This window comes from Lissotriton helveticus, chromosome 5_1, assembly GCF_964261635.1.
Source record: "Lissotriton helveticus chromosome 5_1, aLisHel1.1, whole genome shotgun sequence".
Taxonomy (NCBI): domain Eukaryota; kingdom Metazoa; phylum Chordata; class Amphibia; order Caudata; family Salamandridae; genus Lissotriton; species Lissotriton helveticus.
Window position 1 is genome coordinate 1,673,321,409 of NC_136065.1, and position 576,716 is coordinate 1,673,898,124.

A 576,716-nucleotide genomic window follows, 5' to 3' on the forward strand; every position below is an offset into this window, starting at 1 on the left:
AACATGAGAATAAAGTTAGCCAGAACATGAATTCTCATGGCCAAGCATTAATAAAAAAAGCTTTTTAATTTCAGCATCTCAACGTCTATAATAAGTGTGTTGTCTAGATCTATCCGAAATCTTTACCATTCGGTTGTGACGGGAATACACTGAGCTTCTTGGTTTTATGACTTTCCCTTTTCCGTAGATGAGGTCTTCGGGTTGGGTATTTTCTCTCCTTTCAGCTCAGACTTTACTTTCTTGAGATAGAGTGCCTGCATGGAATCTATTCAACCCACTCTGGGCAAACTTAATCCCTCCAGTTCGAGGTCTTTGTCCTTTGCTCCCGCCACAGGATGGAGGATGAATGGTCAAGATTAAGTGACATCCATCTTCTTTTTTTTTTTTTTTTATTTCAAAAGTTTTTATTGAATTGAATAAGTTTCACATATACATTGTATTCAGTTTTTTTTTTTCCTGGGCAGCTTTACATGTATACTTGGCCCAGTGGTACGAAAGAGAGAGAGAGAAAGAAAGAAGAAAAGAAAGGAGACGAGAAGAAAAGAAAAAAAAGGGGGGGGTGGCTTTATTGCATCAGATACTCGTCTAGGGCTACTCACATGTCCTCTTTGGCTGTGTGGTTCGCCGCCTTGTGTTTGGCGGTAATGTTGTCTGCCCCTCGAAGGAAAGTTACCCAGTTAAACCAGCGTTTGAAGGTGGCTTTGCTGGAATTCTTCCAGTACCCCAGAATGGTTTTTACAGCAGCCGCCAGGAGCATGTCGACTAAATCTCGTATTTCTTTGGATTGGAGTTGTGGCTCTAGGAATCTGGTGACTATCCCTGCTAGCCCTCGTTGTATCTGGCATCCCGTGATTGTGTCTAGTAGGTTGTATACTTTACTCCAGAACGCTTTGACTTTGGGGCAATCGTATATCATGTGGGCTAGGTCCCCCCTTGCTTTTTGGCAGTTCCAGCACACGCTGCTGTCGCTCGCCCCAACTCTTTCTAGTTTCGCCGGTGTCCAGTGTAATCTGTGTAGTATCCAGTATTTTGTTTGTGCTAACTGTGGTGTGATCTTGTTTTTGGACGCTGATGTCCATAGTCTGGCCTCTGGATGGTCTCTTCCCAGAAGGCTATTGTTTTGTCATTAAGAGTGGTGGTGCGTGGTGTGATTAGTTTGTAGATCTGCGCTGTTTGGTGACCTGTCGTGTTTAGGTTCTGTGCATACTGTATGATGGTTGGTTTGTGTTTGGAGAGGTTTGCTTTGGTGATGGCTGCTTTGATTCTTAGGAACTCGTAGAATTCCTTGTCTGGTAGGCTGGTTGTCTTTTGGAGTGTATTGTAGGTGAGTGGGTTGTTCCCTGCCTCTAGTTGAGCCGGCATTGTGATACCCCTGCTGAGCCATTCTTTGCTGTCTAGCGTTGTGCCTTTGTATGTGATTTTGGTGTTGTACCATAATGATTCCCATTTGGTGCCTCTGATTCTTACTTCTAGTTCTTTATCTAATCTCAGTAGTGCTATTTTTGTGTTCCGTAGTATTGAGTTTTTGGCCTCTGGGTGTCTATTTGCCGTGAGGGCCATGATCGGGTCTGCTCCTCCTAGGATGCCCCTTTCCAGCTCCAGCCATACTGGCATGTATTCTGGTGTTGGTGCTACCCAGTGTAGCCCCTGCTTGGCTAGGCATGCAGTTTGGAAGGCCTTATAGTTTGTGAGGTTCAGTCCCCCTTGCTCTTTTTTTAGCCTGAACTTTGCTAGACTTATTCTAGGTTTTTTCCTCCCCATAGGAACATGTTAATGGCTTTGTCAATTTGTTTATGGAAGTCTATCGTTAGTGATAGTGGCAGCATGGACAGCAAGTAATTTAGCATTGGGGTGATCATCATCTTGATCGTCTCTACTCTGCCCCACCAGCTGACGAATTTGGGTCCCCATGTGTCTAGCTTCATCTTGATCTTTTTCAGCATTGCTTCCTCATTGTGCTCTAGTGTTGATCTGAGGTCCTTCCCAAAGAGGAGTCCCAGATATTTTAGGGGTTTTGTTTGCCACGCCTGCTGCCAGCGCATTTAGCTGCCGCGCTTTTTATCGTGTTGTAATTTTAGTGTATCTGTACTAGTGTATTGTACTGGTGTATTGTAGTAGCGTATTTCACTTGGTTCAGCGCTCACCCTCTTGGCCAGAATCTCTCCTTCCACTCTTTGTCATCCTTGTCGGCGTCCGTAGGCCGGGGAATTTTGCGAGGCATACCGGCACCATAATTGATCACTTCCTCGCATTCGGCGGGGATTAGTCGGACTTAGTCGGGTCCGACATCTTGGGTTGGGTAGTGAGGCGAGGCACTCCGCGGCCATCTTGCGTAAGGCAAGAGGCTAGTAGGCGGTCCTCCGCACTCTGGGGTGCTACAAAAGAATCTTCGAGGCAAGGTTAGTCAGAACCTGCTGCCAGCGCATTTAGCTGCCGCGCTTTTTATCGTGTTGTAATTTTAGTGTATCTGTACTAGTGTATTGTACTGGTGTATTGTAGTAGCGTATTTGCATTAGCATTTTAGATCCTGTGGCGCTCTGACGCTCACCTGGTTCAGCGCTCACCCTCTTGGCCAGAATCTCCCCTTCCACTCTTTGTCATCCTTGTCGGCGTCCGTAGGCCGGGGAATTTTGCGAGGCATACCGGCACCATAATTGATCACTTCCTCGCATTCGGCGGGGATTAGTCAGACTTAGTCGGGTCCGACATCTTGGGTTGGGTAGTGAGGCGAGGCACTCCGCGGCCATCTTGCGTAAGGCAAGAGGCTAGTAGGCGGTCCTCCGCTCAGCGTAATAGTATATTAGGATGGACAGACCAACGCGCAGCGCTCGCGCGCAGCGGGCGCATCGTAGGCGCGCTGGAGGTAAGCCCGTTTGCGCCCGTTCGCGCAACGGACGCGCTTAGGGCCGCTACCTCTGGCCCCTCTGGCCCACTCCGTACAGTTTATTCTCGGGCTGAGCTACTTGAGCTCAGACCATGTCAGAACCCGGTAAGGCAACTAACCAATATCTATGCCTCACCCATCAGGCATATTTCCTGTGGATTGCTCAACGTCAGATCCATCTGTAAGCACTACACGGAAATTGCCTTCCTCATTGACTCTGAAAAACTCGATGTCCTTTTCCTCACAGAAACTTGGACTCGGGAAGATTGTGAGGTGGAGTTGGGCCTAGCCTGCCCTTCAGGCTACAAAATCAGTCATACCCCGCGCGTACTCAATCGAGGAAGGGGAATCGGGTTCATTTACAAAGACTCGCTGACCCTTTCCCAGCTGAAGATCCGAGATGTGCCGGGATTTGAACTGATGGGTTTCTCGATCAAAGAGGAGGAGCTTTCATTCTGCTCGGGCGTCCTGTGTTATCGTCCTCCAGGACCGGCTGCTTCTTTACCGCTCCTTATTGACCTGCTCTATGAGCTTTCTAGCTCCCACTCCAAGCTCCTGATTCTTGGAGATTTTAACATGTGGGCAGGTGGCCCATTGGATAATGCATTCTTCTCCCTTAGTCAAGCCTGCATGGACATTAATTTGGAACAGTTGGTGAACGCCACCACACATCGGAAGGGTCATATTCTGGACTTAATATTTGCGGACCCACAATGGGCATCAATAGAGGATATTAAGTGCCAGTTTTGGACTGACCACTTTCTGATTACGTTTTCTCTTGCTTCAGAGGATCATACCTCACGGGAGGCTGGATTACCCCTAGCCAAGCTAGAGAGACCTTGGTCCCGAGTTCTTAAAACCTCTCCACTGCCGAATATCTTGGGTAAGGACTTTAAGCTTGGCAACACAGCCGAAGAGAGCTACACTCTCTTCTGCCAATCTATCACGAGCTCGCTGGATCAGCTGGCACCCCTCCGGAAGTCACGAGGGAGGGTGAATCGAGCTAGCCCTTGGTATACGAGCGAACTACGACAGCTTAAACTGGACTGCAAACGCGCAGAAAGGGCGTGGAGGAAACAGTATCTAGACTCGGAGAAAACTGTGTTCCGGACCGCTTTACAAAGATACAAGGCTCAGATCAAGTTGGCTAAAGCGTCCTATCTTGAATCCTCCTTGAATCAGGCCCCAAACAAGGCACAGGCCCTTTTTAAGATCGTTAGGGACCTTGCACACCCCACGTGTGTGGCTAACTCCGTCCCTATTTCGCAAACTCTTTGTGACTCACTTGCTGATGCCTTCGAGGAGAAAATTTGCAAAATCTTGAAGGGTTTGCAGGACCCAGTTAATCCCACCACTGGTTCGGGAGCTCCGGAGGCGACGGACAGTCGACCCCTGCAGGGGGTTTTTCACCCCTGTTTGGAAGCTCCGGCCTTGCCTCTCAGTCGACCCCGACCAGAGGACCAGATCCTCAGTCTGGGAGCTCCGGCGATTGAGGCCAGTCGACCCCAGCTGAGCAGCTTCCCCCTTGCTGATGCCCTCGAGGAGAAAATTCAAAAAACTTGAGAGGGTGTGCAGGACCCAGTTAATTCCACCATTGGTTCGGGAGCTCCGGAGGTGACGGCCAGTCGACCCCTGCAGTGGGTTTTTCATTCCTGTTTGGAAGCTCCGGCCTTGCCTTCCAGTCGACCCCGACCAGAGGACCAGGCCCTCAGTCTGGGAGCTCCGGCGATTGAGGCCAGTCGACCCCAGCTAAGTAGCTTTCCCCTTCCTTCCTTGGAGGAGTTTGGCAGCCTGGCCCTTACGATCTCATCTGGTTCGCCTCTTGACCCTCTTCCTCCAAAACTTTGGAGGGTGTTTCAGGAGGAACTTTTTCAGCCTTTACATTCCATCTGCTGCCAGTCATTTGAAACAGGGATCGTACCGGGCTGCTGGAAAAAGGCAGTGGTTTCCCCGCTCCTAAAAAAACCTACGCTCGACCCCGTTTGCCTCTCCAACTACCGACCAATCTCCCTGCTTCCTTTTCCAGTCAAAATCATGGAAAAACTGGTCACCCGCACTCTGTCCGGCTTCTTAGAAGGGAACACCTGGTTGGATGAGACGCAATTCGGCTTTCGCCCAGCTCATGGGACGGAATCCGCGTTAGTGACCGTGTTAGACAACCTGCGGGCGCGAGTCGACAGCGGCCGGGCAGCCTTTTTGTGCTGCTCGACATGTCGGCCGCGTTCGACACGGTCAGCCATCCCACCTTGATAATGAGGCTGGAAGAGTGCGGGGTCAGGGGTAAGGCCAGGGACTGGCTAATATCCTATTTGGACAACCGCCAGCAACGGATCTCGCTCCCTCCCTTCAGCTCAGAGGAGCGGAGAGTAGGACAAGGAGTACCTCAGGGCTCAGCCATCAGCCCGATACTCTTTAATATTTACCTCCGCCCTCTAGTCCAGCTCATTAAATCATTTGGGATCTCCGCATTTAATTATGCGGATGATACCCAGCTGGTCTTCTCACTGGAGGGACAGGGTGCAGTTCCATTAGAGACCTTCCATCGGTGCATGCAGGCTACAGCAGGATGGCTCCGACTGAACTCGTTGCAGTTCAATGGAACTAAGACAGAGGTCCTGTATTGTTCCAACGATCGAGTCCCCCTTGATCTTCCAGACGATTTCTGGCCCCCGTCTTTCCCAGAGACGGTGTCAGCTGCACAATCGGCGCGTAACCTGGGTGTCATCTTTGGGCCTAATCTGCAGCTGGACCTGCACGTGAATAAGACTACTTCAACGTGCATGATGCTGATTCGGATGCTGCCAAAGGTTCTGCCCCTCCTCCCTGAGCAAGCCAGACCCGAAGTAGTGCGGAGCACCATCTTAAGTCGACTCGACTATTGTAACGCACTACTTCTGGAGGCACCGGTAACACTTCTGGGCAAGCTCCAAAGAGTGCAAAATATGGCTGCAAAACTTGCCCTTTCCCGCCCCTACCTTAGCTCTTCTACGGCAGCATTACAAGAACTTCATTGGCTGCCGATCCACTTACGCGTTTGCTACAAAGCAGCGTGCATTGTGTTCAGGGCCATTCATGGCCTAGGCCCGGTCCCTCTGCAGAGAATGTTCGCCTGGTACGTCCCTTCTCGAGCTCTACGCTCCTCCTCATCCAGGCTACTGGTAGTACCGCGTTTCCAGAGAGTGCGAATGGGCGGCCGATCGTTTAGAACAGCGGCGGCTAAACTCTGGAACTCCCTGCCACTATCCTTGAGGAGTCTTGAGGATCTCGTTGCCTTCAGAAAGGCGTTAAAAACCTATCTTTTCCCCAGAACAGGCTAAGCGCTAAATCTGCTGGTTCATTGTTCAAAGCGCCAGGATGCCCTTGGTGGTGACAGGTTTTGCGCTATATAAGAATACCACAATACAATACAATACGCCAGGCCTGACGTGCCTAGTACTGCTCTGGTGGTATGGCAGTTCATTGGTTTGCATTCTGATTTATCCCTATTGAGTTTATACCCTGAGACATGTGCATATTCCTCTATTGTTTGTACCAGTGCTTCTATTGACTCCCGTGGGTTGCTTGTGGTGATCAGGATATCGTCCGCATAGGCCGCGAGTTTGAAGGCTTGACCTTCTACTTGCACACCTGTGATCTGCGTGTTTGTTCTGATCATGTGGAGAAGGGGCTCTATTGCCAGCAGGAATAACCCTGGTGACAGGGGGCAGCCTTGTCTCGTCCCCCTACTTAGGGTGAGTGTTTCTGATGTTGCTGAGTTAACCACCACTCGAGCTCGGGGTTTTTTGTATAGGGCCATTATCATTCCTCTGTATCTTTCTCCAAATCCGAATTTGCGCATACATTCGTTTAGGAAAGGCCACGAGACCCTGTCAAAGGCTTTTTCTGCGTCTAGTGCGATCATTACAGCCTTCTCTGTGCTGTTCGCCGTGCGACTTATTAGGTGGCAGAGCAGTCTCGTGTTATCCTGTGAGAGCCTGTTTTTAAGGTATCCCACTTGTGTTTTGTGTATGAGGGCGGGTAGGTATGTATTTATTCTTGCTGCCATTACTTTAGCGTAGATTTTGCAGTCAACGTTTATTAAGGAGATTGGCCTGTAATTTTGTGGGAATTGGGGGTCCTTTCCTTCTTTGGGGATGACAATAATGTTTGCCTCTGCCATTGAGTCTGTCATGCTTCCTTTCTCTGCACATGTCTGGAAGACTCTAACTAGTATGTCTTTAAGCAGCGGTTGGAACTTTTTGTAAAAAGTCACTGTGAATCCGTCCGGCCCTGGGGCTTTGTTGGGTTTTAGTGCGTCTATGGCCATCCCTACCTCTGCTTTTGTTATGTTTTGGTCTAGCGCCTCACTTTGCTCGCTGCTTAGCTTGGGTAGGTCAAGTTTCTCGAGAAGGCTCGCCCCTCCGTCCGCCTTTAGTGCTGTGTCTGCGGTGTATAGGTCTTTGTAAAACCTCCTGAAGGTTTCGAGGATTTGTTTGTTCCCTGTGTGCGTTATGTTGTCTGTGTCGGTGATTGCTGCAACTGAGTGCTGTCTCTGTTTGGCTTTTAGGTACCCTGCGAGTGCCCTACCTGCTTTGTTGGCTGAGCATAAGTTTATGGATTTGTATTTGTTTATCCATGTTGTGGCTCTTTCGCTTAATAATCTGTTGAGTTCGTACTTTTTCTTCGTTAGTGCTGTAAGTGTATTCCTGTCTTGTATGTTTGTGATGTGGTTGTTTTCTAGTTCCTTTATCTGTTCTTCCAGTTCTCCAATATTTTTGTTCCTCTTTTTGTTCATTCTTGCCTTAATGCTTATGAGTTTCGCCCTTATTGTGGCCTTGAGTGCGTCCCACAGTGTCCCCTCCTCTGTATCTTTTGTGTCATTAAATAGGAGATATTCTTTGATTGCCTCTTCTATCTCGACGGCGTTGGCGGGGTCCTCTAGTATGTCATTATTGAGACGCCATCCCCTGCTCGGTAGGTCATTGTGTTTCCCGCTTATGGAGAGGGAGATGTGGGCATGGTCCGAGACTGATATTGGCCCTATCTCCGTTTTGTCCGTCAAGTGTGTGTGTGTGCTTGACATGAGGATATAGTCTATTCTACTGTACGAGTTGTGTGGTGCTGAGTAGAATGTGTATTCCCTGGCACTGGGGTGTTGTAGTCTCCATGGGTCTGCTAGTGCGAGCTTGGTGCATAGGTTTTTGAGTGTGTTCTGTTCTTGTGTGGCGTGGCTGGGCCTGTGCGGGTGCCTATCTATGGCATTATCCATCGCCTGGTTCATGTCCCCTGCCGTTATCAGTAATTCTCCCAGTGGGATCTTGCTGAGTCGCTTTCTACCTCCTCCCAGAACTTATTGTTTGTGGCATTCGGCCTGTAGATGTTTGCTATGTGCATTGTTTCTTCTCCTCTTTTGATGCTAGTGACTAGTCTCCTGCCTTCCGTATCTGCTACACTGCCCAGAATCTTGAATTTCCCTTTATTGCTTATAATGGTGATCACCCCTCCTTCTTTGTTGACTGCTGGTGAGCACGCCATCTCGCTTATCCAGTTTGCCTTAAGTTTGTTTGCATCCTCTGTGGTCACTCTAGTTTCTTGGAGTACGTATACATCAGCTTTGAGCCTGTTCAGGTAGTCTAATGTTTTACGTCGCTTGACGGGATGGTTGAGGCCTTTGACGTTAAGTGACACAATCTTGATGTCAGTTGTTATCTGCGCTAGGCCTTGAGTGTTGTGAGTGGTCATGGTGTCCCTGTTGGGTAGCTGTTCTCTGGGTTGTGACCTATGTTTGATTTCTGCAGTCGGTGTGGACCTGCCTCTCGCCAGTCTTTGGGCCCCCCCCGGGGTCTGGATTGGGATAGGGAAGTGTGTGTAAGTAGGAGAAAAAGAAGTAAGAAAGAAAAAAAGAGTTGATAGCCCCACCAAGCTATGATTGTCTGCGCTACACGGCCTCCCTCCTGCCCTCTCCCCTCCCTCCTCCCCTCTCCCCTCCCTCCTCCCCCCCCCCCTGTCAAAGTACTGTAAACGTGCGACAGCCACGGTTCTCCGCCCTCCGCCCCCCCGGGTACATTAGATCTTCCCCCCGCACCCTTCCGTGCTATGCGTTGATAAAAGGATATCTTGCCGATCCCTGATTCCAGGGCCGGCTCAATGTTCAGAGGGTTCTTGTGTTCTTGGCTGGATCTCTTGCATCCTCCGTATCGTATTCCCTGAGGTATCTATCTTTTATCATAATTCTTTAGTTCTTGTGTCCATTTATCATGAGGTAGGTGTGTCCTTCCAGTTGAGGTAGAAATGTTCATTTGAGGTAAGTGTCTGATCGTTCCCGTCTCTTGACAGTGTCTTTCAACCGCGACCTGCTGTTCCTTTTTCCCCTGTCTCCGAGCCGTCTGATGAGGCTCTTCTCTTTGCCGTTCCCGGGCTTTTTTGTTCCATCTCTTCTTGGTCTGGCTCCTGAAGGTATCTGCGTAGCTCTGCTGGATCTTCGAACAGTTGAGTGCCTTTCCTGTCTGTTATCTTCATTCTTGCCGGTCCAACAAAGCTGCATGTTATCCTGGCCCTCTTCATCGCTTCTCTTAGTGCCAGGAACGCCTTCCTTGTTTCTACTGTGCTTTTAGAGAAGTCTTGGGTGATGATTATCTTCTTGCCCTTCCAGTTGAGGGGTTGACCCTTACGTGCAAAGGCAAAGATGGCGTCTGTGTGGTTAGCTCTCAGTGGTTTGCAGATGATAGTTCTCGGGCCTTTCATGTGCAGCTGTCTTGTGGCAGGCACTCTGTACGCTTTGTCAATTTCGAATTTTCTTTCGAAGTTTGGCCCAGTCAGCTTGGGTATCAAAGTTTCGAGTAATGCTGCGCATGAGCCTGCTGCTTCCTCCTCTTCTTCCGGTACACCTAGGATTCTGATGTTCCCTTTCCTGTTTTTGTCTTCTTGTTCCGCTAGCGTTCTTTGCAAGTCGCTGGAAATCTTGGATATGTAGCGAACATCTTTTTCCATGGTTCCTGATTTGTCTTCTATTTCGCTGATTCTTCTTTCCGTTTCGCCTACTCTGCTCACTATTTTACTCTGGTCTGCACGTATGGCTGTGAGCTCTAGTTGGACGTTGTCCATGGAGATCTTTGTGGCTTTTGCCAGGTCGTTGGCTTCGGTTATTTTCTTTAGGAGCAGGTCCATCGCTGTCTCCGTGTTCTGTAGTGTCTTCAATTTGATTGGCGAGTCTAGATCTTTTCTAATCTTTTTGATGTCGCTGGTCGTCATCCCGCCCAAACCTCTTCTTTCTTGATGCGCGGACAGCCTTCCCTTCTTTTGCTGGTCTGCTTGTTGCGCGCCTTATGATGGGCTGGATTTAGCGTAGGTCGTGACTTTCTCTGTCTTTGCTGTGCTCACAAACGTGAACCTGTTGGGCCACCTTATTGTCCTTGTTCTAGTTCTCCCTGACGCCAGGGCTACTGTCACGTTGTTGCTGCCACCCCTTCTGCTTCACTCCGGCCTCCACTTGCGTTTCTGCCCCACCCCGTTTCCCGTTGTTCTTTCTCGTGGTGCTGGTAAACTCTGGTGTGGGTTGTTAGGCCTGGCTTCCCTTCCCAGGGCTTCCCTGGTGCTTGCCTCGTTCTTCCCGTTCTGCACCTTCCGCCCGCCCCTCTTGCAGCTTGCGGCCCTAGACCCTTTTCAGCCTTAACTCTCGCTGTGCCTGACTGAAGCCGGGTCCTCTTTCCTTTTTTTGTTTGTTCCCCCTGCTACTGGTGGGGCCTCTGTCTGTCTCGGGTGGTTGGATTCTTTGCTTGTCAGCCGGCGGCTGCCTCTTCTATGATGGCTGCCCGTGATGGCTTCCCGTTCTCCCACGCCAAGATGGCCGCCGTTGTTCTCCTATCGCTTGTGCCGCCCCTAGCGTCGTGCCTTCCTGTGTGGCTATTCCGTTCTCGGGTGCCGGCTTCCAATGAGTGCTGGCCTTTCGTCGCACCGCGCCCCAGTTGATGCTTTTGTGATTGTGTGGCTTGCCCCCTCCTAAGATGGCCGCCGTTCGTTTGTTGTCGTCGTTTCCGCTGTGTTGCCTCGCTTAGTTATTGCTTAGCGCGGCGGCTTGTGATGTCGGTGCTGGTCAGTGTTTGCAGGGGGGCCGGTGCTTGTTTTTCCTGGCTCCGCTTGGCTTGGTTCCTAACACTTCGTTTTAGTGCGTGCGATAGGTGCCTGGTTAAGCTTGGCTTCTGCCCCACCTAAGATGGCCGCCGTTGTTTTGGTAAGCCGTTTACGCTAAGGGCCGCGGTTTTGTAATTGCGAGCGGCTTACTTGCTGAAGTTGTTCCCTGGACGGTGCTCGTGGGAGATCTGTCGCCTCGCTCCACCTTGCCTGGTTGCCCGGCTCTCTTGGCTACTCCCTCTCCGTTCCGGTGCGCGCAAAGGGTGTTTGTTGCGCTCTGGTGCGGCTACACCACTCCTTCTCCTCAATGTTTGGCGGCTTGTATTTCATCCCTCCTGGCAGCCCTCTGCTGTTTTGCTTTAGCAGTAAAGACGCCCAAGATGGCCGCCCTTTATGGCTTGTTTCTTTGCCTTCTCAGCCTTTATTCTTTCCGTTTCGTCCTGGTCTGACCCTCACACGAGTTGTGTTCTTTCCTGCGGGGTACAGCACCTCGCGTTCCAGCGTTGACTCCGACTCAAGCCTGGTGCTGTTCTCCGGTGTCGCTGTAGTTGCTTGTAATGTCGCTGAGTTTTATGGCCCCGCCATCTTGGACTGCTTCTTCGTTTCTCCTGTCTTGGGGGAGTCTTGGCTTATTCTGCTTCCCCCCTCGGTGTACCGCTCGCACTGGCTGCCTCCTTTGCTGCTCCGTGTGTTCCTACACACCTCCTGCCGCTTTGTGCGGGAGTCCGATGCGTTTCGCCGTTCTCTCGCTGCTTTTTACCCCCGGGGTCGCGGAGCTCTCGAACTTAGGCAACCGCCTGCGTTGCCATCCAAGCCACGCCCCAAGTGACATCCTTCTTGATCAGGAAAAAGAAGGATGATGAAAGCGAAGGGTAATGGCTAAAATTCCTGTTTTGCAGATTTAAAAGATTCTTTAGTGATAGTTTGCACTCTAAAGTCTGAATAGTATCCAGAAATACACACCCTGAACAACCTGGTGGTGTATTTCACTATCGAAATGGAGCTGCCTTCCGTTAGGATAAAAACAACTGGAACCTCTCACTTGCCACCCAAGATTTAAAGAAACTGTTTTGATGCCAGGGAGGGAAAGGTCTATTCCTTTAAGTCTAGTGACCAAATTTAGAGGCTTGTACAGAGATTATAGACCTTTGAAGTCATACTGGTTTGTTTTGTTCTGTAACCATTCATTTGTAGGCTCTTGGCCCTGCACACTGACTTCCTAGTTGTGCTTCAGAAGATGAAGAGCATTGAGAACGCTTTTTTCCCAGTCTTGTTGCTTGTCTCCTCTGTGCAGGCTAGGCGCCGAAGGCAATTTTACAATTGTCTATGAACTTCCATTAGCTGCTGTGCATGGAGTGTTTGATGGTTCTCGAATTTAAATAAAAACAGAAAGTGGGATGTCTGATTGTCTTCTTGCCTGTGTTTGTGTGGCTGGAACAATATCTGCTCTTAATCTAAAAAACAAAAGGGCCAATGACCTTGCAGACTGCACACAAATGACCATTGCATCAGGCACCCAGGATCAGTCTGTGTAGATCAAGTAACTCCTGTGATAAGATCAGGAGAACGCTAGGCGTCCTGTATCTGCGCTGCTGTCCTGTGCTTGCGATACATGATGAAACCTGTGATCAGGAGGAAGGTGGAAGCCAATCCCAAGCTTATTAGGATAAGGGTGAGGTGACTCTGGTTGCCTGGTGTGAGTGTAGGGGGCAAGAGAGTAGCATCAACAAGTCTGGAAAAGAGAGAAATGAAAGGTTAGTAAATCACATCCTGACACATAATTAAATCTTGCAACAAGTGGCAGAATTTCAGTGGGGCAAATGGGTTACTTATCTGTATCTATGATCTTTAAGCATTTCTGTCTTGACGAGATTGCTATACATAATATGTAACAAATGTTGTATTCAATGTTTTATTAACATTGTAAATCTATAGAGGACATTCCTGGCAGCTACCTCTTTGGTAAAGTCTCACACTTCATGGTTCTAACCTAAACCTTAGTGTACTCATCCTTGCCCCTCCAAACAACCGCATGCCCGGGATAAACTTGTGTGGGGGTCATACACTTTGTAAACCTTCTCACCCACCAAAATATTTCTATTTGCAGGGCCTCAAAGGTATCACCATCCAAAAACACTAGACTTCATCCACGTTGAAGATTCAGAAGGTTGAGATGCATCACAGGTTGACAGTACACAACCTTCAAGGTATAATCTTTCTAAATCAGTACTCTTCAGTGCAACAAAAACATACATCCTGTTAACACCTGAAGCAAGTGACCCGATTCGAGATACCCGGGTCACTCGCGACCACCTCTCAGCCTTCCATACAAATGAAGAGTCGGTCAGACTGTAGAGAATACAAACCAAAGTGATTTATTAGTCATACACTCGAGCGGAGTCCAGTCGGACCATCCTCCTTGGATTACTGCAGAGCAGACTGACTTCAGACAACATGGTAAGTTGTAAAGTAAATTTCCAGCACCCCATAAGACACGCCCAGACTGGATTTTTCTAGTTGGGAGCTAATGAACAAAGGAGGTACAGAAAGATTAGTCCTGGTACCGGGCACACTTTATCTTGTATTCAAGGTTACTCTGCCTGCCCTCACCGCTCTGAGCATTGGGAGCAAGCCTATCCAATCAGACACATATGCGCTAATAAAACATTCTATTCATCAGTACAGCAATCTCAGCCTTGGAGAAATACCTGAAGACTCATTGGCAGCTGTTTTTTGGTGAGGCAGACACAAAGTGAGACAGAAGTGAGTTTTGATCACGGCTCAAAATGGTGCCTAAGTACAAAATGGTGCCATGAATGCAAACTTAAATCATACAGTGCATGGAAAATTCGGGAGAAGCAATTTTCTAATCCAACACACCCATTCTCACCCCACCCCCTTATTTATCCTCTCTCTCGCCAATTGACTCGATATAGTGACATGGGTTGTTGCGACTTCTGGCAAGAACTGCTCTTCACAGTACCAGTCAAAAATAGCTGTCCTTTCAAACTGCGTCAAGCTTTCTGGTTGCTTGCTTTCAGATATGTAGATCTATATATGATGAATATCAGTCTGTGTCCATACCTGTTCCTCGGCCAACGCCAGCCATGCTATTCCTTTTTCCTCCGACTTCTCCGCAAGAATTTTCTACTCTGCTCAAGAGCTTATGGCACTTCAGCTGCCCAATATGTGCATTTGGAAGTTGCCAGTATATACTGGCAGGCCCCACTTCTTGCCTTCAGGTGCCAGCACAAGTTTGAGATAAACTGAAGCAAGAGTGGCAAATTTGTATTAGTTTTAATTGCAATGTATGACACATTGACCTAAACTATAGCAGTGAAACCGCCCACTTAAATCAGATCTCAACAGATCTTTTGAGTGTTCAATCACTACCAAAGCATGCAGTGGGCATTTTTGATCTTATAACAGACTCTAGAGGCTGGACTTACTGTTACTCTTAGAAACTTAACTTGATGATTCAGCAAACCCAGACACTGCCCCCTGTTGGGTATCCAAAAGTTCATCAAGACTGACTTGACACAAAAAAGGGGGGCGGGGAGTGGCTGTGGTTATTTTTCACAACAACTTTAATGCTCCACCTTTCAGTTAAGCAATCTGTCTAATGCCAAAGGCCTTGGATTCTGCATCACACTGTACCCCAACTAGTCCTTTTCAAGGTGCCATGATTTATCGGCCACCAGGATATGCTAGGAACTTTGTGTTCAATTTTCTCTGGTCTGTGTGCTGGGAGACATTTGCTGCACTCAGCCTTGACAAACACAAGGAGATGATGGACCGAGCGCTGAAACTCTTCAAACACTTAACCCAGGCACAGATCTGAGTTGAATCCATCATCATTCTTTAGCTCACTTTGCCACCCCAGTTCAGACCCACCCATATGCAAATCAGTCTTAATCCTATTCCTCATGGGAACAGTCCAGCCCGAACTGCCACGCCAGTCCTTCCCTGGACTGTTAACAAGCATCCTCGGACCAGTTTTGGGGTTATGCCCCTCATCAGCCAGGCTAGCTTGAATCCAGTGGCAAAGTGAGCAAGGGACCCATGTCTGGGCATACCCTGCTAACTTGGGGCAAACACAAGGAGAGGATGGATGGAGCTCTGAACCGTTTACGACACAGCCTCGAAACAGCAAGCTCCTCTTCAAAATGTCCAAACACCGAGTCAGCGGCCATGTGCCCCTTGGTTCTTTCAGACCTTGGCGTCAGAAAAAAGGAAATGAAAATCCCTTGAAAGAAATTAGCATAGAGGCTTTGTTGCAAATGACAACGAGACGTACAAAGCGGTGCCTAAATTCTACTGCAAACTTATTAAAGAAGCCCAAGCGAATTTCTTTGCTCAGAAAATCAATGTTGCTAAAAACGAGCTATATCTCAAGTTATTCACTAGCATTTTAGCCACTAGATTAAGCCCTCACATGTCATCTGTCATTGACCCAGACCAGGTGGGATTAATTCCCTAGAGAAAAACTAGCGATAACACGAATAAACGTATACTACATATAATAGAGAAGGCTTCGCGATCGATGGGAGATCTGCTCTCAGCGATCGACCCTGAAAAGTCCTTCAACAGAGTTCATTGACCTTTTCTAGGGCAAGTCCTAGCCCAGTTTGGAATTGGAGAAAGATTTAGGACATGGGTGTTGAACTGCTATCACCACCCCACAGCGACTGCTAGAGGAAATTACCATGTATCCACTCCCTTCACTAGTAGCAGGGGCACACGACAGGGGTACCCATTGTCGCCCCTGCTATTCGCTCTCTTTATGGAGCCCTTGGCCCAAAGAGTTTGTGACCACCCCAATATCACAGGGGCTACTTTTGGGGGGTGGAACAGCATACTATTAGTTTATATGCAGACGATGTGCCGGTGACCTTGGATAAGCCCGCCACGGCGATCCCGGATTTTCTGACTGAACTGGAAACTTTTGGCCTGTCCTCAGGGTTTAGAGTTAACATGGGTAAGTCTCAGGCTCTTAATCTGTTGCTGTACTCCGCCCTGGTGGCACAGCTTGTGGCTCAATACCCTATTCAGTGGGCGAAGGTGGCGCTCCCTTCCCTGGGAATCCGACTGGCCTCTTCCACACAGATGACCGTCACAATTAACTACCACACTCTACACAGACAAACCAAAACTGATTTATCCCGCTGGAAACACCACCAGATTTCATGTCTTGGGAGAATAGTGTTGTAAATGTATTACTTGTTTCTCTCAACTCTATGATCTTCATTTTCTATTCTCAGTTCCTGTATTCTAGAACTTAGGTGGCTCTGACTCATATGGAATCCTATTGGAGTCAGTTTGTGCCTGGCCAGCAAGCGTTTGGTAGACTGCTGTTTGTGCTCCATTAAATTACAGCTTTAATTATAAATAAGTTGTCCCTTCTTACCTACAACAATTTGGCAACGATACCTGCTGGTCAGAAGGTGTAAGGAGGTCAAGCTGTATCCAGGGAGTGGAAGAGGATGTTTTAAGGAGATTCCGTTTTTACAAGCAGCAGCTGTCATCGCAAAGAAACCCACTACGTGCAAGAGAGCATCGGAAGTCAAAGAAGGTGAAGAAATGATGTTTCTTCAATACGGAGGGAATTGCCTGGCATTTGTTTAACAGTGTCGTGCTTACAACGAACTGTGAGTAGCCCGCGTCTTTTGAATTCAGCCTCGCACTCTGTGCACGTTCATCTCTGCGCTCTGTTTTCTTGCGCGAGAGGCAAGCATTCGACGTGGTGTATCCAGGGAAGCTGCGCGTCACAGTCACCCGTAGTGCTGTGTCTCAAGCCTCGCTTTCAAATAAAACAAGCCTCTGTTTGGATCAAGGCCATTTTGAATGATTAGAAAGTCCGTTTTTGACTGCATTTCCTCAAAGCTTTGTACCTTCATATCGTAATTAAATCCATAACTAAGCAAATCCTGAGACTCCGATTTTGAAATAAATTAAAAGGTATGTCAAATTAAAAATATAAAGGAACGTTAACTCTACTGTTTAAAGCCAAAGAAGAAAGTTACTGAAGGAGGTTCTGTTTAGAGTCATTTATTATTTATTACTTTTTTTTAAAACTGATATATTCACAATTTTGGTTTGTGTGCACACATTATGGCTCAACAGGTGAATGTTCCCGTAAATGTCATTCTTCCACCTCCTTTTTTAACTGATGTTGGAAATCCACAAATTCCATGGGAGGATTGGTTTATCATATTTGACAATTACCTGGAAGCATTAGATGGGCAGGAATTTTCTGCAAAGCGAAAAAAAGCCATTCTGCTCAGCTCACTGGGCAAAGAAGGTCAGAGAGTTTTTCGGTTTTTGCCTATAGCTCTACAAGCGAATGGGCAGGCTATGCCCGATGAATACAAAGAAGCCATTGCTAGGCTTGAGGTAAGATTTTCAAAGGAAGAGAATCTTGTGATGAACCGTTACAAGTTTTATACGCAACATCAAAGAGAGGCTGAATCTGTAGATGACTATGTAGCACGTCTAAGAGAATTATCTATCAAATGTAAATTTGGAGCCATGAACGATGAGCTCATAAGGGATCAACTTATGGTTCAGTGTGCTAACAAAAAAATACAAGAGAGGCTATGGGCAGCCAAGAACCCGTCATTGAAGGCAGCTATCGATTTGGCGAAAGTCATTGAGGAATCAGAGAACTGTATGAGGGTTATTGACTCCCATGAGAAAAACACATCACAACAAGATGTCTCTGAAGTTTCTGTTAAAAAGAGTAATCCGGAGTGTGAGCATTGTGAGGAAGAATCCATTGCTGTTGTTAATAATAAATCTAAATATTTCCAGAGAAAGAACATTCCCAGCAATAAACAATGCTCAAGGTGAGGTAGTTATAGTCACTCCTCTGAAGCAAGATTGTGCTTTGCTGCGAACAAAGAGTGCCTCAAGTGTGGCCGTGTTGGACATTTCTCTAAAATGTGCAGAGCTAAGATCAAACAAAGAGTGGCCGTTGTGGAAGACTATATACGTGAAAATGGTAGTGAAAGAGACAAGCTTCTTGTTGTCAATGATGTTGTCACTGTCAGTGAAGAAAGACGTCAGAACAGACCCAAGGCGCTTTTCCTTATTGATAAACACGAAGTGTACTTGATGGTAGACACCGGATCTCGTTATACAATCATACCATAGGATTTGTTTACAAGCATATGGAAGAACAAAGATCTTGTTCAAAGTGACATTAATCCTACTGGTTTCCAAGGAGAAAAAATTGACATTATTGGTTATTTTGACTCTGATATTGTTTTTGAGAAAAGGTCTATTTTTGGTCGAGTGTATGTTTCGGTTGATGGCCCACCCATTTTGGGATGGGTACATCAATACGATCTGTATATCATTATTAATTCCAGAGCAAAAAAACAAGTTATGGTCATTGAGGATGAGAGTGTTGACAGTATTCTGGAAGAGTTTAAAGCTGTTTTCAATAATGAATTGGGTGAACTTAAGGGGTATTCCCATTTCATTAAACTGAAGAAAAACAGTATTCCAGTTCAACACAAATTAAGGAGGGTACCTCTGTCTATAAGGGATGATGTAAAAATTCTGATTGATGAAATGTTGCAGAGTGGTATGATTGAGCCAGTGGAAGCCTCTGCTTGGGTTTCTCCTGTGGTGATTTGTAAAAAATCGGATGGCAAACTGAGGTTCTGTGTGGACCTCAGGTCATTAAACAAGTGTGTGGTTGCAGACACTTTCCCCTTGCCCAACATAGGAGAAATGGTATCTACTCTTCAGGGGGCTAAGTTTTTTTCTAAGGTTGACCTGAGGAGTGCATATCACCAGGTAAGACTACATGAGTCTTCCAAGGAGCTCACTGCTTTTGTGACTACGGAGGGTATTTTCCAATTCACACGGCTTCCTTTCGGTTTAATATCAGCAGCCAGTGTGTTTCAAAGGATGGTGAGTGAGATCTTCAGGGGAATACATAATGTTATCTTCTTTCAAGATGACATTCTGCTTTTTGGTGACTCTGTAGCTGGTCACAATCGTGTACTCAAGGATGTTTTGCACAGCGTTAAGGACACTGGTCTCACATTACGAAAGGAAAAGTGTTCTTTTCTTGTGCAGAATATAGATTACTTGGGTCATGAAATATCAGCCGACGGTGTCAAACCTAAAAGAGATCTTTTGGAAGCCATACGGTTGGCTCCTAGTCCCGCAGACAAAGACCAGTTGCGCTCTTTCATGGGTTTAATTGAATACTACTCGTGATTTGTAGAGAAATTTTCAGAAAAGACCATACCCATGAGGGAGTTACTGAAAAAAGGGTGTAAATTCAATTGGTGTGTTGAGCATGAGAATTGTTTTATCAACCTAAAAAAGGATATTTGTAATGCAAACATTCTAGCACCTTTTGATACCAAGAAAATGTCGACACTGTTGGTTGATGCTAGTGCCACTGGCATCGGTGCTGTGCTCCTTCAGAAGCACAAGGAGGGTGATCGTCCCATTGCATTTGCCTCACATACTTTGTCAGCTTCTGAAAGAAACTATTCGGTCATCGAAAAAGAGGCCTTAGCAGCGGCATGGGGCACACAATATTTCTGTACTTATCTTTGGGGTGCTAAGTTCAATTTAAAGACTGATCACAAACCACTTGTCCGTATTTTCTCGCCTGGTGGTGCCACCGGTGGTTCTCCTAGGCTTGCTAGATTAGCGGCGAAATTACAGGGGTATCAATTTGACATATCACATTTACAAGGATGGAGAAATTTCCAGGCAGACTGTTTGTCAAGACTGTCTGTTGACACTCAGGATATTAATAATACAAATTTTTGTTTAGAGAATTGTGATAGCAACATTGCTTGGATTGATGATATTCTTCATTTGGGTGAAGGGTCTTTTTCAAAGGATGATTGGATTGATGCCATGTCAAAGGACAGTGTCTTAAGAGAGGTTGTCGAGTTATTAATAGTTGGTCCCAGACGTGAGAGTTGTGTTAGCGTTAGTGTGAGGCCATTTTTAAAGGTCATTGATGAACTTTCTTTATATAAAGACAATGTTTTGATGTGTGGAGAGAAATGTATTCCGCCCTCTACCCTGTGATCTAGGTTAATAGCCTTGGCACATGAGGGTCATTTGGGACAGACGTTAACACAACAAAGATTAAGAGTCAACTTCTGGTGGCCTGGTCTGGACTCTCAAGTTTCTTCTTGGGTTGAGGCATGTACATATTGTAAGGAGAGCGAGAAAAGGTTGAAAGTTGCTGTTGGATCTAATATGGGAAAATTACTTCATCCTGAGTTACCTTGGCATACATTATGTTTTGATTTCATTGGCCCCATGGAGGAGTTACCATTGTCTCAACGGTTTGCTATAGTCTCTATTGATGTTTTTAGCAAATGGCTTTCAGTTGAATTTTTAAGAGACATTACAACAGACACAACTATTAGACATTTGAAGTCATTGTTCCAACAAGAAGGCTCTCCTAGCGTTGTTGTCACTGACAATGGGACACAATTGGTTTCTCATTCCAGGTGTCATTTTTTTTTAATAACTTTGGCATTAAACACCATAGAACCTCTCTCTATAACCCGCAGGGAAATGGTTTGTGTGAGCGCTTGAACAGACTTGTGAAAGGCACTATTCAAATGGCCATCACTCAAGGTGTTCCTGTTAATGATTTAGTACAAGAAATGGTTTATGCTTATCGCACTTCCACTCATGGTTCATAGAACAAATCTCCTTTTGAAATCATGCGTGGCAGGGTTCCTAGTACTAAATTAACACCTTCTTGGCTGAAAAGTTTGATATTTGATGATGTGCATTATGAGGGTATTACCAGTCCACAGCCTTATTCTTCAAAAATTGAAGAGGGTGACTTAGTGAAAGTGAGACCTGGAAGATTCACTAAAGGTTTGTCAAAATTTAGAGGTCCTTTTACTGTAAAAAATGTTTTTCCTCATGATCTTACTCTAACCAATGGTGAGAACTGGAATTTGAGGAGAGTAGCTTTGTACCACAAAAAAATAAATAGTGAGACTGTCTTTTGAAAATAATGTTATCAATGGTGAGAATAGTGGTTATATGTTTGCTTCATCTGAAGATTCTACTGTTTCTCATTCATTTCCAGTCCAAAGGCAGTGTGATGGTGGTGGTGATGCTTACCTACAACAAATAGCTTCTCTTAAAATGGCTAATTTACATAAGATTCTCTATCTTTTTCAAATGATTCAACTGACACACCCGAGAGGGGTGATCCCGAAATTACAAACAGAATTTCACCAGTTTATTTTTAGAGAAGAGACCGCGTATGTTGAAAGAGCTTAGCTATCTTCTGCCCCATGCTGGAGGCCTGGGTATCACAAACCTCCAATTATATTACTAAGCAATGGAATAGGGAGGAATACAAAAAAAAATTGGTAATTTCAGGACAGAGCTGTGGCTGGCACTTCCCTATGGAAATTCCGTTTTTGAAGAAAACGCAACGACCCCCAAAAGCTCTATTGATCCCCTGTCACGAAGGCGAACATAGACGTCTGTGATCAAACCAGTATCAGGCACTGCCTCACGTCCTTTCCCTCTCCTCTAACGATGTTGTTCCACAATACAGACTTCTCCCCAGTGCTGGACTCGGGTACATTTGCTAAGTGGCGTCAGACCAGCTATTGCTCAGCGGGCCATATAATTGACGAGGAGGGAGTAATCTTCATTACATGACTACGCTCAGATTTTGCCATTCCAGAAACCGAAATCTTACCTTACGTACAGCTTTGTCATTGGCTCTTGCACCCAGACAATAGAACCAATACTCAGAGACCTCTCACTCCCTATGAGTGATGGCTGGTCACCAAGACTTCCGAAAAACTGCATATTTATGAATTATATGCCCTCTTGAATCAGCCCACTATGCACATGTTACGGCTAGCCAAAACTGATGGGAAACCGTGCTCGATAGGCAGCTGACCGCCAAGGATTAGGTAGAGATATTTTACAGATCCAGACAAACTGCTTGTAATATAGCTCCTAATGAAACATTCACTCATGTGGTTACATATTGGTACTTTTCGCTAGTTCACTGGGGGTGAATACACACGCCTACACGTCTGGAATGGCTCCACCGTCTGTGGTATATTCTACACTATCCCGTACCAATCAGGGCGCATCTGTTGGGGAATTATGGCGTCCTTACTTGCCTTTCCTCTTACAAGACTTCCGGGAATTGACATGTCTGAGCTTGTCCCTACTACCCCATCACGGAATGACTCTCAGTGATCTGAATTGTGCTGAGTGAGAGTGATATGAATTGTGCTGAGCAAGTTTGCGGAGCGGGGTAGGAGGGAATTCGGGGTGGGACTGGTTTTGTTTGTTATAATCCAGTGCCAAGGATTGCGTAACTCTGTATTGTGCTGTGTAGTATGATGCACCTGTATATCATTACTTGGCGTACTTGAATGAAAACATTTGAACTATAAATATAAGCTGTGCAACATCTTTCAGATTGCTAAATCTTTCTCCTACTCAGTTCATGTAGTTCTGCCTTCTTGGAAACTTTGTATGCAGTTTTTGGATTTGTTTGAATACAAAATTGTGAAAATCGGGAGGAATTTATGGACCTTCAACAGTTGACTTGTAAGCAGGATTTGTGCTTTACCGCCGGACGGATTTAATCATATGCTCTCAGAATTCAGATGCCTTACCGTAGAGTCTAAGCAAGCTATCCTTGGGTGCAAGTCAGGAGCTCCTTCTGACCCTTGCCTGCCCAGGATTTTAGCTGATGCCATAGATCTGATAAATCCTGTGCTGAACACCATATTTAAGACACCCCTTAACTCCGCTGTGGTCGTCTGTGCATGGAAGCATGATAAGGTTGTGCCATTGATTACAAAAAATAAATACAAATCTTATGTGGATTCTGCTATTCTGAAATATTTCTTTTCTTCTTGCTACCACGAAAATGCTGGGGAAATTGATCATCCAGTTACTGGAATACCTGGAACAGGATAGTTCTCCCCAAACAACTTAATCAGATTTTTGCCTCAGACCCATCCCTGAAACTGCTCTGCTTAAAGTAAATAAATCAATTAGAATCATAGTAGACAGGAGTCCGAATGCTGCCTTGAATCTGTTGAACTTGTTGACGGTGCTCAACACGGTAACTTATCCCATACTGATCCAATGGCTGGCGCATATGGGTGTTGACAGATTAGACCTTGGATGGTTACAACCCTTTCTTGAGGAGAGAGAGTAGTCAGAGGTGGTTTCCTTCAGGCTGTAAGCACCTTAATGTAGGGTTCTCACAGGGCTCCTCACTTAGCCTCACATTATTTAATGTGCATAAGACCCCTAGGGTAGTACCTATTCAATCCTTCGGTGTCAGTTGTTTGATACGCCGTTTATATGCATCTGGGTCGGTCAACTGGGAAAGATAAATTATTTCCTCACAAGCAACGTTCAAAGCCGGTCTTAGGAGTGTCTTTGGCTGGATGAAGCAAAATAGCTATACTCATGCGGTTTGGCCCAACGATTGGTGGCCGGCTGACTGTAACCCAACGCTTCCACCCCAGTGCCTTCTGTTGTAAGGAATCCGAGTGTCAAATTTGTTTATGATTTGTCTTCTGATCCTCACAGTTGCTGGCTTATTTTTTGCACTACTTTGTTTGCTCAGGAAACTTCTAGATCTTTTTTCGGTAACTTCACGAAAATTCATAGTGCATGCCCTAAGTACACCAAGGTTGGACTATGTGAATAGACTCTACCTAAGCCTGTCTATTGCTTAAGTGACTGCAAATCATCCAGAATGTGACAGCTTGACTCATTCTGAAGATTCCTCCCCGTGTGTCTGTTTACATCTCGGCTAAAACAATTGCACTGGCTGCTGGAACCAAAGCGTTTCTTGCTGAAATCTCACTGAAAATCACATGGTGCTGCCTATGAGACAGGCCCTATCTAACTTAAAAAGGCTTCAGGTATATAGCCCCTCTAGAAAGCTGAGGTCACCTGAGATGCTCTTGCTTTAGATCCCGGAGTAAAACCATCAAGGGGGTTGCTCTTTTACACTCTAGAGCGTGGAACAGCCTTCCTTTTTCTCTCCATCATACTGCTAATGTTATGCACTTTAGAGGAGCAGCATAACATATGGTTGTTCACATCCAATTAACGCTGGCAGCTTCGGTTGTGGTTCCTCTCCGCATTAGCGCCGGGAGGCCCTTCTGGGCAGTCACGTGCGCCATATAAGTACCATCATTCATTCGTTATGTTGCCCTTGTTTGTTCACACCCATCAAGTCTAACAAACATCGAGAGCTAAGTCTCCTAGAAAAGGTCAGCCATGTTAAACATAGTTGGTCCAAGATAAAAATGTTGTTCATTTTTGTGTGCTAGAAACAATAGATTTTCTGGCCCTTTGGGGGCTGGTGGGGGGAGGGTTAATGGTAATATTTCTAAATATCAGAATCCATTAGAGCTGCAAGCTTTCCGACTTCAGCTGTGTGCCTGTTACATATTTGTTTTAATTTGAATAACATCTTCCAAGAAGTCTTATACGTAGGACATACATGCACATTAAATAATTGAAAGATTTCCTTCTATACCGTGTCCACTTCAATCACAATCCAGAGTCACGTGCCAATGTTGTTGAGCCTTTCTTTGGAATGATACCATCTGAAAAGTCATGTGTTTACCCTAATTTTTTTGTCTGAGTATTTCTAACCTGACTTGTTTATTATGGCTGTTATTTGACAACCATTGGCCTACTTAGCTTTTTCTCAAATCTTCAAGTGGGTCCTACTCTTTTGAATATTCATACTTATATGCGTTTTATAAAGCACTGCCTAACACACTTCCTCTGCATCTAAGTCCTGTAAATAAACTATACTGCCGTTACCCAAGTTCATGGCCCTCGATTAATAGTTCTCCCAAGGAAGGAAGGAATAGTTCGTCTTGCTAGGAATACAGCTTTTACCTTTTAAACCACAGTGGCGGGCAATTACGTCACTAGCCATCCTACAGCAAGTAAAATCATGTGGCATGATCTAAAATGGCTTAGAGTTGTTACGTAAAACCATGATTAATTTTGATGGGAACTTTCACATTTGAATATAGTTTTAAGAATTAAAACGCACGATTATGCAAAGAAACAATACAAACATCAAAGCTACCATCAAGAAAGCAAAGAAGCTATATTACCTGACATTCATTTGGAAAGCTACCTGCCTGTCTACAGAATTCGCTGCGTAACTGAGATGCATGTAGGAAGCAAGCGGCCTGTCTACAGAACTATTCAAATCACTAAATTCTGGAAATTAGAATGCACTTCCCCTGGCATCATTCATTCACCTGCTCTCTGTGACGTACTGCCAACTCGCTTTATCTCCATTGTTAGAGCCCTCTACAGACCCACATCTATCTAATAACGTCTATCACAGCCTCCACTATTCCAGATTTCTAGCCCCAGTTCTACCTTTAGGTTTCTATCTTTCAGCCTGCCCCCCTTTGTTCTCCTCGTAGACATTTTCAGTGACCAAGTAATATGGGATATTTTCCTTGACGCTTCTATAGCACTGTTAATCAAAGCAGTCATCAACCATTTCCTCACCACTGTAAACTTTCATAGTGACATTACTCCCCTCTTCAAACTAATAATTAGGAAACTAGCTACCAATCCTGCAGACTTCTCAAATCTTCTGTCGATCTACAATGGACCTGTATAAGGGAAAACTCGCTGAAAGATGAGTTTCTTTTAAGGAAATCACAACTTTTCGGACTACTAAACAATGGCATGGAATTAATCTTAATCACCACTTGGGAGAAGAATCACTGCCATCCTATCACTTACTGGACCTCTTCTCTGCCTTTGACACAGTGCATCACCCAACCTTACAACAGTGACTGAGCGATCCCAGAATCAAGCTAATGCTTAGGACTGGATCTCATCTTCTCTTTAAAAAATCTCATATCTTCCTTTCCGTCTTTCGTGTCTCTGGGATGTATCCATTCTCAATACTCGAATCACTTCTTTAAAACACTTACTTCTACACCCTCCAGGACCTCAACAAATCAGTCCACACTCATGACGCCAAAATCATCCTGAAACTTGAAAATTCTTCAGAAACGTGGAAACCGAAATTCCTTTTTGGGCATTCGATGGTGCTGAAGTGGCCTTCACACAAGACAAACTACACCCCTACCAACCAAGAAGGAATCCTTAATGTAGACTGTTCATGCTTCTGTCCTTCTACTGGTTCAGAAAGACCCGCACACCAGAGTCCTTTGTAATGTCAAACGTGGCTGTAGCTACTTTACACTCTACTACATCAATGATATACCTCACACAACCACCATCAAGAATGCGAAAATGCAATGAAAACAGAGTAACAAGCAATGCTTTGTAGTGATGATACCGGAAAGTTAAGTATTTGTCAGCGTTTTTATAGAGAACCATTTCACAACAGTTATGCAATAATTTCAGGTTTCTATGTGCCCCTGGATTAATATCTACATCATCACATCTATTTAGGGTGTGGGTTGTTTCAGGGTAGGCTCTGCCAGTGCCCTCTCAATTATTTTCTTTAGATAGCCTGATGGGGGAAAACGAATTGAAAAGGGAAGATCTCCTCACCTTACACGAACCAGTGCGAAGTTGGTGCCATTGAAAAGAAAAGTGTCTGGCATGTTATAGATGGCTTCCTGCAGTCTTTGTGAGAGTGTCTCTACCTTGGAGTCTAAACAGGTCACAGATTGCCACAACTCCACAGAGAATGCTAAACTAGGATCCAACTTCTGCCCCTCAAAGTGGCACCTACGGGGGAAACATAATTAATGAGACTTAGAAGGGCCCGAGAACCATCCTGATTTAAAAGTATAATTAAGTCCCTATCTTCATCCTGTCTTAGGCTTTTCCCCTCTTACACACAATGCTCCACCCATTGGGCTTAAGCCTGGAGGGTCCTCATTCACTTGGAATTAGGCATGTAGTCTGTTTCCATGTTGATTTCGACCTGGGTATATGTCGACTACGATGACCACAACTCCCAACATTACAGCCAACTCCCTGCCCACCATAATAACTCATAATAATATGAGTGATTAAATTAACATCTATGTGTATGTCCTGGGACCTCGCTCTGCCCTTTGCTCCCCAAACACATACCCAAAACTCCAGAAATTAGGTTTAGTTCTTGTGTGTCCTCTTGACGCTCTATCTTTGGAACACCAGTAGGCATCACTGTGAAAGAGAAACTAGTTTTGTCAACACTCACCTGGTGATTCCAGAAACGTTTGCCAGAACCTGGACTGCCAGGTTTGCCAACAAAGATAGTGTTTTCTCTGAAATCTGCATGTGGCCTTCTCTTTGGTCTAGGTAACCCTGCAGGAATAGGACTTTTGTTCTTTTCATGGCAGCCTCGGTTGGATAGTTTGAAGAATCAGCTTCATCTTTAAAGATGTTGGTCGCCGCCTGGCCAGGCTGGAAATCTTCGGTACGGGTGACATTCTGACAAAACAGACCATTTGGGCAGAGGATCAACCCTCTGTATCCTGGCACCTGCAGAGAACACCAGGATGATGACATTAATATATATGCTGGAGATTTAACAAATGCTACAGCGCTAGAGTTGTAACCAACCAACCTACAACATACAATGGTTTAAAATCTTGTTGAGTGGGAGGCCTTTTGCACATCTTTAGGGAGCGAGTGTTCATGTAATGTGTATCAATATATTCTGTGTGTGTGTTTGACGAGAGATTGGTATTTGCACATAATCTGAGTAATTTCTCTAAGTGCAGGTGTGTGTGTGGTAGAAGCGATTTGAGGTTCATGGACTTTTGAAAACTGTAGAAAAATGATGCAAGATGTCTTTTCTGTCTTACATCCCATGCAGAATGCATGCCTGTGTGCCTTTATCTTTCTCTGTGCCTTCACCACTCACAGCAAAACAGTCTGGTTCTCTCAGTGCATGCACCACATTTGCTACTTCACATTAAGAGCCAATTGCGGGAACCCCACAACTTCTTGCCCCATATTGTTCACTGCATTCTCACAGGAAGACAAGCCGTGGTTGATATAAGTGGTGATGGAAGGTGTTAACAGGAAGGGAGAAGAATGGGTCATGGTCAGCCTGGAGACCGAAGCTGTGGAATTTCAGCCGGAGATTCTGGGTTCTTCATACTTGCAACAAAAACACACTATTTGAGGAAAACCCTGTCAAGGGTGAACGATACTGACAGAGAAATTTAAATTGACTAAGGTTAGTGCTGATAGTCAGCCAGGAGGCAGCTTAGCTAGAGTATTGGTCCTGTTGGAAAGTGGTTACAGTGAAAAGGCTTTAAGGTATTGTAGAGTCATGTTGTGTTCCACAAGAGTAGGAGAGGGATATTTCATATTGAGCAGCTTCAAGCTGTAGTATTGTCATCCATCAGGTGGTTGCAGTCATTTTGTTGTGAAATTAGTTTTAGCACACCCATGTAGGAATGGCGAGGTTCCAACTGGCATAGTTTTTAGGTCTCCCCTGAGCCAGCGCATGTGCTACTCTGCAAGACATTTAGTAAGTGGGTTTTCAAAGTGCTACCACAGGCTTTTGCTGGCCTCAAGCTTGCGGTTACGCACGCGTGCACAGCCTCCATCTGTCTTTCCTCCAGCACGGGTCATTAAGTGCATCGCGATCACTTTCACGGTCGTGTAGCCAATGCTTGTTTTTCTTTGAACTATGGGTGTTGAAGTATTTGTCCCACTGCACCCTTTTGTCAATTTATTTTGCTATATTTACATGGCTGCTAATGTATAAAAGCAGAGAAGGGAATTCATAACTTTGCCTCGTGTCCCTAGCAGAACTGAAGATTTTTGTTCACGAAGAATTCAAGTCTTATGTAAACATGGTCGCTACTAGATCAAAACCAACTGCAGCCATTGCTTTTTTCATTTGATTGCTCTTATAAACACTTTCCAAGATAGGCGTTAATGTCTCAACCTAGTATCCTAGGGCGGGCCATGTGCCTGAGATAAGGACACTTCTGTAGTAGGGGATCTCTGTGTATAGTCATAATCTAGTGAATAGTCCCGCCCATGTGCGTGGACCCCGGAGCAATCAAAAATAATCTCTTACAGTGTCAAAAAATGCAGAAAATGCATAGACACTTAAGAGAGAATTTAAAGACAGATAATGCAGCCAAAAAGGCTACACTGTCCAGTACTTCAACTAGAAATTCCACCATAAAATCCACAAAACAGCAAAGCCTGTACAGATTTCCCTTGCTTAACAGCAAAATCCCTCAGGAATGATAGAGAGAAGAACCTGGACAGACAAGCCCCATAGGCTGCCATTATGTGGCTTAATTAGGATACTGTGCCTTTAAGGAACCTTCTCTCAGTATCCCAGAATGCATAGCAGGTCCAACTTAGCCTCAGTTCTTTTTTCCGGCTCCTGCAAGCAGGACCCTGGAGCATTGAGCTCTCCCTTTTCAAGGGTTTTTGGTAGTGTTTTACACTAATTTCGATTTTTGGTACTTTTAAAGTACTTTGGTGACTTTCTTTCTGTGTTTCTGCACTCTTTTTTGTCCATAATGCCTGCATTATTCGACAAATGCCCTGAGTGCTCAAGGAAGAAGGCCAGGTCAGACTCCCATGAGGTCTGCATTCTCTGCCTTCCCTCTTCCCACATTCCTGAGGAGTGTGTGATCTGCAGAAGCTTCTCTGGAAGGACCCTGAAGGAGAGGAAGAAGATCAGGCTTCAGGGACTTGAGGAGAGAAAGTTGAAGGCACGAGGTGGGTCAGGAGGGGCTCCTTCTACCCATGCTGAGGCCTCTGTGGGGCTCCCCAGGGGCAGGAAGACCAGCCCTCGCCCAAGATCTCCGTCTGGGTCAGTTGCGCTGACCACGACGTCGAGGGGACGGTCAACGGCCAGTTCCAGGTCTCCCCAGGGCTCTGGGTCGAGAAAACGTCGCCCGTCGACGTCGAGGAACGTGTTCCGGCCGCCGTCGAAGCCGGTGTCGATATCCTCGTCGTCGCTGTCGGCGTCGAGTGGTCGACATCGGAGGGCCCGGCGTCGGCGCTCGCCGTCGAGGCGACACCGCCGTTCGCCGTCGAGGACATCGTCGTCGAGGGGATCCTCGTCGTCGAGGTCGCCGTCGAGACGGAAGGCGTCTCCGGCGCCGAAGAGGTCGACGTCGAAGCATTCCAAAAGACCGACGTCGAGACGGTCAAGGAGATCGACGTCGAGAAGGTCAGAGAGGTCGACGTCGAGAAGGTCCAAAGGGTCGACGTCGAAGCGATCCAAGAAGTCGACGTCGAGGCCGGCGAAGAGGTCGAGGTCGCCGTCGAGGCACCATCGCCCGTCGTCGAGGTTTCGTGGCTCGTCGATCTGGTCGGGGTCGACGTCGAGACGGAGACACGGTTCGACGTCGAGAAGTGTGATTCGGTCGACGCCGAAGGACCGTTCGACGTCGAGGGGACATCGGTCGTCGTCTGGGCACCGGTCTTCAGCGTCTGGAGGTCCTAAGGATAGGCCCAGGACTGTGGGGGGCTCCCCACGCTCCGGAAGAGATGGTGGCTCGCCGGGAACGGCGCATTCCGGTGAAGCCTTCTACACCTCCTTCGCGGCCTGCTGTGCCGAAGGGTCCGCCTCCGAAGGCCCCGACCCCACCTCCGAAGCCGGCTCCGCAGACCCCACGTCCGGTTGCTCCTCCACCCCCGGTCCCGCCGAGGGCGGTGTCGATGCCTAAGTTCCCGACGCCTCCGAAGAAGACTCCTAAGAAGCCTAGGACTCCTGACCCTGGGAGGCCGAAGGAGCGTCCGAGGCCCAAGAGGTCGAGGTCTCGCTCGGGGAGACGGGACAGATCAAGGAGTGGGCATGGATCTTCCTCACGATCCAGGCGTCACCACAAGAGACGTCGGTCCAGGTCACGTTCTCCCTCTGGGACCCGTTCCTACTCGCCCACGCTGTCCGATTCGCCGGAGACTAGGGTGTCTCCGATAGACGATATAAGCACATTTCAGGAGGTTCTCCTGCGTGGAGCGGCGAAGTTGGGCATCGAGGTTGAAGCACCTACGGCTTCTACCTCGGTGATATTTGAGACATTACACAAAAGGCACTTGTCTCGCCCCCTGTTACCTCTGGTGCCGGGGCTCCTTGAGCCCGCCGAACAGCTATTCCTGACGCCGGCAACGGTGAAATCTGTACCTTCCAGGATCCTAAAAAAGTACAGGGCTCCGGACTCAGACCCAGCCTTCTTGAGGAAGGACCCGGTACCGGATTCGGTCATCGTGACTGCTGCACGGAAGCTTCATGCCACCTCCCCTGCGTCCACGGTGCCTCCGGACAAGGAGAGCCGCTGGATCGATTCTGCTGGTCGTAAGGCGTGTGGGACATCCGCCTCGTCAATGAAGGCAGCCAGTGACTCGGCTTTGCTGGGACGTTACGACCGGTCCCTGTGGGACTCGATGGAGCAGTTCGCAGACCTTGTCCCTCGAGACCGCAAGGAGGACTTTGTGGAGATCGTCCAGGAGGGGATGCTGGTCTCTAATCAGGCCATCGGCGCCGCAGCGGACATATCATTGCTGTCCGCGCACGGATATTGCCACGGGATTCACCAGAGACGCCACGCTTGGCTCAGGTTGACGTCATTGAAACCGGAAGCACAGCAACGCGTGGCGAATCTCCCGTTTTCCGGAGATACCCTCTTCGGGAAACACGCGGATGATGAGATGGCCAGGATGAAGGCCGAGGCGGAGACCCTGACGGCAGTGGGCTTGGAGAAGCCCAAGGAAAAGAAACCCTTCCGACAGTACCAACGTCGGTTTGGGTCGCAGGGTCGTGGAAGGGGGCAGTCTGCTGGACAACATCAACAGCAGCAGCAGCAGCAGCAGTACAGGCGGCCCTTCCAGAAGCGACAGGGTGGTAGAGGTCGTCAACAGTCCTCTACCGCGACCAAGGGCCCGGCCGGGTCCCGTCCCTGAGCTGTTACTTCCCCCTCGTCCGTTACCCGCTCCGGTGGGGGGAAGCGTTCAATTTTTTCTGGCAGAGTGGAGAAAAATTACTCAGGACAAGTGGGTGCGGAATATTGTTTGCAATGGATACAGTCTACGTTTCACCAGCCCTCCTCCATCGATTCCTCCCGTCAGCTCGCAGTATCAACTGCGCGAGCTTCGGACGGAGGCGGACGTTCTGCTACGGAAAAGGGCGATCGAAGACGTACCTCTGTCTCAAAGAGGAAGAGGTCTGTACTCTCGGTTCTTTCTTGTCCGCAAGAAGGACAGAAACGAGTTCAGGCCCATTCTGGATTTGCGGCAGGCAAACAAGTGGATTCGCAGAGAAAAGTTTCGCATGCTGTCGTTGCATCAGATCTACCCTCAGCTGCAACGAGGAGACTGGATGTGTGCCATAGATCTACAGGACGCATACTTCCACGTACCCATTGCATGCAAACACAGGAAATTTCTGCGCTTTCAAGTCGGCACCAATCACTATCAATACACGGTGCTACCCTTCGGACTGAAGTCTGCACCCAGGACATTCTCAAAATGTATGGCAGTGGTAGCGGCACACCTGAGGAAGAACAAGGTGTTTGTCTACCCGTACCTGGACGATTGGTTGATCAAAGCCTCCTCCTTCTCGGAAGCTCAAGCACACTTCCAGAAGACGTGCGTTCTCTTGAACAAGCTGGGGTTGCACATCAACATGTCCAAGTCGGTCCCGATTCCGGTACAGTGCATCCAGTACTTGGGGGCCTCCATCAATACGCTGTCAGCAAGCGTGTCTCCTTCGGAAGAGCGACGTTTATCACTCGTTCGGAAGGCTCAGGCTCTCATGAAAACTCAGTCTACGACTGTGAGGACGGTGTCTTCTCTACTGGGATCGATGGCCTCTTGCATCTTTCTCACTCCTCACGCACGGCTACAGATGAGACCTCTGCAGGAGTGCTTGGAGGATCAGTGGGACCAGAGGAGAGGTTCTTGGGACGACAGGATACGACTGTCTCTACATGCTCTTCAGTCTCTAAAATGGTGGTGCTCGAAGGAGAATGTCCTCAGAGGCGTTCCCTTCCACAAGGACATTCCCACACAGACCATCGTGACGGATGCGTCTCTCCAAGGTTGGGGGGCGCATTCCGGAGACCTGCAAATTCAAGGGACGTGGTCCCCGACGGAGTCCACGTACCACATCAATTTCCTGGAACTGAGAGCTGTTCACTTGGCACTGAAGGCCTTTCATCCGTCCTTTCAGACCAACTCTCTGCTTGTTCAGACGGACAACACGACAACGATGTATTACCTCAACAAGCAGGGGGGCTCGAGATCGCGCACTCTATCGCAGGAGGCGCAGGCGATCTGGCACTGGCTTCTGGCTCGAGGACTGTCGATAACGGCCACCCATCTGCCAGGTGTGCAGAATGTTCAGGCAGACGAACTGAGCAGAATCGTGCAGGAAAACCACGAATGGGTCATAAACGACGAAGTACTAGGAGAAGTCTTCGCAAGGTGGGGAACTCCAGACGTAGATCTGTTTGCCACCGCCGAAAACAGCAAATGCCGAGGCTTCGCCTCCAGGTACTACCAGCCAGGGACGCTGGGGAACGCGTTATGGATCAACTGGTCGAACAGCTTTCTGTACGCTTTTCCACCAATTCCCCTGATTCCGGCGGTTCTCATCAAGCTGTCTCAATCCAGGGCGAGAATGGTTCTGATTGCCCCGGAATGGCCCAGGCAGTGGTGGTTCACGGACCTGCTTCACCGATCTCTCCTTCCTCACATGAAGCTGCCGTGCAGGCCGGACCTTCTCACGAAGTTCGGGGGGCGGATGGTCCACCCCAACCTCTCGTCTTTGAGTTTGGCGGCATGGCTCCTGAAATAGTGCAATATGGCCATCTGAATCTCCCAGAGGATTGTATGGGCATACTGAAGGAGGCTAAGCGACCTTCCACTAGGACTTCCTATGCTTACAAGTGGAAGAGGTTTTGCATCTGGTGCAAGTCTAAGAACTATGACCCTACGTCATGCAAGGAAGATGTCATCCTTCCATATCTGCTTCATCTGGCGCAGTCGGGCCTTAATGTCCATTCCATTAAGGTTCATCTGGCTGCTTTGACTGCCTACAGGAAAGGCCCTTCACAGACTTCCTTTTTCCAGATCCCTGTGATCAAAGATTTTTTGGAAGGCTTGAAGAAAGTGTTCCCTCCTGTCAGGCTTCCTTCGCCTTCATGGGACTTGAATGTGGTGCTGTCCAGATTGATGAAGGAGCCTTTTGAACCCATTCATAAGGCTTCGTTGCAGCACCTGTCCTGGAAGGCGGCGTTCCTCGTGGCCATTACTTCGGCCCGCAGGGTGAGTGAGATTCAGGCATTGTGTTGCCAAGAACCTTATACTGTATTTCATAATGCTAAAGTTGTTATGCGTACTCACCCTAAGTTTCTTCCCAAGGTTGTTTCTGATTTTCATATCAATCAGACTATCACTTTGCCTACGTTCTTTCAGAATCCTTCGTCTCCGGCGGAAAGGTCTTTGCATTCCCTGGATGTGCGGAGGGTGCTGAAGTTTTATCTTGACAAGACTAAAGATATTCGTAGGTCAGACCAATTGTTCATCAATTATGGCTCAGTCAGGACGGGTCTTGCTACCTCTAAACAGTCCATCTCTAGGTGGATTGTGTCCTGCATTCAGTTGTGTTACTGCAAAGCTAATAAGACCTTAGGGGGCAAACCTAAGGCTCATTCCACCAGGGGCAAGGCTGCTACGACAGCTATGCTCCGTAATGTTCCCATTGCAGAGATCTGCAAGGCGGCCACTTGGAAGTCGGTCCATACCTTTGCTAAGCATTACTGCCTGGACACTGATGCCAGGGCAGACGCTCAGGTTGGGCAGGCTTCGCTGCGGAATCTGTTCGCACAGTAGTGGCGTTATTTTATTCTCCACCGCCGCTTGGTGTGGGGATGGGCTTGCCATTCTATTCACTAGATTATGACTATACACAGAGATCCCCTACTACAGAAGGAGTAGTTTCTGTCCTGTAACTCCAGTTCTGTAGTAGGGGTATCTCTGTTATAGTCATAAGCGCCCTCGCGCCTCCCCGGTGGAGTGTTGTTCATGATCATAATGCTACAGGTCTGGCGTTTTCTGCGCCTTCAAAAAGAACTGAGGCTAAGTTGGACCTGCTATGCATTCTGGGATACTGAGAGAAGGTTCTGGAAGGTTCCTTAAAGGCACAGTATCCTAATTAAGCCACATAATGGCAGCCTATGGGGCTTGTCTGTCCAGGTTCTTCTCTCTATCATTCCTGAGGGATTTTGCTGTTAAGCAAGGGAAATCTGTACAGGCTTTGCTGTTTTGTGGATTTTATGGTGGAATTTCTAGTTGAAGTACTGGACAGTGTAGCCTTTTTGGCTGCATTATCTGTCTTTAAATTCTCTCTTAAGTGTCTATGCATTTTCTGCATTTTTTGACACTGTAAGAGATTATTTTTGATTGCTCCGGGGTCCACGCACATGGGCGGGACTATTCCACAGTCTCACAAAGTCGGTCCCCTTGCAGGCAGTAATGGCGCACGTTGCACTGGTGGTGCGTTGCTCTCAGCAGGACCAAGCTGAAAAACAAGAACACGAGCCTCTGAAGCAGAGAAATTGAGCCGCACACACTCACGATTTGCAGTCAGGCAGGTTTATTTAAAAGCGCTCGCGTTTTGATTGTCTTTTATCCCTGATGCATTTCGGTCTCAACAGACCTTTTTCAAAGGGGGAAGCCAGGTACGCTCACGAGACATGACGGGATATGAGGAACCACTTATGCTGTCTTTTAAAGAAGATATTTGCCCCCTGGTGGGCGCCTCGATGGATTTGCCATTTCATGCATTGTGATCTCTGTAGTCCCGAGTCCCGTGATGTGTGTTACTCGAGGAGTAATCTTGCTTTTAAAATGCCAGTGTGACTCTCGTGATCCCCTGCAAACTTCTTTCCACGTTTGCTGGGGCCCAAACCAAGGTCCGGTCCTTGGTGGCGCCTCTGCCCTTTTTGTTCTCATAGATGTATAATCCCCATCTGCAAATGAGGAGTGTACAATTTGCAAACAGACTAGACAGAAAAGAAAGCACAGTGGCAACTGGGAAACGATCTAATTAACTCGGTGGCTTCATACAACTACTTAGGGGTCTGGTTCACAGAACGGGCCAAGGCGAATATACATATAAACCAGCAGAGCTCTAAAGCCAACAAGATCACCCACGCATTAAGACAACTAAGCCAGAACCTGACTAGCCCTTCCGCCAGCCCTATCCTGATAGCTCTTAGAGCAAAACTCCTTCCAGCAATCAGCTATGGCCACCTAGCCTTCCCCGGGAAACTGGATACTCTTCTTAATCTAGCCCAGGCCAAGGCATATAAAATGGTGCTACAAATACCAAAGTCGGCAAGAAAACTAGGCTAAGACTGGAGCTCGGCCTTGCAAGACCAGACCTGATATGTCAGGGGGAGATTATAAAGCTATATTTAAGAATATTAAGGGATCCGGCTAACTCTTTAAAAATTCATTTGAGATCTATCTTCGAGTGGCCAGGCTCGGAATGGCATATAAGGCTGGGAAAGGCAATACGAGTCTTGAAGATCGAGGAAGAATACATGCCCCGGCAGGACATCCCCCTGAGCGCATGGAAGAAAGCCATTAATAGACAAGTGCGCGAAATTTCCTTCGACCTTGACTACAAATCTCTTCGCCGAAGCCCGCACTTGGACTCACTAAATGATTCATACAGGGCAGGAACAGAACAACCCTACTTAAGGGAGTCCCTCACAACTCAGACCCGAAGTAAAATTTTATATATGAGGCTGACCATGCTGGGGATAGCTGATTTCAATCCCGTTTGGGCTCGAAAAGGGGAATCCATAACTTGCAGATTGTGCACCTACAAGAAGGAATCCTGGCTGCACCTTCTCTGTTGCTGCCCAAACCTCAACAATGATCGCCAGCGACTGCTGCGCCCAATTTGCCTCAGCAAGAATATAAAGTCTTGTAGCGAAGCATCAGCCTTTTGTCTGTCCATTACCAGCACAATGATCTTGGCAAGACTGGCGAAATTCATCCACCAAATCAGGCTGGCCTTAAAAGCTGTGGGCCACAGTGGACGGGATCCATTCACGTAGTACCATTGACTGTGTCCCATTTGCATGCCCCCTTCCAAGCAAGCAATGCACCTAGTAAGATACTCAATGTACCATTGAGAGTAGCTTATGTGCTCACCTGCAACAGACTAATTCTAAGGCACATAAGTTGAGTAATGGACAATCATGCTGGACTCAGTCATTTGAACAAAATATTTCATGCATGCAAATGATACAACCAATCACAGTCCTGATTTTAGCATTAGCTTTTAACTTTAGCTTTTTAAGTATCTATTCTTTTATATATACAAGAAATTGTTTTATTGTTGATTTTACTGTAATGATTTTAATTAATTATACAGTCAATAAAAATTGTCAAATTGACTAGTTTGCGAATGGGAATTCAAATTGCTATGCAACCTGTGTATGAACAGGTATTGTAATTGCATTTATATAGCGCTTACTACTCCTGACGAGGCATCAAAGCGCATTTTCGGCGAGTAGCACGCTACTCCGGAACCCGTGAGGATTAGTGGTGAAATAGTATAGTGAAATAGGAAAGTAATTTGAGTGGTGGATATTAATCAGTTATTTGGATTGAGAAGGATAGCGGAGGGATAGAAGAGGGAAAAGGTTTGCATTTATATAGTGCTTGTTATCCCTGATGTGGTGTTGAAGCGCTTCTTTTTTTTGGCGAGTAGCACGCTACTCCAGAACCCATTATAGGATTAGGGTTGAATTAGTATAGTGAAATATGAAAGTAATTTGAGTGGTGGATGTTAGTCAGTTATTTGGATTGAGAAGGGTAGCAGAGGGATAGAATAGGGACAAGGATAGAATATATATATATATATATATATATATATATATATATATATATATATATATATATATATATATATATATATTCTGCGTACTCGTATCACAGCTCCCCAGTCACCGGAAAAAGACGAGGCGAATCCCACAAGTTTGGTGCTATTCAATATTTATTTTCTGCCCAGCACCGCCGCCATTATGCGTTTCGGTCCTCGTGGGACCTTGATCACATGACACGCTACTAGGTGCAGACCACCTCTTTAAAGTGACAGCGCATACATTTTTACCATGAACATGGAAGACGTGCTGAGTAAACAATGTATCAGTGCCATCGCAAAGAAACAAGTTAATAATTTACAGAACATGTGTAAAACTTCCCTATAACTTTGTGCTGATTGCATTTTTTACAATCTGCCAACAGGATAGACTTTTATCTTAGAGTCAAATCCATATATAGTCACTCAACATTTTAATTGCATGTATTAGACTTGGGGATAAAAACAATTGTACATCATCATAAAACAATTTTATGAAGATAAAATCTATTTACAATCGTTGTATGTAAAAACGTAAGCGAAAAAAAGTAATATGCTAAAAGGATAAAATTAGTTAAAAACATTTCCCTTTGCATCGCAATGGATATAGCAGCATGTACGTTTTTCTTATTGCACTTAGTTCAAACAAATATAAACAGTGGCACGTGTTGTGAAACACAACAATGAAGCCCAAGTGGGCAATTAATCAATATGCATGAAATGCATTTCTCAATTTTGTGTCACGGTCTCCGCCTCTTCTCAATGGGGGAATACAATCCACTGCAAAGTAACGCAATTCACTAGATTTTTTAGCATGTTTCTCATAAAAGTGACGGGCAACGGAATCACCGTTGTTAATTGCGCGTATGTGTTGGAGTATCCTCTTGTGGACCTGCAGCCTAGTGCTGTCCACATAGCGCAGGCCACAAGGACACTCCAGCACATACACCGCAAACTCCGTCTTACAGGTCAATTTTTTGTCTATTTTTGTTGGCCTGTTACTGAATGGTGTGGAGAATTCTGTTTTATTCACTCCATGATTACATGCTTTACACTTGATGAATCCTTTACTGCCCATGATCCATGAGGTGGCTTGGATCACCTCAGGACTGCACGTTTCCAACGAATCACTCATAGAGCTAGCTTTCCTGAAAGCTAGATTAGGAGATCTGGTTAGTTTTTCTCCTAACACTGGGTCATTCCTAATGAGAGCCCAATTTTTATTCACTATCCTCCTAATAGTCTGATGTTGATTACTATGGGTTAAGAATAAGTCTCATGGGCTGTTCTGACAAAGGAATGTTGTCCTTAGATGTCCTACTAACCAATGCCTGTGCTCTACCTTGCATGTTGGCTCTAGCCATGGCTTTATCAACCACGCTAGGGATATATCCCCTAGAGATGAATCTAGTACAACAATCTAATTGGGCTTTGATACAGTCATCATCTAAGCTACAAATTCTTCTGATGCGCAGCATCTCCCCAAAGGGAATGCTGCGAATCAGGCGAGCTGGATGGTGACTCTCTGCATGTAGCAGTGAGTTACCAGCTGTACTTTTTCTGTGTACCCTGATGTGCAATTGATTGTCTTTGATGAGAATCTCAACGTCAAGGAAACAGATTAGATGATTACTGATCTGGCTAGTGAATTTTAAATTCAAGTTGTTGATATTGATTTGCTCAATAAATTCGAGGGCCTCTCCCTCCGACCATTTCCATATGATGAGCAAATCATCTATGTATCTTTACCAACGTATTATTTGATTACTCATAATTTCCTCAGAAGCGGACAGCAGGACCTGTTCCTCCCACAGCCCAATATGCAAACAAGCATAGCTGGGGAAGAAACAGGCCGCCATCGCCACACCCCTGATTTGTTGGTATACCTGTTTCTGAAACAAGAAAAAAAAAATTCCAGACACATAGAAATGATAATTCAGAAAAGGGGGTGGTGATGAACAGAGTGTCTGAATTAAGCAGACCACTCTTACCCAGTCCAAAGATCAGGGCTTGATCCATCACCGTTATTTAGCTCACTGCCCCATCCCAGCTGAGAACCTGGCTATATGCAAATTAGTCTGTCCCTGGCCCAGTGCATCATGGGAACAGGGCAGACCAAACTACCAAGCCAATTCTTCACCAGAAAGGAGACAAGCTTCCGGGGACCGGTTTCTGCCATTTCAGGCGTCGTCGTCGGCCCGGCTTGCACTGCACCATCAGGATTCAAGCAAGCCGGGCCGAAGACGGCTGTAATGCCAGAAACCGGTCCCCGGAAGCTTGTTTCCTTTCCAGTGAAAGAATTGGGTTGGTAGTTTGGTCTGCCCTGTTCCCATGATGCACTGGGCCAGGGACAGACTAATTTGCATATAGCCAGGTTCTGAACTGGGATGGTGCAGTGAGCTAAAAAACGGTGATGGATCAAGCCCTGATCTGTTGACTGGGTAGGAGTGTTCTGCATTAATTCGGAATACTCTGTCCATCACCACCCCCTTTACTGTATCGTTTTGGCCACCATAAGCGTGGTAGGGTATACTCGGATGCGAGTCCCTTGCTCACTGCACCATCAGGATTCAAGCAAGCCGGGCCGAAGACGGCTGTAATGCCAGAAACCGGTCCCCGGAAGCTTGTTTCCTTTCCAGTGAAAGAATTGGCTTGGTAGTTTGGTCTGCCCTGTTCCCATGATGCACTGGGCCAGGGACAGACTAATTTGCATATAGCCAGGTTCTGAACTGGGATGGTGCAGTGAGCTAAAAAACGGTGATGGATCAAGCCCTGATCTGTTGACTGGGTAGGAGTGTTCTGCATTAATTCGGAATACTCTGTCCATCACCACCCCCTTTACTGTAACATAGAAATGATAGCCATTAATATTTTGTTATGTTCAGGGAAGCAAATGGATCGTTTCTTAAAAAAATGCTCTACCGCCTTGAGTCTATCTCTATGGTGGGTATTGGTATATAGCGAAGAGACATTCAATGATATGACCAAAAAATCTTCTTGCCAGATAACACATTCCAGCTTTCGCAACAAGTCCCCTGTATCTAAGATGAAAGAAGGTAAAGACCTCACATGTTCCTGTAGAAAAAGTCCACGTATTTACTAGCGTTTTCCATGATACTGATGCAAGCCGATATTATTGGCCTCCCCTGAGGATTTTCAACATCCTTGTGGATTTTTGGTATGAAATATACCACTGGCATTACAGAGTGATCGTTCTTGAGATATTGAAATTCATCTAGTGACAAAAGACCCGTACTCTTCCATGCTAACAAGCTAGAGTAAAAAGGGTCCCAAGATGTTTTAACTGACACCATGACACTCCGCTTGTAGCATTCTTTGTCATTAAGCTGGCTTTGGGCTTCCGTCATGTACATATTGCGCGGCCACAGGACTATGTTCCCGCCCTTGTTTGATTGGCGTACAATGACGTTGTTTAGCTGCAATCTTTTCATCAGCTTAAAGTAAGAGTCATCCTGGGCTGTTTAGCGTTTTTTAGCTTCACTTTGTTTTTTATAGAGAATTTTGATATATATATATATATATATATATTTACCCCAAAGGGGGTGTTGAAGCGTTTTTTCGGAGAGTAGCACGCTACTCCGGAACCCTTAAAGGATTAGTGGTGAATTAGTATAGTGAAATATGAAATTTGAGAAGCGGACTTGTTACTCTGTTATGTTATGTTATGTTAATTGATTTTTTTGAGCGCACAGCTGCCCCAGCAAAGGGGCGTCCCGGCGCTGTATCTGAAAAGGTAACATAACTAACAGAATAGACAAGGTAAAAAATGTTAATAAGGCAGGGAAAAAAGATACGTTTTAATAACCTTCCTGAAAGCAAAAAGATCTTCTAAGGATCGAATATGCACAGGGAGCGCGTTCCAAAGCTTGGAGGCCAACACAGTAAAAGAACGGCCACCCAGTCTGCATCTCTAAAAGCACGGAACAAGTGCTAAATTTTGACCTGCAGAGCGGAGGCTACGTGAAGGCGTGTACAGGGTCAGGAGATGCTGAAGGATGGGAGGGGTGTCGGTTTTAAGAATTTTAAACGCGAAACACAGAGTCTTAAACTCTATGCGTCTGATTACAGGCAGCCAGTGTAGTTTAGAAATTGTGCTGCGGGCAGAACAGAACCGTGGCAGGCCTACCAGAGCCCTGGCAGCCGCGTTCTGCACCCGTTGGAGTCGCAGGACCTCCGCCTGATTAGCACCTAAAAGCAGTGAACTCGCATAATCAAGCCTTGATGCAATGCTAGCTTGAATCACCAACTGGCGAGTGGAGGCATCGAAAAATTTGAGGATAGGCCTCAAACCACAAAGGATGCCGAAGCATGTAGATGCCACCTTCTTAGTATGACACGAGAAGGTAAGTTTGGAGTCCAGCCACACGCCAAGGTTTTCAAGTTCGGAGACCGGTTTAGGGGGGGTCCCAGCTCGTTAGGCCACCTGCTCGCACCCCAGAGATCAGGATGTTTCCCTAATACCATCACCTCGGTTTTGAGGGCGTTGGGCTGTAAACAATTGGTGGTAAGCCAGCCAGCAACAGCCCTCAAACCATCCGCAAAGTTTGATGCCAATTGGTCAGAGTCCCCATTGAGAACCACTGCCAGCTGGGTATCATCGGCGTATTTCGATTGAAAAGGATATGGCCACACACATTAACATAAGATACCAGCTTTCATCTCACCCCCCACACTCCACTCCCTCTACTCACTTCTCCACCACCTCATTACCTCACACTTCACTACCTCCCCTACCACCGGCCACCCCCAGCCAGGCATCTCCACCACTCATTACATGATAACAAGACACTATATCAACTAGCAATATGAGCTACGAATCCACACAGGTTTACTCTGTCAACCCATATCACAAACCCAGTTTTGCATCATGCCATGACTCTATGCTACAAACCAGACTGCTGTTGATTGCACCACACTACCACTTGATAAAACAGTCTATAAGTAGTGATAACCAACAGGAGGTAGAAACAACCGCAAAGTGTTTTTTTACATGAACCACATACAGAGGTAACGTTATTGGCTAGGGTGAGCTTGAAGGTACATAAAGCTGAACGCCTCATTGGCCACCTCATTGTCCTCAATGAATCCGACTCAATGCAAAGTGCACTGAGTGAGTTTGAGAATTCAATATTATGACCCAATACCCCAGCCTCAAATATTGTACAGCTATGGTAGCGGCTGACACCTGGTGCTGGAAGGTGCCCAATCGCAGGCCGTCACGAAATTACCTCCGGAATGAATATTAATTAGGATGGTCATAATTTGCATACCCTGCCACCCCCGGATAGGTTGCCAATGCAACGATGGAGGCCTGCAAGATACAACAGACCCCGTACCTGCATTTGCTTCCCAAAGCATAAAGTAAAATGCTACTTACCACAGTATGCATCTGTTCTTGGCATGTAGAGCTGTAGATTCACATGCTGTGCATAGCTCGCCATCTAGTGTTGGGTCCGGATGCACTTTGTTTTTGTTCGAAAAGTCTTTCCAGTCACGAGGTAGGTGACTCCTCCTTTCGGCGATAGTGCGCATGGGCATCGGCTCCATCATTAGATTGTTTTGCCACAGAGGGTGATGCTGGAGTTAGTTAGAGTAGTAAAGAGAGATGTCCATGTAGTTTGTATCGAAGTAAGATAGCGCTGCAACAGGTACAGGTACCCGGGGAGGTGGGTGGGCGCATGTGAATCTATAGCTCTACAAACCAAGAAAAGACGCATACTGTGGTAAGGAGCATTTTCCGTTCGAGGCATGTCAGCTGTAGATCACATGCTGTGCATAGACTATATAGCAGTAACTCCCAAAGCAGTGGCTAACCTGTAGCTGTTGCAGCTATATGAAATAGTGTCTGTAACACTACTTAGCCCACACTAGCTTGCTGCCTAGCTAACACATCAACACAATAGTGTTTTGTAAATGTGTGTGGGGTAGACCATGTTGCAGCTTTGCAGATGTCCTCTATGGGTATATTTCCTTAAAAATGACAGAGGCCCCTAGTTTGCGAGTGGAGTGTACTCTAGGGGAAATTGTCAATGTGCGTTTAGCTTTAATGTAACATGTTTGACTGCACTTGACTATCCACCGTGCACTACCTGATCTTGATATAGGATTGCCTTTATGTGGTGGAGCAAAAGCAACAAAGAGTTGCTTGCTGTTACGGAAAGGTTTTGTCCTTTCAATGTAGTACAGTAATACTCTTTTCACATCTAGGGTATGAAGAGCTCGTTCTGCCATGGAATCTGTTTGACGGAAGAATACAGGCAGCACAACAGATTGGTTGATATTAAAGGCAGAAATGACTTTAGGTAGGAATTTGGGGTTAGTCCTAAGAACCACTCTGTTTTGGTGTATTTGTAAAAATGGTTCTTGTATGGTTAGTGCCTGAAGCTCACCCACTCTTCTCAGAGATGTGATGGCAATGAGGAAAGCTACCTTCCAAGTAAGAACTTGTAGTTCACATCTGTGCAATGGCTCAAACAGTGACCACGAGTCTGGTAAAGACGATGTTGAGTTCCACACTGGAGCAGGTGGAAGTCTTGGGGGAACGGTTCTTTTAAGTCCTTCTATAAATGCTTTAATAGGAGGCACTCTAAAAAGAGACAGATGTTGTCTGTTCTGCTAATATGCAGCTATTGCAGCAAGATGTAAGTGTATGGATGTGTACGCTAAACTGGAACACTGTAGATGTAACAGATAGCAAAGGATGTTTTGCATTGTAGCGTCCAGCAGATTGATTTGATTGTTATTATAGTATATCACAAACCGCTTCCATTTTGCTGCATACCGTGCTCTTGAGTAGGGTGTCTAGCCTCTTAGATGATATTCATGCAGTCTGGGGGAAGATTGAGATAGTCAAACTCTAAGATTTCAGGTGCCAGATCGCAAGGTTGAGATGACTGGGATCTGGATGCCTTATCCCTCCACGGTTCTGAGTGAGGAGATTGGGAGTAAAGGTGTATTTTTGGTGAGGTACTACTGATAACTCCAACAGGATTGTGAACCAGGGTTGACGGGCCATGCGGAAGCAACTAGGATTAGTGTCAGGGACTGCTGTCTGAGCTTGCGAACCACTAATGGAATGAGTGGGAGAGGTGAAAAACGTAAGCAAAATATCCCTGCCCCTGCCCTTGGACAATGGGTGTGGATACCTGGATGCGAAGTTTGTGCATTTTGCATGTGGATGTGTGCCGAACAGATCTATCTCTGGGGAGCCCCCCATTTGAAAGAACTGGAGCAGGACTTGAGGGTGGAGTTCCTATTCTTGGATCTGTTGTCGTTGACGACTGAGCAGATCTGCAATCTGGTTGTTTACTCCTGGAAGGTGTTCAGCAAGGAGATATATTTTGTGAGCTATGGCCCATTTCCAGATGTTCTGAGCTAATTGTGACAGCCGGAGAGAGTGTCCCCCCACTTGTTTTTGTATATAGTATATTGCTGTCATGTTGTCTGTGTGAATTAGGACAACTTTGCCTACTAGAAGAAGTTGAAACGCTTTGAACGCTAAAAAAATTGCTAGCAGCTCGAGATGGTTTATGTGGAGTTGCTTTTGCTGCAGAGACCACGTTCCCTGAATCGTATGCTTTTGGAGATGAGCTCTCCAACCAGTGACCGATGCATCTGCTGTTAGCACTATCTGTGGAACTGGGTCAGTGAAGAGCCGTCCTTTTGAAAGGTTTTGTGTATACCACCACTACAGAGAGTGATGGGTGCGGCCGTCCACCAACACTATATCTGATAACCGACCCTAAGCCTGGTTCCACTGACATGCTAAGCACTCCTGGAGGGGTCACATTTGGAGTCTTGCGTAAGGAACTATTAAAATGTAAGACACTATCATTCCCAACAATTGCATGAACACTCGAGCTGGTAATGAGTGTTGGGGCTGAAACTGAGCGATTAGAGTCTGCATGTTGCGGATTCTTATTGGATTGGGACACACTAGAGCTTTCTGAGTGTCTATTATGGCTTCTAGATACACTTGTATGTTGGACGGCCTTGGTGAGATTTACCGTGAACCCAAGGTTGTGGAGCAGTTGCATTGTTTTTCGAGCATGGCGTGGGCAGCTTTGCTGCGAGCTGGCTAGGTAAGGGAAGACGTGGATGTGCTGTCTTCTTAGATGAGCTGCGACTACTGCCAGGCATTTTGTGAAAACCCTATGTGCGGTAGTTACTCCGAATGGGAGGACCTTGAATTGATAATATTGGGCGTCTACCACAAACCTGAGGTATTTGCGATGAGCAGGGTGAATGGGAATCTGGAAATAGGTGTCCTTTAAGTCCAGAGTGGACAGAAAGCCTCCTTGCTGAAGAAGTGGGAGCACTTGTTGGAGTGTGACTATGTGAAAGTGGACCGACTGAATATATAGATTTAGTTCCCTGAGGTCTAGTATAGGCCTAAGAAAGCCGTCCTTTTTGGGAATTAAGACGTACAGGGAGTATACCCGGGTCCCCTGGTATTGTAATGGGACTGGCTCTATAGTGTGTTTTTCCAAAAGAGAGAGAACCTCTTGCCTTAGAAGTGCAAGATGCTCTTGTGACATTGCATGTGATCTTGGAAGAATATTTGGGGGAGTGTCTGTAAGCTCCAGGCAGTAACCATATTGGATAATTTGTAGTACCTGCTTGTCTGAGGTGATTGAATTCCAGACAGGTAGGAACTGAGAGAGACGTCCCCCTATAGGAGTGGAATGATCGGGGGTAACGGAAGGAAGTCACTGTTTGTTTGCGGGGGAAGTACGTCCCTTACCGTTGTTTCCTCTAAAACCTCCTCAGAAATAACCTCTTGATGAGGGGGATTGATTGTTGCCCTTGTAAGAGGAAAAGGGATTTTCGGTGGATACATTTTTGGAACCACCCCTGTAAAAGGAGCGGCGTAAGGAACCCCTATTGGTAGGTAACTACAAGGAACCCATGAACTTTGCGACCTTCGTATTTTTCTTCATTTTCTCCAGTGAGGTATCAACTGCTGGGCCAAAGAGATGTTCCTTATCTTTGGTTGAGAATAGAAGTTTGCACCTCCGGCTTGAATCCTGAGATTATCAACCAAGCAATCCATGCGTAGGAGGACACTAGTATTTACAGCGCGGGCTGCGGTGTCTGCTGCATCCAGGGCACACCTGATATAGATATTGCTTATACGTTTACCTTCTTAGAGAAGGTCATTAGCCTTAGTCTTGTGTTCACAGGCAGAAATTGCAGGAGTTTTTCCAGCTCATTGTAATGAGCCCTATCGTAGCAAGCCAGCAAAGCTGAGCATTGGCATCGCGCCAATGATTGGCTGCTTGTGAAGCCACTCTTTTGCCAGAGGCATCAATGATCTTAGACTCCTTATTGGGAGGAGGAGCCTCACCTGTGGTCTGTGAGTTAGCTCTCTTGCGAGCTTTGGATACCACAAGAGAGTCTAAGGGCAACTGACCTTTGATATAAGCAGGTCAGTAGGGGCAGGCTTATATTTTTTGTCCTCCCTAGGTGTAATAATTCTTGCTCTCACAGGATCTTTAAATATCTCATCTGTGTGTTTTAACATGCCTTTAAGCATTGACAGTGTTTGAGTGGTTCTTTGAGAGTAACTGTAGGAAGGTAGATCCCTGACTATGGTTGCCCCCAACTTTTTGCCTGGTGTTTTGCTGGTTTTCTGACTTAGTTGACCTGAGGCCCTGCTATTCAGGACCTCAGGCCCACTGCTCTCTCTGTAAAATGGATTCCATGTACCTTAGGTACATATCTAAATTGGATACTGAGCCACCTTATCAGTCCCTGTACAGTGTACCTTAGGTACCCAGGGCATAGGTATACCCAGGGCCTACCAGGGGCTGCAGCATGTATTTTGCCACCCCTGTCTGGCCATCCAAAACTGACACAACTGGCTGCACGACAGCTGGGGCAAGGTGGTGTACTCACCCTTTGCTTTAGATATAGTATACCTATATCTAACCCTAAAAATGGACACACAGATCTCCTATCAGTCACTCCTATAGCAGGCCTTAACAATCCTGAAGGCAGAGTGCTTGGAATCGTGTGAGATGGTGCTCTAGCATGAGCTGAGCCTGTCTGCGGCTTTCGGGATCCATCCCTTAGCCGTTTCCATGATATCGCATACCATATACTCTTAAGTGCATTATAATCCTCGCGGTTATGTGCCAACTCTGGTATCGCTTTATCAAAACATGTCGAGTAAGGTGTCATACGAATTGGAATACTAACCCCTCGCCAATTCTGGCGACGGGGTTAGCATTCCACCCTTCTAGAGGGACACGACATGCCTGTAACCTATAACCCGGTTAAAAGTCAGACAGAGCCTTAGCATCCACAAAATGGATGCTGCCACCGAGACACAAGTCTGCCCTCCTGCTGCTGGGAGTCCTCCCAGAGCAGGAGATAAGGACAAAGGGTTTCCTGCCAGGGGCGGTGCCAGCACCGTCCCAGACAGGGTTTTGTGTATTGTAGGTAGGCAGGGCTTTAGAGGAAGGTGACTGCAAGTAGCACCCCGGTGCTCACTGTGCATAGGCCGGCTTGAACCAGTTCCAGGGTCACTCCAGACCCTGTGCTGGGGAAAAGCCGCCAAGGAAGTGGGTGTAACCACCCCCCTCCTAGTCCCACCCATAGGGCAGGACTTAGTCGCGTGCCAGCCCCTTTTTACAGGATAAAGGTAGAGACTGGCCCCCTTCCAAATCAGATCATCTTTGGAATCAAGATACCACTTTCCACGAAAGGACTTCACGATTTCTTCCTCAAGATTCTCCCTTGTGGCTAAGGAGTAGTCACCCTGCATCCGCAGGCACCATCTAAGAACACTGCGGTCTGCTGCACGTCCTTCCTCCGGAATCCGACTGCCCAGCTCGACGAGACCCGGCTTCCCTGGCACCTCTGACCTCTACCCACCTCTACAGCACAGCTGAGAACCGTGGGTGCGACGAGACCTCGAGGGACCGGCCATCGCCAAGACTGCACGACTTCTGCACAGCAAGCCCACCGAGTAATTTCCTGGTGAGTGCTTTGGGGTCCGAGAAGCCCCCACCCTGAGCAGCTCCAGCACCGAAGAGCAGCCCCCCAGCATCTCCACGATCGGCGTGGGGCCCTTCTGCCTTCTGCTGCTCACCGCGTTGTTTGGCTACTAGCCCGTTGGCTTGTGGCCTTCCTGACGACGCCCGACGACATTTCTGCTGCTGGTCTGGTTGCTCCAGACTGGCCCTTGCTCCCTCCCAGAAGAGGAGCACCCTGGACCCTCCTGGTCCACTCAAGACGCCATTTTGAGTCCACCGCGTGGGCTTGAATTAGCCAAGGCTTGTTGCCCAATCCTGGGTAACTTCGACGCCAACGACTTCATCCTTCGTGGGACAGCTCGCACCTCCATCCTGGTCGCCGACAACGCCTCCTGGTCCGAGAGACTGCAGAGCCCAGCAGCGCCCACTCACCTGACTGCGGTGACTTCGCCCGGTGCCATCCTGGTGCCCACTTAATCACTGGCTAGTGATTCAAGAACTTGGTCCCCTCTGCTTTCAGGTTTTCTTCTTCCTTGATCCAGGCTTGGATCCATCGAACTTTCCTTCACCGGTCGCCTGCCAGCAACTTCTTCCTTCCAGGCTCCCGGTCCGGCAACGAGATTCCCGACGTCTTTTCAGACCTATGCAGCTGCAGCCCCTGGGCTAGGTAACTTCGGCACTTCGGTGTCCCAGCATAGCCTCACTATCCTAGGGTCAGGATCCACTGTCGTTTTCTTCCTACCAGGTCGGGTTCGCCCGTGAACACTAACTTTGTGAATTCTAGCTTCCATAGACTTTGTCCCGCATCCCGCGTGAGAGTGCACACTCTGCACCCGAGTCCCCTAGGCCTCCTAGTAGTAATCTAACGATTCCCTAGTCCAGTCCTAGCGATTCCAAAGCCTATTAGAACTGTTACTTACCTGCTAGTAATTCGCATTCCACTTTTAGTGTATATGGTTTTTCGTGCCCCTCGGGCATTAGTGTAACGTGCTAACTTAAAAGTATTTTCGTAAGAGTTTTGTTGTGTGCCTAGCACCCTGTCCTCATAAAGAGTACAGGGTTGTTGTGATTCTAATAAATACACTGTTTATTTTCATAACACTTGTGTGGTGTCCTTTCACTGGGTGTTCAAGGGGTAATGTGATGGTAAAACAGCTGGCTTAACACGCCCTCTAGAGTCTTAGCCTTAGACTGCTCGTATCCATGCTACTAGGATAGCTGGTCTATAAGGTTGACTTACAACCAATCATCAATCAGGGTTGTTTGGACTGATATATAGTGATCACTAGAATAGTGAACACTGCACATCAGGCCAACTTCTCACATTGGTGGGCAGCGGTTGGGATTTGAGCTTGCTGTTGTTTTACCACACATGCCCTAAGAATATCTTGTGAAAGATCACATAAGTACTAAAGGTACATATAACTTAGCTTAGAATACTCTGAGTTCTACTGAACCAGCTGTTGTAGCTCCTAGGGCCTAGCACACCCTAAACTACAACTCTAGCAAGGGATCAGTAGGCAAACATATAGTGTAGGTAAGTGCACCACTTACACCTCACTAGAAAAGCATGTCGACTCAGGGGGACTCTACTGAGACTCCCCTGGTCAGTGTTGACCCTCCACAGGTCACTTCAAGATATGCAGCTCTCAATTTTCAGGAGATGAGGCAACTCTGTGTCTCCAGGAAACTGAAGCAGGGGTCTAACCCCACCATTCCCTTTCTGATAGGTCTCTTAGAGACATATGATGCCAGAAAGCTCTCTCAGTTACATGAGAGCATGCCAGCCTTAGAGGGAACCTCTGGGGATCCAGACCTCCCCAACACTGATTCAGCAGTTGAGGAGGAGGATCAGGAGGTACTCTCTGGGGATGAGGTAGACAAGGGTCTTGAGGTAGTCAGAAGGCTAACTAGGACCAACTTAGACTTACTTGGGCTAGGATCTGGGGGCCCCCCAGTACTAACCCGAAGTGGGCCTAACCTTGGAGTTAGGAGAGATAGATCTCTTTCTAGGGACTCCAATAGATCTCTGCACTCTAATGCCTCTTCTCAGGGGAGAAGGAATCCTCCACAGAGGAGATTTACTTCCCCTCAGAGAAGGGAGCATGAGGCTAGGATGAGACAAGCTGAACTGAGGATTGAAAGGGAAGAAATTGCCCTGGCCAAAGAGAAGCTTGCCCTGGCAAGAGAGCAGCAGATGAGTGGGCTAATTCCCACTGGTGGCAGCAATCTCCCAAGAGATAGAGAGAAGGGTTTAGATACTAAACACCTGACTAAAATAGTGCCCCCCTTTAAGCAAGGGGATGACATCCAGAAATGGATGGCTGCTCTGGAGAGGGCCTGCACTGTGCAGTGCATTCCCCAGAGTCAGTGGGCAGCTATACTGTGGCTCTCCTTTGATGGTAAAGGTAGAGATAAGCTCCTCACTACAAGAGTAGAGGATGCTAACAATTACCAGGTCCTGAAAAATGCACTGGTTGATGGGTTTGGCTTAACCACTGAGCAGTACAGGTTGCTGTTCAGAGACACCCAGAAAACTCAGACTCAGGACTGGTCAGACTTTGTTGATTGTGCCACTAAGGCTTTGGAAGGCTGGCTACTGGGTAGTAAGGTTACTGATTTCAAGGGATTGTATAATCTAATTATGAGAGAGCAAGTCTTAAATAATTGTCAGAACCCGTTATTACACCAGCACCTGGTAGACTCTGATCTGACCTCTCCACAAGAATTGGGTAAGAGGGCAGACAAATGGGTCAGGACCAGGATTAGGCCCAAGAACCAAGGTGGTGACCAGAAAAAGGAATCAACCAAGCCTCAAGAGAAGGGTGGGAATAAATCTACAGATCAAACCACATCAGGGCCCCAAAAATCCTCTGAGGGGGGTGGGTCCCAGAATCCTTCCAATAACCAGAAGAAACCTTATTGTTACCCCTGTAAACAGGTGGGTCATTTAAAAACTGACAGCAGTTGCCCAAAGAATAACAATAAGGAAAACATACCCCCAGGTAACATTCCCAAACCTCCTGTTACTACTAGTAGTAATCCCCCAGGTGGTGGGAGTGCCCCCAAGAATTTGGGTGCATTTACTCTGGGAGTTCCTGGGGACTCTGGCCTAACCAGGTCCCCAAACTTAGATACTCTTGTCTGTGAGACTGGCATGGGGTTTGCCAACTTCACAACTTGTCCCAACACTTTGGGCAAGTACAGACAGGAGCCCCTCATCAATGGTATAAAAGTTGAGGCCTATAGAGATACAGGGGCTAGCATCACTATGGTGACTGAGAGTCTAGTCCCCTCAAGGCAACTTTTACCTGGTGCCACATACCAGGTGACCAATATTGATGGAGTACAGAGAGATCATCCCATGGCAGTGGTTAATCTCAGCTGGGGAGGTGTCACTGGCCACAAGAGAGTGGCAGTATCACCAAACTTGCCTGTAGATTGCCTACTGGGGAATGATTTAGAGCTCTCAGCCTGGGCTGAAGTAGAGCAAGAAACCCATTCAAAAATGGTAAACATCCATGGTAAGGTTAGTGGGGCAGTGGTAGCCACAGCCCCAGTCCAAGATATCCTCCCTGAACAGGTCAGGAGGGTTGTGCCAGTCACAACCCAATCTCAGACAACTTCCTTCCCAGAACAGGTTGTCAAGGCTGTGATGGTCACAGCCCACACCCAAACTGAGCCCCCTCCTGAAAAGGTTGGGAGAGTTGTGATGGCCACAGCTCAAACTCAGACAGATGACAGTGTTGTGAAGCCTGAAACTATGGATCACTCCACTCAGACAGAGAGTATTGAGGAGGAAGAGAAATCTCCCTTCCACCAGACTTTAGGAAAGGATCAGCCTCCTCAGGGAACTGATCTGACCCCTTGTGAAGAAACTGCCACAGAGGTAGTCAGGCCTAGCCTGGCAGAACCCCTGATGTCAGTGGACCCTTCCAAGGTGGGACCCAGTCTGGAGCAGGTAACCTGCCCCTCTCTACCCTGCCTCAGTCAGCCCAGGGCTGTAGAGGTCAGGGAGGCCAGTGTTGGACCCCAAAGGGCCCCCTGTCCAAAAGAATTCCCCAATCAGCAGATTAAGGGCACTGAAGCTAGTAGACCTAGCCAAGTGAAAATAAGACACACTCCTGAGGGATCCCCCTTAAAATTAGTTAGGGACCTCCCACAGAGGGACACTGTTGGGCACAGCCAAACTTGGGACCTGAGGGCCCCAGACCTGACCTGTCCCTCCAGTAAGCCAAACAGAGGGACCCAACCTCCAGCTGTAGGTAGCCAGAGGTTGACCCTGAGAGCCCAAAACAACTCAGTCTTGGAAAGAAAGGCCTCTATGGTGGATGATGATTGGAGGAAGCTGAGCCCAAAGTTAGTGGAGCCTCACTTCAGTACTCCATTTCAGCACCAGCCTTTTTCTTTGACAAAACACACCACAGGTAGAGATTCCCTATGGTGGAGACCCTCAGACACCCTTAGGGTGAGGGATTGCTTAGTGGACCATGACATAGGGGTTAACCATGCCAGTGCTGGTACTTCCTTAAATGGCCACTTAGGCAATATAGGCTTACCTGGACAAGGATAGCCTTATCTCCTTTCGTTTGGGGGGGGGGTTATGTAGGAAGGTAGATCCCTGACTATGGTTGCCCCCAACTTTTTGCCTGGTGTTTTGCTGGTTTTCTGACTTAGTTGACCTGAGGCCCTGCTATTCAGGACCTCAGGCCCACTGCTCTCTCTGTAAAATGGATTCCATGTACCTTAGGTACATATCTAAATTGGATACTGAGCCACCTTATCAGTCCCTGTACAGTGTACCTTAGGTACCCAGGGCATAGGTATACCCAGGGCCTACCAGGGGCTGCAGCATGTATTTTGCCACCCCTGTCTGGCCATCCAAAACTGACACAACTGGCTGCACGACAGCTGGGGCAAGGTGGTGTACTCACCCTTTGCTTTAGATATAGTATACCTATATCTAACCCTAAAAATGGACACACAGATCTCCTATCAGTCACTCCTATAGCAGGCCTTAACAATCCTGAAGGCAGAGTGCTTGGAATCGTGTGAGATGGTGCTCTAGCATGAGCTGAGCCTGTCTGCGGCTTTCGGGATCCATCCCTTAGCCGTTTCCATGATATCGCATACCATATACTCTTAAGTGCATTATAATCCTCGCGGTTATGTGCCAACTCTGGTATCGCTTTATCAAAACATGTCGAGTAAGGTGTCATACGAATTGGAATACTAACCCCTCGCCAATTCTGGCGACGGGGTTAGCATTCCACCCTTCTAGAGGGACACGACATGCCTGTAACCTATAACCCGGTTAAAAGTCAGACAGAGCCTTAGCATCCACAAAATGGATGCTGCCACCGAGACACAAGTCTGCCCTCCTGCTGCTGGGAGTCCTCCCAGAGCAGGAGATAAGGACAAAGGGTTTCCTGACAGGGGCGGTGCCAGCACCGTCCCAGACAGGGTTTTGTGTATTGTAGGTAGGCAGGGCTTTAGAGGAAGGTGACTGCAAGTAGCACCCCGGTGCTCACTGTGCATAGGCCGGCTTGAACCAGTTCCAGGGTCACTCCAGACCCTGTGCTGGGGAAAAGCCGCCAAGGAAGTGGGTGTAACCACCCCCCTCCTAGTCCCACCCATAGGGCAGGACTTAGTCGCGTGCCAGCCCCTTTTTACAGGATAAAGGTAGAGACTGGCCCCCTTCCAAATCAGATCATCTTTGGAATCAAGATACCACTTTCCACGAAAGGACTTCACGATTTCTTCCTCAAGATTCTCCCTTGTGGCTAAGGAGTAGTCACCCTGCATCCGCAGGCACCATCTAAGAACACTGCGGTCTGCTGCACGTCCTTCCTCCGGAATCCGACTGCCCAGCTCGACGAGACCCGGCTTCCCTGGCACCTCTGACCTCTACCCACCTCTACAGCACAGCTGAGAACCGTGGGTGCGACGAGACCTCGAGGGACCGGCCATCGCCAAGACTGCACGACTTCTGCACAGCAAGCCCACCGAGTAATTTCCTGGTGAGTGCTTTGGGGTCCGAGAAGCCCCCACCCTGAGCAGCTCCAGCACCGAAGAGCAGCCCCCCAGCATCTCCACGATCGGCGTGGGGCCCTTCTGCCTTCTGCTGCTCACCGCGTTGTTTGGCTACTAGCCCGTTGGCTTGTGGCCTTCCTGACGACGCCCGACGACATTTCTGCTGCTGGTCTGGTTGCTCCAGACTGGCCCTTGCTCCCTCCCAGAAGAGGAGCACCCTGGACCCTCCTGGTCCACTCAAGACGCCATTTTGAGTCCACCGCGTGGGCTTGAATTAGCCAAGGCTTGTTGCCCAATCCTGGGTAACTTCGACGCCAACGACTTCATCCTTCGTGGGACAGCTCGCACCTCCATCCTGGTCGCCGACAACGCCTCCTGGTCCGAGAGACTGCAGAGCCCAGCAGCGCCCACTCACCTGACTGCGGTGACTTCGCCCGGTGCCATCCTGGTGCCCACTTAATCACTGGCTAGTGATTCAAGAACTTGGTCCCCTCTGCTTTCAGGTTTTCTTCTTCCTTGATCCAGGCTTGGATCCATCGAACTTTCCTTCACCGGTCGCCTGCCAGCAACTTCTTCCTTCCAGGCTCCCGGTCCGGCAACGAGATTCCCGACGTCTTTTCAGACCTATGCAGCTGCAGCCCCTGGGCTAGGTAACTTCGGCACTTCGGTGTCCCAGCATAGCCTCACTATCCTAGGGTCAGGATCCACTGTCGTTTTCTTCCTACCAGGTCGGGTTCGCCCGTGAACACTAACTTTGTGAATTCTAGCTTCCATAGACTTTGTCCCGCATCCCGCGTGAGAGTTCACACTCTGCACCCGAGTCCCCTAGGCCTCCTAGTAGTAATCTAACGATTCCCTAGTCCAGTCCTAGCGATTCCAAAGCCTATTAGAACTGTTACTTACCTGCTAGTAATTCGCATTCCACTTTTAGTGTATATGGTTTTTCGTGCCCCTCGGGCATTAGTGTAACGTGCTAACTTAAAAGTATTTTCGTAAGAGTTTTGTTGTGTGCCTAGCACCCTGTCCTCATAAAGAGTACAGGGTTGTTGTGATTCTAATAAATACACTGTTTATTTTCATAACACTTGTGTGGTGTCCTTTCACTGGGTGTTCAAGGGGTAATGTGATGGTAAAACAGCTGGCTTAACACGCCCTCTAGAGTCTTAGCCTTAGACTGCTCGTATCCATGCTACTAGGATAGCTGGTCTATAAGGTTGACTTACAACCAATCATCAATCAGGGTTGTTTGGACTGATATATAGTGATCACTAGAATAGTGAACACTGCACATCAGGCCAACTTCTCACAGTAACTAAGGGTCTCAAAGAGGAAATCTTCTTCTAACGTCTCTTTATGGAGTTCCTCCCCATAATACTGAGCAGCCCTGTTAAGAAGCTCAATATATCCAATGTTATCATCAGGTGGGGAGGGTCTGGAGGGATACAGATCAGGGTTATTATCTGTATTTGGGTCAGTGTAATAATCCTCCCAAGGGTCAATGTCCTGTGGCCTCCCCTGATCCTCATTCCTAACCCCGTCATCCTGTGGGTTAGGTGATAGTGGTGGTGGTAGCGAATTTGAGGGTGTGATAAGTAAGTTAGGATCAGTGGGAGAAGGAGGTGGAATGTAAGGGGGAGAATGGTTAGTACCCACACTTTTCCTTTTGAGAGGAATGTGGTAATCCTCTGGCTGGTCTATTTTACGTTTCTTTGGAAGGGTGGCATGGATATGTCCTGTATCAGGGTTTATAATCCGTTTATTCTGCTTTGCATCCAAAGCGAAGCATCGAGCCGAGGCTCTTTAGAGGGAGTGTCTTTCTCCTTACTAGCTGGTTTCTGCATCAAAGGTTTCGGCTCCGAGCCTTTCAGTGCGGAAGGTGGATTCTTTGGTAACGGTGGAATTGTTACCAGGAGATGTCTGGAATTCGGTTTTGGTGCCGAAGGTGTCGGTCCGGCCCTGATATGGGGCCGGCTCGAGCCCGAGACGGAAGGCTTGTCTTGGCTTCAGACACGGAGATATGTTCTTCCTCTTCCTCGGCTCCTTGAACGTGATGTTCTGTGTCGGAATCTTCACTGAAGATGTCTGGTGCGGAGCCGCTGTGGTGTTGCATCTTGTGACGTCGAGCCAGACGGTCACTAAGCATCTTCTTTGATTGAAACTATTGGCAGTCGTTGCAATCTTTCTCATAGTGTTCCGGGGACAGGAAGAGGTTGCACACTTCGTGCAAGTTTGTGCGTGGAAACTCAGCGCGAAACCCGGGGCAGAACTTGAATGGAGTCAGTTCCATCGACTGCTAGCACTGTCGGCACAGGTAGGCCCAATTGCCAAATTTTCTTAAATCTGTATGGTGATACTCCTCCTTTGTTTGCTACATACCTATCTAGGGGAACAGGAGTAATCCCCATTCACCTCCGGTGAAGAATTCCCTTACTCTCTCTTTTTGGTTGGTACACAGGCCCAATTGCCCACCACGAGTTTTCCGATCGAAGTTAGTCGAGTTGAGATGATGCGGAAAGAATGGGGAACCGCGATCGATAACAATACCGTTGAGGGTAGTTGATTGCGTGTCGAAGGGGTCCGAGAAACGGTGCCGAAGTGCAGCAATACACATCCAAACCCGATGGCGGAAAAAACAATCTTACGATGGAGCGTGACTGGAAAGACTTCTTCGAACAAAAACAAAGTGCAAACATCCAGACCCAACACTACATGGCGAGCTATGCACTGCATGTGATCCAAAGCTCACATGCCACAAACACTTTCTTTTCTTCTTCAGTAGCCCATGTCCAATGAAGCACAGATGCTACTTTTTTAGGTCTAGCATTAGCACGCATGCGCTGTCTGCAAGACCTGCTGTAATCACTCATACCGAGTGGAATGCTGCTTACCATACGCTGACTGCAGCGTCCCTAATCTTTCCCAGCGCCTAATTGGGTAACATACCCGATAGATCACTTCCGTTTCTACCCGAGGAGCACCTCTTAACTACAGATTTATTCTCATTGATAAGTGGCTGTACGCGTTAATACAGGTGCTATTTCTTTTACACCAACGTGTAAACATATACACGTTACTCACATTTCAGAAAACAGGTTGTGAAAAACATTGTGCAGGAGATTTTCAGGAAAACGTAACCATATTAGAATTCTAACGTGTTGTGCATGCTTAGAATGTGATGCAAAGGACAGCAGGCCCACAAAGAAAATGTTGACAACTTCAGAAAAGAAGGGACGCAGTCACCTGAATATCACAACAAGTGATCACTAGAGGAGGCTGAGTTGCCATCAGGAGCCACATAGAACAGTTCCCTCGGGGCACAGGACACGGCAGTGCTATACTACTTCTATGCTCTCCCAGGCTGCCAACAACAAAAAGTGAGTCAGTGGGCCTAACAGTCAGCCCTCTCATCATTCTCGTGTACACTGGTCTCTTTCGTTCACCTTACTTCATGGTGGGCGGCGGGCGCTATTCAGGGATTTACAGAGTGGGAGGCAGCAACCGGGCAGAAACCAGCTGGCTGTCTACCAGCCCGAAAGCTACCTAGATCTGTCTGCTCTCCGGGCAGGGACTTCTGGGTGCAAGGATACAGCTACTGGCACATAGGCCCCAGACACCGACTAGGATGAGGCGGTGAAGTCCTCTCTGCCCCCTTAAACTTCAAAACCACACGGGACACCCAACTGCTACGGGTGGCGGCTGTCAGTGCAGAGCCCCCATCATCGTCAGTGCGTGTGCCACAAGCCAGGCGCGCAACAACCATTGGGCTGAAAGGGCTTCAGCCCCCCCCCGTCAGGTTCCGTGGGCCGGGCTGAGGCTGCCAGGCAGTAGTCAAGGTTCATCCAGGATATTACTCGATCCGTCCTGAAGCCCTGGCGGTTACAGCTATCCTCTTGTTTATCCTATTTACCCATTTCTTTCTTTTAGTACACCCCCCTGCATGAATGACCCTTTCATTCCTTAATGGCTGTATCTGCATGACAACAGCGGCGAGACTGGCAAAGTTAAAAGTGTTCAAAGGTGTGGAGTAAAGTCAACCTTCCCCTCCCCGTCCGGGAATGAACAGCGTATCCTGCAAACAAAAAGGAATACAGCCACATCACGACAGACTTTTGCAAAGAATGTAGCGGAGTGATGATTGTAAAGTGGGCATATCATTCATGATAAACATAGGGTTGCCACATTTTCAGATGCAAATGGGGAGGAGGCTGGTAAGTGAATAGCAACTAAATCTGCTGTTAGCCTTTTTTTTTTTTAAATACAATTATTCACTCACAACTCTTAACTTTTTTGCTCAGGCAATTTATTTTAATTTATAATGTCACCAAACTAAAATGACAATGGGGTTGAAAATGAACACAGTAAAGAGTGTCACATAAAGTATAGTAGTCTTGAGGAGTTCGCAATGCGCACTCAGATATAATAGACAAAAATAAAAAGTCATCTGGAGCACAGTGAATGTGAAGCTGCAATTATTAGATATAATACACGGGGAATCGAAGTCATAAAGTCAGGTCATCAAAAATGTTTAGAGACAATTATTGAACAGCGAAGAGTAAGACTCTGTTAGCTTTAATAATAATTTAGGAATTGTGTATGTTGCTTGGTAATAATTTTGATGTGATTTATGCAGGGCCACTGAAATTCTGCAGCAGGGGTGAGCCAAATCATGCAGCAAGGTTGAGTACATTATGTTGCATAATGCTGCACATTTTGTGATAGCATTACTATATGAATTTGTAAATTTGACACTTTTTAACACTGTCTAGACATTGGTTGCATCTCATTAATACTAGTTTAAAACTCAAATATAGAAATAAGCAACAGAAAGGTGACCAGTCACCATTTTCAAAAGTCCTTCCACTGCGTGGCAACCTGTTACTGCATTTTTAGTAACTTTTGAACATTTAAGCTAAAAACATTTTTTTTTCTGTTAACATCTGGAGATTGTGAGGCAGTTTATGTGGCAAATGCAGCAAATATTCAACTATGCGAGAAGAAAAACACAGCCATACAGTTGCATACCTCCAGTGTCTATGGATATATACCTGTATTAACTGCCTGGACCTCGTATTTCAAACAAGACTAACTATGAGCTTTTGCTGAGTTCCAAGGTTTTTTTTAACCAGCTGTTACTTAAAAATATCCGCTATTTAGGTAACAGACTGGCCAGGTGCAATCCGATGGGAAATTACAGCATGGAGGGAAAAATGGATGAAAGTGGGGCAGAACCAGTGAGCGAAAGTAACAGGCTATAGGAAAGAGGGAGGGAGCAGGGGGAAAGGCGAGTGTATGAGGGAACTAATCAGTCAGAAAAAGTAATGCTCCGCAAGAAAGAGGAAGGGTAGACATGCAAGGAAGAAGGTAAGAGACAGGGGAGAGCTGACAGTTGAAGATTAGGGCATGGAGGTAAGGGCTGAACTGCAACTGTGGACACTGCTGACATATTTAACCTATATTGCTCACTATAAAGCATACTCATACAGCTCTGGTATCAAAGATTGACACAAAGCGGCATAATCGGGCAGTGTGCTAGGTGAGATGACCCCAGCACTGCCAAAAAGTGGGCAGGCAGGACAATTTTCTTCAGGTTCTGCTCCTTGAAGAGGCCATGCAATGCGCTATCAGTGAGACTGTCGGCATGATGTGCAGCATTTTTCACAGGGTGAAGGGTTAACTGTAATCAGTCATGCTGTGAAACAGACCATGCCCATGCTGTGACAAAAGTCTGGCTTCCAGTTGACAGTTTGTGGTAGGCAAGCATGCCTAGGCAGGTGTTTAGAGCCTCCTATATAAGGCCTTTATTGTTATATATTGAGCAACATCGTGGTGCATTAAACAATATACAAGAGAGGTTTCTGCACAGTTTGCATCCTGAACAATTATTTCAAGGTGCCTTAAAATATAATGATCCTGAAAAAGGAGTCGCAGTGAAGGAAAGCAATTGACCAGGGTCACACAGTTGGAGCATTATAGACAAACAGGTTCTTTGGGTCAGGGCACCACAAAAGCTCCAGGCTGGCCTGAATGGACTATCCACAATTGATGATACACAAGTACTGATTTTCCAGATTACACTCTAATGGTGCAAAAACAGGGGAGAGCATATCTGGAAGTTAAGAAACAACTTACAAGTACATGTTTTCATTCCCCAGCGAACCTGAAAGTCTTGTACAATGAGAAATCACACATCTATACTGATACATCAGCAGTATGGAAATTGGCTGAAGCTCTGACAAACTCGGGAAGCCCTATTTATTCGTCATCCCAGAACAGATTGAAATCCAGACCACAACGTAGGAGATAAACACAAAAGGTTGACTGACCATCCGCTACTCTACACAAGCTGAGAGGGCTGCCGCATCAGTGGAGGCACTCCATGAATCGCTGGACTTGATTATCACCTGTGGCTCAGGAGACAGCACATTGGTGATTAGTGGCACCACAGGTGACCCGGAAACTTTCCTGAATATGGGACTCGTGGCTGATGCTCAGTACGTATGCGCAATAATAAGGCCCACTTGCTGCTCTTAGTTAACCTGGGCTGGGGTATATTGCCTGTTAGCATTCAATCATTGAAACCTTAGGTGGCAGCGCTCTGAAATGCAACTTTTTGGGTGGCTGTGAGCAATGCCAATGTGGACTATTGTAGGGAAAGTGGAGGTACATTAGGGAGAGTGCTGACTGAATAATAAGTGTTAAAGCTAATGTTTCGGGTAGTGTGTATCAGCATAGTAATTGGGGCTCAAGTGCTGCTAGAGAGGGAAGTATGATCTTGCTTTTTCACAGTTGCCTCCTGGATTAAGTCAAATCAAAACTCAATTATGACAACACAGAGGGCTTCATCTTTAGGGAACCTCCAATGAATAGATATGGTCTTCAATTTGGTGGTGGTGGAGTTGGACCCATCGTCCACTCGAGGTTGACTCAGCAAAGAATCCTGCATTAGTGTTCTCATTCTTTCAGCAGATCAGTCACATTTTCTCCTTGCATTAACAGCATCCTCATGTTAGGCAAAACCATCTCTTCTCGCGATCACAGGACTGCTATAAATTAAACTATTTTCTCACAACTAGATAATGGAAGTCTATCTTGGGCTTCCTGCTTTCAAATCATTCAAAACCCTCTTGCATGCCTCATCTGAGGACTGCCCCCTTGCTTCACAATCTCTTCTCACTCACTGCTGTACTGTCTATTGCCTTTGAATGTGAAACAATGTGACTTCAAAGTGTTGTTCCTAGATCTTGGCACTCTCCATAAAACAGATTCTCTGCTTCTTCACCATTGTATCACTCTTTATATTCTTTCCAAAATCCTATGCTTTGCAGTAGCCAACTGCCTACATTCCTTACATTAGGCAAGTACCTAATGAATGCTGATGCTGCTCATTTCTGGCATCAAAACACTGAAACTCTCTGGCTCCCGAGCTCCAAGGACTCCAGTCCTTCACAAAAAAAAGTGCCTTTTCCATATTAGTGCAGTCTCCACCTCTCCTTCATTTACTGCTCAGCACCAGGCTGCTTGGTTAGGGTAAAAGTGCACTTTACATATTATTTTTAATCATTCATTTCATTCAGTAGAACAATAACTATAGAAGTGTGCTTAAACTGCACTATTTGCCACCATTTTTCGAACCACTCTGGGAGGTGGGACGATGGAGGTACCCAAATATCTTCTAAAAGTATTTTGAACGGCTAATGGGTTGAAGCCAATACAATTCACCTCAGGTGTTTTACAGTGCATCATATGTCACTAATTGTTGGTAAAACTGTAATTATAAAAATAAATGTCATGTGAGGGTAGGTAAACTCATTAAATGTTTACTAAAATACAACATTTAATATTTGTTCTACTAGAATTATTTGAAGGAAAGTCCTAAACTTCCTGCAAAACTTGGTAAATACTATTATGAATACATTAATGTTAGAGCCCAACGTGCTTTGAATTGAGCTGTGATGTATCGGCAACAAAATAACCCCTATGCATTATGCCACTACAATGACAGGATGACCCACCAGCAATTTCTAGTCTGACTCTGAATTTGGCTCCGCCTCCAGCATTTGAAGTGTTAGCCCCCCCCGAAATTTGGTTCTAGTTGCGCCCCTGCCACAAGCTGAAGTCAGTTGGTGTTTCCCCCCCCCCCCACCCCCCACCCCCCGAAGGGAGGAGACAGAGGGACTCTTGTTGCGGTACATTTGCGATGTTCTATTTGGGTTGCTGTGTCTTTTACAACGATATTACGATTTTATGCCAATTTGTCCTAGACCTCCTCTTCACTTTTTTTTTATATAACTGGTTAAGTAACCTTCTTTGTGTGTGAAATAATATCGGGCAGCCATATTGTGTTAACATTAATATACAACACTGAAAATGTTTATCTTTTTGAGGCTTCTCTATAGAGGGACCACAGGAGACAGAAGTTTCTTTCTGTAGATTTTAAAATGCTTTGTGCACAAATAGGTCATTGATAATATGTCATTCTAAATATACTGCAATGAATAAGATCAAATGTGCGTTTGTTTCTGTTTACGATTAAAACCACATTGGCACTGCTTTGTATACTGTGGCACAGTGTCCCATATTTACCAGATTCACACGGTGAACGTTGTCTGAGTTTATGATTAACTTTGCTCTTAAAATATCTAGCAGGCATTGGCAGAGGTAAATCTTTTTGGCCTGTTTGTTGTTAAAATGTGCCCTCCAAAATAACAAAGTGTGTTGAAACTTAGGGCTGTGAACTTCATCTGGTTAACATGGCATCCCTCTCTTTCGTTTTCTCTTCTTTCTTTCAACAACACTCAGTGTTCACTTCTGCTTTACCACTGCCCGTCCACCTTTGTCTTTCTTTCTCTTCAGCTCTCCCTCGCTTCGCCACACATGCTGACAACCATTTCTTTAGCAAACAGCTCTTACCCTCTCTTTCCTTGCCTTTCCTTGCTTCGTTCCCCTGTGAAATGGATCCAAAACCTTTGGCTGCAAATGTCGTCTTTTTCAGACATTTTTCTATTCAAAAGTTTAGCCTCAGGCAGAGAGAAAAAATAAATAAAACTACAACAACAAAATAAATCAAGATAAAGCGGTCACAAAGTGGCCATGTTGGTTTTATTCACAACCAGCGTTAAGGTATCTATATTGTTCCTGCTTACATTTCACATGCTTTACTTAATCTTGCAATCCCTATCAGTGTTTGATATTTCTAGGATGGTGTTACCTTTTTTCCAGCCAGCATATTACTCTTGTCTCCCCTCCCTGAACTCCTAGTTCTGTAGTAGGGGATCTCTGTGTATAGTCATAATCTAGTGAATAGTCCCGCCCATGTGCGTGGACCCCGGAGCAATCAAAAATAATCTCTTACAGTGTCAAAAAATGCAGAAAATGCATAGACACTTAAGAGAGAATTTAAAGACAGATAATGCAGCCAAAAGGCTACACTGTCCAGTACTTCAACTAGAAATTCCACCATAAAATCCACAAAACAGCAAAGCCTGTACAGATTTCCCTTGCTTAACAGCAAAATCCCTCAGGAATGATAGAGAGAAGAACCTGGACAGACAAGCCCCATAGGCTGCCATTATGTGGCTTAATTAGGATACTGTGCCTTTAAGGAACCTTCCAGAACCTTCTCTCAGTATCCCAGAATGCATAGCAGGTCCAACTTAGCCTCAGTTCTTTTTTCCGGCTCCTGCAAGCAGGACCCTGGAGCATTGAGCTCTCCCTTTTCAAGGGTTTTTGTTGGTGTTTTACACTAATTTCGAATTTTGGTACTTTTAAAGTACTTTGGTGACTTTCTTTCTGTGTTTCTGCACTCTTTTTTTGTCCATAATGCCTGCATTATTCGATAAATGCCCTGAGTGCTCAAGAAAGAAGGCCAGGTCAGACTCCCATGAGGTCTGTATTCTCTGCCTTCCCTCTTCCCACATTCCTGAGGAGTGTGTGATCTGCAGAAGCTTCTCTGGAAGAACCCTGAAGGAGAGGAAGAAAATCAGGCTTCAGGGACTTGAGGAGAGAAAGTTGAAGGCACGAGGTGGGTCAGGAGGGGCTCCTTCTACCCATGCTGAGGCCTCTGGGGGGCTCCCCAGGGGCAGGAAGACCAGCCCTCGCCCAAGGTCTCCGTCTGGGTCAGTTGCGCTGACCACGACGTCGAGGGGACGGTCAACGGCCAGTTCCAGGTCTCCCCAGGGCTCTGGGTCGAGAAAACGTCGCCCGTCGACGTCGAGGAACGTGTTCCGGCCGCCGTCGAAGCCGGTGTCGATATCCTCGTCGTCGCTGTCGGCGTCGAGTGGTCGACATCGGAGGGCCCGGCGTCGGCGCTCGCCGTCGAGGCGACACCGCCGTTCGCCGTCGGGGACATCGTCGTCGAGGGGATCCTCGTCGTCGAGGTCGCCGTCGAGACGGAAGGCGTCTCCGGCGCCGAAGAGGTCGACGTCGAAGCATCCCAAAAGACCGACGTCGAGACGGTCAAGGAGATCGACGTCGAGAAGGTCAGAGAGGTCGACGTCGAGAAGGTCCAAAGGGTCGACGTCGAAGCGATCCAAGAAGTCGACGTCGAGGCCGGCGAAGAGGTCGAGGTCGCCGTCGAGGCACCATCGCCCGTCGTCGAGGTTTCGTGGCTCGTCGATCTGGTCGGGGTCGACGTCGAGACGGAGACACGGTTCGACGTCGAGAAGTGTGATTCGGTCGACGCCGAAGGACCGTTCGACGTCGAGGGGACATCGGTCGTCGTCTGGACACCGGTCTTCAACGTCTGGAGGTCCTAAGGACAGGCCCAGGACTGTGGGGGGCTCCCCACGCTCTGGAAGAGATGGTGGCTCGCCGGGACCGGCGCATTCCGGGGTGGATACTCCGATGAAGCCGTCTACACCTCCTCCGCGGCCTGCTGTGCCGAAGGGTCCTCCTCCGAAGGCCCCTACCCCACCTCCGAAGCCGGCTCCGCGGGACCCGCGTCCGGTTGCTCCTCCACCCCCGATCCCACCGAGGGCGGTGTCGATGCCGAAGTTTCCGACGCCTCCGAAGAAGACTCCTAAGAAGCCTAGAGCTCCTGACCCTGGGAGGCCGAAGGAGCGTCCGAGGCCCAAGAGGTCGAGGTCTCGCTCGGGGAGACGGGACAGATCAAGGAGTGGCCGTGGATCTTCCTCACGATCCAGGCGTCATCACAAGAGACGTCGGTCCAGGTCACGTTCTCCATCTGGGACCCGTTCCTACTCGCCCACGCTGTCCGATTCGCCGGAGACTAGGGTGTCTCCGATAGACGATATAAGCACATTTCAGGAGGTTCTCCTGCGTGGTGCGGCGAAGTTGGGCATTGAGGTTGAAGCACCTACGGCTTCTACCTCGGTGATATTTGAGACTTTACACAAAAGGCACTTGTCTCGCCCCCTGTTACCTCTGGTGCCGGGGCTCCTTGAGCCCGCCGAACAGCTATTCCTGACGCCGGCAACGGTGAAATCTGTGCCTTCCAGGATCCTAAAAAAGTACAGGGCTCCGGACTCAGACCCAGCCTTCTTGAGGAAGGACCCGGTACCGGATTCAGTCATCGTGACTGCTGCTCGGAAGCTTCATGCCACCTCCCCTGCGTCCACGGTGCCTCCGGACAAGGAGAGCCGGTGGATCGATTCTGCTGGTCGCAAGGCGTGTGGGACATCCGCCTCGTCCATGAAGGCCGCCAGTGACTCGGCTTTGCTGGGACGTTACGACCGGTCCCTGTGGGACTCGATGGAGCAGTTCGCAGACCTCGTCCCTCGAGACCGCAAGGAGGACTTTGTGGAGATCGTCAAGGAGGGGATGCTGGTCTCTAATCAGGCCATCGGCGCCGCAGCGGACATATCATTGCTGTCCGCGCACGGATATTGCCACGGGATTCACCAGAGACGCCATGCTTGGCTCAGGTTGACGTCATTGAAACCGGAAGCACAGCAACGCGTGGCGAATCTCCCGTTTTCCGGAGATACCCTCTTCGGGAAACACGCGGATGATGAGATGGCCAGGATGAAGGCCGAAGCGGAGACCCTGACGGCAGTGGGCTTGGAGAAGCCCAAGGAAAAGAAACCCTTCCGACAGTACCAACGTCGGTTTGGGTCGCAGGGTCGTGGAAGGGGGCAGTCTGCTGGACAACATCAACAGCAGCAGCAGCAGCAGCAGTACAGGCGGCCCTTCCAGAAGCGACAGGGTGGTAGAGGTCGTCAACAGTCCTCTACCGCGACCAAGGGCCCGGCCGGGTCCCGTCCCTGAGCTGTTACTTCCCCCTCGTCCGTTACCCGCTCCGGTGGGGGGAAGCGTTCAATTTTTTCTGGCAGAGTGGAGAAAAATTACTCAGGACAAGTGGGTGCTGAATATTGTTTGCAATGGATACAGTCTACGTTTCACCAGCCCTCCTCCATCGATTCCTCCCGTCAGCTCGCAGTATCAACTGCACGAGCTTCAGGCGGAGGCGGACGTTCTGCTAAGGAAAAGGGCGATCGAAGACGTACCTCTGTCTCAAAGAGGAAGAGGTCTGTACTCTCGGTTCTTTCTTGTCCGCAAGAAGGACAAAAACGAGTTCAGGCCCATTCTGGATTTGCGGCAGGCAAACAAGTGGATTCGCAGAGAAAAGTTTTGCATGCTGTCGTTGCATCAGATCTACCCTCAGCTGCAACGAGGAGACTGGATGTGTGCCATAGATCTACAGGACGCATACTTCCACGTGCCCATTGCATGCAAACACAGAAAATTTCTGCGCTTTCAAGTCGGCACCAATCACTATCAGTACACGGTGCTACCCTTCGGACTGAAGTCTGCACCCAGGACATTCTCAAAATGTATGGCAGTGGTAGCGGCACACCTGAGGAAGAACAAGGTGTTTGTCTACCCGTACCTGGACGATTGGTTGATCAAAGCCTCCTCCTTCTCGGAAGCTCAAGCACACTTCCAGAAGACGTGCGTTCTCTTGAACAAGCTGGGGTTGCACATCAACATGTCCAAGTCGGTCCCGATTCCGGTGCAGTGCATCCAGTACTTGGGGGCCTCCATCAATACGCTGTCAGCAAGCGTGTCTCCTTCGGAAGAGCGACGTTTATCACTCGTTCGGAAGGCTCAGGCTCTCATGAAAACTCCGTCTACGACTGTGAGAACGGTGTCTTCTCTACTGGGATCGATGGCCTCTTGCATCTTTCTCACTCCTCACGCACGGCTACAGATGAGACCTCTGCAGGAGTGCTTGGAGGATCAGTGGGACCAGAGGAGAGGTTCTTGGGACGACAGGATACGACTGTCTCTACATGCTCTTCAGTCTCTGAAGTGGTGGTGCTCGAAGGAGAATCTCCTCAGAGGCGTTCCCTTCCACAAGGACATTCCCACGCAGACCATCGTGACGGATGCGTCTCTCCAAGGTTGGGGGGCGCATTCCGGAGACCTGCAAATTCAAGGGACGTGGTCCCCGACGGAGTCCACGTACCACATCAATTTCCTGGAACTGAGAGCTGTTCACTTGGCACTGAAGGCCTTTCATCCGTCCTTTCAGACCAACTCTCTGCTTGTTCAGACGGACAACACGACGACGATGTATTACCTCAACAAGCAGGGGGGCTCGAGATCGCGCACTCTGTCGCAGGAGGCGCAGGCGATCTGGCACTGGCTTCTGGCTCGAGGACTGTCGATTACGGCCACCCATCTGCCAGGTGTGCAGAATGTTCAGGCAGACGAACTGAGCAGAATCGTGCAGGAAAACCACGAATGGGTCATAAACGACGAAGTACTGGGAGAAGTCTTCGCAAGGTGGGGAACTCCAGACGTAGATCTGTTCGCCACCGCCGAAAACAGCAAATGCCGAGGCTTCGCCTCCAGGTACTACCAGCCAGGGACGCTGGGGAACGCGTTATGGATCAACTGGTCGAACAGCTTTCTGTACGCTTTTCCACCAATTCCCCTGATTCCGGCGGTTCTCATCAAGCTGTCTCACTCCAGGGCGAGGATGATTCTGATTGCCCCGGAATGGCCCAGACAGTGGTGGTTCACGGACCTACTTCACCGATCTCTCCTTCCTCACATGAAGCTGCCGTGCAGGCCGGACCTTCTCACGAAGTTCGGGGGGCGGATGGTGCACCCCAACCTCTCGTCTTTGAGTTTGGCGGCATGGCTCCTGAAATAGTACAATATGGCCATCTGAATCTCCCAGAGGATTGTATGGGCATACTGAAGGAGGCTAAGCGACCTTCCACTAGGACTTCCTATGCTTACAAGTGGAAGAGGTTTTGCATCTGGTGCAAGTCTAAGAACTATGACCCTACGTCATGCAAGGAGGATGTCATCCTTCCATATCTGCTTCATCTGGCGCAGTCGGGCCTTAATGTCCATTCCATTAAGGTTCATCTGGCTGCTTTGACTGCCTACAGGAAAGGACCTTCACAGACTTCCTTTTTCCAGATCCCTGTGATCAAAGATTTTTTGGAAGGCTTGAAGAAAGTGTTCCCTCCTGTCAGGCTTCCTTCACCTTCATGGGACTTGAATGTGGTGCTGTCCAGATTGATGAAGGAGCCTTTTGAACCCATTCATAAGGCTTCGTTGCAGCACCTGTCCTGGAAGGCGGCGTTCCTCGTGGCCATTACATCGGCCCGCAGGGTGAGTGAGATTCAGGCATTGTGTTGCCAAGAACCTTATACTGTATTTCATAATGCTAAAGTTGTTATGCGTACTCACCCTAAGTTTCTTCCCAAGGTTGTTTCTGATTTTCATATCAATCAGACTATCACTTTGCCTACGTTCTTTCAGAACCCTTCCTCTCCGGCGGAAAGGTCTTTACATTCCCTGGATGTGCGGAGGGTGCTGAAGTTTTATCTTGATAAGACTAAAGATATTCGTAGGTCAGACCAATTGTTCATCAATTATGGCTCAGTCAGGACGGGTCTTGCTACCTCTAAACAGTCCATCTCTAGGTGGATTGTGTCCTGCATTCAGTTGTGTTACTGCAAAGCTAATAAGACCTTAGGGGGCAAACCTAAGGCTCATTCCACCAGGGGCAAGGCTGCTACGACAGCTATGCTCCGTAATGTTCCCATTGCAGAGATCTGCAAGGCGGCCACTTGGAAGTCGGTCCATACCTTTGCTAAGCATTACTGCCTGGACTCTGATGCCAGGGCAGACGCTCAGGTTGGGCAGGCTTCGCTGCGGAATCTGTTCGCACAGTAGTGGCGTTATTTTACTCTCCACCGCCGCTTGGTGTGGGGATGGGCTTGCCATTCTATTCACTAGATTATGACTATACACAGAGATCCCCTACTACAGAAGGAGTAGTTTCTGTCCTGTAAGTCCAGTTCTGTAGTAGGGGTATCTCTGTTATAGTCATAAGCGCCCTCCCGCCTCCCCGGTGGAGTGTTGTTCATGATCATAATGCTACAGGTCTGGCGTTTTCTACGCCTTCGAAAAGAACTGAGGCTAAGTTGGACCTGCTATGCATTCTGGGATACTGAGAGAAGGTTCTGGAAGGTTCCTTAAAGGCACAGTATCCTAATTAAGCCACATAATGGCAGCCTATGGGGCTTGTCTGTCCAGGTTCTTCTCTCTATCATTCCTGAGGGATTTTGCTGTTAAGCAAGGGAAATCTGTACAGGCTTTGCTGTTTTGTGGATTTTATGGTGGAATTTCTAGTTGAAGTACTGGACAGTGTAGCCTTTTGGCTGCATTATCTGTCTTTAAATTCTCTCTTAAGTGTCTATGCATTTTCTGCATTTTTTGACACTGTAAGAGATTATTTTTGATTGCTCCGGGGTCCACGCACATGGGCGGGACTATTCACTAGATTATGACTATAACAGAGATACCCCTACTACAGAACTGGAGTTACAGGACAGAAACTACTCCTTCCCATTTTCTGGTTCTCCAGCGGCACAAGGTCATACGAATGGCAATAGCGCTATGCAAATATCATCACTCCACTACATACAAAAAACTAAATTAAAAACATTATCGTTTTCAACACCAGAAGCTCTAGCTTTCACAAATGCAAGACCTATTGCATTGCACAAGCTTGTTTTTGTCATGTTTACTGCTTGGGCAGAGACGGTGGGGGCAGAGAGGAAAGCTTTTTTTAATGTTTCATGCTTGGGCAGACCGTGGGTAAGGGGGGAAAAGAATAAATCATGTTGGGGGCTTTGCCTCCCCCGCCCCAAATGTCACAACATGATTTACAAAGTCCACTTTCCAAATCCGTTGCTACTCTAACTCGGAGGTCAGAAACTCCTAAATGGTTTGCAACTACAATTGATGTCACTAATCATTGACACATTTCTTGCAATTCAGAAATAGGAGGAGGATGTCTCTTTCATGATCCCTCCTAATATGCAATATGGAAAGGATCACATCAAAAACCGTTTTAAGAGTAAAAAAAGAATCCAACTCATAAAAGATGTTGTGCATAAAAGAAATTGCAAGTTTGTGTTTTTGCAAACCCTGTCATTTTGCAAATTGCACCGTTTGTGACTGCAAAAGGGTTTTGAACATTTGCCTCTAAATAACTTCAATTTGTGAAACCATAATAATAGGGCTATGTTACTATTGTAATGATGGGCTGTCTTGTTCTCTGCGGTTTTCTTTGGAAATATGCATACCTTTCTAGCACGGCATGTATTTATTTAGCCCGAGAGGGCTTGTGGAGATCATGACTAGGGAGGAACTAGGCATAGCTGCTGATAATATTACAGGCCATTACCTTTAGAAGGAAGTAACTTTTCATTGGTTACTTCTGTCAGTACTGCTCCAAAAAGGGTAAACATTTCGCATTCAGAAACTTAGAATATTGCCAGCCACTTGGAGTTCCTCAGTCCCCAAAGCGGGGAATATTGAACACTTCTGAATCTGAGAATGATCCCATGCTGTAGGCAAGCCCACATAGACCAGCCTCCCAATGTTACTGGAGCCACTCCAACAGTAACCCTTTAACTCTTCTTTGCTTCACAGGACACAGTTGGCCTCCCATCTTCTCACTGGGAGGCACGGGTACTGCAGGGATCCATCATGACTGCCTCCCTTCCTGATGCACGCTTAATACAGCTGGATGAGATCACCCTGGCAGCCTTTGAAGACACTGGGTGGTACCAGGTGAATAGCAGTGCAGTGGAGAAGCTAGTATGGGGCCAAGGTATGTACTCCCTACTCCTAGTGGTCAGGCACAAATTCTTGTTGCCACAGATTGACCTAGAGGGAAATCTCCTGACTCCTTGACAGAATTGCCTATGAATTGCTGCACGGACTTAGACGGAGTCCATAGCATGGCTTCTGCAAAAGATGTTTATGAATGGGATTTCTCCATATGTTAGCCCTCCTCTGTTTTGAAACTTATTTCTTTAGGAATCCCGATAAGGCTTTGATCTGGGCGCAATTTACTTCCCTTTAAAAATACTCCCGCCCCCCCACCTCCCCAAAAAAATTGGATGTGTAAAATGATTGATTTAGAGCAAGACCGCCATTCCCATTCTCTGCCAGAGTGTTCTATTTGAACTGATACTTACATCACAGGGAGCTATTTGACCTAAAAAAATAGATTAATTGTTTTTGAATAAGAAAAGTAGTTGTTGCATGTTAACATACAGAAAATACTTTTTCACCACCCACAGATTCATGCTGCTGCCTGCAGCCCTGACTATGTCCTTCCACAGTCAGCTAAAAAGTCCATAATAAGGTCGTAGCTCGGCCATTTTAGTCACAAAAAGTCTGTTGCTGTTCGTAAGAGACTGGCTTGTGAAAAATATAGGCTATACAGAAATTGGAGAGCCCTACTCTACCATATGGACTGTGTAGGTTTTTTATAAACAAGCAATAAATGCTTATTTTTAGGTCTCGCCTACGCTGCGCGCATGCACTTCCCTGGCGAGATTTTTGTAAGCCTCACCACACGCTCGTGTGTGTGTTTTGTTTTTGGTTACAGGCTATTGGGCTTTGCGTGCGTCTTTCTAAGAAAGACAGCACGCAATTGGGCAAAGGCATGTGCATGTCCCCCCTTTGCTTTGCCCACGGCCTATTGCTTGCAGTTACGCACACAGGCATCATCTGTTTTGAATTATCGTGCCCAGGCGCATGCCCGATTAATTTAAAAGGAGTAGTTTCTGTCCTGTAACTCCAGTTCTGTAGTAGGGGTATCTCTGTTATAGTCATAATCTAGTGAATAGTCCCGCCCATGTGCGTGGACCCCGGAGCAATCAAAAATAATCTCTTACAGTGTCAAAAAATGCAGAAAATGCATAGAAATGAAATGAAATGAAATGAAATGAAATGAAATGAAATGAAAAATTGCATTTGTATAGCGCATAACTGCCCTAGGGCCTCGCAGCGCTTGAAGATAAAATGGTTTAGCGCAGGCTCGGGGCAGATCAGCAGGATTTAGCAAACAAATGCGTTTTCAAGGCCTTTCTGAATGAGAGGAGGTTGCTATTTCCTCGGATGGCAAAGGGGAGGGCATTCCAAAGTCTGGTCGCCGAATGGGAAAAAGAGCGGCCACCCCAACGGGCTTTGTTAATTTTAGAGGAGGTGGCCAGCTGCAAGGTACCAGACCGAAGGGGGCGTGCTGGGACATAAGGCGTGACCAAAGGGTGCAGAATCGCTGGGCCTACACGGTGAAAGGATTTGTGCATAATGCACAAAGCTTTAAACTGCACTCTGGCAGCCATTGGGAGCCAGTGGAGGTCTTTCAGAGCCTTCCTCGCCGACTGCCGACGGGAGAGATTGAACAGTAGACACTTAAGAGAGAATTTAAAGACAGATAATGCAGCCAAAAGGCTACACTGTCCAGTACTTCAACTAGAAATTCCACCATAAAATCCACAAAACAGCAAAGCCTGTACAGATTTCCCTTGCTTAACAGCAAAATCCCTCAGGAATGATAGAGAGAAGAACCTGGACAGACAAGCCCCATAGGCTGCCATTATGTGGCTTAATTAGGATACTGTGCCTTTAAGGAACCTTCCAGAACCTTCTCTCAGTATCCCAGAATGCATAGCAGGTCCAACTTAGCCTCAGTTCTTTTCGAAGGCGTAGAAAACGCCAGACCTGTAGCATTATGATCATGAACAACACTCCACCGGGGAGGCGGGAGGGCGCTTATGACTATAACAGAGATACCCCTACTACAGAACTGGAGTTACAGGACAGAAACTACTCCTTCTGTAGTAGGGGATCTCTGTGTATAGTCATAATCTAGTGAATAGAATGGCAAGCCCATCCCCACACCAAGCGGCGGTGGAGAGTAAAATAACGCCACTACTGTGCGAACAGATTCCGCAGCGAAGCCTGCCCAACCTGAGCGTCTGCCCTGGCATCAGAGTCCAGGCAGTAATGCTTAGCAAAGGTATGGACCGACTTCCAAGTGGCCGCCTTGCAGATCTCTGCAATGGGAACATTACGGAGCATAGCTGTCGTAGCAGCCTTGCCCCTGGTGGAATGAGCCTTAGGTTTGCCCCCTAAGGTCTTATTAGCTTTGCAGTAACACAACTGAATGCAGGACACAATCCACCTAGAGATGGACTGTTTAGAGGTAGCAAGACCCGTCCTGACTGAGCCATAATTGATGAACAATTGGTCTGACCTACGAATATCTTTAGTCTTATCAAGATAAAACTTCAGCACCCTCCGCACATCCAGGGAATGTAAAGACCTTTCCGCCGGAGAGGAAGGGTTCTGAAAGAACGTAGGCAAAGTGATAGTCTGATTGATATGAAAATCAGAAACAACCTTGGGAAGAAACTTAGGGTGAGTACGCATAACAACTTTAGCATTATGAAATACAGTATAAGGTTCTTGGCAACACAATGCCTGAATCTCACTCACCCTGCGGGCCGATGTAATGGCCACGAGGAACGCCGCCTTCCAGGACAGGTGCTGCAACGAAGCCTTATGAATGGGTTCAAAAGGCTCCTTCATCAATCTGGACAGCACCACATTCAAGTCCCATGAAGGCGAAGGAAGCCTGACAGGAGGGAACACTTTCTTCAAGCCTTCCAAAAAATCTTTGATCACAGGGATCTGGAAAAAGGAAGTCTGTGAAGGTCCTTTCCTGTAGGCAGTCAAAGCAGCCAGATGAACCTTAATGGAATGGACATTAAGGCCCGACTGCGCCAGATGAAGCAGATATGGAAGGATGACATCCTCCTTGCATGACGTAGGGTCATAGTTCTTAGACTTGCACCAGATGCAAAACCTCTTCCACTTGTAAGCATAGGAAGTCCTAGTGGAAGGTCGCTTAGCCTCCTTCAGTATGCCCATACAATCCTCTGGGAGATTCAGATGGCCATATTGTACTATTTCAGGAGCCATGCCGCCAAACTCAAAGACGAGAGGTTGGGGTGCACCATCCGCCCCCCGAACTTCGTGAGAAGGTCCGGCCTGCACGGCAGCTTCATGTGAGGAAGGAGAGATCGGTGAAGTAGGTCCGTGAACCACCACTGTCTGGGCCATTCCGGGGCAATCAGAATCATCCTCGCCCTGGAGTGAGACAGCTTGATGAGAACCGCCGGAATCAGGGGAATTGGTGGAAAAGCGTACAGAAAGCTGTTCGACCAGTTGATCCATAACGCGTTCCCCAGCGTCCCTGGCTGGTAGTACCTGGAGGCGAAGCCTCGGCATTTGCTGTTTTCGGCGGTGGCGAACAGATCTACGTCTGGAGTTCCCCACCTTGCGAAGACTTCTCCCAGTACTTCGTCGTTTATGACCCATTCGTGGTTTTCCTGCACGATTCTGCTCAGTTCGTCTGCCTGAACATTCTGCACACCTGGCAGATGGGTGGCCGTAATCGACAGTCCTCGAGCCAGAAGCCAGTGCCAGATCGCCTGCGCCTCCTGCGACAGAGTGCGCGATCTCGAGCCCCCCTGCTTGTTGAGGTAATACATCGTCGTCGTGTTGTCCGTCTGAACAAGCAGAGAGTTGGTCTGAAAGGACGGATGAAAGGCCTTCAGTGCCAAGTGAACAGCTCTCAGTTCCAGGAAATTGATGTGGTACGTGGACTCCGTCGGGGACCACGTCCCTTGAATTTGCAGGTCTCCGGAATGCGCCCCCCAACCTTGGAGAGACGCATCCGTCACGATGGTCTGCGTGGGAATGTCCTTGTGGAAGGGAACGCCTCTGAGGAGATTCTCCTTCGAGCACCACCACTTCAGAGACTGAAGAGCATGTAGAGACAGTCGTATCCTGTCGTCCCAAGAACCTCTCCTCTGGTCCCACTGATCCTCCAAGCACTCCTGCAGAGGTCTCATCTGTAGCCGTGCGTGAGGAGTGAGAAAGATGCAAGAGGCCATCGATCCCAGTAGAGAAGACACCGTTCTCACAGTCGTAGACGGAGTTTTCATGAGAGCCTGAGCCTTCCGAACGAGTGATAAACGTCGCTCTTCCGAAGGAGACATGCTTGCTGACAGCGTATTGATGGAGGCCCCCAAGTACTGGATGCACTGCACCGGAATCGGGACCGACTTGGACATGTTGATGTGCAACCCCAGCTTGTTCAAGAGAACGCACGTCTTCTGGAAGTGTGCTTGAGCTTCCGAGAAGGAGGAGGCTTTGATCAACCAATCGTCCAGGTACGGGTAGACAAACACCTTGTTCTTCCTCAGGTGTGCCGCTACCACTGCCATACATTTTGAGAATGTCCTGGGTGCAGACTTCAGTCCGAAGGGTAGCACCGTGTACTGATAGTGATTGGTGCCGACTTGAAAGCGCAGAAATTTTCTGTGTTTGCATGCAATGGGCACGTGGAAGTATGCGTCCTGTAGATCTATGGCACACATCCAGTCTCCTCGTTGCAGCTGAGGGTAGATCTGATGCAACGACAGCATGCGAAACTTTTCTCTGCGAATCCACTTGTTTGCCTGCCGCAAATCCAGAATGGGCCTGAACTCGTTTTTGTCCTTCTTGCGGACAAGAAAGAACCGAGAGTACAGACCTCTTCCTCTTTGAGACAGAGGTACGTCTTCGATCGCCCTTTTCCTTAGCAGAACGTCCGCCTCCGCCTGAAGCTCGTGCAGTTGATACTGCGAGCTGACGGGAGGAATCGATGGAGGAGGGCTGGTGAAACGTAGACTGTATCCATTGCAAACAATATTCAGCACCCACTTGTCCTGAGTAATTTTTCTCCACTCTGCCAGAAAAAATTGAACGCTTCCCCCCACCGGAGCGGGTAACGGACGAGGGGGAAGTAACAGCTCAGGGACGGGACCCGGCCGGGCCCTTGGTCGCGGTAGAGGACTGTTGACGACCTCTACCACCCTGTCGCTTCTGGAAGGGCCGCCTGTACTGCTGCTGCTGCTGCTGCTGTTGATGTTGTCCAGCAGACTGCCCCCTTCCACGACCCTGCGACCCAAACCGACGTTGGTACTGTCGGAAGGGTTTCTTTTCCTTGGGCTTCTCCAAGCCCACTGCCGTCAGGGTCTCCGCTTCGGCCTTCATCCTGGCCATCTCATCATCCGCGTGTTTCCCGAAGAGGGTATCTCCGGAAAACGGGAGATTCGCCACGCGTTGCTGTGCTTCCGGTTTCAATGACGTCAACCTGAGCCAAGCATGGCGTCTCTGGTGAATCCCGTGGCAATATCCGTGCGCGGACAGCAATGATATGTCCGCTGCGGCGCCGATGGCCTGATTAGAGACCAGCATCCCCTCCTTGACGATCTCCACAAAGTCCTCCTTGCGGTCTCGAGGGACGAGGTCTGCGAACTGCTCCATCGAGTCCCACAGGGACCGGTCGTAACGTCCCAGCAAAGCCGAGTCACTGGCGGCCTTCATGGACGAGGCGGATGTCCCACACGCCTTGCGACCAGCAGAATCGATCCACCGGCTCTCCTTGTCCGGAGGCACCGTGGACGCAGGGGAGGTGGCATGAAGCTTCCGAGCAGCAGTCACGATGACTGAATCCGGTACCGGGTCCTTCCTCAAGAAGGCTGGGTCTGAGTCCGGAGCCCTGTACTTTTTTAGGATCCTGGAAGGCACAGATTTCACCGTTGCCGGCGTCAGGAATAGCTGTTCGGCGGGCTCAAGGAGCCCCGGCACCAGAGGTAACAGGGGGCGAGACAAGTGCCTTTTGTGTAAAGTCTCAAATATCACCGAGGTAGAAGCCGTAGGTGCTTCAACCTCAATGCCCAACTTCGCCGCACCACGCAGGAGAACCTCCTGAAATGTGCTTATATCGTCTATCGGAGACACCCTAGTCTCCGGCGAATCGGACAGCGTGGGCGAGTAGGAACGGGTCCCAGATGGAGAACGTGACCTGGACCGACGTCTCTTGTGATGACGCCTGGATCGTGAGGAAGATCCACGGCCACTCCTTGATCTGTCCCGTCTCCCCGAACGAGACCTCGACCTCTTGGGCCTCGGACGCTCCTTCGGCCTCCCAGGGTCAGGAGCTCTAGGCTTCTTAGGAGTCTTCTTCGGAGGCGTCGGAAACTTCGGCATCGACACCGCCCTCGGTGGGATCGGGGGTGGAGGAGCAACCGGACGCGGGTCCCGCGGAGCCGGCTTCGGAGGTGGGGTAGGGGCCTTCGGAGGAGGACCCTTCGGCACAGCAGGCCGCGGAGGAGGTGTAGACGGCTTCATCGGAGTATCCACCCCGGAATGCGCCGGTCCCGGCGAGCCACCATCTCTTCCAGAGCGTGGGGAGCCCCCCACAGTCCTGGGCCTGTCCTTAGGACCTCCAGACGTTGAAGACCGGTGTCCAGACGACGACCGATGTCCCCTCGACGTCGAACGGTCCTTCGGCGTCGACCGAATCACACTTCTCGACGTCGAACCGTGTCTCCGTCTCGACGTCGACCCCGACCAGATCGACGAGCCACGAAACCTCGACGACGGGCGATGGTGCCTCGATGGCGACCTCGACCTCTTCGCCGGCCTCGACGTCGACTTCTTGGATCGCTTCGACGTCGACCCTTTGGACCTTCTCGACGTCGACCTCTCTGACCTTCTCGACGTCGATCTCCTTGACCGTCTCGACGTCGGTCTTTTGGGATGCTTCGACGTCGACCTCTTCGGCGCTGGAGACGCCTTCCGTCTCGACGGCGACCTCGACGACGAGGATCCCCTCGACGACGATGTCCCCGACGGCGAACGGCGGTGTCGCCTCGACGGCGAGCGCCGACGCCGGGCCCTCCGATGTCGACCACTCGACAGCGACGACGAGGATATCGACACCGGCTTCGACGGCGGCCGGAACACGTTCCTCGACGTCGACGGGCGACGTTTTCTCGACCCAGAGCCCTGGGGAGACCTGGAACTGGCCGTTGACCGTCCCCTCGACGTCGTGGTCAGCGCAACTGACCCAGACGGAGACCTTGGGCGAGGGCTGGTCTTCCTGCCCCTGGGGAGCCCCCCAGAGGCCTCAGCATGGGTAGAAGGAGCCCCTCCTGACCCACCTCGTGCCTTCAACTTTCTCTCCTCAAGTCCCTGAAGCCTGATTTTCTTCCTCTCCTTCAGGGTTCTTCCAGAGAAGCTTCTGCAGATCACACACTCCTCAGGAATGTGGGAAGAGGGAAGGCAGAGAATACAGACCTCATGGGAGTCTGACCTGGCCTTCTTTCTTGAGCACTCAGGGCATTTATCGAATAATGCAGGCATTATGGACAAAAAAAGAGTGCAGAAACACAGAAAGAAAGTCACCAAAGTACTTTAAAAGTACCAAAATTCGAAATTAGTGTAAAACACCAACAAAAACCCTTGAAAAGGGAGAGCTCAATGCTCCAGGGTCCTGCTTGCAGGAGCCGGAAAAAAGAACTGAGGCTAAGTTGGACCTGCTATGCATTCTGGGATACTGAGAGAAGGTTCTGGAAGGTTCCTTAAAGGCACAGTATCCTAATTAAGCCACATAATGGCAGCCTATGGGGCTTGTCTGTCCAGGTTCTTCTCTCTATCATTCCTGAGGGATTTTGCTGTTAAGCAAGGGAAATCTGTACAGGCTTTGCTGTTTTGTGGATTTTATGGTGGAATTTCTAGTTGAAGTACTGGACAGTGTAGCCTTTTGGCTGCATTATCTGTCTTTAAATTCTCTCTTAAGTGTCTATGCATTTTCTGCATTTTTTGACACTGTAAGAGATTATTTTTGATTGCTCCGGGGTCCACGCACATGGGCGGGACTATTCACTAGATTATGACTATACACAGAGATCCCCTACTACAGAACAGATGTTTCACTGTGGCGTGCGCGCACCACTCGCGTGCTTGTCTGCACTTGGTACCGACTTTCTGCAGTTTTACTGTGTAGGGCGCAGAAGACACAGATCTCTGCAAGTGTGAAAGGAACAGCATTGTGTGTAAGGGGTAAATCTCCATTTCAGAAGGGGAATCAACGGTGACTGTTTTCCGCTGAATCAGTGTGTCCTTTTTCACGATGATGCATGCTGCAAGTTGAGCACGGCTCTGATAAATGATCCCAGCATCGCTCAGTGGAAACGGTTTTCAGATTCTCAATCTGCTCTATATGAAGCCCCAACCTTAGACGTTTCCAGGGAGGTTGAAAAGCCATCCCCAGAAATACCATCTATTCTCCTCCTGCGCTATTACGAGGGTGGATATTGGTTGCAGCGAGTTCAGTATGGCACCCCTGCAAGTGTGTGGTTGTTTGTGATTGACATGAAATACTCGTCAATCTGAGAGTTCGCCCCCACTACTGCGCCATTACCGGTCTTAAAATGTATATTACAACTCACTTTTATTCCACGCCATCATCTACCTTACAATGCACATTAAAGCCTCCGCTTCACTATCTTGTGTGTCTTAAAAGGTGCATTACAGCTTACTCATGCCCCTCATCACCCAGTTTTAAATATGCCTGCAAACCCCTGGTCGTAGAGCTAGCCTGACTTAAAAGGTGCACTAAAGGGCACCCACACTTCGCAACATCCTTCTGAAAATGTACATTGCCGCGAACACCTACAGTGCTATCTTCTGTGATTTCAAATATGCATTACAGCTCACCTTTACTTGTATGCCATAAAACGTGTATTACAATTCACCCTTACTTCGCGCAATCATCTGTGTTTTCAAATATGCATTTCAGTTCATCCTTACTCGGTCCCATCCCCAGTCTTAAAACATGCATTACAGCTCACCCTTACATAGTGCTGTCTTCTTTATCTTAAAATGTGCATTACCACCCACCCTTGCTCAGTGCATCATCTGTATCTTAAAATATGCGTTACAACTAATTGCTGCTCCACGCTTTCCGGTCTCACGATGTCCATTACAGCTGATTCTTACTATGCTCAATCCTCTGTACTTAAATGCACAGTACAGCTCACCCGTATCTCAGCCATCCTGTCTTTAAATTGTGCATTTCAACTCCTCCTTACTACTCACTTATTTTCTTAAAATGTGCATTACAGCTCAACCTTATTAAGTGCCATCATGTCTTTCAATATGCATAACAACTGGCACCCTTGCTCTCCTGTCCTTAAATGTACATTACAGCTAACCCTTACTAAGTACCTTCATTTCTTGAACCATGCATTACAGCTCACCCTTACTAAGAGCCATCATGTGTCTTAAACCACGCTTTACAGCTCACACTTACTAAGCGCGATCATCTATCTTAAATCATGCATTACAGCTCACCCTTACTAAGTGCCATTTTGTCTTAAACCATGCTTTACAGCTCACCTTTACTAAGCTTCATCATCTGTCTTAAACCATGCTTTACAACTCACTCTTACTAAGCGCCATCATCTGTCTGTGTGCTCTTGTACAATTAGGCATCTTAAAGTTTTTTTTTTTGGTTTTTTTTTTAAAATCTTTAATTCAAACTTTTCCAGTTATATTACAAAGTGACAGCGCATCCCACACATAAAGTACTCAATATAATAGCCGGTGCTTTCTCGACTGCTCGTGATCAGAATGATACTTCGCTATACATGACATTTACATACATATATCGTAAGCAATTCTTACAGGGTCCCTACATTGGAAACAATCTGCAAATATTATCATAGGATGTACACTGTATCGCTCATCCTTTTTCACCATAGGAGATCTACAGTCATCAGCCCTTGTGCTCATCCCATCCCTTAACAATCAGAGCGAGGATCAGGTACTTCACAGTGCAATTCGTTGGCATCCCCAACCTCACCTTCCCCTCCCACTCCCTCTCCGTCAGCGCATACCTGCTGCAATATGTAGGCCTGAAGTGGACCCCATATGTCTTTGGGCCTCGAGGACATTGGTTGTGTTTCAGCATATATTCCAACCTGTTCCTGACAATGTGTCGTATCACGTATCCATTCCTTGAACTTAGGGGCTCTCCCCCTCCCCCATCTGCACGCTATTTTACGTTTAGCTAATAGTAAAGCAATATCCATGAATTTCCTGCTGCCTGTTGGTATATGTGCCGTGTAGCCTAGGAGCATAATGATAGGGTCCTTCTCAAAGCCAACATTCAACATGTTCATCAGTGCTTCATGTATCTGCTCCCAGTATTGCCATATCAGTGGACATTCCCAGGCCAGGCGGTAAAATCCAGCCCCCGGTTGTTTGCATCTTTCACACTGGTCGGTGTCTGATAGTTTGAATCTATACTTCCTTACTGGTGTGTAATAAACTCTGTGCAAAATTTGTAATGTATGATCTTAAATCGACTGCTGGAAGTAATACGTCCCGTTATTTCGCAACAGTACTCCCATTGGTCGTCAGTTATCTCTTGCCCCAAGTCTGCACTCCAGTGTCGCCTGGCCGAACCCGTCACCTCTGGGGCGTGAGTACGGAGACTACCATATATTCCAGATACAATGTGCGTTCCGTCAGTACTACCCAACAGGACGTTCAGGGGCGGCATACCGTCCGGTTCCAGTGAGTAATCAGGGAGGAGAGTCTTCATGCCCTCTCGTAACCGTATATAATAAAAGAGGTCTAGAGGACTATAAAGTCTCTCCAAAGAATTGTTCCTTCGTCCGAAACTCTCCATTCACAAACAGGTCTCCCCATGTCGTCCGCTGAAGACGTTTGCACATTTTTTGGAAGCCAGTTTCTTGTATCACAGTCACTTTGGGGTGGTACGTCAATGGCATACTCTGCGCGTACAGTAGGGGAATCCGCGACTTGTGCAATATTCTCTGCCAAGCCTCGATAGTGCATGATACAGTGGTCGGAGGTGTCTCAAGGACATTGACAGGTCCGTAAACAATCCCGCTTAGTGGTAAAGGTTGTACAATCCAGTCTTCAGCTGCTAATTGCGGCATATATTGCGTGGGCTTGTCCCAGTGATAGAGATAATGTGCTTGAGCGCTCAGATAATATGCCTCAAAATCAGGGATATCGAAGCCCCCCTTGCTAAACTGCTGTGCCATAACCTCCCATCTGAGCCTCGGTTGCTTCCCTCCCCAGACCAGTCTAGTCAGTTCTGATTTAATAGTTTTGAAAAAGAAAGCCCCAGGGTGGTATGGTATATTTAGGAAAAAATACAGCAACCTAGGCAGCACAACCATTTTAATTAGCGAAGCTCTTCCTGCCATAGATAAGGGCAGCGCATTCCAGCGAGTTATGGTGTCCTTAAGCTTCATCATAGCCGTGCCATATTTCATTCGTAACGTCTCATCCTTGTCTCTCGAAACCCGGATCCCCAGGTATTTAAGATCGGAATGGCACCATTCAATAGGGTAATCTATTGGAAATTCGGACACTGCTGGGGTCAGGGAAAAAATGTGCGATTTGCTCCAATTCACAGTGATGCCCGACAGTCTGCCAAAGACTAAGAATTCCCCCAGTAAGGCGTTTAGTCTGTGATGTGGATCAGTGACAGACAACGTCACGACGTCCGCGTAGAGCGAGATCGAGACCTGTCGTTGGAGTCATTGGAATGCACTGTCTCTATGCAATTGCCGTATTCTGCAGGCCAGAGGTTCAATTGCAACAGCAAAGAGAAGGGGGGATAATGGGCACCCCTGTTGAGTGACCAGTGGTCAGCGGAAACCCTACCTGCCACACACAGACTCCTGGGGCCCAGACGCTGTAGTCTCGCCGCGCCGCGCCGCTTCGCTTCATCTCGCGGCCAGCGGCTGGAGACTACAGCTCCCAGGGAGCCAAGCGACAACTTCCGGTTTCCTCACGTTGCGCGCCCGGAGGCGCTACATCAGCAGGTCGCTCCCTCGGTGGAGCGGGGGGCAATCACCAGTGGTCAGCGGAAACCCTACCTGCCACACACAGATTCCTGGGGCCCAGACGCTGTAGTCTCGCCGCGCCGCTTCGCTTCATCTCGCGGCCAGCGGCTGGAGACTACAGCTCCCAGGGAGCCAAGCGACAACTTCCGGTTTCATCACGTTGCGCGCCCAGAGGCGCTACATCAGCAGGTCGCTCCCTCGGTGGAGCGGGGGGCAATCACCAGTGGTCAGCGGAAACCCTACCTGCCACACACAGACTCCTGGGGCCCAGACGCTGTAGTCTCGCCGCGCCGCTTCGCTTCATCTCGCGGCCAGCGGCTGGAGACTACAGCTCCCAGGGAGCCAAGCGACAACTTCCGGTTTCCTCACGTTGCGCGCCCGGAGGCGCTACATCATCAGGTCGCTCCCTCGTGGAGCGGGGGGCAATCACCAGTGGTCAGCGGAAACCCTACCTGCCACACACAGACTCCTGGGGCCCAGACGCTGTAGTCTCGCTGCGCCGCTTCGCTTCATCTCGCGGCCAGTGGCTGGAGACTACAGCTCCCAGGGAGCCAAGCGACAACTTCCGGTTTCCTCACGTTGCGCGCCCGGAGGCGCTACATCAGCAGGTCGCTCTCTCGGTGGAGCGGGGGGCAATCACCAGTGGTCAGCGGAAACCCTACCTGCCACACACAGACTCCTGGGGCCCAGACGCTGTAGTCTCGCCGCGCCCCTTCGCTTCATCTCGCGGCCAGCGGCTGGAGACTACAGCTCCCAGGGAGCCAAGCGACAACTTCCGGTTTCCTCACGTTGCGCGCCCGGAGGCGCTACATCAGCAGGTCGCTCCCTCGGTGGAGCGGGGGGCAATCACCAGTGGTCAGCGGAAACCCTACCTGCCACACACAGACTCCTGGGGCCCAGACGCTGTAGTCTCGCCGCACCGCTTCGCTTCATCTCGCGGCCAGCGGCTGGAGACTACAGCTCCCAGGGAGCCAAGCGACAACTTCCGGTTTCCTCACGTTGTGCGCCCGGAGGCGCTACATCAGCAGGTCGCTCCCTCGGTGGAGCGGGGGGCAATCACCAGTGGTCAGCGGAAACCCTACCTACCACACACAGACTCCTGGGGCCCAGACGCTGTAGTCTCGCCGCGCCGCTTCGCTTCATCTCGCGGCCAGCGGCTGGAGACTACAGCTCCCAGGGAGCCAAGCGACAACTTCCGGTTTCCTCACGTTGTGCGCCCGGAGGCGCTACATCAGCAGGTCGCTCCCTCGGTGGAGCGGGGGGCAATCACCAGTGGTCAGCGGAAACCCTACCTACCACACACAGACTCCTGGGGCCCAGACGCTGTAGTCTCGCCGCACCGCTTCGCTTCATCTCGCGGCCAGCGGCTGGAGACTACAGCTCCCAGGGAGCCAAGCGACAACTTCCGGTTTCCTCACGTTGTGCGCCCGGAGGCGCTACATCAGCAGGTCGCTCCCTCGGTGGAGCGGGGGGCAATCACCAGTGGTCAGCGGAAACCCTACCTACCACACACAGACTCCTGGGGCCCAGACGCTGTAGTCTCGCCGCGCCGCGCCGCTTCGCTTCATCTCGCGGCCAGCGGCTGCAGACTACAGCTCCCAGGGAGCCAAGCGACAACTTCCGGTTTCCTCACGTTGCGCGCCCGGAGGCGCTACATCAGCAGGTCGCTCCCTCGGTGGAGCGGGGGGCAATCACCAGTGGTCAGCGGAAACCCTACCTGCCACACACAGACTCCTGGGGCCCAGACGCTGTAGTCTCGCCGCGCCGCTTCGCTTCATCTCGCGGCCAGCGGCTGGAGACTACAGCTCACAGGGAGCCAAGCGACAACTTCCGGTTTCCTCACGTTGCGCGCCCGGAGGCGCTACATCAGCAGGTCCCTCCCTCGGTGGAGCGGGGGGCAATCACCAGTGGTCAGCGGAAACCCTACCTGCCACACACAGACTCCTGGGGCCCAGACGCTGTAGTCTTGCCACGCCGCTTCGCTTCATCTCGCGGCCAGCGGCTGGAGACTACAGCTCCCAGGGAGCCAAGCGACAACTTCCGGTTTCCTCACGTTGCGCGCCCGGAGGCGCTACATCAGCAGGTCGCTCCCTCCGCGTCGCAGGACGCGCGCGGGCGGCGCCGGGCTGAGCCCGGGCAGAGGGCGGGCCGTCTGTGGCCATCCGGGGCAGGAAGAGGCAGGGCAGGGCCCGTCACCCTGTCCAGGTCAATGGGGAAACGCAAATTCGTAACAAAGCGGGGAGACGGTAAGAAAGCCAAAGTTCCACGTAATTCTGAGTCAATCATCTCTTTCCTTACTTCTGCGGTGGGGGCTTTGACCAACGAAATTGCAAATGCGGAAAAAGAACTGGGACTTGTACAGACTGGTGTGGCTACTATAGATCTCCCGGCTGATCCGCATCTTCATTCACAGTGTCAGTCAGATATGGCTCGTCCCATCCCACTTGAACCTAACATAATTGTGGCGGCCCCTCCATCCACTCGTATGGCTAACCAGTCACCACCCCAACCTAAGGGTAATGCTGTACTACAGGAGCCACAGCAATCCCCTACGTCAAACAGCTCAAAATCCTGTGATATTACACCTTGTCATCAGCCCACACCCATAGTAGACTTAACAGCCTCACAGGGATTCCACACTAATTTGGCAGACGTGGTTGAAGAACTTTTCGAATCCCGGTTGGAACCACTATTGGTAAACATTGCTAAAGACATAGTGGATACCTTGAAATTATGCGTAGAAAATATCCTGCATAAATGTGAACGTATTAACACCTGCCTCAAAGACCTGGAGCGGCATACTCAGGGGAAGCGGGCCCTGGAAAAACATGACTCAAATGGTAGTCACGAGGTGATCATGGCCTCACCCGGGCAGGCAAATAGACTAGGCCCCATAATATGTACAAATCTGCCCAAAGGGACCAAAACATCTCAAGGGGAGGCACAGAAGACCTCAGTTGCGGGGGGCATGTCTGAGCACAGGGTAGCCAACCCACCAGTAAAGGAGCAAAGGAAAAATGGGTTGCACGCTGGACGGAATCACATAGTGGATCTCCCCCCAGATGCAGCACCCCTAGTTGTTAATCTAACAGGGATCCCACGCCTTAATGTCAATCAGAGGGAATCAGAACAGGATCTACTAAACAGAACCAGAAGATGGTGCACACAATTTAGCAGTGGGAGTTCTGACGTGGGAAAAAATATTATCGCTGCAAGAAGGGTGGACTGGGTCGGGCGAAGGGAGAAACGTATTCCTGGTGACTGTGTGATAGTCAATTTTAATAATCCTAACATGGCCAATACACTACTCTGGGACGGATCAGACATAGATGGCGCAGGTATTAGACCCCTGCCACTGGGTTATTTCTATCCACCTCCATCCCATCCACAGCCTAAATTACGACCCCGGCACACCTCATCACTATCAGGTCATTTGGGAAGGGGCGGGGGAAGTGAGACACTATTCCTATCAAGCACACCAGTCTCGTCTGTGGGCGGGGGCAGGGCTTTCTGCCCCGGCATGCACGGTCTCCGATAACCTAGTTGAAACCCAGGCGGACCCTGTTGTGCTAAGTAATAGGTTCTCAACCCTCGCAGTCCCATCTAACTTGGATCTAGTGGATTGACAACTACCCAATGAATGACCTGACCGTACACGAGAACTCCCTTGTAGCCAACCTATGTCATAAACCAACGGTACTGAGCTGGAATGTAGCAGGGCTAAGGAGGAAAGCCGGGGACGATAGATGGGTACATTTTGTAACACAGTATGACATTATGTGTTTTCAGGAGACGTGGGATACAAATGGCAATTTTTATTTAAATGGGTATCGTAGTTTTTCAGTCCAAAGCAACTGCTGGGAGGGGAGGGAGACCCAAAGGTGGCCTGTATACAATCATTGCTATAAAATTGGCAGGCTCCATGAAGAAACTAGATTCATCAGCGGACAGCATTTTGTGTGTGGAATGGGTTAGGCCAAACCTCCCAATAATTTTAATTGTAAATTTCTATAATGCGCCGGATATGGTTTCTGGTAACACACACCTAAGGTCCTTATCCTCTTTTTTTATGTCATTACAAATCACATCAAACAGCTACATTCGAAATCCTGCTCATGGGAGATTTTAACATACACCCCTGTGGATGGGATTGCTTTTCTAAACAACAAATGGCACCCCCGGGTGCAACCAGTCCCCACTTTGAACATACAGCGCAGGGAATGGAGTTGGAAGAACTACTTGCCGACATAAATCTGTTTGAACTAGCAGGGCCCGAGGGGGAAATTAGGGCACCGACGTTCACAGGCAGAGATGCAAATACTGTAATTGATTACATTTTTATTTCAGCGGGACTTGTCGAGGCGGTATCCGCCTCTGAAGTTAAGGTGTCAGCATTTAGTGACCACAATCCCCTGACCCTGACCCTGAACTCTGGGAGTAACACAGCAACCCAGGTTGAGCGTCTGGGCGGCGGTAGTGATTCCAAAGTTCCAAAGGATCGGGTTAGAAGATTAAACTGGTCCAAGGTGGTCCCGGACACATTTTTCCAGCATCTCAATGCAAATGTACAGGCAGATTTTTTAACATGTTCAGACAGTACGGCAGTTGACACCGATATCATTAAATCTTTTTCTAATATTTGTACGCAAGTATGCCAGGACCTAACTCTAAGGAATAAGAGACCTGAAACCGACCGCCCTAGGTGGTTTGATAGGGAATGCTCAAAGGCTCACAAGGGGCTCATGGAGGCCCTTAAACAGCAACCGAGAAATCGGGAGCAGGTGATCCAGTGTAGAAAGATGTATAGATTAACTATTAGTAACCGAAAAAAGTCTATAAAAAATGAGGCTTGGGACAATCTCACATCAATTAACATCCTTAGAGATAGTTCTAAATTCTGGGCTGTGATCAATCACCCCTATTTTGCTGAGGAGGAGAACTCCATCATGGATTGTGTAATCCCAGAGGAAGATTGGGTTGTCCACTTCAGCAAAATATACAATAGCGAAGAACCACTAGCCCCAGATAGTCTCTATCAGTCCACGGTCCCTCCTGTCCCCCTTCAGTTTAGTGAGCATGAGGTTAGCAGGGCCATCCTGGAGATGACAAAATGTAAGGCCCCGGGCCCAGACGGTGTCCCCGCAGATCTCTATAGGTCACCCTTGATCACGTGGGCAAGAATACTTACTAATGTTTTTAATTCCTCTATAACAGCTGGGTTTCCCAAATCATGGTCCTCTTCTACCATTATTCCCATCTACAAGAAAGGTCCCCGAACAGATCCGGCCTGTTACAGGCCAATATCACTTATTGACTCAGCCGTTAAAATTCTACGCAGAGTCATATTACAGAGATTGGGGGATTTTATTGAGGAGAAGGGGGTCCTTTCAGACCTGCAGTATGGGTTTAGGGCTAGGAGAGGAACCATGGACCAGTGCTTGAATCTACTCATGCTGGTTGGCAAATACACCAAGGCCAAGGAGGGCAACCTATATATGGCGTTTATGGGCCTCTCCTCGGCCTTCGACTTGGTCAATCGAACCAAGTTATGGCCCATGCTTGTTAGCCTGGGCATTGATCCACCACTGGTTAACTTTCTAGCGGTACTTCATTCAGATTTGACAGCCTCCATCAGAATTGATCGGGAGGGCAAGTGTACTCGACCATTTCGCTCTAAAAGGGGTGTTAGACAGGGCTGCATATTGGCCCCCCTCCTTTTTACTCTTTATATTAATTCACTAGGTAAAGAGCTGGAGCACTCAACACCCGATATTCCACGTGTAGGGGATTCCCTGGTGCCCACACTACTTTACGCGGATGACGCGGCGCTCCTAGCCCGAACAGGGATCGGGTTACAGAAACTCCTCGATTCATTTGGTGAGTTCATGGGATCACTTGATCTGGTGATTAATAACAAAAAATCCCAGATCATGGTGGCAGGAAAGCGCCCGAAAACACAAAAGGGGAAGTCGTTTACCTGCACTGGTGAGGGGGTGACTAGGGTACCAGTCTTTACCTATTTGGGTGTTATCTTTGAAGAGGGGGGATCTTGGACGGCCCAACTAAATGCCAAATGTCTCGCAGTCAAGAGATCAACCTCAGCTCTATTGAGCTTTGCAAAGAGATTGGGCTCTCGCCCGATGGATGCCCTCTTGAAAGTGTACAAAACAAAATGTCTGTCCATGGCCAAGTATGGTGCTCCCTTGTGGGGTTTTTCGCCACAAGGCAAAATGCAAATTGCAGAAAATACTTTCCTCAGAACATTGCTTGGAGTCCCACAATCAACACCAGTCTTCTCCATGCACACTGAGTTAGGTATAGGCTATGTTACTGATGTGCTACAGCTGGCCCCTTTAGTCTATTGGGCAAAAACCTGGTTAAACAACGAGATCCCCTTGGACCATTGTATCCTCAAGGATTGTATGGCGCTCGACAAAGCGTCAAAAATTCCCTGGCTAGCATACAGTAAGTATACTGTGAACAAAATGGGCAGGCCAGACCTTTACAATCACCCGACCAACATAGTTAAAGGGGACATAAAATGGATCAAGGAAAACTTTTTGTCCAGGGCGTATCAGGCTAGGGAGGAGGAGGAACTAATCAAGCCAAAAGTTAGAGCAAACTTTTTGCTCTTAACCACTCCCTGTCTAGAACCCTACTTAAAGATTGTAAGTAAACCATTCCATCGCCATCTCCTTATTAGATTCAGGTTCAACATTATCCAATACTCCCTGGGTGACTTCCCAGTGTGGGGGGTACCTGATTCATTAAGCCGCTGTAGTTGTGACAATTTTTCAGAGCAGACTCTCATGCATTTTGTCATGTTCTGCGAGCACTTCAAGGAGGGCAGAAGGCGTTTTTTAATTCCAATTCTAAGAGAAGCAGGCTTCTTACAAGTACGCCCAGCTTTGCTTTATTTACAACTACTAGGAACCACAAAAGTAATTTTCGGGGTTGCTAGCTTCCTGGTAGCTGCCATGCGTATCAAGACCAGGAAGCTATCCCCGATTAATCAGGTGGGGTGATTGAAGACACTATGTTTGCTTTTATTGCTTTTTAACTACTTTTTAGCATGCCCACTTTTAATAACTTTTGAATATACTATATCATCACGAATGTTGTATGTTTTTTAAACCGATGAAATGTGATAGTGTTATTTATTGATTTTGCTTTTATGATTTTAACAATCGAATAAAGCTGTTTTGACTGACTGACTGAGTGCCTCTAGTTATAGATACTGCAGTTGAAAGACGACCATTCACTAGTATTCTGGCAGTAGGTTTATTATATAATAGTTGCACCCACTCGAGAAATATAGGTGGGAAACCCATCTTTTGCAGCACCGTAAAAAGGTAACACCACTCTACGGAATCAAACGCCTTAGAGGCGTCCAAAAACACAGCAGCAAGCGGAAATTCCGGTGCTACCGTCTGCGTGAGAGAAAACAGGGTGCGGAGGTTATGACTAGTAGCTCTTGTCGGGACAAACCCTGATTGATCCGGCATCACTATTTGAGTCATCAGTAATGACAGTCTCGTAGCCAGTACTTTAGCCAAAATCTATGCGTCACAATTAATTTGGGACAAGGGGCGGTAGGAATCACACTCCGTGGGCTCTTTCCCTGGTTTCAAAAGAGAAGTGATCACCACCTCCCGCATGGATTGTGGCAGTTTACCCACCTCCATGGAGTCTTCGAAAACTTTGCGTACCACCGGTGCCGTAATGTCTATATAGCATTTGTAAAATTCCGCCGGTAGACCGTCTAGTCCCTGCGCCTTACCGTTTTTTAAGGACATAATCGCTTCTCTGATTTCGTCTAGTTCCAGTGGAGCACTTAGGAACTGTCTGTGCACATCGCTTAGCCAACATAAGGCCACGTCTCCCAGGAAGCTATCAAAGTCTAATTTGCTTGAAACCCGTGTAGTGTATAATCCTTGGTAATGCCCGGTTAGTACTTCCATGATGCGGACATTGTCCCTACATATCTCCCCATTACTGTCAGTCAGTTCTAGTATAGTATTGTATATTATTGGTGCCTCTCGTATGTCTTATGATTTCAGATAAGGCCTTTCCTGGGCGTTCACCCTCCCCATATTTCCGAGCCACCCAGTATTTACTTCGGAATTTCGATTCCCGGTTTGCTTCCTCCTCATATTCCGACAGTTTGGTTCGAAATTCTGTTTGCGCCCCTGCCGTATCTCCCTTCTGTAGTCTACCTCTAATTTCTGTAGTGTGCGTTGGATATCTCACAGCACTCCAAACCCTTTTGCTATGCACCACCCACGTACCGTAACTTTAAAGGCCTCCCAGATTGTTTCAACACTGTCGACAGTACCCTGATTACGGGGGAAGAAGTCCTTTATGTCTTCGCATAGTTCCTCTCTAAAGACCGTATCGAGCAATACAGTGGGCTGTAATCGCCAAGTTGGCCTAGGGCTATCAAAACCAGGAACCGTCAATGCAACTAACACAGGACAATGATCAGAGTAAGTACGAGCTAAATGTTTCGCAGCCGTCACCCCCGCCACTAGGCCCTGTGTCATAAAACAATAATCCAAACGTGCCCATGTTCCTGTGTAGGATGTGAAGTGTGTGCCCTCCAGCTTCGTGGGATGTTTATGTCTCCAGCTATCTACCAACGAACCTTCCTCCACTATATCCTGCAGGACCACCCTGGCTTTAGGATGATAGTGTGCCATCCCATCCGCCCTATCCAGTGAAGGCGTTAATGCCACATTGAAGTCCCCTCCCCAGATGACGTGAGTGGAACCAATATCTAGGATCTTGCCCCATAGCAGTGTAAATAATTCCGGAGCATCAACATTGGGAGCATAACAATCCACAATGGTAACCGTCCCATCACCCAATCTCCCCCATACAATCACATACCGCCCTGCTGTATCCGTCAGGTGCCCAAGGGATGTAAATGGGACAGCCCGTTTTATCAATATTGCAACACCCCTGGCATAGGAGGAATAGGAGGAAAATAATCTACTACCAGCCCATCTGTTGGCAAAGGAAGGACTAGCCTGCTGGGAAATGTGTGTTTCTTGCAATAATACCACTTGTGCTTTATGCCTATCTAGATAAGACAATACATTTCTACATTTACGAGCATCGTTAAGGCCCCTAACATTCCAGGATATAACCCCTAAGGAGTTATTAGGTGATTCGCCAGTGTGAGAGAGTGTCAATAATAAGCAGGCAGTATCATTCATTCCGTATGTCATCACCTTCTGCCCTCATGGCAGTATCCGTCTTCATGTGCATCTGCGCTGTCTAGAACAAAGCTATCATTACCCTTCTCTACCCTCCACCCAGCCCCAATCCAACCCTCCACCCACTGAAGCAGCCCCAACTTGCCAGACCAGTCTACCCCCCCACTGCCCCTTTCCCCAACCAGAAATTCAACCCTTCCCCAACAAACACAATCCAATTCAGGGGAATACCCGTAGGGGGCCATTCTAGAGGGTTACACCACCACTGCCTGCCCCACCTCAAGCCTCCGGACCTGTACGACATCTAGGCTTTATTTGAGGGTGGGTGGCGGGCCCCGGAATACATTACCATCGGAACATCTGCAGTCCTTCCGAGATACGTATCCACACTTCGGTTGCAATTACAGTCTCTCACCAAACAGTGGTAGTACGAACAGCAATAATTAGGAAGGGAAACCAAATGGTAATCGCCACAGTTCAGGCTTCGTCGTCCGCATCTTGGTCCTGGTCCCGGTGACCTGCATCGCGTCCATTTCCGCCCCGCTGCATCCGTTTCAACGATCGTAGGTAGTCCTCGGCCTGTTGCGGGTTCGTGAAAAAGCGTTGTTTCCCTTGGTGAGTCACACAAAGTCGCGCTGGATATAATAAGGCATAATCGATCTGTGCTGCACGCAGTTTCTTTTTGACCTCGATAAACTTGCGCCGCTCCTCCTGTACCATCGGAGTAAAGTCCGGAAATTTCGAAAAGGACACCCCATTATACACCAGATTTTGTTTGGCGCGTGCTGCTCGCAGTGCCACATCGCGGTCGCGGTAATTCAGTAGGCGCGCGATGATGGGCCTCGGAGGGGCACCTGGTTTCGGTCTCGGCCCAAGGGAGCGGTGCGCATGTTCCACGATAAGGTGTGCAGAGAATTCCTCAGCCCCTACGGCAGCTATAAGCAGTTATTCTATGAAATCTTCCATACGCCCAGTGTCTGTGGATTCCGGAATGCCCGTAACGCGGATGTTGTTGCGTCTACTGCAGGCCTCCAAATCCTCATTCTTCGCAGCAATAATACGTAGCAACTTTTCCATTCTTGTCAATTGCGTCGTATGACTAGCAGTGGTGTCATCATTGTCCGAAATTCGCCTCTCGGTCTCCTTTATTCTCTCCTCGTGCTTGTCTACCTTGTGTACAATAGCGTCCATCCTCGAGGACATGTGATCCACCTTATCGACGATTGTGGTAAAACCTTGGCGCATTTCCTGCAGTATCTGCTGCATGTCCCGGTCGTGAGATGTCGCATTGCCACCCGACGCGTCCTCATTCTCTAATTTGGCGTCCGTCATTGCCTGCTTAACCCCTTTTTTTGGAGCCTCCAAGTTAAGTTTCGGCTGGCGGGTGTCCAGCTTTCCCATAGCTCCACCTGCACCTGGTAATCCGATAGTATGTAGTGCCTCCCGGGGCCAGTAGCGTGTCAATACCTCGTTGTTCGCACCCTGCGTCGTTGGACCGAAGCGATGATGGAGGTGTCCGTCAGGTAGGTTATTCTCCCGGTGTCTACGTTGTCACCAGGCCATACCGCCCTGCCAGGCCTTTCGAGCAATATGTCCAATAGTGTGCGCCGTGGGTGAGCGCAATTACTGGCTAGTTTTCACTTGCGTACAGCTCCACAGTATTGCTGCAATTCTTGTAAATAGCGGGTAATTGCAGGTAACTCGTCCTGCCACTGAGTCAGTCCGCTCAAAACGCCCTATATTGCCGCCCACAGCTGTAGCTCGCGTCTCACTGCGGGGTAGTCAGCACCCAGGGCTGTCTGATTTCCTGAAGGTGCAGCGCGTTTGGCACCGTTTCTGGCAGTCAGCACCGGTAATAACCACCCCCTGCGCTGTCAGCGGTTTGTGTCCCTCGGCGCCTTGAGAAACGCTATATGTGCGTGAGATGATGTTCCTCCCTCTGTGGGTGAGTGTCTGGGGCCAAAGTCCGATCGCTGCTCCAACATGCAGGTCTAGTGCCGGCTTTCCATTGCGTCTAGCCGGCGCTGCTGTCAGCCGTTAGGTCACTTATGTCCGCTGTGCATAAAACAGTTTGCGTGGGGCTCCACTCTCTAGTGGGAAGCAGCGCGTGCGGAGGTAATTGTCGTAGCCCACCTCCTCAAGCTCCTCAGCAGTATTTGCCCAGCACCTCGAGACTCCGGGCGAATGTCCCAGCACTCGTAGCATTCAGAGGCCTGCTCACCTCGTGTCGATCCCCGGTCTGTCCTGCTCCCTGCTTCCGCCTACTCCGACCCCTCCGTCACCAAGGGAGCTCTCGGCAGGGGAATCAGCGCCGTGTTTCTCAGCCACTGTAACTCAGATTGCATCCAAATTTTCACAGAGTGTGTGTCTAGTGGTCATAAGCACGCAGGATTCAGAAGGGCGATTTGCGTTCCGAGTCAGCAGGATAAATACTGGATAATTATTCCGGGTAGCCGGAGCCTCACCACTGGGCGGCCATTCCACTCGTGCGCCCTCTAGCACCCCAGGCATCATAAAGTTAAACAAGCAGTGACATAGCCAATAGGTCTCGCCTTTGGGACCTATTAAGTATTTAATTATGCAGCACAATATCATTGGTGCAACGTCAACTGTTGCATGGCTAAACACTTATAAAGTCCCAAAGGTGAGACCTATTGGCTATGCCAATGCTTGTTATATGTAGAACCCTCACCTACCAGGGATACCCCTTGGAGGCATGCGTCATCATCGGGTTTCTTCCTGTTCCGTTGCGGACCAGGCCGTGCTGCAACCAATGAGTTACATGGGAGCATTGAATAATATCAGATTATTTGTAAAAGAATAGGAGTAGGAGGGTCATTTTGCCTTAAAAATACCTGGTGGATGGCAACTGTTACTTTAATAAATGCACCAGTCGGTATAATTAAAAATGGGAAAGAGAAAGTGGAAAATTCCTGGGTTCACGATCTGGTCAACATGTTTCTGCCACCCTGCCCTGCGGCTTTCGTCAGGACCGAAAATCTCACTACCTCGAAACACTCCTTATATGAATTGTGCATGGGGCATTCCAGTCACGCACCATACATGCCAAAGATGTTTATCATCTATTTGGTGTTTTTATTCCATTGTATATGTAGTAACACTTAATAGTGCTTCATGGGTCCACTGATGCTAGGCGAGCCTGTAGTCACACTAGCCTCAAGGTCCCTGCCTGGCCCATTAACCTGCAATCACTGTCATCCCTGCCTGCATCTGCAAGATAACACAAAATAACCCCCTACTCCTATTACAAATAATGGTATATGATTCAGTGCTCCCGTGTAACTCATTGGTTGCAGCATGCCCCGTTACACAGTGGCACGGAAAGTAACCCAATGATGAAGCATGCCAATAAGGGGCATCCCTGGCGGGTGACGACTCTAAATACATAAATACATTTGTGTTTGCTTGTTTAAAAAAGAAATCTACTCAGTCCATATGGTAGAGCAGGGATCTCTAATTTGTATACAGCTTGAGGAGGATAAGCCCCCTATATTCTCCCTCGTATTTGCAGTATAGTAGTGGAAAACAATTATCAAAGTGACGGGTGTAATGCTTGACTTAATTTCTGCACTTGCAACCTCTCAGCCCACAGATTTGCTAGAGTGTTCGTTAAGGAGAAGGGCTGCAACTGATTTGCGTATGGCTGCTCTCAGTCTAAAGTGTCACAGTGAAAGAAACAATAGAGCGGAATGCAGTCCACACAATCATTTTTGGTTGAGGTCAGTCCATTCATTCAGTTGCTGCAATACATGCACTAAGTGTGCTTAGACATGGGTCACATGCTTACTGTACCAGACTCACACTGACCAGGCACCAAGTTGCTGGAAACTGGTCTGGAGTCACTGGTTTTCCTGCTTGAAGGGGACCTGGCTTGCAGTTTAGGCAGGACTGGTCCAGTTGGGGTAGGACCAAGACTGAGTTACATATGGCTAGTCTTTGTCTTTAGTGGTACAATTAGAGAAAACAATGGACTAGAATGTGACCCGAGCGATCACCAGTAGCTGAGAATAATTAAAGCATTACTTCCACCACTTTGTTTTTTGTTACAGTGAAAACCTATGGCAGGCACACAGTCCCTGGCAGCAGTGCCTGGGGAAAATGGCCAATGCGAACTAAAACAGGCATTCATCAAGTAGGCGATGCTTGCAGGCAATGCCAACGTTTCCAATCATTTATACACGGAAGAGGTGATAGGCAGGTCTGACAACTCTTGTTTTTTGCAAAGTGGCAGTATCAGAATCTGCGTGCCCGTCATCCCCTGGACCGTCAGAGCTCTTATCAAGGGTTGAATATAAGAATAACGAAGTCCTCTTTCCCAAAGTGCCCTTTCACAGGCAAAGGAGGGAGGATTACAATTGGAGGAATTGTTTGTAAGAAGAGAGATACTGTTTGCCCTCGGCCTTCAGGTCCAATCTGTGGGCTCTCCACATTTACAAAGCCATTGGATATTGCATGCACCAGCATAATTTGTCAATAAACTAACCCTATAGGGCTCACAACCAAAAAGAGCTTTATGAGACATCATTAGTTGGGCAATGTACACCCCCGGGGCCCATGAGGTGCAGAAGGCCACACATGGTATTTCCGTCTGAGGCAACTGATACTGGCATCCGGCAAGAGCTACGCTGTCATTCAAGCTGAGATTTGTATGGGGGTGGCAGGCCTTGTTGAGCAGAAATGCTCCCGGAGGTGGTATCACAGGAGGTCCAACATGTTTTGCATGGGGGCAGCCATGGGCCTCATCTACACAATACCAATATGGACTGGCCGAAAGCGGGTTAACTAAAAGAATATCATCACATTGCGAGGAGGATCTGATAGCTGAACACTGACCGTTGTCGCTGGGAGCCGAATTTCATTAAGACTTTCCACCCACACCTTGCCGGACCCGCTTCGCGGGTCCCGCTGCGCCTTCCTGGACTCTGGGGCTGTGAGGACTGAGTGAGGAACATCGCCTCTAGGCACCGGCAGGGCTGCGAGCAGTACAGCAGGGACTCAATATCCCAGGAGTCCCTGCTTGTCACACCTGTGGCTGCTCTCCCTGCCGGCAACACCCCCGCCCCTTCATTACCGCGCTGGTGGAACTGTGCTGAGGGAATCACATTGCGAGGAGGATCTGATAGCTGAACACTGACCGTTGTCGCTGGGAGCCGAATTTCATTAAGACTTTCAACCCACGCCTTGCCGGACCCGCTTTGCGGGTCCCGCTGCGCCTTCCTGGACTCTGGGGCTGTGAGGACTGAGTGAGGAACATCGCCTCTAGGCACCGGCAGGGCTGCGAGCAGTACAGCAATATCCCAGGAGTCCCTGCTTGTCACACCTGTGGCTGCTCTCCCTGCCGGCAACGCCCCCGCCCCTAGGTCTATATAAGAGACAGAGGTGGCTGCTGCGCGGGAGCGCCCGGGGCGAAGCCCGGGCAAAGGGCGGGCCCTCTGTGGCCCTCAGAGGCCCGAGGAGCCTGGCCTGGGCCACAATCCCTACCCGATCACCTTCAGCCCAGTAACATTTGGACACAGAAAACTGTAAGCTTGTACATATCTCACTCCAAGCAACAGGGTTGTTATTTTGTTTATCATTGCTAAGTTCTAATCATATGGGTCTGTCATCACAGTGTTAATATTTTTAACTGTTATTTGTGATTACTAGTGGGATCTGTCATGAATTGTCGGGAGACCAGAAGCATGGCTGTTGCAGGAGCGAAAAAGTTAACTGGTACTCTGGACGACTTTATCGTTCGCACACATGCTTTAATTGATGAGGGGATTGTATTAATGGACAGGAGGGTGTCCCAAGACCTAGCAAAGGCTAAGAGATCTTCTTTAGGTCTCATTGCCCAGGCACGTACGCCCAATATCGAGTCCCGCCCCAATACTCTCGCCATGATACATAATGCTGGGGATTTTGACGTCTCAAGCTCACAACAGGACTTGGAGGCCACCCCTAATCTTAACCTTTTGATAGAGAGTGGCTCAGACAGTAATGAGCTAGATAATCCACCTTTGGTCAGTGCCACAAATCAAAGGGGTTTGAAAGAGGGGGCAATCCCTAAACAAAAGGCCAATAAATCCACCACCCATAAAGGGAAGAAAGCACAAACTGCCCACAACCGGGACAAAACCATCTTAGATCCGGTAACTGTGAATAATAACTTAGCAGTCTGTGCAAATGACATTGGGGGGGTGCATTCGACACAAATTGGCTTGCCACTAAGTCTTCCAGATGACACCATTATAGACAATAGTCTGGAGGAAATTCTGGAACTAAGTGGGGAAGTCAATAATTTAGCCAAATGTAGCCAGGATAGGAGTGGGCTAAGCACGGTAAATAATAATATCTTTAATATGTTAAAAGCCCTACTCGAACCCATAGAGGTTAGGCTACGTTGTTTAGAAACTGTATTGAAAAACATTCATAAGGATATAAGTGCCCCAAGTTTCAACCTGAACACCAAGGTACCACATGTGGCGAATACAGCTAACAAGCCATCTTTGGCTGGTAAAAGCGTCACTGTGGTTAATAATAACGTTCCCAAGAACCCTAGTAATACTTCAAATCTGGGAGGCGCTAAAACAAAGATCCCTGATCTTAAACAAACAGTGAACTCAACTAAACCTAAGATAACTTCCCAAGTTAAATCTAATGATCCCACACCCCCGACTCCAAATCCGGCCCCGGCCCCAAGAGACAAGGCAGCGGCCCGAAGAAACATCCATCTTCCCCCTGATGCCTGCCCTTATGTAGTGATTCTTACTGGAGTCACGGAAATTTCACCATCTGAAGTAGAATCCTACCAGGCTCTGAAAAATAAAGTGTGCCATTGGCTCTCTAAAAATCATCCCCTTCCACCGAATATTCCAAGCAATATTTTAATGGTGGAGAGAACCCCATGGGTGGGCGGGAATAGAAAAAACTTACAAGGGGATTGCATTGTGGTCACTTTTGAGAACACACAGGTGGTAGAATACATATGTAGAGGAACCTCTTGTTACCAAACAAGTATTGTTACTGCTAGGCCTCTTTCTTATTTCTACCTACCTGGGAATCAAGTAGATAAAAGATGGAGTTGGTTAAGGGGCCCATACGAGCAAAAAGCCAGACAGAGGTTTAACCCCCCATGGGAGGCGCAACCTTATGGCTGGGATGAGGGTGGCGATGAGGAATGGAATTTGGTCAGGAGAAGGAGAGGCAGACCGCTCCCATTTGCCACGGGGCCTCAGAATAGTCACCCATATCATCACCACCAGACTGTAAATGGGTATGATAATCATTTTAACTGCCCAACTGCTAATCGTTATGAATGTCTGCCAACCACGGACTGGGTCGATTGACAAACACAGGGCTCACCACTGAGACAGAGGCTTAACATTCCCCCCACCCCTTTGCAAAAGGAAAACAGTATTTTGGATATGCAGGTGTTACATTTAACTCCAACCTTTGACGAGGGCGTCGAAGGTGGGGCCCCATTGTGCATAAAAATGGATGAGGCACCGGGCAGACGGGAGATTACCCTGGCAACGTGGAACATTGCGGGTCTCAAGAATAAAGTGAATGATCCGATTTGGCGGGACTTCATAGGATCTATGGACATAATATCTATACAGGAGACCTGGGACACCCAAAATATACTGACAGTGGATGGTTTTACTACTTTCTCCCTACCGGCTGTCGGATCAATGCGGGGGCGGGCCAGAGGGGGACTGGTTACTTTGATCTCTGCTAAAATCCCGGGTATATATACGCAAATAGCTACTGGCTGTCCTTACTGTCTTGCAGTTTTAATTACTCATAGGGGTTACCATAATGTTTTGGTTATAAATTTTTATAATTCTTTTGATAGAGACAGCCCAGTCAGTAACCTGATGATGTTAAGTTCCTTCTTGGTCAATTTTAAAGAGTCTATAAAGTATGAATGTACCATCTTGTTAATGGGAGATTTTAATGTCCATTGCTGTAAGGATAAATGCCCCCCAAATGTGTTATTTGGCCCCCCGGATGAGGAAAACATCCATTTTGAACACTCAGAGCAGGGTATTTTTTTAGAATCATTGTTGGCCGAAAATGGGTTAATACTCCCAAACGGGTGTGATGAGGATATCCCCACGTTTATAGGCCACGGCAGTGGCTCTGTGATTGATTATATTTTTCTCAGTAGTAGTTGTGGAGCCCAAATCAGTAGCTATTTGGTTGTGCGGTCCCACTTCAGTGACCACAATCCTGTTGTATTAAAAGCTAAGAACATAATTGTTACCAAGGAAAGCTGCCCAAATTTGGTAGACAAACATGACATGCGGTTGACTGACCAAGCACGCAGAATTAAATGGTGTAAGCTAATTCCAGAAGAGTTTTTCTGTAACCTCTGCCTTAGTAGTAGGGAGGATTTAAAGCTATGTATGGATGACCAGGCTGGGGACAGTGAAGTAGTGGAGGCGTATAAAAAGGTTTGCCTCGACATTCTCTCCAACCTGATGCGTCAGGGTAAAGGTAGAACACAAGGGAAGGAAGGCTGTGGTTTGACAAGAACTGTTCAGCGGCCAACCATAAACTTAAGGTAGCACTCAAGTCCAAACCAGTAGATAGATTGCTCGTGGCCACTCTCAGGAAAGAATATAAGACTGCCATCGAAAGAAGGCGGCGTGACATTAGAGAGGATGCCTGGGCCGACCTGACCTCAACTGATGTATTGAAAAATAGCGCCAAGTTTTGGGCTGTGGTTAATCAACCCTATTTTTCAGATCCGAGTAACAATGAATTGGATTGTGGAATCCAAGAAGACAAATGGCACTCGCACTTTAGGTCCGTTTACGAACAAGAGACCTTGGGGGTAGAAGGCATGATTGCATTCCCCCAATTGCCTTATACCTTGATCGTGAACGAGGAAGAGGTGGCCGTGGCCATTGGTATGATGACCAGTAATAAAGCTCCTGGACCAGATGGCGTTCCCTCTGACCTTTTTAAAGTTGACATTTTATTTTGGTCCAAAGTTTTAGTGAATGTTTTTAATAGAGTTTCTAAGACAGGCATCCCAGAGTCATGGACTCAGTCGGTAATTGTTCCTATCTATAAAAAAGGGGGTAGGGGTGACCCTGGCAATTACCGACCTATATCCCTCATTGATTCCGCGGTCAAGGTTTTAGGGAGAGTGGTCCTAGGTAAACTGACCGATTGGTTAGAGGAGACTAATACTCTTTCTCCTCTACAGTACTGTTTCAGAAAGGGGCGCAGTACCATTGACCAAAGCCTAAATTTACAACTGCTTATCGGGAAGTACACTTTAGCTAAGCAAGGATCTTTGTACATTGCCTTTATGGATCTGTCCTCGGCATTTGACCGAGTAAACAGATCCAAGTTGTGGGGCCAGCTCCTTAACATTGGAATAGATCCAAATATTGTGTACTTCCTAGCTGATCTCCAAAGGGACCTTACTGCAACGGTCCGCTACGACAGAAAGGGGAACTGCACGGAAAAAAATAGTATTATTAATGGTGTAAGGCAGGGATGCATTCTTGCTCCCCTGCTCTTTACACTATATATAAATGACTTAGGTAGAGACTTGGGCGCAGTGTGTAAGGACATCCCGAGGACAGGGAAACATCTACTGCCAGCCTTACTGTACGCGGATGACGCTGCTCTCCTAGCCAGAACTGCAGTGGGACTTCAATGCCTGTTGAACTCTTTGTATGTTTTTATGAATAATCTTGACTTAAGTATTAACTTTGGTAAATCCCATGTCATGGTGGTGGGACATAAAGCGAAGGCCAAAAAAAATGTGATGTCATTGCATTGTAATGGGCATAAGTTGTCAAGAGTCCCCAGATTTCCCTATTTGGGGGTTGTTTTTGATGAATGTTCTACGTGGCACCCACAAATATTGGAGAAAAAAACAGCCCTGGCACGCTCTATTTCTGCGGTGCTGGGCTTTTCACGTAAATTAGGGGTGAAGCCCATTGAGGCAGTTTTAAAAGTATATGCTGCCAAATGTACTGCCATCGCTATGTATGGCGCTGACCTGTGGGGCTTCAGGTCAGTTACATCGCTTCAGGTTACGGAAGATAATTTTTTAAAAACGCTCCTTTCCCTCCCAAGATCCACGGCAAGCTTCATTGTCCATCAGGAATGCGGCGTGGACTATTTGGAGGATAGAATTGCCATGGCTCCTATTTTAAAATGGATATCAGTCTGGCTTAATCTAGAGCTTTAAGTGAATCATGAAATCTTAAAAGACTGCCTAATGCTAGATCACTGGGAAAAGATCCCTTGGTTGAAATATGTACAACAAATGTGCGAGAAGTTGGGTCGGCCTGAATTGTTTAACAAACCTTCGAGTCTGGTGAAAGGTGATTTGAAATGGGTCAAAAACACTTTTTTGTTGAACAGAGGAATGGACAGAGAAGGCAGGGAGCTGTTAAAGCCCTCTGTCAGGACCCATCAACTGATTGTTTCCTCTGGCCACGATCCGGAACTTTACCTTAAGGTTGTTAACAACTCCAACCACAGGTATCTTTTAACTAAGTTCCGATTGAACAAGATCCACTTATTAATTTCTGGCCGCCCTGGCTGGACCAGGGGTACAGACCTAGATCTGTGCAAATGTGACGGTTGTTCGATCATGGATACTGTTCACTTTCTGTTTTTCTGTGAGCACTTTAAAGGCATTAGGAAAAAGTTCATTATACCCTTGTTAAAAGGGAAAGGATTTAGGCAAGTTAAGCCAGCTTTGTTGTACCTTCAACTTTTAGCAGATATTTGGGAAATCTATAACGTGGCTAAATTTTTAACCATAGCGGTGAGACTCAGCAAAAAGATCACTTGGTCCTGGATGACTCCTCATAAATGTCGACCATTGTTACTTGAATCAAGTCTTTTTAAATTTACAATTTCTCACAATGAGTTTTTTTATTGATTGTCGTATATACTGTTGTTTTTAAACTCTTTTCACCATGTGCTGTATATCTTAATGGGTACTCCCTCCCTTTTTATGCTGTATTTTATCACTGTTGACTTGTGGACCATTTTTTCATGTTTGTGTACTTTTATGGTTTTTGTAAATTGAACCGAATAAAGTATTTCTTGACTTGACTTGAATATCATCATTGAAATATCATCCTGCCAAAATATTGTGGCCATGTATCGGCTACCAGAATATCATAAAGGTGATTTTATATGGGTAAGCATTGGGATATTGTACGCAACTATCTATCGGTGTACCTGCGGATCTGTGTATCGTCATGGTACGTAGATGAGTTAAGAACAGTAACTTGTTACTTAGCTATATATGTGCTGTTACAATATCCTGGTTGTCGATATTTTGGCCACAATATTTTGATAGGTTTGTCCTCCGTATTCTAACATGCACGCCTAAGATAACATGTTATAATGTACATAACAACGGTACTGCACAGTATTGTGATCTAGAGCTCTAGGCAGTTGCCTAGATTGTAAATGCGGACCTCAGGAGACCAGAAGACAGCCTATAGGAGACCAGAGGACAGCCGATAGGAGACCAGAGGACAGCCGATAGGAGACCAGAGGACAGCCGATAGGAGACCAGAGGACAGCCTATAGGAGACCAGAGGACAGCCTATAGGAGACCAGAGGACAGCCTATAGGAGACGGAAGGACAGCCTATAGGGGGCCAGAGGAGATTTTCTGAAAGGGATAAGGAGTAGTTTCTGTCCTGTAACTCCAGTTCTGTAGTAGGGGTATCTCTGTTATAGTCATAATCTAGTGAATAGTCCCGCCCATGTGCGTGGACCCCGGAGCAATCAAAAATAATCTCTTACAGTGTCAAAAAATGCAGAAAATGCATAGACACTTAAGAGAGAATTTAAAGACAGATAATGCAGCCAAAAAGGCTACACTGTCCAGTACTTCAACTAGAAATTCCACCATAAAATCCACAAAACAGCAAAGCCTGTACAGATTTCCCTTGCTTAACAGCAAAATCCCTCAGGAATGATAGAGAGAAGAACCTGGACAGACAAGCCCCATAGGCTGCCATTATGTGGCTTAATTAGGATACTGTGCCTTTAAGGAACCTTCCAGAACCTTCTCTCAGTATCCCAGAATGCATAGCAGGTCCAACTTAGCCTCAGTTCTTTTTTCCGGCTCCTGCAAGCAGGACCCTGGAGCATTGAGCTCTCCCTTTTCAAGGGTTTTTGGTAGTGTTTTACACTAATTTCGATTTTTGGTACTTTTAAAGTACTTTGGTGACTTTCTTTCTGTGTTTCTGCACTCTTTTTTGTCCATAATGCCTGCATTATTCGACAAATGCCCTGAGTGCTCAAGGAAGAAGGCCAGGTCAGACTCCCATGAGGTCTGCATTCTCTGCCTTCCCTCTTCCCACATTCCTGAGGAGTGTGTGATCTGCAGAAGCTTCTCTGGAAGGACCCTGAAGGAGAGGAAGAAGATCAGGCTTCAGGGACTTGAGGAGAGAAAGTTGAAGGCACGAGGTGGGTCAGGAGGGGCGCCTTCTACCCATGCTGAGGCCTCTGGGGGGCTCCCCAGGGGCAGGAAGACCAGCCCTCGCCCAAGATCTCCGTCTGGGTCAGTTGCGCTGACCACGACGTCGAGGGGACGGTCAACGGCCAGTTCCAGGTCTCCCCAGGGCTCTGGGTCGAGAAAACGTCGCCCGTCGACGTCGAGGAACGTGTTCCGGCCGCCGTCGAAGCCGGTGTCGATATCCTCGTCGTCGCTGTCGGCGTCGAGTGGTCGACATCGGAGGGCCCGGCGTCGGCGCTCGCCGTCGAGGCGACACCGCCGTTCGCCGTCGAGGACATCGTCGTCGAGGGGATCCTCGTCGTCGAGGTCGCCGTCGAGACGGAAGGCGTCTCCGGCGCCGAAGAGGTCGACGTCGAAGCATTCCAAAAGACCGACGTCGAGACGGTCAAGGAGATCGACGTCGAGAAGGTCAGAGAGGTCGACGTCGAGAAGGTCCAAAGGGTCGACGTCGAAGCGATCCAAGAAGTCGACGTCGAGGCCGGCGAAGAGGTCGAGGTCGCCGTCGAGGCACCATCGCCCGTCGTCGAGGTTTCGTGGCTCGTCGATCTGGTCGGGGTCGACGTCGAGACGGAGACACGGTTCGACGTCGAGAAGTGTGATTCGGTCGACGCCGAAGGACCGTTCGACGTCGAGGGGACATCGGTCGTCGTCTGGGCACCGGTCTTCAGCGTCTGGAGGTCCTAAGGATAGGCCCAGGACTGTGGGGGGCTCCCCACGCTCCGGAAGAGATGGTGGCTCGCCGGGAACGGCGCATTCCGGGGTGGATACTCCGATGAAGCCTTCTACACCTCCTTCGCGGCCTGCTGTGCCGAAGGGTCCGCCTCCGAAGGCCCCGACCCCACCTCCGAAGCCGGCTCCGCAGACCCCACGTCCGGTTGCTCCTCCACCCCCGGTCCCGCCGAGGGCGGTGTCGATGCCTAAGTTCCCGACGCCTCCGAAGAAGACTCCTAAGAAGCCTAGGACTCCTGACCCTGGGAGGCCGAAGGAGCGTCCGAGGCCCAAGAGGTCGAGGTCTCGCTCGGGGAGACGGGACAGATCAAGGAGTGGGCATGGATCTTCCTCACGATCCAGGCGTCACCACAAGAGACGTCGGTCCAGGTCACGTTCTCCCTCTGGGACCCGTTCCTACTCGCCCACGCTGTCCGATTCGCCGGAGACTAGGGTGTCTCCGATAGACGATATAAGCACATTTCAGGAGGTTCTCCTGCGTGGAGCGGCGAAGTTGGGCATCGAGGTTGAAGCACCTACGGCTTCTACCTCGGTGATATTTGAGACATTACACAAAAGGCACTTGTCTCGCCCCCTGTTACCTCTGGTGCCGGGGCTCCTTGAGCCCGCCGAACAGCTATTCCTGACGCCGGCAACGGTGAAATCTGTACCTTCCAGGATCCTAAAAAAGTACAGGGCTCCGGACTCAGACCCAGCCTTCTTGAGGAAGGACCCGGTACCGGATTCGGTCATCGTGACTGCTGCACGGAAGCTTCATGCCACCTCCCCTGCGTCCACGGTGCCTCCGGACAAGGAGAGCCGCTGGATCGATTCTGCTGGTCGTAAGGCGTGTGGGACATCCGCCTCGTCAATGAAGGCCGCCAGTGACTCGGCTTTGCTGGGACGTTACGACCGGTCCCTGTGGGACTCGATGGAGCAGTTCGCAGACCTTGTCCCTCGAGACCGCAAGGAGGACTTTGTGGAGATCGTCCAGGAGGGGATGCTGGTCTCTAATCAGGCCATCGGCGCCGCAGCAGACATATCATTGCTGTCCGCGCACGGATATTGCCACGGGATTCACCAGAGACGCCACGCTTGGCTCAGGTTGACGTCATTGAAACCGGAAGCACAGCAACGCGTGGCGAATCTCCCGTTTTCCGGAGATACCCTCTTCGGGAAACACGCGGATGATGAGATGGCCAGGATGAAGGCCGAGGCGGAGACCCTGACGGCAGTGGGCTTGGAGAAGCCCAAGGAAAAGAAACCCTTCCGACAGTACCAACGTCGGTTTGGGTCGCAGGGTCGTGGAAGGGGGCAGTCTGCTGGACAACATCAACAGCAGCAGCAGCAGCAGCAGTACAGGCGGCCCTTCCAGAAGCGACAGGGTGGTAGAGGTCGTCAACAGTCCTCTACCGCGACCAAGGGCCCGGCCGGGTCCCGTCCCTGAGCTGTTACTTCCCCCTCGTCCGTTACCCGCTCCGGTGGGGGGAAGCGTTCAATTTTTTCTGGCAGAGTGGAGAAAAATTACTCAGGACAAGTGGGTGCGGAATATTGTTTGCAATGGATACAGTCTACGTTTCACCAGCCCTCCTCCATCGATTCCTCCCGTCAGCTCGCAGTATCAACTGCGCGAGCTTCGGACGGAGGCGGACGTTCTGCTACGGAAAAGGGCGATCGAAGACGCACCTCTGTCTCAAAGAGGAAGAGGTCTGTACTCTCGGTTCTTTCTTGTCCGCAAGAAGGACAGAAACGAGTTCAGGCCCATTCTGGATTTGCGGCAGGCAAACAAGTGGATTCGCAGAGAAAAGTTTCGCATGCTGTCGTTGCATCAGATCTACCCTCAGCTGCAACGAGGAGACTGGATGTGTGCCATAGATCTACAGGACGCATACTTCCACGTACCCATTGCATGCAAACACAGGAAATTTCTGCGCTTTCAAGTCGGCACCAATCACTATCAATACACGGTGCTACCCTTCGGACTGAAGTCTGCACCCAGGACATTCTCAAAATGTATGGCAGTGGTAGCGGCACACCTGAGGAAGAACAAGGTGTTTGTCTACCCGTACCTGGACGATTGGTTGATCAAAGCCTCCTCCTTCTCGGAAGCTCAAGCACACTTCCAGAAGACGTGCGTTCTCTTGAACAAGCTGGGGTTGCACATCAACATGTCCAAGTCGGTCCCGATTCCGGTACAGTGCATCCAGTACTTGGGGGCCTCCATCAATACGCTGTCAGCAAGCGTGTCTCCTTCGGAAGAGCGACGTTTATCACTCGTTCGGAAGGCTCAGGCTCTCATGAAAACTCCGTCTATGACTGTGAGGACGGTGTCTTCTCTACTGGGATCGATGGCCTCTTGCATCTTTCTCACTCCTCACGCACGGCTACAGATGAGACCTCTGCAGGAGTGCTTGGAGGATCAGTGGGACCAGAGGAGAGGTTCTTGGGACGACAGGATACGACTGTCTCTACATGCTCTTCAGTCTATAAAATGGTGGTGCTCGAAGGAGAATGTCCTCAGAGGCGTTCCCTTCCACAAGGACATTCCCACACAGACCATCGTGACGGATGCGTCTCTCCAAGGTTGGGGGGCGCATTCCGGAGACCTGCAAATTCAAGGGACGTGGTCCCCGACGGAGTCCACGTACCACATCAATTTCCTGGAACTGAGAGCTGTTCACTTGGCACTGAAGGCCTTTCATCCGTCCTTTCAGACCAACTCTCTGCTTGTTCAGACGGACAACACGACAACGATGTATTACCTCAACAAGCAGGGGGGCTCGAGATCGCGCACTCTATCGCAGGAGGCGCAGGCGATCTGGCACTGGCTTCTGGCTCGAGGACTGTCGATAACGGCCACCCATCTGCCAGGTGTGCAGAATGTTCAGGCAGACGAACTGAGCAGAATCGTGCAGGAAAACCACGAATGGGTCATAAACGACGAAGTACTAGGAGAAGTCTTCGCAAGGTGGGGAACTCCAGACGTAGATCTGTTTGCCACCGCCGAAAACAGCAAATGCCGAGGCTTCGCCTCCAGGTACTACCAGCCAGGGACGCTGGGGAACGCGTTATGGATCAACTGGTCGAACAGCTTTCTGTACGCTTTTCCACCAATTCCCCTGATTCCGGCGGTTCTCATCAAGCTGTCTCAATCCAGGGCGAGAATGGTTCTGATTGCCCCGGAATGGCCCAGGCAGTGGTGGTTCACGGACCTGCTTCACCGATCTCTCCTTCCTCACATGAAGCTGCCGTGCAGGCCGGACCTTCTCACGAAGTTCGGGGGGCGGATGGTGCACCCCAACCTCTCGTCTTTGAGTTTGGCGGCATGGCTCCTGAAATAGTGCAATATGGCCATCTGAATCTCCCAGAGGATTGTATGGGCATACTGAAGGAGGCTAAGCGACCTTCCACTAGGACTTCCTATGCTTACAAGTGGAAGAGGTTTTGCATCTGGTGCAAGTCTAAGAACTATGACCCTACGTCATGCAAGGAAGATGTCATCCTTCCATATCTGCTTCATCTGGCGCAGTCGGGCCTTAATGTCCATTCCATTAAGGTTCATCTGGCTGCTTTGACTGCCTACAGGAAAGGCCCTTCACAGACTTCCTTTTTCCAGATCCCTGTGATCAAAGATTTTTTGGAAGGCTTGAAGAAAGTGTTCCCTCCTGTCAGGCTTCCTTCGCCTTCATGGGACTTGAATGTGGTGCTGTCCAGATTGATGAAGGAGCCTTTTGAACCCATTCATAAGGCTTCGTTGCAGCACCTGTCCTGGAAGGCGGCGTTCCTCGTGGCCATTACTTCGGCCCGCAGGGTGAGTGAGATTCAGGCATTGTGTTGCCAAGAACCTTATACTGTATTTCATAATGCTAAAGTTGTTATGCGTACTCACCCTAAGTTTCTTCCCAAGGTTGTTTCTGATTTTCATATCAATCAGACTATCACTTTGCCTACGTTCTTTCAGAATCCTTCGTCTCCGGCGGAAAGGTCTTTGCATTCCCTGGATGTGCGGAGGGTGCTGAAGTTTTATCTTGACAAGACTAAAGATATTCGTAGGTCAGACCAATTGTTCATCAATTATGGCTCAGTCAGGACGGGTCTTGCTACCTCTAAACAGTCCATCTCTAGGTGGATTGTGTACTGCATTCAGTTGTGTTACTGCAAAGCTAATAAGACCTTAGGGGGCAAACCTAAGGCTCATTCCACCAGGGGCAAGGCTGCTACGACAGCTATGCTCCGTAATGTTCCCATTGCAGAGATCTGCAAGGCGGCCACTTGGAAGTCGGTCCATACCTTTGCTAAGCATTACTGCCTGGACACTGATGCCAGGGCAGACGCTCAGGTTGGGCAGGCTTCGCTGCGGAATCTGTTCGCACAGTAGTGGCGTTATTTTATTCTCCACCGCCGCTTGGTGTGGGGATGGGCTTGCCATTCTATTCACTAGATTATGACTATACACAGAGATCCCCTACTACAGAAGGAGTAGTTTCTGTCCTGTAACTCCAGTTCTGTAGTAGGGGTATCTCTGTTATAGTCATAAGCGCCCTCCCGCCTCCCCGGTGGAGTGTTGTTCATGATCATAATGCTACAGAGCTAAAGAGCTTCCACTTACCCCGGGGTTCCTGCTTTTTCTTGTGAGGAAGAAGGTTCTTGCCATAATTTACGCGTCGGTCAGTGACGCCTTACAGAGAACCCCCGCCTCAACTTGGGCTCGGACTGCGCTCACACGAACTTTTGCAGTTTCTCTACGCCAATGTTAATTGGAAGTTTTGAGCCCGCTGTGAAGTCTGGAGGAATGGTGACAGGAGTGCGGTCACGGTACCGCACGCAGGGCGGTGTGCACAGTCATGCAGCCCCTGTTGTATGCATCGCCGGATTTCTACAGCGGAGGCGGAAAGAGGGGACCAGAGGAAGAACTTTGTTTGTGTTCTGCGAAGCAGGAGCAATTCCTTTCACCCTGCAATCCACACCCCCGCAAATCCACCACGGGTGTTGATTTTTTTCCCCCGAGCGATACCTCCAAGAATCCGAACACTGGGGATTCTGGGACCAGTAGTTTCCCAAGACTGAAGGGAAACTCACACAGGTGTGCGAACATTAACCAGGGGGCGGAGCAAGCCTATTAACTGCCAGGCTGAGAGGGGTGGGATTGACTAGCAGAGTGCTGTTGGAACTCGTGGGAAGCTTCGGGCGCTGATGACGGCTAACATCCAAGCCAGAAATGCTGCATTCGCCACAACATGCAAAATAAAGAGCTTCCACTTACCCCGGGGTTCCTGCTTTTTCTTGTGAGGAAGAAGGTTCTTGCCATAATTTACGCGTCGGTCAGTGACGCCTTACAGAGAACCCCCGCCTCAACTTGGGCTCGGACTGCGCTGACACGAACTTTTGCAGTTTCTCTACGCCAATGTTAATTGGAAGTTTTGAGCCCGCTGTGAAGTCTGGAGGAATGGTGACAGGAGTGCGGTCACGGTACCGCACGCAGGGCGGTGTGCACAGTCATGCAGCCCCTGTTGTATGCATCGCCGGATTTCTACAGCGGAGGCGGAAAGAGGGGACCAGAGGAAGAACTTTGTTTGTGTTCTGCGAAGCAGGAGCAATTCCTTTCACCCTGCAATCCACACCCCTGCAAATCCACCACGGGTGTTGATTTTTTTCCCCCGAGCGATACCTCCAAGAATCCGAACACTGGGGATTCTGGGACCAGTAGTTTCCCAAGACTGAAGGGAAACTCACACAGGTGTGCGAACATTAACCAGGGGGCGGAGCAAGCCTATTAACTGCCAGGCTGAGAGGGGTGGGATTGACTAGCAGAGTGCTGTTGGAACTCGTGGGAAGCTTCGGGCGCTGATGACGGCTAACATCCAAGCCAGAAATGCTGCATTCGCCACAACATGCAAAATAAAGAGCTTCCACTTACCCCGGGGTTCCTGCTTTTTCTTGTGAGGAAGAAGGTTCTTGCTATATATATATATATATATATATATATATATATATATATATATATATATATATATATATATATATATATATACATATATTCGCCGCTCGTTCCTCCTTATTCCCGGTCCGCCGCAGCACCAGCCCTGCCTTCCGTGCCCTCGAGCATGGCCACAGCCTTGCACGGGAGCCCGCACCCCCCTCTGCAGCCACAGGCGTAGGTCTAGTCTTAACCCCACTAACCGCACCCATACAGGCAGCGATTCTCACTCCCCGGAATCAGCAGGGGCCGCGCAGGGCCCGTAGCAGGACAGGTCTCCGTCACTTCTTGCTTCATTCCATTGTGGCTCCTAATATGACACACAGCAATTTGTGTGCACCTCTCTTTTTCCAGGCAGCGTCGCTCCGCCTCAGCCAGCGTACTTTTTTAAAAACATCTGTTATTCAGCGCCTTGAGACCCACGGGTGATAAGTGCGCTTTACAAATACATGTGTTATGTTCTGTTACTTTTCAGCGGCGTGGGTCGATGGGTAGAGATCGCTCCCCGATCCCTCTACACTCCCCAACATCCGCATCTACATGTACATCACTGTACTCACTGGTGCCCGTCCCGTATAGATCAGCCATTCAGCAGTGTGCGGTTTGATCTTTCCAAGCAGAAACGGCCGCCAACCTTACCTTGCGGGATTGGGTATTTTCACATCCAGATTTTTATCGACGCGCCAGCTCGCAGCAGCTGTCAAATGCCTTAGGGCTGCTTTAGGCTGCTTAAGGTCACACTCCGACCCAGTAATCAAACACGAAGTAGCACAATTCAGTCAGATATTGGTCGGATTATTAATCAGCCAGGCAGAGCTGCACTACAGTACAGCCATCTTGCCGTGCACCTTCTAGCGACTCAAAAAAATTCGGAGTAGTCTTGAAAGTAATAGTGTATAATACAGAATTGCAAAAAGACTAGGTACTCATCAGGGTTCTAGGTTACCAACGTACGTTCTTATGTAATGGAGAGAAGCACAAGCGGTTCCAAACAACATGGTGACCAGCCACATGTATGTTATACCCTTTAAAGATTAGCGAGCAATTTGGCTAGGTGTTAGTGTGGAAAATGACCAAAATTAGGTGTATATATAAGCGGCGTTCATTCATGTTCACCACAGCCACTGTTGAAAGTAAAGTGAGAATCGTGAAACAGTGGCCACGCCATCTTGTCCCTTTTAGGCCCCATCATGCGCGTAAGTGGCAGCCTTTTTGTGTGTCGTGGCCTCTTTGCCCACTGCCAACAGCCTGCGCGTCTCTCCCCCTCACTCCCCGGCCTCGCAAGCATTCCCCCGCACCCCCACAGCCCCCGGTCTCTCCTGCTTGGGCCATAAGCGCACCTCTAACGCAACCCTGTCTCCGAGCCACATCCCGTGCTGAACCCCCTCACTCTTTCATCTCATTCAAAGAACAGGCCCTTTTGATAACCTCTTCCTCCCTGCCCGATTGTCCGGCCTGATCCCAGGCCATCACCTAGCCCAACAGATGCAGTTTATTGCCCCCTACAGTAGGACCTCGCCTCGTATCAAAGGAGCGGGGATTAATCAATGCTTTTGCACCCCGAAGATCCGACTGATCACACACATCCCCGTTCCCAGTGGAATGTCCAGCTGCGCGATAACCACCACATGCTGAGATCGGGGTGGGAACTCTACTGTAGATATGTGTGGGAACGGGCCTGGCCCGGGGATTCCGAGGATGTCTTTTCTGTCTTTCAAAGAAACATTACTGATGTCATAAATGTAATAAAGCCATAAACTTGTGTATAAGAGGCCAGGCCTCAGAGATGCGGTGAGAGCACCTCGAGAAGATACCCTGTTGTCTGATTTGACGTGTTCTGCTCCGTCGGAATAAACTCCTGTTTCCTGCCTTCTGTCTCCAGCGCCTGCCTCTTTGTTTGGTAATCTCGAATGGTATGAGAGGCGGCTAACGCCGGGCAAATACTGAAGGGTTCTTGGTCGAATTCGGCCCTACCTTTTCACAATTGGCGTCCCAAACGTGGGGCCCATCAGCGACAAGTGGATCTAGTGGGAGAGGTCCCAACGACAGAGTGAACGACTGCAACGATCGGGAAGTGCACCTGCCCGATAGACCCTCGTCTGGCAGCCGATCATCCGAACTTCACTGGTTCTGAGCAGACCTCTCTCGAGTGATCTACGGTCCTGACTGGGAACTATCAGGAGTGCCACAGCAATTACGGAGAATAGAGGACGATCAGGCGCTGGAAGCGGAAGATGAGAAACTGTCCATGCGGTCCGGGTAAGGTCGTGTAACACGACAAATTGCGAATTGATTGTTTGATTGTTTGAAAATACTAGTATTACTCATTTGATTGTTTCTGAGAGATTCTCTATCTGCAAACAAGCACAGAGTCGCCATACTCTGTTTAGTCTTTGCAGATAGTGAAGGGTAGGTAACGCAGGCCTTTGCCCCCATTGTAATCCATCGTGCCTGCTTCCCTCTCCATTTGATTGTTATCCAAGCATTTACTGTTTTGGAATTGGTTCTCTTTGGATCATTCTCTATTTGCAAACAAGCACAGAGTCGCAATACTCCGTTTAGTCTTTGCAGATAGTGAAGGATAGGTAACGCAGGCTTTTGCCCCCATTGTAATCCGTTGTGCCTATTTTTATCCCTCATTTGATTGATTGTTTATCCGAACATTGATCGTTCGGAATTGGTTCTCTTTGGATCATTCTCTATTTGCAAACAAGCACAGGGTCGCAATACTCTGTTTAGTCTTTGCAGATAGTGAAGGATAGGTAACGCAGGCTTTTGCCCCCATTGTAATCCGTCGTGCCTATTTTTATCCCTCATTTGATTGATTGTTTGTCCGAACATTGACTGTTTGGAATTGGTTCTCTCTTTGGGTATTCCCTATTTGCGAATACTGTAGAATAGAAATATTCTGCCTAGTCTCCGCAAAGTAGTGAAGGATAGGTAGTGCAGACTTTTGTCCCCATTGTAACCCGTCATGCCTATCTTCTCCCCATTGTTCAGTAGTTGGTTCAGCCCGGACCGTTTATTAGAGGTAGATCATCCAGCTCCACCGGAGGACACCCCTAATAACAAGCATTTGCAATGCAATAGGTCTCGCATTAGGAAAGTTTGAGCTATTGGTATTGTAAATGGCAAAGTTTTTATTTATGTTTTTTTTTTTTTAAATAGCTAAATTAATAGCTTCGTCATTTACAATGCCAATAGTTATAACTTTCGCAAATGTGATACCTATAGCATTTGTAATGCAATATGTTTTGTATTTACAAACCGCGAGAGGACAAAAAAAAGCTCCGGACCACCGCCTCCTCCCAGGCCTTCAAAAGGGACCTCAAAGTTCTCCTCCTCCAGAGACACCTCCAAAAGTAATTCACGTCCTCTTGCTATTTGTGAGGAAGACTTCCCACTACTGATAATTTCTACTTTCCATGACCATGGAAGTGCCTTCCCAGTGTATGCCTGTGATTGGAGGGTCTGCCTTTTTGCAGTATTTTCCATGTACTGGTGTTCGGTGCCCTTTTGTAACATGCACACACCACTCTGCCCTTGCAACACACGGCTGCTACCTCTCACATGTCTTTGCCTTTGATACTTGCACAAGTGCCACCTTGCCCATGTAACGCTTGTTCCTGAGCCTAAGTGTCTAGCACTTATTGCAGGACTATACCTCTAATTATACTCTGTTTTCTCTTATAACTGCACACTTGTCACTTTCATTTCCTCTTGTGCACTTTTGACTACCTCATGTATTTTGGTTGCTCACAATTTTTACTCAAGTATTTTGTTTGCTCACGATTGTCACTATTACCTTTACTACCCATGTATTCTGGTTGCTCACAATTTTTACTTAAGTATTTTGTTTGCTCACGATTGTCACTATTACGTTTACTACCTCATGTATTTTTGGTTGCTCATAGTTTTTACTACCTCATGTATTTTGTTTGCTCACAATTGTCACTATTACCTTATGTAAGTAACGTATGTTTTTGCAACCTGTTTTTTTGTAATGTTCTCATTATGTTTCATTTCTGTTCCTAATGTGAAGCGCTCTGACGCCTTCGGGTAAAGTCCGCGCTATATAAAAATGCATAAATACATAAATAAATAAATACCGCCTTCGGGTAAAGTCCGCGCTATATAAAAATGCATAAATAAATAAATTCCGCCTTCGGGTAAAGTCCGCGCTATATAAAAATGCATAAATAAATAAATAAATAAATACCGCAAATCAAACATCCTCGTCACTCTGCCGGCCTGCGACCAGGAAGTCAGGCAGGCCGGCGCGACAACCGGAAACATTAAGTAGGAGGGCGGGAGCCTACCCCGCCTCCCACGGAAGAGCCGCGATTGTTTTTGGAGCACCGGAGCAGGCAGGAGCCTACCCTGCGCCCCGGTGCCTAAGGAGGGAAGAAGAGTCCTGCTGCCGGGCCCTGCCGCTGAGGAGAGCCGCCGCACGAAGGAAGCCGGTGAGTGGGTTGCTGGGGGTGGGGGGAGCATGTGTGTGCGCGCGCGGGTGGGGGGGCGGGCTGTGTATGTGTGTGTGCGTGCGTGCGTGTGTGTGTGTATGTGTCTTGGAGTGCGTGTGTGTGACTGTGGGGGAGGGGGTGTGTGTGTGAGCGAGTGTCTGTTTGCGCGCGCATGTGTACGGCGCGGGACGCAACGTGCGCGTTCGCTCACACGAATCCAGCAAAGAAAACTCGTACACCCTCTTGTCCTCCTTCCCCCCAGACTGATCGCTATACGTCTCCAGCTGGACACATGCATCCGCTTGCGGATGCATTGCCAGCGAGACCCAAAAAGGACATATATATAAAAATACGGATTAGCCGTTGTATCGTGCTAGCAAACTATAACATAAAAATCGTTAGGGAAAACAAAAGGAATCGAACAAAATCAGTAGGCCACTGATGGGATCTTTTTGACCCCGCTAAAATAGAAACATTAGGAACAACCCCTCATGAGAAAAATGAAACTAGTGAGAAGAACCGAGCTCGACGCCATGATGGCCGCAAGACAGCTCGGATCCATCGCCCACCCCGCCCAAATAACGACAAACCCTATGCAAATATTATAAATATATACAACACTCCAGCAAAGTAACATGTTAAAACTTTTTATTAAACAACTATATACATGGCAGCCGGCTGCAACAATAAACCCAACGCATCCGCCGTCTGCTTAACGCTGTTCCTGTCCCGCCTTCAATGTTGGGCTACTTTAGGCTGCCCTTTAGTTGGTTTTGGGCTATAGAAAAGCCTACAAATGCCATCAGCCGGCGAGGTAGCGTCGGTGGCGGCCCGTTGTGCGAATAGGCCGGAGGCAACCCAACGCGCCAAGACCCGTCCACGGATCATCCAGAGGTGATGTCCAGCAAGGTGTGTGCGGGGATGCCTTGCTGATGGCTCCCCCCTTTGTTGCCTGGTCCAGCCATCTTGTATATCTACGCCAGGAGATGGCGTGGGGTGCCCGCAGAGAGGCGGCGCGGACGGCCCCCTCTCCCTCGCCCCCCCCCAGGTGGAGGCTCCTCTCCCGCACTAAGACTGCCATTAGCGTTCCACTCAACGAGCCCCCGCGGTTGACTGGCCGGGGGACCCGCTCCGGTGGCTGTGGTGAAGAGCAGCTGCTGGGGGGGGCTCTCAAGATGGCGGCCGACACCCCGGATTTGGTCCTGGTCCATTAGGATGGCTCTGGGCTACCTTGGAACTCGGATGCTTGCCTGCTCGGGCATGAGTCCCACTCTTGAAGACGTCCTCTCACTTTTAAAGATTCTACGAGAGTCGTTGGCCCTCGACTCCCGCGGGCTTCCGGTGGGGGCAACCGCCACTGTTGCTCGACTATCCCCCATGGATATGCCGCTGCCCCGGGCGATCGCCGCCTTATCCACATCTGGTGCAGAAGGAAAGACTGATTCAACGTATCTGTGGAGGGATACGCCTGCTGTCCCGCTCTCCGGAGTGGCCACAACGTTGTCGCGAGATGGTGGTGCTCTCATGCTGACACCGGCCTTTGTCCGAATTACTAAGAGACACTGTAGACTGCCAACTCGATCAGCTCCGGTGGGACCTCGGCATGACCAGGTAGGGAAGATTTCGCCTTCCTCGCCTTTAAGTCGCGGTTTATGCCGCCTGTCCTTTCTGCTGGCATTTATGGAATTTTTTGAACTACCGAAAGGGATTCTGGTCCAGCCGCTAGTTATTGGAGGCATTTGAACTATACTCTGGACCCGCCTGGCCTCGACCAAAATGGCGCCAGTATGGGCGGGACTTGCAACTCCTTATGACGATTCTAGTTACTGAGCCTTGATGTTATGGGGGATGTATGCGGTCTTTGTGCACATGGCAGGTGGGGAAGTGTACTGACTGGGCATGCGGACAACCCTATTGATGTCGGGTTTTTACTATTGAATATTGTATTATTTAAGCTCCGAAGTAAATGTTACTCATGATACTCGCCCATGGTATGCGTATGAACGATTTTATTGTAACTGATCCTGTTTTACTTTCAATTATAAAATCAACCTTCACCGATCCTGCAACCGTTTGTCGCGTTTAGTTTTTTCCAATTAAATGGCTCGCTCGTTACGTACTCCTATACTACAGTGTAATCTCTCCTTACCTCATGCGTTTCCCGTCTGCCCCGTGGCCGGCCTGTATGGTTGGAGGCCCGTATTTGAATGCTGACATTTTTACAATCAAGGTTTCAAAAGAAAAATATATGGAACTAGCATCGTAACAGTCATTTAGATTGATAGGGTTTTTTTTTTTTTTTTAAATACCATGCTGTGCGAACAGGAACGACCCTATACCACCATAAACCTTTTCTTTTCCTCGAATGAAAACATGAATCCGTCACCCCCCACCTTATACTGAATACCCATGGCCTTTGACCCTCTCCTACACGCGGTCTGTACTACCGACCTCGGGCGATCTATGTAATAAACAGACTACCATTGGTTATCTTTGCCGCACTACCACTTCCTCTGGGCTTCAATGCCGAGACATAAGGGACTGCATCCCAGAGAAACAAGTCAAGTACGTGGTAGGTAAAAACATTTTCGTGTTTATGCGCGCTGATGTGCTTTGAACGCTGCACCCCCCCCCCTTTTACTTTTTGCAGGTTACATCGGAATTTCAGCTGAAGTATGGAGAAGACCTAAAACCGCACCGTGCTCCACGCGAGGAAAATAGGCTAGCTCTGTGAGACGGTACATTATATGTAGGAGCTATCTCTGGGAGCATGAAAAATTGTATGGTGTGAATGTGCGCATGGTCCCTGATTTGTACGGTATGAATGCGTATGTGTGGCGCACGTCTGGGTCAACAAAAGAATGCTTTTTGTGTATGATTGAGGCGTTGATCGAACGGCTAATGGGATAGAAAAATTAAGCCCGAACATGGTACCTGCATGTGAAAGACGAAAAAAAAAAATATAGCACTTTCCTTACTTAGGAACGACTCTCTCTGGAGCTAGCGAATGGGAGAGTGGCCTACACCAGAAACTTGAAGGCTTATTTCAGTACAACGAACCCAACCCCAACCGATATCCCAAATGTACACCCAAATTAACGCGCACCAATGAGTCAATTTATGTGCTGACTAAATAAGAAAAGCTAAGAGCACCCCGGGTTGGGGTTCATCCAGAATCCCCCTCAGCCCAGATATTAGGAATATTGTTATTTTTTTAGATTTACCCCTTCTTCTTCCACCCTCATAGAAAAGTCAGAATTGTACCATCGCACGCCCGACTGACACCCCTCCTTTACCTCAGCTTGGATCATCATTTGCTAGATGTTGGAAGACCCCACCGTGAGTATAAGCACGACTGGACTAGTGTCCGACCAATTACAAAGGGAGTAAGTATTTTTGAAGCGAGGTTACCAACAAAAATTGTCTGCTATTAGGAAGGAAGGAGAACAAAGAGCTCGACCCCCAAAATGAATTAAAAAGAATACTGAGAACACGCAACATGCATGACAAAGTCCTTTTGCCCAAAATAGCTCTGTGTTCTGTCTTAGGTTTCCGTACTTGATGTATGTACTGTCGCACCCTGTCTGGTATTTGTGTGTACGTAAATTATGAATTTATGTTTTCCCTCAGCTTGTGTTTTATACGTGAAACCGACCCGTACTGTTCTATATGTGTGTGCACTGAATAACCTATTATTATACACGTTTCTCTCTCTCTCTCTCTTTATGTTGTACGTGTACTAATAACCTATTTGGTGCACACGACGCTCTCTCCCTCTGAGGGCTCCCTTGCTCCCTTTTGAATAAATGACGACCCTGTACCTCACCGGCACAGGTATAATTGGCTTTAGACACGACAGTGTTTGAACAAATTGACAGAAACAAAACAATCGTATTTTGCCATATTACTACCTCTCCTTTCTGTAAAATGATGGAACTTAATTGGCTGAGAAAGAAAGGACAGGTAAGACGACTAATGTCCCCTAATCTGACCCTTAAAAGGGGAACTATATGTCAGTGGCTTTTGTTTTAGTGCTTTAGTAACACCACCCTCATCATTTGGATTACCACCGCCCATTGCACTTAAGTAGAATGTCCGAAACGTCCCCGTTTTTCCAGAATGGTCCCAGTTCTGTAACCAGCCGTCCCACAAAATATCAAAGACTGTAGCTGATGACCTTGTTTTTAAAGATAAATGGTCCAAAAACTGATAAAAGTTAGCCGTTGCTGTCAGAAAAGAAAAAAAATGCTTAACGTATGTCCTTCCCTGGAAAAGGTAGCTGTAAGCCCATGATAATAAGCACTCCACACTTTTTATGAATTAGCAGACCTTGAAGAAAGGTATAGCTCAACAGGATTTGTTTTAGAAAAACACAAGTCTCTACTGGAGGAGCCGGTTTGAATTCGATGAACCATGTAATTGTTGGATATCAGACTTCTTGCCACGCTTTCGAATATGACAGGAATAAAACCCAGACAGGCATGATGTTTGAAAATAGAAAGATACTTGCAGACCTGCACCACAGCCGCCATGATGCATGAGTTAACAGCATACACCGATGTAGGGGTTACTAAGCATCCACCCTATCGTGGCCAATAAACGTTTCCCCAACTACTTGGGGTTGGGAGAGAAATTAAAGTGTGTAAACCTCTTCCCCTGCCAGTTCTTTTGACTTGTTTTTTTGTACTCATTTAAAGATAACGTGCGGTCGTCGGAGGAGAGGGGCCGGATGTGACGCACAGCCTGGCTGCAGATCGGGGAATATCTATGACCTCGACCAAGGTGGAGCCACAGAGCAAAGAGTTGCGGGACAAGGCACCATTCTCAACGTGGAAAGTGAAGGAAAGAAGGGCTGTCCAGAAGCCCCTGCATGTTGATGAGCTCGTGCCGAAGGTCCCAGCCCATTGTGTCCGATTGATGGGCCCACTTGCTTGAAATTTCTGCCCTCCTTTGTCCGTTTCAGACCCGATCCCACTCCACCCTCTTTTCCCTCGGCCTCCCGAAGCACGCCCCCATCACCCCCTTTTTTCATATGGAGTTTTTTTGAACGTGACTTAAAGAAGAGACACAGCACAAAAGATAGAATAGGGTTTGTCCCGAAAGAAGAACGGAATACGGGTACCCCGACTAAAGTACCTATGGTAGATTAGTTAGGTAACAGGACAAACAGGACTGTGGTCCGAGAGCATAGAGTGGCCACACGCTGCAACGCGAAATCTGAAACTGAGCTGGACGCATAGCTCCACCGTCGGTGCTCAACAGTGCCAACGTAAGAAGAAAAACAATGAGAGCCTACAAGTGATGGCTCGCTGTAATAAGACACTGGAAAGACTAACCCTTTTTTGAACATTGCCACCCCTTGACTGTCCCTTGTATCAAGTTGAATTTCTCTCCCAACCGCTTTGTATTGATTACCACCCAATTGAGCTTTCGAAACCTTACATCGGTCACTTCCAACTATACATGGATAACTAAGAAGGCGTTAACTCTGTATCTTGATGATTGTAGAACACCAGTTATGCACATGAACATGCTGTCTAGTTTTGACCCCCATGGAGTCCAGACCTCAAGTGATAATAGCCCTTATCCTGCCAGAACATTTTTGTATGACACCATGTTTGTATTCGAACGAATCTCCTACATCGTCTAATGTAATGTCCCCGCCCCCAAGGTCTAACGTATGACGCAGCTAATGTAATTTTGTATGCACTGTCTCCCCACCCATCACATTGACTACATATGGTTATGTACGATTCTGTCTGCATTGATAGCAGAATTATTTTCATCTGCCTGTAATGCATATGGGCTACCAAAGCGAATTGTATAACTAATGTCAGCTTGTACATCCTCTTCTATGACATGAACAGGAATGAACTAACTTATGATAAAAACTGGGGACTGTGGAAAATGACCAAAATTAGGTATATATAAGCGGCGTTCATTCATGTTCACCACAGCCACTGTTGAAAGTAAAGTGAGAATCGTGAAACAGTGGCCACGCCATCTTGTCCCTTTTAGGCCCCTTCATGCGCGTAAGTGGCAGCCATTTTGTGTGTCGTGGCCTCTTTGCCCACTGCCATCAGCCTGCGCGTCTCTCCCCCTCACTCCCCGGCCTCGCAAGAATTCCCCCGCGCCCCTACAGCCCCCGGTCTCTCCTGCTTGGGCCATAAGCGCACCTCTAACGCAACCCTGTCTCCGAGCCACATCCCGTGCTGAACCCCCTCACTCTTTCATCTCATTCAAAGAACAGGCCCTTTTGATAACCTCTTCCTCCCTGCCCGATTGTCCGGCCTGATCCCAGGCCATCACCTAGCCCAACAGATGCAGTTTATTGCCCCCTACAGTAGGACCTCGCCTCGCATCAAAGGAGCGGGGATTAATCAATGCTTTCGCACCCCGAAGATCCGACTGATCACACACATCCCCGTTCCCAGCGGAATGTCCAGCTGCGCGATAACCACCACATGCTGAGATCGGGGTGGGAACTCTACTGTAGATATGTGTGGGAACGGGCCTGGCCCGGGGATTCCGAGGATGTCTTTTCTGTCCTTCATAGAAACATTACTGATGTCATAAATGTAATAAAGCCATAAACTTGTGTATAAGAGGCCAGGCCTCAGAGATGCGGTGAGAGCACCTCGAGAAGATACCCTGTTGTCTGATTTGACGTGTTCTGCTCCGTCGGAATAAACTCCTGTTTCCTGCCTTCTGTCTCCAGCGCCTGCCTCTTTGTTTGGTAATCTCGAATGGTATGAGAGGCGGCTAACGCCGGGCAAATACTGAAGGGTTCTTGGTCGAATTCGGCCCTACCTTTTCACATTAGGTTACCAGATGGCTGATCTACTCCAGTGCTACTGGCCTTTCCTCAAACTTCCTAATCTTCCTACTTACCCCATATAAATGTATATGCCAAACATGAACATGATTTCTGCAGGTGTGCAGCTGTACGTCAGGGTGTAGGATGGACGGGAGATACATTATCATTAAACTAGTAATATCTGCCGCTATCAGCTAAAGGTGGAGGTACCAACCACACCTCTAACAGATAAGAAAGACTGACCTGGATGGATGATCCTGCGGGGCAGCTAAGCCATGGCGCCCCAGCCACTTTCACTTGATACTCCTCTTGTGCAACGCAACGGTGAAGGTAACAGCTTCCATGGACCATCTCACTTGCAGAACGGGGAGCCTGAGGAAATGCACACAAAATTTAACATTGACGCATGTGTACTTCTGCAAAGAAAGTCTTTGGTTTAGAAAGGATACCTCTGGTGAGAAAGGGACATGGCAGAGTGTACATTCTTCCTCTTGTTGCACAAGGTAGGTAGTATATTTTAGCTTTAGAGTAAAAGTACTAGATCCGGTTGTCAAATGAGTGTTTGGTACATACCTCCAATGGTGGCACTTCTTTGGTGAGCGTGGAGAAAAAGCAGCGGCTGTTGGCATGGTGGATTTCCCCGAAATTGTTTTTGGAGTCCATCTGCACCTGGTTGCCTTCTAACCAGCACTCACTCTGCTTGTACAAGGGGGGCATTGAGTAAGAGATAATTGGAAGAAGAGGTTACTGATGTCCTTCACTGGTGGATGGAGCATATGACTAGGGAATTCAGGCACACTTTTGAGAGAAGTAACGCACAGCATAGGGGTAGAGGGCATGTCTCTTTTCAGGTACACTGATGAACATTATGTAGAAATGGCAAAGGAGAACATGCCTAGGCAAGACAAGGACATCATGGGAAATCATGTAAGTCACATAGAAAGGATCAATTCAAGGTTGAGCACACCCAAGGGTACAGCCTAGAAACGTGACTCATGGATTTCCTTGAGATAGAGGCATTTTCAGGGGGTTTCTGCACATTTCTGGACCACAAGAACAGAAAAGAGAGGGAGCAAAATATGTGAAAGTCATTCGGACATACTGAGGGACATTACAAATAAAAGAAGTGAGAGGAAGGGGTCACAAGCTGTCAAGCACATTTATGCGAAGCATCACTGTGGACAGGAAGAGGTCAAGTCCAGTGCAACAAGCATACTGGGGGTGTTTTAAAAATGGGGAGATGATCTGTTTGGAACACTAAAACACACAGTCTCCTCACATCAGCACTCTCTTCTTTTGGGGCAGGACCGAGGCTGTATGGTACATAGCTAGTTCCTTTTTGAGGTGGCATGGTGGGCAAAATAACCATGTCCTGGATTGTGTCCCAGAGTAATTACCAGTGGTTGAGATTAATTCAAGCATTCCATCCATCACTTATTTTTTTTCCTGTTACATCATCAGCATGCTTTTTGCCCTTCTGGCAGTCGGATCACACTAGCAATCTTAATACATCATCAGCCTGATAATATCAGCACTTTTGCCCCCACTGGTAGTCTCATTACATCAACTCTCTATAAACATATTGCCAATCTTATCACATGGCAGTCTGATCACATCTTACCCCATTAGTGATTGGTTTGTACATCCTACAGCCATCGAGGAAGGGATCTGTGCTACAGCGCCCCTTGTGGAGGTGCATATAATGGCAGCCAGAGCCACTAAAGAGAAAGAGAATAGCAAAGGTAGATAAATGGATGACAAGGAGAGAAACACCAAACTATGCTCCTTTTTTGGTACTAGTGCTCCTCAACAACCTTCGTTCTACTAGGCTCCTCCAAACTCCCTCCTTCCTCCCACTGTCTAGACTCTACTTTTTCAAAATCTCTGCTCCCCCTAAATCTCCCATATATTCCTGACAAACCTTCCCTCTGCTTTTCCAGAACCTACCCTACTTCTCATTGTCTCGCCACCTTCACAGTGTCCCCTCTGCTCCGGAATATTCTCATCTCCCTTAGCAACATCTCACTACCTCCTCTCTGCTCATCTACAATTCCCACCCATCGCCTTTCCACAATATTTCATTTGCTCTTTAATATCCTTGCCTCTTCGGCAACCTCCGCCATATCTTCAACTGTGTTCCCGACTGCTCATCTTCATCTACTACTTTTCCTTACAACCTTCCCATTGCTCTTCCTTAACCTGTGCTTTGCCCAGCCACAGTTTATATTCTCTCTCCCTCTCTCTCTCTCCCTCTCTCCCTCTCTCTCTCTCCCTCTCCCCCTCTCCCTCTCCCCCTCCCCCTCCTCTTCCCTTCTCTTCCCACACTCACCTCCCGGTGCAGAAGTACTTTGACGCATTCTTCCCACAGGTGGCCGTGAGTCCGAAATCAGCTCCCGCCCCTGAAGAGACACCAAGACCTGTTTTTGTAAATGTCTTTTTATTAAGCACATTCCTGTCCTCTGCTTCAGCCCTTTTCTCCTTCAACTGGTCTGCATTTTCACATCCTGCCAGACTCCACCTCCTCTCTACTCTTCACAATGCTACTTCAGCTCCCCGCCCAGTAACCCCTTCTGCTTATCCACATTGTACCCTTCTCTGCACCCCTTTTCCTTCCACATCCCTTCTTCTGCTCAGCCGCAAGCTGCCCTCCTTCAGCCCCCTCTGTTTATCCCTCTCCTGCTCCTCCACCTTGTATTCTCCACCACAGTCCCTCTCCTGCTCCTCCACCTTGTATTCACCACCACAGCCCCTCTCCTGCTCCTCCACACTGTATGCGCTCCTGCATATTCACACTGTCTCATCTGCTCCTCAGCACCCGTCTCCTTCCACCCCAGACCTTTGCAGGTTATAAACAATGATTCCAGCACTTGTCTTGTTTCTACACTGAGTCCCATCGGCTCACCAAGCACTCTTCACCTTTTGTTATGTTATGTTAGGCTGTACTTATAAAGCGCACTGTCACCGTAGGTTTCCTGGCGCTGAAAGAAGATGATAGTGGGTGATGGTAGAAGGCTAGATGGAGTTCGAGAAGAGCCAGGTTTTTAAGCTCTTCCTGAAACTCAGTAGGGTATCGGAGGTCTTGATTCCTAGGGGGATGGAGTTCCACAGTATGGGTGCCAGATAGCTGAATCTGCGGCCACCCAGTTTCTTAAGTTTGACCACCGGGGTGGTTAGGAGATGAAGATGGGCTGAACGAAGATTACGGGCTGGACAATGCGAGGTGATAAGAGATTTCAAAAAGGCCGGGCACTTGCACTGCCGGGCCTTGTAGATTAGGCAGCCGATCTTAAAATCGGCTCTGTGTTCAATAGGCAGCCAGTGTAATTTGGACAAAAGGGGCCTTGCTGACTGCCATTTTGGAACTTTATAAATAAGCCTTCAGCCTGGTTCTGCACCATCTTGAGACGATGAAGCAGGGACTTGGGTAGGCCCCAGTGAAGGGAGTTTTGAAAAGTCAAGACGGGAAATGACAAGGGAGATATGGGGGGCGTACCTAGGTCCATTGGCCAGAACTGTGGGCCCCAGTGAGCCGCACTGATACCAGGCAAGATGAGCTCAGTTTTCTCCGGATTTAATTTGAGCTGGTTAGATACCATCCATTGTTGGATGTGGAGCATCACTGCCTGAAAATCAGATGCGGCGTCAGGGGTGTCCAAGGGGAAGATGATCTGCATATCATCTGCGTAATTAAGGACGGTGCACTTCCAGTTTCTCAATGAGAGGATTAGCGGCCGGAGGTATAAATTAAACAGTAGAGGTGAAAGGGAAGATCCCTGCGGTACTCCACAAGTGGTGGACATCCGTGTTGCTGTGAAGGGGCCTAGATGGACTGTTTGCACTCTGCCCGAGAGGAAGGACTTAATCCATTCCCTGGCAGGGCCCCGGATGCCAGCCTGTCCGACACAGTGGAGAAGGATGTCATGGTCCACCGTGTCGAACGCGGCCGAAAGATCCAGAAGGACCAGTGCCTGTGGGGCCCCCCTGTCAGCATTCTCCCGGAGAGTATCAAGAACTTTCAAGATGACTGCTTCAGTAGAGTGCGCTGGCCTGAAGCCAGCTTGATTAGGTTCCAAGAAGCCAGAGCTCTCTATAAATGCCGACAGGCAGGTGGTCACATGAGCCTCCAGGAGTTTAGAGATGTAGGGCAGGAGGGAAATGGGCCGATAGTTAGCAGGGTTAGCGGGATCGGCCCCCGTTTTTTTCAGAAGGGGGACGAGTATGGCCTCCTTGAACGTACTGGGGACCGAACCAGTGCTCAGGGAGGCGTTCAGGAGAGGAAGAATACTATCAGGTAAAGATGAGAAGACTGCTCTGAAGACTGGGGGAGGACAGCAGTCCTTAGGAGATCCTGATTTAATGCGGGTAGTGAGTTCTGAAAGAGTACTGGCAGTGATGGCTGGGAACTGGGCGAGGGAGCAGGGATTGAGAGAGAGGGAGTCTAGAGGACTGGCAGGGACGGAGGAAGAGATAGCATTCTTAATATCTGCAATTTTCTGTATAAACAAGGTATTGAGCGCGTTTTGTCTCTTAATCTGATCCTCCACGAACGCTCCCTGCATCCTCCTCTCCATCCCCCTCTGCTCCTCCAGCCACATCCACTCTCGTCCTTCATAAAGGCAGATCTGTACCGCCTTATCCAACTGTACGGCACTAGACTCACTATTCTCTGCTTCTGTACATTCTGCCCTCTGCATCCGTCTTTATCCCTTTCAGAAAATCTCCTCTGGCCCCCTATAGGCTGTCCTTCCGTCTCCTATAGGCTGTCCTCTGGTCTCCTATAGGCTGTCCTCTGGTCTCCTATAGGCTGTCCTCTGGTCTCCTATCGGCTGTCCTCTGGTCTCCTATCGGCTGTCCTCTGGTCTCCTATCGGCTGTCCTCTGGTCTCCTATAGGCTGTCTTCTGGTCTCCTGAGGTCCGCATTTACAATCTAGGCAACTGCCTAGAGCTCTAGATCACAATACTGTGCAGTACCGTTGTTATGTACATTATAACATGTTATCTTAGGCGTGCATGTTAGAATACGGAGGACAAACCTATCAAAATATTGTGGCCAAAATATCGACAACCAGGATATTGTAACAGCACATATATAGCTAAGTAACAAGTTACTGTTCTTAACTCATCTACGTACCATGACGATACACAGATCCGCAGGTACACCGATAGATAGTTGCGTACAATATCCCAATGCTTACCCATATAAAATCACCTTTATGATATTCTGGTAGCCGATACATGGCCACAATATTTTGGCAGGATGATATTTCAATGATGATATTCAAGTCAAGTCAAGAAATACTTTATTCGGTTCAATTTACAAAAACCATAAAAGTACACAAACATGAAAAAATGGTCCACAAGTCAACAGTGATAAAATACAGCATAAAAAGGGAGGGAGTACCCATTAAGATATACAGCACATGGTGAAAAGAGTTTAAAAACAACAGTATATACGACAATCAATAAAAAAACTCATTGTGAGAAATTGTAAATTTAAAAAGACTTGATTCAAGTAACAATGGTCGACATTTATGAGGAGTCATCCAGGACCAAGTGATCTTTTTGCTGAGTCTCACCGCTATGGTTAAAAATTTAGCCACGTTATAGATTTCCCAAATATCTGCTAAAAGTTGAAGGTACAACAAAGCTGGCTTAACTTGCCTAAATCCTTTCCCTTTTAACAAGGGTATAATGAACTTTTTCCTAATGCCTTTAAAGTGCTCACAGAAAAACAGAAAGTGAACAGTATCCATGATCGAACAACCGTCACATTTGCACAGATCTAGGTCTGTACCCCTGGTCCAGCCAGGGCGGCCAGAAATTAATAAGTGGATCTTGTTCAATCGGAACTTAGTTAAAAGATACCTGTGGTTGGAGTTGTTAACAACCTTAAGGTAAAGTTCCGGATCGTGGCCAGAGGAAACAATCAGTTGATGGGTCCTGACAGAGGGCTTTAACAGCTCCCTGCCTTCTCTGTCCATTCCTCTGTTCAACAAAAAAGTGTTTTTGACCCATTTCAAATCACCTTTCACCAGACTCGAAGGTTTGTTAAACAATTCAGGCCGACCCAACTTCTCGCACATTTGTTGTACATATTTCAACCAAGGGATCTTTTCCCAGTGATCTAGCATTAGGCAGTCTTTTAAGATTTCATGATTCACTTAAAGCTCTAGATTAAGCCAGACTGATATCCATTTTAAAATAGGAGCCATGGCAATTCTATCCTCCAAATAGTCCACGCCGCATTCCTGATGGACAATGAAGCTTGCCGTGGATCTTGGGAGGGAAAGGAGCGTTTTTAAAAAATTATCTTCCGTAACCTGAAGCGATGTAACTGACCTGAAGCCCCACAGGTCAGCGCCATACATAGCGATGGCAGTACATTTGGCAGCATATACTTTTAAAACTGCCTCAATGGGCTTCACCCCTAATTTACGTGAAAAGCCCAGCACCGCAGAAATAGAGCGTGCCAGGGCTGTTTTTTTCTCCAATATTTGTGGGTGCCACGTAGAACATTCATCAAAAACAACCCCCAAATAGGGAAATCTGGGGACTCTTGACAACTTATGCCCATTACAATGCAATGACATCACATTTTTTTTGGCCTTCGCTTTATGTCCCACCACCATGACATGGGATTTACCAAAGTTAATACTTAAGTCAAGATTATTCATAAAAACATACAAAGAGTTCAACAGGCATTGAAGTCCCACTGCAGTTCTGGCTAGGAGAGCGGCGTCATCCGCGTACAGTAAGGCTGGCAGTAGATGTTTCCCTGTCCTCGGGATGTCCTTACACACTGCGCCCAAGTCTCTACCTAAGTCATTTATATATAGTGTAAAGAGCAGGGGAGCAAGAATGCATCCCTGCCTTACACCATTAATAATACTAATTTTTTCCGTGCAGTTCCCCTTTCTGTCGTAGCGGACCGTTGCAGTAAGGTCCCTTTGGAGATCAGCTAGGAAGTACACAATATTTGGATCTATTCCAATGTTAAGGAGCTGGCCCCACAACTTGGATCTGTTTACTCGGTCAAATGCCGAGGACAGATCCATAAAGGCAATGTACAAAGATCCTTGCTTAGCTAAAGTGTACTTCCCGATAAGCAGTTGTAAATTTAGGCTTTGGTCAATGGTACTGCGCCCCTTTCTGAAACCGTACTGTAGAGGAGAAAGAGTATTAGTCTCCTCTAACCAATCGGTCAGTTTACCTAGGACCACTCTCCCTAAAACCTTGACCGCGGAATCAATGAGGGATATAGGTCGGTAATTGCCAGGGTCACCCCTACCCCCTTTTTTATAGATAGGAACAATTACCGGCTGAGTCCATGACTCTGGGATGCCTGTCTTAGAAACTCTATTAAAAACATTCACTAAAACTTTGGACCAAAATAAAATGTCAACTTTAAAAAGGTCAGAGGGAACGCCATCTGGTCCAGGAGCTTTATTACTGGTCATCATACCAATGGCCACGGCCACCTCTTCCTCGTTCACGATCAAGGTATAAGGCAATTGGGGGAATGCAATCATGCCTTCTACCCCCAAGGTCTCTTGTTCGTAAACGGACCTAAAGTGCGAGTGCCATTTGTCTTCTTGGATTCCACAATCCAATTCATTGTTACTCGGATCTGAAAAATAGGGTTGATTAACCACAGCCCAAAACTTGGCGCTATTTTTCAATACATCAGTTGAGGTCAGGTCGGCCCAGGCATCCTCTCTAATGTCACGCCGCCTTCTTTCGATGGCAGTCTTATATTCTTTCCTGAGAGTGGCCACGAGCAATCTATCTACTGGTTTGGACTTGAGTGCTACCTTAAGTTTATGGTTGGCCGCTGAACAGTTCTTGTCAAACCACAGCCTTCCTTCCCTTGTGTTCTACCTTTACCCTGACGCATCAGGTTGGAGAGAATGTCGAGGCAAACCTTTTTATACGCCTCCACTACTTCACTGTCCCCAGCCTGGTCATCCATACATAGCTTTAAATCCTCCCTACTACTAAGGCAGAGGTTACAGAAAAACTCTTCTGGAATTAGCTTACACCATTTAATTCTGCGTGCTTGGTCAGTCAACCGCATGTCATGTTTGTCTACCAAATTTGGGCAGCTTTCCTTGGTAACAATTATGTTCTCACTGAAGTGGGACCGCACAACCAAATAGCTACTGATTTGGGCTCCACAACTACTACTGAGAAAAATATAATCAATCACAGAGCCACTGCCGTGGCCTATAAACGTGGGGATATCCTCATCACACCCGTTTGGGAGTATTAACCCATTTTCGGCCAACAATGATTCTAAAAAAATACCCTGCTCTGAGTGTTCAAAATGGATGTTTTCCTCATCCGGGGGGCCAAATAACACATTTGGGGGGCATTTATCCTTACAGCAATGGACATTAAAATCTCCCATTAACAAGATGGTACATTCATACTTTATAGACTCTTTAAAATTGACCAAGAAGGAACTTAACATCATCAGGTTACTGACTGGGCTGTCTCTATCAAAAGAATTATAAAAATGTATAACCAAAACATTATGGTAACCCCTATGAGTAATTAAAACTGCAAGACAGTAAGGACAGCCAGTAGCTATTTGCGTATATATACCCGGGATTTTAGCAGAGATCAAAGTAACCAGTCCCCCTCTGGCCCGCCCCCGCATTGATCCGACAGCCGGTAGGGAGAAAGTAGTAAAACCATCCACTGTCAGTATATTTTGGGTGTCCCAGGTCTCCTGTATAGATATTATGTCCATAGATCCTATGAAGTCCCGCCAAATCGGATCATCCACTTTATTCTTGAGACCCGCAATGTTCCACGTTGCCAGGGTAATCTCCCGTCTGCCCGGTGCCTCATCCATTTTTATGCACAATGGGGCCCCACCTTCGACGCCCTCGTCAAAGGTTGGAGTTAAATGTAACACCTGCATATCCAAAATACTGTTTTCCTTTTGCAAAGGGGTGGGGGGAATGTTAAGCCTCTGTCTCAGTGGTGAGCCCTGTGTTTGTCAATCGACCCAGTCCGTGGTTGGCAGACATTCATAACGATTAGCAGTTGGGCAGTTAAAATGATTATCATACCCATTTACAGTCTGGTGGTGATGATATGGGTGACTATTCTGAGGCCCCGTGGCAAATGGGAGCGGTCTGCCTCTCCTTCTCCTGACCAAATTCCATTCCTCATCGCCACCCTCATCCCAGCCATAAGGTTGCGCCTCCCATGGGGGGTTAAACCTCTGTCTGGCTTTTTGCTCGTATGGGCCCCTTAACCAACTCCATCTTTTATCTACTTGATTCCCAGGTAGGTAGAAATAAGAAAGAGGCCTAGCAGTAACAATACTTGTTTGGTAACAAGAGGTTCCTCTACATATGTATTCTACCACCTGTGTGTTCTCAAAAGTGACCACAATGCAATCCCCTTGTAAGTTTTTTCTATTCCCGCCCACCCATGGGGTTCTCTCCACCATTAAAATATTGCTTGGAATATTCGGTGGAAGGGGATGATTTTTAGAGAGCCAATGGCACACTTTATTTTTCAGAGCCTGGTAGGATTCTACTTCAGATGGTGAAATTTCCGTGACTCCAGTAAGAATCACTACATAAGGGCAGGCATCAGGGGGAAGATGGATGTTTCTTCGGGCCGCTGCCTTGTCTCTTGGGGCCGGGGCCGGATTTGGAGTCGGGGGTGTGGGATCATTAGATTTAACTTGGGAAGTTATCTTAGGTTTAGTTGAGTTCACTGTTTGTTTAAGATCAGGGATCTTTGTTTTAGCGCCTCCCAGATTTGAAGTATTACTAGGGTTCTTGGGAACGTTATTATTAACCACAGTGACGCTTTTACCAGCCAAAGATGGCTTGTTAGCTGTATTCGCCACATGTGGTACCTTGGTGTTCAGGTTGAAACTTGGGGCACTTATATCCTTATGAATGTTTTTCAATACAGTTTCTAAACAACGTAGCCTAACCTCTATGGGTTCGAGTAGGGCTTTTAACATATTAAAGATATTATTATTTACCGTGCTTAGCCCACTCCTATCCTGGCTACATTTGGCTAAATTATTGACTTCCCCACTTAGTTCCAGAATTTCCTCCAGACTATTGTCTATAATGGTGTCATCTGGAAGACTTAGTGGCAAGCCAATTTGTGTCGAATGCACCCCCCCAATGTCATTTGCACAGACTGCTAAGTTATTATTCACAGTTACCGGATCTAAGATGGTTTTGTCCCGGTTGTGGGCAGTTTGTGCTTTCTTCCCTTTATGGGTGGTGGATTTATTGGCCTTTTGTTTAGGGATTGCCCCCTCTTTCAAACCCCTTTGATTTGTGGCACTGACCAAAGGTGGATTATCTAGCTCATTACTGTCTGAGCCACTCTCTATCAAAAGGTTAAGATTAGGGGTGGCCTCCAAGTCCTGTTGTGAGCTTGAGACGTCAAAATCCCCAGCATTATGTATCATGGCGAGAGTATTGGGGCGGGACTCGATATTGGGCGTACGTGCCTGGGCAATGAGACCTAAAGAAGATCTCTTAGCCTTTGCTAGGTCTTGGGACACCCTCCTGTCCATTAATACAATCCCCTCATCAATTAAAGCATGTGTGCGAACGATAAAGTCGTCCAGAGTACCAGTTAACTTTTTCGCTCCTGCAACAGCCATGCTTCTGGTCTCCCGACAATTCATGACAGATCCCACTAGTAATCACAAATAACAGTTAAAAATATTAACACTGTGATGACAGACCCATATGATTAGAACTTAGCAATGATAAACAAAATAACAACCCTGTTGCTTGGAGTGAGATATGTACAAGCTTACAGTTTTCTGTGTCCAAATGTTACTGGGCTGAAGGTGATCGGGTAGGGATTGTGGCCCAGGCCAGGCTCCTCGGGCCTCTGAGGGCCACAGAGGGCCCGCCCTTTGCCCGGGCTTCGCCCCGGGCGCTCCCGCGCAGCAGCCACCTCTGTCTCTTATATAGACCTAGGGGCGGGGGCGTTGCCGGCAGGGAGAGCAGCCACAGGTGTGACAAGCAGGGACTCCTGGGATATTGCTGTACTGCTCGCAGCCCTGCCGGTGCCTAGAGGCGATGTTCCTCACTCAGTCCTCACAGCCCCAGAGTCCAGGAAGGCGCAGCGGGACCCGCAAAGCGGGTCCGGCAAGGCGTGGGTTGAAAGTCTTAATGAAATTCGGCTCCCAGCGACAACGGTCAGTGTTCAGCTATCAGATCCTCCTCGCAATGTGATTCCCTCAGCACAGTTCCACCAGCGCGGTAATGAAGGGGCGGGGGTGTTGCCGGCAGGGAGAGCAGCCACAGGTGTGACAAGCAGGGACTCCTGGGATATTGAGTCCCTGCTGTACTGCTCGCAGCCCTGCCGGTGCCTAGAGGCGATGTTCCTCACTCAGTCCTCACAGCCCCAGAGTCCAGGAAGGCGCAGCGGGACCCGCGAAGCGGGTCCGGCAAGTTGTGGGTGGAAAGTCTTAATGAAATTCGGCTCCCAGCGACAACGGTCAGTGTTCAGCTATCAGATCCTCCTCGCAATGTGATGATATTCTTTTAGTTAACCCGCTTTCGGCCAGTCCATATTGGTATTGTGTAGATGAGGCCCATGGCTGCCCCCATGCAAAACATGTTGGACCTCCTGTGATACCACCTCCGGGAGCATTTCTGCTCAACAAGGCCTGCCACCCCCATACAAATCTCAGCTTGAATGACAGCGTAGCTCTTGCCGGATGCCAGTATCAGTTGCCTCAGACGGAAATACCATGTGTGGCCTTCTGCACCTCATGGGCCCCGGGGGTGTACATTGCCCAACTAATGATGTCTCATAAAGCTCTTTTTGGTTGTGAGCCCTATAGGGTTAGTTTATTGACAAAATATGCTGGTGCATGCAATATCCAATGGCTTTGTAAATGTGGAGAGCCCACAGATTGGACCTGAAGGCCGAGGGCAAACAGTATCTCTCTTCTTACAAACAATTCCTCCAATTGTAATCCTCCCTCCTTTGCCTGTGAAAGGGCACTTTGGGAAAGAGGACTTCGTTATTCTTATATTCAACCCTTGATAAGAGCTCTGACGGTCCAGGGGATGACGGGCACGCAGATTCTGATACTGCCACTTTGCAAAAAACAAGAGTTGTCAGACCTGCCTATCACCTCTTCCGTGTATAAATGATTGGAAACGTTGGCATTGCCTGCAAGCATCGCCTACTTGATGAATGCCTGTTTTAGTTCGCATTGGCCATTTTCCCCAGGCACTGCTGCCAGGGACTGTGTGCCTGCCATAGGTTTTCACTGTAACAAAAAACAAAGTGGTGGAAGTAATGCTTTAATTATTCTCAGCTACTGGTGATCGCTCGGGTCACATTCTAGTCCATTGTTTTCTCTAATTGTACCACTAAAGACAAAGACTAGCCATATGTAACTCAGTCTTGGTCCTACCCCAACTGGACCAGTCCTGCCTAAACTGCAAGCCAGGTCCCCTTCAAGCAGGAAAACCAGTGACTCCAGACCAGTTTCCAGCAACTTGGTGCCTGGTCAGTGTGAGTCTGGTACAGTAAGCATGTGACCCATGTCTAAGCACACTTAGTGCATGTATTGCAGCAACTGAATGAATGGACTGACCTCAACCAAAAATGATTGTGTGGACTGCATTCCGCTCTATTGTTTCTTTCACTGTGACACTTTAGACTGAGAGCAGCCATACGCAAATCAGTTGCAGCCCTTCTCCTTAACGAACACTCTAGCAAATCTGTGGGCTGAGAGGTTGCAAGTGCAGAAATTAAGTCAAGCATTACACCCGTCACTTTGATAATTGTTTTCCACTACTATACTGCAAATACGAGGGAGAATATAGGGGGCTTATCCTCCTCAAGCTGTATACAAATTAGAGACCCCTGCTCTACCATATGGACTGAGTAGATTTCTTTTTTAAACAAGCAAACACAAATGTATTTATGTATTTAGAGTCGTCACCCGCCAGGGATGCCCCTTATTGGCATGCTTCATCATTGGGTTACTTTCCGTGCCACTGTGTAACGGGGCATGCTGCAACCAATGAGTTACACGGGAGCACTGAATCATATACCATTATTTGTAATAGGAGTAGGGGGTTATTTTGTGTTATCTTGCAGATGCAGGCAGGGATGACAGTGATTGCAGGTTAATGGGCCAGGCAGGGACCTTGAGGCTAGTGTGACTACAGGCTCGCCTAGCATCAGTGGACCCATGAAGCACTATTAAGTGTTACTACATATACAATGGAATAAAAACACCAAATAGATGATAAACATCTTTGGCATGTATGGTGCGTGACTGGAATGCCCCATGCACAATTCATATAAGGAGTGTTTCGAGGTAGTGAGATTTTCGGTCCTGACGAAAGCCGCAGGGCAGGGTGGCAGAAACATGTTGACCAGATCGTGAACCCAGGAATTTTCCACTTTCTCTTTCCCATTTTTAATTATACCGACTGGTGCATTTATTAAAGTAACAGTTGCCATCCACCAGGTATTTTTAAGGCAAAATGACCCTCCTACTCCTATTCTTTTACAAATAATCTGATATTATTCAATGCTCCCATGTAACTCATTGGTTGCAGCACGGCCTGGTCCGCAACGGAACAGGAAGAAACCCGATGATGACGCATGCCTCCAAGGGGTATCCCTGGTAGGTGAGGGTTCTACATATAACAAGCATTGGCATAGCCAATAGGTCTCACCTTTGGGACTTTATAAGTGTTTAGCCATGCAACAGTTGACGTTGCACCAATGATATTGTGCTGCATAATTAAATACTTAATAGGTCCCAAAGGCGAGACCTATTGGCTATGTCACTGCTTGTTTAACTTTATGATGCCTGGGGTGCTAGAGGGCGCACGAGTGGAATGGCCGCCCAGTGGTGAGGCTCCGGCTACCCGGAATAATTATCCAGTATTTATCCTGCTGACTCGGAACGCAAATCGCCCTTCTGAATCCTGCGTGCTTATGACCACTAGACACACACTCTGTGAAAATTTGGATGCAATCTGAGTTACAGTGGCTGAGAAACACGGCGCTGATTCCCCTGCCGAGAGCTCCCTTGGTGACGGAGGGGTCGGAGTAGGCGGAAGCAGGGAGCAGGACAGACCGGGGATCGACACGAGGTGAGCAGGCCTCTGAATGCTACGAGTGCTGGGACATTCGCCCGGAGTCTCGAGGTGCTGGGCAAATACTGCTGAGGAGCTTGAGGAGGTGGGCTACGACAATTACCTCCGCACGCGCTGCTTCCCACTAGAGAGTGGAGCCCCACGCAAACTGTTTTATGCACAGCGGACATAAGTGACCTAACGGCTGACAGCAGCGCCGGCTAGACGCAATGGAAAGCCGGCACTAGACCTGCATGTTGGAGCAGCGATCGGACTTTGGCCCCAGACACTCACCCACAGAGGGAGGAACATCATCTCACGCACATATAGCGTTTCTCAAGGCGCCGAGGGACACGAACCGCTGACAGCGCAGGGGGTGGTTATTACCGGTGCTGACTGCCAGAAACGGTGCCAAACGCGCTGCACCTTCAGGAAATCAGACAGCCCTGGGTGCTGACTACCCCGCAGTGAGACGCGAGCTACAGCTGTGGGCGGCAATATAGGGCGTTTTGAGCGGACTGACTCAGTGGCAGGACGAGTTACCTGCAATTACCCGCTATTTACAAGAATTGCAGCAATACTGTGGAGCTGTACGCAAGTGAAAACTAGCCAGTAATTGCGCTCACCCACGGCGCACACTATTGGACATATTGCTCGAAAGGCCTGGCAGGGCGGTATGGCCTGGTGACAACGTAGACACCGGGAGAATAACCTACCTGACGGACACCTCCATCATCGCTTCGGTCCAACGACGCAGGGTGCGAACAACGAGGTATTGACACACTACTGGCCCCGGGAGGCACTACATACTATCGGATTACCAGGTGCAGGTGGAGCTATGGGAAAGCTGGACACCCGCCAGCCGAAACTTAACTTGGAGGCTCCAAAAAAAGGGGTTAAGCAGGCAATGACGGACGCCAAATTAGAGAATGAGGACGCGTCGGGTGGCAATGCGACATCTCACGACCGGGACATGCAGCAGATACTGCAGGAAATGCGCCAAGGTTTTACCACAATCGTCGATAAGGTGGATCACATGTCCTCGAGGATGGACGCTATTGTACACAAGGTAGACAAGCACGAGGAGAGAATAAAGGAGACCGAGAGGCGAATTTCGGACAATGATGACACCACTGCTAGTCATACGACGCAATTGACAAGAATGGAAAAGTTGCTACGTATTATTGCTGCGAAGAATGAGGATTTGGAGGCCTGCAGTAGACGCAACAACATCCGCGTTACGGGCATTCCGGAATCCACAGACACTGGGCGTATGGAAGATTTCATAGAATAACTGCTTATAGCTGCCGTAGGGGCTGAGGAATTCTCTGCACACCTTATCGTGGAACATGCACACCGCTCCCTTGGGCCGAGACCGAAACCAGGTGCCCCTCCGAGGCCCATCATCGCGCGCCTACTGAATTACCGCGACCGCGATGTGGCACTGCGAGCAGCACGCGCCAAACAAAATCTGGTGTATAATGGGGTGTCCTTTTCGATATTTCCGGACTTTACTCCGATGGTACAGGAGGAGCGGCGCAAGTTTATCGAGGTCAAAAAGAAACTGCGTGCAGCACAGATCGATTATGCCTTATTATATCCAGCGCGACTTCGTGTGACTCACCAAGGGAAACAACGCTTTTTCACGAACCCGCAACAGGCCGAGGACTACCTACGATCGTTGAAACGGATGCAGCGGGGCGGAAATGGACGCGATGCAGGTCACCGGGACCAGGACCAAGATGCGGACGACGAAGCCTGAACTGTGGCGATTACCATTTGGTTTCCCTTCCTAATTATTGCTGTTCGTACTACCACTGTTTGGTGAGAGACTGTAATTGCAACCGAAGTGTGGATACGTATCTCGGAAGGACTGCAGATGTTCCGATGGTAATGTATTCCGGGGCCCGCCACCCACCCTCAAATAAAGCCTAGATGTCGTACAGGTCCGGAGGCTTGAGGTGGGGCAGGCAGTGGTGGTGTAACCCTCTAGAATGGCCCCCTACGGGTATTCCCCTGAATTGGATTGTGTTTGTTGGGGAAGGGTTGAATTTCTGGTTGGGGAAAGGGGCAGTGGGGGGGTAGACTGGTCTGGCAAGTTGGGGCTGCTTCAGTGGGTGGAGGGTTGGATTGGGGCTGGGTGGAGGGTAGAGAAGGGTAATGATAGCTTTGTTCTAGACAGCGCAGATGCACATGAAGACGGATACTGCCATGAGGGCAGAAGGTGATGACATACGGAATGAATGATACTGCCTGCTTATTATTGACACTCTCTCACACTGGCGAATCACCTAATAACTCCTTAGGGGTTATATCCTGGAATGTTAGGGGCCTTAACGATGCTCGTAAATGTAGAAATGTATTGTCTTATCTAGATAGGCATAAAGCACAAGTGGTATTATTGCAAGAAACACACATTTCCCAGCAGGCTAGTCCTTCCTTTGCCAACAGATGGGCTGGTAGTAGATTATTTTCCTCCTATTCCTCCTATGCCAGGGGTGTTGCAATATTGATAAAACGGGCTGTCCCATTTACATCCCTTGGGCACCTGACGGATACAGCAGGGCGGTATGTGATTGTATGGGGGAGATTGGGTGATGGGACGGTTACCATTGTGGATTGTTATGCTCCCAATGTTGATGCTCCGGAATTATTTACACTGCTATGGGGCAAGATCCTAGATATTGGTTCCACTCACGTCATCTGGGGAGGGGACTTCAATGTGGCATTAACGCCTTCACTGGATAGGGCGGATGGGATGGCACACTATCATCCTAAAGCCAGGGTGGTCCTGCAGGATATAGTGGAGGAAGGTTCGTTGGTAGATAGCTGGAGACATAAACATCCCACGAAGCTGGAGGGCACACACTTCACATCCTACACAGGAACATGGGCACGTTTGGATTATTGTTTTATGACACAGGGCCTAGTGGCGGGGGTGACGGCTGCGAAACATTTAGCTCGTACTTACTCTGATCATTGTCCTGTGTTAGTTGCATTGACGGTTCCTGGTTTTGATAGCCCTAGGCCAACTTGGCGATTACAGCCCACTGTATTGCTCGATACGGTCTTTAGAGAGGAACTATGCGAAGACATAAAGGACTTCTTCCCCCGTAATCAGGGTACTGTCGACAGTGTTGAAACAATCTGGGAGGCCTTTAAAGTTACGGTACGTGGGTGGTGCATAGCAAAAGGGTTTGGAGTGCTGTGAGATATCCAACGCACACTACAGAAATTAGAGGTAGACCTAAAAAAACTAGAGAAAAGACTACAGAAGGGAGATACGGCAGGGGCGCAAACAGAATTTCGAACCAAACTGTCGGAATATGAGGAGGAAGCAAACCGGGAATCGAAATTCCGAAGTAAATACTGGGTGGCTCGGAAATATGGGGAGGGTGAACGCCCAGGAAAGGCCTTATCTGAAATCATAAGACATACGAGAGGCACCAATAATATACAATACTATACTAGAACTGACTGACAGTAATGGGGAGATATGTAGGGACAATGTCCGCATCATGGAAGTACTAACCGGGCATTACCAAGGATTATACACTACACGGGTTTCAAGCAAATTAGACTTTGATAGCTTCCTGGGAGACGTGGCCTTATGTTGGCTAAGCGATGTGCACAGACAGTTCCTAAGTGCTCCACTGGAACTAGACGAAATCAGAGAAGCGATTATGTCCTTAAAAAACGGTAAGGCGCAGGGACTAGACGGTCTACCGGCGGAATTTTACAAATGCTATATAGACATTACGGCACCGGTGGTACGCAAAGTTTTCGAAGACTCCATGGAGGTGGGTAAACTGCCACAATCCATGCGGGAGGTGGTGATCACTTCTCTTTTGAAACCAGGGAAAGAGCCCACGGAGTGTGATTCCTACCGCCCCTTGTCCCAAATTAATTGTGACGCATAGATTTTGGCTAAAGTACTGGCTACGAGACTGTCATTACTGATGACTCAAATAGTGATGCCGGATCAATCAGGGTTTGTCCCGACAAGAGCTACTAGTCATAACCTCCGCACCCTGTTTTCTCTCACGCAGACGGTAGCACCGGAATTTCCTCTTGCTGCTGTGTTTTTGGACGCCTCTAAGGCGTTTGATTCCGTAGAGTGGTGTTACCTTTTTACGGTGCTGCAAAAGATGGGTTTCCCACCTATATTTCTCGAGTGGGTGCAACTATTATATAATAAACCTACTGCCAGAATACTGGTGAATGGTCGTCTTTCAACTGCAGTATCTATAACTAGAGGCACTCAGTCAGTCAGTCAAAACAGCTTTATTCGATTGTTAAAATCATAAAAGCAAAATCAATAAATAACACTATCACATTTCATCGGTTTAAAAAACATACAACATTCGTGATGATATAGTATATTCAAAAGTTATTAAAAGTGGGCATGCTAAAAAGTAGTTAAAAAGCAATAAAAGCAAACATAGTGTCTTCAATCACCCCACCTGATTAATCGGGGATAGCTTCCTGGTCTTGATACGCATGGCAGCTACCAGGAAGCTAGCAACCCCGAAAATTACTTTTGTGGTTCCTAGTAGTTGTAAATAAAGCAAAGCTGGGCGTACTTGTAAGAAGCCTGCTTCTCTTAGAATTGGAATTAAAAAACGCCTTCTGCCCTCCTTGAAGTGCTCGCAGAACATGACAAAATGCATGAGAGTCTGCTCTGAAAAATTGTCACAACTACAGCGGCTTAATGAATCAGGTACCCCCCACACTGGGAAGTCACCCAGGGAGTATTGGATAATGTTGAACCTGAATCTAATAAGGAGATGGCGATGGAATGGTTTACTTACAATCTTAGGGTTCTAGACAGGGAGTGGTTAAGAGCAAAAAGTTTGCTCTAACTTTTGGCTTGATTAGTTCCTCCTCCTCCCTAGCCTGATACGCCCTGGACAAAAAGTTTTCCTTGATCCATTTTATGTCCCCTTTAACTATGTTGGTCGGGTGATTGTAAAGGTCTGGCCTGCCCATTTTGTTCACAGTATACTTAATGTATGCTAGCCAGGGAATTTTTGACGCTTTGTCGAGCGCCATACAATCCTTGAGGATACAATGGTCCAAGGGGATCTCGTTGTTTAACCAGGTTTTTGCCCAATAGACTAAAGGGGCCAGCTGTAGCACATCAGTAACATAGCCTATACCTAACTCAGTGTGCATGGAGAAGACTGGTGTTGATTGTGGGACTCCAAGCAATGTTCTGAGGAAAGTATTTTCTGCAATTTGTATTTTGCCTTGTGGCGAAAAACCCCACAAGGGAGCACCATACTTGGCCATGGACAGACATTTTGTTTTGTACACTTTCAAGAGGGCATCCATCGGGCGAGAGCCCAATCTCTTTGCAAAGCTCAATAGAGCTGAGGTTGATCTCTTGACTGCGAGACATTTGGCATTTAGTTGGGCCGTCCAAGATCCCCCCTCTTCAAAGATAACACCCAAATAGGTAAAGACTGGTACCCTAGTCACCCCCTCACCAGTGCAGGTAAACGACTTCCCCTTTTGTGTTTTCGGGCGCTTTCCTGCCACCATGATCTGGGATTTTTTGTTATTAATCACCAGATCAAGTGATCCCATGAACTCACCAAATGAATCGAGGAGTTTCTGTAACCCGATCCCTGTTCGGGCTAGGAGCGCCGCGTCATCCGCGTAAAGTAGTGTGGGCACCAGGGAATCCCCTACACGTGGAATATCGGGTGTTGAGTGCTCCAGCTCTTTACCTAGTGAATTAATATAAAGAGTAAAAAGGAGGGGGGCCAATATGCAGCCCTGTCTAACACCCCTTTTAGAGCGAAATGGTCGAGTACACTTGCCCTCCCGATCAATTCTGATGGAGGCTGTCAAATCTGAATGAAGTACCGCTAGAAAGTTAACCAGTGGTGGATCAATGCCCAGGCTAACAAGCATGGGCCATAACTTGGTTCGATTGACCAAGTCGAAGGCCGAGGAGAGGCCCATAAACGCCATATATAGGTTGCCCTCCTTGGCCTTGGTGTATTTGCCAACCAGCATGAGTAGATTCAAGCACTGGTCCATGGTTCCTCTCCTAGCCCTAAACCCATACTGCAGGTCTGAAAGGACCCCCTTCTCCTCAATAAAATCCCCCAATCTCTGTAATATGACTCTGCGTAGAATTTTAACGGCTGAGTCAATAAGTGATATTGGCCTGTAACAGGCCGGATCTGTTCGGGGACCTTTCTTGTAGATGGGAATAATGGTAGAAGAGGACCATGATTTGGGAAACCCAGCTGTTATAGAGGAATTAAAAACATTAGTAAGTATTCTTGCCCACGTGATCAAGGGTGACCTATAGAGATCTGCGGGGACACCGTCTGGGCCCGGGGCCTTACATTTTGTCATCTCCAGGATGGCCCTGCTAACCTCATGCTCACTAAACTGAAGGGGGACAGGAGGGACCGTGGACTGATAGAGACTATCTGGGGCTAGTGGTTCTTCGCTATTGTATATTTTGCTGAAGTGGACAACCCAATCTTCCTCTGGGATTACACAATCCATGATGGAGTTCTCCTCCTCAGCAAAATAGGGGTGATTGATCACAGCCCAGAATTTAGAACTATCTCTAAGGATGTTAATTGATGTGAGATTGTCCCAAGCCTCATTTTTTATAGACTTTTTTCGGTTACTAATAGTTAATCTATACATCTTTCTACACTGGATCACCTGCTCCCGATTTCTCGGTTGCTGTTTAAGGGCCTCCATGAGCCCCTTGTGAGCCTTTGAGCATTCCCTATCAAACCACCTAGGGCGGTCGGTTTCAGGTCTCTTATTCCTTAGAGTTAGGTCCTGGCATACTTGCGTACAAATATTAGAAAAAGATTTAATGATATCGGTGTCAACTGCCGTACTGTCTGAACATGTTAAAAAATCTGCCTGTACATTTGCATTGAGATGCTGGAAAAATGTGTCCGGGACCACCTTGGACCAGTTTAATCTTCTAACCCGATCCTTTGGAACTTTGGAATCACTACCGCCGCCCAGACGCTCAACCTGGGTTGCTATGTTACTCCCAGAGTTCAGGGTCAGGGTCAGGGGATTGTGGTCACTAAATGCTGACACCTTAACTTCAGAGGCGGATACCGCCTCGACAAGTCCCGCTGAAATAAAAATGTAATCAATTACAGTATTTGCATCTCTGCCTGTGAACGTCGGTGCCCTAATTTCCCCCTCGGGCCCTGCTAGTTCAAACAGATTTATGTCGGCAAGTAGTTCTTCCAACTCCATTCCCTGCGCTGTATGTTCAAAGTGGGGACTGGTTGCACCCGGGGGTGCCATTTGTTGTTTAGAAAAGCAATCCCATCCACAGGGGTGTATGTTAAAATCTCCCATGAGCAGGATTTCGAATGTAGCTGTTTGATGTGATTTGTAATGACATAAAAAAAGAGGATAAGGACCTTAGGTGTGTGTTACCAGAAACCATATCCGGCGCATTATAGAAATTTACAATTAAAATTATTGGGAGGTTTGGCCTAACCCATTCCACACACAAAATGCTGTCCGCTGATGAATCTAGTTTCTTCATGGAGCCTGCCAATTTTATAGCAATGATTGTATACAGGCCACCTTTGGGTCTCCCTCCCCTCCCAGCAGTTGCTTTGGACTGAAAAACTACGATACCCATTTAAATAAAAATTGCCATTTGTATCCCACGTCTCCTGAAAACACATAATGTCATACTGTGTTACAAAATGTACCCATCTATCGTCCCCGGCTTTCCTCCTTAGCCCTGCTACATTCCAGCTCAGTACCGTTGGTTTATGACATAGGTTGGCTACAAGGGAGTTCTCGTGTACGGTCAGGTCATTCATTGGGTAGTTGTCAATCCACTAGATCCAAGTTAGATGGGACTGCGAGGGTTGAGAACCTATTACTTAGCACAACAGGGTCCGCCTGGGTTTCAACTAGGTTATCGGAGACCGTGCATGCCGGGGCAGAAAGCCCTGCCCCCGCCCACAGACGAGACTGGTGTGCTTGATAGGAATAGTGTCTCACTTCCCCCGCCCCTTCCCAAATGACCTGATAGTGATGAGGTGTGCCGGGGTCGTAATTTAGGCTGTGGATGGGATGGAGGTGGATAGAAATAACCCAGTGGCAGGGGTCTAATACCTGCGCCATCTATGTCTGATCCGTCCCAGAGTAGTGTATTGGCCATGTTAGGATTATTAAAATTGACTATCACACAGTCACCAGGAATACGTTTCTCCCTTCGCCCGACCCAGTCCACCCTTCTTGCAGCGATAATATTTTTTCCCACGTCAGAACTCCCACTGCTAAATTGTGTGCACCATCTTCTGGTTCTGTTTAGTAGATCCTGTTCTGATTCCCTCTGATTGACATTAAGGCGTGGGATCCCTGTTAGATTAACAACTAGGGGTGCTGCATCTGGGGGGAGATCCACTATGTGATTCCGTCCAGCGTGCAACCCATTTTTCCTTTGCTCCTTTACTGGTGGGTTGGCTACCCTGTGCTCAGACATGCCCCCCGCAACTGAGGTCTTCTGTGCCTCCCCTTGAGATGTTTTGGTCCCTTTGGGCAGATTTGTACATATTATGGGGCCTAGTCTATTTGCCTGCCCGGGTGAGGCCATGATCACCTCGTGACTACCATTTGAGTCATGTTTTTCCAGGGCCCGCTTCCCCTGAGTATGCCGCTCCAGGTCTTTGAGGCAGGTGTTAATACGTTCACATTTATGCAGGATATTTTCTACGCATAATTTCAAGGTATCCACTATGTCTTTAGCAATGTTTACCAATAGTGGTTCCAACCGGGATTCGAAAAGTTCTTCAACCACGTCTGCCAAATTAGTGTGGAATCCCTGTGAGGCTGTTAAGTCTACTATGGGTGTGGGCTGATGACAAGGTGTAATATCACAGGATTTTGAGCTGTTTGACGTAGGGGATTGCTGTGGCTCCTGTAGTACAGCATTACCCTTAGGTTGGGGTGGTGACTGGTTAGCCATACGAGTGGATGGAGGGGCCGCCACAATTATGTTAGGTTCAAGTGGGATGGGACGAGCCATATCTGACTGACACTGTGAATGAAGATGCGGATCAGCCGGGAGATCTATAGTAGCCACACCAGTCTGTACAAGTCCCAGTTCTTTTTCCGCATTTGCAATTTCGTTGGTCAAAGCCCCCACCGCAGAAGTAAGGAAAGAGATGATTGACTCAGAATTACGTGGAACTTTGGCTTTCTTACCGTCTCCCCGCTTTGTTACGAATTTGCGTTTCCCCATTGACCTGGACAGGGTGACGGGCCCTGCCCTGCCTCTTCCTGCCCCGGATGGCCACAGACGGCCCGCCCTCTGCCCGGGCTCAGCCCGGCGCCGCCCGCGCGCGTCCTGCGACGCGGAGGGAGCGACCTGCTGATGTAGCGCCTCCGGGCGCGCAACGTGAGGAAACCGGAAGTTGTCGCTTGGCTCCCTGGGAGCTGTAGTCTCCAGCCGCTGGCCGCGAGATGAAGCGAAGCGGCGTGGCAAGACTACAGCGTCTGGGCCCCAGGAGTCTGTGTGTGGCAGGTAGGGTTTCCGCTGACCACTGGTGATTGCCCCCCGCTCCACCGAGGGAGGGACCTGCTGATGTAGCGCCTCCGGGCGCGCAACGTGAGGAAACCGGAAGTTGTCGCTTGGCTCCCTGTGAGCTGTAGTCTCCAGCCGCTGGCCGCAAGATGAAGCGAAGCGGCGCGGCGAGACTACAGCGTCTGGGCCCCAGGAGTCTGTGTGTGGCAGGTAGGGTTTCCGCTGACCACTGGTGATTGCCCCCCGCTCCACCGAGGGAGCAACCTGCTGATGTAGCGCCTCCGGGCGCGCAACGTGAGGAAACCGGAAGTTGTCGCTTGGCTCCCTGGGAGCTGTAGTCTCCAGCCGCTGGCCGCGAGATGAAGCGAAGCGGCGCGGCGAGACTACAGCGTCTGGGCCCCAGGAGTCTGTGTGTGGTAGGTAGGGTTTCCGCTGACCACTGGTGATTGCCCCCCGCTCCACCGAGGGAGCGACCTGCTGATGTAGCGCCTCCGGGCGCACAACGTGAGGAAACCGGAAGTTGTCGCTTGGCTCCCTGGGAGCTGTAGTCTCCAGCCGCTGGCCGCGAGATGAAGCGAAGCGGTGCGGCGAGACTACAGCGTCTGGGCCCCAGGAGTCTGTGTGTGGTAGGTAGGGTTTCCGCTGACCACTGGTGATTGCCCCCCGCTCCACCGAGGGAGCGACCTGCTGATGTAGCGCCTCCGGGCGCACAACGTGAGGAAACCGGAAGTTGTCGCTTGGCTCCCTGGGAGCTGTAGTCTCCAGCCGCTGGCCGCGAGATGAAGCGAAGCGGCGCGGCGAGACTACAGCATCTGGGCCCCAGGAGTCTGTGTGTGGTAGGTAGGGTTTCCGCTGACCACTGGTGATTGCCCCCCGCTCCACCGAGGGAGCGACCTGCTGATGTAGCGCCTCCGGGCGCACAACGTGAGGAAACCGGAAGTTGTCGCTTGGCTCCCTGGGAGCTGTAGTCTCCAGCCGCTGGCCGCGAGATGAAGCGAAGCGGTGCGGCGAGACTACAGCGCCTGGGCCCCAGGAGTCTGTGTGTGGCAGGTAGGGTTTCCGCTGACCACTGGTGATTGCCCCCCGCTCCGCCGAGGGAGCGACCTGCTGATGTAGCGCCTCCGGGCGCGCAACGTGAGGAAACCGGAAGTTGTCGCTTGGCTCCCTGGGAGCTGTAGTCTCCAGCCGCTGGCCGCGAGATGAAGCGAAGGGGCGCGGCGAGACTACAGCGTCTGGGCCCCAGGAGTCTGTGTGTGGCAGGTAGGGTTTCCGCTGACCACTGGTGATTGCCCCCCGCTCCACCGAGAGAGCGACCTGCTGATGTAGCGCCTCCGGGCGCGCAACGTGAGGAAACCGGAAGTTGTCGCTTGGCTCCCTGGGAGCTGTAGTCTCCAGCCACTGGCCGCGAGATGAAGCGAAGCGGCGCAGCGAGACTACAGCGTCTGGGCCCCAGGAGTCTGTGTGTGGCAGGTAGGGTTTCCGCTGACCACTGGTGATTGCCCCCCGCTCCACGAGGGAGCGACCTGATGATGTAGCGCCTCCGGGCGCGCAACGTGAGGAAACCGGAAGTTGTCGCTTGGCTCCCTGGGAGCTGTAGTCTCCAGCCGCTGGCCGCGAGATGAAGCGAAGCGGCGCGGCGAGACTACAGCGTCTGGGCCCCAGGAGTCTGTGTGTGGCAGGTAGGGTTTCCGCTGACCACTGGTGATTGCCCCCCGCTCCACCGAGGGAGCGACCTGCTGATGTAGCGCCTCTGGGCGCGCAACGTGATGAAACCGGAAGTTGTCGCTTGGCTCCCTGGGAGCTGTAGTCTCCAGCCGCTGGCCGCGAGATGAAGCGAAGCGGCGCGGCGAGACTACAGCGTCTGGGCCCCAGGAATCTGTGTGTGGCAGGTAGGGTTTCCGCTGACCACTGGTGATTGCCCCCCGCTCCACCGAGGGAGCGACCTGCTGATGTAGCGCCTCCGGGCGCGCAACGTGAGGAAACCGGAAGTTGTCGCTTGGCTCCCTGGGAGCTGTAGTCTCCAGCCGCTGGCCGCGAGATGAAGCGAAGCGGCGCGGCGCGGCGAGACTACAGCGTCTGGGCCCCAGGAGTCTGTGTGTGGCAGGTAGGGTTTCCGCTGACCACTGGTGATTGCCCCCCGCTCCACCGAGGGAGCGACCTGCTGATGTAGCGCCTCCGGGCGCGCAACGTGAGGAAACCGGAAGTTGTCGCTTGGCTCCCTGGGAGCTGTAGTCTCCAGCCGCTGGCCGCGAGATGAAGCGAAGGGGCGCGGCGAGACTACAGCATCTGGGCCCCAGGAGTCTGTGTGTGGCAGGTAGGGTTTCCGCTGACCACTGGTGATTGCCCCCCGCTCCACCGAGAGAGCGACCTGCTGATGTAGCGCCTCCGGGCGCGCAACGTGAGGAAACCGGAAGTTGTCGCTTGGCTCCCTGGGAGCTGTAGTCTCCAGCCACTGGCCGCGAGATGAAGCGAAGCGGCGCAGCGAGACTACAGCGTCTGGGCCCCAGGAGTCTGTGTGTGGCAGGTAGGGTTTCCGCTGACCACTGGTGATTGCCCCCCGCTCCACGAGGGAGCGACCTGATGATGTAGCGCCTCCGGGCGCGCAACGTGAGGAAACCGGAAGTTGTCGCTTGGCTCCCTGGGAGCTGTAGTCTCCAGCCGCTGGCCGCGAGATGAAGCGAAGCGGCGCGGCGAGACTACAGCGTCTGGGCCCCAGGAGTCTGTGTGTGGCAGGTAGGGTTTCCGCTGACCACTGGTGATTGCCCCCCGCTCCACCGAGGGAGCGACCTGCTGATGTAGCGCCTCTGGGCGCGCAACGTGATGAAACCGGAAGTTGTCGCTTGGCTCCCTGGGAGCTGTAGTCTCCAGCCGCTGGCCGCGAGATGAAGCGAAGCGGCGCGGCGAGACTACAGCGTCTGGGCCCCAGGAATCTGTGTGTGGCAGGTAGGGTTTCCGCTGACCACTGGTGATTGCCCCCCGCTCCACCGAGGGAGCGACCTGCTGATGTAGCGCCTCCGGGCGCGCAACGTGAGGAAACCGGAAGTTGTCGCTTGGCTCCCTGGGAGCTGTAGTCTCCAGCCGCTGGCCGCGAGATGAAGCGAAGCGGCGCGGCGCGGCGAGACTACAGCGTCTGGGCCCCAGGAGTCTGTGTGTGGCAGGTAGGGTTTCCGCTGACCACTGGTCACTCAACAGGGGTGCCCATTATCCCCCCTTCTCTTTGCTGTTGCAATTGAACCTCTGGCCTGCAGAATACGGCAATTGCATAGAGACAGTGCATTCCAATGACTCCAACGACAGGTCTCGATCTCGCTCTACGCGGACGTCGTGACGTTGTCTGTCACTGATCCACATCACAGACTAAACGCCTTACTGGGGGAATTCTTAGTCTTTGGCAGACTGTCGGGCATCACTGTGAATTGGAGCAAATCGCACATTTTTTCCCTGACCCCAGCAGTGTCCGAATTTCCAATAGATTACCCTATTGAATGGTGCCATTCCGATCTTAAATACCTGGGGATCCGGGTTTCGAGAGACAAGGATGAGACGTTACGAATGAAATATGGCACGGCTATGATGAAGCTTAAGGACACCATAACTCGCTGGAATGCGCTGCCCTTATCTATGGCAGGAAGAGCTTCGCTAATTAAAATGGTTGTGCTGCCTAGGTTGCTGTATTTTTTCCTAAATATACCATACCACCCTGGGGCTTTCTTTTTCAAAACTATTAAATCAGAACTGACTAGACTGGTCTGGGGAGGGAAGCAACCGAGGCTCAGATGGGAGGTTATGGCACAGCAGTTTAGCAAGGGGGGCTTCGATATCCCTGATTTTGAGGCATATTATCTGAGCGCTCAAGCACATTATCTCTATCACTGGGACAAGCCCACGCAATATATGCCGCAATTAGCAGCTGAAGACTGGATTGTACAACCTTTACCACTAAGCGGGATTGTTTACGGACCTGTCAATGTCCTTGAGACACCTCCGACCACTGTATCATGCACTATCGAGGCTTGGCAGAGAATATTGCACAAGTCGCGGATTCCCCTACTGTACGCGCAGAGTATGCCATTGACGTACCACCCCAAAGTGACTGTGATACAAGAAACTGGCTTCCAAAAAATGTGCAAACGTCTTCAGCGGACGACATGGGGAGACCTGTTTGTGAATGGAGAGTTTCGGACGAAGGAACAATTCTTTGGAGAGACTTTATAGTCCTCTAGACCTCTTTTATTATATACGGTTACGAGAGGGCATGAAGACTCTCCTCCCTGATTACTCACTGGAACCGGACGGTATGCCGCCCCTGAACGTCCTGTTGGGTAGTACTGACGGAACGCACATTGTATCTGGAATATATGGTAGTCTCCGTACTCACGCCCCAGAGGTGACGGGTTCGGCCAGGCGACACTGGAGTGCAGACTTGGGGCAAGAGATAACTGACGACCAATGGGAGTTCTGTTGCGAAATAACGGGACGTATTACTTCCAGCAGTCGATTTAAGATCATACATTACAAATTTTGCACAGAGTTTATTACACACCAGTAAGGAAGTATAGATTCAAACTATCAGACACCGACCAGTGTGAAAGATGCAAACAACCGGGGGCTGGATTTTACCGCCTGGCCTGGGAATGTCCACTGATATGGCAATACTGGGAGCAGATACATGAAGCACTGATGAACATGTTGAATGTTGGCTTTGAGAAGGACCCTATCATTATGCTCCTAGGCTACACGGCACATATACCAACAGGCAGCAGGAAATTCATGGATATTGCTTTACTATTAGCTAAACGTAAAATAGCGTGCAGATGGGGGAGGGGGAGAGCCCCTAAGTTCAAGGAATGGATACGTGATACGACACATTGTCAGGAACAGGTTGGAATATATGCTGAAACACAACCAATGTCCTCGAGGCCCAAAGACATATGGGGTCCACTTCAGGCCTACATATTGCAGCAGGTATGCGCTGACGGAGAGGGAGTGGGAGGGGAAGGTGAGGTTGGGGATGCCAACGAATTGCACTGTGAAGTACCTGATCCTCGCTCTGATTGTTAAGGGATGGGATGAGCACAAGGGCTGATGACTGTAGATCTCCTATGGTGAAAAAGGATGAGCGATACAGTGTACATCCTATGATAATATTTGCAGATTGTTTCCAATGTAGGGACCCTGTAAGAATTGCTTACGATATATGTATGTAAATGTCATGTATAGCGAAGTATCATTCTGATCACGAGCAGTCGAGAAAGCACCGGCTATTATATTGAGTACTTTATGTGTGGGATGCGATGTCACTTTGTAATATAACTGGAAAAGTTTGAATTAAAGATTTTTAAAAAAAAACCAAAAAAAAAAACTTTAAGATGCCTAATTGTACAAGAGCACACAGACAGATGATGGCGCTTAGTAAGAGTGAGTTGTAAAGCATGGTTTAAGACAGATGATGGAGCTTAGTAAAGGTGAGCTGTAAAGCATGGTTTAAGACAAAATGGCACTTAGTAAGGGTGAGCTGTAATGCATGATTTAAGATAGATGATCGCGCTTAGTAAGTGTGAGCTGTAAAGCGTGGTTTAAGACACATGATGGCTCTTAGTAAGGGTGAGCTGTAATGCATGGTTCAAGAAATGAAGGTACTTAGTAAGGGTTAGCTGTAATGTACATTTAAGGACAGGAGAGCAAGGGTGCCAGTTGTTATGCATATTGAAAGACATGATGGCACTTAATAAGGTTGAGCTGTAATGCACATTTTAAGAAAATAAGTGAGTAGTAAGGAGGAGTTGAAATGCACAATTTAAAGACAGGATGGCTGAGATACGGGTGAGCTGTACTGTGCATTTAAGTACAGAGGATTGAGCATAGTAAGAATCAGCTGTAATGGACATCGTGAGACCGGAAAGCGTGGAGCAGCAATTAGTTGTAACGCATATTTTAAGATACAGATGATGCACTGAGCAAGGGTGGGTGGTAATGCACATTTTAAGATAAAGAAGACAGCACTATGTAAGGGTGAGCTGTAATGCATGTTTTAAGACTGGGGATGGGACCGAGTAAGGATGAACTGAAATGCATATTTGAAAACACAGATGATTGCGCGAAGTAAGGGTGAATTGTAATACACGTTTTATGGCATACAAGTAAAGGTGAGCTGTAATGCATATTTGAAATCACAGAAGATAGCACTGTAGGTGTTCGCGGCAATGTACATTTTCAGAAGGATGTTGCGAAGTGTGGGTGCCCTTTAGTGCACCTTTTAAGTCAGGCTAGCTCTACGACCAGGGGTTTGCAGGCATATTTAAAACTGGGTGATGAGGGGCATGAGTAAGCTGTAATGCACCTTTTAAGACACACAAGATAGTGAAGCGGAGGCTTTAATGTGCATTGTAAGGTAGATGATGGCGTGGAATAAAAGTGAGTTGTAATATACATTTTAAGACCGGTAATGGCGCAGTAGTGGGGGCGAACTCTCAGATTGACGAGTATTTCATGTCAATCACAAACAACCACACACTTGCAGGGGTGCCATACTGAACTCGCTGCAACCAATATCCACCCTCGTAATAGCGCAGGAGGAGAATAGATGGTATTTCTGGGGATGGCTTTTCAACCTCCCTGGAAACGTCTAAGGTTGGGGCTTCATATAGAGCAGATTGAGAATCTGAAAACCGTTTCCACTGAGCGATGCTGGGATCATTTATCAGAGCTGTGCTCAACTTGCAGCATGCATCATCGTGAAAAAGGACACACTGATTCAGCGGAAAACAGTCACCGTTGATTCCCCTTCTGAAATGGAGATTTACCCCTTACACACAATGCTGTTCCTTTCACACTTGCAGAGATCTGTGTCTTCTGCGCCCTACACAGTAAAACTGCAGAAAGTCGGTACCAAGTGCAGACAAGCACGCGAGTGGTGCGCGCACGCCACAGTGAAACATCTGTTTTAAATTAATCGGGCATGCGCCTGGGCACGATAATTCAAAACAGATGATGCCTGTGTGCGTAACTGCAAGCAATAGGCCGTGGGCAAAGCAAAGGGGGGACATGCACATGCCTTTGCCCAATTGCGTGCTGTCTTTCTTAGAAAGACGCACGCAAAGCCCAATAGCCTGTAACCAAAAACAAAACACACACACGAGCGTGTGGTGAGGCTTACAAAAATCTCGCCAGGGAAGTGCATGCGCGCAGCGTAGGCGAGACCTAAAAATAAGCATTTATTGCTTGTTTATAAAAAACCTACACAGTCCATATGGTAGAGTAGGGCTCTCCAATTTCTGTATAGCCTATATTTTTCACAAGCCAGTCTCTTACGAACAGCAACAGACTTTTTGTGACTAAAATGGCTGAGCTACGACCTTATTATGGACTTTTTAGCTGACTGTGGAAGGACATAGTCAGGGCTGCAGGCAGCAGCATGAATCTGTGGGTGGTGAAAAAGTATTTTCTGTATGTTAACATGCAACAACTACTTTTCTTATTCAAAAACAATTAATCTATTTTTTTAGGTCAAATAGCTCCCTGTGATGTAAGTATCAGTTCAAATAGAACACTCTAGCAGAGAATGGGAATGGCGGTCTTGCTCTAAATCAATCATTTTACACATCCAATTTTTTTTGGGAGGTGGGGGGGCGGGAGTATTTTTAAAGGGAAGTAAATTGCGCCCAGATCAAAGCCTTATCGGGATTCCTAAAGAAATAAGTTTCAAAACAGAGGAGGGCTAACATATGGAGAAATCCCATTCATAAACATCTTTTGCAGAAGCCATGCTATGGACTCCGTCTAAGTCCGTGCAGCAATTCATAGGCAATTCTGTCAAGGAGTCAGGAGATTTCCCTCTAGGTCAATCTGTGGCAACAAGAATTTGTGCCTGACCACTAGGAGTAGGGAGTACATACCTTGGCCCCATACTAGCTTCTCCACTGCACTGCTATTCACCTGGTACCACCCAGTGTCTTCAAAGGCTGCCAGGGTGATCTCATCCAGCTGTATTAAGCGTGCATCAGGAAGGGAGGCAGTCATGATGGATCCCTGCAGTACCCGTGCCTCCCAGTGAGAAGATGGGAGGCCAACTGTGTCCTGTGAAGCAAAGAAGAGTTAAAGGGTTACTGTTGGAGTGGCTCCAGTAACATTGGGAGGCTGGTCTATGTGGGCTTGCCTACAGCATGGGATCATTCTCAGATTCAGAAGTGTTCAATATTCCCCGCTTTGGGGACTGAGGAACTCCAAGTGGCTGGCAATATTCTAAGTTTCTGAATGCGAAATGTTTACCCTTTTTGGAGCAGTACTGACAGAAGTAACCAATGAAAAGTTACTTCCTTCTAAAGGTAATGGCCTGTAATATTATCAGCAGCTATGCCTAGTTCCTCCCTAGTCATGATCTCCACAAGCCCTCTCGGGCTAAATAAATACATGCCGTGCTAGAAAGGTATGCATATTTCCAAAGAAAACCGCAGAGAACAAGACAGCCCATCATTACAATAGTAACATAGCCCTATTATTATGGTTTCACAAATTGAAGTTATTTAGAGGCAAATGTTCAAAACCCTTTTGCAGTCACAAACGGTGCAATTTGCAAAATGACAGGGTTTGCAAAAACACAAACTTGCAATTTCTTTTATGCACAACATCTTTTATGAGTTGGATTCTTTTTTTACTCTTAAAACGGTTTTTGATGTGATCCTTTCCATATTGCATATTAGGAGGGATCATGAAAGAGACATCCTCCTCCTATTTCTGAATTGCAAGAAATGTGTCAATGATTAGTGACATCAATTGTAGTTGCAAACCATTTAGGAGTTTCTGACCTCCGAGTTAGAGTAGCAACGGATTTGGAAAGTGGACTTTGTAAATCATGTTGTGACATTTGGGGCGGGGGAGGCAAAGCCCCCAACATGATTTATTCTTTTCCCCCCTTACCCACGGTCTGCCCAAGCATGAAACATTAAAAAAAGCTTTCCTCTCTGCCCCCACCGTCTCTGCCCAAGCAGTAAACATGACAAAAACAAGCTTGTGCAATGCAATAGGTCTTGCATTTGTGAAAGCTAGAGCTTCTGGTGTTGAAAACGATAATGTTTTTAATTTAGTTTTTTGTATGTAGTGGAGTGATGATATTTGCATAGCGCTATTGCCATTCGTATGACCTTGTGCCGCTGGAGAACCAGAAAATGGGAAGGAGTAGTTTCTGTCCTGTAACTCCAGTTCTGTAGTAGGGGTATCTCTGTTATAGTCATAATCTAGTGAATAGTCCCGCCCATGTGCGTGGACCCCGGAGCAATCAAAAATAATCTCTTACAGTGTCAAAAAATGCAGAAAATGCATAGACACTTAAGAGAGAATTTAAAGACAGATAATGCAGCCAAAAGGCTACACTGTCCAGTACTTCAACTAGAAATTCCACCATAAAATCCACAAAACAGCAAAGCCTGTACAGATTTCCCTTGCTTAACAGCAAAATCCCTCAGGAATGATAGAGAGAAGAACCTGGACAGACAAGCCCCATAGGCTGCCATTATGTGGCTTAATTAGGATACTGTGCCTTTAAGGAACCTTCCAGAACCTTCTCTCAGTATCCCAGAATGCATAGCAGGTCCAACTTAGCCTCAGTTCTTTTCGAAGGCGTAGAAAACGCCAGACCTGTAGCATTATGATCATGAACAACACTCCACCGGGGAGGCGGGAGGGCGCTTATGACTATAACAGAGATACCCCTACTACAGAACTGGACTTACAGGACAGAAACTACTCCTTCTGTAGTAGGGGATCTCTGTGTATAGTCATAATCTAGTGAATAGAATGGCAAGCCCATCCCCACACCAAGCGGCGGTGGAGAGTAAAATAACGCCACTACTGTGCGAACAGATTCCGCAGCGAAGCCTGCCCAACCTGAGCGTCTGCCCTGGCATCAGAGTCCAGGCAGTAATGCTTAGCAAAGGTATGGACCGACTTCCAAGTGGCCGCCTTGCAGATCTCTGCAATGGGAACATTACGGAGCATAGCTGTCGTAGCAGCCTTGCCCCTGGTGGAATGAGCCTTAGGTTTGCCCCCTAAGGTCTTATTAGCTTTGCAGTAACACAACTGAATGCAGGACACAATCCACCTAGAGATGGACTGTTTAGAGGTAGCAAGACCCGTCCTGACTGAGCCATAATTGATGAACAATTGGTCTGACCTACGAATATCTTTAGTCTTATCAAGATAAAACTTCAGCACCCTCCGCACATCAGGGAGGGGAGACAAGAGTAATATGCTGGCTGGAAAAAAGGTAACACCATCCTAGAAATATCAAACACTGATAGGGATTGCAAGATTAAGTAAAGCATGTGAAATGTAAGCAGGAACAATATAGATACCTTAACGCTGGTTGTGAATAAAACCAACATGGCCACTTTGTGACCGCTTTATCTTGATTTATTTTGTTGTTGTAGTTTTATTTATTTTTTCTCTCTGCCTGAGGCTAAACTTTTGAATAGAAAAATGTCTGAAAAAGACGACATTTGCAGCCAAAGGTTTTGGATCCATTTCACAGGGGAACGAAGCAAGGAAAGGCAAGGAAAGAGAGGGTAAGAGCTGTTTGCTAAAGAAATGGTTGTCAGCATGTGTGGCGAAGCGAGGGAGAGCTGAAGAGAAAGAAAGACAAAGGTGGACGGGCAGTGGTAAAGCAGAAGTGAACACTGAGTGTTGTTGAAAGAAAGAAGAGAAAACGAAAGAGAGGGATGCCATGTTAACCAGATGAAGTTCACAGCCCTAAGTTTCAACACACTTTGTTATTTTGGAGGGCACATTTTAACAACAAACAGGCCAAAAAGATTTACCTCTGCCAATGCCTGCTAGATATTTTAAGAGCAAAGTTAATCATAAACTCAGACAACGTTCACCGTGTGAATCTGGTAAATATGGGACACTGTGCCACAGTATACAAAGCAGTGCCAATGTGGTTTTAATCGTAAACAGAAACAAACGCACATTTGATCTTATTCATTGCAGTATATTTAGAATGACATATTATCAATGACCTATTTGTGCACAAAGCATTTTAAAATCTACAGAAAGAAACTTCTGTCTCCTGTGGTCCCTCTATAGAGAAGCCTCAAAAAGATAAACATTTTCAGTGTTGTATATTAATGTTAACACAATATGGCTGCCCGATATTATTTCACACACAAAGAAGGTTACTTAACCAGTTATATAAAAAAAAAGTGAAGAGGAGGTCTAGGACAAATTGGCATAAAATCGTAATATCGTTGTAAAAGACACAGCAACCCAAATAGAACATCGCAAATGTACCGCAACAAGAGTCCCTCTGTCTCCTCCCTTCGGGGGGTGGGGGGTGGGGGGAAACACCAACTGACTTCAGCTTGTGGCAGGGGCGCAACTAGAACCAAATTTCGGGGGGGGGCTAACACTTCAAATGCTGGAGGCGGAGCCAAATTCAGAGTCAGACTAGAAATTGCTGGTGGGTCATCCTGTCATTGTAGTGGCATAATGCATAGGGGTTATTTTGTTGCCGATACATCACAGCTCAATTCAAAGCACGTTGGGCTCTAACATTAATGTATTCATAATAGTATTTACCAAGTTTTGCAGGAAGTTTAGGACTTTCCTTCAAATAATTCTAGTAGAACAAATATTAAATGTTGTATTTTAGTAAACATTTAATGAGTTTACCTACCCTCACATGACATTTATTTTTATAATTACAGTTTTACCAACAATTAGTGACATATGATGCACTGTAAAACACCTGAGGTGAATTGTATTGGCTTCAACCCATTAGCCGTTCAAAATACTTTTAGAAGATATTTGGGTACCTCCATCGTCCCACCTCCCAGAGTGGTTCGAAAAATGGTGGCAAATAGTGCAGTTTAAGCACACTTCTATAGTTATTGTTCTACTGAATGAAATGAATGATTAAAAATAATATGTAAAGTGCACTTTTACCCTAACCAAGCAGCCTGGTGCTGAGCAGTAAATGAAGGAGAGGTGGAGACTGCACTAATATGGAAAAGGCACTTTTTTTTGTGAAGGACTGGAGTCCTTGGAGCTCGGGAGCCAGAGAGTTTCAGTGTTTTGATGCCAGAAATGAGCAGCATCAGCATTCATTAGGTACTTGCCTAATGTAAGGAATGTAGGCAGTTGGCTACTGCAAAGCATAGGATTTTGGAAAGAATATAAAGAGTGATACAATGGTGAAGAAGCAGAGAATCTGTTTTATGGAGAGTGCCAAGATCTAGGAACAACACTTTGAAGTCACATTGTTTCACATTCAAAGGCAATAGACAGTACAGCAGTGAGTGAGAAGAGATTGTGAAGCAAGGGGGCAGTCCTCAGATGAGGCATGCAAGAGGGTTTTGAATGATTTGAAAGCAGGAAGCCCAAGATAGACTTCCATTATCTAGTTGTGAGAAAATAGTTTAATTTATAGCAGTCCTGTGATCGCGAGAAGAGATGGTTTTGCCTAACATGAGGATGCTGTTAATGCAAGGAGAAAATGTGACTGATCTGCTGAAAGAATGAGAACACTAATGCAGGATTCTTTGCTGAGTCAACCTCGAGTGGACGATGGGTCCAACTCCACCACCACCAAATTGAAGACCATATCTATTCATTGGAGGTTCCCTAAAGATGAAGCCCTCTGTGTTGTCATAATTGAGTTTTGATTTGACTTAATCCAGGAGGCAACTGTGAAAAAGCAAGATCATACTTCCCTCTCTAGCAGCACTTGAGCCCCAATTACTATGCTGATACACACTACCCGAAACATTAGCTTTAACACTTATTATTCAGTCAGCACTCTCCCTAATGTACCTCCACTTTCCCTACAATAGTCCACATTGGCATTGCTCACAGCCACCCAAAAAGTTGCATTTCAGAGCGCTGCCACCTAAGGTTTCCATGATTGAATGCTAACAGGCAATATACCCCAGCCCAGGTTAACTAAGAGCAGCAAGTGGGCCTTATTATTGCGCATACGTACTGAGCATCAGCCACGAGTCCCATATTCAGGAAAGTTTCCGGGTCACCTGTGGTGCCACTAATCACCAATGTGCTGTCTCCTGAGCCACAGGTGATAATCAAGTCCAGCGATTCATGGAGTGCCTCCACTGATGCGGCAGCCCTCTCAGCTTGTGTAGAGTAGCGGATGGTCAGTCAACCTTTTGTGTTTATCTCCTACGTTGTGGTCTGGATTTCAATCTGTTCTGGGATGACGAATAAATAGGGCTTCCCGAGTTTGTCAGAGCTTCAGCCAATTTCCATACTGCTGATGTATCAGTATAGATGTGTGATTTCTCATTGTACAAGACTTTCAGGTTCGCTGGGGAATGAAAACATGTACTTGTAAGTTGTTTCTTAACTTCCAGATATGCTCTCCCCTGTTTTTGCACCATTAGAGTGTAATCTGGAAAATCAGTACTTGTGTATCATCAATTGTGGATAGTCCATTCAGGCCAGCCTGGAGCTTTTGTGGTGCCCTGACCCAAAGAACCTGTTTGTCTATAATGCTCCAACTGTGTGACCCTGGTCAATTGCTTTCCTTCACTGCGACTCCTTTTTCAGGATCATTATATTTTAAGGCACCTTGAAATAATTGTTCAGGATGCAAACTGTGCAGAAACCTCTCTTGTATATTGTTTAATGCACCACGATGTTGCTCAATATATAACAATAAAGGCCTTATATAGGAGGCTCTAAACACCTGCCTAGGCATGCTTGCCTACCACAAACTGTCAACTGGAAGCCAGACTTTTGTCACAGCATGGGCATGGTCTGTTTCACAGCATGACTGATTACAGTTAACCCTTCACCCTGTGAAAAATGCTGCACATCATGCCGACAGTCTCACTGATAGCGCATTGCATGGCCTCTTCAAGGAGCAGAACCTGAAGAAAATTGTCCTGCCTGCCCACTTTTTGGCAGTGCTGGGGTCATCTCACCTAGCACACTGCCCGATTATGCCGCTTTGTGTCAATCTTTGATACCAGAGCTGTATGAGTATGCTTTATAGTGAGCAATATAGGTTAAATATGTCAGCAGTGTCCACAGTTGCAGTTCAGCCCTTACCTCCATGCCCTAATCTTCAACTGTCAGCTCTCCCCTGTCTCTTACCTTCTTCCTTGCATGTCTACCCTTCCTCTTTCTTGCGGAGCATTACTTTTTCTGACTGATTAGTTCCCTCATACACTCGCCTTTCCCCCTGCTCCCTCCCTCTTTCCTATAGCCTGTTACTTTCGCTCACTGGTTCTGCCCCACTTTCATCCATTTTTCCCTCCATGCTGTAATTTCCCATCGGATTGCACCTGGCCAGTCTGTTACCTAAATAGCGGATATTTTTAAGTAACAGCTGGTTAAAAAAAACCTTGGAACTCAGCAAAAGCTCATAGTTAGTCTTGTTTGAAATACGAGGTCCAGGCAGTTAATACAGGTATATATCCATAGACACTGGAGGTATGCAACTGTATGGCTGTGTTTTTCTTCTCGCATAGTTGAATATTTGCTGCATTTGCCACATAAACTGCCTCACAATCTCCAGATGTTAACAGAAAAAAAAATGTTTTTAGCTTAAATGTTCAAAAGTTACTAAAAATGCAGTAACAGGTTGCCACGCAGTGGAAGGACTTTTGAAAATGGTGACTGGTCACCTTTCTGTTGCTTATTTCTATATTTGAGTTTTAAACTAGTATTAATGAGATGCAACCAATGTCTAGACAGTGTTAAAAAGTGTCAAATTTACAAATTCATATAGTAATGCTATCACAAAATGTGCAGCATTATGCAACATAATGTACTCAACCTTGCTGCATGATTTGGCTCACCCCTGCTGCAGAATTTCAGTGGCCCTGCATAAATCACATCAAAATTATTACCAAGCAACATACACAATTCCTAAATTATTATTAAAGCTAACAGAGTCTTACTCTTCGCTGTTCAATAATTGTCTCTAAACATTTTTGATGACCTGACTTTATGACTTCGATTCCCCGTGTATTATATCTAATAATTGCAGCTTCACATTCACTGTGCTCCAGATGACTTTTTATTTTTGTCTATTATATCTGAGTGCGCATTGCGAACTCCTCAAGACTACTATACTTTATGTGACACTCTTTACTGTGTTCATTTTCAACCCCATTGTCATTTTAGTTTGGTGACATTATAAATTAAAATAAATTGCCTGAGCAAAAAAGTTAAGAGTTGTGAGTGAATAATTGTATTTAAAAAAAAAAAAGGCTAACAGCAGATTTAGTTGCTATTCACTTACCAGCCTCCTCCCCATTTGCATCTGAAAATGTGGCAACCCTATGTTTATCATGAATGATATGCCCACTTTACAATCATCACTCCGCTACATTCTTTGCAAAAGTCTGTCGTGATGTGGCTGTATTCCTTTTTGTTTGCAGGATACGCTGTTCATTCCCGGACGGGGAGGGGAAGGTTGACTTTACTCCACACCTTTGAACACTTTTAACTTTGCCAGTCTCGCCGCTGTTGTCATGCAGATACAGCCATTAAGGAATGAAAGGGTCATTCATGCAGGGGGGTGTACTAAAAGAAAGAAATGGGTAAATAGGATAAACAAGAGGATAGCTGTAACCGCCAGGGCTTCAGGACGGATCGAGTAATATCCTGGATGAACCTTGACTACTGCCTGGCAGCCTCAGCCCGGCCCACGGAACCTGACGGGGGGGGGCTGAAGCCCTTTCAGCCCAATGGTTGTTGCGCGCCTGGCTTGTGGCACACGCACTGACGATGATGGGGGCTCTGCACTGACAGCCGCCACCCGTAGCAGTTGGGTGTCCCGTGTGGTTTTGAAGTTTAAGGGGGCAGAGAGGACTTCACCGCCTCATCCTAGTCGGTGTCTGGGGCCTATGTGCCAGTAGCTGTATCCTTGCACCCAGAAGTCCCTGCCCGGAGAGCAGACAGATCTAGGTAGCTTTCGGGCTGGTAGACAGCCAGCTGGTTTCTGCCCGGTTGCTGCCTCCCACTCTGTAAATCCCTGAATAGCGCCCGCCGCCCACCATGAAGTAAGGTGAACGAAAGAGACCAGTGTACACGAGAATGATGAGAGGGCTGACTGTTAGGCCCACTGACCCACTTTTTGTTGTTGGCAGCCTGGGAGAGCATAGAAGTAGTACAGCACTGCCGTGTCCTGTGCCCCGAGGGAACTGTTCTATGTGGCTCCTGATGGCAACTCAGCCTCCTCTAGTGATCACTTGTTGTGATATTCAGGTGACTGCGTCCCTTCTTTTCTGAAGTTGTCAACATTTTCTTTGTGGGCCTGCTGTCCTTTGCATCACATTCTAAGCATGCACAACACGTTAGAATTCTAATATGGTTACGTTTTCCTGAAAATCTCCTGCACAATGTTTTTCACAACCTGTTTTCTGAAATGTGAGTAACGTGTATATGTTTACACGTTGGTGTAAAAGAAATAGCACCTGTATTAACGCGTACAGCCACTTATCAATGAGAATAAATCTGTAGTTAAGAGGTGCTCCTCGGGTAGAAACGGAAGTGATCTATCGGGTATGTTACCCAATTAGGCGCTGGGAAAGATTAGGGACGCTGCAGTCAGCGTATGGTAAGCAGCATTCCACTCGGTATGAGTGATTACAGCAGGTCTTGCAGACAGCGCATGCGTGCTAATGCTAGACCTAAAAAAGTAGCATCTGTGCTTCATTGGACATGGGCTACTGAAGAAGAAAAGAAAGTGTTTGTGGCATGTGAGCTTTGGATCACATGCAGTGCATAGCTCGCCATGTAGTGTTGGGTCTGGATGTTTGCACTTTGTTTTTGTTCGAAGAAGTCTTTCCAGTCACGCTCCATCGTAAGATTGTTTTTTCCGCCATCGGGTTTGGATGTGTATTGCTGCACTTCGGCACCGTTTCTCGGACCCCTTCGACACGCAATCAACTACCCTCAACGGTATTGTTATCGATCGCGGTTCCCCATTCTTTCCGCATCATCTCAACTCGACTAACTTCGATCGGAAAACTCGTGGTGGGCAATTGGGCCTGTGTACCAACCAAAAAGAGAGAGTAAGGGAATTCTTCACCGGAGGTGAATGGGGATTACTCCTGTTCCCCTAGATAGGTATGTAGCAAACAAAGGAGGAGTATCACCATACAGATTTAAGAAAATTTGGCAATTGGGCCTACCTGTGCCGACAGTGCTAGCAGTCGATGGAACTGACTCCATTCAAGTTCTGCCCCGGGTTTCGCGCTGAGTTTCCACGCACAAACTTGCACGAAGTGTGCAACCTCTTCCTGTCCCCGGAACACTATGAGAAAGATTGCAACGACTGCCAATAGTTTCAATCAAAGAAGATGCTTCGTGACCGTCTGGCTCGACGTCACAAGATGCAACACCACAGCGGCTCCGCACCAGACATCTTCAGTGAAGATTCCGACACAGAACATCACGTTCAAGGAGCCGAGGAAGAGGAAGAACATATCTCCGTGTCTGAAGCCAAGACAAGCCTTCCGTCTCGGGCTCGAGCCGGCCCCATATCAGGGCCGGACCGACACCTTCGGCACCAAAACCGAATTCCAGACATTTCCTGGTAACAATTCCACCGTTACCGAAGAATCCACCTTCCGCACTGAAAGGCTCGGAGCCGAAACCTTTGATGCAGAAACCAGCTAGTAAGGAGAAAGACACTCCCTCTAAAGAGCCTCGGCTCGATGCTTCGCTTTGGATGCAAAGCAGAATAAACGGATTATAAACCCTGATACAGGACATATCCATGCCACCCTTCCAAAGAAACGTAAAATAGACCAGCCAGAGGATTACCACATTCCTCTCAAAAGGAAAAGTGTGGGTACTAACCATTCTCCCCCTTACATTCCACCTCCTTCTCCCACTGATCCTAACTTACTTATCACACCCTCAAATTCGCTACCACCACCACTATCACCTAACCCACAGGATGACGGGGTTAGGAATGAGGATCAGGGGAGGCCACAGGACATTGACCCTTGGGAGGATTATTACACTGACCCAAATACAGATAATAACCCTGATCTGTATCCCTCCAGACCCTCCCCACCTGATGATAACATTGGATATATTGAGCTTCTTAACAGGGCTGCTCAGTATTATGGGGAGGAACTCCATAAAGAGACGTTAGAAGAAGATTTCCTCTTTGAGACCCTTAGTTACTCTCAAAGAACCACTCAAACACTGTCAATGCTTAAAGGCATGTTAAAACACACAGATGAGATATTTAAAGATCCTGTGAGGGCAAGAATTATTACACCTAGGGAGGACAAAAAATATAAGCCTGCCCCTACTGACCTGCTTATATCAAAGGTCAGTTGCCCTTAGACTCTCTTGTGGTATCCAACGCTCGCAAGAGAGCTAACTCACAGACCACAGGTGAGGCTCCTCCTCCCAATAAGGAGTCTAAGATCATTGATGCCTCTGGCAAAAGAGTGGCTTCACAAGCAGCCAATCATTGGCGCGATGCCAATGCTCAGCTTTGCTGGCTTGCTACGATAGGGCTCATTACAATGAGCTGGAAAAACTCATGCAATTTCTGCCTGTGAACACAAGACTAAGGCTAATGACCTTCTCTAAGAAGGTAAACGTATAAGCAATATCTATATCAGGTGTGCCCTGGATGCAGCAGACACCGCAGCCCGCGCTGTAAATACTAGTGTCCTCCTACGCATGGATTGCTTGGTTGATAATCTCAGGATTCAAGCCGGAGGTGCAAACTTCCATTCTCAACCAAAGATAAGGAACATCTCTTTGGCCCAGCAGTTGATACCTCACTGGAGAAAATGAAGAAAAATACGAAGGTCGCAAAGTTCATGGGTTCCTTGTAGTTACCTACCAATAGGGGTTCCTTACGCCGCTCCTTTTACAGGGGTGGTTCCAAAAATGTATCCACCGAAAATCCCTTTTCCTCTTACAAGGGCAACAATCAATCCCCCTCATCAAGAGGTTATTTCTGAGGAGGTTTTAGAGGAAACAACGGTAAGGGACGTACTTCCCCCGCAAACAAACAGTGACTTCCTTCCGTTACCCCCGATCATTCCACTCCTATAGGGGGACGTCTCTCTCAGTTCCTACCTGTCTGGAATTCAATCACCTCAGACAAGCAGGTACTACAAATTATCCAATATGGTTACTGCCTGGAGCTTACAGACACTCCCCCAAATATTCTTCCAAGATCACATGCAATGTCACAAGAGCATCTTGCACTTCTAAGGCAAGAGGTTCTCTCTCTTTTGGAAAAACACACTATAGAGCCAGTCCCATTACAATACCAGGGGACCCGGGTATACTCCCTGTACGTCTTAATTCCCAAAAAGGACGGCTTTCTTAGGCCTATACTAGACCTCAGGGAACTAAATCTATATATTCAGTCGGTCCACTTTCACATAGTCACACTCCAACAAGTGCTCCCACTTCTTCAGCAAGGAGGCTTTCTGTCCACTCTGGACTTAAAGGACACCTATTTCCAGATTCCCATTCACCCTGCTCATCGCAAATACCTCAGGTTTGTGGTAGACGCCCAATATTATCAATTCAAGGTCCTCCCATTCGGAGTAACTACCGCACATAGGGTTTTCACAAAATGCCTGGCAGTAGTCGCAGCTCATCTAAGAAGACAGCACATCCACGTCTTCCCTTACCTAGCCAGCTCGCAGCAAAGCTGCCCACGCCATGCTCGAAAAACAATGCAACTGCTCCACAACCTTGGGTTCACGGTAAATCTCACCAAGGCCGTCCAACATACAAGTGTATCTAGAAGCCATAATAGACACTCAGAAAGCTCTAGTGTGTCCCAATCCAATAAGAATCCGCAACATGCAGACTCTAATCGCTCAGTTTCAGCCCCAACACTCATTACCAGCTCGAGTGTTCATGCAATTGTTGGGAATGATAGTGTCTTACATTTTAATAGTTCCTTACGCAAGACTCCAAATGTGACCCCTCCAGGAGTGCTTAGCATGTCAGTGGAACCAGGCTTAGGGTCGGTTATCAGATATAGTGTTGGTGGACGGCCGCACCCATCACTCTCTGTAGTGGTGGTATACACAAAACCTTTCAAAAGGACGGCTCTTCACTGACCCAGTTCCACAGATAGTGCTAACAGCAGATGCATCGGTCACTGGTTGGAGAGCTCATCTCCAAAAGCATACGATTCAGGGAACGTGGTCTCTGCAGCAAAAGCAACTCCACATAAACCATCTCGAGCTGCTAGCAATTTTTTTAGCGTTCAAAGCGTTTCAACTTCTTCTAGTAGGCAAAGTTGTCCTAATTCACACAGACAACATGACAGCAATATACTATATACAAAAACAAGTGGGGGGACACTCTCTCCGGCTGTCACAATTAGCTCAGAACATCTGGAAATGGGCCATAGCTCACAAAATATATCTCCTTGCTGAACACCTTCCAGGAGTAAACAACCAGATTGCAGATCTGCTCAGTCGTCAACGACAACAGATCCAAGAATAGGAACTCCACCCTCAAGTCCTGCTCCAGTTCTTTCAAATGGGGGGCCCCCCAGAGATAGATCTGTTCGGCACACATCCACATGCAAAATGCACAAACTTCGCATCCAGGTATCCACACCCATTGTCCAAGGGCAGGGATATTTTGCTTACGTTTTTTCACCTCTCCCACTCATTCCATTAGTGGTTCGCAAGCTCAGACAGCAGTCCCTGACACTAATCCTAGTTGCTTCCGCATGGCCCGTCAACCCTGGTTCACAATCCTGTTGGAGTTATCAGTAGTACCTCACCAAAAATACACCTTTACTCCCAATCTCCTCACTCAGAACCGTGGAGGGATAAGGCATCCAGATCCCAGTCATCTCAACCTTGCGATCTGGCACCTGAAATCTTAGAGTTTGACTATCTCAATCTTCCCCCAGACTGCATGAATATCATCTAAGAGGCTAGACACCCTACTCAAGAGCACGGTATGCAGCAAAATGGAAGCGGTTTGTGATATACTATAATAACAATCAAATCAATCTGCTGGACGCTACAATGCAAAACATCCTTTGCTATCTGTTACATCTACAGTGTTCCAGTTTAGCGTACACATCCATACACTTACATCTTGCTGCAATAGCTGCATATTAGCAGAACAGACAACATCTGTCTCTTTTTAGAGTGCCTCCTATTAAAGCATTTATAGAAGGACTTAAAAGAACCGTTCCCCCAAGACTTCCACCTGCTCCAGTGTGGAACTCAACATCGTCTTTACCAGACTCGTGGTCACTGTTTGAGCCATTGCACAGATGTGAACTACAAGTTCTTACTTGGAAGGTAGCTTTCCTCATTGCCATCACATCTCTGAGAAGAGTGGGTGAGCTTCAGGCACTAACCATACAAGAACCATTTTTACAAATACACCAAAACAGAGTGGTTCTTAGGACTAACCCCAAATTCCTACCTAAAGTCATTTCTGCCTTTAATATCAACCAATCTGTTGTGCTGCCTGTATTCTTCCGTCAAACAGATTCCATGGCAGAACGAGCTCTTCATACCCTAGATGTGAAAAGAGTATTACTGTACTACATTGAAAGGACAAAACCTTTCCGTAACAGCAAGCAACTCTTTGTTGCTTTTGCTCCACCACATAAAGGCAATCCTATATCAAGATCAGGTAGTGCACGGTGGATAGTCAAGTGCAGTCAAACATGTTACATTAAAGCTAAACGCACATTGACAATTTCCCCTAGAGTACACTCCACTCGCAAACTAGGGGCCTCTGTCATTTTTAAGGAAATATACCCATAGAGGACATCTGCAAAGCTGCAACATGGTCTACCCCACACACATTTACAAAACACTATTGTGTTGATGTGTTAGCTAGGCAGCAAGCTAGTGTGGGCTAAGTAGTGTTACAGACACTATTTCATATAGCTGCAACAGCTACAGGTTAGCCACTGCTTTGGGAGTTACTGCTATATAGTCTATGCACAGCATGTGATCTACAGCTGACATGCCTCGAACGGAAAATGCTCCTTACCACAGTATGCGTCTTTTCTTGGTTTGTAGAGCTATAGATTCACATGCGCCCACCCACCTCCCCGGGTACCTGTACCTGTTGCAGCGCTATCTTACTTCGATACAAACTACATGGACATCTCTCTTTACTACTCTAACTAACTCCAGCATCACCCTCTGTGGCAAAACAATCTAATGATGGAGCCGATGCCCATGCGCACTATCGCCGAAAGGAGGAGTCACCTACCTCGTGACTGGAAAGACTTTTTGAACAAAAACAAAGTGCATCCGGACCCAACACTAGATGGCGAGCTATGCACAGCATGTGAATCTACAGCTCTACATGCCAAGAACAGATGCATACTGTGGTAAGTAGCATTTTACTTTATGCTTTGGGAAGCAAATGCAGGTACGGGGTCTGTTGTATCTTGCAGGCCTCCATCGTTGCATTGGCAACCTATCCGGGGGTGGCAGGGTATGCAAATTATGACCATCCTAATTAATATTCATTCCGGAGGTAATTTCGTGACGGCCTGCGATTGGGCACCTTCCAGCACCAGGTGTCAGCCGCTACCATAGCTGTACAATATTTGAGGCTGGGGTATTGGGTCATAATATTGAATTCTCAAACTCACTCAGTGCACTTTGCATTGAGTCGGATTCATTGAGGACAATGAGGTGGCCAATGAGGCGTTCAGCTTTATGTACCTTCAAGCTCACCCTAGCCAATAACGTTACCTCTGTATGTGGTTCATGTAAAAAAACACTTTGCGGTTGTTTCTACCTCCTGTTGGTTATCACTACTTATAGACTGTTTTATCAAGTGGTAGTGTGGTGCAATCAACAGCAGTCTGGTTTGTAGCATAGAGTCATGGCATGATGCAAAACTGGGTTTGTGATATGGGTTGACAGAGTAAACCTGTGTGGATTCGTAGCTCATATTGCTAGTTGATATAGTGTCTTGTTATCATGTAATGAGTGGTGGAGATGCCTGGCTGGGGGTGGCCGGTGGTAGGGGAGGTAGTGAAGTGTGAGGTAATGAGGTGGTGGAGAAGTGAGTAGAGGGAGTGGAGTGTGGGGGGTGAGATGAAAGCTGGTATCTTATGTTAATGTGTGTGGCCATATCCTTTTCAATCGAAATACGCCGATGATACCCAGCTGGCAGTGGTTCTCAATGGGGACTCTGACCAATTGGCATCAAACTTTGCGGATGGTTTGAGGGCTGTTGCTGGCTGGCTTACCACCAATTGTTTACAGCCCAACGCCCTCAAAACCGAGGTGATGGTATTAGGGAAACATCCTGATCTCTGGGGTGCGAGCAGGTGGCCTAACGAGCTGGGACCCCCCCTAAACCGGTCTCCGAACTTGAAAACCTTGGCGTGTGGCTGGACTCCAAACTTACCTTCTCGTGTCATACTAAGAAGGTGGCATCTACATGCTTCGGCATCCTTTGTGGTTTGAGGCCTATCCTCAAATTTTTCGATGCCTCCACTCGCCAGTTGGTGATTCAAGCTAGCATTGCATCAAGGCTTGATTATGCGAGTTCACTGCTTTTAGGTGCTAATCAGGCGGAGGTCCTGCGACTCCAACGGGTGCAGAACGCGGCTGCCAGGGCTCTGGTAGGCCTGCCACGGTTCTGTTCTGCCCGCAGCACAATTTCTAAACTACACTGGCTGCCTGTAATCAGACGCATAGAGTTTAAGACTCTGTGTTTCGCGTTTAAAATTCTTAAAACCGACACCCCTCCCATCCTTCAGCATCTCCTGACCCTGTACACGCCTTCACGTAGCCTCCGCTCTGCAGGTCAAAATTTAGCACTTGTTCCGTGCTTTTAGAGATGCAGACTGGGTGGCCGTTCTTTTACTGTGTTGGCCTCCAAGCTTTGGAACGCGCTCCCTGTGCATATTCGATCCTTAGAAGATCTTTTTGCTTTCAGGAAGGTTATTAAAACGTATCTTTTTTCCCTGCCTTATTAACATTTTTTACCTTGTCTATTCTGTTAGTTATGTTACCTTTTCAGATACAGCGCCGGGACGCCCCTTTGCTGGGGCAGCTGTGCGCTCAAAAAAATCAATTAACATAACATAACATAACAGAGTAACAAGTCCGCTTCTCAAATTTCATATTTCACTATACTAATTCACCACTAATCCTTTAAGGGTTCCGGAGTAGCGTGCTACTCTCCGAAAAAACGCTTCAACACCCCCTTTGGGGTAAATATATATATATATATATATATATATATATATATCAAAATTCTCTATAAAAAACAAAGTGAAGCTAAAAAACGCTAAACAGCCCAGGATGACTCTTACTTTAAGCTGATGAAAAGATTGCAGCTAAACAACGTCATTGTACGCCAATCAAACAAGGGCGGAAACATAGTCCTGTGGCCGCGCAATATGTACATGACGGAAGCCCAAAGCCAGCTTAATGACAAAGAATGCTACAAGCGGAGTGTCATGGTGTCAGTTAAAACATCTTGGGACCCTTTTTACTCTAGCTTGTTAGCATGGAAGAGTACGGGTCTTTTGTCACTAGATGAATTTCGATATCTCAAGAACGATCACTCTGTAATGCCAGTGGTATATTTCATACCAAAAATCCACAAGGATGTTGAAAATCCTCAGGGGAGGCCAATAATATCGGCTTGCATCAGTATCATGGAAAACGCTAGTAAATACGTGGACTTTTTTCTACAGGAACATGTGAGGTCTTTACCTTCTTTCATCTTAGATACAGGGGACTTGTTGCGAAAGCTGGAATGTGTTATCTGGCAAGAAGATTTTTTGGTCATATCATTGAATGTCTCTTCGCTATATACCAATACCCACCATAGAGATAGACTCAAGGCGGTAGAGCATTTTTTTAAGAAACGATCCATTTGCTTCCCTGAACATAACAAAATATTAATGGCTATCATTTCTATGTTACAGTAAAGGGGGTGGTGATGGACAGAGTATTCCGAATTAATGCAGAACACTCCTACCCAGTCAACAGATCAGGGCTTGATCCATCACCGTTTTTTAGCTCACTGCACCATCCCAGTTCAGAACCTGGCTATATGCAAATTAGTCTGTCCCTGGCCCAGTGCATCATGGGAACAGGGCAGACCAAACTACCAAGCCAATTCTTTCACTGGAAAGGAAACAAGCTTCCGGGGACCGGTTTCTGGCATTACAGCCGTCTTCGGCCCGGCTTGCTTGAATCCTGATGGTGCAGTGAGCAAGGGACTCGCATCCGAGTATACCCTACCACGCTTATGGTGGCCAAAACGATACAGTAAAGGGGGTGGTGATGGACAGAGTATTCCGAATTAATGCAGAACACTCCTACCCAGTCAACAGATCAGGGCTTGATCCATCACCGTTTTTTAGCTCACTGCACCATCCCAGTTCAGAACCTGGCTATATGCAAATTAGTCTGTCCCTGGCCCAGTGCATCATGGGAACAGGGCAGACCAAACTACCAACCCAATTCTTTCACTGGAAAGGAAACAAGCTTCCGGGGACCGGTTTCTGGCATTACAGCCGTCTTCGGCCCGGCTTGCTTGAATCCTGATGGTGCAGTGCAAGCCGGGCCGACGACGACGCCTGAAATGGCAGAAACCGGTCCCCGGAAGCTTGTCTCCTTTCTGGTGAAGAATTGGCTTGGTAGTTTGGTCTGCCCTGTTCCCATGATGCACTGGGCCAGGGACAGACTAATTTGCATATAGCCAGGTTCTCAGCTGGGATGGGGCAGTGAGCTAAATAACGGTGATGGATCAAGCCCTGATCTTTGGACTGGGTAAGAGTGGTCTGCTTAATTCAGACACTCTGTTCATCACCACCCCCTTTTCTGAATTATCATTTCTATGTGTCTGGAATTTTTTTTTTCTTGTTTCAGAAACAGGTATACCAACAAATCAGGGGTGTGGCGATGGCGGCCTGTTTCTTCCCCAGCTATGCTTGTTTGCATATTGGGCTGTGGGAGGAACAGGTCCTGCTGTCCGCTTCTGAGGAAATTATGAGTAATCAAATAATACGTTGGTAAAGATACATAGATGATTTGCTCATCATATGGAAATGGTCGGAGGGAGAGGCCCTCGAATTTATTGAGCAAATCAATATCAACAACTTGAATTTAAAATTCACTAGCCAGATCAGTAATCATCTAATCTGTTTCCTTGACGTTGAGATTCTCATCAAAGACAATCAATTGCACATCAGGGTACACAGAAAAAGTACAGCTGGTAACTCACTGCTACATGCAGAGAGTCACCATCCAGCTCGCCTGATTCGCAGCATTCCCTTTGGGGAGATGCTGCGCATCAGAAGAATTTGTAGCTTAGATGATGACTGTATCAAAGCCCAATTAGATTGTTGTACTAGATTCATCTCTAGGGGATATATCCCTAGCGTGGTTGATAAAGCCATGGCTAGAGCCAACATGCAAGGTAGAGCACAGGCATTGGTTAGTAGGACATCTAAGGACAACATTCCTTTGTCAGAACAGCCCATGAGACTTATTCTTAACCCATAGTAATCAACATCAGACTATTAGGAGGATAGTGAATAAAAATTGGGCTCTCATTAGGAATGACCCAGTGTTAGGAGAAAAACTAACCAGATCTCCTAATCTAGCTTTCAGGAAAGCTAGCTCTATGAGTGATTCGTTGGAAACGTGCAGTCCTGAGGTGATCCAAGCCACCTCATGGATCATGGGCAGTAAAGGATTCATCAAGTGTAAAGCATGTAATCATGGAGTGAATAAAACAGAATTCTCCACACCATTCAGTAACAGGCCAACAAAAATAGACAAAAAATTGACCTGTAAGACGGAGTTTGCGGTGTATGTGCTGGAGTGTCCTTGTGGCCTGCGCTATGTGGACAGCACTAGGCTGCAGGTCCACAAGAGGATACTCCAACACATACGCGCAATTAACAACGGTGATTCCGTTGCCCGTCACTTTTATGAGAAACATGCTAAAAAATCTAGTGAATTGCGTTACTTTGCAGTGGATTGTATTCCCCCATTGAGAAGAGGCGGAGACCGTGACACAAAATTGAGAAATGCATTTCATGCATATTGATTAAATGCCCACTTGGGCTTCATTGTTGTGTTTCACAACACGTGCCACTGTTTATATTTGTTTGAACTAAGTGCAATAAGAAAAACGTACATGCTGCTATATCCATTGCGATGCAAAGGGAAATGTTTTTAACTAATTTTATCCTTTTAGCATATTACTTTTTTTCGCTTACGTTTTTACATACAACGATTGTAAATAGATTTTATCTTCATAAAATTGTTTTATGATGATGTACAATTGTTTTTATCCCCAAGTCTAATACATGCAATTAAAATGTTGAGTGACTATATATGGATTTGACTCTAAGATAAAAGTCTATCCTGTTGGCAGATTGTAAAAAATGCAATCAGCACAAAGTTATAGGGAAGTTTTACACATGTTCTGTAAATTATTAACTTGTTTCTTTGCGATGGCACTGATACATTGTTTACTCAGCACGTCTTCCATGTTCATGGTAAAAATGTATGCGCTGTCACTTTAAAGAGGTGGTCTGCACCTAGTAGCGTGTCATGTGATCAAGGTCCCACGAGGACCGAAACGCATAATGGCGGCGGTGCTGGGCAGAAAATAAATATTGAATAGCACCAAACTTGTGGGATTCGCCTCGTCTTTTTCCGGTGACTGGGGAGCTGTGATAAGAGTACGCAGAATATATATATATATATATATATATATATATATATATATATATATATATATATATATATATATATATATATATATATATATTCTATCCTTGTCCCTATTCTATCCCTCTGCTACCCTTCTCAATCCAAATAACTGACTAACATCCACCACTCAAATTACTTTCATATTTCACTATACTAATTCAACCCTAATCCTATAATGGGTTCTGGAGTAGCGTGCTACTCGCCAAAAAAAAGAAGCGCTTCAACACCACATCAGGGATAACAAGCACTATATAAATGCAAACCTTTTCCCTCTTCTATCCCTCCGCTATCCTTCTCAATCCAAATAACTGATTAATATCCACCACTCAAATTACTTTCCTATTTCACTATACTATTTCACCACTAATCCTCACGGGTTCCGGAGTAGCGTGCTACTCGCCGAAAATGCGCTTTGATGCCTCGTCAGGAGTAGTAAGCGCTATATAAATGCAATTACAATACCTGTTCATACACAGGTTGCATAGCAATTTGAATTCCCATTCGCAAACTAGTCAATTTGACAATTTTTATTGACTGTATAATTAATTAAAATCATTACAGTAAAATCAACAATAAAACAATTTCTTGTATATATAAAAGAATAGATACTTAAAAAGCTAAAGTTAAAAGCTAATGCTAAAATCAGGACTGTGATTGGTTGTATCATTTGCATGCATGAAATATTTTGTTCAAATGACTGAGTCCAGCATGATTGTCCATTACCCAACTTATGTGCCTTAGAATTAGTCTGTTGCAGGTGAGCACATAAGCTACTCTCAATGGTACATTGAGTATCTTACTAGGTGCATTGCTTGCTTGGAAGGGGGCATGCAAATGGGACACAGTCAATGGTACTACGTGAATGGATCCCGTCCACTGTGGCCCACAGCTTTTAAGGCCAGCCTGATTTGGTGGATGAATTTCGCCAGTCTTGCCAAGATCATTGTGCTGGTAATGGACAGACAAAAGGCTGATGCTTCGCTACAAGACTTTATATTCTTGCTGAGGCAAATTGGGCGCAGCAGTCGCTGGCGATCATTGTTGAGGTTTGGGCAGCAACAGAGAAGGTGCAGCCAGGATTCCTTCTTGTAGGTGCACAATCTGCAAGTTATGGATTCCCCTTTTCGAGCCCAAACGGGATTGAAATCAGCTATCCCCAGCATGGTCAGCCTCATATATAAAATTTTACTTCGGGTCTGAGTTGTGAGGGACTCCCTTAAGTAGGGTTGTTCTGTTCCTGCCCTGTATGAATCATTTAGTGAGTCCAAGTGCGGGCTTCGGCGAAGAGATTTGTAGTCAAGGTCGAAGGAAATTTCGCGCACTTGTCTATTAATGGCTTTCTTCCATGCGCTCAGGGGGATGTCCTGCCGCGGCATGCATTCTTCCTCGATCTTCAAGACTCGTATTGCCTTTCCCAGCCTTATATGCCATTCCGAGCCTGGCCACTCGAAGATAGATCTCAAATGAATTTTTAAAGAGTTAGCCGGAGCCCTTAATATTCTTAAATATAGCTTTATAATCTCCCCCTGACATATCAGGTCTGGTCTTGCAAGGCCGAGCTCCAGTCTTAGCCTAGTTTTCTTGCCGACTTTGGTATTTGTAGCACCATTTTATATGCCTTGGCCTGGGCTAGATTAAGAAGAGTATCCAGTTTCCCGGGGAAGGCTAGGTGGCCATAGCTGATTGCTGGAAGGAGTTTTGCTCTAAGAGCTATCAGGATAGGGCTGGCGGAAGGGCTAGTCAGGTTCTGGCTTAGTTGTCTTAATGCGTGGGTGATCTTGTTGGCTTTAGAGCTCTGCTGGTTTATATGTATATTCGCCTTGGCCCGTTCTGTGAACCAGACACCTAAGTAGTTGTATGAAGCCACCGAGTTAATTAGATCGTTTCCCAGTTGCCACTGTGCTTTCTTTTCTGTCTAGTCTGTTTGCAAATTGTACACTCCTCATTTGCAGATGGGGATTATACATCTATGAGAACAAAAAGGGCAGAGGCGCCACCAAGGACCGGACCTTGGTTTGGGCCCCAGCAAACGTGGAAAGAAGTTTGCAGGGGATCACGAGAGTCACACTGGCATTTTAAAAGCAAGATTACTCCTCGAGTAACACACATCACGGGACTCGGGACTACAGAGATCACAATGCATGAAATGGCAAATCCATCGAGGCGCCCACCAGGGGGCAAATATCTTCTTTAAAAGACAGCATAAGTGGTTCCTCATATCCCGTCATGTCTCGTGAGCGTACCTGGCTTCCCCCTTTGAAAAAGGTCTGTTGAGACCGAAATGCATCAGGGATAAAAGACAATCAAAACGCGAGCGCTTTTAAATAAACCTGCCTGACTGCAAATCGTGAGTGTGTGCGGCTCAATTTCTCTGCTTCAGAGGCTCGTGTTCCTGTTTTTCAGCTTGGTCCTGCTGAGAGCAACGCACCACCAGTGCAACGTGCGCCATTACTGCCTGCAAGGGGACCGACTTTGTGAGACTGTGAGAACAATAAGGGCAGAGGCGCCACCAAGGACCGGACCTTGGTTTGGGCCCCAGCAAACGTGGAAAGAAGTTTGCAGGGGATCACGAGAGTCACACAGGCATTTTAAATGCAAGTTTACTCCTCAAGTAACACACATCACGGGACTACAGAGACCACAATGCATGAAATGGCAAATCCATCGAGGCGCCCACCAGGGGGCAAATATCTTCTTTAAAAGACAGCATAAGTGGTTCCTCATATCCCCTCATGTCTCGTGAGCATACCTGGCTTCCCCCTTTGAAAAAGGTCTGTTAAGACCGAAATGCATCAGGGATAAAAGACAATCAAAACGCCAGCGCTTTTAAATAAACCTGCCTGACTGCAAATCGTGAGTGTGTGCCGCTCAATTTCTCTGCTACAGAGGCTCGTGTTAATAAATATATATATATATATTCTATCCTTGTCCCTATTCTATCCCTCTGCTACCCTTCTCAATCCAAATAACTGACTAACATCCACCACTCAAATTACTTTCATATTTCACTACACTAATTCAACACTAATCCTATAATGGGTTCTGGAGTAGCGTGCTACTCGCCAAAAAAAGAAGCGCTTCAACACCACATCAGGGATAACAAGCACTATATAAATGCAAACCTTTTCCCTCTTCTATCCCTCCGGTATCCTTCTCAATCCAAATAACTGATTAATATCCACCACTCAAATTACTTTCCTATTTCACTATACTATTTCACCACTAATCCTCACGGGTTCCGGAGTAGCGTGCTACTCGCCGAAAACGTGCTTTGATGCCTCGTCAGGAGTAGTAAGCGCTATATAAATGCAATTACAATACCTGTTCATACATAGGTTGCATAGCAATTTGAATTCCCATTCGCAAACTAGTCTGTTTGCAAATTGTACACTCCTGATTTGCAGATGGGGATTATACATCTGGCTATGGACCTGTGTGCCACTGCTGTCTTGGATGCTTCTGCATGGAGATTCTCATGACTGAGTGCAGTGTGTTGAAGGGCCAATCCCTAAGTAAAGAAGCATGAGGTACTGAATTAAAAAACGATCTGCAAGTTTGTTTTAATCGATATAAGATGCTGCACGCAAGCACCTGAACACTTGGGAACAGATACATTATTTTTCCTTCTACTCTGGAGTAGTCTGCAAACCTCACTAGCACGCTTGCCCAATGGAGTATCACCTACGATTCCGTAGAACTAGTGGCAGTACCTGTGGTGGGGCAAAAGCAGTCGTTTGATCCAACCAGAATCAGACTTCAGAATGAGTGGCTACAGGTTGCTGATCTGAAGGTGCCATTGCCCTTACCTGGGAGACTCCTTGCAGCAGCATATTTTGCATTTGTGAGGAATCCTGCATCTAGGTGTTACCTAAAGATAGATTTTACTACCTTCAGAGGCAAATAATACTGAATCCGACTGGTGTTACCCAATGTTTACTTATTTCTTTCTTTTACAGAATCCATTAAAAAGTCAGCTGATGCTATGCCATGCAGCAGATGCCAATGTGGTTAGGCTGGGAACTAAAGACAGCAGTCTAATGTGTTTTGTTTCGAATCAATTTAAGTTTTATAATAATACAACTGAAACTAAGCATTTGCACATATATTCGTGAGACGTGCAGAGGTCATAACATCTTATGTTAATATCAACTAATCTCCATCCATCATAAATAAAAAAGAAAGACAATCGCAATAGTCATAATAAAATGGACATGAAAGCATACCTTATAAACATTTAAATGAAAGGGAAAGAAAACCTATGGGAAGGGCTGAAAGACAACAAGGATAAGAGGGCGACCAATTTACCCTGACTGGTTTGTGCCTTTAGAGTGAGTATGAGAACACATGCAAAGATATTAAGAAGGATCAAATTGGTGTCAAAAATATCTCGCCAGACTTAGGTGCTCATGAAAGGGGTGTAAATTCCCTACTGGAACTACGTGAATAAAGCGGAATAGTATGAATCATCCCTTTTAGGGTAGGGAGAAGCATAGCCTACATTTCAGTTTTAAGGCCAATCAAAAAGATGACACGCTCTGTGGTATAAAATATTGATGTTCAAACTCGGACATTATTTTTTTGTGGGGCAGTCATTTATGGGTACATTTCTTATTGGTATGCAATTTATTAAGTCTTAATTGTTCCATCGCTAGTATTTGCCATAGTCAAATGAGCTTGGTGGGGGGTCCTGTTTCTACTAGAAGAAGGGAGTAAGCTGTCTGACTGCTCCTGACATATGCTGGATAAGAGACCACATGGAGCCTGTCATGCCTTCCGCGTCTGTCGGTTTCAATCCAAGAATCCGAATGCCTGGGTCCACCAAGTTTAATACGTTTCAATATTGCAGCGACTGAGTCGGACCAGCTTGAAGTTAATTTTGTGTGGGGCTACTCAAGAATTTGTATCTTTTTTAATAATAGGTCTGAATTATATATTTTACAGTACAGTTTTGAAATGTATAGGCTAAAAAGAAGTTAGCTTGAAAATTCAACTTTGAAGAAATAATGAGATACTTAAATACTTCAGTTCTAGTACATTACTAAGGGATGTTAGTCCTCCGCCACAGTAAACCACATAAACACCTATAACAAGCTTTGGCATAGCCAATAGGTCTCGCTTTTGGGACCTTATAAGTGTTTAGCTATGCAGTTCATATATACATGGCGTCGCCAATTTCAGACCAAAGAAAGGACAGTATTTTACGCTAATGGATGGCAAATTGTCCATTTATATTGTAAAGCAATGAAAAAATGTGGAAGTTACAGAGGCGCTGAAGACAAACGTAGTCTGACAGCACAGACAGATTCCCTGTTTTTTTCCTACCCCTGTGACTCAGTTGAAAATCTTCCTGTAGTAATGAGGACTGAACAAAATAACTTTTTAGTTGCTGCTAATAGTAGGGACCATCCCCCCCTGCACTAGCTAAACAAGAGGTGCAGTTCATCGATTTGAGAAGGATGAAATGCTCAGTTAACCCCCACAGCATTGCAAACCCCGAGTTTCACGCTGCATGCTGAGCTTAATATGTCCATTAACCTAGCGGTGTGGTATCGGATAAGGAGGCAGTAGTTGGGTCAGATTATCAGTCTTTTTAAGATCTGGCTGACAGTTTTAGGTTGCATAAGTGAAGGAGTTATGCCTGACTTGGGTCTAGTCGCCTCAAAGGCAGTCTCGCCCATTCGCACGTGTGGTGCTTGGTGTTATGGTTGTCGCTACTGCAGTGCTTGTTCGGCCCCACACTTTGCTAACGGCAGGTAGAACAGGGATCAGGGGTCTCTCTGGTTAAGCACCTCATAGCATCCCCTGGGGTCTGAGGCCAGAGAGGTTGCAATAGTTGTTGCAGGGTGCTGAGGATGCTATTACGCAAAAGAGGCAAAGCCAGTGCCTGGCAGACCACTGTGTGCTACTGTTCCCCAGCCAGGGTAACCAGCACCTGGGCATGATGGGAGGGAGCACCTTGTGGTACCCTACAATATGTAAGATGGTTACTGCCGCAGAGTGGGTGTGGGGCAACAATCTGCTGCACCTCGGCCAGCACAGACCCTGGGAACAGCAGGATAAAACAGTTTACTGCCAGCCTACCCTGTACATCTCCCCCTTGGAAGCCGCTGAACGACTGAGCCAAAAGCAGCCCTGGCTGAGAGTCTCACAAGCCCAGTGCGTCTGCCAGAATATAAGGCTTGACTCTCATGATTTAAATGATGCAGAATGTTAAACAGCAAGATTTCGGCTGTAAAGGGCAAAGCTCATTTAGGGATCTGATCTTGTCTGCTGTGCAGTGTTGCTATGTTTCAAAACCCTTCTTTCGAAATGTGGCGTAACTGGTAAGATGGTGACGTTGCAAGAGCCTTCGTACAGGGGAGAGGATAGGAGGGGTGGAAAGAGCAAGAGAGGTGCAATAAGTGGGCGTGTAGTTAAAATGCGCGCGCCCTCAAAATTTAAATAATGAGAAGCCGTAATTGTGAAAATGACATTTAGTTAAAAGCCAGCGGCCTCTAAATTCAAATATTGAAACCTGCGATGTTAACAATGAAAAGGGTGTGTAGGTAAAAGGCACACGGCATCTATAAAATGTAATTACACATGCATAACATGTTAGGAATATGTTAACAAACGTGAAGTGTGGCATCCCGTGCCTACATGTTCACCTCGTGTCCCCAACGGTGGCATGGACTGGTGCCGGGGGGGGTGAAGCTAGAAGGGTGGAGAGGAGATGAAGCAGCAAGGGAGCGTGTGCTGTGCATGAGGGCAGCCTTCCCAAGGAAACAGAAAACAAGTATAAACAAATGGCCCCGGCACGCACCACTGTTTCCAAACACCCGAGCCGGCTAGAAACAAGAGCGCATGTGAAAGTTCATGAGAACAAGCGTGAGGGACAAGCACTCATGCTTGTGCTGCCATGCGCCTTGGGGGGGCAAGCAGCAGCGTCGCGAGAGACATATGTTTTCAATTACTACACATGCCGCTGCTCGCTCCCGCAAGGTGGATGCAGCCACAAGCACGAGAGTGTGCGCTTGAAAATGAGCAGAACAGCGGCTAAAGTCCCTCCTACGCAGTGCATGCTCGCTGCGTAGGCGAGACCTAAAAATACTAGCCATTTGAATGACAGCAGCATATTCCAATTGGAACTTGACTAACTGCTAGCTAAATATTATGAATGCAGTGCTTGTGTTAAATCTAAAACAAACAGAACATACAATACACTAGATACTATAAGCTGGAAAGGATACAGTGGTTGCACAGCAACAATGCAAGGTAACATTCAGGGTCCGAACAGGTTGCCTAATGTTTATCTTAAGGTACTTCGATCAATGGGCAAATTTATAACTATTTCAACAGTCTATATCTGACTCTTGCAAAGTTTTCCTTTTGTTTGCATTTTTGTAATGTGTCACACTATTTGGAAAGGGCGGCATTCAGATGCTGAGTCTTTGTTAGGAGTCTACTTAAAGAGTGATACGTAAAAATAGACTGGGCTCAAGTATGGGTACAAAGCCTTTGCGCTGTTGGAATTCATCCCTTGTGCTGTATTTGTCAATTATGTGCCTGTTACTTAAAGACCCACCACAGTAGAGTAAACCTGATGGGCAGTATAGAGCCGCAGACCATGCAGACGTCAGTGGCTGAGCTTCACAATCAAAGAGTCCAGTGGGAAGCAAGCCCGGTGTAATATGGTTCCTAATCCACTGGGGGCAGGAGTAGGATCACAGAAAATCCAGAGAACAGGTCTTATTTGCATCATTGCATTGTAAAAAGAAGCAAACAGAATAAAGACTGAAAGATCGAACACCAGCAGAAACCGAACATGACAAGCAATGAATTAGAGATTTAAGCCCATCTTTTTTTTGGGGGAAATAAATTTTTATTGCAGATTCGTATAGTGCACAATCTGTCTTTACAACATTCCTGCTTCCGACAGTAGCGATGTATAGGTTTTTAAACAAAACATGACACAGTCAGTGAACCCGTAACCCGGAGGCCGGGCGGCGTTATCCGTAAAAGCAATAAAGGCATAATAATAACGGACATTTGCGACTGTTCAGCAGGAAGTACGTGCATCTGCTTTTCTTTTCCCCCCTCCACCCATTCCCCAACGTATAAACTCGTCATAACCCCAAGAGGCAATAGCAATTGTCAGTATCATCTTTGTAGATCAGTTGCATCACTTTCCCAACAAGGCAGTATCTGGAACATGTATGTCATCAACAGGTAGTAACCCTGTATCCCTAGCCCCCCATCCCGCCCTCGCCCGTCAAGGTATAACTTCATTGTCACAGTCCAAATGTTCATCCATCACAGCTCTCCCTGTGTTGTCCCATCCCTCATCTTGGCCCCACTACGTCCCTGATGTCTACTAGTCAACTCATAATTGTCTTGATCCCTTCAGAGACCCCCGTCCAGGCCATGGTATTGTCTCCATTTACCCCACACTTTGCGAAATTTCCTCGGACAGCCTCTTGCTTTATAAGTGACTCTTTTTGCCGCCATGTAGATGTCTAATCCCTTCCTCCATTCCCCTATCTGTGGCGTGTCAGCCGCTCCCCATTTCCTAGCTACGGCTCTCTTGGCCACCACCAAGGCCAACACTAAAAATATTAGCAGCGGACGGGCCAGATCTATGTCATTGGTCATTCCCAACAGGATCAGCTTCGGTTCCATTGGAATGTCTATCCCTAGTACGTTGCTCAATTCAGTGGTGATCGCGCTCCAATAGGCCTGTATATGTGTGCAGGACCATAACGTGTGTAGGAAAGTCCCGTTCTCATGCCTGCATCGTAAGCAGCTGGGGTCTGACACCCTCCCCATTTTACATAACGTCACTCTGTCGTAATATACCCTGTGCAAGATCTTAAACTGGATTAGGCGTAAGCGTGATTTGATTGCTACCTCTCTAGGATGCATCAGTACCCCCCCCCCAATCTACCTCATCCATCTCACCCACTTCCTGTTCCCACGTGTCTCGGAGGCCCGCCAGTGTGTTCGGTCTATTATTCATAATTGTTTTGTAGGTTAGGGAGACTGCTTTCCCTGGGATCTTTTCTTGCAACAAACGGCCCTCTAGTGGTGCGTATTCGGGGAGTGGCTCCCGCAGTGCCCCTTCTGCCAAATAAGCATGTCTCAATTGTACGTATTTAAAGAATTGAGAGCGCTGTAGCCCAAAGTCGATCTGCAGGGAAGCAAAGGGTCTCAGCGCTCCGTGTTGGATGACGTCCCCTAGCGTTGAGATGCCGATGTCGTCCCATCCCCGGAACCCTTTCAATTTGCGTAGCTCTTTGAGCCAGGCGCATTCCCATAATGGCATCTGCTTTGTAGCTCTGTGCGCCCATCCAGTGACCTTCATGGCTCTATGCCATGCCCCTAGTGTAATCCTCGTGGCCAGCAGGAGTCCAGCCTGTCCCTTCCCCTCATATAGGTAATACAGACTCGAGTGTGTACCCATTTGATATCGTTCTAGAGCATATGTGGGGTGAGTGGCGGGTGCGTGGAGCCAGTCATTAATGGGGGCTAGGTGCTCCGCCCAGTAATAGGTCTCTAGGTCAGGGAGAGAGATCCCCCCATCATATTGATGCCTTTGTAACGTTGTCAGTGCCACTCTGGGGTGTTTCCCTAGCCATAAGAATGACCGGAGGTCCGCATGTATGTCTCGGAACGTCTTGGACGGTATCTGGTAATATTCATTTTGAAAGGCATAGAGGAATTTTGGGAGAGATATCATTTTGAACATCGCTGCCCTACCAAGTATTGTCAAGGGGAGGGACTGCCACCTATCTGCGTCGGCTTTGAAGTCACGCACGATCCGAGCGATATTACAATTGTATGAGGTGTCTCTATCAGTAGTATGAATACCCCCAGGTATTGGAAGCCTTCTTTGGTCGTCTGTAGAGTCTGTGGCAGGTGCGGCCACTCCTCACGCCCTTGGGGATCGTAGAGTATCGATTTGTGCCAGTTAATCTGGTATCCTGACCTCGCGCCATATTTTGCCAGTTCATCAAACACTGCCGGTATCGTAGTGTCCGGCCGTGTGACATACAGGAGGACGTCATCGGCGTAGAGGGATAGTTTTTCATCTCCCGTGTCTGTCTGGCTGATATAGAACCCCGTGATCCTCTCGTTTTGTCAGACCGCGGAGGCCATCACCTCAATAGTCAGGGCGAATAGCAAGGGTGACAGGGGGCATCCCTGCCGGGTTCCCCGCTGTATGGAGAAAGTCCTCGACATCACCCCATTGACCCTCACCCGGGCCCCAGGGCCTGTATACAGCAGACCGACTTTCCTCCTGTATTTGGGCCCAAAACCCAGCCGTTCTAGCACTCCCTCGAGGAAGGGCCAATGGACAGCGTTGAACGCCTTTTCGGCGTCGAGGGGCATGAACCAATGTGGTTCCACTCTATCTTTTATCACATGTAGCCAGTTATGCGTCCTTCTTAAATTATATCTGGTGGCCCTTTCTGGAATAAACCCTGTCTGATCCATGTGTATCAAGCCTGGGATGATCCTTCTCATGCGTGAGGCCAGTATGGTTGCATATATCTTGGCCTCCACATTTAGGAGGGAAATGGGACGGTACGAGGAACAGTCTTCCGGGGGCTTCCCCGGCTTGTGGATCGGGATAATCGTAGCTTGTCTGAGATCCAGGGGAAACTGTCCCTCCTCTTCGGCATCTTGAAACATGCCGAGCAAATGTCGTGGTAGGAGGTCAGCCATGCTCTTAAACAGTTCCACGGGAAAACCATTAGGGCCCGCAGCCTTTCCTGTGCGGAGTTTAGCCAGTGCCTCTCGGACCTCTTCTTCCGTGACGTCGGACTCTAGATCCACACAGTCAGTGTCCTCAAGCGCTGGGAGGGTGATAGGCGCCATATATTGCAGCGCCTCCAATTTAAGCCCAACTTTGATCAAACAGACTAAAACTGGCTTTGATACTTGGTTTTGTGGGCATTTGCGGACTGGGAAGTCGCCCATGTAACAGTGGTGTATGTTTAAACACTGCAGTCCTATGACTCCTCTTTCAATGTCAGTCTTGCACTGAAGGTGTTAGTTTTTAAACTTTTTACCTCAATGAAGCAGTCGTAAAATATATGGGCACAAGAATGTGATTATTACTAACACAGTAAGCGACATCTATTAGGATAACATGTCTAGGAAACTGTCTGCCTACCTACCTCTGCAACCTGAGCCTAGCAAGAGACACCGGTGGCATCTGCTTGGAAGGTCAAGGGTCAGCAAGTGGTCAGGAGACCTACCACACATGCCCCAGGTGAAATACCACACATGCCCTGGCACACTTAGGATGTACCTTCAAGATCGCTCATGAATCAGCAGATATTGAATCAGAGCGGGTCACTTGCAAGAAGGACCCTGTCAGAAAGGATGCTATGTTCTCCCAATAGGAAGCAAAACTGGTACATAATGGATCGTAATTTAACCCTTTCCATGCTGATGACAGAACCGCTCCGTCATCAGCTGCGGTTGGGCTGTGCTGATGACGGAGCGGTTCCGCCATGGCCCGGCCACCGCGCCTGCGCGGCGCGTTCTATTGAGCGGGCAGGGCCAAGACGGAACCGCTCCGTCATGAGCGCAGCCCAACCGCGGCTGATGACGGAGCGGTTCCGTCATTAGCATGCGGCCGCCCCGCCCCCTTAGTGCTGCAGCGGAATAGCCGCCGCAGCGATGCGGTTAAGCACCAGTTACTCACAAACATCACCTGAGCCCTTTTCACCAACTAAAATATTTTCCTAACCCTAGGAGTCAGTCGAGAGGGCAACATCAGCTCTTATTACAACATTTGAGAATTATCAATCATGCTTAAAGCAAGGCACACATGCTCAACCCAACCTTGCCTGGTATGGAAACCAAATGTCAGGTTTTTTGCCTCCCTTTTGGGGTAGATAGTAAAATCCATTAGTACTCCTATTGAGGTAATTAAAATGACTAGGATAAGAAGATTTGCGTCACCCTATGTTTGAAGAAGCCAATACTTGTGCAGTAACGACGACACCCTTTACCGTCCTTGTTTAACTACAGACAGAGCTTTATGGGGTAATTGAGTTTACTGATCGCTCTGCTCCGTCCCACAGAAAAGTCAATGGGTGACAATGCCTTGGTGAAAGTTGGGAGATGGATAAACTGGAGAAGTGAGCTGCCACTGTTCAGATGGGATTCTGCGGACATAGGATTCTGCAATAGTTCTTCTACAAACTAGGCTAATTGACTTTGGCTCTTCTAGAGCAGGAGCCAGATTGTCCTATAAAACGAGTATGTGTGCAAGTGTCAGTATGATGGCTGCACCTGACACACGAAAACTGGCACAAGATGCAGCACAACAGCTCCTACAACTGATCATGGTATAATCATTCTCCAATGTTCTGTGTAACAAATTTCACACCACTATCAGCAGGACAGATCTACGTACTATCATGAGAAGGTTTCTGCATACATTTATCGTGGGAAATACACACTGGAAGACGAGCTTCACAGAGCTCTGTGGTCTGAAATCCGTGCCATGTCAGCGGTCTCACTGGTGACAATTCATTAATTTCAAACCTGGTCAATGATAGGTTTTGGGTCCCTGGTCACCAGACCAGGAACTTTCCTAATGTATTATTTTCAATTTTTGTGAACACCATCTAGGAGAACAGTGTTTATAAATGCACTAACATATCTTCATAGACCATTTCAACTCCTGTACTGGTCATGAAAGGGATCGTGTTGAGGGGCATGAACCTCAATCTAAAAGGGGGAGGTGTCAATTCAAGTGTTTCCCAAGATGGTTCCAGTGAGTTGACCTTCAGCACCTTGTAAATAACATGAAACATTCTCTATGTTATGAGGTTTACTGCATGTTTCCATGCCTCAGGTAAATTTTCGGTTGAATGATCTAACACATATTGGCAGAGCCAATAGGCTTCACCTATGCAGACTGCTGTGCAAAAGCATCAGCTGTTAGCCTCTTTCCTGTAGCACCTGCTTGTCTTTTCTCCCAGATGTACCTGACGCTCTAGGCACGCCATGTGCCGCCATGAAATCTCTTTCTAGATCGCAGCTCATCAGCTTCAAAAATCAAACTTGTTCCATCCCCTAAGACTATGGGGGAGAGGGGAATAAGAATACCATACAAACTTTACAACCTTCCTCCATTATCTCTCTGCAGTTGCACATCTAACAATGCTCCGGTACTAAGCAGATCACACTTCATCCGGCTGTGCCTTTCAAATGTCCACTTGCCTATGCTTCATGAACTTCTCATTTATAATCTAATGGCAGACTATGACCTAAGTGGCTCTCAGAAAGAACAGAACCAGGATAAAAATGCCAGGAGTAAAAGACTTCTTTCAGGAACTAATTGTACATTAACACCTCATGCCAAAATGGTCTCCAGCAGCAAATGTCATACCTAGAACTGACTACATAAATGGCATAAGGTATTTCATGATGGGACACATCTGATACAAACCCCTAGATGTCTATCCTTTACAATCATTGGACACAGCGTTGTAGTATGAATTGGTCTAGCCCTCTTTCAATGGAGCTAAGGATGATTTGGGTATCATTGGTAACATTTTTAATGGAACAGACAAGATAAGAAACAGTGGAGTGGAATGTGCTCAGAGCAATTACCAGTGGTTCAGATTAATTCAAGCACTTTCACCAGTCACTTCTTGTGTGTACTGATAATTGCAGAACTGTCTCCTCCTGCAATCCAGCAGATTAACCTCTGGGACACAAACATGCATGTTGAACTTGCTGTCTAAGGGTTCTCGCATCCATAGGGCAAATACCTCAGCACAAAAGAAAGAAAAAAAAGCCATAGGTGAAAACATAAGAGATACCCACCAGCTATCCCTCCAAGAACTTCTAACAGAACTCCCCCTAGTTATTGCATCATGGAATTCATATAACATCAGCACTCTGATGTGTGGTAAGTAGTCCAGGATAAGCTATGCTTCCACAGGCGAGAGTGTTGTAGCATTCACAGAAAATCCTAAAACGTGCCTGATAGTAGCGATAAAGGAATCATCTTTAGAGACCAATCATTCGTCAAAGCCACTATTCTTACACCAGGTTCTTTCGCAAACTCTTTTTCTAAACATCTTCCACTATCCACCTTCAAGTTCCAAAACCTGTGCCTTGCTTCTGCCCACTCTGTGCATTACACGTCACCTGCAACTCTGGTTTTCTGAGACCTTGTGGCATTACCCAATTCCTTACCATTTTTAATTTCAATAAAAGGGTTTACTCAGCCATTGCATGATATATTTATAAAGTCTGCAATGTTAATTCCACGTAGGACGTATCCAACCAGACCTCTCACAATAAAGGCTACACTTAGCAAATAAACATTTTGCATTCTTGACATCACTAGGATACTCTTGACAAACCAGCACTTCAAAACGTTTAAAGTTAATATCTCAACTGAAGCGTCCCAGCTATCCACTCAAACCTAGACACTTCAAATGAAGGGTAGAATTGTTCTCCATTTTTAAAGACATCCTTAGAAACAACACTTCACCAAAGACACTGCTTTCAAAATATTTACCTTCTGGATACCTACTGCACGTCTTAAGTCCTCTAAATTCTGATTTCTATGACCCACGAGTAGTGCCAGCATTGCCTTTCCTCAGCGATCTGTCACTTCCTTTATAGTCTCAGTAACCTCCAGAAGTGCTGTTTCTGTACTGAGGTTGGAGCGAAAACCAGACTGCGTCTGATGCAGAATGTCATGGGCTTCTAAGAATTTTGATAAGGTGGAATGCACATGCTTTTCTGCGAGTTTGGCAGGGGCAGGAAGCAGGGATATTGGCCTGTAATTTGAGTGTTCTAGAGGGTTCAAATTAGATTTTTTGATAAGAGGAATGACATAAGCCTTTTTCCAGGCCTTTGGGACCTCGCCCGCGGAAAAGGAGGCATTAAGAAGAGGATTGATCAGAGGATTGAGAACATGGGCCATTTTGGAAAGGATTTTAGCGGGGCAAGGGTCAGAGGGAGAGCCGGATTTCAGTTTTTGAAGCAAATCAAGCGAAACCTCCAATGACAGAGGAGGAAAATCTGACAGAGTATGGATGTCCTGTGGAATATTCATAGTCGATGAAAGGGGGCCAAAATCAATGGCAGAGGCGGTGAGCGGAAAGGATGCCTGGATGTTAAGAATTTTATTGTAGAAAAAGCTGGCCAGCTGATTGACCCATAGTTCAGAGGTTTGAAGCAAGAGTTGGAAGTAAATTCCCTAACGATTTTGAATATTTCCTTACTGATGTTACATGCTGAGTTAATTCTTTTAGCGAAGAAAGCTTTTTTCGACAGTGTAATTTCTTTATGATAGGTCTTAGTAAGATTTTTAAACCTTATTTTTGAAAAGGGCATCATAATTTTTTCGCCACAATCGTTCGGCTTTCTTGCAATTTCTCCTAATCTCGTGGAGTTCGGTGGTAAACCAGGGGGCTGAGATGCGTTGAGATGTTAAAGATCTGGCAGACATGGGCGCCAATTGTCATATTGTATTAACATATTGTGGCATAGAGCTAAAGCAATAAAAAGCGAAACATAAAAATGGTGGTCACCCACCTTCATTGTTCTTTGTACCCCAAACACTGTCAATCTACTTTTCACTCAGGGCACTGGCTTAGGAAAATTAGGTTTTCATATGTTACTCCCACTTCTTCCATGACTTTCACATAGTCAAGCGCAAAATCCTCCTACATCTGTGCTGGCAACAGGAATCTTAGGCCTTGATTGTACTTTAAGATGCTTCCATACCCGCCGTCTTACATGATGAACATGTAACCTTCTGCCACAGTTCACTCAGCAACCCGAAGGGATGAGGTTCTGGCATCCTCCTCAACAGGTCAAACATAACAGTCACCGACATAACACCAATCACTCTTTGAGTCTATTTGGAAAACTATCTGACATCCGACATAGCCCCATTCAAAGTCAACACTGTGCCTCTTTTTCATCGTATGATCACAAATGGTCCCCACGTCAAGGAGCACAACACTTTCCTAGACCACTAGCTTCCACAACTCCACTCATCAATCAGAAAACCTTAGTCTCAAAGCTCTTCTCTGACTGCCAGTGTTTAACCGTTATGGTCTCATCTCTGCACAGTATCACCACTAAATTTGGTATTGGATCACACATTCCTCAGTCAAAACCAGTGTCAACCAAGAGCTAACTCCTTTAGAGAAATGGGTCATCACTAAAGCAGATGATAAACATCTAATTTCTGATCTTTTCAAATTACTTTGGACAGCATCCCTGATGTCCTCTCCAGCTCAGAGAAGGTGGAAGATGTAACTGGACTGCACACTTACAGACGACAAGTGTGGGCGACATCCATGACCGGATGTGCATCCCTGCAACCAGCAGTGCAGGTATGGAGGCCTTAACTAAAGTCACTCTATATTGGCACGATACCTTGTCCTGCGTCCAGGCCTGGTCCCCCATGAGATCACCTGACTGCTGGAGAGGGTGTGGGCAGACGGGGACTAACACATCTACTATGGTGCTGCCCTAAGCGCAGCGAACCTGAGAGGACATTCTGACTACCATTATTACAAGCTCTCTTGATATTCTGCGGTTACCAGCATATAATAAATTGACATTTCTTCTCTGCTTGAGCTGAGGTAAAGCGCTTACGCTAGCACTATGTGCTGCTAAACAATTCATTACTGCACCATGGAGGAAGGAGGAAGTGCTTGTATGCAATGCATGGCTCACTCAAATGTGGGAGCTTATGGGAATAGAAAAAAAATCAGCAGGTTTAGAAGGGAGGGAGGCTCACTTTGAGAAATTCTGGAATCCCTATATAGAGTTTTTGTCAGATTAGTTCAGGGAGCTTACCTGCCCAAAATACCTATGGATACTCTGCTTGACTTAATCTCCCAGGGTAAATTATTAAATGATTGTCTCCCGGAGATACCAGGGGGTGGGACAGCCTTGAAATGGACCCAAATGTTGATTAGAGTACTTCGGTTGTTCTCTATTTAACTGCTGTGGAACCGTAGTATGGGGGCTAAGGGGGTGGGTGGGACAGTTGTAGTTTGGGCACGGATTCTCTAACCATCTTACAATTGTGAAGTTTTGCACACCACCAGTCAATGGATGTAGGTGGGTGTATGTGCGCTATAAAAATATCAATAAAAAGGAGTAAAACCACAAAATATCACCTCATATGACCAATTCAACTTTTCCCCTAGTGCAAAGGGGCGTATGGTGGGAAGCCTGTTTATTCAAGACTGTAATAAAGCTGTGTCCAGGTAAGTTTAGTGCTAGGGTGAGGGGGCACTTAAGGGAGAAATGTTTGGTAATGATATCGGTTTTCATAATGGGAAATGGTGTCAAGAGACGCTGCGTAATGGAATGCTGAAACAACATTACAGCAGGGGGGACAGCTGAAAATAAGGGAGAAGGAAAAGGTGGCAATGAAGCGGGTGTTGGAGGGGTATCGCATAGCGCTGCTGGTTAGAGCGCCGGAAATTGAGAAAATTAGCCTAGGATCGGGCATGAGGGAAAAGTGGCATATGAGCGAGTACCGGAAGATTATCACGGCACATTGCGGCATGCTGCGTGTTTGAAGCGCAGATCGTCTGAGGTGAAGGAGGCATGACAGAGCAGGTTCAGTCAGGAGACTGAGTCTTAACTTGGAAAATGAAGCGGTCTCTGCGCTCCCGGAAGCAGGAAGAGTTCTGGGACAGGCGGCTGTTGAATGTAATGATGACTCATAGTCTGACGTCAGACTCAGTAATGAGATATGACGTGCTATTGTTGTACGGAGCAATGGAAGAGTTACTAAACCACGTGTATTATTGATGCGAGGCAGATAGGTCACGATCTGTGGTGGGGGGTGGGAGGAGAAGCAAGAGTTTTGTCATCGCACTAAAAGAGCGGCAGCAGGGGTAGGGGGCCTGCGCGATTCCCTTGCGGGAGCGTGCGACCATTTGGCGCCACCATATGGCGCAGCGCGCTCCCGGGGAAGGAAATCGCCAGACGTGCACGCGTTGCCACTGCAAGCAATGCAACGCGTGCACATTTTTGCCGCCAAAGTTGTGCCAATGGCATTAGGTCTCTCTCCTAAGCAGCGCATGCGCGCTGCCTAGGTGAGACCTAAAAACAGTGTGCTAGTCCATGTGGGGATGCAGTGGGAAGATGATTCCTGAGCCCACCATGCATTAAAAACAGATTACATCTCTGAGCATTCAGGACTTTTCTTGAGTGCCAAGGGGGCCGTCAATCAGCCTAGGATGACAACAAACAATAGCACAGTGTGCAATGTGGATTCTACACATATAATATTTCTTGTGGCTCACAGCAGATGGGACACTACACAGCACAACAGACTGAACAGCAATGTTCTCAAGTTTGCAGTAACTTCATAACATCAGGAGCTTGACATATTAGAAGGTGAAGGCCATTTCTTGCTCTTCCACTTGTTATTTTTGGGAAGATAAATCACTATATGACCACTTACCCGTAACCCAGTTTTACTGTACCACACATCAATAATTGCTTAATAGTTACCATTACCAATAACTCCTAATACCTAGCTGCACCATTACGATTTTATAATTTGCAGAGATGTTGTTTTTGAGTTTTTTGTCCTGGGACTAATGTATCTTTAGGTAACTGACCGGAAAATGACTGTTATTTCTATTTATGGAGCCAAGCTGGAAACACATCAATTTCTATGCAGGGCCACAACATTAGGCGCTGGGGTGATAGTTTCAGGAGTTCACAATCTTTAAAATACAAGTTACTTTACCACTGATAGCTTTAAACTAAGTTTCAAAAGGCTTCTGTGAGATCCTATGAAGATATTACAACATGGAAGCAATAGCTTCAGCGCACATGTATGTGGCTCAGTTGACTAACCTTAACATGTATGTGTGAATCCTGGCCCAATTGCTCCACCAAGTGAAGGTATACTTTCTTATTTTCTAAATATCTGGTGTGCGAGAGTCTCCTGTTCAAAACGCAAGACCTTTAATGGAGACCCTCACCATCCTCTGGGGATAGATGTCTTGGTCATTTATTTCTGTTTTAGATTGGTTAGTTTTTTGCTGGTTTCAGCATTTGAAGCTAGGTCTTATTCATTTCACCCAATGATGAAGGATATCCAGGCCGCAATGCATCAGGAATTCATAATCCAATGAATATTGTTCTGATTAATTTAATCACAAGATGTGCACTCGATTTATAATTTGGAATCATTTTGGCTCCATAATATGAATAGGAGTGGGAATGTATACCAATAATAACAAAAGGAGTATTTTGAAAAAAAAAGACATACTTTGAATTCATTTTTGAAGCATTACAACAGCAGCACGCAGCAGTGCATCAGTGGGACTATTTTAAGGGCCGGATTGTAATGACACCACTGCATCCAATGCCCCACCCTGCTGCAAAAGTGACATGGGGTAACCTTCTTTAGGGCACTGATGCTGGTCCCCAACACATTACCTCAACCTCTCCCCATTCCTGTGTTGCTCTCACTGTAGTTCATGGAGATTCCTTGCATTATCATTCTGGGACTGGATCCATGCCTGTTGATTGTCTACCGGGCACCAACCTGGAGCATACCACCTGGAAGGAGGTGGAGCTCAGGTCGCACTTGAAGATGTTGGGATTGCCAGAATGGGTGTGCTGGACCACTCAGTCCATGGCAGCCAGAGAGGGTCATCAGAAGGACCTGGAGACTGAAACAGTGGCCCAAGTGCCTACCAGGAAGAGAAGGGGCAGGGGGCGTGGGAAACCTGCTCCTGAAATTTCATGATCTGTGAAAAGGCAGAGCTGGAGGGTGATGCCCCGGAACCTAGAGGGAATATGTAGGTGAACTGGGGGACCTGCCTGAGCTGACCCATTGGCAGCAGGAAAAAGGCACCACCAGGGAGGAATTCTGTGCAGCGCAGAAAGAGTGCCCCACTCTTGTGGGTCTTCGGAAGCAGGCAGAGGACCAGGCAGCTGGTAACGCCTCAGGATCTCGCCTGATCTATTGGGAGAATGATCTTCTGTATAGCAAGCCTAAGGTTGCTGATCCTGGGGCAGCGTGTGTGCTAGTGGTACCCCAGTGCTTCAGAGCCTTACTACTGGGTTTGGCACATGATGTGCCTCTGGCAGGTCACTTGGGGCAGGACTAGACCTTTGACAAGGTTGTCACCCACTTTTATTGGCCTCCAGTGAGGAAGCCTTCAGATGTGTTCTGCAGGTCCTGTCACACCTGCCAGGCAAGTGGCAATTCTGGGAAGAGGCACAAGGCTTCTGTCCAACCATTTCCTGTCGCGAGCACCCCTTTTGAGCAGTTAGGCATTGACATTGAGGGACCTCTGGATCTCAAGACGGCCAGGGGCAACAGGTTCATCCTGGTCTTGGTAGACCATGCCACCCATTACCCGGAGGCTATCCCTCTGAGGACGATGACTGCGCCCACCATGGCCAGGGTACTGATGGGGATCTTTAACCATGCGTGCTTCCCCAAGGAGGTGCTATCTGACTGGGGTACCAACTTCATGTCTCTGACATGAAGGCCATGTGGAAGGCATGTGATATTTCCTACAAGTTCACCACCACTCTCACCCCAGAGCAATGGGTTGGTTGAAAGGTTCAGCCATATCCTGATGGGCATGATTATGGGTCTCTCAGAACCCAGGAGGTGTAAGTGAGACGTCCTCTTAACATACCTTCTGTTCGCCTACAGGGTGGTACCACAGAATTGGGTTGGCTTCAGCCCTTTTCAACTTCTGGATGGTCACCCTGTGAGAGGACCTCTCAGTCTGGTAAAAGAGGTCTGGGAGCAAGATCCTAGGAAGACCCCCCCGGGATGTATTCAGTTACATGCTGGCCTTCCGGAACCAGACAGCCGCTTCAGAAAACTCACCCAGGAGAATATGGAAGCTAGTCAGGACATGAACGCTGGTATGAGCAAAATACCACTCTGGTTGAGTTTCAGCCTGGCCAGAAAGTGTGGCACCAGTAGAGGTCAGTGCTCTGCAATACCACTGGTCTGAGCCATTTGAGATGAAGGAGCACAAGAGTGATTCAACCTACCTGGTGGAAATGCAGACTCCTTGGAACCCTGTGAGGGTCCTACATGTGAACTGCCTCAAACCACATTTTGAGAGGTCTGAGTTGACAATGCTCTTGGTCATAGATGATAGGATGGAAGAGGAGAGTGAACCTCTCCCCAACCTCCTAGCCTCCTCCAAAGAGAAGTATGGGTCAGTAGAGTGTCTGATCCTCTGAACAGCAAGAGACTGTTGCCAGTTGCTGGGACAGTTTGGCTCTCTTTCCTCACTCATCCCTAGAGTCACCTAATAGTGCACCCACGATATTGACATTGGGGACATCCTACCTGTTAAGTACAGGTCACCTGAGAGAGTGAGAAACAGCATCAAGGTGGAGGTCTCTAAGATGCTGGAGTTATAGGTGATTGAGCCCTCCAACAGTACTTGGTCCAGCCCAGTGGTACTGATCCCCAAGGCTGCTCCACTTGATGTACACCTAAATTGCGGGTCCGTGTTGACTACCGTGGGCTCAATACCATCAACAAGATGGACATGCACTCCGTTCCCCCTAGCTGATGAGCTAATTGATCAGCTTGGAGCTTCCAAGTTCCTCAGCACATTTGATCTAAAGTTTGGGTACTGGCAGATTGCCTTGACTGAGGGGGCTCAAGAAAGGTCAGCGTTATCAACGCCAGAATGGCATTACCAGTTGCTTGTCATGCTTTTTTGGTTGAAGAACGCCCCTGCCACCTTCCAGAGGTTGGTCAAACAGTTCCTGGCTGGGTTGGGAAACGTCAGTGCCGCCTACCTTGACGACACTGCTGTGTTCAGCTCCAGTTGGGAGGACCATTTGTACCATCTTTAGGTGGTGTTGAAGGCCCTGCAGAGCGCAGGTCTCACTATCAAGGCAGTAAGTGCCAGACAGGGTATGGGTCTGTGGTGTACTTGGGATACCAGTTAGGGAGCGGCAAGGTGCAGCCCCAACAGCCAAAGGTTGATACCATTCTGGTTTGGGCACCCCCACCCCCCAAAGCCCAGGCAGAGGTGAGAACCTTTTTAGGTCTCACCGAATATTGAAGGAGATTTGTCAAGGGGTATGGCACCATTGTTGCCCCCTTGACAGAGCTGACTTACAAAAAGCAGCCCATCAGGTGATCTGGACAGAGGAGTGCCAGACCGCTTTTGATACCCTGAAAGAGCCCATGTGCTTGGCGTCTGTGCTCATGACTTCTCCAAAGAATGTGTGTTGCAGACTGATGCCTGAGAGCTTGGTGTGGGAGCTGTGCTTTCATAGCTAAATGAAGAGGGCCTAGATCAACCTATAGCCTTCATTAGTTGGAGGTTAGTTCTCAGGAAACAGAGGAGGAGCATAATAGAAATGGAAACTTTTGCTGTGGTCTAGGCGCTGAAGAAGCTTAGACCCTACTTGTTTGGGACCCACTTCTGAGTTCAGACAGACTACAGGCCCCTCAGATGAGTAATGCAGATGAGGGGTGAGAATCCTAAACTGTTGAGTTGGTGCCTCTCCCTACAGGGAATAGACTTTACTGGCTATTCAATCAATAGGTCTTGCTGTAGGAAATGGGACCCCCGGCCGGCCAGGGCTTGCGCCACAGCCAGTCAGAGACCGCCACTCCTATTTAAAGTCGACCCCTGCTCGCCCTCTAGGTAACGCGGCGCGGGCAGTCAGGCCTATCTCGGAGGACATGTGTGAAGCATTTGCGCACGCACCCACCAACAGCAACATCCCAGGCCTCCCACAAAAGGAACTCCACACGAAGTATATATGAAAATAGTCTTTGTATTAGACAGGACACATAGGAACATACACTTTACAAGGTGCTCAAGGCACGGCAGGGGTTACCAGGGAAAAGGTACAGGGCAGGGCCAAGGGACCACTGCCAGTGGTACACATCTGATGGAACTGGCATTTAGAACATATAACACTGGGAGCTTCCTCGGACTAGGACTAGAACACATAATTACCAGGAGCTTAGCATTAGAATACGTCACGCCCCGGGGTCTCATAGGACTAGCACTAGAACTCACTCTAACCAGCATGGACATACATGAGGCAAGGTACATAACACAACAGAGGCCCCCATCAGCAGGGCAACACATAATAATTCTCAGCATCACATGGATATTAGGCAGTAGCACCCCCTAGGCCAGATGACCGTCCTGGGGAAGGGGGCGCCTTAGAGTCTCGGTGTCCAAAGTGGCCTGAAAGGGCCCGGGCAGACCTAAACGTGGCAGCGGCCCACGAAGTGCTGGGCCGCTGGGGGACTTGGGTGGAGCCTTGCAGGCTCAGGGGGACAGGAGGGCGATGGTGGAGCCTCTCGGGGCTCAGGGAAACATGGTGGGGCCTCTCAGGGCCCAGGCAGGGCCAGGGACACGTGGTGGGGCCTCTCGGGGCCCAGGCAGGGCCAGGGACACGTGGTGGGGCCTCTCGGGGCCCAGGCAGGGCCGGGGCACGTTGGAGCCTCCTCGGGGCTCAGGGGCAAATGGGCCCGGGGTGGGGCCTCCTCGGGGCCCAGGGAATTTAGATGGAGCCTCTCGGGGCTCCTGGGAAGATAGTGCAGGTGGAGCCTCTCGGGGCTCAGGGGACGAGGGATGGCCAGGCGGGATCCCCCTCGGGGGACCCAGCATCAATAGGGGCCGTGATGGAGCCTCGTGGGCTCAGGAAGGAAGTTGAGGGCAGGTGGGGTCCCCCTCGGGGGACCCGGCATCACTGGGGGCCCCCCGCGGGCCTCTGTGCACACGCGTGCTCGCGCTGGAGGGGAGGGGCGAGCACCGGCAATGTGCTCCGACGCCCCGCCTCCCCTCCTGCAGCACTCACCGGTCGGCGGCCAGACGCGCTGGTCTCTCCTCGCTCTCCGGGGCTCCCGTTCGCTCCTGGGGGCCCCGGGGGGGGAACGGCACTTCTGTTGGGGGGACGCAGGGGCGCGGAGTTGGCTCCCGCTGCCCCCTGCATGGCTCGGCTCTCTCTTCTGTGTGTGCAGCTCCCCGGGCCGCCGGCCAATCAGAGCGCGGCCCGGGGGAAACGTCATCGGGCCAGCCGCCTATCAGAGCGCGGCCCGGGGGCGGGCTTCACGCGGGGTCCCGGGCTGCAGCGGTGAATACAGGGGCAATTGACGAGGGCCCGGCTCCCTCGATAAGGCAGCCAGGGAGGGGATAACGCGAGGTAGGCACTCGCTGGGGTTGTAGAGCCTCGGTAGCACGAGGCAGCCGCCGGGGGGGGGCACCGGTCTTGTTGGGTATAGCGCTCCCAGCGCGAGGGCATGAATGAAGCGCCCCAAGGCGCAAGAGAGTGCTCCCGAGCGCTAGGAGCATAGATGAAGCGCCCCAGGGCGCTAGGACCGCAGGGAAGCGCTCCCACGGACTAGGGCATGGAAAGCAGAAGCCATAGGAAGTTCAGGGAGTCCGTAGTCCAGGAGCAGAGCAGGGCCCAGGGGGGCACGCCCTTCCCTGAGCCCAAGCAGCAGCACGACCCAGGCAGGGTCCCAAGCAGGAAGGAGAAGAGAGAGAGAAAAGGGCCCACCCTCCTTTTATACAGGAGCTCCCTTTGTCTCCAAAAGGGGCAGGCAGGGAGAGAACCAGCTGGAACTGGTTATAAGGAATTTCTTGGTGCTGGCCAGGCCAGGGACACTGGACGCACCCCCGGGGGGTGGGGCCAGCCTGGTGGGGGAAGGCCCAGCCGGCTTCAGCCAATCACGCGCCAGCACACCTACTGCACACACACACCAAGGTCTAGAAGGGGCCCTTCCCTTCTAGCCACACGCATGCCGCATATGTCATCTTGTAGCATTCAACCTCACGAGCGCACACATACCAAACACGGCCCGGCACGCCCCACGCATCGGGAACTGCCAGAGCCACATACATCCCCCATGCATTCCTATGGGAGGCAGGTCTCTCTCACCACACACACACACTCAGGAGGGGAATCACCATCCCCCGGACACATATAATAAGCACAAAACTTCAGGGGTGGACCTGCCAGACGGGCCAAGTCCAACACTTGCCAACCCCTTTTGTGTATATTCAGGCGGCGCCGGGAAACCCTTAGGTAGCTGTGCGCCTTATAAAAGCAATAAATAAACACCGCCCTGGAACATGCCAACACTGCTGGTCTTTTCATTCTGCCAGTAAGAAGAGCTGTGTTGTTCTATCATGACTGGGGGTGAGTGTTTGATTTGCTCCAGCGCTCCTTGCATCCCCCCCTTTGATATCGCTTTGTTCCCCCTAAGTTGGCAGGGTATGCCCAGACGTGGGTCCGCCTGGCTGATGATGGCTGAATAGCCAGAAACTGGTCCCAGGATGCTTGTTTCCGAACCAGGGAAGATATGGCTTGGCAGTTCGGGCTGGACTGTTCCCATGAGGCACAGGGTCAGACTGATTTGCATATGGCCATGTCTGAACTGGGGTGGTGGAGTGAGCTAAAGAATGATGATGGATTAAACCCAGATCAGTTGACTGGGGGTGAGTTTTTGATTTGGTCCAGCGCTCCGTCCATCGCATCGCTCCGTCCATCGCTTTGTTTGCCCTAAGTTGGCAGGGTATGCCCAGACGTGGGTCCCTTGCTCACTCTGCCACTGGATTCAAGCTAGCCTGGCTGATGACGGCTGATTAGCCAGAAACCAGTCCCAGGATGCTTGTTTCCGGTCCAGGGAAGACATGGCTTGGCAGTTTGGGCTGGACTGTTCCCCTGAGGCACAGGGTCAGACTGATTTGCATATGGCCATGTCTGAACTGATGTTGTGGAGTGAGCTAAAGAATGATGATGGATTAAACCCAGATCAGTTGACTAGGGTGAGTGTTTGATTTGCTCCAGCTCTCCGTCCATCATCCCCTTTGGTATCGCTCTATCCTGGGAGTGACAGGACTGGACTTTGATTCCTATATCCTTCTTTCTGAGGTTCTCCAAGGGCTTGAGTTAAGCTTGCCTCCTGTTAAGAAGTCTAAGGGTCATCGAATTCCAACGTCATTCCTAACTGGCGCATCGTGGCAAAACTCGACGCATCGCCGCTGCCGGCACCGGAGCGTGGCCTCTAGTTGACGCAACGATCCCACCTTCCAACGGAGGCTGCAGCTTTCTGTCGCAGCATGTCAGAAGAAATGCTGCTGCCTGAGTTTTGTACACCGCATCACTGAAGTTCGTGACACACTGCACTAACTCCAACGCAGCGCCTGCTTCATCGCTGGGAAATCGACACAGCCAGACTTGACTTTGGATGCATCATCCCTAGGCGCCAATTACTTCACTGCCACTTCGCTGCAGTAAGGAATATAGGCCTCATGCCGAAATCGACGCATTACATCCCCTGCAACAGTAATAAACCATTGCGTCTCCTCTCCTGCCTAACAGTAAGGAACCGACCTCCTCCGTGCCTCGCATCTTCTTTGATTTCTGATGCTTCTAAAGTAGTTTGTCCTGATCAAGCGCAACCCTTGATTTGTAATAACTGAACTTAATTCTTAAAAGTCAAAATTCGTATCTTGACTTGTATAGTTTGGATTTTTGCTGTTTTGGTTCATTTGGATAAATATTGTCTATTTTCCTAGGGTGGGGTGGGGGTGGGGGGAGGTAGGGAGTTGGGGGGATGTATGTGTGTGTGTGTTTTTTTTTTTTTTACACATTTCCTCTGGGAGAAGCCTGACAGCTATGTGCCAAGCTCCTAAAGCGGTCAGCAGGGGTTATCTTATGTTTGTAACTCACTTACCCCAACTAGAGTGAGGGTCCCGAATTGGACTGGGTGAAAACCATTGTCGAATAGAGAAACCCATTGCTAAAACATTTGAAATGCGAAAATTAAGTAGTTGTCAAGCAGTGCATGTTGGGAATTTTAGGTGTATAGTGATGGAATGCAGTGGAATAATTTCAAAAGCAATTACTATGTGGCTTGGATTTCTGAAGAGAGGTACTTCAAATTAAAACATTGAACTTGCCTGTTAAGTGAGGTGTACTGTGATGTGCTATCAGTTTCACCAAAATAGAGACGTGATCTTTCTTGCATGAGTGTATTAACCAAGCCTGGTGGTGGTTCTTTCTGTAGTGCACAGCGAGTGGATACACTGAGCATTGTGACTTTCGCAGGTCGAGGGCTCACTATTGTATGGAAGAAAGTAGCATTCTTACTATTGAAGACACTTTTTTTGTAATCGAAGCAGGTAAACAAAAACATTGTAAAGTGATTCAGAAGCTGTCTGGTGGTATTGGAGGGTTGTATTTTCAGGGAGCCATGCAGGGATTGGCTGTCAGATACTGTAGCTGCGCTGTGAAATGCTGACTTTTGACAGGGATGCCCTGGTATTGGCAGACGGATCTCTCCACAACATTAGACCCAAATACCTCAACAAAAGAGTCTCCTTCCACGTACCCAAAAGAAACCTCCGCTCTGCCGACCTCGCCCTAGCAGAAACCCTGCGCATCCACAGAACCAGAGCAGGTGGAAGAGCCTTCTCCTACGTCGCAGCCAAAGCCTGGAACGAGCTCCCGGTCAACATCAGACGCTCCCCTACTTTGCACATCTTCAGCAAGAGCCTCAAGACCTGGCTTTTCTGGTAAGTCGGCGGTGCACCCCACCTGCCCCCAACTCCTTGAGACTCTCACGGGTGAGTCGCGCGCTTCACAACTCTCGATTGATTGATTGATTGTCAGCATGGAATTAGTGACAGATTAAAACAGGGAGTGGCTTTGACTTTGTAAAAATGGGGAATCCCTTGTTGATGGAGGAGAAAGACATGAATAAGGAAGAGAAGTTTCCTCCTGATGGTACTCCAGCTAGAGAAATGACAGCAAAGAAAGGGTTACACATGCACATGTGTCTTACCCAGTGACATGAATATATGTCCAAGGATGGGGAATTTCGATTTCCATTGATTGGAACATTCTACATCCATCGAAAGAGAATTTGAGAAGAAGAATATACAACTTAAAACCACACAATTTTAAGCCCTGAATCTTTGGGAACAGATGGCATACAAAAAAAGAAAAGAATTTAAATAAAAAATCCGGTGTAAGGCCCATTGATGGAGAAGCGCGCAGGACGAGAAAAGACAGAGAAAGGAGAAAGAGGATTTCATCATTACTGTTGGGGCTTATCCCCTGCTAGAAGGTGAAGAGAAGTAAAAACGAAAGAACAAAAACAAGGAGTCAGGAGGAACACGCCTTGATAGATGAGTTCCTTGACACAAGACCATCTCCATATAATGTGGCAGCTGGTCCACCAGGCTCCACTGCATCAGCTGAGACAGGAACTGTTGCTGAACCCTCAACAGAGGTCTGTACACCCCAAAGTTATGCCGAAACTACTGTTCTATCTTGTGCTCAGACCCCCATGCCAATTGCATTAACCTCTTCCATGCTCGTGATGGCCGTCACGGGTCACGGTGGGCGTGTGCGCAGGACGGCCCCTGGCCGTCCGAATTCCCGCCCACTAATAAAAACGCCCGCACAGCGCGGGAATTCCCAGCGCACGGAAGGGGTTAAACACCTTGCCTCTGTCGGATACCCAGATCATTTCCCCAGCTGAGGAACCTGTTACTACCATCCCAATTCGACCTATCCCGAGTACCCCTCAGGGCTCAGCACTGATAGGCTGGATGAGTGGCATTAGCTCCTCTGCAAGGAGGAAACCCAGTCAGTGGGGGAGCGGGAGGTCAAACCACCAGTACGGACTTATCAGTTAGGTCCTCGGGATGTAGGGCAAATCCCACAACAAATCCATCGTTCTTTTGCTCACCATGCCACCCCAGTTTAGACCCAGCCATATGCAAATTAGTCTTGATCCTGCTCCTCATTGGAACATTCCAGCCCGAACCGCCAAGCCAGTTCCTCCCTGGACCGGAAACAAGCATCCTGGGACCGGTTTCGGAGCATCACACCTTATCAGACAGGCTAGCTTGAATTCAGTGTAGCATAACCCAGGTCAGGGCATACCCTTGTCATGCAACATTCCTTCAAAGCCAGATCTACTGGCATTGCCAGTGCTTGTTTTTGGTGGCATTCACAGTTTCTACTTGGTTCTGAAAAAGACTCAGCAGTTGTGTTTCTCACCTGGTTTTCAAGTGGAGCTCCAGTATGCCCTCCACCGAGATGTGCCCTCATTTTTTCCATCACTGCTGGGGTGAAAATCCGGATCTGGCCGTTTTCATCTGTGTTTGTCACTCTTGCACGAGATGAACAGTTTACACCAACTAAAGGCACATAAAAGAATACAGTAGTGAATGCATACCTCACTGCAGTTGGACAAGGAAGGAGGCAAAGAGAGTAAAGGGAATGGGCAAGTGAACTGGAGGAAGTGAGTAAAAGCAATGTATAACATGTGAAAAAAGACAGCCAGATCAACCAACATGGATACATGTCTTAATATATAGCATTAATATATAAGCAGATACTAAACTTTATGTAAGTGATCCTTTGGGTGGCTAGATCGTTGCTCAATGCTTTACTTTTAAGCCTACTTAACGGTATTGAACGAGAATAAGACGACTCTAAAATTAAGGAAGGTCTTTTCTGCTAATTGTACCCACATTCAAAAGCAAATGCTCTTTAACTCATCATATGAAGTGATTAAGGGCCTAACAATAGCACCTCGCAAATTGCATCGCATTTCCGACTCGCAATTTGCGAGGCACTATTTGCTATGTATAACAGTGTGTTTAACACTGTTTGCAATTCCAAATGGGGTCGCAAATTGTGAGGCTCATGAATATTAATGAGCCTGTCGCAATTTGCGACCCCATTGGGAATGGCTGGCCCTCCCAGGGATGGTGGCCTGCTGGGCTCAGCAGACCTCCATGTCTGAGATTGCCTTTCAATAAAGTTTTTTCTAAATGTAGCCCGTTTTCCTAAAAAGGAAAACGGGATGCATTTAAAAAATAAAAATTATACGTTTTCGTTTCATTTTTTGAGGGCAGATAGTGGTGCCTGGGACCACTACCCGCCCTTTAAAAAATATTTTTAGAGACAGTAACAAAGTGGAAGGGATCCCTTGGATCCCTTTCAATTTGTGACTGCATTACCACCCTAATTTGCGAGTGTTTTGCGACCGCAATTGCAATTGCAAAACATTCATACATAGGGTTGCGGTCGCTATTAGCTTCCTAATAGCGACTCGCAATTCCTAAATAGCAAGTTGCAAATAAATTGCGACTCTCTATTTAGGATTTGTACATAGCCCTTTCACATTTTGCATGCGCAAACGGGTCGCAAACCCGTTTGCGCATGCAAAATGGGGTCGTACATATGCCCCTTATATTGTAAATATGCTTATGAAAAGCACATCACAAAGAAAATAGATAATATAGAAAATCTATTTAAACAAACTTCACTGCTTAAGATAAGACATATTTTACAACACATTCATCACTATTGTTTTAAGACAAAATTTCAAATTCCTTTCTGGAAAGATTAAGACTATTGATAAAAGGTCAGTAGCACTTAATTTTATAGATACAACTGACAAAAAAGACAGCACACACAGTATGCAAAAATGAGTGACATCGAGTAGCTCTCATGACAACCCACTTCTGCCACTCTTGGTGGGACCACCCTGCCCCCAAACACCTTTGCCCTATTCTCTACCGCCACTCACTTTTTTAACTAAAACTTTACTGAATACAATACCGTTAAAAATAGTCCTTTTAAAACAAAGAAACCAATTATTAGTTCCATTACCTGGCAGAGATTTTTGAGGCATTGTAGAATGTTGATAGCTCGCATAAAAAGAAGGGTTCTGTTTTACTAATATTTGATGCAAGGAAGTGCTGCAACCAAGGTATATCAAAGGGAAAGAGAAAAAATGCACCACATCTATCAAGATATGGTGCATTTTTTCTCTTTCTCAACGCTGGTGCAGTTTTGCCTTCTATGCACGAATGCACAAACCCTTGTGTCATGGTGCAAGAGTTTGTGCATTCTCTCAAGAATAGGTTTTGAACTTGAAGGGTCTGTTCTAGACTATCCTTTAATAACTTTTTCCAATTGTATCTGTGCTGTGCAAAGTTTGAAAATAAGGAAAAATAAAAAAAAAGTCTCCTCGTTGTGCCTTACCTGAGGAGGCGTAAGGGTTTGGTGCAAATCCCTGATGATGAATTTTACTAGATATGGATTGGCGTCAAAACCCATGAGTGGTTGCATAGGAATGTCCATGTAAAACCCATAGAATGCCTCCTTGAGGCAAGGCAGTGCAAAGTAGTGCATAGCACAATTTTGAGTTACTTTGTGATACTTTCTAGCTGGATAGCTAATCCCAGACCAACACTCTGTGCCCAGTTTGCATGACAAAAGTGAATCAAACATTGTGTGAAGCATTGGTAAATCTCAGCCTATGTTTCTAAAATTGTCTGAATGTCAGTACACATATTAAACAACATAGCTTTACAGTGTTACGCAATATTCAAAATGAAAAGATGTTTTTACCAGCACAAATGTTACTTATGGTTTTTCCCCTAAAGATGTTTTGACCGATTATGGAGCCAAAAATATTTTCAACTATCCCATACTCTTACTTGCCGGGGCATAGGTACAATCTTTCCACTTCTCAAAGAGGCTGCGGGAGAATCCAAGGGCGTGGAGCAGTTCATGTAGGGTGACCTGAGGGAGAGCCGAAACAAATATATCAGAACAAATCTACACCCAAGAGGGAGCAGGCAAAGACTATCAGGACAAGATCATACTTTGGAAGTAGAAAGACACCATCAGGGCAAGACCACACCTGAGGGAGAGCTGCTAGAGACCATCCGGACAGGAACACATTTTGGGTAGGGCTGATCCAAGTGTGTGGCCAAAGATTTTAACTTGTGTTTTTAACGCTGCCACCAAGGCCGGTTTTCCAGCGACTTGGGGCAAAGCAGTTATAGTGCCCATATATAAAAAGGGTTCGAGAGAAGATCTGGCCTGCTATAGGCCAATCTCACTCTTGGACTCTGCCGCAAAGTTAATCGGAAAAGTTGTACTAGCGTGATTGACAGAATGGCTGGACAAAAAATCCATTATTTCTGATTTGCAGCATGGTTTCAGACAGGGGAAAAGTACGGTGGGCCAATTCCTGAACTTACATTTGGTCATAGGAAAGTACACAGTCGCAAAGCAGGGGGATATCCATTTAGCTTTTATGGATGTATCCACTGCTTTCGACCTTGTAAATAGGCAAAATTTATGGGCCTCTCTTTCCGACATTGGGCTGGAACCCACTAGTATCCTTCCTGGCTGATATCCATCAGAACAACACTGCTGCGGTCCGTTATAATGAAAATGGGAGTTTAACTGAAGCGTGACCTGTTAAATGTGGAGTAAGGCAAGGATGTATCCTTGCCCCTCTGCTGTTTTCACTCTATATAAATAACTTGGGCGATGCATTAATAACATCTTGCGAAGATATCCCAAGGGTAGGTCCAAAAAAGATCCCAGCACTGTTATACGCAGACGATGCAGTGTTGGTGGCTAGAACGGCAAGAGGGTTGCAATTGCTTTTAGATCGTTTTATCAGTTTTATGGACTCTCTTGATCTAATAACTAATTTTAAGAAGTCACACTCAATGACGATAGGTGGGAAGAGGGTGAAAAAGGCAAGATTTTTCTGCAAAGGTTTGGAACTGACTAAAGTACCAACCTTCCCATACTTAGGGATAGTATTTGATGAAAGAAGGTCATGGGTGACGCAGCGTACTTTAAAAAAGAACAACCTAGCTAGGTCCACGGGGGCTGTCTTGGGTTTCGCTAAGCGGATAGGTTCAAAGCCACTCCCAGCCCTTATGAAAATATATAATGCAAAGTGTGTCCCCATGGTGTTATAAGGGAGTGAGGTATGGGGCTACACAGATGCTAGTGAAATACAAGTAGCAGAAAATATTTTTTTACGAAAATTGCTGTCGCTCCCAGCATCTGCTGCTAATTTTAACACACATGAGGACGTGGGTGTTGGCTACATTCAAGATCAGATTGCTCTTGCCCCATTATTAGGCTGGCTAAGAATCTGGGCGCAGCAATCGCCTAACCTAAATCAATCGATAATCCAGGACTGTATGCCCCTAGATAGAGCCCTTGATATTCCATGGCTCAGATATATTAAAACACAAATGGATATCTTGGGCAGTCCCGACCTGTTTACAAACCCGAGGGCACTGAGCAAGGTAGCCATTAAAGCCATAAAATCTCAGTTTCTAAGCAGGTCCATGTTAATGAGGGAAGAAGGGGAGCTGGTCAAACCTTCAGTCAGGAGCTTTGTAACACTGAGTATAGGAAGAGGAATCCAGCCATACTTGACGTATATAAACAAGCCATTCCATTTGTTTGTATTGACAAGATTCAAGTATAATATGCTCCCATGGCTACTATCTTTTCCAAAAGGATTCTCGAAGGAGGGGGTTCTTGGGACCTGCCCCTGTGATAATTTTTCAGTGCAGAACACCTAACATATGATTTTCTTTTGCGATTTTTATGTCTCAATACGCAAGCAATTCATACTGCCATTGTTAAAGGGCTGTAACTTTGAACAGGTTAGGCCAGCCCTGATATACTTGCAATGCCTGAGGTCCCCGTTGGTATGTTTTGGAGTGGCTAACTATATCACGGGGGAAATTAGACAAAGAAACAAGATGTAGTTATTGTGATATGAATTTCCCACCTCTGTATATGTAGTGACTTTATGAATAAGATTTTTTTTTTATTGATATGAAATTTTATTATATTATTAGGGAATTTTAGTAAGTATACTCAATGGGTGACAACTTCTCTTTTTTAATTATTTATTTGAACTTCAAGTATTATTTTCGTGGGGCTAAGTTAATTTAAATGGTCTTTTGCATTAATTGCAAAAAATGTATACTTGTATACTGTTAATTAAATTCATCTTACGTATGTAGTGAATTTTAATGCCATGAATTTTGTGTTGTACTGTGCTTTGATGGTTTTAAAATTTTAACCGAATAAAGCTTGTTTTGACTTGACTTGACTTGACTTGATTGATTGATTGATTGAATGGTAATTAGATGTGTGGGAAAATGTGGGCTGTGGGTTTGTCGATTCAACATTTCAGCATCCCAGTAATCAGCAATTTATTATGTTCTACAGTAGCTTACGGAGGCATGGCCAGAGTGCTAAAAAGTGACAATTTAAGCATAGTACACAGGCTGTAAATAGGGAGCAGGGACTTATATTCAATGGTTGTGAACCTGCAAAGGATACCATACTTGAAGAAGAAAGCTATTCATAAAAATAGTTCTTATGTATGGGACCCCTACACTGAGTCCTAGACCTAGAATAACTTCCTGAAGTCAAATTTCCTTATCCAAGGAAAGAGAATTGGAGAAGAATGTTATGCTGGCTAACTCATTAATATGGCCAGCATGGAGAAAGTTGCTGAAGCTAGCAGTCTGGACTAGGTGATTTTCTCAGAGTATAAATCTATTTAGGTTGGTAAAGTCTTATTCGTTTGACCTGGCAGTAGCAGGCATACCATAACTGCCCTCTCTCGTAGGGTAGAGGACATGTTCGTACAGGGGAGCTCACTTACCTGCACTACATCTTCATGGCGGCTTACGGCCTTCCCGAGATGAGCTTGGCAGAAGATGATGGCACCTGCCACAGGCCGTCCCATATGGTCCAGTTGGCAGTAAGAGGCATAGGCAATGACAGATGGCTGTAAGGAGATGGGGGATAAAAGGAGAAAGATGCTGACCATAGGTATGTCGTTCACTGTACAAACCTACAACACGAGATTTGGTTCAAACATAGCAACAAATTTGGTATGGCTCATTGCAATGAATTTGATAGCACTGTGTATAATTTATCTTATAGCACAGTTTATTCTTTATTCAATTCACTTGTTTTGGTTTGACCAATGGCATGTTATATGCTACCCCCTTTCCACTAGATTTACTCTGCTCCGTAACATGATCTTTGTTTCTCCCTTGGCACTAGATCTGTCTCAGCGTTCCCACTGCATACTCTAGGTTTCCTCCTGAACATTGCATTTGATTTTCCCACTGGTACCTTGTGTTCCCAGCTGGGCTCGACATCTGCCTCTTTAATGGCATGGTATATGTTACTGGAACTCTGCACTAGATGTGCTTTGCTCCCTGACACAATCTATGGTTTCAAAGCGGCAGTAGATTGTCTTTGCCTCACGGCACACTTCTACTTTCCCCCATGGCACAGGGCTTGCTTTTCTCCCTAGAACCATCTGTAGTTTCCTTATTGGCATTGTGTTTGCTTTGCCCGCTGCCCTTACCTCACTGTAACATTTGTTTGTGCTTGCCACCTTTACGTAGAGGATGAAGTCTGCTCCGGTCATACCAACCCCATCCTCCCTCATCACCTCTTTGGGAACATCTCCATACTCCGGCCAGATAGCGTACCCTTCCAGGTGCTCGTCTGGAATCTAGAGATGAGAGAAAGGAAAGGTAAGTGCCCCTCAAATCCAGATACTCAGTTATTCAGGTGCCCACTTATGCCTGTAACCACAGCGTTGACCTACTGTTCTAAGTGATTTAAAACCCCGGAATCTTAGGCCAACAAGCATTGTTGCAATCCAACTTGTACTGCTGTTGTCCCAGCAGTAGGGCAATATATACCACATAAGAGCCTCTTGTTACTAGCAGATCAATTTAAGACGGAGTGATGAAAAATGAAACTTGAGATTATTTAGTGAAGAGCCAAGAGTTGAACGTTTTCAGAAGAAGGATTTGTTCTCCATTGCGCAAAGTGCTGAAGGATCCAAGTAATCACAACCTTATAAGTATCTACCGTGATGCCTTCATACAAGCACTCTGCAGCATTATTCTGCCTTCCTGATGCATATAATTTACTACCCTGTTAAGTTTAAAATAGTGGTAAACCAAGCCCTCAAAATTACTGCCACCCCTCAACTGCCAGAGTGCTAATCCACCAAAGCTGAGGAGGGCCTCCATGTGTTGATGCTGAAAGGCAGTGCTCTCCAAAGACGACAAAAGCCCATGAACTCCTGACAACTCCATGATGCCCAGTCTCCAGGTGGTCATCCCTCTCAAATAAATCTAAGGTAGCAGAACTCTAAAATCACTCACAAGCCAAGCAGTAGAAACCTAACTCCAGAATGAACCATACTTCAATTAAGCTCTGGAAAGAGAGGTTGCTTTGTATATCATGCAACACAACTTCCTACAATATTACCAACCTTGTCTGGGACTGAAACAAAACATGTGAACATTTGGGAAGGGTTATGTGTGGCTGGCCCAGGCTCGGGCATGTGCCTCGATCTTGCGACACATCTCTGCCACCTCTGACAGCATGGATCATGCTACCATCATGAATCCATGGGCATCATGAGATCATGCAGACTGGTTCCCCCCTGTTTATAAATCTACCCAAAGGGATCCTTCTATTTTCACATCATGAGATCCACGCTCAGAAAATTCACTCCCTTCTGTATCAAGTAAGGAAGGTGAAATTGTCATCTTCCACTTCTTCTGTCAGCAGGATCTACAGAAGTGTGCTGCCTGGATGAGCATTTTCTTAATCCTCTGTGGTATTTGTATTCCTTTGCTGGATCCTCCTCGCTTACATTTAAATGACTGCCTAAATTGGGCCCCATATAGCTCTTGACTCCCAACCACTAATGTGGTACTTGTTTGTTACCATTCATGCTGACCTGGAGTATGTTTTACAAATCAATAAGTTTACAAAAGTTGCCTTCTGCCGACTGTCGAGGAAAATCTGCCCACCTTTGTTACATCAAAACATTGCTTTGGTTCTTACAGCAGCAATACCCTCCATTGAATAATGTAGTTAAATCTACATAAGGTTGCCAGAAAAAAAACCTGGAGACCAAAGAGAGAGTCTACTCATCTTTGGCTCAGACCCAATCTCTTCACCCATGAAAGCCTTGGACAGTCAGTTGTGAAATATTGCATTGACTTGAAAAGTGCTGAATTCAAAAAGCCTTGTGTGGCATTATCTCCAGTTATTTACCTTCTATTAGAGCACTGCAAGTACTCCCACGCTACTTGCAGTATGGTTGGTCTTAATTCACCTTCTTTTCTGCTTGAGTGTGCTAAAGGGCCTGCAAACAGTATGCGCGCCATGTTAACCACTACAATTTACTAAATAAGCTATACTCTCAACAGGCTCATCCAATCTTTACCAATTATCAGCTCCCAGATGATGGAACCGGACTCACAACTGAAGTACCCTTCTAAAGCAGATTTAGTTCCACTAAGCTACCCAGAGCTGAAGAGTCTGTTTGTCCAAAGGCTCTGACCTCAAGAAATTACCAATTTCGCAACCAGCCCCTTAGTCTACTGACATCAGATGGAGAGCATCGCCCATCAAGCAGCAAGTCTTTCCTGAAGCTTTGACATTTTCTAGACATCAGTTTTTTCTACACTCTGCTAATAATTTAACATATCATCCTTGTGATTGGATTCCTCTATGCAGGATATACAAGAAGCCAGCCTCCCTCCTGTAATGCAGGCACCTGTTCTGAGGGGAGCGCATAACTGCACCACAGTTGGAAGGGAGACATGAGGGTCATGTGATGCTGTACTGGAGCCCGGATGAGACATAAGGTGCCAGGAGATTCTCCGCTCAACAGAATGTGATACTCTAGTCAACATAATGAGAGCATAAGATCCAGGACATCTCCTACAAATGTACCATCTAGCCTAGCAAAAAAGTAGGAAATATATCAAAGCAAGTGCTGCCCATATGGATAGGGGCATATGTTGAGGTACAAATGGGGACATTGTTAAGCGGAGACTCTGTACATCCTCTCCATACTATTCCACACTGGAACCGGACATCGCAATGCTCACCGTAACCTCCAGGCAGCTTTCTGTAAGGTAAGAGCGATCTGCAAACCCGCACCTGTGGATCAAAGAAGATAAAAATCACATCAGGCACATGTAGTCTCCAGGTGCGATGACCGTGGTTGTAAAGCTGTGAGGAAGCCCACCACTGGGATAAACATGAAGGAGGTCAGGTACCAGTTAGGAGGCCAGTTAAGAGAGGAGAAACAGAGGGTGTGAGGAACTATGCCCCAGCTAGGGCATGAGGAAGCCTTCCCTGGGATGTGACTGTCCGCGGAGTGTAATCAGTGATCCCTTTCCGCTTGATCTTTTAATTACCAGGTCACTGGTTTGGATTTCCTTACATATAATGTTGCATATACTGTCCACTGTCTCTTTTCCCACCCTGAACACCTGAGTGTGGCATCAGTGCCCTCTCCTGGACTCACTGTGTTCATAGAGACGCAGAAATTCGATTGAGGTCTTGAGTAGTGGCAAGTCAGACCAATAATGGCCAATCACCGATTGCTCCGACTCGTTCTAGGTAAAAACAGTGCAACCAAGCATCTTTACCACGGAGCCAGTATAGACTGAAGGGCAAGTTGAGCCAAGGAATGGCAGATTTAGAATTATATTTAAGTGTAGCTGGATGCCCTGTCAGATACCAAAGTGTGCCAAGACTGTTCTTGGCACACAAGGTTAGCAAGACGCTTCTCCCTAGAATCGAATCTATTAATACTGCTAAATCAGAGACAATCCACTTTCAAAAGGCAAAAAGGTTGAGTATTTGTAGGAGTCTTAAATCACTGCCTCGGTATGTCATTACTCTGCGTTTCTGTATTGAGGTATGCTACCCTGGGTTAAGATATGTGTATAATATGGTGTAACCGCTGTCAGTGTCATTGTGTTTCATAATGATACTTGGGCCCAGATTTATTAAGACCATGTATTGGCACAAAACCATGCACAGTTATACAAGCTGACACAATGTCTTGCAAGGATATTTACAGACTATAGCAAAGGTTATTTTGAGCTATGAAGGTGGCATTTTCTCAGTGCAAATAGCACTTTGCATCAAGGGTGCCCCCACAGTTTACACAAAATAATTATAAATCTCCCTTTGTTGATTCTTAGAGGTACAAAAAAAGTTTTTAAGTTTACCTCACCAGACTTCACATAGAGAACTTATTGAAAGACGTATTTGGAATAAGGGCCTAACAGGATGCAGCATCCCAAACATCACCAGACCACCAGCACTTGTAACACAACACACACAGCCTTTATCCACAACCACACCAGCCGCTGCACATCTCTTCAACATTTGTGTGGTTCCCATACCAGCTACTGCTATAATCACTCCAGCAACAGTAACACAATCAGCACAGCCATCATAACATCAACAATCTAGGTACTCATGTACAACTGTCACTGCCTTGAGACCCTCACAGGTGAGTAACACGCTTACAATTCACTGATTGATTGATTGATTGACTTCATTACCTCACGGTCCTATCTTTTGGAGAACTCAGCCTAGAGACGGGCAAGTCTACACAACAATTGCCAGAATTCTCTGCTAAATCCTCTGGTCATTTGTGTTTCTTCACTACTTTAACCACCATAAGCCAGGTAAAAAACAACTGCTGCCACGATCAGGGCCTGTGTTATTGTATCTCGCTGCAGGGAATGCTCTACGACGTCGCCATTAGCAGCCACGTTCCAGGAGTACCGGAAAGTAGTCAGTGGCAGTCCCTTTTCAGAGAGGCAATCAATCAATCAATCAATCAATCAATACATTTATAGAGCGCGCTACTCACCCGGGAGGGTCTCAAGGCGCTAAAGGGAGGGGTGCTGTCATTGCTCGAATAGCCAGGTCTTGAGGTGCTTCCTGAAGGTGAGGTGGTCCTGGGTCAGTCGAAGGTGTGCGGGGAGTGAGTTCCATGTCTTTGCGGCCAGGTAGGAGAACGACCTTCCTCCAGCGGTGGGACGGTGGCAAGGGGGAGGCTGGCTGAGCGGAGCTGGCGGATGGGGGTGTAGAACGAGAGGCGGTCGTTGAGGTATTTGTCGTGGAGCGCTTTGTGTGTGTGGGTGAGGAGCCTGAACGTGATCCTCTTGTTGACGGGGAGCCAGTGCAGGTTTCTTAGGTGGGCGGATATGTGGCGGGGATGTCGAGGATGAGACGGGCAGAGGCGTTTTGTATGCGCTGAAGTCGCTTCTGGAGTTTGACTGTGGTTCCTGCATAGAGGGCGTTTCCGTAGTTTAGTCGGCTGGTGACGAGGGCCTGGGTGACGGTCTTTCTTGTTTCTGTGGGGATCCACCTGAAGATTTTTCGGAGCATGCACAGGGTTTTGAAGCAGGATGAGGATACGGTGTTGACTTGCCTGGTCATCGAGAGGGAGGAGTCCAGGATGAATCCTAGGTTACGTGCGTGGTCCGTGGGAGTGGGCGCGGAGCCCAGCGCTGTGGGCCACCAGGAGTCGTCCCAGGTGGAGAGGGATTGTCCGAGGATGAGGACCTCCGTCTTGTCTGAGTTCAGTTTCAGGCGACTGAGCATCATCCATTCTGCGACGTCTTTCATTCCTTCCTGGAGGTTGGTTTTGGCGGTGGCTAGGTCCTTGGTGAGGGAGAGTATCAGTTGGGTGTCGACGGCGTAGGAGATGTTGTTGATGTTGTGTTTGCGTGCGATGGCGGCGAGGGGGATCATGTAGATATTGAAGAGGGTTGGGCTGAGTGAGGAGCCCTGGGGTATGCCGCAGATGGTCTTGGTGGCCTCGGAGCGGAAGGGAGGGAGGCGGACTCTCTGGGTTCTGTCAGAGAGGAATGATGTAATCCTGTCCAGGGCCTTACCTTGGATCCCAGTGTTGTAGAGGCAGGTTATTAGGGTGCGGTGGCAGACGGTATCAAAGGCTGCAGAGAGGTCTAGGAGAATGAGGGCGGTAGTTTCTCCATCATGGTCCTAATGTCATCGGTGGCTGCGATGAGAGCGGTTTCGGTGCTGTGGTTTTCTCAAAATCTGGACTGGGACGGGTCGAGCGAGTTGTTTGTCTCGAGGAACGCGGTCAGCTGTTTTTTTACGGTCTTCTCAATGACTTTGGCCAGGAAGGGGAGAAGAGAGATGGGGCGGAAGTTCTTGAGGTCTATGGGATCCGCCGTTGGTTTTTTCAGTAGGGCGTTGATCTATGCGTGCTTCCAGCTCTCCCGGAAGGTGGCTGACGTGAAGGAGCTGTTTATGACGTTCGGGAGGTGGGGTGCGATGATGCTGTCGGCTTTCTTGAAGATGTGGTGGGGGCATGGGCAGAGGGGGATCCGGAGTGGATGGTGTTCATGACGTGGGTGGTGTCTTCCGTGCGGATGGGTGTCCATGCGTTGAGGGTGATGGTAGGGGTTGTTGGTTCTGTGATTGGAGGCGGAATTTGAGGTCCGAAGATGTTGTGTATATCAGTGATCTTACGGTGGAAGAATGTGGCGAGGGAGTTGCAGAGGTCTTGTGACGGTGTGATGTCGTTGTTGCTGGCGCTGGGGTTGGAGAGTTCTTTGACGATGCTGAAGAGTTCCTTGCTGTTGAGGGTGTTCTTGTCCAGTCGCTCTTTGAACGATGTCCTTTTGGTGGTGCGGATCAGCTGGTGGTGTTTGCGGGTGGCGTTTTTGAGGGCTGTCATGTTTTCTGAAGTCCGATCGTGGCGCCAGGTTTTTTCGAGGGTCCGGCAGGATTTCTTTGATTCTTTGAGGGTGTCTGTGAACGATGATGTTTTCCTGTTGCCGGGCTTGCCTGGGGGGTTCTTCAGTGGGGCGAGGTCGTCTGCGCAGTTGGTGATCCATTGTGCGAGGTTGTGGGCTGCGTTGTTGGGGTCAGCGGTGTCGGCTGGTGGGTTCTGGCCTAGTGATGAGAGGAGCTGGTCAGTGGTGATTTTGCTCCAGCATCTGCGGGGGATTTGTTGTGTGCGGTGGTGGGATGTATTCTTTTTGAAGGTGAAGCGGATGCATCTGTGGTCAGTCCAGTGTAGTTCTGTGGAGTGGCTGAAGGAGACGTGGTTGCTGGCGGAGAAGATGGGGTCGAGCGTGTGGCCGGCGAGGTGGGTGGGTGTGTCGACCAGTTGCTTGAGTCCGAGGTTGGCCAGGTTGTCGAGCAGGGTGGTGGTGTTGTTGTCGTTGTTTTTCTCCAGGTGGAAGTTCAGGTCCCCAAGGAGGATGTATTCTGGTGAGGCTAGGGCATGCAGGCTGATGAAGTCGGCGATGGTTACGCTGAATTGTGTGCGCAGGCCCGGGGGTCTGTAGATAAGCGTTCCCCTCAGGGTGGTCTTGGGGTCGGTGTGTATTTGGAAGTGTAGGTGTTCGGCGGCGGAGAGTGTGTCTTTGGCGTTGGTCGTGAAGTTGATGGTGTTCTTGTAGATGATAGCGATTCCTCCTCCGGTTTGGTTTGTGCGGTCCTTCCGGGTGATCTTGTAGCCGACCGGGATGGCTATGGCGATGTCTGGGGCACAGTGTTGTTTTAATTTTTGAGTGTGCACGCGAACAGTCCTTCGGTTAAGCAGTCTTCTTGTTGTCTCTCTCTGTCTGCTGCAGTGTCGGGCGGGGAGGCCGAGCAGGGGAGGTGGTCCGCAGGGAGCCCGAACGGGGGAGGTAGTCCGCGGGGAGCCCGAGCGGGGGAGGTGGTCCGCAGGGAGCCCGAGCAGGGGAGGTGGTCCCAGCACACATCTGGAGCACCAGCGGATTTGCCGTTGCCAACCATAGTCTCTTCAGGACTCCGTTCTCCCAGGGACGACTCTATCACTCGAGATCGCGGTAATATAAAAGAACCATGCTGTGGCAGGGTTTAGATCGTGTGACCTGGACAGAGGGACACAAGGGCTCCCAAACGCAGCATCACATTGGGCCCACCGGTTACTCATCTCCTGCAGCAGGTTGCTGACAGGACTGGGGTCTCGGCTTTTCCGGCCTATTCAAAGCGTCCATACTCGGACACTGTTGAAAAAGATAAACTGAAGCCCCAAATTTGCAAGTTGGAATAAGGGGCTGAGCTTGTTGATGTGATGCACATTAGAGATCATTTGGGGTTCTCTGCCCCAGAGTCTACTGTTGACCTGATTTATTCTTTGGTTCCCCTGGGCCTCCTGCAGTCTTACAGTATATAAGTAACCTTTCTAAAGAATGGTAGGACACTGAGAAGACTGGATTCCCCAGATTTCTGGGCCATGTATATCCACTGGAAGGATCTGATATGGAGTTTCCTCGAGCTGTAAAGTATAACTTCCTGCTGGCCTGCTTCTCATCTTCCTGGACTACAGTGACGGCCTTCTCTCTGACCCTGTGGACAAGAAAGTTGAGGGCAAGTTTAAAGGGCCTTATGCTGCCTCAGTTTTGTCTCCCAATCCAAACTGCTAAATGTGTGTGTAAACCACGTAATCTCTTCTGAAGGGTTTCCTGATGCAATATGACGAGGTACGGAAGGGGATGCATTTTCAGACCGCCTGAGTACAATGAAGCATGTAGTAAGCTTTCTGGCAGACCCAACTTTCATTGGTGAAATGGCCTATGCTTGGTGGTTAACTATGCTGGAGCTGTCTCATCACAATTTGGTGAGACTGTGGACGTCCCTCATCTATATGTCGTCGTCCCTGGGTCCTAAACTTTTCAGTCCTCGACTAGCTGAAGTGTTGAAACAGATATCTCTTCTAAAGAAAGTCAAACATTTCTTCCAGAAAGTGGCCTCAGAAGTACTATTCAAGCACTTGTACGCTTGCATCTGGATGGTGGTAACTTTCTCCTCTAAGGCCTCCAAGACACCACATAGGTCCCCCCACCCCCTTAGGGGCATCTTACATGCTGCAGCACATCTCATCCAGGGCCTGAAAAAATATGATCACATTACACCTGCCAACAGTACCATCTTTAAAACAAGCTGCATCATTTACAAAGACATCACAATCAGCATCCCTGCTTTTCTTGCAGACACTCTCTGATGGTTCTTGGCTCACCCACAGCCAGGACACCATCAGACTGCTGACTAAGAAGTGTAAAAAATAAAACAAAACAAGAAAACAGGCCTTTTCCATCTATACATCCAGGATCTAGAATACCATCTCTGTATCTATCTATCACAACCACCCCAAAGCTGCTCCAGTTTAGGCAAGAGTTAAATGTTTAACTCTTTAAACAATACTTCATCACAGTGCATTAAGTTTGCAAAACTACAGCTCCTCTCCTATTACTTGCTGACTTTAAGCTTTTCTTTGGTCATTTACATCACTCTGCTGCCCTTTTGTCTGGGTTTGGGCTAGATGAATACCATATACATACATACAGTGGATAAGAATCAGCTTCAGCCCTTCAGAATCATCCTTCCAGGTTTAGATCTTTCTTTTTTCCTCATACCCAGCATAAGATTTAGTAACAGAAGGATTTGTGGTCTGTTATGTCGGTGGGGCCATGATCAACAAACAACCACTTGCTATTCGTCCACAGCCCCCTGGACGCCACTAAGGCTTTTGATACACTAGAGTATCCTTTTCTTTTTTATCTACTTCCCCGTTTTGGCTTCAGCCTGAACTTCATGCAAAAGATTAAACTTCTCTACACACTTCCGACGGCACGCATCAAGGTTAGCGGGCACGTTACCGACCCTATAGCGATCACTAGGGGAACTAGGCAGGGATGCCACCTGTCCCCCATGCTATTCGCCATTGCTATGTTGCTTCTGGCGGCACACTTACGTCAGCACTTTATATAAAGTGTCCTCTGGGTTTAGTTCAATCCTTCAACTCTCATTCACACAATTATTTTATCTCCTCATTACACCACTGTTACACTCAGATTCACCCAAGTATTGGCATAACTTATCTAAAAGTTTATAAAAATCATTATGAAATTTATTATAACAAAAATTCATAAACACATTCTATGAGTTCCAAACATCATAGTCACTTTTGATCATAAAAACACATTAAAAATCACATATGGGTAAACAAAAAATAATATTAGACATAAGCAAAATGTCCTACGAGAGTTCATACAGACAATACTCTTTGTCATTAGCTGCCACAATTCGATGCTGTTCAACAATTTTATATCCTAAACACCCATTAGTAACCACATTTTTGTGACCATCTAAGGTGATAGTACAGCAATTAACTTTGTGGCATGAATTGGTTGCGTCGACGCGTTTCGAAGGTCCCTGTGGCAATCAGACCTCCAGATATATGACGCCTTCGTTTTCAAGACTGTAACTTTTACTCCCGTCTTTGTGTAATTTTCTGTTGTTATTTGTGTGGCCCCCTCTGTAAGACTTGTGTCCGTGTATCTTTTCTTAAGTTAAATCTGTGGATTTGGTCACAACGTGTGTCACAGGTTTCATGAATCCTGTTCTTCTATCTTGGCACTCGTATCTATTGAGTAACTGACCTCTGACTTTATTAAAAAGGCTTAATGTCAAGATTGCCCCACAAACGCTTTGTAGTTTGAAATATTTCTTTAATGGTGGCTATTGCGCACACTCATCTCTGAGAGGCACCCTTTTTATACTTCCGGGTTCTCTCATCAATCTAGCGTCCTCGCGTTCGCATTTGGCACGCCAGCATCCTCCCATGCCCTGGTTAACTGTATGTACGCAGACGTCACGATATAGATCCGCAAACCACAGGAGAATCTTGCTCCCATGACCAGGTTATCCTTTTCGGGTACTTGTCCATTCTCCATTCTCTTCCCCATCACAGATACCACTAAGCCATTGTCAACATGCTATCCATTCGTCTGGGCGAATGGTCCCACCAGATACCTGGGCATTTGGCTGAGCAGAGATATGGACGAGTTGTGGAGGTCCAACTTTGGCAAAGTAATGGACTGGCTTGAAACCAAGATAGACACGTGGCAAATTCTCCCCCTATCATTAACCGTGCATATAGCCATTGCAAAAATGATTGTGCTCCCAAAATTTCTATACTTATTTTTAAATATTCCCATTCCTCTTTCATCACAATTAAAAAAAAAAAGAAACTGTGCTCTAATATTATTACTTTGATCTGGGCAGGCCGCCAGCCCTGTATCGCTTACAACGTTCTAACGCTGCCCCTAGCCAGTGGCGGAATGGGGGCCCCTTATCACTGACTCTAAGCGATATGTGCCCAAGCTAGCTTTCTCCATTTTTGGTTCCACCCAATGCCTTTTCAGCCACATACGGCGGTCGAGACAGACCTGGCCTCTCCCTTGCCACTACAGACAGCACTATTTCTACCACACAGAATCCCTCTAGGCAAGATTGACACGGTGGAATGTGTACGCTGGGCCTCAGAGGGACTACGCAGATACACTTGGGCCAAAGTACAATTTACACCTTCAATGCAGCTTGCCAGCAACCCCTCATTCCCCCCGTTGCAGACTGCGGACAAAGCTCGCTGAGCAGCAGGTTTGGGCATCCGTACTAGCACCAACATTTATCCCAATAACAACTTCCTCACACTTCCTGATGATGCAGCACCACTCGACAAGTTGCTCTATTATTAGATTAGGGCCAAATGCAAAAGCGATAACCCTGCCTTTCCACTCGCTCCCTAGCCCAATACCGCGCTCGAATATATTCACTCCTCCACTTCCCCGCACAAAATGGTCACAAGGCTATTCGCTCTCACACTGGCGGCTGCCCCCATAGATACCAAGCCTACTCGTGACGCATGGGGCACAGACCTGGATGGTGGTCTTCTTCTCGTGCAGTGGCAATACTGCTGTAACCAAACCAACCGTCTCTCACCCCCAACTATCGCTTAGAGCGCATTCATTTTAAATATCTACACCAACTCTATCGCACTCCTGTAATGCTGCACAAGATGGGACTGACGGACACCGACAGATGTGCGTACTGCTCGGCTTTCAGGGCGGGGTTTGCACACCTGGCCTGGACGTGCCCCAAGGTCTCCGATTTCTGGCTAGAGGTGTGTTCTACAATCAGTGATATCACTCTTGAGCGTATTGCTCTGGAAACCCTACTGTGCCTTCTGGGTCACGTCAAGGACATCTCAGACGCTAATCGCAAACTAACTGCAATGCTGCTTGTGATCGCCAAGTGCAGCGTGGCAATTGACTGCGGCCGCAAACCGGTGCCGCAAGCCAAGCACTGGATAGCCGATGCAGCCCACTGCCAGCTCCTGAGTGAATTTTGAGACCTGGTCCCTGTGGCAAACATACCTCCAGATATATGGGGCCCTCTCATTCCTACCTTCACCAACTGGCCAATCCAGATGAATGCACTGATGGTTCATCCATCCGTGATGCCCAGACTGCCGAAGACGGTCCTGACCAGACTGACCCTTGACACCTGACTGACTACCCACACTCTCCACTGCTGTAACAGCCACATCTCCCTTTTGATATGTTGTGCCGTGGTACATCCTGTTCAATATTTCTCTAGCAGTGTTAACTATATTTGTGATTGTAACAGATGTTATGCTACCTAATGGAATGGTAACCTGTATCATGCCTTAATCTTCAATAAAGGTTTTTAGGAGAAAAAAAACTTCTAAACTTTAGATATTCTTAATTATAAACATGTTGATATTCTTTGTATTTTCTATTCTCAATCATAAATTGAAACTTGATATTTATTCAGAGATGAAAACCAACTATGGCTGATATAGTAACTGTGCCTTACACTCTGTTATAATCTATTGTTTGCTAAAGAAAGCTACAGTCAATATTGGGAAACAATGGCCTGTGATTTGTTTACTTTCAATGTAACAAGATGATGAATGTAACATGGAGGCATTCATTGGTATTGCATATTTCATAACCTATGCTGTTGGTAAATAAATATCATCTGTACCCCGGTAAATAAATAAATACCGTATTTACTCCGCCTGCCAAATTTAGAGATGGTCACTGGCTTTGTGGACATCTCTATACATTGGCAGGAACTGCCATCATGGCAGTTCCTGTTAACAAAGGACAGGTTTGTCAGACTGATCTGTCAAACTTACCCAAAGTTTTTTATTTTTTGAAAAGCAGGAGTTCGGGTTCAAAACAATGACCCCCCTCACAAATTAAGGTTCCGCTAATGGTGTGGAGGTAATGAACAAGTTACTTACCTTCGGTAACGATATATCTGTAAGAAACAGTAGTTAGTATTAGATTCCTTACCTTAGAATATCCCCAGGCGTCAGACTGGATCCGGAAATTTTTGCGTAGCAGTACCCTTGCTCGTCGGTAGGCACCGTCTGCGGCTCCGCGTCCGTCGATGGCGTCGTGGGCGCCGTGATGACGTCGTCGGAGTACTTAGACGCCGCCTCCACGTGCTGACGTCAGTTCTTATACACCGCTTTTCCGCGCCAGAAACGCAGAGCCATGTTAAAAACCAACACTGGTGCCATTGAAACTAGGGCCCTGAAAGGGGATGACCTCAACCCTAGATATCGGTTCGCAGAACTGGGAGGATGGGTGGGGCGGTAAGGAATCTAATACTAACTACTGTTTCTTACAGATATATCGTTACCGAAGGTAAGTAACTTGTTCATCTGAAAGAAACAGGTTAGTATTAGGTTCCTTACCTTAGAATAGATACCCCAGCAATACCAACCCCGGTGGTGGGTCTGCGAACCAATAATCACACCAGAAAGTCCTGGAGGACGGAACGGCCAAAGAAGCCATCCCTCCGGACTTGGCTGTCCAGGCAGTAGTGTCGTGCAAACGTGGGCAGAGATGCCCACATAGCTGCCTGACAGATGTCCTGCAATGGGACTCCCCGGCCCAGGGCAGTAGTAGCCGCCGTGGCCCGAGTGGAATGGGCTCTTAGCCCAACAGGAGGCTCCTTCCTCGCCAGGGAGTAGCATGCCTTGATACACAAGACGACCCACCGAGAGATGGTCCTCTTGTGTACCGCCCGTCCCTTCTTAGCGCCCACGTAACCAACAAAGAGTTGGTCATCCACCCGGAACTGGCGTGTGCGATCCAGATAGAACGAAATCGCTCGTTTTGGGTCCAGACGATGGAGCCGCTCTTCATCTTTAGAGGACAGGGATGTGGAAATAAGCGTCCTGCAAGTCCTACGCTACCATCCAGTCTCCAGGGTCCAGGGCAGCTAAGACCTGAGCCAGTGTCAGCATTTTGAACTTCTCCTTCCGGAGGAAGCCGTAGACATTCCGTAGATCCAAGATAGGGTGTAGGCCCCCTTTGCCCTTCTTGGGTACCATAAAGTAGTGGGAGTAGCAACCACACCCTACTTCTGGCCCAGGAACAAGCTCGATGGCCCCCTTGGCCAAGAGGGCCGTACCTTCCTCCTGTAGAAGTCGCAAATGATCCCCCGATACGCAGTGATTTTGCGGTGGCTTGGCTGGAGGGGTCGCCTCGAAGGGGAGGGAGTAGCCCCTTCGGACGATTTGCAGCACCCACCTGTACGATGTGACAGTGCACCAGTGGAGGAGGTGATGGCGAACCCTGCCCCCCACTGGCGTCACATGGGCCTGAAAGCACGGACTAGGAGGGTTTTGAGGAGGATGCTGCAGGGGAAGGTGTGGACTGTCCTCGCCGTTGTCCCTGACAGCCGCCACGGCGGGCTCCACAGCCGCCACCGCGTTGGGTATTACTCTGCGGCACGTGTGGGAGCACCCCTTCCTTGGCCATGAAAGGAGCGAAAGGCACCCATTTGCTGGCGCGGGCCGAGAGGCTCAAGGACCTGGCCGTAGCCCTGGAGTCCTTAAAGCGCTCAAGCGCATGGTCTGCCTTGTCGCCAAAAAGGCGACGGCCATCAAACGGCATGTCCATGAGTGTATTCTGGACATCAGCCGAGAAGTTGGCGGACCTCAACCAGGCGTGGCGACGAATCGCCACCGTCATTGCCATCGCTCTGCCCAGTGAGTCAGTGGTATCCAGCCCACACAGGATAGAGTACCGTGCCGCATCTCGGCCTTCCACAAGGGCTTGACCGAGTTTAGCCCGTACCTCCAACGGGCATTCTGGCAGCACGTCCGCGACCGTATCCCACAGAGAGTGGGTGTAGCGGCCCAGGAGGCATGTGGTGTTGGAAGACCGCAGTCCCAGACTCAGGGAGGAGAATACCTTTTTGCCGTATTGCTCATACCTCTTGGATTCCCTGTCAGGCGGAGACGACGGGAATGCAGTCTGGGAATTGGAAGCCTGGATAACCAGGCTCTCGGGGGTGGGGTGGGTGGACAGGAAACAAGGGTCGCCCGGGGCCGGGCGGTGGCGTCTGGCCACGTTCCTATCTACAGGCGAACCTGTAGAGGGCCTGGACCAAGTGCCCAAAAGAACGTCGGTCAAGGCCTCATTAAACAGCAGCAGAGGCTCAGCCGAGCTTGACTGCGGTTTAAAGGACCTCAGTGAGGAGGTTAGTCCTCACGGACGTGACGAGGAGCTCCAGGCCCAAGGCCTTGGCCGCCCGCGTCATCACCACGCTGTAGGTTGCCCCCTCCTCCGTAGCCACGGTAGGAGGCAAGACAAAACCAGTGTCTGGCAAGGTGTCCAGACCACTGGCATCCCCAAGTCCACCTGTCCAGTCCTGCTGGGTCTGACACTCCCGTGTCAGAGGGTCCTCAGACCCCTCCCAATTCTCATCACCCATCTCCTGATACTCAGGGTTGTCAAATGATGGGGCCGGTTTATTGAAGTAGAACTCTCCAATCGACGTCGAAAGCGGCGCCCCGCGGCGCCGCTCCGACGCTGGAACCAGATCAAGAGAGGCATCGGGGACGGCGCCGCCCGTAGACGGTGCCGGAGGGGACACCTGAGGGACCGGCGCTGGTGAGGTTGTCAGGTCGACCGTCTACGACCCGGATCCAGAAGCGGATCCAGTGGGGCCCTGCGGCGCCAAGCCCAAAGGCGCCGGCGGCGTCGGGGTCGAAGCACCCAACGGCATCGGGGTCAAAGCCCCCGACCCGGTAGGGGCCCCAGACGGGTCCGCTGGGCCCGAAGGCGCTGCGGAGCCCGCCGGAGGAGTGAGAGACCTCATGGCCATGAGGAACCGCTCGATCTCCTCCGGCGTCTCGTGCGGCCCAGGGACCGGAGGGTGTGGTGCCGGACGCGACGCCCGCGACTCCGGCGGAGCCGCATGGGCGGTGTCACCCGAACCCCCGGCCGCGTTGCGCGAGCGTCGGGGGAAGTCGGAAGAGCGATGACGTCTCTTCGACTTCTTGTGCTTACCTGATGTCTTCGAACCTGAGGAATGATGTCGACTCCCGGAGCTATGATGGCTCCTATCCTGCGACCAGTCCCTCGACCTCCGTCCGGACCGGGACCTCTCGCGACGCGGGGCCGACTGGCGGAGTTTGAGTCGCTTGCGGGACCGCTCCCGCCTAGCTTTCGAAGTCAGGGCCCGGCAGTCGGAACAGGTCTTGTCTTCATGGTCGACGCCGGGACAGTGGAGACACCGACGGTGAGGGTTGGTGACCGACATTAGTCGGTCGCAGTCCTCACAGGGCTTAAAACCTGGCATCCCTATCGGAACCGTTCGAAGTCGAAGACTCGAAAAAAAGATGATCAAAAGGGATCAAAAAAAGTTTAGTCAAAAAATTACTAAGGTACCACTTTTTCAGGGTCTGCGCTGCTGGCGCGGAAAAAAGAAGAACTTACGTCAGCACGCGGAGGCGGCGTCTAAGTACTCCGATGACGTCATCACGGCGCCCACGACGCCAACGACGGACGTGGAGCCGCAGACGACGCCTACCGACGCGCAAGGGTACTGCTACGCAAAAATTTCCGGATCCAGTCTGACGCCTGGGGATATTCCAAGGTAAGGAATCTAATACTAACCTGTTTCTTTCAGATTTATTTTTTACCTGTCCCTCACAGCCAGGATATATTCCACGATATACCTGGGGGTAACTGACAGTAAAAAAAAATAAGAAAAAAAATTTCACTTCCTGGCTGGCTATCTGCCGCCTCTCCTCTCCTCCATCTTGGCTTCTTGAAAAAATAAAATTGCTATCTGACTATACTCTGCAAATAGGGCAGACCATCTGATGGCTTACCTCCAAAGGCACTTACTCGTCAGGCCATCAGAGTAAGTTTTACACCGACGGAGTAAATTTCAGTCCATCAGTGTAAAACCTTGAGTCCACACGGCTCAAAAGTAGGTGGGTGAACCTTGAGTTTGGAAGACAAGGCAATCCCTCATAACAGAGTACCTGTCCGTTGAACCCTAAATTAACCCCATAGACTCACCTAATGGAAATCAGCACTGATCTTGCTCCTCTTGGGGAAAAACTCCATCCTAAACCTTGGTCATCTCACTCATTGACCCTGCCGCCCACTGCTTTTTAGTGGGGACATTTCAGATTCACACCCCCAAATCTTACTTACTAAGCTATGTCCATGTTGGTGATTGCTTCTTCAGTGACACATCAGATCCTAAAACTGGATTGGTAATCATTTAGGAGAGGGCATTTTTTTAGGTCTAGCTTAACAGCGCATGCGCTGCCAATTTGAAACCAAACCTCTTGTGAAGAGTAAAAGCTTAAAACGGGTTAAGAGCCCACCCCTTACTTACCATTGGTTGGCTTTGAGGTCACTCTCATTTCGTTACTTCTCACCGGTCAGTTTTCTGCCTTTTTAATGGAGCATGAACCAAGTACTGATTGATTTTTTGCTTGATGTTCTACTGTGCTGCTTGCGCATGGATTGTGGTACTTTAGCTCAAAGCCTTCCCCACAACGCAGCTGTCGGGTTTTTTAATGACATCTTGGGGACATTTGGAAAGCTTCCCTCGGAATGCATTCCACCTGTTGTTTACTATTGGCTTTGTGGTTTGTAACTCACATTTGCTTGCTTTCTATTTGCTGGATCTATTTATTTTAGGCTGTCCAGCTCAAGTTCAACCCTTCCCTTGCCCAAACCCTATTTATTGTATTCTTCCACCAGTGTTTAATTTCTGTAAACAGGTCTTTAAATCTTGTTCTTATCTTGGTGTTTACTTTTCTTTCTCTGACTTCCAAGTGAGAGGATTTACGTGACAATCATGCTGGCGCAGGGGAAGTGCTTGAGGAAGGCTGTACGATATTATATGTTTTCTAGCACAAAATAAAATCTCAATGTCTGTAAATGAACTGTGCAGAAATTTCAGAATTAGAAAAGCCCAAATTAAGTACATTTTTGGTCATTCTGAAGTATGGTGGAAACAAATATTTTAAAACGATGAAAACAATAGAATACACTAGGTGATAGCATTTCCACACATTATTGTTTCTATGCTGTATACCTTCATCAGTAAAACTGTATGTTTGTGCAAATGTAATGGTGATTTCAATTGAAGAAATGTTGTCTGTAATGAGTGTGCTACTCTTCTCTGCACCACTCCACTCTACACCAGTTCACTCTACGGCTCTCTACTATACACCACTCTACTTTATGCCAATGCAGTCTACCCTCACACTACTCTACTATGCACTACTGTACTTTGCCCTGTACCACTTGACTCTACGCCACTTCATTCTACTCTGTAACATTGCACTCTCCGCCACTGAACTCTACACCACTCTTATCTGTAGCCACTGCACTCTTGCCTGCACCACTCTACACCAATGCACTATACAACACTACACTCTACACAACTCTACTCTGCACCGCTGTACTCTGTGCACTGCACTCTACTCTGAAACAATCTAGTCTACGCCACTGCCCTCTACTGAACTTTGCACCATTCCACTCGCCACAATCTACCCTGCACCACTCCACTCCATGCCACTGCACTCCATGCCAATGCATTCCACACCACTTTTCTCAAAACCAATACACTCCTCTCCACTGGCCTCTACACCAATCCACTATGCACCACTGCACTGTACGCCACTATACTCTAGTTATCAAAGCTTTCTTTCAGGCTTGTTGTACTGTGTGCCTGTCACCAGGGATTGATCTTTAATAGGCTCTGATATAATTCATCCACCCATTCCTTCCACATACTAGATGGTATTGGGTTCAGTAGGGAGACTGAGATGGTCAGGGCCATTTCTGCGACTCTCCAGTACTTCTCTATCCTTCCTGTTCTCTCCTGTTTCACTGCTCTGCCACTGTAGAACATGCTGTGCACTCTTTTACACCCGTACACCTGCTCTTTAATGTTTCCTGCATTTCTGCTGCGCTCTCCTGTACCCCAAGAATACCTCTTCTACGTCTCTGATGAACCTTCCTTCAGTGCCTCACTGGAATATGTCCAGTCCTGCGACACTGAAGACACTTCCCAACTTTGGATCATAGATACCAGAACCATCTCAAAATTAGTGAAATAGAGCCACTTTCCTCTCATACTCGACATAGTTACTTTCGTAGTGACATAATTTAGTTCTGTGGTACTGTTATGTATTATTTTAGGACCCTATTGTAAGTTTACCGATTCATGCCCTTATATTAGGTATAAATCACCATATCCTTATATAGGCATAGAAATCATAACCATATTTAGGCATAGCTCATGCAGTCCAAATACGGCAGGGCTACTTCCACTAGTTCCGAAAATCCACAACGATTTCTTGGAAAACTCAGCTTCAGCAGCTAGGGACTTCCCCTTGCTTGAATATTGATTTGTCCAAGAGCTCATGGAGTTTTCAAAGAACTGAGACTCTTTGATGACATTATTATGTCCAACTGTACGTCAAACTCGGCACCTTCAAGGTATAAATATGCCCACACTCGCCCAAGCAAACACACAGTGGTTTGGAGCAGTTCGACTATCTACCTGCCCGACGCGCCCTGCTACAGCAAGTGCCGAAGGAAGCCGACCCTCCAGCAGACGCACTGAGAGAGACGCTGTCTTTTCTCCTGCCGAGAAATCCAGCTCCAGTGTTTCCAAGCTACCCTTGCGGGTTGTTGGGAAATCGAGTCCCGAGACTGACCTTCTTCATTCTAAACTAAGGTACGGAGCTGATTAGACCCTTAGAGAAATCTTGGGCAGATTCTTGGCAAAAAAGAATACTACATGTATGCTACACTTCACTTACTTCTTCCCTCGTACTAAGCTTAGGTTAGGTACACTGGGGTAGGCGTATTTTAGAAGCACCAGTTGAGTACTTTTAGCCTCTGTTATTTATGAATGTATTTATATATGGTTTAGGAACCATACAATGCTCTTACAGTATTATTTTATTCTACTATTTATACTGTATGCATTATATATTACAACCAGTTTTACGATTGTAGCAGTTCATTTCTTATGCTTGAGAAAGAAGACTGTTCAATAAATCCTTTTATTGAAAACGCCAGTCTTTCTATTTCTCTGCACCTCTAGTGAAACGAAGCATGCACGATTGACTGAGTGAAATATCTATCTATTGTTTCCACGACTCTGAAGATACGTTTTATCTTGGGGAAACAAAGTTGTCATGTTTATGCAGTTGCCAGAGACTAATCCCTTCTTGTGAATTCGAGAAAGTTTCTAGTGACCTTTGAGCCAGCTGGCACACACAATTAAGTCTAGTATAGAGATAGAGATAGATAGAGACCTAGTCGACCTTAGTCCTACGTCTAATCTATAGGATATATTATTCCGATGCGCAGAGCCTATTGGGAATATAGGAACTACACTACAGTACATTAGATGCCTAGTTTTTATATTACGTACAAATCTGAATTTTGTTTATTTCTAAGCAAGCAATTTGCTTGTGATCACGCAATGTGTAGAAGCAGGGGAGCCAAGATTATAGCGTTTCTGTTACTTGGGTTAAAGTCTAGATTCAACAACATTCACTCAAATCCTCAACAGCCCAGACACACAGAATGGCAGAAATAAAACACACTAAAGCAACCAATCTTCACTAACATGGCTTCCTGGCACAGCTGGTTCGTGGTGTCCTATGTCAGGTAGGAGGGGTTCACACACCCTCCACTCTTCTATTTGCATTCAGGTACATGTAGGAATAATTTATCTCAATTACACGAAGAACTTGCAGAACTAAAAAGCAAAAAGTAGTACTGGGGGAGCTGTATACTGAGACCGTTGAAATCACTTCTTCCAGGCTCTGTAAACTCTTCAAATTAGCACAGAAACGTAGAGCATATAAGCTTAAAGGAAAAGTAACAGAGGCTGTAGGTTCAACTGTATCAGAAGCTGAGGCAGTGAATGACATTAGGGCAATAATAACATCTGGAGGCTCATTCATATGGCTAGAAATGGACCAATTCAGCAGATTAAGCCATAACCAAATGTCTGCAAAGACATTTTGGGCATTGTAATTGCCTGTGACAGTCCCACTAAGTTTAGGCATATTGCTATCATTAATATTTACATACAATCCCTCCCAGACAATTTACAGTCTGGCTATGTTGACCAGATTATTGGCATGCTCAATCAATTACATCCCACCTGGCCTGAAATAATTGCAGGTGATTGTAATTCAACAATTACGAATTGGGAACAATTGTCCTCCTTAATCAGTGACGAGGATGAAGCAGGGGTGTGCCCACCCCCTCGCCCCTCATTGATTTTAGGCGGACTAAGGCTGCTAAACAAATTATTGATTGACATCTTAGTGACACAAGGGCCCAGAGCATTGAATGGTCGCACTGCCCTGATATCCTCCAAACCCACTTTTAAAAGATGCCAAACACAAGCAATATAGATTATATTTCGCCTATCCTGATTTAGGTTTAAACCTATATTAACAGATAAAACCTCACAGAAAGGAAAACAGCCCTCACCAGTGTAAACACATAAACACTAAAAAAACACCTACGCAACCCCAAAATAAAGGCTATTCAAAGAAAGGAAAAGGTGAATGAAAAAGTCACTTTTATTTCTTCCTGAAAGGGCCAATACAATGTAACTTTGTTATACAAGGCAGCAACAAGAAAGACTAGGCTAACATTATTCTGCTTGAGTTTTGTTGTTTAGGAAAGTCACTAAAATATTGTTTCTTCTTCCTTTTGCTTTTTTCAGTGTTGTGGTCTTGGGTGTAAAGATGCATGGGTTAGAAGCATGTTTTTAGGTCTTATAGAATTATATTATAAACTGTAGCGAATCGGGAAATATCAAAATCACGTTTGATATTTTGGCTACGTTTGATTATTTCACTGAGAGGTAACATGGCTGTTTCATAAGAATCTTTCCCAATAGGTACCATCACATTTACCCACAGACAGAGAATGGGTGAAACCCTTTGATACATCAGCCCCCTTTTCTAGTGCATTATTGTTCAGAATTGACAGTAGGTGAATGGCCAAACACTCCAGGCTTTAAACATTCAATGCAAGGTATAGTGACAGGTATATGTGAAAAAAGTACTGTCACCAAGTATCTGGGATAGCGGTGAATACATGACACCAGACGTGTGGAAAACATGGAACACAGTGTCACTTGGAATATGCTGAAAAAAAGTTCTTACCAAGTTCAACAAAGATCGGAGTGATATTGTTTGTATTTGCAGTAATTCACCTACGTATATGAAAAAGTTGTGTGATGACCTGTCAAAATTGATACCTGAGCTGAAGTACTTCCCTGTATGAGATCTTTGCCACTTGCGAGATGGTATGCTGAAAACATCTTTACAATCTTCAGAGTTAATGAAGAATGCCATTGACTTTGTAGTCCATTCTAGTGCACTGTTTCATTATGGGCGGGAACTAAAACACAGATATTTTTCTTTTTGTGCTTTGTGTGGGATCAAAGAAAGAGTCATCCTGACTGTGTCATTTAGCTGGTGGTTCTCAGTCCTCGGGCCCTGAATGCTGTATTATACATGTGGTGACCGTTTACAGAATGTTTGCACAGTGTAATGCCAAAAGGCAAGAAATGTGAGGATCTTTGGTTGCATATTGCTGTGAAAAAAAGTACACTCTAGTGTGTTCTTGGATTTTTACAGGAAAACATTACTACTGTGGTGGACATAATAAACAAATTGAGTCTGAAGATTCCCTTATCTACCAAGAGTTCAACTAATTAGTGTAGATGTGGAACATCTCTTTGAGAATAACTTGGGTGACACTTTTAGTGACTTTGGCACAGCAACATGTTCCATGTTAAAATTCCTGCCACTTCGAAGAAATTTTGAGGAGCAATTCAGGAAATGTGATTTTACAGTGCATGAGAATTGGCTTGCAATGATACATGGAAATGTCACTTCACCAACCATGGCATTTCAACTCAATGAAGCCTCATTGAGGTACTCCGTACAAGCTCTAGATCCCTTCCGTAAAGGGGAATTTACTGCTTGATTCAATGAAGTACTGCTTCATTGTTGACCGCTTCAATAACTGAGGACATATGCGCCCAGTTCAAGGCGTATGCTACAGAACCTGTCTCAGAGAATCGTAATCTTCTGGTGCACCAGTATTAACATGGAAAGCTAGGTCAGTGGACAGAGTTAGCAAATTGTGTACTGACTGTTTTGGCGTTACCAGTCTCAAGTGCCAATGTTGAGAGGCCTTTTTACAGATAAACGTTTAGATGGGAAGGAAAGAGCAAGCGTGCATGACCAAAGACTCATTAAAGAAGTATTGTATGGTATACTACAATAAGTTTGATTTGTAAAAATGTATTTGGACTTCATATACCCTGTATGCACTCTGTCTATACACATGCACTATCAGTGCAGAAAGCAAGCAATAATAAAAGCAAAACAATCCATAAACAACAGAAAAACACTATTTCTGTTGTTTTTAATGGCATGAAAATGTGTAACCACTGATACTCACTGAATTTACAAAAAATAGAAACTGAAACAGGAAAGCCTAATTATCTTTTTCTTGATATTACACTTTGACCCTACATAGAGGTGGTGCCAAAAATGGACAGTGACCATGAAGCCACAGATTCAATTTGACCTTTCGTAAACACATACCCGAAACAAAACATCTCCCCAGCTGGAACTGTGGGAGTCATAATTCTCCGAGCTGTACAGGGGGTGGTGTATTGATGAATTACTCCTTGGGGACGAGGCCAGACACGATCTAATAGATTCTCAAATTGATGAAAATGAAGAGAAACCTCTGGGATTCAGGTTGGCTGAAACAGAGCAGGCCCTGTGCCAAATGAAGAGGGAGAAAGCACTAGGACCAGACGGCGTCCCTGGGGACCTGGATTTGTATGAACCTGCAATCTGGTTCCCATACATAAATACTCTTAGTAATGCCATCAAGAGAGGTGAAGATATTCCCCACTCTTGGTGAGGGGCAACCATCATCCCCATCTTCAAGAAGGAAATGCAGGATGACCCCACCAACTACAGGCTTCTCTGCTTGATCAGTAATACTCAAAACAATTCTGTAGACCAGTTCTCTCAAGACGTTTGGTATGGATCTCAAACCACCACATCCTTTCATACTATAATGCTGGAAATATATTGACTTGGGCCAGGACCACTTGTACGTGGCCTTGATCGACATGAGGGCCGCCTTTCAACTTGTCCCTTAGGAAAACATCTGGAATGATGGCATTGCGGGTGACTTACTAAGGATTTTAATAACCCTGCACTCAAAAACGTATGCACAAGTTAAGTGGCATATGGATGGAGACCTTACCCCTAGAATCCAGATTAAGCATGGTGTAAGTCAGGGGTGTGTTCTGGCCTCCACGCTGTTCAGTATATACATTAAAGGTGTGGTGGAGTGACTGGATAATTGCAATCGTGACAACCCTAAACCTGTGGGCATCAGTACTCCAGTACTCATATTTTCTGATGACACGCTGCTGCTCTCTAGAACTTCTATATTCCTCTTGGACCGGTTTGCCTCTTTCTGCATATCCAGAGGACTTGAGATAAATGCTGCAAAATCTTAATTTAGGGCAATCAAGCCCCACCGTTCTCTTAGGGGTATGATGCTGGAGGAGGGCGTCTCCTTAGAGCAAGTTAAAAGCTTTGGCTATCTGGGCATTAGGCTTGCTGAGAGCTATTCTTGTGCGCCACAGATAGAAAAAAGCAGGGTCATATTGCAACACAGGGTGGCAGCTGTTGCAAGGACGTTTAAGGTCACTTCTAGTGGTAAAGTTTTAATAGTACTAGAAGTTTATACAGGGCAAAAGCCCTTGCTATGATTACCTATGGAACCAAGTTATGGGGCAGTGCGGATACCTTTTCTTTGGTCCTAGCTGAAAACAAATTCTTCAGGTCAATGTTTAGCCTGGCCCACAAGCACTCCTAGGATACCCATCTGCTTTGATTTAGCATTGAACACTGGTGATTCAAGGGTACTCTTACAGATTTTAAAATACTGGCTATGACCTTGGTCAATAGCGGAACTGGCTCCCTATTGTGACGCTTTAATTGAACTCATCAAGCTAGAAAAAAAAAGTATGCACCTCTTGGCTCAGTTACAGCAAACATCTCTATGCACTTATTAAAATGTAGGATGTATGGCAGACCGCAATGACAATGGGAAAAGACACAGCTAACAAGGTGGAGAAACGTTTCTGGGACTGTATCCTATCCAGGCTATGGAAAGATCAAGAAGAGGAGATTCTTACAGCAAAATTCCTTCTTCACAAATGTGTCCCAAGCTTTGAGCACTACCTGAATAGATCAGGCCCAGTTATGCAAAAAAATATGTACATTAGATTCAGAATTGGCTAATTACCCCTAAAAACATTTACAGCTAGATGGGCTAAAGACACTATTTAATCTTTTCATTGTCCTTTTTATCTGTTGATACCAGAGTCGAAAGAATATATATATATTTTTTTGCTCAGGTTATTTGACTCCAAAAAAAAGGGTTGGATTGCCTTTATCTGTAAACTAATGGGCATTTTACACGTTTTGGAGAATGCCAGGCTTATGAGATGTGACACAATTGAGCAAGTTGACTTTGCTACCTCCAGGTACTTATACTGGGCTTAGAGAATTTGATTTGTGAAACTCAATAAGAGGCTGGATAGTCCCAAATAGCAATCTACACTACTTTGTATGCTTCCTTCTTTTTACTGGCTCGTCCAGGAAAGGCAGAGCACACCTTGACTAACCCAGTGGCTGTTTGAAGAGAATGCACATCCCCTGCCCCCAACCCTGAAGAGGAACACAGGATGGCTAAGCAAGAAAATACCTTCTTTCTAAAAGTGGTATTTTCAAACACAGAACATAAAAATCATCTTTACTAAAAGATGCATTTCTACATCCTGAGTTCAGGCAAACTAAACTCGATTTCTCTATCTTGTCCCAATGGAAAGATATATTCGTAAAATATTACCAAGTATTCCTCATTCTATTTAATGGGCCAGATAGCGTTTCAACAGTGAAAAATGAATTACACTATATTTCACTATCAGGACATGTCCTACCTTTCACATAAACAACATCCTAGGTGCCTTGGGCCTACCTTAGGGGTGCCTCACATGTAATAAAAGGGAAAGTTAGGGCTTGGCAAGTGGGTGCACTTGCCAAGTGGACATGGCTGTAAAAACTGCATGCAGACATTGCAGTGGCAGGTGTGAGAACCCTTTGCGAGGCTGCTCGTGTGGGTGGCACAATCAGTGCTGCAGGCCCACTAGTAGCATTTGATCTATAGGCCCTGTAACCTCTCAGTGTACTATACTAGGGGCTTACCAGTAAATCAAATATGCCAATCATGGTATCACCAATCCATAATACAATTTACAATAGGAGCACTTGTACTTTAACACTGAACAGCAGTGAGAAAGTGCGCAGAGACACTAAACCAGCAAAAACAAAGTCAAAACCGGTCAGAAAGCAAAAAGACAGGGGTAACATGCCAAAAGATGCCAGATCTAACAATAGGTTTTTGCATAGCAGCGTGGGCTGCTGTGCCAACATGGCTTATGGTAAATAAAAAGAAAGCACTATGATGCGTTCAAAACTTACCACATCATAACGCTTTTTTTCTTCACTTTAGGCCATCTTGCACAACAGCTGGCGCTATTAGGCAACATGTTAAAAAAAAATTGATAAAGCCAATAGATCTCACATAGACAAGATCTACTGGCTTTGTCAATTCTGGTTGATTTTCCTGTGCAGCTGCATGGCGACAGCATGTCCAATAATATCGGTGATTGACAGGGTGATAATCTGAAAGATCAAAAGGGTTGCGGTTGGATTTTGTTTATCACAGAGAGACCAGTCCAATCTCTTCACTGGGCAGAGATGATGCCTTGGATGCGCAAGGCACTGGCAACATTCAACAGAATCCCCAGGGCTTGCAGGGATGATATCATCTTAATAAGAGGTGTATCTGTTTTGAGGATGTTCGATAGGTAATCATGATTGCATGGTAGACTTAATGGGATGATTGGGTCGTTGTTTTGGTGGCACTCAAGTGTTTTGATTAATGTTTTTTATTTCACTGTGTCAGCATGAGATAACAATCACAGACATCACATGTCGTACAATAATAGATTACAGATTGATTTTTCATGACAACCTCGCAACCCACAGACAGTATAGCACTTAATATGTCATTGCGCATCAAGATAACAGTGATATGGCATGTTTGTTATTCGCCTCAAAGAACTAGGACACCTGTTCCCTGCCACCGCTGGGGCACAGACAGACTTCAACTATTGTATAATCATGATCCCCACTGCCTGTGCTTGCCCTTGAATTTCAGATCTCTGGTTTACTATAGCTCCCTCACCTCTATTCCTCCCCATCACTTTCTCGCTGTGCCACCAGATAATCCACCAGTGGTTGCCAGTAGTCTTTTGGTCTTGAGGCCTGGGGCAGCTGCTCCTCATACACCCCCATTGTTTCTTTGCAGTACACCATATCTGTGAGCTAGTCTTTGAATCTAGGTGGTCTTCTACTTCCCCATTTTATTGCAACACGTCTTTTTGCCAACAAGAGCGCCACGGCTAGCAGTTTCCGCCTTCTGATCTGTTTAATTCTGTAAGTGCCCAGCAGGCATAGTAGTGGAGTGTTTGGGATGTGTTCTTTCAACATATGTGTCAATGCGGTCGTTACCTCTTGCCAGTACCCTGTTAGGACAGGACAGTTCCACGCTAGATGTAGGAAGTCGGGCCCCGGAGCCTGACACCTCTGGCATCTATCGTCAACTCTAAGGCCATATTTATGTAGTTTGACCGGAGTGTAGTAAGCCTGGTGCATGAACTTGAAGTGGCTAATGCGTAGGTTACAATTGGATGTGAGTAGCGCAGTTTGTGCGCAGCTGTACTTCCATTCTTCTTCCGATATAGTTGTGCCTGTTTGTTCTACCCACCGTTCTAGGGATCTGTTTGCTACCTCCCTCTGTTCGTGTTGAGATGCTGTATATAACTTGGTGACCAGGCTCGCCCTCAATGGTGCTGTTAATAAAACTTGTAAAGCCTGCAGTGTCGGCGGTTCCTCCGGAAACGTGTCATAAAGGTCTTTTATGGCGGCCCTAAGTCTATGATAAGCAAATATTTTTAATGGTGTCCGATGGGCGCAGAGCTCCGGGCTGTTCAGATTTATTTACTTGTGTTGAGGGAATATCGAGCCCATTGTCTTAAGGCCCATGTCCACCAGTTCCCCGTACATCCTCTGTTCGCAGGTGACCGATAGTTTGGGGTGGTTCGCTAGTGGGAGGGCTGGTGCATACACTGGGAGTTTTTGTGCCCGAGTTGCTAAAGTATGCCACGCTTTAGAAGTGCATTTGACTGGTGGTATCGTATCGTTGGAGTAGTGGTTCACCGTCTCCACTATGTATTGCGTCAGTTTTTTCGGGAGTACACTATCTGCCTCCACCGCTATATGAGGTATATACGCATGCGGCTGTATCCAATAGTGTGCGTGTTGCGCCTGCGCGCAGTAGGAATATAGCTGGAAATCTGGTGCTGCAAAACCTCCCAAGTGGTACAGCTGTGTAAGTGTCTTCCACCCCACCCGCGGGTGCTTCCCCGCCCACGTGAGCCGCTGTAACGTTGAGCGCAGTTTATCGAAAAAAGCATTAGTGAGCCACACAGGGATATTCCAGAATAGGCACAAGAACCTAGGCAGAACCACCATTTTCTGCAACGCAATCCTGTCAGCTAATGACAATGGGAGTTTAATCCACTTTTCAATCGTGCCCTCCAGTTTAGTCATGGCCACCCCATAGTTTTCATTTAGCACCAGTTCTGGGTCACGATGCACCCATATCCCCAGATATTTCACCGGGCCTGATTCCCATTTCACTGGGTAATCTAGCGAGGGTTGTGAAGTCACCATTGTCAACGGTATTAGTACCGATGTATCCCAATTTATACTAAGGCCTGCATGTTGCTCATATTTAACATATTCCCTGATCAACGGATTCAGGTTTGTATCCGGGTATCTAGTGTAGAGCACCATGTCGTCCGCATACAGCGAACTCCCAATAGGTCGTAGGGAGAACTGCAGCGCCGACCCTGGGTGTTGTTGTCTGATTTTACACGCCAGCGGCTCCACAATTAGAGTGAACAGTATCGGGGATAATGGGCAGCCCTGTCTGGTCCCCCGACTAATCCTCAAGCTGTCTGAGGTGGAACCATTAATGCGCACTCTCGCCCTGGGGTGTTGATATAGTAATTCTATCCATTTAAGGAACGGTGGAGGGAATCCCATCCTCGTCATTACAACAAACATGAACTCCCACTCCACTGAATCAAACGCCTTAGCAGCGTCAAGAAGTGCCGCGGCCGCCGGTAGTTCCGGATTCAAGCACTGGTACATTGCAAATATCGTTCGTAAGTTTTGTGTGGTTGATCTAGTGGGTACGAAACCCGCCTGATCCGGCAGCACCAGGAGCCCCTGCAGCAATTGTATCCTTGTAGCCAAGATTTTTGCAAGGATTTTAACATCTGTATTTATAAGGGATAGGGGTTGGTAGGATTCACATTTAGTGAGATCTTTTCTGGGTTTAGGGAGAGCAATCAGCAGCGCCTCGCGCAGAGTCTCCGGCAGGAGCCCCTCCTCATATGATTCTTCGAACATTCGGGCCAGGTGTGGTAGCAGTAGGTCCTTGCATTCTTTGTAAAATTTGCCCGGCAGGCCATCCAGACCCGGAGCCTTGTTGTTTGGGAGCGAATCTATGGCGTCTGTAAATTATTATTTCGTCAGGTGGTGTCCCAAAAACTCTCTATCCGCATCTGATAGCCAGGCTAATTTGATATCATTTAAGTAATCATGTATTTCCTGTCTGGATTTAGCGACCTGCGAGGTGTACAATGTGGAGTAGAACTTCTGGAAACTGTCAAATATAGATGGTGTGTCGTAAACCATATCTCCCTCTCCCCTGTCTACATGTGTTATTTGGGTGGTGTTTTGTGCGGCTTTTATTTTATGTGATAGTACTCTACCGGGTCTACCACCCTCACCGTATGCTCTAGCTTTGTAGTGTTTCGCTAGATATTTGACTTCCGTGTCGGCATATTCATGGTATTCATCAACTTTGCGCCTAATGTCAGCCTGAATTGATCCTAATTGCGTACGCGCATATTCTTCTTCGAACCGACGGATGTCTGTTTCTGTCTTGGCTAATTGTTGCCTTATGTCTTTAAGTATCCCTGCGTGTTTCCCGATGCAGTGTCCTCTTATGGTGACCTTGAAGGCCTCCCATAGCGTCCGCGCGCTGGCCACTGATCCCTCATTCGTACTGAAGAATCGCTCTATAGTCTGCCGTAGCTCTGTTCTGTATACCTGATCTTTCAGTGCCGTCTGCCGGAGCCGCCACTTGAATTCCCTGGGTGTGTGTGTGGGTATGTCCAATGTCAACTGTACCGGGGAGTGGTCTGATAACGTTTTAGGTAGTTGGTCTACTTTCGTTATCCACGTGCTGACCTCACACGTAGTGAGCCAAAAATCCAGCCTCGACCAGGAGTTGTGTGTCAGTGAAGTGCATGTGCCCTCTCTTCTACCCGGGTGTCTCATTCGCCACACATCAACCAGACCCCTTTCATCCATGACATCCAGTAGGGCCCTGGCCGCTTTCCGCCCCTGCCTGTCGGTGCCAGCTGAAATGTCCAGTTTGGGCTCTAAACATGTGTTAAAGTCCCCCCCAAAGTATATTTGTCGGTTGCATGTTTCTCAGTGTGGAACCTACTTTTTCATAGAATACTGGGTCATCCGTGTTCGGGCCATACACGTTGACCACCGTGACATCTGTGCCACCGAAATTTCCACGCAAGATAGCGAACCTGCCCTGGTCGTCCACTGCCGTGTCTATTATAATGTAAGGGAGATTACGTCTGACTAGTATCAACACCCCTCTAGCATAGTTCGAGTATGATGATATTACCCGTGTCTGTGCCCATCTATATCCGATCCTGCTTTCTCTTGTAGGGGATATATGTGTCTCCTGTATACAGGCCACGTCTATTTTGTGTCTGTCTAATATGCCAGTACTTTTCTAATCTTGCGCGGATCCTGCAGACCCTTCACGTTCCACGTAAGGAAGGATAGCGTCCTAGTCGGTCTCAAAGTGCTTGCCATATGATCATGTAGAGTGCTCTTACTTTATCTATGTATTTAGCAGGTGTAGGTGTGATCTGAGGTAGGAGTCTGAGTCTGTGTACTTCTCGAGCCGACCAATGCATTTTACATATACCCCCCGCTCCTCCCCGCTCCCACTTTGTCGTTTACCTTGCAACAAAGACATGTACCCTCCCCTGTCCAAACGTTTACCCCAACTCAAAAACAAGAACATTCGTGTTATTCACTGGGGGGCGTAAGCTGCCTTGACATATCCCCTGTCATAGAACAACACAGGGTGGGGTATAGTAAAACCTAAACAAGCATTACATGAGTGCACTTCAACCTAAGATGAGTAAGTAACACAGTAACAAAGCAGTTCACAACTAAAGCACTCAGAAACCTTAGGAGAACTGGAATATTGATACAGCTACATGGCCGATTCAAAGAATGTCAATGTCCCAACGGGTACTTATCTGGGGTGTTGTGCGCAGTTACTTCGCCCAATGCTATAATCAGGCCTCTGCTCAGCTGTGTATCTTGTCCGTCACTAGCAGGCCCGGTTTGAAACCGTCCCATTTAAGGTAGTGGCTCCTGCCAGGATTCTTTGCCAAAAAAGTCACCGTATAAGTCTCTTCTCATACTTTATGTAGCATCATGTGCGTAGTCCGGGCCTGCCTCCTACTCCATGTCCGATAAGGCATCTCTGTCTTGCGGTCTGTCCCGCGGTGATCTCCTGCGTTCGCCTCTCGGTTTCTTCAGTTGGATGTATTTCAATACGTCCTTGGGCTCGTTAAAGATTTTTGTGGCTCCTTCATCTGTGACCTTTAGTCGCGCAGGATACAGCATAGCGTATGGGATGTGCAACTCACGTAATTTTTGTTTTGCTGTCCCGTATTTCTTTCTCGCTTCCTGCACCGCTTGAGTGAAATCCAGATACAGAGCAAGGTCCATGCCTTCATGTCGGAGCGTCCCGATCTCTCTCGCCTTCCGCAGTGCTGCATCCCTGTCTCTATAATTTAAAATCTTCGCTATTATGGGCCTGTGTCTGCCGCCTACTGGAGGTTTAGGGGCCAAGGATCTATGCGCTCTCTCTATAATAAAGATCTCTGAGAATGTCTCTCTCCCCAGGAGTGTAATCAGCAGGTGTTCAACATATTTTTCCATGGGGCCAGTATGTATAGGCATTTATATAGCGCACTACTTACCCGTAGGGTCCCAAGGCGCTTCGACCGCTGCGAAACCCTTCCTGGCTTCCCTGAGAGATGGTCCCTTAATGGGTATCTCCAGGGTGAGACCAGGCATCCCCGGTGGTCTGGTGGGGCCGTTAGTGAAGATGAGGCAAGCTAATGCCCAGAGTTGCCGAGTGTGAACGCTGATCAGAGTGGGCACCGAGGCGAGAGAATTATCGAGTCCGCTGACCCTGGTCTAGAAACCTGCCGCGCCGGGAATCGAACCCTGGTCCCGGGCCGTCGTCTGCTCTCGGGTCTGCTGCCTCTAACCAGTGAGCCACACTACTTCACTGTATTGGTGGTTTCCGCCACTCCCATCACGCGTATATTAGATCTCCGAGACCTGGCTTCCAAATCTTCTGCTTTCGCCGCCATCGTCTCCAGCCGTTTGGCCATGCTTGCCTGCTTGGTCGTTAGTTGGTTATTCGTGTCCTCCACGTCCGATATCCGTCTTTCCGCCATGTCGATCCTCTCAGTGTGTCTGTCCAGTCTCTCAGACATGCGGTCCACTCTGTGCGTCAGCGCGTCTATCTTACCATCAATGTTGGACAGTGCCGTTTGTATTGATTGAAACATTGATTGGACATTATCGGCCGGGATTCCACCCGATTGTGACCCTGATGCCAATGGTGCATGCTGCTCCGTGTCTGGCTGTTCAGGAGCCTTTTTTGTTGCTTCAAAGTTTATCTTCGGCTGGTTTCTGTCCGGTTTTCCCATCGCTGCTGCGTTGAGATGGTCCTGACTCTCCTGTCCGGTCCTGCAGCCGCGCGCGGGCCACCTGCACAATGCAGCTAGTCCTATTCGTTATTGCGGCGGTCGCGCCCTTTTTTCCGGCGTGACCACTTTTTTTCCTGCTCTCACTTGTGACAGTCCTCACGTTGTTCTGCAGTGAGCGGCCACTTCGCACAGTGTTCCCAGGCGTTTCGCCTCGTTATTTTAAGTCGCCGAACGCAAATCGTGGTACCATACACTGCACCCACTAGAGGTTGCCAATCATTCGGACCTGCCTCTTGTTATAATCCCATGTGCGCCATTTTGTTCGCGAATAGTATTAAGCACCTGTGTGTTGCACCGTGGATCCACTGTGGTTATCTGTCTGTCCCCAGGTGGGCTGCAGGCAGCTGCCACTGATGTCAGTTATTGGTTGTTGTTTGGCCTCAACAGGTCCCCTGCAGCCTTTCCGTGCGTCCAGCGCTCTCCTCTAGCCTGTATCAGCCTCTCAGTGGTCATGTAACTCCTTTCAGCTCAGTTGCAGCATCGCGTTATCGTGGCCGCCTCTCCCACACGACCGGGGAGAGCCCCCCAGCTGCACTGGTACAACAGGCCGCTTCTCGTCAGCGCAGCCGCCGCTAAACGCCACATCCGTGCATCTCCCCCGCGTGCACACCCCCCGGCGCCGGCCAGGCCCGTCAATTCCTTGCGTCTGCGATGCTGGCCGCGCCACAGGCCCCGCCGGGGTGAAGGGTGCACGAGCGTCTTCTGCCTCTCAGCGCACTTGTAGGGAGGAAGCGGCGGGATCTCGGAGCACTCGTGGCCAAGCAGTACCTTTTTTGCGGTGTTACGGCCCAACGTATGTCCCGCGCCGGTCTGTCCTGGAGTCCCGGCCGGCGTGCGTGCTGTGCGGCGCGGCCCGCCCCACCACCACAGGCCGAGGCTTGGGCCAGGGAAGTCGCCGGCAGGCCTCACAGATCCTCGGGCGTATTTCTCCGCTCCGGAGCGTTCGCAAGGGCTCCGCCGCACCACGGACCTCCACACAGGTGAGGGCAGACCAGCGATTGTCAGGAGAGGTTGAAGTGCCCTGTTTCATGCAGGATTGGTCTGAAAAATGGTTTGCCTCTCGAGGAGCTCGCTCAATGCGCGGCCATCTCATGCCTCGGCTAGCTCCGCCCCCTCCAGCACTCAAGTTTTTTCTGATTTTTTATGGCACTGAATTTGTGAGCAAAATGTGGGTTTGGCGTTGGTTTTGAAGGCCTAAATAGTGTTCTGCTTTACTTGCTAGCTGTGATGATGGAGATTGTGTGCTATGTGGTTTTTGCAGGGCTGGTGAATAGTGTGTGTGTGTGGTGCGTCACAGTGTTAAGGTCTTCTAAGTGAGTGTGGTAAATCATACTGTTATGATCTTGTAAGTCCTGGATTTGATTCCAATATCGCTCATGCCATCAGCTGTTATACCAAGAATTAATGAGAGCCTGGATGTTTCAATCAGTTTAGCAAATGATGTTTACTCCAGTTTAGCGTTGAGGTCTGCAGCATAGACCAATGTTGCACCTACTTAAGAAAACAAATTAAAAGGACCACCTTGAACACTCTACCGTAGGTAATTGTAGGCCTAGGGAGATCATCTTCAGAACTCTCATTCCAACAGGACCATTCAAAGCACTAAAACTTTGCTGTCCCCACACTAATTATTGTTGTCCTAGCATTTTGATGCTCAGTTAGCTAAATACTACACTGAAGCGCAGAGATTTCCGAACTGTGTGTCCCGACACAGTACTGTGTCGCCTGCAAATGGTGGGTGTGTCGCGGGATGACACTGGAATTAACGGGGACTTAGCACATAACTGCTGCTAATTAAGAGGCATTCCTTTGAAAGAGTGTCTCGGAGTCCGCCGAAGCAGCGCGGACTCTGAGACACTCTGCTCTATGGGGGCCGGGCGATTCACAAGAAAGCCTCATTAACAAGTAAAAGGTCTTTTAAAGACCTGTGAAGTACTCGGGTGCGGCTGTGTGTGTGCCCGGGAAGCTGTAGTATATATCGTGACCTTTGACTGCTCAACAGACTGTGAAGGTTCACCGTGCTATAGACCCTTTGGGCAATGTGTCACAAGGTAATCTAATAGAGAAACCCTGGCACAGCCACAGTGCTCCTGCCGACCACCCACGAAAAATCAAATAAGCTATTTACGTCAATTCTTTACTGTACAGATAATTAAAAGGATTAAGCTAAAAACACCCATGCAACACTTGTCCTGCCCTCCACAGAGGAATCAATAAGTAACATTAGTCACAAGCAAAGTGGCATGATGATCGATGACATGGTTGTAACCAACACAATGCATGCACGAACGGTTCCTCATAAATTACATTAAATTCATAGCTTTTTTTTTTAAAGAAGCTATATTTGCATTGCATCTTTGTTCGCAGCTCCAAGGATTTCGTTACAGATGTAAAGCTTGCTCCTAACGACCTCCATAAGCTGCAGATCTAAATATTTACTGTTCGAACAGTATGAAATAGCTTGGTAATAGGATCGTACGCCTTGTATAAAAGAGAGTGTGGTGTGGTAAGTACTACATAATTGAAAGTATAAAATAAAAGGCTCAGTATTTAGAACTCCCCCTGCAGATAGTAAAGGATGCTGACATCCAAACCTGCTAGAGTTCACCCTGTGATGGCAAATGTAATCATATCCGAAAGTATTAGATTTTTAAACATACGGGCTCTGATGATTTCAGATAATGCTGCACTTGAGTACTAATGTGGCATGGTCTTCTCGGAAAAGCCCTTTACATCATCCTCAAAGCTGGGGTGAGGTGACAGAGGGTGACAGACAGAGGGAGATAGAGGGAGGAAGACAGAGGGAGGGAGACAGAGAGAGAGAGGGAGACAGAGGGAGGGAGAGAGGGAGACAGAGAGAGAGGACAACCGTGTGAGACAGAGAGAGAGAGGGAGGGAGACAGAGAGGGAGAGAGGAAGGGAGACAGAGGGAGACAGACGGAGGGGGGAGGGAGACAGACGGAGGGGGGAGGGAGACAGACAGAGGGGGAGGGAGACAGACAGAGGGGGAGGGAATGACAGAGGGAGATAGAGGGAGGAAGACAGAGGAAGGGAGACAGAGAGAGAGGGAGACAGAGGGAGAGAGGGAGGGAGACAGAGAGAGAGGACAACTGTGGGAGACAGAGAGAGAGAGAATGAGACAGAGGGAGGGAGACAGAGAGGGAGAGAGGGAGGAAGACAGAGGGAGGGGGAGGGAGGCGGAGGGAGACAGACAGAGGGGGGAGGGAGACAGACAGAGGGAGACGGGCAGAGGGAGACAGACAGAGGGAGAGGGAAACCATGGGAGACAGAGAGAGAGGGATACAGAGGGAGGGAGTCCGGGGTAGACAGAGGGAGGGAGACAGAGGGAGGGAGACAGAGAGAGGGAGACAGAGAGAGGGAGACAGAGAGAGGGAGAGGGAGACAGAGGGAGAGGGAGACAGAGGGAGACAGATGGAGGGAGACAGAGGGAGAGGGAGGAGACAGGAATGGAGAGAGGGAGGGAGACAGAGAGACGGAAACAGAGGGAGACAGAGAGCGGGAGACAGAGAGCGGGAGACAGAGGGAGGTAGACAGAGGGAGGAGGGTGACAGAGGGAGGAGGGTGACAGAGGGAGTGAGACAGACCGAGAGAGACAGAGGGAGGTAGACAGACAAAGAGAGACAGGGAGGGAGACAGAGGGAGAGAGAGGGAGGGAGACAGAGGGAGAGAGAGAGAGAGAGGGGGGAGACAGAGAGAGAGGGAGGGAGACAGAGACAGACAGAGATAGAGACATACAGAGATAGAGACAGACAGAGATAGAGACAGACAGAGATAGAGACAGACAGAGACAGACAAAGACAGAGACAGATAGAGGCAGGGACAGGGGCAGACAGAAAGAGGCAGAGACAGACAGAGACGGAGAGGGAGACAGGGGGAGGGAGGGACACAGGGACAGACATAGACGTACAGGGACAGACAGAGACTAAGACAGACCAAGACAGGGAGGTAGTGAGACAGAGAGGGAGACGGAGAGGGAGACAGAGGGAGAGAGAGAGGGGGGGGGAGAGAGAGAGAGAGGGAGTTAGAGGGAGTGAGACAGAGGGAAGGAGAGGGAGACAGCCAGAGGGAGGGAGACAGAGAGACTGTGAAGTTTTATCACTTCCTGTTTAGTACCTATGATTATTTTGTGACGCATATTAGAGAGCTTCTAAGCTGCCTGGCTACATTCTGCTCCTTCCATATCTTTGAAAGCAGTTTGTGATGTATCCAATCTACTTTTCTAGCCTGTTCGCTCCATGGCTAGTAGTCCAGCAAATCACTCATACTGCTGCATTGTTTTGATTGTAATTCTGTTGTTGACTGGTCTAGGTTTGCTTTCATGGTTCCACTTACTTTACTGCGCCTCCTTCCACTGATTCCCATGTTTCCCTTACCGTTCCACCTTTGGGAAGAGATTAATATGGCTTGGTATGCTAAACCTGACACTGGGTGTTGTGTATCTTCTCGTCATTTTGGAGTCACCATCGTCAGTTATGCTGACGACACTCAGCTGGTGGTAACTTTATCTCACCCCAAGCTAGAGCCTTCCAATCTCCATGACTGCCTCTCCAATATCCATCAATGGATGAGCGACTCCAACCTGAAATTAAATGGGTCAAAAACGGAGATTCTCCTCCTAGGGCAGAAAACACAGAATCTTCCACCAAACATCTGGCCCATCTGTATGGGTGAACCCCCTACCCCTAAGATGGAAGTCAAGAGTTTAGGAGTATGGCTAGAGAAAGATCTCACCTTTAGAACGCAGGCGAGGAAAACGGCGGGAACCTGCTACGGCCTACTTAGATCATGCAGAAAGGTGCTCTCTCTACTCCCTTTCCAGTCCCGACTTTTACTGATCCAAGGTCTTGTGGTGTCCAGGCTGGACTACAGCAACGCCATTTACTTAGGAGCCCCGGAAACCACTCTCCAAATACTACAAAAAACACAGAACGCCGCTGCCCGGCTGCTCACGAATACCCCAGCCAGAACATCTGCCAAACCGGCACTGAAAAAACTACACTGGTTACCGATCAGGGAAAGAGTCATATTCAAGGCCCTGTGCCTGGCTCACAAAGTACTGCACAATGCAGGTCCACCTATCCTAAGCAACTGGATCACACCCTACAAACCTACCAGAGCGCTCCGATCAGACCATGGAAACTTTATTGTGGTCCCCAGGGTGAAAAAGGCCCGCACAGGAGGTCGCCGCTTCTCGGTGCACACAGCTCAACAATGGAACGCCCTACCCTTGAAACTCAGATCAGAACCCAACCTCCTGCGCTTCAGGAAATTACTTAAAACCCTCCTCTTCCCTTAAACCACCCTCTCTCCCGCAATTCCATTCCATTTTTCTGGACTACGAGGTTCAGCGCTGGGATACCCGCCGGGTGACTACGCGCTCTACAAAAACTTAAAATAAATAAATAAATAAAAAAATAAATTTTTTGCACAGACATATGCCATTGTGACACACCTGACAGACAATCCAGAATGGTGTTTGTTAGGATTGGGGGTCTCTAGTTGGCACAAGTAGGTACTTGTGACAAATAGGGACCCTCTCCTCTAGTCAGAATAAGGGGATTACACTCCTAAAATAACCCCTGCTCACCCCCCTGGTACCCTGGCACGAGCAGCAAGGCTTTATCTCAGAGGTGTTGTAAGTTAAGCATTTGTGACCACATACAGTAACCCAGTGACAACACTACAAATGGACACCACACAAGATTTTATATCAAAAATAATTATTCCTTTATATAGAGTTCCCACAAGACCAATAAACAACAAAAAGAATCCACATTACTATTAGAATTCAAGGTTCTGGTTAAAAAGGCTTAAATCTGGGTTCTGTGCGAGTCGGTAGCCCTGTCTGGCTACAGCGTTGTTGAAATAACAGAGTCTAACAAATCCAGCGGACCGCGTTGGTATGGGCCCACTCAAATGTCGACAGACTCAGTCACAGTACCTTTTACTGGAGGTGGCTGGCACGGATATGCGAGCCGGTTCCGGTGTTCGTCAGAAAAGAAAGCGTTGCAGGACGCGTTGTCCCTCGATGCAGTGCAGGCAGCGGCCCGTTGACAGAGTCGGTGGATCCAAGGCGTGCGTTGCAGGGCAAGACGGTGCTTCGATGTGGTGCCTGCAGCTTGCGGTGGGGCGACAGAGCCGGAGTTTGGGAGCTGGCGTCGATCAGTCCGGATAGCGGTGCGAGTCGAGCGGTGCGTCGCAAAGCGTGCGAGGCGGTGCCCAACTCCGGTGCTTTCACAGGGCTCGGAGTCAGCAGCAGTGACCGTGTCGGTCAGACCAGTACGAGTCGGTGTAGCGAGGCGTTGCACGTGGCGGTGTCCACCAGTCGCGGAGCAGGCAACAGCTCAGTGACGGCGTCAGGACAGAGTCGGTGAGCTCAGAGCTTGCGTTGTTCGAGGCAGACGTTGCTTGATGCGGTGCCTAAAGGACACCGGGCCGGTCGTGAGAGTCGGTCACAGCTCCCTGCCTCTGTAGCCACTGAAACAGTGTTTCCAGTAGCAATTCACAAAGGCTGGTGAAGTCCACTGGTCCTGGGACTTCGGTCAGGGGGCAAGCTCTCTTCCAAGCCCTTGGAGATCTTTGCACAAGTTGAAAGTAAAGTCCACAAAGTTCTTTCTCCTCTCTTTGGCAGTCAGGCAACCACTGCAGGCCAGTTCCCCAAGCAGCACTTCAGCTTGGGAATAGGCTCTCCTCAGTTTCTTCAGGTTCCTCTCCTCAGTAGAGGTTTCATCTTGTAAGTCCAGAAGTGATCTAAATTCTTGGGATCAGGGTCCCAATACTTATACCCCAAATCCTTTGTTCTCTGAGGGGAGAGGGTCCTGTGCCAGCCGCGGCCCGTGGAGGGAGTTGCGAATTTCGTTCCGTGTCCTGCATCTCAAAATGCAACGCACGGCGTGCTACGAAATTCGTTTTATTAATTTAATTGTTTACTTACCTGTAATCATCCATATTCCGGTGTTTATCACGCCCCACCCTGCCCCTCCCCCGCCCCGCCTGCCTGCCCCACCGCAACTCCCTCCACGGGCCGCGGCTGTCCTTTGCCCAGTCAAAACCAGTTCTGAAGCTCTCTGTTCACCAGAATTCCCCTTTCCTTTCACAGCACAGGGCAGGCACATCAGGAGGGGGAGCCAGCATTGTGGAAGGCAAGTACAGTTCTGGAGCACTTTGTTGACAGTCTTCCTTCTCTTCTTTCAGTGTGCAGGGCAGAGACATCAGACGCACCACAGGGGGTGGAGCCAGCACTGTTGGGGGTGGGCACGGTCCTATTCAGGTCCCAGGTGCAACTCCTCCCTCCCATCTAGATGCAGATCTCTCTATTCACCACTGGGCTAACTCATTCTGTCTCCTGGAATCCCCCAGCCCTGTCACTCAATCTCCAGACAAGGAATACATACCCTCGCAGAGGCAGGCTCAAATGGTTAGGCAAGCAAATACCTACTTTCTAAAAGTGGTATTTGCAAACACAGAATATTAAAATAAACTTCACTAAAAGATGTATTTTATTATTCTGAGTCCAGGCATACTAAACTCGAATTTCTACCATGTTCACTGAGTCTGCTAGGATTATAAACATGTAATAACCTAGCAGCCCATTCTGGCCTATGGAGAACAGGTATTTATTTATTTATGACATTTGATTAAGCGCGAACAAATGCCCGTAGGCGTCTTGCGCTGCGACTTCTGCAAAAAATTCTCCAACTGATTTGTAAGGTTTACTGATTAAACAGCCAGGTTTTTAGCTGTTTACGAAATGCCCAGAGAGAGTGACTGGTCCTGATTGATTGAGGTAAGGTATTCCACAATTTTGGGGCTGTGACCAAGAACCGGCGATCTCCCCAAGAGACAGTCTTGGTGCGAGGCACCACTAGGTCGTTGAGAGAGGTGGATCGCAGAGATCTTGAGGGGCAGTAGGGAATGAAGTGTTCTTTTAGAAACTGGGGACCCTGCTTATGCAGGGCCTTGTATACGATACACAGGATTTTAACACCTTGACCGCGGCGCCGTAGCCGCGCCCTATGCTGGACATTCCAGAACAGGGCGCGGTCGTGACGGAACCGTTCCGTCATCAGCACAGCTCAGCCGTGACTGATGACGGAACGGTTCCGTCATCAGCATCGAAGGGGTTAAACTGATCCGGCTTCTGACAGGGAGCCAGTGATAGTTTCTGATTGTCTCAGCCGCAGACTTATGTTTAGGAATTCTGGCAAGAAGTCTTGCTGCCGCGTTTTGTATGGTCTGCATTTTGTTGATTACCCTTTCCTGAGCATTGGCAAACAGGCCGTTGCAATAGTCCAGTGAGGACAACACTAGGGAACTTATCAGGGTTTTACCGGCACTGTCGGGAAGGAAGGGAATGATTTTCTTTACTAGACGCAGTTTGTGAAAGGCTGTGGACGCTATCTGGTTGGCGTGGGTGACAAAGTTGAGGTCATCGTCGAAGATAACTCCCAAGTTCCTCACTTTAGGGGCAGGTTTAGGCAGGGTTCCGAAAGACGTGGGCCACCAAGCGGGGGACCAACTTGGTGTTAGTTGTCCAAATATGACACCCTCCGTCTTCTCTGAATTGAGTTTTAGACAATTGGAGGCCATCCAGTCTCCAATTGCCAGCATACCTTCTTTAAAGCTCTCGGCCACCCTTTCGCCATTGTTTTTGATGGCCAGGACTAACTGCGTGTCATCTGCATATGAGGTTAGGCTCATCCCATGACCTCTGATGATTTTGGCTAGGTATGACACGTAGATATTAAAAAGTGTCGGACTCAGGGATGAGCCTTGTGGGACCCCACATGGCAGCGACAAATTGGTCGATTGAAACGGTCCATGGGTGACAGCCTGAGTTCTTCCTGACAAAAAGGAGGCCAATAGGTCTTTGGCTATCTGTTGAATGCCCATATTTTCGACACGATCGACCAAGATCGAATGGTCAACCGTGTTGAAAGCTGCAGATAAATCTAGTAGCACTAGTACAGCAGTTCCTCCTTGATCTCGAATGACTCTGATGTCATCAGCGGCTTTGATCAAGGCAGTTTCAGTGCCATGGAACTTACAGAACCCGAATTGGGTACTATCCAATTGATGATGTTCCTCGATGAATTCAGATAACTGTGAATTCATCGCTTTTTCTACAACTTTTGCCAAGAATGGGAGACTGGCTATCAGTCGATAATTTTTCAACTCCTCCTTATCTAGATGTGTTTTTTTAGGAGTGGTTTTAGGAGAGTTTTTTTGAGTGTGTCCGGATAGATCCCCGAACTAAACATAGAATTACAGATTTGAGTGATGACAGTTATCAAGGAGTCCATAACCGGGGGAAGAATGTTATTAGGGCATGGGTCTAAAGCTGAACCAGATTTGATGGTAGTGATAATGTCAGCTGTTTGGGCCTCTGTAATGTCTCTGAACTGAGTAAGTGGGGAGACAGGTGGTCTGGAGTTTGTAGTGTATGTAGGATTCTTAGAATTAGAGGAGAAAGTTGAATAGATATCATTAACCTTTGTGAAGAATTTTTTTTCCAATGCATCACAAAGTGACTGAGAGGGAGGGGGGTTTAAGTCGGGGGGGTTCCCTACTAGCTGCTTGATGATATCGTAGAGTTGTTTATTAGAATTCTTGGCTTTCTCTATCTGTTCGCTAAAGTACTTCCTCTTAGCCTCAGTAATCATGGCTTTGTATTTAGCGAGCATTTCCTTATAGCGGGTTTTACTTTCTTCATTGTAAGACTTCCGCCAATGCCTCTCCCTATTCCTGCAAAGTTGTTTCTGGTTCCTGAGGTCTTCAGTAAACCAAGGAGCTGAAGGGGTCAATCTGTTTCTGGTCACATATTTAAGAGGTGCCAGTGAGTTTGTGGCACAACCCAGCCAGTCCTGGAATTGCTTGGTGGCTGTATTAGATTCAGTGGATAATATAGGCTGGGTGCTGTCAAGTAAGAGTTTTAGGCTTGAACTGTTTATATCTTTCCAGGCCTGAAAAGGTTGGCGACTAGAGGCGGATACACTGGCAGTAGGAACTTCAGTGGTGGTGATTGTGCCCAGAATTGCATGGTGGTCCGACCATGGGAGCGGGAGGATATCAGTTATATGAAAATCCTCTAGATTGGAAAAAATACCATCTAGGATATGACCTAGGTGGGGGAATGAACCAATTGAGGGAGCCCGAGGGTTTTCATATCTGATAAGAGAGAGGACGTATCCCTGTCGTCTAATTTCTCCAAATGGAAATTGAGATCACCCAGTACCGTTAGTGAATCTTCAATTGCTAGGGTTTCCAAGATGGTACTTAGGTCAGAGAGGAATCCTGATCGAGGTCCTGGTGGCCTGTATAGGAGCATTCCTCTGAAATTGTGGGAGGGGGATAGATTAATGGAGAATTGCATGGCTTCACAAGAGCGTGAGGAAATTGGGAAAGTCCTGACTATGTAAGAGTCACGAGCGATGATAGCTAACCCGCCACCTCTTTTCCCCTGTCTATCCTGTCGGTAAACCTTGAAACCATTTGGGACTGCAATGACTATGTCTGGGTCGGACGTACTGTCCATCCATGTCTCAGTCATGAACAGTATGTCTATATTCCTATCCCTAACCAAGTCCCTATATCCGGTCTATGTTTTCCTAATGAACGGACATTAGTCAGTGCTATCAAGGTTCTCTTTGGAGTTTACTTGTGACTAGGCTTGGTTGGTTTGTTTACCAAAGGAATGATAGCCTTACAGTGGGGACAGGAGTGCGTGATTAGTCCTAGGGCAAGCTCAGGGTCATATTTTGTGCAGTTACTCGCATGAGGTGGGCGCAGGTTATGCAACATAACAGTCGAATAGTGAATACTATGCACTGAGCCTTCTGGACCAGGGGTTACGGGACAATTAAAATATTTACAGCTTTTAAAAACAGTTTTACCAGCAAAATATGCAATGAAGCGGGAGGGATAGAATGGAGAGCCCCCGGCTTCCGCCTCAGGGGAGAATGAGCAAGAATCTGAGTGCAAGCAGTAGATGTCCCTTAAGTATTCTGGGAGGGCGGGAGGCGTCCTACAGCTGGACCGCTACCCTTTCCTCCCAATAAGATGGCGGCTACCCCCTTTGACTCCCGGCGTCAGCGCCTCAATCGGCTGCGCCGGTAAAGAGATCGGGTGCAGAGAGCCTCGGTGCGACGCTAATCTCGCACACAAGGGTCCGAGACGCTTGGTAGGTAAAAACGGACAATTAAAATATTTACAGCTTTTAAAAACAGTTTTACCAGCAAAATATGCAATGAAGCGGGAGGGATAGAATGGAGAGCCCCCGGCTTCCGCCTCAGGGGAGAATGAGCAAGAATCTGAGTGCAAGCAGTAGATGTCACTTAAGTATTCTGGGAGGGCGGGAGGCGTCCTACAGCTGGACCGCTAACCTTTCCTCCCACTAAGATGGCGGCTACCCCCGTTGACTCCCGGCGTCAGCGCCTCAATCGGCTGCGCCGGTAAAGAGATCGGGTGCAGAGAGCCTCGGTGCGACGCTAATCTCGCACACAAGGGTCCGGGACGCTTGGTAGGTAAAAACGGACAATTAAAATGGTAGCCTTGCAATAGTGATAAACGCAAGGACATGCCACACACATCAGGGCTTGTCCTACCTTATACTTACAATGCACCCTGTCCGTGGGCCTACCAAAGGGGTGACTAATATGAAGAAAAGGCAAGGTTTAGGGACTGCACGCAGGCTCTGCAATGGCAGACCTTAGACAAGTTTTACAAGGCCGCTTCTGTGGGTGGCACAACCAGTGCTGCAAGCCCACTAGCAGCATTTTGAATTACACGCCCTGGGCACACTCAGTGCACTGTACTAGGGTCTGACAAGTAAACCAAATAGTCAATCATGCAATCACTAATTAATATATCCATTTACAATAGGGAGAGCATATGCACTTTAGCACTGGTCAGCAGTGGTAAATTGCCCAAAGTCATAAAATAGCCAACAACATGTCAGAAAAAATATCGAAAGAAGGCAAAAAGTTCAGGAATGACACTGCAAAAAGGGCCAAGTCCAACAGTGTTGTATAAATACATTGCATAACATTTGAAAATGCCTTTAAAATAGAATGTTACAAAGCTTTGGGGATTTGTCAAATTAATATAGTTGTTCTTTTGTTTGTTCTGCTATTTAAAATGACGAGGGGGGGGGGCAAGATTTTAATTTACAAGCCCCTTACTTCTGGTGGATAATTCTAAACATATATTTCTTAGCTTGATAATATTCCTCAGGGGCCAGACAGGATCCGGAAACTTTTCATAACAAGGCTCCTGTGCGCCTCTATGTTACGTGGTGCGGCTTATAGTAGTCTTTGTGCCACCCCCAGAAGGGACAGGCACAAACCTAACTGGTTTACACAGTTTTGCCAGTCACTGTCTTTGTTAGAACAGATTCACAATTGCTTTATTAACCTTCCTGCTTTCTCAAATTTGCTTGAAAATGCACCAAGATTTTCTCGGGGGACAACCCTCCCGATCTCCCATTAGGTTGTTTGGCATTACCGTGCTGCAAGATGAACATTGTCTAAAAGGTGTGTCACTAACATGAAAAGTTTGGAAAGCTGTGGTCCAGTCACAAGCAGTGCTGAATAATTACGGCAAACAAACACCACTTAATTCACAGGGTGACTTAGTGTGACTGGAACACAGACGTTGAGTAATTCTTGAATGATCAATATAGCTGATTGGATGGCTGTATCAGGAAGGTCTAGGATGATAGAGGTGAATGGGAAGGGAAGCATTGTTCAGGGGTCAGGTAAGGTTATGCATTGGAAAGGAAGGGAAGTCGCCTTTAATATGGGCCTGCAGCAAGGTGTGTTAATTGGAGTCAGCAGTGGTCAGAAGGTATACAACTCCTTCCTGTACCTTGATGGTCAAGGTGTCTGAAAACCATCTTGACCTCCTTAGGAAGTCATCTCCGCACTCGTAATCACTACAGCCTACACCATCCCAGCCTTTATTGCACTGCCATAGCAGTCTTGATTACACAGCTTACACGACATATAACAACCACAGAACCACTAATAATCAACCTCAACATCCTTTGCCACACAAATATACAAAGCCTCTATCACACCACCATCCCAGACTGACGCATACCCACACCAGCCCTCGATGCACAATTACGTCAACCCATGTGTTGTAACCTCCCCAGTCCTCCTAAGAAAACCACAAGACATTGCAAAAAACCCAGTCCTCAAAATACAACCACTTCTGCCCTTGCCAAACTACCTCACTTGTCCTCCTAACACAACCACCCATACTGCCATCACGCAATTACCTCAAGGAAACTGACATCACATAGAGGAGATGTACATTCATGGCCATGCTGATGCAACATTTCAGGGTCAGGGAGCATAGGCATTCGGGAGGCATGCAAATGATATTGCGAAGGTGGCACTTACTTGTTGAAGTTGGGGGAGGCAGGGTCACTCCAAACTGAACGACAGTACAGATTGAAGTTTCGGCTCAGAAGCAAACGACCTGGTACATGACGGACTGGAAAGAGAGGGAACAAGAGTCACTTGATGTAAGAGGTGGTTGCTCTAACACAAGGTGTAGCCCAGTAGGTGCAGGGAGGACTGTCTCAGCCCCTAATATTTCCTCACCTTACTGATTGGGTCTCAAAGATCCCCGTAACCCTCTCGTAGCTTGTCACAAAAGCAGTCAGGCTTAATTTAGAGGCAATATGTAAAACATTTATGCAGCTCACAAACAGCAATAAAGTGAAAACACAAAACAAGAAAAAATATCCCACACAAATTTAGAATATATAGAGTACATTTTAATAAATTATTTGACAACAAATGAGAAAAATCCAGTCAGTAGAACTGGAGTTATGATTTTTTAATAGTTTAATGTGAAAACTAGCACCTGAAAGAACAAAGAACAAAGCACCAACTGTAGACATTTAGTTGCGTGAGACCAGGACAAAGTCGAAAGTTATTGCCAACTGCAATGAAGCATGCATCATTACAAGGAATGAATTGGGCCTGGGCTGAGCTGCCCTTTGGACTAAGAAGACATTTAGTTGAAACATATCTGAGAAGGTAAACTTCAGCTGCGCAAGGCTGCAGGCGATCTCAAGCAGGAGGCGTCATTGTCTGGCAACTGATCGACAAAGTTGCAATGAAGATTTCTGCATTTCGACTTAGTCTCTTTATTGGAAGTTGAAAATCTCCAGAGGGACTAAGCTGTAGCCGACAAGAGCTCCTCAAGGCCAGATACCCTTTCTGCGTCGAGCCACTGAACATGATTTGCTGCTGCGGAGAAGAACATCGCAGGAGATGTGGCGACTCACCCTGGACGGATCAATGAGCAGGTAGGTTCCAGTCTCCTCTCGGTTCTCAGAGCACCTTTCATCCAAAAGATTTCTAAGTCCCAAGTTTAGAATTTTGGCTACTTGGGCACCTTTAGAGCCTCTTCCAAGATTTCAGGACTGGAGAGGCACCACTTGGAGGACTCACTCAGGATGAGTCCAGTTGCGGGTTCAAGATGGTTGGAGCCTTTGCTGTTCCTGAGTTTCTGATGAGCAGGGCAACCAACTAGCCCTAGAAGCCACTCAGTTAGTCTGGGGTTCAAGCAATAATATTGGGTTCAGTCAGCAGGGCAGGCCTCTGAGTGTTGAAGGCAGAATCAGGTAGTAGAGCAGCCCTTCCAGGTGGAGCACAGCAGTCCTCAGAAGTACACAGCAGAATCCTTCCACAGGTCCAGAAAAGGAACTGAAGAGTGGGTCTGAGGGTCCTATTTTTATACCCGATGCCATTTTTGAATTAGGGAAAGTTTCTAGAGATTCCCTTTGAAGCGTTTGGCATTTCCTGCCTCCCTGCCCTCGCTTCAGCCTGGCTGCAGGCACAATGGACCAGTGTGAAGCTCCTGATTTGAAGGCAGGGCACATCCTATTGATTTGCCAACTATGCCCAGTCATGTGACCCAGGATCCAACTGGGATTGGAAATGCCAACTCTCGAAAAGTGGTCTTTTCAAAATTGTAACTTAAAATCTGATATGCCGGAGATACACAACCTGGTACCCCCTATAAACATTGATACCTAACTGACCTACACGTGTCCCAACATCTCCACAGAATGTCAGATGTAATTAATAAGAAATGTGACTCTCCTTGCCTGTCTCCTACCTCTTCTTTTCCCCTTTGTTTCTGTCTTTTTCTGCAGCCTCTCTCTTTTTTTTCTCTAACTATCGTCATGTGGGGTTAGCTAAACAAACGCAACATAAAGTCTCAGTACACGGATGTACAAGCTGCGATTGGTATAACCTATGCTAACCCTGTAACAGAATTGCAAATGTGTTCTTGTACAAAAATAAATAAAACATGTTGAAATGAAGAATGTTTGAAATTACAATCAACAGATGAATTTCCTACTTGTTCCTAATCAAAAACTAGCCCCATTAATAATAATATAATAAGCTAACCAACTATTGTCCTATGAGAGAGGTGGGTTTCACAGTAGTGAAAATGAATTTGTGAGTTTTTCACTACCACGACATGTAAAACTTAAAAGTACATGTCTAACTTTTTAATTACACTGCACCTTGCCCTATGGGCGTTCTAGGGCCTACCTTAGGGATGACTTGTACATAATAAAAAGGGAGTTTTAGGCTTGGCATGGGGGTTATTTTGCTAAGTCGAATTGGCAGTTTAAGATGGCATACAAGCTGCAATGGTAGACCTGGGACATGTTTTAAAGGTCTACTTAAGTGGGTGGCACAATAAGTGCTGCTGGCCTTCCAATAGCATTTAATTTACAGGGCCTGGGCATATGATAGGCCACTTTACTAGAGACTTATAAGTAAATACATTATGCCAATCAGGTGGAACCAATTTTACCATGTTTTAGGGATTGAGCACAAGCACTTTAGTTTAGTACTGGTTAGCAGTAGTAAAGTTCACAGAGTCCCAAGGCTAGCAAAATAAAATTCAGAAAACTAGGTGAGGTGAAGGCAAAAGGTTTGGGGGTGACCCTGCAGAGAGGGCCATGTCCAACAGCAAGGGATCATAAAGGATCCACACTAGACTCGCACTATAGGGCTCAATGCATAAAGAATGCCCACCCACCACTAACCCCCTTGCACCCGAGACATCCTACATGTCCTCCTTGCAGTAGCTTACTAGATTCAGAGAAACAATAAAATGTTGCTTCCATTCATGCACCTGAGAGATGCATTTGCATTTACAAATGATATGCAAAGACAATGTGAAAATATAACATTCTATATATACAGAAAGCAGAGAACACTAAATTACATTTATACACTGGCCATGTAACAATCAAAGAGAGAGAGACAGAGAGAGAGAGAGAGGAACAGAAAAACAGTGAGAGGGAGAGAAAAAGAGAGCAAGACTCATGTGAAAAACTGTTTCAGTTGTTTGGATTCTCTAAAGCAGAAACGCTTCAGACAAGGCACATGCTTAGCTACTTGACATCATAACCATAACCACTGACTACCATAACCATAACCACTGACCATCATAGCCATAACCACTGACCATCATAGCCATAACCACTGAACATCATAACTTACCTCAGATGGAAAGTGTGAATGCCAGGCAAGGATTATTTGAGTGCACAAAAAGCAGCGTAAATTAAGTCCAGACAGAAAATTCTATTTTCAGAGCCCTGGTACAATATGATTATTTCTTGCTATTAATTCTTTTGTGGTGGCAGTTGTAAAGAACTGCAAACCACCTTGTGGTAGTTGAGTAATGAAACAACAGGGGGGACCTTTGTAAAGTATAGGGAGGACTCCCTACATACTCTGTACCCAGTCAGGAACACTCAGGCCCGGGGCCACTGCCTGTGCACATTGCTAGAGGGGGGCCCTGGAGCTCATGGGCCCTCCCAGCATCACATGGGCTGAAGGGCTATTGTTATGCCACTGCCTTTTAGCAGTGGTGGCTCCTCCACTAAGACAGAGGAGCGTCGCAGTGTAAACAAGGGAAAATAAAATGATAATAACTTGATGTCATCATTTTATTTGTTCCTGCTGCGGCGTCTTGTCGGGACGGGACAGATCTGCTGTGCTCTCAGAGCAGGTGGGGGGGATTGGGAAGCACTCTTGAGTGCGCAATGACTGATTAGCTGGCCGTCTCTGGCTGGCCAAGCAGTCATGCGTACTTTGTATGTTCTTGTAACAACAAAGAAAGTCTATGGGTCACCTCCCCAGTCAGCTCGGAGGGACGCCAAGGAGAACCGACGGACAGGTTGGTTCCCGCACGAGTGCATGCGAGATGCTCTCTGCGCTTTATGAATGTCTGGTAATTTGTGTAGGCACTACTCAGTTCTTTGAACTTGGGCGTAAGACTTAGCCACAGTGCAACGATCTCTGCCATAATTGCACGATAGAGACATCGAGAGACACACGAGTGCGTGAGAGACGATTCGAGCACTTTGCGAGTATCTGGTGATTCGTGTAGGCGTCAATTGGTTTTTGAACCTGGGTGTAAGATCTAGTTACAGTGCAACGATTTCTGCCAAGATTACGCTATAGAGACTTCGAGCAGACACTAACATGAGCGTGTTTATTATGAAGGCGATGACGCTTTGTAAATCCTGACATAAGACCATGTTGTAGCGCGAGGTTTTCTGTCGTAACTCTGTTGTGCAGATACTGAGCAGAGTGACACACGCGCTTGTTGGAAATATAGGCGTGACACTTTATAGAGGAATAGTAATAATTCACTTTCCCTCTTATGCAATCTAACGGCTACTAACGTAGAATGATCAGGATTTTTAAGTATCAACATCGAACAAAGCAGGTTCCGCCTGGTTAACTGTGCCCTTTAGACCTAATGCTTCATTCTAAAGGAACAATATAACAAGGGGCTTATATTATATGCAACTTAGTTGTGAATGTTCCACTATAGGATACATGACTTACCCACTAGAAGAGCGTACTATACCATCTATGAATGCCCTGATTTGTCATCCTTACTGTTTTTATTAGAGCGGTGCTCCACTTACCTGAGCTGCAGCAAGGTGGGGTGATGCATTATCCTTCTACCGAATAGGTAAGCGGACTTCTTCTTTAAAGTAATGGGTCCTTGCCCATACTTTTCTGTGACAATCACATGATAATAAGATGTACAATATGCTGTTGATATTTTTGTTTTGTTTGCCTTCTTTTCTCTCCTTTTTCTATTACGTCCTGTCCCTGGCACAACAACTCTTCTGATCTGAATATTCAGTTCTCTGGAGGATATACATGACCTGGAATATTCAGGTGACATGGTTTAAAATGTAATAGTTTCACGATTTTGCAGTAGCGAACACATGGTCCTGAAGAAAGCAGTGGTAAAACTGTATCCACATCTGCTGAAACATGTCGACCGCTAACCTTTAACAAGCAGATATATGGTTAATCTGCTTAATATTTGCACTGTTTGTAAACTTTGGAAGAACTGAGCGATATCAATACATTCTTTTTTCTACTCTCTTCTCTCCAATTCTAAATACCTCAAGATTCACTTTCACCTATGCACTGCAAAACAGTTACCCTTACATACACTCATCCTGGTACTCCCTATTAGTACATACGACTATCAATGGTCTGGCGGCAGCCACTGTAACATCTTGAGGCTGTCAGAATATTCTCCTAGGTATGAGGAGAACCCATATGATGACCAGGGCGGTACCGAGCGGGAACTGATGGGTACTTTTTATACCCTAGTTACATTATGCTGTGCTTTTAGTTTACACTATGCACATATTTCTCTTCTCACTATTTAGTTTTTTATTAACTAGTTGTGTCTTCAACAGGATGTATAATTGACTCACTAGACCCATAGATATTCTTTGTTGTTACAAGTGCATTTTTGGGGGGTTTTGTCTATGAGTTGGTCTTTAAAAATGCCCTGAGACCCTCTTTCAAACGGTTATTTTTGTACTTTGTATGTTCTCCACCAAGGCTGCATTACAGCCTGGGCAGAAAACATGCCCAGGCTCCCACTCCCTGGCTGAGCACGAAACTACGGCACTCCGACCAATCACAAAGCTGCATTGCAATGTTGTGATTGGCTATGGGGAGCCTGGGAGCCCGGGTGCTTTCTGTTTGCACAGAAGAAGCCAGGAAGGGGGCAGCTGCAGCCGCTGTAGGTAAGAGAGGTGAGGCGGTGGGGCCGGATGTGGGCGGGATTTCAAGAGGTGACCACAAGGGAAAATGAAATAAATAATTAATTTTCCCTCATGGTCGTCTCTCGAAATCCTCGGAGGAGAGGTGGTGGGAGGCAGGCAAGTTAATTTTATTCATTAAACCCTGCCCCACTGCTGCTTTCCGGGAGCAGCCGCCATCGCGCCGCCACTGCCTTGTAGTAACACAAGAGGGATTCCTAAGATTATTTGATTTGAGGAGGAAGTTGATATGCAGAAAGTAATACAAAGTGTGCAATATCATGGAATAGGGAATCACCAAGAAAAACACAACCTGTGCAGTACACGAAGATCAAAGATGTGTTCCAAGAACATTTTATAATTCCATAGAAATAATAAATAAGAATCGCACAAAGGTGGTTATTGGAAAGAGGATACCATAACTTTCAGGCAGAGGTGGCTAGCCAACATATTAACACAGAGAGCTGAACCAGAGCAGAACTAAGGGTCTGGCTAAGATCTTAGTCTCCATGCACGAGCTGAACCCTGGAAATATTTGTTACGTAAATCAAACAGAATCACATAATATATGATAAAGCCTCTTCACAATGCAAACATGTTTTTATTTCTTTAACTTGTGGAAGCATTCACATTAATAGGGCACATTGTAGCACTGCATTAAGAAGTACTTATTGTAAGCGATAGTTTTGTACAACTTGTATTCGAAGTCACATATTTGAAAGTGTTTTCGTAGGTGATAATGAAGAAAGGAGGGCTTTGGTGAAATAAAATATTTGCCTAAGATCATACAATTAAAGAGGGGAAGCTGCGATTTATCCAGGTTTTCTAGTTTCACTTAGTACAAACCATCTATTTGCCTTTCCTTATGTTAAGGCTTTGTTTTTACCGCAGTGCATTTTTCTGTATGGCGCAAACTCGACCTGAAGGAATTGGGGGAGCAGTTGTATTACACAAGGTCAGAGACATAGTTTATTAGCAGGGGAGATGAAGTCATTAACCCAGAAACACAGGTGTTGAGCCGACTCCAAGACCTGAACCTGGTACTCCGGAACCACAGTCGGCAGCTTTGACTGAAATGACATAACCTGCGTAGTGAGAGGCAAGCAGAAGCTATGGGAAAGCTTGGCTCAATATGTGCTCGAGATTCCAACAGGACCTCGAGCTGAACCAGAGCCAGTCTTCATGCTCGAGCCCGGCTCGAGCTTTCAGCCACTCACCCACCTCTACTTGCAGGTACTCGAAAGAAGAAAGCATAGACACAGGAATCAGTTTAGAGTAAAATCATGTTTCAATAACCGTGAGTTCTACCCATCCTAATTTATTATATATTCAAAATGATGCCCTGTTCGGGCACCGGAACCTTCAAACTGCAAAGAATGTGATCCTGCAGGCAAGACTTGCTTCTACACGTGCAACCTAGACGTCTGAGAGTTACCAAATGGTGAATCTCGGTACCAAGTCAAACTAATGTCTTTATGTTCAAAATAGTTGATTACATTTTCAGTTAACAAGTAGACAATACAAAAAATAGTACAATAAAAGTACAAACAAGAAATATATGAGGATTATCCATATCAATAAAGTTTGACAGGTACAAGATAATATAATATAATGTTACAAAAATTAAAAGGGAGGGATAAGAAAGAATTATACATATGCTATCAATAATCATAAAATAGAACTACTAATAAATATTAATTATGCATATACATCAAAAATACATTTAAGAAGATACATATTTATCAAAAGGTTTCCAGAATAAATTAAAAGAATTACAATTATGAATTACACCATTCAAGGATAAACGAGCTCCTCTTCTAGTAAAAATAACCCATGACCCCCAAACATGAACAGATAATAATGACATGTCTTTCCAACATGAAGTAAGAGATTTTAAAGCTGCAGATAATAAGACATTAAAAAGTTTACACTCTAAGCCAGTTAATTTATAAGAAAGAACAACAGATTTACAAAAGATCATGTTAAATGATGAATCATCATAAATATTAAGTATTTTTTTTATAACATCCCAAACATCAGTCCAAAATTTCAAAATAGAAGGACAATCAAAAAGCATATGTCTTAATGAACCAGTATCTAAATGACAATGACAACAGTTTGGAGTCGTGAGGAGTTTAGCTTCAAACAACTTCAATGGAGACCATAAACAATTATATAAAATATATGAATTTCTTTGATGAAGTGAAACAGGTCACCATCCTGAAATACCATTAAGCCAAATAGTTTTCAAGGTTTCATAAGATAAAAAAAGTTCATTATTCCAAAATGTCATAAGCATATTAATATTGCACCTTTAAATTCTTTTATACAATTTTGAAACAATATGAGGCAAGGTACCAAGGGTTTGAATATAAATTGATAAATCTGATTTAGTATTAGAAGGTATAAAATTAGGAAATTAATCTAAAATAGAATTGAATAAAAAGTTCCTATTTGAGTAAATCAGAGGAAGTTAAATTAAATCTTTCTTTTAGAACAACAAAAGAGATAAAAGCGCAGTTATAACAAATATCTTTAAGGTACAAAATACCAGCTTTAATCCATGAATGCTATATCTAACATTTTTAGTAAGTTTTATATTTGAGTTATACCATAAGAACATATCTTCAGTAATAGACATAGGCGATTGAAAAATTAAATCAAAATCACATAGTATAAATTTAGTGGATTTCAAAATAGCAGATTTGTTATATTGATTTATTGGACATAGTTAATAAAGAAGGAAGGGGAAACGGATCTATCAAACTTTTTTCTATAGAAAGCCATGCAGGAAGATTCATCAAATGAGAATGATTAAACCAAAGAGAACTTTGCTTCAATATAACAGCTTTGTGATAACAAAAAAAATCTTGATAACTAATACGAGGTGCTTTAGTGCTTCAAAGAAATGTAGTAAAAAGCCGATGTATATCTTTATAAAACTTCACAGGCAATTGGATAGGGATCATAGCTAAGGAGTAAAAAAAATGTGGAGCTATAGTCTTTTTTATGGATTCCAGTTTACCCCACCATGAAAGATGCAGAGAAGCCCATTTGGATATTTTATCTTTAATGTATCTTAAATTAGACTAGCAATTTAATGATAGTGTAGTTTTTATAGAAGAGGAAAACAAAATGCCTAGGTATTAAGTTTTTCTCTCCAAATTATATCCTTCATGGGCGGCATATCTGGATACAATGATTATTTATAGGAAATAATTCTGTTTTATTACTGTTTAATTTATAACCAGAAAGTAAGGAATAAGATGAGATAATCTCAAATAAAGGAGGAAGTGAGGAAATAGGATTACTAATAAATAACAGTACATCATCTGCATATGCTAAAATTTTTACATTAACCTCTTTAATTGTTATACCAGTAATATCATTAAATTTTCTAATTGAAACAAGCAAAAGGTTCAATCACAAGAAGGAATAGGAGCGGGGAGAGGGGGCATCTTTGTCTGGTGCCTCTGAAAAGAGAAAGTTGGTTAGAAGTTTGACCATTAATAAATAAATGAGCTGTAGGATTAGAATAAAAAGCAGCAATCATACGAATAAATAAGTCAACAAAATTAAATGCAAATAGAGTACGAAATAAAAACTGCCAATGGACTTTATCAAAGGCTTTTTCAGCATCTAAATCTAATACTCCTACTGGTAAAGAACATTTGGACCCTTGTTCTATAACATGCAATAATGTTCTAGTATTATTTGCGGAATATGGATTTCTCATAAATCCCGACTGATCTGAATGAATGATAAAATCTGAAACACAGAGGTTAACCTGGTTGCAAGTATTTTAGCATAGAGCTTACAATCTTGATTTAATAAGGAAATAGGACGGTAATTTGAAACCAGTGCAGGGTCTTTATGAGGTTTGGGTAATAAAACAATTAACGCTTCTGTAAAAGAACCTGTAATAGTCCCTGAAGAGCTAAAAAAGGTAAATAATTTAAATGAATGAGGAATATGTTGTATGTGAAATTCCTTGTAAAATTCTGCTGCAATTCCATCTGGTCCAGGAGATTTTTTTGTTTAAGAGATTTAATAGCTAACCTAATTTCATTTTCAGTAATGGGCAGATCCAATTTATTTTTAGTTAAAGATGAAATTTTGGTTAATCCACATGTAGATAGAAAGGAATCAATTAGGGAAGAACCGTCAAAATTAGGTTTATTATATAAAGTAGTGTAATAATTTAAAAATGTATTAACAATATCATTTTGCGATATGGCAATTCTCCCATTGGGACCATGAATCGAATTTATTTGGAGTTTATCTTTTTTAATACGTAGATAATTAGCTAAAAGCTGTCCAGATCTATTAGCGTTAAAATAAAATTTGGCTATAGATTTGGAGAGTTGGATACCAGCTCTTCTGCTAAGAATGGAATTAAATTCATATCTAAGTTTTTATAATTTGAACCTGTATTGGGGGTCATTAGAGGTAATAAATAGCCTTACAAATTTTGCAAATTTGTTTTTCCAGTTCTTTAATTCTTAGATTAAACATTTTGTTTTCATGTGCCATGAGAGAAATAGAGGCACCTCTAATATAGGCTGTAAACGTGCCCCATCTAGTCACCATGGATGTAGAACCTTCTGGATTAAGATGAAAAGAATCTTGAATAGCATCAAATATTTTTTATTTATTTTGTTCATTAAGAACAATCTCAGTATTCATTCTCCATCTGGATTGTGATTTAAAATTTGAATTAAATTGTAAAACAAAAGAAATTAAAGCATGATCTGATATGTCAATATTACCAATGGTAGGAGTAATTGCAGAGTTAATTAGTTGTCTCGAATTTAGTAAATAATCGAGTCTCGAATGTGAATTATGTGGATGAGAAAAAAAGTAAATATTTTTTTCTGTAGGAAAATGCAATCGCCAAATATTAATTCATTTTATAGTTTTAATAAAAGATTTAAAAGTAAAAATAGCTTTTGGAGGACGAAATTTAGTGAGAGATGTTCTATCCAATAAAGGATCACATATACGGTTAAAGTCTCCTCCTATTATAAGAGGACCGTTACCTAACTTGAGGACTTCTGTAGTTAAATTAGACCAAAACATGGGCTCATCAGCAGATGGACCATAAACATTGATTACAAACATAACTGAATCAAAAAAAATTATTTTAACTATGACAAATCTACCTTCTAAATCTGATGCTTTACTTAAGATTTGAGAATGTAATCATTTTGAAAAAAGAATAGCAACACCATTTGTTCGACCTTTAGCAGGAGAAGAGACAATAGTATCAACCCCCCTTTTTTCATATAATCTAGTATTTTATCTTCAATATGTTTCCTGAATAAAACAAATATCTGCCTTAAAACTTCTTAAATAGTCCAAAATCTTTGTACGCTTTACCAGATGTCTTAAATCCTTGACATTTAAAGAAGTTACTTTAATATTATAAACATTAGCCATAATAGAATAGATAGAAAAAAGAAATATTTAAGAAGAGGAGAAAAGGTTGAAGAAAAATAGAGAAAATAGTACTTCTAAAACAGTATTATAGGCAAAGAAGGGAAAAGAAAAAAGACAAAACAAACATAAAAAAGACAGCCACAAATAAACATTAATACCAGATCTGAAACGCACATGTGCTTTACAAACATGACCGACCCGTTGGAGCCCAACGTGAAAAGGACTGCAGAATTAGTCAGAAATACATATTAAAACAGTATTCAAGTAGCAGAATCATGAGTATCCATAGAATGCTGTGAATGTTGATCCAGTAATACTTTTAAATCTTCTGGACGTTAGAAGGACTTAGAAAAATTATCTTTCCAGATGCGCATTTTTGAAGGATCAAATATGCCATATTTGAATCCAAGACTTCTCAGTTGAGGACGCGTCAGTAAATTATTTACAAATTCTAACAGTTTCTTTGGCAAAGTCTTGGTGAATAAAGATTTTTATTGCCATTAACCATTAAGGATGGAATTTCTGCTGCTTGCCTTATTAAGACCAAATGGTGATGACGTGGGACCTTAAAAATCATTTGTCTCTGCTTAGTATGATGAGGATTGCGATGGGATGGAATCCTATGCGCCTTATTTATTTCAAGATTCTCTGAAAATTGAATGTTTAAAAGACCAGGAATCAAATTCTACGGATACAGTCGGCAATTGGGACCTTCAATATCCTCTGGTAAATTAAAAATACGCAGATTGTATTGCCTGTTGTGATTTTCTATATCCAGAAGATGGGCAGACATAGGAGAAATGTTTGGCACAAGAGGTGCAAAGGCATCGATTTTAACTTTGTTATCCTGTATTTTAATGGAATTATCAGATACTTTCATTGACATACTGGACATATCTTTACGTAAATTTTTTATCTCTGACACAATGGTGTCTGTCTTGGCTCGCTGCGCATGAATTTCATCCAGAATTAATGCCAAAGAAGGCTCACTAGATTCCACCACTTTAGATTTAGTAGGAAGAGGAGAAATTGTTGCTTCCTCTTATTATTGGAGTTTTGCACATTTTTGTTCTCCATTTTCGCACTAAAAAATGCCAGGAGTTAGTACATGTAAAGTATAGAAAGATAAAATCAATGCAGTATAAATGCAGCAAGGAAAAGCTGGTGCAGCAGCTAAGACTGACTGTGCGAGTGGTTAGGCCAAAGCCAGACCGTTTCCTAAATCTAAGCTCCGCCCCCCGAGAGGAAATCTGATCAGTACCTCAAGCAGAGCTCCCAGCAGAAGCAGTAGGACGAAAAACACCACCACTGACGTTTAAAGTTCCAGGAACAAGCACCGCAGCAGTAAGCCAAGCTTCACAAGACTGCTAAGGTATTTTCCAACAGTTTCCATCTATAATTCATTAGTTTGCCGATAAAAAACGAGCTCCTCGTCACGGAGCTCGCCAGGAGGCAGCCATCTTGTTTACGCACGCTTGTGCAAATCCAAACTGGTGTCTTTAAAGTTGTACGAGTTACTCGCAAGGACGCTCTGGGCATGTGTCAGACATGTTAAAGCAATGTAGGTAGATTCGCGTGGCACTGTACTGCCCGCTCACCTCCTGTTCACGTCATTCTTCCTCCAGGGACGGAATGACACTGGGTGGCTGTGGTGAGAGAACAGGAGTACAATTGCTCCGGTACTCGTCACCTTATGACAGAGGTCTTCAAACTTTTTGAAGGTTGAGCCCCCCAGCTGAATTTTTTTAAATGTCAGGCCCCCCCCCCCCCACCACCTGACAGAAATTTCTGGAATCTGGTACACTACATAAACGACCGCCACCCGCATATCCCGGCCCATATCCGGCAAATAATGTTCAAAACAATGAGTGTTTCCTCCTTCTCCATGAATTCCCTCACTACCACTCACCAACAATGTACCTCATCTCTCTATAGCACCTTTCTGGCAAACATATATATTTTTTTATAGTGCTACACATAGTTTCATCATACTCAGGGGCATATGTACAAGCCCCTATAGACACCACACTGTCACTTTTTATGACGTTGTGGCGGCGATAGGGGCATTGCCGTATTTACAAGGCAGAGTTAAGCCACTTAACTTGGCTTAACGCTGCCTTGTAAATAAGGCCTCCTTTCATGCTATGCTTAGCGTGAAAGGGTGGGCAGTGGGTGTTGCGGTGGGCGTTCCACTGCAACAGGCACTGATTTGATGTTGCGCCCTATTTACAAGGGCAGCGTAAAAGTGAGGCAGCGTTAAAATTAAGAACAGGGAAAACCTGGTCTTAAGCTGGCGAAACTAGGAGAAATGCACTATGGCGCAAAGGTGTCTGCGTTGGCGCTACACTGCTAAGTGTAGCACCAGCGCAGGGGAAACGCAAGGCTGCACCATATTGTTGTAAATATGATGCAGCCTTCCGTTTCTGAAGTGGCGGAGAGAGGCTTTAACCCATGACTGCTAACACCTCACTCCGCAACTTCCTTGAACTTAGGCCCCTCAGTTCTTTGATTTGAATGGTACACCTTCTTTGTAGCGGGCACATTAGCCCTCTGTGCTGTGAGGGTGGCAGGAGTGCTCATGTGAGTGCACAGCGAGGTATGCGACAGTGTGAGGGTAGGGTAAGTAGAGCGACTGCAGGGTGAGTGAGGTGACCATATGAATTTGGGTGTGCATGTTAGTGCAGAGTGGGACTAATGAATGCATGGTTAGTGATGGACTTGTTTAAGTGAGATTGCAGATTGAGCAGTGAGGGGGACAGGTGAGTGAAGTGTCACATGAGTGCAGGGTGGGTAGTGTGCTTGTGTGGCTGCAGGTTGAGGTACAGGGAAAACCGTGCAAGTGCATTGTGAGAGCAGAGTGATCACTGAGTGCAGGGTGAATGGTGTGAGTGCATGGGGGTCAGTATGAGGGAATTGTGATCGCTGTGAGTGCAGGGTGAGCATGAAAGTGAAGGGCGAGAATGAGGGGAAAGTTGTCTGAATGCAAGGTGCATTCCCAGACACTTTCAGTAACTCAGTATGCTATTGACGGCAGCGCAGGGTTTCAAATATGTTAAACTATTGCTATTGCAATTATGGCATTAACCAGGGAACGAGGGTAGAGGAAATAAATACTGGGCTGATCTTGCAACAAACTTCCAGTTTTATGATTAGGGTTGACAGCTCATTATTTTGATGTCCCAGGTGGTACAAAAATAAGCAGTCACCTAAAGCTCTATTTTCAGCACTTATATGTGCATACTCTGAACAACAAATATAAATAGAAAGCACTTTAAATTGTGTTTTAGGGCTGCCTGAATTATATGACGGATAATAAAAGGGAATAAAGACAGAAAAGTCACATCATAAATGAATACATACTTCTTTATAACTCTTATTTAGAGTCAAGAGAAGCAATTTGCAGGCTGTTTAAACACCTGACTGGGATTTGTCTTTTGGCAATTTAAAACCCTTTTAGCCCTGTGATCATTGTGCTCCTGCCAGTGTAATTTAAAAAACAACATTGTCGCCTTTCTGGGAAGAGCTGTCCCTCTCTGGACGGGGTTAAATTCCGTGCAGTGGGAGGCAGGAAGCCTTCTCTGCCAAAACTGAAAGCAAGTAACAAACATTCATTTCATCTGCAGTGTGAGTCAAGGAGTCTCCTCTGCTCTAAAATCGTCGCTTTCAGTTTTAGCAAAGGGGGTTCCTTGCCTCCCACTGCAGCTAAAGCATTTCAGCTGTAGGAATAAACCAGGATAGCCCCCCCCCCCCACACAAACCCGGTGTGGCAGCCTGGATGAGACAGCTTCCTGGGTGCGCACACAGCCTTTACCAGAGTATTTCACAGGTCTTTAAAATACCTTTTTCTTGTTAATGAGGCTTTAATGGTTTTCACCCCATCTTAGGACCCCTGCAGCTCCACTCTGCAGTTTGTTTGAAGAATCAGTAGAGGACAAAGGTGAGCTTTTAGGGAGGAGTGCGCGCCCCCACTGAGACGGTGTCGCGCTGCGCCCCACCGATTGAAGAACTCTGCCTTATGAGCATTAACTGTCAGGCAGGCATTCTTTCTGAATATATTACGCTCACGAATCCAAAATGCAAGATGAAAGCAAAACACATATGGACAGATTAAAACGTTGTAAATGAATGCTGCAGCTCAGATGCAGGTTGACAATGCCATCCATATTTCAACAAAAAAAAAAAACAGACCACGAGTTTATTGCCAAATGCCACCCTATCTCCAACAAAACAGGTGTCTTTAACGGTTTCTAAACAAAGCTCCAAAGGAGTAGAGGAGGGCTTTGGTGTGTGAGAGGCCTGGATATCAAAGTGGTGGATTTATTTGAGAACATTTAACGACCTGAGGTCAGTTAATGTCATACATGGGGGTATTTCAAATACTATGGCTCTAGACTCTAGAGCATGAGCTGAGCACGCCTAGTGGGGGGTTGAATTAGAGGAGCCACCTGCTCACGAGGGGCTCAGACAGGGACTCACAGTCAGGAAGGTCTCTGTATCAGGCATTGCTGACCGGTCTACCCGTAATCTAGAGTGCACAAAAAGCAAATGGGACAGGAATACAAACAGGGAAATCCTAGGTACTGAATGGGTTCAGTCAGGTGTTTTAAGTGGGCAGAAAAGGGGGTGGGGGCTCTAAAAGGTGTGCGGTCTAAGAAGCATAAATCAGAAACCTCTGCAAGAGGAGTGTGGTGTGTAGCTGGGGCCTGATACACATGAAATAAAATATTGGGCTTAACAAATTTATATATAGAGTATATTTGGACCAAGAGTAATTAAATGCAACAGGCAACAAGGTATTTATTTATCAGTTGCATTGACAAAAAGGTAGATACAGTTTTTTTCAGATACCAAAGAACAGAAATAGGACAGAAAATAATGGCTCAGTAGGGATTTTGGTTGAATGTCTTTTTCTTTGCCAGGGCCTGACATTGGCAGGCTCCAGCACTATTAGAGTACACACGATTAGTTATCCGCACAGGGTCTCCAGAAATGCGAGCTTCAAGCTGTTACATTAAAATTGGCTTCACAGAACTTACTTAACTCCCCTAAATAGGCAATATGTGTCTTAATGGCTCAAAATGTGCTCTTGATGCAGGACAGATGGAGCAGATACTTTATATATGGTCTGAAGCTGCCTAGGTATTGAAGTATACTAGGTGGGAATCACTGACATTATATCCGAACTAACCAGGAAGTCAGGCCTACAGAAACCAGAAACCTCCATATTAGGCTTGATGACCAGTCATAAGAAAATACTCCAAAGTGTACATTCATATACATAGCCATGGTATTAGCCGAATGCCAAATGTAATCTCTTTTTTCGGCTTTAATATCCCCGATTGCATTTTGTATATTGGTTTATTTGACTGCATAATTCACAATTATAAGCACATGTTGCATTTAACTTTGTTTGAGTTGCACGAAAATGTCGTTGTATGTTAGCTGCGGTATGATTTGATAGATCATTAATTACCCACAATGCGCAGCTGAAGTATTCATCAGTGCTTGTTTAATGTTGACTTGTGTCACTGTTCATATCTGCATTTCAACAGTCAGCAATGTGTTGCGAAGCCAGTAAGTAGGCGAAAGTTGATATTGATTGTTGCTCTGGATAACATTCAATAAGAAGTAACATGTTGATTGTTATTCTTTATAACCCCCTGTATGCTTCTGTCGGCCAACGGCCGTTGCGCGCACTACCTTCGTAGTTCAGCGCACGTCCGTTGGCAGACGTGGCCCCGCCCACTCCGCTAAACCGCCGCACAGCGGTGGGAATGCAGCCGCGGTCAAGCGGATAACATTATCACTGAATAGATGAATCCCAAAAGCTAAATAAACTCGATGAAAACAAGTGATAGAGAGAGAGGAACTACCAGGGGCAGAGAGCCTGAGGTCTGACGCAGAAGCTGCAGACACTTTCTTCTTCGAAGACAAAGACACTAGCTGTTGCCTTTGGAAATTGGAAAGGCAGACAGTCTTTCCAGATTTTGCTAGAATGCCATAAATGCTGGGAGCAGGAGGCAGCAACTCCTGTTTCTGCAAAACATATTTGTTTTTCCATTAAGGTAGTGGGTGAGTGGGCACGTGCGGCAGTGGCGATTCAAGATGGCTGCTCTGTGACTCGTCTCCGTGACACGAAGGTGCGTCTTTTAAGGAAGGGCTGTATTTTCGGCTCAGAGTTTCTTTTAGACCTTGGTCTCTTTCTCACCACCTTTTTTCCTCTGCCTCATTCAGTCTCTTTTGCAGCGCCATTTTGTCTCCCTACAACTCACTGCCTCATCAGCTATTATGCCACTACGCTTCTCAAAATGTATAACTTTACTATTCAGCAACTCTTTGTCCTCCTCCACACACGGTCTGTTGGCACTCCTATATACTTGCTGGTACAGACTGTGTCCTCTTATTTATTCGTGCCTTACGAACATATTTTACCTGCTATTCTTTGTGCCCGCCATGGATGCTTCAAATTCAAGTAAGTCCCATGGGGCAACTGGGTCAGCCGCTGGACGCCGCAAAGATTCAGAGGTTAATACTAATACACTTGCCAAAAAAGACCCGTCCTCTCCATCGAAATCACCTCTGCCTATGGCGTTAGAGGACATCATGGAAGAGCTGCGCCATATCAGACCCTTCATAACGGAAACTACTGCCTTACTTCAGCGGATTGAAGGTAAATGGTCCGGCCTTGGGTTAAGAATCTCAGATGTCGAATAAAAAAATAAGTGATGCACAGGACTTTGTGGCCAGAGTTGATATCCTCACTAAAGAAGTTATTCAACTTAAGAAAGTTACAGAGGATTTAGAAAATTGTAATAGGTGCAAAAACCTACGCATTTATGGTATTCCAGAAGGTTCTGAAGGCTCGGACAAGATTTCCTTTTTGAAAACTCAAGTTCTGCAAATTGTTGGTCTCCCAAAACCCATGGAATTTAATATTCAAAGAGCACACAGATTAGGCCCTTCAAGCGCATCCTCTGCAACCAAACCAAGGGGCATCATTTCTTATTTATTACTGTATTCTGACCCCATGGCAATCCTAAACAGCACAAACAGATGTTGTGGTCCGGTCACAAGTTTTTTTTCAGTCAGGATGTCTCAAAGCCACCTGACAACCGTCGAAAGGAATTGCTAAACCTCAGGCCAACATTGAGATCCATGAACGCCCGTAATGGCCTTATTCATCTTTGTTTCTACAAAGTGACTTATAAGGACAGGACTTTCACCTTTGAGGACCCAGCTGAACTTCGGAAATCCATCCATATACATAAAGGAGAAGCTATGGAACTGAGCAAACCTTAACCGTTTTCTTGTTTGTTCTCTCACCTGTTTTTTAGGTTTTACCTGTGCAGTGTCGCTGCTGACGCTTAAACCCGAGTTTTCCGTTTGTTCGTTATGTATGATTCACTCTGTTGCATTGTTCCCTTAGTCTGGTAAGTTTCCTTCCTTTTTGTTTCTTATGTTTACTACTTTGCCTTTCGATTTTTTCTCTCAATTCTTGTTCGCTTTATTGTTGTAAATTTGTACCTCTTCCATGTCCCCCGGTTGCCCTCTTTGCGTAAACAATTGGTAAGGGCCATTTTTTCCTCCCAAGCTATGAATAACAAGAATGGTGTACTTATTCTATTTCATAAGTCATTGAATGTCATTTTACAGGATGAATATAAAGACACAAATGGTAGATGGCTGTTCTTGAACACAAAGGTAATAACATTCAATTTTCTTTTTCTTTTTGCAATGTCTATGGCCCCAATGGTATTGACTTTTCTTTTTGGAATGATTTCTCTACTTTTCTTTCTTTACATGATGCTGAGAATTTGATTGTAGGTGGTGACTGTAACCAACTTATGGTTCCCTTCTTTGACCGGAAATCTCAATTAAAATATGTCCCTAACAAGATGCACAGGAAACCTCAATATAATAGTGAACAACTCTGACATTGGTAAAATCTGAGGGAACAGGACCCAAAGAAGCAGCCTTGCAGGACCCTCCCAGTGGTATGATGAGGAACTTGGGGAAGAAGGTTATTTATACGATGTGAACTAGGATAATGGGGTGTCGCATAGCCTCAAGTTTGTATCCTGGAATTTAAATGGTCTTGGAGAATTAACAAAACAAGAAATCCTAAAAGAGATAGCTAAAGTAATGAGATCATTTGCTTACAGGAAACCTGGCTATGCGACAATGCCCCAATAATTGATGGCTTTCTCCAACTCCATCGCCCAGCAAAGAAAAAAAGATTTGGGTGCCTGGCAGGTGGGATTATGACCCATCTGTCTACAAAAGTAGTGAAGAATGTGACATCACTTCCCATAAAAAGTAAATGGCTGCTTGCAAGCCGGTTATCTCTGTTGGTTACAGACAAAAAGTATGAAAACTTAACCCTGATAAATGTGTATATGCAATGCAGATGTCCTGAAGAATATGGGACTGAGCTGGGATATTTGTTAAAGAAGATATAGACACCCTATGCGAAAAATATGGCATGGATATAATTTTAATGTTGGGTGAGTTCAATCACAAATTAAACCCAAAGAAGGTAGAAATTCTGGAGGCTTATGGCTTAAGATTAGCGACCTTCCCAGAATGTGTTTCCTCTAACCAAGCTATAAACTTGTAACCTACTTGGGGACATTAAAGTCTATTTTGTCTAAATGATAGGTCAGAACCCGACTGTCTAGCGAAGAAACCATTAAAAATTTGCACACAAAACTGCCCCATAGACTATGTATTTACGTCAGCCTGGAGCTTTACCTTAGTTGAGGAGTTTTCGGTCTATCACAGGGAAGGTAGTGATCAGTGATTGCAGTTTGAGATTGTTAATGTAAACCAGATCCCAATTTTACAACAAGTAGAGTACCCAAGGTGCATGACAACTAGGCTAACAAATTAATATATAGCAAAGCTGGCTATACTACAACAGAAGCTAGATTTGGAAAGTGACAGTTCCTGGAGTGGTATGAAGGAAAAATAGAACAGGTCGTGCAATGCCTTCATGGTAAACTAAAAATTGAGAAAATACACGAAACAAAACATAAAATCCCAGTAAGGCATGTAAAATGGTTCTCTGAGGACTGCTTAAAGATGAAGAAGGCGATAAGGAGATACGCACATAGGCTAAGCATTAATTACGATTTGAATAAAGCTATATACCTTAAAAAATTGAGGAGAGAATACAAAATGTTAATTAGTAGCTCAAAAAGAGTCTAAAAAGAAAAATGCTGGGGATGACTGCCAAAAACTATCGAAACAAAGAATATACACCAGTTTTGGAAGCCACAGATCACCCAGTGGAAGCTATGGATTGTGTGGTTGAAGAGTCTGCTTGGGAGGAATACTTACAGGAATTGTATGGCTCTCGCAGGGTATCAGAAGAAGGAGTGATGCAAAACTGGAGTGGGTTAGTAGAAGATCTAAGACCAGATTTCTCAGTATTGAACATGAAAAATACGATAACCAAATTAAAACTAACCAGGGCAGCTGGACCCGATAATCTCTCAGCTTCCATAATAAAGTCCCAATTGAACTGAAGGGCAGAATTTTTGTCCCACATGTTTTTAGCTATCTTGGACACAGGAAAAATCCCTAAAAATTGAAAGGGAGCTGTAATAAGACCGGTGCATAAGAAAGGTGACATGAAAGCTCTGAAAAATTATAGATTCATTAATCTATTGGATATTGGAGAAAAAATCTTGGCAAAAATAATATTGAGCAGACTTAAGGAATGGGTGGAGCAATATTCAATTGTACCAGTCGGCTTCAAGGAAGGTCATTCTACTGTCGACCACTGCTTTGCTCTATGGGCATTGGCGCGAAAGTCAATAGAGCAAAAAGGGAAGTTATATTGTTGCTTTGTGCTCTTTTGGGCCACATTTGATTCTGTGGACCGTAAATGCCTGTGAGAGTCTTCAGCAAATTATAATATCCTGGAAGGCTTATTGGCTATAGTAAAAGAGCTACATAGAGGAAACTGGGCACAGGTTATTAAGGATAAGGGGGGATTTTTGACACCGAAAATAGCAATAGAAAATGGCATAAGACAGGGATACGTCCTGACCCCCTTACTTTTTGCCATATTTCTAGCAGACTTACCTGCAATACTAGAGGTTAACAGAAGCGCCAGCCCCAGAATGAATGGTAAGAAAGTGTCATGATTACAGTATGCAGACGATCTGGTGATGCTCAACCAGACTGAGCAAGGTCTCCAAAGAAAATCAAATGCTGTTAAAGAGTACTGTTAGGCAAAGTTTTTAGTTGTAAATATGGAAAATACTAACATTTTATGTTTTGGGAAAAGAGATATGAGATTGAGTTTGTTTTTAGCCCCCACAAAATTGGAGATTGTGGGTGAGTATAGATATCTTGTGGTTTGGTTCGATAGTGCATTAAAGTGGCATAAGCACTTAGAAGTGCAGAAAACAAAATCCTTTACTTCGATTTGTGGATTGAAAAAATTCAATTTAGAATAAGGAGATATGTCCCACAGACCGTTATTAAAGGCTTTTAGGGCTATGATAACCGCGCAAGTACTGTATGGAGCCTAAGTTCTCTACCTAAGTGGTAAAAGTAGATGGGTCTTAGAAGAAGGAAAGTGTTTCAAAACCTATTGTCACTACAGAACTCTGCAATGATCCAGGCCATTAGAATTGATTTAGGAATAATGGCATGGAGCATACAGACTCAAGTGGCTTTAGTAAGGTTTTGGAAACGCCAGGACCCTGGAGTAGTGCAGAAGGTCTCGCAGCGGTGCAGAGAGGAGAGTCAGTCTAGTAACCTAAAATGGGCTAAGGAAACCAGAAAGACCTGCTTACTGTATGCAAGAACCTAAAAGTGAGAATCTGTCAACATACACAGCATGCAGAATTTACTAAGAGCACACTCATATCCCAAGGGCAGGAATTGCCCAAAAATGTAGATATGGAGTATCTGAGTATGAAGAAATCAGTACAATGTAGGAGAACTCCATGGTGGAATGAAGGTTGGTATCCTTACCTGGATACACTACCCAACTATTGGCTCAGATGTGAAATTTTAAGGTTAAGAATTGGCATCAACCCCTGGTTGACAAATGAGAAAATAAAAGCAGAAATGATTCAGCCGGATGGAAATTGCAAATGTATGTTGGGAACAAAATGTGACATCTTGCATATTTTGGTAGATTGCATTTCAGTTTTGGCACAGCCGAAATTAATACTACGTCCAATCTTTTTAAAATACGAAACAAGGTCACAAGAACAGGCTAATCTTGAGATTGCTATTGCAGTTGGGAACTATATGAAAGCCATAAAAAGTCTCTTTAGGGAGAATCCACAGAGGTTTTAACGTGTTTAATGATTTTAAGATTGGGTTTTATTAAAATGCGTTTTGCCCTGTTTTAATTGAATTTTTTTAAATTAATTTTTGGGGTGCCAAACTGAACTGGACATATTGATTTGTCATATTATTGTGTTACATGTGTGGGACATCAGTGCCGTTACTATTCCGTTACAGGCTATTAATTTTAGTGGGAATGGAGAAGAATTTGTAGCTGTACTGTTTTAATATTTACATCTGGGTTTTACTGTTGTTTTAATACTATGGTCTAAATAAACATTACTTTTTGAACTTGAACTAACAAGATGCAAAAGACTTTTCATAAGGTTATCAATTCTAGAGGCCTGGTTGACACCTGGAGAACTTCTCACCCTGACGTCTTAGAATTTTCCTTTTTCTCTCCCGTACACAGATCTCACTCTTGTATAGATTATATTTTCCTTACACAGCCGGTCTAGCAATTCATGACTAATGCAGAATTTGGCTCCATTCTCATCTCTAATCACGCTCCCGTCATTTTAGATGTGGACTAATCTTCGTCTCACCCTACATCCCCCCAACATCCCGGCGGTGGTGTTTTAACAACTCCCTCCTTCTAGACTCTCAATTTATTGAACAATTTACGTCTTTTGCTCAAGAATTTTCTCAACATAGTCTCTCTTCTGCTTCTCAATATCTTTTTATTTGGGATGCCTTTAAAGCTACTGCAGGGAGTTTTATAAAAGATTTTGTGTCCTGAAAAAAAGAAGACCTCTTTAGATTCCATATCCACTTTGAAGCAAATTAAAGTTTTAGAACACAAGTATTTCACCACCAATTATCCTGATACATTGTCTGACCTTATCAAAGCAAAAGTGCAATATAATAAACAGTCTTGGGATTCTGCTTGTAACAATCTCCTTAAATGTAATGCCAAGATGTATGGTGGGCGGAATAAGGCAGGTAGATCTTTAGCCAATTATCTTAATATCAAAAAACTAAAATTCAAAATTGTGGCCTTTACAGATAATTCTGGAGTTTGACAAATCTCTGACGCCAAAATCCTGGATTGTTTTACTGAATATTATACTTCCCTTTATACTCCAGAGTCCTCCCCTTCTCTCGATCGAATTGAATACTTTTTTAAAAATATTCCCAAATCCTCTGAGAATCATACTGATCTTTCATCTTTAAATGCCCCCATCTTAGAACACGAAATCATTGATGCCATTACCCTTTTGCCCAAAGAACCTAATGGTTTCACTGTCCGTTTTTTTCTTCACTTGAAACAATTTTTGGTTCCTCGGTTACTCTCCTTAATTAATCAATTTCTCACCACTGGTGCCTCATGTAGTTCTTTCACTTAGGCAATGCTATGTCTAATACCTAAAAAAAGGTAAAGACCCCTCACTTTGAGAAAACTATAGGCCCATTTTCTTGATCAATACCGACTGTAAAATCTTCGCTAAATTACTTGCCCTTCGCAATTATAAAGTTATCCCGGATCTTGTCAATATATATCAGTCAGGCTTTGTCAAAGGACATTCTATCACCGATAATTCGAGAACATTTCTTAATATTATCCATTTGGCTTTGAAACTAGATTCTCCTGTAGCTGCTATTACATTAGACACCGAAAAAGTGTTTGATAGGGTTAACTAGGAATTTATTTTTGGCGCATTGAAGTGGCATGGTTTTAGCCCTCCCATTATTAAATACATCCAGTTGCTATATTCTGCCCCCACTACTTCTATTTGGGTAAATGGTTGCCAATCCAAATATTTCCCACTCCTTAAGGGGACTAGGCAGGGGTGTCCTCTTTACCCTCTTCTATTTATTCTTGCCTTAGAACCCTTCTTAGAAAAACTTAAACGTTCATTACAATATACCGGTTTTCTGTTTAATATTCTTTACATTAAATATTGTTATATATCTCTAATCCGTCAACTTCCCAACCAGCTTTCTTTTCTCTTTTACAAGATTACTCTACAGTTTCCGGCTATAAATTGTATATTAATGAATCCGAAGTTATGCCCCTAAATAAGTACGGTCTTCCACATATATTTCATGACACTGGTTTCGAATGTAATTTCAAAAGTATCAAATGTGTAGGTATTCTTTATGCTAATAATATCAAGGAGACAATTAAAATTAATCTTGCAGATACTCTAAAAAAACTTTCAGATCTTACGGACAGTTGGTCTCTGCTTTTCTAATCCTGGTGGGGCCGAATTGCTACGATCAACATGATGCTCCTCCCAATTATTAACTTTGTTCTTTCTATGCTTCCGGTTTCCCTTCCCAATTCCTTTTTTTTGCATTATTACTTGTTCCTTGACCAAATATCTTTGGAACAATCGTTAGTCCAGGATTTCACTCTCTCGTCTACAACTTTCCAAGGAGTAAGGAGGAGTACATTTTCCTAACCTTAGACGTTATCCCTCTGCATTTACCCTGAAACAAATATGGACCCACTTATCTGATTCAACACACTCACCCATAACTGCATGGAGCTTGTTAGAACAAGCTCATTACACACCTTTTTCCTTCATCTATGCTACTCTACTTACCCAGCCCCCACAGCGTTTCTCTTCACCTATTTTTGCCCATTCTAAAGCTCTTGCAACTTCCTTGCTTAAAACGTATCTTTCTTCTGTAGATTACATCTCAAGCATTCCAATCTGGTACAATGGACATTTAAAGATTAATAACAGAGCTCTATTTTGGAAGAAATGAATTGATAAAGGCAATTTTACACTTGAAAATCAGTTGAAATATGAATCTTTTATGGTTTTTCGGAGATTCATAGTTCTTATGGTATCTCTTCCACCCACGCCCCTCACTACCCTCTGCTTAAGGATTCTTCATTTTTCCCAGAGAAGTTCCACAGCTACACCAGACCTAAATCTTTCTCCTCCTTTGGACTTCTCTACTCAATTTTCTAAAACTTGCTAAACCTGCTCAACCTACCTAAAGGCGTCCAGGGAGCACTGCAGGGGTTGCTATCTGTATCCCTGTAGCGCGGAGGAGGCGCTTTGGCAACCCTTCCTGACCGTGTCGGCTGCCACTGGGATCAGCATACCGGGGCCTGGAGAACTACATCTCCCAGGCTCCTTGGCGGCGGCGCACACCTGTGACATCACCCTCAAGCGCCCGGGGGCGCATAAATCATCTCAGCGGCCCCCGCAGAGCGGGACGCGGGCGTGCAGGCCCGGGCGCTGTCCGGGCAAAGCCCGGGCCAAGGGCGGGCCCATCCGCACCCGTCAGTGGCCGACAGAGTCCAGGCCGGGCCACCCCCCTAAAGTCGTCATCAGGACCTGAAGTAAGCACCTCAATAACTTTATCCCTGGTACCCAGAAGAAACCTTGTTGAGACTCTACTATTAGCATTAGTACGAACATTAACCCCTTCGATGCTGATGACGGAGCGGTTCCGTCATCAGCATCCGTTGGGCTGTGCTGATGACGGAACCGCTCCGTCATCAGTACAGCCCTAGGGAGGAGCGCTGGCGCTCCCCCCCTGGGGCATCGATGTTGGTGCTTGTACCTGGGGTGGCAGCGGAAGACATTCCGCTGCCACCCCCCTGGCCCCCCCACGCTTCCTGGTGACGTCAGCGCGCACAGCGCGCGCCGACGTCATCAGGAAGCGCTGGACGCGCTGGAATCCATTTCATTCCAGCGCGTCCAGCACAGAGGTTGGTGTTCGGTGCTCCGGTGGGGCGGGGGGGCCGTTTTTCGGTGCCTTGAGGCATCGGGGGGGGGGAGGAAACTGTGTTTCCTCTCCCCTGATGTCCCAATGCAGGGCATTCCTGGTGCACGATCGCACACAGTGTCGCGATCGTGCACCAGGAATGCCCCACTAGACACCAGGGATTGTTTGTTTGGCGGACATATTGTGTAGGAAGCGACCCCTTGTGCAAGGGTCGCTTCCTTTTTGGCCCCAATTAATTTTCAGACTTTTCTGCCCCCCCTGGGGCAGATCGGCCGTTTTTTTGGCCGATCTGCACCCAGGGGGGGCAGAAAAGCCCACTAGACACCAGGGATTGTTTATAATTGTAAAGGAAGCGACCCCTTGGGGAAGGGTCGCTTCCTAGTGCCCCATATTTTTTTTTTAGACTTGCAGATAGGCCGTTTTTTCGCCCGCATCTGGACCCGGGGGGGGGGGCAGAAAAGCCCACTAGCCACCAGGGATTGAATTATATTTATAAAGGAAGCGACCCCTTGGGCAAGGGTCGCTTCCTTAGGGGGATAAATTATTTTTCAGACTTTTCTGCCCCCCCCTGGGGCAGATCGGCCGTTTTTTGGGCCGATCTGCACCCGGGGGGGGGGGGCAGAAAAGCCCACTAGACACCAGGGATTTGTTTATAATTATAAAGGAAGCGACCCCTTGGGGAAGGGTCGTTTCCTAGTGGCCCATAATTTTTTTTTGGACTTGTCTGCCCCCCCCTGGGGGCAAATCAGCTGTTTTTTGGGCCGTGTCTGGTCCCAGGGGGGGTAGAAAAGCCCACTAGACACCAGGGATTTTATTATATTTATAAAGGAAGCGACCCCTTGGGCAAGGGTCGCTTCCAGGGGGCATTATAAATATTGTAGACTGTTCAGATCGCCTGTTTTTTTTACCGTTTCTGGACCCAGGGGGGGATAGAAAAGCCCACTAGACTCCAGGTTTTCTTTTTTAGGGCTCGGGCCTACGCCTCCACGAAGTGGGAGGCGGAGCTTCCGAGCTCTTATGCGTTCAAAAAAAAAAAGAATTCAGAAAGGGGTCTGGCTGGCACATTCCTTAGTTTTTTATGGCATCTGCCTAGAGATTCGTCTTCGCTGTGCTGTCTATTTAGTAGCGTTGACGTGATAGGCTATATGTAATTTACGCGTGCCCGATTTGGCATATTTTCGGCGGTTTCGCGCACGGCAGACTTATTAATCTTAATTAGGAGCTGTCAGAGTGCCCGTGTAATGCAATCCAGATGGTGCGAGCGCGTTCACCATTGCATTGCATGTATCATGCGCGCGTTTAACATTTACCTTTCGCGCACGGCAGTCCATTCATTTGGCGGTCTGTTCTGTGTGTTTGTATTTGCACGTAGTGCAGAGGCGTAGTGCAGAGTGGTAGTGCGTAGTGCAGAGGCGTAGTGCAGAGGCGTAGTGCAGAGTGGTAGTGCGTAGTGCAGAGGCGTAGTGCGTAGTGCAGAGTGGTAGTGCAGAGCCGTAGTGCAGAGTGGTAGTGCAGAGGCGTAGTGCAGAGTGGTAGTGCAGAGGCGTAGTGCGTAGTGCAGAGGCGTAGTGCGTAGTGCAGAGGCGTAGTGCGTAGTGCAGAGTGGTAGTGCAGAGTGGTAGTGCGTAGTGCAGAGTGGTAGTGCGTAGTGCAGAGGCGTAGGGCGTAGTGCAGAGTGGTAGTGCAGAGTGGTAGTGCGTAGTGCAGAGGCGTAGTGCAGAGGTATAGTGCGTAGTGCAGAGTGGTAGTGCGTAGTGCAGAGGCGTAGTGCAGAGGCGTAGTGCAGAGTGGTAGTGCGTAGTGCAGAGGCGTAGTGCGTAGTGCAGAGTGGTAGTGCGTAGTGCAGAGGCGTAGTGCAGAGGCGTAGTGCGTAGTGCAGAGGCGTAGTGCAGAGGCGTAGTGCAGAGGCGTAGTGCAGAGGCGTAGTGCAGAGGCGTAGTGCAGAGGCGTAGTGCGTAGTGCAGAGGCGTAGTGCAGAGGCGTAGTGCAGAGTGCAGAGGTATAGTGCAGAGTGCAGAGGCGTAGTGCAGAGTGCAGAGGCGTAGTGCAGAGGCGTAGTGCAGAGGCGTAGTGCAGAGGCATAGTGCATAGTGCAGAGTGGTAGTGCGTAGTGCAGAGGCATAGTGCAGAGTGGTACTGCTTAGTGCAGAGGCATAGTGCAGAGTGCAGAGGCGTAGTGCGTAGTGCAGAGGCGTAGTGCAGAGGCGTAGTGCAGAGTGGTAGTGCGTAGTGCAGAGGTGTAGTGCAGAGTGGTAGTGCATAGTGCAGAGGCGTAGTGCAGAGGCGTAGTGCAGAGGCGTAGTGCGTAGTGCAGAGGCGTAGTGCAGAGTGGTAGTGCGTAGTGCAGAGGCGTAGTGCGTAGTGGTAGTGCGTAGTGCAGAGTGGTAGTGCGTAGTGCAGAGGCGTAGTGCAGAGTGGTAGTGCGTAGTGCAGAGTGGTAGTGCGTAGTGCAGAGTGGTAGTGCATAGTGCAGAGGCGTAGTGCAGAGGCGTAGTGCAGAGTGCAGAGGCATAGTGCAGAGGCGTAGTGCGTAGTGCAGAGGCGTAGTGCGTAGTGCAGAGGCATAGTGCGTAGTGCAGAGGCGTAGTGCGTAGTGCAGAGGCGTAGTGCAGAGTGGTAGTGCGTAGTGCAGAGGCGTAGTGCAGAGTGGTAGTGCATAGTGCAGAGGCATAGTGCAGAGGCGTAGTGCAGAGTGCAGAGGCGTAGTGCAGAGGCGTAGTGCGTAGTGCAGAGGCGTAGTGCGTAGTACAGAGGCGTAGTGCAGAGGCGTAGTGCAGAGTGCAGAGGCGTAGTGCAGAGGCGTAGTGCAGAGTGGTAGTGCGTAGTGCAGAGGCGTAGTGCAGAGGCGTAGTGCAGAGTGGTAGTGCGTAGTGCAGAGGCGTAGTGCAGAGGCGTAGTGCGTAGTGCAGAGTGGTAGTGCGTAGTGCAGAGGCGTAGTGCAGAGTGCAGAGGCGTAGTGCAGAGGCGTAGTGCATAGTGCAGAGGCGTAGTGCAGAGGCATAGTGCGTAGTGCAGAGGCGTAGTGCAGAGGCGTAGTGCAGAGTGGTAGTGTGTAGTGCAGAGGCGTAGTGCAGAGTGGTAGTGCGTAGTGCAGAGGCGTAGGGCAGAGTGGTAGTGCGTAGTGCAGAGGCGTAGTGCAGAGGCGTAGTGCAGAGTGGTAGTGCGTAGTGCAGAGTGGTAGTGCATAGTGCAGAGTGGTAGTGCGTAGTGCAGAGTGGTAGTGCGTAGTGCAGAGGCGTAGTGCAGAGTGGTAGTGCGTAGTGCAGAGTGGTAGTGCGTAGTGCAGAGGCGTAGTGCGTAGTGCAGAGGCGTAGTGCAGAGTGCAGAGGCATAGTGCAGAGGCGTAGTGCAGAGTGCAGAGGCGTAGTGCATAGTGCAGAGGCGTAGTGCAGAGGCGTAGTGCAGAGGCATAGTGCGTAGTGCAGAGTGGTAGTGCGTAGTGCAGAGGCGTAGTGCATAGTGCAGAGGCGTAGTGCAGAGGCATAGTGCAGAGTGCAGAGGCGTAGTGCAGAGGCATAGTGCAGAGTGCAGAGGCGTAGTGCGGAGGCGTAGTGCAGAGTGGTAGTGCGTAGTGCAGAGTGGCAGTGCAGAGTGGTAGTGCGTAGTGCAGAGTGGCAGTGCAGAGTGCAGAGGCGTAGTGCAGAGGCGTAGTGCAGAGGCGTAGTGCGTAGTGCAGAGGTGTAGTGCAGAGGCGTAGTGCAGAGTGCAGAGGCGTTGTGCGTAGTGCAGAGGCGTAGTGCAGAGGCGTAGTGCAGAGTGGTAGTGCGTAGTGCAGAGTGGTAGTGCGTAGTGCAGAGGCGTAGTGCAGAGGCGTAGTGCAGAGGCGTAGTGCAGATTGCAGAGGCGTAGTGCGTAGTGCAGAGGCGTAGTGCAGAGGCGTAGTGCAGAGTGGTAGTGCGTGGTGCAGAGGCGTAGTGCGTAGTGCAGAGGCGTAGTGCGTAGTGCAGAGGCGTAGTGCGTAGTGCAGAGGCGTAGTGCAGAGGCGTAGTGCAGAGGCGTAGTGCAGAGGCGTAGTGCGTAGTGCAGAGGCATAGTGCAGAGGCGTAGTGCAGAGGCCTAGTGCAGAGGTGTAGTGCAGAGTGCAGAGGTGTAGTGCAGAGTGCAGAGGCGTAGTGCAGAGTGCAGAGGCGTAGTGCAGAGTGGTAGTGCGTAGTGCAGAGTGGCAGTGCAGAGTGGTAGTGCGTAGTGCAGAGTGGCAGTGCAGAGTGCAGAGGCGTAGTGCAGAGGCGTAGAGCAGAGTGCAGAGGAATAGTGCAGAGGTGGAGTGCAGAGTGCAGAGGCGTAGTGCAGAGGCATAGTGCAGAGTGCAGAGGCGTAATGCAGAGTGCAGAGGCGTAGTGCAGAGTGCAGAGGCGTAGTGCAGAGTGGTAGTGCGTAGTGCAGAGTGGCAGTGCAGAGTGGTAGTGCGTAGTGCAGAGTGGCAGTGCAGAGTGGTAGTGCGTAGTGCAGAGTGGCAGTGCAGAGTGGTAGTGCATAGTGCAGAGTGGTAGTGCAGAGTGGTAGTGCGTAGTGCAGAGGCGTAGTGCAGAGTGGTAGTGCGTAGTGCAGAGGCGTAGTGCAGAGTGGCAGTGCAGAGGGCAGAGTGGTAGTGCAGAGTGGCAGTGCAGAGGGCAGAGTGGTAGTGCAGAGTGGCAGTGCAGAGTGGTAGTGCAGAGTGCAGAGTGGTAGTGCAGAGTGGTAGTGCAGAGTGCAGAGTGGTAGTGCATAGTGCAGAGTGGCAGTGCAGAGTGGTAGTGCGTAGTGCAGAGTGGCAGTGCAGAGTGGTAGTGCGTAGTGCAGAGTGGCAGTGCAGAGTGGTAGTGCGTAGTGCAGAGTGGTAGTGCAGAGTGGTAGTGCGTAGTGCAGAGTGGTAGTGCGTAGTGGTAGTGCAGAGTGGTAGTGCGTAGTGCAGAGTGCAGATTGGTAGTGCGTAGTGCAGAGTGGCAGTGCAGAGTGGTAGTGCGTAGTGCAGAGTGGTAGTGCGTAGTGCAGAGTGGCAGTGCAGAGTGGTAGTGCGTAGTGCAGAGTGGTAGTGCATCTGCCTAGTGATTCGTCTTCGCTGTGCTGTCTATTTAGTAGCATTGACGTGATAGGCTATATGTAATTTACGCGTGCCCGATTTGGCATATTTTCGGCGGTTTCGCGCACGGCAGACTTATTAATCTTAATTAGGAGCTGTCAGAGTGCCCGTGTAATGCAATCCAGATGGTGCGAGCGCGTTCACCATTGCATTGCATGTATCATGCGCGCGTTTAACATTTACCTTTCGCGCACGGCAGTCCATTCATTTGGCGGTCTGTTCTGTGTGTTTGTATTTGCACGTAGTGCAGAGGCGTAGTGCAGAGTGGTAGTGCGTAGTGCAGAGGCGTAGTGCAGAGGCGTAGTGCAGAGTGGTAGTGCGTAGTGCAGAGGCGTAGTGCGTAGTGCAGAGTGGTAGTGCAGAGGCGTAGTGCGTAGTGCAGAGTGGTAGTGCAGAGGCGTAGTGCAGAGTGGTAGTGCGTAGTGCAGAGGCGTAGTGCGTAGTGCAGAGTGGTAGTGCAGAGGCGTAGTGCGTAGTGCAGAGTGGTAGTGCAGAGGCGTAGTGCAGAGTGGTAGTGCGTAGTGCAGAGGCGTAGGGCGTAGTGCAGAGTGGTAGTGCAGAGTGCAGAGTGGTAGTGCGTAGTGCAGAGTGGTAGTGCGTAGTGCAGAGGCGTAGGGCGTAGTGCAGAGGCGTAGTGCAGAGTGGTAGTGCGTAGTGCAGAGGCGTAGTGCGTAGTGCAGAGTGGTAGTGCGTAGTGCAGAGTGGTAGTGCGTAGTGCAGAGTGGTAGTGCGTAGTGCAGAGGCGTAGGGCGTAGTGCAGAGGCGTAGTGCAGAGTGGTAGTGCGTAGTGCAGAGGCGTAGTGCGTAGTGCAGAGTGGTAGTGCGTAGTGCAGAGGCGTAGTGCAGAGGTATAGTGCGTAGTGCAGAGTGGTAGTGCATAGTGCAGAGGCGTAGTGCAGAGGCATAGTGCAGAGTGGTAGTGCGTAGTGCAGAGGCGTAGTGCAGAGGCGTAGTGCGTAGTGCAGAGTGGTAGTGCGTAGTGCAGAGGCGTAGTGCAGAGGCGTAGTGAATAGTGCAGAGGCGTAGTTCGTAGTGCAGAGGCGTAGTGCGTAGTGCAGAGGCGTAGTGCAGAGGCGTAGTGCAGAGGCGTAGTGCAGAGGCGTAGTGCAGAGTGCAGAGGCGTAGTGCAGAGTGCAGAGGCGTAGTGCAGAGGCGTAGTGCAGAGGCGTAGTGCAGAGGCGTAGTGCAGAGGCGTAGTGCAGAGGCGTAGTGCAGAGGCGTAGTGCGTAGTGCAGAGGCGTAGTGCAGAGTGGTAGTTCGTAGTGCAGAGGCATAGTGCAGAGTGCAGAGGCGTAGTGCGTAGTGCAGAGGCGTAGTGCAGAGGCGTAGTGCAGAGTGGTAGTGCGTAGTGCAGAGGCGTAGTGCAGAGTGGTAGTGCGTAGTGCAGAGGCGTAGTGCAGAGTGGTAGTGCGTAGTGCAGAGGCGTAGTGCAGAGTGGTAGTGCGTAGTGCAGAGGCGTAGTGCGTAGTGGTAGTGCGTAGTGCAGAGTGGTAGTGCGTAGTGCAGAGGCGTAGTGCAGAGTGGTAGTGCGTAGTGCAGAGTGGTAGTGCGTAGTGCAGAGTGGTAGTGCATAGTGCAGAGGCGTAGTGCAGAGGCGTAGTGCAGAGTGCAGAGGCGTAGTGCGTAGTGCAGAGGCATAGTGCAGAGGCGTAGTGCAGAGGCGTAGTGCAGAGGTGTAGTGCAGAGTGCAGAGGCGTAGTGCAGAGGCGTAGTGCAGAGTGGTAGTGCGTAGTGCAGAGTGGCAGAGTGGAAGTGCGTAGTGCAGAGTGGCAGTGCAGAGGCGTAGTGCAGAGGCGTAGAGCAGAGTGCAGAGGCGTAGTGCAGAGGTGGAGTGCAGAGTGCAGAGGCGTAGTGCAGAGGCGTAGTGCAGAGTGCAGAGGCGTAGTGCAGAGTGCAGAGGTGTAGTGCAGAGTGCAGAGGCGTAGTGCAGAGTGGTAGTGCGTAGTGCAGAGTGGCAGTGCAGAGTGGTAGTGCGTAGTGCAGAGTGGCAGTGCAGAGTGGTAGTGCATAGTGCAGAGTGGCAGTGCAGAGTGGTAGTGCATAGTGCAGAGTGGTAGTGCAGAGTGGTAGTGCGTAGTGCAGAGGCGTAGTGCAGAGTGGTAGTGCGTAGTGCAGAGGCGTAGTGCAGAGTGGCAGTGCAGAGGGCAGAGTGGTAGTGCAGAGTGGCAGTGCAGAGGGCAGAGTGGTAGTGCAGAGTGGCAGTGCAGAGTGGTAGTGCAGAGTGGTAGTGCAGAGTGGCAGTGCAGAGTGCAGAGTGGTAGTGCAGAGTGGTAGTGCAGAGTGCAGAGTGGTAGTGCAGAGTGGTAGTGCAGAGTGCAGAGTGGTAGTGCAGAGTGCAGAGTGGTAGTGCAGAGTGGTAGTGCAGAGTGCAGAGTGGTAGTGCGTAGTGCAGAGTGGCAGTGCAGAGTGGTAGTGCGTAGTGCAGAGTGGCAGTGCAGAGTGGTAGTGCGTAGTGCAGAGTGGCAGTGCAGAGTGGTAGTGCGTAGTGCAGAGTGGTAGTGCGTAGTGCAGAGTGGTAGTGTGTAGTGGTAGTGCAGAGTGGTAGTGCGTAGTGCAGAGTGCAGATTGGTAGTGCGTAGTGCAGAGTGGCAGTGCAGAGTGGTAGTGCGTAGTGCAGAGTGGCAGTGCAGAGTGGTAGTGCGTAGTGCAGAGTGGCAGTGCAGAGTGGTAGTGCGTAGTGCAGAGTGGTAGTGCATCTGCCTAGTGATTCGTCTTCGCTGTGCTGTCTATTTAGTAGCGTTGACGTGATAGGCTATATGTAATTTACGCATGCCCGATTTGGCATATTTTCGGCGGTTTCGCGCACGGCAGACTTATTAATCTTAAGTAGGAGCTGTCAGAGTGCCCGTGTAATGCAATCCAGATGGTGCGAGCGCGTTCACCATTGCATTGCATGTATCATGCGCGCGTTTAACATTTACCTTTCGCGCACGGCAGTCCATTCATTTGGCGGTCTGTTCTGTGTGTTTGTATTTGCACGTAGTGCAGAGGCGTAGTGCAGAGTGGTAGTGCGTAGTGCAGAGGCGTAGTGCAGAGGCGTAGTGCAGAGTGGTAGTGCGTAGTGCAGAGGCGTAGTGCAGAGGCGTAGTGCGTAGTGCAGAGTGGTAGTGCAGAGGCGTAGTGCAGAGTGGTAGTGCGTAGTGCAGAGGCGTAGTGCGTAGTGCAGAGTGGTAGTGCAGAGGCGTAGTGCGTAGTGCAGAGTGGTAGTGCAGAGGCGTAGTGCAGAGTGGTAGTGCGTAGTGCAGAGGCGTAGTGCGTAGTGCAGAGGCGTAGTGCGTAGTGCAGAGTGGTAGTGCGTAGTGCAGAGTGGTAGTGCGTAGTGCAGAGGCATAGGGCGTAGTGCAGAGGCGTAGTGCAGAGTGGTAGTGCGTAGTGCAGAGGCGTAGTGCGTAGTGCAGAGTGGTAGTGCGTAGTGCAGAGGCGTAGTGCAGAGGTATAGTGCGTAGTGCAGAGTGGTAGTGCGTAGTGCAGAGGCGTAGTGCAGAGGCGTAGTGCAGAGTGGTAGTGCGTAGTGCAGAGGCGTAGTGCGTAGTGCAGAGGCGTAGTGCAGAGGCGTAGTGAATAGTGCAGAGGCGTAGTGCAGAGGCGTAGTGCAGAGGCGTAGTTCGTAGTGCAGAGGCGTAGTGCGGAGTGCAGAGGCGAAGTGCAGAGGCGTAGTGCAGAGGCGTAGTGCGTAGTGCAGAGGCGTAGTGCAGAGTGCAGAGGCGTAGTGCAGAGTGCAGAGGCGTAGTGCAGAGGCGTAGTGCAGAGGCGTAGTGCAGAGGCGTAGTGCGTAGTGCAGAGTGGTAGTGCGTAGTGCAGAGGCGTAGTGCAGAGTGGTAGTTCGTAGTGCAGAGGCATAGTGCAGAGTGCAGAGGCGTAGTGCGTAGTGCAGAGGCGTAGTGCAGAGGCGTAGTGCAGAGTGGTAGTGCGTAGTGCAGAGGCGTAGTGCAGAGTGGTAGTGCGTAGTGCAGAGGCATAGTGCAGAGTGGTAGTGCGTAGTGCAGAGGCGTAGTGCAGAGTGGTAGTGCATAGTGCAGAGGTATAGTGCATAGTGGTAGTGCGTAGTGCAGAGTGGTAGTGCGTAGTGCAGAGGCGTAGTGCAGAGTGGTAGTGCGTAGTGCAGAGTGGTAGTGCAGAGGCGTAGTGCAGAGTGGTAGTGCGTAGTGCAGAGGCGTAGTGCGTAGTGCAGAGTGGTAGTGCAGAGGCGTAGTGCGTAGTGCAGAGTGGTAGTGCAGAGGCGTAGTGCAGAGTGGTAGTGCGTAGTGCAGAGGCGTAGTGCGTAGTGCAGAGGCGTAGTGCGTAGTGCAGAGTGGTAGTGCGTAGTGCAGAGTGGTAGTGCGTAGTGCAGAGGCATAGGGCGTAGTGCAGAGGCGTAGTGCAGAGTGGTAGTGCGTAGTGCAGAGGCGTAGTGCGTAGTGCAGAGTGGTAGTGCGTAGTGCAGAGGCGTAGTGCAGAGGTATAGTGCGTAGTGCAGAGTGGTAGTGCGTAGTGCAGAGGCGTAGTGCAGAGGCGTAGTGCAGAGTGGTAGTGCGTAGTGCAGAGGCGTAGTGCGTAGTGCAGAGGCGTAGTGCAGAGGCGTAGTGAATAGTGCAGAGGCGTAGTGCAGAGGCGTAGTGCAGAGGCGTAGTTCGTAGTGCAGAGGCGTAGTGCGGAGTGCAGAGGCGAAGTGCAGAGGCGTAGTGCAGAGGCGTAGTGCGTAGTGCAGAGGCGTAGTGCAGAGTGCAGAGGCGTAGTGCAGAGTGCAGAGGCGTAGTGCAGAGGCGTAGTGCAGAGGCGTAGTGCAGAGGCGTAGTGCGTAGTGCAGAGTGGTAGTGCGTAGTGCAGAGGCGTAGTGCAGAGTGGTAGTTCGTAGTGCAGAGGCATAGTGCAGAGTGCAGAGGCGTAGTGCGTAGTGCAGAGGCGTAGTGCAGAGGCGTAGTGCAGAGTGGTAGTGCGTAGTGCAGAGGCGTAGTGCAGAGTGGTAGTGCGTAGTGCAGAGGCATAGTGCAGAGTGGTAGTGCGTAGTGCAGAGGCGTAGTGCAGAGTGGTAGTGCATAGTGCAGAGGTATAGTGCATAGTGGTAGTGCGTAGTGCAGAGTGGTAGTGCGTAGTGCAGAGGCGTAGTGCAGAGTGGTAGTGCGTAGTGCAGAGTGGTAGTGCGTAGTGCAGAGTGGTAGTGCATAGTGCAGAGGCGTAGTGCAGAGGCGTAGTGCAGAGTGCAGAGGCGTAGTGCAGAGGCGCAGTGCGTAGTGCAGAGGCATAGTGCAGAGGTGTAGTGCAGAGTGGTAGTGTGTAGTGCAGAGGCGTAGTGCGTAGTGCAGAGGCGTAGTGCAGAGGCGTAGTGCAGAGTGCAGAGGCGTAGTGCAGAGGCGTAGTGCAGAGTGGTAGTGCGTAGTGCAGAGTGGCAGTGCAGAGTGGTAGTGCGTAGTGCAGAGTGGCAGTGCAGAGTGCAGAGGCGTAGTGCAGAGGCGTAGAGCAGAGTGCAGAGGCGTAGTGCAGAGGCGGAGTGCAGAGTGCAGAGGCGTAGTGCAGAGGCGTAGTGCAGAGTGCAGAGGCAGAGTGCAGAGGCAGAGTGCAGAGGCGTAGTGCAGAGGCGTAGTGCAGAGTGCAGAGGCGTAGTGCAGAGTGGTACTGCGTAGTGCAGAGTGGCAGTGCAGAGTGGTAGTGCGTAGTGCAGAGTGGCAGTGCAGAGTGGTAGTGCGTAGTGCAGAGTGGCAGTGCAGAGTGGTAGTGCGTAGTGCAGAGTGGTAGTGCAGAGTGGTAGTGCGTAGTGCAGAGGCGTAGTGCAGAGTGGTAGTGCGTAGTGCAGAGGCGTAGTGCAGAGTGGCAGTGCAGAGGGCAGAGTGGTAGTGCAGAGTGGCAGTGCAGAGGGCAGAGTGGTAGTGCAGAGTGGCAGTGCAGAGTGGCAGTGCAGAGTGGTAGTGCAGAGTGGCAGTACAGAGTGGCAGTGCAGAGTGGTAGTGCAGAGTGCAGAGTGGTAGTGCAGAGTGGTAGTGCAGAGTGCAGAGTGGTAGTACAGAGTGGTAGTGCAGAGTGCAGAGTGGTAGTGCAGAGTGCAGAGTGGTAGTGCAGAGTGCAGAGTGGTAGTGCAGAGTGCAGAGTGGTAGTGCGTAGTGCAGAGTGGCAGTGCAGAGTGGTAGTGCGTAGTGCAGAGTGGCAGTGCAGAGTGGTAGTGCGTAGTGCAGAGTGGCAGTGCAGAGTGGTAGTGCGTAGTGCAGAGTGGTAGTGCGGAGTGGTAGTGCGTAGTGCAGAGTGGTAGTGCATAGTGGTAGTGCAGAGTGGTAGTGCGTAGTGCAGAGTGGTAGTGCGTAGTGCAGAGTGGCAGTGCAGAGTGGTAGTGCGTAGTGCAGAGTGGCAGTGCAGAGTGGTAGTGCAGAGTGGCAGTGCAGAGTGGTAGTGCGTAGTGCAGAGTGGTAGTGCATCTGCCTAGTGATTCGTCTTCGCTGTGCTGTCTATTTAGTAGCGTTGATGTGATAGGCTATATGTAATTTACGCGTGCCCGATTTGGCATATTTTCGGCGGTTTCGCGCACGGCAGACTTATTAATCTTAATTAGGAGCTGTCAGAGTGCCCGTGTAATGCAATCCAGATGGTGCGAGCGCGTTCACCATTGCATTGCATGTATCATGCGCGCGTTTAACATTTACCTTTCGCGCACGGCAGTCCATTCATTTGGCAGTCTGTTCTGTGTGTTTGTATTTGCACGTAGTGCAGAGGCGTAGTGCAGAGTGGTAGTGCGTAGTGCAGAGGCGTAGTGCAGAGGCGTAGTGCAGAGTGGTAGTGCGTAGTGCAGAGGCGTAGTGCAGAGTGGTAGTGCAGAGGCGTAGTGCGTAGTGCAGAGTGGTAGTGCAGAGGCGTAGTGCAGAGTGGTAGTGCGTAGTGCAGAGGCGTAGTGCGTAGTGCAGAGGCGTAGTGCAGAGTGGTAGTGCGTAGTGCAGAGTGGTAGTGCGTAGTGCAGAGTGGTAGTGCGTAGTGCAGAGGCGTAGGGCGTAGTGCAGAGGCGTAGTGCAGAGTGGTAGTGCATAGTGCAGAGGCGTAGTGCAGAGGCGTAGTGCGTAGTGCAGAGTGGTAGTGCGTAGTACAGTGGCGTAGTGCAGAGGTATAGTGCGTAGTGCAGAGTGGTAGTGCGTAGTGCAGAGGCGTAGTGCAGAGGCGTAGTGCAGAGTGGTAGTGCGTAGTGCAGAGGCGTAGTGCAGAGGCGTAGTGCAGAGGCGTAGTGCGTAGTGCAGAGGCGTAGTGCAGAGGCGTAGTGCGTAGTGCAGAGTGGTAGTGCGTAGTGCAGAGGCGTAGTGCAGAGGCGTAGTGAGTAGTGCAGAGGCGTAGTGCAGAGGCGTAGTGCAGAGGCGTAGTTCGTAGTGCAGAAGCGTAGTGCGTAGTGCAGAGGCGTAGTGCAGAGGCGTAGTGCAGAGGCGTAGTGCAGAGGCGTAGTGCGTAGTGCAGAGGCGTAGTGCAGAGTGCAGAGGCGTAGTGCAGAGTGCAGAGGCATAGTGCAGAGGCGTAGTGCAGAGGCGTAGTGCGTAGTGCAGAGGCATAGTGCAGAGTGCAGAGGCATAGTGCGTAGTGCAGAGGCATAGTGCAGAGGCGTAGTGCAGAGTGGTAGTGCGTAGTGCAGAGGCATAGTGCAGAGTGGTAGTGCGTAGTGCAGAGGCGTAGTGCAGAGGCGTAGTGCGTAGTGCAGAGGCGTAGTGCAGAGTGGTAGTGCGTAGTGCAGAGGCGTAGTGCGTAGTGGTAGTGCATAGTGCAGAGTGGTAGTGCGTAGTGCAGAGGCGTAGTGCAGAGTGGTAATGCATAGTGCAGAGTGGTAGTGCATAGTGCAGAGTGGTAGTGCATAGTGCAGAGGCGTAGTGCATAGTGCAGAGGCGTAGTGCAGAGTGCAGAGGCGTAGTGCAGAGGCGTAGTGCGTAGTGCAGAGGCGTAGTGCAGAGGCGTAGTGCAGAGTGGTAGTGCGTAGTGCAGAGGCGTAGTGCGTAGTGCAGAGTGGTAGTGCGTAGTGCAGAGGCGTAGTGCAGAGGTGTAGTGCAGAGGCGTAGTGCAGAGGCGTAGTGCAGAGGCGTAGTGCAGAGGCGTAGTGCAGAGTGGTAGTGCGTAGTGCAGCGGCGTAGTGCAGAGTGGTAGTGCGTAGTGCAGAGGCGTAGTGCAGAGTGGTAGTGCGTAGTGCAGAGGCGTAGTGCAGAGTGGTAGTGCAGAGGCGTAGTGCAGAGGCGTAGTGCGTAGTGCAGAGTGGTAGTGCGTAGTGCAGAGGCGTAGTGCAGAGTGCAGAGGCGTAGTGCAGAGGCGTAGTGCAGAGGCGTAGTGCAGAGGCATAGTGCAGAGGTGTATTGCAGAGTGCAGAGGCGTAGTGCAGAGGCGTAGTGCAGAGTGGTAGTGCGTAGTGCAGAGTGGCAGTGCAGAGTGGTAGTGCGTACTGCAGAGTGGCAGTGCAGAGTGCAGAGGCGTAGTGCAGAGGCGTAGAGCAGAGTGCAGAGGCGTAGTGCAGAGGTGGAGTGCAGAGTGCAGAGGCGTAGTGCAGAGGCGTAGTGCAGAGTGCAGAGGCGTAGTGCAGAGTGCAGAGGCGTAGTGCAGAGTGCAGAGGCGTAGTGCAGAGTGCAGAGGCGTAGTGCAGAGTGGCAGTGCAGAGTGGTAGTGCGTAGTGCAGAGTGGCAGTGCAGAGTGGTAGTGCGTAGTGCAGAGTGGCAGTGCAGAGTGGTAGTGCGTAGTGCAGAGTGGTAGTGCAGAGTGGTAGTGCGTAGTGCAGAGGCGTAGTGCAGAGTGGTAGTGCGTAGTGCAGAGGCGTAGTGCAGAGTGGCAGTGCAGAGGGCAGAGTGGTAGTGCAGAGTGGCAGTGCAGAGTGGTAGTGCAGAGTGGTAGTGCAGAGTGGCAGTGGAGAGTGGTAGTGCAGAGTGCAGAGTGGTAGTGCAGAGTGGTAGTGCAGAGTGCAGAGTGGTAGTGCAGAGTGGTAGTGCAGAGTGGTAGTGCAGAGTGGTAGTGCAGAGTGCAGAGTGGTAGTGCAGAGTGGAAGTGCGTAGTGCAGAGTGGCAGTGCAGAGTGGTAGTGCGTAGTGCAGAGTGGCAGTGCAGAGTGGTAGTGCGTAGTGCAGAGTGGTAGTGCAGAGTGGTAGTGCGTAGTGCAGAGTGGTAGTGCGAGTGGTAGTGCAGAGTGGTAGTGCAGATTGGTAGTGCGTAGTGCAGAGTGGCAGTGCAGAGTGGTAGTGCGTAGTGCAGAGTGGCAGTGCAGAGTGGTAGTGCGTAGTGCAGAGTGGTAGTGCATCTGCCTAGTGATTCGTCTTCGCTGTGCTGTCTATTTAGTAGCGTTGACGTGATAGGCTATATGTAATTTACGCGTGCCCGATTTGGCATATTTTCGGCGGTTTCGCGCACGGCAGACTTATTAATCTTAATTAGGAGCTGTCAGAGTGCCCGTGTAATGCAATCCAGATAGTGCGAGCGCGTTCACCATTGCATTGCATGTATCATGCGCGCGTTTAACATTTACCTTTCGCGCACGGCAGTCCATTCATTTGGCGGTCTGTTCTGTGTGTTTGTATTTGCACGTAGTGCAGAGGCGTAGTGCAGAGTGGTAGTGCGTAGTGCAGAGGCGTAGTGCAGAGGCGTAGTGCAGAGTGGTAGTGCGTAGTGCAGAGGCGTAGTGCAGAGTGGTAGTGCAGAGGCGTAGTGCGTAGTGCAGAGTGGTAGTGCAGAGGCGTAGTGCAGAGTGGTAGTGCGTAGTGCAGAGGCGTAGTGCGTAGTGCAGAGTGGTAGTGCAGAGGCGTAGTGCGTAGTGCAGAGTGGTAGTGCAGAGGCGTAGTGCAGAGTGGTAGTGCGTAGTGCAGAGGCGTAGTGCGTAGTGCAGAGGCGTAGTGCGTAGTGCAGAGTGGTAGTGCGTAGTGCAGAGTGGTAGTGCGTAGTGCAGAGTGGTAGTGCGTAGTGCAGAGGCGTAGGGCGTAGTGCAGAGGCGTAGTGCAGAGTGGTAGTGCGTAGTGCAGAGGCGTAGTGCGTAGTGCAGAGTGGTAGTGCGTAGTGCAGAGGCATAGTGCAGAGGTATAGTGCGTAGTGCAGAGTGGTAGTGCGTAGTGCAGAGGCGTAGTGCAGAGGCGTAGTGCAGAGTGGTAGTGCGTAGTGCAGAGGCGTAGTGCAGAGGCGTAGTGCGTAGTGCAGAGTGGTAGTGCGTAGTGCAGAGGCGTAGTGCAGAGGCGTAGTGAATAGTGCAGAGGCATAGTGCAGAGGCGTAGTGCAGAGGCGTAGTTCATAGTGCAGAGGCGTAGTGCGTAGTGCAGAGGCGTAGTGCAGAGGCGTAGTGCAGAGGCATAGTGCGTAGTGCAGAGGCGTAGTGCAGAGTGCAGAGGCGTAGTGCAGAGGCGTAGTGCAGAGGCGTAGTGCAGAGGCGTAGTGCGTAGTGCAGAGTGGTAGTGCGTAGTGCAGAGGCGTAGTGCAGAGTGGTAGTTCGTAGTGCAGAGGCATAGTGCAGAGTGCAGAGGCGTAGTGCGTAGTGCAGAGGCTTAGTGCAGAGTGGTAGTGCGTAGTGCAGAGGCGTAGTGCAGAGTGGTAGTGCGTAGTGCAGAGGCGTAGTGCAGAGTGGTAGTGCGTAGTGCAGAGGCGTAGTGCAGAGTGGTAGTGCGTAGTGCAGAGGCGTAGTGCGTAGTGGTAGTGCGTAGTGCAGAGTGGTAGTGCGTAGTGCAGAGGCGTAGTGCAGAGTGGTAGTGCGTAGTGCAGAGTGGTAGTGCGTAGTGCAGAGTGGTAGTGCATAGTGCAGAGGCGTAGTGCAGAGGCGTAGTGCAGAGTGCAGAGGCGTAGTGCGTAGTGCAGAGGCATAGTGCAGAGGCGTAGTGCAGAGGCGTAGTGCAGAGGCGTAGTGCAGAGGTGTAGTGCAGAGTGCAAAGGCGTAGTGCAGAGGCGTAGTGCAGAGTGGTAGTGCGTAGTGCAGAGTGGCAGTGCAGAGTGGTAGTGCGTAGTGCAGAGTGGCAGTGCAGAGTGGTAGTGCGTAGTGCAGAGTGCAGAGGCGTAGTGCAGAGGCGTAGAGCAGAGTGCAGAGGCGTAGTGCAGAGGTGGAGTGCAGAGTGCAGAGGCGTAGTGCAGAGGCGTAGTGCAGAGTGCAGAGGCGTAGTGCAGAGTGCAGAGGCGTAGTGCAGAGTGCAGAGGCGTAGTGCAGAGTGTTAGTGCGTAGTGCAGAGTGGCAGTGCAGAGTGGTAGTGCGTAGTGCAGAGTGGCAGTGCAGAGTGGTAGTGCGTAGTGCAGAGTGGCAGTGCAGAGTGGTAGTGCGTAGTGCAGAGTGGTAGTGCAGAGTGGTAGTGCGTAGTGCAGAGGCGTAGTGCAGAGTGGTAGTGCGTAGTGCAGAGGCGTAGTGCAGAGTGGCAGGGCAGAGTGGTAGTGCAGAGTGGCAGTGCAGAGGGCAGAGTGGTAGTGCAGAGTGGCAGTGCAGAGTGGTAGTGCAGAGTGGTAGTGCAGAGTGGCAGTGCAGAGTGGTAGTGCAGAGTGCAGAGTGGTAGTGCAGAGTGGTAGTGCAGAGTGCAGAGTGGTAGTGCAGAGTGGTAGTGCAGAGTGCAGAGTGGTAGTGCAGAGTGCAGAGTGGTAGTGCAGAGTGGTAGTGCAGAGTGGTAGTGCGTAGTGCAGAGTGGCAGTGCAGAGTGGTAGTGCGTAGTGCAGAGTGGCAGTGCAGAGTGGTAGTGCGTAGTGCAGAGTGGCAGTGCAGAGTGGTAGTGCGTAGTGCAGAGTGGTAGTGCGTAGTGCAGAGTGGTAGTGCGTAGTGCAGAGTGGTAGTGCGTAGTGGTAGTGCAGAGTGGTAGTGCGTAGTGCAGAGTGCAGATTGGTAGTGCGTAGTGCAGAGTGGCAGTGCAGAGTGGTAGTGCGTAGTGCAGAGTGGCAGTGCAGAGTGGTAGTGCGTAGTGCAGAGTGGCAGTGCAGAGTGGTAGTGCGTAGTGCAGAGTGGTAGTGCATCTGCCTAGTGATTCGTCTTCGCTGTGCTGTCTATTTAGTAGCGTTGACGTGATAGGCTATATGTAATTTACGCGTGCCCGATTTGGCATATTTTCGGCGGTTTCGCGCACGGCAGACTTATTAATCTTAATTAGGAGCTGTCAGAGTGCCCGTGTAATGCAATCCAGATGGTGCGAGCGCGTTCACCATTGCATTGCATGTATCATGCGTGCGTTTAACATTTACCTTTCGCGCACGGCAGTCCATTCATTTGGCGGTCTGTTCTGTGTGTTTGTATTTGCACGTAGTGCAGAGGCGTAGTGCAGAGTGGTAGTGCGTAGTGCAGAGGCGTAGTGCAGAGGCGTAGTGCAGAGTGGTAGTGCGTAGTGCAGAGGCGTAGTGCGTAGTGCAGAGGCGTAGTGCAGAGGCGTAGTGCGTAGTGCAGAGTGGTAGTGCAGAGGCGTAGTGCAGAGTGGTAGTGCGTAGTGCAGAGGCGTAGTGCGTAGTGCAGAGTGGTAGTGCAGAGGCGTAGTGCGTAGTGCAGAGTGGTAGTGCAGAGTCGTAGTGCAGAGTGGTAGTGCGTAGTGCAGAGGCGTAGTGCAGAGGCGTAGTGCGTAGTGCAGAGTGGTAGTGCGTAGTGCAGAGTGGTAGTGCGTAGTGCAGAGTGGTAGTGCGTAGTGCAGAGGCGTAGGGCGTAGTGCAGAGGCGTAGTGCAGAGTGGTAGTGCGTAGTGCAGAGGCGTAGTGCGTAGTGCAGAGGCGTAGTGCAGAGGTATAGTGCATAGTGCAGAGTGGTAGTGCGTAGTGTAGAGGCGCAGTGCAGAGGCGTAGTGCAGAGTGGTAGTGCGTAGTGCAGAGGCGTAGTGCAGAGGCGTAGTGCGTAGCGCAGAGTGGTAGTGCGTAGTGCAGAGGCGTAGTGCAGAGGCGTAGTGAATAGTGCAGAGGCGTAGTGCAGAGGCGTAGTGAATAGTGCAGAGGCGTAGTGCAGAGGCGTAGTGCAGAGGCGTAGTTCGTAGTGCAGAGGCGTAGTGCGTAGTGCAGAGGCGTAGTGCAGAGGCGTAGTGCGTAGTGCAGAGGCGTAGTGCAGAGTGCAGAGGCGTAGTGCAGAGGCGTAGTGCAGAGGCGTAGTGCGTAGTGCAGAGTGGTAGTGCGTAGTGCAGAGGTGTAGTGCAGAGTGGTAGTTCGTAGTGCAGAGGCATAGTGCAGAGTGCAGAGGCGTAGTGCAGAGTGGTAGTGTGTAGTGCAGAGGCGTAGTGCAGAGTGGTAGTGCGTAGTGCAGAGGCGTAGTGCAGAGTGGTAGTGCGTAGTGCAGAGGCGTAGTGCAGAGTGGTAGTGCGTAGTGCAGAGGCGTAGTGCGTAGTGGTAGTGCGTAGTACAGAGTGGTAGTGCGTAGTGCAGAGGCGTAGTGCAGAGTGGTAGTGCGTAGTGCAGAGTGGTAGTGCGTAGTGCAGAGTGGTAGTGCATAGTGCAGAGGCGTAGTGCAGAGGCGTAGTGCAGAGTGCAGATGCGTAGTGCAGAGGCGCAGTGCGTAGTGCAGAGGCGTAGTGCAGAGGCGTAGTGCAGAGTGGTAGTGCGTAGTGCAGAGGCGTAGTGCTTAGTGCAGAGTGGTAGTGCGTAGTGCAGAGGCGTAGTGAGTAGTGCAGAGGCGTAGTGCAGAGGCGTAGTGCAGAGGCGTAGTGCAGAGTGCAGAGGCGTAGTGCAGAGTGGTAGTGCGTAGTGCAGAGTGGCAGTGCAGAGTGGTAGTGCGTAGTGCAGAGTGGCAGTGCAGAGTGCAGAGGCGTAGTGCAGAGGCGTAGAGCAGAGTGCAGAGGCGTAGTGCAGAGGCGGAGTGCAGAGTGCAGAGGCGTAGTGCAGAGGCGTAGTGCAGAGTGCAGAGGCGTAGTGCAGAGTGCAGAGGCGTAGTGCAGAGGCGTAGTGCAGAGTGCAGAGGCGTAGTGCAGAGTGGTAGTGCGTAGTGCTGAGTGGCAGTGCAGAGTGGTAGTGCGTAGTGCAGAGTGGCAGTGCAGAGTGGTAGTGCGTAGTGCAGAGTGGCAGTGCAGAGTGGTAGTGCGTAGTGCAGAGTGGTAGTGCAGAGTGGTAGTGCATAGTGCAGAGGCGTAGTGCAGAGTGGTAGTGCGTAGTGCAGAGTGGCAGTGCAGAGGGCAGAGTGGTAGTGCAGAGTGGCAGTGCAGAGGGCAGAGTGGTAGTGCAGAGTGGCAGTGCAGAGTGGTAGTGCAGAGTGGCAGTGCAGAGTGGCAGTGCAGAGTGGTAGTGCAGAGTGCAGAGTGGTAGTGCAGAGTGGTAGTGCAGAGTGCAGAGTGGTAGTACAGAGTGGTAGTGCAGAGTGCAGAGTGGTAGTGCAGAGTGCAGAGTGGTAGTGCAGAGTGGTAGTGCAGAGTGCAGAGTGGTAGTGCGTAGTGCAGAGTGGCAGTGCAGAGTGGTAGTGCGTAGTGCAGAGTGGCAGTGCAGAGTGGTAGTGCGTAGTGCAGAGTGGCAGTGCAGAGTGGTAGTGCGTAGTGCAGAGTGGTAGTGCAGAGTGGTAGTGCGTAGTGCAGAGTGGTAGTGCATAGTGGTAGTGCAGAGTGGTAGTGCGTAGTGCAGAGTGGTAGTGCGTAGTGCAGAGTGGCAGTGCAGAGTGGTAGTGCGTAGTGCAGAGTGGCAGTGCAGAGTGGTAGTGCGTAGTGCAGAGTGGTAGTGCATCTGCCTAGTGATTCGTCTTCGCTGTGCTGTCTATTTAGTAGCGTTGACGTGATAGGCTATATGTAATTTACGCGTGCCCGATTTGGCATATTTTCGGCGGTTTCGCGCACGCAAGACTTATTAATCTTAATTAGGAGCTGTCAGAGTGCCCGTGTAATGCAATCCAGATGGTGCGAGCGCGTTCACCATTGCATTGCATGTATCATGCGCGCGTTTAACATTTACCTTTCGCGCACGGCAGTCCATTCATTTGGCGGTCTGTTCTGTGTGTTTGTATTTGCACGTAGTGCAGAGGCGTAGTGCAGAGTGGTAGTGCGTAGTGCAGAGGCGTAGTGCAGAGGCGTAGTGCAGAGTGGTAGTGCGTAGTGCAGAGGCGTAGTGCGTAGTGCAGAGGCGTAATGCAGAGGCGTAGTGCGTAGTGCAGAGTGGTAGTGCAGAGGCGTAGTGCAGAGTGGTAGTGCGTAGTGCAGAGGCGTAGTGCGTAGTGCAGAGTGGCAGTGCAGAGGCGTAGTGCGTAGTGCAGAGTGGTAGTGCAGAGTCGTAGTGCAGAGTGGTAGTGCGTAGTGCAGAGGCGTAGTGCGTAGTGCAGAGGCGTAGTGCGTAGTGCAGAGTCGTAGTGCGTAGTGCAGAGTGGTAGTGCGTAGTGCAGAGTGGTAGTGCGTAGTGCAGAGGCGTAGGGCGTAGTGCAGAGGCGTAGTGCAGAGTGGTAGTGCGTAGTGCAGAGGCGTAGTGCGTAGTGCAGAGTGGTAGTGCGTAGTGCAGAGGCGTAGTGCAGAGGTATAGTGCATAGTGCAGAGTGGTAGTGCGTAGTGCAGAGGCGTAGTGCAGAGGCGTAGTGCAGAGTGGTAGTGCGTAGTGCAGAGGCGTAGTGCGTAGCGCAGAGTGGTAGTGCGTAGTGCAGAGGCGTAGTGCAGAGGCGTAGTGAATAGTGCAGAGGCGTAGTGCAGAGGCGTAGTGCAGAGGCGTAGTTCGTAGTGCAGAGGCGTAGTGCGTAGTGCAGAGGCGTAGTGCAGAGGCGTAGTGCAGAGGCGTAGTGCATAGTGCAGAGGCGTAGTGCAGAGTGCAGAGGCATAGTGCAGAGTGCAGAGGCGTAGTGCAGAGGCGTAGTGCAGAGGCGTAGTGCAGAGGCGTAGTGCGTAGTGCAGAGTGGTAGTGCGTAGTGCAGAGGTGTAGTGCAGAGTGGTAGTTCGTAGTGCAGAGGCATAGTGCAGAGTGCAGAGGCGTAGTGCGTAGTGCAGAGGCGTAGTGCAGAGTGGTAGTGTGTAGTGCAGAGGCGTAGTGCAGAGTGGTAGTGCGTAGTGCAGAGGCGTAGTGCAGAGTGGTAGTGCGTAGTGCAGAGGCGTAGTGCAGAGTGGTAGTGCGTAGTGCAGAGGCGTAGTGCGTAGTGGTAGTGCGTAGTACAGAGTGGTAGTGCGTAGTGCAGAGGCGTAGTGCAGAGTGGTAGTGCGTAGTGCAGAGTGGTAGTGCGTAGTGCAGAGTGGTAGTGCATAGTACAGAGGCGTAGTGCAGAGGCGTAGTGCAGAGTGCAGATGCGTAGTGCAGAGGCGCAGTGCGTAGTGCAGAGGCGTAGTGCAGAGGCGTAGTGCAGAGTGGTAGTGCGTAGTGCAGAGGCGTAGTGCTTAGTGCAGAGTGGTAGTGCGTAGTGCAGAGGCGTAGTGAGTAGTGCAGAGGCGTAGTGCAGAGGCGTAGTGCAGAGTGCAGAGGCGTAGTGCAGAGGCGTAGTGCAGAGTGCAGAGGCGTAGTGCAGAGGCGTAGTGCAGAGTGGTAGTGCGTAGTGCAGAGTGGCAGTGCAGAGTGGTAGTGCGTAGTGCAGAGTGGCAGTGCAGAGTGCAGAGGCGTAGTGCAGAGGCGTAGAGCAGAGTGCAGAGGCGTAGTGCAGAGGTGGAGTGCAGAGTGCAGAGGCGTAGTGCAGAGGCGTAGTGCAGAGTGCAGAGGCGTAGTGCAGAGTGCAGAGGCATAGTGCAGAGGCGTAGTGCAGAGTGCAGAGGCGTAGTGCAGAGTGGTAGTGCGTAGTGCAGAGTGGCAGTGCAGAGTGGTAGTGCGTAGTGCAGAGTGGCAGTGCAGAGTGGTAGTGCGTAGTGCAGAGTGGCAGTGCAGAGTGGTAGTGCGTAGTGCAGAGTGGTAGTGCAGAGTGGTAGTGCATAGTGCAGAGGCGTAGTGCAGAGTGGTAGTGAGTAGTGCAGAGTGGCAGTGCAGAGGGCAGAGTGGTAGTGCAGAGTGGCAGTGCAGAGGGCAGAGTGGTAGTGCAGAGTGGCAGTGCAGAGTGGCAGTGCAGAGTGGTAGTGCAGAGTGGCAGTGCAGAGTGGCAGTGCAGAGTGGTAGTGCAGAGTGGTAGTGCAGAGTGCAGAGTGGTAGTGCAGAGTGGTAGTGCAGAGTGCAGAGTGGTAGTACAGAGTGAGAGTGCAGAGTGGTAGTGCAGAGTGCAGAGTGGTAGTGCAGAGTGGTAGTGCAGAGTGCAGAGTGGTAGTGCGTAGTGCAGAGTGGCAGTGCAGAGTGGTAGTGCGTAGTGCAGAGTGGCAGTGCAGAGTGGTAGTGCGTAGTGCAGAGTGGCAGTGCAGAGTGGTAGTGCGTAGTGCAGAGTGGTATTGCAGAGTGGTAGTGCGTAGTGCAGAGTGGTAGTGCATAGTGGTAGTGCAGAGTGGTAGTGCGTAGTGCAGAGTGCAGAGTGGTAGTGCGTAGTGCAGAGTGGCAGTGCAGAGTGGTAGTGCGTAGTGCAGAGTGGCAGTGCAGAGTGGTAGTGCAGAGTGGCAGTGCAGAGTGGTAGTGCGTAGTGCAGAGTGGTAGTGCATCTGCCTAGTGATTCGTCTTCGCTGTGCTGTCTATTTAGTAGCGTTGACGTGATAGGCTATATGTAATTTACGCGTGCCCGATTTGGCATATTTTCGGCGGTTTCGCGCACGGCAGACTTATTAATCTTAATTAGGAGCTGTCAGAGTGCCCGTGTAATGCAATCCAGATGGTGCGAGCGCGTTCACCATTGCATTGCATGTATCATGCGCGCGTTTAACATTTACCTTTCGCGCACGGCAGTCCATTCATTTGGCGGTCTGTTCTGTGTGTTTGTATTTGCACGTAGTGCAGAGGCGTAGTGCAGAGTGGTAGTGCGTAGTGCAGAGGCGTAGTGCAGAGGCGTAGTGCAGAGTGGTAGTGCGTAGTGCAGAGGCGTAGTGCAGAGTGGTAGTGCAGAGGCGTAGTGCAGAGTGGTAGTGCAGAGGCGTAGTGCAGAGTGGTAGTGCGTAGTGCAGAGGCGTAGTGCGTAGTGCAGAGGCGTAGTGCGTAGTGCAGAGTGGTAGTGCATAGTGCAGAGGCGTAGTGCAGAGGCGTAGTGCAGAGTGCAGATGCGTAGTGCAGAGGCGCAGTGCGTAGTGCAGAGGCGTAGTGCAGAGGCGTAGTGCAGAGTGGTAGTGCGTAGTGCAGAGGCGTAGTGCTTAGTGCAGAGTGGTAGTGCGTAGTGCAGAGGCGTAGTGAGTAGTGCAGAGGCGTAGTGCAGAGGCGTAGTGCAGAGGCGTAGTGCAGAGTGCAGAGGCGTAGTGCAGAGTGGTAGTGCGTAGTGCAGAGTGGCAGTGCAGAGTGGTAGTGCGTAGTGCAGAGTGGCAGTGCAGAGTGCAGAGGCGTAGTGCAGAGGCGTAGAGCAGAGTGCAGAGGCGTAGTGCAGAGGCGGAGTGCAGAGTGCAGAGGCGTAGTGCAGAGGCGTAGTGCAGAGTGCAGAGGCGTAGTGCAGAGTGCAGAGGCGTAGTGCAGAGGCGTAGTGCAGAGTGCAGAGGCGTAGTGCAGAGTGGTAGTGCGTAGTGCAGAGTGGCAGTGCAGAGTGGTAGTGCGTAGTGCAGAGTGGCAGTGCAGAGTGGTAGTGCGTAGTGCAGAGTGGCAGTGCAGAGTGGTAGTGCGTAGTGCAGAGTGGTAGTGCAGAGTGGTAGTGCATAGTGCAGAGGCGTAGTGCAGAGTGGTAGTGCGTAGTGCAGAGTGGCAGTGCAGAGGGCAGAGTGGTAGTGCAGAGTGGCAGTGCAGAGGGCAGAGTGGTAGTGCAGAGTGGCAGTGCAGAGTGGTAGTGCAGAGTGGCAGTGCAGAGTGGCAGTGCAGAGTGGTAGTGCAGAGTGCAGAGTGGTAGTGCAGAGTGGTAGTGCAGAGTGCAGAGTGGTAGTACAGAGTGGTAGTGCAGAGTGCAGAGTGGTAGTGCAGAGTGCAGAGTGGTAGTGCAGAGTGGTATTGCAGAGTGCAGAGTGGTAGTGCGTAGTGCAGAGTGGCAGTGCAGAGTGGTAGTGCAGAGTGGCAGTGCAGAGTGGTAGTGCGTAGTGCAGAGTGGCAGTGCAGAGTGGTAGTGCGTAGTGCAGAGTGGTAGTGCAGAGTGGTAGTGCGTAGTGCAGAGTGGTAGTGCATAGTGGTAGTGCAGAGTGGTAGTGCGTAGTGCAGAGTGGTAGTGCGTAGTGCAGAGTGGCAGTGCAGAGTGGTAGTGCGTAGTGCAGAGTGGCAGTGCAGAGTGGTAGTGCGTAGTGCAGAGTGGTAGTGCATCTGCCTAGTGATTCGTCTTCGCTGTGCTGTCTATTTAGTAGCGTTGACGTGATAGGCTATATGTAATTTACGCGTGCCCGATTTGGCATATTTTCGGCGGTTTCGCGCACGCAAGACTTATTAATCTTAATTAGGAGCTGTCAGAGTGCCCGTGTAATGCAATCCAGATGGTGCGAGCGCGTTCACCATTGCATTGCATGTATCATGCGCGCGTTTAACATTTACCTTTCGCGCACGGCAGTCCATTCATTTGGCGGTCTGTTCTGTGTGTTTGTATTTGCACGTAGTGCAGAGGCGTAGTGCAGAGTGGTAGTGCGTAGTGCAGAGGCGTAGTGCAGAGTGGTAGTGCGTAGTGCAGAGGCGTAGTGCGTAGTGCAGAGGCGTAATGCAGAGGCGTAGTGCGTAGTGCAGAGTGGTAGTGCAGAGGCGTAGTGCAGAGTGGTAGTGCGTAGTGCAGAGGCGTAGTGCGTAGTGCAGAGTGGTAGTGCAGAGGCGTAGTGCGTAGTGCAGAGTGGTAGTGCAGAGTCGTAGTGCAGAGTGGTAGTGCGTAGTGCAGAGGCGTAGTGCGTAGTGCAGAGGCGTAGTGCGTAGTGCAGAGTCGTAGTGCGTAGTGCAGAGTGGTAGTGCGTAGTGCAGAGTGGTAGTGCGTAGTGCAGAGGCGTAGGGCGTAGTGCAGAGGCGTAGTGCAGAGTGGTAGTGCGTAGTGCAGAGGCGTAGTGCGTAGTGCAGAGTGGTAGTGCGTAGTGCAGAGGCGTAGTGCAGAGGTATAGTGCATAGTGCAGAGTGGTAGTGCGTAGTGCAGAGGCGTAGTGCAGAGGCGTAGTGCAGAGTGGTAGTGCGTAGTGCAGAGGCGTAGTGCGTAGCGCAGAGTGGTAGTGCGTAGTGCAGAGGCGTAGTGCAGAGGCGTAGTGAATAGTGCAGAGGCGTAGTGCAGAGGCGTAGTGCAGAGGCGTAGTTCGTAGTGCAGAGGCGTAGTGCGTAGTGCAGAGGCGTAGTGCAGAGGCGTAGTGCAGAGGCGTAGTGCATAGTGCAGAGGCGTAGTGCAGAGTGCAGAGGCATAGTGCAGAGTGCAGAGGCGTAGTGCAGAGGCGTAGTGCAGAGGCGTAGTGCAGAGGCGTAGTGCGTAGTGCAGAGTGGTAGTGCGTAGTGCAGAGGTGTAGTGCAGAGTGGTAGTTCGTAGTGCAGAGGCATAGTGCAGAGTGCAGAGGCGTAGTGCGTAGTGCAGAGGCGTAGTGCAGAGTGGTAGTGTGTAGTGCAGAGGCGTAGTGCAGAGTGGTAGTGCGTAGTGCAGAGGCGTAGTGCAGAGTGGTAGTGCGTAGTGCAGAGGCGTAGTGCAGAGTGGTAGTGCGTAGTGCAGAGGCGTAGTGCGTAGTGGTAGTGCGTAGTACAGAGTGGTAGTGCGTAGTGCAGAGGCGTAGTGCAGAGTGGTAGTGCGTAGTGCAGAGTGGTAGTGCGTAGTGCAGAGTGGTAGTGCATAGTACAGAGGCGTAGTGCAGAGGCGTAGTGCAGAGTGCAGATGCGTAGTGCAGAGGCGCAGTGCGTAGTGCAGAGGCGTAGTGCAGAGGCGTAGTGCAGAGTGGTAGTGCGTAGTGCAGAGGCGTAGTGCTTAGTGCAGAGTGGTAGTGCGTAGTGCAGAGGCGTAGTGAGTAGTGCAGAGGCGTAGTGCAGAGGCGTAGTGCAGAGTGCAGAGGCGTAGTGCAGAGGCGTAGTGCAGAGTGCAGAGGCGTAGTGCAGAGGCGTAGTGCAGAGTGGTAGTGCGTAGTGCAGAGTGGCAGTGCAGAGTGGTAGTGCGTAGTGCAGAGTGGCAGTGCAGAGTGCAGAGGCGTAGTGCAGAGGCGTAGAGCAGAGTGCAGAGGCGTAGTGCAGAGGTGGAGTGCAGAGTGCAGAGGCGTAGTGCAGAGGCGTAGTGCAGAGTGCAGAGGCGTAGTGCAGAGTGCAGAGGCATAGTGCAGAGGCGTAGTGCAGAGTGCAGAGGCGTAGTGCAGAGTGGTAGTGCGTAGTGCAGAGTGGCAGTGCAGAGTGGTAGTGCGTAGTGCAGAGTGGCAGTGCAGAGTGGTAGTGCGTAGTGCAGAGTGGCAGTGCAGAGTGGTAGTGCGTAGTGCAGAGTGGTAGTGCAGAGTGGTAGTGCATAGTGCAGAGGCGTAGTGCAGAGTGGTAGTGCGTAGTGCAGAGTGGCAGTGCAGAGGGCAGAGTGGTAGTGCAGAGTGGCAGTGCAGAGGGCAGAGTGGTAGTGCAGAGTGGCAGTGCAGAGTGGCAGTGCAGAGTGGTAGTGCAGAGTGGCAGTGCAGAGTGGCAGTGCAGAGTGGTAGTGCAGAGTGGTAGTGCAGAGTGCAGAGTGGTAGTGCAGAGTGGTAGTGCAGAGTGCAGAGTGGTAGTACAGAGTGAGAGTGCAGAGTGGTAGTGCAGAGTGCAGAGTGGTAGTGCAGAGTGGTAGTGCAGAGTGCAGAGTGGTAGTGCGTAGTGCAGAGTGGCAGTGCAGAGTGGTAGTGCGTAGTGCAGAGTGGCAGTGCAGAGTGGTAGTGCGTAGTGCAGAGTGGCAGTGCAGAGTGGTAGTGCGTAGTGCAGAGTGGTATTGCAGAGTGGTAGTGCGTAGTGCAGAGTGGTAGTGCATAGTGGTAGTGCAGAGTGGTAGTGCGTAGTGCAGAGTGCAGAGTGGTAGTGCGTAGTGCAGAGTGGCAGTGCAGAGTGGTAGTGCGTAGTGCAGAGTGGCAGTGCAGAGTGGTAGTGCAGAGTGGCAGTGCAGAGTGGTAGTGCGTAGTGCAGAGTGGTAGTGCATCTGCCTAGTGATTCGTCTTCGCTGTGCTGTCTATTTAGTAGCGTTGACGTGATAGGCTATATGTAATTTACGCGTGCCCGATTTGGCATATTTTCGGCGGTTTCGCGCACGGCAGACTTATTAATCTTAATTAGGAGCTGTCAGAGTGCCCGTGTAATGCAATCCAGATGGTGCGAGCGCGTTCACCATTGCATTGCATGTATCATGCGCGCGTTTAACATTTACCTTTCGCGCACGGCAGTCCATTCATTTGGCGGTCTGTTCTGTGTGTTTGTATTTGCACGTAGTGCAGAGGCGTAGTGCAGAGTGGTAGTGCGTAGTGCAGAGGCGTAGTGCAGAGGCGTAGTGCAGAGTGGTAGTGCGTAGTGCAGAGGCGTAGTGCAGAGTGGTAGTGCAGAGGCGTAGTGCAGAGTGGTAGTGCAGAGGCGTAGTGCAGAGTGGTAGTGCGTAGTGCAGAGGCGTAGTGCGTAGTGCAGAGGCGTAGTGCGTAGTGCAGAGTGGTAGTGCGTAGTGCAGAGTGGTAGTGCGTAGTGCAGAGTGGTAGTGCGTAGTGCAGAGGCGTAGGGCGTAGTGCAGAGGCGTAGTGCAGAGTGGTAGTGCGTAGTGCAGAGGCGTAGTGCAGAGCGTAGTGCAGAGTGGTAGTGCGTAGTACAGAGGCGTAGTGCAGAGGTATAGTGCGTAGTGCAGAGTGGTAGTGCGTAGTGCAGAGGCGTAGTGCAGAGGCGTAGTGCAGAGGCGTAGTGCGTAGTGCAGAGGCGTAGTGCAGAGGCGTAGTGCGTAGTGCAGAGGCGTAGTGCAGAGGCGTAGGGTGTAGTGCAGAGGCGTAGTGCAGAGTGGTAGTGCGTAGTGCAGAGGCGTAGTGCAGAGGTGTAGTGAGTAGTGCAGAGGCGTAGTGCAGAGGTATAGTGCGTAGTGCAGAGTGGTAGTGCGTAGTGCAGAGGCGTAGTGCAGAGGCATAGTGCAGAGTGGTAGTGCGTAGTGCAGAGGCGTAGTGCAGAGGCGTAGTGCGTAGTGCAGAGTGGTAGTGCGTAGTGCAGAGGCGTAGTGCAGAGGCGTAGTGAATAGTGCAGAGGCGTAGTTCATAGTGCAGAGGCGTAGTGCGTAGTGCAGAGGCGTAGTGCAGAGGCGTAGTGCAGAGGCGTAGTGCAGAGGCGTAGTGCAGAGTGCAGAGGCGTAGTGCAGAGTGCAGAGGCGTAGTGCAGAGGCGTAGTGCAGAGGCGTAGTGCAGAGGCGTAGTGCAGAGGCGTAGTGCGTAGTGCAGAGGCGTAGTGCAGAGTGGTAGTTCGTAGTGCAGAGGCATAGTGCAGAGTGCAGAGGCGTAGTGCGTAGTGCAGAGGCGTAGTGCAGAGGCGTAGTGCAGAGTGGTAGTGCGTAGTGCAGAGGCGTAGTGCAGAGTGGTAGTGCGTAGTGCAGAGGCGTAGTGCAGAGTGGTAGTGCGTAGTGCAGAGGCGTAGTGCAGAGTGGTAGTGCGTAGTGCAGAGGCGTAGTGCGTAGTGGTAGTGCGTAGTGCAGAGTGGTAGTGCGTAGTGCAGAGGCGTAGTGCAGAGTGGTAGTGCGTAGTGCAGAGTGGTAGTGCGTAGTGCAGAGTGGTAGTGCATAGTGCAGAGGCGTAGTGCAGAGGCGTAGTGCAGAGTGCAGAGGCGTAGTGCGTAGTGCAGAGGCATAGTGCAGAGGCGTAGTGCAGAGGTGTAGTGCAGAGTGCAGAGGCGTAGTGCAGAGGCATAGTGCAGAGTGGTAGTGCGTAGTGCAGAGTGGCAGTGCAGAGTGGAAGTGCGTAGTGCAGAGTGGCAGTGCAGAGGCGTAGTGCAGAGGCGTAGAGCAGAGTGCAGAGGCGTAGTGCAGAGGTGGAGTGCAGAGTGCAGAGGCGTAGTGCAGAGGCGTAGTGCAGAGTGCAGAGGTGTAGTGCAGAGTGCAGAGGTGTAGTGCAGAGTGCAGAGGCGTAGTGCAGAGTGGTAGTGCGTAGTGCAGAGTGGCAGTGCAGAGTGGTAGTGCGTAGTGCAGAGTGGCAGTGCAGAGTGGTAGTGCGTAGTGCAGAGTGGCAGTGCAGAGTGGTAGTGCGTAGTGCAGAGTGGTAGTGCAGAGTGGTAGTGCGTAGTGCAGAGGCGTAGTGCAGAGTGGTAGTGCGTAGTGCAGAGGCGTAGTGCAGAGTGGCAGTGCAGAGGGCAGAGTGGTAGTGCAGAGTGGCAGTGCAGAGGGCAGAGTGGTAGTGCAGAGTGGCAGTGCAGAGTGGTAGTGCAGAGTGGCAGTGCAGAGTGCAGAGTGGTAGTGCAGAGTGGTAGTGCAGAGTGCAGAGTGGTAGTGCAGAGTGGTAGTGCAGAGTGCAGAGTGGTAGTGCAGAGTGCAGAGTGGTAGTGCAGAGTGGTAGTGCAGAGTGCAGAGTGGTAGTGCGTAGTGCAGAGTGGCAGTGCAGAGTGGTAGTGCGTAGTGCAGAGTGGCAGTGCAGAGTGGTAGTGCGTAGTGCAGAGTGGCAGTGCAGAGTGGTAGTGCGTAGTGCAGAGTGGTAGTGCAGAGTGGTAGTGCGTAGTGCAGAGTGGTAGTGTGTAGTGGTAGTGCAGAGTGGTAGTGCGTAGTGCAGAGTGCAGATTGGTAGTGCGTAGTGCAGAGTGGCAGTGCAGAGTGGTAGTGCGTAGTGCAGAGTGGCAGTGCAGAGTGGTAGTGCGTAGTGCAGAGTGGTAGTGCATCTGCCTAGTGATTCGTCTTCGCTGTGCTGTCTATTTAGTAGCGTTGACGTGATAGGCTATATGTAATTTACGCGTGCCCGATTTGGCATATTTTCGGCGGTTTCGCGCACGGCAGACTTATTAATCTTAAGTAGGAGCTGTCAGAGTGCCCGTGTAATGCAATCCAGATGGTGCGAGCGCGTTCACCATTGCATTGCATGTATCATGCGCGCGTTTAACATTTACCTTTCGCGCACGGCAGTCCATTCATTTGGCGGTCTGTTCTGTGTGTTTGTATTTGCACGTAGTGCAGAGGCGTAGTGCAGAGTGGTAGTGCGTAGTGCAGAGGCGTAGTGCAGAGGCGTAGTGCAGAGTGGTAGTGCGTAGTGCAGAGGCGTAGTGCAGAGGCGTAGTGCGTAGTGCAGAGTGGTAGTGCAGAGGCGTAGTGCAGAGTGGTAGTGCGTAGTGCAGAGGCGTAGTGCGTAGTGCAGAGTGGTAGTGCAGAGGCGTAGTGCGTAGTGCAGAGTGGTAGTGCAGAGGCGTAGTGCAGAGTGGTAGTGCGTAGTGCAGAGGCGTAGTGCGTAGTGCAGAGGCGTAGTGCGTAGTGCAGAGTGGTAGTGCGTAGTGCAGAGTGGTAGTGCGTAGTGCAGAGGCATAGGGCGTAGTGCAGAGGCGTAGTGCAGAGTGGTAGTGCGTAGTGCAGAGGCGTAGTGCGTAGTGCAGAGTGGTAGTGCGTAGTGCAGAGGCGTAGTGCAGAGGTATAGTGCGTAGTGCAGAGTGGTAGTGCGTAGTGCAGAGGCGTAGTGCAGAGGCGTAGTGCAGAGTGGTAGTGCGTAGTGCAGAGGCGTAGTGCGTAGTGCAGAGGCGTAGTGCAGAGGCGTAGTGAATAGTGCAGAGGCGTAGTGCAGAGGCGTAGTGCAGAGGCGTAGTTCGTAGTGCAGAGGCGTAGTGCGGAGTGCAGAGGCGAAGTGCAGAGGCGTAGTGCAGAGGCGTAGTGCGTAGTGCAGAGGCGTAGTGCAGAGTGCAGAGGCGTAGTGCAGAGTGCAGAGGCGTAGTGCAGAGGCGTAGTGCAGAGGCGTAGTGCAGAGGCGTAGTGCGTAGTGCAGAGTGGTAGTGCGTAGTGCAGAGGCGTAGTGCAGAGTGGTAGTTCGTAGTGCAGAGGCATAGTGCAGAGTGCAGAGGCGTAGTGCGTAGTGCAGAGGCGTAGTGCAGAGGCGTAGTGCAGAGGCGTAGTGCGTAGTGCAGAGGCGTAGTGCAGAGTGGTAGTGCGTAGTGCAGAGGCATAGTGCAGAGTGGTAGTGCGTAGTGCAGAGGCGTAGTGCAGAGTGGTAGTGCATAGTGCAGAGGTATAGTGCATAGTGGTAGTGCGTAGTGCAGAGTGGTAGTGCGTAGTGCAGAGGCGTAGTGCAGAGTGGTAGTGCGTAGTGCAGAGTGGTAGTGCGTAGTGCAGAGTGGTAGTGCATAGTGCAGAGGCGTAGTGCAGAGGCGTAGTGCAGAGTGCAGAGGCGTAGTGCAGAGGCGCAGTGCGTAGTGCAGAGGCGTAGTGCAGAGGTGTAGTGCAGAGTGGTAGTGCGTAGTGCAGAGGCGTAGTGCGTAGAGCAGAGTGGTAGTGTGTAGTGCAGAGGCGTAGTGCGTAGTGCAGAGGCGTAGTGCAGAGGCGTAGTGCAGAGGCGTAGTGCAGAGTGCAGAGGCGTAGTGCAGAGGCGTAGTGCAGAGTGGTAGTGCGTAGTGCAGAGTGGCAGTGCAGAGTGGTAGTGCGTAGTGCAGAGTGGCAGTGCAGAGTGCAGAGGCGTAGTGCAGAGGCGTAGAGCAGAGTGCAGAGGCGTAGTGCAGAGGCGGAGTGCAGAGTGCAGAGGCGTAGTGCAGAGGCGTAGTGCAGAGTGCAGAGGCGTAGTGCAGAGGCGTAGTGCAGAGTGCAGAGGCGTAGTGCAGAGTGGTACTGCGTAGTGCAGAGTGGCAGTGCAGAGTGGTAGTGCGTAGTGCAGAGTGGCAGTGCAGAGTGGTAGTGCGTAGTGCAGAGTGGCAGTGCAGAGTGGTAGTGCGTAGTGCAGAGTGGTAGTGCAGAGTGGTAGTGCGTAGTGCAGAGGCGTAGTGCAGAGTGGTAGTGCGTAGTGCAGAGGCGTAGTGCAGAGTGGCAGTGCAGAGGGCAGAGTGGTAGTGCAGAGTGGCAGTGCAGAGGGCAGAGTGGTAGTGCAGAGTGGCAGTGCAGAGTGGCAGTGCAGAGTGGTAGTGCAGAGTGGCAGTGCAGAGTGGCAGTGCAGAGTGGTAGTGCAGAGTGCAGAGTGGTAGTGCAGAGTGGTAGTGCAGAGTGCAGAGTGGTAGTACAGAGTGGTAGTGCAGAGTGCAGAGTGGTAGTGCAGAGTGCAGAGTGGTAGTGCAGAGTGCAGAGTGGTAGTGCAGAGTGGTAGTGCAGAGTGCAGAGTGGTAGTGCAGAGTGCAGAGTGGTAGTGCGTAGTGCAGAGTGGCAGTGCAGAGTGGTAGTGCGTAGTGCAGAGTGGCAGTGCAGAGTGGTAGTGCGTAGTGCAGAGTGGCAGTGCAGAGTGGTAGTGCGTAGTGCAGAGTGGTAGTGCGGAGTGGTAGTGCGTAGTGCAGAGTGGTAGTGCATAGTGGTAGTGCAGAGTGGTAGTGCGTAGTGCAGAGTGGTAGTGCGTAGTGCAGAGTGGCAGTGCAGAGTGGTAGTGCGTAGTGCAGAGTGGTAGTGCAGAGTGGCAGTGCAGAGTGGTAGTGCGTAGTGCAGAGTGGTAGTGCATCTGCCTAGTGATTCGTCTTCGCTGTGCTGTCTATTTAGTAGCGTTGATGTGATAGGCTATATGTAATTTACGCGTGCCCGATTTGGCATATTTTCGGCGGTTTCGCGCACGGCAGACTTATTAATCTTAATTAGGAGCTGTCAGAGTGCCCGTGTAATGCAATCCAGATGGTGCGAGCGCGTTCACCATTGCATTGCATGTATCATGCGCGCGTTTAACATTTACCTTTCGCGCACGGCAGTCCATTCATTTGGCGGTCTGTTCTGTGTGTTTGTATTTGCACGTAGTGCAGAGGCGTAGTGCAGAGTGGTAGTGCGTAGTGCAGAGGCGTAGTGCAGAGGCGTAGTGCAGAGTGGTAGTGCGTAGTGCAGAGGCGTAGTGCGTAGTGCAGATGGTAGTGCAGAGGCGTAGTGCGTAGTGCAGAGTGGTAGTGCAGAGGCGTAGTGCAGAGTGGTAGTGCGTAGTGCAGAGGCGTAGTGCGTAGTGCAGAGGCGTAGTGCGTAGTGCAGAGTGGTAGTGCGTAGTGCAGAGTGGTAGTGCGTAGTGCAGAGTGGTAGTGCGTAGTGCAGAGGCGTAGGGCGTAGTGCAGAGGCGTAGTGCAGAGTGGTAGTGCATAGTGCAGAGGCGTAGTGCAGAGGCGTAGTGCGTAGTGCAGAGTGGTAGTGCGTAGTACAGTGGCGTAGTGCAGAGGTATAGTGCGTAGTGCAGAGTGGTAGTGCGTAGTGCAGAGGCGTAGTGCAGAGGCGTAGTGCAGAGTGGTAGTGCGTAGTGCAGAGGCGTAGTGCAGAGGCTTAGTGCAGAGGCGTAGTGCGTAGTGCAGAGGCGTAGTGCAGAGGCGTAGTGCGTAGTGCAGAGTGGTAGTGCGTAGTGCAGAGGCGTAGTGCAGAGGCGTAGTGAGTAGTGCAGAGGCGTAGTGCAGAGGCGTAGTGCAGAGGCGTAGTTCGTAGTGCAGAAGCGTAGTGCGTAGTGCAGAGGCGTAGTGCAGAGGTGTTGGACTTGGGCCTTCTGGCAGGTTCACCCCTGAACTTTTTGCCTTGAAGTGTAGTGATTTCTGGTCTTTGCGCACCTTGACACTGTGGCGCAGTGTAAAGTGCGTACGCTCCCTGAGTGCGTGGAGTGAGACTGGCCTGCCCTCCCATAGGAATGCATGGGGAATGTCTGTGTCCCTGGTAGTTTCCTGATGCGTGAGGCGTGCATGCTTAAGTTTGGTATGTGCGAACTCGTGAGAGTGAATGCTGCGCAACGGTATGTGCGGCGTGTATGTGTCGTGTGCGGAAGCGCCACTTCTAGGAGTTGGCATATTAGTGTAAAATATGCCTGGCGTGTGATTGGCTGGAGCTGGCTGGGATGCCAGGCTCCAGGAAGTCTGTGTGGGTCTGCCCCGGTGGTGAATGGAGAGATTAGCATGAGTGATGTGTGGGAGGAGTGTACCTGTGTCCTGGATGGGCTGGGTTTTCCCCACACAATGCTGGCTCCGCCCCCCTGTGGTGTGACTGATGACCCTAGCCCTGCCTGTGAATAGAATGGGTGGTTGGGCCATCAACAGTACTCCCAGACCAGCTGCGACTGGTTCTGCCCCCACCCTGCACCTAAAGACAAAGGGAAAAGGTGTATAAAAGAGGGGCTGTGACCCCATGAAAATGTTCTTGTTTGCTGCTTGAATCTTGCCAGGGGCGTGCTGCTGCTTGGGCTCAGGGATGGCTTGCCTCCCTGAGCCCTGCCCAGCCCCTGGACTTCTGATGACCACCTCCTGAAGGACTTTGTGGCTTTTTGTGCCTTCATAGCGCTGGGAGCGCTGTATTTCCTTCCTAGCGCTTGGGAGCGCTGTATCCTGCATATAGCGCTGGAAGCGCTATATTTCTGCCCACAGCGCTTGGGAGCGCTGTTCATTCAAGCCGGTGCCCACCCGGCATTTGCCCGTTCTGTAAGGGGTCCCTGACCACCAGCGAGTGCCTACCTCGCTCGAGTGCTCATTTAATCTCTTGAGGGTGCCCACCCCTCGCTATGCCCCCGAGATTCACCGCCGCGACCCGAGCGCCGCAAAACAGGAAGTCAGGCACGACGGTGCCTGACGCGGGGCGGGACTTCCGGTTTTCCGGAGGAAGTCCCGCCCGCCGCCGCGCTGGGATTGGCCAGCGCCATCAGGGAGACTGAGCCTGGGGCTGAGTCCCGGTCCCGAGATGGGGGACCGGGTGAAGGCGAAGGAGAGAGCGGGCGGGGCTCCCATGAGGTGAGGGAGAGCCCCGCTCCTGCCAGAATATGCCTGATGTCTGCCGAGGCCCCCGTGAGCGAGGGAGAGCCCCGGCAGACTGCTGAAAGAAGATGGTGTCCCCCGCCGCCTCCGGAGAGCAGCCGGTGAGTAGAGCTGCCCGGGGGGGGCGGGGGGAGCGGGAGACCTGGTCGGTGCTTCCTTTCCAGGGCAGCCCCGCTTGATAGAGGGCTGCCCCAACGGTTGTCCACTGCAGAGCCCCAGTGAAGGGGGCCCTATGTTGTCGGTGCCTTCAAGGCACAGTCCTAATGCACTGAGCGGCCCCCGATGGCAGCGGGCCGCTCCCACATTTCGGGGCATCAGTATTTAGGAGCCCGTTAATTCTAGAGCCAGAGGGCTCCAACGATGGGCCAGTGTTTGTGCCTAGTAGGCTCCCAGCTTGCGCAGCATTTGTGGTGGAGGAGCCAGAGTGCTCCAAGGGGCCCAGTTCTTCAAGAGCCTAGAGGGCTCCCACGTCTTGGCGCATCTTTGTCCCAGAGGGCTAGTAAGAGCCCTGTCGCAGTTCTGTTTTCAGCTGCCCAGCAAGTAGTGGGCAGCTGCACCGTTTAGGTCTTTCTCTTTTAGGGACATGTACTTTGGACTTTAGGAGTGAGGCGCACTCCTTCATCCCTGGCCTTCCCCCAGCTGCGCAGCACTTAGTGCCAGCTGCAGCGTTTAGGCCCCCCTGTCCTGTCCCTCAGCTGCCCAGCAAGTAGTGGGCAGCTGCTACGTTTAGGTTCTGGCGCAAGTGGCGCAACCTGGACTTTGTGAGTTCTGCGCTAACTGAGGTAGATGCTGTTATGACCTATGTCCTATTGCTTTTGGGTGTTAGGAAAGGTACAATGTGTAGTATGTTTTGCGCACCCTGTGTTCTGCACCTCTGAATGTGTTGTTGATACATTATGTGCCCTGTTCTTTACACCGCTGAACGTGTGTCGATGCGTCATGTGTTCCTTACACCGCTGAATGTAGGTTCTGCATCATGTGTTTTGTCCCCAGGTCTATGCCCCTACTTGTATTGTGATACTGAGGTGGTTGTCCTTGCTAGTGCAGGTGGTGCTAGTAAGGTCCTGGTTCCCTGCGTGACCTGTTCCTAGGGTGGTTAGGATTGCGTAGGGGGGACTTACCAGTTACCAGTGGGTACTGGTTTTGTGCTTTAGGTCCTATTTTGTGTTACAGTGATCTTCTGTTATAAGTGATCCCAAGGGCTTGATACTAAGCTTGCCCCCTGACCAGAGTCCCAGGACCAGTGGACTCTATGGTGCCTTCCCTGCCAAATTGTTGGGACTTGTCTGATCTCCCTGGGCCCCTGGGGCCTCGCTGAAGTGTGCCTCGCTCGTTCCCCTCGGCAGCTCGTGCCGGCAGCCCGTCCAAGCCTCGAGCAGCGCCGCTCTCCCCTGAGCCGCGCCGCTTCGCTGGGTCGCCCGCATCCTGCCTCCCCCTCCTCTTCTGAGCCGCACACATTGGTCGCCCCAGAGAAACGCTTGTACCGTGCCGGCAGCCCGTCCAAGCCTCGAGCAGCGCCGCTCTCCCCTGAGCCGCGCCGCTTCGCTGGGTCGCCCGCTCAAGCTTACTAAGGAGGTCACTCGCATTATCCCGTGCAACCAGGACGGAAGGTACTGTCTGATAGGCTATGTTCTAAGTTCTAGGCCTACAAGTATTGTATTGTTACTTCTAAAAGTGCTGATTCCTGACAGTGGTCCAGGTGGCCCTGTCTTGTACATAATCCCTTGTAAATTCTGCCCGTGCCTCTGGCACATTGTAAAGTGTGTTTTATCTAATGTGTTTTGGTGTAATACAAAGGCTATTTTTATATAACCTTGTGTGGAGTTTCCTTTGTGGTGGGCCTTTGGGTGTTGTTGCTGGGGTGCGTGCGCAAATACTTAACTTACATCGCCTCCCAGTTTAGCCTTGCTGCTCGCGCCACGTTACCTAGAGGGTGAGTAGGGGTTATCTTGGCGTGTAACTCCCTTGCCCTGACTTGGGAGTGGTGGTCTCTGACTGACTTTGGCGAAAGCCCTGGCCAGCCAGGGATCCCATTTCCAACATTGGCGGCAAGCGGTGGGATAAGGATTTGTGTTTGCGTTGTACCTTAGTAGCAGCTGGCTGCACCACAAAACTCTGCATTTTAGATAAAAACATTTTGGGGATTATTGTATGGAGTTTGCTAAAATGTCATTTCTGTGGAAATGTGTTTCTTGTGCACTTTGAGTTAGGTGTCCCTAGCTCGGGAGGGTAGATCATCCCCCTAAGTGCAGTATGTTTTCTGGATTCACCATGAGGGTGGGATCCAGTGGTGGCAGCATAAGTGTGTTCAGTGCATGTGTCCCCCGTCCCTGCCCTGGAGTTATGGTACCTGTGTCACGTGTGGTCAGGTTGAGAAATCAGGGGTGGTAGAAACTGCCTTACCAGTCTGGGGAGGGGTGTGTGTGGATGAATGGTGTGTGGCACTGGATGTGTTTGTGAGTTCTCTGGATGGGGAGCTTGCTGAATGCTAGTTTTGCTCAGATATTTAAGTCCTGTGTGTTGAACTTTTCCCAAGAACGTCTGCAGATAGTGGAGCCTGCTTTTTGATTTCTGTGGTCTGTTGAGAGACAGAATTTTGGAGTTGGTAATGTTCTGGGAGGAGAGAGGCATAGGGGATGGAGTGATTCCAAAAGGAGTGTCTGAGGTGTCTTCCAGCCCAGCGTGGTGGAAGAGGTTCAGTGTAGCCCAGCTAGGTCTCGGTGTAGGGGCTCACATCCTGTCTCAAGAGGAGAAGGAGTGGGTGGGACTGCATGTCTCCAGGTGCCCGAAACCCAGTGTCAGGGCCTGGAGTGTTTCTGAAGGGAACATCAGGTCGGGGGCCTAGGCTGTACCAATAGGTCATTTGAGGAGGATCTTCCAGAGTGTCTGGAGAACGTGGAACCTCTGTAACCAGGGTTCCAGTAGTTCTGGTGTCTGGCAGTACCGCTCCAGTTGGGAGGGTGCAGAAGTCCAGATGGAGGGGTGCGAGGGGGATAGGTTCCCCAGTGGAAGAACCAGTGGGTCAGGGGCCAACCAGAAGGGTTGTGTCGCCAGTGAGTGACCATGGTGATGCCACTTCTGTCCTGAGTGTCAGGCAGACTTGTACACGACACATTAGTTGTGTCACCCTCAAGGAAGTCCTGGTGCGCCAGGCATCTGACCAAAGGGTACGTCCCTCGGTTGGGGAGCCAGTAGCCGGTGTTTCCGGATCTGGACGTAAGGACAACTGTATGTAGTGTCCTGAAGTTACAAGAGGGAACTCCTGCCTGATGAGAAGGAACCGGGTAAGCTGTATGGGGTATTGACCTGCAGTGGTTGCCTTGCTGCTGAAGGAGGAGAGAAAGTCTTAGATTTTTGTTTTCAACTTGTGGAAGTCCTGGTGCGCCAGGCATCTAACCAAAGGGTAGCGTCCCTAGGTTGGGGAGCCAGGGTCAGGTGTTGCCTGTCCTGGACGGCAGGGCGACTGTAGCCAGTGTCCTGGCCGGTTTGTCTTCTAGGGGTACCCCTGTGAACACAGGTGGGGCTCATCTTAAGTGAAGAGACCCTGTGTTTCCCAGAAGGGGTGGTACAGGCCTAGCAGGGATCTTTAGGGTTCTTGGCTGAGTGTTGTGGTACTACCCTGAGAGCAGGTGGGGCCTACCTTAAGTGGAGGGACCCTGTTCTACAATGGGAGGGTGCAGAACTCTGGAAGGGGGTCAGAGGGAGTCTGACCCCTGTGCATCCGGTGAATGTGAATCCCAGGTGGTAAACCATTTAAGGGAGCTGTGACTCTGTCATGACCAGCCTGGTGTCCTGTAGGCACCGCACTGAGCCGCGTCTGCCTTCGGCCGTGCAGTCCATGCCGCTCGCCGTCCCCGTCTTGACGCGGTCCGCGAGCCGCCGCCTGCGCCGCATCTGGCAACCCGCAAAGTGCAACGCCTTACTACACCGTTCTTGTGCTGGTCTGACTGTGGTCACTGCTGCTGAGGAAGTCAGGTCTTAAACTGGTGGGAGAGTTGTGTTCTGGAGGGTGCTTCAGAAGTAAAGGTAGGGTGGGGCATTCTTGCCCGTGACCTCTGGTCAGCCTGAGGGTGCGGACCCTAGGTTGAAGGATCAGTGGTAGTTTGGAACTACACTGAGAAAGGGAGTGGAGAATGGCTAGTGCAGGCCAGGGGTTACTACCCCCCACTCTGTGGATGGGCATGGACCAGTGGTATCTGGGTGGCCTAGGGCCTGGTCCTAGCCGTGGACAGCTAAGGAGTACCAGTGGGGTAGCCTAGTTGGGCCTGTGTTTTTTTTAAGGATGTGCTTGTCTTATGGATTAACTTGGCGTAGAACCGGAGGGTGTCCCTGCAGTGCGGGCCCGCGTCCGTGTTCTATCGCCCCAAGCAGGGAAGTCCATCACGGTGGTGATTGGTCTCCCCTGCGTTTTGGCTGGAAGGGGGTCGTGTTGGACTTGGGCCTTCTGGCAGGTTCACCCCTGAACTTTTTGCCTTGAAGTGTAGTGATTTCTGGTCTTTGCGCACCTTGACACTGTGGCGCAGTGTAAAGTGCGTACGCTCCCTGAGTGCGTGGAGTGAGACTGGCCTGCCCTCCCATAGGAATGCATGGGGAATGTCTGTGTCCCTGGTAGTTTCCTGATGCGTGAGGCGTGCATGCTTAAGTTTGGTATGTGCGAACTCGTGAGAGTGAATGCTGCGCAACGGTATGTGCGGCGTGTATGTGTCGTGTGCGGAAGCGCCACTTCTAGGAGTTGGCATATTAGTGTAAAATATGCCTGGCGTGTGATTGGCTGGAGCTGGCTGGGATGCCAGGCTCCAGGAAGTCTGTGTGGGTCTGCCCCGGTGGTGAATGGAGAGATTAGCATGAGTGATGTGTGGGAGGAGTGTACCTGTGTCCTGGATGGGCTGGGTTTTCCCCACACAATGCTGGCTCCGCCCCCCTGTGGTGTGACTGATGACCCTAGCCCTGCCTGTGAATAGAATGGGTGGTTGGGCCATCAACAGTACTCCCAGACCAGCTGCGACTGGTTCTGCCCCCACCCTGCACCTAAAGACAAAGGGAAAAGGTGTATAAAAGAGGGGCTGTGACCCCATGAAAATGTTCTTGTTTGCTGCTTGAATCTTGCCAGGGGCGTGCTGCTGCTTGGGCTCAGGGATGGCTTGCCTCCCTGAGCCCTGCCCAGCCCCTGGACTTCTGATGACCACCTCCTGAAGGACTTTGTGGCTTTTTGTGCCTTCATAGCGCTGGGAGCGCTGTATTTCCTTCCTAGCGCTTGGGAGCGCTGTATCCTGCATATAGCGCTGGAAGCGCTATATTTCTGCCCACAGCGCTTGGGAGCGCTGTTCATTCAAGCCGGTGCCCACCCGGCATTTGCCCGTTCTGTAAGGGGTCCCTGACCACCAGCGAGTGCCTACCTCGCTCGAGTGCTCATTTAATCTCTTGAGGGTGCCCACCCCTCGCTATGCCCCCGAGATTCACCGCCGCGACCCGAGCGCCGCAAAACAGGAAGTCAGGCACGACGGTGCCTGACGCGGGGCGGGACTTCCGGTTTTCCGGAGGAAGTCCCGCCCGCCGCCGCGCTGGGATTGGCCAGCGCCATCAGGGAGACTGAGCCTGGGGCTGAGTCCCGGTCCCGAGATGGGGGACCGGGTGAAGGCGAAGGAGAGAGCGGGCGGGGCTCCCATGAGGTGAGGGAGAGCCCCGCTCCTGCCAGAATATGCCTGATGTCTGCCGAGGCCCCCGTGAGCGAGGGAGAGCCCCGGCAGACTGCTGAAAGAAGATGGTGTCCCCCGCCGCCTCCGGAGAGCAGCCGGTGAGTAGAGCTGCCCGGGGGGGGCGGGGGGAGCGGGAGACCTGGTCGGTGCTTCCTTTCCAGGGCAGCCCCGCTTGATAGAGGGCTGCCCCAACGGTTGTCCACTGCAGAGCCCCAGTGAAGGGGGCCCTATGTTGTCGGTGCCTTCAAGGCACAGTCCTAATGCACTGAGCGGCCCCCGATGGCAGCGGGCCGCTCCCACATTTCGGGGCATCAGTATTTAGGAGCCCGTTAATTCTAGAGCCAGAGGGCTCCAACGATGGGCCAGTGTTTGTGCCTAGTAGGCTCCCAGCTTGCGCAGCATTTGTGGTGGAGGAGCCAGAGTGCTCCAAGGGGCCCAGTTCTTCAAGAGCCTAGAGGGCTCCCACGTCTTGGCGCATCTTTGTCCCAGAGGGCTAGTAAGAGCCCTGTCGCAGTTCTGTTTTCAGCTGCCCAGCAAGTAGTGGGCAGCTGCACCGTTTAGGTCTTTCTCTTTTAGGGACATGTACTTTGGACTTTAGGAGTGAGGCGCACTCCTTCATCCCTGGCCTTCCCCCAGCTGCGCAGCACTTAGTGCCAGCTGCAGCGTTTAGGCCCCCCTGTCCTGTCCCTCAGCTGCCCAGCAAGTAGTGGGCAGCTGCTACGTTTAGGTTCTGGCGCAAGTGGCGCAACCTGGACTTTGTGAGTTCTGCGCTAACTGAGGTAGATGCTGTTATGACCTATGTCCTATTGCTTTTGGGTGTTAGGAAAGGTACAATGTGTAGTATGTTTTGCGCACCCTGTGTTCTGCACCTCTGAATGTGTTGTTGATACATTATGTGCCCTGTTCTTTACACCGCTGAACGTGTGTCGATGCGTCATGTGTTCCTTACACCGCTGAATGTAGGTTCTGCATCATGTGTTTTGTCCCCAGGTCTATGCCCCTACTTGTATTGTGATACTGAGGTGGTTGTCCTTGCTAGTGCAGGTGGTGCTAGTAAGGTCCTGGTTCCCTGCGTGACCTGTTCCTAGGGTGGTTAGGATTGCGTAGGGGGGACTTACCAGTTACCAGTGGGTACTGGTTTTGTGCTTTAGGTCCTATTTTGTGTTACAGTGATCTTCTGTTATAAGTGATCCCAAGGGCTTGATACTAAGCTTGCCCCCTGACCAGAGTCCCAGGACCAGTGGACTCTATGGTGCCTTCCCTGCCAAATTGTTGGGACTTGTCTGATCTCCCTGGGCCCCTGGGGCCTCGCTGAAGTGTGCCTCGCTCGTTCCCCTCGGCAGCTCGTGCCGGCAGCCCGTCCAAGCCTCGAGCAGCGCCGCTCTCCCCTGAGCCGCGCCGCTTCGCTGGGTCGCCCGCATCCTGCCTCCCCCTCCTCTTCTGAGCCGCACACATTGGTCGCCCCAGAGAAACGCTTGTACCGTGCCGGCAGCCCGTCCAAGCCTCGAGCAGCGCCGCTCTCCCCTGAGCCGCGCCGCTTCGCTGGGTCGCCCGCTCAAGCTTACTAAGGAGGTCACTCGCATTATCCCGTGCAACCAGGACGGAAGGTACTGTCTGATAGGCTATGTTCTAAGTTCTAGGCCTACAAGTATTGTATTGTTACTTCTAAAAGTGCTGATTCCTGACAGTGGTCCAGGTGGCCCTGTCTTGTACATAATCCCTTGTAAATTCTGCCCGTGCCTCTGGCACATTGTAAAGTGTGTTTTATCTAATGTGTTTTGGTGTAATACAAAGGCTATTTTTATATAACCTTGTGTGGAGTTTCCTTTGTGGTGGGCCTTTGGGTGTTGTTGCTGGGGTGCGTGCGCAAATACTTAACTTACATCGCCTCCAAGTTTAGCCTTGCTGCTCGCGCCACGTTACCTAGAGGGTGAGTAGGGGTTATCTTGGCGTGTAACTCCCTTGCCCTGACTTGGGAGTGGTGGTCTCTGACTGACTTTGGCGAAAGCCCTGGCCAGCCAGGGATCCCATTTCCAACAAGAGGCGTAGTGCAGAGGCGTAGTGCAGAGGCGTAGTGCGTAGTGCAGAGGCGTAGTGCAGAGTGCAGAGGCGTAGTGCAGAGTGCAGAGGCATAGTGCAGAGGCGTAGTGCAGAGGCGTAGTGCGTAGTGCAGAGGCATAGTGCAGAGTGCAGAGGCATAGTGCGTAGTGCAGAGGCATAGTGCAGAGGCATAGTGCAGAGGCGTAGTGCAGAGTGGTAGTGCGTAGTGCAGAGGCATAGTGCAGAGTGGTAGTGCGTAGTGCAGAGGCGTAGTGCAGAGGCGTAGTGCGTAGTGCAGAGGCGTAGTGCAGAGTGGTAGTGCGTAGTGCAGAGGCGTAGTGCGTAGTGGTAGTGCATAGTGCAGAGTGGTAGTGCGTAGTGCAGAGGCGTAGTGCAGAGTGGTAATGCATAGTGCAGAGTGGTAGTGCATAGTGCAGAGGCGTAGTGCATAGTGCAGAGGCGTAGTGCAGAGGCGTAGTGCAGAGTGCAGAGGCGTAGTGCAGAGGCGTAGTGCGTAGTGCAGAGGCGTAGTGCAGAGGCGTAGTGCAGAGTGGTAGTGCGTAGTGCAGAGGCGTAGTGCGTAGTGCAGAGTGGTAGTGCGTAGTGCAGAGGCGTAGTGCAGAGTGGCAGTGCAGAGGGCAGAGTGGTAGTGCAGAGTGGCAGTGCAGAGGGCAGAGTGGTAGTGCAGAGTGGCAGTGCAGAGTGGCAGTGCAGAGTGGTAGTGCAGAGTGGCAGTGCAGAGTGGCAGTGCAGAGTGGTAGTGCAGAGTGCAGAGTGGTAGTGCAGAGTGGTAGTGCAGAGTGCAGAGTGGTAGTACAGAGTGGTAGTGCAGAGTGCAGAGTGGTAGTGCAGAGTGCAGAGTGGTAGTGCAGAGTGGTAGTGCAGAGTGCAGAGTGGTAGTGCAGAGTGCAGAGTGGTAGTGCGTAGTGCAGAGTGGCAGTGCAGAGTGGTAGTGCGTAGTGCAGAGTGGCAGTGCAGAGTGGTAGTGCGTAGTGCAGAGTGGCAGTGCAGAGTGGTAGTGCGTAGTGCAGAGTGGTAGTGCGGAGTGGTAGTGCGTAGTGCAGAGTGGTAGTGCATAGTGGTAGTGCAGAGTGGTAGTGCGTAGTGCAGAGTGGTAGTGCGTAGTGCAGAGTGGCAGTGCAGAGTGGTAGTGCGTAGTGCAGAGTGGCAGTGCAGAGTGGTAGTGCAGAGTGGCAGTGCAGAGTGGTAGTGCGTAGTGCAGAGTGGTAGTGCATCTGCCTAGTGATTCGTCTTCGCTGTGCTGTCTATTTAGTAGCGTTGATGTGATAGGCTATATGTAATTTACGCGTGCCCGATTTGGCATATTTTCGGCGGTTTCGCGCACGGCAGACTTATTAATCTTAATTAGGAGCTGTCAGAGTGCCCGTGTAATGCAATCCAGATGGTGCGAGCGCGTTCACCATTGCATTGCATGTATCATGCGCGCGTTTAACATTTACCTTTCGCGCACGGCAGTCCATTCATTTGGCGGTCTGTTCTGTGTGTTTGTATTTGCACGTAGTGCAGAGGCGTAGTGCAGAGTGGTAGTGCGTAGTGCAGAGGCGTAGTGCAGAGGCGTAGTGCAGAGTGGTAGTGCGTAGTGCAGAGGCGTAGTGCGTAGTGCAGAGTGGTAGTGCAGAGGCGTAGTGCGTAGTGCAGAGTGGTAGTGCAGAGGCGTAGTGCAGAGTGGTAGTGCGTAGTGCAGAGGCGTAGTGCGTAGTGCAGAGGCGTAGTGCAGAGTGGTAGTGCGTAGTGCAGAGTGGTAGTGCGTAGTGCAGAGTGGTAGTGCGTAGTGCAGAGGCGTAGGGCGTAGTGCAGAGGCGTAGTGCAGAGTGGTAGTGCATAGTGCAGAGGCGTAGTGCAGAGGCGTAGTGCGTAGTGCAGAGTGGTAGTGCGTAGTACAGTGGCGTAGTGCAGAGGTATAGTGCGTAGTGCAGAGTGGTAGTGCGTAGTGCAGAGGCGTAGTGCAGAGGCGTAGTGCAGAGTGGTAGTGCGTAGTGCAGAGGCGTAGTGCAGAGGCGTAGTGCAGAGGCGTAGTGCGTAGTGCAGAGGCGTAGTGCAGAGGCGTAGTGCGTAGTGCAGAGTGGTAGTGCGTAGTGCAGAGGCGTAGTGCAGAGGCGTAGTGAGTAGTGCAGAGGCGTAGTGCAGAGGCGTAGTGCAGAGGCGTAGTTCGTAGTGCAGAAGCGTAGTGCGTAGTGCAGAGGCGTAGTGCAGAGGCGTAGTGCAGAGGCGTAGTGCAGAGGCGTAGTGCGTAGTGCAGAGGCGTAGTGCAGAGTGCAGAGGCGTAGTGCAGAGTGCAGAGGCATAGTGCAGAGGCGTAGTGCGTAGTGCAGAGGCATAGTGCAGAGGCATAGTGCAGAGGCATAGTGCAGAGGCGTAGTGCAGAGTGGTAGTGCGTAGTGCAGAGGCATAGTGCAGAGTGGTAGTGCGTAGTGCAGAGGCATAGTGCAGAGTGGTAGTGCGTAGTGCAGAGGCGTAGTGCAGAGGCGTAGTGCGTAGTGCAGAGGCGTAGTGCAGAGTGGTAGTGCGTAGTGCAGAGGCGTAGTGCGTAGTGGTAGTGCATAGTGCAGAGTGGTAGTGCGTAGTGCAGAGGCGTAGTGCAGAGTGGTAATGCATAGTGCAGAGTGGTAGTGCATAGTGCAGAGTGGTAGTGCATAGTGCAGAGGCGTAGTGCATAGTGCAGAGGCGTAGTGCAGAGGCGTAGTGCAGAGTGCAGAGGCGTAGTGCAGAGGCGTAGTGCGTAGTGCAGAGGCGTAGTGCAGAGTGGTAGTGCGTAGTGCAGAGGCGTAGTGCGTAGTGCAGAGGCGTAGTGCGTAGTGCAGAGTGGTAGTGCGTAGTGCAGAGGCGTAGTGCAGAGGTGTAGTGCAGAGGCATAGTGCAGAGGCGTAGTGCAGAGGCGTAGTGCAGAGGCGTAGTGCAGAGTGGTAGTGCGTAGTGCAGCGGCGTAGTGCAGAGTGGTAGTGCGTAGTGCAGAGGCGTAGTGCAGAGTGGTAGTGCGTAGTGCAGAGGCGTAGTGCAGAGTGGTAGTGCAGAGGCGTAGTGCAGAGGCGTAGTGCGTAGTGCAGAGTGGTAGTGCGTAGTGCAGAGTGCAGAGGCGTAGTGCAGAGGCGTAGTGCAGAGGCGTAGTGCAGAGGCATAGTGCAGAGGTGTAGTGCAGAGTGCAGAGGCGTAGTGCAGAGGCGTAGTGCAGAGTGGTAGTGCGTAGTGCAGAGTGGCAGTGCAGAGTGGTAGTGCGTACTGCAGAGTGGCAGTGCAGAGTGCAGAGGCGTAGTGCAGAGGCGTAGAGCAGAGTGCAGAGGCGTAGTGCAGAGGTGGAGTGCAGAGTGCAGAGGCGTAGTGCAGAGGCGTAGTGCAGAGTGCAGAGGCGTAGTGCAGAGTGCAGAGGCGTAGTGCAGAGTGCAGAGGCGTAGTGCAGAGTGGTAGTGCGTAGTGCAGAGTGGCAGTGCAGAGTGGTAGTGCGTAGTGCAGAGTGGCAGTGCAGAGTGGTAGTGCGTAGTGCAGAGTGGCAGTGCAGAGTGGTAGTGCGTAGTGCAGAGTGGTAGTGCAGAGTGGTAGTGCGTAGTGCAGAGGCGTAGTGCAGAGTGGTAGTGCGTAGTGCAGAGGCGTAGTGCAGAGTGGCAGTGCAGAGGGCAGAGTGGTAGTGCAGAGTGGCAGTGCAGAGTGGTAGTGCAGAGTGGTAGTGCAGAGTGGCAGTGGAGAGTGGTAGTGCAGAGTGCAGAGTGGTAGTGCAGAGTGGTAGTGCAGAGTGCAGAGTGGTAGTGCAGAGTGGTAGTGCAGAGTGGTAGTGCAGAGTGGTAGTGCAGAGTGCAGAGTGGTAGTGCGTAGTGCAGAGTGGCAGTGCAGAGTGGTAGTGCGTAGTGCAGAGTGGCAGTGCAGAGTGGTAGTGCGTAGTGCAGAGTGGTAGTGCAGAGTGGTAGTGCGTAGTGCAGAGTGGTAGTGCGAGTGGTAGTGCAGAGTGGTAGTGCGTAGTGCAGAGTGCAGATTGGTAGTGCGTAGTGCAGAGTGGCAGTGCAGAGTGGTAGTGCATAGTGCAGAGTGGCAGTGCAGAGTGGTAGTGCGTAGTGCAGAGTGGTAGTGCATCTGCCTAGTGATTCGTCTTCGCTGTGCTGTCTATTTAGTAGCGTTGACGTGATAGGCTATATGTAATTTACGCGTGCCCGATTTGGCATATTTTCGGCGGTTTCGCGCACGGCAGACTTATTAATCTTAATTAGGAGCTGTCAGAGTGCCCGTGTAATGCAATCCAGATAGTGCGAGCGCGTTCACCATTGCATTGCATGTATCATGCGCGCGTTTAACATTTACCTTTCGCGCACGGCAGTCCATTCATTTGGCGGTCTGTTCTGTGTGTTTGTATTTGCACGTAGTGCAGAGGCGTAGTGCAGAGTGGTAGTGCGTAGTGCAGAGGCGTAGTGCAGAGGCGTAGTGCAGAGTGGTAGTGCGTAGTGCAGAGGCGTAGTGCAGAGTGGTAGTGCAGAGGCGTAGTGCGTAGTGCAGAGTGGTAGTGCAGAGGCGTAGTGCAGAGTGGTAGTGCGTAGTGCAGAGGCGTAGTGCGTAGTGCAGAGTGGTAGTGCAGAGGCGTAGTGCGTAGTGCAGAGTGGTAGTGCAGAGGCGTAGTGCAGAGTGGTAGTGCGTAGTGCAGAGGCGTAGTGCGTAGTGCAGAGGCGTAGTGCGTAGTGCAGAGTGGTAGTGCGTAGTGCAGAGTGGTAGTGCGTAGTGCAGAGTGGTAGTGCGTAGTGCAGAGGCGTAGGGCGTAGTGCAGAGGCGTAGTGCAGAGTGGTAGTGCGTAGTGCAGAGGCGTAGTGCGTAGTGCAGAGTGGTAGTGCGTAGTGCAGAGGCATAGTGCAGAGGTATAGTGCGTAGTGCAGAGTGGTAGTGCGTAGTGCAGAGGCGTAGTGCAGAGGCGTAGTGCAGAGTGGTAGTGCGTAGTGCAGAGGCGTAGTGCAGAGGCGTAGTGCGTAGTGCAGAGTGGTAGTGCGTAGTGCAGAGGCGTAGTGCAGAGGCGTAGTGAATAGTGCAGAGGCATAGTGCAGAGGCGTAGTGCAGAGGCGTAGTGCATAGTGCAGAGGCGTAGTGCGTAGTGCAGAGGCGTAGTGCAGAGGCGTAGTGCAGAGTGGTAGTTCGTAGTGCAGAGGCATAGTGCAGAGTGCAGAGGCGTAGTGCGTAGTGCAGAGGCTTAGTGCAGAGTGGTAGTGCGTAGTGCAGAGGCGTAGTGCAGAGTGGTAGTGCGTAGTGCAGAGGCGTAGTGCAGAGTGGTAGTGCGTAGTGCAGAGGCGTAGTGCAGAGTGGTAGTGCGTAGTGCAGAGGCGTAGTGCGTAGTGGTAGTGCGTAGTGCAGAGTGGTAGTGCGTAGTGCAGAGGCGTAGTGCAGAGTGGTAGTGCGTAGTGCAGAGTGGTAGTGCGTAGTGCAGAGTGGTAGTGCATAGTGCAGAGGCGTAGTGCAGAGGCGTAGTGCAGAGTGCAGAGGCGTAGTGCGTAGTGCAGAGGCATAGTGCAGAGGCGTAGTGCAGAGGCGTAGTGCAGAGGCGTAGTGCAGAGGTGTAGTGCAGAGTGCAAAGGCGTAGTGCAGAGGCGTAGTGCAGAGTGGTAGTGCGTAGTGCAGAGTGGCAGTGCAGAGTGGTAGTGCGTAGTGCAGAGTGGCAGTGCAGAGTGGTAGTGCGTAGTGCAGAGTGCAGAGGCGTAGTGCAGAGGCGTAGAGCAGAGTGCAGAGGCGTAGTGCAGAGGTGGAGTGCAGAGTGCAGAGGCGTAGTGCAGAGGCGTAGTGCAGAGTGCAGAGGCGTAGTGCAGAGTGCAGAGGCGTAGTGCAGAGTGCAGAGGCGTAGTGCAGAGTGTTAGTGCGTAGTGCAGAGTGGCAGTGCAGAGTGGTAGTGCGTAGTGCAGAGTGGCAGTGCAGAGTGGTAGTGCGTAGTGCAGAGTGGCAGTGCAGAGTGGTAGTGCGTAGTGCAGAGTGGTAGTGCAGAGTGGTAGTGCGTAGTGCAGAGGCGTAGTGCAGAGTGGTAGTGCGTAGTGCAGAGGCGTAGTGCAGAGTGGCAGGGCAGAGTGGTAGTGCAGAGTGGCAGTGCAGAGGGCAGAGTGGTAGTGCAGAGTGGCAGTGCAGAGTGGTAGTGCAGAGTGGTAGTGCAGAGTGGCAGTGCAGAGTGGTAGTGCAGAGTGCAGAGTGGTAGTGCAGAGTGGTAGTGCAGAGTGCAGAGTGGTAGTGCAGAGTGGTAGTGCAGAGTGCAGAGTGGTAGTGCAGAGTGCAGAGTGGTAGTGCAGAGTGGTAGTGCAGAGTGGTAGTGCGTAGTGCAGAGTGGCAGTGCAGAGTGGTAGTGCGTAGTGCAGAGTGGCAGTGCAGAGTGGTAGTGCGTAGTGCAGAGTGGCAGTGCAGAGTGGTAGTGCGTAGTGCAGAGTGGTAGTGCGTAGTGCAGAGTGGTAGTGCGTAGTGCAGAGTGGTAGTGCGTAGTGCAGAGTGGTAGTGCAGAGTGGTAGTGCGTAGTGCAGAGTGCAGATTGGTAGTGCATAGTGCAGAGTGGCAGTGCAGAGTGGTAGTGCGTAGTGCAGAGTGGCAGTGCAGAGTGGTAGTGCGTAGTGCAGAGTGGCAGTGCAGAGTGGTAGTGCGTAGTGCAGAGTGGTAGTGCATCTGCCTAGTGATTCGTCTTCGCTGTGCTGTCTATTTAGTAGCGTTGACGTGATAGGCTATATGTAATTTACGCGTGCCCGATTTGGCATATTTTCGGCGGTTTCGCGCACGGCAGACTTATTAATCTTAATTAGGAGCTGTCAGAGTGCCCGTGTAATGCAATCCAGATGGTGCGAGCGCGTTCACCATTGCATTGCATGTATCATGCGCGCGTTTAACATTTACCTTTCGCGCACGGCAGTCCATTCATTTGGCGGTCTGTTCTGTGTGTTTGTATTTGCACGTAGTGCAGAGGCGTAGTGCAGAGTGGTAGTGCGTAGTGCAGAGGCGTAGTGCAGAGGCGTAGTGCAGAGTGGTAGTGCGTAGTGCAGAGGCGTAGTGCGTAGTGCAGAGGCGTAGTGCAGAGGCGTAGTGCGTAGTGCAGAGTGGTAGTGCAGAGGCGTAGTGCAGAGTGGTAGTGCGTAGTGCAGAGGCGTAGTGCGTAGTGCAGAGTGGTAGTGCAGAGGCGTAGTGCGTAGTGCAGAGTGGTAGTGCAGAGTCGTAGTGCAGAGTGGTAGTGCGTAGTGCAGAGGCGTAGTGCAGAGGCGTAGTGCGTAGTGCAGAGTGGTAGTGCGTAGTGCAGAGTGGTAGTGCGTAGTGCAGAGTGGTAGTGCGTAGTGCAGAGGCGTAGGGCGTAGTGCAGAGGCGTAGTGCAGAGTGGTAGTGCGTAGTGCAGAGGCGTAGTGCGTAGTGCAGAGGCGTAGTGCAGAGGTATAGTGCATAGTGCAGAGTGGTAGTGCGTAGTGTAGAGGCGTAGTGCAGAGGCGTAGTGCAGAGTGGTAGTGCGTAGTGCAGAGGCGTAGTGCAGAGGCGTAGTGCGTAGCGCAGAGTGGTAGTGCGTAGTGCAGAGGCGTAGTGCAGAGGCGTAGTGAATAGTGCAGAGGCGTAGTGCAGAGGCGTAGTGCAGAGGCGTAGTTCGTAGTGCAGAGGCGTAGTGCGTAGTGCAGAGGCGTAGTGCAGAGGCGTAGTGCAGAGGCGTAGTGCGTAGTGCAGAGGCGTAGTGCAGAGTGCAGAGGCGTAGTGCAGAGGCGTAGTGCAGAGGCGTAGTGCAGAGGCGTAGTGCGTAGTGCAGAGTGGTAGTGCGTAGTGCAGAGGTGTAGTGCAGAGTGGTAGTTCGTAGTGCAGAGGCATAGTGCAGAGTGCAGAGGCGTAGTGCGTAGTGCAGAGGCATAGTGCAGAGGCGTAGTGCAGAGTGGTAGTGTGTAGTGCAGAGGCGTAGTGCAGAGTGGTAGTGCGTAGTGCAGAGGCGTAGTGCAGAGTGGTAGTGCGTAGTGCAGAGGCGTAGTGCAGAGTGGTAGTGCGTAGTGCAGAGGCGTAGTGCGTAGTGGTAGTGCGTAGTACAGAGTGGTAGTGCGTAGTGCAGAGGCGTAGTGCAGAGTGGTAGTGCGTAGTGCAGAGTGGTAGTGCGTAGTGCAGAGTGGTAGTGCATAGTGCAGAGGCGTAGTGCAGAGGCGTAGTGCAGAGTGCAGATGCGTAGTGCAGAGGCGCAGTGCGTAGTGCAGAGGCGTAGTGCAGAGGCGTAGTGCAGAGTGGTAGTGCGTAGTGCAGAGGCGTAGTGCTTAGTGCAGAGTGGTAGTGCGTAGTGCAGAGGCGTAGTGAGTAGTGCAGAGGCGTAGTGCAGAGGCGTAGTGCAGAGGCGTAGTGCAGAGTGCAGAGGCGTAGTGCAGAGGCGTAGTGCAGAGTGGTAGTGCGTAGTGCAGAGTGGCAGTGCAGAGTGGTAGTGCGTAGTGCAGAGTGGCAGTGCAGAGTGCAGAGGCGTAGTGCAGAGGCGTAGAGCAGAGTGCAGAGGCGTAGTGCAGAGGCGGAGTGCAGAGTGCAGAGGCGTAGTGCAGAGGCGTAGTGCAGAGTGCAGAGGCGTAGTGCAGAGTGCAGAGGCGTAGTGCAGAGGCGTAGTGCAGAGGCGTAGTGCAGAGTGGCAGTGCAGAGTGGTAGTGCGTAGTGCAGAGTGGCAGTGCAGAGTGGTAGTGCGTAGTGCAGAGTGGCAGTGCAGAGTGGTAGTGCGTAGTGCAGAGTGGCAGTGCAGAGTGGTAGTGCGTAGTGCAGAGTGGTAGTGCATAGTGCAGAGGCGTAGTGCAGAGTGGTAGTGCGTAGTGCAGAGTGGCAGTGCAGAGGGCAGAGTGGTAGTGCAGAGTGGCAGTGCAGAGGGCAGAGTGGTAGTGCAGAGTGGCAGTGCAGAGTGGTAGTGCAGAGTGGCAGTGCAGAGTGGCAGTGCAGAGTGGTAGTGCAGAGTGCAGAGTGGTAGTGCAGAGTGGTAGTGCAGAGTGCAGAGTGGTAGTACAGAGTGGTAGTGCAGAGTGCAGAGTGGTAGTGCAGAGTGCAGAGTGGTAGTGCAGAGTGGTAGTGCAGAGTGGTAGTGCGTAGTGCAGAGTGGCAGTGCAGAGTGGTAGTGCGTAGTGCAGAGTGGCAGTGCAGAGTGGTAGTGCGTAGTGCAGAGTGGCAGTGCAGAGTGGTAGTGCGTAGTGCAGAGTGGTAGTGCAGAGTGGTAGTGCGTAGTGCAGAGTGGTAGTGCATAGTGGTAGTGCAGAGTGGTAGTGCGTAGTGCAGAGTGGTAGTGCGTAGTGCAGAGTGGCAGTGCAGAGTGGTAGTGCGTAGTGCAGAGTGGCAGTGCAGAGTGGTAGTGCGTAGTGCAGAGTGGTAGTGCATCTGCCTAGTGATTCGTCTTCGCTGTGCTGTCTATTTAGTAGCGTTGACGTGATAGGCTATATGTAATTTACGCGTGCCCGATTTGGCATATTTTCGGCGGTTTCGCGCACGGCAGACTTATTAATCTTAATTAGGAGCTGTCAGAGTGCCCGTGTAATGCAATCCAGATGGTGCGAGCGCGTTCACCATTGCATTGCATGTATCATGCGCGCGTTTAACATTTACCTTTCGCGCACGGCAGTCCATTCATTTGGCGGTCTGTTCTGTGTGTTTGTATTTGCACGTAGTGCAGAGGCGTAGTGCAGAGTGGTAGTGCGTAGTGCAGAGGCGTAGTGCAGAGTGGTAGTGCGTAGTGCAGAGGCGTAGTGCAGAGGCGTAATGCAGAGGCGTAGTGCGTAGTGCAGAGTGGTAGTGCAGAGGCGTAGTGCAGAGTGGTAGTGCGTAGTGCAGAGGCGTAGTGCGTAGTGCAGAGTGGTAGTGCAGAGGCGTAGTGCGTAGTGCAGAGTGGTAGTGCAGAGTGGTAGTGCAGAGTGGTAGTGCGTAGTGCAGAGGCGTAGTGCGTAGTGCAGAGGCGTAGTGCGTAGTGCAGAGTCGTAGTGCGTAGTGCAGAGTGGTAGTGCGTAGTGCAGAGTGGTAGTGCGTAGTGCAGAGGCGTAGGGCGTAGTGCAGAGGCGTAGTGCAGAGTGGTAGTGCGTAGTGCAGAGGCGTAGTGCGTAGTGCAGAGTGGTAGTGCGTAGTGCAGAGGCGTAGTGCAGAGGTATAGTGCATAGTGCAGAGTGGTAGTGCGTAGTGCAGAGGCGTAGTGCAGAGGCGTAGTGCAGAGTGGTAGTGCGTAGTGCAGAGGCGTAGTGCGTAGCGCAGAGTGGTAGTGCGTAGTGCAGAGGCGTAGTGCAGAGGCGTAGTGAATAGTGCAGAGGCGTAGTGCAGAGGCGTAGTGCAGAGGCGTAGTTCGTAGTGCAGAGGCGTAGTGCGTAGTGCAGAGGCGTAGTGCAGAGGCGTAGTGCAGAGGCGTAGTGCATAGTGCAGAGGCGTAGTGCAGAGTGCAGAGGCATAGTGCAGAGTGCAGAGGCATAGTGCAGAGTGCAGAGGCGTAGTGCAGAGGCGTAGTGCAGAGGCGTAGTGCAGAGGCGTAGTGCAGAGGCGTAGTGCAGAGGCGTAGTGCAGAGGCGTAGTGCGTAGTGCAGAGTGGTAGTGCGTAGTGCAGAGGTGTAGTGCAGAGTGGTAGTTCGTAGTGCAGAGGCATAGTGCAGAGTGCAGAGGCGTAGTGCGTAGTGCAGAGGCGTAGTGCAGAGTGGTAGTGTGTAGTGCAGAGGCGTAGTGCAGAGTGGTAGTGCGTAGTGCAGAGGCGTAGTGCAGAGTGGTAGTGCGTAGTGCAGAGGCGTAGTGCAGAGTGGTAGTGCGTAGTGCGTAGTGGTAGTGCGTAGTACAGAGTGGTAGTGCGTAGTGCAGAGGCGTAGTGCAGAGTGGTAGTGCGTAGTGCAGAGTGGTAGTGCGTAGTGCAGAGTGGTAGTGCATAGTACAGAGGCGTAGTGCAGAGGCGTAGTGCAGAGTGCAGATGCGTAGTGCAGAGGCGCAGTGCGTAGTGCAGAGGCGTAGTGCAGAGGCGTAGTGCAGAGTGGTAGTGCGTAGTGCAGAGGCGTAGTGCTTAGTGCAGAGTGGTAGTGCGTAGTGCAGAGGCGTAGTGAGTAGTGCAGAGGCGTAGTGCAGAGGCGTAGTGCAGAGTGCAGAGGCGTAGTGCAGAGGCGTAGTGCAGAGTGCAGAGGCGTAGTGCAGAGGCGTAGTGCAGAGTGGTAGTGCGTAGTGCAGAGTGGCAGTGCAGAGTGGTAGTGCGTAGTGCAGAGTGGCAGTGCAGAGTGCAGAGGCGTAGTGCAGAGGCGTAGAGCAGAGTGCAGAGGCGTAGTGCAGAGTGCAGAGGCGTAGTGCAGAGGCGTAGTGCAGAGTGCAGAGGCGTAGTGCAGAGTGCAGAGGCATAGTGCAGAGGCGTAGTGCAGAGTGCAGAGGCAGAGTGCAGAGTGGTAGTGCGTAGTGCAGAGTGGCAGTGCAGAGTGGTAGTGCGTAGTGCAGAGTGGCAGTGCAGAGTGGTAGTGCGTAGTGCAGAGTGGCAGTGCAGAGTGGTAGTGCGTAGTGCAGAGTGGTAGTGCAGAGTGGTAGTGCATAGTGCAGAGGCGTAGTGCAGAGTGGTAGTGCGTAGTGCAGAGTGGCAGTGCAGAGGGCAGAGTGGTAGTGCAGAGTGGCAGTGCAGAGGGCAGAGTGGTAGTGCAGAGTGGCAGTGCAGAGTGGCAGTGCAGAGTGGTAGTGCAGAGTGGCAGTGCAGAGTGGCAGTGCAGAGTGGTAGTGCAGAGTGGTAGTGCAGAGTGCAGAGTGGTAGTGCAGAGTGGTAGTGCAGAGTGCAGAGTGGTAGTACAGAGTGGTAGTGCAGAGTGCAGAGTGGTAGTGCAGAGTGCAGAGTGGTAGTGCAGAGTGGTAGTGCAGAGTGCAGAGTGGTAGTGCAGAGTGCAGAGTGGTAGTGCGTAGTGCAGAGTGGCAGTGCAGAGTGGTAGTGCGTAGTGCAGAGTGGCAGTGCAGAGTGGTAGTGCGTAGTGCAGAGTGGCAGTGCAGAGTGGTAGTGCGTAGTGCAGAGTGGTATTGCAGAGTGGTAGTGCGTAGTGCAGAGTGGTAGTGCATAGTGGTAGTGCAGAGTGGTAGTGCATAGTGCAGAGTGCAGAGTGGTAGTGCGTAGTGCAGAGTGGCAGTGCAGAGTGGTAGTGCGTAGTGCAGAGTGGCAGTGCAGAGTGGTAGTGCAGAGTGGCAGTGCAGAGTGGTAGTGCGTAGTGCAGAGTGGTAGTGCATCTGCCTAGTGATTCGTCTTCGCTGTGCTGTCTATTTAGTAGCGTTGACGTGATAGGCTATATGTAATTTACGCGTGCCCGATTTGGCATATTTTCGGCGGTTTCGCGCACGGCAGACTTATTAATCTTAATTAGGAGCTGTCAGAGTGCCCGTGTAATGCAATCCAGATGGTGCGAGCGCGTTCACCATTGCATTGCATGTATCATGCGCGCGTTTAACATTTACCTTTCGCGCACGGCAGTCCATTCATTTGGCGGTCTGTTCTGTGTGTTTGTATTTGCACGTAGTGCAGAGGCGTAGTGCAGAGTGGTAGTGCGTAGTGCAGAGGCGTAGTGCAGAGGCGTAGTGCAGAGTGGTAGTGCGTAGTGCAGAGGCGTAGTGCAGAGTGGTAGTGCAGAGGCGTAGTGCAGAGTGGTAGTGCAGAGGCGTAGTGCAGAGTGGTAGTGCGTAGTGCAGAGGCGTAGTGCGTAGTGCAGAGGCGTAGTGCGTAGTGCAGAGTGGTAGTGCGTAGTGCAGAGTGGTAGTGCGTAGTGCAGAGTGGTAGTGCGTAGTGCAGAGGCGTAGGGCGTAGTGCAGAGGCATAGTGCAGAGTGGTAGTGCGTAGTGCAGAGGCGTAGTGCAGAGCGTAGTGCGTAGTGCAGAGTGGTAGTGCGTAGTACAGAGGCGTAGTGCAGAGGTATAGTGCGTAGTGCAGAGTGGTAGTGCGTAGTGCAGAGGCGTAGTGCAGAGGCGTAGTGCAGAGTGGTAGTGCGTAGTGCAGAGGCGTAGTGCAGAGGCGTAGTGCGTAGTGCAGAGGCGTAGTGCAGAGGCGTAGGGCGTAGTGCAGAGGCGTAGTGCAGAGTGGTAGTGCGTAGTGCAGAGGCGTAGTGCAGAGGTGTAGTGAGTAGTGCAGAGGCGTAGTGCAGAGGCGTAGTGCAGAGGCGTAGTTCGTAGTGCAGAGGCGTAGTGCAGAGGCGTAGTGCGTAGTGCAGAGGCGTAGTGCAGAGTGCAGAGGCGTAGTGCAGAGTGCAGAGGCATAGTGCAGAGGCATAGTGCAGAGGCGTAGTGCGTAGTGCAGAGTGGTAGTGCGTAGTGCAGAGGCATAGTGCAGAGTGCAGAGGCATAGTGCGTAGTGCAGAGGCATAGTGCAGAGGCGTAGTGCAGAGTGGTAGTGCGTAGTGCAGAGGCGTAGTGCAGAGTGGTAGTGCGTAGTGCAGAGGCGTAGTGCAGAGGCGTAGTGCAGAGGCGTAGTGCGTAGTGCAGAGGCGTAGTGCAGAGTGGTAGTGCGTAGTGCAGAGGCGTAGTGCGTAGTGATAGTGCATAGTGCAGAGTGGTAGTGCGTAGTGCAGAGGCGTAGTGCAGAGTGGTAGTGCATAGTGCAGAGTGGTAGTGCGTAGTGCAGAGTGGTAGTGCATAGTGCAGAGGCGTAGTGCAGAGGCGTAGTGCAGAGTGCAGAGGCGTAGTGCAGAGGCGTAGTGCAGAGTGCAGAGGCGTAGTGCGTAGTGCAGAGGCGTAGTGCAAAGGCGTAGTGCAGAGTGGTAGTGCGTAGTGCAGAGGCGTAGTGCGTAGTGCAGAGTGGTAGTGCGTAGTGCAGAGGCGTAGTGCAGAGGCGTAGTGCAGAGGCGTAGTGCAGAGTGGTAGTGCGTAGTGCAGCGGCGTAGTGCAGAGTGGTAGTGCGTAGTGCAGAGGTGTAGTGCAGAGTGGTAGTGTGTAGTGCAGAGGCGTAGTGCAGAGTGGTAGTGCAGAGGCGTAGTGCAGAGGCGTAGTGCGTAGTGCAGAGTGGTAGTGCGTAGTGCAGAGGCATAGTGCAGAGTGCAGAGGCGTAGTGCGTAGTGCAGAGGCGTAGTGCAGAGGCATAGTGCGTAGTGCAGAGGCGTAGTGCAGAGGCGTAGTGCAGAGTGGTAGTGCGTAGTGCAGAGGCGTAGTGCAGAGTGGTAGTGCGTAGTGCAGAGGCGTAGTGCAGAGTGGTAGTGCGTAGTGCAGAGGCGTAGTGCAGAGGCGTAGTGCAGAGTGGTAGTGCAGAGTGGCAGTGCAGAGTGGTAGTGCAGAGTGCAGAGTGGTAGTGCAGAGTGGTAGTGCAGAGTGCAGAGTGGTAGTGCAGAGTGGTAGTGCAGAGTGCAGAGTGGTAGTGCAGAGTGCAGAGTGGTAGTGCAGAGTGGTAGTGCAGAGTGCAGAGTGGTAGTGCATAGTGCAGAGTGGCAGTGCAGAGTGGTAGTGCGTAGTGCAGAGTGGCAGTGCAGAGTGGTAGTGCGTAGTGCAGAGTGGCAGTGCAGAGTGGTAGTGCGTAGTGCAGAGTGGTAGTGCAGAGTGGTAGTGCGTAGTGCAGAGTGGTAGTGCGTAGTGGTAGTGCAGAGTGGTAGTGCGTAGTGCAGAGTGCAGATTGGTAGTGCGTAGTGCAGAGTGGCAGTGCAGAGTGGTAGTGCGTAGTGCAGAGTGGTAGTGCGTAGTGCAGAGTGGCAGTGCAGAGTGGTAGTGCGTAGTGCAGAGTGGTAGTGCATCTGCCTAGTGATTCGTCTTCGCTGTGCTGTCTATTTAGTAGCATTGACGTGATAGGCTATATGTAATTTACGCGTGCCCGATTTGGCATATTTTCGGCGGTTTCGCGCACGGCAGACTTATTAATCTTAATTAGGAGCTGTCAGAGTGCCCGTGTAATGCAATCCAGATGGTGCGAGCGCGTTCACCATTGCATTGCATGTATCATGCGCGCGTTTAACATTTACCTTTCGCGCACGGCAGTCCATTCATTTGGCGGTCTGTTCTGTGTGTTTGTATTTGCACGTAGTGCAGAGGCGTAGTGCAGAGTGGTAGTGCGTAGTGCAGAGGCGTAGTGCAGAGGCGTAGTGCAGAGTGGTAGTGCGTAGTGCAGAGGCGTAGTGCGTAGTGCAGAGTGGTAGTGCAGAGGCATAGTGCGTAGTGCAGAGTGGTAGTGCAGAGGCGTAGTGCAGAGTGGTAGTGCGTAGTGCAGAGGCGTAGTGCGTAGTGCAGAGCGGTAGTGCAGAGGCGTAGTGCGTAGTGCAGAGTGGTAGTGCAGAGGCGTAGTGCAGAGTGGTAGTGCGTAGTGCAGAGGCGTAGGGCGTAGTGCAGAGTGGTAGTGCGTAGTGCAGAGTGGTAGTGCATAGTGCAGAGTGGTAGTGCGTAGTGCAGAGGCGTAGGGCGTAGTGCAGAGGCGTAGTGCAGAGTGGTAGTGCGTAGTGCAGAGGCGTAGTGCGTAGTGCAGAGTGGTAGTGCGTAGTGCAGAGGCGTAGTGCAGAGGTATAGTGCGTAGTGCAGAGGCATAGTGCAGAGGCATAGTGCAGAGTGGTAGTGCGTAGTGCAGAGGCGTAGTGCAGAGGCGTAGTGCAGAGTGGTAGTGCGTAGTGCAGAGGCGTAGTGCAGAGGCGTAGTGCAGAGGCGTAGTGCAGAGTGCAGAGGCGTAGTGCAGAGTGCAGAGGCGTAGTGCAGAGGCGTAGTGCGTAGTGCAGAGTGGTAGTGTGTAGTGCAGAGGCGTAGTGCAGAGTGGTAGTTCGTAGTGCAGAGGCATAGTGCAGAGTGCAGAGGCGTAGTGCGTAGTGCAGAGGCGTAGTGCAGAGGCGTAGTGCAGAGTGGTAGTGCGTAGTGCAGAGGCGTAGTGCAGAGTGGTAGTGCGTAGTGCAGAGGCGTAGTGCAGAGTGGTAGTGCGTAGTGCAGAGGCGTAGTGCAGAGTGGTAGTGCGTAGTGCAGAGGCATAGTGCGTAGTGGTAGTGCGTAGTGCAGAGTGGTAGTGCATAGTGCAGAGGCGTAGTGCAGAGTGGTAGTGCGTAGTGCAGAGTGGTAGTGCGTAGTGCAGAGTGGTAGTGCATAGTGCAGAGGCGTAGTGCAGAGGCGTAGTGCAGAGTGCAGAGGCGTAGTGCGTAGTGCAGAGGCATAGTGCAGAGGCGTAGTGCAGAGGCGTAGTGCAGAGGCGTAGTGCAGAGTGCAGAGGCGTAGTGCAGAGGCGTAGTGCAGAGTGGTAGTGCGTAGTGCAGAGTGGCAGTGCAGAGTGGTAGTGCGTAGTGCAGAGTGGCAGTGCAGAGGCGTAGTGCAGAGGCGTAGAGCAGAGTGCAGAGGCGTAGTGCAGAGGTGGAGTGCAGAGTGCAGAGGCATAGTGCAGAGGCGTAGTGCAGAGTGCAGAGGCGTAGTGCAGAGTGCAGAGGTGTAGTGCAGAGTGCAGAGGCGTAGTGCAGAGTGCAGAGGTGTAGTGCAGAGTGCAGAGGCGTAGTGCAGAGTGGTAGTGCGTAGTGCAGAGTGGCAGTGCAGAGTGGTAGTGCGTAGTGCAGAGTGGCAGTGCAGAGTGGTAGTGCGTAGTGCAGAGTGGCAGTGCAGAGTGGTAGTGCAGAGTGGTAGTGCAGAGTGGTAGTGCGTAGTGCAGAGGCGTAGTGCAGAGTGGTAGTGCGTAGTGCAGAGGCGTAGTGCAGAGTGGCAGTGCAGAGGGCAGAGTGGTAGTGCAGAGTGGCAGTGCAGAGGGCAGAGTGGTAGTGCAGAGTGGCAGTGCAGAGTGGTAGTGCAGAGTGGTAGTGCAGAGTGGCAGTGCAGAGTGGCAGTGCAGAGTGGTAGTGCAGAGTGCAGAGTGGTAGTGCAGAGTGGTAGTGCAGAGTGGTAGTGCAGAGTGCAGAGTGGTAGTGCAGAGTGCAGAGTGGTAGTGCAGAGTGGTAGTGCAGAGTGCAGAGTGGTAGTGCGTAGTGCAGAGTGGCAGTGCAGAGTGGTAGTGCGTAGTGCAGAGTGGCAGTGCAGAGTGGTAGTGCGTAGTGCAGAGTGGCAGTGCAGAGTGGTAGTGCGTAGTGCAGAGTGGTAGTGCAGAGTGGTAGTGCGTAGTGCAGAGTGGTAGTGCGTAGTGGTAGTGCAGAGTGGTAGTGCGTAGTGCAGAGTGCAGATTGGTAGTGCGTAGTGCAGAGTGGCAGTGCAGAGTGGTAGTGCGTAGTGCAGAGTGGCAGTGCAGAGTGGTAGTGCAGAGTGGCAGTGCAGAGTGGCAGTGCGTAGTGCAGAGTGGTAGTGCATCTGCCTAGTGATTCGTCTTCGCTGTGCTGTCTATTTAGTAGCGTTGACGTGATAGGCTATATGTAATTTACGCGTGCCCGATTTGGCATATTTTCGGCGGTTTCGCGCACGGCAGACTTATTAATCTTAATTAGGAGCTGTCAGAGTGCCCGTGTAATGCAATCCAGATGGTGCGAGCGCGTTCACCATTGCATTGCATGTATCATGCGCGCGTTTAACATTTACCTTTCGCGCACGGCAGTCCATTCATTTGGCGGTCTGTTCTGTGTGTTTGTATTTGCACGTAGTGCAGAGGCGTAGTGCAGAGTGGTAGTGCGTAGTGCAGAGGCGTAGTGCAGAGGCGTAGTGCAGAGTGGTAGTGCGTAGTGCAGAGGCGTAGTGCAGAGGCGTAGTGCGTAGTGCAGAGTGGTAGTGCAGAGGCGTAGTGCAGAGTGGTAGTGCGTAGTGCAGAGGCGTAGTGCAGAGTGGTAGTGCACAGTGCAGAGTGGCAGTGCAGAGTGGTAGTGCGTAGTGCAGAGTGGCAGTGCAGAGTGGTAGTGCGTAGTGCAGAGTGGTAGTGCAGAGTGGTAGTGCGTAGTGCAGAGTGGTAGTGCGTAGTGGTAGTGCAGAGTGGTAGTGCGTAATGCAGAGTGCAGATTGGTAGTGCGTAGTGCAGAGTGGCAGTGCAGAGTGGTAGTGCGTAGTGCAGAGTGGCAGTGCAGAGGCGTAGTGCAGAGGCGTAGAGCAGAGTGCAGAGGCGTAGTGCAGAGGTGGAGTGCAGAGTGCAGAGGCATAGTGCAGAGGCGTAGTGCAGAGTGCAGAGGCGTAGTGCAGAGTGCAGAGGTGTAGTGCAGAGTGCAGAGGCATAGTGCAGAGTGGTAGTGCGTAGTGCAGAGTGGCAGTGCAGAGTGGTAGTGCGTAGTGAAGAGTGGCAGTGCAGAGTGGTAGTGCGTAGTGCAGAGTGGCAGTGCAGAGTGGTAGTGCGTAGTGCAGAGTGGTAGTGCGTAGTGCAGAGGCATAGTGCAGAGTGGTAGTGCGTAGTGCAGAGGCGTAGTGCAGAGTGGCAGTGCAGAGGGCAGAGTGGTAGTGCAGAGTGGCAGTGCAGAGGGCAGAGTGGTAGTGCAGAGTGGCAGTGCAGAGTGGTAGTGCAGAGTGGTAGTGCAGAGTGCAGAGTGGTAGTGCAGAGTGGTAGTGCAGAGTGCAGAGTGGTAGTGCAGAGTGGTAGTGCAGAGTGGTAGTGCAGAGTGCAGAGTGGTAGTGCAGAGTGCAGAGTGGTAGTGCAGAGTGGTAGTGCAGAGTGCAGAGTGGTAGTGCGTAGTGCAGAGTGGCAGTGCAGAGTGGTAGTGCGTAGTGCAGAGTGGCAGTGCAGAGTGGTAGTGCGTAGTGCAGAGTGGCAGTGCAGAGTGGTAGTGCGTAGTGCAGAGTGGTAGTGCAGAGTGGTAGTGCGTAGTGCAGAGTGGTAGTGCGTAGTGGTAGTGCAGAGTGGTAGTGCGTAGTGCAGAGTGCAGATTGGTAGTGCGTAGTGCAGAGTGGCAGTGCAGAGTGGTAGTGCGTAGTGCAGAGTGGCAGTGCAGAGTGGTAGTGCATAGTGCAGAGTGGCAGTGCAGAGTGGTAGTGCGTAGTGCAGAGTGGTAGTGCATCTGCCTAGTGATTCGTCTTCGCTGTGCTGTCTATTTAGTAGCGTTGACGTGATAGGCTATATGTAATTTACGCGTGCCCGATTTGGCATATTTTCGGCGGTTTCGCGCACGGCAGACTTATTAATCTTAATTAGGAGCTGTCAGAGTGCCCGTGTAATGCAATCCAGATGGTGCGAGCGCGTTCACCATTGCATTGCATGTATCATGCGCGCGTTTAACATTTACCTTTCGCGCACGGCAGTCCATTCATTTGGCGGTCTGTTCTGTGTGTTTGTATTTGCACGTAGTGCAGAGGCGTAGTGCAGAGTGGTAGTGCGTAGTGCAGAGGCGTAGTGCAGAGGCGTAGTGCAGAGTGGTAGTGCGTAGTGCAGAGGCGTAGTGCGTAGTGCAGAGTGGTAGTGCAGAGGCGTAGTGCGTAGTGCAGAGTGGTAGTGCAGAGGCGTAGTGCAGAGTGGTAGTGCGTAGTGCAGAGGCGTAGTGCGTAGTGCAGAGGCGTAGTGCATAGTGCAGAGGCGTAGTGCGTAGTGCAGAGTGGTAGTGCGTAGTGCAGAGTGGTAGTGCGTAGTGCAGAGTGGTAGTGCGTAGTGCAGAGGCGTAGGGCGTAGTGCAGAGGCGTAGTGCAGAGTGGTAGTGCAGAGTGGTAGTGCATAGTGCAGAGGCGTAGTGCAGAGGCGTAGTGCGTAGTGCAGAGTGGTAGTGCGTAGTACAGTGGCGTAGTGCAGAGGTATAGTGCGTAGTGCGTAGTGCAGAGGCGTAGTGCAGAGGCGTAGTGCAGAGTGGTAGTGCGTAGTGCAGAGGCGTAGTGCAGAGGCGTAGTGCAGAGGCGTAGTGCGTAGTGCAGAAGCGTAGTGCAGAGGCGTAGTGCATAGTGCAGAGTGGTAGTGCGTAGTGCAGAGGCATAGTGCAGAGGCATAGTGAGTAGTGCAGAGGCGTAGTGCAGAGGCGTAGTGCAGAGGCGTAGTTCGTAGTGCAGAGGCGTAGTGCGTAGTGCAGAGGCGTAGTGCAGAGGCGTAGTGCAGAGGCGTAGTGCAGAGTGCAGAGGCGTAGTGCAGAGTGCAGAGGCATAGTGCAGAGGCATAGTGCGTAGTGCAGAGGCATAGTGCAGAGTGCAGAGGCATAGTGCGTAGTGCAGAGGCATAGTGCAGAGGCGTAGTGCAGAGTGGTAGTGCGTAGTGCAGAGGCATAGTGCAGAGTGGTAGTGCGTAGTGCAGAGGCGTAGTGCAGAGGCGTAGTGCAGAGGCGTAGTGCGTAGTGCAGAGGCGTAGTGCAGAGTGGTAGTGCGTAGTGCAGAGGCGTAGTGCGTAGTGGTAGTGCATAGTGCAGAGTGGTAGTGCGTAGTGCAGAGGCGTAGTGCAGAGTGGTAGTGCATAGTGCAGAGTGGTAGTGCATAGTGCAGAGTGGTAGTGCATAGTGCAGAGGCGTAGTGCATAGTGCAGAGGCGTAGTGCAGAGGCGTAGTGCAGAGTGCAGAGGCGTAGTGCAGAGGCGTAGTGCAGAGGCGTAGTGCGTAGTGCAGAGGCGTAGTGCAGAGGCGTAGTGCAGAGTGGTAGTGCGTAGTGCAGAGGCGTAGTGCGTAGTGCAGAGTGGTAGTGCGTAGTGCAGAGGCGTAGTGCAGAGGTGTAGTGCAGAGGCGTAGTGCAGAGGCGTAGTGCAGAGGCGTAGTGCAGAGGCGTAGTGCAGAGTGGTAGTGCGTAGTGCAGCGGCGTAGTGCAGAGTGGTAGTGCGTAGTGCAGAGGCGTAGTGCAGAGTGGTAGTGCGTAGTGCAGAGGCGTAGTGCAGAGTGGTAGTGCAGAGGCGTAGTGCAGAGGCGTAGTGCGTAGTGCAGAGTGGTAGTGCGTAGTGCAGAGTGGTAGTGCAGAGTGCAGAGGCGTAGTGCAGAGGCGTAGTGCAGAGGCGTAGTGCAGAGGCGTAGTGCAGAGGCGTAGTGCAGAGGCATAGTGCAGAGGCATAGTGCAGAGGCATAGTGCAGAGGTGTAGTGCAGAGTGCAGAGGCGTAGTGCAGAGGCGTAGTGCAGAGTGGTAGTGCGTAGTGCAGAGTGGCAGTGCAGAGTGGTAGTGCGTAGTGCAGAGTGGCAGTGCAGAGTGCAGAGGCGTAGTGCAGAGGCGTAGAGCAGAGTGCAGAGGCGTAGTGCAGAGGTGGAGTGCAGAGTGCAGAGGCGTAGTGCAGAGGCGTAGTGCAGAGTGCAGAGGCGTAGTGCAGAGTGCAGAGGCGTAGTGCAGAGTGCAGAGGCGTAGTGCAGAGTGGTAGTGCGTAGTGCAGAGTGGCAGTGCAGAGTGGTAGTGCGTAGTGCAGAGTGGCAGTGCAGAGTGGTAGTGCGTAGTGCAGAGTGGCAGTGCAGAGTGGTAGTGCGTAGTGCAGAGTGGTAGTGCAGAGTGGTAGTGCGTAGTGCAGAGGCGTAGTGCAGAGTGGTAGTGCGTAGTGCAGAGGCGTAGTGCAGAGTGGCAGTGCAGAGGGCAGAGTGGTAGTGCAGAGTGGCAGTGCAGAGTGGTAGTGCAGAGTGGTAGTGCAGAGTGGTAGTGCAGAGTGGCAGTGCAGAGTGGTAGTGCAGAGTGCAGAGTGGTAGTGCAGAGTGGTAGTGCAGAGTGCAGAGTGGTAGTGCAGAGTGGTAGTGCAGAGTGCAGAGTGGTAGTGCAGAGTGCAGAGTGGTAGTGCAGAGTGGTAGTGCAGAGTGCAGAGTGGTAGTGCGTAGTGCAGAGTGGCAGTGCAGAGTGGTAGTGCGTAGTGCAGAGTGGCAGTGCAGAGTGGTAGTGCGTAGTGCAGAGTGGTAGTGCAGAGTGGTAGTGCGTAGTGCAGAGTGGTAGTGCGAGTGGTAGTGCAGAGTGGTAGTGCGTAGTGCAGAGTGCAGATTGGTAGTGCGTAGTGCAGAGTGGCAGTGCAGAGTGGTAGTGCGTAGTGCAGAGTGGCAGTGCAGAGTGGTAGTGCGTAGTGCAGAGTGGTAGTGCATCTGCCTAGTGATTCGTCTTCGCTGTGCTGTCTATTTAGTAGCGTTGACGGGATAGGCTATATGTAATTTACGCGTGCCCGATTTGGCATATTTTCGGCGGTTTCGCGCACGGCAGACTTATTAATCTTAATTAGGAGCTGTCAGAGTGCCCGTGTAATGCAATCCAGATAGTGCGAGCGCGTTCACCATTGCATTGCATGTATCATGCGCGCGTTTAACATTTACCTTTCGCGCACGGCAGTCCATTCATTTGGCGGTCTGTTCTGTGTGTTTGTATTTGCACGTAGTGCAGAGGCGTAGTGCAGAGTGGTAGTGCGTAGTGCAGAGGCGTAGTGCAGAGGCGTAGTGCAGAGTGGTAGTGCGTAGTGCAGAGGCGTAGTGCGTAGTGCAGAGTGGTAGTGCAGAGGCGTAGTGCGTAGTGCAGAGTGGTAGTGCAGAGGCGTAGTGCAGAGTGGTAGTGCGTAGTGCAGAGGCGTAGTGCGTAGTGCAGAGTGGTAGTGCAGCGGCATAGTGCGTAGTGCAGAGTGGTAGTGCAGAGTGGTAGTGCAGAGTGGTAGTGCGTAGTGCAGAGGCGTAGTGCGTAGTGCAGAGGCGTAGTGCATAGTGCAGAGTGGTAGTGCGTAGTGCAGAGTGGTAGTGCGTAGTGCAGAGTGGTAGTGCGTAGTGCAGAGTGGTAGTGCGTAGTGCAGAGGCGTAGGGCGTAGTGCAGAGGCATAGTGCAGAGTGGTAGTGCGTAGTGCAGAGGCGTAGTGCGTAGTGCAGAGTGGTAGTGCGTAGTGCAGAGGCGTAGTGCAGAGGTATAGTGCGTAGTGCAGAGTGGTAGTGCGTAGTGCAGAGGCGTAGTGCAGAGTGGTAGTGCGTAGTGCAGAGGCGTAGTGCAGAGGCGTAGTGCGTAGTGCAGAGTGGTAGTGCGTAGTGCAGAGGCGTAGTGCAGAGGCGTAGTGAATAGTGCAGAGGCATAATGCAGAGGCGTAGTGCAGAGGCGTAGTTCGTAGTGCAGAGGCGTAGTGCGTAGTGCAGAGGCGTAGTGCATAGGCGTAGTGCAGAGGCATAGTGCGTAGTGCAGAGGCGTAGTGCAGAGTGCAGAGGCGTAGTGCAGAGTGCAGAGGCGTAGTGCAGAGGCGTAGTGCAGAGGCGTAGTGCGTAGTGCAGAGTGGTAGTGCGTAGTGCAGAGGCGTAGTGCAGAGTGGTAGTTCGTAGTGCAGAGGCATAGTGCAGAGTGCAGAGGCGTAGTGCGTAGTGCAGAGGCTTAGTGCAGAGTGGTAGTGCGTAGTGCAGAGGCGTAGTGCAGAGTGGTAGTGCGTAGTGCAGAGGCGTAGTGCAGAGTGGTAGTGCGTAGTGCAGAGGCGTAGTGCAGAGTGGTAGTGCGTAGTGCAGAGGCGTAGTGCATAGTGGTAGTGCGTAGTGCAGAGTGGTAGTGCGTAGTGCAGAGGCGTAGTGCAGAGTGGTAGTGCGTAGTGCAGAGTGGTAGTGCGTAGTGCAGAGTGGTAGTGCATAGTGCAGAGGCGTAGTGCAGAGGCGTAGTGCAGAGTGCAGAGGCGTAGTGCGTAGTGCAGAGGCATAGTGCAGACGCGTAGTGCAGAGACGTAGTGCAGAGGTGTAGTGCAGAGTGCAAAGGCGTAGTGCAGAGGCGTAGTGCAGAGTGGTAGTGCGTAGTGCAGAGTGGCAGTGCAGAGTGGTAGTGCGTAGTGCAGAGTGCAGAGGCGTAGTGCAGAGGCGTAGAGCAGAGTGCAGAGGCGTAGTGCAGAGGTGGAGTGCAGAGTGCAGAGGCGTAGTGCAGAGGCGTAGTGCAGAGTGCAGAGGCGTAGTGCAGAGTGCAGAGGCGTAGTGCAGAGTGCAGAGGCGTAGTGCAGAGTGTTAGTGCGTAGTGCAGAGTGGCAGTGCAGAGTGGTAGTGCGTAGTGCAGAGTGGCAGTGCAGAGTGGTAGTGCGTAGTGCAGAGTGGCAGTGCAGAGTGGTAGTGTGTAGTGCAGAGTGGTAGTGCAGAGTGGTAGTGCGTAGTGCAGAGGCGTAGTGCAGAGTGGTAGTGCGTAGTGCAGAGGCGTAGTGCAGAGTGGCAGGGCAGAGTGGTAGTGCAGAGTGGCAGTACAGAGGGCAGAGTGGTAGTGCAGAGTGGCAGTGCAGAGTGGTAGTGCAGAGTGGTAGTGCAGAGTGGCAGTGCAGAGTGGTAGTGCAGAGTGGCAGTGTAGAGTGGTAGTGCAGAGTGCAGAGTGGTAGTGCAGAGTGGTAGTGCAGAGTGGTAGTGCAGAGTGGTAGTGCAGAGTGGTAGTGCAGAGTGGTAGTGCAGAGTGCAGAGTGGTAGTGCGTAGTGCAGAGTGGCAGTGCAGAGTGGTAGTGCGTAGTGCAGAGTGGCAGTGCAGAGTGGTAGTGCGTAGTGCAGAGTGGCAGTGCAGAGTGGTAGTGCGTAGTGCAGAGTGGTAGTGCGTAGTGCAGAGTGGTAGTGCGTAGTGCGTAGTGGTAGTGCAGAGTGGTAGTGCGTAGTGCAGATTGGTAGTGCGTAGTGCAGAGTGGCAGTGCAGAGTGGTAGTGCGTAGTGCAGAGTGGCAGTGCAGAGTGGTAGTGCGTAGTGCAGAGTGGTAGTGCGTAGTGCAGAGTGGTAGTGCATCTGCCTAGTGATTCGTCTTCGCTGTGCTGTCTATTTAGTAGCGTTGACGTGATAGGCTATATGTAATTTACGCGTGCCCGATTTGGCATATTTTCGGCGGTTTCGCGCACGGCAGACTTATTAATCTAAATTAGGAGCTGTCAGAGTGCCCGTGTAATGCAATCCAGATGGTGCGAGCGCGTTCACCATTGCATTGCATGTATCATGCGCGCGTTTAACATTTACCTTTCGCGCACGGCAGTCCATTTATTTGGCGGTCTGTTCTGTGTGTTTGTATTTGCACGTAGTGCAGAGGCGTAGTGCAGAGTGGTAGTGCGTAGTGCAGAGGCATAGTGCAGAGGCGTAGTGCAGAGTGGTAGTGCGTAGTGCAGAGGCGTAGTGCGTAGTGCAGAGGCGTAGTGCAGAGGCGTAGTGCGTAGTGCAGAGTGGTAGTGCAGAGGCGTAGTGCAGAGTGGTAGTGCGTAGTGCAGAGGCGTAGTGCGTAGTGCAGAGTGGTAGTGCAGAGGCGTAGTGCAGAGTGGTAGTGCAGAGTCGTAGTGCAGAGTGGTAGTGCGTAGTGCAGAGGCGTAGTGCGTAGTGCAGAGGCGTAGTGCGTAGTGCAGAGTGGTAGTGCGTAGTGCAGAGTGGTAGTGCGTAGTGCAGAGTGGTAGGGCGTAGTGCAGAGGCGTAGGGCGTAGTGCAGAGGCGTAGTGCAGAGTGGTAGTGCGTAGTGCAGAGGCGTAGTGCGTAGTGCAGAGTGGTAGTGCGTAGTGCAGAGGCGTAGTGCAGAGGTATAGTGCATAGTGCAGAGTGGTAGTGCGTAGTGCAGAGGCGTAGTGCAGAGGCGTAGTGCAGAGTGGTAGTGCGTAGTGCAGAGGCGTAGTGCGTAGCGCAGAGTGGTAGTGCGTAGTGCAGAGGCGTAGTGCAGAGGCGTAGTGAATAGTGCAGAGGCGTAGTGCAGAGGCGTAGTGCAGAGGCGTAGTTCGTAGTGCAGAGGCGTAGTGCGTAGTGCAGAGGCGTAGTGCAGAGGCGTAGTGCGTAGTGCAGAGGCGTAGTGCAGAGTGCAGAGGCATAGTGCAGAGTGCAGAGGCGTAGTGCAGAGGCGTAGTGCAGAGGCGTAGTGCAGAGGCGTAGTGCGTAGTGCAGAGTGGTAGTGCGTAGTGCAGAGGTGTAGTGCAGAGTGGTAGTTCGTAGTGCAGAGGCATAGTGCAGAGTGCAGAGGCGTAGTGCGTAGTGCAGAGGCATAGTGCAGAGGCGTAGTGCAGAGTGGTAGTGTGTAGTGCAGAGTGGTAGTGCGTAGTGCAGAGGCGTAGTGCAGAGTGGTAGTGCGTAGTGCAGAGGCGTAGTGCAGAGTGGTAGTGCGTAGTGCAGAGGCGTAGTGGTAGTGCGTAGTACAGAGTGGTAGTGCGTACTGCAGAGGCGTAGTGCAGAGTGGTAGTGCGTAGTGCAGAGTGGTAGTGCGTAGTGCAGAGTGGTAGTGCATAGTGCAGAGGCGTAGTGCAGAGGCGTAGTGCAGAGTGCAGATGCGTAGTGCAGAGGCGCAGTGCGTAGTGCAGAGGCGTAGTGCAGAGGCGTAGTGCAGAGTGGTAGTGCGTAGTGCAGAGGCGTAGTGCTTAGTGCAGAGTGGTAGTGCGTAGTGCAGAGGCGTAGTGAGTAGTGCAGAGGCGTAGTGCAGAGGCGTAGTGCAGAGTGCAGAGGCGTAGTGCATAGTGCAGAGGCGTAGTGCGTAGTGCAGAGTGGTAGTGCGTAGTGCAGAGTGGTAGTGCGTAGTGCAGAGTGGTAGTGCGTAGTGCAGAGGCGTAGGGCGTAGTGCAGAGGCGTAGTGCAGAGTGGTAGTGCAGAGTGGTAGTGCATAGTGCAGAGGCGTAGTGCGTAGTGCAGAGTGGTAGTGCGTAGTACAGTGGCGTAGTGCAGAGGTATAGTGCGTAGTGCGTAGTGCAGAGGCGTAGTGCAGAGGCGTAGTGCAGAGTGGTAGTGCGTAGTGCAGAGGCGTAGTGCAGAGGCGTAGTGCAGAGGCGTAGTGCGTAGTGCAGAAGCGTAGTGCAGAGGCGTAGTGCATAGTGCAGAGTGGTAGTGCGTAGTGCAGAGGCGTAGTGCAGAGGCATAGTGAGTAGTGCAGAGGCGTAGTGCAGAGGCGTAGTGCAGAGGCGTAGTTCGTAGTGCAGAGGCGTAGTGCGTAGTGCAGAGGCGTAGTGCAGAGGCGTAGTGCGTAGTGCAGAGGCGTAGTGCAGAGTGCAGAGGCGTAGTGCAGAGTGCAGAGGCATAGTGCAGAGGCGTAGTGCGTAGTGCAGAGGCATAGTGCAGAGTGCAGAGGCATAGTGCGTAGTGCAGAGGCATAGTGCAGAGGCGTAGTGCAGAGTGGTAGTGCGTAGTGCAGAGGCATAGTGCAGAGTGGTAGTGCGTAGTGCAGAGGCGTAGTGCAGAGGCATAGTGCAGAGGCGTAGTGCGTAGTGCAGAGGCGTAGTGCAGAGTGGTAGTGCGTAGTGCAGAGGCGTAGTGCGTAGTGGTAGTGCATAGTGCAGAGTGGTAGTGCGTAGTGCAGAGGCGTAGTGCAGAGTGGTAGTGCATAGTGCAGAGGCGTAGTGCAGAGTGGTAGTGCATAGTGCAGAGTGGTAGTGCATAGTGCAGAGTGGTAGTGCATAGTGCAGAGGCGTAGTGCATAGTGCAGAGGCGTAGTGCAGAGGCGTAGTGCAGAGTGCAGAGGCGTAGTGCAGAGGCGTAGTGCAGAGGCGTAGTGCGTAGTGCAGAGGCGTAGTGCAGAGGCGTAGTGCAGAGTGGTACTGCGTAGTGCAGAGGCGTAGTGCGTAGTGCAGAGTGGTAGTGCGTAGTGCAGAGGCGTAGTGCAGAGGTGTAGTGCAGAGGCGTAGTGCAGAGGCGTAGTGCAGAGGCGTAGTGCAGAGGCGTAGTGCAGAGTGGTAGTGCGTAGTGCAGCGGCGTAGTGCAGAGTGGTAGTGCGTAGTGCAGAGGCGTAGTGCAGAGTGGTAGTGCGTAGTGCAGAGGCGTAGTGCAGAGTGGTAGTGCAGAGGCGTAGTGCAGAGGCGTAGTGCGTAGTGCAGAGTGGTAGTGCGTAGTGCAGAGTGGTAGTGCAGAGTGCAGAGGCGTAGTGCAGAGGCGTAGTGCAGAGGCGTAGTGCAGAGGCGTAGTGCAGAGGCGTAGTGCAGAGGCATAGTGCAGAGGCATAGTGCAGAGGCATAGTGCAGAGGTGTAGTGCAGAGTGCAGAGGCGTAGTGCAGAGGCGTAGTGCAGAGTGGTAGTGCGTAGTGCAGAGTGGCAGTGCAGAGTGGTAGTGCGTAGTGCAGAGTGGCAGTGCAGAGTGCAGAGGCGTAGTGCAGAGGCGTAGAGCAGAGTGCAGAGGCGTAGTGCAGAGGTGGAGTGCAGAGTGCAGAGGCGTAGTGCAGAGGCGTAGTGCAGAGTGCAGAGGCGTAGTGCAGAGTGCAGAGGCGTAGTGCAGAGTGCAGAGGCGTAGTGCAGAGTGGTAGTGCGTAGTGCAGAGTGGCAGTGCAGAGTGGTAGTGCGTAGTGCAGAGTGGCAGTGCAGAGTGGTAGTGCGTAGTGCAGAGTGGCAGTGCAGAGTGGTAGTGCGTAGTGCAGAGTGGTAGTGCAGAGTGGTAGTGCGTAGTGCAGAGGCGTAGTGCAGAGTGGTAGTGCGTAGTGCAGAGGCGTAGTGCAGAGTGGCAGTGCAGAGGGCAGAGTGGTAGTGCAGAGTGGCAGTGCAGAGTGGTAGTGCAGAGTGGTAGTGCAGAGTGGTAGTGCAGAGTGGCAGTGCAGAGTGGTAGTGCAGAGTGCAGAGTGGTAGTGCAGAGTGGTAGTGCAGAGTGCAGAGTGGTAGTGCAGAGTGGTAGTGCAGAGTGCAGAGTGGTAGTGCAGAGTGCAGAGTGGTAGTGCAGAGTGGTAGTGCAGAGTGCAGAGTGGTAGTGCGTAGTGCAGAGTGGCAGTGCAGAGTGGTAGTGCGTAGTGCAGAGTGGCAGTGCAGAGTGGTAGTGCGTAGTGCAGAGTGGTAGTGCAGAGTGGTAGTGCGTAGTGCAGAGTGGTAGTGCGAGTGGTAGTGCAGAGTGGTAGTGCGTAGTGCAGAGTGCAGATTGGTAGTGCGTAGTGCAGAGTGGCAGTGCAGAGTGGTAGTGCGTAGTGCAGAGTGGCAGTGCAGAGTGGTAGTGCGTAGTGCAGAGTGGTAGTGCATCTGCCTAGTGATTCGTCTTCGCTGTGCTGTCTATTTAGTAGCGTTGACGGGATAGGCTATATGTAATTTACGCGTGCCCGATTTGGCATATTTTCGGCGGTTTCGCGCACGGCAGACTTATTAATCTTAATTAGGAGCTGTCAGAGTGCCCGTGTAATGCAATCCAGATAGTGCGAGCGCGTTCACCATTGCATTGCATGTATCATGCGCGCGTTTAACATTTACCTTTCGCGCACGGCAGTCCATTCATTTGGCGGTCTGTTCTGTGTGTTTGTATTTGCACGTAGTGCAGAGGCGTAGTGCAGAGTGGTAGTGCGTAGTGCAGAGGCGTAGTGCAGAGGCGTAGTGCAGAGTGGTAGTGCGTAGTGCAGAGGCGTAGTGCGTAGTGCAGAGTGGTAGTGCAGAGGCGTAGTGCGTAGTGCAGAGTGGTAGTGCAGAGGCGTAGTGCAGAGTGGTAGTGCGTAGTGCAGAGGCGTAGTGCGTAGTGCAGAGTGGTAGTGCAGCGGCATAGTGCGTAGTGCAGAGTGGTAGTGCAGAGTGGTAGTGCAGAGTGGTAGTGCGTAGTGCAGAGGCGTAGTGCGTAGTGCAGAGGCGTAGTGCATAGTGCAGAGTGGTAGTGCGTAGTGCAGAGTGGTAGTGCGTAGTGCAGAGTGGTAGTGCGTAGTGCAGAGTGGTAGTGCGTAGTGCAGAGGCGTAGGGCGTAGTGCAGAGGCATAGTGCAGAGTGGTAGTGCGTAGTGCAGAGGCGTAGTGCGTAGTGCAGAGTGGTAGTGCGTAGTGCAGAGGCGTAGTGCAGAGGTATAGTGCGTAGTGCAGAGTGGTAGTGCGTAGTGCAGAGGCGTAGTGCAGAGTGGTAGTGCGTAGTGCAGAGGCGTAGTGCAGAGGCGTAGTGCGTAGTGCAGAGTGGTAGTGCGTAGTGCAGAGGCGTAGTGCAGAGGCGTAGTGAATAGTGCAGAGGCATAATGCAGAGGCGTAGTGCAGAGGCGTAGTTCGTAGTGCAGAGGCGTAGTGCGTAGTGCAGAGGCGTAGTGCATAGGCGTAGTGCAGAGGCATAGTGCGTAGTGCAGAGGCGTAGTGCAGAGTGCAGAGGCGTAGTGCAGAGTGCAGAGGCGTAGTGCAGAGGCGTAGTGCAGAGGCGTAGTGCGTAGTGCAGAGTGGTAGTGCGTAGTGCAGAGGCGTAGTGCAGAGTGGTAGTTCGTAGTGCAGAGGCATAGTGCAGAGTGCAGAGGCGTAGTGCATAGTGCAGAGGCGTAGTGCAGAGTGGTAGTGCGTAGTGCAGAGGCGTAGTGCAGAGTGGTAGTGCGTAGTGCAGAGGCGTAGTGCAGAGTGGTAGTGCGTAGTGCAGAGGCGTAGTGCATAGTGGTAGTGCGTAGTGCAGAGTGGTAGTGCGTAGTGCAGAGGCGTAGTGCAGAGTGGTAGTGCGTAGTGCAGAGTGGTAGTGCGTAGTGCAGAGTGGTAGTGCATAGTGCAGAGGCGTAGTGCAGAGGCGTAGTGCAGAGTGCAGAGGCGTAGTGCGTAGTGCAGAGGCATAGTGCAGACGCGTAGTGCAGAGGCGTAGTGCAGAGGTGTAGTGCAGAGTGCAAAGGCGTAGTGCAGAGGCGTAGTGCAGAGTGGTAGTGCGTAGTGCAGAGTGGCAGTGCAGAGTGGTAGTGCGTAGTGCAGAGTGCAGAGGCGTAGTGCAGAGGCGTAGAGCAGAGTGCAGAGGCGTAGTGCAGAGGTGGAGTGCAGAGTGCAGAGGCGTAGTGCAGAGGCGGAGTGCAGAGTGCAGAGGCGTAGTGCAGAGTGCAGAGGCGTAGTGCAGAGTGCAGAGGCGTAGTGCAGAGTGTTAGTGCGTAGTGCAGAGTGGCAGTGCAGAGTGGTAGTGCGTAGTGCAGAGTGGCAGTGCAGAGTGGTAGTGCGTAGTGCAGAGTGGCAGTGCAGAGTGGTAGTGTGTAGTGCAGAGTGGTAGTGCAGAGTGGTAGTGCGTAGTGCAGAGGCGTAGTGCAGAGTGGTAGTGCGTAGTGCAGAGGCGTAGTGCAGAGTGGCAGGGCAGAGTGGTAGTGCAGAGTGGCAGTACAGAGGGCAGAGTGGTAGTGCAGAGTGGCAGTGCAGAGTGGTAGTGCAGAGTGGTAGTGCAGAGTGGCAGTGCAGAGTGGTAGTGCAGAGTGGCAGTGTAGAGTGGTAGTGCAGAGTGCAGAGTGGTAGTGCAGAGTGGTAGTGCAGAGTGGTAGTGCAGAGTGGTAGTGCAGAGTGCAGAGTGGTAGTGCAGAGTGGTAGTGCAGAGTGCAGAGTGGTAGTGCGTAGTGCAGAGTGGCAGTGCAGAGTGGTAGTGCGTAGTGCAGAGTGGCAGTGCAGAGTGGTAGTGCGTAGTGCAGAGTGGCAGTGCAGAGTGGTAGTGCGTAGTGGTAGTGCGTAGTGCAGAGTGGTAGTGCGTAGTGCGTAGTGGTAGTGCAGAGTGGTAGTGCGTAGTGCAGATTGGTAGTGCGTAGTGCAGAGTGGCAGTGCAGAGTGGTAGTGCGTAGTGCAGAGTGGCAGTGCAGAGTGGTAGTGCGTAGTGCAGAGTGGTAGTGCGTAGTGCAGAGTGGTAGTGCATCTGCCTAGTGATTCGTCTTCGCTGTGCTGTCTATTTAGTAGCGTTGACGTGATAGGCTATATGTAATTTACGCGTGCCCGATTTGGCATATTTTCGGCGGTTTCGCGCACGGCAGACTTATTAATCTTAATTAGGAGCTGTCAGAGTGCCCGTGTAATGCAATCCAGATGGTGCGAGCGCGTTCACCATTGCATTGCATGTATCATGCGCGCGTTTAACATTTACCTTTCGCGCACGGCAGTCCATTTATTTGGCGGTCTGTTCTGTGTGTTTGTATTTGCACGTAGTGCAGAGGCGTAGTGCAGAGTGGTAGTGCGTAGTGCAGAGGCGTAGTGCAGAGGCGTAGTGCAGAGGCGTAGTGCGTAGTGCAGAGGCGTAGTGCGTAGTGCAGAGGCGTAGTGCAGAGGCGTAGTGCGTAGTGCAGAGTGGTAGTGCAGAGGCGTAGTGCAGAGTGGTAGTGCGTAGTGCAGAGGCGTAGTGCGTAGTGCAGAGTGGTAGTGCAGAGGCGTAGTGCAGAGTGGTAGTGCAGAGTCGTAGTGCAGAGTGGTAGTGCGTAGTGCAGAGGCGTAGTGCGTAGTGCAGAGGCGTAGTGCGTAGTGCAGAGTGGTAGTGCGTAGTGCAGAGTGGTAGTGCGTAGTGCAGAGTGGTAGGGCGTAGTGCAGAGGCGTAGGGCGTAGTGCAGAGGCGTAGTGCAGAGTGGTAGTGCGTAGTGCAGAGGCGTAGTGCGTAGTGCAGAGTGGTAGTGCGTAGTGCAGAGGCGTAGTGCAGAGGTATAGTGCATAGTGCAGAGTGGTAGTGCGTAGTGCAGAGGCGTAGTGCAGAGGCGTAGTGCAGAGTGGTAGTGCGTAGTGCAGAGGCGTAGTGCGTAGCGCAGAGTGGTAGTGCGTAGTGCAGAGGCGTAGTGCAGAGGCGTAGTGAATAGTGCAGAGGCGTAGTGCAGAGGCGTAGTGCAGAGGCGTAGTTCGTAGTGCAGAGGCGTAGTGCGTAGTGCAGAGGCGTAGTGCAGAGGCGTAGTGCGTAGTGCAGAGGCGTAGTGCAGAGTGCAGAGGCATAGTGCAGAGTGCAGAGGCGTAGTGCAGAGGCGTAGTGCAGAGGCGTAGTGCAGAGGCGTAGTGCGTAGTGCAGAGTGGTAGTGCGTAGTGCAGAGGTGTAGTGCAGAGTGGTAGTTCGTAGTGCAGAGGCATAGTGCAGAGTGCAGAGGCGTAGTGCGTAGTGCAGAGGCATAGTGCAGAGGCGTAGTGCAGAGTGGTAGTGTGTAGTGCAGAGGCGTAGTGCAGAGTGGTAGTGCGTAGTGCAGAGGCGTAGTGCAGAGTGGTAGTGCGTAGTGCAGAGGCGTAGTGCAGAGTGGTAGTGCGTAGTGCAGAGGCGTAGTGGTAGTGCGTAGTACAGAGTGGTAGTGCGTACTGCAGAGGCGTAGTGCAGAGTGGTAGTGCGTAGTGCAGAGTGGTAGTGCGTAGTGCAGAGTGGTAGTGCATAGTGCAGAGGCGTAGTGCAGAGGCGTAGTGCAGAGTGCAGATGCGTAGTGCAGAGGCGCAGTGCGTAGTGCAGAGGCGTAGTGCAGAGGCGTAGTGCAGAGTGGTAGTGCGTAGTGCAGAGGCGTAGTGCTTAGTGCAGAGTGGTAGTGCGTAGTGCAGAGGCGTAGTGAGTAGTGCAGAGGCGTAGTGCAGAGGCGTAGTGCAGAGTGCAGAGGCGTAGTGCAGAGGCGTAGTGCAGAGTGCAGAGGCGTAGTGCAGAGGCGTAGTGCAGAGTGGTAGTGCGTAGTGCAGAGTGGCAGTGCAGAGTGGTAGTGCGTAGTGCAGAGTGGCAGTGCAGAGTGCAGAGGCGTAGTGCAGAGGCGTAGAGCAGAGTGCAGAGGCGTAGTGCAGAGGCGGAGTGCAGAGTGCAGAGGCGTAGTGCAGAGGCGTAGTGCAGAGTGCAGAGGCGTAGTGCAGAGTGCAGAGGCGTAGTGCAGAGGCGTAGTGCAGAGTGCAGAGGCGTAGTGCAGAGTGGTAGTGCGTAGTGCAGAGTGGCAGTGCAGAGTGGTAGTGCGTAGTGCAGAGTGGCAGTGCAGAGTGGTAGTGCGTAGTGCAGAGTGGTAGTGCAGAGTGGTAGTGCATAGTGCAGAGGCGTAGTGCAGAGTGGTAGTGCGTAGTGCAGAGTGGCAGTGCAGAGGGCAGAGTGGTAGTGCAGAGTGGCAGTGCAGAGGGCAGAGTGGTAGTGCAGAGTGGCAGTGCAGAGTGGCAGTGCAGAGTGGTAGTGCAGAGTGGCAGTGCAGAGTGGCAGTGCAGAGTGGTAGTGCAGAGTGCAGAGTGGTAGTGCAGAGTGGTAGTGCAGAGTGCAGAGTGGTAGTACAGAGTGGTAGTGCAGAGTGCAGAGTGGTAGTGCAGAGTGCAGAGTGGTAGTGCAGAGTGGTAGTGCAGAGTGCAGAGTGGTAGTGCAGAGTGCAGAGTGGTAGTGCGTAGTGCAGAGTGGCAGTGCAGAGTGGTAGTGCGTAGTGCAGAGTGGCAGTGCAGAGTGGTAGTGCGTAGTGCAGAGTGGTAGTGCAGAGTGGTAGTGCATAGTGGTAGTGCAGAGTGGTAGTGCGTAGTGCAGAGTGCAGAGTGGTAGTGCGTAGTGCAGAGTGGCAGTGCAGAGTGGTAGTGCGTAGCGCAGAGTGGCAGTGCAGAGTTGTAGTGCAGAGTGGCAGTGCAGAGTGGTAGTGCGTAGTGCAGAGTGGTAGTGCATCTGCCTAGTGATTCATCTTCGCTGTGCTGTCTATTTAGTAGCGTTGACGTGATAGGCTATATGTAATTTACGCGTGCCCGATTTGGCATATTTTCGGCGGTTTCGCGCACGGCAGACTTATTAATCTTAATTAGGAGCTGTCAGAGTGCCCGTGTACTGCAATCCAGATGGTGCGAGCGCGTTCACCATTGCATTGCATGTATCATGCGCGCGTTTAACATTTACCTTTCGCGCACGGCAGTCCATTCATTTGGCGGTCTGTTCTGTGTGTTTGTATTTGCACGTAGTGCAGAGGCGTAGTGCAGAGTGGTAGTGCGTAGTGCAGAGGCGTAGTGCAGAGGCGTAGTGCAGAGTGGTAGTGCGTAGTGCAGAGGCATAGTGCGTAGTGCAGAGTGGTAGTGCAGAGGCGTAGTGCAGAGTGGTAGTGCAGAGGCGTAGTGCAGAGTGGTAGTGCGTAGTGCAGAGGCGTAGTGCGTAGTGCAGAGGCGTAGTGCGTAGTGCAGAGTGGTAGTGCATAGTGCAGAGTGGTAGTGCGTAGTGCAGAGTGGTAGTGCGTAGTGCAGAGGCGTAGGGCGTAGTGCAGAGGCGTAGTGCAGAGTGGTAGTGCGTAGTGCAGAGGCGTAGTGCAGAGCGTAGTGCGTAGTGCAGAGTGGTAGTGCGTAGTACAGAGGCGTAGTGCAGAGGTATAGTGCGTAGTGCAGAGTGGTAGTGCGTAGTGCAGAGGCGTAGTGCAGAGGCGTAGTGCAGAGTGGTAGTGCGTAGTGCAGAGGCGTAGTGCAGAGGCGTAGTGCGTAGTGCAGAGGCGTAGTGCAGAGGCGTAGGGCGTAGTGCAGAGGCGTAGTGCAGAGTGGTAGTGCGTAGTGCAGAGGCGTAGTGCAGAGGTGTAGTGAGTAGTGCAGAGGCGTAGTGCAGAGGCGTAGTGCAGAGGCGTAGTTCGTAGTGCAGAGGCATAGTGCAGAGGCGTAGTGCGTAGTGCAGAGGCGTAGTGCAGAGTGCAGAGGCGTAGTGCAGAGTGCAGAGGCATAGTGCAGAGGCGTAGTGCAGAGGCATAGTGAGTAGTGCAGAGTGGTAGTGCGTAGTGCAGAGGCATAGTGCAGAGTGCAGAGGCATAGTGCAGAGTGCAGAGGCATAGTGCAGAGGCGTAGTGCAGAGTGGTAGTGTGTAGTGCAGAGGCGTAGTGCAGAGTGGTAGTGCGTAGTGCAGAGGCGTAGTGCAGAGGCGTAGTGCAGAGGCGTAGTGCGTAGTGCAGAGGCGTAGTGCAGAGTGGTGGTGCGTAGTGCAGAGGCGTAGTGCGTAGTGATAGTGCGTAGTGCAGAGTGGTAGTGCGTAGTGCAGAGGCGTAGTGCAGAGTGGTAGTGCATAGTGCAGAGTGGTAGTGCGTAGTGCAGAGTGGTAGTGCATAGTGCAGAGGCGTAGTGCAGAGTGCAGAGGCATAGTGCAGAGGCGTAGTGCAGAGGCGTAGTGCGTAGTGCAGAGGCGTAGTGCAGAGTGGTAGTGCGTAGTGCAGAGGCGTAGTGCGTAGTGCAGAGTGGTAGTGCGTAGTGCAGAGGCGTAGTGCAGAGGCGTAGTGCAGAGTGGTAGTGCGTAGTGCAGCGGCGTAGTGCAGAGTGGTAGTGCGTAGTGCAGAGGCGTAGTGCAGAGTGGTAGTGCGTAGTGCAGAGGCGTAGTGCAGAGTGGTAGTGCAGAGGCGTAGTGCAGAGGCGTAGTGCGTAGTGCAGAGTGGTAGTGCGTAGTGCAGAGGCGTAGTGCAGAGTGCAGAGGCGTAGTGCGTAGTGCAGAGGCGTAGTGCAGAGGCATAGTGCGTAGTGCAGAGGCGTAGTGCAGAGGCGTAGTGCAGAGTGGTAGTGCATAGTGCAGAGGCGTAGTGCAGAGTGGTAGTGCGTAGTGCAGAGGCGTAGTGCAGAGTGGTAGTGCGTAGTGCAGAGGCGTAGTGCAGAGGCGTAGTGCAGAGTGGTAGTGCGTAGTGCAGAGTGGTAGTGCATAGTGGTAGTGCGTAGTGCAGAGTGGTAGTGCGTAGTGCAGAGGCGTAGTGCAGAGTGGTAGTGCGTAGTGCAGAGTGGTAGTGCGTAGTGCAGAGGCGTAGTGCGTAGTGCAGAGGCGTAGTGCAGAGTGCAGAGGCGTAGTGCAGAGGCGTAGTGCAGAGTGCAGAGGCGTAGTGCGTAGTGCAGAGGCGTAGTGCAGAGGCGTAGTGCAGAGTGCAGAGGCGTAGTGCAGAGGCGTAGTGCGTAGTGCAGAGTGGTAGTGCGTAGTGCAGAGGCGTAGTGCAGAGGCGTAGTGCAGAGTGCAGAGGCGTAGTGCAGAGGCGGAGTGCAGAGTGCAGAGGCGTAGTGCAGAGGCGTAGTGCAGAGTGGTAGTGCGTAGTGCAGAGTGGCAGTGCAGAGTGGTAGTGCGTAGTGCAGAGTGGCAGTGCAGAGTGCAGAGGCGTAGTGCAGAGGCGTAGTGCAGAGTGCAGAGGCGTAGTGCAGAGGCGTAGTGCGTAGTGCAGAGGTGTAGTGCAGAGGCGTAGTGCAGAGTGCAGAGGCGTAGTGCGTAGTGCAGAGGCGTAGTGCAGAGTGGTAGTGCGTAGTGCAGAGTGGTAGTGCGTAGTGCAGAGGCGTAGTGCAGAGGCGTAGTGCAGAGTGCAGAGGCGTAGTGCGTAGTGCAGAGGCGTAGTGCAGATTGCAGAGGCGTAGTGCAGAGGCGTAGTGCAGAGTGGTAGTGCGTAGTGCAGAGGCGTAGTGCGTAGTGCAGAGGCGTAGTGCGTAGTGCAGAGGCGTAGTGCAGAGGCGTAGTGCAGAGGCGTAGTGCGTAGTGCAGAGGCATAGTGCAGAGGCGTAGTGCAGAGTGCAGAGGCGTAGTGCAGAGGCGTAGTGCAGAGTGCAGAGGCGTAGTGCAGAGGCATAGTGCAGAGTGGTAGTGCGTAGTGCAGAGTGGCAGTGCAGAGTGGTAGTGCGTAGTGCAGAGTGGCAGTGCGGAGTGCAGAGGCGTAGTGCAGAGGCGTAGAGCAGAGTGCAGAGGCGGAGTGCAGAGGCGTAGTGCAGAGGCATAGTGCAGAGTGCAGAGGCGTAGTGCAGAGTGCAGAGGCGTAGTGCAGAGTGCAGAGGCGTAGTGCAGAGTGCAGAGGCGTAGTGCAGAGGCGTAGTGCAGAGTGCAGAGGCGTAGTGCAGAGTGGTAGTGCGTAGTGCAGAGTGGCAGTGCAGAGTGGTAGTGCGTAGTGCAGAGTGGCAGTGCAGAGTGGTAGTGCGTAGTGCAGAGTGGTAGTGCGTAGTGCAGAGTGGTAGTGCATAGTGCAGAGTGCAGAGTGGTAGTGCGTAGTGCAGAGTGGCAGTGCAGAGTGGTAGTGCGTAGTGCAGAGTGGCAGTGCAGAGTGGCAGTGCAGAGTGGCAGTGCAGAGTGGTAGTGCGTAGTGCAGAGTGGTAGTGCAGAGTGGTAGTGTGTAGTGCAGAGTGGTAGTGCGTAGTGGTAGTGCGTAGTGCAGAGTGGTAGTGCGTAGTGCAGAGCGGCAGTGCAGAGTGGTAGTGCGTAGTGCAGAGTGGCAGTGCAGAGTGGTAGTGCGTAGTGCAGAGTGGCAGTGCAGAGTGGTAGTGCGTAGTGCAGAGTGGTAGTGCGTAGTGCAGAGTGGTAGTGCGTAGTGCAGAGTGGTAGTGCAGAGTGGCAGTGCAGAGTGGCAGTGCAGAGTGGCAGTGCGTAGTGCAGATTGGCAGTGCGTAGTGCAGAGTGGCAGTGCAGAGTGGCAGTGCAGAGTGGCAGTGCAGAGTGGCAGTGCAGAGTGGCAGTGCAGAGTGGCAGTGCAGAGTGGCAGTGCAGAGTGGCAGTGCAGAGTGGCAGTGCAGAGTTGCAGTGCAGAGTTGCAGTGCAGAGTTGCAGTGCAGAGGGCAGAGTGGCAGTGCAGAGTGGTAGTGCAGAGTGCAGAGTGGTAGTGCAGAGTGGTAGTGCAGAGGGCAGAGTGGTAGTGCAGAGGGCAGAGTGGTAGTGCAGAGTGGCAGTGCAGAGTGGTAGTGCAGAGGGCAGAGTGGTAGTGCAGAGTGGCAGTGCAGAGTGGTAGTGCAGAGGGCAGAGTGGTAGTGCAGAGTGGCAGTGCAGAGTGGTAGTGCAGAGGGCAGAGTGGCAGTGCAGAGTGGTAGTGCAGAGTGCAGAGGCGTAGTGCAGAGTGGTAGTGCGTAGTGCAGAGGCGTAGTGCAGAGGCGTAGTGCAGAGGCGTAGTGCAGAGTGGTAGTGCGTAGTGCAGAGGCGTAGTGCGTAGTGATAGTGCGTAGTGCAGAGTGGTAGTGCGTAGTGCAGAGGCGTAGTGCAGAGTGGTAGTGCATAGTGCAGAGTGGTAGTGCGTAGTGCAGAGTGGTAGTGCATAGTGCAGAGGCGTAGTGCAGAGGCGTAGTGCAGAGTGCAGAGGCGTAGTGCAGAGGCGTAGTGCGTAGTGCAGAGGCGTAGTGCAAAGGCGTAGTGCAGAGTGGTAGTGCGTAGTGCAGAGGCGTAGTGCGTAGTGCAGAGTGGTAGTGCGTAGTGCAGAGGCGTAGTGCAGAGGCGTAGTGCAGAGGCGTAGTGCAGAGTGGTAGTGCGTAGTGCAGCGGCGTAGTGCAGAGTGGTAGTGCGTAGTGCAGAGGCGTAGTGCAGAGTGGTAGTGCGTAGTGCAGAGGCGTAGTGCAGAGTGGTAGTGCAGAGGCGTAGTGCAGAGGCGTAGTGCGTAGTGCAGAGTGGTAGTGCGTAGTGCAGAGGCGTAGTGCAGAGTGCAGAGGCGTAGTGCAGAGTGCAGAGGCGTAGTGCAGAGGCATAGTGCGTAGTGCAGAGGCGTAGTGCAGAGGCGTAGTGCAGAGTGGTAGTGCGTAGTGCAGAGGCGTAGTGCAGAGTGGTAGTGCGTAGTGCAGAGGCGTAGTGCAGAGTGGTAGTGCGTAGTGCAGAGGCGTAGTGCAGAGGCGTAGTGCAGAGTGGTAGTGCAGAGTGCAGAGTGGTAGTGCGTAGTGGTAGTGCGTAGTGCAGAGTGGTAGTGCGTAGTGCAGAGGCGTAGTGCAGAGTGGTAGTGCGTAGTGCAGAGGCGTAGTGCGTAGTGCAGAGGCGTAGTGCAGAGTGCAGAGGCGTAGTGCGTAGTGCAGAGGCGTAGTGCAGAGGCGTAGTGCAGAGTGCAGAGGCGTAGTGCAGAGGCGTAGTGCGTAGTGCAGAGTGGTAGTGCGTAGTGCAGAGGCGTAGTGCAGAGGCGTAGTGCAGAGTGCAGAGGCGTAGTGCAGAGGCGGAGTGCAGAGTGCAGAGGCGTAGTGCAGAGTGGTAGTGCGTAGTGCAGAGTGGCAGTGCAGAGTGGTAGTGCGTAGTGCAGAGTGGCAGTGCAGAGTGCAGAGGCGTAGTGCAGAGGCGTAGTGCAGAGTACAGAGGCGTAGTGCAGAGGCGTAGTGCGTAGTGCAGAGGTGTAGTGCAGAGGCGTAGTGCAGAGTGCAGAGGCGTAGTGCGTAGTGCAGAGGCGTAGTGCAGAGTGGTAGTGCGTAGTGCAGAGTGGTAGTGCGTAGTGCAGAGGCGTAGTGCAGAGGCGTAGTGCAGAGTGCAGAGGCGTAGTGCGTAGTGCAGAGGCGTAGTGCAGATTGCAGAGGCGTAGTGCGTAGTGCAGAGGCGTAGTGCAGAGTGGTAGTGCGTAGTGCAGAGTGGTAGTGCGTAGTGCAGAGGCGTAGTGCAGAGGCGTAGTGCAGAGTGCAGAGGCGTAGTGCGTAGTGCAGAGGCGTAGTGCAGATTGCAGAGGCGTAGTGCAGAGTGGTAGTGCGTAGTGCAGAGGCGTAGTGCGTAGTGCAGAGGCGTAGTGTGTAGTGCAGAGGCGTAGTGCAGAGGCGTAGTGCAGAGGCGTAGTGCGTAGTGCAGAGGCATAGTGCAGAGGCGTAGTGCAGAGTGCAGAGGCGTAGTGCAGAGGCGTAGTGCAGAGTGCAGAGGCGTAGTGCAGAGGCATAGTGCAGAGTGGTAGTGCGTAGTGCAGAGTGGCAGTGCAGAGTGGTAGTGCGTAGTGCAGAGTGGCAGTGCAGAGTGCAGAGGCGTAGTGCAGAGGCGTAGAGCAGAGTGCAGAGGCGTAGTGCAGAGGCGGAGTGCAGAGGCGTAGTGCAGAGGCATAGTGCAGAGTGCAGAGGCGTAGTGCAGAGTGCAGAGGCGTAGTGCAGAGTGCAGAGGCGTAGTGCAGAGGCGTAGTGCAGAGTGCAGAGGCGTAGTGCAGAGTGGTAGTGCGTAGTGCAGAGTGGCAGTGCAGAGTGGTAGTGCGTAGTGCAGAGTGGCAGTGCAGAGTGGTAGTGCATAGTGCAGAGTGGTAGTGCGTAGTGCAGAGTGGTAGTGCGTAGTGCAGAGTGCAGAGTGGTAGTGCGTAGTGCAGAGTGGCAGTGCAGAGTGGTAGTGCGTAGTGCAGAGTGGCAGTGCAGAGTGGCAGTGCAGAGTGGTAGTGCGTAGTGCAGAGTGGTAGTGCAGAGTGGTAGTGCGTAGTGCAGAGTGGTAGTGCGTAGTGGTAGTGCGTAGTGCAGAGTGGTAGTGCGTAGTGCAGAGTGGCAGTGCAGAGTGGTAGTGCGTAGTGCAGAGTGGCAGTGCAGAGTGGTAGTGCGTAGTGCAGAGTGGCAGTGCAGAGTGGTAGTGCGTAGTGCAGAGTGGTAGTGCGTAGTGCAGAGTGGTAGTGCGTAGTGCAGAGTGGTAGTGCGTAGTGCAGAGTGGTAGTGCGTAGTGCAGAGTGGTAGTGCAGAGTGGCAGTGCAGAGTGGCAGTGCAGAGTGGCAGTGCAGAGTGGCAGTGCGTAGTGCAGAGTGGCAGTGCAGAGTGGCAGTGCAGAGTGGCAGTGCAGAGTGGCAGTGCAGAGTGGCAGTGCAGAGTGGCAGTGCAGAGTTGCAGTGCAGAGTTGCAGTGCAGAGGGCAGAGTGGCAGTGCAGAGTGGTAGTGCAGAGTGCAGAGTGGTAGTGCAGAGTGGTAGTGCAGAGGGCAGAGTGGTAGTGCAGAGGGCAGAGTGGTAGTGCAGAGTGGCAGTGCAGAGTGGTAGTGCAGAGGGCAGAGTGGTAGTGCAGAGTGGCAGTGCAGAGTGGTAGTGCAGAGGGCAGAGTGGTAGTGCAGAGTGGCAGTGCAGAGTGGTAGTGCAGAGGGCAGAGTGGCAGTGCAGAGTGGTAGTGCAGAGTGCAGAGGCGTAGTGCAGAGTGGTAGTGCGTAGTGCAGAGTGGCAGTGCAGAGTGCAGAGGCGTAGTGCAGAGGCGTAGTGCAGAGTACAGAGGCGTAGTGCAGAGGCGTAGTGCGTAGTGCAGAGGTGTAGTGCAGAGGCGTAGTGCAGAGTGCAGAGGCGTAGTGCGTAGTGCAGAGGCGTAGTGCAGAGTGGTAGTGCGTAGTGCAGAGTGGTAGTGCGTAGTGCAGAGGCGTAGTGCAGAGGCGTAGTGCAGAGTGCAGAGGCGTAGTGCGTAGTGCAGAGGCGTAGTGCAGATTGCAGAGGCGTAGTGCGTAGTGCAGAGGCGTAGTGCAGAGTGGTAGTGCGTAGTGCAGAGGCGTAGTGCGTAGTGCAGAGGCGTAGTGTGTAGTGCAGAGGCGTAGTGCAGAGGCGTAGTGCAGAGGCGTAGTGCGTAGTGCAGAGGCATAGTGCAGAGGCGTAGTGCAGAGTGCAGAGGTGTAGTGCAGAGGCGTAGTGCAGAGTGCAGAGGCGTAGTGCAGAGGCATAGTGCAGAGTGGTAGTGCGTAGTGCAGAGTGGCAGTGCAGAGTGGTAGTGCGTAGTGCAGAGTGGCAGTGCAGAGTGCAGAGGCGTAGTGCAGAGGCGTAGAGCAGAGTGCAGAGGCGTAGTGCAGAGGCGGAGTGCAGAGGCGTAGTGCAGAGGCATAGTGCAGAGTGCAGAGGCGTAGTGCAGAGTGCAGAGGCGTAGTGCAGAGTGCAGAGGCGTAGTGCAGAGGCGTAGTGCAGAGTGCAGAGGCGTAGTGCAGAGTGGTAGTGCGTAGTGCAGAGTGGCAGTGCAGAGTGGTAGTGCGTAGTGCAGAGTGGCAGTGGAGAGTGGTAGTGCGTAGTGCAGAGTGGTAGTGCGTAGTGCAGAGTGGTAGTGCGTAGTGCAGAGTGCAGAGTGGTAGTGCGTAGTGCAGAGTGGCAGTGCAGAGTGGTAGTGCGTAGTGCAGAGTGGCAGTGCAGAGTGGCAGTGCAGAGTGGTAGTGCGTAGTGCAGAGTGGTAGTGCAGAGTGGTAGTGCGTAGTGCAGAGTGGTAGTGCGTAGTGGTAGTGCGTAGTGCAGAGTGGTAGTGCGTAGTGCAGAGTGGCAGTGCAGAGTGGTAGTGCGTAGTGCAGAGGCATAGTGCAGAGGCGTAGTGCAGAGTGCAGAGGCGTAGTGCAGAGGCGTAGTGCAGAGTGCAGAGGCGTAGTGCAGAGGCATAGTGCAGAGTGGTAGTGCGTAGTGCAGAGTGGCAGTGCAGAGTGGTAGTGCGTAGTGCAGAGTGGCAGTGCAGAGTGCAGAGGCGTAGTGCAGAGGCGTAGAGCAGAGTGCAGAGGCGTAGTGCAGAGGCGGAGTGCAGAGGCGTAGTGCAGAGGCATAGTGCAGAGTGCAGAGGCGTAGTGCAGAGTGCAGAGGCGTAGTGCAGAGTGCAGAGGCGTAGTGCAGAGGCGTAGTGCAGAGTGCAGAGGCGTAGTGCAGAGTGGTAGTGCGTAGTGCAGAGTGGCAGTGCAGAGTGGTAGTGCGTAGTGCAGAGTGGCAGTGCAGAGTGGTAGTGCGTAGTGCAGAGTGGTAGTGCGTAGTGCAGAGTGGTAGTGCGTAGTGCAGAGTGCAGAGTGGTAGTGCGTAGTGCAGAGTGGCAGTGCAGAGTGGTAGTGCGTAGTGCAGAGTGGCAGTGCAGAGTGGCAGTGCAGAGTGGTAGTGCGTAGTGCAGAGTGGTAGTGCAGAGTGGTAGTGCGTAGTGCAGAGTGGTAGTGCGTAGTGGTAGTGCGTAGTGCAGAGTGGTAGTGCGTAGTGCAGAGTGGCAGTGCAGAGTGGTAGTGCGTAGTGCAGAGTGGCAGTGCAGAGTGGTAGTGCGTAGTGCAGAGTGGCAGTGCAGAGTGGTAGTGCGTAGTGCAGAGTGGTAGTGCGTAGTGCAGAGTGGTAGTGCGTAGTGCAGAGTGGTAGTGCGTAGTGCAGAGTGGTAGTGCGTAGTGCAGAGTGGTAGTGCAGAGTGGCAGTGCAGAGTGGCAGTGCAGAGTGGCAGTGCAGAGTGGCAGTGCGTAGTGCAGAGTGGCAGTGCGTAGTGCAGAGTGGCAGTGCAGAGTGGCAGTGCAGAGTGGTAGTGCAGAGTGGCAGTGCAGAGTGGCAGTGCAGAGTTGCAGTGCAGAGTTGCAGTGCAGAGGGCAGAGTGGCAGTGCAGAGTGGTAGTGCAGAGTGCAGAGTGGTAGTGCAGAGTGGTAGTGCAGAGGGCAGAGTGGTAGTGCAGAGGGCAGAGTGGTAGTGCAGAGTGGCAGTGCAGAGTGGTAGTGCAGAGGGCAGAGTGGTAGTGCAGAGTGGCAGTGCAGAGTGGTAGTGCAGAGGGCAGAGTGGTAGTGCAGAGTGGCAGTGCAGAGTGGTAGTGCAGAGGGCAGAGTGGCAGTGCAGAGTGGTAGTGCAGAGTGCAGAGGCGTAGTGCAGAGTGGTAGTGCGTAGTGCAGAGGCGTAGTGCAGAGGCGTAGTGCAGAGGCGTAGTGCGTAGTGCAGAGGCATAGTGCAGAGTGGTAGTGCGTAGTGCAGAGGCGTAGTGCGTAGTGATAGTGCGTAGTGCAGAGTGGTAGTGCGTAGTGCAGAGGCGTAGTGCAGAGTGGTAGTGCATAGTGCAGAGTGGTAGTGCGTAGTGCAGAGTGGTAGTGCATAGTGCAGAGGCGTAGTGCAGAGGCGTAGTGCAGAGTGCAGAGGCGTAGTGCAGAGGCGTAGTGCAGAGGCGTAGTGCGTAGTGCAGAGGCGTAGTGCAAAGGCGTAGTGCAGAGTGGTAGTGCGTAGTGCAGAGGTGTAGTGCGTAGTGCAGAGTGGTAGTGCATAGTGCAGAGGCGTAGTGCAGAGGCGTAGTGCAGAGGCGTAGTGCAGAGTGGTAGTGCGTAGTGCAGCGGCGTAGTGCAGAGTGGTAGTGCGTAGTGCAGAGGCGTAGTGCAGAGTGGTAGTGCGTAGTGCAGAGGCGTAGTGCAGAGTGGTAGTGCAGAGGCATAGTGCAGAGGCGTAGTGCGTAGTGCAGAGTGGTAGTGCGTAGTGCAGAGGCGTAGTGCAGAGTGCAGAGGCGTAGTGCGTAGTGCAGAGGCGTAGTGCAGAGGCATAGTGCGTAGTGCAGAGGCGTAGTGCAGAGGCGTAGTGCAGAGTGGTAGTGCGTAGTGCAGAGGCGTAGTGCAGAGTGGTAGTGCGTAGTGCAGAGGCGTAGTGCAGAGTGGTAGTGCGTAGTGCAGAGGCGTAGTGCAGAGGCGTAGTGCAGAGTGGTAGTGCGTAGTGCAGAGTGGTAGTGCGTAGTGGTAGTGCGTAGTGCAGAGTGGTAGTGCGTAGTGCAGAGGCGTAGTGCAGAGTGGTAGTGCGTAGTGCAGAGTGGTAGTGCGTAGTGCAGAGGCGTAGTGCGTAGTGCAGAGGCGTAGTGCAGAGTGCAGAGGCGTAGTGCAGAGGCGTAGTGCAGAGTGCAGAGGCGTAGTGCGTAGTGCAGAGGCGTAGTGCAGAGGCGTAGTGCAGAGTGCAGAGGCGTAGTGCAGAGGTGTAGTGCGTAGTGCAGAGTGGTAGTGCGTAGTGCAGAGGCGTAGTGCAGAGGCGTAGTGCAGAGTGCAGAGGCGTAGTGCAGAGGCGGAGTGCAGAGTGCAGAGGCGTAGTGCAGAGGCGTAGTGCAGAGTGGTAGTGCGTAGTGCAGAGTGGCAGTGCAGAGTGGTAGTGCGTAGTGCAGAGTGGCAGTGCAGAGTGCAGAGGCGTAGTGCAGAGGCGTAGTGCAGAGTACAGAGGCGTAGTGCGTAGTGCAGAGGTGTAGTGCAGAGGCGTAGTGCAGAGTGCAGAGGCGTAGTGCAGAGGCGTAGTGCAGAGTGGTAGTGCGTAGTGCAGAGTGGTAGTGCGTAGTGCAGAGGCGTAGTGCAGAGGCGTAGTGCAGAGTGCAGAGGCGTAGTGCGTAGTGCAGAGGCGTAGTGCAGATTGCAGAGGCGTAGTGCGTAGTGCAGAGGCGTAGTGCAGAGTGGTAGTGCGTAGTGCAGAGGCGTAGTGCGTAGTGCAGAGGCGTAGTGCGTAGTGCAGAGGCGTAGTGCAGAGGCGTAGTGCAGAGGCGTAGTGCGTAGTGCAGAGGCATAGTGCAGAGGCGTAGTGCAGAGTGCAGAGGCGTAGTGCAGAGGCGTAGTGCAGAGTGCAGAGGCGTAGTGCAGAGTGCAGAGGCATAGTGCAGAGTGGTAGTGCGTAGTGCAGAGTGGCAGTGCAGAGTGGTAGTGCGTAGTGCAGAGTGGCAGTGCAGAGTGCAGAGGCGTAGTGCAGAGGCGTAGAGCAGAGTGCAGAGGCGTAGTGCAGAGGCGGAGTGCAGAGGCGTAGTGCAGAGGCATAGTGCAGAGTGCAGAGGCGTAGTGCAGAGTGCAGAGGCGTAGTGCAGAGGCGTAGTGCAGAGTGCAGAGGCGTAGTGCAGAGTGGTAGTGCGTAGTGCAGAGTGGCAGTGCAGAGTGGTAGTGCGTAGTGCAGAGTGGCAGTGCAGAGTGGTAGTGCGTAGTGCAGAGTGGTAGTGCGTAGTGCAGAGTGGTAGTGCGTAGTGCAGAGTGCAGAGTGGTAGTGCGTAGTGCAGAGTGGCAGTGCAGAGTGGTAGTGCGTAGTGCAGAGTGGTAGTGCAGAGTGGTAGTGCATAGTGCAGAGTGGTAGTGCGTAGTGGTAGTGCGTAGTGCAGAGTGGTAGTGCGTAGTGCAGAGTGGCAGTGCAGAGTGGTAGTGCGTAGTGCAGAGTGGCAGTGCAGAGTGGTAGTGCGTAGTGCAGAGTGGCAGTGCAGAGTGGTAGTGCGTAGTGCAGAGTGGTAGTGCGTAGTGCAGAGTGGTAGTGCGTAGTGCAGAGTGGTAGTGCAGAGTGGCAGTGCAGAGTGGCAGTGCAGAGTGGCAGTGCGTAGTGCAGAGTGGCAGTGCGTAGTGCAGAGTGGCAGTGCAGAGTGGCAGTGCAGAGTGGCAGTGCAGAGTGGCAGTGCAGAGTGGCAGTGCAGAGTTGCAGTGCAGAGTTGCAGTGCAGAGGGCAGAGTGGTAGTGCAGAGTGCAGAGTGGTAGTGCAGAGTGGTAGTGCAGAGGGCAGAGTGGTAGTGCAGAGGGCAGAGTGGTAGTGCAGAGTGGCAGTGCAGAGTGGTAGTGCAGAGGGCAGAGTGGTAGTGCAGAGTGGCAGTGCAGAGTGGTAGTGCAGAGGGCAGAGTGGTAGTGCAGAGTGGCAGTGCAGAGTGGTAGTGCAGAGGGCAGAGTGGCAGTGCAGAGTGGTAGTGCAGAGTGCAGAGGCGTAGTGCAGAGTGGTAGTGCGTAGTGCAGAGGCGTAGTGCAGAGGCGTAGTGCAGAGGCGTAGTGCGTAGTGCAGAGGCATAGTGCAGAGTGGTAGTGCGTAGTGCAGAGGCGTAGTGCGTAGTGATAGTGCGTAGTGCAGAGTGGTAGTGCGTAGTGCAGAGGCGTAGTGCAGAGTGGTAGTGCATAGTGCAGAGTGGTAGTGCGTAGTGCAGAGTGGTAGTGCATAGTGCAGAGGCGTAGTGCAGAGGCGTAGTGCAGAGTGCAGAGGCGTAGTGCAGAGGCGTAGTGCAGAGGCGTAGTGCGTAGTGCAGAGGCGTAGTGCAAAGGCGTAGTGCAGAGTGGTAGTGCGTAGTGCAGAGGTGTAGTGCGTAGTGCAGAGTGGTAGTGCGTAGTGCAGAGGCGTAGTGCAGAGGCGTAGTGCAGAGGCGTAGTGCAGAGTGGTAGTGCGTAGTGCAGCGGCGTAGTGCAGAGTGGTAGTGCGTAGTGCAGAGGCGTAGTGCAGAGTGGTAGTGCGTAGTGCAGAGGCGTAGTGCAGAGTGGTAGTGCAGAGGCATAGTGCAGAGGCGTAGTGCGTAGTGCAGAGTGGTAGTGCGTAGTGCAGAGGCGTAGTGCAGAGTGCAGAGGCGTAGTGCGTAGTGCAGAGGCGTAGTGCAGAGGCATAGTGCGTAGTGCAGAGGCGTAGTGCAGAGGCGTAGTGCAGAGTGGTAGTGCGTAGTGCAGAGGCGTAGTGCAGAGTGGTAGTGCGTAGTGCAGAGGCGTAGTGCAGAGTGGTAGTGCGTAGTGCAGAGGCGTAGTGCAGAGGCGTAGTGCAGAGTGGTAGTGCGTAGTGCAGAGTGGTAGTGCGTAGTGGTAGTGCGTAGTGCAGAGTGGTAGTGCGTAGTGCAGAGGCGTAGTGCAGAGTGGTAGTGCGTAGTGCAGAGTGGTAGTGCGTAGTGCAGAGGCGTAGTGCGTAGTGCAGAGGCGTAGTGCAGAGTGCAGAGGCGTAGTGCAGAGGCGTAGTGCAGAGTGCAGAGGCGTAGTGCGTAGTGCAGAGGCGTAGTGCAGAGGCGTAGTGCAGAGTGCAGAGGCGTAGTGCAGAGGTGTAGTGCGTAGTGCAGAGTGGTAGTGCGTAGTGCAGAGGCGTAGTGCAGAGGCGTAGTGCAGAGTGCAGAGGCGTAGTGCAGAGGCGGAGTGCAGAGTGCAGAGGCGTAGTGCAGAGGCGTAGTGCAGAGTGGTAGTGCGTAGTGCAGAGTGGCAGTGCAGAGTGGTAGTGCGTAGTGCAGAGTGGCAGTGCAGAGTGCAGAGGCGTAGTGCAGAGGCGTAGTGCAGAGTACAGAGGCGTAGTGCGTAGTGCAGAGGTGTAGTGCAGAGGCGTAGTGCAGAGTGCAGAGGCGTAGTGCAGAGGCGTAGTGCAGAGTGGTAGTGCGTAGTGCAGAGTGGTAGTGCGTAGTGCAGAGGCGTAGTGCAGAGGCGTAGTGCAGAGTGCAGAGGCGTAGTGCGTAGTGCAGAGGCGTAGTGCAGATTGCAGAGGCGTAGTGCGTAGTGCAGAGGCGTAGTGCAGAGTGGTAGTGCGTAGTGCAGAGGCGTAGTGCGTAGTGCAGAGGCGTAGTGCGTAGTGCAGAGGCGTAGTGCAGAGGCGTAGTGCAGAGGCGTAGTGCGTAGTGCAGAGGCATAGTGCAGAGGCGTAGTGCAGAGTGCAGAGGCGTAGTGCAGAGGCGTAGTGCAGAGTGCAGAGGCGTAGTGCAGAGTGCAGAGGCATAGTGCAGAGTGGTAGTGCGTAGTGCAGAGTGGCAGTGCAGAGTGGTAGTGCGTAGTGCAGAGTGGCAGTGCAGAGTGCAGAGGCGTAGTGCAGAGGCGTAGAGCAGAGTGCAGAGGCGTAGTGCAGAGGCGGAGTGCAGAGGCGTAGTGCAGAGGCATAGTGCAGAGTGCAGAGGCGTAGTGCAGAGTGCAGAGGCGTAGTGCAGAGGCGTAGTGCAGAGTGCAGAGGCGTAGTGCAGAGTGGTAGTGCGTAGTGCAGAGTGGCAGTGCAGAGTGGTAGTGCGTAGTGCAGAGTGGCAGTGCAGAGTGGTAGTGCGTAGTGCAGAGTGGTAGTGCGTAGTGCAGAGTGGTAGTGCGTAGTGCAGAGTGCAGAGTGGTAGTGCGTAGTGCAGAGTGGCAGTGCAGAGTGGTAGTGCGTAGTGCAGAGTGGTAGTGCAGAGTGGTAGTGCATAGTGCAGAGTGGTAGTGCGTAGTGGTAGTGCGTAGTGCAGAGTGGTAGTGCGTAGTGCAGAGTGGCAGTGCAGAGTGGTAGTGCGTAGTGCAGAGTGGCAGTGCAGAGTGGTAGTGCGTAGTGCAGAGTGGCAGTGCAGAGTGGTAGTGCGTAGTGCAGAGTGGTAGTGCGTAGTGCAGAGTGGTAGTGCGTAGTGCAGAGTGGTAGTGCAGAGTGGCAGTGCAGAGTGGCAGTGCAGAGTGGCAGTGCAGAGTGGCAGTGCAGAGTGGCAGTGCGTAGTGCAGAGTGGCAGTGCGTAGTGCAGAGTGGCAGTGCAGAGTGGCAGTGCAGAGTGGCAGTGCAGAGTGGCAGTGCAGAGTGGCAGTGCAGAGTGGCAGTGCAGAGTTGCAGTGCAGAGTTGCAGTGCAGAGGGCAGAGTGGCAGTGCAGAGTGGTAGTGCAGAGTGCAGAGTGGTAGTGCAGAGTGGTAGTGCAGAGGGCAGAGTGGTAGTGCAGAGGGCAGAGTGGTAGTGCAGAGTGGCAGTGCAGAGTGGTAGTGCAGAGGGCAGAGTGGTAGTGCAGAGTGGCAGTGCAGAGTGGTAGTGCAGAGGGCAGAGTGGTAGTGCAGAGGGCAGAGTGGCAGTGCAGAGTGGTAGTGCAGAGTGCAGAGTGGTAGTGCAGAGTGGCAGTGCAGAGTGGCAGTGCAGAGTGGCAGTGCAGAGTGGTAGTGCAGAGGGCAGAGTGGTAGTGCAGAGTGGCAGTGCAGAGTGGTAGTGCAGAGTGGCAGTGCAGAGTGGCAGAGTGGTAGTGCAGAGTGGCAGTGCAGAGGGCAGAGTGGTAGTGCAGAGTGGCAGTGCAGAGTGGCAGTGCAGAGTGGTAGTGCAGAGTGGTAGTGCAGAGTGGTAGTGCAGAGTGGCAGTGCAGAGTGGTAGTGCAGAGTGCAGAGTGGTAGTGCAGAGTGGTAGTGCAGAGTGCAGAGTGGTAGTGCAGAGTGCAGAGTGGTAGTGCAGAGTGGTAGTGCAGAGTGCAGAGTGGTAGTGCAGAGTGGTAGTGCAGAGTGCAGAGTGGTAGTGCAGAGTGCCTAAAACACATTGCCATTTACAATGCCATTATCTCTAACTTAAAACAAACCCGAGTCCTAATGCATTCCTAATGCTTGTATTTATAGTGAGCGACCCCTTGGCCAAGGGTTGCTTCCTTGGGCCCACTTGTTTTCAAAAGTATGTTCTGCCGTGTCTTTATTTGCCCTCTCTGCCCTACGTAGGGTTGCTTCCAGGGGGCCCACGTTTATAATGATTTATATTCTGCCCCCCTTGGGGACAGACACCCCATTTGTGACATACCCTGTGACATAGCCTGTTGTAATGTGTGTTGTTTTTGTTTTTTCTAATGTGTATTGTTTTTTTCTCTCTTTAGATTGTTGCAGTGTGCGGTTCCGTTACTGGTGGTTCTGTTGTTCTGCTGTTTCTGTAGTTGCATGTGTTTGGTAAGAGACCTGTTTTTTGTTCAATTGTAATGTAATTGTTTTTTTTGCAAACTGTGTAGTAATACGAGTATGTTTGGTTTCTGTTTTTTGTGATTGTAAAACATGTTTTGCATTTGTTTTTGATGTGTCCTTCTGTAGATGTAAGTTTTTTTTCTTCTTTCTAGTGGGATATCGTTGCCTATTTGCTGTGTCTTTGCAGAGTAGGTGCTGGTGAGTGTAGTTGTCTCTTGTAAGTGAATTGTATATTTTTTCTAAATATAGATATTTGTGATAAAGGCTTACATTTTTTATCTTACTTTGCACAGTGTTGGGGTTGTTGAGTTGTTTGTGCAGACTCCTTTATTTGTAAGGATAATGGCTAGCCGCCGGATTACTGCTCAGCAAGTTGTTGGAATGCTTTTTGATTCTTCCTCTGACCATGGTCCAGAGACTGACTCTGATTCTGAGCCAGAGGTGGGAGGTGAAGATTCAGGTAGTGAGTTTTCTCTACACATGGCTTCATCTGATGATGAAGACACTCTGAGTGCTGATGAAGCTACTTTTGGTGTGGATGATGTGCCTGTGGTTGCGGAGGACATTGCTGTACCTGTGGTTGCGGAGGACATTGCTGTGCCAATAGTGCGGCAAGAAACATCTGGGCTGCAGCCTGGGGCTGCTAGACTTCCAGTTGGTGTAGTGAGACAAGAGGCAGCTGGGCAGCAGCCTGCGACTGCAAGACTTGACGTTGAAAGTTCTGACCTCTGGGTTGCACCAGGCATGGTCCAGCCGGCATTGCCTGAATTTACTGGTGTTCCAGGGTGTAGGGTGAACACTGAAAACTTTTTGCCTATTGATTTTTTCAAGTTGTTTATGGATGATGTGTTTTTGGCAGAGATTGTAGAGCAGACTAATTTGAATGCTGACATTTTTTTGAGGGTGAACAGTGCCAGCCTTAAGCCCCATGCTAGAGCTACCCGGTGGACTCCCACAAATTTGGAGGAGATGAAAAAGTTTTTGGGTTTAACTTTTTTGATGGGCTTGCTTAGGAAACCATCAATGGCTTCATATTGGTCTACTAGTCCCTTGATGGCAACAGCTATATTTCCGGCAGTCATGAGTCGTGATAGGTATTTGCTTCTGCTTCGGATGATACATTTTGTTGACAATAGTCTTGCTTTGCCACGAGATCACCCTGATTGTGACCGTCTTTTCAAGATTCGGCCTGTCATTGATCATTTTGTTGATCGATTTCCTGAGATCTTTTATCCAGGGGAAAGAAATTGCAGTGGATGAGTCTTTGCTGTTGTTCAAGGGTCGCTTGGTATTTCGGCAATACATTCCTAGTAAGAGGGCACGCTATGGAATCAAACTGTATATGCTGTGTGACAGTGAGACTGGATATGTCTCTAATTTCAGGGTGTACACTGGTAAGGAATCCAGGATTAACCCCCCTGGTTGTCCGTCGACTTTTGGAGTGACTGAGAAAATTGTGTGGGAACTTGGTCGTGGATTTTTTAACAAAGGCCATCATTTGTATGTCGATAACTTCTACACTGGTGTGCGGTTGTTCAGGGAATTGGCCAAAGTGGACACTGTTGCTTGTGGCACAATCCGCTCAAACCGTAAAGGTTTCCCAAAAGAACTTGTTTGTCGAAAGCTTGCTCAGGGACATTGCAGTGCATTGCGTTGTGAGGAGCTTCTAGCTGTGAAGTTTTCAGACAGGAGAGATGTCTACATGTTGACTACAATACATGATGAAAGCACTGAACTCGTGACTGTTTGGGGTCAGGTTGCAGAAGTGCGCAAACCTGTGTGCATAATGGACTATAATAGGCACATGGGTGGTGTTGACAGAGTAGATCAGAGGTTGGAACCGTATGCTGCTCTTCGTAAGGCTTACATTTGGTACAAGAAGTTGGCTATCCATCTTTTCCACTTGGCAACCTTTAATGCTTTTGTTGTGTTCCAGAAATCCTGTCCCCAGTCAAAGATGACTTTTGTAAAGTTTCAGGAGTCTGCAATAGGCAGCCTTGTTTTAGTGGAACAGGCAAGTGTTCCTAGAGTTGGAGTGGTGGAGGATGTTGCCAGATTGAAAGATCGCCACTTTCCTGATTCCTCCTACAACTTCAAAAGACTTTCCCAGTCGGAGATGTAGAGTCTGTTGGCGAAGAGGTTTGCGGAAGGAGGTTCGTATGTACTGCCCCGACTGCCCTTCAAACCCCGGGCTGTGTGTACCTGCTGTTTTAGATTGTACCACACGCAAAAGAATTTTTGGGAGCATCCATGAGTGGTAAAGTGAACTGGTTGGTCTTTATTCTTTAAAACTTATTGTTCAGTTTCAAAGTTGTCATTTGTGTAGTCTTTTTAGATTTAGTTGTTGAGTTAGTAGATTTGTATCAATTTGCAATTTGTTTTTGTTTCTCTTTTATTTTCAAAAAAATCTAAAGTATGATGTTGGTTTGCGTGTAGTGTCCATTGTCTGACGGTGTGCATGGTTTGGCGTTTGGCTGCCGGTGTCTGTGGACTGGTGCTTGTCTGGCGGTGTCTGTGGACTGGTGCTTGGCTGGCAGTGTGCGTGGTCTGGTCTTTGGTTGGCGGTGTGCGTGCTCTTGCGCTTGCCTGGTGTTGTGTTTGGATTTGTCCTTGGCTGGTGGTGTGCGTGGAGTGGCGCTTGGCTGGTGGTGTGAGTGGAGTGGCGCTTGGCTGGTGGTGTGTGTGGAGTGGTACTTGGCTGTCTGTGCACGGAGTGGTGCTTGGCTGGCGGTGTGTGTGGAGTGGTGCTTGGCTGGATGGCGTGCGTGGAGTGGTACTTGGCTGTCTGTGTACGGACTGGTGCTTGGCTGGCGGTGTGTGTGGAGTGGCGCTTGGCTGGATGGTGTGCGTGGAGTGGTACTTGGCTGTCTGTGCACGGAGTGGTGCTTGGCTGGTGTTGTGTTTGTGGAGTGGTGCTTGGCTGGTGGTGTGTGTGGAGTGGCGCTTGGCTGGTGGTGTGCGTGGAGTGGTACTTGGCTGTCTGTGCACGGAGTGGCGCTTGGCTTGCGGTGTGCGTGGAGTGATGCTTGGCTGGTGGTGTGTGTGGAGTGGTACTTGGCTGTCGGTGTGCGCTGAGTGGTGTTTGGCTGGCGGTGTGCATGGTCTGGTGCTTGGATGGTGGTGTGCGTGGAGTGGCGCTTGGCTGGTGGTGTGTGTGGAGTGGTACTTGGCTCTCTGTGCACGGAGTGGTGCTTGGCTGGCGGTTTGTGTGGAGTGGCGCTTGGCTGGTGGTGTTCGTGGAGTGGTACTTGGCTGTCTGTGCACGGAGTGGTACTTGGCTGGCGGTGTGTGTGGAGTGGCGCTTGGCTGGTGGTGTGTGTGGAGTGGTACTTGGCTGTCTGTGCACGGAGTTGTGCTTGGCTGTCGGTGTGCGCTGAGTGGTGTTTGGCTGGCGGTGAGCCTGGTCTGGTGCTTGGATGGTGGTGTGGGTGGGCTGGCGTTCGGCTGGCGGTGTGTGAGTAGTTACTTTCTGTTGGTCACTACACACACTGCTAGTTGAGTGACACTCCACGCAGTCCATCATTTTGTGTAGTTGCAGTGTCAGAAATGTGGGCGTGTGAAAGTGATGGGCCCTTGAATGGCGCTGTTTGCTGGTGTGAGTGTTGAAATGTGATGGGTCCGCGGCTGGCGGTGTGAATGTTTTGTATGTGTCACACGTACGAAAGGTGTATGAATGGCCTGTAAAGAGGTTGGTGCCTTGACGTGGCTATGCAGCTCACGAGCTGCGAGTCAGTGGTTCAGTTAATCATACTTTCAATTATACGCAGTGTATTTCATTTTTGTGAAATTACTTGCGAATACAATTGTATGTACTGAATCATCACTCACCCTCGTGCCAAATCCAACCAGTATGTGTGTGTGCTTGCAGATTAGATGGCTGTGTAGTAATATTTGGGGTTTTTCTCTTTCTGCAGTAGGGTGTAACTTGTCCCTTATTGTGATTGTTGTAATGTGTTGCTTTTCCTTCCAGATGGTGTCAGTGGTCTGGTTTGTATCAGGTATGAAAGGTGCGTGAATGGCCTGTAAAACGGTTGGTGCCTTGTGGCTTTACAGCTCACGAGTTGCGAGCCACTGGTTCGGTTTTTATGCATTTATTTATTGACAGAGCATTTCATTTTTTTGAAATATCATGATAATAAATTTGTATGTACTGAACCATCACTCGCCCTCGTGCCAAATCCAACCTGTATGTGTGTGTCTTTGAGGAATAGATAGCCATGCTTGAATCTTTGACTTTTGAGTAACTCTGTTATGGTGTATATTATAGCTATAAATAACTTTCTAAATTTAGATATTATTGTTAAATCATGGTAGTATATGGTCATGGCTTTCTGGTGAATTCTATTGTTGTTTTTTGTCCACAATCTCCTGCAAACTTGAAATTGTCTGTCACAATTTCCATGCGATATTGTCCCCAGAATTGCACGTTCTCCAATTGAAAACTTAATTCATTCAAAACAATTTGGTTTTGCAAGGGGGTTCCCATGAGTTTTTGGTCCAGGGCTCAGTGGCCATCTTTGGAAACTACCAAACCCAAACAGTTCTGAAAACTAGACACCCGGGGGAGTCCAGGGAGGTATGGCATGCGTGGGTCCCCCAATGTTTTCCTAAACAGAAATCCCTGCAAACCTTAAATTTAGGTTAAAAAAAACACTTTTCCATACATTTTTGGGTGGGATCTCCCAGACGGCACAAATTTCCTGCCACCCAGCGTTCCCCTTGATCTTCTGAGTAAAATGATATCTCACTTGTGTGGGTGGGCCAAAGGCCTGTGACTAAGGTGGGGTGCTTAATTTGTCAAACCTAAATACTACATTTTTTTAAAATTCATTTTTAGCCTGTTCTGCTTTTAGGACGTTTTTGCCGGCACGGAGATCCCACGCAAAAAAGTTTGGAAAAGTGGTTTTTCTACCTAATTTTAAGGTTTGCAAGAAATTCTGGGTAGGAATACATTGGGGGGCCCACGCATGCCATACCTCCCTGGACTCCCCCGGTGTCTAGTTTTCAGAACTGTTTGGGTTTGGTAGTTTCCAAAGATGGCCGCCGAGCCCCGGGTCAAAAACTCAGGGCCCCCACCCCCAAAAATCAAGGTAGTTTTGCTATAGGGTATTTTAAATCCTCCACCGTACGATTTGGACCTTTTCCTGTTGCAGCCACTATGCCTACCCACGCAAGTGAGGTACCATTTTTATCGGGAGACCTTGGGGAACGCTGGGTGGGAGGAAATTTGTGTGAGCCCAGTGGTGCCACGCTTTCCCATACAAAAAAGTGTGAAAAAACTGATTTTTTCAGCTAAAATTGAGGTTTGCAAGGGATTCTGGGTAAAGGAACGTTGGAGGATCCACGCAAGCCATACCTCCTTGGAAGCCCCCGGGTGTCTACTTTTCAGAAATGTGTGGGTTTGGTAGGTTTCCCTTGATGGCCGTCTAGCACGGGGCCAAAAATCCAGGTAACCCCTCATGCAAAAGCTGGTGGTTGTGGGAGATCCCACCCAAAAATGTATGGAAAAGTGTTTTTTTTAACCTAAATTTAAGGTTTGCAGGGATTTCTGTTTAGGAAAACATTGGGGGACCCACGCATGCCATACCTCCCTGGACTCCCCCGGGTGTCTAGTTTTCAGAACTGTTTGGGTTTGGTAGTTTCCAAAGATGCCCGCCAAGCCCTGGACCAAAAACTCAGGTGCCCCCCCCCCCAAAAATCAAGGTAGTTTTGCTATAGGGTATTTTAAATTCACCACCGTACGATTTGAACCTTTTCCTGTTGCAGCCACTATGCCTACCCACGCAAGTGAGGTACCATTTTTTTCGGGAGACCTTGGGGAAACCCTGGGTGGGTGGAAATTTGTTGATCCACGCAGATTCCAGAACTTTCCACCACAGAAATTTGAGGAAAATGTGTTTTTTTTGGTCAAATTCTTAGCTTTGCAAGGGATTCTGGGTAACAAACCCTAGTGGTAGGCAGTCGAGTCACCCCATCCTGAATTCCCCTTGGCGTCTAGTTTTCAAAAATGTATAGGTTTGCTAGGTGTTTCCCTAGGTGCTGGCAGAGGTAGGGCTCAAAAACAAAAGGTAGTCTCTTTGTCCAAAAATGGCAAGATTTCACTGGGAAATTGAGGTGCGACCACGTTGCGGTTTGCGCTGTTTCATGTCGCAGCCACTATGCCTACCCACGTAAGTGAGGTACCATTTTTTCGGGAGACCTGGGGGAACGCTGGGTGGGTGGAAATTTATTGATCCACGCAGATTCCAGAACTTTCCACCACAGAAATGTGAGGAAAATTTGTTTTTTTTGTCAAATTCTTAGCTTTGCAAGGGATTCTGGGTAACAAAACCTGGTGGTAGGCGGTCGAGTCACCCCATCCTGAATTCCCCTGGGTGTCTAGTTTTCAAAGATGTATAGGTTTGCTAGGTTTCCCTAGGTGCTGGCAGAGCTAGGACTCAAAAACAAAAGGTAGTCTCTTTGTCCAAAAATGGCAAGATTTCACTGGGAAATTGAGGTGCGACCACGTTGCGTTTTGCGCTGTTTCATGTCGCAGCCACTATGCCTACCCACGTAAGTGAGGTACCATTTTTTTCGGGAGACCTGGGGGAACGCTGGGTGGGTAGAAATTTGTTGATCCACGCAGATTCCAGAACTTTCACCACAGAAATGTGAGGAAAATGTGTTTTTTTTTGTCAAATTCTTAGCTTTGCAAGGGATTCTGGATAATAAAGTCTGGTGGTAGGCAGTCGAGTCACCCCATCCTGAATTCCCCTGGGTGTCTAGTTTTTAAAAATGTATAGGTTTTCTAGGTTTCCCTAGGTGCCGGCAGAGCTAGGGTGCAAAAACTACAGGTAGGCACTTTGCCATAAAAGGGTCAATTTTTAACTGCAAAATTGAGGTGTGGCCACGTTGCATTTTGTGCCTTTTCCTGCCGCAGGCACAAGGCCGACCCACACAAGTGAGGTACCGTTTTTATCGGGAGACGTAGGGTAATTCAGATTTGTAAATCAACTGTTATTACCAATTGAATTTTTATGCATTTCTCCCTTCCCAATGAAAGACATTGTGTAAAAATTAAAATCTTTTTAAAAAATGACCAATAATTCTCATGCTAGTATGAGTATTCCCAATTTTGAAAATGTGCAATTATATACTGTTTCTAAACTCTCTAATTTGTACCCAATTAAGAAATACATAGGTGTCTTTCATACCGATTTTTCCACTTATACATTTTCCAAGAATAAGTGCTCTATACCCAGTAAATAAAAAAAAATCATTGCAATTTGCTGCTCAGTTTTTGGATCTGGGTTCGTCGGGTTCTTGGAGAAACTACAAGTCCTATATATCCCCGCAACCAAGAAGGTCTAACAAATGTAATGGTACATTGCTTTCCAAGAGCTGTCAAAATTACAAGAAGTTATAGGTGAAAACGTTGAGACAAAAGGCTGTTTTTTTCAACAAATTTTCAATTATTCCAATATTTAACTGTTAGCTTCTATAAAGAAACCTTCATGGATTTAGACAAATGACCCCTTTTTGAATTCAGAATTGTGTCTACTTTTCGAAAATGTATAGCTTTCCAGGATCCGTTATTGCTTTCAAACTCATTTCTACCATTAACTGGAAGGAGGTGAAAGGCTCTAAAAATAGCAAAAATAGGCTATGTCCCAGTAAAATGCCAAAACTGTGTGAAAAATGTTGGTTCTCTGACAAAAGACTGTCATTCCCTAAAAGCTGAGAAAATGGAGATTTCAGCCCCACAAACCCTTTTTTGATACCATTTGCAGGGAAAATCCAGAGGCTTTCATTTGCAGCCCGTTTTTCCCATTTTTCTGAAAAAAAACCCCAAAATGTCACTATATTTTGGTTAATTTCTGGGACCTCTCCAAGGGAATCCACAAACCCTGGGCACCTTTAGAATCCACATGATGTTGGAAGAAAAGGACGCAAATTTGGCGTGGATACCTTATGTGGTCAAAAAGTTACAGGGGCCTAAGCGCGCACTACCCCAAATCGCCAAAAAAAGGCTTAGCACAGGAGGGGAAAAGGCCTAGCAGCGAAGGGGTTAAGTTATTTGTGCTATATCTGCAACTTGGCCAGATAGTGATCTTGTATTGACTGATTGGTGATTGGTGAACGTCTAAGTAAAATTCTAAACTAGACAATGAGTAAACCAAAAAGTAAAGGGGTGAATGGGGGGAGAGTTGCGGGGACTTTGGACGCATTTCTCGAAAGGGCTGAGTCCATGCTAATACATGAGATTCAGCTCACTGACGGAGGTTATCATTGGAACCTCTGCATTTACCCATACCCCAGGCTAGAGCCCAATATCGTCAAAGTTAGCAGACAAATAGCACCACAGAGACCCGCACCGCCCCAGCCAATCAATCAATCAATCATGCCATTTGTATAGCGCACTACTCACCCGGGAGGGTCTCAAGGCGCTTGGGGGGAGGGGTATGCTACTGCTCGAACAGCCAGGTCTTGAGTTGTTTCCTGAAGGCGAGATGGTCCTGGGTCAGCCGAAGGTGGATGGGGAGGGAGTTCCAAGTCTTGGCAGCCAGGTAAGAGAAGGATCTTCCTCCGGCGGTGGCTCTTCGGATGCGTGGTACGGCTGCGAGGGCGAGGCTGGTGGACCATAGCTGGCGGGTGGGCGTGTAGAAGGTCAGGCGGTCGTTGAGGTACTTGGGGCCCAGGTCGTGGAGAGACTTGTGTGCGTGGGTGAGGAGCCAGAACGTGATCCTCTTGTCGACGGGGAGCCAGTGCAGGTTCCTCAGGTGGCTGGAGATGTGGCTGCGTCGGGGGACATCCAGGATGAGTCGGGCGGAGGCGTTCTGGATGCGCTGGAGTCTTTTCTGTAGCTTGGCTGTGGTTCCGGCGTAGAGGGCGTTTCCGTAGTCCAGTCGGCTGGTGACGAGTGCCTGGGTGACAGTCTTCCTGGTCTCGGTCGGGATCCAGCGGAAGATCTTGCGAAGCATACGCAGGGTGTTGAAGCACGATGAGGAGACGGTGTTTACTTGTCTGGTCATCGAGAGGGAGGGGTCCAGGATGAAGCCCAGGTTGCGTGCGTGGTCGGTTGGCTTGTGTGCGGTGCCCAGGGCTGGGGGCCACCAGGAGTCGTCCCAGGCGGAGGGCGAAGATCCCAGGATGAGGACTTCCGTCTTGTCCGAGTTCAGTTTCAGGCGGCTGTCCTTCATCCACTCGGCGACGTCTTTCATCCCTTCGTGTAGGCAGGTTCTGGCGGTGTCGGGGTCTCTGGTGAGGGAGAGGATCAGCTGGGTATCGTCGGCGTAAGAGATGATGTTGAGGTTGTGATGGCGTGCGATGGCTGCGAGTGGTTTCATGTAGATGTAGAAGAGGGTGGGGCTGAGTGAAGATCCTTTCGGGACGCCGCAGATGACTTCGGTGGCCTCGGAGCGAAACGGGGGGAGGCGGACTCTTTGTGTTCTTCCGGCGAGGAACGAGATGATCCACTCCAGTGCCTTCTCTTGGATACCGATGTTGCTGAGGCGCTGGACTAGGGTGCGGTGGCAGACCGTGTCGAACGCAGCGGTGAGGTCCAGGAGGATGAGGGCCACTGTTTCCCCCTTGCCGAGCAGGGTCCGGATGTCGTCGGTGGCTGCGATGAGGGCGGTCTCGGTGCTGTGGTTGGCTCTGAAGCCGGACTGCGAGGGGTCGAGGGATCCGTTCGTCAAGGTCATATCTGTACCACCAACACCAGGCAATTCAACATGTCTAACACTATCACCCTCTCCCTCTCCCCCTCTGACTCGGACCAGGCAATCAGAAATTTTGCTAGCACCCAAAGGAAAAGATCTGCCAAAAAAAAGAAAAGCACGTAGCGCCCAGAACAAGCCAACAGGTCACCAAACAGGCCAAAAAGAGGAATGCTACGCATGTGCAGGGAGACCCGGCAACTTTATTGTTGGGGGGTGGGGACAGCACCAGTTTGACAACGGGAGTGTTATGCCACAACTGTTCCCAGGGGCCTATGGATATCCTGAAACAAATGGAAGAGAGGCTATCTGCTATCATTAACCCTGTGCTGATGAAGCTTGAGGCAATTGGAGCTAGGTTAAGCATACTAGAGAAACACCTAATTACTGATACACATAATTCTAGGGCTAACAAGGGGGGAGTACCAGGAGTTGAGACCCCAATAGAGCATATGGGGGGTGCTATTGAGCATCTGCCACCGAAAAGGCCCCCGCTAACATCAAATCCTAACCTGATACCTCAAGGCCCTAGAGCCACGGTAGTCGGCCTGTGTGTGATAAGCCCATTAACGTTCCAAATTCCACAGTATTAGATCTACCCCCTGAATCCACACCCTTGGTGGTGATCCTGAGTAACGTACCGCCCCTTCCTCAGGGTACCACCGAAGTTTACTCACAACTTAAGAACAAAGTGATTCACTGGCTCGGTAAGAATGCCCCAGTAAGTTCTACAATAGATCGCAACATCATAATGGTTCGTCGGGTAGGCTTGGTTGGGGGGGGGGGGGGGGGATTGTATTGTTATAAACTTTAACGACCGGCGGCTTGCTGAGAGTTTGCTCAGAGGCAACAGTTCTGGTATGCCCAATACCAACACCGGAATCCAGATCCTTCCTCTGGGCTTTTTTTACCATCCAGGGCCCCCAACCAATAACCACCGGCCCTCACATTCCAACTGGCAGTCAATTGGGTTATCTACAGCCACCATACCTATACATCAAACATTACAGGAAGCTAATCATGCTTATAGGGGGAACTCGAATACCTTATCTAGCCTCTGTAATAGGTTAACAGCCCTCTCTTCTTTAGAGGATTGCGATTGACTACATAGCCCTGAAATATCTGAGGCGATAACAAAGCCAGTTGAACTTCAGCACACAAGTGAGGGAGGTACAGGTGAAGTTAGGGGTGGAGATAACATCATCCCCCAGGTTGCGAGCGCGACATCTGTTCCTGCCGCAGCCTTGAGGGACATAGCTACCTACAATATAATCTCCTGGAATGTCGCTGGTCTGGGAGGGAAATTCAATGACCCAAAATGGGTAGAGTTTATCAGGAAATTCCCTGTGATTTGTTTACAAGAGACCTGGCTGGTGGATTGCGATCTCTTTATAAAGGGCTACAAGGCCTTTTTTGTACCAGCTGAACGCTCGCTCAGCGGGAGGGCGAAAAGCGGTCTGGTTATATATACTTCTTTAGCCCTGAAATGTGTAATCACTCCCACAAGTAGCACCAACAACAATATCCAAGCAGTCACTTTGAAGCGAGGGAACACGAAGGTGCTTCTGATACATTTTTATAATGCTGTAAATATATCAGGGACATGCCAAACCGAGCATCTTGGCGCTTTTATAGGACATCATCGTAGAAAAACCCCATACTGCATGATTCTAACCGGGGATTTTAACACCCATCCATGCGGCAAACAAACACAAGCATTAAAAATGCAATAGGTCTCGCCTTTTATTAAGTTAAAGCCATTTGCTGTGCTATACAATACCGTTCGCAAAGCAAATGGGTTTAACTTAATTAAAGGTGAGAGCTATTGCATTTTCAATGCTTGTTTAGTTTGTCCTTCACAAGGGGGAAAAGGTAATACTGTCCCTACTATTGCAAAAGTGAACTTTTTCAATGGGTGGAAAAAGTGTGTTTAGAGAAAGAAACAAATAAAAAAAAATATGTTGGTTTTCCTAGGAATGTGCAAATTCCTTGTTGCGGACTTGCGGTGTGGCTTTTTGTTTCTGTGAAACATATACATTTCCATCAGCATTTAAAACCAATTTAGGCACACAGCTCAAGAAAATGTATTGCGAATTAGCAAAGATTAGTGAATTCCGCAGAACCTTTGTGATCCGGGTCCGGCGCCTTGAAATAACCAACATCCCTCGAGAAGCGAGGCCCCCTTCCTCCAGAGGCTTGGGTGGCCAAGCCTGTGGGGTAGGGCGTCATGTTGAGAACACCTGCTGATCTCACAGTCCGTTCCTAGAAACCCCCGGCAGTGGGAGGGCCAGAACCTTGTCTCAGACACTCTGTTCCTCAGCAGAGACCTGACCTACTCTGCTCTTGTCCTCTGGCACAGGTGAGATCAGCACACTCCGTGCTGACCCATAGAACCCTCGGCCACGATGCCCCCCCCCCCGCTCGGAGGGCGTAGCCCCCTTATTAGCGAGGGTTAGAGCACGAGGAGAGCTGACCGTGCTGCTCCCGTTTGCATTGGCTTCCCTTCAAGGAAAGGGCCCGGCTGCGCCCGTGCGCCGCATGTTTGGCATCAAAAGAGGTGTTTTTCCAACTGTACATCTTCAGGCATTACCTAAAACATAACATGCATTGTAAAGCGCTCATTCACCCCCAAAGAGGCATCTTGGTGCCGAATAACAGATATGTATTGTTACCCATTTCAGTGGTACTCATTTTATCGACCTCAGAAGGATGAGCGGCTGAGTGGACCCGCACACACAGCATAATCGAGCACTCAATTTGTGAAGCACGCATTCACCACGAAAGAGATTGTTGGTGCCGTTATCTGGTGTTTATCAGTACCTTGTCAATGGTGCACTTTGCATCGATCCTTGAAGGATGAATGACTGGCCGAGCCCCCCAAGGATTTAAACCTTTTATTACATGGTTAAACAGAGACGCCTCCGATGGGTTCAGGAGTCCACCGAACTACCAGAAATGCCCACTCGCAGACAACCCTTGCCTGTCAAGAGGCCCCTCAATTACAAACAGTGCTTGAAATAGAAAAATAGAAGTGCATGTATTCTGTACCAGAGTGCCTGCTTGTTTCCGAGAGGTGCCGGTGCTCTCCAATTAAAAGTATTACATTTCTCTTGAAGTACCGGTTTCTCCCTCACAAAATAAAAAAGTTCCAGTACTCCGTACTGGCCCAATTAAAGAACTGATTTACAAACATCGAGCGTGCCCACATTAAGTCACAGACACCCTGACTTGTCACTTCACGTGCCTGCTGCTAGAAATGGCGCAACAGCCAGGGGGCGTCAAACCGCTTTTGTGCACTATCCTGCATGATTCCCAGTGCACAGCGATATATATTTCAAACTTTGATCACAGTGTTCGAGGTTCCCGGCTCCCAGCCGATCTCAAGTCTTGAATTCAAACTTCGGATTTTTCTTTGAGCATGTTTAATTATGCATTTATCAATTTAACCATTGCCTACTGAAGAAGGCATCCTCTCCGAAATGCACCGGGTGTGTAATTTAAATCACCTAATTGCCTTCAACAATAATGGAATTCAATAATTGGTGGAAACTGATAAATCCACGTACTAGCGTTTACCTCATTGTCTAGAAGAAGGTCAAATGGAATGCCAGCCTAGAACACTGCCTTGGGTCAACGTTTGAAAATAGTCATTGGTGTTCCATGGGGATCAAATTGTCAGAAAAGTTTCCCCTTTGGGTGAACTTATAAGCTAGCCAGAGCCTAGACCCACATTATTCCATACACAACCAACACTATGTAACACACAAGGAGCAAAAAATGATATGATCATACAGAAATGTACATTTTATTTTGACATATATAAACTAGCTGGCCTCTGTTGTAGCCTCACAGCTTTCCTGTTGACAAAAAGCCACAATCCAAAAGCAGCCCGGGCTGAGCGCGAGAGGGCGGGAGCTGCCCGCGCATGCGCGCTCCAAGCCCCGGCACCAAAGAGGAGTGCGGCATCTGAAGTCCCGGGTCCCAGGAGGGGGCCCGGGTGAAGACCAGCGCTGCGGAGGGAGATTGAGGTTCGAGACTGACCCCCTGGCTGACGACAGAGACACGGAACACGCTAAAAGAGCCCAGTGAGTTTGGGGGGTGGGGGGGGTGCGTGCGTCTGTCTGTGTGTGTGTGTGTGTGTGTTGTGTGTGCCTGCGTGTGTGCCTGCGTGTGTGCCTGCCTGTGCCTGCGTGTGTGCCTGCGTGTGTGCCTGCGTGTGTGCCTGCGTGTGCCTGCGTGTGCATGTGTTGTGAACAGCCGGCCGGGATCGGAGCGCGTGACCTGATCCGATTCCGGCCGGCTGCGTGCGCGTGCGTCTGTCTGTGTGTGTGTGTGTGTGTGTTGTGTGTGCCTGCGTGTGTGCCTGCGTGTGTGCCTGCCTGTGCCTGCGTGTGTGCCTGCCTGTGCCTGCGTGTGTGCCTGCGTGTGTGCCTGTGTGTGTGCCTGCGTGTGCATGTGTTGTGAACAGCCGGCCGGGATCGGAGCGCGTGACCTGATCCGATTCCGGCCGGCTGCGTGCGCGTGCGTCTGTCTGTGTGTGTGTGTGTGTGTGTGTGTGTGTGTGTGTGTGTGTTGTGTGTGCCTGCGTGTGTGCCTGCGTGTGTGCCTGCCTGTGCCTGCGTGTGTGCCTGCCTGTGCCTGCGTGTGTGCATGCGTGTGTGCCTGCGTGTGCCTGCGTGTGCATGTGTTGTGAACAGCCGGCCGGGATCGGAGCGCGTGACCTGATCCGATTCCGGCCGGCTGCGTGCGCGTGACAGTCTGTTGTCTCTGCCTAGTCCTTGACAGGGAAAATGACTGAAATGATTGCAATAGATCGCTTTGCGACAGCAGGGGCTTTCGCCCCTGCAATCGCAGGCGCGACCTAAAAAACCGTTATGGGTGAACTGGGTTGTGGCAGAATGGGGGGCATACACTTTGAACACTCTAAGCGGGGAGATGCACTTAACTTTTTAATGAATTAACACGGCTTGATAAGTACAATGTCTGTGATGGATGCTGCTAGCAAACTGGTCGTTCCTACATTTAAGGGCCACTCAGGGGGGACCTTTATAGATCACATCTTAATTACAGAGGGTATACGAACCCGCTTATTGGGACCCGAAATTTTAGATAGTATATATAGTGACCACAACCCAGTCTGTATCCATCTGTCAGGGAATTTATTGTCCTTACGGGATAAGTCTATGCCAGTAGGGGTGTTGAAACCCACATATGGAAGACGCCGGCTCAAGTGGTCAAAAGTAGATCCTGATGCACTCTATAATAGAATACACAAGACATATGCTCGGGAATTAGATTCCTGTGTATCTCCTGCGTCTGCACCCATGGACATCCTCAGGGCCTTTGAGACAATTTCAACTAAAGTAGGCTCAATGTTATCCACCCCGATAACAGTTCCGAAAATTAGGGACCCAAGATGGTTTGACCATAACTGCTCAAAAACTGCCAGGGAGCTTAAGTTAGCATTGAAAAGTACCCTGAGAGATCATGTTCAGATTCGCTCACTGCGCTTATCATACAAAAAAGCACTAGCAAAGCATAAGGGAGAACTAAAAGAAATGACCTGGAAGGATCTTTTAGATCCTAGCACCCTAAAAAACAGTAAGAGATTTTGGGGTATGGTCAAAAGATCCCCGTTTGACACAGATGGGGTACCTGATATTGGCACGAACATCTCCGAACATGAATGGGTACTGCACTTTAGATCCATATTCAATGTAAATACTGCACAATTAGTCCTGTATGAGGATGGGCAGGGGGAAATACGACCGCATTTTTCCCCAAAGGAAATTGAGAGACGAATCTCAGGGCTGACAAGGAACAAAGCACCGGGCCCGGACGCAATGCCCCCGGATCTTTACAAGTCAAACATGGCACTATGGGTGCCGGTCCTCACATCAGTACTTAATGCAGCAGCAACCTTGGGTTGTCCTGGGTCCTGGGGAACATCCACGATTGTCCCAGTCTTCAAGAAAGGAGACCAGAACAGTACGACTTGCTACAGACCGATCTCCTTGATCGATTCTGTGGTTAAAGTTGTGGGAGGGGTGGTACTGAATAGACTTTGAACATGGGCGGGGTAAAACAAGATCATATCAGATATTCAATATGGGTTTCGCCCTGGTCACTCTACGCTAGCGCAATGCCTAAACCTATAGATGGTCCTTGGAAAGTACACCATGGCCCGCCGGGGCGCCATCTACATGGCGTTCATGGATCTCTCCTCCGCGTTTGATTGTGTAAACCGGGGGAAATTATGGGATCTCATGGGCGCCATGGGGGTGGAACCCTCTTTAGTTAATTTCCTACGGGATCTTCACAAGGACACCAAGGCACATGTAAGATACTCACTAGATCTTAGTATATCCAGGGACTTTGCCGTTGAGAGAGGAGTTAGGCAGGGCTGCATTTTGGCCCCCTTTCTTTTTAACTTATATATTAATGAGCTAGATGCATTTCTGGTAAAAACTAATGCTGACTTTCCTTATGTAGGGCGCAGGGGTCTGCCAGTCTTGCTATATGCAGACGATGCAGTATTGTTAGCAAGAACCCCTAGAGGCCTACAAATTTTGCTGAAGGCTTTTTATGAATTTATGGCTGGTCGCGACCTTGCCATAAACAATACCAAATAATATATTACGCAAATAGGAGTGCAACCAAGAAAACAGTATTCATTTGTGGTAAATGCAGAAAAGGTACCCGTATCCAGATCATTCTCATACCTGGGTGTCCTGTTCGATGATCAGTTAAAATGGGGCCCACCGGTACAAAGGAAAAGAGGTGAGATAATATGGGCAAACTCAGCAATATTCAATTTCACAGCGAAAATGGGCAAACGCCCAGTAGCCGCGTTATTGAAGATATACCAGGCAAAAAGTGTCGCCGTGGGTTGTTACGGTAGTGAACTATGGGGGTACGCCCCAGTTGAAGGTATTGAGGTGGCAGAGAACATCTTCCTGAAACAGCTACTGGGGGTACCGAAGGGAACAGCTAACCTTATAGTCCACGAGGAAACCGGAACACCCTATATTGGCGATACCATAGCACTACGGCTTCTTTTGTTTTGGCTCAAGTGCTGGCTGAACACAGACCTGGCCCTTAATCATCAGCTGTTAAATGACGTGTTGTCTCAGGAACATATGCTTAATGTACCATGGCTCAAATACATAAAAAGCTGCTTCACTGGGCTGGGGCGCCCCGATCTCTTTTCAAACCCAGAACTGATTGTTGTCGCCGATGTAGAGTTTGTTAAAAAAAACTTTTTGCTAAAGAAACAACTCGAAAGAGATGAGGCGGAATTGTTAAAACCCGAGCATACGTAAATTTGTGATGCTCAAAACCACATCTCTAATGGAGCCATACCTATCATGGCCCATTACAAATCATGAGCGGTTTCTTTTAACAAGGTTCCGGCTGGGTTACTATCATCTTTTATTAGCTACACCTAGGGGATTACATAGAGGCCAGATGCCACCTTCCTGCGGCTGTGACAACTTGTCTCCGCAGGATTTGGTGCATTTTTTATTTATCTGTCCCTACTATATTTCCCCCGGAGGTTTTATTTGAAACCCTTGTTAAAAAAACTAAAATTTACACAGGTGCGCCCTGCTCTGTGTTACCTGCAAATGTTAAAACCTGAAAGCACTTTATATACCGTTGTTTTTCTTAAATCAGCATTAAAATCCAGAAATGCCAGAGAACCTTAACAGCCTATTAATTGGTTATCAAATTTCTATTTTATTTATATTTTATATGCCTCGGTAAATGAAATGAATTGAGTTTAAACTGAGGAAATGATCTTGACTTTTATCTTTTTACATTTTTATGTCCATGTTGTAATGTTGCTTTTATGGTTTTAATACATGTAAAACCGAATAAAGTATTTTGATACTCAATTTAAAGCTGCTGCTATATACAAATACTTTCCCATCCTGTGAATGCCAGAACTAAGTCCAAATTAGAACTTTTATGGGAAAAGGACCTGGCACAAGAATTTTCATTTCACATATGGGACTCCATCTGGTCAAAAATTCACACCTTCTCACGTTCAGCTAGTACAACACAGACTGTATATTATTTCTATACCAGACTATTTTTTTACCCCTTCTGATATACACAGATTCAACTTGTTAGACTCCTCAAAATGCTGGTCTTGTTCCCATGAGAATAGTGATTGTCTTCATATGTTTTTCACTGCCCTTTGGTTAAACATTTCTGGTCTCGTATTTGGCTGAAGTTGAATGATTTTTTATCAACTAATGTTCCTTTTGACATTACACATGTTTTTTGGGTAGTTCTTCGCCTATATGGGAAGCCCAGCGAAATGTGGGTAAATTTACAGATTTATTTTTAGCGATTTCTTTCCAGATAATTACCACCAATTGGAAGGACACATCAAAAATGTTGTTTCAAGCTTGGTGAAACCTACTCTGTCATCATCACAGACTTGATCGTGCATATGCCAATTCCACTTCTTTGTTGATCAAAAAAGACTTGTTATGGTTACCATTAACATCCTTTCTTTCCAGGTCTGCTATTTGATTTTGCTTGTAAATATGTCATCAATTTTTCATCTCTTTATATTCTTATTGTTATCTATCTTATCTCATTCTGTTTAAGGTTTTATATTTCAGCTATATTATTTGCCCCCTTCTTCCCCTCTCTCTCTTTTCTTTTTTCTCTTCTTCTCTTTTTTATCTTACAAATTGTTAAAATGCATTTACTCTTTGTACAGGCTTCCCATTTCGTGGGTGTTTCTTTTTTAGCCTTAGTGTCATATACAGATCTTATTTTTTATCTTTTTTTGTTACATGACTATGTATTGATGTTTTACTTTGTTTATTATCTTAATAAAGCATTCTAAACTAAAAGAAAATAGGTTGTTGGTGAGGAGCAAGGCCAACACAATTCTTACTGGCGCCTATTGGTGCTAAAAGAGTTTAGCTAGGGAGAGGAGGGGAATGAAGTACAAATACAGTGACATGCTGAATTACTGTTATGCTGTTGCAATTTTTCCTTTTATTTAGCCTGTTAGCCAGTGTTCTTGCCACTATCCTGCAAATGGAAAGGAGTAGCAGCATGAGAGGAGAAACGATTTGGGATGAATTTATATTGAAGCTAGCTGAAAGGAAGTCAGAGAACAGACAGCAGTAGAAATAAGGATGAACATGCGAGCAAGCATTGACATATCACTTGCTGATGGAAGATAAGAATATAGATCTGTCCTCGCATGCTGGCTCAAATTCTCGGTGTACACACAAAACTGAGACCCTAAGAGCGTAATCAACAAATATGAAGGAGGGCCACAAGAAAGTACCTTTGCATCTAAATTTGAGAGGAGCGGAACAAAACATGGGGCAGATGCTTTGATAGCAGACCCACCACATATCTTTATATAACTTCTAACAGACACCAGTCTTCCTTAAATAGATTGTTACAAAGACTTGTAAACACAGCCCCATGTAAGAAATGGCATTACTGGTTGAGGGGGTGAAAACCCATCTCAGGCAACAACCACAACCCTTGTCAAGGTAAACCACAAAAGTCACTGTATTAACCTTTGCTCAATCCTCTGGTAGCTTGCCACAAAAGGAGTCAGGCTTAATATAGAGGCACTGTGAAAGTATTCAGGCAGCACACAAATAGTAATAAAGTGAAAACACAACACAAGAAAAATCCCAAACCAATTTAGAAAAATATGATACATTTTAATAAATACAATTATACAAAATAACCCAAATTAAATCCAAACAGTAGAACTGGATTTATTAACTTTTAAAGTTTTTAGTGAAAAATAGTGCCTAAAAGTTCAAAGCACCAATTGTGGGTATCTAGTCGAGTGAGACCGGGGCAAAGTCAAAAGTTAAGGCTGATAGCGATGGATCTCAGGTCGGATACACAAGGTGGATTGGGGCCTGTCTCACCGTACCTTCAGACTTGGAAGAAATTTTGAAGAAAAGTTCCTGAGAACGTAAAGTTATGCGGGGCGAGGCAGCTGGAATTGTCCAAAGAGGCATCGTCGTGACTGGATGGAGTCATGTTGAAGATTTTTACCTTTGCACTTTGTCACTTTCATGGAAGTCGAAAATCTCCAGCGGGACAAAGCTGAAGGCTGTAGCCAATGAGGGTTCTACGAGGCCGGATACCTTTGACGAGATGACCTGCTGAACAGGATTTGTTGCTGTGGAGAAGAACATAGTGGGAAATATGGAAAAGTCAGGCAGACTGGTGATGCACCTTGGGCCGATCGGCTGGCAAGTAGGTCTCCATCTCCTTGGTTCTTCTGGAACTTTTTGATGACAATTTTCCAATGTCTCAACCTTCAGGGTTGGCCATGAGCAGCATCTCCAATACCACTTCCTAGGGTCCAGGACCTGGGGGAGCACCACTTGTGGGATCTGAACAGACTCCAACTTAGGCCAGGGGCAGGGTTCAAGGTCCCCGCAGCTTGTTATGTCCCTGTAGCTATCCCCTGAAGTCACTCTGGTAGTCCTGGGTTCAAGGAGATGGTTGGCTTCTCCTTCAATCAGCAAGGCAGGCCTCAAGCAGCAAGGCAAACTTCTAGGGAGCAAGACAGGCCTCAAGCAGCAGGCAGTCCTCTGGGGAATAAGGAAGGCCTCAACTAGCAGGGCAGCCCTATAGGGTACAAGGCAATCCTTCTTAAGCCTTCCACTGGACCAGGAGTGTACTGAAGAGGTGTTTTGAGTGTCCAATATGTATGCCATCATTTGAAGTGGGGAAATGTTCTTGGCTACCCCCATATCTGATTCTAGAAAGTTCTTCCCTTTCCTGCCAAGGCCCAATGAAGGCTAGTTTCAGGTTCATTTGTGTGTGTGCTGGCCCATCCTGCCAACACCTAGTCCCCTTATGTCTCCCTGTTTGGGAGGAATACGCAAATCGCAACAGCTAAGCTATTCAAAGTCATGGGACCCAGGACATCTCCAGCAGCAGGCACCAAACAGGTAGGGCAGGAAAATGCCAATGTTCTAAAAGAGGCAATATCAGAATTGTAACTGAAATTTTGATTTTACCATTAAAGAGGATTTTAAATTACAATTCATTTGAGTCAAAACATGACATTCTACATGCTCCCACCCAAATGTTAGCACTTATTAAATGTATTAAGGTAATCCATTGTTATCCTATGGGACAGATAGACCTTACAGTAGTGAAAAACAAATTTACTACCAAGACATGCAAAATGTAAAAACGCGTACTGCTGCATAATTAATAGATTTTAACAAAAAACTATTTGCTTCTAGCTCAAACAGTTCAAACTTTACTACATGTGTTGGAAGGCCCTTTGCAAAGCTGGAATGGTCAACTTTCTGTTTCTTATTGCTAAATTTGGGTGTTAAATTGCTACCAAAGGGGGGCAACCAATGCCCGGACAGTGTTACCAAGTTTAACAAGCATTGGTAATGCCTTGGTTTCGCCTAGGTGAGTAGAACGGCATGAAAAAGGATAATCTCATTACCCACACAAAAGAGACCCCAATGAATCCATCATCTCAAGATAAAGTGATAAAGTGTTACTTAAAGTATCACACAAATGATACCAAAATGTCACTCTTTATAAACTCCAAACAAAAGAACAACACTCATAAGCAAATGAAAATGTAGCATACCTAGTCCATAGGGGGTGCCCACGCACACCCACCAAACTGGGCACTGTTGCTACAGAATTATCAATGCACAGAAAAGCCTACTACACTGGTCAGTGCTTGGCACTGCAATAATCAGTTCTCAGATACAGGAGTTCTGAGCCCACTCTGCAGGAGCAACAAACAGTGGTAAACCCCGCCCCTCCCAAATCATGCACCTCAACATGCACAACACTGCACCAATCCCACCCCAAGACTGTTTCATAAAGCTAAATATGTACAGACCAAAATCATTTACATGGCGAGGGCCTGTCCCTTTCTATCATAGAAATCACCAAGGACTCTTGTACCCTTACTGCTTCTCTCTTATATAATTGGTTTTCATTTTCCTTTCAGAGCCTCCTCTTCCAGTGAGCATGTCCTTCGCCCTTAAAGTGACCACATTACAACAACATATACAGACTCTATGTAAATCGAGCCCAGCATCAATTATCTGTTATTGATCTTTTTAAGGCAGGGCCACATTTCTCTGCAAATTCAGTACTTCCGGGTAGTATGGAAGTCAATGTCATGGCTGCACATATTCCGAGGGTCGTCCTGAATCTGGAGGAACTGGTAATGTGTAAGTAGAATAGGGATTGGAGTATTGTCTGTACCATGGGCAATCCTAATCTGCTTCACAGAACTTCAATTTGCCCATTGGCTGTGGAGTCCTTGTCTGTTTCGTTGGTATGTGAACACTGACCGAATCAGTGTCTGTGCCCGAATTTTACACCATTCAGCAGAGGCGGCTCCTCCATTAGGGCGGAGGAGAGTCAGCCCACTGCTTTCTCTTAGAGCGAAAAGCAGAAACATAAAATGGTAAAACTACCATTTTATGTTTCTACTTCTCGCACCAAGAGAAAGCAGAAGGGTATGCCTGGTTGGGGGGCGGGCGGGTCTGCTTGAGTCAAGGAGAGGAGTGGCATGCCCAGTCTGAGTGCGCTGACTGTTTGGTCGGCCCCGGGGCCGACCAAACCAGTCATACGCACTCTGCCTTTTCTCAATGTAGACTGCATGCAGCCTACATGGAGAAAATGGCCTCCCCATAGACGCCTGTGTGGTCGGCGTCCCAGCCAATCAAAACGCTACCATTGCAGTGTTGTGATTGGCTTAGGGGAGGGAAGGGAGGCTGCCTGCTTTGCTTGCTTCCTGTTCAGCAAAACGAGGGACCCAGCCAGAGCTGAGATGGCGTGTGACGGTAAGTTTATTTCTTTGTTTTTTAATTAACCCCCCGAATCCCCGCATGACCCCCACACCCGCGAGTGGTGCCAGCCGCGACTGCCGCTCAGAGTGGGCTTAACAAATCTGGCTTAATTTACAAAAAGGGGGTTCATCACCACCCCCTTTTCTGAATCATTTTGTCCACCATAAGCGTGGAAGGGTATACTCAGATGTGAGTCCCTTGCTCATTGCACCATCAGGATTCAAGCAAGCCGGGCCGACGACGGCTGAAATGCCAGAAACCGGTCCCCGGAAGCTTGTTTCCTTCCCAGTATAAGAATTGGCTTGGTAGTTTGGTTTGCCCTGTTCCCATCATGCACTGGGACAGGAACAGACTAATTTGCATGTAGCCAGGTTCTGAGCTGGGATGGTGCAGTGAGCTAAAAAACGGTGATGGATCAAGCCCTGATCTTTGGACTGGGTAAGAGTGGTCTGCTTAATTCAGACACTCTGTTCATCACCACCCCCTTTTCTGAATCTTAACAAATCTGGCAGCAAAATGTGTGCTGGGCATGGACAGGTAGTGGCGCCCTGGGCAGGCCCTACTGTTGCCACCCAGTTCTTGCTGGGATAAGTGAGATGAGAAGAGGAGGGCGGTGCCGGGTGATCAAAAAAAGACTGTAGTACAGCGGTTCAGAGCAGGTCTTGGGTAATGACACATTGGTTTCACATATGTGACGATTAATAAGCTGTTTCTAATCAATCACCGTCCAGACAGAGAGAGGAAGGAAAGAGCTCCATGACAAGTATCGCAGAGCAGAGGGGATGTGGCGCAGTGGCCAGAACTGCCTACTTGAGAGCTGGGGATCTTGGTTCGAGTCTCGGTGGTGAAACACCCTGTGATTCTAGGCAAATTACTTAATCTTCCCAGGGGATAAATTGCACTATATCAATCTGCTGTAAGAGAGGCAAAACTGCATGAAAATATAGTTCCACCAAAGCAGATGTTAACAGTATTTCGGCTATGGCAAACTGATAAGAAAAGCAGACGAGGAACAAGCATTGGTAAAGCGGGAAAATATGTTGCAACCAATAGAAATAGAGGAAATGTAAGTGGCAAGCCCAGGAACCAATGAAAAGCCAGGAAAGCCAGGGGGTAGGATGTAAGCCCCTTTTAGGATATAGATTAAAAATAATAGATTTTGCAAGCACAGCACAAGCGAAACCTAAAAATAACAAAACAAATGAAGTAATACTATCTCAAAATGTGCCGCATTATGCCACATCATTTTCAATTCCTTGACACATAATTTACTATACCATGCCACATAACTTGGCTCTCTCCTGCCACAAAATTTCAGTGGCCCTAGTTGTTACCGGAGCCCATTATTGCATAGTTGTATGAGAACTGTTGCCGTGACTTATCCAACTGGCATTGCCTTCTGCCCGGCTGTAACACCAACAGCTTCTGCTTCCTCTGCTCACAGTTTGTCTGAAGGGGGAGAAACCCAACGTGTCTAGAATTGTTTTTTTTTTGTGTTGTCTGATAGTTTGAAGAATTAATGCCCTTGTGCTGGAGCACGCCCCTGAGGCTGTGCTCACACGTGCCACTATACCCATGCATGTTCGTGAAGTGTACCAGTTTGTTTAATGAGTACTAAATTGTCATACACATGCCAGGGCTTTTCAATGAACCTTAAGGCCCTTGAGCTAACTCGAGAGTTGTGTTCAAACTCTAGAATCTGAGAAACACTTTAATAGTTATCATGCTGGTTGTTTCATGAGTTACATGTGATTGTACATTTGCACTAGCTACAGGTCCAGGGCTGGACAGAGTTCATAATATTCAGGCTCTGTAGAGCACACAAACTGTAATTAGCCTGGCGTCGCAGCGCTTGTGGACTATTAAGTTACTTTTGGAAATTATGTCTTCCTCGATTTCGCTATTTTACGTTAGATTTCATTTGTTTTCCATTACGCTTTTTTGTGGTTACTCATCTCCCGCTTTACAGCAACTCTTCTAAACAAACATTGACAAAAACAGTAGGTTTTGGTTTGTATAGTAAATCCACACAAGAAGCACAACTTATGGGCGTGTGGGTGGGGGAGGAACAGCTACACGGGGAAGAGGGCAATCGAGTGAAGGAGTAGCAAAAAACAAGCAGAGGAGAGAAGACGACCTGTAGATGCACTCATATGGAGTGCTCAATAGGAAATGACCTAAGAAAAAAGTATTTTCAGCATGGTAGCCATTTCAAGGACACTGACCAGTAGCCAGTGGCTATTGACTGGAAGCTGTAATTACTCTATGGTCCACACCAGGCAAGGACGGCAAAGCAAGAGCAGAAGTGAAAATGGTCATTGTGGAGACGATGTGCTGGCCAATCAGGAGCACCTACTTTAGAGTCACACTGGAATAAGCCAATGGTAAGTCAGGTAAGTAAGAGTCAGGTTGTAAGCGTTAAGCAGTGAAAAAGTGCACTGAGTCCTAAAGCCAGCAAAAACAAATACAAAAAAAAAACAGGAGGTGTGAAAGGCAATAAGCATGGGGAAGGAAGCCACATCAAGGATGTCAGGCCTAACATCCCACTAAAAGGTTATAATTGTTTTTAATGTTTGACTTATCAGACCCTCCAGGATTTCGCAATTTGCAAAAATAATTGCAAAATTGGCAGTTTTGTAAAACGGCATGATTTTTACATAAGTGCCCGCAAAATTTGAAGAATGTGATGGCATGAGACCTAACTTGTACCTCGGTTAAATCTTCTAATAGCTTTAACACTTATATAAACAAACCAGCACCCACCGCTAAGTGCTGCATAAAGCTGCATCTATATTTAATTACATGAATAGTCCAAGTTTGAGTGTGCTCGGTCTCTGTGCATACAATCTAGTTCTACGGCTGATGTAGTGCTGCCACCTGCTGGATATTGTAAAGAAATAATGGCAAAAGCTTAGCGTGGAATCTTAGCTGGTACCTAATTCTGGAAGAGAAAGCACATAGTAAACTTTATTTGTATGTTATGTATGTGTATGAATACCAAAAATAAAAAATACAAAATTAGAAAGAGAATAAATAAAGGCGTGTGGTTATCGGTGCTTTCTCAGCATCATGTAGCAACAACTCTGGGGGATATGTGCATAAAATCTGCAGCCGCACATGTACCACATTGTGCTGATAGTACAAGAGAAGAAAATCTACGTACAAAAGCATAGCTGCCAAGGGTTCAGATTGCCATGTGTGACATTCCAAAAAGCATGAGTGACACTTTCTCGCAGTCAAAATCAAGCAATGAAAACCAGGAAAACATAAATATCAGCTCTTACACCCATTTGAGCATCAAGACATTCTAAGAGGATGTTAAAACGGCTGGAAAGCACCAGAAACTGAAGCACCTAGTTCTCTTCTAGCAATATAATGAGCAAAGGGACATAACTTTTATTTAAGAGCATAGTTTTATGAGTTCAGAGTTTATAAATTCACTTTCTTGGAATCGAGGCAGGCGACGAGCGAAGAAGATGGCGCCATGGCAACGGGTGCCTCCCCCGGGCTGGTGCATGGTCTCACAGCTGCAGTGCAGGTAGCATGGCTCTGGTCGGGTCCGAGTTGGTTGACCCCTTGTCCAGACCAAGCGATCATGATACTACCACTCCGCACAGAGCAGGCAGCGGGCCGAAAGTAGCGAGCAACACCTACCTCTGCTCAGGGCACAAGTCCTAAAAAAAGAAGTGGGGGACGCAGGGCCGGCGCTAGGCATGGGCAGCGTGGGCAGCTGCCCAGGGCCTCGCACTCGGCCCACCAGCATGGGGCCACGCACTGGTGATGTGTCCTGTCGGTTCCCTGGCGATCCATTTCAAAGAAAGGTGTCACCTTTCTTTGAAATGGAGCGGCCCCCCTCCCCGGGCCTCTCAGGGATGGTATCTGGATACATAAGGGAGGGAGACGCTCCCTTCCATTGAAAGGAGACCATTTACAGACACTGTGGGAGGCCCATTGTCCATCATTTTGGCGCCCCCATAGTTTTAACTTTTAGCCCACAAGCAATTCTCACACCTAGCGGACTGAAAGTGTGAGAAATGCTGTGGGCTCAAAGTTAAAACTGAGGGGGCCACAAAATGCTGGACAATAGGCCTCCCACAGTGTCTGTGAATGGTCTCCTTGCAAGGGGCCACTTATCTACATTAGAGGGGGCTTGCACATTCCCTTTTAGCCCAGGGCCTCGCAAATCCTAGAACCGGCCCTGGGGGGACGCTGTCACCAGACGTGACGTCACGAAAGGTGGCTTTACACCATCGGCGTCCTCTCACTCACCCCTTAGATGCGATTGCATCTGAGAAGCCAGCGCGTGAGCAGCGTGCTGTGAGCTCCGATCTCGCCCCAGAGAGGCCAAAGAGTGAAGTCCAGCTGTTTGGCAGGGGGGGACGGCGTCCACCCAGTATAATAAGTGGGGTCCACCCGCGTGGTACGCCGACTAGAGCCCTGCCTTTGCTACAGGGCGGCAGCAGGCTCACAACTGAGTCAGCTGCCGCCAACGCTGGTTGGGCCGGGTGAACCCTAAGAGAGGCTGAGGCAAGCCTGCGGTGCCAGGTGGTGCAAGCGGTCACAGTGGCTTGCACATAACCTCAGCTGCCTCTGCCATGATGACTCAACAACCCATCTCACTGTCCAGTTGAACGCTGGCACACGTTATGGAGGAGGCACCAAAATAATTATTGCGGCGTTGCGGGGAGCATCAAACTAAACAAACACAAAAAAACTGCTGCTTGCCCTGCTGCACACACGGAGAAGTTATGATACATTTTATTTATTTTTTATTTATTTTATGCGTTTTTATATAGCGCAGACTTTACCCGAAGGTGTCAGAGCACTTCACAATAGGAAAAATGAGGAAAAATTACAAGTTAGCATGTTGCAAACGTTACGTTACATAAGGCAATGGTGACAATTGTGCATGTATCAAGAGCAAACAAAATACAAGAGGTAGCAAATGATACGTTATAAGAGGAAAAAAGTGACGTGTGTAAGTTACAAAAGCGTACAAAGTACAAATAGAGGTATAATGCTGCACTAAATAGCAGATACTCAAAACACAAGAACAAACGTTCCGTTACATGATGCAATGGTGGCAATTGTGCGATGTAATATAGTTGACAGTCTAGTAGCTGGGGTGGGCGGAGCTAGGTGGGCTGAGGGGAAGAGGAGGAGTCAGAACAGGATGAGGGCAGTTAGAGTAGGGACAGGGTCGAGATAGGTTGCATACAATAAAGCTCCTAAAACATAAGAACCTGTGTCTGTGGTTCTTTGTAGCACGATGCTACAACTGGTGACGAGGGTGGGATGAGCAAGCCCACTGCGTGCAGAACCCCAAGAAGACACCCTGTCCCCTGCAGCGTCGAAAAGAGAAAGTCTGCTGCTGTATGTGATGCTGCCAGCCAAAGGAGAGATAAATAGTAGGTGACCCTGCCCCTCCTGTAATTGTGGGAGCCCAGAGGGAGCCGCTACCACGAGCGCTGAAGCGCTCGAGAAAAGAAGAAGCCTTCGCGCCGAAAATGCGAGCTCCGCCTGATGCGTGAGCTTTGGCACGCTGTCGGCACCGGAGAGCGGGAACTCCGAAAGTGAGTTGGGAGCCTACCCCAACCCAACCTGACGACTGTAGTGGCCAGAGAAGAGTGAATCCTGGGGTGGATCGCCCCAGGAAGGTCTACTGCTAAGCGCTGCTGAGCGCGCTGAAATTTGAGCCCGGGTGAGGTCCGACGTCGGAAAACCTCACCCCCAATGCGTGAGCTTTGGCAGGGCGCCGCTGAAGGAGCGCGAGACCCTGCAAAGTAAGGCGGGAGCCCACCCCAACCTCACCTGATTGTAGCAGTGACCAGAGGGAGCCAAATCTGGAGTATGGTGACCCTGGAAGCAACTGCCGGTGAGTCCTGTGTGAAGAATCAGGTCGAGTGCAGAGAGAGAAAGTAGTACCTGCAGACAACTACGGCGGCCATCTTTGAGTCAGGCAACTCTTGGGACACCATCCCTGTGCGAACTGTAGGCGGCCATTTTGAAGTCAGACAAGAGGCGATAAGCAAGCATTGGTTGAAGCAAATAAGCATTGGCAAGAAAAGATAAAACAAGCATTGGCGGAGACCAAACAAACATTAGCAAAAGCAAACAAGCATTGGTGCGTGCAAATAAACAAACATTGGTATATGCAAATAAAACAAGCATTAGCGAAGACCAAACAAACATTGGCAAAGACAAGCAAGCAAGCATTGGTACATGCAAATAAACAAGCATTGGTACATGCAAATAAACAAACATTGGTATATGCAAATAAAACAAGCATTGGCGGAGACCAAACAAACATTGGCAAAGACAAGCAAGCAAGCATTGATACATGCAAATAAACAAGCATTGGTACATGCAAAGAAACAAACATTGGTATATGCAAATGAAACAAGCATTGGCGAAGACCAAACAAATATCGGCAAAGACAAGCAAGCAAGCATTGATACATGCAAATAAACAAGCATTGGTGCATGCAAACAAACAAGCATTGGTACATGCACGTCAACAAGCCTTGGTATGTGCAGATAAACAAGCACTGGTAAATGCCAAGAAACAGGCTTTGGTAAGGCAAATAAATAAGCGTGGATAACGGCGCGTGAACAACAATGAACAAGTCTTGGCAACCAAAACAGAATAAGCATATGTAACCACAAGAGTGACTTAACAAACATGCATTGATAAAAACAAATGTCAGCACGGGTGGAAATGCAAACTTTGAGAAACGCAAGCGAATGCGCAGTAGCGAATGTAATGAAGTAACACGTGTCTGTAAAATAAAAGAAGCACAAGCGAACACCAGGACCAAGCAAAGACAACAGCACAATGGAACAAGCATAAGCAAATGCAAGAGACAGATAAAGACAACCCTGAGCACAAACCGAAGAGCGCCGAAGGGAGAAGAGCTGCTGGGCAGAACTGCAGAAGACCCAGAGGAGGGCAGTCCTACAGAGGACCCCGGAGAGAGTAGAACCATCCAAGTTCATTCACCGGCGCATACTGTGATGGTTACAAAGACTATCAATTTCTAAGCAAACGACCAGACCAAAGACCTTGAACAGAATCTCCTTCTCTCATGGCGGGAAGAGACGTAGCACAGCGGGCCACTCCAGACATTGAAGTAACGCCCCCAGCGGTGCAGACTGATGATTGGATCTCGGATCTCAAACGACACTGGTGGCTCGAAGCTTTGGAAGATTTCTTAAAAGCCAATGGTGAGCAAAGAGAGAGAAAATGTCTGATACTACTCCTCCATCTGGTGGGTCCTGAGGGCCGATGCCCAATCAGGACATTTTCCAAAGAGGATACAGAAATCTATAAAAGACTCCAAAGGGAGCTCTGTGCCCATCTCAACGCACAGACAGATGTGGATCACAATCGCATGGTTTTCAATACAGCACGGCAGGAACCAGGCGAACCGTTGCCAAACTTCATCACTCGGTTACAAAGTCTGGTACGAGGCTGCCACTTCAACACTTTTACAAATGAGGATGCGGTTCGACTTCGGATAGTTGAAGGTTGCACAAACCCTGACACCAAGCGCAAGATCCTGCAAGGGCATTGGTCGTTAAAGGAAATCATCAAGAAGGCCGAAATTGGAATGCAGATCAAAGCAAGAGACGGATTGAAGATCGTGCACCTGAGAGCAAACCATCAAGATACCTGGGAAGATAGAACTCAGAAAACAAACAAAACTGAAAGGAGAGAGAGGGAAGGCAGACCAGCAAAAAGACAACGGGAAAGATACAGTGACAAAGAAAGTGACAAGGACTACTCAGAATCAGATGACTCAGAGTCAACCATCCAAAAGACAATTCCAAGGAGTTATTCACCCCCCAGGAGTTCCTCAAGGAGTCATTCAAAAAGACAACGGGAAAGATACAACGACAAAGAAAGTGACAAGGATTACTCAGAGTCAGACTCCTCAGCGTCCGACTACTCAAAGTCAACCAAGGATTACTCAGAGTCAGATGACTCAGAGTCAACCATCCAAAAGACAATTCCAAGGAGTTATTTACCCCCCAAGAGTTCCTCAAGGAGTCATTCAAAGTATGACACACAGTACTCTGATGAGGAAAGAGCGTCAAGTGGGACAGATCGCACTCCTGGACAAGAGGGCATCCTGCACAACAAGTGGGAGAGAAAGACAAACCCTAGAAGAAGGGATCGCACTGGTCAACACCGGAAGTCGGCGCAGGAACATCAGTCGCCAAGCAGTGAAGACGAGTCCAAGGAAACATCTGGCAGGAGAACACATCACCCCCAGATCAGAGGTGTTAGAGCATCAAACAAGCGTGAAGGAGAAACAGGTCGCACAAGACGGACTGATCCTCCACAGCAACGAACCAGAAAAGATCCATGCATCTTTGGCTCCCGCGACAACGAAGATACGGAGAGGAAATCGTTAACTTCAGGCGAGAAGGACAAAGAGACAAAAGCTTGGGACCAAGCACAAGGAACAAGCACGGGATCATCAAACAACCTCCCAAATGAGACAGCATTGAAGATGTTCCAACAAAGGCATACGGAGAAGCATCTCAAAGACAATTCAAAGGGAAAGAGCAATTTGTCACGGACTACGGAATTCAAAAATCCATTACCCAAGACAGTTTCAAAGAAACGTTTGAGAAGGAATGGGAAGAAGGATCTCTCTGACGCGGAGCGCACATCCATCCAATCCTGGAAGTTGACAAAAGACTTCTCTGACCCAGAAAGCACGTCTATGGCCAGGAACTCCTCCGGTTCAGAGAGCGCATCTGTACGATCCTTTAAAAGGGGTATGGCCCGGACCTCCTCTGATTCAGAGAGCGCATCTGCCCGATCCTGGAAGCCGACAAAAGACTTCTCTGACCCAGAGAACATGTCTGTCCAATCCCGTGAGTCGACCAAGTCATGGTCCCGACAACAGACATGGCGTCAACCACCCGAACGCACCATGGAACCAAAGGACATCCTTCCCGTCAAGAGCAACATGTCACACACTAAGGTCTCTGAATACTCAGTCACTCCACCGGACAACCTGTCATGTCAGTCACAAGTATATCCAGACACAGATCAGACACCGGGACCCCTGAAGGGGTCCGCGAGGCTGACTCACAGGACCTACAAAAGGAAAACAGAGACAGTGGACCTTAGTAACCGGATGGGAGAGGACCAGCCAGTCACTCCGCAAGGAAAGCCGGACGTGTCAGGAGAGAGAGATCATCAGATGAGAGAGAAACATGCCTATGCACCGATAACTCACGAGCTCGCCAGACAACCCGAGGCCGTGAATGAGTTATCGAACCAAACCAAGACCGTCTCATCAGATAGCACCGTACTGTCTGGCATACATGACCCTGAATTGGAGGGCAGTGTTGCTCTCGACCGGACTAGCCAAAAGGAAGTAAGGGTAGATGCGGCGAATGAGTTACCGAACCAAACCAAGACAGTCTCATCAGGTAACACCGTACTGTCTGGTATACATGACTCTGAATTTGAGGGCAGTGTTGCCCTCGGCCGGACAAGACAAAAGGAAGTAAAAGTAGATGCGGGTGCTCGGAAAAGGACCGGAACATTATCCACTCGTGAAAGAGATCGAGCATCTGAACCAACCGTAGTTACACCACCGGAAGGAAACATGAGGACTGCGGACCGTGAGAGTAAACAGTTTACACGCAACGTGGTCAAGAATGCATTGATCAAGACAACAGAAAGATTGACCAAAGCCAAGCCCACCACTGATTCGACACTACTGAAGCTTGAAAAACAGGCCGTCTGCCTACCCGTGTGGTGGATTGAAGAATTGCGAACACTGAAGACATTAAGCTCATTTTGTTAAGAAAGGGGGAGATGTAATATAGTTGACAGTCTAGTAGCTGGGGTGGGCGGAGCTAGGTGGGCTGAGGGGAAGAGGAGGAGTCAGAACAGGATGAGGGCAGTTAGAGTAGGGACAGGGTCGAGATAGGTTGCATACAATAAAGCTCCTAAAACATAAGAACCTGTGTCTGTGGTTCTTTGTAGCACAATGCTACATGCATGTATCAAAAGCAAACAAAAAACAAGAGATAGTAATCCATTTTTGTGCATCGAAATATGCAGATCTATGCCACAATGTCCTGGGGGTCTGACGTATGCTTCTTTAAAGCATATAGTCAACACAAATTGAATGTAATATCGTTGATAAATAACGACGGCGCAAGTGATATAAAAAAACTAACATGCACATTTCACTCATCTTCTATATACAAACCAAAACAATGATTAAATACATTATCACCTTCGCCACGGGGCTAATTCCCCCGTGGCGCTGGGCAAAGGGGGGGGGGGGCGCGCGCAGCGCCACCGTGCTTGTGACGAGCTCAGCTCGTCACGCTGCACGGTGGCGCTGTGCTCATGACGAGCTGACCTCGTCATGACCACGCCCTTTTTTAAGAACACTCAGCACAGCGGGGGAATTAGCCCCGCATGTGAGCGCCGCACGTGTCATGATGAGCTCAGCTCGTCATGAGCACACGGCCACTGAGCACAGAAGGGGTTAAAGAAAATTGCATCTGAACAAATCCATTGGGTGTGCTGCAAAAGTTCAGTACTGGCCTTCAGTCAGTCCTTTTTGAGGGAATACCATAGGTGTTTTTAGGTATTAGCTTGAATTAGACTTAACTCTTATTTGCTTTTAGTCTATTCCCCAAATGTGAGGTAGATCTTCTTAGATGGGACTTGGCCTACCACTACTCGTAAGTGACGCAGGGCGAAATATAACCATAGTTTGGCAATACCGCACCAAATATCTATTTTTTACAGATTTGTCCTTGTTACTATAAGCCTGGAACTGTTTTCCTTAAGAAAGCACTGTAGAATAATCAGGTGCTAACTTGCTTTTTGAAGTAACATTGCTTAATTTTTCTTTCTAAACTGTACAAAGATTTTTTGGATTGTAAAATATATGTGTTATACTTGTCCCTGCTGCCCAGCTTAGAATGTATGATGCAAGAGCCTGTTAGAATGTTCTGTGTGGATGTCTGGCAGTTGAATGTGGGCTGAGTGGCAGGAGGCCACTCCTGGAGGGGTTTCTTCTTTATATACTTGACTTACCAACCAACATGAATAAAGGAGCATCAAGAAACTACATGGACTACCCGACATTATTTACAACATTTATGGCGACAGAAAGAAGAATCAACAGCGTGCAGAAATCTTCAATTTTAAAAACCAAAGAACCTACAAGGAGACAAGAGTGTTGAACTTAAAAAAGGAAAATCTAAGAGAACAGAACAGAGAACGAACATTTAAGAAAATTCAAGTGAAAAGAACTGAAAAGGAACATTTAAAAGGTAAAACTCTCTATGTGTGCGTGTTTAAGCTTACTGGCACTAGGAAACCCCACCAGTGACCACGAAAACGGTCGCCCAAAGATTTAAAAGTGCAAGTTTAGGCTTAACATCAAAAGACAGTGTACTGCGTTATGTGGCATGAAAGTTTGACCTCTGAACTGCCGTTTTTAAGACATAAAAATCAAGCGTTTTTGACACTATTTACAAGTAGATAAAAGTTATCCCGTTTATTTATTAAATCTACACCAAGCTCCTGTATTTCAGTACAGTTAAAAAATCGAGTGCTCTTAATTGGAAAAATTTTTTGCACACAAGTTACTTTTGTGCTATTTGTTCTGACACTGACACCAAGTGGAATTTTTTTTATGAAGTGTCTCGTTGTGCCAAAAGACATCGCATCATTCATACTGTGAAGCCTGAGGGATTTGATGTGTCAGGATCGGGAAATATAGCAGCTGTGTTGGAGATTTGGTTGTCTTAAGAAAATAAACGGCAAAGTTGCCGCTCGTGTGAACTGGAACTGTGCTAATAAAGTGCGATGTAGCTGAGACGAGCTGAGAGGAGTGAACAGCAGAAGGATAACGCGTAGTTGGATGCTTTGAAGTACTTGTACAAAAAAAAAAAAAATGTTCTCAAGATGTTTACAAGTACAAGTAATTTTGACAGTTCAAATTTAAAAAAAGCTTTCGCATTCAAGCGCGTGTTACCTGTACTCGTGTCACGCAGCTCATTCATGGAAGCCTCTGTGACGTGGGAGTTGCGAGGATGTAAGCTGATGGGAATTGTTTTTCAGCACCAACGTGCCGAGAGCCACCCGCTGCTACGTGCTATACGTGAAGCAAGATCGTTACCATGGACATGATCATTCACAAAGGAACGGACGGGCAATAACCCTATAAAAGTTTGGAAGATGTGTAATGCATTCTGTTTCACTTCAGGAAAGGTACTGTTCTGTTTAAATCTGCTTATACCATGTGCACGGGCGAGTCGATCTGAAGAAGATGTTACTATCGATGGAGGGTGTGTTTCTCAAAAGACTTGTAAATGGATATGATTTGGTTTGTGACAGATACCGGAAGTTTAAGGACAGACATCTCTACCCCTATGAGAACCTCGGGTGAGACATCGCTCACCGGAGCTAATTAATTCCTGTTTGCTTAATTTTCTTGTCACTGTATATTGCCTATGTGCTTAATTTACTTCTGACAAAATGTTTCTGTGAAGGTGGTGGAGGGGGTTGAGATGAGTTTGTAGGAGCTAAGTGCCCTGTATTTTGTTCCTTGGATAGTCTCATTCTTTAAGGTTATGGGAGTTATGTGTTTGAAATGTCACAGAGCATTATGTACTCTGTAGTTTTTGGGTTGTGGAGTGATAAGTTTAAATACTTACTTGAAGTTTAATGGAGCTTGGAGTTCCAATTTTTAAATATTTACATGGAGTTTCAGGGAGCTTAGAGTTCCACCTTTAAACATATTTATGGAGTTTGAGGGAACTTGGAGTTCCACTTCCAAATATTTTAATGGAGTTTGAGGGAACTTGGAGTTCCACTTTTAAATATTTTTATGGAGTTTGATGGAGCTTGGAGTTCCACTTTTTAATACTCTCATGGAGTTTTGAGGGAGCTTGGAGTTCCACTTTACTGTTACGCCGTAAGTTGGGACCTTTTTGCCTCTTACTGACCTGGCCAGTCGGTTTGTTTGGTTTTTAGGTTGAGTATGTGATGTGTGGGCGTAATAGTGTGTTGGTTATTTCGTTGTGTCAGTAATGTTTGTTTAAGGAAGAGAGAAGGTGGTATAAATGTTATTTATTAGTTTGCGTAATTGGTTTGTGAAGATGTTAAAATTACTAATCTTATCTTGTTTTACATTTATATGGAAATTGCGTGATGTGATTTGCTATCTCATTTACTCTCCGCAATTTCTATTCATCTCTCTTATTCATCAAATCAAAGAAGGGAGATGTGTTATACTTGTCCCTGCTGCCCAGCTTAGAATGTATGATGCAAGAGCCTGTTAGAATGTTCTGTGTGGATGTCTGGCAGTTGAATGTGGGCTGAGTGGCAGGAGGCCACTCCTGGTGGGGTTTCTTCTTTATATACTTGACTTACCAACCAACATGAATAAAGGAGCATCAAGAAACTACATGGCATTATTTACAACAATATGTAATTCTACTCCGTTACTCTATTAGCCTATTCTATATAACCACTTAATTTAGCACCTTCTGCTATAAGTGCCAGGCGAAATATGGAATGCTGACCGTAGCTCCGTCTGGCCATGATTCAGTCACATGATACTTAGCACCCAACAGAGAAGGAACAATTTGGCCCCTCCCTGCAAGACCCAATGCCTCACAGTACTCCCCATGAAATTTAAACATGGATCTCCTGCCCTTGCAGATCTCTGCCCAACAGATACAAGAGTTATCAAGTGTGCGCCCCTCCACTCTCTCAGCTGTGCCTGAGAGGCGCCAAAGAACTCTCCTCCACTATCACATCTGGTCCAAAAGGGATATTAAGAATTAAAAGATAAAAAGGATTGCGGTGTGGGAATTCACGGGAAATGATATCCAAAAGCTGGCATTGAACCATCCAACCACAGGTAAGTAATAAAAGTATTCATTTGTAATTACATGCAAAAACACGGAGTCCACAGCTGCGTGACATCAAGCACACAGCAGAAGGTGAAACTGACCTAACTGATGTGTGCTGTACATTAATTAAACCTGCCACTATTTTTAAGAGAAACAGGCATCTGTGCGTACACGTGTAAAGACTCTTCACACAGGAGTGGTTGAAAGAAGTTTCTTTCACCAACACAAGCTCCGGCAAGACAGAGCGCAGTGAAGTCTACACCTGTCGGTCATCAGCTGTCAACTGTCAGATGGCAGTTGACAGCTCAGTGCCGGTACAGGTGGTACGGTGTCCTTGCAGGGACAACCGAAAGCACAACAGTTACCATGTCAAAGCAGGGACATAACTAGTGAGATACAACACATCCTCCTCCTTAGAACGTGAAAGCATGGAGAAGAAGGAAAAGAGAGTGAGGGAGAGAATGGAGGGAAGGAGGAAGAAACTGGGGTGAGCCCATAGACGTCTAGGGTGAAGTAAGGGAAAACCGTGTAGGTTATTAACAAATATAATCTGACAGTTTAACAGGTGGCACTAACTTACTACCCGCCCTGCTCGTGCTGACTGTAGGTGGCGTGTCCTGTGAAGGTGTGACTGGCAACTGCCGTCTGACTCTCTCCTTGGTTTTGCGATGAAGCGACACATCAGCAGGAGTAGAAATGGGCAGTGTGAGGGTACTGTGCTGCATTCTCTTCGCCAGGAAATTCGTAGTCCGACTCATCGTCTGACAATGCGATGGGTGTCTTTCTTTGTTTGTTGTCTGTGGTGTGCTCACTGGAGTATAACGAGGGTGAGCTGTTGTCATGGTTCTCAGTGGTCTGTTTAAAGGCTGAAAGTGCGGAGAAGTGTCACACCTTCCCATCACTCAAAAGTGCAGAATTGCCGTGTACTTCGCGCACTGATAAGGGCGAGGTGTATCTGTCCTGTCCCTTCCTGATGTGCCCGCTTCTTTTGACCTGGACCCTGTCCCCTACCTAGAGTTCCAAAGGCTTACACCCATGCTTGAGGTCGTATCTTGCCTTGATGTTGGACTGAGCTAGCTCCAACCTTTCTTTGACTCTGTCAGCTGACCAGTGTACTCTTTTAGCCGCTCTGGTCCACCCCACATTATCCTTGCTCAATGGTGTTCTGCCCCGCATGAGTTCGAAAGGGCTGTGTCCAGTGGTGTTGCTTGGGGATAAGCGGTAAGCCCAAAGAGTCTTGAGTATCTCCTGTTTCCTAACAAGATTGTTGCTGCAAGCTAACTAGACAATTCCCTTGATGACTCTGTTAAAGCGCTCAACTTCCCCGTAACCTCCAAGGTGGTAAACAGAGGTAGTTTTATGCTCAATTTGGTTTCTCTGTACGTACGTTTTGAATGTGTCAGACAAGAATTGTGGTCTGTTGTCACTGACTATCTGTTTTGGTAGACCCTCACGTGTAAAAATCTCGTCCAGGAATTTGACAACGCTCACTGCGTCAGGTTTATTGACAAATTTGAGTTCCGGCCATTTGCTAAAATGGTCTATGATGACTATTACATAACACTGCTCGGTGTTTTCTGGTATGGGCCCCATGATGTCTATGCCAACCCTCTCCCATGGCATGGATGGGCTGGGAATAGGATGCAGGGGAGGTCTGAAAGTGACTTGAGTTTTATCCGAATCTTGGCATAGTAGACAATTCCTGACCACCCTCTACAGCTAAACTGATACCGGGCAACCAGTAGTTGTTTTTTACCCTGTTTTTTGTTTTTCCGATGCCTAAGTGGCCCTCGTGACACAAAGTAAGTGTTCTTGACCGTATGTTGTTGGGGGGTACAACTCTTCCACCCCTTAACAACAAACCCTGTTTGTGGGATAGTTTGTTTTTCACCTCCCAAAAGTGACGCAATGGTTCTATTAATCTGTTCTTGGATGGCCCCTCTACAGTTACCATTTTTATGACCTGGCACAAGACAGAATCCTTGCACTGCTCATTGAGCCATGCAGTTTTATAAATTCCATTCAATTTTTTCAGTACACTGGCTATGCATGGCTCTTCTTGTTCGGTTATGGGGTCACTGTCAGCTGGACCTACTGTCATCCTGCTTAAAAAGTCAGCTACGACATTCTTCACTCCTGGTACGTATTTGATGTTATTCATGTAATCAAAGAGACGCACAGACAACCTAGCTAACCTGGGTGAAGCTGTGTACAAGCCCTTGGATGTGAAAACTTTCTTTAGGGGCTTGTGGTCCGTGCATAATGTCACCTTGCTGCCCCAAACAAATTGCCTAAAGTGTTCTAAGGCCCACACACACGCTAGTGCTTCACGTTCTATGACAGAGAATTTCTCCTCATCAGGGGTCAATGTGCGTGAAGCAAAAACTATGGTGTATTGCACACCCTAGGCATCCCTCTGGGTTAGTATTGCACCTAAACCCCTTTAACTTGCGTCTGTAGTTACACAGTTCTCCAATTTAGGGACAAAGCCCTGCAGTGGTAAGGCAGTACACATTTCTCCTTTGAGGGTATTGAAGACAAGATTGCACTCCTCTGTCCACTCAAATGTGCTTTTAAGTTTGAGTAACTGGTATAAAACATACGTTTTCTGTGAAAGTTTTTGATGAACTTCGAGTAAAATTCCACTAGTGCCAGGAAGGATCGCAGTTCATGCTTGTTTTTGGGTTCTGGGGCACTTTTGATAGACTGTATAAGTTCTTTTTTACGACTGATACCATCACCCGTGACTTCGTGACCAAGATACGTCACAGATTTACATGCGAATTTGCACTTTCCATGCTCGGCGGTCAAACCTTTCCTCTCCAGGATTTCTAAGACTTTTCTGACTCTAATGTCGTGATCTTCTCTGGTTTTTCCCATCACCAGGATATCGTCCCGAAACAAAAGTATTCCAGGCACTCCCTCAAAGATGTTGTTCATTAATCTCTGAAACATAGCTGTGGCCAGCTCAAAGGTACCCTGGTGAACTGGAAACACCCAAATGGTGTGATGAAGGTGGTCAGCCTTTTGCTTTCACGATGTAAGGGTACTTGGTGGTAGGCAGACTTCAAGTCAATTGTGAAGAACCACTTAACACCCTTTATTGTTGCTAACATTTCACCTATTTTAGGGAGTGGAAACTGTTCAACAACTATGTTTTCATTGAGGACTCTTAGATCCACACATAACCTCAGTTTGCCATTGGGACATTTTGCGACGACAAAGGGCGCAACCCACTCAAAAGCTTCCACTCTTTTGATGATTCCCTCCTCAAGAAGCTTGTCAAGTTGCGCTTTAACCTTATCCCTAATTGAAAATGGAAGGTTCCTGGGTTTGTGTACAACCGGATTTGCATGCGGCTTGACTCTGATTTTATGTTGTTACCCTTTAAGAGCACCCACCTTCCAACTAAATACACTTGAGTATTTGCCTAATTAGTCCTTGGCATATTCATCAGCCTTCTAAACCACTAACACTGGGTCTGCTTTGCTTGGGTCTAGAGTTATTCACAGATTTCCTTGGTACATCCATCCAAGTACAGAAGAACCCACTTTAGATACATAAAGCTTACTACTGGACACTGTTCCCTTGAACGTGAAGTCGAGTTTCCTGTATCCACATACATCTATAGGATCACCAGTGAATTACTTGATGGTGATGTCAGCTTCATCTAGGTGCTCACCTATGCTGGGTTTGAACTTTTCTTCCCAGACCCTTCTATTGACAATTGTGTAGGGAGACCCTGAATCAGCTACAATACTGATATCTACACCACCAATGTTTATGTTACATACCAGTTTCTTGGTCTTAGTGGTATTGGTTTCACTGACTTCATCCACCTGCTCATCGTCAATGTTCAGCACAAACATGTGGACATCTTCATCAGATGTGTCTTGGGCGTTTGTTTTTTCTTCATCCACGATTTTGACTGAGCATTTGTTTCTTTTGCGACATACCTTGAGGAAATGTCCGAAAACACTGCAATAAGAACACCTCACTCCATGTGCTGGACACTTTAAATCATCAGCCATGTGCTCCCACATCTGTAGCAATGCCCCTTGTTGCTGGTCTGGAATTTGTTGTACGTTGGTTTGGTTACCTTCCTATTCCAGGTTTGTTTTGGGTTGTGATTGTGCTCCGTCACCTTGCCAACCGTTTCGCCTTCTTTCTTTTCTTTGTTTTACAATAGAACTGTCTTTGCGCAGCGTCCGGTGAGCTCTGCTTTCCTTGCAATGTCTATAATGTTTTGTAGGGGATATTTGCCCTTGGCCCACAAATTTTCCTGTATATTTGAGTTTGAAGCATGACTATCTGGTCCCTAATAAAATCATCATGTAGTCCCCCAAAACGACAGTTGATCACTTAATTTTTTAGTGCCGAAACATAGTCGTCTGTAGATTCTTCTTTTCTCTGTTTTCTATGGAAGAATTTATATCTATCGACTCCTACACATACTGTTGGCTTGTAATATGTGTTGAGATCATCAATTGCACTTACAAAGATATCTCCCTCATTCTCAGCTCTTATTTTTTTGTTAATTGTGTTATAGACATTTATGCCCCCTGTGCCAAGGCAATGAATGAGCATTTTGTACTTCCTTTCTGGTTTTAGTTCCTCATAGTCTTCTAATGTGGCGATGTCATTCATATTTTTTTGATTTCAAGAACATTTTATTGAAAAAGAATTGATATAAAGTAAAAGGATCAGAATACAATTCAAGTGATACACTAATGCAAGAGAGCTATACAATCAGGGGCTAAACTTGAGAAATAATCAAGGTAAATGCATATAAAATTAAAAGTAGCCAGTTATAAAGTAGAGAATTCAATTAGGGAAAAGCTATTAGCTGGGTACTAAACAAACGTATCACTATCAAATATGGAGATGGGGACAGGGGAGGAAATAGGATAAGAAAAGAGAGGAAAGAAGAGAGAGAGCAATAAAAGGATGAAAGGGAGTAGAGGACAGGAAAGAGAAGAGAAAGAAGAAGAAAAAAGAAGAAAAAGAGGAAGGATTCCCACAGGACTAACCAACCTAGAAAATTAAAGGACAACACTTAGACAGACATATCAAAAGGAAACTGAGGAACCAACCCTTTTGAGGACAACTCCATATAATCATCCAAAGCTTTCCAAACCCCCCTAGAAATAGATGGAGAAAGGTGAGCTTGATCAACCGACGTGTGAGCACTACGTAAAAAGGAAACCCAGGCCCACCATGTATGATAGGAAACCAAAGAAAAGGATTTCCATTCCATAAGAATGATTTTCACAGCAATAGAAAGGAGAAGATCCATCAACTGTAAATCCAGAGGATCCAATGGGAGAGGAGTAGGGGCAGCCAGTGGGCCCAATAAAATTAAAGGAAAAGAAAGTTGGAACTCAATACCAAAAATAAGAGAGATGTTTATGGATGAGGTCCCAAAAAGGCTGAAGCAAAGAGCAACCAAAAAACATATGATGAAAATCGCCTGGCAGCAAACCACAACTCCAGCATAGGTTGTCATCTTTAAGATTTAGCGAATGAAGACGCACAGGCGTCCAATGGAGGAGATTGATAGAGAAAAACTTAGATTGCATTAAAGATGGTGCAATTTTATTACGGAGAGAGAGTTTACCAATTAATTGCCAAGTCTCCGAGGAAATATGATCTGTAATAGCAGGATCAAAGTGATGTATCCATTTTTGCTGAGCAACCGTCTGTGCGGGTAGAGAAGCAGATGACAAGAATTTATAAATTTTGGAGGCGACGTGACCAGATTTGATCCAAATATGAAAAAGTGAGATGAGAGAAGAGGTAGGATGAAGACGGACTTTAGCAAGGGCCACTTTAATTTTTAGAAAAGTATAAAAATCAAGATTTGTTAAAGAATGCGTTTGAGCCAAGGTGGAAAAAGGTAATGGTTGATCAGAAGCGTCATACAGATGTTTAACAAGCGAGATCCCTTTATCCACCCAGTAGGCCATAAGGTTGGGAGTAATGTTGAGTTTAATTTTGGAATTCCGCCAGATAGACGACCACCTAGTTTTGTGTAAAGGAATTGCCACTTTCTTGTCTACTTTCCCCACCGCAGCAATTGTATCAATAATGATAGAACGAGAAAACAGGATATGTAAACTAGATGTCGTGCAAAAAGAGGCAGTAGGCAAAGGGGATGCTAATTCTTGTTCTATGAGCAACCAAGAGGGAACATGAAGAGATGGAGGAGAGAAACATAAAGCTCCTTGAGAAGCCAGAAAGGCAGTTTGGTATTTTTCCCAATCAGGAAAATTGCATCCCCCCATATCGCAAGGCCGACGCAAAAATTTGTATGCAAGTCTAGCACGTTTGTCATTCCACAGAAATTTAGAAGTCAGACCATCGATTTCGCGAAAAAAGTAATCTGATCATGTAACCGGAAGCATGGATGAAACAAAATTAATAATCGGTGTGATCATCATTTTGAGAGTCTGGAGGCGACCCCACCATGAAATATGTTTCGGAGACCATGTATCCAAAAGACGACGGACCTTAAGGAGAGTCTGGGATTCATTATAGGCAGTGGTAGCATAGAGAGTAGAACAGAAATAAATCCCTAAGTATTTCAGATACGTAGATTGCCACTTAAAGCCCGCAGAGCCGATATGAGAGGGGAAGCAATAGGCATTCAAAGGGAACATTTCCGTCTTATCTTTATTGAGGGTATAACCTGAAACCGATGAAAAGAGGGAAATGGTATTTGAGATAGCAGGGATTGCCAAAGCAATATCGTCTGAAAAGATGAGGACATCATCAGCGTACGCAGCAGTTTTAAGACGGTGAGGCCCGAAGCAAAAACCTTTAATATCAGGGTGTAGCTCAATCAGACGAAGAAGAGGGTCAATAGATAATAAGAATAAAAGTGGGGATAAAAGGACACCCCTGTCTAGTGCCCTGACGAAGATTAAAAAACGACGACCTAGCACCATTAACTCTAATATTAGCTTTAGGTTGAGAATATAAGGACATTATCATATTAATAAACGAGTCGCCAAGATTGTGCGCACACAAAACTGCACGAAGAAATGGCCAAGAGACCTTGTCGAAGGCCTTTTCCGCATCAAGGGCCAAGGCCGCGGCAGGGAATTGAGATCTCTTGGCAGCACCGAGAACATGACAAAAAGTACGTATATTGTCACGCGCAAGACGGCCTTTCACAAAACCAGTTTGAGAAGGATGAACAAGATGAGGGATAAAGGATTCTAATCTCTTGGCCAGAATTTTAGCAAAAATCTTAGCTTCCATATTAAGGAGAGAAATAGGACGGAAGTTCTTGGGATCCGAATGATCTTTCCCGTCTTTCGGGATCACTACTATAGTAGCTTCAGCAGCCGTACCAGAAACAGATCCATCCTTAACAAAAGAGTCAAAGAGAGATTGTAATTTGGGAACAAGCGTAGGGAGAAAAGTTTTATAAAATAAAATTGGAAAACCATCAGGGCCAGGAGCCTTGCCAGAACGAGTAGCTTTAATTGCAGAAATAATTTCTTCGGGGGAAATAGGCTGATTTAGAAAAGTACGATCATCATCAGAGACCGACGAAAAGAGGGAAATGGTATTTGAGATAGCAGGGATTGCCAAAGCAATATCGTCTGAAAAGATGAGGACATCATCCGCGTACGCAGCAGTTTTAAGACGGTGAGGCCCGAAGCAAAAACCTTTAATATCAGGGTGTAGCTCAATCAGACGAAGAAGAGGGTCAATAGATAATAAGAATAAAAGTGGGGATAAAGGACACCCCTGTCTAGTGCCCTGACGAAGATTAAAAAACGACGAACTAGCACCATTAACTCTAATATTAGCTTTAGGTTGAGAATATAAGGACATTATCATATTAATAAACGAGTCGCCAAGATTGTGCGCACACAAAACTGCACGAAGAAATGGCCAAGAGACCTTGTCGAAGGCCTTTTCCGCATCAAGGGCCAAGGCCGCGGCAGGGAATTGAGATCTCTTGGCAGCACCGAGAACATGACAAAAAGTACGTATATTGTCACGCGCAAGACGGCCTTTCACAAAACCAGTTTGAGAAGGATGAACAAGATGAGGGATAAAGGATTCTAATCTCTTGGCCAGAATTTTAGCAAAAATCTTAGCTTCCATATTAAGGAGAGAAATAGGACGGAAGTTCTTGGGATCCGAATGATCTTTCCCGTCTTTCGGGATCACTACTATAGTAGCTTCAGCAGCCGTACCAGAAACAGATCCATCCTTAACAAAAGAGTCAAAGAGAGATTGTAATTTGGGAACAAGCGTAGGGAGAAAAGTTTTATAAAATAAAATTGGAGAACCATCAGGGCCAGGAGCCTTGCCAGAACGAGTAGCTTTAATTGCAGAAATAATTTCTTCGGGGGAAATAGGCTGATTTAGAAAAGTACGATCATCATCAGAGACCGACTGAATCGGAACCGAATTTAAAAAAGCCTGACACCGGTCAAAAGAGGAAACATTAGAGGGAGTGTACAGTGTATTATAATAGTCACGAAAAACTTCAAGTAATTCCCCTGTTTGAAATTTTTTAGAACCTGTGTGATCAGTAATAGAAGAGATTTGCGAGGACTTAAAGGAGAAATCCTGAAATTTTAAGGTAGCAGCCAAAAGCTTCCCAGCACGATTTTTTAACAACAACTTCTTAGATTTCTGTGCTTGTACTCCAATATGAGCTCTTTTAGTAACAATGGTATTATATTTGTATTTTAGTTGTTTTATTATCTGCAAACAAGATGAATCTTTAGATTGTCTAAAGTTGGCTTCCAGAGTTTTAATTTGCGATGATAAATCTGTAAGCTCCTTTTTAATATCCGAGTTTCGTTTGGACATACACTTAATCACTTGACCACGGAAAGTGCATTTAAATGAGTCCCACAGAACGTCTGGGGAAGAGACAGAGCTTTCATTTTCATGAAAAAAAGGTCTATAGCTTTAGAAAATTCATCAACCTGAGAGGCATCATGTAAAACTTCGGTATTCAATCTCCATGAACGACCGCGCCTTTTAGGGGCAAAGGAGGATAATGTAAAGGTGACCGCCGCATGATCGGAAATCAAAATAGGATGTATAAGCAGAGAGGAGGAAGATGAAACAAGCGAAGAATGCACCAGGAGATAATCAATACGAGAGAAGGAAGAATGAGGCGAAGAAAAGAAAGAAAAATCACTACCAGTAGGGTTATGGAGTCGCCATAAATCTTGAAGATGAGTAAAGGAGCACATATTAAGCATTTGTTTGTGAGATTTGGAAGGACGAAACTGAAATGCGGAATTCCTGTCTAAAAGAGGGTCCATTGGTAAATTAAAATCTCCGCCAACAATAAGATTGCCAGAGTGCGGGGTGTCATTTAGTTTCTTGGTAACCGACTTCCAAAAGGCAGGATCATCAGCGTTAGGAGCATAGATATTCATCACATACAGTTCATGTTGACCATCCGACAACTTAGACAACAGCCAGCGACCCTGAGAGTCATGATCAGAAGAAAGTATAGATAAACCAGAATTTTTGGAAACTAATGTAATGACCCCATTCCGTTTACCAGAGGCATCCGAACAGCAAACATCCGAAACCCATTCCCTCTTCAAAAACAACGCCTCTCTGTTAGAGACCTTGGTCTCTTGAAAAAGAACCAGGTCAGAAGACAGGGATTTACAATAATCTAAGACTTTCGACCGTTTCACCGGATGATTCAAACCCTTAACATTAAGGGATAAAACATTTAAACCCGGCATGGAAATACAGAATAACAAAGAAAAGATGACATGGATGACAGAAAAAGAAGCAACCCTACACAAACAAGGAACAAATCTTCAAACCTAGGAAACACGGAGGGAAAATCCATGTGGGGAATCCAAGAGAAAAAGGAAGAAAGAAGAAAGGAAAAGAGAAAAAAAAAGGAGGGAGAGAGGAAGCAGGAGGGGAGGCCTAAAAAAGACCAACATCATACTAGGGAGAACGTGGAAAAGGCGAGTACAGGTCCCGTACTAGGAGGAAAAGTAATTGATCACAATAGCCCCAAAATATAGCAAGCTGATAGCATTAAACTAGAAACTGGTAACAGAAAAAATTAGCAGTGCAAAGCTACATAACCATTTGGATAGGCAAGAAATAACTGAGAAAATTGTATAAACACAGTTAATCATCAATCCAAAATCAGAGACATAGCAATAATAGTTAAAACTAGCAGAGAAACTGATTAGAAAAACAAAAATCAGAGGTAACACATGAACAATAGATGAGTGTATAACGATCAATATGCACATTCTGAAAAATAAAAACATAGTTAATGAACAAACTATACCTGTATATAATAACAATATATGAGTGAAGTAGAAAAAACCGGAACATACAAATATGTAGGAAATAAAGGAAGAAAGGCAGTATAATGGATAGAAAAGAAAGAGATAGAAAATGACAAATATGAGAAAGAATAAGGTAACTAGTAAGAGAGAAGCGTCGAGAAAAGAGAAAAGGGACTTGAAATAAATAATGACAGAAAGTAAGAGCAAGAAGAGCAGAATACAAGCTGAAGAGCATGACTGTGGAAAGAAGGAGAGAGCAGAAAACAGTAAGGGCCCAGAAGAACAGGAAAGGTCTATCAAATAACCTTGGAAGTTAAACCGACATATAGCGATAACATGAACAGGCATAATGTACCTAAACAGAATGTCTAATGACATTTAGTTATTAGTCTAAAATCAAGCAGTAAAGCAATACCAATTAACATTATCAGAGAAACTGATTAGAAAACAAAAGCCTGAGGTAACTCATGAACATTAGATGAATGCCTGACAAACGGAAATGCATAACCTAAAAATATAGGTAACGAACAGACTATAACTGTATAGAATAAGAATATAGAGTTCAAGTAGAACAAAAAAAACGGAACATATAACTATGGAGGAAAGAAAGGAAAGATAGTAACATAGATAGAAAAGAGAAAGACAGAAAAAAAGACAGAAATGAGAATAAATAAGGTAATTAGTAAGAGATAAGCGTCTAGAAAAGAGAGAAATGACTTGGACTAAACAACGACAGAAAATAAGAGCAAGAAAAACAGAATACAAGCTAAAGAGTATAACTCTGGAACAAAAAAAGGAGATAACAGGAAGCAGTGTGAATACCAGAAGAACAGAAAAAGTCTAACAAACATCCTTGAAGGTCAAGAACAACTTATAAGCTCAACATGAGAGAGGAGAGACCCAGGCATGCAGAAGAGTACATCTAGACGAAAGAAGAAGACAAATCAAGTGCCCGATGCACCAGAAGACTGCGAAGTCGCTTTCTGAATCTCCATCTCTATCTCCAACTGGTTGTCCAGAAATGTAGATAAGTCGGCCGGTTCATTAAAAATTCTAGAACGTCCTTTATAAGTAATGCGGAACTTCGATGGACCAGAAAATGAAAAGGGAATATCCAGTTCAGAAAGACGTTTCCGAAGATTAAGGAAGCCCTTTCTCCTTATAACCGTATCTCTGGCAAAGTCCTGAGAAATTGAGATTCGATGACCATCCCAGATGACTTGTTTAGCTTTGCGCATATGAGAGAGAATCTGTTCAGTATGCTGATGTCGCAATGGCTTAAAAATAACTGCTCTTGGCTGGGTTGCCGATTTAGACCGAAACGTTGGAACACGATGTGCTCTTTCTATTTCAAACTCTCTGAGGAATGAGATTTGTAAGGTGTCCGGAATCCAATGAGATAAGAACTATATCATAGATGAAGATGATTTCTCTGAATCTTCCGGCAGGCCAAAAATGCGTAGGTTAGATCTACGGTTGCGATCTTCCTGCTCAGTGAGATCTCTGCGCAATGCCGCCATTGAGCGCTCCATGTGGTTGATGGATCTGGAGTGTTTCTGCATACCATCCTCTGCAGAACTGATTCGTGATTCCGTGGCAGATACACGAAGAGAGAGGGCTTTAAAGTCATTCCTGATAGCAGACACCTCCACTTGCAGCAAATCCGTATTAGTTTTTGTTGACTGCGCAATATCATGCACCTCATTAAGGCGTGTTAAGATGGTGTCCAACGTGGAGGTAGTGTCTGACTGAGCAGAGTCAGGCGTAGGAGACACCGATTTAAGTCTTTTCAGTGACGGGCCAACATCTTTAGCGTCTTTGTTACTCGTGGAGCGACCCATACTTGTAGCCATGAAGGAGTAACCACAAAGAAAAAATATATAGCCACTTGAAGGAAAGAGAAGAGCAAAAATTGCGCAGACTTCAGCCCAAAATAAGAAATACAGCACACTGAGCTCAATTGGCGCTTATAATATAATAGCGGCGGACTTATATGCAGGGCAGACAGGTAGCCAAAGAATGATAGAGCTACAGTTAATTCAGGAGGGCACAGCACGGAGTTCGCAGGAAAAAACTCCATACCTGAATGAGAGAACTGCACTGAGAGAAAATAGCGCGTAGGCAGCTTAATTCCCAGCCAAGCAGCAAGAAAATAGCATAAAAAAGGAAAAAATGTTACCAATTGCAGGCATCATAGAAGAAACTCCCTGGGCAGCCACCACGACCTGCAACATTGTAGCGAAAACGGCATTTCTGAGGAGAAAATGCCACTGCGTCAGGGGAAGGAAATGGCGGCCGTCCGTGAGGAAAACGAGCGTCAGATAAAAATCATGCAGCCGGTGCCAAAAACAGCAGGAAAACCTCCTCAATCAGCTCCCCTCATAATCCGCTGTTGAAGGCTGCCTTTTCCGCTCACAGGGGCAGTCGGGGACCGGAGAAATCAGCCCGACGGGAGAACTCGCCTCGGAGCTCAAGCGCAGTCCGCCATGCAGAAGCGGCGCGCAAGCCACGCCCCCGTGGCGATGTCATTCATAAAATATTCTCTCCACTCTTCCCACTTGAGTGAAGGTTCACCACCTGCCCTTAAGAATGTCTCTGGTGGTGATAAATTCCAAACATACCCTGATGCCATGTTACCACTAATGTACGTTATATTTTGTTATATGTGAGGAATATTATTCAACACCCTGTATGTCTGCTGAGCGAGGGCAACAGTCTCAGTTCTTATTTTCCACTTAGAATGTTTTTTTTGCATTTATTGTGGAGTGATTTCCCTTATAATGCTTGTTTTTAAGTTGACAGTACCTTTGAGTATACCACGATGCAGCCAGTCCGGTAGGTGGACTCTGGATCATGAAGGAAAACTTCTGTGTTCTATCCGTGTTTGCTTCGGTTTTTTCTAATAGATCCAAAATGGCGTCGCGCAAGCGTGCGCGTGACGTCACGAGTATGCTAGACCGCTGACTGTTTCTTTCTTTTGATTCTTTGCATCTGGTACCCTTTGCGTGCCACGTCTGACGTGAAGTTCCTGATGTCGATGACGGTTACCAGTTGACGGTTGCTATTTTCCTTTGTGAGTAAAAGTTCGTTTAACTGTCATTGACCTGTTCTGTTGAAGCTTCTTTAGGTTTTACTGTTTGAGGTAAACTTTTTCGTCATCACGACCTTTGCAATTATTTGAGTAGCCGTTTTTTCTTAAACATCGTGGATCTCTCATTTGCTCATGGCAGCTTGCCACACTACTCTTTTCAGTCACGCAAAGTCACTCTTTTTGTTCCCTCATTTACAGTATTTTCTGTCTTTTAAATGTTCTTTTTTCCATTACAGTGTTTAATTTAATTTCCTGTAGTAGTTAGAGCGCGCACAGCATTTTTTTCTTTTAAATTTCTTTAGTTGATTGACCTTTACTTTTCTTCTGTTGCTGCTATTATTTTTTCTTGAAGGTTCATAGTCCTTACTGTATTCTTTCTTATTTTGCCAGTTGGCTTCTATTTTCTTTTTATTTCTTCCTTGTGTAGCTTTTAGTTCATTTCAATATATTCCTTTTTGCATTGGGTCCTTGTGTTGGTGCTCGTTGCCACGTTGTAAAGACTCTTCACACAAGAGTGGTTGAAAGAAGTTTCTTTATTTATTTCACCAACACAAGCTCCAGCAAGACGGAGCGCAGTAACGTCTACAGCTGTCGGTCATCAGCTGTCAACTGTCAGATGGCAGTTGACAGCTCGGTGCCGGTACAGGTGGTACGGTGTCCTTGCAGGGACAACCAAAAGTACAACAGTTACCGTGTCCACGCAGGGACATAACTAGTGAGATACAACAACAAGCATGTTTGAAAACCAATAAAAGAACAGAGGCAGTGAGACCATTATGGCACCCGCGGGAAGCAGAGGCACGAGAGCAGTAACAAAGAACAGAGGAAAGAACATCGACCTCGCAGGCCGCAGAAGCACAAGAGCGATGATGGCAGGAAGAGAGAAAACACGGTAAAACACCTTCCCCCTTCCAAAAAAGAAAAAACAATGCAAAGATAAAAGGTAAGTAATAATAACCTGGAACAAAAAGTAAATTAGTTCATGTAAAACATTCTTTTTCATACAAAATGAGTTTCATTGTCAGAAACCAATTCCTTTGGAGCACCGTCAATGAGAAAAATACATCTGAGAAAAGCAATAACAGATTCACTGTCAGGATGTGAAGGGAACTTAAAATACACCCACTTACTGAAATAATCGACCACAACGATGAGAAAACGTTATCCAGAAGGTAGTAGTTCAAATGGCCCTGCAAAGTCCAAAGCAACTTTGTTCGAGCCTTCTAGGTAACGAGACAGGAATGAGTGGAGTTTTATGCTTCTTCCAATGCTTATAAGAAACTAAGCAAGTGGAACACCCTTCCACAAATTTCTCAACCTGGGCTTTTAAAGATGGCCACCAACAGAACTGCTTCAAAGCCTTGCTTGTACTAGTGACATCTAAGTGCCCTCCATGTACCTCTTTAATAAGTAGAGACCTGAGAGAAAGTGACACACTGCGATCACCCCTCACCACAACTCCTTCAACCACCACCAACTCATCAGAAACCTGAATGAAAGGACGTAAGGAGGAATCAACACATCTCTCCTTGGGCCATCCTTTTTCCATGAAATCAGACACTTTAATCAAAATGGGATCCAGAGCAGCAGCTTGTAACCATTTATCATGTGAAATGAGACCTGCACTAGAAACAACATCATCCACCAGGGCAATGACACACTCATTACTACTAACTTTTTCTGTGGAATTTACCTGTATTGACAATCTAGAAAAACAATCCGCTCTACTGTTCTTACCCCCTAGAATGCAGTTCGAAATAAAATTGTAATCCTGTAACTTGGACAAGAGCCCTACTATCCATGATGAGGCTTTGCCAGTACCGTTACCATTCAACAGATGAAGCAATGGCTTGTGATCCATGAACCTGGTGAAGCATGCACCCAACTAAAACATCTTTAATTTCTCCACCGCCCAAGAACATGCCAATGCTTCACGTTCTATGGTACTATAATGAGATTCAGCTAAAGAGAGAGAATGTTAAGCAAATGCAACTGTGCATTCCTTGCCCTGAATAACTTGGGTCAGTACAACTCCTAAACCAACCTGACTTGCATCAGCAGTTACAATTCACTCTTTATCTGCTTGAAAAGGAGCAAGGGCAGATGCCTAAATAATGAACTTTTTCACAGAATGAAATGCAGATTGCGCGTCATCACTCAAAATATGTTTTACTCCTTTCTTCAAAAGATCTCGCCCATCCTTGTTGCCAAAATTTACTGTGGGAATTTGCAGGAAATTATATCCAAAAGCTGGCATTGAACCATCCAACCACAGGTAAGTAATACAAGTATTCATTTGTAAATACATTCAAATACACAGAGTCCACAGCTGTGTGACATCAAACACAGCAGAAGGTGAAACTGACCTAACTGCTGTGTGCTGTACAAAAAATAAACTTGCCACAATTTTAAAGAGAAACATGCATCTGCGCGTATACGCGTGTTTGAAAAACAATAAAAGAACGAAGGCATTAAGACCGCTCAGGTCCCCGCGGGATGCAGAGGCGCAAGACCAGTATCAACGAACAGAGGAAAGAACACCGCCCTAGCGTCCCACAGAAGCACGAGAGCGATGATGGCAGGAAGAGAGAAAACATGGTACAACAGGGATGTCTACCCCATTCCCCCATACATGCCAGACAAACAAAGGGTTTCCTTTCATCTCTCAAATCTACCTGTGCGAAAAGTGTACTCCCCCCAGCTCTCCCATATACTACTGAGAATTGCAGTTGCTCCCCCCACTCTCACAGCTGTGCGTGAGAGACAGTCCATGTGCTCCCCTCCACTTTCACATCTGTGCAAGAGTGATAAGGGTGCTCCCCTCCACTCTCACATCTGTGCAAGAATGATAGGGGTGCTCCCCTCCACTCTCACATCTGTGCCCGAGTGATAAGGGTGCTCCCCTCTACTCTTACTTACATCTGTTCCTGAGAGATATGGGTGCTCTCATTCACTTGTCCACATATGCCTAAGAGATAATAAGGATATTCTCCTCATCTCTCACAGCTATGTCTGAGAGCCAATAAGGGTGCTCCTCTCCATATCCCACATCTGTGCATGGGGGTAGAAGGTGATCCCCTTCACTCTCACATTTGTGCCTAAGATATAATAAAGGTGTTCTTCTCCACTCTCACAGCTGTGCCTGAGAGATAATGGTGTTCCTCCTCAACTATCACATCAGTGCCTGAGAGATAATAAATGTGCTCCCTTCCACTCTCACCTCTGTGCCTGAGGAAGACTAAGAAGGAAGAAATAATAAGGGTTGTGAGGAAACGGGGTGCATTATACGGTGTGGTTGTGAGACCTCACCGTCTAATACACCACCAACCCTTTCAGAACCAGTCAGGTTTTGTTTGTCAAACCTTAGCTCAGCCCTGGGTAGCTGTGGATTTGAGCAGTCAGGCTTCAAAGGAACCAGTGGAAAGCATTTAGACAGCACCAAAACAACAGAAGAAGAAAGGAGCACGACTCAAGAAATCTGACACCAATTTATAAAAATAGCTAACATTTTTATGAATTTATGGACCCCACTGAAGGGGTCCAGCGATATAGGTTTTTACGAGGAATAATAAATCAAGCCTTTTCATTTAACCAGGAACAAGCACTAGCAAAGTCAACCAATTTGACACTTAGAAACTTTTTCAAGAAAAACTTTGGTCAATGTGGAATGCGGGTACTTCGAGTTACTTTGGGTGACCAACTCTGACAGAAAGCCAGCCTATGGGACCAGCAAGGCCCGAAGAAACTGTTAAAATGTCGAGAACAGCAGTCTTCAGTCAGTCTAATTCCGGATTCAATGGTCCCTTGCTATTGATTTCTATGAAGTGGTCCTGATGCAAGGGATACAGAATGTTGAAGATGCTCAATGATGGTGAAGATGCTGTGAAATCGACGGGGTCTTCCTAGGGCTGCTCCTCGGTCCATGTGGTTTGAATTTGGCCACAGGGGTTGATGTCCCTCGGAGTTCTCTTTGGTCCAGCAAAAGTCCAATTGCCACTGGACTACTGGTCACCAGGAACAAAAAACTCAGGGGCTTATTTACAAGAAACTGACGCATCTCTGCGTTAGTGCAGAGATGCGTCAGTTTCCTTGCGCCGGGCTAAGAAACCATTGCACCACCATGGATGAGTGGTATTTACAATACGCCGCACCATGGCTCAAGGATTGACAGATGCGTCAGAAATGTTGATGCATCTGTCAGCGCAAAAGTCACCCATTGCTGGAGTTGTGTCGAAAGCATGACACAACTTAAGCAATGCTTGGGGGAGGCCTATACTTAACCCCTTCGACGCTCATGACGAGCTCAGCTCATCATGAGGTGTACCTCTGGTACACTCATGACAAGGTGAGCTCGTCATGTAAAGTGGGTTTTTGAATTTTCCAGCGCACAGCGGGAAAATGCACCGCATGGATGCGGTTAATACATTGCATCACTCCATATGCCTGCTCAAAGAAAGCGTAAGGTTTTGATCTTGTAGATTTCCGTGCATCACATATATGAGGTTTTCCACATTGGAACGCCCACCCTACATACATTATATCTGATGCAGGTACAATGTGGTGCAGGGCTTTACAACGTGATGCATTTCCCTAGATACGTCACATTGTAAATGGGCACAAAAAGTGATGAAATGGTGGTGCAAAGGTTTTGCAAGTGGCTTGTAAATCTGCCCCTCAGTGGTTTCCTTCTTTTGCAATCACTCTTCTTATGGGTGACTGTTAGACCTGGAACCATTGGCGTGGGTCTCCCTTCCACTTTTTGTTGTTCCCTATTATGTTTTTGCTGGTTTTAGATACTTTTGGGCACTGTGCCACTGCTGTTCAGTGCCACAGTGCAAGTGCTCCCTATGGTAAATTGATCTATGGATTAGTGATTCCATGATTGGCTTGATTGGTTTAATTGTCAGACCCTAGTACAGTGCACTGCGTGTGCCCAAGACTTGTAAATCCAATGCTGCTGGTGGGCTTGCAGCACTGATTGTACAACCCACCGGAGCAGCTTGTAAATTTTTATTATTATTATTAAGCGTTCTTATATAGCGCTCGATTACCCGTAGGCATCTCGGCGCTTGCCTTGGGAACCCGTCCTGGTTTTTCCTTGTGAGATACCCGTACTGGGCATCCCCAAGGTGAAAGCCAGGCATCCCGCCGCGGGAGGGCCGTAGTGGAGATTAGGCAAGCTAATGCCCAGAGCTGCAGAGTGTGAACCTGTGACTCAAGTAGGCACCGAAACGAGAATTATCGAGTCCGTGGATATTTGGGCTCAAGACCCTGCCGCGTCGGGAATTGAACCCTGGTCCCGGGTCTGACCTCTGCTTCAGGGTCTGCCGCCTCTAACCAGTGAGCCACACTTCTCCACGAAAGTGTGTCTCAGGTCTGCCATTGAAGAGCCAGTGTGCAGTCTGGTACTGCCATATTGACTGGACAAGTGCACCCACTTGCCAGTCCCTAAACCTTCCCTTTTATACATATTAGTCACCCCTATGGTAGGCCCAAGGGCAGGGTGCATTGTAGATAAAAGGTAGGACATGCCCTGATGTGTGTGGCATGTCCTAACAGTGAATTACAGCCATTTTTGTTTTTCACCATTGCAAGGCTAACTGTTCCCCATAGGCCAGAATGAGCAGTTAGGGTATTACATCTTATAATCCTAACTGACTCAGGGAACTAGGTAGAAATTCGAGATTAGTATGCCTGAACTCAGAAAAATAAGTTCAGGCATCCTTTAGTAAAGTTGGTTTTAATATCCTGTGTTTGAAAATACCACTTTTAGAAAGTATGTATTTTCTTGCCTAACTATCCAAGCCTGACTCTGCTAGGTTGTGTAGTCCTTGCCTGGAGTTTGAGTGACAGGGGCTGCGGGATTCCAGGAGACAGGGTGAGTCAGCATAGGGCTGAATAGAGAGATCTGCATGCAGATGGGAGGGAAGAGTTGCACCTGGGACCTGAAGAGGGCTGAGCCTTCCCTCCACAATGCTGGCTCCACCTCCTGTGGTGTGTCTGATGTCCCTGGCCTACACACACTGAAAGGAAAGCAGGAGTCTTGTCAACAAAGTGCTCCAGGACTGACAAGAACTGGTTTGGACTAGGCAGAGGCCTCTCTGCCTTCAGAGAACAAAGAGAAAAGTAGTATCAATATTGGGACCCAGACCCAAGAACTTTAGATCACTCTGGGAATCAAGATGAACCTTTGCTGAGGAGAAGAACCAGGAAGCTGAAGGAGGAGACTACCTGTTAGACCTGGCATCATTGGGGTGAGTCTCCCTTCCATTTTGACGGATTGCCTCCTCCGTTTTGATATGTTTGTGGCTGGATTTATGCTTTGGGCACTGTGCCACTGCTAATCAGTGCCACAGTGCAAGTGCTCCCTGTGTTAAATGTATGTACTAATTGGTTATTCCATGATTGGGTTATTTGATTTATCTGTTAGCCCCTAGTACAGTGCACCATGTGTGCCCAGGGCTTGTAAATCAAATGCTGCTGGTGGGCTTGCAGCACTGGTTGTGCCACCCACAGAACCAGCGTGTAAAGTGAATTTCAGGCCTCCCGTTGCAAGGCCTGTGTGCAGTCTAGCACTGCCATGTCGACTTGGCCAAGTGCACCCACTTGCCAGTCCCTAAACCTTCCATTTGCTTCACATTAGACACCCCTATGGTAGGCCCAAGGGCAGGGTGCATTGTAAGTATAAGGTAGGACATGCTCTGATGTGTGTAGCATGTTCTAATAGTGAATTACAGCCATTTTCGTTTTTCACTATTGAAGGCTACCTGTTCTCCGTAGGCCATAATGGGCAGTTAGACTATTACATTCTTATGATCCTAACTGACTCAGGGAACATGGTAGAAATTCGAATTTAGTATGCCTGAACTCAGAATAATAAGTTCAGGCATCCTTTAGTAAAGTTGGTTTTAATATTCTGTGTTTGAAAATACCACTTTTAGAAAGTAGGTATTTTCTTGCCTAACTATCCAGGCCTGCCTCTGCTGGGTTGTGTATTCCTTGTCTGGGTTTGTGAGTGACAGGGCTGGGGGATTCTAGGAGACAGGCTGGGGCAGCCCAGTGGTGAATAGAGAGATCTGCATCTAGATGGGAGGGAGGAGTTGCACCTGGGACCTGAATAGGGCTGGGCCTTCCCTCTACAATGCTGGCTCCACCCCCTGTGGCTTGTCTGGTGTCTCTGCCCTGCACTGTGAAAGGAAAGGAGGAATCATGTCAACAGAGTGCCCCAGAGCTGTATCTTCCCTCCCCTGTGCTGGCTCCACCTCCTGTGGGGCGGCTGATGTCTCTACCCTGCACAGTGAAAGGAAGAAGAGAGTCATGTAAACAAAGTGGTCAGGAACTGGTTTGGACTAGGCAGAGGTCTCTCTGCCTTCAGAGAATAAAGGAGTTTGGGTTATAAATATTGGGACCCTGATCCCAAGAAATTAGATCACTTCTGGAACAAGAAACCTTTCTGCCAAGGAGAAGAACCAAGGAAGCTGCAGGAGTTGTATTGCCCCTCTGCCAGTGTGCTGTTTGCTGGGTTGGTCTGCAGTGGTTGCTTCATTGCCAAGGGAAAGGAGAAGGAACTTTGTAAGGACTTTCATCTACAGAATATACTCCAAGGGCTTGAACTGTGCTTGCCTCCTGCTGAAGTCTCAGGGACAAAAGACTTCACCTCCAGCTCCCTCCTGAATTTCCTTGCTGGGAATTCTGACTCCAGTCACTTGTGTGCCGCTGGGAGCTGGAAGCGCAACGCATCGAGAAGAAGCGTGTCGCCGCCGCAGCTGAAATCATTGCAACGCCGGAGAAGCGCGCCTTCATCGCATCTCCCTGGAAGCGTGTGTTTATCGAAGCTGCTTGCTGTCGCATCACCGGAGAAGCATGACGCCATCGAGAGAGTTGCCATCGCATCACCGGAGAAGCGTATTGCAGGGCCTGTCACGGCTCCAAAGTACAGAGTCGTCGCAAGGCTGCCAGGGCTTCATCGCATTGTCATTGCATCGCCGCATCCAGGGCGCCATCTTCTCGCATCGCAACCGGATCATCGCATCGCATCAAGGTGCCATCTTGCGCACCGCAACGGGCCCGCTGAAGAACCGGGTTATTTAATACCCAGCGGCGCCAGGGGCACGCCCAAAGTCTTTGGGTTCCACCTGTCTTAGAATACAGAGACACGGGACTCTTCTTGGTGGCGTCAAAGATCAAATTTATTGGCTGCAGCCAGTAACAGAAGTCCTAGAAATCATCACGGTATGAGTTCTCAGGAGACTGCTCGATTTTACACAGCAAGTCATCCCTTTTTATGCCAAACATTATGCTTCAGGCAAACATTCCTTGTTTACAGTTTAACCAATCACATGTTTCCACAACTAAAGTATCGCATGACGACAAACCCACTTTTCAGTTGCCCAGCATTCTTCTTTAGAAAGGTCAAACAAACCCATAATAAAAAGGGCCACAACCCAATCGTAAATAGACCATAAAGAAAGGAGCAGAAACAGGTGAGAGTAGGATAAGGCATATTTATGTGCAATAAAACTTTTACGATGTCCTGTGCTCTGGTCCTTAATCTTGATCGGCTAAAGGGCAGGAACTGGTTTAACAAGGTCAGCTTCAGGCAACAGGGTCAGTTCACTCAGGTCAAACAGGAGTCAGCACGAACTGGAGCTAAGGTATACATGTACTTAAAAGACTTGTTCAGCCACAGTCATCGGCCTATGTGAGGGCAACCACAAAATTACTGCCATACACAAAATGGAACCCAAGGCTTCAGAATGAAATCCCTAAATACTTAGTGAATCCATCAGTCTGACATGACGAAAACACTCATACTTGCCGCACTAACTAGTTACGGTTCGCTAATATCAAATTCATAACGAAACCATGACCTTTATGGAACGGGTTCAGAATTCACGGAACCTCAGACCCTCCTTTTGCCCTTACATAGGCAATAACCTAAACGCACGGCAATCTGAATCCAGGTCTATATTCATCAGATCATCAAGATGTTGCTGAAGCATAATCCTATTATTTAGTACCTCTCTTGGGACAGGTCTCCTTGCACACATAGTAGCACAGAGGCCACATATAGCAGGAGCGCACTGCACACAAAGACAGAACAGGAAAAGAATCGCTAAAGCCATCCCAATGATCATCAGAATCTTCCATCCCCAGGTCGATAACACTTCACAAAACCATCCAATCAACGACCAATCTCCTTTATCCACATTTATAGACTCAGAGACCTTATGTAACTTAGAAATGGCCTGGTATACTGCAGGAGCATTGTCTGGTATGAAAACGCAGCAACTCGATTGGATCACTTTACATACCCCACCTCGATCTGCAAGTATGACGTCTAAAACCATTCGATTCTGTAACGTCAAAAGGCGATCCGCTTGAAGCTCAGCGGTCAGATTACTAAGGGCACCGGCAGTTTCATTTATGGTGGATTCAACCACTCTCGTTAATTGCCGTAAGTTTCTACTGTTTGCCATAGGTCCCCAAAACGGTAGGAAAGCCTTGAAAAAGTCTCCCACTTCTTGTCCAGTGATATCTTCCTTCTGAAGACACCCCTAATGACTCTCGTTCTGTGGTAATCTACGGCAGCAGTGTACGTAGGAGGCAACAAATATTCAACATAACATGTTCCCGAAAAATCAGGGGGCAACCATGTATATGCTCTATCATAGCAGACAAAATATGTGCCCTTAGCTGCTAAAAACGGTGGGGAAGTTTGGGACGCAAAGACATACGTCTGAGTACAAACACTCTTCCCTAACTGAGCTCTCGGATTCTTGCCTTTCCCTTGCAGGCAAAAATGACCACAATGGGGTACAATCCAAATCGGAGGTGACCTTTTTCGCCTCTGCTTCTCACCCAGACTAATACTATATCCTGTTGCATTCCAACCACCATATGCTCGTAACTCATCCTTGGGAATAGTCTCATACGTTTCGATATCTCTACTCATATCTGTAATTCCCTTCACCAAGGCTTTATTACTTGAGTTATCTCTCATGGAACGCAGGGGATAGATTTCGATGGCATAAATAAACGTCGTCTGATATGCCCATACGGACCCATTGTAACTGAATGGCAGAACCAGATAAGGAATACCTCTATCGTTAGTATGTGGCATAAGACCACACACCCAACAATTAGTGGTGTTTACTACTAACTGGTGTTGATGGAGAAGTTGCACAAAGGAATTATTCACAAATTCCGACCTTCTAATCTGTTCGTGTTCAGGTAAAGTATGAAAAGAATGCAAAGAAGTAGTAGCAGGTAAAGTCGTAGGTTGGAAAAAGGGTGCAGAAATCAGTTGAGGAGAAAATACAAACCAACCCACCAAAGCTAACGTCATGCTAAAAAACATCAAAAGACATGTGATCGGAAAACATTTGCTATGCATAATTTTACACAGTTTCTTCTTAAAAATAATTTTCTCAACGGCTCTCTCAATCTCAAAAAACTCCATCTTCTAACGGATGCCGTTCACGGCGGTTGGTTTTCTTCTGCTAAGGAATGCTTCTGTTAGCCCAGGGAACTCCCTTAGACCAACCAGAACTGTTGGCCTTGCGTCTTCGGCTTGCACTCTCTAGTCTTTGCACCATGACCCTACAGCTGAACCCGGATGGTGGTTCACAAAAATATACCAAAAAAGTTTCTTGGCTGAGAGAGTTCAATTCCTGAGAGAGTTCAGTTCCAAAAATCAAAAATGAATGAATGAATGAATACTTTCTTGTATAGCGCATGGCTACCCTCGAGCATCCCAGCGCTGTAAGACCGGAGGACGTTAAAAAAGACATTATTGAAACAAGAATGTCTTTAATCGCTTCCTGAAAGCCAGGTGATTAGATTCATGCCTGATGTTGTCTGGGAGTTTATTCCATCCTTTGGATGCTTGGACAGAAAGCAGGCGGCCGCCCATCCGGGCCAGCTTCACCCTGGGTACTACCAGCAGATTTCGTTGGTTGGATCTAAGAGATCTCACCGATTGATGGCGACGAAACAGGGAATCAAGAATGGACGGGCCAGCATTATGGATGGACTTGTGCGCCAAACACAAGGTCTTAAACACAATCCTTTCCTGAATTGGTAGCCAATGAAGCAACCGAATTGAGGCCTTCGCCGAACATCGTTTGGGGACTTTGATGAGCAGGCGAGCTGCACAGTTCAGCACAGATTGTAGAGTTTTTATGGTACCTGCTGGTGCCCCCATATAGACGGCATTTGCATAGTCCAGTCGCGAAAGAATCAACGCCTGGACCAGTACGCGTCTGGCTTCAAATGGAAGAAGATCTAGGACTTTAAGGACTCTCATCAATCCGTAACCGGTCGCGGCCACCTTCTTGGCCTGGTATTGGAAACCTAAGGAGGAGTCCAGCCAGACCCCCAAGCTTTTTATTTTAGTCTTGGGCACCGGGGGGGGGTCCCAGACAATGCGGCCACCAGGGGTCCAAATTAATTGGGGCTTTGTAGCCCAAAAGCATAAGGTCCGTTTTGGCCCCATTTAGCTTTAAAAAAGACGAGGTCATCCATTCCAGGACTTTGGTGAGACACGGGGTCAGATTGTTGATCCCCTGATCTAAGGCATCGTCCCTCATCAAACAACCAGCTGCGTGTCATTGGCGTAGGTGACAAGCTGAATTCCCCAGGGAAGCACCACCTCAGCCAAAGGTCACATGTAAATGTTAAACAACGTGGGGCTGAGTGATGAACCCTGGGGAACGCCGTGACTCAATTGCAACTGGCTCGATGACGCCTCTTCCTCAAAAACGGAGAAGCATCTGTCCGATAGAAAGGAATGGAGCCATTTAAGGGCCAATTCGGAAACCCCTGCGAGACGTAGCCGGAATTCATTTATTTTATTAGTCCATGGTTTCTAGGACGTAGATTATAACGCTCTTTTCCAGGCCTCGTTTGAGGCTGAAACAACAGGTCAGGTTCAGTAGTGTCTAATCTTTGAGACACAGGCACAGCTTCTTGAAGGACTGTAGTGCTACTTGACAAAAGTGCCAACGGTAAAGCATCAGGCCATTGAAGACCAGTGCTCGCTTGAATCTTAGCCAGCTTCAACTTTAACGTGCCATTATAGCACTCAACTAAACCAGCTGATTGGGGATGATTCGCAGCGTGGAATTTCTGACGAAATTCCAACCCTTCACACACTCTTTTCATCACCTTCCCCACGAATTCACTTCCATTATCACTCCATACCATCCTTGGCAATCCAAACCTAGGGAAATATTCCTTGACCAGGACTTTAGCAGTGGACGAGGCAGTATTATCTTTTAGGGGGTATGCTTCTACCCATCTAGAAAAGGCGCAAACAACTACAATGACACTTTAAATTATTGCACCTTTCCATGTGGATGAAATCCAATTGCAAAACCTTGAACGGATACGTCGGAGGAGCAAAGTGACCAGCTGGAGTTGGGGTTCCCTTGCCAGGATTATACATCAAACACACCATGCAATTCTTGACCACATTCTCCGGGCATTTGGAAATTCCAGCATTCTGCCATACTGGAGCCAACAACTTACAAATCCCTTTCACACTAATGTGAGACAAACCATGTGCCATCGTAACCACCGCAAGCACATACGCATCTGGCAACATCCATCTTTGGAGTTCTGACAATTCAACCCAACAACCAGTCGAATCCAATCTACCCGTAGTTTCTCTCCAAACATTCTTCTCACTTTCAGTAGTTTCAGCCTGTATCGATTTCACACTCTCAATCGTATCTTCGCACATTCCAACATCACCAATCCATCTCGCAGGGCCTGCCACATACATTCGACTCATCAGATTTCTTGCTGTGTCTTTCGCAACTTCATCCGCAAACGCATTACCACGGCCAACATCATCCGTAACCTTCCGATGAGCACTACACTTCACAATCGCAACTTGCTTCGGCAAAGTAAGTGACTCGAGAAGTTCATTCACCAACTGTCCATGCTGAATCTTAGTCCCATGGGATGTGAGGAATCCCCTTTCTTTCGACAAACGTCCGAAACTATGGGCAACACCAAACGCATACTGACTATCCGTATACACATTCACTCTCTTTCCTTCAGACAAAACACACGCTCTTGTTAATGCAATCAATTCCGCTGCTTGTGCTGAATTATAGCTCACTCGTGCAGTTTCTACAACTGTACTTAATGTCGTCACGGCATATCCTGCAGTCGTGTCACCATTCGGAAGCTTGTAGCATGAACCATCAACCCATAACGTACCATCAGGATCCGGAAGAGGAGAATCTTTTAAATCGATCCTACCCTTCGTCTCCTCTTCCGTCCTCAGAAAACAATCGTGCTGTTCCGACCATCTGTATCCACAGACGTCGGCAACAATGTTGCCGGATTTAATATATTGCATCGCTTAATATGCACAGGACTAGCCAAAAGTGTCAACTCATAACCCGACAACCTTGCACTAGTAAGGTGTTGAGTTTTTGTCCGATTTAATAAAGTATCCACTGCATGTGGAACCATCACAATCAACGTATTATCCATCACCAGTCCAGCACACTGACGGATAGAAACAGCCGTTGCCGCTGTAGCTCTCAAGCAACTCGGCAACGCTCTAGCTACCGGATCTAACGTTGATGAAAAATACGCGCATGGACGCTGCTTGTCCCCAAAAGATTGTGTCAACACTGACAACGCACATCCCTCTCTCTCGTGCACATACAACGTGAAAGGCTTACTGTAGTCAGGAGTACCCAACACAGGAGCAGAACACAATGCATCACGCAACTCAGAAAAACTTTTCTGACAATCGTCAGACCACGGAAGAGGATTCGGTGTATCTTTACAAGTCAAAGCCAACAGAGTTTTCGCTAATAGAGAGAAATTTGGAATCCACTGTCGACAATACGACGTGATACCCAAGAAAGCACGCACTTCTCTCTGTGTGCTTGGTACAGTCATTTGCGCAATCGCTTGAATTCGTTCTGGGGTCAACCTTCTTCCCTCCTTTGACAAGAGATGACCTAAGTAGGTCACTTCTTGGCGACAATACTGCAACTTAGAAGGTGACACTTTATGATGCAAGTCCGACAGATGTCGCAACAAAGAAAGAGTAGCTTCTTTACATGTTTTCTCATCATCAGCGGCCACTAACAGATCATCCACATACTGAATAAGAGCAGTACCAGCAGGCAACACAAGAGTATCAAGTTGAGTTTTCAAAGCCTGACTATAGATAGAAGGACTTTCACAATAGCCTTGGGGAGCTCTCTTGAACCGGAAGCTTCGGCCTCCTAAAGAGAAGCCAAAAATATCTCTACTCTCCTCAGCAATTGGAATGCTGAAGAAAGCATTTTTCAAGTCTATGACTGAAAACCAGGCAGCTGAAGCAGGAATCAAAGTCAGCAAAGCAGTAATATCCGGAACAACTGGAAACTGTGGCACGACAATCTTGTTGACTTCTCTAAGATCGATCACAAACCTGTAAACAGGTGGCTGAGAAGAGTCAGTGCGTTTCAGGACAGGCAAAACGGGACTGTTACACACATTACCTCTCGTTTCTTCAATCACATCTTTCTCAATCAAATCATAGATAATCGCTAAAAGCGCTCTTTCACCATCACGCGAAATCCGATATTGGGGAATACGCGGCATTTTAACATTCGCTTTAAGCGTTACAACATAAGGTGGAATCTCCAAAAGACCCACATCATTAGGACCAGTAGCCCAAAGAGTATTAGGGAGAGAATGCAATTCCGGTGGTAGCCGATCTTTAGACAAATACATCGGAGAGATCACTTTCTTACCCAATGTAAGGTGTACTCCTGCAGGAGAACAACGTAATGTTGCGTGCAACCTTTTCAACAAATCCAAACCCAACAAATTCTCACAACAACCTGTCGTTAAAATGAGAGGTGCTTCCAACTCACAAGGCCCTATAGAAAGAGACAAGGGACTAGAAACTGGGTTACGAACTGGGGCGCCAGAGAATGCTACTGAAACATTAGTTAAGCCAGACAAAGGTGCGCCAGGGAGTTTAGAGTGCATGATAGAACTCTTCGCTGCACCAGTATCCAAAAGAAAAGGCTCTACCACACCCGATGTGGCTACTGCAACATAACGCCCACTCTGATCTACTGGAACCGACACTACTTCCTCTCTTTGTCCATGGCTGTCCTAGCAATCATTATAGTCAGCATTCTCACTCTCAACATAATAGTCATCAGCATAGTACGGAGTCGACTGACCAGATGCAATTTTCTGTTGATCAAAGCAATTCATAGAATTTTGTGGGGGAAAGGAACGTTCGTTCTGAGGAAACGCACCACGTCCTCTACTCCTAGATACTTGCTGAAAACCACCACGGCCTCTCGGGCCGTCATACCACTCGCGCGCTGTCACAACACAGGGCACTAATTTTTATAATGGCCTTCCTCCTTACAATACGCACACTGATTCAAACCCAAGGGGGGTGTTGGAGGAAAATACCCAGCGTTCTGTTGCGGTCTCTGAAACTGTGGAAGTGCTGAAACTGTGGGCGTTGCTGTGACTCTTGCTGATTCGAGCGAGGCGGATACGCCTGCTGCAAAAGAACCTTTGTCTTTAAGTCTTTAGTCTTTTTCTCTGCTTTTTCTTTCTCGTCCTTATCCCTATTCTCATAGTACTGTGCAGTCACCAATATCTGGGCCGATGATGAAACAGCCCAAGAACTTTCAGAATCTTTCAACTTATTAAAAAGTTCAGGGAGCAAATTAAAGACAAATTTATCTACGAACAATCTTTGCCCACCTTCCGTACTCATATCCTGACCACTATGATCTATAAATGTCTCTTCAAATCTAGTGAAGAAATCACACACACTCTCATCTTTCTTCTGCTTGCATGCTGCTAACTTGTCCCAATTTACTCGTAACGCTGGCATCATTGTTTTCATTAAATTAATAATTCTACCTGGCAATTCCGTAACCAAAGGTTCAGGTTTAGCACCTCCCTGTTGTCTACCATTCGCAGCAATAATATTTGCCCAAGTATCTCCTAATTCTACTGCATGATTCTCATGACGAATCTTCGCCCACAAAGGTTGCGGAACTACATTACCCATCAACATGTCGATGTCGGCTAAATTCATAATACATGCATCTACTGTCTGGGACAACTCTTTGTATTAACCAGCAGGATTCTTACGAGGATCAGGTAAGGTCTGCTTAAGAGCCAAGACCTCTGCTCTCTTCCAAGGGACATGTACCCATACTCGCTGAAAATGAGCAGGTTCTGTGACAATACCCTGATTTACATTAGCCTGAACTGCTTCCTTCCATACAGGAGGAACTTCTCTCATGGGATACTGTCTCGCTTTTCTTCTAACAGAGGAATCAGGTTCAAACAGTCGCTGAGAAGGGAAATCGCTCCTTAACGCAAATACCATCGCAACTGCATTCTCAATTCCGGGACCCACTATCGTCCCTTTTGCAAACTCAGACTGGACATTTAGCAATTCTACAGGGACTGAACCCAAATCATTATCTTCCCATTCCTCACGAAGGAAAGTACACATAACTTCAAAAACATACCTTTGCTTGGGTGCTTCCCACTGCTGGAAAACATCCATAACTGACTCTAAGTTATACCTCGAAACATTCGAAACCCATCTGCGAGCCAAAAGACCTAACACTGCCCGTTCTTCGGGACCAGGTAGCTGACTACGCATTTGTTTACGTGCAGAAACAGGGGTCATACTCAATGACCCAAAGAAAGGAGACAAAAGACCAGTAACAGTATCAGTCATTCTTTGTCGAGCAGAAGGAGAAGCTGTCATAAGGACAGGATACAAAGTATTTTGAGGTGATAGAAGCGTAGGGTTAGTAGCAAGAGAAGTTGAAGGTACAGGAGAATAAGGCAAAGTAGTTCCAGACAAAACTGATAGCAAAGTCGGCGGCCCCAGAGGAGGCTGCGCCGTAGGAGGAAGAACCAGCTGAGGAGGAGCAGGTGGCTGAACAGCAACAAGAGGTTGTGCAACTGGAGGTTGCGGAGGTGCCGTAGCACTCTGTGCATAAGGGGGTGGTAATCTCAACAAATGTGACATCAAAGGTTCCTTCTCAGGGTCCTTTGTTGCATTCTCAAGAAGAGATGGCAAAGCTGGATAACATTTATCAATAGCCATATTATGTTGCCTATCTGACACCTCAATTGCTTTATCTTCTTCGTTTTCTTTAAACTGCCTAGCAGCTTGCATTATTCATACATCCTTTTCTCTTTTATCTCTTTTAGCTTGTTTAATTTCTCGTTGTCTGGCTTCTTTACGCCAAAGGCGAAAGGAGTCAAACATTGCCGGCCGGGCTTTCTTCCTAAATAATTTAGTTTCTAAATTGTCTAAAAACTCTGTATTAAAGCTACCATGTTGAGGCCATTGTAAGACACCATCTTTTCTAGTGTAGTGGACCCATACTTCATTGAATGTAATGGGGCCCACACCGTGTTTAGAGTAAAGTTCATAAGTCGGAGTTCCAACTGGAGGTATCGGACATGAATCCTCCAATCGGGAATCCCTGTTGCAACCACAACCAAACCAAGTACCAAATTTGCTACGATTAGGCATCTTCGCTCACTAATCGAGCTTCAAACTTCAAGGGATTATCTCTATCGATACACTCGTAAATATACAAGACCCTCGGCTTTGGAAATTGCAATTTTCAAATCAAAACTAAGGACCAAACAAACTAAGAACCAAAGAACCAAAAACTAAGGACTGGGAGCGACCCACTTATACTTAACTGAGGTATCAGTCACGCCACCAGAAGACCCATCTATAGTCTCGCCGTACAAAGCATCACAAATGGGTCCAAGACAGGGCGACAGTCAGGGCAGCAGTCCTTCGTAGCCGTCAGGAAAGCGGGAAGCCTCGCAGAAAAGACCTTCAGTCCACATTCGACATGCCGGGGTCGATGAAGTGGTGGCCGTCCTCCAGAATTTCCTCACGAAGCTCCTCACGATCTTCAGGCTTGGACCGGTACCGCTGAAGTCGCCCCACGTTGGAAGCGCCAACTAAAGAACCGGGTTATTTAATACCCAGCGGCGCCAGGGGCATGCCCAAAGTCTTCGGGTTCCACCTGTCTTAGAATACAGAGACACGGGACTCTTCTTGGTGGCGTCAAAGATCAAATTTATTGGCTGCAGCCAGTAACAGAAGTCCTAGAAATCATCACGGTATGAGTTCTCAGGAGACTGCTCAATTTTACACAGCAAGTCATCCCTTTTTATGCCAAACATTATGCTTCAGGCAAACATTCCTTGTTTACAGTTTAACCAATCACATGTTTCCACAACTAAAGTATCGCATGACGACAAACCCACTTTTCAGTTGCCCAGCCCATGATCAATCATCGGTCAAACCCAACATTCTTCTTTAGACAGGTCAAACGAACCCATAATAAAAAAGGCCACAACCCAATCGTAAATAGACCATAAAGAAAGGAGCAGAAACAGGTGAGAATAGGATAAGGCATATTTGTGTGCAATAAAACTTTTACGATGTCCTGTGCTCTGATCCTTAATCTTGATCGGCTAAAGGGCAGGAACTGGTTTAACAAGGTCAGCTTCAGGCAACAGGGTCAGTTCACTCAGGTCAAACAGGAGTCAGCACGAACTGGAGCTAAGGTATACATGTACTTAAAAGACTTGTTCAGCCACAGTCATCGGCCTATGTGAGGGCAACCACAAAATGGCTGCCATACACAAAATGGAACCCAAGGGTTCAGAACGAAATCCCTAAATACGTAGTGAATCCATCAGTCTAACATGACGAAAACACTCATACTTGCCGCACTAACTAGTTACGGTTCGCTAATATCAAATTCATAACGAAACCATGACCTTTATGGAACAGGTTCAGAATTCACGGAACCTCACCGCAGGCCGAGAATCTACGCATCACCTCCGCACGGGTAAGGCTCACGAGTCCCTACTCTGCGCAGGCATTGAGGAAGGACGCAACCATTCCTACGGGTCACGGAACCATGCATCTCCGCTTTTGCGAGCCTTTTGTTCACTTTGCGTTACACATATAGGTACTTTGTTGAGAACTTTGTCGCATTTACCATCAACTTGAACTAAGAGACTTTAAACATCTTTTAGGTAATCTTAAGTGTAGTATTGTGGATTTTTGTCGTTTGTGGTCTTGTGTTTAAGTCTATATAAAGAATACTTATTTTTATAAAACCTGTGTTGTGTCCATCTGTAGTGATTTCACTGTATTACTGTGTATATTCACAAATGCTTAACACACTGCCTCTGAGATAAGCCTGTCTGCTCGTGCCAAGCTACCAAGGGGGTGAGCAGGGGTTATTAAGGAGGTAATCCCCTTATCCTGACTTAGAAGTAAGGGTCCCTATTTGGACAAAGGCGAATACCATTGCCAACTAGAGACCCCCAGATCTAACATTGGTGGCCAGCGGTGAGGATTTGGACTTTGCATTTGTGTTTCATATACAGTGATTGGTGTACACTACTAGTAAGTGCAGACCAAACGCGACCACATACTTTTTTTTAGAATCCTTTTTCCTTGGACTGTTAGTTTTTCCTGAAAACTCCCAATTTTTATTATATTACCATGAGTAAACCAGCATCTGTTGCATCTATGGATCTTGCTTTTGAGGAAGAGAGGTTGGAAACCCACACTGTGAAACAGCTCAAGTGTATCTGCAGGAAATTGAAAGTTGCTACACCAGGCATTTCTTAAAAAGGAAGACTACCAAAAGGCGCTGAGGCCCTGGGTAGAAGCCAGAAATATCCCTGAGCTTGTGGTGGAGCCTATTGGGGATGCAGATGGGCAAATTGATGGGCCAGAATTTGCAGCCAGGGGAGGGTTACCGTCCCCACCTGGCAGCAGCACCTCTTCCAAAGACCTGTCCCCCAGACAACTGGAAGATAGGGAGAGAAATAGGGCACTGAAGCTGGAGTTGGCTAAGCTTAAAATGGAGAGTCAGAGGGAAATAGAGAATAATAGGTTGTCCTTGGAAAGGGAGAGAATGAAAATGGAGCATGAGAGAATGTTGAGGGAGTTAGAGATCAAGGCCAAGGGCTTAGAAATCAATTCCTCTGGTGGCATCGCACCATCTGTGCCTTCAGAAGGCAGGGTACATATTCCCAAGGATGTCATCAAAGATTTTCACAAAGGTGAAGATATTGAGCGGTGGTTTGCAGCCTATGAGATAGCAATGTTGGCCCACCGGGTCCCTGAGAAGGATTGGGGAGCGGGGTTGTGGGGCTGCTTTTTAACTGAAGGTAGGGATACTTTGTTAGACTTGCCCAGTTCTCATAGAATGTCTTATGCCCACATGAAGGAAGCACTGATGACAAGATATGGGTTAACTCCAGAGCTCTATAGACAGAGGTTCAGGAATTGTAAGAAACTGGAGGGAACCACTTGGGTAGAATATGTGTCTTTCTTTTGCAGAGCTATGGATGGTTGGGTGAGGGGTAGCAATGTTGATTATTTTCAAGCGCTCTGGGATTTGATTGCTAGGGAGCACTTGTCTGCTAATTGTTTTCTAGAGCTATGCCAGCATCTTATTGATAGCAAGATGACTAACCCTAGAAAGCTTGCTGAAGAGGCAAACCGCTGGGTCAGTACGAGGGTCCACAAGGGTCTTGTGTGAGACTCCGTCAAAGGTGGACAGGGTCCCCAGCAGAAGAGTGGGGGGGACAAGGGTAAACAGAGAGAGTTCCAAAAAGGTCCCCAAAGTAATTCCCAATGGAACCAGGGTAAGGGTTCCCAGCTTCCCTGTGAAAAGAAGTCAGGACCCCGACAGGTAAACCTGTTCAGAGGGGGCCCCTTACCTGCTTTCAGTGTAAGCAGGGGGGACACCATTGGTATGATCCCCAGTGTCCTCAGAAAGAACAGTATGTGCCACCCCGTGCACCACCCCATAAGATGGCCAGTGTAGCCCTGGGTGAGGAGGAGATGGGTGCCCAAGGTGGGTGGGGTCCCACAGAAATGTCCCTTGTCTCATTAGGAGACTTTGAGATGGTCCCTAAAACTCAGTTGCCTGCTAACACTAAGACATACAGTATAGAAAACAGTGGTCCTCAAACCAATGGTTTCAACAAAAGATACTATTTGATTGTTTCCTTAGTTTGGAGCTAAAGTAAAGTTAGTGCTCCTTTGGGATAAAAAGTCAAACGATATATCATTCTTTGTTTTGTACATACGTAAGGTATCAAAAAGTGGATGTGCAGAGACTTCAATTCGGTAAGTCAGCAACATGAATTTATTTTCATTCCAAACTTATTTGCATTTATCATAAATAGTAAACGTGGTTGCTCCAAGGGGAACGTGCAGAGAAAGAGTGCTCGAAAGTTTAAGTGGGTGGGGAAGTATTCCCAAAGTGGAATGTAGAAGAAAGTAGAAAGATTCAAGGTGAGATTGATCCTGTGTATCAATAAAGGTGTCCTGGCCCAGTGGTCTATTTTACATGGTCTATTTACAATTGTTTGTACAATCAAAGATTGTAGTCATCTGTGGCACGTATTCATTAGGGGTTCGGTGGGTCCAGGTACAGGGGGATGGGTTCGTCGATGTTTTGACTCGACTTGCGGCAGAGTTGAACCTTTGCCTGCGAGTCTTCCTCAGGACAGCATGAGGATGGGAAGGGGGGCAACCAACTTGTGGTTAGGGATCCTCATCTAATGATAAGGAAAGAAGCTGTGAGCCATCCACTCCAAAGGGGCACATCCACACCTAAAACATTGGGAGGTAACTAGTCGTGCTTACCCTCACTAGCCATAGTGGGAAGGGTAGCCGTATTGTAGAATTACTTCAATCTCATTCGGATGCCTGGAAGGTCAGTCCTGAAGCCAATTTCATTGGCGAGATCTGTGTGAGTAAGGATCAGGGATCAGCGTGTGTAAGCAAGCAGTAACGGCCCCCGTGGTGGGACGTGCACTGATGGGGAACTTCTCCTGTGTGGGGTTCCCCAGAGAGGTTGTGTCTGACCGAGGTACAAACTTAATTTCCAATTATATGAAGTCTCTGTGGAAGGAGTGTGGTGTTACCTACAAGTTCACCACTCCCTACCACCAATAAGGAAATGGGCTGGTTGAGAGATTCAACCGGACCCTTAAAGGCATGATCATGGGTCTTGAAGAACCAATTAGACATAAGTGGGACATCCTCTTGCCATGCACAGTGAAAGGAAGAAGAGAATCATGTAAACAAAGTGCTCAAGAACTGGTTAGGACTAGGCAGAGGCCTCTCTGCCTTCAGAGAACAAAGGATTTTGGGGTTTAAATATTGGGACCTTGATCCCAAGAAATTAGATCACTTCTGGAACAAGAAACATTTCTGCCAAGGAGAAGAACCAAGGAGCTGAAGGAGTTGTACTGCCCCTCTGCCAGTGTGCTGTTTGCTGGGTTGGTCTGCAGTGGTTGCTTCATTGCCAAGGGAAAGGAGAAGGAACTTTGTAAGAACTTTCATCTACAGAATATTCTCCAAGGGCTTGAACTGTGCTCGCCTCCTGCTGAAGTCTCAGGGACAAAAGACTTCACCTCCAGCTCCCTCCTGAATTTCCTTGCTGGGAATTTTGACTCTAGTCAGGCCCGGATTGGCCGTTGCGGGCACCGGGCAATACCCCGGTGCGCAGCAAGGGTGGGGGGCCAGCACAGGGTGGGGGGCCGGTTTTGGGCCCCTGGGGGCCGTTTTTGTTACAAGGCCGTTTTAACAGCGTTGCTGCAAAAACGGCCCTGTAACAAAATCGGCCGAAAACCGGCCCTGGCAAAGAGCGCGGTCGCACCCCCAACACCCCCGGTGGGTGGCGGGCCGGCCGAGCACTTTGCCAGGGCCGGTTTTGGTTCCCTGTCCGGCCCTGACTCCAGTCACTTGCGAGATGCTGGGAGCTGGAAGCGCGACGCATCGAGTAGAAGCGTGTCGCCGCCGCAGCTGAAATAATTGCAACGCTGGAGAAGCGTGCCTTCGTCGCATCTCCCTGGAAGCGTGTGTTCATCGAAGCTGCCTGCTGTCGTATCACTGAAGAAGCGTGACACCATCGAGAGAGTCGCCATCGCATCACCAGAGAAGCTTATCTCAGGGCCCGTCGCGGCTCCATAGTACAGAGTCGTCGCAAGGCTGCAAGGGCATCATCGCATCGTCATCGGATCGCCGCATCAAGGGCACCATCTTCTCGCATCGCAACCGGATCATCGCATCGCATCAAGGCGCCATCTTGCGCACTGCAACGGGCCCGCAGGTCGAGAATCTATGCATCACCTCCTCACCGGTAAGGCTCACGACGAGTCCCCTACTCTGCGCAAGCACTGACGAAGGACGCAACCGTTCCCCCGGGTCATGGAACCGACGCATCTCCCCTTTTGCGAGCCTTTTGTTCACTTTGCGCTATGCATCCAGGTACTTTGTTGAGAACTTTGTCGCATTTACCATCAACTTGAACGAAGAGACTTTAATCATCTTTTAAGTAATCTTAAATGTAGTATTGTGGATTTTTGTCGTTTGTTGTCTTATGTTTAAATCTATATAAAGAATACTTATTTTAATAAAACCTGTGTTGTGTCCATCTGTAGTGTTTTCACTGTATTACTCTGTATATTCACAAATGCTTAACACACTGCCTCTGAGATAAGCCTGTCTGCTCGTGCCAAGCTACCAAGGGGGTGAGCAGGGGTTATTAAGGAGGGTAATCCCCTTATCCTGACCTAGAAGTAAGGGTCCCTATTTGGACGAAGGTGAATACCATTGCCAACTAGAGACCCCCAGATCTAACACTACCCCTGTGCTGTGTGTTTGGGGGTTGGCCTGCAGTGGTTGCTTCATTGCCAAAGAGAGGAGAAAAGGACTGAGTGTGCTATCAACTTGAAGAAGAATCTCCAAGGGCTTGAACTAGAGCGTGCCTCCTGCCTGAAGTCTCAGGGATACAAGACTTCACCAACCAGATGCACCCTGAATTCCCTTGCTGGGAATTGAAGTGCCTGCTATTGTGCTGGGCCTTCTGAGAGACTGCGTGTCGCTGGGAGCACGACGCAACAACGAAAAGCGCATCATCGCCACAGCCGCCGTCATCGCATCTGAGGAAGCGAGCTGCCGCTGTCATCATCGCATCGCCAAAGCGGGGCGCATCGCCGCAGAAGCGGGACGCTGCCACAGAGGACATTGGCGCATCACCAGAGAAGCGCGTCACAGGGCCTGTCGCAGCTCCAAAAATCATCAAGTCCCCACACGGCCGTCGGGCCTGCACGTATCACACCAACGTTGTCGCATCGCAACCAAGACGCCATTTTGTCGCAATGCACCAGAGAAGAGTATCGCATTGAGGTGCCATTTGTAAAGATTCTAGAGCAGTTTCCGCAGGAGTGCCAGGAACCGATGACTAGCTCAACCCTTCCCCCCTGCACCTATTGCGTCTATCAAACACTAGCACGCAAGGGTGGTATGGAGGAAAAGGAGGGAACAAAAAAAGGAAAGTAGGGGAAGAGACACTGGACTTCTCGGACGGTTCTCCCTCCGGGTAGAAGTTGGCGCTGCAAGGAATGAGTAGGTTAGTATAACGCGACACAAAAGGGGGATGATGGACGGAGCGTTTGAACAAATCAAACACTCACCCCCAGTCAACTGATCTGGGTTTAATCCATCACCATTCTTTAGTTCACTCAGCCACCCCAGTTCAGACATGGCTATATGCAAATCAGTCTGACCCAGTGCCTTGTGGGAACAGTCCAGCCCGAACTGCCAAGCCATGTCTTCCCTGGACCGGAAAGAAGCATCCTGGGACCGGTTTCGGATTCATAATCCTCATCAGCCAGGCTATCTTGAATCCAGTGGCCAAGTGAACAAGGGACTCACGTCTGAGCATACCCTGCCACACTTAGGGCAAACAAAGCGACACAAAAGGGGATGATGGACGGAGCGTTTGAACAAATCAAACACTCACCCCCAGTCAACTGATCTGGGTTTAATCCATCACCATTCTTTAGTTCACTCAGCCACCCCAGTTCAGACATGGCTATATGCAAATCAGTCTGACCCAGTGCCTTGTGGGAACAGTCCAGCCCGAACTGCCAAGCCATGTCTTCCCTGGACCGGAAAGAAGCATCCTGGGACCGGTTTCGGATTCATAATCCTCATCAGCCAGGCTATCTTGAATCCAGTGGCCAAGTGAACAAGGGACTCACGTCTGAGCATACCCTGCCACACTTAGGGCAAACAAAGCGACACAAAAGGGGATGATGGACGGAGCGTTTGAACAAATCAAACACTCACCCCCAGTCAACTGATCTGGGTTTAATCCATCACCATTCTTTAGTTCACTCAGCCACCCCAGTTCAGACATGGCTATATGCAAATCAGTCTGACCCAGTGCCTTGTGGGAACAGTCCAGCCCGAACTGCCAAGCCATGTCTTCCCTGGACCGGAAAGAAGCATCCTGGGACCGGTTTCGGATTCATAATCCTCATCAGCCAGGCTATCTTGAATCCAGTGGCCAAGTGAACAAGGGACTCACGTCTGAGCATACCCTGCCACACTTAGGGCAAACAAAGCGACACAAAAGGGGATGATGGACGGAGCGTTTGAACAAATCAAACACTCACCCCCAGTCAACTGATCTGGGTTTAATCCATCACCATTCTTTAGTTCACTCAGCCACCCCAGTTCAGACATGGCTATATGCAAATCAGTCTGACCCAGTGCCTTGTGGGAACAGTCCAGCCCGAACTGCCAAGCCATGTCTTCCCTGGACCGGAAAGAAGCATCCTGGGACCGGTTTCGGATTCATAATCCTCATCAGCCAGGCTATCTTGAATCCAGTGGCCAAGTGAACAAGGGACTCACGTCTGAGCATACCCTGCCACACTTAGGGCAAACAAAGCGACACAAAAGGGGATGATGGACGGAGCGTTTGAACAAATCAAACACTCACCCCCAGTCAACTGATCTGGGTTTAATCCATCACCATTCTTTAGTTCACTCAGCCACCCCAGTTCAGACATGGCTATATGCAAATCAGTCTGACCCAGTGCCTTGTGGGAACAGTCCAGCCCGAACTGCCAAGCCATGTCTTCCCTGGACCGGAAAGAAGCATCCTGGGACCGGTTTCGGATTCATAATCCTCATCAGCCAGGCTATCTTGAATCCAGTGGCCAAGTGAACAAGGGACTCACGTCTGAGCATACCCTGCCACACTTAGGGCAAACAAAGCGACACAAAAGGGGATGATGGACGGAGCGTTTGAACAAATCAAACACTCACCCCCAGTCAACTGATCTGGGTTTAATCCATCACCATTCTTTAGTTCACTCAGCCACCCCAGTTCAGACATGGCTATATGCAAATCAGTCTGACCCAGTGCCTTGTGGGAACAGTCCAGCCCGAACTGCCAAGCCATGTCTTCCCTGGACCGGAAAGAAGCATCCTGGGACCGGTTTCGGATTCATAATCCTCATCAGCCAGGCTATCTTGAATCCAGTGGCCAAGTGAACAAGGGACTCACGTCTGAGCATACCCTGCCACACTTAGGGCAAACAAAGCGACACAAAAGGGGATGATGGACGGAGCGTTTGAACAAATCAAACACTCACCCCCAGTCAACTGATCTGGGTTTAATCCATCACCATTCTTTAGTTCACTCAGCCACCCCAGTTCAGACATGGCTATATGCAAATCAGTCTGACCCAGTGCCTTGTGGGAACAGTCCAGCCCGAACTGCCAAGCCATGTCTTCCCTGGACCGGAAAGAAGCATCCTGGGACCGGTTTCGGATTCATAATCCTCATCAGCCAGGCTATCTTGAATCCAGTGGCCAAGTGAACAAGGGACTCACGTCTGAGCATACCCTGCCACACTTAGGGCAAACAAAGCGACACAAAAGGGGATGATGGACTGAGCGTTTGAACAAGATAGCCTGGCTGATGAGGATTATGAATCCGAAACCGGTCCCAGGATGCTTCTTTCCGGTCCAGGGAAGACATGGCTAGGCAGTTCGGGCTGGACTGTTCCCATGAGGCACAGGGTCAGACTGATTTGCATATAGCCATGTCTGAACTGGGGTGGCAGAGTGGGCTAAAGAACGGTGATGGATTAAACCCAGATCTTTTGACTGGGTGTGAGTGTTTGATTGATTCAGATGCTCCGTCCATCACCACCCCCTTTTGTACCGCTTTTGGCCGCCATAAGTGTGGCAGGGTATGCTCAGACGTGAGTCCCTTGCTCACTTTGCCACTGGATTCAAGCAAGCCGGGCTGAAGACGGCTGGAATGCCAGAAACCGGTCCTTGGAAGCTTGTTTCCGGTCCAGGGAAGACATGGCTAGGCAGTTCGGGCTGGACTGTTCCCATGAGGCACAGGGTCAGACTGATTTGCATATAGCCATGTCTGAACTGGGGTGGCAGAGTGGGCTAAAGAACGGTGATGGATTAAACCCAGATCTTTTGACTGGGTGTGAGTGTTTGATTGATTCAGATGCTCCGTCCATCACCACCCCCTTTTGTACCGCTTTTGGCCGCCATAAGTGTGGCAGGGTATGCTCAGACGTGAGTCCCTTGCTCACTTTGCCACTGGATTCAAGCAAGCCGGGCTGAAGACGGCTGGAATGCCAGAAACCGGTCCTTGGAAGCTTGTTTCCGGTCCAGGGAAGACATGGCTAGGCAGTTCGGGCTGGACTGTTCCCATGAGGCACAGGGTCAGACTGATTTGCATATAGCCATGTCTGAACTGGGGTGGCAGAGTGGGCTAAAGAACGGTGATGGATTAAACCCAGATCTTTTGACTGGGTGTGAGTGTTTGATTGATTCAGATGCTCCGTCCATCACCACCCCCTTTTGTACCGCTTTTGGCCGCCATAAGTGTGGCAGGGTATGCTCAGACGTGAGTCCCTTGCTCACTTTGCCACTGGATTCAAGCAAGCCGGGCTGAAGACGGCTGGAATGCCAGAAACCGGTCCTTGGAAGCTTGTTTCCGGTCCAGGGAAGACATGGCTAGGCAGTTCGGGCTGGACTGTTCCCATGAGGCACAGGGTCAGACTGATTTGCATATAGCCATGTCTGAACTGGGGTGGCAGAGTGGGCTAAAGAACGGTGATGGATTAAACCCAGATCTTTTGACTGGGTGTGAGTGTTTGATTGATTCAGATGCTCCGTCCATCACCACCCCCTTTTGTATAGGTTAGTATAACAACAGTCAACTTACATTCACTTATCATGAATATTTGGACACCCTTTACCTGGCTGTGCAAGGTGTATCCTGAGGATTTACACTTAAATCCTAGACGTATTCAATGTATTTACGTGTCATAAAACACCTGGCAAAAGGAGATGAATTATCCTAGGGCAGTGGAATATATATGTGTAAGATGATAGTAACCTACAGCGGTCTTACCCTATAATAGCTGTAGCTGAGCTATGTAGCAGAAAAATGAGAGCAGGGGGATGCAGTAGTAGCTTGATTGAAATATAGTAAATACCAACATAAACTTCAGTGGAAACCTTACAAGGAACACAATATAATAATAGGGCGCTACAAGCGCATTACCAGGTCTTCGATCCCCTGTACTGCAACGACTGCCAGCAACCAACAAAAACCAGTGAACTCAACGTAAAAGGGAAAAAACATAGAGGAATCCGACAAGCGGACCACAACTCCCACAATGCCTTCCGGGCCACCAGCTCCCACGCTCCCGCTAGGCAAGCCGCCCGACAGGACAGGTGTCCAGCCGTTTGAAGAGCCCTGCAACAGCCCAGGACCGGGGCGCCACGAAGGAACCGAAGAGAAGGAGGTAGGCGCTGGCGATGGAGCAGGGGAGTAATGCTCGGAGAGCCGAGCGTAAAGCCTCAGAATTAACAGAGGCAGTAGAGGAGCGAAAGAAAGAGCTCCTCACTTAGCAAAGACAAACACTGCTAAGTATCCAAAAATCTGAGATGCAAAAAGGCGGAGAGCGGCTCCGTAACTAAAGCTGCACTAGAGTGTCAGAAGCAGGAACGCGGAAAGGGGGGCGAGGCGGAAGTGACGCACTGACAGAGCAGTGAGAAACTAGAGCGCGAAGCGCCGAGTGTTGGGCAGAGCGAGTTTTAACTCCTGCTCGATCCCCTCGCGCATGCTCATTGAAGTGAGACCATCTTGGTGTGGTTTCACTCGGTCCACAGGTTCGACGAGAGACTGGCAGGCGTGACACCATCTTGTTGCATCGCACCAGAGAGCAGTAACAAACCGACGCATCAACTCCCCACACAGTAAGGAAGCGAGCATCCACTCCCCTGCGCAGCAGTAAGACATCGATGCATCCACTCCCCTGAGTGTAATGAACGGACGCATCAACTTCCCTGTGACCCTTTTGTTTTCCTTGCGTTAGGCATTTAAGGTACATTGAGAGTTAAGTGTCACATTTACAATTTGAGAGAACTGAACTATTTTATAACCTTTTAGAGACTATTTTTGAGTATACAGTATTGTGGATTTTTGTCGGTTGGTATTGTGTTAAGTCTATATAAAAATACCTATTTTTATAATACAACCTGTGTGGTGTCCATCTGTAGTGTTGTCACTGCATTACTGTATGTGTTCACAAATGCTTTACACACTGCCTCTGAGATAAGCCTGCCTGCTCGTGACAAGCTACCAAGGGGGTGAGCAGGGGTTATTTTAGGAGTGTAGCCCCTTACCCGGATTAGACGCAAGGGTCCCTATTTGTCACATGTACCTACCTATGCCAACTAGAGACCCCCAAATCTAACAGTGAACAAACTGTACTCTGTGACTCTCGTGGGTTCAGAAGACTTGGGTGCAAATTTTGAGAATTGGGTCTTGATCTCTCAGACCTGCACTGCCACGAGGAGCGACAATCTGATGATCTGAGCTATCAACTCACCCAGGCAGGTTTCTTTAGCTGTTGTGACCCTTTACAGCAAACAGGATGGCAGCCAACTGACTCGTGGTGTCTCTGCTTCTGGCTAGGGTCGGGGGGATGACTACTGAATGAGCAGGACACAGGCACAGTCCTTTCCTTTACTAGATCAAAGAGCAGCAATTCCAGTCCAACATTCAGTGCAGACTCTTCTTGGCCAGTTCCAGGGTTAGAAGGGCAGTCCTTCTTTGGTCCTCTTCCCCAGTCCAAGTGAGATTGGATTTCTGGGTGCCCATTTTATCCCCAGAAAGTCCCCTCAGGTGAGGTCATCGTCACTAGCTAATGGTCTACTAGATTCCCTCATACCTAATGACAACTTCCTGTGAAGTGTGTAATTTAGCTATACCAAAGTGCTCTATTCTACCGACTTCCAGGGTGGCTGGACCACTTCTATTTGTGTGTGGGGCTTGTTAGCCCACTGTAGAGGTGTGGCTACGTAAGGCTACAAGCCCATGGTAAAACCAGTTTCGCTAGGGTTTCCCCCGGTTTATCCCCGATGCCAACCTGTCTACCCAGATAAAAGAGCAGCCCCTCTCGAGTGTGGCATTCAAAAAAGGCTTCCACTTTGAAGATCGCATTTGGGCTAACACCCTGCATGGCTTCCTTTCAAGAGGGAGGTAACACCTCCTCCAGCAGCAGGCCTCAATTTTTACCGTGTCGAGGGAGCTCTTGACACATCTCCTGAGGCGGGCAGAAGTTTTTCTTGTGGCCAGCCTCAGCAAATGGCCCCTAGAAAACTTTACTACTAAACACCACTGGGTATGGGCTCCCAAGCAGCAAGGCCAAGCCACAGCCTTATGTATTATAAACAAAAGAAATGTCAATGCTGCCTATCTAAATTTGTTATCTCTTATGTGTCTCACCTTTGAGATAAAACATAAAGTGAGGAGACCTTAGTTTCTTGAATAAATCCTTTGTTTTGTTTTATTTTACTTCATTAGAATTCTTTGACCATTTTTTATATCAAATTTTTCACATTTCTAAAGAACTTTGAACAAACATTACATGTAAGACATTCTGTACAATAAATCATAATCCAGCCCTCCTCTCATGCACACTTAGTATCATACCAAATCACTATTCAAACATACTCATACATACTTTCTCTCATACTATTCTTATTTACAATCTTCAGTCAATCTTTGTCAAAAAACACATTTTTCACATAGCCATAGATTCTAAATTAAACATGAATCTGTAATCCATAGAATTCCATTTTGTTAGTTGATTTCTTATGGCTTTGAGAACACAAGTGTGAGATCGTGAAGCATTCTAGTGGTTGGGCATGGGTGGAGCTAGGGGGTGAGGGGAAGAGGAGGAGCGAGGACAGGAAAGGGGCAGATAGAGTAGGGACAGGGACTGGAGCAGATGTATGAATAAAGCTCAGCAATATAAAACATAGACTAAGCGTCTGTCTTTATTTGAATGTCACGACACGACAACTGGCGACGAGGGTGGGATGAGGTGACCTGCCATCCCCTGCAGAACAAGAAAGAAGCCCTGTCCCGGGCACCAGCAAGGACGTGGTCGCCGTCGCGACCCATGTGCCCCACGAAGCCGCCGCCCATAGACTGAGGCCAGCACTAAATGAGCAGTCCCACGATCAGGTGATCGTGTAGAGCCCCCGCTTGACCAGCGTGGCAGAGCGCTGCAGTTGCAGCCCCGAGAGCGCTGATTCGCGCCAAAACAGCGCGAGTGCACCGTGAGTACCCCTGGAGGGTTTGATGTCAAAAGAGGAAGCTGGGAGCCCACCCCAGCCCTCCTGAAGCACCCTAAGGAGTAAAGGGTGTCCAGAGAAGCGAGGGACCCCTGTGGAGGCGCCGGAAGAGAAACCCCGTTCTGCCGACATCGGGGCTCACCCCCGATGCGTGAGAGACGGCACGTGGGCAAAAGGAAAAAGTCGGGAGTCTATCCCTGGCCTACCTGAAGGGTGGAAAGTGGCCAAAGATCGTGGGCTGCGCTGTAAAAGACCTGCTGGCCGTGGAAGAAGCTCCCGGTGAGTGTCTGGTGAGCTGGAGACTGAATGTATCCCAAATCTCGTGGAGAGTGAGATTTCCGGGCGGCCATCTTGAAGTCAGGCAACCCAGAGGGACATCCCTGTGTGATTCATGAACGGCCATTTTGGAGTCAGGCACCTAGAAGAAAGCAAGCACTGGTAAAGACAATAAGTAAAATAACAAGCCCAAGTAAATGCAAAAGAAAAAATAAGGAAACAAGCACTGGCAAAGACAATAAGAAAATACAACAAGCATTGATCAATGCAAGTGGACAAAGGAAACAAGCATAAGCAAATGTAAATCTGCTACCATAAACAAGCACGAGCAAAGCAAATGTGAAGCCATCAACAAGCACAAGTAAATGCAAGTCAGAAATAATAAACCAGCACGAGTCAACGCAAACGTGAACTAACAAACAAGCCTTAGCCAATTAAAAGTGAATAGAACAAGTAAACAAGCACAAGCGAACACAAGGGTCAACACAGACAAGCACATGCAAATGCAAGTAGACGTAAGAAGCAGATGCATATGCCTAAGCGAGTGCCCGAGATAAACAACGATAACATCGATCACGACCAGAAGGGGACCGAACTGCAGAAGACAGTTCCAAATAAGCGAAGACCGCATCGAATGTAACCAATGAATGCAAATGAGCAACGTGACGCGAAAGGAGTCAAGGGTCAATAAGCATAGCGGACACTGACAAGTACAAGGGACGCGCTGAAAACAAGCTCAAGTCTGCACAAACCGGGAATGCGACAAACGCAAGCAGTGAGGAAGCCTCTCTCATCAGCAAAGGGAGTGGAGGACCTGTGCTAGTCCAGAAGAGATGCATGAATGAATGAGGTGTCAAATGTGTCAGGCATCATCGTGAAAGAGCCATCAACCACCTGCAGCTAGCATACGACTCTAAAGAAGAAAGGGAGCCACGAGTCACGCACAGGTAGCTGAGTGGTGACCCGCCTGAACTCCAGAAATCCATGTTCACTCACTGGAGCATACTGAGCTAGCTGCAAAGTTTACTGACCTCCAAGCAGACGACCAGACTGAGGATCCCGGCTGCAGGGAGTCTGCAAAGAAGACGGGGAGCAAAGTGAACAGTCCTGTGACCGTAACAGAACAGAATCTTCATCTCTCATGGCGGTGGGAAAAGCAACACAGAGGTCCAATCCCTGCATTGGAATACCACCCCCAGTGACACAGACTGATACCCAGAGTTTGAGTCCCAAATGGAACCGGTGGTTAGAATCACTGGAGGAGTTTCTTGACGCACTCGGTGAACGAAGAGACGGAAAATGTCTAATGTTACTTCTCCAGCTGGTGGGTCATGAAGGCCGACGCTTGATCAACACATTTTCTGAAAAGGACACAGAGACCTATGAAAGACTCCAAGAGAAGTTACGCTCACATTTCCATGCACAAGCAGATGTGGATTATGATCGCATCGCCTTCAACAAAGCACGACAGGAACCAGGAGAAACATTGCCAAGCTTCATCATCCGTCTGCAAAGTCTGGTACAGTATTGCCATTTCAACTCACTTACAAATGAGGAAGCAGTTCGTCTCCGGATAATTGAAGGATGTTCAAGTTCTAGCACGAAGCACAAGATCCTTCGAGGGCATTGGTCACTAAAAGAAATTATCAGGAAGGCTGATGTTGGAGTACGGATCCAAGCAAGAGACAGATCAAACAAATTGCACCTTAATGCAATAACCAAGTACACCAGGAAAGAGACATCACTCATGCATGGGAATAAACTCCAGGAAGCAAATAGAACCAAACAGAGGGAGGATGAAGGTAGATCAGAGATACGACAATGGGAGAGACAAAGGGACATAGAATACTCCGAGTCAACAACCTCAAGGAGTTATTCAACATCAAGGAGTCATTCAAAGCATGGCACAAACTATTCTGAAGACGATAACGTGTCAAGTGGGACAGATCGTCTGCCCAACAAACGGGCAAGAAAGAGAAACTATGAAAGAATGGACCAGTCAAGTCAACAGTGGAAGTTGATACACAATCACTCCCAAGTACCGCACTGCCTAACAAACTCGGGATATGAGTATGAGGAAGCATCAAGCAGCAGAACACATCACACCTGCAGCACAGACGCCACTACACAAAACAAGTGGGAAGAAGAAGCCAATAGCATAAGATGGACTGATTCACTCAGACACCGAAATAGGGATGATAAACGCCTCCATGGCAGCCGAGACAATGGGGAAACTGAGAGGAGGTTATTACCAGCGGGCGAGCGATGCAGACGTTAAACACCCTGGGATCAAACACGAGAAACAAACACGTGGGTGGCGGGCAACCTTTCCAGTGAAAGGACACCACAGACACTTAAAGAGAAGTACTCGGAGAAACATCCTAAAGATAACTCCGATGTGAAGAGCAGTTCGTCCTGGCCTATTCATGTCAAAGGTCTATCGGTCCAGACCCGCCCACTGGAACGTCCTCGGAGAAAATCGACAAAGGAAGTCTCTGAGTTAGAAAGCATGTCTGTCCGCTCCTGGGATTTGACACAAGGATCCTCTGAGTCAGAAAGCATGTCTGTCCGATTTTTCGAGTCGACCGAGTCAAGGGCCCGACAACGGCCATGGCGTCAATCACTCGAACACGCCATAGAACCAAAGGACCTTCTCCCCATCAAGGTCAACCTATCTCAAACTAATGGTTTTGAATCCTCTATCACCGCACAAGACAACCTGTCATGTCAGTCGCAGACAGCTCCTGACATAAAGAATACACCATCACCACGAATGGGGTCAGCGAGGCTGACTCAAAGGATCCCTCGAATAAAAATGGATAGAAAGGACACTACGCACGGGGCAAGACAAGTCTGCCCAGTCACCCCACAGAAGAAACTTGAAGCGGTAACGGAGACCGATCATCCTCAGATGGGAGGAGACCATGCACCTGCTCAGATAGTTAAAGGATTCTACAATCCCAGTTGCGAGTGGGAGTGGGCGAACCAATCAGAGGCAGCGACCGAGTCTTCGAACCAAACCAAACTTCTCTCTCCAAACAGTGCATCACTGTCTGGGATGCCTGACGTCGAACCGCAAGACAATGCTGCCTTCGACCAGATAAGATCGAGGGAAGTACAACGACATATGGATAGTCGGAAGAGGACCGGAGCAACCTCCACTCATGAAGGAAATCGTGTATCAATCAAACAAGAGCTATCAAGGAAGCAAAACTGTCACCCTCATGATGAACCCTTCACAGCCCTCTTACAAGAGGCGATCATGATTGACTCGGAGACTGAAGATGAGTGGTCGGTACATGATCCTATCAGAAACCGTCATGAGCCTGGGAACAAGAAGATCACAAGAGACATTTTGCAAGTTCAAAGATGTACTCCGGTAATCAATGAGACTCTTATCAAAGCACTAGAAGGCCACACCAAGGAAATGGACTGGCATCTCCATAGCTTCAACGAGCAACCTACAGACCCATGTGGCTGACGGAGGAACTATACAAATGTTGGACGCTCATTTGTTTGTTTTTGTTAACAAAGGGGGAGATGTGAGATCGTGAAGCATTCTAGTGGTTGGGCATGGGTGGAGCTAGGGGGTGAGGGGAAGAGGAGGAGCGAGGACAGGAAAGGGGCAGATAGAGTAGGGACAGGGACTGGAGCAGATGTATGAATAAAGCTCAGCAATATAAAACATAGACTAAGCGTCTGTCTTTATTTGAATGTCACGACACGACAACAAGGTCTACGCGTTTCGAACTCTTCTTATTGTGGAGTTCTCATCAGGACCACAAACTCCAGATTCAGAGCCAAGCGAATTATACTTTTCTTCAGCGAACACGGCGCAGGACCATAGTTAATGCGTCGTGTTCATGCACACTCTACCCTAAAAACTCTTTCTTTTCGGTGGTTGTGGGTAGGAGGAGTTAGGTTTGTTGATTATCGCTCCCTAGTTTTGAGCATCCTCTGCGTGACTTTGCCATTTGATATGAGCGCGGCTTCTCACTGACTATGTGTAGAGTTGTGCTTTCATTACCAGACATCCCCCACCTCCTTCCTTTATTTCTCATTGCTATTATGCTTGGTTGTATCATTTATTGTGACTACACTTAATGCTCCACTGGAACCATTGTCTTTTTGGTATAAAGTACGCACCATGGTTCCTTGTGGGTAGGGTTGTCCTTGTCGTTTTTGTGACTCAGAGGTCACAAAGGCAGCATGAGTCACAAAGGATATAAGACTCTCAGAGAGTAGGAAACAAATTAAAAAATATAAACTCGCTTCATTTCTTTCTCGTTTGTGTACAAAAACACATAGGCATGTGCTCCAGGCTGCTGCTGGCTGTAGGACAGGAAGCAGTGGAACTTGTTACTGTTTCAATTTGTCACCCAGCAATACGCCCTTCAAGGCCTTGGAGGCCCAAGCTCCCCTAAACGCTGTGTATGTTTGTCCTGCAGAATAGGGATTTAGATGTTTTTCTATAGTCCTCTTTAGTAGAAAAGGTACGGATTAGAAGACGTGTATCTTCAGTAGGCTTTCCTAGTTTTCCAGTTCTGCTGGAGCCTACCTGCCATTGTGGGCCTGTGAGCAATCCTGCCAAAAGTTTAAAAATGCATCATTATGCAATGTGGTTGACTAATGTGGCAAGAAAATGCAAATTACACATCATAATGTGTATACATTCTGTGGTAGGGTTATTACTCCTTTTTGAAATTTTAATATGGGTTCAGCAATATTTGATTGTAATTGCAATTACATAGCGCTTTGAATAAGTTATCAGGAGCCGAAGCACATTAGTGGATGGATGGTAGGCTACGCAGTGTGGGAGTACTTGATTGAAACAGTGGTTAATTGCAATTTGTCTTATATGGGAAATGTTTTTTTGTGTTCTGTGGGTGTGACCAGAGTGATGCTCTGTGTAGTGTGGGAAATTCAGAGTTAAAGGTGTGGTGATGTCACTTCTTGTGATGTCACTGGGTCAAAGATCACATGATGTCACATTTGCTAACCCTGAAATTTCAGTGAATTGACGTCCATGGTGCTACAATGCAAGGTCAAGCGAACAACACTGTGACTAGTGGGGTGAGTTGTGAACAAAATATTTCAATTAAAATATTAAATTGGTTATCTTTCACACTATAATGAGCCTAGATCCTATTATGCTTTGATATGAGTGTGTAAGGGTCCAATCAGTGGGAAAAGGGACAATACCCTTTTTAGTAATTATCATTGATGTTTTGACCACCATCGCACACTAGGCTAGGCCAGGTCATCCTCAAGATGGCGTCAGGGACGCTTATACAGGTAGTAATCTAGTAACAGATGGGCACAAAACCCACATAAAGGCACTGGCATGTACCATAACATGGTGTGAGTAAACATCAGTCTATTCTTGTTTTGTGTGATACTTCTAGTGAAGCGCCTTACAAAAACATGGAATGTTACTTCATCAACGTTGGCCTTTGGAGCAGTGAAAGAATAACTATCAGGTAGGAGAGCCTCAAGGCAAACTGATCACAGAAAGAGATAACCAGTGAGTTCCCCTCAACTCTCACATCTGGAGCCACGAGGTAAGGGTGGTCTCCTGCACTCCCACACCTGTGGCCACGAGGTAATGGTGATCTCCTGCACTCTTACATCTGTGCCAGAGAGATATTAAGAAGCAAGAGATAATAAGAGTGCTCCACTTTCACATTTGTGACAGACAGATCAAGGTGTTCCCCTTCACTCTCAAATCTTTGCCTGAATGACACCTCCAGCCAGTCATGAATGTTGGCTAACACAACTTTGGATGCTTTGATTTTTAAGCTCGTGTTCCTACTTTTAATGTGAAACTACAAGTCCCAGAATGGAAAGACAGGTTTGAAAAGCAACAACTGGCTTAAGATTTTACACATGATATGGGTCTGCTTGGCTACTTGAACTCATCACATCTGCACTTGGGAGATGCTAAGGGGGTCATTTTGAGAGGCAGCACTGTTGTAAATCGGTGGTGCTGCTACCATGACACATTTGTGGTACCCTTGCTCTAGTAAGAGTCAGGGGAAGTGACCGGTTTACACCCAGACATCCTCAACTGGCTCTGCCACCGTAAACCTTCGACGCGATAGACCATCTGCCACACGGCCATCGGGTTACAGTGACAATCACTTTGGCCTACTTAGGGAAGGACAAACGTCACTTGTTTTCCCTACTGGGGACCTCTATACTGGTATGGTGGGGCCCAGTTAGGGAAAACGAACAATGGGTCCTGATGCACAGGGATTTAACTCCCTATGGATCAGTATCATTTTTATTTTTGTTTTCAAAACGCAAACTCTCACTTTGGAAATGTGTTTCTTTAAACAAAAAACTTTGCCGAGCGGGCAGCCACTCAATACAGTTAAGCAATTTCAGAAGAGCCACTATTACCGCCGCCTGCGGCTCTCACATAGATCCCCCCCCCCCCCCCCCCCCACCTGCCTGGCAAAGTTCTCTACATTTAATGGACAGTCTGTTGCCAGGGAAGCAGATGCCAACGCCTATGCAGGCCAGCCCACAGGGTCTAAACGATCCCAAAGAGTTCTCACGTTAACTCAGTGGATACTGGCTATTGCCTGAGAGATAATGCAAACCCAGTTAAGAATCAAGAAAGTCCAACGCAGCCTTCCATCCTTCCAAGGTAGGTTAATTAGTAACACCTGTTATTTACATCAGTCAGAAATGGATGAGCTGCGGAGTGAAAAGCTATATACATAAGTTATAATATATAATGTACTGGACAAAGGGTTTTTGGAGGATCGCAGGCAGGTGTGGGTAAGAAATGAGTGCATGGCATCAGGACACACTTTTCAAGTCACAATGTATAGTTGTAGGTGTGCGGACTAAATTGGTTCAACTTATTGGATCTAAAACCACAACTCCCACAATGCACTGATTTTATAAACATAACCCCACGGATAAAAACAACCCCCTGCGACAGCAAATTATCTAGTAACTCTAATCACAGCATAAAAGCTGACAATATTTTATGAAGTACGAGGTGAGTGACAGGGAGAGGGGGGAGAGAGGAGGAGAGGGGGGGGAGAGGAAGAGAGGGGGTGGGGGAGAGAGAGAGAGAGAAAGACGGAGAGGGAGAGAGAGAGAAAGACGAAGAAAGAGAGAAAGAGAGGAAGAGAGAGAGAGAAAGACGGAGAGAGAGAGAAAGAGAGGAAGAGAGAGAGAGAGAAAGACGGAGAGAGACAAAGACGGAGAGAGAGAAAGAGAGAAAGACGGGGAGGGAGAAAGATGGAGGGGGAGAGAGAGAGCAAGACGGAGAGAGAGAGGGAGAGGGAGGGAGAGGGAGAAAGAGAGAGGGAGAAAGAGAGAGGGAGAAAGAGAGAGGGAGAGAGAAAGAGAGAGGGAGAGAGAAAGAGAGAGAAAGAGAGAGAAAGAGAAAGAGAGAGAAAGAGAGAGAAAGAGAGAGAAAGAGAGAGAAAGAGAGAGAAAGAGAGAGAGAGAGAGAGAGAGAGAGAGAGAGAGAGACTGCAAGTCGGGAATACCTTGGGCGCCTCATCCACTCACCTGCCAGTGCGCGCGAGATCCTGGCGGTGGCCTCCTCCACGGCGGCCTGCAGCCGGGCGGCGGTCTCTGGGCTCAGCCGGGCGCTCTCCGCCGGGACGTACCAGGCCCGGATGCGTATAGGGAGCAGCGGGTCCGGGCTGCTCGCCCGCCGTCCCCTGGGCGGGGGCAGCGCGGGAGGGGGTTCGAGGGTTGGGGCTCGGAGCACGGGGACTGCAGACTGGACGTCGTCATGTATGCAGCGAGCCCAGCAGGGATGCCCAGCGAGAACAAGGGAACATGCCAGCAGGACTAACCAACCGGACCGAGGCGTCACCATAGTACCACTGACAACAAGCATTCTTGACCACTTACCCATGTGTCGCTTTCATCCCCATATTTACAACTTCCCCTCGCACTCCAACACCATTACATTTCCGCCTTGACTTCACGCCTGCACCCTGACCCCCTTAATCTGTCCCGATACTCTCACACTCTGACCTCTAACCCTGCATAGTCATTCAGGCGCCTGTGTCCCTGTGCTGAGATCCCATCCCGCTACACTTCCACTGCCGCTTTTAATCCGTCCCACAGTACTTCACCCCTCGACCCTTCCGCTCCCGAGTTCACCTGAACACAGGCCTCCTCGCCCTGTGCTGTGGTTCTTTCACCTCTGGCCTTTGCCCTTGACACGTGCGCTCGTCACTGTTCAGTCCTGCACTCAGATATCTTCACTGCTTGTCCTCCTCCTGTCTCACTTATGAGCCCCTTCCGGTCTCGTATGTTTACTCTCTCCGTAGGCGCCTTGCGGATTCCTCCGCCCCTGTCATTCCTCCAACCCCACCTGGCACCGCTGAGTCTGTGTCCCTCTCTCCAGTTCCCCCTACTCCCTCCTTCCTTGTGGTTGGCCCCTCGGCCCTGCCTATCTCTCCATGGCAGTCTCGCCTGTTCTATGGTGTCTCTCGGAATCTTCCCAACAGCCTCTCTCACCCCTCTGGCAGCCTCTCTCTCCCCTCTGGCAGCCTCTCTCACCCCTCTGGCAGCCTCTCTCACCCCTCTGGCAGCCTCTCTCTCCCCTCTGGCAGCCTCTCTCACCCCTCTGGCAGTCTGCCTCTCTCACCCCTCTGGCAGTCTGCCTCTCTCACCCCTCTGGCAGCCTCTCGGTCTCCCCTCTGGCAGCCTCTCGGTCTCCCCTCTGTCAGCCTCTCTCTCCCCTCTGTCAGCCTCTCTCACCCCTCTGACAGCCTCTCTCTCCCCTCTGGCAGCCTCTCTCTCCCTGAGCTCTCCTGGTCTCGGGTCAGCGGGCCGGCCTCCCACCTCCTGGAGACATCCATGGGCACACGGCACAGAGGCAGGCGGCGTGAAGGGCCAGGAAGTTAATAATCAAAGGAGTGGGGCCCGGTGGGCCTGCGTCCACCCCCCTCAGAGCGATCCTTAGCGAAGCAGGAAGTGGGGGGTCCATGCTGATCACACCTTTCATCCAAGAGAAGCGGGAACAGGTGCCGCTGAGCCGAATGCTCCGAGCAAACTTCAAAACCGAGTTAAAAACTCTTTATTATTGAACATGCGTCCAAGGCGCTTCTATACACTGCGGCATATACAAATAGAAACAAACACGGCAATCTAAGCATATTACAATTATAATAATCTTATACAAACTGTTTCCAGGGAACGGTCAGATAGAACGACTGCGCACACAAACTCAGTCTAAAAAAAAAAGCCCTAAGGAACATTTTTATACCCGCTGTGACCGTCGCAGTTAAGTCTCCATAGCGTTCATGTGAACCTGTCCCCAAACACTGGCATAGATACGTTTCATGCAAACTGTGTGCAAAACACTTTACAGAGAAAGCGTTAGTAAATACAGCAGCCACAACGGTTTCTATAGTACAACAGACAAACAGCTGATAGGGTTTTAGAGGAATTTCAGATGATGGCGCTCTACCTGAAGTATACGTTACACTGTGTGGGGAAATGAGTTCAATTGTGTGGTGCGTTAAGGGCGAACGGAATGACCCTAAAACCGTTCTCAGACAATCCAAAGATTACCATACACTGTAAAACAGCAAAGCTCTCGCAACCACAAAACAGTGTGGCACATAAAATTACAAGTGATAATAAAGTAGCAGAAAGCAGCAAATCTCTATGTCCAAGTTCTTTTTCAAAAGATGTTTAATTGGATCCACAATCAGCCGACACGTGTTTCGTCGTGTTAAAGTGGAGTCAACATGACTCTTCAGGGCTGGCACAGAGACCTAGGCATCTATAGGTTGATGCCCAACTGAATACGGGTTGTTAAAGATATCCTGTAAAGATATTGACGGGTATGTCAATATATTCAATATGCAGAGAACCCTAGTTCCGGGTCTACAGCTGTGTGTCACACAGCTGTGTAGTTATATTAAAACAATGTTGCTCGTTTGCTCCAAAATGATACTAAACACGTGTGGGTGTTTAGCCGTACCGGGAGGGGATCCGAAATTTTAAAATTTCAAGGCTGGTTCCTGGTTAACAGTCTCCATAGGTAAGCGAACTGTAACTCGGTATCCCTCCTCTGTGTGTTCCCGGTCGCCGTGTTCCAAAGACGGACCAGATAGAACGACTGCGCACACAAACTCAGTCTAAAAAAAAAGCCCTAAGGAACATTTTTATACCCGCTGTGACCGTCGCAGTTAAGTCTCCATAGCGTTCATGTGAACCTGTCCCCCAACACTGGCATAGATACGTTTCATGCAAACTGTGTGCAAAACACTTTACAGAGAAAACGTTAGTAAATACAGCAGCCACAACGGTTTCTATAGTACAACCCAGTGAACTACACAAGACGCGTTCCCCCGATTTAAAGTCTCACGAAATCGGTCCCCAAAGCAAATACAGAAAATCTAATACTGAAGTACTTAATCCAAATAACTTTATCCACGTCACTTTTAAACAAAACTGCAACCTAACCTTACAGACAATTCCTGTCGGTCACTTACCAACACATGACGTAGCTTGGGATTGCAGAAGGAGGCACTGGGAGTCTGAGTTCCAGTGCTGGCCCTGCAAACCCTGGGGCAGATTTATCAAACTCTCACAGCAGTGAGCCACCTTGCTGTGCTGTACTGCGGCAAAGCACAAGAATGTGATGTATTTAACATTATACGGTGCATTCCTGTCTTTTCACAATGTGTCTCCTAGCCCTAACGCAGGCACCCTTGTTCTGTGGTGCAAGGGTGCCTCTGCTGCAGACAGGATTGTCTGTACAAAAACAATCCTCTATTTCTCCTCGTTACTCCTCCCCTGGGGATGCGTAGCATTTTGATGCATTCCGAGGTCTACCAGTAATGGTAAATCTGGGAATGTGCCAAAATCCATGAGTGGGTGCCTGGGATCAACCACCGCCCACCTATGGAACGTCTCATTGAGCGAGAATAACGCAATGCAGAGACCAATCAATCAATCAGAGTACTTGTAAAGCGCGCTACTTACCCGTGAGGGTCTCAAGGCGCTGAGGGGACGGGGTCACCGCTACTGCTCGAAGAGCCAGGTCTTGAGGAGTCTTCTGAAGGCGAGTAGGTCTTGGGTCTGCCGTAGGTGGGTAGGAAGGGTGTTCCAGGCTTTGGCAGCGAGGTAGGAGAAGGATCTGCCGCCGGAGGTTGTTCGTTGGATGCGGGGGACAGAGGCGAGGGCGAGGCTGGCGGACCGGAGCTTGCGGGTAGGGGTGTAGAAGCTGAGTCTGCTGTTCAGGTGGGCTGGTCCGGCGTTGTGGAGTGCTTTGTGTGCGTGGGTGAGGAGCTTGAAGGTGATCCTCTTGTCGATGGGGAGCCAGTGTAGGTCTCTCAGGTGGGGGGGTGATGTGGCTGCGGTGGAGGACGTTGACGATCCAATTCATCCTCTATGCGGCCCCTACCATTGCGCCTGCAAGAGATGGGTGCTGGATTCCCCTGTGCCCGTTCGCCAGAGGGATGATACTTCTGCCCCCCGGAGTCAATGCTCCATGCGTACACTACGGGTGTGGAGTCTAAATACCAGGTCCTTGGTGAAGCACCATCAAGCCATTTATGACCCTATTAGGGACGAGTCCCCCGATATATTTGCCATCACGGAAACGTGGCTTCAGGAGGCGTATGCGGCCATTGTCAATCTGGCCTGTCCCCCTGAGTATTCCATCTATACTCTTAACCGGCCTACGAGAGGTGGCGGCATCGCCCTCATAGTTAGGTCCAGTTTCACCTGTAATTGGATTGGTCTTACCATCGCTGGCTGTGAAAGTGCCTCTTTTAAGATCTCAATCAGCCCCCAGTTTTCGTTCTCTGGGATGGTTGTCTATCGACCTCCGGGTAGCGAAGTGAAGTTCAGAGAAGTTTTCCCAGACGCTGTCAGCGCGTTGGCTATGGGCTGCGCAAACTTTTCCATCCTGGGAGATCTGAATCTTCACTTCGATAACCATAACATCTCGGCCGTTAGCAGCATCTTAGCTGACCTAGAGGCCCTTCAGCTAATTCAACGGGTATCACAGCCCACTCATGTAGGGGGTCACATCTTGGATCCCTTCTTTACGAATTTAGCTGAGGCTAACATCTTGACTATCTCCCCATTAGGGTGGACGGATCATTTTCTTGTGTCCATTCGGTATCCTCTGCCTGAAACCCCGTCTGTTCTGATGAAGATCAGAAAAATGGTGAGGCGATTTAGTCGATGTTTCTTAAGTAATTTTGCCCGGCGTTAAACGCCTCTAATACCTTATGAAGATTATCAAAATAAAGAGGCAGGCGCTGGAGACAGGAAGACAGGAAACACGTTTTATTCCGATGGAGCAGAACACATCAGATCCGACAACAATGTATCGTCTCGAGGTGCTCTCTGACAGCCTCTCTGAGACCTGGTCTTTTATACACTGGTTTATGACATGTGACCGTTCTTTATTACAATAAAGTCATTGTGAAGTAGTGAAAGATGACATCCCCGGTACCCCCCCCCCCAGTTCCGGCTCATTCCAACACGTGGCTACAGTAGAGGTCCTCACCCCCCATACAACAGGAGGGGGCTATCACTCAGCTGAGTGTTTCGCCGATTCCTTTGGAATGTGTGCGCCTGATCGAATCTCAAGGGGTGGGGAGGTCATGATCAATAGTAGCTCCTTTGAAAAGGGTCGAGTGCATACAGTAGTGGGCAATAAACTGTATCCTCAGGCCAAGGGATGACCAGCGGTTCGTACAGACAATCGGGCTCAGAGGAAGGGGTCATCAAAGGAGAGGTATTCATGGAAGGAAAGGATCAGTGTGATTAGTGTGGATAATCGGAAGGAGGTGTTGGTCAGGCGCGGGGTGTGATTCCTAGAGACAGAGTCATGTGGAAGAGGAGGGTTCATGACTTACGCATGTGGATGCGGGGTCAGCCAGAGTGCATGGGGGAGGCTTGCAGGGTCAGGGAAGTGCGCTGATGATCGATCGTGAACAGGGAGATCATGGTACCTAAAATGGCTGTCGTGTATGTTCATACGTGAGTCTGAGGAATGGACAAGATGGCGCAGATGATGTTCAGTTCACAAACTAAAATTCCACAGTCCTCCCTTATAACATGTCTCGCCAGTTTGTCAATTCGGATCTATCCCCATAAGACCACGTATTTCTACCTCATAGAGGGGACACATGTGCTCAGTTCCGAAGTCCAAAGTCTTAGGGCACATACAGTTAGAAATGAGTGAACACAAAGGTGGCAGACATTGAATACCTAAGCAGCACCCACACAGTACCACGACTGGTATCAGTATAAATGTAAACAATCTCCATCCCCAGTCCTTCAAAGTGTCCCAAAACCAGCTTCCAAGCGACCATCCTTCTTGCTCTTGGTGAACCTCTGAGGATAGTCTATGGAGGTGTTCAATTGCTTTGTAGACTGAAGGCGATTTATCTGGCACGTAGGTGCAGCAGCTGGAGCCGATGATGCGGCATGCTCCTCCACGGTCGGCCAGAATCACATCTAGAACAAGGCGGTTTTGGAGAGCCACCAGGCGGACTGCCTGAAGCTCAGCCGTGTTGTTAGCAAGGATGCCAGCCGTGATGTTAATGGTTGTTTCTACTGCCTGAGTTAGGTGTCGGATAGCGCGGCTGTTTGCCATTGGTCCCCACAGAGGAACAAGTCCATTTGCTGCATCCAGGAACTGTGCTCCGGTGGAGTCGGCTTGTTCAACGTCTCCGGCGCGCTTTTGCCGGTGATGGTAGGCTGAGGCCACATACGTGGGAGGAAGAATGAAGGCGATGTAGCACGTACCCCTCCAACCTTTCGGGAGCCAGGTGTAAGCTTTGGTGCCACAAACAAAGTACATATTCGGAGAAGCAACAAAGGAAGGGGGATCAACTGAGACCAATGTTCTGGTGATGCAGCAGGAACTGTGACCCACCAGTTGTGTTCCCTGGCCTTCGAGACACACGAGTCCTGTGACATTGATGACAGACAGGGCCACGGTCAGGGTGGCAGCCGTTTGCTTCCGCAGGTGGGAGAAGGTGGGTCTGGCGGGATTGTGGAGCACTTGCATTTCGACTCTTTCTTTGGCAGGGATGTTCATAAGGAAGGCGGAACCTGAGGCCGCAGGACAAATGGGGGCAGACGTTCTTCTTCCTGTTTTGTTCAGCCAGAACCCATAGTAGAAGTGTGACACTGTCTGACCAGAAGCGGCGTTGTCCTTGTGGCTCTCCTGCAAGAGGATCAACCAGGCGAGGCAGGAGCCATGAACTGAGAAAGGAGAAGGGATGAAAGGTATGGAGTGTTCAGTGGCATGCGGGAGCAACCCGCAGATCCAGCAGTTCGTGGCATTTGTAGCAAGGTTGTGCTGGTGCAGCAGTTGTACGAAGGAATTGTTCCAGAACTCCCTACGCCTCTCTCGGAGCTGAGGCGAAAGGGAGATCAAGTGATGCTCTTTCATGGTGGTTGGCTGTACAGTGGTCGGCAACATCTGATGAGCGGGTGTGCTTTCCTCCAAGATCCAGAAGGAAGTCATGAGGAGGAGGCAAAGGAGGAAGACAATGAAGAAAGCGATTGTCTTTGATTCGTGCAAATTATCAGTCTTTGGGTTCCTGTAGTGGGTATTTCCTGGTGCTTCCGACGTCTTCTTATCTGGCGCTTCCATCATCTTCTTATCTGGCGCTTCCAACATCTTCATCTTCAAGGTGCTCGGTAGTGGGCAGAACCACAGACTTTGTTTAGCTTCTCTCCGGGTAACCCTTGGTTGCTTTGGGCCACCGTTCTGAGATTTTTAACTTAGTCAGTGGCCTACTTAGCCGAAGCTCCCTCCTTTCGACGCAGGAAATACCCTTCCCGGGATGGCACAGTGGGATCAGAGTGCTTTGCAAGTTCAAGTGCCTCGGTATCGGGATAGCAGTTCAGTGATGGTCGGTCTTTGTCCAGGAGCTCTTCTTGGGTGCTGACGTTGTCTGTCGTGGCCAGGGTCGAGGAGACCTTCTTGCAGTGGTGTGCGTGCAGCCAGTGCTTCTTCCCCTCTACTCGAAGAGCCGTCCGAGTGGTGATCAGTACTTGCCAGGGGCCCGTCCACCGGGGTTCCAGACTCTTTGCTCGTTGGAAGTTTCGGATTAAAACATAATCTCCCGGTTGGATATCGTGACCGGGACCCCTGGAAGCATCGGGGATAGCCTGCTGCACCTGTTGATGAATGACAGACAACGTTTTAGTTAATTTGCACAAATAATCTGACAACAGGACGTCGGGGACGTCGTGAATGGAGGTTGGTTTGGGGGCAGTCCAGAGGTTCATTGGTCGCCCAAACACCACCTCGTAGGGGGTCAAGTGGTGCTTAGTGGGAGTGGAGCGCATCGATAGCAATGCCAGTGGGAGGGCATCTGGCCACTTAAGTCCTGTAGTGGCCACTATTTTTGACAGTTTCAGTTTCAGTGTAGCATTGTGTCGCTCAACTAGGCCAGCGGATTGGGGGTGGAAGACCGCATGGAACCTTTGTTTTACTCCCAGCCCCTTCAGGATTAGTTGGATAACTTCAGCTATGAAGTGGGGGCCATTGTCGCTCCATAAAATTCGGCAAAGGCCGTAGCGAGGGAAAAACTCTTTCAGTAGTACTTTGGCAGTAGTCATGGCAGTGTTATCACGGGTTGGATAGGCTTCCACCCATTTGCTGAAGGCGCATACAATGACTAGTACATACTTCAAGCCTTGGCATCTCTCCAGCTGGATGTAATCCATCTGAAGGACTTCAAAGGGGTGGTCGGGGGTCCCAAACCCTCCCCGGGGTACCACAGTTCCTTTCCCGGGGTTGTGTTGTAGGCAGATAAGACACTGCTGGACCAGGCGTTTGGCTGAGTCGGGGATTTTGTTGTTGTGCCAGACTTTGGAAATGAGTTCAATCATGGGGGCAGAACCTATGTGTGCAGGGGAGTGTGCCATAGTCAGTATGGGGATCAAGTATGAGTCAGGCAGCAACCACTTGTTTGTGTCCTTTGTCCGCCAGCAGCCTTCGTCGTCCTTTAAACCCACCCGTGCCCACTCAGTCAGTTCGTCAGGTGTGCTGGCCGACTGGATGTCCCTAATCGTTTCCCTAGCGTCAGTCCATTTTTCTGCTTGTGACCTGGTCACGTACATGCGTGTCGTCGTCCTATTCTCAGCTGTGGTTCGGGCAGTGATGTCGGCTAGTGCATTTCCTTGTCCAACTAAGTCTGTCACCTTCTTGTGTGCCTGACATTTGATCACTGCTAATCGCTTGGGGAGGAGAACTGCTTCAATCAGGGCGGAGACTAGATCTCCATGTAGAATGGGTGTGCCGTGGGACGTCAGGAATCCCCTTTCCCTCCACAAGAGCCCAAAATGGTGAACCACCCCGAAGGCATACTGGCTGTCCGTGTAAATGTTCGCCGTGGTTCCTGCTGCTATGATACATGCTCGTGTGAGGGCAATTAGCTCTGCTGCCTGTGCGAATCGTTGCGTGATACGGGTTGTTTCAAATACTGTTCGGGCTGTCGTCACCGCATAGGCAGCTGAGGTGGTGCCGTCTGGGAGTTTGATACAAGAACCGTCTACCCATAGTTCTCCATCAGGGTCTGTAAAAGCAGTGTCTCTAAGGTCAATTCTACTTCTGGTCTGTTCGTCCGTGAGGGTCACACAGTCGTGTATAGGGGGCACATCGGGGTCATTTTCAGGCAAGGGCAACAGTGTAGCAGGATTCAAAGTCGTGCATCTCTTAAGAGTGATATGGGGTGCAAGTAGAGTCAATTCGTACCCCGTCAGTCGTGCACTAGTCAGGTGTTGAGTCTTGGTCTGGTTCAAAAGGGTGTCAACTGCGTGGGGTACTAACACCGTGAGAGAGTTCGAAAGTACAATTCCCTCACTCTGGCGGATAGAGACAGCAGCAGCGGCTACCGCTCGAAGGCAGGCAGGTAAAGCTCTGGCGACCGGGTCAAGAGTGGCAGAGAAGTAGGCACAAGGGCGTTGTTTGGCGCCGATGAGCTGAGTTAGAACAGACAATGCGCATCCCTCCCTTTCGTGAGTGAAGAGGGAGAAGGGCTTGGAGTAATCTGGCGTTCCTAGGACGGGTGCCGAGCAAAGGGCATCCCGCAGCTCCTTAAAGGACGCTTGGCATACGGGGGTCCAAGGGAGTGGGAAGGGAACATCTTTGGCCAACAGGGAAAGTAGGGGTTTTATGACGAGACTGAAATTTGGCAACCATTGTCGGCAAAAAGAGGTAAGGCCCACCAATGAACGGACTTGCTTCTGTGTTTTCGGGATGGGGGTGTCTAGGATGGTCTGTATTCGGTCGGGTGTAAGTTTCCTCCCTTCTTTGGACAGGAGATGGCCTAGGTAGGTCACTTGAGGTTGGCAGAACTGCAGTTTCTTTTTGGAGACTTTGTGGCCATTCTCCGCAAGAAAATGCAAGAGTTGGATGGTGGCTGTGATTGCAAGAGGAGTGGTGTCGGCCGCCAAAAGGATATCATCGACATATTGGATCAACACCACTCCATCTGGTAGCTGGACGGTGTCCAGCTGTCTTTTGAGGGCCTGGCTGTAGATGCTGGGACTTTCAGTGTAGCCCTGGGGAGCTTTACAAAATCGGTACGAACGGTTTCTTAATGTGAAGCCAAAGAGGTAGCGGCTGTCTGGATGGATGGGGATAGAGAAAAATGCATTCTTGAGATCAATAACTGTGAAGGTGGTGGCAGTGGACGGGATGAGGGTCAGAATGGTGGTGATGTCTGAGACTACGGGGTACTGTGGCACTACCACTTTGTTGACTTCTCGCAGGTCGATGATGAAGCGGTACGCTTTCTCATCTCCCTCACCTTGTTTCTTAACAATGGGTAGGATAGGGCTGTTGCAAACATTACTAACCACTTCCTCTACCACTCCTGCATCTACCAGGGACTGAATAATCGCTACCAATGCCTTCTCGCCTTCGGGCGATATCCGGTACTGTGGGAGTTTCGGGAGTATGGCGTCTGGTCGGACAGTTATGTGCACAGGATCGATCATCATTCGTCCTACATCCGAGTCGTTTCTGGCCCACAGGTACAGGGGTAGGGTGTCGAGCAAGGTTAGGTCAGCATCAGTGATAGAGTACATATGTCGTGTGGGGCAGGATCTGGACATGCTCGGGTTGTCGTACAGGATGACTCGGACTCCATCTGGGGAACACCTAATAGTAGCTCGGAAATGTTTTAGTAGATCAATACCCATAATGGCGTCAGGGGAGTTGAAGGAGAGCAGAAATGTTGTGTCCGTGGGGTTGTTTCCTAGGTCAAAAGAGATAGGTACAGACAGGGGATTAGTGGAGGGCGTTCCATCGAAACCTATCGATGTAATGTGTGAGCCAGACAAGGGTGCCCTTGGAATCAGTCGCTTTGATAATACACTACGTGTCGCTCCAGTGTCTACCAAAAATGGAGACTTTGTACCCAGGACCTTAGCGGTGACGTAAGGACCTTGCTGGTCAACACAGAGCTCGACTGGATCCCTCCCTCGCCCTTGGCAGTCCTATGCAAAGTCGTGAGCATTGTCGCAGCCGGACTGTTGGCACTGATTCTGTCGGGGGCGTTCAAATGTGTTCGGTCTGCCAGGTTGGTCACTGTTGGTGTCGTGGGTGTGCCCTCGTCCCTGCCCTCTTGTCCTGGGGCAATTTGCCACGTCCCTTGTCTCGTGATTCTTAATCGTTTCTCGGAGGACCGGGCATTGAGACTTCCAGTGGCCAAATCCTTTGCAAAACGCACACTGGTTCTCATCGAGGTCTGTTCGTGGAGCGCCAGGTGTGGGTGTGCGGTCTCTAGGGGGTGGATTTCTAGGGGCATTTGACCGGTAATTTCTCCTATACTGCTCCCTTCCTCGAGTCACTCCCTGTAATTGAGCAATCATCACTCGTTCTTTTAAGTCCTTTTTCTTTCTCTCAGTCGCCCTCTCGTTCTCGTTCTTTTGGTGTTCGTAATACTGAGCCATCTGAAGGATAGCTGCAGGTTTTGAGGCCCCCCAACTACTCTCGCTTGTCTGTAACTTCTGGGAGACCTCTTGTAATAGCCCCTTTACGTAGTTTTGCACGAATAGGTGCTGTCCGGTTGCGGTGGTCATGTCTTGGCCACTGTAATCGGAGAACACTGTCTCAAATCGGGAGAAATACTCTGATACGTCTTCCTGGGGTTTCTGACGGCAAGCCGTGACTATCGACCAGTCTACCTTTCTCTCTGGGATCAATGTCTTTAACTTCTGCACTATTTTGTCCGGGAGTTCCAGTATGTCTTTTACAGGTTTCTTACCGGGCTCTCGCTGCCTATCTAGTTCACCGAGTTGATTCCAGGTATGTCCAAACAGATCTGTGTGGTTGGCCTTCCGGATTTGCTTCCACACGTCAGCCGGCAGACATAACCCAAAAAACAAATCAATGTCCGCTAGAGTCATTATGGTTGAGCCCAAGGCTGTACTTAGTTCGGTATAAAATGCTGTCGGGTTCTTTCTTAAATCGGGCAGGGTTTGCCTAAAGGTTAAAATATCTTGTCGATCCCATGGTTGATAAACCCAGTTGTACACAACCCTCCCTTTTGCATCTGCGTGGTTAATATCGTCGTTTGTTCCCTGACCTCTTGGGGGAACCCAGTAGGGGGCGGCTTCTCTGATAGGCATCATAGTGTTGGCTACTTCTAATGGGGGCTCAGCCGTTTCAGAGACTGTGAGCTTAACCTCTGGTTTCTGTTCAGTGAGGTGGCGGAAGACCTCAAGCGTTTGCATGAAGAGGTCCGTCACATCATGCTCAGTCCCATCTCCAACATCGATCTTTCTATATAGAGCCGTCAGCTTAGCAGGACCCTTAGTTTGATACCTATCCTCATATGCGTTCAGGGTGTGGAAGCTGAACCATAAAATGAAATGCCGTTTGTGGCTACCAGCATGTGAATTGTACATATCCATCGCATATTCTTCGCTCTCTTTCCATTCTACCAGTGTCTTTGCTATCTTATCAATCCCATCCCGCTCATCTTTGCTCAACCTATTCGGTCTTGTCGTTAGCTGCTTGCTAGTCTCGGGTTCATCTGATGTTGTTACCGATGTGGCCGGTGCGAAGGCCGTAAGGGCCGGGGCACTAGCGCTAGGGTCACCCTCGCCCGTGCTCAGGACTGGTAGGTGCTGTGCCAGTGGCTGGCAGGGGGCATAAGGAGGGGGCATGTAGATGATTGGTAGACCTAGCAGTAACTCGTCGTTTGCCCGTTGTTTGGAGGGCATCTCTGGGTAGAGCGTAGAGGGGGTCCTAACAGGGCATTGGCCTGTTGACCCTGATTCTTGCGTTTGTCTAACTTCCTCTATCCTTTTTATCTCTTCATCTAATTCCTTCGCTGCCAGGTGGGCTGCCTTTCGTAATTCTTTCCCTATTTTTGTTTCTTCTCTTTTCCTTCGTTGCTCTGCTTCTTTGCGCCACATGCCGATACTATCGAGCATCGTGGGTGTTGCCTTATTTATTCTAACAGCTGTTTCTAGCGCTTTTATTTTATGATCATCAAAGGAACCTATCAGTGGCCACTGATTTTTGGGGTCCCTTTTCGTATATTTATGCCATAGCTTACTATAAGCTATGGCGACTAGTCCTTGTTTAGTGAACATGTCCTTATTAGGGGTGCCTTCCAATGGAGCTGGATGGTTCATCTCTAATAAACGGTCCGGGTTGATCCAACTACTGACCAATGGGGAGAAGATAGGCATGACGGGTTACAACAGGGACAAAAGTCTGCACTACCTATCCTTCACTACTTCGCGAAGACTAGACAGAATATTTTTATTCTGCAGTATTCGCAAATAGGGAATACCCAAAGAGAGAAACAATATCGAACAATTAATGTTCGTTCAATCAAACAATCAGTGGCGAGAAAGAAATAGGCGCGACGGGTTACAACGGGGGCAAAAGCCTGCACTACCTATTCTTCACTATCTGCAAAGGAGGACAGAATACCTTTTTTTTTTACCCTTCCCCGTTTGTAGACAGAGAATTCTCGAGAAAAAACAATCCTCGAACAAGCAATGTTCGGGCAAACAATCAATCAGTGGGGGAGAAAAGATAGGCACGACGGATTACAACGGGGGCAAAAGCCTGCGTTACCTACCCTTCGCTGCATGCAAAGGAAGAGAGAATACTTTTATCCCTCTCAGTTTGCAGACAGAGAATCTCCAAGAGAACCAACAATTCGGAGAGTAATACTAGTATTTTCAATCAAACAATCAAATATTTCTTAGTTTGTCGTGTTACACGACCTTACCCGGACCGTATGGACAGTTTCTCGTCTTCCGCTTCCAGCGCCCGATCGTCCTCTACTCTCTGCTGCTACCGCGCCACTCCTGATGGTTCCCAGTCAGGACCGAAGATCACTCGGGGAGAGGTCTGCTCGGAACCAGTGAAGTTCAGATGATCGGCTGTCAGACGAGGGTCTATCGGACAGGAGCTCTTCCGATCGTTGCAGTCGTTCACTCTGTCGTTGGGACCTCTCCCACCGGATCCACGTGTCGCTGATGGGCCCCACACGTTGGGACGCCAATTGATGAAGATCAGAAAAATGGTCAGGCGATTTAGTCGATGTTTCTTAAGTAATTTTGCCCGGCGTTAAACGCCTCTAATACCTTATGAAGATTATCAAAATAAAGAGGCAGGCGCTGGAGACAGGAAGACAGGAAACACGTTTTATTCCGACGGAGCAGAACACATCAGATCGGACAACAATGTATCGTCTCGAGGTGCTCTCTGACAGCCTCTCTGACACCTGGTCTTTTATACACTGGTTTATGACAGGTGACCGTTCTTTATTACAATAAAGACATTGTGAAGTAGTGAAAGATGACATCCCCGGTACCCCCCCCCCCAGTTCCGGCTCATTCCAACACGTGGCTACAGTAGAGGTCCTCACCCCCCATACAACAGGAGGGGGCTATCACTCAGCTGAGTGATTTCGCCGATTCCTTTGGAATGTGTGCGCCTGATCGAATCTCAAGGGGTGGGGAGGTCATGATCAATAGTAGCTCCTTTGAAAAGGGTCGAGTGCATACAGTAGTGGGCAATAAACTGTATCCTCAGGCCAAGGGATGACCAGCGGTTCGTACAGACAATCGGGCTCAGAGGAAGGGGTCATCAAAGGAGAGGTATTCATGGAAGGAAAGGATCAGTGTGATTAGTGTGGATAATCGGAAGGAGGTGTTGGTCAGGCGCGGGGTGTGATTCCTAGAGACAGAGTCATGTGGAAGAGGAGGGTTCATGACTTACGCATGTGGATGCGGGGTCAGCCAGAGTGCATGGGGGAGGCTTGCAGGGTCAGGGAAGTGCGCTGATGATCGATCGTGAACAGGGAGATAATGGTACCTAAAATGGCTGTCGTGTATGTTCATACGTGAGTCTGAGGAATGGACAAGATGGCGCAGATGATGTTCAGTTCACGAACTAAAATTCCACAGTTCCACCTGCCAGACTGGTGCCCAGGCGGCACTGGAACAAACTCAGGCTGGAGGATCTGCACCGTATTCTGGTGGAGGAGCCGTTAGGCCCTCTAGATAATGTGGAAATGGGCTATGACCAGTTCTGCCGGTGGATTACCAGGGAGCTTGACTCTCTGATTCCCATTACCTTGAGCAAGTTGAGCTCTAGAGAGTCGAGTCCCTGGTATGATGGTGCCTTACGCGCTTTGAAGGGTACTTGCAGACGGGCGGAAAGAGCATGGCGGAAGGCCTATGAGATCGATAAGAAGGCTGCATACCTGGCCTCCGTTAAGCTCTATCATCGAGCTATCTGTCGAGCTCGCGCGGCGTTCTATTCTTTGGAATTCCGCAACAGCCCGAACCCGTCCAAAACCATTTTTAAGGTACTTAAAGACCTCTTGGCGAAACGGACCTCTTCTTCGGCAGTCTGTAACACTTCCCATTGTGAGGCCCTGGCATCTTTTTTTCTAGAGAAGGTACGGGCTATTTACCAGACCTTCCCTAGCATTGGGCCAGCACCGGGAGCTCTTGATTGCATTCAAGACCTTACCATCATGCGTTCTCTTCCCCCACTATCATCTGAGGGGTTTAACAAACTGGCCCAGCAAATTAAATCAGGTTCTCCTTCGGATCCCTTAAGACCTGCCCTTTTCAGAGACCAGTCTTTCTTGGGACGCTCTACGGTGTGTTCCCTGATCAACCTTTCGCTGGCTTCGGGCCTAGTCCCAACCAAATGGAAGCAGGCGGTGGTCGCTCCGATCCTGAAGAAGCCTTCGTTGGACCCATTAAAACCTGAGAACTACCGCCCTATTTCATTGCTTCCTTGGCCGGCGAAGGTTGCGGAGGCTCACGTTAACATGGCCCTTTCTGAACATTTCACTCGGGCCAAGGTCCTGGACCCCACGCAGAATGGTTTCCGTGCTGGTCACAGCACGGAGACAGCCCTCCTCGCCATGGTGGAGCACTTGCGTATGGTGTTGGATAACGGTCAGACGGCGGCGCTTGTACTTTTAGATCTCAGCGCCGCCTTTGACACCGTCTCTCACCGCATTTTGCTACACCGCCTAGAGGAGAGTGGCATTGGTGGGCTTGCTCTGCAGTGGTTCCGCTCCTTTCTCGACAATCGCTCCTTTTGCGTGGCCATCCCTCCTCATCAGTCCAAATTCCATCCTCTGGCCATGGGGGTTCCGCAGGGATCCTCGCTGAGTCCCACGTTATTTAATCTATACGTGAGACCGCTGGCTGAGGTCGTTAAGCAGTGGGGCATGATTATGGTCTCATATGCCGACGATACTCAGCTAGCGGTTACTATCAGCGGGGATGCGGAACGGGATGCCCCTAGGTTTCAGAGTGGACTGAGGGCAGTGGCCAGTTGGATGACGGCCAACTGTCTCCAACTCAACGCAAAGAAAACTGAAATCATGATTGTCGGTAAGAGAGCGGAGCTTTGGGGGGACAGGTGGTGGCCTCCTGAATTGGGGCCACTTCCAACTCCGGTCGCGGAAGTGAGAAACCTGGGAGTTTGGCTGGATCCCTCCCTTAATTTTGCTGGCCACACAAAGAGAACTGCGGCCTGCTGTTTTGGTGTCCTTCGGGGACTAAGACCTGTCCTCAAATTCTTTGATGCCCCGACCAGGCAGCTGGAGATTCAGGCGACGGTGTTGTCCCGGCTTGACTATGCCAGTTCCCTCCTGGTCAGGGCCAATCAGGCTGATATCACCCGCCTGCAGCGCGTCCAAAATGCTGCAGCCAGAGCGATAGTTGGCTTGCCCAGGTTTTGCCCCATCTCTAACACTCTACGCTCCTTGCACTGGCTGCCGGTCAAGATGAGAATTCACTTTAAGGTGTTATGTCTGGCCTTTAAAATCTTGAAAGGCTTTGCCCCCCAGATTCTCACCAACCTTTTGTTTTCCTATGTCCCGTCACGTTCTCTCAGATCCGCCGGCCAGGCTCTCGCCGTGGTTCCCCGGTTCAAACTTTGCCGGGCCGGGGGTCGTTCTTTTCGAGTGAGGGCTGCGGCCATCTGGAACTCCTTACCGGTTGAGGTCCGCCTGCTGGAGGACCTTATGTTGTTTCGTAAAGCCATAAAAACTCTTCTGTTTTAAATTTTTCTCCCTCCAGTTATCCCCCCTGCGGTTTTGCTTTTAGTGTTGCTGTGCTCTACCTTGTTCTGCGCCGGGACGCTCCTTTGCTGGAGCAGCTGCGCGCATTATAAATGCCCTTAGCATAGCATAGCATAGCATAGTTGGGCGGTGGCGTTTTGGATGCGGCGTTGTAGTCGTCGTCGTAGGTGTTTGGCTGGGATTGCGTTGCCGTAGTCCCGTCTGCTGCTGATGAGGGTGTGGAAAAGTCAGCCCATAACGCACCTGATGCCCAGGCTGCTGGCGCAGGACGCCTCTTAGTTCCCATCTTGAACAATTACCAAATAAAGAGACGGGCGCTGGAAGCAGGAAAACAAGAACAGAGTTTTATTTCTCATGAGGAGAGCCTATCATTTCGGACACTCGCATAGTGTCTTCAGGGGGTGCTCTAACAAGTTTCTCTGAGGCTTCGTCTTTTATACACATGTTTATGATGCACAAAGCATTCCTTATTGCAATAAAGACGCTTTGAAGTAGGAAGAAGCATGCTTGGAATCCCAGCTTCAGGCCTATTCCCATACCAGTCGCTCAGATGTCATTCTCCCCTCCTGAATGTAACAAGAGATTGTGATCTCTCAGCCGGACATTCCTACAGGACACGAGGGCAGGAGGGGATGATCAGATCAAAGGTTGGGCAGGCGATAAGATCGGGCACTTCGGCTGGTGTATCACGGTTTTGTTATGCTGGGCAGGAAAAAAGGGGTGTACATCCACGAGGCTTGGTCTTAGGACTTTGGACCGGGTCGAAAGGCCAAGTGCAGTTGGGGGGGGGAGGGGCTCGTCAGCTGAGGGGAAGGGTGTTCTTGGGAGGAAATGGGGGGTGTGGGTCAAGCAGGAGGGTTACTTCTAGGGCAGGGTCACGCAGAGGGAGGGGGTCTTATGGCCGATGCATGAGCAGTGCGCGCGGGGAGGGGTGCCGGGAACAAACGGGCAGAGAGGCCATGGTGCCTAAAATGGCTGTCGTGTACATGTGTGCATGGGTCTATGCAGGCGGGATAACACAGTCAGTGTTTAGCGATATCCGTTCTGCTTACAACAAGGGGTACAGTGAACACAAATGAACGCCGCTTATGTGCATATACATTGCCATTTTCAACAGTCGCCGCTTTTTTACATAAGCTAGTTCATTTCTATACAGTCGATACGATTGGCGGAATGCGGTACATATGATTTTACATCTGTTGGGCTATTCATACAAGTCTAGAGATCGGCATAATACTTAGTCGGGGTCAATCAAGAAAAAGGTTCCGGCACATTATAGAATCAGGTTCTGACTTTCTCTCCGGTGACATCAAAATACAGTAAAAAGTGCTCTGATACCTTCGGGTCTTGTCAGTGCTATAAGAGACTTTTGGAAAACTAAATACATGAGTGACCGATGAAACATTTTTGAAAGCAATACAAAATGGTTGAGGGAGGAATTCAGTTCGATACAAGCAATTAGTCAAGGGGTGGGCAGAAAGTTCAGGAAGGGGGGGTCTTCGTCACAGTGTCTTTTTAACAGCGAGCCATCACTGGTAGGCTCTGGTAGTCCGTCTTCTTTCGTTGGCGCTGTTGAGCACCGGCGGTGGAGCTATAGGTCCAGCTCGGATTCATCCTTACGCGTTGCAGGGTGCGATCAGTCCTCTGCTGTTAGATCACAGTCCTGTTTCCTAACTGATCTTCTTAGGGGTGCCTCATGCTGGGCACCTGCGTGTCTTTTCTTCTTCCGTATTCTATCTAAAAGCTGCTCTTCTTTTCTGAGTCAAAAGTTATGCGAAAAGGGTGATGTTGTTGAATAATCAAGGGAAGAGAGGGCGGAGTGGGATCAGATCTTTGAACACACCAAGGGACCAAAGGAGCAAAGGACGACGAGCAGGCAGGCCCATCAGTCGGGCTCAAAAGGGACGGGGACTTCAGGCACGAGTGGGTCAGCAAATCAAGGGCTTCAAGGCAGCCCTTCATTCCTTCATCTGCCGAGCTTGAGAGTGGTGCCTCGTCCCGCGTCTCGTTGCTCTGCGACTCCACCTTTGGTTGAGGTCACACGTGCTTCATGATCTGTGGCCAGGCTGTGCGTCACGTCCAGCTCCTCTCCTCCGGTGATTGTATCTTTGAATGGGTACAAAACAAGTTTTAGAAAAACTGGCAGGAGAAGACATTTATACATCTCAATTCCGTCCCCAATCCTAAGTAGGTGGGGGATATGTTCATTAGTCACAGTCAGAAGTCATCACTTATGGAGTATGTAGGAGGGCATTTCCTCTGAATTCGTAAGCCTATTTGGCGTTCATTCGTGACGTACGTGGAGAGAAATCGGACTCCCACTGACAGTGTATTATATCAAACTCGAAATCGAGTCCTTAGGTAGAGACTCGCCCTTTTTCTTTTTAACCCAAGTACTGACAATCTTACATTTCCCTTCGGGGTCGGCAAACTCTTGCAAGCAGGGGGGGGTTATCATCATCAGAGGGGGGCAGAGGTTAAACATGCTTTTCTTGGGGAGCGACGGTTAATCAAGGTCATCAATTACGCTTCGGGGATAGCTGATATGGAGCTGGGGTCAATCGGGAGAAGCGAGGACGCTTTGGACAGGGAGCTGGGGTCAATCGGGAGAAGCGAGGACGCTTTGGACATCCGCACTTAAGTGCAGAGGGGTGAGGCAATCTGGGCATTGGGGATTGCATTTCTAATGAACTGAAAAACAGAAGACCATTGACGTTATAGTCCCCCTATAAAAAGGCCAGATTAGGGGACATCAGTCGTCTTACCTGTCCTCTCTTTCATTACCAACTCGGGTTCTATCGTTTTGCAGAAAGGAGAGGTAGTAATATGGCAAGTTACAATCGTTTTAGTTTCTGTCAATTTTGCCGAACACCTTTGTGTTCGAAGAGACCCAATTAGGTTTGTGCCGGCACAACGTTACCACACAAGAGAGGAGGGAACAGGGGGGCCCTCAGAGAGAGAGAGAGAGAGAGAGAGAGAGAGAGAGAGAGAGAGAGAGAGAGAGAGAGAGAGACAGAGAGAGAGTCGTCCGCACTCTAAACGAACCATTCGGTACACGTATGACATAGAGAGAGAGAGAGAGAGAGAGAGAGAGAGAGAGAGAGAGACGTGTACAATAATGGGCCATTCAGTGCGCACACAACACAGAACAGCAGGGGTCAAGTAATACGGAAACACAGGCAGAGGGACGACGTAGATCCATACATTACGTACACACAAACTCAGGCGGGGGAGACAGTACATGTATTATTTACAAAAATCCGAGACAAAACATAGAACAGTTATTGGCCAAAATGATCTCTTCCTGTATGCTGCGCATCCTTAGCATCCTAAGCTCTTTTTACCTTTTTCTCCTCTTTTATCATCGGCTGCCTTCACTGGTGGCTTTGGTTGCATACACTTATATGCCTTTGGCAATTGGTCAAGAACTAACCTGGTCGGGCTAATGCTCACGGTGGGCTGAGGCAACAGTGGGCGTCAGTTGGGAGAACAATAGGGCAGCTTTGAGTTTCATGTCTATGAGGGTGCGAAAAGGATGTAGTAGATTTTAAACACTGGCAACATTCCTAGTCCTCCAAGCGGAGGGTACTTGGGTAAACCTCACCTCGGAATATTCCTTAAACTTTCCCTATTTAGTTAAACGTAGGAATTTATTCATTAGTGCACGTCATTCCTGGTTGTATTATTCGGGGTGCCAAGCGAAGTCATATTTTGTAGTTTACGCTTCAGGCTGTCCTCCCAAGCGCTAAGTTCAGGGAGAGAAATAGCCATTGTTCGCTCGTCGTGTGTAAGCACCATAATCAAACCCCTTTTTCCCATCTCTTTGTCCGCTAGATCACCATTTTTCTTTTTCGTACTTTAATCGACGTTCCGATGTGACCTGCAGAAAGAGGGAAAAAGAAGGGGGGCGGGGGCAGCATTTTAAAAACACATTAGCGCGCATAAACCCGAAAAGGCTTTTACTTACTACATACTCGGGCTATCTCCACTGGACGCAGTCCCTGCCAACTCGGCGTTTAAGCCCAGGTGGACCATTTAGTGTGGGAGAGATGATTATCGGAAGCCTGTGGATAGCATAGGTCGCCCAAGTGTGGTATTACGGATCGTGTGCAGGGGGGGGGTCAGAACAAAGGGCAGTCGGTGCAAAGTGGGGGCGAGCTCATGCTCTCCTTTGAGGAAAAGGGATAACCTACAGTGGTACGGGTTCGTTTGTCGTTCGTACCAGGGGGGGGGTCAGGTGGCACTCCTTCGGGGCGACCTTGGGGCATTTTTAAAACAACTTTCCTGACGCAGGTAGCATATAAAGTATAGGCTAAATACCAGGATCTTTAGCAGTTGCTTTAGGCTTGTACAAAAATGCAAAACACATACAACAAAAACCTGGACCATTCATATTTGCAATATTTCTGCGTACTATACTTTTTAACCCTTAACTAGTCGAGCTGAGCCATTTCACCTGTAATCTAGTTATATCGGAAATAGTGGTCATTTATTCGAAACTTACCAATTTACGCGTGACAACTACGTTTGCTTTTTCCAAAAATCTTTAATAAAAATGTCGGTGCATAAATACGGGCCTACAACCCCGTGGGCCGGCCAGAACTGTACATGTGGGGATACTTATTAGTGGAAAACCTAATGGAGTCGGTGGTCGTTGATTTCATAATAAAAAGTGCGACAGGTGCAATAAAATCATATCGAAACTTCAGTGTGAACGAGTATCATAAGTGTTGAAATTCGAACTTTCAATAATCATGATGCGCCAAAACTTAACAACAATTCATTGTCCGAATGTTCAATCAGTGCCCATCTCACTTCAATTCATTGTCTGAACACATAATCAGTACTCATCCCATATCAATTCATTGTGTTTTAAAACTGCATACACATTTCATGACACCAAGGCTGAGCAATCGGGGTACAACAAGGAGTTGAAAGTTTCAGTTGTACCAGCGCCATTTTGGGAGCAGCCAGGCAGATCTAGGCATAGTCAAAATCTCCACCAACTCGTGGTTGGCCTAGAGGCTCTTTCGGCAGTCCAAAAGTTCCATTAAAGGGCAACAGAAAGGATCGGCGGTATGAACCATCAGTCAAAGGGGAAGGGAGGCAACAATTTTTTCTACCGGGTCATACTGGGTTTTCACCGGAACTGATCCGAACTGTAGTCTGTAGGATTTTAGTCATTCAAACGGAGGCTGGCGTCAGCATGGGAGCGCCGACGTCTCGCGGCTACATTTTCATCGTTCCGCGGGTAATCATGGCAGTCATTCCCCATCGGGGGTGTCTGCGGGGGTCGGGGGCCCCCGTGGCTCCTATAGAATCTTCAAAGTCGAGGAGAACACTTTTGATTGTGGGACTCATTTCTTAATCAACAAGCAACCGGGCCATCTCTTCACGCCGGGCCCGCTCCTGTAGGGTCGACCGCCATTTTACGAGTGGCCGAACCCTCGTCGGGTGAGTGGAGCGTTGGGGGTGCCGCTGGGGGCCTTCACCTGGGGAGGTGGGAGAGGCTCGTTCGCGCCGCCTCTCCCTCCCAGCGCACCCCACGCCGTTTTTCTCGGCGCTAATATTCATGATGGCCGGACCAGGCGATGAGAGAGGGGGGGGTCGGAGGCATAGGCAAGACATCCCCCCCCCGGTGGCCTGCAAGGCGCCGCTTCAGGGCCGAACGGGGAGCTCATACCAAGCCGGGGCTGGACCAGGAGATACGAGGGGGGGGGGTCGGTGGCATGAGCAAGACATCCCCCCGTGTTGTCGCAGCCATTATTGAAGAAAGAAGAGGGGACGCCCGGATCCCGTCGGCCTCGGCTCCTCTTCTGGCCCACCTTATGCGATGACCTCCGGCCGACGGCTGGCAGCAGGACCCGCCCTACACGTGCCGAAGATCTCGTCTTCCGGATGGGCGTAGCCGCGAACCTGTAGCACTTCGGGAGTTTCCAGAAAGGGGGTAGGTATCTGCTGATTTGTATCTATCTCATGTTACCGTTATTGGGGCGTGGCAGGCGGTGGGACAGACACGTTTGGAGCAGTGAGGGGTGGCGAAGCCTAGTTGCCTCATGGCCGTTGCGATGTCAAGCTTGGCTTCTTTCACCATTTTCATGTTTCCTATTACGGGCTTATTTCTAACGTTTCTTATTTCTAGCGAAATCATGTGTTTTATCGTGAGCTATTTCTAACATTTTTCTATTTGTTGCGAAATCAAAAACTCATCAGTGGCCTACTGATTTTGCTTTCTTATTTCTTTCTTCCCTTTTTTTCCTAGCGTGTTTCATGCTAAAGTTTCTGTTAACAGGATACGGTGATTACTTCGTTATTGTTGCATATGTCCTTTTTATTAGGGGTGCCCTCTGGTCGAGCCAGATGACCTACCTCTAATAAATGGTCCGGGTGGAACTAGTTTACCAATCAGTGGGGAGTAGATAGGCCCGAGAGATTACAACGGGGGACAAAGGTCCGCATTACCTACCCTTCACTTCTTGCAAAGATTAGACAGAATATTTCTTTTCTACGTTATTTGCAAACAGAGAATACCTCAAAAGAACTATTCCTTGAACAATAAATGTCCAGACAATCAATCAATCAGTGGGGAGAAAAACAGGCATGACGGATTACAACGGGGACAAAAATCTGCATTACCTATCCTTCACTATCTGCAAAGGGGGCAGAATATTTCTATTCTTCCCTGTTTGTAGACAGGGAATATCTCAAAGAGCAATAATCGATAAAAATCGATAACAAACAATCAGTGGGGAGAAAGATAGGCATGACGGATTACAATGGGGGACAAACGTCTGCATTACCTATCCTTAACTATTTGCAAAGAGAGGGGAACGTTCTTATTCATCGCTGTTTGCAAATAGAAAATGTCTCAAAGAGAACCAATACTTCAAGTACAATCAATCAATCAATCAGATGGATAAAGCCATCCTACCAATCGGACGTAAAGACGTCCTACTTAACCTTACCCGGACCGGACCGTGTGGGCAATTCTTCGCCTTCCCTTTTCCAGCGCCCAATCGTTCTCTTTCTCCATGTTTTTTACCGCAGCATTCCTGTGGGATTCCAGTCAGGACAGTAGGTCACTTGAGAGAGGTCCGTTCGGAATCGGTGAAGTTCATTCAATCGGCAGCCGGACGAGGGCCCTCTCAAGGCAGGTATACTCCAATCGTTTAGATGTTCACCCCATCGTCTGGACCTCTCTTACCGGACCTTATGTCGCTGATGGGCCCCGCGTTGGGACGCCAATTGTGGAAAAGTCAGCCCATAACGCACCTGATGCCCAGGCTGCTGGCGCAGGACGCCTCTTAGTTCCCATCTTGAACAATTACCAAATAAAGAGACGGGCGCTGGAAGCAGGAAAACAAGAACAGAGTTTTATTTCTCATGAGGAGAGCCTGTCATTTCGGACACTCGCATAGTGTCTTCAGGAGGTGCTCTAACAAGTTTCTCTGAGGCTTCGTCTTTTATACACATGTTTATGATGCACAAAACATTCCTTATTGCAATAAAGACGCTTTGAAGTAGGAAGAAGCATGCTTGGAATCCCAGCTTCAGGCCTATTCCCATACCAGTCGCTCAGATGTCATTCTCCCCTCCTGAATGTAACAAGAGATTGTGATCTCTCAGCCGGACATTCCTACAGGACACGAGGGCAGGAGGGGATGATCAGATCAAAGGTTGGGCAGGCGATAAGATCGGGCACTTCAGCTGGTGTATCACGGTTTTGTTATGCTGGGCAGGAAAAAAGGGGTGTACATCCACGAGGCTTGGTCTTAGGACTTGGGACCGGGTCGAAAGGCCAAGTGCAGTTGGGGGGGGGGTGGGCTCGTCAGCTGAGGGGAAGGGTGTTCTTGGGAGGAAATGGGGGGTGTGGGTCAAGCAGGAGGGTTACTTCTAGGGCAGGGTCACGCAGAGGGAGGGGGTCTTATGGCCGATGCATGAGCAGTGCGCACGGGGAGGGGTGCCGGGAACAAACGGGCAGAGAGGCCATGGTGCCTAAAATGGCTGTCGTGTACGTGTGTGCATGGGTCTATGCTGGCGGGATAACACAGTCAGTGTTTAGCGATATCCGTTCTGCTTACAACAAGGGGTACAGTGAACACAAATGAACGCCGCTTATGTGCATATACATTGCCATTTTCAACAAGGGCCTGTGTGAAACCGTTCTTCTTGTTTCGGTCGGGATCCACTTGTAGATCCTGCGGAGCATGCGGAGGGTATTGTAGCAGGAGGAGGAGACGGCGTTGACCTGTTTAGACATGGAGAGGGAGGAGTCGAGGATGAATCCTAGGTTGCGTGCATGGTCAGTGGGTGTCGGTGCTGTTCCCAGTGTGGTCGGCCACCAGGAGTCGTCCCAGGCTGAGGGGGTGGGTCCGAGGATGAGTACCTCCGTCTTGTCCGAGTTCAGCTTCAGACAGCTGTTCTTCATCCAGTCGGCGACGGCCTTCATTCCTTTGTGGAGGTTGGTTTTGGCGGTGTGCGGGCCCTTGGTGAGGGAGAAGATGAGCTGGGTGTCGTCGGCGTCAGAGATGATGTTGAGGTTGTGTTGGCGGGCCACTTGTGCGAGGCGGGCCATGTAGACGTTGAACAGCGTCGGGCTGAGGGATGAGCCCTGGGAGACGCCACAGATGATGTCGGTGGCCTCGGATCGGAAGGGCGGGAGGCGGACGCTCTGGGTTCTGCCGGAGAGGAAGGACGTGGTCCAGTCAAGGCCCTTCTCTTGGATTCTGGCTTCTAGGAGGTGTGTCTTAGGAGGCGTGTCTTTAGAGTGCGATGGCAGACCGTGTTGAAGGTGGCTGACAGGTCCAGGAGGATGAGGGCTGATGTTTCGCCGTTGACTAGTTGGCACCTGATGTCGTCTCTGGCGGCGATGAGGGCTGTCTCGGTGCTGTGGTTTCGTCTGAACCTGGACTGGGACGGGTCCAAGATGTTGTCTTCCAGGTGGCGGGCCAGTTGCATGTTGACGATTTTCTCAATGACCTTCGCCAGGAACGGGAGCAGAGAGATGGGCCGGAAGTTCTTGACGTCCTTGGGGTCCGCCTTGGGCTTCTTGAAGAGGGCGTTGATTTCGGCGTGTTTCCATCTTTCCGGGAATGTCGCTGTTTCGAAGGAGATGTTGATGACCTTCCGTAGTTGGGGTGCGATGGCAGCGTCTGCTTTGTTGAATATGTGGTGTGGGCACGGGTCTGACGGAGATCCTGAGTGGATTGAGTTAATGACCTTGCGTGCCTCGTCGTCATTGACGTTGGACCAGGAGGTCAGGCGGTTGGCACTGGTGGTGTTTACAGGGGAGATTTGGTCTGGCGTAGTCGGGGCGGTCATTGTGTTGAAGCTGTCATGGATGTCCGTGATCTTGTGGTGGAAGAAGATGGCTAGTGAGTTGCACAGTTCTTGTGAGGGCGGTATGTCGCTGGCTTTGACGCTGGGGTTGGAGAGTTCCTTTACGATACTGAAGAGCTCTTTCCTGTCATGTGCGTTGTTATCCAGGCGGTCTTTGAAGTAGGATCTCTTGGCTATTCTGATGAGGTGGTGATGTCTGTGAGTGGTGTCCTTGTGGGCTGCGTGGTTGTCCGGAGTGCGTTCGTGAAGCCATATCTTCTCCAGTTTCCGGCAGGCGCGTTTGGAGGTCTGCAGCTTGTCGATGAACCAGGTGGCTCTCTTGCTGGCATGATTGTTGGAGGGTTTCTTCAGTGGGGCCCGGGTGTTGGCGCAGTTGTCGATCCACTGTCTGATGCTGCGGGCTGTTCTGGGTTGGTGGGGTCGGTGGGTGGGTTCTGGGCGAGAGTGGTGATCAGCTGGTCTTCTGTGACATTGCTCCAACAGCGGCGAGGCAGCTGTTGGGTGCGGTTGTGCGTGGTTGGTTTGTTGAAGGTGAAATGGATGCAGCGGTGGTCGGTCCAGTGGAGTTCGGTGGTGTGGTCGAAGGCGACGTGGGTGCCTGTGGAGAAGATGGGGTCCAGTGTGTGGCCAGCGGCATGGGTGGGTGCGGTGACGAGTTGTCTGAGGTCAAGGTTGGCGAGGTTGTCTGTCAGGGTGGCGGAGTTGGCGTCGTTGTTGTTCTCAAGGTGGAAATTCAGGTCTCCAAGGAGGATGTAGTCCGTGGAGGCGAGTGCGTGGGTGCTGGCGAGGTCGGCGTTGGAGTCGCTGAATTGAGCTCGGGGTCCGGGTGGTCTATAGATGAGTGTTCCTCTGAGGGTGGTGTTGGGGTCGGTGTGGATCCGGAAGTGCAGGTGTTCGGCGGTGTTGAGGGTGTCATCTGCGTGGGTTGCGACCTTGAGGGTGGACTAGTGGACGATTCCGTTGGCGCGATCCCTGCGGGTGATCTTGTAGCCGTCTGGGATGGCTATGGCAATGTCGGGCGCCGAGGAGTCATTCCACCAGGTCTCGGTCAGGAAGGCCACGCCTGGGGCGGAGGTGTCGAGCAGATCCCAGAGCTCGACAGCATGTTTGTTTGCGGAGCGGGTGTTGAGGAGTATGCAGCAGAGGTGGTTGGGTCCAGTCCTTGGAGGTTTGGTGGTTCTGTCGCAGGTGAAGCTGCAGGTGTGGCAGGAGAAAGGTCCGTGAGTCTGTTTTGGGGCGGCTTGGAAGCAGGTGTGGTTTCGGCCGGCGTTGAGTGCATAGAGGGTGCTGGCGTCATAGCGGAGTCTGGTGTTGTGGCGTTATGAGCGATATGAGCTGTTTTGCATTACTCTAGATTTATCAAGCCATTCAGGGCTACACAAGGTGAGCCTTGCGTGGCTTGGTAAATCTGGCACAACAGCATCCTAACACTATGATAAATTTGCCCACATGTGTGTTAATGCAATGGCCGCGGAGATGCACGCCTCGTCTGAAAGGAACAGGTCAGATAATGCTAAAGCATCTGACAGCACCATTCCTCCTTCTGGTGCACAGTCGTACTGGTCTGTAGCCAGTGCCTCTGGAATTATGCGAAAGGGTAGGGCCAAATTATAGGGTAGGGTTGAGGAAATTATGTGGCAAGAAAAAAGCAAAGTATGCGGCACAATGCAGCATATTATTTTGTAATTTTTACACTTGCTGACATTGTCTGGGCATTTTTTTAAATTATTTTTTTAATTTAATGACTGCACCTCATAAGTACCAGTTTAACACCCAAATATAGAACTTACCAAGGAATTGGGAGGGGTGGCATGTATGGCATTGACTTGGGCAATGTGACACCAGCTACATACAGCGTCAGCCAAGTTCCCGTATGTAGAAGACACATCTCAAATGTTGATTAAGAGAAAAAAAGTTCTAGTAAAACTCAGCACCTGCTGCAGTTCATGGATTTTCTCGCAGGGTGGCAGCATAGGCCACGCCAATGCCTAGCCTCAAAGCGGCGAACGGACGCTCAACAATTTACATGGGGCCAAAGCCAAGTTAATGCTGAATAAATTCCATTTCAGACAGTTGCCAAAAAATACTTCAATCCTTTGGGTAAACCGATTGTAAAAATGGCTTGTTTGGTGTACAGTGGTAGGTGCTTTAAGGCACCGAAAATACCACCTTTTAAATTTATGATAAACAGTCATACTGTGCATTATTTATCCATCATGGTACTTAAAGCTGAGATAAAAACTAGGAGCAGTCGAAATCTGCAGAGCTCGTGTTTGTTAAGCAGACAGCACAGATTTCTAAGTGATGGGCAGACTTCTAAATCATCTGCAGATATTGAACATTTTGCAGATGTTTTGGAGATTTTTTAAATTTTGGAAATTTCCCACAGAATTTCTAGTTCAACTTGAATTTCCAGGTAAAGAGCAAGTGCACAGAAACGTAAGAAATGAATACAGAGTATAAGTGTCCAGAAAGTGATTTGCTATTACAGACCAGTACCACTGTAAATTTCCGACGAAGGTACTCCGTTATTTTAAAGGGACCACCCAAAGTAGAGATAAAAACCCAATTCTCTTTACCCGGTGCTGCGTCACTAACGTTCAGGCATTCTAGAACGTTGCTTTGTTTAATGTCCGTTCTGGTTTTTGAGACATGATTCACCTATGATCCCTTTCATATAAAGTCACGAGTTGACCCTGCAGAGCATAAAGTACAGAGCAATAATATTTCAATTTATTTGATTCCTCAGCATTTGGAGCTTTGAGAATAAATACTTTGAGCCTGATTGACAGAGAAAGTTATTAACTCACAGGTATACTACCTTTCTTCGGTGTCGATTTAAGACTTTCCGGACAGTTTGATTACAGTTACCTGTACCTTTCTCATTTTAGGCACTGTTCTTAGAAACATTAATATGACTTTGCAGTCTTCTTTCAGCAGATTATACCTCCTTTCCTAATAGAAAGGCGAAACATTGTTTAGTGATTTTCAATTTTTTTCCTGCAGATTTGGAAGGTCTCTAACAATAATAACCCGTTAGTATTTGAAACTGTTACTTGCCGGATGTATGGTGCTCTCTGCAGCAGGTGGTCGTGTTGATTTTTTGGACAGCCCTCTACACCAGCCAAGAGAGCCATTTCAAATGCTTCATATGGAGCAAGTGAAGGAAGAGAAGAAAAGGAGGAAGTGAGGAAGGTTCGGGAGACAGATGATGGACAAACATTATGGCAGATAGAGAGGTCGAGAAATGATGCCATGTCAGCTGGAGGCAGCTTCAAAGTCGAAGGGAAGCTTTCTTTGCCCTCTGGAGGGCACACGCCAGTGTCAGATTTGTCTACGGGTCTTTGGTTTTGGTGATCTATTAATTAAGTCTCAACAGTGAAGACTGTTACGCTGAGAAGGCGTTGACTGTGGCTTATGTTACATATGGGAAGCAGATGAGATCAAACATATAGGACTTCTCCGCCTCTCCACAAACTTCCATGGTCATACCCTAAGTATATGGCTGGCACTCAATGTGCGGTGACCAGAATTTTAAAGCAAAAAACCGGGACATTTCAGAAAAATAGAAGAAGGACTATCATTTTCCGTCAAGAGAGCGCACAGAATGACAGCTCTCCTCAGCAGAGAATTACAAAACAGGCAGTAAAAACATACATAAGATGTTATTTTTAAACCCAGTAGCTTGCCTGTGAATTAAATTGATTTCTTGGAACAACTGCTGACTATCCCCACTTTGAAAATCATAAAAAAACACCTCCCCCTGTTTTTACTCGACCCTCTCCAAAAACCGGGACAAGAGCAAAATTTCGCGAAATCTGCCCGGACATCTGGTGAAAAACGGGGACTGTTTGCAAATCCGGGACGCCTGGTCACCCTAACTCAATGTCCTTTGATAAATGAGGGCTGAAGTGCACGTCCTGTCACTGGGCCCTTGCTGGCCATGTGCAGTGGTCATGGCTTGACCATGGCCTAGTGTGGCCCACAAAGGCTCTATTCCCCTGCTGAGAGTCAGCCTCACTCCTGGGACTGCTGTAAGGAGGGTTGATGCTCTGGGCAAAGGGGGTGGAGTAATCAGAAACTTTGCTAACAGATATTTCCCATGCGCAGAACATGCCTACACCTCCCTTCTTCACCTCCAACCGCAAACATCCATGTGGTCAAGCAAATACTGGACATTGCTTCTTACTTGGAAGATTCTATATAAAAAGGGAGATTCTACTTAGAACAACTGCTAAAATGTTGATTATAAAATATCTTTTTGTTAATAATTATTTTATCTTATTTTCTAATTACCAAATATACAACTTTTTACATTTTTTAAAGTAATTTCCATAAAGTATTTAAAATATTTTATTTTCCTAAAATGTATCTTTTTTACAGGTTTACCTTATTGCGAATTACCCGTTACACTGAAGCTCAACATATTTATTATTTTTGTATGCCAAAAACTTGAAGAGTGACACCAGTATTGTGATCAAAAAGTCTGATAAACGCGGCAATGTGGTGGTGTGGGCCAGGGACAAGGATGTGGGTGAGGGCATGAGACAGTTAAACGACCACACAAGATACGAAAAGCGTTCTAAAAATGTTCATGAAACAGCCAATAAGGAGTACCAAGAAAAATTATGGGAATGGAAAGAGAGAGGTTTATTAGAGAAGAATGAATATGGCTTCCTCTATTGTAAATTCCCTAAAATTCCTGTGTTATACCTATTACCTAAGGTTCATAAGGACATTGTTGATCCACCAGGCAGGCCTATCGTATCTTCGAGAGGAAGTGGTTTAGAAAACACGTCAAGATACGTAGACCACTTCCTTCAACCGTTGGTCAAGAAATTGCCTTCATTTGTTAAGGATACAGGAGATTTCCTGCGTCTAGTCCAGAGTATTAGGTGGAATGACAAATGCTTAATGATGTGCATAGATGTCAATAGCTTATATACAAGCACACCCCATGACCTGGGTATCAAAGCATGCAGGCGCTTCCTGAGGGAGAGATCAATTTAATTTCTCTTCCATACGGAAATGCGTATTGACATGATGCATACCTGCCTGCAAAACAATTTCTTCTTGTTCAATGATCAGATGTATCGCTAGACTCTCGGGACCGCAATGGGCACCTGCTTCACCCCCAGCTTTGCCTGTCTCTACCTGGGCTGGTGGGAGGAGCAGGTGGCCTGGGCCCTTGAGGCCTATCACAAACATGCGAGAGTCTGGGCCAGATACATCGACGATATCTTTTGTATCTGGGAGGGGAGTCAAACTGAGGCTGCAGTTGCCATCCGAACACACTCATCCAGAGTATCCCTTTGGATGAATTATTAAGAGCAAAAAGGAACTGTAGCACCCCCGAAGCCTATAATAAAGACAAAGAGGTGATGATTACACATTTTAAGGCAAGAGGATATAGTCAGGAATGCATCTTGACAGCTTGTAAGAAAGCTGAAGCTACAAGCAGGGATGATTTGTTGCAAGTAAAGACTATGGAGACTACCAACGCTGAGGCAGATACAATATGATTCATTACTAGATACAACATCAAATCAAATGAAGTACGTAATTGTTTAGGCAAATTCTGGAATGTTCTCCAAACTGACCCAGACTTCCAAGAGGTTGTTGGTGTCTTCCCACAAGTCATACACAGGAAAGTGCAGTCTTTCAATGATATGATGTGTCCAGCATTGTTACCAAAAATGAGTAAATCGCAGAGAAGTGCTGTGCAGGGATTCTTTGTATGTGGCAGATGCAAGGCATGTCGGCACAGTACTAACTGCAAGCAGGTTAAATTATCTGCCAACTGTAGCATATTAAAAATTTTGAAGCATCTGTCATGTGAAACTGAGTATGCTATTTATGCCCTCAGATGTCCCTGCAATAAATATTACATTGGCAGTACCATTCACAAAGCCAAAAAACGAGTGCTGGAACATCTGAGGGCCATCACTCATCATGACTAAAGTGGTCCCATTACATGCCATTTCTTTTCGGATCACAAACAAAACACCAGTTTACTGTCCTTTGTCGTTCTTGACTGTGTCCCCAGAAGAGAATGAGGGGGGGGGACAGACTGAAAGAGTTGAGACGATTAGAGTCTCAGATGATAATAAGGTACCAAACATTGCAACCGTCTGGTCATAATGGTGATGAAGCCCTTGCTGTACACTTAGGCTGATTTAATATACTTGTCTGTCAATTTCAATTTTAATTAGCTGCTGGGAAATTTTAACTGAGGTTATTTTCTACCTTCTCTATTTTCATAATGAATTGTTTGTGTATGTTACCAAATTGGTTTTATCTGATTAATTGTACAATTCCTTTAATTTTACAGATTGTCAATTGTCTGCCCTTCAACTTGGAGGAGATAAAGAGCGAAAGTATCTGCAGTATGAATTGAATACTGTTCTTTTGGTGGTATTGAATTTTAGACTTGCATTTTCACCAACAGTTTGCCCACATGGGCTTTAGGTTCGGCAATTATCTGACCTCCCTAATTGGGATTTGAATTGGAAGAGCGATTTGCAACAGTTCTGTTAATCATTCTGAGCGGGACTTAAGTCATAGGATTATTAGCCCACTTGGGCTTTATGTATCACAGACAACAATTGTTTACTCAGTAACTGGTGTTTTTCTGAATTAATTATTGCCCACTGGGGCTTGATTGGTTCATACGTTCGAGTTGCAGTTTAGAATACCAATGCTCTACGTTTTCTTTTCTTTTTGTCTAATGATTATGTGCCCACTGGGGCGGCATCTTTTGACACTCTGCATGGAATATATAGAGCCAAATGTAGAGCGATACTCCCACGTACAATCATGCAGGGAATGTGCCGGAACAGTGCATTATGGTTATGGTGTTTTTACCGCTAGGATGTTAACCTTAATTTTGCAACCTGCCAACATGAAACATTGGTCTAAATTATTATTTACCAATTATGAACTGTATCGATGTTTGAATTACGATTGATTTGTGCAGATAGTAATTTTCGCGATGTGCGTGATTACGGAAAAGACATTCTGACTAATAGTCTGTTTTCACTTTTTGTAATCGGCAATGTCACATGATTTGTATTTAACTTTATTGTTTGAACAAACACATTGACTCGTGATCAAGAAGCGGACGCTTTGAAAGTCGTTGGGTGACCTTGTCATGAAATAAATATCACTTCTGAAGCAAAAATGGGCCAAGGCGTGTTGTCTTTATAGGAATAAGACAGTGTTCGTATTTTGTATATATATATATATATATATATATATCAACAGCATCAATGCAAACTCACTACGCTAGAATAATCAACCAGTTACACACAACGCCAGCCAGTTCAATCTGACTATGACACATATTCACCTATCATACTATATGTACAAACCATGTCCATTCTCACCAACCATTACACACTCCTAATTAGCAGCATATATGTACCAACATGAACTGTATTGTAAAACACTTTGCACTATTGTTTGAGGAGAAAAAAACCGAAACAAATCTGACGCTTTAAACATAAACCTAAAATGTTTCTTTTATGTCTATCACGATGTGAATACACTGTACCTTTAAAAGATGTTTTCATGGAGGCGTGGGTCATGTAACCAAGACTACGGCTGTAGTTGAAATGCGTCGTCCCTAGCTGCAGAAAATAAAGACCTTATCTGCTTAAATCGAATCTGTGGGGTTGCCTGATGTCTGGTTCACCGTATTGCCCTCGTTGCAATATTTTGGCAGCGGTGTCCGCCCGCGAAGCCCCGACTCGACTGGCAGGGTACTCCGTTTTCGTCCATCTTCCATTTGGATCCCTCGTCGCAAGTGAGTACCCACCGGATGAACTTCAGCGCATGCAGAGAAACTCCTGTGGATCGCAGAATCCCGGTTTGAGACCCAAGAACAACCCGGAGGTAAGCCTGTGGGCGAGCGCGACGTGCCTCAGCTTCTGCCATCCCAGCCATCTCACCCATGGCCAAAACCGAGTTGCACGTCACTCAGAAGGAACAAGGAATGGAGGGGAGCCTCCCGACTTCCGCCTGACCTGTCCCAAGCAAGCACACCACTGCAGCGCGGCCATTGAGAGTTCACGCAAGCAACTTTGCTGGAAGCGTGAGATCGATTACACAGGCAGAAGTGCTCACCCGGGCACTGAGGAGAAACATCAGGAAACATGGCAGACAAGTACCTGAGAGGGCGTGAGGAATCTGCAAAAGCGATGTTTACCAACACCCAGGGATATTACCAGCCAGCAGGGGGCAACTCGCAAACAGTGATACCTATGACAATGAGTCTTTGTCAAAAAGGCAATACATTGGAACGATTGCGCCGCAAAGAGATCAGCAGATGGTGGGACGCAACCTCCCTACAAAGCTTACCTTGAGAACAACTGAATACCTGGGGGGTTATGCATCTTTATCACACCAACCCTTGCAAAACCGAAACCCAAGGTGCTACAAGATTGGGTAGAAAACACAACAGCATGCTCTAGGCGCATGATGGAGATCCTAATTACAAATGCATGGGATGAATAGAAAGCACTGCTAATACAGAAACAGGATATCTTGGATGACATAAAGCAAGAAAAATATCAAACAGAAGTGGATAAAGTTATAACAACCGTGGAAGAAAGGATGAAAAAATTTAAGAAGGATGTGGTGGCCAGAAAACAGTGAAAATTTGTCAGAGACGAAAGGGATTATGAAACGGGCAGCATACTAACATTCGCAAGGAAATATGATAAAGCAAGAACTGATCTGAGGAAAGAAAAAGCAATAGAATCCCTCGAACTGAGCAAGGATGACACCACAACAGACCTCAGCTCAGATCAGGAGTCAGTGGACAGCAATGCCTCTACCAGCCTTGAACAACAGTCTTTTTCCCGGGAGCACCTGTAATCCAAAAAACAAAAGAACAATCGGACAGGGAGAAACCCAAAGGGAAAAGACAAGAAAACGCAGAAGAAATCGGAAAAGGAACATCAGGCGCTGACAACATAAGATCCACTGGTATGGGAACGAGAGGCTGCAGAAAGCAAAGAACCAATAATGGGAGACACCACACCCAAACTCACGGTAATGAACCTTAGTGATAAAACTCTCTCTGATGTTGAAAAACGTGTTCTTGAATCGGGTCTGTCATTCTGTCCTGAGAAGTTTGACTATGCTGAAGCCAGAATAGATCTGTATAAGTTTGAACGCAAACTTAAGTTATGTAAAATGCATGCATGTAAGATAAATGAAAAATCTGTGCGCACCAGCCAATCCAGTACAGGCAATGTAGGCATAGCGATCGGGGATGTTCCTGCGCTATAGACCATGAAACATTTGGCACAACAAACACCAGCAGAAAGCACTGACAAAATCCTTGATCCATTTGACTGCTCTCACACATCTGAAATCACGACACTACTAGGCACGAATACCGATGCAACTCCACTCACTAACTTTAGAACCAAATCGAAATTTGTCCCTACGTTACCCAGGGATAACATTGACACATTCAGTGACCTAGTTGCCCAAGATTTACTGACACTATTAGAGAAAGACACTGGAAGAAGCAATCTGAAGAAAGAGCAGTGGCAGGCACTCACCATGTTACAAAAGGACCAGAACTTAGTCATAAAGCCCTCAGACAAGGGGGGCAACGTGGTGATCATGACACACGAAATGTACCTCAGAGAGGCACATCGCTATGGGAAGGTGGATAAAAAGTACTTAAACGCGTTAAAAACCAAACACATGACAAACTCAATGAATGGCATGAACAAGAGCTGTTATCTTGGGATGAAAGACAATTTCTTAAAAACGACACACCGACAACACCCACTTTGTATCTGCTACCTAAGGTACACAAAAATGAAAGAGACCCACCAGGGAGGCCTATAGTCTCTTCCAAAAACAGTCTTTTGAACACACCAGCACGTACGTGGATCACTTCCTATTCCCGTTTGTCCAAGATCTTAAATCCTATTTATGCGATACCACTGTCTTCTTACTTAAGATAGAGAACATCAAAATGAACAACATGGATTGGTTGGTGTGCTTAGATGTAGAGGCACTCTACACGAGTATTCGACACGAAGACAAGCTGAAAGCCTGCCGTTTTTTCTTAAAAAACCATCAAGCCATGTACTTGCAACACAACAATATGGCACTAGATATGATCTCGTGGTGCTTTAAGGAAAATGTGTTTATGTTTGAGAACATCTATTATAAACAACTACAGGGGACTTCCATGGGCACCTGATTCACCCCCAGCTATGCCAATCTCATGGTAGGCTAGTGGGAGAAGCAGGTGCTCTGGAATGACCAAACGGAAAAGTGGGCTCACAATGTGTCAAAGTGGCTAAGATACATTGACAACATCTTCTTTGTATGGAGGGGCACAGAGAATGACCTTAATCAATTTGTTGATTGTTTAAACTGTAACAATGTTAACCTAAGATTCACAAGACACTACAGCCAAACCTCGGTCGAATTCCTTGATCTCAAACTCACTGTGGAGAAAGGGAAAATAAGTACCAACTTATTCAGAAAGAGTACAGCTGGAAATTCCATCCTCCATGCTGCCAGTTCCCACCCACCTAGCTTCAGATGGGGCATACCCTACAGTGAATTCCTCAGACCAAAACGCAACTGCAGCTCTGAGGAAACATACACAAGGGCAAAGCAAAGTTCTTAGACAGGGGATACTCTAAGAAAGCCTTACACCAAGCTGAAACAAGAGTTGAGTCCCAATGTAGAGAGGAAATCCTGAGACCAAACACAGAAATTCGCAGCAAAGAAAAGGCCAAACCTGCCACCAGATTTATTACCAAATTCTGTGGCCAATTGAATCAGATCCATAAAATCCTGAAAAATAGGTGGGATATGCTTAGACAGGACCCCATACTATGCAATGAAGTAGGACTGAGACCCTCCATAACATACGAAAGAAATACATCACTGAGAGACATCCTACTCCAAAGCCACCTTCGCCCCAAAGAACACAATTGGCTCAAACAAAATAAGGGGTTGCGCAAATGCAGAAATTGCAAAGCATGCAGACATAGCACCAACATCACAGAAACTACTTTAGAAAGAACTAGGATCGAGGGGCGTGGTCTGCCACGCGAGAAGATGGCCGCTTAGATCCGGAGCTCCGTGCTGTGGGGGAGCTTCAGACAATGGCAGTGGCTCTTCGGCGATATTGGAGCAGCTTCTGAACTGCTCTCCTGACAACGGAAGGTCTGGGGAAAAGGCAGTGTTCATCTTTATTCAGAATGGCAGCCCCTTCTGCGCGCTTCAGCTTACGTAATTAACTCCCTTCATACCGGAAGGCAAAATCACCTCACAGACTGTGTGAGCAGCGCTGAAGACCGGAAAGGCTGGAGGTGAGACGACGATTTCTCTTTGACTAGAGAGCAGTTCCAGCTGATTTATGGCTTAAACATTCCGTGCTTCATAGCTGTAACAAAAGGCTGCCTGCTGCCTCCTGAACTCTGTGCTAATGCGGTGATTTACACATCTTCAGTATTTCCCTCAGTAGAAACTGTGGAGTTTAAGAATTAACATTGTATGTGAGGGCTTCAACTTCTCTGCAGAGCTACTGAAGTAACGTGAGTGTGCTATTTAAAACGTTTATCTTCCTGTCATGTAGCATTAACCCTTATACAAACTACAATCATTCACAAAAGTAAGACATTATATTTGATTTATTTTGGATGACTGGAGCCCTTGAGGAGACTTTATAATTACTACAGCTGGCTTTTCAGATGGAAACAATTTTCAGCTCGTTTTTTCCTTTCTGAATGCTTCCTGTTAAACTGGAAATATAAAGGACTGCAGTAATGTGAGGAAGTTAAAGAGGTTTTCATTGATGTCAGTCCACTTCTGACATTCAACACTCTGCTGCCACATGCTGACAATACCTGAGGTGAATTCATGCGTTTCTGCCTATTACCCAGTATATTTTATTCAGTGAGGAGGCTATTCATGGCAGAAACCTGAGTGAAATCAGTGAAGCGCAAAAAAATTAAGGCCTGTCATGAGCATGTAGCTGAGGTGAGGAGAAAGCGGAGAATATGTCCATCATCCTCTAGTTTCTTCACTGTTCTCTGGATGTGTTTTGAAGTGCGCTGCTTTTTGTCTATGCGCTTCTATTCACACAGAATCAAGTCATGCTTGCCTTCTCATTCTCTCATTTATCTGGGTGAGGAAATTATTATTATTATTATTATTTTTTTCTTTTTCTTTTCTCTTTTTCTCACGTTTGGGCATCATTTTTATATTCCCTCATCTCTGGGATCCTCAAATCAATAGCAGCTGCTTTCACCTATCCAATGCTGTAATTGCTGATTCCTTGGCAATATTTTCATCTTTGTCAACTCTGACTGTTGTTGATATGCAAACAAAGAGTGGGTGCCAGTCTGACATCATCCCAGCACGTATTATGCCAACTTTGCTGGAGATTTTGGGGGCTGGAATACGGCAGATAGTTAACATATCTCTGCTTACTGGGGAAGTACCGTTGGAATGGAAACAGGCACTTGTGAGGCCCCTTCGCAAAAACAACGCGATTCCGTGGTCTGAGTTGACGAATCTGAGACCGATCTCCCTTCTCCCTTTTTTAGGGAAGCTTGCGGAGAGGCACGTGAATCAGCATTTGTCGAAATTCATTGAACACGCGGGTGTACTGGACCCTTCCCAGTCGGGCTTTAGACCCAGACACAGCACTGAGACTGCCTTGCTGTCTGTCGCTGACAATCTCCAGAGGCTACAGGACAGGGGTTATTCCGCTGTTCTGGTGCTTCTGGACTTGTCAGCGGCGTTTGACACTGTGTCACATGACATCATGACCTCCAGACTAGTTGACATCGGTCTGGAAGGCAAGGCCCTGGCCTGGCTCAGGAGTTTTTTCAGCGGACGCACCCAGAGAGTCATCCTGGGACCATATCAATCAGAGGAGGTGGTGATCTCAAAGGGGGTGCCACAGGGCTCTTGTTTGAGCCCCACGTTATTTAACATCTATGTGGCCCCCCTAGCGAACATCATGAGATCCCACGGGTTCATTCCGGTTTCATACGCGGATGATACCCAACTCCTCTTCCCTTTTAAAACTATGACTCCTGAGGTGCGGGCCTCCTTCGCCCAAGGGATGAAGGAGGTGTCTCGCTGGATGGCAGCCAACTATTTGCAGTGTAACGTCTCCAAAACGGAGGTTATGCTTTTCGGAGAGGCAAAACGGTTGTGGACCCCGGACTGGTGCCCTCAAGACCTTGGCCCGGTCCCTGTGCCCAAAACCGTGGTAAAAGACCTGGGAGTCAAACTGGACCATGAGCTCACCTATACACAACAAACCAATCAAGTGGTGGGTGCATGCTTCCATGTCATAGGGCTTCTCAGGAGAGTATTCCCCCTGCTACCAGATACCACCAGGAGAACGTTGGTCCAGTCCTTAGTTTTAAGCAGGCTGGACTACTGCAACGGGTTAATGCTAGCTGCCAATGAGGGCATCTTTGCTAGATTGCCGGTTGTGCAAAATACGGCTGCACGACTGGTACTGAATGTCCCGCCCCGCACTCCCTCAAAACCACTGTTGGCCAAACTGCACTGGCTTCCAGTTAGGCAGAGGGTGATGTTTAAGATCTGCTGCATCATCCACAAATGCCTAACTGGAACTGGTCCCGGTTACCTCACTGAGAAATTTATCCCCTATGTGCCGTCCAGATTCCTGAGATCGGGAGATCAGGAACTATTATGTGTTCCTAGGGCCATGAAGGCAAGAAAGGGGGAAAGAGCCCTATCGGTAGCAGGTCCAAAGCTGTGGAACCTACTCCCTAAGGAAATCAGAGTATGTAGGGAACATTTCCCTTTTAGGAAAAAGCTGAAAACATTCCTCTTCAAATCCCTAACTGACTGATCTCCTGCCTAGTTTATTAAAATGTTGACGAGTCTTTTCTGTTCTTTGGTTGTGCCAAAGGCGCGGAGATATTCCTTCGGGAATCGATTCATAGCGCCATACAAACCTGGAAATAAAATAAATAAATAAATAAATAAATAATATTGAACTCTTATTGTTTATTTCTTGGCATTACTCTGGGCGTTTTTACTCAATATGGAGTCCTCTCACACCACTAAAGCGCATGGTAATGCTTCTAGCATACGTAAAGACCCTGCAACTGGTAAGCGTCTTAAAAAAGACCCTCCATCCCCATCAAAATCCCCGCTCCCTGTCACACTGGAAGACATTATGGAAGAATTAGACCTTATTCGCTCTTTTATGACAGATACAGCCACGACTCTTCAGAGGTTAGACGACAAATGGTCTAGTCTAGATATGAGGGTGACAGTTGTGGAGCAAAGGATCAGTGATGCTCAGGATGTTGCTGCCAAGGTTACCAGTTTAACCAAGGAGGTGGAACAACTCAAGAAAACTTCGGAAGATTTGGAAAATCGTAATCGACGTAATAATCTCCGAATTTATGGTGTTCCGAAAGATTCTGAAGGATCAGACATCATCCAATTTTTGAAAGACTCAAGTCCTTCCTATTACTGGTATCCCTAAACACTTAGATGTTAACATTCAAAGAGCTCACCGTCTAGGTCCGAAGAATTTGTCTACTACTTCAAAGCCCAGAGGGATCATTGCATATTTCCTCCTATACTCAGACCTCATGACGATTCTTCAGAATGCTAAACAACACAAGCAATTATGGTCTGGACATAAGGTTTTTTTCACTCAGGATGTTTCCAAAGCGGCTGCTGCTCGACGGAAAGAATTCCTGGATTTGAGACCTACGCTTCGCTCGATGAATGCCCGATACGGTCTCATACACCCGTGTTTCTTCAAAGTGACCTATAATGAACGCACTTTCAGCTTCGATGACCCGGCTGACCTTCGGAAATTCATCCACACCCATAAAGATGAACGCATGGAACTCAGCAAACCTTAATTGTTCTGTATTTTTATCTGTTGCTTGGTATTGTTAATTGTTGCCTTTTTTTTCTTCTCTTCCTTCTTATGTAGTAATGTCTTTTTACTATCTCTTCTTGTCATAGGTTCCCTTTGTGCCATTATAATGCGTATTTCCCTTCTTCGTGCTACCCTGATGTTTGTATTGTTCAACCCGGCCCGCTGACATTCCTTCCTAATTATTGGTAAGTCTCCTTCATTTGTTTCTTTTTTGGTTGCAAATGGTCATTGGTTCTCTTCTTTTGACTACTTTTGTTTTTTTCTCTCATCATGACTATTGTAACTTTGTTAGTGCTGTCTCCTGCTCGTGCGGTAGTCTGGTCCTCGCCGCCCGCCTCTCACTCCATTGTTTTTCACTTGCATGTCTTTCATGACTGAAGCCATTTGGCTTTTTGTCATCTTTTTTTTGCTTTCATTTTTTGGGGGACTTTTTCCCTCTCCTTTTTTTTCCTTCCATGTATCTCCCCTTCTTCTTTTTCTATTTTCTCTTCTCTTTCTTCTCTCTAGTCCTAGTTTCTCTTCTTACCCTCTTTATTATTTCCTTCTCTTTCTTTTTGATAACTCTTTCCTTATTTATTTACCTTTTGTCTTTATGGTGCATATATGGATTGATCTTTTTTCTATCCACACTTCTTTCGGTCCTCTACTCTCTTCTAGCCTTCTTTCCTGCTTTTTTGATCCTTCTCTATATTTCTTTGATGCTTTTCTACTCATTTGCCTATTCTTTTCCTCTCTATTTAAATGACTGGTCTTAAAATCATTTCCTGGAACGTCAAAGGACTTCGAAATCCTATTAAAAAACAACGTGTTCTTTCTCATTTAGCAAGACTGAAATGTCAAGTTGCCTTATTGCAAGAAACACATTTATCTCTACAGGATTTGTCTGCATTGCGTAAACAATGGGTTGGAGTAGCTTTCTGCTCTCCAGCTGTTACTCACAAAAACGGTGTTATTATTTTATTTCATAAATCATTGAATGTTCAGTTACTGAATGAGTTACATGATACTGAAGGTAGATGGCTGTTTTTGGATTGTACTGTTAACAATGTTAAGTTTTCTTTTTGCAATGTTTATGGACCTAATGGTATCGACCCCACCTTTTGGAATAATTTTTCAACGCTCCTCTCCTCCCACGCCACTGAAAATTTAATTGTGGGAGGTGATTGTAATCAGCTGATGGATCCCTTTTTGGACAGGAAATCACAAACCAAGTATGTTCCCAACAAGATGCAAAAATCCTTTCATAGAGCAATTTCTTCCCGAGGCCTTATTGACTCTTGGAGACTATCCCACCCTGACTCTCTTGAGTTTTCTTTTTTTTCTCCAGTTCATGCCTCGCATTCACGTATTGACTACATTTTTCTCACCCAACATGCTTTTCAGTTTATGACCAATTCAGAAATAGGTTCCATTCTCATTTCCGATCACGCCCCTGTTATTTTAGACATGGATTACCCCTCTCCTATTCCCACTTCTAGACGCTGGCGCTTTAATAATTCTCTCCTTCTAGATTCTCAGTGTGTTGAGCACTTTTCGTTGTTCATGACAGACTTTTTTCACACTAACCTTCACTCCACCTCTGAGTTTCACTTTATTTGGGACGCCTTTAAAGCTGCCGCTAGAGGTTGTATTATCGATTATGTATCCCGTAAAAAGAAAAAAGCCATTGCTCATTCTACCCAAATTCTTAAACAAATCAAACATCTGGAACATCTCTATTTCACCACCAATTCTCCTAATACATTGTCTTCTCTTATTGAAGCCAAGATGCAATTTAATAAACACTCTTGGGATTCCGCTTCCAATAACCTTCTGAAATTTAATGCTAAAATGTACGGTGGGCGTAATAAGGCAGGTAAGTCACTTGCCAATTATCTTAAAATTAAACAACAAAAAGCTAAAATTGTATCCATTACCGACTCTCATGGTACGCTGCAGTCCTCTGATGCTAAAATCCTTGATTGTTTCGTTCAATATTATTCTACCCTTTACACCCCAGAATCCGTCCCTCTTCTGCGCAAATTGATTCTTTTTTCACTCCATCCCTAAATCTCCTGATAAACTTGTTGATGTTTCCTCCCTAGATACTACTATTTCAGAGAAAGAAATACTTAACGCCATTACTCTCTTGCCCAGAGATAAAACGCCCGGCCCAGATGGCTTTACAATTCATTTCTATATTCAAATTTAAAAATATTTTAATACCGCATCTACTTTCCTTGATTAACTCTTTTCTAGCCAAGGGAGAGTCACAGGGATCTTTTACTCAAGCCATGCTCTGTCTCATTCCCAAAAAAGACAAAGATCCCTCCCTTTGTAAAAATTATCGGCCCATATCCCTTATTAATACTGATTGTAAAATATATGCAAAAATTTTAGCATTGCGGATTAATCATATTATTCCAGATCTTATAAACATATATCAGTCTGGATTTGTTAAAGGTAGATCCATTACAGATAATTCGAGAACTCTTCTTAATATCATACATCTTGCCTCTAAAATGGACTCCCCTATTGCAGCTATTACATTAGACGCTGAGAAGGCTTTTGATCGGGTAAATTGGGATTTTATGTTTGGAGCATTAAGATGGCATGGTTTCAGTCCCCCTATTCTTCGTTATATTCAATTGCTTTATTCTGCTCCTTCTACTTCTATTTGGGTAAATGGTTCACAGTCTAATTATTTTTCCCTCCGTAGGGGCACTAGGCAGGGTTGCCCCCTCTCGCCCCTTCTTTTTGTTCTTTCTTTAGAACCGTTTTTGGAAAAAATACGGCGTTCTTCCACTTATACTGGTTTTATCTATAAAAACGTTGAGGTCAAATACACAGCTTATGCAGATGACATCTTACTTTATATCTCTAATTCGCTCACTTCTTTACCTTCTCTCTTTTCTTTATTACAGGATTACTCTTTAGTCTCCGGCTATAAACTGAACATAGATAAATCCGAAGTTTTGCCTCTTAATAAATTTTGTCTCTCTCATCTTTTCCAGGGTTCTGGTTTTGAATGGAACCCTATTAATATTAAATGTCTTGGTATTTTATATGCTAATACCATAAGAGAAACCATTAAAATCAATCATAAAGACGTGCTTAAAAAAGTTTCTTCCCTCATAGATGGTTGGTCTCCTCTCTTTTTATCTTGGTGGGGGAGACTTGCAACTATTAAGATGATGTTACTTCCTATTGTTGATTTCTACCTTTCTATGCTTCCTATTTCTCTACCGCATTATTTTTTTAAATCCATTAATACTCTCCTAACTAAATTTCTATGGAATAATCGTAAAGCTCGATTGTCCCTCTCTCGTCTTCAACAACCCAAAAGCTTAGGTGGAGTAAATTTCCCTAACATCTCTCGTTTTCACTCAGCCTTCACTCTTAAACAAATATGGTCTTTGTTGGCTGATACTGACTCTCCCCTCACAACCGCCTGGAGTCCTCTAGAACTCGAGCAACTTGCTCCTTTTTCATTCCTCACAGCTACCCGTCTATCTCACCCTCCAACCCGATTTCTTGCTCCCACTCTCAAATGCTCTAAAACACTTGCTCTATCCTTGTTTTGCTCCTTTCTCTCCCCAGCTGACTTTCATTCTCTTACTCCCATCTGGTATAATAAGTCCCTTAAAATTAACAATAGGGCGCTTTTTTGGAAGGAATGGATTGATAAAGGTATTCTGACTTATAATCATTTACTTATTGATAATTCCCTGACAACTTTCTCTCACATTCGTGACACCTTTCATCTCTCTAACACACATTCTTCTCAATATCCTTTGCTCAAACATATTCTCACTGACATTATTTCCCAAAATACTTTGTTACCCACCTCTCCCCCAACTCCCTCCCAATCACCAGATTTTTCTCTCCCTTTCAAAGCTGCTACGATTTATAAAATACTCTCTCAACCTGCCATTACTAGGACTAAATCTAAACTTGAATTACTTTGGGAACAAGACCTAGCTCAAGAATTTTCCCTGCAGTTGTGGGATAATATTTGGTCTAAAATACACACAGTCTCCCGATCCGCTAGTACCACACAGACTTGTTATTTTTTTTACAATAGACTTTTTTTACTCCTTCTGATTTATATAAATTTAAGTTACTGGATTCTAAAAAATGTTGGTCTTGCTCTCATGAACATAGCGATTTTTTACATATGTTTTTCTATTGTCCTTTAGTTAAATCCCTTTGGTCTCGCGTTTGGTTACAATTAAATAGCCTTTTAGCTACTGATTTTCCTTTTGAAATTGTACATATTTTCTTGGGTGGCTCTTCACCTATTTGGAATGTTCACTGTAATGTTCGTAAGTTTATAGATCTTTTTATAGCAATTTCTTTTCAGATTATAACCACCAACTGGAAGGATACATCCAAGATATCTTATAATGCTTGGTGGAATTTATTATGTCATCATCATAGACTTGATCGTGCCTTTGCCACCACGACTCCTTTATTAATTAAGAGAGATTTGGTATGGATGCCATTAACTGACTTTCTTTCCAGAGGTGTCACATAATTGTCTTTCTCTCAACTTCTTATGTTTTATTGTACCTTGCAGTTTTTACATTTATTGAGTTTATATTGCACCTGTAATGTTGTTTTCTGTTTGGATAGAACTATTCGCATTTACATTACCTTTAAGTATTGAGCTTTCTTTCTAGGCTGTTCCCTTTGTCTTCTCTTCTTTTCCTTCTTTTCTTTTCCTTTCTCTTTTCCTTTCTCTATTTCCCCCCTCTTTCTTCTCCCTCTACACAAAATCTCCTTAAAAGGTTTTTCCTTTAGTAAAGCTCATTTCCCCTTTTGGGGTTGTTTTTCCAATTGTTGTATATATTGTTTTTAATTCTTATCTCTTTTTGATGCCTTCTTCTTATGTACTGATGTTTTACATTGTATATCCTCTTTAATAAAGCTCTTTAAACTAAAAAAAAAGAAAGAACTAGGATCAAATGGAAGATACCCCAAATAATAACTTGCAATACTGAATATGTAGTTTACGCGATTGTCTGTCCATGTGGACTCTGGTATATTGGGTCTACTACTTTTGCAGTTAAAAAACGCATCCTTGAACACTGGCGCCCTATGACCAATAGTGATCTTAGTTACGCATTTCGCCAAAGAACACGGAGGCCTTGACACTGTAAATCCCAACCAGAGAGGAGGCAATCGCATTGCCGCCCTCCGTAAACAGGAATCACGCTTTATCCTCTTAGCTGGTACTAAGTTTCCCAATGGCCTGAACCAGGACGAAGAAATGTACAGTCACTTGTAAATAAGTTGTATTTATCACAGCATGTAAATGCTGACCGTTTATACTGTTTGCTTAGCAGATATCCTCTCTCCCCCCTCCCCTACCCCCTTTTCCCACCCTCCACCTCCCACATCCTCACTTGTGTTTCAAAAACGTCCCTGCTGCTAAAAATGTGATCTTTATTTCAATGTGTCAGATATTTTGGGCAAATCTGTATTAAGTTGATGTCTGCTAGTGTAAAATGTTACCATGTCTCTGCCCTGGATTACCCTAACACATGTGTTTCTTATTACAGGACCTTGAAGACAGATCACTCACCGACAAATCACGTCTGAGTTACAAGTATGAGCACCTGAGTCCCGGACGGCTACATGTGCAGACTCTAGTCACACGAAGAACAATAGGCAGTAGACCCTCACTGCTGACTGATCCGAGTAGAAACACAGGCACCTAATACTCGCGACATGGCACCTCTGGGTACTAGACCCGTAAACAACATCAATGCAAACTCAGTACGCTAGAATAATCAACCAGTTACCCACAACACCAGCCAGTTCAATCTGACAATGACACATATTCACCTATCATACTATATGTCCAAACTATGTCCATTGTCACCAACGTTTACACACTCCTAATTAGCAGCATATATGTACCAACATGCACTGTATTGTAAAACACTTTGCACTATTGTTTGAGGAGAAAAAAACCAAAAAAATGTGTCGCTTTAAACATAAACCTAAAATGTTTCTTTTATGTCTATCACTATGTGAATACACTTTAAAATATGTTTTCATGGAGGCGTGGGTCATGTGACCAAGACTACGGCTGTAGTTGAAACACGTCGTCCCTATCTGCCGAAAATAAAGACCTTAGCTGCTTAAATTGAATCTATGGGCTCGCCTGATTTCTGGTTCACCGGATTTCCCTTGTTGCAATATATATATATATATATATATATATATATATATTCATTGAAAAAACCATAGGTTATAGACCATATATAGTTAGGAATTAGCATTTACAAAAACCTTGAAAATTCACTGAAAAAACCATAGGTTATAGACCATATATAGTTAGGAATTAGCATTTAAAAAACCTTATTTTACTCACACAAAACCATTGAAATTCCATATATAGTTAGTTGCACTAACTATATATCGCGCACCCGCAATCCACTGCTGATGATGTCACATATTACATCATTCATGACATGGTCAGTGACATCACTGATGACATCACTGATGACATCTCAAATGACATCACTGATGACATCACTGATGACATCTCAAATGACATCACTGATGACATCACTGATGACTACATTCAGTGACTGTATAAATCTGTAAAGTTAAAATATGTCTTACATATTGAATAATGAGTGGATGTATAAGTGTCTTGATGAAGGATTTAGTAGGGGCATGACTGACTGTATGAGTGACTGATTAAATGTGTCTCACTGAGTGCATGGGTTAGTGACTAAACTGTCTTAATTTGTGCATCATTATGTCTGTTGTTCTGTAAACTGTTGCATGTGTTGATCAGTAGCTATATGATTAACTGTATGGGTTATTGATTGGTTGCCCAAGCATTTGTATGGGAGACTGAGTATGTGTGTGGGTGGCTGGGAGGTGTATGACTCTTTGCATAGATGTGTGAGCAGTTGATTGACTAGATGTATGGGTTCAAAAGTGCATGTGGAAACAGCTGTATGGGCGGTTGACTGTGTGCATGAGTGTATTGGTGAGTGAATGGATATCTCAGTGCTACATGTTAAAGTAAGTACATATGTAAGATACAGTACATGTGAGAGTTTACATATATAAATAACTGTGCATAAGAGCCAGTGAATGTGTGAGTGGCTGTATGGATCATTGTGAACTTGTATCCAGGATTGTATAAGTGAGTAAATATGTTTTAGTATATGTTTGAATAAGTAAGGTGTGTATAACTGTATAGTTGAGGAAATGGAGGTGTGATTGATTCTTTGCATGACTGACTAAGTGTCTGAGTAACTCCATGGATGAGTGACAGTCTATGAGTGTCTGTTTACACTGAGTGTATCTAAGGTTATATTAGAGTCTGAAGAGGTTCATCGTATTATCACATGAATGATGTCATCAGTGATGTGATCAGTAATGTCAAATGAGATGTCATCAGTGATGTCATCAGTGATGTCATTTGAGATGTCATCAGTGCTGTCATCAGTGATGTCATTTGAGATGTCATCAGTGATGTCATCAGTGATGTCATTTGAGATGTCATCAGTGATGTCATCAGTGATGTCACTGACCATGTCATGAATGATGTAATATGTGACATCATCAGCAGTGGATTGCGGGTGCGCGATATATAGTTAGTGCAACTAACTATATATGGAATTTCAATGGTTTTGTGTGAGTAAAATAAGGTTTTTTAAATGCTAATTCCTAACTATATATGGTCTATAACCTATGGTTTTTTCAGTGAATTTTCAAGGTTTTGTAAATGCTAATTCCTAACTATATATGGTCTATAACCTATGGTTTTTTCAATGAATTTCATTGGTTTTTTAAAAGCTAATATCTATAGCTGTAAAATTTATTCTTCTTTAAATCCAAAAATATATTTTATATGTTTATTAATAATTTTTTTAAATATTTTTTTTGTTTCGCTCCCGGTCCGCGAACCGGGAAGCTTCCCGTTAGCTCAATTTGATTCTGCGATCCGGTCCGCGAACCGGTAAGAAATCAACATAGTGACGGTATCGCGTTGCCGCGTAATGCGTCTTATGACGTACTGCGTTAGCGCACCCGGAAGTGCCCCGGGGCGCGGACCGAGGCGCGAAACGCAACTCCCCGGAAGCGATCCGCGGCGCGAAAGCGCGACGTATCGCGTTGCCGCGAAATGCGTCTTGTGACGTATCGCGTTAGCGCACCCGGAAGTGTCCCGGGGCGCGGACCGAGGCGCGAAGCACAGCGAACCGGAAGCTAACCGGGGAGCGTTCCGCAGCGCGTAACATGAGCGTTAGAGGTCATGTGACTTGTTAATAAAACTTTTCATTGGTTCATTTCACTTTTAGTTTCATAATTATGGAAGGCTAGGTCAGGTGACCTAAAAACAACACTTTTCATTGGTTGAGAAGTATTGTTTTTTCCAAATGATGAAAACCCCTCCTTCTTTCCTCACTCTGACTTTCATTATTGTGAGAGGAAGACCTATTTTGCTTCTTGGAAGACCTATTTTGGTTGTGTGAAAATGGCTTCATTGATTGCTGCAGCTGGTGCACCCCCACCACCACCTCCACCTCCTCATGGGAAGAGAGGACCACCTCCCCAGGTGGTTACCAACACTAAGGAGGAAGATGAAGAAATGGATGAGGAGGGAGAACAACCACAATTCCTGGAAGAGTTGCCCCGGGTTTCAAGAAAGAAAGCCAGTTTCATCTGGCAGTTTTTTTCCATCCCTCCTGGCCAAAAAAAGGTCAATGCCAGGTACGCAACATGCCTCATATGCAAGGAACAATTGTCCAGAGGGACGGACAAAAAATACAGTTATGGTAATCACACCATGCATAGGCACATGACGAGGAAACATCCCCTAAATTACAGCCGGGCGGAATTAAGGGATATGATGGACAATCCTAGAGCAACTCCTGTGGCGAGATCAACAACATCGGTTTCTTTAACACCAGAGGAGGCACGGGAAACTGTGCCAAATATCCAACCAAATTTTGGGAATATGATACATTTATGTATGCGCTGTCGTGCATTATTAGCTTGTGGCAACATGAGCATCAATGCACTCAACCTTGCATATGAACACCATGATTGCCCTAACCGCCCCCAGTATTTTTTTTTTGCTCCTGTTGAGCCCTTTTCAACGCCTGTTTTTTGTTGTTTCCCCCCCCCAAAAAAACCAAAAAAAATATAAAATCGTTCAAAAAATACAAAAAAAACAAAAAATGTTCAAAAAATACAAAAAAAATATAAAACAACAAAAATATTAAAAAAAAAGTTATTTTCAGAACTACCTTCCCTTTCAAAAAAAATTGCTACAATGTTTAGCACTCTGGCAAGCTCTATTTCTTTTGGTTCGCTCCCGGGTTAGCTTCCCGGTACGCGGACCGGGAGCTAACCAAAAAAATTAAAAAAAAAAAAAAAAAGTGTAAGTATAAGGAAAGTAAACAGAGAGTGATGTTAAAAGAAAGACAGCTATAGGGAGTAAAGAAGAGATACTGTTTAATAGATCTATTTACCGAAGAAAAGACAGAAGAGGGTATAATTGTGAAAAACAAAATAGATAACGAAGTGAAAGAAAAACAAGCATTGGCATAGCCAATAGATCTCGCCTTTGGGACCTTCTAAGTATTTAGTTATGCAGCATAATATCCTTGGTGCAGCAACATCAACTGTTGCATGTCTAAACACGTATAAGGTCCCAAAAGCGAGACCTATTGTCTATGCCAATGCTTGTTTCTTAAGTAGAATTCCAATATGTCTGACTCTTCCATGTGAAAAGATCTTATCTTGTGCTCTAAAGATTGCTAAAGTCTCGACAGAGAACAGGCTAGGCTGTAAGTAGGGTAAATTGCGCTTGGTGATCTGTTTGAGGGAGCGTCTGCTTTGCCTGGTGTCTTTGGAGAGCAATTTTGATTGTTATACTGGACAATATAGCCCTAATGTAAATAACATAGGGGCATATTATCAACATAGGCAATAAAAGTTTTGCAGCTTTTATCGGCAGAAATGTGTCGCTAAAGCCGCTTTTGCACCAGTTTTCTGCCAATAAAAAGAGCAATAATTTTATTGGCTGTATTCATAATATGCCACTTAGTGTGCTTCAACTACACAGAGAAAGCATTATGAACAAATAGTGATACAGTGATCAGTCAAAGACACTAAGAGTAATAGAGATGGAGTGAGTGAACAAGAGTGAGGAACTATGAGAAGAGAGGGACTGAGAAAAAGAGTGGAAGGAGTTGAGTAAGTATGTAATAGAGAAAGGAATGAGGGAAGTAGCAAAGGCAGGAAACTGAGGATTAAAGAAATGAAGCAGTGGAACTAATAGTAGTTCAATGTGATAGAAATGTAACGAAAAGAGTACAAAATATTTACCTTATAATTGTCGTTAAATTACTCACTTTTTGTTTTTATACTTTCAATCTGTGAAAGAGAGAACAAACATTAGAAAAATATAAAAACATGTATTAAAAAATTACAAAAGACAAGGGCAAAGATTGAAGGACAAACAGTTTTTCAACAACTTTGACACTTACAGAAGCTACACAGTCCTAAAGATATACATTTTAAACTAACACTATCTTGATGCAGATGAAGTGAGGCCTATATTAAAACATGGTGCATATTTTGCATTGCTGTTGTTTCAGAAAAGTGTTGCAAGACACTAAAATTTTAAATAATTGCTTCAGGATGCCAATAAGATGTCTACTATCCAGAGTTTTGTTTCAGGTGAGGCCTACTCAGGTTTGCAGATGAAATTTCGAGTTGTTGAAGAGAATAGAGGACATAATACATGTGAAGGTCTACCAATGAAGTGAGTCATGTCCACTGCAATCTTCAACAAAGTCCAAACCTCCTATGTTTCCCTGGACAGACCTAAACTTGATCTGCACAATGTGATTCGTAATGATAGGAAACACAGGTGATGTAATTGAAATACATGCAATTTATTTTGCTCATTTCACAATCACATCACTTGTGTTTCCTTTGCTTAGGTATCTCATTGTGCAGATGTAGTCTAGCATATGAAAGAATACGCAGAAGTGCAGCACTGCATGCAACAACTTTGACACTTACAGAAGCCTCACCTTCTCCATGCCTCCTACACAGTTCTACATATACATCATAAATGCAAACAGTACAGAATTAATTATACATGTTAAATGGTTTATTTTTGCTGTTCTCAGAATGTATCAAAATTCACTAAAAACAGTGACTTGAAGGTATTCATCATGTAACAGCGGGGAAAAAAAAACACAATCAAAATGATTGTGTTTAAAAAACCCATACAACATCAGAAATCAAAAATCAGAACTCCTTAAAGTTAACTTACTTTCCATGACGTCCAAGGATGTCCTATGAACAGCTTACACTCTTTTGTGCTGTTATTACTTTCAGCCCGCCACTTTCTGAAAGAAAATCTCCATCGTTTTTAAAAACATGTTACATACAATAAATGACTTCTTGCTCTCTACCACAAGATTCCACAAGGCCAAATCTTGTCAGAGCCATGTATAACTCTTGGATTTCTTGTTAGCCAATCCCGTCTTTTCACATTTCCGCAACTTTCAGAATTAAAATGTTGAAGATCATTTTCACAATCCTGGAATAGTAATATCTTCCCCTTCTTGCTCAGTCATGTTCTACTTTTCCTATGACACTGCTACAAGCAGACTTACACTACCTCTATGACTACTACAATTATTTAATTCTCTACATCACTTTTAATCACAAAGCAATGTAAAACAGTAGACAGCATTGCAGACTTACATTCCCTCTACTCCATGTTTTGATTGGCTGCTTCAATTAGCTTATAAAAAGAAACAGTTTTTCTGAACTCATTCAAAGTGCACTTATTTCTCCATGATGTCCAGTCTTGTGGTTAGAATTTATGTCTCTGAACTACACTTATCCTCAAGGCCAAATAGTGTAGAAGCCATTAGAACTTCTTGAAATTCCACAGAACACATCCCGAAATTATCTCCCTAAAATTTTGGTTTTAAAAACACCAGGTAAGAGTTTTTAAGGTCATACGGCAATTTTTTTGTGAAAATTAAAACAGAATCATTGCAGAATGACCAGCCATTTCTAGACTTTAAATAAGCTGTGTAATGTCCTGATGTTATTGAAGGGCCGTCATGATATATAATTGCTGTAGTTACAAAAGTCCTTCCTGATATTGACAACTGCGAAGCTACAAATTTTTTTATTAAAGTTGTCAATTTTGTTCCATCAGGCCTACACCGTTGGAACATTAAAATGACGTACTGGCCATATGTTCGTATAAATAATGTGGACGTCATTTCAGATTTACATTGGCTACACTCCATGTTGTGATTAGCAGCTTTTACTAGCTTATTAAAGGAGACTGATTTACTGTCTGGCAAAGTTAAATATATAAATCTTTCTGAGTCTACACTAGTAGTACTTGATACCATACAGTTCTCGCAGTCATGCTGCCATTGATAAGAAAGCCCAAACAGCTGATCTACATCTACACCTTCAGCATGTAATACATCAAGCATATACATTAAAAACTCCTGACAATCTTGCTGAATATTTTGAGAGAATTGTGTTTGGCCTGAACATCTGTCTAACAGATTTCGAATTTCAGACACACTTTCTATGTTTCTTCTATCAGTGGTACATTTCTCTAACACAGAATTTAACAAACTGCAAAATCTTTGATCAGAATTGACCACAATCTCTTCTTTTACATTTTTTAGAGAAAACAAAACATTAATTACTACATTAGCATAGCAGTTGACACCAGAACTGTTTTCAAACTGAAAACCAACAACATCTTCAACAGAATCCTTTTTGTTTCTGCTTGTAATTTTAGGTTCATTGACTTTTTGTCTTTTTGCTACAACCTCCCCAGTATTGTTCTCATTTCTTCGTTTCCGGCCTACCACACGTTTCTCAAACAAAGGAAACTGAGGCAAATGTGGCGCATACTCTCTTCTTAACCTATTGTATTCCTTAACACAATCTAGATCTGCACAAATGTTTGTGACATCACACTCAATCAAGTACAATCCCGATAAAGTTCTAACTCGTGACAATGCCACATATGCCATACCCTCCTTGAACACAGAACTGCCAATATTCACCAATGCACTGTCTACACTTAAACCTTGCGATTTATGGATTGTCACCGCATATGCCAAGCAAACAGGAAACTGCTTACGGCGAACATATAAGTCTTTTACAAGCAAAAATCTAGCAGAACAACGAGCAATTAGCTGTACTTCCTCAATGCCATCAAATTTAATTTTAAAAAATTCAATTCCATCTCTATTTCTGTATTTCACAAAATCAACAACATTACCCATTGATCCATTTACCAGACCTCTTTCAACATGTAAATTCCTTCTTAAAATTATACGGCAGTTCAAGCACACATTCAGAGTCTTTTCAAAACCTGCAGTTTTAGATATACTCTTCTCTAATGAATCCAATTTTGTTTTCAGATTCTCAGACAAAATAATTGTTGATCCCATATGCTCTACTCTATCAATAGCTTCCAGTTTCACAATCTCTTGCTTTTCTAAATGCAACATTTTGTTGTTAAATTTGGCACATTCTGCAAGAGTTGGCATCAAACATATTCCAGATTTCTTTTCAGTAATTTTCTGAAAAATATTCTCAGGCACAACATCTTGTTCTGGATATAAATTTGACAGTAATCGTGCATGTAAAACTTCTTTGCCATGCTCGGTCACTTTTCCAATTCTAACATCTTGTAGAATAGTCTTGTAAACTTCATCCTTCGCCTGACGCATATTTTCATGCAGTTCAGCATAATTGAAGTTTAACCATATATTGACGTTGCCAATGCTGCCTAGGCACTTCCTGGTATCTTCATGCGTGAGCATTTTGAACACAGGTTGCCCTTTCACTGGTGTCAGCTGCAGAAGATCTCCGAAAACAATGATGTGTTTGCCACCAAATAACACATCATACTCTGTTTTGAGAACTTCTTGCATCCTCAAATGCACAAAGGCAAGCATGACATTGGAAACCATGCTTACTTCGTCAATGATAAGAAGTTTCATTTTCCTCAAGATTCTTGAAACTTCAAAACAAGCATCTCCAGATAGCTTGTGATATTCTAATTTGTTGTCATGCTCCACTGGCAGCATCAGTAAACGATGTAAAGTAATCCCTTTAATATTATGTGCTGCCAGTCCAGTTGGAGCAGTGACAACACAAGACAGCGATGACTCTGTCCTTTCCTGCAAATAGCATGAAATTGCTTTAATGAGGAAACTTTTTCCAGTTCCCGCTTCTCCACTCACGTACAGTCGGACAGGCTTCAACGACGTACATGAGCACTCTTTCTTATCATGACTTAATCCATGATCAATTTGCATGGTAACTTCGTCATATATTTTCCTCTGCTCAACGTTGAGTTGCCTTTCCAACTCTTCTAAGTTAACCGCATCCTCTTGAGCATGTGCCATGGCTCTTTCCACTTCATTCATAGCAGTGGCAGCTTCATTTTCGATAACAGGTCCTCCTAGTGGATCCTGACTCAATGAAGCAGAACTCTGACTGTCCTGAGAACTGTCTCTGGCAATCTCGGCTGCAATCGTTGCTTCCTGCTCAATTTCCGCATTCAACATTTCTACATATTTGGGAAAAGCAGGACATTCTATGGTCTCCTTAGCGGCATTGAAAGAGTCTTCGTAACAGAGAAAATCTCCAAGCAGTTCCTCTTCTGCACGCCAAGGCTTGAAAAGTTGCAAAAGTGCTAAATAGAAAAACTCCTTTTTTTCAGGAGATTCGCCACTCAATTTTCGATGGTTTACCAAGTGGCATTTTCTTTGCTTGACCAGACATCCCTCACTTCCTATTACAGCATACACTCCTTTCTCAGTATCTTCTTTGATGTTCCTCTTGAATATGTAATTTTGCAGAACCTCATACAGACAAACATTCTCGAGGTGACTGCTTCGATTTGGATAATATGTATCCAACATGTTTGTCTTCAAAATGTCGGTACTGTTTGGCTCCTTTTCCGCCAAATACTCAATTTCCCGCACAGGTTTGAGAACTCGATTACGCGTTGCAGCAAGACCAAGACTCGCCCAAACGATACTCCTGGACTTGGCATAGAGACTTGCTGAAGACAACCGGTCAGAACATTCGTACGCTCCGATTTCTCGATGCGACAACATCTTCAGACTGAAACTGTACAACTTCTTGCTGAGGCTCTTTTCATGGGAAATGTCCTCCCACATATCCTTCAATTCTGTCTTCTCTTTTTTGGTGATGTAAGACGTCACATACCGAGCCACAGCCATACAGTTATCAGCCACAAACTGTATATCCATGTTAGCATTCCACATGGACAAAATCACCGGGTTGTAGTCGTTGATGTACTTGGACTCTTCGTTCCTCTTCAAATTGTAAGTGTTTTTAGGTGATTTCTTCATGACATTGTGTCGCAACGAAGACATCAAACTGTTTACTCTTCCTTTAGAAATCACCGGTCGTGGAAAGCCGAAACGACATTTAGTGTAGAACTTGTCTTTGTTTCGGAATTTACGACGGCAGTACTTTCCACATCGATGGCTTTGGAAACGCAGAACTTTTTCTCTTAGGCTTTTCTTCTCCTTTGCGTTTGGAACAGCACACGTAGAACACTGTTGGATGAAACTCATCACTGAGTCTTCTGGATCCGTTCCAAATTTAGGTGCATCCTTGATCCACAGCAACATATGTATATGAGGAGCACCTCTTGCTTGGTACTCCTTTCTCCAGAAGAAATCCAACACCTCTCCAAGAGGTGGATTCTTCTTATTCATGATGAAAGACATCATAGCTTCAAATCTATGATTGAAGTACCTACATACATTGACTGGATCCAAAGAGCACAGTTCTCCGGGTGTCTTGAATTCGATGTTATCTACGTTAGCATTTGCCTCTCGTAGAAATTGAAGTAAGTCTTCCCAGCCATACTCGGCACAGCTCAGAGTGAGGAACCATGTGGGAGTACCTAAGTTCCTCAGCATACATTTTAAATCACCATGACGACGGTACCAGTACTCATTAGTACCACGCTGACACGCCATGAGATTAATCAGGTGAGAATCCAAAATACTATCTTGGACATTGACTTTATCCATAAAATCACTTGCCGAGATGTTTTGTATGTGTATACCACTTTTTAAGATGTGGTTCACTGCATATGACAGTCCAGACAGATCGCTTTCAAACAGGAGATGAAACAAATAAGGAATGCATTGTCGAAACCTAGCATCTCCTGCATACAATCGCAAAGTCCGGTATTCAGAAGCAGGAATTTGATGAGGTCGCTCATCATATCTTCCTCCCTGACCTGTTGGAAAAAGCTGTGGGAAACACAGAGCTTCCAAACTTTCCTCCCATACACTAATGGGACTCCCTTTGGCTTGTTTCATTTGAAACAACTCAATAGCATTCCCCATGACTTCCTTGGAATGCAAAGGATGAACACTATAATGTTCATATATTTCTTCACTAGTAGAGGGTTCTACTTTCTCAATTTGACCAGCACACAAATCGCTATCCTCTTCCTCACTTACTTCCTCTTCTGCAACATATACATTCTTATAGTATTTATTATTTTTTTTCAAATACAATGTTGCCTTTTTAACTTTCCTAACATCTACTAAATCTTGCCATATTTTCTTATTCTTTGTCGGAACCCCATTAACTAAGATAACCAGAGGTTCCTCTTCCACTTTTTCTACTCCAATTGTGTTAATGTTTTTCTTGAAATCTAGAGGCAAATAAACAACTCTTCCCTTTAATCCTCTCTGTAAATCTGATGGAGGCAATTTCCCTGTCTTTGGCTCCATTCTTACAATAGCCTGAAAGGGATGGATACTTTGAATCAAAATAGATTCATAAGTATTTAAGTCCTTCAATTCAGAAGGAATCTCAACCAATTCCAGATTATTATGAACTGCTCTAGCAGGCATCTGGTTTTGTTTTAATTTGTTACAACAATAAGTACACACACGTTGATCCAATCCCAAATCAAAACAATTTTCTACCATCAAGTATGTTGCAAAATCCTTCCATTCACTATTATTTTCCCTTTCACTTTTTGCATATAAATCCACTAACTTAGTCTGATTCTTATAATAAGTGCGTCGACAACACACACAAGTGAAATTAGGCCTCTCACTTGATTTCACGTCAAACGTCGCAATTTCCCTCTGGAAATTATCTGTACTGGATACCTGTACACTATCTTCCACATGACCCTCTACTTCTTGCTCAATTTCAACATTCTCCTCTTTACTTCCAAAGTAACAAAACTCAATTTCTTCACATATATTCTTCACATCTATTTCAGAACCATGCAAAAGAGCAGCGCATAATTGTTTCAGCATAATTGCTGGACTCTTAGCATAATACAACATTCTAACTAATTTCCTCACTTTGTTATGATGCACTGCTAGCATCCTGAAATGATGAAAAACACTCTGGCATACTCTCCTGGAAAGACAAGCCAGTGAATGACCATGCAAACCTGTCACTTCTCTTACTCTGCAAGGATCTAATTCTTGCAACAACATCATTTTCTGCTTCAAACTTTTTTTGTTAAATGACCGTACAAAATCACAAAGCAAATTGATGGAATCCTGTCGCACACTGCAAATACTACTACACTTCCAGGTGTACACAGGACCCTTAGCACGTCTTCCTAAAACCTCATTACCTAACACCTCTTCTGCCTCTGTTGTCACAAGTTTTTCTTTTTCAACTGGACAACCATCTTTCACTTCATAAGCACGACCACTGGTGTCAACTGCATGCACCAAATCATTATCCTGGAAATAACTCTCCTCATTAAAAAATGCCTCACAGCTTGAACTATGCATCCATTCTCCAGAAAAAACTTCACAAAAATTACTACGATTAACTATTCTCTTCCATCTACTATTTCTTTTGAAATCAAAAATTGCCTTGTTTAGCTTCCTAATTCTATTGATTATCAAAATAAATAACTTACGTTTAATTTCAAATGCCTGATCAATAACTTTCTCAACTTTTTTTTTTCTCTTATAAAAAACTAGTTTCTGTTGACCTTTCTTAATATTTTTTAACAAATTGCCAATTATCCTGTTGCGGAACATTCGTTTACGAATCTCCCTAAACTGTTGTTTCCTTCTACTATCATGCACAGATTTATCTCTTGCTCTAGCAGTAACATTTTTCATTGTCCTTTTCTTTCCATTTGATTTCCTTCTCGTTTTATGGACTGAAACATTTTCTGTAGTAATATTTTTTTTAATACAAATATTTCTTATGAAATATTTAGAGCTCTTACCCGGTGCTTTCTTCGTGGCTTGAGAAATCTTTTTGTTAGAGGACTGCTGCGTTTTTTTTTTCACCTGCTGTCTTTGACGTTTTGCAGCCTTTATCTGTCTTTGTATTGTAGGCATGGTGAAATCTTGAAATGATCTGCAGTTGAATCTGTGGAAAAATATAATAAAAAATGTTATTAAACATTATTACCAAACAGTAAATCAGTAACAGTGATCAAAAACTTAACACACTACTTGACATTTTAATTTGAAGATTTTTTAGTCATTGGCAATTTTACAATACAGAAATACCAGAAAAGAAATGACATTTATATTTATGTTACCTATGCTATTTTATATGTGAATCTGATCTAATTTTATGAGCATATTTTAATATTTTATTGAAGACACTACACATAACCTGTTTTTGAAGGTGTCTTTATTTTTAAATTAAACGGTTTACCTTTTTACTTTTTATTGATTATAAATTTTTAAAATAAATGTTTATATTTCCAAAGGCTCAAGCAGGTCAGCTTCCCATCCTATATCATATAATTCGGACAAATCTGCATCCTCATCACGCTCTTCTTCATCCTCAGGATTTAAATCATCCAAAGGATCAACATCCACTGATGTTTCAATTACGAGTTCAATGATGAGGTCAAAATCAACTGATTGCAGATTGTCGCTCATGTTGAGGTTGTCTTTATCTTTAAAGAAAGATAACAACAATGAGATGTTGCAGAGTAAGAGACAAATCTCACAGATTATAATAGTAAAATTGTTTAACAAGATTAACATTTTGCAGCTATTATTTAGCCATGTCCAGCAATGCTGAGCAGGTGAAGCCTATGTCTAATTTTCCACTGAACAGGACTCATCTCTTCTTAACCTTGGATAAGCCTCACCGACTCTGTGTCCCCTGCACATACTTAAATGTTAAAGGGCAGATTTATATTAAATGGCACATCCCCAGGCATGCACCAGTTAACGTGCACCACTGCTCTGCCACCCATGGTGTGCCGCATTTACAATCAGATAGGAGAAAGCTGCGTCAAAACCCTGCGCCTGCTTGAAGCTGGCATAGGTCTTGACGCAGCATTGTGGAGATGGGGCACCCCTGAGCCTTGCTGGAGCTGCATCGCACTTGCGATACAACTCCAGCAATGCGCCACCTTTACGGCACAGATGCGTCACGCATCTGTGCCGTTTTTGCCCCATGCTGCGCCGCATTGTAAATGCAGCACACCATGGGTGGCGGAACAGCGGCGCAGGATGACTGTCACATCCCTGGTGATGCGCCAGTCATCATAAATCTATCCCTAAGCTTCTTATCTTGTTACAGATGAACTGCCATATGTATCATCAAAATATTTTACATTTTCTAAATAGCGAATTTTAAGGAATAAATAGCGATTCTTTACCATTCCTAATTTGCGATGAGCAAATTGCTAATTGCAAGTTACCCATTCATTTCCATGGGCTAGGAGGCTCATAGGAATGAAGGTTTAATTTGCGATTAGCAATTTGCTCATCACAAATTAGGAATTTTTCCAAGGGTGCAGGGGTGTCTCAAGAACACCCTGCTGCACCCCTGAAAAACAAATTTGGGGGCATATGGCACACATACATGCCCTAAGGGCATGTGTTGGCGTCATATGGCACCTTTTGTTTTTTTGAAAGAAAGCTTTTTGAAAAGAATTCACAAATTACCACCAATTTACCACAATAGTTTCCAAATCCTTAATGTCATTTTTTACATAGTTTTTGTTTGATACATTGCATTTAAGTAGTCACAAAATTTGCAAATCCTTCAGTGCAATTGCAAAATAAGGAATAGCAAATTTTGCTACTCCTTATTTTGCATCAAACTTGTTTGATACATACCATTTGTCTAATTAACATTCGCAAAGGCCGAAATTCGTAGAATTTTGATCTTTGCAAATGCTAATTAGCTTGATACATATGGCCCCAAGTGAGGCCTGTCTTGCGACATGGTGCATCTTTTGCATCACTGCTGCTTGGGTTTTATGTGGTACGTTTTTTTTACACCATGACATATCTGCCTAAATGCATCAATTTGTAATGTTGTCGCCTCATAGCAAATCTTTTGCACCACCGCTGCATCATAAAAGTGACGCACAGTGGCACAAAAGAGGCATACACCTATCATAAATCTGTCCCTAGCATTTTAAATGATTAATCCAGGATGACAATAAAGTGTGTCCTATCCAGAGGTTTGTTTAAGGTGAGGCCTACTCAGGATTGCAGATTAAAGTTACGCTTGATGAAGAATACAGAGGAGATAATACATGTAAAGCTCTACCAATGAAGTAAGTGATGTCTACTTCATTGCGCCAGTCACCATAAATGAATCCATAAGCTTCTTATCTTGTTAGACATCAACCGCCATATGTATCATATAACTATTTTGCATTTCCAAAAAAGCGAATTTTAAGGAATAAATAGCGATTCTTTACCATTCCAAATTTGCGATGAGAAAATTGCTAATTGCAAATTACCCATTCATTTCCATGGGCTAGGAGGCTCATATAAATGAAGGTGCAATTTGCGATTAACAATTTGCTCATCACAAATTAGGAATTTATTCCAAAGGTGCAGGGGTGTCTCAAGAACACCCTGCTGCACCCCTAAAAAAGAAATTTGGGGGCATATGGCGCACATAAATTTTAACAACATTCCTTTACCTCAACAACGATTTTCAAATCATAACTTCAAAACACTACACATGGGAAAATTACTTAAATTGTCCTTAAGACACATAAAAGCGTTTTTTGATTGGCTTTCCTGCATGGTAGGGTCACTCTTAACATGGCTATGTAACACAAACATTCAAAATCTAAATTTTCCATGCACATGTGGGAGCATATTTACAAGCAATTTGCGCCACAGAGAAATGTCTTACACTAAAATGAGAAAAATAACATCAGGGACAGTCAATTGCCTTATAAAGAACCGTACACCATTATGTCCTTGTCATGAATTTAAAAACAATTCCTTTTCCCCAAAAACGATTTTCAAATCATAATTTCAATACACTGCACATGAGAAAATGACTTAAAATGTCATTAAAACACATGAAAGCGTTTTTTGATTGCCTTTCGAGCATGGTTGGGTCACTTTTAACATGGCTATGTAACACAAACATTCAAAATCAAAATTTTCCATGCACATGTGGAAGCATATTTACAAGCAATTTGCGCCACAGAGAAAGGTCTTACACTAAAATGAGAAAAATAACATCAGGGACAGTCAATTGCCTTATAAAGAAGCATACACCATTATGTCCTTGTCATGAATTTAAAAACAATTCCTTTTCCCCAAAAACGATTTTCAAATCATAATTTCTAAACACTGCACATGGGAAAATGACTTAAAATGTCATTAAAACACATGAAAGCGTTTTTTGATTGGCTTTCCTGCATGGTAGGGTCACTCTTAACATGGCTATGTAACACAAACATTCAAAATCAAAATTTTCCATACACATGTGAGAGCATATTTACAAGCAATTTGCGCCACATAAATCATAATTTTCTCCTTAAAGCACACTATTCTCTATCTAAATTAAAGAAATATTTTCTCACCTTAGCAAATACTTTGAGTTTGAAAACAGTCTCAGAAACACACCAATTTGTCTTCAGCAGAGCAAAAGGTATGCACTCCAGAGTCTGCAGCTATCAAAAGCACAGAAATGCTGTAATTCTTCACACATATTTCTCATGTCACCCAATCAAAACTCTTCCCTCACTTTTTTTCAAATGAAAACCCTTCCCCCTCTGCCCTTTCTGCCTATTTTCCATAGCAACCACCTCCTGGAATACCTCTGGTGTTTGCAAGTTCACACAACAATGTTGCAATTGAACTCTGAACTCTCAGTGCACCTGCATATCCAGTGCATTCTTTCATTTAATGATTTTTTTATTGACCACTCAAAATACATCTTTCAAAGAACACATCTGTGCACCCTAACTTTCTGTTTTCATCAATCAAAATCCACCAATCACTGTTACTGCTTCATGAACACAGAAACTCCACAGTTTTTTTTTCATTTTACACTCTCATTTTTTCAACTGCCATTTCATTGCCACACTTCATCTGACTGCAGGAGAACCTTCTCTCACCATGTTTTCTGTCTGGATTGTTGGTCATAGTTATATTCACTGGGCTCAAAGGTACGTTGAAAGCAGGAATTTACCTAACCTCAATTTACAAGATGTGGAAATTAAGTGGTTTGGCCACAGAGGATTAAAATGTCACCAATTGATACCATTGGTGAAAACCTTTATGCATTTGCCAAAACCTGACCTGTTAATTGTGCACTGTGGAGGTAATGATTTGGGCACTTTGACTGGGGTAGGTCTGGAAATGCTTTTAAAGGACACCTTTGAGCAATTAATGGCACTTTTTCCTCAGACTGCCTTGGTATATTCAAATATATGCCAAAGACAGAAATGGAGGTGGTCAAACCAATTTTGTCCACAAATTGAGAAGTCGAGGAAGCATGTAAACAAATCTGTTTCAGCTTACATGAGAGACCATGGAATGGGCTCCCTGTACAATAATAACTTGCGTTACTACATGCAAGATATCTACAGAGGAGATGGAGTTCACTTCTCAGATGAGGGCAACAGAGTTTTCACTCTGAATTTAAGAATGTGCATTGGTACCTACTTATAAGTACCTAAATGTACCATAAACCCAAAAGCTCTTCTCAGAGCTACCCTACATCTAATCACTCACAATTATTATTTAACTCTAACATTTTCACTAATTTTCAACAAAATACGCTCCCTGGGGCGCTACCCGGTACGCGTACCGGGAGCTAACCTCGCGAAATTTTTTTAAAAAAATGGTTTTTTTTCGCACATATAAGCCTCCTCAGCCACCCTCAGAAAACCTAGGGGGTCAAGATAACTCTACCGTGCCCCCTTCTACCCATTCTGAACATTATTTGCCCTCCATCTTATATCTTAATTCGACTGAAACACAAAATGGTGGACTCCCGGAACGCTTAAGGTCCGCGAACCGAGGCGCTCAACGGTTCGCGTACCGGGTCGCTCCCTGGGAAGATAAAGAAAATAAAAAATAATCAACAAATCCAACAATCAATTAACATACAGCATTTGAAAAGTCTATCATTCATTTTTCATTGTAGTACACTCCCCAGAACGCTTCCCGGTTCGCGTACCGGGCGCTACCCATGCAAAAAAACAAAAAAAAATATTTATTTTTTTTGCCCCGCGGGGCCCTTTTAAAACCTCCACATTAAACCTAGGGGGTCAGCGAGGATCTACTATGCCCCCTTATGTTATTTCCCCCTTTGTTTTGGCCTCCTCTTGTCTCTCGATCCTACCGAGAGACAAGATGGCGGCCGCTCCGGACTGTTTAGAATGTTGACAGACACCGGAGAGCCAATCAGCTTCGCTACGCGAAGTTTTGGTACGCTTAAGGTCCGCGAACCGGGGCGCTGCCCGGTCCACGCTTACAGATATATATCTTTTTTTGAACGTTAATTTCTCAAAATCCACTGCAGCACATATATTGAGACCTACAAAAGGCACATCGGGCTACCAGTCCCTACAATTTAGCCAAGTTTCGTGCAAATCCATTCAGCCGTTCGGGCTAAAAGTGAGGCTAAACGCCCTATGGAAAACTCAATGTTAAAAACACGTTTTGGGACCCCCCTTTTTTCTCGGCCCCCCCTGGACGAACCCCCCCCAAATTTTCAGGGGCTGCTCAGAAACAAAATGTTCCATTTTCCAGAAAATGTCAGCCAATTCCGTCCACAAACGCCAAAGTTATTAGACATAGAATTTTCAAAAATCCCATAGGGAAAAAATCCTAACTATATATACCTACTGGCGACCGCCAGTAGGTAATATATATATATATATATATATATATATATATATATATATATATATATATATATATATATATATATATATATATATATATATATATATATATATATATATATATATTGAGCATCACTGATACGCTCCCATTGTCCCATGTCTCTGAGAGAGCTAACCCTCCTATTACCGTTCACCCCATCCACAATAATTCGTCCCCCGGCACCCATAACAGTACCGCCCGAGACCTCCGAGCTCGTCCCCGCCATCCATCCGTCAACATCGTGAGCTAGATACTCCTCCCCCAAAGACCCCGGAGCCCGCTCTAGCCAATCCCTCCCCCCCTCCCACCTTTACATGCCCCTGGGACAGCTCCTGAAACTTTAAACCCCTGGCCTCTGGCTCCCCCTGTTTATAACGACCTTGAAACTCTGCACTCCAGAGTGAACTTCCTCCACCTTGCTGAGATCTCACTTGCTAACCTCAAACCACCGCTTACTTCACCCTCACCGAACACTGAGCCCCCCAAGCACCCACTGCCGCTACCACTGAGACTTCTTCGCCCACGTAAACCGCCCTGCCTCCTCTCTGAGGAGGAATCCCGCGCTCTCACACCCTCCTATAACGCTCCTACCGTCTCCTCCAATCCCCTAGACCTCACAGAAAGCAAATTTCTAGCCATTCTCCAAGACCACAACTCTGTCCCAGCCATCCCCCACCTGCTACATATGAGTCCTGAACACCCCATCAGCACAGTTACCATCAACCCCAACAGGCGAGTCACTCTCCATAACAGAAGTGTGGTAAAAATCAACCTCGCGCCTGTATCTATATCCGCCCAGACTCCTGACACTTCCCCAGACACCCCCCATCTGGTCTATTAACCAACTGCCGTTCAGCAGTCAAACATGCCGCTGATATTGCTGAACTCGTCCTGGACAAAAACCTAGACCTAGCCATACTAACCGAATCTTGGCTAAACGAATACTCTTCCCCCTGTCTAGACCTATTGATCCCGCCTAATTACTACATTGCCAGACTGGACAGACACTCCAACAAGAAAGGATGTATCTACCGATCCTCCCTGCTTGTCACAGAACTCACAACAGTCTCCACTGACTCCTGGGAATACCTCTCACTCTCCATCAGCAGCAACTCATTACACCTTTGTAACCTGCACATTTTCTACCACCCCCCAGGCTCCAACGACTCTTTCACTGATCACCTCTTGGAAATCATGACAACAAAGATTTCCTCCAATACCACAGAGATTTTCCTGGGTGATTTCAACCTGCACTGGAACAACACTAAAGATCCCCACGTCAACGCCATCAAAGACCTTTTAAGTGACCTAGCCCTGACTCAAGCCTGCCCACGGCCAACCCACTCAAAAGGGGCCATCCTCGACTGGATCATCTCTAAGGACTCCGCAGTCAAGCTCATCTCCATAGACACTTGTGACTGCTCTGACCATCACTCCATCACTTTCATTTTACCTGGGGCCCGCAAGACAAAGTCGTCTCAACCGATAATTCCCAAACGCTGGACCAGAGATACTAAGAATCTCGACCTGATGAAACTAGAGTCCCGTTGCAAATCCGACCTCCCCCCCTGGTGCATGGTCAGTGACCCCAATGAGCATTACTCGTCATCCATCTCAAACATTCTAGACAACCATGCCCCCCTTAAACTAAAAAGAACTCAAATCAAAGACAGAAACCCATGGTTCACTGACTCCCTCAATATGGAGAGGAGATCCCTACGGCAATCTGAAAGAATCTGGAGACAACACCCCTCTGCAACGCATCTAAAACTCCTCCGCCAGGCACGAAATGCCTACAATAAGCACATCCTCAATTGCAAAAAAGAATATTTCAGATCAGAACTGGGGAACGCCAAGAATAGACCCCAAAAGCTCTTTGAACTGGTCAAACTCCAATCTAATAAACTGGCAAAAACACCAAAAGAATCCCCCAAATCGCTTATTTCGGCAGATCAATTCTCCACTTTCTTTGCTGATAAAATATCGGCACTAAGAATTGAACTCAGTACCACCACCTACTCCCAACCTCTTCCCGTCCTTCCCCATTCTTCCGCACCAACCGTCCTAGCCCCACCAAAGAACAAAGCCCACTGGACTGACTTCGAATACTATACCGAAGATACTATCTCAAAAATCCTCTCTACATTAAAGCCTAATAACCACCTCAACGACCCGCTGCCCTCCAACTGCCTTGCTGCTGTCTCCCAATCCATTCTCCTTGCTGGACTACAATTATAAGCGCCTCTCTTCAACAAGGCTTGATCTCGGACCCCTTGAAAGCCGGCCAAGTCCTCCCCATTTTGAAAAAGCCCACACTGAACCCAGCCTCCCCAGACAATTTTAGACCTATCTCCAATATCCCGCTTTTAGCCAAAGTTTTGGAGAAGTGTGTAAAACAACAACTAAGCCAGCACATCAACAACTTTCACCTACTTGACGTCTTTAAATCTGGCTATGCTCCACATCGTGGATGATGCCCTCCAAGCCCTAGACCAAGGCAAAACCTGCCTTCTAATCCTGCTTGACCTATCCTCTGCCTTCGATACGGTCAACCATGAAAAACTACTTGAACGCCTCAAATTCAGGATGGGTTTGGATGGCGTGGTACTGGAATGGTTCCCATCCTTCCTCCACAACCGTTCTCAGAGATTTCTCATTAACGGCAACCTATCAGTTCCCACCCCGGTCACGTTCGGAGTCCCCCAAGGCTCAACCCTGTCCCCCACCCTCTTTAATTTTTACCTAGAGCCACTCACCGAAGTTCTCTGTACTGCCAACATCTCCTACCATATATATGCGGACGATACCCAAATTTACATCAATATCTCTTCGCTTAAGGAGATCCTCCACCTGAATGACACCCTGGAAATGACCGTCCAATGGCTAGCCAATAACCAACTCAAACATAATGCAAAGAAAACTGAATTTCTCCTAATCTCCCCTTCAAAAACCAAACCGGAGATTCAAAAGTGGATCAAGACCATCACAGCCCTGAACTGCCAAATCCCTGTGCATAATCCTTGACTACAACCTGAACATGCGAGACCACATTGACTCAATGGCTAAAGCAGCCAGATTCCACTTGAGCTACCTCTGGAAGCTGAAACCTTTCATCGATGCTCCTGACCTAAAAATGGCAGTTCAAGCACTAGTCATCTCCAGACTGGAATATTGCTGTTCCACCCTCACTGGACTGCCCATGATCTCCCTAGTTTCTTTAAAAGCTTGCCTCAACGCGGCCGCCAGGCTACTTATAGGCACCAGGAAGTTCGACCACATCTCGCCACACATGAAAGCAGTGAACTAGCTCCCTCTAGAGGCCAGAATTCAGCTGAAACTTGCATGCATTACACAAAAGGCCCTATACACAAACTCCCCCGCCTATCTAGAAACTAGTGATATCTGGAGGAAGCAGGAACTCCCGGTCCGCTAGAAACCTCCTACTCCAACCCGCCTCCTTTCAGAAAAATAGAACCTACAACAGGGCGTTCACCGGAGCAGCACCAAGAATTTGGAACTCTCTCCCACCTGCCATCAGAAGAATCCCTTCTCTAGCACGTTTCAAAAACGAGGCCAAAACCTTTCTCATGGGTAAATTCCTCGTCTAAGGCATACTCGCAACCACTGCATTGCCTGACTAATCCAAGACTACCGCTTTCCCAGATCACCAACTCCTTACACCGAGAACTTAAGGGTCCTGCGCGATTACAAACTTTCTTCGTGATTGTAACCTTACATGTTGATCTTGTATATTTCTGCACTTTAAACTTTTCTTATTTGTAGCACTGTATACCATGTAAAGCGCTCTGATACCCTCACGGGTCAAGTTCGTGCTCTATAAAACACAATAAATAAATAAAATTAAAAAATTATATATATATGTATGTATGTGTATGTATGTATATATATATATATTCACTGAAAAAACCATAGGTTATAGACCATATATAGTTAGGAATTAGCATTTAAAAAACCTTATTTTACTCACACAAAACCATTGAAATTCCATATATAGTTAGTTGCACTAACTATATATTGCGCACCCGCAATCCACTGCTGATGATGTCACATATTACATCATTCATGACATGGTCAGTGACATCACTGATGACATCACTGATGACATCTCAAATGACATCACTGATGACATCACTGATGACAACATCCAGTGACTATGTTTCTGTAAAGTTAAAATATGTCTTACATATTGAAGAATGAGTGGATGTATAAGTGTCTGGACGAAGGATTTAGTAGGTGCATGACTGAATGTATGAGTGAGTGATTAAATGTGTCTCACTGAGTGCATGGGTTAGTGACTAAACTGTCTTAATTTGTGCATCATTATGTCTGTTGTTCTGTAAACTGCTGCATGTGTTGATCAGTAGCTATATGAGTAACTATATGGGTTATTGATTGATTGCCCAAGTATTTGCATGGGAGACTGAGTGTGTGTGTGGCTGGATGGGAGGTGTGTGACTCTGTACAGATCAATGTGTACTTGTATCAATGATTGTATAAGAGAGTAAGTATGTGTTAGTATATGGTTGAAAACGTAAGGTGCTCTATGTTTAACTGTATAGAGTAGAAAATGGAAGTGTGATTGATTCTTTACAGGACTGACTAGGTGTGTGAGTAACTCCATGGATGAGTGGCAGAGTGTGAGTGTCTGTATAGGTGTATGAGTGCATATGATTGTGTTGTAAACATGAGTGATTGTATGTATGAATGATTGTATGGGTGAATGAGTGAATGTGTGTGTAGACGTAGGAATCAGTGAGTACGTATGTAGTAACTAGTATTGGTGTGTCAATGGTTTCAAAAATTATACTCTGTTTTTAACACTGGGTGAAACAGAGGTTATATTAAAATGTGAGGAGATGCATTGTATTGTCACATGAATGATATCATCAGTGATGTGATCATTGATGTCAAGTGAGATGTCATCAGTGATGTCATTTGAGATGTCATCAGTGATGTCATCAGTGATGTCACTGACCATGTCATGAATGATGTAATATGTGACATCATCAGCAGTGGATTGCGGGTGCGCAATATATAGTTAGTGCAACTAACTATATATGGAATTTCAATGGTTTTGTGTGAGTAAAATAAGGTTTTTTAAATGCTAATTCCTAACTATATATGGTCTATAACCTATGGTTTTTTCAGTGAATTTTCAAGGTTTTGTAAATGCTAATTCCTAACTATATATGGTCTATAACCTATGGTTTTTTCAGTGAATTTCAATGGTTTTTTAATAGCAAATATCATAAGCTGTCGAATGTCAAGTACGTGGTAAGAATTTTTTTTTTCGTGTTTATGCACACTGATCTGCTTTGATTGCTGCCCCCCACCCCTCATTTCTATTAGGAGTACTCTCTCTTTGCAGATAGTGAAGGGTAGTTAATGCAGCCCTTTCCCCCTTTGTAATCCGTCGTGCCTGCTTCTCTCTCCATTTGATTGATTGTTCTCTTTGGTTCATTCTCTATTTACAAACAAGCACAGAGTCGCAATACTCTGTTTAGTCTTTGCAGATAGCGAAAAATCGTGTAAAAAAACAAAAGGAATCGAGCAAAATCAGTAGGCCACTAATGGGATCTCTTTTGACCTCGCTAAAATAGAAACATTAGGAACAACCTGTTGAAAATAGCAATGCGTATGTATATAAGCGGCGTTCATTTGTGTTCACAGTACCCCTTGTTGATTGTTTCAATCGAGCATTGAATTGTTCGAAGTTAATTCTCTTAACGATCTTCTCTACCTGCAAACGAGGAAGAATAGGAATATTCTATCTCCCTTTGCAGATAGTGAAGGGTAGGTAACGCAAGCCTTTAACACGTCGTACCTATTTCATTCCTCATTGATTGATTGATTGTCCGAACATTGACTGTTTGGGAATTAGTTCTTTTTGGAGGTATTCCCTGTTTGCAAATAAACGTAGGAAAATCTTTGCAAGTAGTGAAAGGGTACGTAATGCGGACCGTTCTCCCCCGTTGTAATCTGTCATGCCTATCTACTCCCCACTGATTGATGCACCTTTTTCACCCGGACCATTTACTAGAGATACGTCATCTGGCCCGACCAGAGAGCACCCCTAGTGAAAAGGACATATGCAATAATAACGAAGTGATCACTGTATCCTGTTAACAGAAACTTTACCATGAAACAACCTGGAAAGAAAAAAATAGGAAAACGAAAATCAGTAGGCCACTGATGAACATGAACTTTTATTAAACAACGAACAAAGAAACGATAACATAACGTAATGATAAAACCTATTAATGTCCTAGAAACAAGAAAACGTTAAAATATGCCAGTGGTGAGAGACCAGAAAAACAGTAAGAGAAACCAAATCACCCCTCGCTGTCCCACCGCCTGCCACGCCAAAAAAATCGATAGACTAGGGAAAATGCAAGTCAGTAGAACATCCACCCCCACTCTGGAAACTTCCAAGGTGGGGCAGGGTTCCGGCTACGCCCAGCCGGGAGCAGCCCATATAAGGCAGGTTCTGCTGCCACGCCTCGGCCAGGAGATCCTAACGTAGGGTGTAGCCGGAGGAGAGGCCGAGACCAGCGGGACCCGGCCAGGGGATTGCCTTTACAACGCTGAACAGTTGCAGGGGGGGGGAATGTCTCCTCGACCCTCCCCTCTCTCTCCCAGTCCGGCCGCGGTGGCCCTTGAGAGTTGCAGGTAGTCCCGCCACATGCTCTTCCGGTCCGACCACCAACGGTCGGGGGGCCGAGGCCGACGGGATCCGGCTGCAGCCGATAAACCAAGAAACCCGTTCATGGGGCCAGAGCCAGGGGCGTCCGGCCGACATCCACCGGAAGCCCGGCCCGAAGACGGACGGGACACTTCTTTCTTTTATAATGGCTGCGACAACACTGGAGGGGGATGTCTTGCACATGCCTCCGACCCCCCCTCGTCCTCATCGCCTGGTCCGGCCATAACAAATCTCAAGCGAGACGCCGTGGGGTGCACTGGGAGGGAGAGACGGTGCGAACAGGCCTCTCCCGCCTCCCCAGGTGGAGGCTTCCCAGCTGCACCCTCAGCGCTCCAGGCGGTGGCATCCTAACAACTCCAGTGCTGCACAGTTTCGGAACGACCTAGATAACGGTTCTTCCACTGTGGCCATGCTGCAACGTCTCGCCCGGCAGGGTGGAGCCCGTCCGCTCATGTGACCCCGCGATCGCCGGTAGCTGCCGAACTCTCAAAATGGCGGTCGACCTGGCAAGAGCGGGCCCAACATAAAGAAATGGCCCGGTCACTGGTTGACTCCACCACCGTAGTCCTCCACGACCTTGAAGATTCTAGAGGAGCCGCGGGAGTCTCCGACCCCCGATAGGGAATGACTGCCATGATCGCCCGTGGAGTGACGAAACTGTATCCGCGGGACGTCGGCGCTCCCATGCTGGCGCCAGCCTCACTTTGAATTACTACAATCCTGCAGACCTCACTTCCGGTGAAAGCACAGTGTGACCCGGTAGGAAAAATTATTGCACCCCCTCCCCTTTTTGACTGATAGTTCAAACCACCGATCCTTTCCTTTGCCCTTTTAACGGAACTTTGGACTGCCTCCCCCTCTTTTACATTTTCTAGAGAAAACAAAACATTAACCACTACATTAGCATAGCAGTTGACACCAGAACTGTTTTCAAATTGAAAACCAACAACATCTTCAACAGAATCCTTTTTGTTTCTGCTGTGACCCTGCTACAGCACAGGCATTGTCCCCAGCAGTAATTCTGCAATGCCGGTAAGAATAGCTGTGGTGCCTACTGGACTCACTCACCCCCGCGGCGCCCCACGCCGTTATTTGCTGGGCGGCAACTTGCTAGACATCACTTTCGTGCCATCTAGATTTCAGCGCGTTCTGCTGCCTTGGAACTATTCGCACAACAGACCGCTACTGACAAGAATATTTCATTATTGGTGCTGTCAATTTCAATAAATCTATTGGATAATTAAAAAGAAATTGCCACGGTCTCTTCGTTGTTTAAATGTTTTTACTGTTTTTGTTTTGTTGTATATATTTATATGTTATTAAAGTTTTATATTCCTACTACTTTGTTGGAGTGCTATATATTTTTAATGTGACACATAATTGTAAAAACTTTGATGTACAAAGAGTCATTCCTGGAATCTTCCGCTTCAGGCTCGGTCCTCTCCCCAATCACAATACAGGATGGTTTTCAGATAGTAGGAACGCGTGTGCTGTGACGGATCACATCGGGTGTGGGCCTTGATCTACTATAACTCCTTTGAAGAGGGGTGATTCTTTACAGCTGGGGCCATAAACTACATCTGCAGGGCTAGCTGATAGCCTAGGACCGGCCTGGACATTCGGACACAGAGGAAGAGGAGTGTCAGAGGGTGCGGTAGTGAATAGGGCGAAAGGGAGGTGTCGGGCGGGCACAGAGTGTGATTCTCAGGGAAGAGCAGCGCAGATGGGGGAAGGTTTATTGCCCATGCATAAGACAGAGAGCGGTGGTGACCAGTGCCTGGGGGAGATGCTTACGAGGGTGAGGAGCCATGCTACGAATCGACAGCGTGCAGAGAGTGGGTCTGGTCAAGACATCTAAAATGGCTGCCGTGCACGACAAAAGTGTGGCATTTCAAAAAAGGCAAGATGGCGCAGACAATGTTTTTCAACACTTCCTCATTTCCTTCGAATCGAACGTTAACAGACGTTGGGGCATATTACCAAAGTTAAGCGATATTTATCGCTAACGATGCTTACCAACCAATTTTTTACCACTAAGCATCGTCAGAAATTATCGAAGATAAACCTTACTATTATCAAGGTTTATCGCAAATGCGATAATAAACGGCCGCAATGCATGAATATCGCTAAAAACTCAGCGATATTCATGCATTACCGAGCTAATACTCTTAGCCATGTTATCCACCTCCCATTGGATAACATGGCTAAGAACTGCTCAGGGCAGGTGTTACTTTTTGGAGATATTCGCGCTTAGCGCGAATATCTCCAAAAGTTGGTAATAGGAGATAGATATCTTGCATGTTGTAATGCAAGTTATTGTGGTATATGGAACTCATACCATAATCTCTCAGGAAAGCAGAAACTGATCCTTTTGGGACCGCCTAAAAAGGCCTAGGGGGTGAGGAGTACTCTACTTTGCCCCCTTTTCACGTTCCGAACTATTTTATTTTACTCTCTTCTGTAATTACACAAAATACCAGCGATAAGATGCATCGGAGACACACAGTGAGAGAAAGGAGGCCGGAGATGAAGAAGACATGTCAAATACACATTGGAGATAATATAGTGGCAGAAGGGAAGTAAATATGAGTAAACTTACCATGTAACATAAAAATGTTGCACTCTATACTATAAGTCTCATTTTATACTACAATCACTTCGCTACAACCTCATAAATTAAAAATAAAAATAAATAATGTCTCAAACAATTTTTGATTTCTAAATATAAATTTATTCTTCAGAATTTTCTAAATTTGAAACAACTACTAACATGTCCTCATCAGTAATTTCCTCTTCAATCATCTCATCTGGAATCTCCTCATTAAAAGTCTGCAATGATGATTCTTGTAACTCTATGGTCTCCAAACACTCGATAAATTCGCCATCAAGAGATTGATCAAAAAAATCATTCAAGTCATCTCCTCCTTCTGACAATATTTCATTATTGGTGCTGTCAATTTCAATCAATGTAGTGGAATCATTCAAGTCATCTCCTCGTGACAATATTTCATTATTGGTGCTCTCAATTTCAATCAATGTAGTGGAATCATTCAAGTCATCTCCTCCTTGTGACAATATTTCATTATTGGTGCTGTCCATTTCAATCAATCTAATGGAATCATACAAGCCATCTCCTCCTTGTGACAATATTTCATTATTGGTGCTCTCAATTTCAATCAATGTAGTGGAATCATTCAAGTCATCTCCTTGTGACAATATTTCATTCTTGGTGCTGTCCATTTCAATCAATCTAATGGAATCATACAAGTCATGTCCTCCTTGTGACAATATTTCATTATTGGTGCTCTCAATTTCAATCAATGTAGTGGACAATTCAAAAGAAATTGCCACGGTCTCTTCATTGTGAGCCATTTTATTTTGAAATTGCTTGCTGTAAATTGCAGAAAAAAATAATCACTTTCATTTATCGTTTTTAGTAATACATAATATAAAACTAACTTCATCAAGTATTTAGTATAACAGAAGGACAGCAAATAAATAACAGAAAACATTTTTCAAATTATCTTCAAGTGTACAACATAGTTCCCCTTACAAATTAACAACTCACCTTTTTAAAAGTAGCAGAAGTGTTAGTACTGTGTAAATCAAACACCAGAAATTCACCACCAAAAATTCCTCACAAATGTACCTCAGACAGTAGTATCACAAAATGGCTGTGGTTTCCTCTCATTTGACATATATACATAACCAATTAACTTTCATCACACACAAATACAAAACCAAAGTAACATTTTAATTGGTTCTAAATTTCAACACTTTCAAATGTGTTTTCCCCATGCAATTTTCCATAGGACATTTACATACGTCTACAGCCTGAATGGCTGAACGGAATTACACCAAACTTGGCAAAATGGTACATCAAACCTAAGAGGTCAGGAAGGATCTACTATGCCCCCTTATGGTCATTTCCCCCTTCGCTTTCGCCTCCTCTTGTCTCTCAATCCTACCGAGGGACAAGATGGCGGCCGCTACGGACTGTTTGGAATGTTGACAGACGCCGGAGAACCAATCAGCTTCGCAAAGCTCCGTAACGCGAAAAGTACGCGAAGCGGAGCGCTGTTACAGATATATATCTTTTTTTCAACGTTAATTTCTCAAAATCCACTGGAGCACATATATTGAGACCTAGCAAAGGCACATCGGGCTACCAGTCCCTAATATTTTGCCAAGTTTCGTGCAAATCCATTCAGCCGTTCGATTATTATTATTTTGGTTTTTTTTTGCCCCGCGGGGCCCTTTTAAAACCTCCACATCAAACCTAGGGGGTCAGCGAGGATCTACTATGCCCCCTTATAGTTATTTCCCCCTTTGTTTTGACCTCCTCTTGTCTCTCGATCCTACCGAGAGACAAGATGGCGGCCGCTACGGACTGTTTGGAATGTTGACAGACGCCGGAGAACCAATCAGCTTCGCTTCACAAAGCTCCGTTGCGCGAAAAGTCCGCGAACCAGAGCGCTAACCGGTCCGCTGTTACAGATATATATCTTTTTTAAAACGTTAATTTCTCAAAATCCACTGGAGCACATATATTGAGACCTACAAAAGGCACATTGGGCTACCAGTCCCTACAATTTTGCCAAGTTTCGTGCAAATCCATTCAGCCGTTCGGGCTAAAAGTGAGGCCAACCGCCCTATGGAAAACTCAATGTTAAAAACACGTTTTGGGACCCCCCTTTTTTCTCGGCCCCCACTGGACGAACCCCCCCCAAATTTTCAAGGGCTGCTCAGAAACAAAATGTGCCATTTTCCTGAAAATTTCAGCCGATTCCGTCCACAAACGCCAAAGTTATTAGACATAGAATTTTCAAAAAACCCATAGAGAAAAAATCCTAACTATATATACCTACTGGCGACCGCCAGTAGGTAATATATGTGTGTGTATATATATATATATATATATATATATATATATATATATATATATATATATATGATTATAATATAATTGTAATCCTTTGGTCCAATTAAATTTCTAACAAGATTTTAACTTATGTAATAACAATGTTTAAAAAGTATTATTTAATCATTGTTTATTTAGAAAGAAATTTATTGGACGTTCATTTGCACATACTGCATTATGCACTTTATATTTGACTTAGTCTGTTTTCCCTCTCTATGTGAAAGATGGGAGGGTTCTAATTGTTTCATGGTATATATGGGTGTAACTTTTCCTAAACACGTCATGTGATCAAGGCCGAGGAAACTCGGTTGAAACGCGTCATGTTGTGTGAAGGCTGGAATAAAAAGCACTAAGAAAACGTCAAAACCTTGTGGTGGTCCGTTCCTGGTACAGCAGTTTGCCGAAAGGGAGTTTGCTTTCTTCCCAGGATTTTGTTTTCATTGATTTCAACACGCGGTGGCTGTCAGCGTGTTTCATGGACCCTCTTCACGTTGGTGGCTTGTTTATGGCGGCTACTATCGGTTTTCCGATATTTGTATTTGACCCGGAAGTGGTATAGCAACAAGCCCCCCACCAGGCGGAAACGAGGAAGCTCGAAGCGCATTGAGGGAGAAGTGGAAGCCGGTTGTGTGTGAGCAGCTGGACTACGGCGTCGGAGGACTCCCGGTCCGGTTTGTTTGCTAAAACAGGTGAGACGCTTGCCCTTACGCGCTGAAGGAGCCCGTATGCCGGAATTAAGTGGGTGTGAAGATAAATAAGGAAATTGCGACTTGTTTGTTTCCCTGTAACTTTCATCGAACATCCTCTGTGACATAAGGTGTTGGTGTTATTGGGACTCACGATCTAGTTACAAATCGCAATAAACTTAACTGTGCATATCCTTATTGCCAAATAAAACGCTATGGCGTCCACAACTGACGTGCTTAGGACCCGAGATGAACGGGCGGATGCAATGTTTGCCGGTATGCCGGTAACTACCGGAGCTAAGCAACGAACGATTGTGCAAGCAACGGAAGCAAAAGATGCAAAAAGTTTATTGAAGAAATTGGAGAAACTTCAAAAAAATTAATTAACAAAGTGGTGGGAGCGCAAATCCCTAGAAAAATACAAGGAAGCTGGCAGGGTGCCTAGAGGACTGCGTGTTTTGATAGCCCCCTCGTTCGACAAACCTAATCCATTAATGCTAAAGGAGTGGGCTACGAATAATTTGGAATGCTCAATGAACATGGTCATAATGCTGGTAAAGTACGCCGAGATTGACAGATTGGAAATAGCGGCGGAAATTGAAAATTTAATTGGTGAACTTGATGCCCTGGATCAAAAAGATGTTGTCAAAAAAGGAAGGGATGAAATACAAAAACGCCTTGACAAACACGAAAATTTGATTATGAATCGAAAAATCACTAAATTTGCACGTGATAAACGAGATTACGAGACTGGACGCATTTTTACATTTGCTAAACGCTTTGACAATGTGAAAAAACTTGCAATAAATAAGGTCCAACCTCCATTGTTATCTATAAATCAAGGCACCATCTCTGATAATGCGTCAAGCTCAGGAACAAGTATACTGTCCAGCAGTAATGATGAGTCAATTCCAAGCGAAAATGAGTCACATTTAAACATGTCGGAACCCCAAAGCTTCACTCCCTCGGAAGAGTTGGGGTTCATGATCGAGGATCGCCGTCAAACGCTCAGATCATGGGCGCCCCAAACCCAGCCCCAAAATTTAGTGAACGTAACAGGAAACGCAAAGAGAGGAGGAAAGCGCGGAGGTTACAAAAAGAGAAATTGAATATTCAGGAGAGCCAACCTAAAGACGTGCTTCAATCATCTGTCAATACTGTGATTAATACGACGGAGCTCGAATTAAACACTGCTGAATTGCAGCTCTTGTCGTTGGGACTTTCTTTTTGTCCTAAAAGTAATTTCAAGTATGTACAATCACGCATTGATATTTTTAAGTTTATTAGAACGTTAAAACGTATAAAGTTTCATAAACTTAAAAAAGTGAGTGCAAAAGCAACATCAATTATTGCTAGTAATCAGCCTAGTGCTCGCTTTCAAGTAGCTGATGTAGCAGCACTACGTACAGTTAGTGGATTGGCAGATGATAATGATGAAATTGTATTAAGTACACAAGAGGATCTTTTGGGTATGGGTATCTCCACCTCTACTGCTGCCCTCACTCCTTTTCGTCCACCTTCAACATTCATGCCAGTCATGGCGAGGGATGCTATAGACATTTTTGGTGACTGTGTGATCAATGACCTTAAGGCTTTACACAAGAAATGCATTTCTGTAACTAAAAAAGGCCATTTTAGAGAGCAACAATATTCCCGCCTGATTGATAAACTTAGTAAAGAAAAAAACATCATAATTAATAAAGCAGACAAGGGCGGAAATATTGTTCTCTGGCCTCGAGATGCTTATTTGGAAGAAGCCAATAAACAATTAGGTGATGTTAATTGTTACAAAAAAATAGCTTTTCCAATCTTGTTAAAAGTGAAAGACCAGATTTTTAAAGAACTATCCAAGTGGAAGAGGGAGAGTTTAATTGACAAAGATGAGTACAATTTTCTAAAAACGGAACATCCTATTACTCCTACTTTATATCTACTCCCTAAAGTTCACAAATTGATTACTCCAGTGCCAGGCCGTCCTATTATTTCGGCACAAGGTAGCCTTTTAGAATCCATGTCTAAGTATGTGGATTTTTTCCTTCATGAGTATGTGGCTGACTTACCTTCTTTCATTCGTGATACGGGAGATTTTTTGGAAAAACTTAAAGATGTGATTTGGAAAGATGGGTATAATTTTTTAGTGATGGACATCTGTTCCCTCTATACAAGTATCGACCATCTAGATGGCTTAAATGCTATCAAATTCTTTCTGTCAAAAAGGAATATTTGTTATAATGAACATAACAAAATGCTTCTCCGTATGACGGAATTGTGTCTGACTAACAATTTCTTTATTTTTAATAAAGAATTGTATCAACAACTTAGAGGTGTGGCAATGGGGGCGTGCTTCTCTCCCAGCTACGTGTGCTTGCACGTGGGCTGGTGGGAGGAGCACGTCCTCAGACAATCCCATAAGAATGATTTCTCAAAACACGTCATCAAATGGTGGCGTTTTATTGATGACGTGTTTGTCATTTGGAATGGCACAAAAGAGTCAGCTTTGGATTTTGTCAGTAAGATTAATGACAACTCTCTAAATTTGGAGTTTACAGCTCAAGTCAGTGATCTAAAGGTAGAATTTTTAGATGTGGAGGTTTTTGTTGATCATATGAATATTTGCACTAAACTACATCGCAAAGTAACTGCTGGAAATTCCATTCTTCATGCCAGTAGTGCTCACCCTAGGCACCTCATAAAAAGTATTCCTTACGGTGAGTTTTTACGTATTCAGAGGATTTGCAATAGGAAAGAGGATCTAGACACCTGTTTGAATGAATCCAGGGAAAGATTTTTAAATCGAGGATTTAAGGTCAAAGATTTGCAATGAGCACTTGATAAACTGAATTTAGGTGTTCCATTAGAGACTAATGAAGTAACTGATGTGAATCCTGTTGAACTAACCGTTCCATCTCCAGTAAGGCTAATTACTACTTTTTGTAGTCAAGAACAGGCCATTAGAAAAATTGTCAGTAAACATTAGCGCTACGAGGCCTCTGGGTTGTTTGCGCTTAACAAAACACAATTAATAATAATAATAATAATTGGTCTATCTTACATACTGACATTACTTTATCTCCTGAACTTCTTAATCAACCCACTATCACTTTCAGACGAGCTCCATCTATGCGTGATGCATTAGTAAAGACTAATCCTGAAGTGATTGATAAAAGCAATTGGTTGACTGACAGGAGGGGTTTTGTAAAATGCTACTCTTGTCGTGCGTGTAAGTTCGGTTTGAACAAACAGTCTTTTTTGGATCCTTTCTCAGGTTCCATAAATAGGATCAATGGACATTTCGCCTACAAAACTGATTGTGCGGTATATGTTTTAGAATGTACATGTCATCTTTTATATATTGGTAGTACCAAACTCCCTGTATTCAATAGGATCCTCCAGCACTTGCGGGCAATCGTGAATTCTGATCCATCTTATCCGGTTGCTCGCCATTTCAAATTGGTGCATCAAAATAAATTGGAAGACCTTAAGTACTATGTACTATGTATGTACCGAAGTCAATAAGGGGTGGTGATAGAGAGAAGAAACTCCGCCAACTAGAGAGTCAGTACATAGTTAGACTTAATACGAAGATACCCAATGGGTTGAATACAGGGGAAGATTTGGTCCATTTTCTATAAATATACATGCAATATGTGACTTAGAATTGTCCATATATCGGATTGTGGGCTCAACATCAGACCTCTATCCTCTTTGTTTTAATTAACTTTCAGGTGTTGTTTATCCTTGATAAAATCATGGTCTTCTAATGCAATTCGAATGTATATATATGTGTATATATATGAATTTAGGTTTTATATTTGGGTATTATATTTATTGATAATAATGAATTTTACCATGAGCTTCATTTATGTGAAATTTTGGTCACTTAGTTGGACCAATTGACGATCTGGCAGAGGAATTTTAGTTTCTATTTTTCCTTGTAATCATTAGTTAAATTCAGGTACTCAATAATGATCCCACAAAGATAGCCGTATTCTAAAAAATATATTCATGTGTTTATGTATTTGGATAATTATGTGAATTGATCCTTCCACATCTCTGCTATACTAGATTCATGATATGTACTTGTGCATCTTTTGCTTTAGGTTTATAAGACTTGCTTAAATAATGGCATCCCCACTACCATTGATTTTAACCAATTATAATGCATGGCTAAAAGTAGTCACATTTCACGATCTGCACATTGGGAATCTTTACCATGATCAATTGTTTGTTTTGTGCAATATTGGTAATCCTTCATGTGGATTAGAATTTGGGCACTTGCCCCGGATTTTTTCTTGATTATGATTATAATATAATTGTAATCCTTTGGTCCAATTAAATTTCTAACAAGATTTTAACTTATGTATTAACAATGTTTAAAAAGTATTATTTAATCATTGTTTATTTAGAAAGAAATTTATTGGACGTTCATTTGCACATACTGCATTATGCACTTTATATTTGACTTAGTCTGTTTTCCCTCTCTATGTGAAAGATGGGAGGGTTCTAATTGTTTCATGGTATTTATGGGTGTAACTTTTCCTAAACACGTCATGTGATCAAGGCCGAGGAAACTCGGTTGAAACTCGTCATGTTGTGTGAAGGCTGGAATAAAAAGCACTAAGAAAACTTCAAAACCTTGTGGTGGTCCGTTCCTGGTACAGCAGTTTGCCGAAAGGGAGTTTGCTTTCTTCCCAGGATTTTGTTTTCATATATATATATATATATATATATATATATATATATATATATATATATATATGTATATATATATATAATGCTCCGCTGTCAAAAAACAGAAGGACCAGCACTCGCGTTAGCTTCAATCCCGGTTAGGATTTATTCGTGCAAAAATCAAAACAACAGTGTATGTGCGTGGTCGCCAGTCAGTAGTTATAAGTAGGACCTAGTTTCCATAAGAAAAGCGTTTTTTGTTTTGCTAATACCTTTGGCGCCCTTTCATGAATCTCCACGAAATTTTCAAAATTAATATGGCGCTCCGTTCAGCTGCTGTGTTGCAACTTTTGGGGTGATCCATCAAGTGGAGGCCGAATGAAAGGGGGGTTCCATAACGCTTTTTCCCCATGTTAATTCCCATAGGAATTTTTAAACACAACTCTAGCCCGAATTCCTGGATGGTACTACGCCAAATTTTGCACAAATCTAATTCTTGGTCTAGAAAGTGGTCATGTAGTTCTTATAAACTTATGTAGGATCTGCACATTTAGACAACATACACTGTAGGATTGTTGTCAGACTGATTCTTGACACCCCTACCGGGTATGTTAGCCTGTATATCAGCTAGCTCACAGTGCCACTAGAAACCCCTCTTATCAAGGAGAGAATAGTTCTTGGCAACTATCGAACACGATAACCCTGTCGCATCAGGGATCGTGGAAACAGTGTAGTCACTCGTGCTCACTTCGTCTCAGAGAGATACACAGGTTTAACGGTGGGGAAGTTTTTCAATAAACATTTATTGAACCGGTATCATTCTAGTGTAAAATAGATGTGCTGAAACAACCAATAGACAGTAACAGATATGAATGATTATAAGCACGAACAGAGTAAAAGGATGGTAGATTTCTACCATTGTGCTAAAACAATGAATTCAGGCAAGTATATAAAATACATGAAAATAAAATGCGTACGCCTATGATGCGACCCTAACTAGATATACCTAAGTGTACCTAGCATGTATGTGGGTGTAAAGCCAAGAATCCCTCTAGGATAAAGTCAACCCCATTACCTGAAGTGAGAGACTGTGGGACATCGTCTTGGTCTCGAGATGGACACCTCGTAAGGGATGTCAGACCACAGCGAGCTGGAGTGTCTGCGTCAGTACTAAGAACCGTAATGTAGTGTAATATCAGGGCAATGTAGGTGAAAGGTGCACTCATTACCTGTGCCGATATTGGGGTACCTATATGGAACATAACAAAGCGTGCTTTTTATTATTTGGTGTCAATCAGTTCCGTAGTTTTAGAGATATTAACTGAAATCCAAATTTGTATATATCAGGACGCGGACCCTCCGTGGGTCTACTCGTGGAGGATCCACAGACCCACGCGCCAAAGTGAGATTCTGATTGACTGGCTGCACCTTCACAGAAAGTTACTGCCACTATTTTATTTATCAGGAAACCGTCCCTGGGGCTTAAAAGTTGCTTCTATAGTGAATAAAGGCGTGGGTGACAGCTTTCCCGATCTTGTGCATGTTAAACATGAGGGTTATGCCTGTGTACTGGTCAGTAAAATGCTTGACATTTTTGGGGGGTCAAGTGTGAGATCCGCGTAGCCATTGCGGGGCTCAGCCCAGCCCCTGTGTAAATCTGCAAAAGATTCATGGATCTCGCCCCATGACCAAAAAATATATAAATATACTTTCACACCTACTCTTACAGCCATACACACACTCTCACATACCCATACAGACACTCTCACACTGATTCACATACTTATACAGACACTCTCATATCCACTCACACTCATACAGACAATCTTTCACCCGGTCATATACCCATACAGACACTTTCACACTAATGCAGACACTGCCATCCCCACAGTCACACCCATACAGACACTGTCACACCCATTCACATACTATACAGAGACTCACACACCCACTCACATACCCATGCACTCTCACATCCACTCACATACCCATACAGACACTCTCACACCCACTCACATAGCTATACAGAGACTCTCACAACCATTCACACTCTTACACCCACTCACATATCCATACAGAAACTCACACCCACACTTGCACAAATACAGACCCTCTCACACCCAGGAACACATGCAAACACTCTCACACCTATACAGACACTCCCAAGTTTACACCCATACAGACCCTCACATTCAGTCACACACAAGTACTCTCACAAGCTCACATACCCATACAGCCAGTCTCACACCCACACATAAAGACATTCTCACACCGAGTCACGCAACCATACAGACACTGACACACCCAGTTACACCCATAGAGACACTCTCACACCCACTCATATAGACACTTTCACACCCATGCTTATACCCATATCGACAGTTTCATAGCCACTTACATAGTCATACAGAAGCTCTCATATCCACTCGCACACTGATACAGACACACTCACACCCACTTATATACTTGTATACATACTCTTAAACCCACTCACACACCAATACAGACCGTCTCACACTCACTTGCATACCCATAAAGACACATACAGCAAATCTCACGGAAACTATAAAAAACACACACACATTTATATATATATATACACACACACACATACATATACTGTCACAGCCACCCTTACACCGATACCCGCATCCTCACACCCACTCACAAACCCACTCAGACAGTCATAGAACCACACAGGCATTGGCAGTTTCAGTCACAAATGCCCACACACAATCATGCATCCACTCGGAAACCTTTAGAAGTGAATGCTAAATAAGCTGTTTTCTATTGAACGTGTGCAAGTAAAAATCATTAAAAAAGGATTTACAATGAATGTGAGCAAGGTTTTGGGTAATAGGGTGGCTGTGAAAAGAGCTTTTGCGTTTATTGTGAGTATAAGGTAACTACACATAAAAAAGGATGGAGTGATTTTAAGTTGTTCAGGATAACCTTGTTGCCTTTCTCTGAGAAATATGCTCCATCGGTTCTATAGATGCTGTCAATGTCAAACCGTAGGGTGTTGATGTAACTAGAGCTCACGTCATGGTCTCTGAGGAATGCAGAACATTTTTTATTAACATATTTCCTGGCTTTGTCTATCTGTGGACAGAATTTGTATGCCCACTTCCATTCCTGCCTTTAGCAAATATTGGAGAATACCAAAGCAGTTTCAGGTAAATGTTTCTTTTGATTGACACAATATCCTTCATTAGGAGTTCCAGTCCTACCCCAGCCAGTGTGCCCAGGTCATTGCCACCACAGTGCACAATCATGAGGTCTAGCTGTTGGCAATCTATAAGGTTTCAACCAATGGAAGCAATTTATGTCACTTTAACACTCTCTGGCTAATCCAAGTAATATCCACATTGGGCAAACCCAGGCTTGTGTCAATGCCACTCTTTCTAGCACACTCTCTGGCCACACAGTAACCATTTTGAAGGAAGGAGCAGTAGCACACAGGAGAATACTGCAGCTGAATGAAACAGATTTTAAAAAACAGTCAGTTAAAAAGGAGCATAGCAGGTAACATTTAGAAGATCCAATTTAATTGGATGATATAAATATGCTACTGGATAAAACTATGTAGTGATAGTGAGATAAAAGTAAGTAGATATGTGATTGGCTAGGGATAAATTATCAAAAAGGGGACGCTCGAGAGGATTGCCGCTTGCCGCTGCCAGGAAGGGGGACTCCAACCCCCAGTGACACCCGCGCCAGGAAGCGCTCACCTGCCGCGTCACTCCCACTGTGCCGGAGGCGCTCAAACCCACCACAGGGCCCTTGCAGCACTGGACGCTCAAGAGGATTGCCGCTGCCAGGAAGGGGGACTCCAACCCCCAGTGACACCTGCGCCAGAACGCACTCACCTGCCACTTAACTCCCGCTGCGCCGGAGGCACTCAAAGCCTCCACAGGGCCACCGCAGCGGGAAAATTCGAGGGGGGAAGGTGGCCACACCCAAAACCTTGCCTAATTCTACACTTGAATGCTTTCTTCTCCGGGCCGCTAAGGCCATTGACATGGAGATTCAAGTAGCGGAACGACGGCTCTCCGTAGGACTATAGAAACTTCTCCTCCTGCCCTGCTGCATTGTACAACACCCCAAGCCTCACCAGTATGTGATTTGGTAGGTAAAAGGAAAAGACAGGCCAAACATTTGGAACCTAGGCGGAGCATACGGACCAGATCTAGGAAAAAACTCCTCTGGCACCAAACCCAATAGCCCATGCCGAACCATCCATCCACAGTCCTTCCACTCCGAATGGGCCTAACTTAACGTTGTTGTCCCACCTTGAGGACAAGTCTCCACAAATCATGGTGGCACTTACATCCCTCATAGAGGAAACAATTGGCAAGAACTTTTTACCTATTTTAGAAAGACTGGACAAATTAGAATCAACAATGGCTCTAATGCATACTTTGCTTACCGATATGACATCAGGGGATGGGGCAAAACGGAAAGAGTGGGAGAGGGGTCTTGATCATGGGGGGAGCACCAATCCTAAAGAGGGGCCCTCAGCTACGTGTGGCATTTTACTATCCTGTCCTGCTGTTAATGTTCACCCCATAAACGCTACCAATGTAGTGCCACAAAAACACTGAGGGCCACTGAGCTCTAGGTACCGGGGTTCAGTATGTTCATCCCCTGGCAAGACTAGACCTAGCCCCCCTCCTGCAACAACCAACGGGATCTGGGCAGGCCCCAAACAACAACAAACAACACTAAACCTGCCGCGCAAAAATGTATTCTCTAATCGAGATGATAAGGTGACCCTCTACCTTCCACCGAGTGTTGCCCCTATGTGGCAATTCTCACTAATGTTCCCACGCTGCAGGAAAACCAAAATGAATCGCAGACCAAGTTAAAAAATAAAGTATGTCACTGGCTTTACAAGCTTTACAAATAGAAACTTTCATGACATTTTGTTCCTAAGGTGGGTCAACTGGGTGGGCCCTCTTTGCAAATCCTTTATTGGAGATTGCATCTGGATTCACTATAGATCCCCAATTATAGCTAGTCGGTTGCTTAGTAGGGAGCAACTTTTAATTATTCAGAGGCCGGACCAGGGGATTGATGTTCTACCCCTTGGGTCTTTCTATAGGCATCTCGTAGGTTACACTCTACGCATTTGGAGGTCACCCCTCTGGAAACTAGAAATACATTCCAAATATTAAGTGGTTTAGATTCCCAAGACTGACTACCTGTAGTTCTTCCGCCCCCAACAAGCACCTTAGAGGAACCACTCATCTCACAGTTAGACAAGCTCCCTGTGATTTACAATAATAATCCTGTCCCGGGCCACCAAGTAATCATGAAAAGTCATCACCACCAACAAATTAGCCCAAGGGAGTAACTAACAACATAGGACTCACTCAGGAACGATAATTGAATTCCAGTAACTTAGACTCTTATCCTAAATTTTGCAGGCATAAGGTCCAAGCTACCTGACCCTGATTGGGGTAAGCTAGTGCACGATTTTCATCTATGCCTACTACAGGAAACATGGGCGGTTGAATGTTTTCATAGTGTGGGTTTCACCACATACAGAATCGAAGCAAAGCAAAGCAGTCTAATGTTGGTCGCCCAGCTGGTGGTCTTCTAATCTGGGTTAAAAACACTCTGGCCTGTAAAATCAAGGTTTTAAACCTCGGCTCTGAGGAAATACTATCCTCTCTCACAGGGAACATCCAAGTTAGGTTATTCAACATCTATAATCGCTTTAAGACAACTCACAAGTCATCCGGCACATTAACAACATTAACTAATTTTCTTGAGACTGCTAAGGGGAATCACCGACTCATAGTTGCAGGCGATTTTAACAGAACTTTCGAACCTCTAGACTATGTACAAGAACTAAGATGCTGATAAAGCTAAAGGGATTGCCAAGCTCCAGATACCACCTATTAAGAAATACACTAGGGTGCGGCATCAGGTTTTATCATTCACTATTACTCATGGGGTTCGAGCGTGTAATGGTAGAACTGACTCCGACAGAGGAGCACGTCACACGTTCAAGAGGGGGGCAACCAAAACCAGGATTGATTACATCCTCGTTGGTATTGAACTTTGGTCTAGTGTAAAAGATATGGGCGTATTAATACGGGAAGACAGTGACTACAGTGCTCTGGCCCTCACAATGTCGTGCACAGCTTTACTGTATGGCAACTCTGGGTCTAAGAGCGCCCCGGTTATCACCAGTAACAACAATAAAAGAGTCAAAGGGCCAATGATACTGGCAGATCCAACTGCTCTTCCGAAAATATACTCTGAGGTGGAGCAGACTCTTGTTGATCTGAGCACTATTGCCACCAGTATAGATGACATCATGGCTATATTTCTTCAATTGACCGCCCCAATTAGACCAGTATTCTATAACCAATGTAATGGCCATCTTGTAAAACAGAAGACAGCCCCTTGGTTTAATAAGGCCTGTGGTAAAGCCAAGGCTGACTTAATTGTGGCGGTAAAATCAAAACTTCCGATAGACATAAAAAACGACAGGAAGTCATACAAACTGGCAAAAAACAAAGCAAAAAGGGAATGAGAGGCAGAAAACTGGGCCATGCTTGTCGAGACGGCATAGCAAAAGAACAGCCAACTGTTTTGGCATCTTTTGCCCAAAGGTTCCCCCAAACTAAAAATAGAAACTGACTTTTAGATACAGCCCCATGTATGTGAGGAGTACCTTGAAGAGTTATATGCAGAACAAGGCGTCTTGTCTGACTCTGGCTCGTAATCGAGATCTTCAAATATAGTTCTAACTGAGGAGACAGTCATTACCCTTGGGAAAACTATTATAGCCATAAATGCATTACAGGGTGGGAAAGCCCCGGGCCTAAATAAGCTCCCGGGAGACATGTACCAGGCCGAACCTTCAATATGGGGACCTCTACTACAAGTAGTTTTTAATGCAATCATCTCTGGTGGCGAAATCCCGGCGACCTGGAGGGGTGCCGAGATCATTCCTATTTATAAAAAGGGAGATAAAGGGTCGCCCAGCAACTACAGGCCGATCAGCCTTATAGAGGTGTCCCCAAAAATCTTTTGTAAAACCATTCTATCTAGGATCCAAAATTGGATCGAGGATAATAATATCCTGGCAGTCCTTTAGGCAGGATTTAGGGCGTCCACAAGTACCACTGACCACGTTTTTAGATTTCTCCTATTATTCTGGAAGGAAGTGACCATTAAAGGTGGCCACCTGTATGTTGTATTTGTGGATTTAAAAACAGCCTCCGACTCGATAGATCGCACCCAACTTTGGTTAGCCCTGAGCGAACTGGGTCTCCCAGCTTATATACTTAATATCCTGATCCGCTTACACCACGATATATATATATACAAAGGTCAGGTGGAACACTGAAGGTAGTCTGACAAAAGAGATATAAGTACGGAAAGGTGTACGCCAAGGATGTGTCCTCGCCCCAGCTTTATTCACCCTCTACATTAATGGATCAATAGAAGAATTGTACAATTATGGTGGTGATCCCCCAAGATTAGCAGGCAGTTCAGTGCCATGTCAGCTTTTCGCCGACAACACCTTGCCTATTTCCAGAACACCCAGAGGGATCCAGAACCTTTTGAACAAATTTGATAAAGTATGTAGGGAGAAGGGGTTAGAAATAAACTGCTCCAAAACAAAATACATGACATTCAATCCCTATAAATCCCTATAAATCAAATAAGGGTAAACTCATGCTGGGCGCACAAGCACTAGAGCAGGTCAAGTACTTTGACTATCTGGGTGTACGTATTAGTGATAGGTTGGTTTGGACACCTCAAATTGAGAAGAGCATTCTGACACTCCAACATGCTGATTGTGCAATAGTTCGGAGGGCCATTCCGCCCAGTGTCACCCATCTTGGAACTTCATAGGGCCAAAAGGCTAGGAGCAGCCCTCTATGGGGCTGAGTTATGGGGGCTGGAAAACCTAAAAGACTTAACCCTAGACAAAAACAAATTCATCATCCCGAACCTACCTGTGAGCACCCCCCTACGGTCTCTAAGACTTGATCTTGGCTTAAAACCCATAGACCATTTGTATTCTTAGGGCACTTGAAAAGGTTTCTCTCTGTATTTCTTAAAATTGATTTTAATTTTGCTGCTAATTTTTGTACTGTTGCTTGCTAGTTAATTGTATTGTTTTATGCGCCTTCTGAATTGCTGCCACTTTTTTAACTTTCGGAGTGTGTTATACTCCTAATTGGTTTTTGCACTTTTTCCGGGGCCAGTTTGACCTTAGCGGCCATTTTGGCTGTGCCTCGCGCCATTCCCCGTCAGCGCTCTAGTCGCTGCATGCCGGCCTGATACAACCCTTCTTAATGGCCCCTGCTCGGATGCGCAGCGGGCTCGCTGATGGCGCGCCGAAGGCGCACCTAAGGCAAGCCCGTCTGCGCCCGTCATTGCCAAGTCTGCGACCAGGGCCAGCAATCCTGCCTGATTTGAGCCGGCAGTTGGGAACAGGCTCCAGTTTTCAGGGGATTCCCTAAAGCACTTCGGCCTTCTTCCTGCCATCCGGATTTTGTTTGCACAGCCTGTGGTTTTGGACCGACATTGGAGCTTTCCTCTAACGATCCGCTTAGCAAATCTTCGGGGGCCCCTCGTATTAGAGAGCTGCCCTTATCAATGCTAGATCACTTAGGAAGTATCATGTAGACGTGTTCGACCTGGTCTCTGATAATTCGTTGGACTTATTGTTCATCACGGAGACTTGGCTGGATGCCTCCTCTATTCCAATTGTTGCGCTGGTTACCCCTGTAGGTTATAAGCTCTGTCGAGTGGACCGCCCAGTTGGCAGGGGGTGTGGTTTAGCCACCGTGCACAAGGATAACTGGGTCCTCCAAAGCGAAGCCTCTAGCCTATGGGGCGAGTGCGAGGCTTTGGACTTTAGAATCCATCTTTCTGCTCATTTTACACTAGGCGGCTCCCTCATTTATCGTCCCCCCGGTCCGACTAGCGCTTTTCTTAAATCTTGCGGGGATGCCGTAGTTGAGAGGGCTCTGCATTTCTCCCACTACATGGTTTTGGGAGACGTGAACCTTCACCTTGATCAAAGTGAGGCTAGGGACTTTATCAATTTTCTTGACTCCCTTCAACTGGCTCAACGTTTCCAATGGGGCATTCACCCTACACATCAATGGGGGCCACATCTTAGATCCCATTTGCTCCAACTTTCCAATTCAGGTGGTCGAGCCCTCTCCCATCTCTTGGTTGGATCATTCTCTTATCTGCTTCTCCTGGGAAGTCACCCAGCCCACCCGGCTGGCTCGATGCCACCGCCCTCGGACATTTAAGAAAATTGACCCTCTTTGATTCAATAGCATCTTGGCTGCTTCTAGCAAGATCTTGAAGGGAGTGTGACTGGGTTTTCCGAATGGATTTCTGATTCAGTGGCTGCACTATCCTCACCACGCTTGCCCAGGCTTGTGAGGGAATCCCCTTCTAAACCTTGGTTTTCGCCTATGCTTAAAGTCCTGAAACACGACTGTAAGATATTGGAGAGGGCGTGGTGCTCTAGTAGCTACTGCCCCTTGGCGAAACATACACTCCGAATCAAACAAAAAAGCTTATATGCCGCTATAGTTGTAGCCAAAGGCCGATACTTTACATTGCGTATCAACTGGGATAGCAATAATTAGAAGGAAATTGTTTCCATTGTTCAAAGTTTTATGTCTCCCAGTGCTCAGGCACAGTCTGCTCCAGTTTCAGAGCGTTGGTGCAATACTCTTGCCAAGTTTTTTCTGGACAAGATCTGCAAAATTCAAGCTACTTTTTCCTCCTGTGCTACTCCACCCACGGCTTCTCCATCTGCGCTGCCTTTAGCTGGCCCTACTCGCCCTTTTTTGCCAGTAGATTTGTCCAGCACCCTTAAAATTCTTAAAGGTTTGAAATCGGGTTCTCCTTCTGACCCTTGTGCTGCCAGACTCTTGGCCTCAGCTGTTGACATTATCAATCCTGAAGTTAATAAGATCATTAACACGTCTCTGCGGGATGCTTTTGTTCAGACGACCTGGAAGCAGGCTAAAATCCTCCCCCTCCTTAAGAAGCAGTTTTTGGACCCGTCGACTCCCGGAAACTACAGTCCTATTTTGCTCCTGCCAAGTTTGGCTAAGGTATGCGAGAAGGTGGTTACAAATCAACTTACCGAGTATGTTGAGGCCACGGATTAGCTCCACCCCGCTCAATCTGGTTTCTTGGCTTCGTATAGCACGGAGTCAACATTGTTGGAGGTGTCAGAGGCGATCTGTGAGTGTCTGGATGCCAGCGGGAGAGCGGTGCTGGTTATGCTGGACCTCTCTGCGGCATTCGATACGGTGCCCCACTCCTTGCTTCTTGATTGACTCTCGGTGATTGGTCTATCTGGGGCTAGATCAGGTCCTTCCTAGAAGGTCGTTCGCAGCAGGTCTGGCTTCCACTTGTGCCTCCGCACCTCAGCCAGTGGCCACGGGTGTCCCGCAGGGGTCATCCCTTAGCCCCATTCTTTTTAACATCTATGTCACCCCGCTGGTTTATTTAGTGGAGACATTAGGGGCTAGGGTGATGGCCTATGCTGATGACACCCAGCTTCTGTTTTCATGGGGAAGGGACGATGATTCAGTCCTTTCTGCTCAACACTGTTTGTCCTCTGTCTTTCACTGGCTCGCTCAGGTGCAGCTTAAGTGCAATGAGGAGAAATCCGAGATTCTTTTGTATGGCAAAATTCCTGCCAACTTCAGAGAGAAGCTGTGGCCCCCGGATTTCCCCCTGCCCAGCTCGAAGGTAAACTCTGCTAAGAATCTGGGGATTTGGTTCAGCGAGAACTTTACTTTTTCAACCCAGATCAAGATGCTGGCTGGGACCTGCTTCAGCATTTTGAAAACTCTGAGAAAGTTTCTTCCTCTACTTCCAAGATCTGCAAAGGAAACGGTTGTCCGCACTCTGATCCTTTCCCGTCTAGATTACGCCGATGCACTGTACACTGGCATCCCGGGCTACCCCTTGAACAAACTGCAGGTAGTCCAAAACTCGGCCACCAGACTCCTGCTAGGTCTTTCCAGCAGGTGCAGTGTGCACTCTCATTTGCGCTCTCTGCATTGGCGTCCGGCGGAGGCTCGAATAAAAGTCAAAATTCTGACTATTGCCCATAGTGCTCTCTATGGCCTGGGACCCATCTACCTTCAGAAGTGGTTTGCCTTTTACGTCCCTGTGAGACAGCTGCGTTCTTCCTCTCAGCTTCTGACTCAGATCCCTTGGTTCAACCGCCAAAGTCTTGGCGTGAGTTCTCTTGCCTGAAAAGCTGCTCTGGCATGGAACGCATTGCAGCTGGATCTGCACAGCATGCAAGATCCTGCGACTTTTCAGAAAAAGTTTAAAACCTTTCTCTTTTAGCTCTGCCTTTTGACCTTGGCCCCTTTTCAGATTCACACCGGGACACTCCACGGAATATCTGTGCGCAGTACAAATTCATATAACATAACATAACTCCGGTTTTGGGTCAGACTCTGGACCAGTAACACACAGGTCCAGCTGAAGGGGGCTCTGGAAGAACTGATTGTTTTGCACAAACAATCAGGCCGCATTAAATGGTTTAATAAAATCAAGTAATGGTTTCTGGAACTAGGGCTGGGGTGTATCTGGAAGGACCTGGGGTCTATATCACAATCGATGGTTCCTCTACTCAAAAAAAGGTTCTGGGAGTATATGGATTACCAAAGTGTAGAAGGTATTGCACATGGCACTTTAACCACTAGTTCTTTACATTTTAAAGGAGGGTTTGGTTTCGAAATATTTATGGATGACATCTAACCCCCACAGGCAAAAGCTTTGTACATTCAATTTAGACTTGGGGCCCTACCTCTAAATTCAAGAAGAAGCGCGTGGGGAAATGCAGCTGTGACACCATTGTGCCCTACATATCACACCCGATCAGAGACCCTTGATCATTTTCTCTTTTGCTGTCCCACCTACGTCGACTACAGGAAAACCTGGTTAACTCCAGTCTGTCGTCTACTGTTGTTTACATGTCCCAGTGAAGCACTACGTATTTTTAGATCCTACACCACAAGGTGGCTCGTTTTTGCAATATCGAGATTTTTGCTGTATGCCTAATGGAGCAGGCTAAAACTGTCTAAAAGTGTCCTTGAAAATACAACTGGTTAATACATATCAATATAGTTCCTGGGAACAGAATCGTGTATTTTATATATTCTCTTTTGGTGCTCCTATAGTCTGTTTTTTATATGACTTTTATGAAATATTGTTCTGTAACTTTTTATTGTTTTTATACTTATGAATTGTTTTAACTCTGTAAATGATCATATTTGTGTCCGAATAAAGAATATATATATATTATCAAAAAGTAATGGTGGTTGGGGGTATGGCTCAAATTCCAAACACTCAACCATACCTGCTACAGTTGGTGTAGGACTTATCATGCTGCTCTCGGAAACTTGTGATCTATTGCTAGCAGAGAATGTTTCGAAATTGGTCACCATAGTAACATAGCTACAGGTGCATGGGGGAAGGATACAAAAAAGACTAGAATGTGAAGGAAGAGTGTAAATAGAAGGAATGGTTAATTAGGACTGTTTGGGCACAAATGTGGGCATTTATACGAAGAGGTGTATAAGTGATATTCTTTAGGAACAGTTTAAAATTATATTTCGGTTTGCCACATGAATCTGTGGATCTGCTGTGAGGTTACACGGGGGAGGAGGGTCACACTGAGCACCGCGGCAGATCTGCAGAGTGTCCCAAAACTCCTACCAAATTGGACTTTCTTTAAAGAAGTGCAAGAAAGGTTTAACAATGTTGACCATTCAGAAGTTGTGTATTACTAGTAAAGTATGAAAACTGTGAATAGTCTTCAGACCGTGTAGCCTTGAAAGCAAAGTTGAAAAGGTCGCCATTAATGTTTCCCTTGTATGAGAGTGGTGTAGCATTCTTGTGCTACACCACAGTGTTTGTGTACTTTCTGAAGAAGATATTCGAATTGATACTGAGAAACAAAAATACATACCAACAATACCATTTAATAGGTATGTGAATACGTTGTTGCATAAAAACATATTTGATAGAGAAGGAATGAGTTCATATAAGGTGGATGAACATGAGTAGGATGTTGAGAAAAAGTAAAATGGAATATAAACAGAGTATATGATGAAAATAAAGAAAAGTACAGATATCAACAAAGGAGAATAACAATTTGATAAGTGTAACAAAACACAGGTAAACACCAATGTATCCACTGACACAAGCACTGAAACAGTAATGTATGCATTAAGATATCCAGGCATTTTGTCATGTATATTTTGAGACACTCGGGTATACACTGATATATAGATTGAGATAACCTGGCATACACTGATGCTTACAGTAACATAGCCAGGTACACTCTGATATGTATAGTAAAACACATAAACATATATATATATATACACTAAGACAGACAAGCGTACACTCATCCATACATTAACACAGTCAGATACACACTGATGCATACACTGACATAAGTAGGTACATACAGACGTGTATCCTGATGTACCCAGACAGGAACTGAAGCATATAGTAACACATCCAGAGATGCTGATACATACAGAGATGCCTTAAAGTACACAATACTGTATGCAGTAATGCACTTACCACGGGTACATTGTAATGGAGCCACTGGTACAGTTATGTACCTACAGGTACAGGTACTGACAGAGCCAAACAAGACACAGTGTTGCAGGGAGAAACACGCCCAGTTACAGATTAAAATACTTAGAAAGAAAGCCAGCTAAAAAATAATAACAGTATTTAGAGACCTGAGTATTTAGTGAGACACACAATAATAGACTAAGTCAAACAGTAATATATGCACTAATACACACATTAATACATACATTAATATACTCAGCCTATCACTAATATATATGACCAAGAGGCGTAGATGGATACACAGTTAGATGTCCCTACTGTTAAAAAAGATGTAGAAGACAAGGGAACAATCACTTGTATAACTATTTACAAAATTACAACGTATACAATGAGTACATTAGAATACACTCGGTGAATTAGTTATGAAGTCACTTGGTGTAGTTGTTAATTTATTCTTAAAATTTGTCAAAGATCCACTTTTATTTAAAGAAAAAGAATTACAATGCCTGACAAGAGACAAATAAGAAATAAACAGAGGAAACAGTATTATAAACTTCAAACTGAGATGGAAAAAGAAAATATGATGGAGAATATCCAGAGGAAAAAATAGAAGCTGGTAAGAGTACTAAGTAGTTGCTGAAAAAAATATGTCGTAAAATGCAGAATGAGGGAAAAGTCAGAATTTCTATTTCTAAATCAACAAAAAAAAGTCAAGGAGTACATGTTTCTGAAAGTAGGAAATATAAGAATAACGAGGATAAGTTATGAAGACAGAACAGTTTAAGGAGTTACAAGCTAAAATGTTTCATAGTAGAGTAATCCAGCATTTGCTACAAAGGATGAAGAATTACAAGAGGAGAAATGCTGCACTGAAGCAAAACGATATCAATGGGGATTATGGACTGAGCTTTTGAGCAAATCAAACACTCACACCCTGTCAACTGATCTGGGTTTAATCCATCATCATTCTTTAGCTCACTCCACCACCCCAGTTCAGGCATGACCATATGCAAATCAGTCTGACCCTGTGCCTCATGGGAACAGTCCAGCCTGAACGGCCAAGCCATGTCTTCCCTGGACCGGAAACAAGCATCCTGGGACCGGTTTCGGGTTTAAAACCCTCATCAGCCAGGCTATCTTGAAGCCAGTGGCAGAGTGACCAAGGGACCCACTTCTGGGCATACCCTGCCAACTTAGGGCGAACAAAGCGATACCAAAGCGGATGATGGTCTGAGCTTTTGAGCAAATCAAACACTCACCCCCAGTCAACTGATCTGGGTTTAATTCATCATCATTCTTTAGCTCACTCCACCACCCCAGTTCAGAAATGGCCTTATGCAAACCAGTCTGACCCTGTGCCTCAGGGAACAGTCCAGCCCGAACTGCCAAGCCATGTCTTCCCTTGACCAGAAACAAGCATCTTGGGACCGGTGTCTGGCTAATTAGCCGTCATCAGCCAGGCTAACTTGAATCCAGTGGCAAAGTGAGCAAGGGACCCACGTCTGGGCATACCCTGCCAACTTAGGGCGAACAAAGCGATACCAAAGGGGATGATGGGCGGAGCGCTGGAGCAAGTCAAACACTCACCCCCAGTCAACTGATCTGGGTTTAATCCAGCATCATTCTTTAGCTCACTCCACCACCCCATTCAGACATGGCCATATGCAAATCAGTCTGACCCTGTGCCTCATGGGAACAGTCCAGCCCGAACTGCCAAGCCATGTCTTTCCTTGACCGGAAACAAGCATCCTGGGACCGGTTTTGGGTTCATAACCCTCATCAGCAAGGCTATCTTGAATCCAGTGGCAGAGTGAGCAAGGGACCCACGTCTGGGCATACTCTGCCAACTTAGGGCGAACAAAGCGATACCAAAGGGGATGATGGACTCAGCTTTTGAGCAAATCAAACACTCACCCCCAGCCAACTGATCTGGGTTTAATCCATCATTATTCTTTAGCTCACTCCAGCACCCCAGTTTAGACATGACCATATGCAAATCAGTCTGACCCTGTGCCTCATGGGAATAGTCCAGCCCGAACTGCCAAGCCATGTCTTCCCTGGAACGGAAACAAGCATCCTGGGACTGGTTTCGGGATCATAACCCTCATCAGCCAGGCTATCTTGAATCCAGTGGCAGAGTGAGCAAGGGACCCACGTTTGGGCATACCCTGCCAATTTAGGGCGAACAAAGCTATACAGGCTTGTTTCCGGTCCCGGGAAAGACATGGCTTGGCAGTTCGGGCTGGACTGTTTCCATGAGGCACAGGGTCAGACTGATTTGCATATGGTCATGTCTGAACTGGGGTGGCAGAGTGAGCAAAAGAATGGTGATGGATTAAACCTGGATCAGTTAACTGGGGGTGAGTGTTTGATTCGCTCAAACGCTCCGTCCATCATCCCCTTTTGTAACGCTTTGTTTGCCCTATGTTGGCAGGGTATGCTCAGACGTGAGTCCCTAGCTCAATTTGCCACTGGATTCAAGATAGCTTGGCTGATGAGGATTATGAATCTGAAACCGGTCCCAGGATGCTCGTTTCTGGTCCAGGGAAGACATGGCTTGGCAGTTCGGGCTGGACTGTTCCCATGAGGCACAGGGTCAGACTGATTTGCATATGGCCATGTCTGAACTGGGGTGGAAGAATGAGCTAAAGAATGGTGATGGATTAAACCCAGATCAGTTGACTGGGGGTGAGTGTTTGATTTGCTCAAACGCTCCGTCCGTCATCCCCTTTTGTATCACTTTGTTCGCCCTAAATTGGCAGGGTATGCTCAGACGTGAGTCCCTTGCTCACTTTGCCACAGGATTCAAGATAGCCTGGCTGATGAGGATTATGAATCCGAAACCGGTCCGAGAATGCTTGTTTCCGGTCCAGGGAAGACATGGCTTGGCAGTTCGGGCTGGACAGTTCCTATGAGGCACAGGGTCAGACTAATTTGCATATGGTCATGTCTGAACTGGGGTGGCAGAGTGAGCTAAAGAATGGTGATGGATTAAACCCAGATCAGTTGACTGGGGGTGAGTGTTCGATTTGCTCAAATGCTCCGTCCATCATCCCCTTTTGTATCGCACTGAAGCAAAAGCAACATATTGAGAGTGTTATTGAGAAAGCGTTTGATCTGAAAAGGAACGTATCTTAATATTAGATAGAATGAGGACACTAGACAGAACAGTATTGTGTATGGAAAAAAGAACTCTTAAAAAAAGGCTTATTAATAAAAGTAATTTTTGCAAGTCTTTTAAAGGTGAATGACAGCACAGCTAGTACAGAACCTTATTTTAATGAGGCACGTTTTTCAAAGAGAACACACTTGTGCAGACAGATGATACAACTGGACGTTGTTATGGAGTAAAATATGGTATTCCTGTTGCAAAAGAGGAGATAGTTTCTAGGAATGTAGAGGAACTGTTAGCTGGAGAGGTGAAAGGAAGGCATAGACAGGCCTGTATAAATGGAATTCTAGCAGTATTTGCAGTGTTCGTCAGGAGTCAATACATTTACTGAGAACTTTCATACATGAGTTTCACTGCAGAAGTGTGAAACAGAATATTGCAATTTTGCAAGGATTAGAGCCATGCAAAGTGAGGAAGTATACTAGTATACAGGGACATTCAATGGCATGTCTATCTAGAAAAGTTTGCAAAAGCATCTTTCATAATTTCAGAATGTTAGCTGTCCACCACTCTAAAATGCAAAATGTGGTTAGGAGTCTTTACTATATGAAAACTCCTGCCTTATTTTAGGAGAGATTAATAGAAGTCTATTGCATGGTACAGTAGAAGAGGTACAAAATGTTTGTGAAGATGTTCAGTTTAGTTTCTTTGGTCCTGAACAGGAGTCTAGTGAAAATTAAGGGTTGGTTAATGGAGGTGTAGAAGAACAGTAGACAGGCATTAGTACTGATAACTTTACACAACAGATTGTAAAGTTTCTTCTGAGACACCAAACTGAAGGGCATATTTACAATGCTCTTGCAGCACTTTTACGCCGAGGCGCAGTGTGCCTGCCCATATTTACAAGGCCACTCAAAGCCACCCTGAGTGGCTTTTCATGGCCTTATAAATAAAGAGTAAGGCAATACCTTACTCTGCATGGAAGGGGCGTTCCATGGGTGTTGCTGTGGGTGTTCCCACGCAGCACCAATAGTTTTTGACACTACCCCAGATTTACAACATAGCATAAATCTGGGTCAGCACCAAAACTAACGCCTTACCAAAGCAGGCGTAACGAATAGAAATGTTTACACTTCTCCTTGTTTTTTCCTCTTCCCACATGTGCTGCATTCTGCAGCACACGTAGAACGAGGAAAATACTTCCTTTGATTGTTTTTGTGCAGAAAGGTGTCCCTATCTGCACAAAAACAATCATTCAACAACACAGACACCCTTGCACCATGGTGCAAGGGTGCCTGATTTGGCGCTTGGCTGCAGTTTGTGCGCCGGAAGAAAGGACAGGAATCTTGTAGATATTGCACAATCCTACCCTTTTCTTTTGATGTAGGGCAGCACACATAGAAGGCTTGTAGCACTGCCCTATGCCAAAATATTGTAAATATGCCCCCTGTGTTTGTATTTGTTGTCGACACACTCACTACAAAAGCCAAACTTGTAATGTAATTGTATTTTCAAAAACTGAACAGGAGAACACAGATAAGTGGCAAGATTTTGTTGTTTACTTATTTGGAGAGCAACGCTTTGACTTGTCCACATGGCAAATTATATGTAAGTACTGCAATGATAAGTTAGAGGATAACAAGTTGCCAGCTAGAGCTGTACATAACAAGTTAGAATTAGTAGTTATTCCAGAAGAACAACACGATTTAAATGTTTATGAATCGATTGTCATACAATTTGTGCACCCATTCCAGGCTATAGTTCATATAGAGCCAAAGACAGAGAAGCTGCTACCAACTGAGCATAAGAAAGGCCTTAAAGAAAAAGTTGTCTGCTTAACTATAGATTTTAAATGAAATGTTGAAACTGTAGTGGTAGAGAGAGATAGTGATGAACCACTTATCATTCTAGTAAATGGTGTGCTTGCCCAGAATAAAAAATGTGGCAAGAGTTAGTGGATGTTAGGAAAGTTAAAAAAGCAACATTATACCTAGTACAAATAATATTTATTTTAAAATGTTGCTGTTGTTCGAGGTGTAACGTATATGGAGAATTAAACATTACCATTAAGTGGATTGATTCAGATCAGAAGAGATTTATGAACACCACAGCATTCATCCACTGCATTCTAAAGAAGTAATCAGTGATGCTATTGATCTTTTTTAAATGAAACAAGCAAAAGGAGTTCACATGAGTGTGTGGGGGAAGTTTAGAAGCTCATTGTTTTCCACAACTGTTTCCCACTGGAGCAGGTGGCTGCTATGATTACCACCTGTCAGACAGCAGCAGCTGGATACCCGTCAACCAAATTAAACTCACAGGATCCAAGATTTTGCCAGTTTATTTCCTACATATTCCATCATCTGTTTGAGAGTGACTTGTCTGGACTTTCATATGCTCTAAACCACATACTAAAGCAGGAGTTACTCTTCAAAATCTCTCGCAAAGGAATTTGTTGACTAATTACATGAGAAGAATAAGGAGTTAGAATATAACTTGATTGATTTGATGGCTTGCCAACTTGGCACCAACGAATCACCATCATGGAAATCTGAAGTGTATGTTGAGAAACCTAGATGCACCTACTTGGTTTATGCCACTCAGTTGTGCTGAGTATGCATAGGATGACTTGCTTGAGTTTTTGAGAGACGCAAACTCAAACATTAAGGATATCAATGTGAGGACTACAGGAGAACTTTGTTCGTTGGCTCCACCTAATGATTGTAAATACTTTAACCACAGGTTCCAAGCCATACTGTCTTTAATCTACAATTCATTGAAGAAGGGAAATCCATAGTCCGTTTAATGCCGGCGCTTAAGGAGTGCTCCAATTTTAAAGAACAGTTATTAAAACTGGAGAAAGAGGACATTTTGGAAATGACAGCTATTGACAAAATGGAACACCCAGGAGTGACTGTACTGCTAAGTGGAAAACTACACGCAAAATTGGATTCTTTGCATTAGAAAAGTGTTTTTCATGTGCAAAAACTGTAGAGTAATGTTGCGGCGTAATTTTAATGTTGAGGAAGGATTAGTAAATGGAGCGATGGGTAAGGTTATTAATTTCATTATTTTCCAAATAGGGATAATGTTGAATACGTAGCCATAAAATTTGATCAGATTGATGTCATGAAGTAGATTGGTCGATATGTTGTAGGTTTTTTACTTGTGAAAGACTTATATGTCTGGCGGCAGCAGTTTCCACTCTCTCTAGTGTATGCTGTAACTGTCCATAAATCACAGGGTTTAAGTGTCGATGCAGCTTTTATTAAATTTGGAAGTATTGTATTTAAAGAAGGTATATCATATGTAGCATTGTCATAAGTAAGAACTTTTTCTGGTTTGTTTTAATTGATTTTGATGATGAGAAAGTTAAGTTTTGTCGGAGAGTACAATTGGTTAAGTCTGTACCCTCCTCATTTAGGGCAGTATCCCATTTATGAAAAATGTATAATCTTTGCAAAGCAGAAGCTCATAAAATAATCTATGGATGTTGCTGAAAATGAGGAAAAGAAGGGGAACGAGGAAGGTGTTAAGAAGAAAGAACTGGACAGTGAGTGAGAGATAGTGTAGGTTACCAGTTGTCAACCCCTTCTGTTGACAACTGCTATGCAAGTGTTGTTCTCAAAGTACCACATCTTACAAACACAATTCAAAAGAAACCAAAAAAGAGATTACATTTTGTACTGTGTGGTTTTCTGCAACATCTACATAGTGATAGCACTGTAATACATTGTGCTTCAGGCATTTGAGATCTAGTAGATATATGCACCAGATCAGTAGTATTTGCTCAGAACACTCATCAAGATGCACAGAAGTTTGTAATAGTCATGCTTGGAGTTTTATAAGAAGAAGTAAATGTTGATGACATGTTTGGACTGAATTACTCATGGATCCATGAATGTGAATATTGCTTTTCTTTGTCTGCCACTCAGATCAGTTCTGAGCGATTTTTGTACTAAACGCTACCAGATTCCAAAAGTGTGTCTTTCGATAGAGTGATCAAAAAGGCTGCCCAAAACATGACCTGTTGAAATTGTAGATCAGCTGAAACACATACATTGCAAATATGCAGAAGTGGGAAATATATTAATGCTTCAACAATGCAGAGCAGATGGATCAAAATTGGAAACTGAAATTACAAACTTAAAAGCTGCACAAATTTCAATTTCTGGAAAAACATACACTACAGTGGCTATCATCTTTCATGAAGGACTTAGTATAACTTCAGGACACTATAGTGTTTACTTAAGAAGGGTAAGTGGATGGACAGAATGCAATGACAGCAAGCTTACATTCAAACAAAAACTGCCTTTCAAACTTCCAAATTCAAGTTTTTGTTTCTACAACCAAAGTTCTAATCAGGATTTGTGTTCAAAAAGTGGTATACAGAGTCCGTTGTACGCAGATTATCAGTGTTTAAGACATCATTCGGCATAGCGCGGTGATGTCTTTAAAAGGGACTCAGAAATTCAAGAGTGCTTTAATCTATTACTGCTCTGGACCACGTGTAATATCATAACTTTTTTTTAAAGATATGTTTCTTTAGATTAGTTTAGTTCCTAAGTTCCTATATGCAGTACTGTTTTTTTCTACAATCCATATGATTGTTTTTCGTTTATGGTGTACTGGTATGAAAGCTGAGAACAGTAAAAAAAAGGAGCATGAAATGCTTTAATACAATGTGAAATACTATTACAGCATAAGAAATGTCTACTGTTTTGTTTATAATATTAACTTATCCATTTCAGAAATTATACAGATACCACCATCTATTGGAGTAATGTAATCTCCTAATTAGTTCTTTCTGTGTTGTTTACCATACTTATATTGTCTAGCTACACACCAAAGTGATACAGCCACTGAGACATCCAGATACACACTGATGCAGCCACACACTGGTACAGGCACTCACATATTCACATGCTTACCCATACAGCCACTGATTCACCCTCTCACTCACCCAGGCACTGACATACCCATTCAGTCAGTCATACAAGTATTAACACACACACACACACACACACACACACACACACAGTCACACATACAGTCACTGACACAACCGCTCACACACCCATACAGCCACTCACAGTCTCACACACCCACTCATTCACCCATACAACCACTGATACAGCTACACACTCATTCATACAGCTACTTACACACCCACTCAGTCACCCATACACCCATTAACACACACACTCACTCACCAGTACACCAGTCATGCACTCACTCACTCACCAACCCACATAGGCACTTGACACAGACATTCAGACACTTACACACCCACTCACTCAGCCATACAGCCACTCACACACATGCACACGCTGACACATACACTGACACACCCAGTCACACACTGACACATACACTAAGACACCCAGTATAGGAAAGTAGGATCTGCTTTCATGGTCACCCCCACCTTTTGCTGATGTCATTATGTTTTCTGCCTAGTCTGACTGAGATCCTGCTAATCAGGACACCATTCTCTGTGTTTCTTCACTAATTTGTCCCTGGTATATGGTACTAAGGTACCCAGGGCATAGGTACACCAGGGGCCTCCCATGGGCTGAAGCATGTATTATGCCACCCATGAGAGACCACTCAAATTGTGCCTACAGGCCTGCCATTGCAGCCTGTGTGCTAGTACCACTTATGGCAGATATAAGTTTCCTGATCTCTGAGGCCACTGCCCTTAAAACCTATAAGTCACCCCTAAGGTAGGCCTTTCAATCATGAAGGCAGGGTGCTTGGTTCTAAGTGTGATGGCACCTCTGCATGAGCAGGATACCCCTACAACCTTTGGAGTCCATTCTCCCGGGTTGTAAGTGCATCAGCCATTAAGATACATAGAGTGGCCATGCGTCATTACGCAATGACCATCTTTAAACTGGCTGTAATTAACCCTGTCGTGTTTGGTATCAAACATGTTGGAATCATACCTCTCACACCGTAAATGTGGGAAGTATGATTCCATGCACTTTAACGTTCCTCTGGGAGGCCCTCAGTGCTCCCGGTACCAGTATTCTTGGCCCAGACAGCAAACTATGGCTGCTGCCAACCAGAGACACAATTCTTCCCTCCTGCTGCTGAGCCAAGCTCGAGTAGTGGAAGGCAGGACAATAGGTATCCTGTCACAGGGAGGTGTGACCACCTTCCAGACAGGATTTAGTTTAACCCATGCTTGAGGCCTAGCTTAACTTTCCCCTACACCCAGTTACCTGGTCTTTTTCCTACCGAGACGCTGCAGAAGATCTAGGGCCAGATCTATGCCCTGTCGCCGCACAGCCCTCTAACTCATTGGCCACGGTGAGTAGTGCCCTGCCGACATGCCCGACCTAAACTTCCTATCTTGCCGCTGTGCAACCACAGTCAGACCACAGTTGAACGCTGTCCCTGACCATTTCTGAGGCCTTTCCTGACTCTCCACCCCACAATTTAAGTTGCTGGTGTTCTCCCTCCCGAGCAGCCGAAGAAGATCTAGGGCCAGAATCCAAGCCCTGCCGCTAAGTTGCCCTCCACTGCGTTGGCCACGGTGAGGGGTTTCTTGGTTTCTTACCCTCACACCCGTTTCCCAGTAAAATCTAATTCAAATGCTGCCTTGGCTGTGTTGGTGGCCTTTCTGGTTCCTGTTCCTTGCCTCCCGACTTGCCTCTGGAGATCTAGGGCCTATATTTCCCACTATCCCAGTTCACCCATCGACCGCTCTAACTACGCTACAAACATTTGACCACGTTCCTGATGCCGTCACCGAAGTACATTGTAAATTTCTGAATCTGTGTTTGCTTTCACTGAAGTACCCTGAATTTACTCCTGTTTGCATTATTTTGTAGTTCTCTTATTGTTTTACTCTCTTCTATCTATACTCTCGACTCTCTACCCCTTCTTTCCACCTCTCATTTCTCTCCTCTAGCCATAACATTTTCTTTCCACCTCTCATTTCTCTCGTCTAGCCGTAACAAAATCCTCTCAACACTATTCACCCTCCCTTAGGTTTCTCTCCTATCCTTTCTCCTCTCTACTGTACCCCTTGTCCCATCTAGCATCCTGATATGTCCAGGTTGCTTAATGCCGATGTTCTCTCATTGTAAATTTCTGAATCTGTGTTTGCTTCAACTAACACTCCCCTCCCCCCTTATACTAACTTACCTCTCTCTCTTGCTTTTCTCCCCCCTGGTTCCTGCACTCACCTTATTTCCTATATCCTTATTTTCCCTCCCCCTTATTTTGCTCTTCCTCTTAGTCCTTTTCTTATGACCCAACATGTCCCCCCCAATCCCATCCTCACTCCTCCGGACCCTGCCCTCTCCAGACATGGCTACAATTCTTGGAACATCTCATACCCCTCCAAGAAAATGTTTAAACATAAACTACTGATTTGCCACCCCAAAACTCTAATAGTTGACACCTATTACAGCCTCTCCTCTCCTATAAAAACAAACCTTATTTTATACTCCAAATGGAAAAACATTTTCCTTCTCCATCTTACTGTTGCTAAATCAAGCGAAATCCCTTATGGTTTCAAATTATCTACTTCCCCATCCCCAGCTTTGATTGGTGAAATCGGCATTTCCATATTCAAAACGGGTAATATCCTTATTCGAGCATCTGAACACCACCTCAACATCTTTGACCACCATTTCAGTACCCTGGCAGGCCATCTATCCAAACCAGTCCCTAACCCTTCTTCTTCCCAAATGTCTGACACCCTTATGATATCTCCACCCCTCCCGGATCTGACCCCTCCCCCCTAATCATCCAACTGCACATACCATCATCCAAACCCACTCTTTATCTAAAGAGCAACACTCCCAAACCCCTCTCACTACCTCTAACCTCTCTCCTACTATCAGATTCTCTCACCAAAAACTTCTGCCCTCACCCCCCGGCGCCAATATCTTCACCTCAGAACTGCACTCCCTTCCCTCATCCTGATGTTATTACCTCTTGTCCCCTTCACCCAGAACTTCCGACTCTACCCCCGCTCCAATATCCCCCTCTCTAAAGCTCACTATCCCCCCCAAAGTAACTTAACTTCCACATTCATCCCTCACTCCATCACATCTTCATCTCTCACCACTTGGCCTGTCTATATGACTGACCCCTCCGTCTCCTCGTCCTGTGGTAAATAAATAAATAATACCTCTCTTTTTGAATGCATAAATGAATAACAGATAGCTCAATAAATAAGAGTCAAGATTCGAGGTAGTAGGAGTTTTGCAGGTTTAATACGGCATAAAGGACAGGAACAGGACAACCTGCACGGGAACAGAATGGTAAGCCCTGGCAGCGCTGCCGGGGTCAGGATCGGAATCGGCGAAGGATAACTTTTTAATAACAGTACATGAGCATATATACATAACGCAAACACATAGCATTACATCGCAATAGGCGTAGCAGTGGGTGGAGCAATAGGCGTGACGCGTAGCAGTCGCGAAAGATAAGGGTGAAAAGAGGTGTAACAGGGCGTATACATAGACATGTGATGCAAATGTAACAGAATATGTCATGAATGGGGTGGAAACCATGGAGGGGGCTACCTAAGGAGCCGGGACCTCTAACCTGATGGTGCGCGCAAACTGGCAATGACGTGTTACTAGGAGAAGCTGGGGGCTATGAACTCTGTGCTAGGAGCAGAGACTGAAGTCTGGAGAGTCAGGGCGACATGTACCTAAGCAGTATCTAGTATCTGATGTTTAGAGAACATGTTGATAGAATCCAAATGTTATCGGGGTAAAGGCGAACAGACTCTAAGACTGGAGCATGCATTATTCTACATGTAGTGCGTGATGAAGAATATTAAATGATCATTAAATGCAGTATTTCTCTTACATGGAGACGTAGAGGCTAGACAATGACGGAAACTATTGATGCGATTCAGTAGCTTTAGGAATGCAGAGAAGGAGGGCTGTACTGATAACTCGAATCATAACATACTCTTGGCAGACTCAGAAGCAGAGCCAGGCTGAACCGGGCACTGCGAGGCAGGAAGTAAGTGAAGGGTCGAGGATACAGGCGGGGGCTGTATCGCTCCTCAGCGAGGCTTCAGGGGACAGGAGCTGAATCTGGTGTCCAGGCCCTTTTGAGGCCTAAAAACGGAGATTTTACAATGGAATAACGTGCACACTGAGAAACGTGGCAACGTAGCTTTACATAGGCCTGATATTCGTAGTATTCACGAGAACTGGAAACTGACATACTAAAGGTGGACACAACTATAATTGCGTCTTTAATCGAACATGGGGAATAACATATGCATATTAATCATGCACAGATAACATATGATGGATGACACGTAGGGACACAGAACATGGCAAAATTTACTTTTCCACATTCCCTCCTTGTCACTACGTTTCCATCAGGAAACATCAATATTCATGATACCATCTATCATTTCATACAGTATCATTTGCTCGTCTCGAATTTTCTTGGAACGGGATTTAGAACGGGGCTTGGGACTAGGAATACATGATGTAGCACAAATGCCGCAAATCGCAGGGCCACATTGTATACAGAGGCAGCAGCTAAATATGATCGCTACTGCAATACCTAGAAAGGACAAGACTTTCCATCCCCAGGCGGAAATTATATTCCAGAACCAACCGGACCATGTCCAGGTGCCTGGATTTTGGTGTAACAGATGGGCAATTTTATGAAGTCTGGTTATAGCTGAATAAACAGACGGCGCGTTATTTGGAATGAAAATGCAGCAACTAGATCCGATGACTCTACAGGCCCCGCCCCTATCGGCCAATATGACGTCAAGGACGAGACGATTCTGGAGCACGACAATTCTCATAAAGGATTGTTCTTCGGTTAAATTACTTAGAGCAGAAGTAGTCTTAATTACTACTGCTTCAAGGGTTCTGGTTAACCTACGTATCAGTTTACTATTCACAACTGTACCTAAATAAGGGAAGACACCTTTATTGATATCTATATATTGTTCTAGAGCAGTTTCAGTATAATCGACAATCGGGAGGTTTCTCTTGTGTCTAGTATGTACTAGGTGGGAATTCCTATGGTAGTCGGGTGGGGCTAGAAAAACCGGTGGCAGTAGGAAGGCAATGTAACAGGTTCCCTCCCAATCGAGGGGCAGACGAACATATGCGGTCTGACCACAAATAAAATAAGAATGACGTGAAGCTTTGAAAATAGATTTCCCACTGTCACTATACTTGACAATAGTAGTACAATCACTATGTCCTACGTGTGTAGAACCATTATTTCGGACACATAATTCGCCTTTGACTGGTAGTACTGAAATTGCAGGTAAGTCTGGAGTAGTATCAGACTGAACATTCAGGACCATGAAATTCGAAGAATAATTACCTAAATTATACACTTCATTTTCTAGATCTAACCCGGTTCTGTGGGGGAGACCTTGCTTGTCTGGAAAACATGTACTGTTAAGAAAAGACATATCTGTTGAGGATGACGTTAACGTGGACCATGCTCCACACGAACCATTATGTGAAAAAGGATAAGGAAAGAGTGGCAGAACTCCCTTCGGTGTCTGAAAAGGGGGGAGTCGACCACACACCCAACAATTAGTGGCATTGCTGGTCTGGTGTGAATAATGTAACATGCGGATGAAAGAATTATTTCGCATAGCGAGGCGGTAAGAGAGTTCATGAGGAGGCAGATCACTAAACGTGTGCTCCACCGTAACATTAGCAGACTTATCTACATGAGAAACTGGAAAATACAGGTAAAATGCATAACTGGTGCAGGAAATCATAATGCTGAGAAATAATATGAAACATAGAAAAACGATACATCGGATTGAGTTTTGACTAACTCTCTCACTATGGGGGTCTATTTTATACATGTCAGAAACAGTCTAACCGTTTCACCTAGGGGAGGACTTAGACAATCAAACTGGCTGACTTATTTTACTAGACCGGAGTTTCAACTTATACTCCTGCGGCGGAGTTTTCTCTAACGGGGAGGGTGCAGTATCATTGTTCTTTGCGGGACAGTCCTTAAGAATAGTACTTTGGTAATCCTTCAAATCCTGGGAAATGTTCTTTGAGACCGGTTTCAGTCCATAAAACTTCTTTATATGTGAAAGATGCACCCAGCCTTTGCGTCCCTCCAACTTCACGGCTGTACGTGTGGCGAGGAGGACCTGTCGGGGCTCCTTCCAGCGAGGCTCCAGCGGACTTGAGCGGTCAAAATTTCGCACCAGGACCATGGATCCTGGAACGATTTCATGCGGTGCCACCTCGGTATTGTCTGGAAATGCGGCGGCAACCTGTGAACGACAAGAGTTGAGGGCAGACATCAAGGAAGCTAGGTAATCTGTCAGCATATTACTTGAAACATCGGTAATACTTCGGGGTCTGGGTGTACCCCACATGTTAGGGGGGCGGCCGAAAACGACCTCATACGGGGACAGACCTGATCTGGAATGTGCGACCATGCGCATATAGAACAAAGCGACTGGCAGAGCTACTAGCCAGTCCACACCTTTCTCTTTACATACTTTGGCGATGCGAATTTTCAGGGTCTGGTTATGTCTCTCTACGAGACCTGCTGCTTCAGGATGGCGTACACAATGGAACTTTCACTGGTACCCTAACAAAAGGGAAACATGCTTCATTAACTCTGAGGAGAATGGCTGGCCGTTATCAGAATATACGACCCTAGGGAGTCCATAACGGGGGAAGAACTCACGAACCAACTGCTTGGCAGTGGTCGCGGCTGTGTAATCTGGGACTGGATATGCTTCTGTCCACCTGGACAAAGCGCATACAACTACAAGGACATACTTGAAACCTCGACATCGCTCCATCTGAATATAATCCATCTGGAGGACTTCAAAAGGGTGGTCAGGAGGTTGGAATCCACCTTGTTCCACCGGGACACTTTTACCTGGATTAAACTGACAACATATCATACAGGTACGGACTTTCTGCTTGGCTGCAGCTCGTAAATGCTTGTTGAACCAAATGTTCTGGATACTGTCTAACATAGCTTTTTCTCCTAAATGTGCTGGACTATGTGCGGTATTGATAATGACTTGAACCATAGAGTCGGGGAGAAACCAAGTGGCTTTTCCTTTCGTTAACCATCCTTGATCTGTCTGGACCCCTCCTTGTTCGGACCATTTCTTGATTTCTTCGGGAGTAGCATGTAACTGGATATCTATGACATCTTGAGTAGGGTCCTTAACTGTCATACATGTAGTCGGATCTGGAGTGTGTGTCATGTTAACTGGAATGTCTGGAGTCTGTGCTGTAAGCTTGGCTGTGCGATCTGCTAGATCGTTACCCTGGGAAATAATGTCAGTAACTTTCGTGTGTGCCTTGCATTTCATGATAGCAATGGATGTCGGTAAATGTATTGCATCTAACAGAGCTTGAATAAGGAGACCATGCTGAATCTTGGTTCCATGAGAAGTCATGAAACCTCTCTCCTGCCAGAGCACTCCAAAGTCGTGTACGACTCCAAATGCGTAGCGTGAATCTGTGTAAACATTAACTTTCCGGTTCTTAGCGTGTATGCAGGCTTGTGTCAGAGCAACTAGCTCTGCTGCTTGAGCGGACAGGGTGTCAATACGGTGTGTTTCAATAACTTCGGTGTCGGTAGTCACTGCATACGCGGCGACTAGTTCTCCTGTACTTGTTCTCATACATGAACCATCCACATAAAGTGTCAGGTCGGGATCTGGTAATGGAATATCTGTCAGATCTTGTCTTGGCTTGGTCGTGATGTTGACTACTTCCACACAGTCATGTGTGGCAGGATTTGGATTAGCTGATGGTAACAGTGTAGCAGGATTGAGAACGTTGCAGCGTCTGATTTCTATGTGTGGCTGAAACAGTGTCAATTCATAACCTGTTAAACGTGCGATTGTCAAGTGCTGAGTTTGTGTTCGGTTTAAAAGAACTTCCACGGAGTGTGGAACTTGTACTGTCAGGGAGTGTCCTAATACTATGGAATCACTTTGTCTGATAGCTAGTGCTGTGGCTGCAACTGACTTGAGGCACGCAGGGAGAGCCTGGGCTACAGGATCAAATGTGCTCGAAAAATAAGCACAAGGCTTGTATTGTCCTGCTTGATCTTGTGTGAGAACAGATAATGCTGTACCTTCGCGTTCTGTGACGAAAAGTGTAAAAGGCTTACTGTAGTTTGGTGTAGCTAGAACTGGAGCTTGACATAGGGCTTTCTTTAACTCATTGAAACTGAGTGTATGTTCAGATGTCCAAGGGAGGACAGTCGATACGGCTGCCTCCTGTGTCGTTAACTGTATCAGTGGCTTGGCTAGAAATGCATACTGAGGAATCCATTGTCGGCAGTAAGAAGTGAGGCCGATAAAAGCACGTACCTCCTTCTGGGTCTTGGGCTGAGGAAGACTCGCTATTAACTGGATACGGTCAGGTGTCAACTGCCTACCCCTCTTGGACAGTAAGTGTCCTAAGTAGACCACTTGCTGGACACAGAATTGAAGCTTCGAAGGGGACACCTTGTGCCCCATCTCGGCTAGGAAATACAGAACTGTGAGGGATGCTCGCTCGCAAGCACGTTCAGAACGGGCTGTGACCAGTAGATCATCGACATACTGGAGCAGGGCAGTG

At 47.7% G+C, this 576,716-nt stretch overlaps 1 protein-coding gene across 1 annotated transcript; it reads right to left on the bottom strand.

Moving 5' to 3' along the window:
* Positions 1–12,529: 12,529 nt before the first annotated feature.
* Positions 12,530–464,211, bottom strand: CIROP (ciliated left-right organizer metallopeptidase). Its single transcript, XM_078640610.1, is given in 15 exon segments — positions 12,530–12,725; positions 26,573–26,752; positions 27,213–27,496; positions 123,934–124,062; positions 124,264–124,386; positions 125,312–125,408; positions 126,020–126,089; positions 155,247–155,427; positions 204,114–204,253; positions 206,570–206,654; positions 209,575–209,700; positions 210,292–210,441; positions 212,852–212,903; positions 256,526–256,619; positions 463,896–464,211. Coding segments are annotated over 15 exon segments (2,223 nt in total).
* Between the last annotated feature and the right edge of the window lie 112,505 nt (positions 464,212–576,716).